The sequence below is a fragment of the Dromaius novaehollandiae genome, chromosome 7 (assembly GCF_036370855.1).
Source record: "Dromaius novaehollandiae isolate bDroNov1 chromosome 7, bDroNov1.hap1, whole genome shotgun sequence".
In the NCBI taxonomy this organism is placed as follows: domain Eukaryota; kingdom Metazoa; phylum Chordata; class Aves; order Casuariiformes; family Dromaiidae; genus Dromaius; species Dromaius novaehollandiae.
This window is the reverse complement of record NC_088104.1, coordinates 27,923,675-28,499,283: the sequence shown is the minus strand read 5'-3', so window position 1 is coordinate 28,499,283 and position 575,609 is coordinate 27,923,675. Positions and strand designations below refer to the sequence as shown.

The 575,609-nt window shown below is 39.8% G+C and overlaps 5 protein-coding genes and 3 long non-coding RNA genes across 13 annotated transcripts; 5 read left to right on the top strand and 3 right to left on the bottom strand.

Moving 5' to 3' along the window:
• Positions 1 to 9,118: 9,118 nt before the first annotated feature.
• ITPRID2 (ITPR interacting domain containing 2) lies at positions 9,119 to 51,129 on the bottom strand. Of its 3 annotated transcripts, XM_026110231.2 has the most exons (18): positions 50,718 to 51,129; positions 50,583 to 50,631; positions 45,360 to 45,409; positions 44,447 to 44,503; positions 41,647 to 41,683; positions 40,225 to 40,323; positions 39,501 to 39,709; positions 37,867 to 38,570; positions 34,166 to 34,238; positions 27,403 to 27,494; positions 23,697 to 24,941; positions 21,163 to 21,243; positions 20,622 to 20,749; positions 19,430 to 19,580; positions 18,212 to 18,277; positions 17,107 to 17,520; positions 10,779 to 10,903; positions 9,119 to 10,358 (listed from the first exon to the last, which is right to left on the bottom strand). In XM_026110231.2, exons 1-17 carry the CDS (start codon positions 50,911 to 50,913, stop codon positions 10,793 to 10,795), a joined length of 3,762 nt encoding a protein of 1,253 aa, XP_025966016.2. In that variant the 5' UTR covers positions 50,914 to 51,129; the 3' UTR covers positions 9,119 to 10,358; positions 10,779 to 10,792. The 3 variants fall into 3 exon arrangements, with proteins under 3 accessions (XP_025966016.2, XP_025966017.2, XP_025966015.1); XM_026110232.2 differs by lacking the exon at positions 18,212 to 18,277; XM_026110230.2 differs by lacking the exons at positions 45,360 to 45,409; positions 50,583 to 50,631; positions 50,718 to 51,129 and adding an exon at positions 44,861 to 44,939.
• A 162-nt stretch (positions 51,130 to 51,291) lies between these two features.
• Positions 51,292 to 55,188, top strand: LOC135328866 (uncharacterized). Its single transcript, XR_010390005.1, has 2 exons — positions 51,292 to 52,704; positions 54,289 to 55,188. It is a non-coding gene; the product is annotated as an uncharacterized LOC135328866 (long non-coding RNA).
• A 72,117-nt stretch (positions 55,189 to 127,305) lies between these two features.
• On the top strand, positions 127,306 to 130,336 carry NEUROD1 (neuronal differentiation 1). Of its 2 annotated transcripts, none has more exons than XM_064515037.1 (2): positions 127,306 to 127,381; positions 128,025 to 130,336. In XM_064515037.1, the coding sequence occupies exon 2, from the start codon at positions 128,037 to 128,039 to the stop codon at positions 129,123 to 129,125; it is 1,089 nt and encodes a 362-aa protein (XP_064371107.1). In that variant the 5' UTR covers positions 127,306 to 127,381; positions 128,025 to 128,036; the 3' UTR covers positions 129,126 to 130,336. The 2 variants fall into 2 exon arrangements, with proteins under 2 accessions (XP_064371107.1, XP_064371108.1); XM_064515038.1 differs by having other exon boundaries at positions 127,314 to 127,381; positions 128,028 to 130,336.
• An 8,222-nt stretch (positions 130,337 to 138,558) lies between these two features.
• On the top strand, positions 138,559 to 201,733 carry CERKL (ceramide kinase like). Of its 3 annotated transcripts, none has more exons than XM_064515034.1 (13): positions 138,559 to 138,977; positions 165,419 to 165,661; positions 175,319 to 175,450; positions 182,369 to 182,432; positions 186,049 to 186,191; positions 192,107 to 192,181; positions 193,663 to 193,840; positions 194,096 to 194,164; positions 194,500 to 194,528; positions 194,609 to 194,717; positions 197,620 to 197,716; positions 198,952 to 199,127; positions 199,904 to 201,733. In XM_064515034.1, exons 1-13 carry the CDS (start codon positions 138,665 to 138,667, stop codon positions 199,983 to 199,985), a joined length of 1,710 nt encoding a protein of 569 aa, XP_064371104.1. In that variant the 5' UTR covers positions 138,559 to 138,664; the 3' UTR covers positions 199,986 to 201,733. The 3 variants fall into 3 exon arrangements, with proteins under 3 accessions (XP_064371104.1, XP_064371105.1, XP_025966105.1); XM_026110320.2 differs by lacking the exons at positions 138,559 to 138,977; positions 165,419 to 165,661 and adding exons at positions 170,459 to 170,610; positions 171,952 to 172,020; XM_064515035.1 differs by lacking the exons at positions 182,369 to 182,432; positions 186,049 to 186,191.
• A 193-nt stretch (positions 201,734 to 201,926) lies between these two features.
• Positions 201,927 to 244,027, bottom strand: ITGA4 (integrin subunit alpha 4). The gene is made up of 28 exons (XM_026110318.2): positions 243,656 to 244,027; positions 243,272 to 243,393; positions 236,348 to 236,454; positions 236,119 to 236,248; positions 234,705 to 234,772; positions 233,934 to 234,063; positions 230,247 to 230,332; positions 229,845 to 229,904; positions 229,615 to 229,752; positions 228,357 to 228,468; positions 223,087 to 223,181; positions 222,645 to 222,735; positions 221,226 to 221,271; positions 220,696 to 220,850; positions 220,099 to 220,253; positions 216,762 to 216,911; positions 215,392 to 215,468; positions 212,348 to 212,498; positions 211,504 to 211,602; positions 211,001 to 211,080; positions 210,531 to 210,617; positions 209,218 to 209,308; positions 208,401 to 208,508; positions 207,498 to 207,617; positions 205,931 to 206,050; positions 204,742 to 204,840; positions 204,433 to 204,552; positions 201,927 to 203,534 (listed from the first exon to the last, which is right to left on the bottom strand). The coding sequence occupies exons 1-28, from the start codon at positions 243,850 to 243,852 to the stop codon at positions 203,442 to 203,444; spliced, it is 3,087 nt and encodes a 1,028-aa protein (XP_025966103.2). The 5' UTR covers positions 243,853 to 244,027; the 3' UTR covers positions 201,927 to 203,441.
• LOC135328865 (uncharacterized) lies at positions 243,272 to 408,440 on the top strand. The gene is made up of 4 exons (XR_010390004.1): positions 243,272 to 243,399; positions 255,581 to 255,665; positions 351,787 to 351,839; positions 408,286 to 408,440. It is a non-coding gene; the product is annotated as an uncharacterized LOC135328865 (long non-coding RNA).
• A 36,004-nt stretch (positions 408,441 to 444,444) lies between these two features.
• Positions 444,445 to 509,013, bottom strand: UBE2E3 (ubiquitin conjugating enzyme E2 E3). Its single transcript, XM_064515033.1, has 6 exons — positions 508,787 to 509,013; positions 507,424 to 507,626; positions 505,210 to 505,260; positions 450,409 to 450,541; positions 448,477 to 448,624; positions 444,445 to 446,954 (listed from the first exon to the last, which is right to left on the bottom strand). Exons 2-6 carry the CDS (start codon positions 507,615 to 507,617, stop codon positions 446,857 to 446,859), a joined length of 624 nt encoding a protein of 207 aa, XP_064371103.1. The 5' UTR covers positions 507,618 to 507,626; positions 508,787 to 509,013; the 3' UTR covers positions 444,445 to 446,856.
• Positions 509,014 to 526,453: 17,440 nt separating this feature from the next.
• LOC112989268 (uncharacterized) lies at positions 526,454 to 529,858 on the top strand. Its single transcript, XR_003260775.2, has 3 exons — positions 526,454 to 526,699; positions 527,757 to 527,901; positions 528,630 to 529,858. It is a non-coding gene; the product is annotated as an uncharacterized LOC112989268 (long non-coding RNA).
• The last annotated feature ends 45,751 nt before the right edge of the window (positions 529,859 to 575,609 follow it).

The following is a 575,609-nucleotide window of genomic DNA, read 5'->3' as shown; positions in this document are numbered from 1 at the left end:
CTGCACCTTAGGCTAATTCAGATTTAGACTGCAATCTCTTCTGATGGGATCCATCTCACATAGCATCAGATACTGAAAACTTCCACTTCTAAGCCAGCCATCCAGGCTCCCTCTCGCTAGACACATCAAAAGGCAATTCACCCTGTCCTTGCACAAGGGTCCCAGGATAAGTAGAATATAGCGTTCCCTGGAGACGATATTTTCTCTTCATCAACCCTGGAGAAAGTAAAGATAATTCAGACCAGACACCTCACTTTTAGGTGGCTAAAATTCAGAGGGTCAAATCCAACTTTAAGGTACAAAATTTGTGCCTTCTTCTAAGTACTAGAAAAAAAAATTGATAAATAATACAGTATGGTGAATCTAATTGACTTACACATTTCATTGAATCTCAATCAAAAAGTGGTGTATGAAATAATCTACAGCTACCGCTGACTCAGCCTCTCTCTTCACTTAGTGCACCTGACCACTGCATATCAGCATAGCAGAGCTCCTACAGCAAAGGTGGGCTTCGTGCTAAAATTGCAGCCCTGGGCAGAAAACGTCCTAGCCAAAGGGCTATGCTTAAAGCATAGCTTGATGCCTACGGTGTTGGGCCAATCTTCCGTAACACACTACTAACAATCAGAAAGGAAAAGAAAATGAGGTAGAGCAGGAAAGCCCATACTGGCATAGCCTGTCCCTGAATTAGCTTTATCTGGGATGAGGCTACATGCACGCAGTAAGGGAATTTCTGTCAGGTCTCAGGAAGGCTCGTGAACTGCCTTCATAAGGAAGGGAAAGACCATCAGCCAGAAGGAAGAGCTACCAAACGAGTGTCACAAAGAAGAGCAACCACTCGAGCACATTAAGATCTCTAGAGTAATAAGATCTCTAGAGTAATAAGACAGAGAAGCAGCGAAATCCAGAGCTGCGGCTGAACATCACCAAAACTCAAAGGAATTTGAAAACACACTTCTGCTCTAGGCCACTGAAAACATTAAGGATTTTCACAGTTCATCACAGGTTTATAATAAAGCCGATGAGTATTTTACCATCTGTGCCAGTGGAGGTGGGGGGAGGAGTAGGGAACACAGTTTAGGACAAAGTCCAGCCTCTGCAAAGCCCAATAAACCCGATAGTCTAGGATGAAATAGTTGTTTGGCTTTCACGTATACAAATGAAAATTGTTAACGCATTAACGGCATACCAGGGTATTTCTGAACAGAGGCAGACACGCTAGCAAGCTGAGGAGCCAGGAATAGCCCAGGAGGAGAGAATATATCAGAGTTAAACTCCTGGTTGACTCAACGATCAAAAAAGTTCACAGCAAAGGCAGAAATTCCCATCCTCACCCACCTCAGAACTACTGTGTACCACAGCGGCTTCCAGTTGATGGCTAGTAGTTGGAAGAAATGCCAGTGACTTTTCACTGACAATTTGCTTGATGTTTTGTATAGGTTGGTGCAAGCCATTTTTGAAAGATATTAGGAAGTTGTGGTTTACAACGGATGTTGACAGGGCAGAAGAAAATCATGGGGCTCATTATTATACCATAGAACAATATGTTTTTATATTCTGCTATTTTGCTTCTCTAACAAAGGATGATCCCTGGTTCCTATAATTAAAGCTAAGGCTTGCGCTCACCAGTTTTTTGATGGGTAGAACATACTCGTTTGATACAACAAAAGGTATTAGATGGTTAGAGACCAGAATGAATCACCTCAGAGAGCATGTCTCATTTGCTGGTGACTTTTCTGTTAGATTTATTGTGACAGTTTGCATGGCATTAACTTAGAATCATAGAGCCATAGAGAAATCTAGGCTGGAAGGGATCTCCAGAGTTATCTGCTCCTATCTTCTGTTGAAAGTAGGGCCTTTGACTAGGTTAACCTGGACCTTCTCAAGCCGAGTCTTGAATATCTTCTGCGAATGGTTAAATGCTTAGTTTCATTTACAAATGAGAGACACAGAATAGTGTCAATGTCAATGTTCAGTGTTTCATAAGATCATTTTCAAGCCTTCCCTACTCCTACAAGGGCCCATCATAACTGATTTTATAGACTTCCACAGATAATTTGAGCCAGGGCGTAATTCCAACAATATTCCTGGTACAGCTGAGAGTCAACACAAAAAGTATCAGAGACACGCACAGCTTTCACTAACAACAATCAGAGAGTTGTGGAAGGTTTTCAGAACAGCATAATTATCCAATTTTGCAAGTCCTTCATGAGCTGATGTGTCACTAACCTCAGTGACAGCTCCAAACACAGAATATTCTTCCATACACAGGAATATAGACAGATCTCAAGTTGTGGTTTGTCTCTGGTAAATTTTCATACTTAAAATAAAATAGTAAGTTTTGTTGGACATTACTGTCTAAAGGAATCATATCTCAAAGTTGTTGCCAGCAATAGTATCTCAGAAACAAGTTCAACAGTCATATGAAGAAACAAACCAACACGATCAGTTCTTGGCAGGTTCGGAGTGGAGCCAGGCAATAAGGACAGGACAAGGCATAAGGACAGATCCTTAATGGTACTGGTACACCTCAAATAGAGGACCACTGGTGATACAGCATGGAGATACTTGCCCTTGCTGCTCTCCTCTCTGTGCTTGTTCAAAGCCAGCTGCCAAGCATTCTTCACATGCACTATAACAATGAAAGTATTTTTAAAATAGTATAAGAGACATTTCAGACAGCACTCAGATATAGCATTTCATGATTACTGCATCATCTCACCCTTACACCTAATTTGCAGCACTGGATGTCTCCAGGCAAAGTGTGCTTGCATTTTCTATAGACTGCATCATAGTCTGGGGAAGAGCTGAAATGCATTTAAGTACTGCCAAACCCTTTTAGCTCATTTTCTGTTTTTAGTGCACTCTCCACAATGTTTCAAATTCCTTCATGATTCAGCTAAAACTATCATGGAAGAAGAAAATAATAATAGCTGTCTAGGATCCTTCTATGTCATTCATTAAGTTTTGGTATGAACCAGTGCCTTTTTATTTATCCTGCTGTAATGATGAGCTATCAAAATATTCACAGCACCATTCCTGCTTTAGAGATTTTCTCTATTGTATTAGGACAGGATTATATTTTTTTCACAGCCATAGACACAGCCTGCGCTGTCTTTACAGAATTTCTGCTACGGCTATGGCCTGTCTCTGCTTCCCCGCTGTGATCAGGGATTACTGAGATATCAGACTGGAGAGGAGAGAGAACTGGAGCCGCTTGTAAAGCCAGCGTACTTACGGATCGCCTCCACGCGTCACCAGGGCAGACGCAGGGAAGCGTTCAGCTACGCTCCTCCGTTATACCCAGGCTGCCTTTACAGAACAAGGACGCAGCTTCAAAGCGGCACTTCTCCCAGTGTGTCTCTTAGGGCATAACTTTAACCCCCGTTGTAGCCGCACATATGTGAGAACCTTTGCAAAGCTATGTCGAACCGGTGCTTTCACTGGGCGCTCGGGCTGAGGCCTCTCTGCTTGTCGTCATCTCTTTAAGGCACTGCTGGGAGCCCCAGCGTGCACTGCTGCTAGGGCCAAAGGGGCCTTTATGGAGCCCTCCTTTTCTTTCTTCCCTTTTCTAGTGAGCTGTCAAACATTTTACTAGGAACAATGAAATATTCCTGAGGTGATTCACTGCCTTTGTCCATTTATAATACAGAGGCACCGATTTCACCACCATTGGTGCTGGTCATGGACGGAAGGGTGACAGAGAGAGTGAACTCCAGACCCTCTGATGTCCACGCTATGCCTGCTCATCGACAGGCTGCCCTCTCTAGGGCTATCTGGCCTTTTTCATAGGTGCTAAAATCAGATGCAAGCAGTTCAAGAACAAACAGTGCTATTTCCAAAAGGACCCTGAAAGTTTTCTTTAAAAATTGCTAAACACAGGTTTTGCATTCAGGGTGGCTCCCATTCAGGCTTTGGAAACACGGTTTGTAATTTATATGCAGAAAATACAAAAGATTTAAAAACGGTGAGGGTGGGAGAACATAGAGCAGATTGCATCTGTTTTGTGAATAGCAAGTGCTGCCACAGGCAGGCCAAGTGAAGAACAGAAATCCTTGTTGAGCAGCCACAGGCAGTGGGACATTCAGAGAGGTCTAGTAATAGCCTAACAACGAATTTCTGTCACCAGTACTTGTCCAGCAAACACTAGGGTTTGTACATGCTAATGTACTAACTATACAGATGGACTTATAAAGCCTAGATAAGGAGAAAATACAGCTACTGCTATTTATAAAATCTCTTTGGATGAGATAATCACTCCTTAGCAGCATAATTGCAATCATAACAAGCTTTAAAGTTACGTTAATCTGCAGACACTAACCATTTAAGTTTTCCTCTAGGACTAACAGCTCTCCAGACTCTCAGGTAACACACAAACATTTGCTAGTAGGTGCTGCCTGATGTTATCTGTAGAATCAGCAAATCCAAAATATAGGAAATGAGCTGGATTAATGGGGCATAACCTGATTAGATAGTCAAAAGATCCATGTCTAGTATGGGCTATAGTTCAACAGCGTAAAAACCAAAATTCTGGTAACTTAGTTTTACAGATGTATTTCAGCAGGAAGTCATACTAGAATTCTGTTCTTTACCAAAAAGAGGGTAAATCTAATATACTTTTCAATAAACAGAAACTGCTGTTGGCATTTTACATAAACTTCAGAATGAAATTATATTATCTTCTTTTCATATTAAATCTTTAATGCAAAAATTGACTGACTGCAACATCAAATTAAGTATAAAATTGAGTGTCTACTGTTAATTTTTTTCAATCAAAATATAGAACATGGGGAAGCCGAACAACAAATGAACTTTTACAGTTTCAGAGCCTGAGTTAGAAAACTCAGTCTACAAGCACATGCTGCCACGTCACAAAAGGAAAGCATTTTTAAAATTCTGACTTTTAAGATTTCAATTCCTCCATTTCTTCCTCCTCCATCTCAGAGGAGGGATTAGACCTAGAGAAGTCACAGCGACCCTCAAAGTCTCCGAACAGTTTCCACAAGGGAGCAACTGCATCGACCAGCCCTGTTCAGCTAGGAAAAGGCACAACTGATGGGCAATATCCAGAGTTTTGTGACCTGGAGAAGGGGCTAGGGGACACTTACTTGCTATTCCTTACACAAGCATCAGGGAGCAGCAGAGCGGGCCTGCTGGGCGAGGAGGGGCGAGCCGGGACCCATGGGTGACCCAGCGGAGGCAGAGCCCTCGCTGGCGAGGCGCAGGCCCACACTGCCCGAACGCAGCGGCAGAACCAGGGCTGGTGACACCGATACGCCCAGATGGGTGCAGGGGACCAGCCAGGACCAGGGTCCACCAGGGCCTCCCACCAGGAGGTCAGAGACAGGACTGGAGACAAGGCAAAGGCGTAAGTCCAAGGTCCACCCAGATGACTGGCCAAAGACCAGTTTCCTACTACTTAGGTCCACAGTCCCTCCAGGAGCCAAGGCTGCAGAGAGGCACAGGCACATCTACGCCTACACTTACGCAGCTCAGGCAACGAATAAGGGCCCCGGCTGAGCTGAAATGGGGCTCCTGGAAGTGCGTGGGGGCCAAGGTGAGGCTGGTCAGGACCATCAAGATGCAATCAGAGCCCTGACAACAACTAGAAGGTGTCAAGTTAAATTATTAAGGAATTGGTTCAAAACAAAAGCACTTCTTTCATACAGGCTGTGCTTAAATTGTGGAACTCATTGCCACAGGATGCTGCGGGTGCCAAAATTTTGCCTGAGTTAGAAAAGCAATTAGACAAATTCTTGGAAAAGAAATCCATCAAGGATACCACCTTTGGCTCAGGAAATCCCGGAGCCACAGACTGCTGAAAGCTGGAAGAGCAGAGAGTCGTCACGCTTCCTTGTGTTATGTTCTTTCCAAGCAACACCATTTGCTATTGGCGACTACGGGAGTCAAAATACCAAACTGCTTAGACCTTTGGTTTAATCTATCATGGCCAGCCTTATGCTACTAATTGCAACAAAACTCCAGCCATTTCAGTCTCCTTGCTAAGATTATTTCCATTGTTTGTGTCAGTGTGAGAACATGCCTAGATGTGAATTTTCATGCAGAAAGACCAATAACAACAATACTTTTAATTACATATTTAAAAACTGTTTTAAAAAGCAATTTTAGCCCAAGCCATTATTTAATCTTTAGGACAGGACATTGCCCTTTAAAATAATTTCACCTGTCCTTATACTTTGAAAACAAAAGCTAAAATTAAAGTCAAACACCCAAAACATAAATACTTGCATAGATACTGTCTTCTAAAAAACTGACTGTTAAACTCCCTAAAGAATTGTAGCCAACAACTAATGTAAAACAGGAACACTTTTAGAAAATAATGAGAAACCTCACATAATTACATAAACCCTCACTAACTTAGAAATACCTACAGAATTAGTTAGCTGTACCAAAGACTTCAGAGTAAGCAGAACAGCTACCCGCCCACTCAGACAATTCTTACTTTTCATCATACTGTCATCTCATTACTATAATTCAATTACTTAACCACTGTACAGGCTGTCCCCTTTTACCCTGTCAAAAAAGAAAAAGATGTTTCTGTATATCATATTCTCCATCACTTAGGAAACATCTATGCAAAATTGCACAATATACAAGCTATTTTGAATCATCGGGAAGGCGAATGTCTTTTTAAAAAATTTGTCATTTCACTTATTGCTACTTTTTTTTTTAAATTTTATTCTATGGCAGGAATATAAAGGATTATAATCGCATCTAAAGTCACATCTTAAATATCAAAGTACATTTGCATTAGACCAAGGTAATAGTATGAACTTCCCATTTCCCCAAGAGTCAGATCATGTATTATTTTTGATATTATCATGTTAATTCAGAAGAAAGTGTTATATTTGACTGAAGCCATCCAGGAAATGGTTATTCTATTTTAGGACATCATCCAAGATTCTGAATTTTTTGTTCCCTATAGAAAAACACTCCTCCAAAACACAGAAATTTTCCAGTAATTCAGACACAGTTTTGTTTTACACTGCTGGTTATGGCTTGAATGACTCCAGCTTTCAAGTTGGGCTCTTGCACTCTCTCTCTAATCAGTATTTTCCTGAGGCCATTTTCACTGAAATGGATTCATATGTGATATAACTGAATGAAATGTTCTAACCCAAGCTATATTCTACGTATATGCCATTTGCTCAGCAGTACACAAACACATGCAGTACACACACACACACGCAGTGCTCTGCAACCCAGCCAGCCGCAGCACCTCACTCCTGGGACTGCGGTGCTGCCCAAGAGATGCCCAGGGCAGCTCCTGCCTTCCCAGCCCTTTCCTCTGGTTGCCTGAATGCCACCACATCATTTCAGCTGGGACCATTTTTTGTAGCTTTTCACTGCAACAATGAAGGCTAGAAACATGCTTTTATTTAACTAATAAAAAAGAGGCAATCCCTCCACAATCAGACCCCCACACCTCTGCCTTAACGGAGCTGTGCCATAGGCACTTGCTGCTTTGCAGTAGGCTAAAGACTAGTGCATTTGCTATGCTACCAACAGGGATGTACCTGTCTTGTACCACAGAAAACAGCTAGTTCTTCCATTTTTCAGCATACAACCCTTGGCTTTAGATTCCTGAAGCCAGCTGGCAAACACCAAGACCACTGTCATGGTGAAGTTTGGAAAAGCATCCATCATCATCTCTGGAGTTACTACTGGCTTTATTCACAGCAAATTTGGTCGATCAATGTTGATTAGTCACTAATAACTGTTTCAATCTACATACAATTCATATCAAATTGCAGGCTAGCAGAAAAAAATGACATTAATATGTAAAGAAGCATTAAACAAAAGAAACAGCATCCTTACTCAGAAAATCATTACAGCTGAATTGACATTACTAAAAGGGCAAGCCACCCAGGCTAGGCATGTGTCCAATGATAAAGACAGCTGTTCCTAAGGCACAAGCAGAAATGTCAATAGAGGTTGATACCAGTTCAGTTCAGTTTATATGATAGCAGTGAGTTTTTTTTTTTTTTTTTTTTTTAAAAAAGGAGTTTATAGATATGCATTTATCTAGAAATATGCCACTCAGTATTAGATGGAAGCATCTTTTAAAACAGCACTTATTACAATCATAAAAAATTAAGTGTTCATGTATTCATTAGTTTTAGTATAGTTTTTAGTGAAATGCCTCTATTTTAAATTGTGCCAGAACCTTACTAATTTGCCTTCCACCAGCTGAATGAAAAATTGGCATTATATTCATTTCTCAGGACATATTAGACATCAGTCTCTGTGTTGCTGAGATCAAATGTTCTTATAAGCTCTGAGCTACAGTGCCCCAGGTACTCTGGGATCTTCATACACCCAAGTGACTTGTCTGGCCAAAGCAGAGAGCAGCCAGGCTGCCACAGCTGAGGGACGCTGCTGCCAGCGTCTGCTCACAACACCCCCCAGCTCCAGACGTGGTTTCCTCCACTGCTCCATAAAAGCTAGAGTCGTCACCTTTCTTGGAATACCACTTTGAGAAGCACATGGGTACAGGGTTTCTATTAATATTAGAATGTGCCAATTCGTCTGGATGGGGGAGAAGAGGAGAATCTGCTGCTCCAACTATTTGAGCGAGTTTGGGTTGCCTGCATTTGCAAATGAAGGTTGCACGTGCTGCAGCCTGGCTGGGTATTCTTTGGGTGGCATTTTGGAATGGAACTATGTACTCAGGCAAGCTGCAAATGAAAGCAGAAACCTACTGCAGCTTACAACCTCATATAAATTGCATGTATAAATGCTGTTGGAGTTTATATTTTAACTTTTAAACATGTAGGATGAGACTTTCAGGAAAGCTCTGGCTCTACTCACAGGGACAATTCTGAAGAGAGGTCAGGACCAAGCAAATTCTTGAGAGCTGAAACAGGAGCCAACAGCTTTAACAGTTTGGTTTTAAAATGTCAACAGTTCTCTCAAATTTATATCACACATTTCTCAAGCATATAGAGTCCACTTAGCATCTGAAAACTTTCTGAAACCCAAGAACTGAGCTTTCATGCCATTGTCCATTCTGCGTAGTGTTTCATCCAATCTGTGTTATTTATTTTGCTTAAAAGTAAGATGTGCACAATGAAATGCAGAAAAACACTGACAAAGATTTAGGCAAAATAAATATTTTATTGGTTTAATATACTTTTTTTTTTTTTTTTTTAAGAAATCAGCCCTTGTGTGTCTTCCTAACACAATTACATAATTAAAATCTTTAGATAAACTTTTTCATGTAATATTGTTATATTTGAAACTATTTCTGATTAAAGACCTTGACACAGTATAAAGTTTTAGTAGCTGGAAATGGCAAAGGAGTAAAGAGAATTCCAAGCACAGTCAGATGGGATATTACATATCTGCTAAATGTCTACTTGACCACATAAAACCTCCAATGACTTCCAATTTTCTCCATCGGAACAAACACACGTTCGCCATGCTAACTGAAAATAGAACCAGTGAAGGATGGGGAAGGAAAAGAAATTTTTCCATTTTCCCCATAATACAAGCAAGGTCATTCATCCATTCCAAGTTATACATCCTAATTGCTTTCAGAATATCAGTACTTTGATTGTATTCTGTTAATATAAAGCAGAAAAGAGAATTTCTCTTGCTATGACTGAGAAGCAGCCAACAAAGACAAAAACAATGCTTAAAATAAGGCACTTTTCCACAGAAGGAAGGGAAAACAAACAGTAAGGAAGCAAATAAAATTAGTTAAAAGTTGTCTTCTACACAAAGATAAGGCTTTCAGTGTCAGAACTTTAAGTAGTTTTAAGTAACCTCATGTCATTCTACCACTCTGCTAGTAGTAACCTCCCCAAGAATTAACAGCAATTTTTACAACAGGATTTTTCCTTCTTTTGAAGTGGCACTAAGTAACAGCAGTGGAAACAATTATTGGTTGTTTCAAGCTCTCAAAGTGGATCAGTTATTGCACAATAAATACCTCATAGAGGTCAGTGTTTTTGTTTGTTTTTAAAAAAAGCTAGGCTGAATGTGTGTGTGTTATTTATAAATTGCTTAAGTCTGAAAAATCTTCAAGTTTCATGATGCATCACTAAATAAAGAAGTTAGCTACATAAAAATTTACAACAGGGACATACAAATAAATAGAAAACCTTTCGGACAGCCACAGTTTTGCTGATGCTTTATGGAAAGTAATAAACTAGTTAAAGTGTCTAAGGCTTTATATATGAACTCAAGGAAAAGTACGCATCATAGAACCAAGCGTTGAATACAGTAGCCTATCTCAGCAGCTTTAACATCTCCTGAAGCAAGAACAACTTGACACTTTCACCAGTGTATGCCGCCCAAAGCAGAATTCCACAGCATTTCGGACTACATCCAACCTTACAGAAAAGAAAAAGCAAGATGAATATCAAAATTAGATTTCTGGAAGTCTGCTTGCTGTCAAGTGCTTAAATATATATTTTGCTAATATCCATATCTAAGGCAGGCAAACTTCAGACATGATCCATTCACATATGGAATCATCATGGAGGTTACTGAAACAAAAGTCAAGGACCACTGCATAAAACCTGACAGTAGGAAGGGCCAAGCTGTAAAACAGTTGATTTTCCAGAGCTATCCAGACTATCCATACTCTCTGTATTAAATGAAACTTCAGTTTCGACCATTCATATTTCAGGGGAAAAATAAAACCAAAGCAAGACTTCAGCTAACTAAGATATTCCATATAATAAAAATAATAACAAAAAAGCCCACTCTGGTGAACCACTGAATTGTTCTAGCAGATTCGCAAAGATTACCTGCAGTACCCATGTCATGGCTGTGAATCTTGTTTTGCAGTTGCGGATCTGCTTGGGGGTGACACAGCTGCTAACAATCCACTTACTATTTCTCGTCGTATTTCACCAACAATAGATTCCTTGATCTGAAAGGGATTAGACACAGTTTTAAGGTCACGAAGTTATATAACCAAAAGGATAAAACTGAATGGTATTGCAGACAGGTTTGACATTAGCAGCATATGAAAACATACAACACCATTCTAAAAATGCAAATGGAAAAAAATAAGAGGGTTTATCTTGGAAAATAATTTTAAAGTAAGTAATTTTGAAGTTCTTACAAAGCATATAGTTGCAGACTGAAGTAGCTTGATATTTCCAGATGGTACTTATATCTTTATTTTACACTTAGGACTACTGGTTTTATGTTAAATAATATTTCAACTATGTAAAATTGTAAAAATAGTGTATCAGGAAATAGGCATTAAAAAGCACCACGAATGCACCATTTTGTATAATTAGCAGTAACCTCTCAAAAGGGAAGGCAGGACCTATTTACCTCACAGATTCATCATGCTGTAGGAAAGGCCCAAGTCTTTGAATAGGAGCTGCTGTTTTCATATAAATCAAAAGGCAGCTAATCCTAATTATATACTCTTGGCAGCAAAGACAAACACAGAACTTCCAACAATTGCTCACATCATCATCTGGCCACTGGGATATTATCTATGCCAGCAAAGACTATTTTTCACATGACTGTGACAAAGTATTTACCCATTAAGTTTTACACAAACAAAAAGAGGAGTTACTACTAGCAGGCACCTAATCGTGACTGAGGGTAGAACAAAGAAAGAAGAGATCACTGAAGGCTACAGTAAAAGAAAAGAAAGCAAGAAGAGCAGGGAAAAAGTAGTTCTGCAATATCATATTGTGCTGGAAGGAGAAGGAGGCCATGACACAGGAAAAATAACATGAGCTGCTCACAACTAAAAGAAATCTTCAGCGTCAACTCATTTTTTGAATGGTCTTCACTTAAGCAACTATTAACAAGTCAGAGGTGGTTATAAGGACAGGGGAGAACAGCCATGGTGAAAGACTGCAGCCTATTAGGAATCAAAGCGTGTCAGCCAGGGTCAGTAATGTTAGCATTAATCATCCCAGTTACAGTTTCCTTTTCCTATAAAAAGGACAAATAGTTTCTTAGACTAAAAAAAAAAACAAAAAACAAAACAAAACAAAAAAAACACCTGTCCATAGTGTCATTCCACAAGTAGCTTTTCAGTGGTTAAGTAGCTGTAAAGAACATGAGACCTGGTAACAAAAAAAAACCAACTTCTAATCCCGGGTTTGCCAGTAATAAATGTCTTCGTGTTTCAATGCCCCACTAATACCATGGGAATAACATTTACTCAAACCTGGCCTTCCCAAAGGCCTTGCCATGTTTGTACAGCCCTCTCATCATGTCACCATGGACATCTGGCAATTATTCTTGTACACCTTCCAAGAGGAGCTCCCCTCTTCCTGGTGCGTCAAGAGGATTACGCAGCAACGTCAGAAGGGCGGCAGCAGAATTAGCAACGGGTTATTTATCCCCTTGTCCTCACTGGCAAGCTACTCAATCCCTAAACCATTGGTGGCAAAGTTCCTCATTTCATTATTTTGCATCAAGGAGAAATTCAGAGAATACAGTATCATTCAGAAATACGTTCTCAGTTGGATTGTTTGTTGATTAACTGACAAAAGAAAAGCCAGCATATAACAAAAGCTGTTTTACTGGCAGTCACAGATGCTGAGGACACATCTATGCAGGTGCACACACATGAATACAAAGCTTGAGGACCGCTGTCAATTTAGTAAGTACTTTTTGGATTTAGAAACACGGAATACACCAAGAAAATTCAACGGAGGGCAGCGGGGAGAGTGTTTTGCTAGAACCATACAGTCCCCTGGTGATCTGGCAGGTTACCGTCATCCTCCTGCCTCAACTTTTCTTCTCACACAGGTTGGGTCTCTGAGTCCATTACAAAATAAGCACCCTGTGCCCTTCTCTAACAGGATAGAAGAAGATAAACATTACTGTCCACAGTAAACTGATAAAAGCTTCCTGAATTAGCAAAGTAAATGGTCTAGTATGACAGCCAGTCTTGTGATGAGGCACGGACTAGAAATGAAGCAGCTCCTGCGCTATTCACAGCTCTTCCAGCCACTTCGCGCCCGACCTTGGCAGATCACTTTTAGCGCTCTGCATTTCGCCTTTCTCCCCGAGACAACAGCAAGGCCACCCTCCGTTGCTTCCTTCCAGGGCCGCTGCTCCCTCGCTTCCTTCTGCCTGCGGCAGACTCACCAAGGCCACTCCTGCCCGGTGAGAGAGGTATCGATTCCTGGGGTGACTCAGTCTCATCTCTGCCATGACAATTGCCAATATTTGTCTTTCGGATTACGAATGATTTAGGGCAAGGTGCACCTTCCATTCCCTCTGCGCAGGCACAGTACTCTGCCGAGGCTCCAGCAGCACTAGAGACGGAAAGCAGCCAAGGAAGAGCCCCCGGGACTTTTACAAGCTGAATGAAAATTTGATCATTTGAAAGAGGACACACTCATCCGGGGTATTAATACTGTACCAATAATTAATACTGTATTAATACAGTACCACATTCATAGACAGTTTTACTACAGTGAACCAGTAATGTTCTTCCCTATGAAATCATCACCATTACCACAATATTATCTTGCTGCTGAATAATGAACTCCTTGACAGTGCAATGTCCCAAACCAGCAGTACTGGAGATACGGTTCTTCAGTTAGTGGTGGAACGGCAGCATAAGTCTTTTCACATCCCTCCTACTCCTGACCTGAGGTACCTTTTTGTACACAGATTTAAAAAGATCATCTTTTACTTCATTTTCTTCTTGGGCCATTTCTTTGTAGCAGTAAGTGGCAAGTTTTTATGCCCATACTTTGTAAAATGAGAAGCCCAACAGCCTCTGCAAGGGAAGTACGAACAACCAGCAGATGCTATTAATTTTTTTGACCAATGTTGAGCCAGTGTAGATTTGAACGGAAAATGGAAAAGGGAAGATTATCAAATCATCCATCAGTTCCATAGAGCCCCATTACAGCCTCTTAAAACAGATGCCGACAGGAAATCATACTTTTCTTTATAATATAACTTCACTGAGTGTCATTTAAAATGGAGACCTGTTAGCAAAAACAAAAACCACATTACTCTTGAACAGAAAGCTTTTAAAATAAGGCATCTTCTGAACTGCAGAAGAACCCAATGAGGTGGCCAGCCTGGTTACACTCCTAGCAACACTGGGACCTACAAGTCAAATAAACATTTCACGTGGTATTCCAGCGGAGGTCAGGCCGTGTTTTCATCAACACAAGAGGGCCACTGTTTGGTATTGTAACATTTTACATTGTTGTGGGCTCTTCCGTGGGAGTAAGTCCATTAACGCTAAAAATTTGCATCAACGTTTTTGGGAGGGGGTTTTAAGCCAGCAAATAGTCACAGGTCAAAGCTCACATACATTACAGTCCACCCAGGCATACTCTGAAACACTGCCTAACTTCTCTCTCCTCAACATGAGGTCACGCAGCCACAGAGAATGGGAGGAACAAGCAATGGTTTAACATTTGTGCATGCATATATCAAGTACGCATACTAACAGATTTCTTTCATTTGACAACAGAACTGGAATTCCTTCGGTAACAATAGGGCTACTTAAAGAAGACACATTTCAATTTATGGTAAGTTTTAGCTCTCATGAAATGTACTGTACAGTTCCTGTACAGTATTAAACAGCGTATGCAGACTCCGCAAAAAACAACACATGCTTCTACCCAATGCATCTTCACTCTGACACTCAGAACTCCTCACACCAAGAATGAGAGCCGATCCGAAACTGGCTGCCAATGAAGTCAAACTGAGGGACAATCTCTCTGTGTGCTCAAATATTTATGAAGTGAGTCAGGCTCACTCATTTCTTTGCTGACTATTCATATCTGAATACTAGTCTCTCAGTTCAGTGCAGATTCTTTTAGTTACAATGTGCTCAGCATCACACAACCCAAAGAACGTTCTCTATGCAAAGAGTACACATCTTTATTTGCTATCAATTAATAAAGTCAAAGAGGAACTTTCACATAGGAATAACCTCAGAAAAAATATTGACTGAAATAACTCTGTACTTTGACTCCTGCTCCCTTTATTGCCTCTGCTGCTGTTACAGTACGTTTGAATTATAGCTCTCTCCATCCTCTCTCAGTTTCTACTTGACAGCACCCCACCACGAACCATTCCTCTGAAGTGTAGGCTTTTATAGAAGGGCTGGACATGATACAAATTCAATATCCTGACTTCACTTCAGAATCAACAGCAAAGTAGAAGGTGTGAGAAATCTCATGTGCAAGTACTCTCTGAGCGTTAGGCAAGGAAGCTCTTTAAAAAAAGGCAAGAAAGGAAAGCAAATGGTCCAGAAACAGAGAGAATCTGGGATGTCTGGGCACATTTTGAGACATCTCCCAAATCAAGGCCCTTCTCAAGGCTTCTTCCAACTTTACTCTAGCTACTTTGGGGAAGATTGTGGGGGGAAGGAGACAAGACATGGAAAGGGTGGATGCTTGCCACTCTGCTACATTCATTTTTTGGATTCAAAGTAAAGGTGTAACACTGCAGCATCGCAAGCCGCATTGTAAAAAACAGCGATGGCAAGAAGGTGCTCAACTCTTAGTGCTGAGCACAGCAAGGAGGTCGTGGGCCCAGTGGTATCTCACTGAGAGCTGACTGCAGTACCCTTCCTTCCACAGGGTAACACTGCTTTCCATAAATCACCCCACTGATTCCAATGGGATTACTGACGGGGCAAGGTACTACTCAGCATTAGTGAGGCTTATTACAGGCACGTATCCATTTCGCCTCTCTGCCAAACTGTATCCCGTTTTAACACCAGCAGTTCACTCAGTGTTAATGCTTGTGGCTAGGCCTTACTCTTTGCACCTTAGGCCTGGTTGTTTATGCAGCAGCAGAGCGTTACTAAGGAGTGCTCGAATCTAAAGTAATGCTCTACTGCTTTACAAATCTCGCTGTGCAAATGTTAAGTGGCTACACATAGCAAAGCCCACAGCGAGGCAGTCAAGAAAGCATCTCCACTTGGCAGAGACACAGACACAGCAAAGTCTTGTGGTCAGTGAGCAAGGGATACCTTATGATCCACTGCCTCTTTCTGCACTGGGGGAAAAGGGATGAAGAAATGGCAAAAGATCTTTCTGGGACTGCAGCTCCTGTTTTATTGTCAGATCAGTGGCGTGCCTCTCACCTCCATCAAAGACAAAACTGGTTCAGGTGGTTCAAAGCCTCCAAGCAAGCAGAACTGGATGGTGCCTCAGAGCTAAAGCCTAGCCTGTCATGTATTCCTGAGCATGGCAACTCTGCTGGTCTTTACAGTGGTTTATGGCTGAGCCATACCCAAGTTTCAAGGGACATACTAAAGGCTAAAGCTTCGGTCACTATAAAGAGAGGGAATAAAAACCATGAGTTCCCAATCCCCACTTCTGTACTCATGGCAGATAAAAAACTCCACTCTCCCATGGGCACTGCTTTGGGGAGAATGAAATTTCTTTTGCTTCCTTTTCCCATTTACACTACTCGCCATAAAGCTTCTTGTCATGACACTGACAAAAAAAAAAAAAAAAAAATCAAAAAAAAATACCAATGCAGTTTTAGTCCTGTTTTCTAACCTGGCCCACAAGAGTAATGCCCAAGCACCTTTCACTTTCATTGACAGCCAATAAAACTGGTCCAAAATCAGTCTTAATGTCTGAAATAACTTCTCATCTGACCTCAGTTTGCTTTAGTTTTACTCTTAGAGTTGTTAGTGGTTTGGGAAGAGGGACTGGGAAAGTATTTTTAACATTTACTAAAGAGTTGTTTTAGAAACAATATTTCATCAATCAAATTAACTGCAAAATGGCATTTTAGCATGCAAACATGACAGAGAAATTTTCACTTAGGATTCTGAAATGCTGCCAGTCAGCTAGTAGCAGAGACTGCAAATTCTTTCTCACCCAGACTTATAGTAGTAACTAGCTATTCATTTATGTGCTAACCACTATCATTGAAAAAATGTCTATTGTTTTGCACAAGAATACAATTGTGGCTTGGCCACCTAGTGACAAAAGCACTCTGACGGCAAGCCCTGAGCCTTTAAACTAGGACAGTAATAGCACAGAGCCTTGGCTTGGGAGGGAAGAGAGAAAACTCCAGCGGCAAAGCGTTACAGATAGTCTATCTTTAAATTTCAGTAAACATTGTTTGAACATCCTAGAACTCAGCCCGTCTCCTCACCTCTCGTATGACTTGCTGTAGCTCCTCCTGCTCCACGCTTTTGTGGATTTCATCAACCGAAGGCACTAGCGGGGCTTTTTCAAGTTTGTGTTCCACCTCTGACTTGGAGTCTGTAAGCTCCTCAGAGCTTTCCACTTGCTGTCCAGCACCTGCTCTCACAGGGGGTGTCGGTGTTAAGGCAACAGAGGCTCGGTATAACTTCTTGCTTTGACTCTTGGACTTTCCTGTTCGCTCAGAGGATCCAACACCAGCTTTCCTACTTGCATGACTGGAGCACACTGAAGAAGAATCAGAGTTTCCATGGGAGAATACGGACTCTGAACCCTCTGCTGGCAGAGTTTCCAGTCCAAGATCTCCCAGTCCTAAACCCAGTTCAGACTTCAGAAATGACTGCTCTCGAATAAGTTCGGAGACCTAAGGATTCAGAAAAGAAACAGCCCTGAATAAGCATGCAAAAAAATCACATACAGACACAACTATGCCTTCTTATTATTTATTCCATCACTTACTCATTCTCTCCATGTAACAAATACAGATATAAAATAAATATATGCTTGCAGTCATGACTGCAACAGAGAGGACAACAAAAAGGAATAGGCTTTTTTGAAAGCCAAAGCAAATAAGAACTGTGGCAGCTCCCCAAACCACTGACTTTTGCAATACGGATGCATCCTGTCAGAACCATTGACAGACACAAAAGTAAAGGTTTCATTTGTTTTTCTTTGCTAAAACAATTCAAGCTTGTTCACCTTTTTCTGCAATCTTTGAACTACTTGCTTTCAGTCATTTGGGAACTTACACAGGACTCCTAGCATAATACTCACAGAAAAGTAAGAGATTATTTTCCTAGCAGGACTCACCATATAGTCATACCAAGTAAATGCAAACAACATTTCACTACTACATATTCCTCTTAAAAACAAATGAGCCTTCACAGCCAGTTACACTTATGGTTAACTTTGCTTAAGAGTAAATGCAGTTGTTCACAATAGAACTACCCAAATGAGTAAAGTACTTGCAGGACTCTGCCAAATGAATCTCTTACAGCCTTTCTTAAGAATGCCTTTCCTAGCTCTTTTTCTAAGTAAAACATACAACTACTTACTGGTTCAATGACATTCAATGGAGAAGGGCATGATAGATTATCAGTACTTCTGCTGCCATACATAGCCTGAAAAATTATATCAAGTTAAGGCATTTAGGAATTTTTATTTATTTTTTTCCACAGCTGTCAGAAGCTAATATATAAATATGCCGTGTCACAGACAACTTTCCGTAAAAGCAGAAACTTGGAACCAGGAAGCAAAGCTGGTCAGAGAAAGTTTATTTCAGTCATTTTTAAAGCTGGCCCTCTTCTATAAAAGGATTTACAAATATAAAGATATTTATATTGTTCAAAGAATGCAAGTTTGGCTTGGGATGACAGTAGCACCATACTTTCCTGTTCTCGAGTTTCAATCTTTTTTTCCCATGACAAAATGCTGAAGAGGAAGATGTGGCCTGTGCCTGTGCTTCTTCTACAGAAGAGTATTGGCTAAGAAAGAGAAATGAAACCCAGGAAGGACATATGATACTTTTTATCTGTGCTGCTTTTGTTTGGGTGGTGGCAGAGTTGCAGCAGAAAAACAGGAACAGTCTTCTGCTAAGTGAAGAAGAAGAGAAAGTGTCTTCTCCCCTCCTCTTGTGCTATGGGAGTGTCCATGTGAGGAGAGGTTCTCCCGTTGTTTGGCAGGGAGCCACACAGCCATCTGAATAGCTGTGAAAGGGCAGAGGAGGAAACCTCAAGAAGGTAGTACAGCGACCAGCACAGACAACGGGATCTTCCCATCTTTCCTTCCATGGATAGGCAGAGCTGGAGGGGTAGTACACCCTATTCCTTGGGACAGAAACACTGTGCATTTCTCACCTCTCTGCCCTCCTTTCACAAGCAAGGAAGTCAGTATAGGTAAACTCCAGAAGGACCATCACCATTCCCCAAAGATTTCAGACACAAGCACTGCCTGCCAAGTCTGTGAGATTTCAGGGTCATAAAGAGGAGAAAAAGGCGGCACTGACAGAAGAGGTCCGAAATCAGACACCTGAAAACCCCCAAAATGTGCATTCATACATATTAACAGATTTGAAAAAAATTCCCTCTGTTCTCACTCCTTTTCCCCAAGATGAAACACTGGCAGGAAACAATAAAATACAGTCCCTGATAATACAGGAGGTAACTGTCAATACATCATTAGATTCTCCAGATATCATGCCACTGGAGGTTAACTGTTATAAGTTATTAATGTTACGCTAACAAAATATATAATGTTGCAAAAGTGATACCTACCATATGTGTCTGAGGTCTGTAAGGTGAAGACATGTGCAGACTTCTCAGCTGGTCTTCCAAAGCGAGTAGACGTTCTTCTAGCTGCATTTCTAACTCCTGTAGCTCCATGCGGACAGATTTTCTCAAGCTCTGTAGCTGATCAGCTTCATATCTATACAAAGTTCATTACAAAAAGAATAGCAGCATTCACTGCACTCAGTTGCACTCTGAGGGGGACAGTCCCATGAGTAAAGCACTCCATGCAAGAGAATTCAAATTTGAACATAGAAAATTCCTCTTTCAAGGAAAATTGGCTGAAATCCCTAGACAGAAAGGAGGTCTTTCTCCACTTAGATAACGAGTGTAGAGAAAACTTAATTTCAGGAAGAAAACTACGCAACAGGGTGTATTCCAGAACATACTCCACAAATCTTAACTTTAAACACTTAAGTATATGCAAGCAGAAGAAAACAGGCATTTATATATGTAAGCAAATCCTATTAAAAAACAGTAACAACAAAAATCATAGAGGAACACAGTAATCACATAATACTTCACTTGCACGGTTCTAATTGCCAAGCAGTAGCAGCTACAATTGGTAAGGATGCTATTATCAAAGAAGGCCAACTAATTTCTAATGTATTTACTTTTAAGATGAGTTAGTTAAGAGCTGATTCAATGATATAAAGCAAATAAGCAATTTTGAAAATTGTTCCAGATCAGCTTCGTGGGGTTCTTGCTGCAACTCATGGTGAACACAAATGCACAGAGCCAGAATAATGAATGCCATTTGTAATTTGCTGAGTGGAATTTGTGGGTTGGAAAAGCATCTGAATGCTACACTGTTCATTTTTTATATAAATCTACAAAGATGGGGGAAAAAAATTTAAGTCTGAAATCTTTAAGACATTTTTTAAACAAGCATTCCATGGTAAAATCAGTAAAATCCAGAGCTGCAAAATTAGTTAGGAAAAGGAAGAAAAAAAGTAATAAAACTAATGGGAAATATGGATTAGAACATTAGAACAGAGGGGAGTAAACTCTGGAATGATGAGTTGTAAAGAAGATAGTAAACAAAGTTTTTGGCAAAAACTCAGCTCCAGCCCTTTTTAAATTGAAACTAACAGACTTTTTTGCTGCGATTTGAGGAGCAGCAGCACATTTCTTGTAGTGACTAAGTATTTTCTCTCTCTTTTTTAGATGATCAGTTTACCTTTCCTCTTCAGTCATGTGCTGATAGACTGTTGTCTGTTGTCGTAACATAGTCAATTCCAAATCCATCATTTGGGTTCTGAATAAGTTTAGATTTCGCCTCACCACTTGTAGCTCCTGGAAAGTATTCTTTGAAAAAAATAAAATAAAATAAAATAAAAAATAATCAAAAAGTTAACACAGGTCCAGATCCTGTAACTGCATTTGCTCAGACGTGCCCTCAGAGTCAAGCAGAACCTCACCAACTTCAGTATACTAAGGTTGTGTGCTGGACATTCACCACAGTTCAAGAAAACTCATTCATTTTTATTCCACACTCATTCATTTCATTTTTAGACATATCATACAAACAGCTACATGAAAGTAAAAAGGAATTAATTTAAATGTGCAGAACCAAAGTTATTTTCAGGATGGAGTCATCTGTTATCGCTTTAGAGCAAAGTTTGGGAATTGCCCCATGTTAGCACAGCATGTGTCACATTTAAGATGTAACTGTGTACTTTGTTTTGACTCAAAATCACCGTGTGAACAGGGTCACTTACTTCATAGAGAGGTAGAATGGATGATCTCTGAGTAGTGTAACTGGTGGCAGCTGAAAGATCATGACCTCTCATCACCGGGTACTAGGAAAGAAGCAAACCATTTGAAATGAGAATGCCAAACAGCTCTCTTACGAACTCATCTTCTCAAATCCTCAGATACTCCAATAGCAGACACTATTAAAACACTATCCTTCTGGCATTTTTTCTGCTATCAATACAGCTGTTGTAACAGGGAAAGGAAACTTTACAAAACGGCAGTGCCAGCTCTTAACTGAAGCATATGCAAAACTAATGCTAGCATGCTGAAGTTGAAAAACAAATTAATTCCGTCTGACACAGTAAACAGGAATAAAAAAATAAGTCTTCATTGCTTCAGGCATTTTATGCCTAAAAATGCAGTAGTCTCAATTGTCTGAGCTAATGATAAAAAGAACAACTCAGAAAACAGAGTTAAACAAATTAAACAGTGTGCCATTTTCAAATCATGATCAGAGTCATATTTGTTGTGGGGTTTCGATCAGTTTTTAGGGGGTTTTTCTGTTGGTGGTGGGTTTTTTTTTTTTATTTTTATCTCATACTGCTTACATCCAAAGACCCCCTCATGCTAATGATCTCCTAGGAAAACAAGATTGTTGAAGAATTTCTATTTGCATGTTTCATCAACTTATGGAGCAACCAGATAAAATTCAGGGGCTGTTGCATGTAGAGACATGGCACAATAAAGAACAGTGGAAACAACAAAAATATTTACCCTTTTAAACATGAAAAAGATACCTTGTCCAATATAATTTTGAAAGAATTCAAAGGAGTATTGCCATGCCATGGAAAATTTGAAGCATGTCCAGTCAATCAGAGGAGTTTTGCTCAAACATGATCACACCAAAGAGCTGGGGGTTTTTTTTTTCCTCTCCCAGTTTTCCCTGTTCCTTGTTCCTCCAGGAATTTATCTGCTCCTTTTTATTCCTTCCTAAAAGCAGGATCATCTGTTCGGAACACCTCAACTATATCTACAGCAGCCGGAGTATGTTGTGGGCCAAGCACTATCTCAGCTGTAGAAAAAGGGGCAGCAGCTAACTACGTATTAAAAGCAAGACATTGTCATACAAATCTCTGCAGTGAGAAGGACCAAGCCCCCAAAATAGAACTGGTCTAGACAAATTATGCTTGAAGGAGGACAAAGGGGATACGAGCTGCCATTATCTCCACCAGTACTATTTTTTTTAAATTGAACTGGCATGAGCATGACATAATACAGAGGTTTCTACTTCAGTAGGTTAGCTAGCACAGTGTAAGTGGTAAAAATACTGTAGCACACTAAAATCTTACACATATCAAGCCAGCAATTGGTATACATTAGGGAATTTAACAAAGAGGGGCAAATTCTGCAGATGCTCACTCTCAGGTACGCTGTCCTTTACCTTGAGCAATGACTGACTTAAAAAAGTTGTCGCAGCTTTCCACTGCAGAGATGTGTCACGATACCAAAACTAGCTCCAAGAAGCAAGGTCAGCCAACATAACCAAAGCTAGGCTGGACTAGACCCTAACTTTGACAAGTGACAAAACAAACAAAACAATGTGACTAAAAAAACCCACCAAGGCCTACCTCCTGCAATATGGTGCAGGCAGGCAGACACTTGTCATTGGATTAAGCCCACAGAAATCACTGAAGCTCTACAACTGTATAGTCTTCACGGGTTCGTATATAAACAAGTGGAGCCTGCAACTGCTCTGCCCACATAGCCACCTGCAGCAGCTTGCAGGCTCCTAAACTGGACAGTCATCTAAGAGAATAACAACACAGAAATCGTGGAGGAGGGACAGCTGGTAATCAGGAGCAAAGGAGGAAGCTGTGGCAGAAACTGTTAAAAAAAAAAAAAAAGGCACTTGCGTAATAAGATAGCCAAAATTTCACACACTGTGACAAAGCCAGTTCTTAGTAAGAGGCTGATGACTTCAGGATCCTGCAGACTAGTTCCAGAGTTGAACATGCAAAAGCCTGGCATGAAACACAGCCCAGGAACATACATGCAACAGGCCATCACCATTGACATCATCAGTGGAACCATGGGACTTCCAATAAAAAAAAAGTTTCTATCAGTTGGACAGAAAGTATGCCAAAGAGGAGAGAGAGGTTAAAGGATCCTCAAAGGCAATACGTTGTTTCAAATCTAAAGCTAATGACTATCACCTTAAAACAAAAGCTGTGAAGTATACACTGCTCCTCCCTCCCACCCAAGAATATCTATAAAAGTAAAAATCAATCTGGACCAACTGTAACAAGAAAAAAAAAAAAGGCAAAAATAGTAGAGCAGTGGAGAGATGATCATCTGCCACTTTAAAAAGAAGCTCCTAAATCAGTAGCAAACCAAAATTGTACAAAATGTCCTTCCCTTCTTCCCCTCCCCGCCCCTCCATCTGCAGCACTACAAGAGGAATATTGGGGAATATGTAAAGCCAGATTAACATTTTAGTTTTGATACAATAAGAAACGCCTTTGCCCCACGCTGCTGTTCTGCATTCGTTTCTTCTTACCTGAGAGAGATTCTGCAGAGAGTTTCTGATATCATGCAGCACTCTGCGCAGCTGCATTTCCACAGTGGAGGGTGGATTGATGGCTTGAGGTCGATGAGAATATGCAGCGTGCCTTGGAGAGAAAGGACAGCCGAAAGGGGAAAGCGCAGCGCCAAAGGAAGAGCCGGAGATGCTTGGGACACTGTGGGTGCTCAGTGTCCTCATGTGTTCGCAGAGAGGTCTGTCCTGCCACTCGGAGTGAAGCGAGTGGAGGGAACATGCCGACTGGGACAGGTGTGCTGGGATGTGCAGCAGGCAGCTCTGTACCCTGGCGTGACTCGGCTCCTCGGGCAGTCTGCTGGGCCCACTCTGGGACATTTCTTTTTTGGAGGACGAAGGAGCAATGAACAGTGTGGATCTGCACACAGGCTGACTGGCAGCTGGCTTACCCTCTGATTTGTCCTTCTCAGATGGCAGGTTCTCGTTGTCCTCCACAGGGGTGTACTTGTAGGTGAAAGAAGGAGGGCTGCACAAAGTCTCTCTTCCTGGAGTTAACTGGACATTCACAGAGGACACTACTTTCACTGGATTCAGTAATGCAGTTGGGAGAGACTGAGATCGTCTTAGAGGATAGCCTGATTCAGCAAACCAGCACCTCTGCTTCTTGAGGAGATCTTTTGATTTAAGCAGAGTGCGTCCTGCCCTGGAATCAGACGTGCCAATGATCTTCATCTGGGCTCTCTGCAGTGCCACATGGACCCTGTCCACTGAGGAAGGCAATGAGCCGCCAGCTTCAAGAGATTCTACTGGCTTCAGGATATGGTGCGTTTGGTACTGAGGGAATTCAAATGCACTGCTTTTGTCAAGATCGCTTTCATCACTGTCTTCCTCCAGTAGCTCCAATTCTTTTTGCTCATTGGAGATGTTTTCCCCTTTGGAGCTGACCTCTGCTTGAACTGTCTCTGATATATGAGATGACTTGCTCTCTCCTTCTTGCTTTTGTTCAGTTTCATATTCAGGAATGTTTTTACCGTCTTTCCTTCTGTTCTCAGAAGATGCCTCTACCTTTCGTCTCTCCATTTCAGAGAGAACATCCTCGTCTTCTTCCTCGTCATCATCTTCATCTTCCTCCTCCTCCTCAAACTTACTGAAAAAGAGCAGCTCCTTGGCTATCGGTGTCTTCTGTTCCTCACTATGCGAGGTCACAGTTGTCTCACTGTCACAGCTGTCTGCACTACTTCCCATGCCCTGCAAAGACTCATGAACCTGAGAAAGATAAGAGCCAGTGAACACACTAGAGACTCAACTACTGCCTTCTCAGGAGGCAGGCAAAGAGTCCCAGTTCACATTCATTGGGCATTGTGGTAGGGAGTAAAAAAAGAATAATCCAAAATCTATTTAGTGTTCAAGAGAAACTCATGAAAGGGAACAAGGAAACCACAGTACAAGATAGGTTAGAAGCATACCAAAGTATGGAACCAAAAAGAGACAGGGAAAAAAAAGCAAGCTAGCAAGCAAACCATACACATTTCATCAACCTGACAGTAAATTCTAAACTCTTTATTGACAGAAGAGTAAGAAGGGAAGGGAAAAGAATAAGAAGGGAAAAGACAAGCACCTAGGGAGCTTCAAAGGCTAATGGAATGGAAAATGAAAAAAGAGTAAAAGGCTAGTATTTTAGGTAGTGATGACAAAGGAACAGCAGGGTGGAGGTATACGTGGCACCTCCTGTATCTAAAGACTTAGATTCAGCACTGAAACCTAGGATGGTATTAGAGGATGCATACAGAGAAATGAGGAGAATTACTGATCCTAGTGAAACTGCTGTCACAGGACTAAGAATGGGGAAAAACTGTCTGCCTATACAGTCAGCCTGTTTTACATTACAGAATTGTTTGAGACTGCAAATCTCATATTAGGCTGCAAACCTCTACTGAAGACGGAACCTGCCTTAAAAATCTTTATTTTGCCTGTCAGAGATGAAAGGAAATATGGTTCCACTTTTTCAGTCATCTCCTGCATTTCAAAGGAATGCTATGGCTGCAAGAGTCAATTATTTAACAGTAGATGGCACTAACTTACTGTACTTTTAAGAAACAATATACACCCCTCCATCTGTATCCCCTTCATCATCTTTTCACAGGTTCTTCATCAGCTGCCAAGTTCTCATTTCCCTAGTCTAATCATTCATCTGTATTTTCTAAATTCAGCTCAGAACTTGGTCTAAATAAAGCAGTGAAGGTGGCAGAAGAGAGCCTAACAGCTCCACGGCACAAATTTCATATACTTTCAATACATCTATTCAAAAGAGCATAAACAGAAAAATCTCAGTGCTTTACGACCAACACAGATAAACTCCATTAGTCTTCCAATGAGACAAGGAACTTGGTTGCAGCATGCTTTGATATACTCTTAAACAGGTTTTGTTATCAATCTAAAGATCAGGAATGAACAACTCTACTCAGACTCCTAACATGCCCATCAGCTTCAGTGCAATCCCAGTTTAGCAGAGAGTTGAACCAGTATCTAAGACTGCTATGCTCATTACAAAGACCATGGATCAAATGATGCTCATGATTTCCTCTATTCACTCTTTTGCTCTTGGTAAGCATAAGTTGATGTTTAAGGGAGACACAAAGAATAACACTGTCTTGGTTTCCATTTTGGTAGTCAGTTAAAAAAACTACTAAACAGAAGAGCACAGAATACCAGTGCCAAAACTGAAAGGCAAACTTGGATGGATGGAATGGTGCAAACCTTTTCCAGTAAATGCCACACAGCTTTTCAAATGTGTGTGGTTGGCTACATACTGTAGCACAAAAAACTTCAGCAGCTGCAAGCCACAGAAATGAAATTACTGGTAATACCCAGACTCCCATCTTCATATTATTCTGGACTATGGTTTAAATCACAGACAGTCAACTGATGGCCTTGAGGCCAGGATCCAGCCCATGCAGTAGTTTTATCTAGCTGTCTGGCAGGTCAACCAAACCGTCCGTACTATTGTGTGAGTATTTTAGGAGAGGTGAGAAAACACTTCTAAAAATCAGGTATGACACTGAGCAAACGTGTGTGTTGGCCAGACACCCAAGCACCTGGCTGGAACAAATGCATCCCCTAAGTGCGAGATATCTGGTCAATACCCACGGCAAATTCTAGGACCAACATCCAAGGAACTGGAACAAAAAAGAACACAGGACTTTATGACTGACTAAACATTTGTATACGTTCATAGCAAAGTCAGTACAAAATTGTTTTCACTTTCTGTCAGCTGCTAAAGCTAACTAAAACAATAGAAAAATATGCAAAAATAATCAAGTGGGAAGGCAAAAACAATATAAGAAATGAAATGATCAACAGAAAAGCCACATTCTCTCATTCTTCTTTCATCTTTCTCTTTATCCACTAGTGTTATGAGAGGAATGGATTGATTCTGGAGTCCTAGCTGATGACAAAAGATACACCAAAAAAACGTGAACAAGAAATACTGAATTTAAAGCTTACTCCAGACCCCAGTACACTCAGCTTATCCTACCAGAAGGACTTTAAAATTTTAACCAAGATCTACAAGGGACTTAGCAGATCGAGTTTTGAATATGCAAAGTTTATCAGGATCTAGACTGACAGTCGCAACAGAAGTCAAACATCAACATCCCTCCTTCCCTCCCTGGCCCCAGCTGTACCACAATAATTTGTAAGTATTTCAACCACGATACGAGAAGCTTACCTGAAGGTGATTAAATGAAAAACAGTCTGTGGAGGAATCTTCTGCAAAGCCACTGCTATCGGAGTGCTGACTAGCAGTCCGTAACAACTGATCTATTTAAAACAAAGTAAAACCCAGCTGTAATTAGTTTACAAATCCAGCCTTTTAAGCCCAACTACATTTAAAACATGCTTTCCTTTTACATCAAAGTAGCAGACATAGAAAATACAATTCTTTCTTGACTTCTTTGTTGAACAATTCAGAGAAACAGCTTGTTTGTTTCAAGCATACAAAGTACAAAACCTTTTCCCATGTAAAGCTCTACTTGTGAAGTTTCCAGCAGTAGTGGAAGAGTAACCATCTTCCACATTTTTCTTTCTTGTGCTGTGGAAAAGAAAGCCTATTCTGCTGATGTTGCCACGAGTGCTGTTTTCCTTCCACAAAACTGAACTACTGTCAATTCATATGCAGTCAAAGGAACAGTTGCTTTTGTGTTACTGACATGTGCTGACATGCCACCCATCTTGATCACAGAGATATGGGTGACCACTAGAGTCCTGCCAGCCTTCACCATCCAGAGGAATAAAATTACATTAGCAGAGGTGACGACACACTCTTTAGGCTTCTGTAAGTGACTGGCAAGACTCTGAAAGCTGCTGGAGACGCTCCTTCACGGGCTTAGCGGACAAATACAAAACAGCTCTAACACATCAGCTGGCAGTCTGCCGAGGCACATTCCCAGTGCTAAAGATAAGATCCTTCTGCTTGTTCTTTTCTACTTACACTTGATAAACTGTTAGAACAGCCCAAAGAGACTCAGCGCTCCCCAGGAGTGGTTTCCTCTGGCGCAAGCACTAAGCTCACAAAGCTCCTTTTTAAAGAGATCCCAATGAGCTCTCCAGTAGCGCGTTTCACGGCAGCGTATTGTTCTCCCCTGGACACAGAAGGCACTTATCAAGCGTGGGGTTTACCTTATGGCACCACAAACATTTTGCTCAGCCAGATGGCAGCCTAGGCAACAACCATATCTTATCTCCAGCTCTCGGCAGCACTGCAAAAGCTTGGATGTGGGATGAGGTTGTAGCGGCCTTTAGCCTTCACATCCCTGCTTTCTCCCGCCCCTGGCCCGAGCGCTGCTGCTGTGTTCGTGGAGGCTTACTGCTGAATTTCTCCAACCACTTAACTATCATCATATAATTAATCCCAGTTCATAGCTCAATGCATTGGAATGCACTAGGAAAACTGTTTTGAAACTGCTGGATATTCAAAACTAATATTTTAACATTAATTCTGATGAACACTTCACTAAGGCAGAAGTAAAAGCCTGCCTATGCCCAGAAGCTTGTGAACAACCAAACAGGCAAACTGCCCTCTAAAATTTTTGTACCAACTACTGCATGCGGCTTTCAGTGAGTGCCTTTCCAATTGTGCTGCTGTGCTGTTATCGTGTAAGCCACAATGTCCTGCAATAATAAACAACTTTTTACCTCAAAACAGATAGCTCCACCCAACTGCCATCAAAGACGATGCAAATGACTTCACTTGAATTCGGCGAGCACTTATTAAGTGCCCGGTACAATTAATACCTCTGAGAGAGCATTCCAGCACCAGGTTAGCATTGCAGCTGAGGCTGGTGGGAAGCTACCAGCTTCTCAGCAGTGAATAATCACGTATTTTGGCCTCCTCCCTTTTTCCCCATTTGATGAATGTTAGTTTAAAAGGAAAAAGCACCTCTCGTGAAAGCCTTAGCCACAGGGGAGAGATTGCAAATAGTTCAGATACAGCAATTTACCAACATGTGTCCTGGTATCTGTCTTCATGAGCATGAAGTTTATTACTGCTCAAGAAAAAATACTGACCTGCCCTTCTACTTCTTTCTCAGTCACTATTTCCTTCTCAGCCACAAACAAGCAAACAAACAAAAAGAATCTCTCCCAAAATCAATTCTTGCTCTGCTGGGAGACACAGTACTGAAGTCAAAATCAGTGTTTTAGATCATTTTCCATAGGATTTGTTGTTTATGCACATCTTGACAGCCTTACATGACAGATACTGCCAGCCAAGGGGCCAGTCTAGGCTGGAGACGAAGGGGTTCGGACAGCCTTGGTGACACCTAAAGAGACCTCCCTTTTACACAGCCATCTCTTCATTTCTGTGTTGCAAAGGTGCTAGGAATTTTTTGAAATGTTTTAAAGCTAATTAAAGAAGACATTTTTTGTAAGTATTAGAAGTCTTTTTCTACCATACTTCACCTTTGCCTCTTGCATGTTCTCCAGAATGCTCTGTCATACCACTATCACGTAAATGCAGTGAATACTTCAAGGAACTTTAAGGAACTCTCCTACTTCAGTAGTGAAATAGCTTCTGTTTGGCCAACAAATGGCAGAGTTTGGCTCTGTACAGACTAGAAATATTTACTATTACACTAGGGTATACTGATGAGTAATGGTATCCCACCCTCCTTGTCAGCTACTGATCCAGATATTCAACCCACTCCATGGCTCTTGAATATCTCTGATTCAGGCAGCTGAGGGCAAAGCATTAAAAAACAAAACAACACAACCAACAATGAATTACATTCAGATCTTAGTTAAAATGGCTCCTGGCAACAGAGAGTCTGAAGAGAAGCAGGCTGTGATCAGATATGGCTTCCCTCTCTTCATCGTCAATGCAAACAACTCAGCACCAGGGGCTGGGCTGTAGGGGCTCAAATAGCTTCACCCTTTGCCCAAGAAAAACATGAACACTCTTTTGCCAGTAAGGTTAATTAAAAGACAGCTTCCTCCACACACAAAAAAAAGAAATACAATAGCACAGCACTCTTCTCTGATCTCAGCAGCCTTCCAAGTACCCCCACTAATGCAATTATACCTGCCAGAAAGAGGTCACTGCACAATGCCAACCTTGCAGCCCCAGGCTATCATCAACATTATTTAGAGGAAACCTTCTCAACTAGCAGGAGGAGGCCAGAGCTAGTGTAATAAGGAAAGTGTGGGAAAAGGAACCAGCCAAGGGGAAAAAAAAGGAACAATCAAATGTATGTCCCAGTTGAACTCAGCACAAAACGAAAATGCCCTCTGGATGATTGTTTTAAGCTCTATAAAACAAGAAAATATTTTTAGGTGCTGAGTACATGCCAAAGAAATGTGGGTTTTCAGAAATATATCAAGTAAGCCGACAACGTTCTAAATAAAAATGGATGATGAAGAAACAAGTCTATAGTTTATGAAACACAAGAGCAGAAATTAATCATTATCAAATAACAGAATAATTCAGTGTTATCTATCGCACAATAATATTCAGCTACCAGCAGACTGTGATTCTCACCATTCCAAAACAGTCCTATCAAATACTCATCTTAAACGTTCTGCGTAACTACTTCTGACATAGAAAAGGAGGAGAAATATACAGAAGCCGCCTGTGAAGCTCTAGTAACATTTATGCCTCTTGCATCTGCAGTACTGGCAAAGCTCTAATGCAGTCTGTATTTTACAAGATTATTAATAAATTGACATTTCCAACTTGGCTGCGAAGTATCCCATTATGAGATTAAAGGTTCTGCTGCTCCTTTTTCCCACATTTGTCACACACTGCACCGCAGGACTACCAAAACCAGCCCAGTAGGGAGCATTGCTACAGAAACTTTTCAAAGTGCTGGAGGATTTCTTAGCTTCTGGTCAGCTAAGCACAGACTCCTGCAAATATAAATTCTGTTCCAAGTGTATTTTCTCTCACTCCCACATTTCCAACCTACTGTGGAGTTGCACCCATAAAGAGCTATAAATAGGATAATATGGTAAAGGACAGAAAGTGCTGATATGCATTCTTCATTTTTAAGGACTGAACTTTCAACATTACTGCTTTTGCCTATCAACGCAAGACATCTTAGGAGAAACAGCTTTACGGCTATTGAAAATTTCACAAAGCCATTGATGTCAGCAACCAGATGCTTACAAATCACCACACTTGGAGAATACTTTGTTCTCTATGTGCTGTACCTATATTTGTCTTGTTTGTTGGGCATTTTTGGAATGGAAAGTGCTGCTGTATAAATACATCATGAAGAATTTTGTCTTCTAACTAACAAAGCTTCCTTCTAGATAACTTTGGAATAGGGTTTTTTTGGTTTTCTTTTTTTTTTTTTTTTATAGTAGACATTCAGCAGCACTGTACGTTTACAGTGCAAAGCAACTGAAGCTTTTCTTTCTTCTCTATTGTGTCCCTTAAAAAAAAAAAAAGACCCCTCCCCCCCACACACACGCAAAAGCACATCTACATTTAATGTTTGTAATAACAAAGCACAGAATTCCAGTTTTGAGCATAATAGATAAACTAGTTCAGTATCAGCTGTAAGACAAAAAAGTCCTAAAAGGTACATTGAGCCAGTCAATATGATACAGAATTCTTTGCATCTCCTATGAAGTGTTTAACGAAGAGACATTACTATAACAAAACAATAATTTGCAAGCCATTTTCAAACATCTGTTGCCTGAAAGACTTCTTCAGGCATGTATTAATAGCCTCCAGACTATTTCAGTTGGAGGTGAAGAATTTTTTTTTTTAATTCAAATACCTCACATCTTCTTACAGATCCTCTTAAAAATGCCTTACAAACTGTTGTAAATGTCAAAGAAAGCATCTACAGCCCTCTTTGCAGAAATAAAAAGACATTCCAATGTTTATAACATTCTGTACTGAACGGGACTAACCCTGCTAACGGGCACAGAAATACCCACTCATGAAAAAAGGACAAACTTGTACCTAGAGGGGAAGCATTCATGTGGAACAGCTTTTTGTTTGTGGGCACCACACTCATGCAGGGTAGAGCCAAAGTCACCAGAAGAGGTGAGCCTGTATGACAATTGTCACCTGAAATGACACTGTAACAGAAGACCAGCACTTGAATTTCACGCTGAACCCATCTCAAAAGATTGCTAGTGAGAGCAGAATTTCACATTCAGATCCAACGGCCAGCATTTTCAAAGTGTGCCTTAACTTTGGATGCCTTCAATTTGGTGAGCACTTGCTCTCCAAGAAAACAGGCCTCTACATTGTCTCATGTTGGACATCCTGCAAAAAAACTGACTAGCAGTTTTTAAAGTTTTGGGTAAGTTCCCCACCGAATGCTTTCCTTTTTAGCAATTTCACAGAAACCCATATAGAATAACATCGTAAGATTTCCACATCTTCCAGGTTAAATAAAATGTTGGCCCCGAATAGTTTTTGGTGAACGTGTAGCTCTACCATCAGCACTGCCATCCTTATTAGATAAGTCAGCCGAGAACTCCAGGCTACGCTGCCATGAAAACAAACTGTCTAAATCATGTGAAGTGGGTTCAGAAACGGGTGGGATACACTAGGTGGGAAACATGAGACAGCATGCCCTGCTCCTGTCATACTGAAAACCTGTTGCTGAACTGCCTGATGCCTTTCAAGAGGTAAACATGGGACCATCCAATTATTTTTCCTTGCATAGAGTAAGAAGGAGGTAAGATAGCACCAGGAATACAAAGCACAAAATTAAAATTGGAGGGGGGGGGTACTTTTCTCCTCCTTCACTGCAGCTCTTAATTCCTTTAGTTTTCTTTATCTGAAAAGCTCTTTCTATAACTACTGAGGCCTGGCAAACAAGAAACCTAACCTGTAAAGAGTGCATCTCTGACATATTACCTGTGCTAATCTATTGCCCAAGGGCTTAACCTAGAGCAGGCAATTGCTTAAAAGCATTTAATCATAAACTTTAAAAAAAAAAAAAATAACCACATGGGAAATTCTGGGAACAGTTAGAGATGCAATTTCTGACAGCCCTCCTTCTGACCTGTAGTCAGAGGAAGACCAGCAAGCACAACTCTGTTCTACAAAATACTGCTGAACCTGTAAAACAAGGCATCCCTAATAATCGGTCACCAGCCTTCAGAGCTTAGTCCAGAGCATTCTCAACCATATTAATGCAATTCAGCTGAGAGTTCATAGGACTGTCAATTCATTCGTGAAACAGCAAATAAATGATCTCATCAGTTGTTACTTAAAACAGGTTTCCCTCTCTCTTTCACATTCTTGGTGAAACATGACTGGCTATCCACATAGAAACTGCATCAAAGCTAAGCATCTCACTAAATACAGTAAGCTCTCATTCTTCTTTAATCACACAGGTATCAGCTGAAGAACAGACTTCACTTGCCAACATAGGATAAAAAGCTGTAACTATCACAAAATGAATTTAAACATCAGCCTTGCCCTCTCCCAAGCCATAAAATATAAACAACAGTTTAAGACGAAAGCACAAACTAAACAGGCTACAAAAGCCAGTGCACAGAGTTTGCCATTTGAAGGACTACTATTTCCATGTGGGTGCAGAGACACTGGTCCTTTGTGCAGCTAGCACGCACATGGAGCAGTAGCATATAGGAGACAGCTGACTGTATCATACAATTTAGGTTTAAAACAACATAATTTTAGTTTAAATGGGTATCTTAAATTATAGGATCTACTAGGGAAAAAAATCCCATACAACCTGAATTAACATTTCAGTTTCTCTGAGCTATCATCAACAGTACAGAAGTCAAAACAGTCACTGAGGTTAAAGGACTGTCTTCTTGCCTGTAATTTGGGTGCCACTTTGCAAAAATGTTCTATGATTTCAAATGTAATTGAAAAGGACAGGGATTTTTTTTTTCTTCTAAGGAGAAAAGAAACTCTGGAGGTTTTAAAAATCTGAATCAGCATTTCAGAGAGGGAAGGACACTCAGCAGCTGCTGCCTCCTAGGAACAGAAGTCTACTTACCTTTCCTTGATTTGGCCACTACCAGCTGGTGAGAAGCTGGAACATGCGGCACATCTCCCTCTGTGCTCTGGATCTATGGAAGAGGCAAGACGAATATTTTGTGAGACCAACTGGAACGCATTCCTGTGCTTCAGAGTGCCTAAACTGTATATACTGTACAAGCTTTTTAAAATCCAACTGCCTGTAACGGAAAACACAGCAAATGGTATGTCCACCAACCAAACGTTACTTCAGCTGTTCAGTAATGTACCCGTAAGACAACAGTGGTTCCTAGAAAAGTACACCTCTCACACACACACCCCCGAGCAGAGCCCCCCTCCGATCACACTCGTTATGCAAACAGACCTATGACAATATCGAGAATTCTCAGTTCCCCTTTGGCAAAAGACTGAAATAATAGCATGAAAACACCTTTAAACGTCTTTACTCTAGTACTGCCTTTTCCATTTGGCATTCTTGGCCCCTTATTTGAATAGAAAGAACAAGCAAAATACATTTAGAAAAGTCTGTATACAGAGATCAGCACATGAGGAGTGTCATCTGCTGCCATACCAGGTGTTTCTCCACGGCCTGCGAGCCACCAATCCTCCAGAACGACTGAGATCCTGCCAGAAGCTACTCCAGACTTCACTACGTTATTACTTGTGGAAATACTTCTTGTTTTTTCCAGGACAAAAAAGGCAGATAATGTATTCAGAACCATAAGAAAACTTAAAACTACAATATATGGAAAGTTAATCCTGTTACTTAATCATTTTGTGAAACAAAGTCTTATTAAGAAAACAGTTCTTGGACAACTGTTCAAACAACGAAAAGAATAAGCTTGAAATCTGAACAGGAAGGCCTTTGTTTAGTTTGAAAGCTAGAATACATTTTCTCTTTTGTGCACTACAAAAAACCTAATGGTTCACATGCAAGTCTACACTAAAAAAAAAAAAAAAAAAAAAAAGAACCACCTCCCACCCTTCCCTCTAACAGGCTGCCTGCCTAATTTCAAAATTAAGCAACAGAAGCAATTCAAGCAGTGACAATTTCACCTGCATTTGTGACAAACTTAAAAACCCCAGATCAGGATACTAATGTTTTAAAGCCAAACCATGTATAGCATCCGCAAGGCTGCATCCTTTCAAATGAAAGCGATTCGAGAAGTACTCAGCCTGAACTTTTCACCATTAGTAAGTGAAGAGAATTACTCCTGCATAATAAATAGAGGGGCTCCTATTCCTGTAGGAGATGAAGGCTGTACCCAAAAGGGCAAACAACTATTTTGTGAAGATGCAGGGGACCACAGAAGAAACTCACCAGTTAAGTTCACAAAAACCACTTTTTTTTTTTCTTAAAAAAAGAGCAGTAACAGTAACAAGTAATCTTACAGGCTCCTTGACCAGACTGGCCTTCCAGGAAATCTATCTTGATTCTCCTAAACCTCCCAGTTTCCAACAGCTAAATTTGCAGCCTCCAGACAGCCCAGCCCCTTCTCATCTAAATACCTTCCACCTGCCGTCCTTGGCTGAGATGCAGCACCCTGGTTATGCCGGCGACACGGCTGCACCAGCTCACAGCCGTCGCCCCTTCTCCTCCCCTGTCTCTTTAGCCAACGTGGACGTAAACGGCCTTAGTGGCTCCAATTGGCTCGCTCGGGAGGGGATGCTGGGGGGAAATCCTGCCCTGACTCACTCCCCTGCTAGCTATCTTCTCGGCAGCACGCTTCCTAACGGCGCCCAAGCCGCCGAGGCACTAGCAAGCGTGGAAAGAGCTTCCTCGCTGCATCGGTCCTCTGTCCTACGCGTACAAACGCGCTCCAAACCAAGCTGGGGGCACGGCGGGAGGAGCTGCTGGCACTGCTGCTAACGCAGGTGACTGCTCTTCATACCCCGTTTAGAGACACATGGGGCAGCGGGGGAATGAAGCTGCCAGGTATCACGCTAAAGTTCCTTTACCAAAACTGAATCCCTCGCTCCCAGGAATCAGAAAGCAGTTGATATGTATATATTATATTGCTTAAACAAAAATTCACCACAATTCCATCCCACATCATGTGTCAGCTTGCCAAAACAGCTGTGTTTATGCACTGGCACCATTGCAAAGTCAGTCAACCAAAACTTCACAAACGCATTGCATTTGGCTTGTACTGAATTTAGTTAAGTCTTCTTCATTTCATAACCCTTTATAATCCAACTTACACAGAAAGAAAATTCCATGGAAGTTGCCTGGCTTTTTGTTTGTGTCACTTTGTCCAAGAGTGCCAAAAAAAACCAGGAAATACATTTCTCGTCTGGGATGTGTGAAACCAGCCTAACTATCAAGAACGAAGCAAAATGCATCACCGCGCAGGCCCCTCCCTTTGTGCCAACACAAACATCTGCGCAGCTACACAACAAACTGGATCAAGAAAATAATCCAGCTGAAAATTATGCCAGGAAAAATAAAGAAATCAGAACATGTTGGCTTTCTTTTTCCCCACTCTCAGCTGGAGCCGTTCCTCATTCTGGGTCAGTAGATGGCCACACGACAGGTCGGTGATGACACAGGCACAGACAAACGGCAGGAATTACAAGAGGCTGGACTACTTCTTTCAAATGACAAGCGCCTTCAAGAACAACTTTAGTTGATCTAGAAGGGCTTCAAAAACCGGCAATGCCAGTACTACACCACACACAGTATCCGCTAAATCATCACAGACTGAAGACAGCCTTTGCCATTTGCTGTAAGACTTTGGGAGTTTTCTATTCGCCTATTTTCTTCACCCATTTCAACAAGGAGATCGCAATCCTTCGTTTTACATAACTATTTCACATAGATAACAATTCAGCAGTTAACTTTTGCAACAACAGCCACTTAGAAATGCGTCCACAAAAACATCTGCTGACTTTAGGCAGATCTTGTAACTGAAAGTGTGAGTCTATGCAGAAAATTGCATTCTTGAATTCGTAGGCTGCACGTTTACTAGCCTAATAAACAAATCACTTACAGGAACCTGGGAATTAAAATCCCTTTGGGACAATCATCTACGAAAAAAATGGATAAATGTATTTATGAAGATAGTAACAGGCAGCTAACAGAATTTGTAAATAAGCCACTGTAAAAGGCAAGTCAAACAGTACACTAGTACACTAATTTCTAGAGAATAAACAAGCCAATATACAGTAGATTGTCATCAAAACCAAACCTACCTGAGATGAGAACCCTACCCTACACGACAGCACTTTGCCCTTTAACGCAAAAGGCTCTTGTTCCATCCTTAAATTTATCCTTAACCAGGAGCAACTGATAAACTGAATGTACTTTTAGGCAACAATAAGTAAAGACTTAGTCAGCAATTTAAATAAACTAAAAATTTAAAAGCAAAGTCCTTTACATATACACAGCCCAATCTGCATCTATTTTTCTCGGGAAAAGATTGTTTAGGAATGGAGAAGTTCATACTAAATTTTGTCGGTGATTGTAATCTCCTTAACTCAATCAAAAAAGAATGAGAAGATTCATGCAGACTATCACGAACAACAAAAGAAAGTTATTTCAACAGGAAGACTGATTAGAGTAGCCTGCCAAGAGAAAGCGACAATTTTGCTATCATTCAGAGAATCTGAAGTATTCCTGGGGAAAACACCATCAAATACATTGGAGGGAACATTCCTCTGCTGGCAACCATCAAGTTATGTAAACTGTATGCAAAAACAAAGCCATTTACTTCCACCTACCTCTTCCATCTCAAAGGAGTCCTTCTGCGGCAGCATTAGATTCATTATGGATGGATTTGCTATGGGAGCACAGGGTTCTTTACCTGGCGATGATGTAGGCGGCCTTTGCATCTGAGTGCTACTTTCAGACTCACTAGATGTATTAGAATCACTGCTAAGGTTGGGAGAGTCCAAAAGATCAGATTCTTCACATGGTCTATGCGGGGGGCTTTCCAACTTGCTATTTAGCACATCTGCTGAGGGCACAGTGCTCTCCTGCATATCATTAGTTCCAGCAGGAAGATTTGCAGGTTTGTGCATATCTGTAGTATTTGTCTGGTAAGCAGCCATCTCCTCCTTTACAGTAGCCAACAAAGAGGGGGAGTCTTTCTTTTTAGAGTGTTTTGGTAATTTAGATTCATTTTTACCATCATTCTCCTCACTCCCTAGTTCCACTGGACTTTTCCCTTTGTCAACAGGTGATGGAGTTGAGCAGCCACCACCATCTGCCTGCTGTGCGCCACACAGATTGAGCTTTGACAAGGTCTTCATTAACCGACTGGCTGTATTGCTTCGATTTAAAGGGGGAGGGCTGGATGCCTCTTTGCTGGAAGACACTGAATTCATACTGCCAATTTTCTGTAACGGCGTCCCAGAGACTTGAGAATATAAAGAAGAAAAGGCATTGGCCACAGTAGTAAGCACTTCAATCTGACGAAAACGACCTGCACGAGAACAAAGCATAAGGCAGAGTTTACAAGAACATTTGGTGTCACCACATCTCAGAATAGTTGATCCAGCTCTATGTGACTGTTCAGACAGCTCCTGCCTTCACATTTGAGGATAAAATTTTCATCACAACCTGTCCCTCATCCCACCCCAAATCTCCTTCTTATATGAAGGGTCCCTAAGATTGACTGAACACCGTCTAGTCCTGTAACCTGAAAGAGATACCACAGTGTATTAAGGAAATGAAAAACCTCTGCAAGAGCACTTGATAAACGCACAAGGAGAACAGCATGGGAAGCTTTCACAAAATAAAAAAGGGACGCAGGTATGCAATTTCAAGTTAATTTACAAAGTGCTAGCAAGAACAAAAGAGATTACTTAGATTGATTGCCTTCTCCATCTACAGCTACCACAGGACATTTCAGCTATGCCTGCATTTCAGAAACATTCATTACTGACCAAACAAAGCTCCCAGCAAAGTCAACAGAGATACTGGCAGAGATTGTAACAACTACAGAAGTAGGTCAGTGCTGAGTGCTTTCAAAAATCCCACCTGATACTGAAGAACACATGAAAAAGCCAGGTATTGCTATTTGTTTCAGTGCTCTAAAGCTATAACAGCAGACAAGCTTAGAAGCAAGAGACAGGAACGATACACAAAAGAAAATCCAATAGGTCTTACAAGGGTGCCTTTCATTTCCCTCCCCACTATAAATCCCATTCCTTCATCCCCAGCTGCACAATTCTAATGGTCACTTCTTGCCATAATTAAAACCAAGCAAGATTTTTATTACGGATTCTGAATGGAATTTCACCTTTAGACTGTAAAGGGGTTTTTTTGCCAGCACACTAGATACAGACTTTCTTTTGAGGTTGTTTACATATTTTTTAAAAAAATTAAAAATAAACTTCAAAAACATACTTACTCGTTAAAGCAAAATTTGGATTTTCCACTTCCATGCGCTGCATTTGAGCATTCAAAAACACTTTGATATCTATCCCTCTGGCAAATGATGATGAATTAAAAAATCTTGCTGGAATTTTTGAAGCAATATCTGGTTCATCTCTTCCAAACCCAAGGTTATAGAGCACTTCTTCTGGGTCTTCCTCATAAAGCTCCAGTAACTCAGAAACACTAAAATGAAAAGATGTTTATTATCCACGTGTCTCCTTTTAGGACACGGTCCCTTCTGTCCAATTGCTAATTCAGCTCACTATCCAGCTTTGCCTATTGAACTTTTGACTCCTACAACTCTGTTGATTTTAGGAAATAATTTTGGAGATATCTGCATTTTAAATGTTAGTTCATGCCACTAGAGACATCAGCCCAGCTGCATTTCCAATCCGATCCCGTTATTTATTAAAGGCAGCCCTTATTCTGTAGATCACCGATTTTAAAATGGCATTAAAACTTCAAACATTTCTAAGGTTTAGACCCATTTGTAAGTATTTACTGCAAACCACAACTGAAAACAAATAGCAGTTTTTCAAGCAACCAAATGAAAATTCCCTTCTCAGCTACTAAATACAACACTGCATATAAATCAAGCCAAGTCTATTTAACTTAGGAACAGAAGAAGTTTTGCCAGCAAAACAGTGCCAAATTCCACTGAACTGTGCCATGACCTTCAAAGCATAGTACTCTTTTACCTTGAAACAGTTGCACTGCTTTTTCCAGACCCTGTGGAGTTCATACTTCTCTCCTTCTGGTGAAACTGAAGTCTCCTCTCCTTCGCCAACATACCATTGCTGTCAAGACGAATGGAGAAGACCACTGTGATAAACTGGTTTCTTTCAGCAATTCAATTCTCAGTCTCTGAGGAGAACGAAGTCTCCAATCCCGCTGAATTTCTCTTTTCCCGTTCAATGTTATCTGGTTTATATTAGCCATGTCATTTATTGAAATGGAGTAACAAAAGTGAACCCTGAGACGCCTCAGTAAAAGTGTACATATCCTCTTAAGAAATTGAAGGCAAATGCAAGCCGAGAAAACAAGCCCCTGGTCTTCCCAGGGCTGTCCCTCCCTGCCAGCTCCCACCCGCCTCCAGCGAGGAAGCCCAACCTCGGGCACGGCTCCCTTCCCTTCCCCGCCGACACCGCCTCTCACGGGACCACCTCTCCACGCCACAGCCTCTCGCAGCTCAGTGCCTCGTCCCACCTCGCCTTCGGCTGCGGGGCGGCTTTCAGCTGCCTGGCCCCCACCGCTTCCCGCAGCGGGACGGAGGCTGCGACCCGCCAGCAGTGAAAAGCTCGCGAGCCGCCCAGCCAGGCAGCGGGGAAGCTGAAAGGAGCCCAGGCTGAAGGAAACGGAGCAAGACTGCCTCCAACCAGGACTCCTAGCCAGTTTCTTTCCCAATCCCAAACTCTTTCCTCCCTGAATCTCTAGAAACTGCCTCCTCATCAGCTGGTACCCTCTTGCTCAAAGGTACCATTAATGCAAACCTCTTCTCGGGACAAACCTTTTACAGGGGAATTTTACTGTATAAATCCTAACACAAAGAGCAAAGCAGCCACTAGGAAATACAGCAGATTCACCTAAAAGTTCGTTTTATGGAGCCCATCTCAGGAGGAACAGCAAGGGAGCTGCCCGTGTAGGCTATGCCCATATTCGCTAAAGTCTCTCCAAGGGTTTTAGTCACAGTCCATCCTAGAAGCTCTCTCTATAAAGCAGGAACCTCTCTCTCAAAGTCTTTCCTCCCCGCTCTGAAAGGGCATCTGCTCTGAAAGGTAAAACAAGCTTTCCCTTGAAACTCCTAAAATGGCCAGGGATCACTGAGCCAAAGAAAGAGGGCAAATCATACTAAATTACTTTTAAAAAAATGTTGTTTTTTCCCTGTTTTCCCTCCGTCCAGAAGCTACATCAGGTCTGCCAGAAGAGTAAAAATCTGCGTTTTTCTGCATTTCATAGTGACTGCTTTTGTACTACCTGTAAGTTCTCTTTTCCTCATGAAAACTCACCTGAACAGACCAGCCTTAGTCCTGAGGTAGCCTACACTACTTCCACTGCACCCTTTCCCTCAATCATTCCAATATAAATATTTCTCTGAAGTAAACAAAAAAGGAGATGTTTACCATGTTTCCATCTGGGTATCACTCCGTAGATGATTAGCTGTACAGAAACAAGAAAAAGTTACACACAGACCTCTTCAGCATTACCCTACTCATAACTGATATGAAAAAGTAGCCGATGAGCACTTCTCTGAATACTACCACGTAAACCACATTTTTCTCTTTCCGTATAATAAGATTGCCAAATGTTTCTAGTATACACCTGATGTAAAGATGATCTGGTTTATTCAGGCTCTGTCCAAAATAAAATCTCACATGGACACAAGTTTACATACTATAATCAATCACATTAACTTGAAATTTTACACGCTGTAAGTTAGTAATTGTTATATATATAGAGAGAGAGAGAATCTATTTTTTGCAACTTAAAACATGATTACCAGCTGAAGGATTTTTCCACAGACAGGAAGGGGGAGAAGTAGTAGAAGAGAACAGACGAAGACTGCTCAGCTAGGAGAAGAAAAGAACATAAGAAATGAATCTGGCTCCCATGGCCAGGCACTGAGACTATATTCTTCAGTCTTTTAATCAGGACAGCTAATTCTCAGCTTGGGGGCAGGCCCAGGCTCTTTCAGCTGTGCAATTTCTAAACAAGAGTTGCATGCAGGCTGCAGTGCTGATGAGACCAGCCACTGCCCTCGGACTCACGAGAAGGGCTTCCTGCGGAGGCCAGTCTGCAGATATCAAGCACCTGGTCACCAGTTTCATATATGGAATATAGTATTTCCCTGAAGCTGAAACACTTCATCCGAGCATCCCAGGCAGCATTATTATTTTAGAAAATCAACATCCTGCCAAACCAGAGAGTTGAGCCCCTGCCTTTAATTACTGGTTCCCTGAAGCAACAACTCAACATTAACAAACCAGCCACAGGAGACAGGCAAGGAGCATGTATGTTACAACTTCACCCTTCCCATAGCTGGTTCGGAGGGTTGCCATGTCAAACGATCTGCCAGGAAAACCCTGCACCTAAACTAGCTGTGCCACAGGAGAAGTGAGCAGAGAGCAAAACACGGAAACCTCAGCCCTTGTTTCTTTTCATTCAGAGACATCACTAAGAAACTCAACTGTATACAAAATGCAGAAACCACATCTCAGGGTTTTTTTTATTTTTTAACTTGCATGTAATACGAAGCCAGGTCCAGCTATATGGGCTTATTGGTGGCTAGTTTTAACAGCTAAACCATGGGTTTTAAAACTGCTCTGCAGATCAGTACGAGTGTCAGCGTTACAGTAACTTGTCCAGCACTCCCCATAAAATTCACACAGGGCACTGACTTGGTGACTGGATTCACCCAGCAGACGCGCAATGCCAGGCCGCCCGTACGAGCTGAAAGGAGGCCGGTCCGGCAGGGCAGGCAGCGCAGCTCTGAACAGCTCTGCCGTCGCCTGCTGCTCTCCAACGGGAAGCAAAGCCCTGCAGGAGCATCCACGTCTTTACACGTGAAAATGAGCCCCCAGTTCTAGTATTAAGACCTGTGTCATCTGAAAAGGAAGGAAATGACCTTCCACCTCAAAACCAGAAATATCTGATAACGAATGGGGGCGAGGGGAATTGAGAAGAAGAATGAAGGGACATGATTTATTTAAAATGTACCCACTCTTTTATTCTTGGTTACAACGCTCAGAGCTTGGATTATTGTAACAAAGAACTTCTGTGAAATCTTTATACGGCACACAATCTAACAAGTGGAAAAGGCTATCAGAAGGAAAATTTAATCCTATTTACTCTTTTGCAGTAAGGGATTAATTTACTGCTTCTCCATCATTACCAGACCAAGGGCATTATCAGATCAACTGCTTTCCTCACAGGTCTAGAGTCTTTAAAAATTAAAATTGCTTCCCACCCCCAGGCCCTGTGCCACTAGTTTGGCAACACTAGCAAGAAGGGAGAAAGGGACTTTCTACTCTGCAAGTTCTGACATTTTTCAGAAGCTGTAGTTCAAAAAAAATTTTTTTTGAACTGTAAAGTCTCTTTAAAAAAAAAAAAAAAAAAAAAAAAAAAAAAAAAAAAAAAAGAGAGAGACAGTCTTATGCCCCATATCCTGCAGATACTCCCAGGACCCAGTTTGTGAGACCATCTTATTTCAGGATGCTGGGCTACTGAATCTATAGTGCATTTTTTACTGTTTATGGACTCCTATCTATGATCAAAAGAGCAAGTTAGTAAAAGAAGCTAAAAGAAAGTCCATGAACAGCCACATCTCCTTCCCCTTAAAAAAGAAAAAGAAAGAAACGGAAGGCAGCTACTGACAGCAGAGCATATATCAAGGCTGATCCAAAAATACTTACTCAGCTTTGGGATTTTTCACTTTTAAAAGCACTTAGTTCTTAATGGATTTGCCTCTTGGCCGATATAATTCCATTCCTCCTTTCAAAAGCCCGCACATGCCACTCCCAAGGGTTTCAATGAAAGTGAGGCATGTACGACTGCCAAGAGGAACCCATGGAAAAGAAGAACAAGTAGGAAGAGGAAAAAAAAAACAAAAAAACCCCCACACTTTCTCACAGCTTCAGTGAGCGCTCTATTGCTGCTGTGGGTGTTAAAATGAGAGGACGGAACAGCACTCAGGGCTGACTCTGACCCTCAGGTTAGACCAGAATACTTAACAAAACCAATATTCCAATAAACTCAAAAAGCAAATCTTGCAGCATTTTTTGTATGTGCTCCAAGCTGGTTTTCTAGGCAGCTTTACCAACTACCTTTGGCAAAAAGGGAAATACTGCCTTTCAAAATAAAAATCATATGACTGAATATAATTTTTTTTTTGCAAAAAAAGAGTCATAATCCTGCCACACCCACCTTCAGCTCCCAGGGATAAGTCATCTTCAAAACTTCCTCCATTTCTCACCAGCATGCCTGCAAATGTACAGTTAGCAGTTCAACAACTATAACACTGCAGTGCTTTCTGTCCAACAGCTTAATTAAAGATATTAACAAGACACTGCCAGTTCATACAACAGGATATAACTAGACCATATTTACAAATCCTGCATTACTCATACACTAAAAATGCACTGAAAAGAGAAAAGTTACATTTGATACCATAGAAAAGTTAATGTGCAAGAAAGAGAACAAATACTACACTGCTTTAGTTTCCTGCTCAGCAACACCCCTGGGTCAAACTGCAAGCAAATTAACACTAAGTGCAAACCTGGAGGTACCACCTAAAATACCTGTTCCTTCTGCTGTTACATTATACTTCGGACATCTTACCAGGGAATTTCAGAGTTAAAAAATGAGTCCAGATCAGGCATTCCCTTCTCTCCCCTTGGATCAGGATAAGACTTCAAGCGAAGTCTCCAGACCAGCAAGTAATTTCTCTATGCCATGTCACTACCTGCAAACTCTCGCTGTACTTTGAACTTTAGTATTCGGTCCTGCTCAGATAGTAAAATTTTCAGGTGTGGCAACCTGAGTTATTAGACACAGAGACTACCTAGCTCACCTAACTCAGAAAGAGAGGTACCAAGCTCCCCTTTCTGCTCATTTGGGAGTTTTTATAAGGCTTACTAAACTCTCCAGAAAGACTTCATCAGGATCTTTTTGCTCTTCCCCAGCTTCTTGGGCACCACCGCTTCGCCGTGAGAATAACTCACCCGTGCCAACGAGGCCATCATTTGTGCCACTGATAAAGAACTGAAGTCGCAGGTGAACGTATGTGAAAGCACAATTCTCATTAAAAAAGTTTTCAGTAGGTAAAGCCTTTCCTTACCCTTCAACAGAGGATTGCTTTGCTCATCCAGGGAGGCTCCCAGAGGCGTTCTGAAACCACAGAGGAGATTAATACTGGTTTAAAAACTTGCTGCTTCATGTCCTTCCTTACAGTGTGTAACAGGCTTGTGATAGCAGCAGTTGTCCCTCCCTCCGCCCCCAGAAAGCACAAACATATGAGGGCTGGCAATAACTTCCTAAACAATCCCCAGCCCTCTGAACAAATACACTTTGTAGGGGAACAACAACAAAACAGGTTAATAACTGGAACGCCGAGACACAAGCCAACAGCAAAGCTTCAGAGTCAGCAGGCCTCTGTCAAAGAAAATCATGCAGCTCTGAGCAAACCACCTAGAAAAGTGAGTATGGGTGCTTGAACAGATTAATTCAAACTCATTTTATGCCAAAAGCTGTCACCATTTTTCTCCAAATTTAAAACTTATCAGCAATGAGTTACCTCAGGTTTTGGAGAGAGGGGACAAAAAGCTATATTTGCCGATCAGAAACAAGACAGAAATCTTTACAGCTATGCTAGCCATCACTTGCCAGCTCTGGCATTTTATAGATTCTTTACTTTAGCGCTTATTTGGATGATTTCTCTCAGTGTTATTCCTTGAAAGGCAGTGGATTTGCTGAAACTCATTGCATCTAAAATCATCAGCAGAAACCGCCCCAATGACAGGCCCAATCTCTTTTGGTGTTCACATCGAATTTGTTGACATTAACTCAGTATTTCTCTATCTTGTCTCTCAGAGACATGTTTAACCAAAGATCTGTCACCATTAAGTAGTGCTGCATAACTCTCAAAGCCTAAAATAAATTCAGAAATATAATACTCAAAGAAGGCGAAAGTGGATGATTTATGTGCCTATATTATGTATGTTTCATTTAGGATTTTAATTGGACAAACATATAAACCTGCCCAAAGAACTTGTTAAAGTAAACAGTGCTCCGATACAGTATTTGTTTTGGTGCCAGTATTTGTTTCGGTGCCATGGCCAAATTAAGCAACAAAAGTTTGCATCTGCTGCTTTGTAACAGGCCTTATATTGTACAACTTTTTTTCCTCTGAAAATAGTTCACTGTTACCACACAGAGCCTGCTGATAACGTAACAAGTGAACTTTGACAACAGGTCTGTTAAAAGCAAAGCAAAAATACATGCTACAGTGAGATGGCAACTGAAATCACAAGAGCATCCAGGCATGTGAACAGGTTCCAGGTGACAGAACAACCTCTGAGGAGACTCAGATCTCCCAGATTTCTGTGCATCTTTCACTTCAGGGTTTTAAAGAAGACAGGGTATATTGTCCAAACCTTTCACGCTACAGCAAGTCTTATGTTCTGAGGTAATAACTACCCTACTGTTTACTGGCTGGCTTTGATGGGTACATTCCTATTCTTCACCATTTCCTTCCCCGGTGGCTATTTCACTCTTACTTTTTTGATAGAGAAACTTGCTGGCAGTGACTTTGACAGCCAAGCCCAGTGCTTCCTGCAGTGGCTGGCAAAGGACAGTGAAAGCAAGCACTGAAGCTGGCATTTTCTCTCAGAAGCAAAGTCTGTCACCTCTACAGCATGTTAGCAGCCACCAGAAAAGAAGCTCTGTCAACTATCCATCTGCTTCTGCACCCATACATAACTGCTTAACATGCCTTTCTGTGGAAAAACTTGCATTTAAGAACTAGACACCACTGAGTTTAAACAAGGGAGAAATATCTGTACAAAAAACCTCTCGGACAACAGCACACAACAGTTCTACCTTTCCGTATAAGACTATTTTTCAGCGGCAAGGTCCACAAGCCAGCTTACGCAGGTTTATCTCAGAGCACCCTCACGCATGGTTTGGAGACCTTGCCATTCTGCATCGTGCCCAAAAAAACGGCAGGGGCTGCTGGAAGCAGCTGCTGCTGAGCTGCAGCAGGTTCTCCAGCGCGTCTGACAGCCCGCGGGAAGTGGCTTGGGCAAAACAGGGCAGGGATGCCGGGGAACATCACAGAAGTCAGAGACCGGCTCTGCAACGTAAGTCGGCCTATGCTTGGATCAAGGAATCCTACAGTTTTTCATTTACTCTCTCACACGGGTGATTCATTTATTATTGTATTTGAATATATACGGTAATAATTTATTCCAATATCAGTGTTCGAAAGAACAGAAAGAGTCCTCTCTGCCCACAGCCCGCATTGCCTGGCCGGCACCTAGGTCCCATGGCGACAGGACTACACGCAGCGCCCGCTGGGAGCTTCAAGGATGCCTCTCGTCCCAGAGGCTTGCTTGCTTGGTCAGCAGTCATGGTCAGGTGTCTTCAGAAACAGGGCAAGGATTTCGCACTGTGCTGTAAAAGCACTTTAAACCTCAGCTTTTAAAGCCTGAACTGGGCAGAAGTGTTTATTTTAAATTTGAAGTGAAAAAAAAAAATCTTTCTGAGGTATTTCAAGAACTCATTTCCTGCATATTCTACAGGAGATAGTTCCTAAATACCTCCAACACTCCCTGTATTACTGGGAGAGTTCAAATATACTGAATTAAAATAATACATGCCACCCCAGAACTGACGAGAAAATTTTGTCTTTTTCTGTCCGTATCACACAACCACTTTTGTTTCCTATGTTAGCCTTACAAAAGTTAAACCTAAAAACCCTCTGTAACCCTTCTTATTACTTCAAACGGCTTTTCAAAATACTGGGGAGAAAGAAAAGAATGCCTTTCTCAAAAGGATGAGATTCCCAAAAGATGAATGAAGCAGAAACTTTGGGCAACATCAGACATTTCCCAAGCCTCTACAGTTACTGTTAGCACTTAGCATATTAGCTTTTCACTGCCTTTTTTTTTTTTTTTTAAATACATCTCTACCAAATTAAATAGTATGGGGTATCAGGAACTCCCCTCTCTCCTGCAAAGGAGATGTGAAATAGAGATGCCAAGCAATTACTGCCCCAAACTGCTAACATAAACATCAGGGGACAACTAGTAATTCTCTTTTCCTCCAAATTATACTACTGTTGATGCCTTTGGAAACAAACAAAGAAATAAATCTTATAAGCAGATCTATTAGGCAGTGGATTAATAATAAGTTATTTGCGCTACTGTCAAAACAGAAAATGAGATGTAAAGAGTCCAAATTTTCACAAAAGCTTATGTAAAACATACAAAATGGGAATGATCACTTTTTAGAAAATCTCTAATAGAGAAAATGCTTCATTTTAGTAACTGAACACTCATTTGTAGTAATGGTCATATTCTGCAATAGAGCTAACTCATAAGAATCTGGTTGTGCAATGGACCAGAAACAGAAGATCAAGTCTGCATATGCTGCCTATACTTTGTAGCAATCAGAACTCCACAGCAAAAAGCACAGTATTATTAAAGAAATAATAATTCTCAGGCAAGACAACAGCTATAAGTTTTCACAGTGACTGTTCTTTTTAACTGCTATCTTTTAAATAATGCAATATAATATCCTTGGGATCATTCTGTCATCTTCTGCAGCGTCCTCTTTTCCTATATACATTGTTAGCACAAGACAATCAGTTCAGCATGCTCATTCCGATTTACAGAGTCACTTTATAACACTGCAAGCTGAATAATCACTTCATTTCATATACTAGCTACTGCCCACATGTGTATTACATAAAAACATACAAATTCAACTATTTTGCAGTTTTAAAGCACAAGGGACTGTGCACTACTTCAAGCAGCTGAGATCTTACTTCTCACAGGTACCAACAGTATATGCATGTACCCTGTATGTTACAGAGTGAGAGGCTAACTCAAGGTTGAACTGCATATTGATGCCAGCCAGCCCCAGGGTAAAATACCACAACATTTAATATGACACTGTATTTAATTTTTTTTTCTTGGGTACAAGAAAATTAAAGCCATTAAAGTAAAATTTAAGATAACTTTAAAAAAAAAAAAAGGAGGGAGGGGCAAATTTTATCCTTGTTAGGAGAACACAAGATATCCTACACAGCTATACTCTAAAAGACTTCTGTGGAAGGGCCACAAAGAGTTTTACATGCTTTAATTAAAGCCTGCATCTCCCTATTAGCAAAATGGTAATTAGTGTTTTATTTCCTTGTGTGTGAAATAAGGGAATTGTATTTTGCACCCTATTTTGTGAATCAATTGCAAACACATTCCACAGAAGCATTAAGTGCCAGATTTAATGACAGACAGTTACTGAAGTGCATAAATAAAACAGCAAGCCTTGGAGTATTATTTACGATTTGTGACCGCTTATTAACTATGCATGTTGTCAATTTGTAGTGGCGTGCTATTCCTTTAACTCTGTACAAAAACGGTAAGGATGACAGGGCCAGGGAACCTTCCAGACAAAAATGCTGCAGAGAAAAGCGACACAGCAGCATTAGGAAGAGTCTCTCTCTCTCTCATGGGCCTCTTCCCCTTCTCCTTCTCTGTTTTCTCCCTCCCCACCCAAAAAAACCAAACTTCTAATAAATCACCAAATCCATAACACTTATATTGAAGGATATGCTGTGCTAGACTAACAGGACACCAGACTTCAAGTAAGTTGGGGAAAATCTTCACCCATTTTGGCATTCTAGAAGAACAGCCTGTGCCATATTTAGGGGATACAAGCAAGATTTCAAGCCTCTTGCTACCAACCCCCCCGCAAAGTCACAGCCCGTACAGACTATGAAAAACTGGATGGCAAGGACCCTGCGGGTACAGGGCAATCCACGCTTCAGACACCGCAGTAAGCTCAGCTCGGCCACTTGCTGGATCAGAAGATCACCAAGGCACAGCCCATCTGAGGTAATTCCACCTTAAGGCAGCTGCTCTCACAGGCAGAGGGAAACCAAACGCGCCAAGCAGGGCAGGTCTTGAACCTTCATCGGCGACTACTGCAAGGCTGTTGCTAGCTTCCTCCCCCCTAAACTCCCTCCAGGCCCGCTAGGATCCAAAAGCGGGAAAGAGGGGGCGAAAGCTGCTGAGAGAGGATGCAGCACTTGGGCTTTTCCACGGCCGAGGATGGAGGGAAGGAGCGCAGCCCGCCCGCTCCCGCACCGACGGCGCTCTGCAGCGGCAACGCACACGGCGCGTGGGTCCCGTCCCGGGCGGGGGTCGCTCCGTGGGGCGGCCGTGGGGCAGCCCCGCTCCGGGCGGACGCGCACGCCGCGGCCCGGGCAGGATGCGCGGGGCGCTCCCGGCCCCGACGGCGGCACTTGGGGCCCCGACGGCTGGCGCGGGGCCGCGCTCACCTGCAGTCCTTCAGCCATATCGCGATCTTCTCGTTGGGGACGCCGTGCCCTGCGGGGAAGCGGAGAGGAGCCGGGCTGTGAGCGCTGCCCGCCCGCGCAGAGCGGCCCCGGCCCCCGGCGCCGCCGCGCACCGACCTGCTGCTGCGGCCGGCGGCAGCTTCCCGCCGGCGAGGTCCTCCGCGTCCTGCTCCGCGTCCTGCTCCCGGTCCTCCGCCGCGGCGGCCGCCGGCTCCTCCGCCTCCGACGCCTGCCAGGAGTCGCGGCTCCGGGCCCAGGCCTTCCTCTTCTGCGTCGCCCCCTGCCGCTCCGCCGCCGCCGCGGGCTCCTCCATGGCGCTTCGCCGGCGCCCGCCGCACGGAGCCAGCCCGCGGGCCGGGGGCGGGGGCGCGGCCGGGCACGGGCAGCCCCGCGGAGCCGCCCCGCGCCGCCCACGCGCGCACCGGCCCCGCGCCCGCGCGCGTCGCTGCCCCGCGGTCCCGCAGGTGCGAGCCCGGCCGCCGCCCCGCGGGGCCCGCCCGGCTCCCGCTGCTGCTGCTGCCGCCGCGGCGCGGGGGGACGTGGGGCCGCCCGAGGCGCGGCCGGGCCGGGCGCGGGGGCCGCTGCCGCCGTACTCACATATCGCGCGCCGGGGAGGCGGCGGATGCGCCCGGCCGGGCTGGGCACGGCGGCGGCGGCGGCTCTGACTTCCTCATACCGCGGCGCGGGGAAAACTTGGCGGCCACGTGACGGCAGCGGGGCCGGCGGCGCGCTCGCCTCCTGCCGGGCCGCGACGGGGCCGCCCGCGCCGGTCCGCACCGGCCCGCGGGCGTCGGGGCAGCGGCGGGCAGCGCGGGGAGGCGGCGGGGCAGAGGCCGGCGGGGCGGCAGCACGGCGGGAGGAACGGGCGCAGCGAGAAGCCCCCGGCTCGGCCCGCGCCCCGGGGAGCGAGGGGCCGCAGGGCCTGCGGCGAGAGGAGCGCGGCCACCGCCCGGGCCGGCGCGCGCAGCGCTGGCGGTACCGCGCGAGCCGCCGGGCGTCCTGCGTAGTGCGCTCCATGGGCCTGCGTGACCCGCCCGGGGCGCTGAAGCCGCCAGGGTTGGCTGGAGCCCGGCCGAAGCCGAGTCCCAGCGAGGAAGGCCGCGCTAGAGGCCGCGCTCGTTAAGAGCCGCTGCTCAGCCCCGTCGCCGCGGGAGCGGTGCTTGGCCGCGGCGTCGGGGCAGCACCTGGGCCCCGCACGGCGCCAGCAGCCAGCCCGTCGCCTGCCCAGCGGGCGCGTTCCCACCGTTGCCGCCGGGAAGCAGCCCGGGGCTGGTCCCGCTGGCTGGCGGCTGCCGTCGCGGCGTGGGCCCGCGGGGCTCCGCTGGTGGCGGGACGAGATGGCGACTGCCGGGCACGAACGGCGAGGGGGAGCGGTGGGCTCCGAAGGTTTAGCTGGCCTTGCAGGCAGGCAGGCAGAGGGGGTCAGGTGCCTTTTGTTTAAAAGCGAATCTGCCTGTGGATCTGCCTCGTTAGTGGTACTCAATAAATAGATAATTTTTACTACAGATAAGAAACTACAACAATATCCTTTTGTTTTCCAGCTTCAGAGGTCAAACGTTTCAAGGAATTTGTGACTTTTTTTTCCCTGACAGAAAAAATTTGACTTAATGAAAGCAAAACATTTCTTCTCTTTCCTAACCCTTCCAAACTATGCACTATTTTACATACGTGTGCTCTTCCTAAGATTTGTCTCTCCCCATTCTATGAGCCTTTTTCCTAAATACGCTTTAGTTTTCTGAGTGTATTGTATTTAAATTAAGATGGAAGAACACTACTACTGTGAAAGTGTATTTATCTTGTACTTAAAAGCGTTTATGGCCATGTGTTCGGAAATTGCAGTTTTTAATGCAGCGTTTTTTTTTAAACAGAGCAAACTGCACTTGAACCTTCCTTGTTGATTCTCAAAATAATCAAAGTTTTATCAACATGGTATAAACATACTACATATTTTTGCATAAGCAAACACGGAACGTGTTTGAAGCCAGTCCTGTCCTCGGTGAGATGAGTTCACAGCTTCAGTGCCTGCCTCTCCCATCAGACACAGATCGCTCCGCACAGCCCCGTCGGTGGGGAAGGCTTTGCACTTGGCTGGTGCCACACGCAGGTATATCTGTACAGTCAGGATCTAAGTACTGTTTTTTCTGGGTTTGTTAGTAAGAGCCTAGCATGCCATTTCAACAAAATAGCCAATATTTCTATTTTATGCATACACTTATTTAATATTCCTATTAACAATGAATCTTTGAGGTTAGCGAGTCTGTCCGTGAGCTGTTACAGAATTCTGTGGGTGGTAGGGAAAATTGTGAGAAATTCGACTACTCCAGTGGTTACGCTGCTTCTCAGGGGAACACAACAGCTTCTGGGAAGTACCAGTTTCATTGGCACAGCTAAGGTTGAACAGTTGGAAGTTAAAAACTGCTACTGTCTGCCATGCCAGTACATCCTTACAGGGTTCTTAATCCACAAATTGCTGGCAGTATTATCTGTAATTGCTTGTCTGTTGTGACAATACATACTGAGAGTACGTCTGAAATGTAAACAGCAGTTAGTTTTTTGCAAAGAAAAACTGCAATGTCAAATATGTACAACATTGCACTCTCACTTGGACCTTTATGCCATCCCAGTAGCACCCTTTTGACTGTATGGATAAGGATTGCACGTCATTTCCTGTACTAACTGGATATTTTCTGTCAGGAAAATACCTGGCTTGGTATTTCTTTTAGTAGTTGAAAAGTGTTTTTCGTTTAAAAAAAAAAACCTTCTCTTGATTCATAATATAATTTACTAGCTCTGTCTTCAAGGAAATGATTGGTAGGGGGAGAGAACCCTGTCAAGTCATACTGTTATGTAAATCGGGCCAGCTTTTCTTCCAAATTATTTTTGAGACTATTCAAATTAAAATGCATGGGAAGTAGATAAGAAAGAAGCTGAACTTTATACTACAGTATAGATTCCTAAAGTAAGATTTAGAAATACATGCACCACAGCAGCACTACAAGGCATAATGGTAAAAAAAATACGCATTTTAAGAGTGAGTGTGTGTGTGTATGTGCGCACGCGTGTGTGCACATGTGTGTACACGCACATACAGATACAATTTAGCCGAAGGAATCCCACTAAGTTAAATTACTGTCTTTTGTTAAGAGCAAAAACATTTCAACTGAACAGGACTTAGTTCAACTTTGGCCTACAGAGGATTCTTTCAGGTACAGCATTGTCTAAAAAAATACATTCCTACATAATTCAGAAAGACATAAATAAGGTGCTTCCACTATTTCCCTTGGGGACCTGTTCCAATGCCAGAATTCTTCGTTAGTAACACTTCCCTCCTATATTAGGCCTTCGTTTTCCTATCCTTTTGGCAAGAGCAGATTTTTTTTTTCCTGCTATATCTGTACTTTGAGGGAACCTTTGCTGTTTAGGCGGCTCCACACAATTTATCAGGATCCTTCCACAGCGCTTGCCTAAGCCCTGGAGGTTGAACAGTTCACAGAGGCTAGCGGGTCCCCGGGAGGAGTCCCTGGGGGAGGCAGCACCGGCAGAACCTGCCTTTCTGCCTCCCTTGCCTTCACCGGACCTCCCTGGGAACAGCAGACATTTGGGGAGGGGGGGCAGAGTAGATGGCAACCTGAGGTGCTTTGAATTGGCCAGACTTGAAAGCTCTCTCATCTGTTTTCCGTATCAACAGAGGACTAAGCCCGCCCCACCAAGATGACCACCTCCAGTGGGACGATGAGCTGTCCGTCTGCTCGCAAAGCCCCATCGCGCCGATTGCCACCTGGAGAGGATTCCACAACCACACAAGCAAGCAGTGTATACAGATGCTTCCAGACAGTGCAGTTAGGAATCTGTTTACATCCCAGAATAAAACAAGAAACAAACACAAATCTGTGGATGACTAGGAATCATCAAAAGCAAGTTATCCCCTTGATTACAAATTCCTAACTCCCATCGCTCTGGAACGTGCAGGAGAGGGCAGAACCCAACCTCTCTGTGAAAGACAGGCTCTGTATATACCAGTCCTGCGTGTAGTGCCACTTAAAATGTCTTTTGACAGAAGAAATGGGAGTAATTTTAAAGGCTGTAGCATTGAAAGTAGTGATGCAGTAAGAAAGAAAAACCTTTGCTAGGCTTCGCAATTGCAGTAAAAACCAGTTCTTGACAAGAGGAGAAACTTCATGTTCCAGTCTAGCATAGGTCTGATCTTAGGACAAGCAGTTATAAGCCAACAATATTTCATGACTACAGTTGGATTTCCATCTTGTTGGTTTTTTCCAGACAGAAGAGAGGAGGAGCTAATAAACAAAACACCTTAGCAAACATCATAACAAAAAATATTCCTACATAGTAACAGAACTATGATAAATATTGTGTGGTTATTTGCTTTGGCAGGGTCTGCATTTAAGAGCAAGAGAATGCATGAAGAAACACACAACCCAGTGTCATGTACATCATTAAAGTTTCCACAGATCCATTTTAGTAAATGCACTTTGTTAAATTAAGAAATTTCTTTCTGAGCCAAGATTACTTAAAAAAAAAAGTCTACTGAGGCCTCTGTTATATTATAAATGAAAATGACAACTGGCAAGACCCCAGTGGTATCTATTCTATGTCAGAGGAAAAGGTCCTGCTGCTGCCTTTACCGGTGTTTCAGTTTAGATGGCCCACTACCAGGACTGGCAATGGGGTTTCCTGACTTCTCCATTATACATCCTGGTCTGCAAGTGGAAGCAAAAGGCTGGAGGTTAATCTCTGCAGAACTGCCCTGAGGTGGCGGTGGCTGGGGAGGGTGCTGCTTCGCCTGGCTTTGGCAACTTCCCAGCTTCTCCAAGTATCTCAGCTCCCTGCTCCTTCCAGTACAGTGATGGTAGGAGCCAGATCGGCAGGTCTTTCTCCCACAGAGCACCTGTAGGCTTTCTCTCCAGGTTGCTCTCTTGCTGTCTACCAGTGGAAATGTCTTTTTTTTTTTTTTCCTGGTCTCAGGTCTTCTTCTATTGTCTAAGGTCTTTCGGCAGCCTTGTCTCCCTCAGAATGCTGACATTAAGCATGCCAGGACTATCTGCCATTTTAGACCTTTGAAGATTTGCTTAATACACTTAAAAAAGAAAACCTCACCTTTTTCATATCATCATGGCTTGCAAGAATGTATGCTGAACAATTGCAATACTATATTGTTGAGGCATACTATTTTATATATAAGCATATGTATATATATAAAATACATGCTATTGTTGAGAATAGAATGTCTTCTTCTATCCTATGAAATATATATGCCATAAAATAACATTATGCATTTTGTATTTTTTCTAAGCTTTCATTTTTTAATTTTACATTTAAAATGAAAAGTTGCAAGTTAATCACATCTGAAGTGTTATGCAAGTTATCTTTCTCTGTAAAGAGCTAAATCGTATCCTTGATTTGGAACCATCACTGTTACAAGACAGATGTTCTCTCTCAAATATATGGAGTGGAAATGATGGAAAATAACCTGGCAGTTTTAGTCTAATAAATTAAATTGTTAGGACAGCCTCTATGGCTTTGCCAGTCATTTCGTTTATGTGTGAGTGATATGCATGATGTTTCTATAAGGTAAGAAACTAATGCATTAAAAATAATGCAAAAATATATCTCCTTGTAGTAGTAGGCTCTTTGCTAAACCAAATTTTTTCTGTTTTATAAAGTGACTTGTGTTTCTAGGACTTCTTGCAGCCAGAGGAAGGAGGAAAAAACCCACTTCCGTTAGGGCGTTTACAAGAACTATAGCATAGCAAGAGGAAGTTTCTAAAGGAAGAGCCGGATATCTGTATTGAAGTGGATTACAGCTGCACCACCAAATCAGATGAAGACAGATAAGGCCTAGTATACATAAATGTACGAAAACAAATGCCATGAGGAAGAGGCAAGAGTAAGAGTGGCTTTCAGTCTTCCAAGGTGTAAATGCACGCAAGTCACTCAGTTATGTCAGTGGGACGTTAAGATCTTCTCCAAGAAAGCAGGCTAAGGGAAAAATACTGCAGATGTTGGATATTGAGACTGGGTTCATTTTAATTTCAAATCTGCTTCTGTTCATTTCATCATTCAAGATGGTCTTTTTTTAAAGTTAGTGTCTCTGTTCATTCTTTTTTTAATATAACTCCCCAGTTATCATTTGATTTACTTTTTTTTTCTTTATCTATATTGTATATTCTATTTTTGCCTCATTACTCAGGGTCCAATAAGTTTTTTCCAATATAACGTGTTATCTGAATATCATCCTTACAAGACTACAGCATTAGAACAATATCCACTAACGCACTTGTAACCTATACTACAGAATTCCATACTTTATTTTTATAGTTGAACTACAAGTAAAAGACAGTCATTTCATTTATAAAGATGCATACCATTCCTTTTCATCAGCTTCAAATGTTATACGTGCTCCAAATGACTGATAAAGGAACTAGATATGAAAAATAGAGGAGAAAGGTATTTACCTGCACTTGAAAAAAAATTTTTTTTTTTTATTCTCTGCATTAAGAAGCACTGTACTAATATCTTTAGTCCTGCTTCTGGTCTCACTGAAATCACTGATAAAATTGTGTATTTAAAAGAACTAAACTTTTTGACATACATTGTTAAAATGTATGTTAACAGGTATGGAGTAGCTGTTACATAATTCACTGTCAAACAGTGATCTAGAGGAAGAGAAGGAAGAGAAATCAGGCTATCCAGGCCTAACCAACATATATTTCCTTCCAAATTCATTCAGGGAAAAAAAAAAAACATAACACCTCACTGGTTAGTTTTTCTGCAGTGAATCAATTAAATTAAGTTTCCATCAGCTCCAGAATGGAGCTAGTTTAGTTTCCTATGGATTTAGGTTATGTGGTTGGATATTTTTGCTTCCATTAAGCCTTCCATCATCGGAGCATCTATAATGTTTTTCTCTTCTGTAGATTCTCTATTGGCTGATAATGAGTGATTTCGTGATACAACCCTTGCCTCTCTTCTGTCCAGCTATCTATTTCATGAAACACACTGACACTTAATATCATCAAATCCTCTTCCCTCTCTAGAATTGGGCTGAAACTGGCCAGTCAGTTCAGAAATTATGGACAGCAAGAGGGGAGGAAGATAACCTGTATAAGCTCTGTTTTCTTAGGAAAAGTAGTAAAAAATAATATATATATATATGTACACACACACACATACACACACACTTAAGATTTTGAAAAATCGTTCCTCCTCACAAAGTTCACACAGAGTCTGCATATAAGCAAATATAGAGGACAAGTCCCTGGTTTGTCATCTGGAATGGAACAGTTCAGTGTGTGTGATCAGTTAGTTATGAAAAGGAACAGTCAGATATATTTACCCAATGTGCCAGTTCATTTGTGGACTTGGCTCAGCTCTAAAATGAATGCATTTCCTGTCCTCGGGAAATACAAAAAAATCCAGAGCAATAATACTATTGGCTTAAAGGCGTTGGCCAAGTTATCCTACTGCTAGTCACAACTATAGGATAAAAGCACTACGGAGAAAATCCTAAACTGAAAACAGTAAGTGTTCCCAAGCAAAACCACAGCTAAGATATGCTGGAAAAATCTTGGGGTATGCATATTATTTGGTATAAATTACATACACATAATGCTAAGACATCAGCTCAAACTGAATAAAACTCAAAATGTCATTGATATATATTCAGTCATTGGCGCCGAGAGCATAAAGCAGCGGGTGGGAAAGAGCTTGCACATAGCAAGGCATTTCAGGCTTTAGGATTCATTCTGGCCAACACTGGGCCAACAAAAGACTGTAATTAAAAGAACATTGCAGCAGGAAACAGAAGAAAATTTTATCTATATTTAAAACGCCAGTTTATAGTCCCATTAAAATAAAGCTGGAATCAAAGGGACAAAACGATTTTTTTTGTTCCATCATACATAAAGTAAGTGGTTCCAAGCTCAGGAGTAATCAAAGAATCATAAGAGATCAGGCTTGCTGTGGGAAGCTGCTTGAGGAACAAAAGGCATATTTTACTTCATGATCTCTCGCTCGCTGATCAATAAATTCTAAAGAAAGATTTATACAGTTCAGTAACTCCCTGATGAGTCACTATACTATTTAAACTCTTTTCATAGACATTTATTGGTCAGATGATATCATTCTAAAGAGGATTTTCCAGTCTAACAACTCCATCTTGTACGTATTTTTAAATGTTTATAGATGGATACTACAGTGTTTGGAATACAGGATATTTCTTTAGCTGACTGGTTAGAGTCCAGTCTGATCCAGTAGCAGCCAACAGTCGTCCCTGGCCTGCAACTCTTTGGAGACTTCTGCGAATTCATTTGATGTGGTCAACATAAGTAGCTCCCACTGGGCAGAAGTCCAAGTCACAAAAGCGTCACATTTTGTGCTAATCGGGTACCTCGCTGCAGCCTGCAGTCCAGGCTGGCAAGCCCTTTGCGCACAGAAGTCTCATTAACTTTAAACGCAGCTCCTTAAAGAACATAGACAGGACTGGATTTCTTGGTACTGGTAAAAGTGATGCCAAAAATAAATGGGAATAGAACCCATGTTACACAGAGGAATGATTCCATTACATAGAAGCTCAAAAGCCTTCTGGTAAATAATAACCAGCAAGCTTCATCAGTCCAGCCCCCTTTAAATACTAAATTAATATGGCCTTTGGGAGCATTTATTAATTCAAACTCATGTGATTCCAAGCCCTGAACCCTGCCAGGGATTTTCCCCTCCATTTAATAGATTAAGATATTAACTGAAAGTCCAATTGCAGTATCCAAAAAAAATAACTCATGCCTCTTTAAAATTAGCTATCATCCAGAGGAAAACTTTCCTTACTTGCTGGGAATACTTTCCTTGTTTGCATGTTGCCTGAGTGGCTTGTTAAACGCACAGAGTTCTTATTTCCCGCAGACGGAGAGCCCTTCCCTTCGGTCAGCTCGTGCTCTCCTGCACACGCTAACGCCTGTGCCTCCTTCCCACCGCACCGTCGCTTGTACAGCAATGGGCCCGGTTATCACAAGCAGAAAATTGTAGGCAGTAGATATGGAAGGGTGAGAAAAAACTGCCCTACCAAAGATAAGGACTCTGCCTGTTGTGTAAATAAGTTAAAAGTTAGCTTGATTAGGGGAGATAATACGGAGCACAGCACCTAAAGGATAAGAATGGGACAGACTTCTACCGAGGCTCTTATCGTGGTCATTAGAGTCCGAGGCATTCAGCTGCGATGGTGTTTTTTGGTGCATCTTTCTCTTCAGTAGGCTTCTAACCTCACCATGGCAAACGATGGGTCAGTGTACCTTGAGCCAGGGCTTCCTGACACCACCAGAAGTCCTCTTTTAAACACTGCTCATACATCAGTAAGGCTTTGCTAGTATTGGAAAACCTGCATTATATTAAAAAAATCCATTAATAATGTTTAAAACTATTTTGACCTTTCCATGAATTAAGGTAGTTGTACTGCATTTAAAAAACATGCCATCCATGGTCCTCCCTTCCTCTGTCCCATGCTCTTGTGATTGTAGGGACCAGATGTGTTGTACCCTGACGCGTATTAAGTGTCACTACTGTCATGCTAACAGCTGTTAATCCTATAAACTGATCTGCGCCCATCCTGCTTTGCCTCCGTGTCTGTGCTTTTCGGAACTTTCGATGTACACAGAGCAAAAGCGGAGCTCTGAATCCCAGTGTCTTCCTACAGAAAAGGATGCTCTTCCCTCCTGAAGACGTGCTGGCACACAGCAAGATGCCACGTGTGCAGCGAGGGCAGGTTGGGGTGTCCTCTGGAGGGAGCACATGAGGCTGTGTTGGGATGCGGGGTGGGATCCCCTCCTGAGACATGGGGGGAGAAGGAGGAGGAGGCGGCTCCCGAGCCCACCACGGCGCTTGGATCAGCAGCCCCCGTGAAGAGGTGACGCCTCGGAGGGATGCCCTCTGCCCCCAGCGTTCGGACCAGCCCAGGGAGGTCAAGAAGGATGATAAGGAAAGGAGGAGACCCCTTTTCCTCCCTGCTGCCCTCTGCAGCCCCGCTGGCACCCATGCCGATGGTTTAGCCATGCCATGGCGCTAAGTGATACTGCGGTAACTGTTTTGGTAGCAGTATTGAGAAACGTTTGAATGGTATTGCCTGTCACTGAAATACAGCTCACGCAATCAAAGATGCAGAGAAATCAAGGTTCAGAGTGGCCTGACATTTGAAAACATATCAGTACCTTTCTAAGAGAATAGTATTCAAAGATCAGGACACTTTTTCCCCCTCAATCATTAAAGAAAGTGTGTTAACAGTGCACTTTCACAGCCAAAGTTAAGTTTTGAACTGGAGTTCTCCAGAACAATAGCCATAGGTCTCAGGGATCCAAAAGCTTTAGTTTCGCAAGCTGGATTTGATCAGAATGCCAGAGTTAACATTTGTGGGAAAATGGTCATTTTAGTGACCATTACTAGGCTTCTCAAAATCTCATCCCTCACAGGAAAACAGTGGCATCTCCAATGAAAGAGAGCCCCAGTACCTCCAGCTCACTGCCAGCTTTGATGTACCATACTTTCTGATACATTTTTTTCCAATGGATACATCCACTCAAAAACACACAGACAAGATCACACAGAAAGACTTATTTATAGAATTGCAAGGCAATTCATCTCATTAAGCCAGCACAATATTATAGGAAACTTGTCTCCTTGTTGAAAGGAGGTCTTGCTTGTATGGAAACTAGGGCTGAAGAAAGAAACAGTGTCCCAGTATTTTCAGTTATGGCATTCTTTGTTTTAACGATTACATGTGAAGGAATAATTATCCTGGCACTAATGAGCACACCACAGGCTGGAAGCTTTTTATTTGCCTGTTATTGTTTGTATTATAAGCGCTAAAGTGAAATGACGCAAGTGCCCTTTTCGTTGTCATATTGTTTGCTTTAGCTTTCATTGGATCTAAGCCAACGGTACCTTTACGTAGGCTCCTGTATAATTAAGATAGTGTGCACAGCCTCTAAAAGGAAATCATTAAGAGTCTCTTGGAGAGAATGCACTGATTTCCATGTCTGTGCCTTTTAAGTCGGTATAGCTCACCCTATCAATTAACTTCTTGATAGTCCAGGCATACTTTAAATACTAATCCTATTTTAAACTTCTAAAGATGTTTTCAGCTGAAAAAATTCAAGACACTTTGTAGGCTGTAATTCACTTGTTACAGACGTGACTCTTATTTTTCCTAATTTTATGACATCTGTTTCTAAACCAGAGAAATCCCACACTTTTGTAAAAGCTTGTTTTTTTCCAGAAACACCTTATATAGACTTATTTAAAGAGTTATAAAAGATGTAACAAAGCCAAAAAAACAACTCCACAGAACCACCTTTCGTAATAGCTGGCAGACCTCTTGGTTAGAAAATTTAAATCCACAAAAATTAGAAGAAACAGCTACACTACCGGGGAAGAAATGTAGTAGGTTAGCAACTGAACCAAGAGGGTAAAGAAACATGAAGTTTTGCAGTTTATCTGATCACCTGCAGTCACAGGCACAAAGCATATACCTTCCCGTTGTTTGCAAGCGACAAGCTTTTATTGCTACAAGTTCTGCAGGGCTTCTGTATCAATTCCCAGCAAGGTGTGGGGCCTTCTGATAACGGGTTATCATTGCTGTAAATTTTCCAGGCTACTGTGTGTCTGGTTATAGCCTGTCCTCCCTCATTCCAGGCAGCACACCCACACCCAAATCTTGAGGTGCTTCTGCATTGAAATATATGTATCATTAGACTAAGTGACATGTATCTACAGTACTATCTACCTTTCTTTTTTAATGTTTTGTTATGATTTTGAATGGACTAATAATAGCACATGGTCTTTCAGTTTGAAATCTGACAATAATCTTCCTCATACTGGAAGTCAGGGGAATTCTATTCCTCTGCTTTACAACTCAATTTCTACCCAGCAAAAGATCTTAAACTACAGATGGTGTATGAACAATGTGGGAACCATCACTATTAGCTTCTTTTCAATATCTCTTCTTAAGACCTCACAATGGATGACAGTCCTCTGTTCTAGATCTAATGGATCAACACGACACCGTAAAACTAAACCTTATCCACTATATGAGGGGAAAAACCTTTGCTACTGTTGTGCTCACCTGCCTGTATTATGAGCTTAAGCTAGGGATTGATTTCTGCCGCCATTAAAACCAGTTCAAAAATTTAGTAGACTCCAGGGGAGTTTTGACGTCTGAAGCTGTTCACTTAAGTAAGAATTAATAAACAAATACACATACAGTAACTGTATGTTGTATTTCTATGTGTAGAAGATCAATGTACAACACTGAAGAACAGTTATTGAATAGTTGTTTGGAAAATTCTTAAATCTGTAACTTAAGATTAGTGTGTATGAAACCAGAAACTGCTTGACCCAACATGCTTTAGTTAAAATTGTATCAAAGTAATTATAAAACCTGATTAAACAAGGCTTCATTCCCACATGCAACTCCACCTTATTGCCTTGGCAAAGCCATGAAATGGTAACACCCTTTAGCTGGTTTTCACAAAACTCATTAACAATTAATAAAAGTAGAATTGAGGAGTTTATTTCCAACATACTGTTGGTGTCTAAGGAATCGATGTTTACTGATGAAGAATGGTGTTTACGAAAAAAACCCGCACAGAACTGGCTTAACTGTGTTCCCGTTTTCTCTCCGACTTCAAAGGAAGCAGAGTCAGTGCAACACGGAGGACTTCTGCGAGTCACACCCAGACTACCCCAGTAATGTTCTCCTGCCAGGTGAAAAAAATGGTTTTCTTCCCAAAAGGTCCTAGAGCTCTCAGTAGCAGATTGCTAATAAAGTATTCCCACTTCAGAAGTCAATTAGAAAAGAAAGTAAGTTGCCCTACATACAGGTGACCTTTTTACAAAACTTCCAGGCTGTAGCCTTTTGCAAGTCTTCTGTGCATTACAGTGTATCCCAATACATAAGTTATTGAAAACCAATGCTTTATATCAGTTATATTGAATATTATATTGTATATTGCAAGCCTACTGCTTGCTAGAAAATTAAATTCTAAGCTTTTAATGGTGAGGGCTACCAGCCATGCTCCTATTTAGCCCTAGATAGGTTGCATGAGGTTTTTGGAAGCTATTAAGACAGTTGAAATAAAGTAGCTAAACTGAGTCCTTCATCTGTACCATCAAGGATCACCTGAACAATCTAATTTTAATTGTATTCCAACCTGTCACCCACTTCTGGAAAAAAGTCAACAGCAAAAACTCATCCACCCCCATCCTTTGCAAACTTTCCATGTTTCTTTTATTTAAATGAAGAAAGAAACTTGCAATATTTTTCAGACTAGTCACAGTATTTCTGTCTCAGAAATTTGTCCTCCTATAAAGCCAATGTGACTATGGTGTCAAACCAATTATTTTTTAGCCTTTGCTAACACAAATAGGAAGTGGATTGGAGAAGTGAAGTGAATGACAGCATTCCCTTCTACTGAAGATCACAAAAATAGGATACTATCAGAAGATTTTTTTGCTAGAGTAAATTGAAGGCAGCTAGACTCTCCCGTTCTTCCTTGACTTCATATGTATGCCATACCTATGGCATTTTAAAGGTGAATTCCTTGTAATTCAGCATTTCCAAATAGTCAGCTCAGACAGTATTCTGTCGCACTGTGGGGATACAGGGACTGCCCCGCCAGCTTTCCAGGGGCATTGAGTGCCGGTACTGCTAGAAGGATTTTGGCCAGGAGTGCTCTCCATCAGGCACAAGGGAGCATCACTGCTACCATGAGCATGAGCAAAAAGACATTTCACAGCCCTGGGCAGACTCCTCAAAGCATGATAAAGCAGCTTGAGATAAAGTACGCTGAAGTCATTCAGATTAGGTTGAAGCTAACAAAAAGAACAGGAATCCTCATGAAGTTATGTCTATAGGAAATGGGTATGTTTGTACCATGTCCTGATAGTACAGAGACAAAACTTTACTGGAAGTCCAAGCATCAGGAAAATGGTGAGTGTCCATGGATGCAGCAACGCTGCTCCCAAGCAAGAGTGGCAAGCAGCTGTACCTGAGGGAGCTTCTTGAGGTGTGGCTTTAGCAAATACACAAACATACCAGGTGATGTAATTTCTGCTATTACTTTCTCTAAGAAAGGAGAATTGAAGCAATTAAAAGCCAAAATAAAGTAATTGCTTCCAGATCTGATAAATAAATGCACCCACAGCAATCTGGCCTATTGCATTTAGTCCCCAGGCAGAAAGAGTTGCTTATGTACTTGTTCCCACTGGATTTTAGGTGATTCAGTAAGGTCTGCTGAACCTGTAAGTTGTACAGATTCAGAATCTGTCTTAAAATAAACTGTTTATCTAAGAGGAAAGAGGATATTCAGCAATTTAAGTCCCTTTAAAAATAATGCAACATTCAAGTCTCTGTCAAAGAGGCAATGGATATGGACAACAACCTGGAAAAATCTCCCAGGCTCTGCATATCTTTCATGAATTGACAACCTTCTGGTGTCCCCCACCTTGGTGCATACCTGTGGCACTGTGGCTTTGGACAGAGATGCTGGTGCTAGCAGGTCCCCACTGTGGTAGAGCAGTGCCTTCTCGATTAAAACATTCCTGATATTGACAAGCCTGGGTTTCTGACCAGAAACACTCAAGCTTTTAGCAGGAGAAAAGCAATTGCTTTTTAATTCCTGAAAAATCTGTGACAGAAAAATAAGAGGAAGATGTTCAAAGCTGAATGTTTCCTCTGATCAGAAGCTAAGATACTGGCATTGACCAGTACTATTTAAGAATGATGTTAGTAGTCATTTTTCTTTAATTAGATCCTTTCATGATAAAGTTGTTATTGGTAAGTCTTCAATAATAAGTTACTGAAGCCCCATGAAGTCACATGCACCCTCATTAGTACAGATGTTTAATTTGGCTCCTTGTTCTCATGGTAGTAAAAAAGTGGAAATATATAAATACAATGAATATTAATTCAAAAGTATTGCCCTTTTCAAAGCATTGCAAAATAGTCCTAGTCACATGATTTTACAATAGTAAGTACCAGTAAACAGATCTGCATCTTCTTGGTAGTTCCTTGGAGAATTAGTCTACATAATCTACTGTCAGACAAACAGATATTCTTGAACCACCACCCACTCCTGTAACAGTTCTTTGTGAATCAGTAAAAAAGTTAATTTGGGGTTTGGAGACCAAAGGCAAACAGTAGAGATTGCATGGTCTTAATAGGTATTAATGACTCATAGATGTGACCACCAGTTAATATGCAGCTCTGCAGTGAGCAACCATCTGCAGCACTATTTCACCCTAATAGGAGAGGCTGAAGAGCTGCCCTGCGAAGTGGAAGAGAGGTGAATTAGTTTTCTTCCACATTTTTATGCAACTACCAGCCCAAACCTCTTTTCCCCTTGCTTTTGTGATAGTGAGGAAGGACAATGAGATGTCCTCTGTTTTACTCATGGAGTTCTTTTTCCAGAAGAGCAGTTTGAGGAAGAACCAAAAACACAGAAAAACTAAACTAAACCTGAAGCACATTGATTTTTTGAAGTTCAGATTTCTGAGTATTTAAAACATGTTCCTATGCTTGTAATGGTGACAACACCTTTACAGGCCTTATATAGAGGATGCACCATCCAGTGGTCATGTTGTTTCATGAGATCATGGCATCCCAGTTAAGCAAGCAAATAAAAACCTCGGTACTCAAGTTTTATAGCTTGAGAAAACAAGGTAAAGTCTCCCCAAGAATACTTGGGTAGCAAAATAAAGTTTTGAGCTTATCCTCCCAGTCATGCTACTGTCGCACCATCAGCCTCTAGAAGCCCCTCCGGCAGGGACAAATCAAAGTGGCTCCCGCAAGGTGCAGTGGCTGCTGATCCTGCTGGACACAGAGGCAGGACGCTGTGGCTCAGATCAGATCATTGCACTTCAAAATGTGCGGCTAGGAGAAGAGGGGTGGGCAGTGTTTCCCAGTGTTACTCCAGAATAAGAACATTAAGGCAGTCAGCTCTGTTTGTGATTGATGGAGCACTATATCACCATGGGCTCATTTCTGTACAAAATATCTTGAAGAACAAACCAGCTCTCCTCCTCTTTGGTTGTTTTCCCACAATAAGAAAATAAGCATGCTGTGGCAATAACAGTGCTACATACACTCAGAAAGAGATGGCATGGTATTAAAAGGAAAATGCCAACCCATTTTCTTTCCAGATCCAGAAAGAAAGAGTGAAAGAAATGCGTTTTAATCATTAACTCCAATTACCTATCACAATACCTGAGAAACTGCCATATGGAACATATTCCAAAATAGTTTATACTTTTAATGACCTAGAGCTTTCCAAGATACAAGTTGTGTGTGATACACACTAATATCAAAGTGGCCTTACTTTCCCTTCCCCTAGGGCTACTAATACATCAGCTATGCAAGAGCCGTTAATGTACAGTTAGTGCATCTAGCAAAGCATACTGTGAGTCACTTGGAGTAAACAGTTGGACAGAATAAGATTTAAAGAAGTGGCAGACTTGAAGGAGAAATTCCAGCTATGTTACCCTCCCACTTTAATTTCTTCTCAAAGTCCTGCTGTGACTGTGGCTTTGTTTTCAGACCAGAGTGCAAAGGAGACAAAGCATGAAGAACTGTTACTTCGCCCTTTAGTTATCCCAACCCAGCTGTCCCTAAGCCATGAGAAGGCTGTAGAAATCCTCTTCAGATTTTGCACACGTGGGAAAGGGGAGAAGGAGGGGGGAAAAAAAGCCACATGAAACAAGTGGTACTACCTTAAAAAGTCTGAGTTGGTCTTGATTTTCCGTCACTATTTTTCATATTAATATTTAGGTCTGGGTACAACTTTTGCTGCTTGTAGACAGATTTTTTATTATTCCTTCCCCAGAGATGTTATAATAATGATAATCATGATAATGATCATTTATATGAAAATGCCAGGATTAATTGCCTGTTTCTGCAAAAGGCAGTCTGCATGGGCAAACCAAAGCAGAATTTCCAAGAATGCTTGAGGGCTGGAAGATCAGTATACTCTAGTTTTAAAAGAGATCACAGGAGAGAAGTGACAGCACAGGTGCAGTGATTCTTTAGACTGCAATCTGGCTTCAGGAGATCTGCTTTCAATTCTTCCATATTACTTCAGTAAAGCACTATAGCACAGATTTCTACGAAGTATTGAAGCAATAACAGCAGTGAGGTACCAACATGTTATGACAATGCAGCATCTGTATTTGCTGAAACACTTCTTTGAAGAGTTAATTTAAGAGAATGAAAAAACAAACTTTGTATTTAACCCATAAATAGAACTTCCAAACTAATACTGAATAACAGAAGGGAACTGTCAGTCCCCACCTGGGCAACTGTAGACAAGCTTAACAAGCAGCAAGCTATAAAAAGCATGGAAATAAGGTATTGTGTCTTCTTTGTGCAGAAAAATTGATCTGAGGTAAGAAGGAAGCAAGAAGAGATGTGGCAAGGCTGAAAAACCTGTAAAAGTTTCAGCTGTCGAAGATCCTTAGAAAGGCACATTCTCCAGAAGGTCTTGTCCCTTTGTAGACAGCTAGAGAACATGAGCCACGTAAGCAGCTGCATGCACTGCAGCAACTCAACCGTGGGTTCATGTCAGGTAGAACTGTGCCATCAACCTGATATTTGAACACACATATATGAAGTTGGGGGACACATTTTGTATCTGGCCTAAGCTAAGTAAGGGCATATCACAGGCATAGAAAGTGCAGGTATGAAATCACATGTGCAGTTTTGGTTAATAGAAGCACATGGGTGGACACGAATGGATCCAAACTCTATTTGTTACACTCTGGGCTAGCTGAACATGCAGGGAGCCACGCAGGTAGCAGTGGGTTCTGTGACTTTCAGTCAGTTATGCTAACAACTGCAAGAGCTCACTGTTTTCTTCAACATCTTCCCACACACCCCCAACAGAAGGGCAATATTCCTCTATTTTTCTCTGCAAAGTGACTAAGATCATTTTAGAAAAGAGCAACTAATGCTCCAATGTCATGAGATTGACTCCACTAAAGAGACATCTTGTATACCAGACTCATCCTGTGCAAGGCTAATGTTAGCCTGAAATGATGGAACACAGTGAATTCATTGATAGACCACATCTAACACTTGTCTCTTAATCACTACCTGAAGAAAAGCTAAAATGCAGAACAGCAACAGTCCTCAAACATTCACATGTACACACACACAAAGGCAATTCCACACAAATAAAAGTTGAACAGAACAGCACCAGTCGTGCTTTTCTTTTCTCAGTGAGCTCTTACCTTCCACAAAGCAAGCTGTTTTGGGGACTCTCAGCTCCCTCCAGGAAAGCTGTTTGTGTCAATTTTCTAGGGGTGAAGGTGGAAATCCCACATCACTTAAAGTCTGGGTGAGTAGAAACATGGTTTCTGCTATTTTATTTCTATCAGACTCTGCTGTTTTGCTTAGGTGGCTTAAACAGCTGTCTATTTGCACACAGTTGTGCAACCTTTGTTACAGCTTGTTAATTTAGAATTGAGATTGCAGCATGTGGTTCCCATCAGATACATGTAACCTAAAATAACAGAAAAAAAATTCCTTCTTAAGAAGCTTGAGGTCATTTGTTTAAAGTTTGAAGAGGATCAGGATCCTGTAATTTTAGGCATTGTTATGGAGTGGGTGAAAAGTTTCTTATGTACTACCTTGCTAGGGTGCATTCTGCAGCTGTATACCACTAGCAAAACCACTATAAAAATAACCTTACTGCTTGCCAATTACAGAGAAAACTCTTGCCACAAACATTTTACAGCTGTACATAACATGCCTAGAAGGGATGATTGCACCAAGAGTAACAACTGAAGCAGGATGGCCTTCAAAAAGAACAAACTAGCAACAAGATCCTTCATAGCTTCATACTTTCATAGTTTATAGATGTGTTAGAACTTGAAGAAAATGCAAGTTTTCTTACCATGAATTAAGCATGGTGAAGGGAGAAGTGCAAGGGAGATGACAGGAATAAAAATAAAGGTTTCTCAGAAGATTAAGATGCAACAGCTCTTCCCTGAAGGGCTTTGCTCTAACTGAAGAATGAGAACTGTGGTACACATGAAGAACTGGTAGGGCTGACTTCCAGCTGAAGCAGAAGATGACAGAGACAGAACGAACACGTACAAGGATGTAGGACTAGCAAATAAGGCAAAGCAAAAGGTATGTCTCTGAAATGTGTTAACTGACTTTGAGGAAAAAGGTTTTAGTTACCTGGACAAGCCTTAGGATCACTAGTACTTTCTTTACAAACTGTTGAAAAGGCCAGTAAGAAGGGCTTCAGTACAATTTTATTATAATCAAAGTGCAACTTCATGCTACACAGTTGATGGAAACAAGATAGATCCGCTAGGTGTTGTGATGGAATAAGCATAGCCCCAAGCAAGCTACATTTTTGTTACTCATGGCAAATGTGGGAGAAGGAATCACTAAATAGTGTTCCCATCCTTGTCTGGGAGGATAACTTCAGCTTCAAGACAGTGAGTGACAGGGTAACAAGCACGTTTGAGAAGTTTCATAAGCAAAACATTGAAAGGCATTTGCTTCAACTTTTGTTTCCCTTTAATGGCTATAGGCTGAATGTATTACTTCCAATCACTCTTTTATGCTATTTTTACTCCCATGTATAGGCATTGCATCTCTTTTCTTCAACTCAGGCCTTTGGAGTTCTTCCCAGAGTTGTGAAGGAGACAAGAACATTACACTTATATTTAGCTACTGTAGATTAAAGTTGGATATTTTTGATTCTCAAGAATGGATACTCTGAAACCATACTGGCAGCAGGCTGCTTAAAAATTAGATGGAAAAACAAGTGAGCATTTGAATTTCCATACTAATATAAAGGGCATATTTCCCTCTTCACCTGTTTTGACTATCAGATTGCCAAGTCACAGGAAACTATTGATAATTTAACCCAGTAGTTCACCTAGGACATGAAAAATACTTGCTTTTTGAAGAGTTAACCTTCTGTGTCATCAGACACAGAGAAGGGAGTGGAACTTCAGCTGAGTTGTTCAGTAGCTTGAAACTGAAAGAAGGAATACAGCATACAGATAGTACAAAATGGCAATAAAGTATTGATAAAAAGGAAGTGTAATGATATTTGCAAGCACAAATTCATCACTCAGAGAAATGTCTAGTTGCAATGTTTATCTCTACAAAATGCCAAGAACACTTTTCCACTGTATAGTGAGTAACTAGATTCTGTCTTGCAAATTGCATCATCTCCAGTACCTACTGTTTTACAAACCCTAACTCATAATCGAAGCGTGGCTTAAGCATTAAGGTGACAGGCCCAGTTAGATTATGCTGACACTTATAGGATGGCTGCTGCACTTTATGGTACAGCTGATGTTCAGGTAACAAAATAACATTTGCAAGACTGCTTACATCCTCTGTGCAGTGAGAGGCTTAGACACCTGGGGTTAGGATTCATAGCATCTGAAAGGCAGAGAGCTTGAAGCCTGAGAAAGCTTCAGATTTCAACACCACCAAAAGACTAAGCTATACACAAAATTTATGGTCCAAATCTGCTTTGGAATGAGATGTCTTCATTTGTCAGGGAATAATCAACTTTTTGCTAATACCACAACAACAACACAAGGTCAAGGGATAGACCCTGGGTCTGTTTTGTGTGAACACCAGACCCCTGCTTTGCCAGTGTTCACACAAAATGTAGAAGCAGCTTCTGCAGCATCAGCCAGAAATAAGATCTCCATGTGCCCCTGGAGAAAAGCTCTTCTGGTGAGACCATAGTGTCAGGCTCTTTCTTGTTGGCCCCATGGATCTTCTGTTGGTGCACTATGGCCAGTCTTCAAAAAGAGGGGTGAAGGGACCCCCTCAAGCAGAAGCCCCTGCTCCAGAGTTAAAGCAGTTTCCTCTCCAGTGAACAATGTGACTGCCAGCTCTCTTAGGCTGTGACTGGTGCTGAGCTCCTTTCTCACTTCTTGGCAAGTGCAATGACGCTCCCTCCCACAACCTACTATCATTTATGGTCACAGCGGCTGCAAGTTCTGGGCTTTTTGTTGAGCTCATTTTAATCAGTCTGGCTTAGTCACACTCAGCAAATCAAGTCCTGCAGGTGCAATCTGCCTGAGGGATCCCAGAAGACTTTACAAGCAAGCCAGGTGCAGAGATGCTCAGCCATGTCTGCAGTGCCTCAGACAGCACAGAAAACAGCTCCAGGAGCCTGCACAGCTTGCCTGTCAGGAACACAGGTACCCATGGGCTCCCAGTGCCTAAGTCATAAGGCAGGGTTTTTGGAGACTGTGCTCAGATGTACATGAATACATTGTACCTTAATTTGCACTTTAGCCATCTGGAGCCACTTCTGACTCTGGGCTGAAGCTCTCTAATAAAGTATATTAACCATATTAATACTTCAGATAATTCAAGAATAAGTTTAGAGTCAATTCACCATGTTCTAAGGGTATTTGCTGCAGACAGCTGTGCCTACATTGCAAAGAGAAACTCACATGCTCATTCTCTTAGGAAGCCTAACTTCTCCAAAAGGTATGAAGGGACATGGAGAGGCAGGGACTGTCATGTTCTCCACTAGGCTAACTAGACCAGATCACTAAAGCAGATTGGAAACCTATTCAGACTAAACACTTCCAATGGAAACTTCTCTTGTCATAGATCTGAAATCCAAGCAGTTGCATATACACTACCAGCCAACAAGCAAGGCAAGCTTCTCCCATTCTCCAAGCATGCAGCCAGATAGACCTGAGTGCCCAGGCACAGCAAGGGCTGGCTGCTGCCTCAGGGATGGGGACCCAGGGCAATAACACACCCAGCAGGGCCCATCTCACAGTACCTGAACAAGGGAGCAGCACTGGTTCAGGGCTGGCAGCCAGGGCCACTCAGAGCCCAGGTCATCAGGCATGTCCACAGCAATGGGGCAGGAGCAAGGTGGGGCAGGAGCACAAGTCAGGACAGACCCAGCAAGCAGAAGCAGGGGCCATGATGCCAAGCTCAGACCAGAGCCCATACCACAGCCAAGCTACAGCAGGTAGCACCAAGCCTGAGCTTAAATACAGGCCCAGGGCACAGACAGGGGTGGGTGGGTGCCCCAGGTGGGGCTGCTCAGGGCCATTAAGGTCTATTAGTGCCCTCAGGGCCCTGGCATAAAGAGAGATTAGCCTAGCCTGTTGAGAGGAGGACTGCGATTCTAGCAAAGTGTGTTGACGGGGTGCAGATCTGACATGACTGAGTGCTTGCACAGAAGAACAGGAGCTCAGCTACGAGGGTCTGGCAGCCTCAGTGCCACCCTATGGCACGTCTCCAGTGCAGACTTCAGCGAAAGGGAGACATGGGCTCGACTATTGGCACGGTTCAGTTGTTTCAGTTCTTCACAATAAATCTCCCATAGGTATCTTGAGTCAGTTCAGAGCTGCAAGGTTACACAATACTACAGCTCCTAGAAGAATAACGGATGGGTCTGTCAATAAGCAAAAAAGGATGCCTGTAGACAACTGAGTGCTCTTAAAAAAGAAAAAAGAAAAAGAGCAAAACCTGAACCGAGCAACTGAGCCACTTTTCTGCAGAAAAGAGGGAATGAGGAAAGGTTGTTTGCTCAGGACAGAAAAGCAGGTCTCTCCTTCCTCAGAGCCAACTGACACCAAGACTTTGGGGGGAGTGGAGGGACCAAATTAACTGGAAAGACAGGCACTTCAGGAAGATACTGTCCCCTGGCCAGCGCTCATGGCCAGAGCACAGAACAGAGTCACAGAGCCAGACCGGCACAGAGAAGTGCCACGAGCAGCAAACAGGCATACTGGAAATGGGAATGTGGCAAAAGAAGACTGGGATGAAAACAAGCAGCTGGGAATGCACGGAGGCAGGAATGACAAAAAGGATGACTGTAATTTAAAAAAATACAGAAACCTCAGTTCCAAAGCAGACTACTTACAATTATTAAAAAAAAGAAAACATCAAACATCCATCACCCATTCCATTAAACTTTCTTAACTCATAAAGCTGATCATAACTCTTAACTCAGAAGACTAATGAGGCAAAGATTCAGGATTTCCTGGCCCACATTCTGGTGTCAATAACAGGACAGGAACAATACGCCGGGATCACTGGCATCAGGGAACAAACTCACCAATACAACCGCAGCGCGCACACGCAGCGTGAGTCAATAATCGCTCACGGTACCTGGCAGGCAGCTTGGAGTGGTTTCGTTATTAGCCTATTAAGCTTTTCCTTTTTAAAAACAATCTTTATTTAAAACATGAACACTTCTTTTCATCTTGAAAATCTAATTCCCTTTCCTGAAGGTATAAAGTCATTGGCAGAACAAAAAACACTTTTCTCTTTTAAGGCTCGACATGTCTGAACACCAGCTCTTACCTACCAGCGCTCTCCGTCCATTAGTGGATCTGGGTTTGTGCCACTGTTCTCTGAGGTAGCTAAGTTACCAGCACATATACTTCCTAAACCCTCCAAGAAAACATGGGGACACCGAGACGGTAAGCATAACACACTGCATTCTCTAAGAAAACTATCTGTTTCTTGGCAACTGGAAAAACAATCTCTTTCAATTAACTCACTCAGACTAGTTCACATCTGCTGTTAAAACACTAGAGGAAAAATATTTGAGCCCTTTCAATTACCGATAATGAAATTACACAGAGCAGAGATTAGATTGTTCATTTGGAAACCACTTTGATTAATAGCCTGCACATTTTATTTTTACACTTTCTAAAATCATTGATTCAGTAGTTTCATTTCCCATCCCTTCCATTTGCATTATATCTTATTGGCTACCCCTGCTGTAGCGTCTCTCACTGCGAGTTATGAAAAAGAAAGAAGAAATAATACTTGAAAAAAGCCTTTCCAATTAAATCAAGGCAGAGTTCTTACTAGAACATTGATCAGAATAAACGTTTTTATTATTGCAGTGAAAGTCATATACAGCAGTAGGGCTAGAAGCAGTGCTTAAAAATTGAGATTCATTCTGGCAAGTGCATTTTGTTTCATTTTCAGTGGTTCCTTGTTTACAAAGAGTATTCTACATTTCTGGGGTTTGTGCTTCTGTTCCTCACACTTGTGAAATGTTAACATCCCTTGTTAAACACCTATGTTATGATTTACAGGTGACTCTTTTCATTTGTGTATTTGTTTAACACTTAAATCCCTGAGGCAGTGGGAGTTTTGCCTTTCAGGCTAAGTTCGAAAGTTGGTTGGTGTCCCTAATGAGCTGGTAAGACATTTCTCCAAGGATAAGGAATTGGGAGGGATTTGACCTGTTCTGATAGCAAGAAGGGTTCACCCTCCGCAGCTGCCTGAAGGGCTCCTCTCCGTCCTCTCTAGCCTCTTTGCCTGCAGTGATTTTCATATGCTAACTCCCTTTTTAAACTTCTTCCTGCACAAAATGGTCCCTATTAGTTTGAGGCAGAGCGGATATGATTCATACAAAGGTCATTACTTAACAGTGAAATAATACGAAGTAGATAATGTAATTAAAAGAAAAAAAAAATCACGCCTCAGTCGCAGGAACTCCGAAGCTCCACTAAGGAAAACGTCGTGACCGCGAGCCCGTCGCAGGCTCCTCGCGCAGCCGCGCACAGCACTGCTACCGAGCTGGCCCTGGCCGCCAACCTCCTGGTATTTTTGGTATGCCATTAAATAAAAAAGTAACTTGTACCTTAAAAATAACTACTGCTTTCTACGTTGCCTCTTTTGGAGAGGGAGACGGAGACTGCATCGATTACAAATACCTGGCTTTCCCAGGACGCCGTTTAATGAAGCTGCTTTCTTTTCCTATTGATCGCCTTTACGTACTTGCATTTTGTTGAATGACAAACAATAGTACAGGGGAAATTAAACACTGAAATCTGCAGACACTCTGGGACAATATTTGTTTAACAGCCTGCCGAACCCTGGAAGTCACAGCAAAGTGTATTATGTAAGAAAATTCTGTAACCCAAACAGATAATATTCTGGTTAACATCACATGGAGACTCTACTCGCTTAAAACATCGGTTGTTATAAGAAAACACTGTTCCGTTGAGGATCCACAGCACAGAGCTATCTGTTCAGTCCAAAGATACAACAGCCTAAAAATGTTCAATAAGTCAAATTCAGACAAATACAGAATTGCCTTTTTTATAAAAAGAAACATATATATAATGCAGCAGATTACTTGCTCTTACTTCACTTTTGAAAAAAATATTGCTGGAGTGATAGATTGTACCCCAGGCTGTTCCAGCCTTCCTCAAACAAAAGTTCAAAAAACTGAATACACAAAAATGAACTTGGAACTGTCAAATGCTGTAAATGCAGACCTGGACAAAGACACGACATTGAAGAATGAAGCTAATTGAGCCTGTATTTCTCAGGATTAGTAAACCAAATTTTGAATCACGATTGTTTTATGATACTAAATAGAAAACAAACTATTATTTTTTAATCTTCATAAAGAAGTTTTGATGAGCATTAACTAAGAACGCTCATGGACTGATGGACAGATATGTTTTGGGGTGTTACCAGACATATTTTTAATTAAAATCTGAAGTTGGCCAATAGACTAACAGAGCTTTAAAAAGTGGCCTTGTAAATTGTACATTTGGTTGACAGTCGCCAGGGATACTTTTAAAGTAACAGTAAAGAATTACAGTTGCAAAATAGGTCATATAACCTTCGCTACATTACTAATGCTATTTATTCATTCCAGATAGATGACATTTCAGATTATTATCCAAACTACAAATAGTAATAATTCAACAAAATCTGTGCAGCATTTTAAAATCTGTTTTTTAAGTTCTGCACGAATTGCTTCAGAGTACATGTGGAGAATGGCCTGCAGAAAACCAATTAGATAGCAGTACACTTGGTGAAAGTATATAATTTTCTTAATAAAACATTACAGAGTGAACTTGCAACAATTAAACTTCAAAGTTTCTATCGAAAAAGCAGAGAAGTTCATTTATTTAGTTTTACAGAGTTTCACTTTAACTTCACTCAACTGGAAGCTTTGAATTCAAGGACTTAGTCTTAAATCCAGGATCAATAAAGACAGTATGTGCTGAAGATCTGCTCTTCTGCTTGAGAAACTGAGATACCAAGCACAAAATATTTTTGGTGAGAAAAATGAAGAACTTAATCAATTGAACCAAAAGGCATTTTAGAGTAGTCTGGCCTAAATCTAAAGCCCAGTACAAAAGCGCCTAGTAGTAACATCTTCCTATCTCATCCATCAATTGATTTTTACTGGGATTAAACATCAATTCTGTGTTGCTTGCAGGTGGCTGTTGTGCAGAGTCAAAGCCTTCTCCCTGTCATATTATTTTTTCTTTCCAGCAGAAACATAGCTAAAATGGTCTTTCTTTATTTCAGACCTCCACGGCCCCCAGAATTCATCTCGCCCCGGCTCCTTGACACTTTCTGGCCGTGGAGGAAAAGACAGCTTAGACTCCCGTCGTGCTCCTCCCAGCGAAGGTCTCCACGGGGATGTGCCCTGCAGCCTGCGCGTCCTGCCTGGCAAGAGTTTCACCACGGCTGGGTCGCCTCTCACTCCCTGGGCCTCGGCGCGGGGGGTAAGGGTGGGCGATCCCATTCGTGGAGGGTGAGGCCAGAGATAAACATCATACAATAAATACAGTGGTGGCTGCCAACAGTCAGGCTGGGCAAGTGTGGAAAGTGAAAAAAGTCCTAAATAGAAGGATAGGGAATGTCTTTCTTATTGATCTTAAAGCTCCCTTGGGTTGTCTTTGTGTTTTAGCACAGGAAATAAGATTAGGGCTGGAACTGCTGATTTCCCTCTTGCTTTCAAAGCTTCAGGAATACGGCAATAATCCTGAATCTCAAAATATCAGAGCAGCAAGAAGAAATGAGCAGACACTAGAGGAAAGACAGGCAAAAGTGCTAACTAAAAGCATTCCCTTTTCTTTTTAATCTCCGTTAATAAAGGTGGCTTTATTGAGGCATTCTCTTCCTCTTTCAGATTAGATATTTCTATTTCATTTCTCTTGTTGTCTCAGCAATGGAATTTGCCTAATCTGTACTTGACTTCTAAATAACTGTGCCACACCATCTTTTTTTAAGTTTTTGCCATGCTCCCTTTCAAAGGTGGTTCTTCCCCAGAGCATAGGTAGGGCTACATGGAAGGATTTCTGTGTACACCCTAACTAGAAGTCCAAAATATAGGACTGATTACACGCAGCCATCTGAGGAGCATTCACAAATTTCATGGTATGCAAAATGTCTTTTCACATTGCATCTATCTGGTAGGCACAACTTGGAAATCTTCTCATTATTGACTTGACAGAGTCCCATCCACAGGGTTTGTTAAAAGAACTTTCCCTCCTCTGTGCAATAGGACATGCATCTAACCCGGCCTATTTGAGAAGAAAAAGGCAGCGTGATCCTTGCTGGGTGCAAGCCTGGCTCAGTATTGTTGCAAATCCTCACTGTCCATAGGTAAATGCAGTGCTGAAGCTTTACCCTTTCAGGCTGGATTGGGTTCAAAGGCTCTTTAAGGTCTCTAATCTCTACGGTTAAAACAGAAGCTGGGCAAATAAGTCCTCTCCCAGCACTTGCTTTTTTAATGACTTGCTGCCTCCCATACTACTTATATCATTCTATCATGCAATATGGCACAGAAGCAGGGTTTTTGTTGATTTTGTTCCTCTGCTTCTTGAGTGTCCAACTATATGCCCCTCTGCCTCTCTTCAATCTCCCAGCAGCACAAATCCTGCTTCCACATCCAACTCTGCTTACTCCTGCTCTCCTCTGATGCCATTTGCACAGGTATTCCCTTAGGTCAGTACTGGTCTCCAGCCTGTGCTAGTGTTTTTCATTTATCTTTAGACTCTTTAAATAGACTGTCTCCAACAGCTGCCTGCTCCTAAAGGGAGCTCCTTTTGTTCACTTATTCTGAACCTTTCACAAAGCCTCTATTTGTCCTTTCTTTATCGAAGCGTGGAATCCAGATTCCATCCTTATCCTTCTTGGCCTGTCAGGCACCTTCAGCTCTGCAGCTATGCTGTCTACGGGAAATCTCCTCTCTCACCTTCCAGAACTCTCCTGGTTTTCCTCTCTCACTAAAACCTTCTTCACTTTCACATGCTTAGGAAGGTCTAAAGACCTCTTTCCTTGTTCCCCTCTTTTTAGCCAATCCACTGGCATCTCTGTGTTGGTCTTGTACAGATACTTTGTTCAGACCTTCCTTTTTCTGTCCAAACTACAGTGCCTCCCTTGCTTTAATAGCCTGTAGAAGTCTGGACATCAGTTCAAGGTCAGTATGGCAAATCCCCACTAAGAATGGCTGCATATTGTCTCTTGCTTTACAGCAAGAAACTGCAGGAGTAGTGTCTTTGCTGGGTAGGCAGCCCAGATCTCTTACTTATTTTGAACATCCTTCCACACCTTTGATCTAAGCTACATCTTATTGCCTATCCTCAGGTACTACTTGGAAGGTTTAGCTACGTCTAGCCTTTCACCAGTAGAGATGAAATATACAGATAAAAGCTGTCACGCTTTTTATATCTGGTAGCGTAATGTCTTCTGACCCACAACAGCCATGTAGAAGACATGACCAAACTATGCATTGCCTGCATTCTTCCAGAAAATCTCTTCTCTATCGCATCAGTTGTTTACTTTCTAATCCCACCTCTAGCTTACCTAATTTTTCCTCATTCTTTCACTATCAACTCCATCCTTCATTCAGCTCATGACTGCTCAAAATTGTGCCTTCCTCTGTGCTGTCCCTGAACTTGGGAGTAGGTATCTACAAATATGCACATAGCTACATGATAGCTGTCCCTTAAATTCCTCTCTGAAATACAGAAACTTGAAGACAGATAGGCTACTTGTGCAATGAAACTGCTGGCAGTTACTCTGATCAATATTGCTTTGTTTCCCTATAATCCCTTTGTTACGGTGCTCTTGCTTTCTATTTGTAAGGCCCATAGCGAAAGATAGGGAGAGCTTTCAAGTCTAACCTCTCAGGCACTCTAGTTACGTATTTTTATTTCCTTCTCATAAATATTTCACTGAGGAGAAATTAGTCATCATCTTGATACTTAATAGCATTCCGGATTTGTAGGACAGAAACAAAAAAAATCAATATTATTTTGACATTTTCTCAGCTTTACAGAAAAATAAGAACAAATGCATGTCCAGGCTCTGACATGATTTTTAAATCTTAACAGAAAGCACTGACATCTTTGAAATGAATATCACATATTTGATGGGATTTTCTGAAGTTCACTTCATTCCAAGAATCAAAAGACTCTGATCACTCAAAGCAATTCAGCATTTGCTGCATCAGGAGGGTCAAAATGTGTTGGTCAACCATGTGTCAGAGCAGGCACAGCGAAACGATGCCGGACTCCAAGTATCACACCATTAAGGGACAGTTTCATGCTGAAGAGAGTTCTCTTTCCATTTCACTCTATCGTTTCCTCCTTTGTAGTTAACAAAATCAAAAAGAAGAGATTCACAGTTTACACACAGCTGCAAAGGACATTAGTGGGAGAGATCCAGATGAAGAACTTTACTTTGTTTTTGCAACACTGGAGTTTCCAGTTAAGTTTATTTAAGGTAATAGTGTAGCCACTGATGAGGGCAACTTCCCAGACAAATGCTAAGTCAACGTTATACATACAGCATGATGCTTTCTAGCACTGGAAAAGGTTATTTGATTTTCTGATACATTTTGATACAACCACTGTGCGCCAGCTGATGTGCTTTCACACGTGGATGCTCCATCACAACTGAAAATGTAATAAAATCAGTACATCATCTTCTTGGTTTATTTGTTACAGCAGGATGAAGCTGCTGAGGGTGATTTTACAGTCAGTGCTATTCGCACCGGATACCAATCCTTGGAACTGCTGGTGCAGATTGGCTCACATCTGTATTTCATGTGGGTCCTGGATTCTGATGCATATTATCCTCTTGTCCGCACTTGGAAGCAGATCAGAAAATCCTGGTCTCTGCCCATGCTGAGATCCATTTAGTTTGCTCCAGAGCATATCTTGGGTGCAAACCAACACATATGCAGTGCAAATAATTCAGAGGGACTTGGATCTCTGCGTGAAAGAGGGAACATGCCAACATAACTAAATTCGCCCCATGCTTCTTTAGGTTCTTCTGCCTAGTATTACAGCTTAGAGAGAGCAGTTTCACAGACAGTCCAGCAGGGAAAAACTCAGCCCAAGACCTAATTCCAATTCAAACTTTTTAGTTCAAACTAATTTCTCTATGGACCCAGATTTCCTTTGCAAGGTAGATGGCAATGAAAACCTTGCTGAGCTCAGACTGTGTCCAAGCAAGCAGTAGCTCTGTAAAAAGATAGCTGTAGCTGTTCTGTGTATGACTGTAGCACTCATTCTCTAATTTAAGCAAATTTGATTAGCATATCTTGTATGCTGTTACTGTACTCTCACAATTTAGCTTTGTTTCTGACATCAGCCTAACATGCTGCACGTTCCACTAAAATACGTATCTTCAATGAATCACAGTCAGCTCCAATGCACAACACCAGAAATCCCATTAACAGTATGTGTGGCACTTGTTTACACAGGATGAATTTTCTCCATTTTCTAGCTTTCCACACTTGCAAAGTCCATGCAAGGCTCCCAAATGCCAGTTCACCCCCAACACTGGGCAGCGTTCTGCCCTGCCAAGTATTTCTAGCAGCGTCAGTCTGACTTGAGCTACTGTAGTGTTTGCTTTCCACATGTTCTTCTGTTTTTTCTACATCTTGAGATACAAAAATGAAGTGCTTAAAAGTTCTTAAACAAACTCCCACGTTATTACAGGTGATTCTCCATTGCTCGCGATCTGCAGCACTCCCACGAGGGAAGCGATGTGTTCATCTTCCACTGTATGCCTGCAGCGGGTGCAGATTCAGTACCTTTGCCTTCAGTTTCACTAACAGGAAGTCAAAGAACCATCCCCAAAACCAGCTTCCAAGTAAAAGCAAGAAGGGATCTGTGCACGATACAACGAACTCTCTGGAGAAGAGATGCTTCTTCTCCTGTGTCAAATCACTACAAACATCTGTTGCATAGCCCAATATGAAAAATAATGAATGGAAACTAGGAAGGCCATTTGTTTTTAATTGAAAAAGGCTTTTTTTTTTCCAGTTTATGGACTTGGAGAAACCAGTGACAAAAATGCACTAAAAGTGTTCATCACTCCAAATTTCAGTGTTTTCAGAGTACTAGTGTGACCTTAGCACTTTTCCAGTGACAGATGTCTGGTGTGTAATTCAGGTCTGTACAAAATAAATCTGCCCGAAATTTCTTTCAGGAGTTCAGTGGCTTACAGAGGCCATGGATGAGGATCACAGAAAAGTCTAGGTTGGAAGGAAGGTCTGGAGATCATCCAGTCCAGTCTTTGGTTGGAAGCAGGGCCTTAGATTAGGTTATTCAGGGCCCTGGAAAGCTGAATATTTCCTGTGAGAGAAAGTCCACCAGTTCTCTGGGCTGCCTGCTCCAAAGTCTAGCTGTCCTCATGATGAAGAATTTTTCCAATATCCAGAGACAATTCCCCCAAAGCAGCTGGTGCACATTGCCTCCTGTCCTGTTACTGCACACCCTTGTGAAAAGGGTGTCTGTCTTCTCTAAAACTACCTTTGAGGCTTTGGAAGACTGATTAGCTCCTCCTGAGCCTTCTCGGCCCTGGGCTGAACAAACCCAGTTCCTTCAACCTTTCTTCATACGTCAAGTCCTTCAGTGCTCTGATCATCTTGATGGCCCTCCGCTGGACCCTATCCAATTTTTTGATGTCAGGGGGGAGGGGGTTGGGGGGCAAAAGCTGAACACAAGTGCCAAGTAGAGTGGGATAATCATATCCTTGCAGACAACAGCAGAACCAAGGCACCACTGCACACAACAGGTGTCTCTTGAAGGAAGATTTCATCTTGACGTCCTCTGAATTGTTGGCAAACACCAGGTCAAGTAGTAACGAGACAGAGCACAAGGATGCAACCTGGAGCTCAGGAAGTCTGTGAGTCCTGATAGCCAGAAGCCAGTATGGAGGGGAAGAGAAGAGCCCTCTCTGCACCTCCCATTTCACACCCCTTTCCTTAAGCATTTGGTACTGGTCACAGGTACAGACAGGAGGCTGGCTCTTTGCCTTCATGCAGAAAGGCGATGCCTGTGCTCACATGCTGCTTGGCCTTGCACCCTGAAGGCTTTCACAGCTGAAAGCGGGACAATGGAAGTGCTGCAGAGTGCTTTCCGGGCTTCCTGCTTATTTTCCCAAATAAGAGTAAATATTTTGGCAGCACTTTCTTACAGCATGAGCAGGTGCCCGATGGACTTTGAAAATAGGTCTGAGGAGCTAGCTATGCTCCCAGAAGATATCTCGAGGCCAGTGCACAGAGCAGCGGAAGCTGGTGGTACCCGCCCTCCCCCGGGGGCCCCGCTGGCGGAGGCTCCTCTCCCAGGGGCACGCAGGAGCCCCCTCGCCAGCCCCCACCTCTAGCTCAGCAGCTGTGTACAGCTCCCACCAGCTGTCACCTCCGTGTGCCTGCAAGAGAACTGCACCAGCAGCACAGAGTGAATGCAAAGTAGTCAGCATTTCAACACATTTCAAACTTACCAAAAGAACAAACAAACAGAAAAGCACCTCCCCTTCCACACAGCATGGATGCAAAACCTCTTACAGTACTGCCACAGCCTGTGGTGACCACCCGAAGAGGTGCATCTCCAGGAGGAGAGCCTGTTCAGACAGCCCCTCTCCCACTGGCCTGCACTGGCTCGGGGAAGGCTAAAGCAGCGTTTTAAGCAGCCAGCGTTACTTGGTTACTTCCACTGAAAGGAGCTGGGTTTTGCTCCACAGCCACTGAGTACATTCCTCTCATTCTTTTCCTTTGTGTTTTGCAAATTGCTGTTAGAAGTCACTGCTGAAAGCACGGGCCGTTAGCAATCACCTTTTCAGCCTTGGGCCACTTCAGGGTGCCGTTGCGTTGCGATAAGCTGATCCACGCTCCAAGGATACCCGAGAAGCTAACCGGCAGCTGCCAAAGGGTGGCTTCCTGGAGCACCTTTTGTAGCCCGTGTTACAAAACAGTTCACAAAATAATGAATTTCTGCCCTGTGTCCTCACCTGGCATTTCTGAGTCCGCAACTAGCTGTTGCCCTCTGCAGGAGGGCAACCCAATCTGTGGCCATGCAAATAAAGCCCAGCTGATTAAGCTAGTACTCGCGGTTAAACTGCAGGCCGCGAGTCGGAAGGAAGAGACTGGTGTTCAGGACTCCCATCCACAAGCATGGGGAGAAAACAGGCCGGTTTCTCTCACCCAGTGCCTCGGCGCCGGGGTTACATCTCCGAGGGTCCTGACAGCCCCGCGCGACCTGCAGGGAGAACTGGACTGGCCTGCACTTCCAGGTGGCTGGAGGAAAGCTGAGGGCTCGTGGCTGTCATCGCTGCAACAGAGTGTCCCTCTGAATTTAATACTCTACTGAAAGCATGCCTTAAAAATAAAAAGATAAAAACATCTTATCCACTGAAATTAAACAAAGGTTTTCTATTGTCTTTAGCAGGAAAAGGATTAAGAAATAGATTTTTAGTGCTCACCTCCTTATTTAGAGGATCATTAATTACAGCTCCTAGGGGAATTTAAAACTAAAGTATTAAAACGCACAGCTAGGGCAGTCAGGACACAGCTTCATCCTGCATTGATTCAATATGAAAATCCAGATGATTGAAATATTTCACTGTACTTGTGATCCACATGAAATGGATTTGGAAATATTTAACCTGTATTAAATATTTGATCATACTCTAATGAAAACTAGTTAACATGTTTAGTAGCAAATTCTGGGGGGAGAAAAAACAAAACAAAACACATTCAGAACAAGTCCTGTAAATTGTGGATAACATGCTAGTCCCTGTCAGAGGTTCAATCCTGGCTCCAAGTGTAACAGGTACAGTTCAAGCAGCACTTCAATAACATCCGAAGTCACAGGAAAAAAACACATGCCGCAGCTCTCTAAAAGCCGACTCCTATCTGAACCACTTCAGACCTAGCTGTCACGTCACAGAGGCTCCTATCCATGCAATAAGGCCCCCAGGCGATAAAATATGAAAGGCCAAGTACCAGAGAACCAGCACCAGCCTTCGCGTCAGATAAGAGACCAGCAGGGTAGGGCTGAGCTCACTGGTGAGATCACGTCGAGGCAAGCCAAGAGGCAGAAGGCAGAAATCCTCCCTCCTCTCCCACTGCCTGCGGGTCGGACGCTGTCCTCCCAGAGCTCTCCAAGCTGAAGTAGCTACTTCACTTCATAGTCTGCAACGTATATTTTTTTCCTCTCTACTTTTGCTTCCAACTGCATATTTTTGTGGGACTGCTGCCCTTACCTATTTAAATACTGACTTTAACTCAGTGACTATTTGCTTCTGATTTTCCCGTAACAACATTAAAAAGACAAGCCTAAAGAAAAAAAACAAAAAACAGAAGACTTTGTTTTCACATTATTTTAATGGTATTCCATACAAAATTAAAGATGAAAGAGATTGGGTGTTTTTTAAAGCAAGCTTTTAACAAGGAAGTTACAAAAAAATTATGAGAGCACTGCTAAAGGTCAACATGTTATAACTGAATTCCACTCTTAAATTACTGGTATATTATGCTTCCAAAAAAATCTGTATTTAACATCTGTTTTCTTTACAAGAGATCATTAGAAGCAGAGAGGGCAAGTCATAGCCTCATTCTGTGCTTACCTCCGGTTCTGAAAGGACAAACCTGTCCCTCCCTAGGAGCAGAACTAGACTCAAACCTGGCTTTGTTAGACTTGCTCACTACCGTGATGCTTTCAAGTTGTCTGGACGCAGACATTACCCAAAAGTTACTATTAACCAGAAAAACAGGAAGTAAAGCTGGAGACGCGCCGGCTCTGCTTCTTGTCATTTTCACTCCGTGGTTTGCAGGCTAATTCTTTATCAAGAGCAGATTTCTCTCTCCGACAGAGCTGGCAAACAACTTCTCCCCCAAAATTGGTGGCTGATAGCAGAAGGAAAAAAAATGCTCATTGCAAAGAGCTCCGCAATTAAAGTTATGGAAAGCAACTGTTGCTCCCCAGCAGATCCTAAACATGCTTTTCTAACATCATCTATTTGTTTTTGAGTGATCAACACATAAAATATGGAGACATCTGGATGCTTCAGGGTCAGCACAGCTGGGGATGCAGAGCAGAGCAGCGTCCAGCTTGGCCTCAGCAGGGGCCTCTCTGACCGAAACCCGGGACAAGCGGGACAGACGCATTGCACATTTCCCCCGCTGCTGCTGCCATTCCCGCCTGCTCCCTTTCCCCCTCTCCTGCCAGTACAGCCCCGCTTCCTAACCCCGGCATAAACCTAAGGCAAAGACTAAGGGGTGAAAAGCTCTGCTGGCTGCGGTGAAACAATTTTGAAAGCGCTCAGTCTTTATCCCCCAAAATATCTGGTGCCATGGGGTAGACACATTTTTCCACGAGCAGGAGTCCCAGGGTTTACAGAGCAACATGGCCATCGGGAGCATCCCTGTAACAACGCAGAAGCGCTTGGAAATTTGGGGCAACACACTGCCTATGGCAGGGGCTGCACTCCTCAAGCAGGTTTCAATCCTAGACTCAGGTATGGAGCATGGAGACATGGATTCAAATATATTTACAATCTTCTTTTAAAGATTGCTAAGATTACACGATGCAATGAGGATAAAGTAGGAACATCCAGAGATTATCATCACAATCATAAGTGCAACACTGCTTTTAAAAAAAATTTTAAATCATGTTGCTTGTTTCCTTTATTCTTTCCATATTATGAGCATTGTATTACTACAATGCAGAAAATTTTAAAGTGAAGGGTAAAACTGGGATTAGTATAGGAGGAAGTTCTGCTTATTGGGGGATCCTTCCTTTGTATTGCCTGTTTTGACTTTGGATTTTGTGACCTCCAGAAAAGTGAACTCAGTTTACCCACATGCAGGATATTTACTTATCTCTGCAAAGAGTTATAAAGTTATATCAGAGAGTGGTTTTTGTAGTAAGTCTGGAGGTCTGCAGCTGAAATGTTGACCTTCTGAACCCAAATCACCGATTCTGCAGTGTTTTAAGGAAAAAATGGCAAAGAAGAGCTGAACTTTGAAGTAGCACAGAAAAGAGGGGAAACAGATGAACTGTAAAAAAAGTGACAGGACTTCATTCAACAGATGAGGGAAAGGACACAAAACAGCTCAGGAAAAAGCAGGAGGGAGGAGGGAAGAATAAAGGCTTATGAAACGGTGCTTTGGCAAGGACCCGTGAGATAAAGGATTACACACGATTGCCCAGGCCCACCAGCATGGGGCTTTGGTTATTATTTAATCACAGGGGTTATCTAAATTTAGTAGAGCAAAGGCCGCAAATTCATCAGATTGTCCTATTTCTTTAAAAACTAGTTACTGGATTAGAAGACTGTTCTACCCAAACCTGGACTGTTTTCACACTGCACACACGTTGACTGAATGTAAAGTAGCCTCCCTTCGTGCCTGAAACTTCCTCACATATTTGCATTGTTCTGTACAATAGTTCACTTGGTTTCTCCCTACAGCGGAAGAGACAGTTAAACCACCCCACTCCTAAATAAAACTAACATTTTCAGTGAGCTAAATACAAAAAGAAGTGGGTGATACTGTTTTAGATTTTTCTTTCAAGTAAAAAAGAAAAAGTTTGATGATTGTAAAGCTAAAGGTATTAGAAAGTTTGGACAGAAAACAGTGGCACAGCAGTATACGGAAACCAGGACTTTCAGAAACAGTGAACCTGGGAAGGCTGTTCTGGCCTGGCACACCTGATGTTCACTGGTAGGTCACTTATTCATATCATAGGTAGCAATGATTGAGAGTTTTTGCCATTGCAGGGACTTTATAGCTCCTTCTGAAAAGGGCACTGACATTTTTAGGCTGGTTCCTAGCAGATAGGTGTTTTCAGTATCAATAAGGAAAGCAAAGCTTTGATGAGAAGAAAGCTCAAACTCTCCTTTGGTGCCTTTGACTCGGAGCTGAAGCATATTGGAAGGCAGGATACAGAAGCACACTCTGTTGGGCCTGCGACTCGGAGAAAGCTAACGTAATGCCACTGAAAGGACCTAACTTTTTATATTATGGTAGAGGAGTTAGAATTCATGACCTTCGAAGAGAAATCCATCCAGAGGCTTGTTGTTTTCACTCAGCTGAGACAATTACAAGGAATAGCCCTTTCCTTTATCCCTTAAGGAAGTTCCAAGCTTAGTTAGCAACATCAGTTATTTCTATGGCAACAGACAGAGATATAAACACAGGATTATAATCCTCAACAAAGGATCAAGAAGAGGAAGAGGCTTGAGCAGACAAGTGCCTGGAAGAGCTGCAAAAATGTGCAAAGTTACTAATTTTCTTAAAATACATATTCCTTCTTGCTCCCGACAGAAATACTATGCATTGCATCTGTTTGGTAAGACTGAATTCAAAGAGAAAAAAGCCAGAGGATGATACGTTGTTTTTGCAGCAGGCATATCAGAGTCAGTCGAACAGTGCCTAATTCAACAGTCAACAACAGATTGTGTCACTGATATTTGGGACAGGGCATGATCAGCAGTGCCTTGCCTAGGTTCCTTTAGACATCAGTATCACACAGCTACAGCCATAACATCTCACAAAACTGAGTTTATTAGAGAGAGCATATACTTTTACTCTACAAACTTTGCTATAGATCTAGGATTTCACGCACACACAAATAAATTTAGAATTCCCACATATACTTCAATACACTAAGTAGAGATGAGCAAGTAATTCTAGCATGTTCAAATCAAAACTGACCTTTGAGGGCAAGCACAGATGATACCTTTTAAAGTCTACTACACTGTGGGCCAAGCCAGCATGCCCTTTCACCTGTGAAGTCATTTGAACCACTCCCAAACCTAATCACGTTCTCCTAACACAACAGAAAATCCCTTGCTCTTCATCACAGTGCAAATAATGGCACGAAGCACCAAACGGTGCTGAGTCCAGCTCCGCACATTTGGTGAGTATTCCCTCTCTCTCTTTCCTCCCATTTTGTTCACGGGGCTGGGCCAGCCCCCTCAGGCAGGGGGGAGCCACGAGAGCAGCTGCCCGCAGCCTGGCTGCGGCCTCCAGCACCACTGGGCACATCTGCCTGCAGCCCAGCCGTGGCCTCCAGCACCAGGGCCGCTTCGGCAGGACCAGCTGAATCCCAAGAGCAGATAACTCTGACACCAGCAACACCCAGGGCAGCACGGGCTTCTGCGCCAAACGTACATGGCCAGAGCTAGACTGCAGTTCAGGCAACCTCATTTCAGGCTGGTTAGGGTGCATCTCCCCGAGCTGCCCCAGCACCTTTGGATCGCCCTAAAGCAGCCACTTCCTAGGAACATCTGTCTCATTGGATCCCAGCCACAGGAAGGAAGGGGTTTTGTTTGTTTTTTGCTTGTTTGTTTTTAATCACCACCCTCATTTACCCCAGGCAGGTGCTTACACATGAAATTAGGAAAGTAGGAAAAGGGAAAGCCCAGTCTGAGCAGAGACTAGCAACATGCCCAAGAGGTGACCGAATCAAAGAGATCTGAAGAGAGGCAGGTGCACAGGAAGCTTGCGGCACGTGAGAGCCTAGGCAGGCCATAATAAAAAAATAAAATAATAAAAAGAATTTCTAGCCCTCATTGCTAATCCTGGGCAGGTTGGGAGAGATCAGTCAAGCGCAAGCTACAGTTAGGATCATTTGTCCTGGGCCGTAAACACTGAGGTCAGGAAAAACCTTCTTTTATAGAGGTAGGAGGGAGGAGATGCAGAGGCCACTTAAGAAAGCTAAAAACATCTGCCCTCAGGTACAGACCTAACCAGTCACTAGGCAATCAGGAAGCTAATAACAGAAGAGTGAAATAACTGGGGTAATACAGCACAGGAACAGACCATGAAGCATCTTCTGAAGCCTGAAGAAAAATAGCTCTTTACCCGCAGAGCAGGGGACTGTTGAAAGGAGCCCAGTATGTCAGACAAGGCAGGACTCAAGGCACAAGATCCTCTCTGCATCCTTCAGTATCTTTTGCCAAGAAAGATGCCATGCATCACTCACTGGTAATATCCCAGGCCCCGGAGCACCTTTTCCTTTCAAAAAGCCCCAGTGAAAGTTCTCCTTTTGCTGCTGTGCTGGCAGGATGCCACGCAGCAAGGGAGGAGCGGTGGCAGCAGCGAGAGCGGGCTGGCAGAGCCTGGAGTCACCGAGGAGTTAGCAGCGACAATCCTCCTCGCTTGTAAAACTTCCAAAATTAATCTAACACTTTGCACATAAATAATTCAAACGGGGACAGATTTACTGTACCACTGTCGATGGCTCTACAGCATTCACATGCTTCCCGTGTCAAAACAACCCCAGTTGCCAATAGGAAAGGACACAAGAAGGGATGACTATTTTCCAGTTCTTTCCCCAAGAAGTGGAAGCTGTCACAGCACTTAACCTTTCCTCTACTCCTCCACCACCACGCACCCCACCCCACCCCGCGTTCCCACACCCCAGATACGAAGGCCGATAAGGAGGGCTCGGGCTGCTGCTTCCCGGTGGTGAGTCACCGCTCTGAGTCAGCCTTTGTGTTCCAGGGAACCTGGAAGACTTTGAAACACTTTGTTGATTTTGGCAAAACGGTTTCTTGTGTGTAAATTGTTTTACCCTCAAAGCAACATCGTTTTAGTTCTGAAAATAGCTTCTGAGATGAAAAGGGTAGGAGAATGACCAAAGATTTCTCCTACTGGACTTGCTGCATAGCAGAAATAGCACTTCTTTGCTCCATATAGCGCAGCTGCACTAAAAGACTTGACCCACACACAACTTTTGTGAGCGCTGAGGGTTCAAGCAGCATGTAGTCACAGCTCCTGTCTGTCCCTGCCTTGCGGCCAGAGGATACCACTGTCTGTGACTTCAGATACAATCACCCGTAGGGTAGCTTGACACTGCCTTCCTGCCTTGCCAGCTATGACCAAGACGTCTTCACCTCTTGGGTCACTATCTGCTTCTCATGTCCCGACAGCAGCGGAAGTTAACTAAACAATATCAATTCCAGTCCCGACATCAGCAAGCCGACCTCCTCCTCCGTGATTTGCCCGAGTGCATTCCTTCTAGAAAAGTCAGGCCAAGCTGTTTAGGTGCCTCAATATTGACTCAGGAGCTTAACACCAGGAGATCCAGACGCAAGAGATAAGCAAAAGTTTGTCACATCTCAGTCAAGACAAGCTGGAAACGAGGGAATCTCTGGCAAATCCAGCTCTCAGGAATCTACATGCGATCTCTGCCTCGTCCTTCTCTGTCTCCACAGATCAGCACTTTGTATTTATACAGAAAAAATTCCTTCATTCTTGGCAGAGAAAAGCACCCATATTTTCATTAACATGTTTAAACATTACATCAGTTGCTCGTCTCAAACATTCATCTACATCATCTATTTCTGTGCCTACTTCTGTATCTGTTTTACAAAACCTTTAATTAAATTCATTATGCTTAAATATATATACTTTAATTTCCTTCAATCATATTTCACATTTCTTTTGATCTGTTTTTGCAGTTTTAAACTACAATCCTTCCCTTCATGTCTGTTTGGGATAAACACCTTCGCTTGGGCCAGATTCATTAGCATTTTAATTATTTTCTCACACCAGGACTTCTCTCCAATATCCCTCCTTTGCATAGTATGGCTATTAGTCTATTTCTTCTAGATTAAGCCCTATATTTACTTCAATGTCTTAAAGCATAACCATGACAGCATAAAGAAAATACAGAAAAGTTATCTCTAAAAGGTGCAATTAGTTGCTATACTTCCTTTTACAGTGTAACTATTGTTAAAGAAATTATATCAACGAAATTGGGTTTAATATTCTTTAGTATGAATTTGGCATGATAAGGCAAACAAACTTGAAATATGCCAAAGAATATGAAAGAGCAATTAAAATATCAACTGTAAAAGCTTTTTTTAAAGTTTGCCTGAATGAGTTCAGAGAAAGGGAAAATCTGATACATTAAAACTTAGCAGAGATTTTTACCATTTTTAACCTGCTAAATACCAGTGGTGGAATGCAGAGAAGCGTTTCCATACTCCTCTCCCCAGGTATCCCCTTTCAGCAAGTAGCTTTTATTAAGAACAAATTATCAAAAATCATGGCAGTGCAGAGCATTTTGTTTTCACTTTTAACTATTATTTCATTTCGGAATTATTTATTTTTAGCTACTTTTTACAGTGGCTACACACTTTAAAATCAAAGTGAAATGTTACAGCTAACCAGAGAGGCGCTTCCCCCTGCGCCAGCTGGGCTGGCCAACCTAAGTAAATAAATGCTTTGCTCACATGCAGATCCTGAACACAAACTCCAACAATTTACTGTAAATCAAGTGCTAAAAATCCATGTGTATGTTCTTAGCCTGCTTTAGTGACAAAACAAGAAAAAGATAACTTTCAACTTTTATTTGTGTTTAAACTGCATTGATTCATAATTGATGCAATGAGGGCATGCACGTGATCGGCTCTGTGGGTCAGCTATCAAGTGGTTATTTGCCTAATCCCACCCTGATATCACTGCACGCATATCACCACCATTAAGCTATGCTTTAGGGAAGAAATACACTAATGCTAATACCGATCCTGCAAAAAAAAAGTTACAGGCATCCTTAGCCTTATGGAGCAAGAGTGAGGGCAGAGGCCCCTGTCTGCATGTCAGGTGAGACCAGCTGCAGCAGGGATGGGGACAGACCTACCTATGCTGCACTAGGAACTTCCAGTGCCTTGACTTCTCTTTGGATTCAATGGCAAAAGAAACCCCATATACGCAATGTCCTCGTCATGGAGGGTAACAAACAGCTTTGCGTCAGCACACTGAAGTCTTGGCCGGTCAGCCTGGAGGAGCCACTCCCAGTCAGGAGCAGCGCTCTCAGCTTGCTGCACTCTTCCAGGAGAGTAATACCCGAGAAAAATTAAACCGCAGTTCTCACTTTTAGCTCATTAGAAACGGAAACAAACTACTTTGCTGCCTTTGCAAAGACAGACGCAAAGACAGACTGTTTATGTTTGAATTCATCAGGATTAACTTTTGAAGTGGGTTATTTAAGCATCATCAAAACGCATGCATTGCCCAACTGGTTTTCCCAGGCAGACAAGCTTTTAGCTTGTTTCTTATCCAGGAGAACAACAATTTTCCTAGCGTGAAGCTCCCACGTGCATTCAAAATATACCAGCTTTCCTTATTGCCAATATCATGGGAGCAATGCAAGTGTTGCATCACCTTGGGATCCTCTCAGAGGCAGGTATCTAGGCTGATCTAGCTGAACCCTCCCAGGATAAACAGATGGAGCAGGATCTGCTATCACAGGTCTGGGGCTGCGATCACTCCCAAGCAGAAATCCTGTTCTGCTGAAGTCCCTCTCCAAAAAACAGCTGCCTAAAGCATTGCCAGCAATTCCCTACAAGGAACTGACACAGGAAGGCAAACAGGCAGATTCGCTTGGAGATCCTCAAAGCCTTTTGGATGTGGCATCCAAAAATGGGCATTTCCAAATCTAAGCCCCTAGCTGGATTCCAGGGGAAAAAGTTTTTTTCACCACCTTATGGAAAAATGGAATTTACAGGAGCACTTAACTGTCTTAAGCATCCTGCTAGGTGGTGTATATTAGGCTCACTCTAGCAAATTCTCTGAAAAATGTACATATAACCTGATTAACATTTTCAGCATAACTGATTTCCAAGGACATAAAGCAAAATGTGACTAACTTGTTATGTGTGTTTCTATGAAAGAGAATGTCTGGGGCTTCTTCCAGGCAGGTGACAATATGCAGTACAATTCTGCCACTTGCTTTCTAGCAAGAATTCCTCTCATTCATATGCCCAAAGGAAATATTCCCGTTGGAAAAGGAGAAGAGCTAAAGAAAGGCTGAGAGTGGAGGAGAGCAATAGCATATTTGCACTGCAATCCGTGGTGTCCACCAGCGGGAGCACGACCTTTACATTTGGATAGAGGAAGCCGGAGTATGGGAACCGTGTGGGCTCTGCATGCAAATAAACAGCTTTCAGAGTCACTCTGAGGCTGCTCCTAGGCTGGAAAAGGATGCGAGAGCAACAGAAGAGTGACTAGAAAAAATACAGCCTGCTTAACATCCCACAGATAACAAGCTCTTTCCAGCTTGGCCTGCTGCAGCCAGCCCACCTTCCCTAGCGTACTATGCAAGGTGCAGAAGTCTGCTCGGGGCTCTGCATGTCTGGTAAATGCAGGGCGGTGATGGCAGGTATCCGCCCTACTTCAGGAGTCCCACCTAACCCCACAGGCTTGTGCGGAGCACAGCTCTGCATCTGCATCGCATAAACACAGGACACCAGCAGAAACCCCCAGAAGGATACTGGCACTGGTCTCTACAAAAATAACCCAACAGGAAATAACACATGATCCCACACATTATCTCATGAGCTGGGATATAATTAAAACAATGACACACCACTGATCTGATTAGCCACTGTTAGGTTTTAACAGATAATTCTAATATTAGTTTTTGATATAGGAAGCGCAAGAGGTAAAAGGAGAAATTGCTGTGGGAAAGAGATGGAAAATAAATGAAAAAATATTCAAGAATAGGGAAAGGAGTCAGAAAAAAATTACAATGCAAAATAAAATGCCAGAACTGGAGGCTGTCCCAAAAGTGAATTTCCCTAATGACAGTGAATACGAGAATGTGCTAATAAGCAATACTGATAAAGGTGAGTCTTCTGGCAGATCTGAGGTATTCACGCCTCTGTCTAAGAGAAGATTTTTGTCCTGAAAGCCCCAGAGACACCTCAATGGTGCCAGGCTATGAAGAATAAAATTTACTCTGAGTACTTGCATTCAACTGCAAGCATATCCAAAAATCTGAAAGTCTCCTCAGTTATCCATGGAGAAATCTATCTCATGCCAACACCTCAGTACTATGCATTTTAGCCTCTATATATCTAATGTAAGGAACTTAAACAGCTGTATGAAAGGAGAATTCCCTATACAGTCAGCAGAGACAGGAATCGCTGTGGTAGGAGCAGCAGAGGCTGCCCAGCCCCTGAGATTCTGTGCCCTGCTGGCCTGGGGCTTGGGGCCTCTTCCACACAGAAGAAACCAGCCTAAGAATGGGTAAAGCAGGTACATTTAAAGTGTCAGATATGTGTTTTTCCCCGTCTCTTCCTTCCTTTCCCTGCAGGAAAATATACAAATGGTATAGAAGATCACTTAGTTTATATTTGTACATCCCCAGAGTAATTTTTCAGACCATTGCTAGTGTCATCTGAAGATGGCATTTCCCTCCTCTCATACGCTTCAGAAACCTCACAGGATCATCATGCTGACTAGGATCTCCTACTAGTTGTCAAAGCATCTGCATCCAGAGACTTTCCCCGTGCCAGCGAGTAACATTTGAAGTCATTACACAGTCCTGATGAGTACCTGCCACCCTTAAAGTTCTCAGATCTTTTGCACCAAGAAATCAGAAGTCCTTTTGTGGCCAGTCCGTAAGTGATGGGCATCATTAAAGCTATGCTAATTTTCACCTAAAAGCATCTGGCATAGATTCTTAGTTTACTGCATGGAGTCAGTCCTCACAAAACAAAAAGCATTCTTCAGCTGCGATATTCAGAAGTATTGTACCTTAAAAAAAGCAGAATTAAGAGACCTACACCCATTCGTTCAGATGGGTTCAGAACTTTCCCTTCACTATTTGTTGCAGACTATTGTTAACAAACAATGGAGAGGTTTACAAATATTTTTATGCAAGCCCTTTGTGATAAAAATAACTCAATTCACATTACAAAGTGCAACAATATTCTCATTCCTCCTCCCAAACTTGTGTGTGTTTGAGCAAGTCTTGCCATCCTCGTAAGCTTCCCCCATCGGGCACTGATGAGCACACAAGTGATAGAGCTGAAAGAATAAACTTACTGTTTTGCACACACACACAGCCAAAGTGAAAATTAGGATTTGTGCTTGATGTTGGGGCTGAACTGAAATGATCCAAGTGTTCCTTTCCAACTCTATTATTTATGACAAGCAGTATATATTATTGACCAGTGAACATACAATAATAACGTGATTAGCTTTCACTTAAACAATTACCTAGCTGTCATTTCCGATCTGAATGCAGGAAGCAGCAAAGACTTGAGGGCAATGGGCTGGAATTACAGGCACAGCTCACTGCTAGGAGCTGTGTTAACCCTCTACAGGTAGATTTTCAGATACAGCAAGCAGTCAGAAGCAGCCCATAACAGTACCCAGAGGAAGACAACATTTCTGTATTCATTAACATTTATGAAGTCCTCATTAAACCCAGACTGAGTCTGTTGGTATGAATTCCTCACCCAGTCTCATGCCTCAGCATACAGATTATCTATCCGCTCCTGTTTACTGGGATCATCTAGAGCAAGCCTCCGGTTTCTTAGTGAATCAGCAAGCTCATTCCTTGCCTTCTCAACTCTAGTTTCAGACTGGAAAGACTCAGCACCCAGTCTTCTCTGTTGCACATACAGCAAAACCTCTGAGTGATGCAGAGTTATCCCAGCCACTGGCATTGTAGTGGCCAGCTCAGGTCCAACGTCAATGAATACAGCCGACATTTCCTATTAATGTTTTTACTGACATTTTTTGTAATAGAATATGGAAACCAAAGATCTTTAGTTCTGTCTAAATATAGATCTCTCTAATCTACCTTTAAATGTTTTGTCTCAGAGCTACTCTAGTTTGATGCAGCTGAAGGGGAAAAACACATCCTTGACCAGTATAACTATATTAATGATCAACGGCATATCAGTGAGAAAAATGTATGCAGTCTAGATATGATTATACTGACTACATACGACCTACTGTGAACAGGGAACTGGTTAAAGCTTTTCTAGGAAGAGAATTTCTTGGGGCTGATCCAAAAGAAACATTTTTAAGAACATTCAGTAAGTCGAAAAATTCATCCTAGGCCTTAGCATGCCTCTTGTTTGCAGGCATCGCGTGTGGAGGCAAGGAGCACTCGGAACCAACGGGACAGACACAAAAGGTTTTATGCAGCAACCACAGAAGCAAAGATGCGGAAGGGGCCTTTACACTTCCTAGTGCAGCAGAAAGAGCATTCGGTTAGCACATGGGGAAATAGTGTCCAAAAACTTTTCTTCCAGAATCAGGAAGGTCTTTTACTATAGAGGAGAATGTGCTAACAAAAAGCATCTGAAAGCCCATTCGGTCACTTGCTCCTGCTGCGCTGCCCTGCAGAGGCTGTCTGCTGCCAGCCAGAGGGAGACACAAGCTCCAGGTTTCCCGGGCAGGGCACGCAGAGAAAGGCTGTTCTAGTCCCGCATGCACCTCATCACTGTACCCTTGTCAATTTTTTCATTTTTGGAAATAGCAAAACTCTTTCTAAATCCCCTCCAAGCTCTTTTTCTAAATCCCTATTTCCCAACTGTGATCACTTATTCAGATTAGTACAGTAGTGACAAGCCTTGGAAATTTAGAGGATAAAGTCATGATCTAAATCAAGAATTACAGCTTCTGGTTTCCCCATCTTATATCGCAGAGCCTAGCTCCTTATTGTTTTAATTTAGCAGCAAGATTAGTACCAACTGTGTTTAGGTTCTTACCCTTGCTCAAAGCAAGTTATATAACGTTTCAGGAAATGGGTTCAAGTGAAAAGCAACAACCTCTTTCTTACGAAGCTAAATGCTCAGGAAAGATTCTGGTTTGTGAGTTCTGGAATCTTATGTTTATTCAAGGCAGACAGAGCACAGGCAGTAAAACGCAGAAATCCTCAACTGTAATACCAGAAGACCAGCCTAGGGTAAAAAAATTATTTTCAAGCCATGTCAGTTGTTAAAGTTCTGTAAAGCTGCCAAGCCAGGTGTCACTTATAATAGTAGTGATTTTTGTCATGACAGTGCTTGTCTACTAGCATCGTAGTAGTTACTACTACAAATTAATCTTTTAGAGGCAGAAATATTATCGTACAGGCATGTTAAGTACAACATTAAGAAAACAAAAAGACATCTAAAAAGAATAACCATGTTCATGACGAACAGAGCTGTATCACAGGCAACATCCCTGGGTGTTTCAGGATATATGACTAACCGCTAAGATACAAGAAACGGCAACTACAGGGAGTACAATGCAAGCGCTGAGCACCATTGTTTTTGAAATTAGTGTTTATCAGTTTTCCATGAATCACCAGCTACACTTTAAATACCAGTGTTTATATCCTTCAATGGACTATAAATATATCCAGTTTACTTAGCTGTTCCGGGGAAAGCTGTGAAGAGGGTGACATTTGTTCTTAATATATAGCAATGATGAAGAGTTGTTGCAGGACCGGAAACACATTTTTCTTTTCCTAGATGTGAATGACGGTTCTTCTGTGTGCTGTCACATCCCTTTCTGACGGAGGAGAGCGCCTTATCAGTCTCTCTGCAATAACACTCCTTAAGTTGTTTTGACTAGACTTCCCCCCCACCCCCTAACGACCACAGCTTACAATCTATCACAGTGGCTTTATTGGTTTGTGTTCTGTAACACCTCTTTACCTTCAAAGCTCAGTATGATCACTAGGCCAACTGCATACAAAGTTTTAAATAGGCATAAATCCATTTCAGTTAATGGAGCTATAAAAGCTTTTGCTAGTATTTCACAAATGTGAGTTGCCTTGTGCTTTGGGCTATGTTTAGGCCGGGTAAACTTTTTCCTCCAAGGAAGGAAATAAAACAAAGTAGTGAATTGACTTGCCCAGTATCACACAGTAGGACCAAACCCTAAAGCTCTTGGTATCCATCCTTTCCTATATCACTTTCTCACAGGGAAAGAGCTGATATCGAAATTGGAGAGTCAAACTAAAGAGCAACATGAAACTCAGAGTAGCTGCTAGACAACAGAGCACTGTCTGGACCTCCAGGCCCATTGACTTTCTTCCAGAATTCAGGACGATGCAAAAAAATTGTGCTTTGAACTTGCAAAGACTTTCTTATATACTGGGATGAACTTGAAATCCATATATCAAATTCATTGTATTCAAGCATAAAAAGTTATCCAAGAATGAATTTGATCTAATGTATCCTTATTATGTTACCATAAGAAAGGAAAGTCAAATGTTTAAACAAATCCTCTGCACAACAGAATTAAGGAGCCTGCACACTTCAGACCAGATGACTGAGGAAAAATTAAGAGTTCAAAACAAAAGATGAGAGGCTACAATTTAGAGTTATCTGAAGTCTATACCTTCAGTTGTCTATTTTCTAAGCATTGTTAAGAAGAATAATTTAATGTGAAATATGCCATCTAGCTCTATTTTAAAGGGAACAAAGTCAGTTCTTTTACCTTCCCTCTCTCTTCATAAACATTGTTACCTCCTCTTTCTGTCCAGCTCCTTATACGTTGTCATTAGCCTTTCAATTCACAGTGATCTGTGCAATTCTCTTTTGGTTTTGCTTCACATAGCTCCATGCCCTATAAGCTTTCACCTGAATCACTGTCTTCAGTCAGTAGCCTGAATCACTGTCTTCAGCATCCTTCCTAAGAAGTGTAATTTCAAGACAGTACATTTTAGCTTCTTTGAAATCACTTTTAAAATGCTTCCCTACTCAACCTGGCGTATTGCAGAGTAAATCAATGCTACCTCTCCATCACAATTGTTTGATTCAGGTCAGATCTTCAAAACCTGAAGGATACTTTGAACAGTGATAAAGGACTGCTGTATCAGACTGTCCTTGATGTACCGTACCATGCTTGCTTTGTAGGAGACACACACAGGAATCTCTACGAAGTGAATAGAGAATTACAGGAAAACCGCACTGAACTGTACGTGTTTTTCTACCATGGATCGATACAGCATCCCAAAAAAATCAGTATTTCTGGGAAAAAAAAGTAGTAACATGCTGCATGTATATCTCTGAAAATAATCAGGTCGTTACTCTATAGCAAGTACACAGACCTAGGAGGCTCAAAAAAACCTTCAAACCAAGTGTTTGTGCTTTTCCTTCTTAGACAAATTGCTTTATGGGGCAAAATAGGTTCTTAGGTATTTTAGAGTTACTAAATGGTAGGTCTAAACTTCTTTTTGGGCAGGGGGAAAGGAGGCATTTGTGTTAAGAATGGTAACTTGACACTAAACCTACTTTTTCTAGGCAACCTATGTATCTTAAGGATGAACCTTCTAAACAGACCAAATCCCAACATTTGCAGGCTGCTGCTATCACTGCTCCAGGGATCTGAGCGTACAGACATCTTTCCTTCCCACTGTGGCTGTTGGAAAGTGGTTGGATTTCTACATTAGTCAGCATAAGTGCACCGTGTTGTCCTCTGTAATTGCACCAGCAGGGTATAGCATGGACAGCTGTTTCAGAGGGAAGAGAGTGAGAAGGGATAATGTGAAAGGAGAGTCCAGTGTAATGAATAAAGTAGCTCTGTTTTAGCCTGTTCATGTTCTTGTTGGCATGTATTAGCTGGAGAAAGCAACAGAAGTAACACCCTTAGTATACACACAGCTACTAAAACTCTGGTGAACTTCAGTAATAAAGCACACATATTCAGTTCATGTTGTATCAATATTGAATTCATATCCCCGTCCTAGGACTTTGCAGCCCCTGTGGAGAATTGAGGAATTTTTGTTTTGGGGGGGCTCCCAAGCCCATGTTGGAGATACCAATGCTGTTCAGACAACTGCTTGAACAGAGGTGAGCAGTCATGGTCACTAAAGGGAAACACCCAAAAACAAACACCAAGAAGGGGGAACACCTTCTTTTAAAGTGATGTGATTTATCAGAAGCAGAATTTCCCCAGATTTCAACTAAAAAAAGAAAGAATGTTTAGTACCTGAAGACATGGCTGAAACAAGAGATAAGATTAACTGAAATGCCTTCTCACCTTTGTTGCCTTTTTTTTCCCTCCCCTTCCTTCACATACTCTAGCAAGACATGGAGCCTCTGGAAGTGGCAAGTTCTGCTTTATTTGTGCTTGTGTTTCCATAAGCAGTCCCCACCAAGGGTATCAGGCACCTCCATGGGGACAGGTCTAGAGCCAGGCAGGGCTGACACCCAGCACTACTACAGCATCCCCAGGACAGGGACTGACAGCCCCCAGACTGAGTTTAAATAGAGAGAGCTGGGTGGGAGCCCCAGGTGGGGCTGCTCAGGGCCGCTAAGGTCTGTCAGTGCCCTCAGGCCCCTGGCAGATACACTCTGTCTCTGCCTGGAAAATTACCTGCTGTTGTAGTGAAGAGTTCCTCACTTCCAGACCGCATCTTTCCAGTTTCTGAAGGCATTTTTCCTGTGAACATGGATGAGGGAATCCTGTTTTCTGGTCTATAGCAATAAAAGCCACTAAGAAAGAGCGAAACTTTTGAATAGGCCAGAAGATTTTAGAAGCCCAAGTGTCACTACTTTTCAGTGAAACTTGTACTGTTAAATTCCTTAGATAAATCTCATTGGGAGCAAAAAAAGATTTCTAGAACAGGGAAGAGAGGAGGAGGCTGTTGTAGAGACACATGCTAAGAGACATATCTTCTCTCTAGTTACCGTGAGGTATGCTTAAAGGTGTCCCTTTTCCCAAGAAAATCTCTCTGTCCCTTCACCAGCACCCCCAAATCCCATGAAAAGCAGCAGTTAAAAGATTTTGAACCAAGCTGAGTGGACACGAGCAAATCACATGTCCATGTGATCATAATAGCAAGAAAACAAGAAAATGAAAGGACGGAAGAGCAGAGCTGGAGGCAGAATTTGAGGCAGTGAGAAAGAAACCTTCCCCAGCAGGGAATGATCTTCTGTGTCGCAGCAATACAAAACAGCCTTGTGCTCCGCTTGCGGTTTGCTTCCTTCCCGCAGCCGGACCCTTGCAGCCGCCGGCTTTGTTGGGCGCACGCTCGCCACGGCACGGAGCTTGGGTGACCATGACAGCCCTTCAGGCTGCCTTCTGCAATGCGTGGTATTTCCTGGCCATAAATGTCCTTTTGTGCATCCAAAATAAGCTGTGCATTCTCTCCTTAAAAGTATCCCTCTGTCACTGTGTTATTAAAATAACATCAATGTCACTGCAAGCTGAGCACAGTCTAGGGGGTTAACAGTTAGGATCTGCTGTCAATTAGCAAGCAAAACGTGAATGAAACAAAAGCAAATTGTCTAACTTCATCAGTGTTGTTTTTCTCTTCTTCCCCCAGATAATAATACCTCAAAATAGAATGGCTTATTAACCACAGACCAGAAGGTTAATAAGTACATCAACAAAACAAATGTACTAAATTAAACCAAGGCATTAACATTCATTAGTATTTCACTGTTGATTCCCAAACATGCTGCTATTGCTATTGTATTATTATCAGGCAATAATTGTTATGTCAAAAGATAGGACCCATATGGTTCAACGAGTTCCTCTGGGAGCTTCTTCTATATGAAAGTCAATCAAAAATAGGATTCTATAAGGAAAGACTTGGACGCAGGAGAGCTGCTGTCAGTATATCCAGCCCATATTAGAGACTCAACTGACGGTTAAAAGAGAAGTTTTTAAATCTAAGGAAAAAAGTGAGAGTTAGGAAACCATCTGCAAAATCGGCAGATTTGTTCACAGTACAGAATACTCAGCATTCAAGTTTTGCTAGGCTGGATCCTGCCATCCTTGCAACAGGAAATACCCTCTAAACACTTGAGGAAAATTCAGACTACATGTATAGTTAACTACCCATAATAATCAAGATTCCTGATTTGGGTGAGCTAAAAAGTGCTGTTTTGAGCAGCGTTTACCCTCCAAAATACCCACAATCATCAGACGAAGCCTAAACAGGCAGCTAGTTTACTACAGTGTATATACTAGCTGTACTTGTCTACCATCAAACATTAAATCTTGTCTTAAAACTCAGGTCTTCCTGATAAACATTAATCAGAGTAATTAACTTTTGAGATCTTGTAACATGCAAGATGTACAAGTCTCTCAGCTTCCTCTTTTCCTCCAGTCGCCCTGGTCTCCGCTTATCTCCCGATCGTACCGCCGCAGGGAGTATGTGAGCACAGCACCACAGCAGCTCGCAGGGAGCAAACGCTGCCACACACCAAGCAGCGTTTTGCTAGTGCTTTTCTGCATTCTCTCTTTTTCTTTTTTCTCCTGTATCTTTGCTTCCTCCTGTTTTTCCCCACAGCTGTTCCCTCCACCTAAGGCTAGAGCAAAGCTGGGTTCTCGCTAGTTTGCTCTGACCTTCCCCTTGCCCCTGGCCACGCTGCAGGCCTGCACAGCCTCAAGCAGCCACTGAGTGCCTTTACCTTTGGCTGACTCATGCTTTCAGTGAGGTTTTTATTATTATTATTGTTGTTGATTTGTAGGGTTTGGTGAGCCATATGCATTAACAGAAACTGCAACTGTATGGTTTTGAAGCAACGCTTGGATTACATCACTGCCTTTGTATTTTAACATATCCTCTGGAAGTTCATTTAAAACTACTACGTGCTCTTTACTTCACTATTTTAATAGCACAAGCTGTTTTGACTAGCTCTATCTCACTGTTCTATCTGGAGCTGTGTGTCTAACAGGCATACTGGTCGTGAAAAGAGTTGCGTAAGCCGGTTTCTATGGTAGGTTTCTATTCACCATCTGCTTGACTGAAAAATATCTTTTTCAGTTAACACACTGGGTCTGGTGTTTTCATCTTTTGTTTCTTTCCAGATGAAATCTCATAAATACAGGACAGACCGCGAGCCTCTGTGGGGGAAGGACAGACCTTTTAAAATAGCCCTTTTACCCGTCTGAGAATGCATTGTCCCCACTTGAACATTTGCAGGAAACTTATGCCCTGAAAAGTCTCTTCCCCTGTACCCAGCTGCTTTCCATGGCACTTCGTTATCATAAAGAAGATAAAACTGTACGCCTCTTTCTATATATACATTCATCCTGTTTCTGGGCTGGTTTCCTAAGGAAACAAGTGCTCCGTGCTCACCGTCGGCTTGTTCCCCTGCCTCCCTCGTAACTGTTGATCCACCGGCCGATTCCTGTCCTGTGCCGAAGAGTGGGCAGCGTATCCAGCTCCCACACATCGCGTAGGAATGCAGCTGGGAGGGGAGAGAGACCTGTTAACGACCCCAGTGAGAGACGGGCCAGAGTGCGAGCCCACCCCTTACTAGACACCAGGGAGGCCACGCAGGACAGAGATGTTATGAATACCCTATTCATGGAAAATTGCTTTAAATGGAACTGGCAGCTTAGCAGACACAAATACAACCAAACCAGCAGTGCCAGTCCATAGGAAACCGCTCACGGGACTGCCTGTTCCCGGCAAATCTCTCCGGCTAATAATATCAAGCAGCAGATCAGGCAAGGGGAGCCTTTCTAGAAGGGCCTGGGGGAGCTGCAGCACAAGTGGCACAAGTGCTGCATGATGAGCTGTGTATTTCTGGACGACAGAAAACCACAGTTCTCAGGAGGAAAGGCTCCTGTTTTCCACAGCTGCGTGCGGCAGCGGGAAGGCCAGCCTGTAAGACCACGGGTTAACAGCCAGAAAAGCCGAGAGCAGGCGAGCAGTGTATATACCCCAAAGCAGGATGCAACCTGTGATTCATCTCCACACCCACCACTGCACTTTGTTCACGTGGCTCCTCCACGAAATGGTGGCTGAAGTTAATCGCTAGCCCTCGCTGTTGCTTCTCCCCCGGTGCGGTACCAAAGAGCTGCACGAGATAACGTGTGCACAGAGGCGCGGGGTGGCACTCTGCCCCGGCTGCCCCGGCCTGCAAAACAGGATGTTCCCCACACACCACCTTTTCCTGCCATTCAGCGGTGGGAACGGCCGGCCGCACGCTGGTGCCTGGCAGCGGGCTTCGGCCTCGAGCGGTTTGGCAACTCAGCCCGGCAAGCTGCTGGGCAGCAAGCAAAGTCACAGATTTGTTTCCAAGGAGGAGGGTAAGCCACCCCCCGACAGTGCACCCAGGGAGAGCAGGAGGAGTTAGGGGGCACCTGCCCCATTACCAGCACCTCCTTGGACACCTCTCTTGGGGATTCATTAATGCTCATAGGAGCACCGGGCAGGTCATGACGAGCTACATGGAGAGTCCTCAGGCACTCTCTGTCCTCCCAATTTCTGCCAATGTTTAACATGTTCGAGTGTCAGTGACATAGGTGCTCTCCGTGTGGGCCCCTCCGAGCAGCTCTGCACCGGGTAGCAGCTCATCAAGGCCATGATGCGAAGGTGAGGGTAGGGGACCTCCCAGTCCCCCTACTCCCAGCCTAGTCTGAGCCTTCGCCGCTGCCCCTACCTCTGCCTCCACAAGTTTGCATGCCAGACTACTTGTAAGCATCCAGAGCAAGCAAGAAGTCACCAGAGGAGGTTGGGTGAGGGCCCAGACCCTTGTTTACCCAGAGAGTTTAAGAAACTTCTCAGTGGTTGTGCAGCTTATCCCAAATTAGGTTCAAGCACCACAGAAACTGCTAGTCATTCAGAACCCACGGGTTTTCCTTAGTTCTCCCTGCCGAAGGATGCATTTTCGGTGCTACGAGCCAGAGCTGGCTCTCCCAGCTCCTAGCAGCAGCCTAGGCATCAGGGATGGACTTCCACCAGGTAAGCAGGTCCATCTGGAGCTCGCCAAGGCCATGGAAAAAGTGCTCTGATGCCAAAGTTATCCCTTAAAGAAAGTAGCTGGGGTACCTCTATGCTATGTGGCTGCTCGCAGAGCTTACACAACCGCAGTTGCTCCTGAAAATGTTTCTTTGGTATCTGTAATTCACAGTCAAAAGTACGGCCATTTTGGTCAAAGCATATTTTGGTCTCATATGCTATTCCCTCAGCCATGGCTCGCTGCTATCTCATTTTGCCTGAGAGAAATATTACATATGCTTCAAGAATAGCAGAGACACACTGTTGAACCTTTTAATAACTTAACAATAGTTTACTAGCAGAACGAAAGGCATGAGTGCAGAGCTTTTCAGACCCTTCGCATTTCTGAAAAATGTACAGAATCAGCTACAAGGGACACATTTCCTGCTGGATGAGCCCGCAGGGGGATCGCTCAACATGCTGGCTAGATCCAGCGCAGACAACCTGGCAGGATCTGCCTCTTGTCATTCCTCTCTTCTCCTCTCTTCTCCTTCCTTTTTTCTTCTGCTCTCTGCTCCACTCCACTCCCTGTAATAAACGAAATTTTTAGAGGAGAAAAACAGCAAGGCAGCGTGTAATCTCACAGTGTATGTTTTTAAAATAGAGAAATCATAAACTTCACACAGGAGAGTATGCTGTTTCTGTGTACTGTTCTCTCCGGAGTGTGAACTTTCACAGATACCGCAGTGGGCAGCATGCAGCCAATAAAACGTGATATATCAGGTATCTTTACAGCATACCAACAGCCTCTGAAGCAGCCCAAAAGTTCTAGGCCATGAATCATCATGGCGTTTTATTGTATAAAAACATGCACACCCTAACAGATTTCGGTAATTTACAGAATTGTTTTCACAATCTAGAGCTTAAAAAAAAAACAAATTTAAACTAGAAAGTAATTGCATGTTTTTCTCCCTTAAAAAGTGAAAGAAACATGTGGACAGAAAAAGTATACATTTTAGTATCACTAACCAACAGACTCACGTCCTAAGCAGCTGGAGGAAAAAAATAGGAGGTCGAGGATAAGCAAAACAAAATTTACTTTGAGGGTTATAGCTTGCTTACAAGGTTCAGCAAGAACACAAAGCAAAAAAAAAATGCATCTGGCCACATTCCCTTCATGCACTTTACAGTCTGCAAATGAGATCTAAAACAAAAATAATCAAACAAAACAATTTCCAGAAGGAAAGTCTTCTGTCGAAACCTCCTCACTACTCATCAGCAGCACCTGTACTGTGTCTTGACAGAAATTACTCTCAGCCCTTTTGACAGTCCTCTTCATGTTAGCTGCACCGGCCTGTCTCCGGTCACCAAGACCTCGTAGCTGGCACTCCTGCGCCGTGGTCAGGCCGGGCAAGCTCCTCCTGGGAGCGCTGAGCACGGTGCGGTACACCGGCAGACCCCTCCTCTGCCACGGCTCTGCGGCCCCTCCGGTAGGTAGGCTTTCTGCGTTTAAATACATCACGGGAAAGTTTTTGTGCCCTCCAGAAACCTTCCTGTCACCGGGGCTCTTGTACTCTTTGATCAAAGATCTGTATCTCAGAGCCTGTAAATCTCTGAAGTTGTGAAAAGCGCCCGCCTTGGGAAGATTTTAAGTTAAATATACATAGATATGATAGCAGCAGATTGTATTCAAGAAAAGTGTAAGTGGAAAAAACACTTTTTTAAAAGTAATTTCTGGCCTAGCTCCATGATTCACGCAAGCCGTTCTGAACAACCTTGACTAACAGAAGTGATAGAAATTGTTTTCACAAATTGTGAAATTACTTTTAAAAAAGCCTTACACCTTAAAAGAAAAAACCCATCCCCAGCAACAACAACAGCCATCCCCAGCAATAGGAACAACAAAAAAAGCACATTGTATCCCACAGCTATTCATTTTGCAGGACCAAAGAGAACACAGCTAAGGTCAGTGTGGGAATGACTGGCAGCTGCTCCAGCTGCAGTTAGCAGCTGCTACAACCACTCCAGCAAGACAAGGTATTTTTTTATGTGCCCAGCTAGATACAGTATTTCCTACAGCATTTTTAACATGCTTTTTCTGCGTGAAAACCTTTGAAAGAAGTGGACTCCGAAAGGCTGTGCCATGCCGGAGGGAGCGCAGCGCAGCGAGACGTGCACGCGGGGTCTGGGCCACAGTGGCCTGACGAGCCGCGCAGGAGCTCCTGAGGAGTGCGGGGGCATCGCTGCTCTTCCCAGGAGGGCGGCGTCACAGCCCCCATCCTTACGGACCTCGATCGGCAACCGAAGCTGCCTCGGGGCTGTTTGGTTTTGCTGTGAATGGGATTCGCCTCGCCACCGCTGCCTCCTGAGCACAGCCGCCACGTCAGATCGCCCATCCCGGGAGAAGGCTCAGTCCTTTACTGTTGCTTTCCGCTTCGTGAATTAGCTGGGTGCTACCATCAGTTCTCGTGTTACCCTGCAGAAACACTTGCACCACAATAATGCTTATTTGTCCATATGATCTTGTAGTGAAGTTTGGCCTAAGGTCCATCTCGGACTCTCTCTCTTGTCGTTTATTTATTATCTTTACTTAAATCTGAGTGTGTATGACTTATACTCTTATGAAGTGGCAGCCTAAGGCAATTTTGGATTCCTTTTCACCTAGGTCATTTGTGATGAAACACACCTTTTGTCATGATGATCTCATTCAAAATGGAATAAATCATTGTGTATTTGCTATCTAAAATTTTTAATACAGTTTTCACATTCTCAAAAACTAAAACCATGCAGCCTTTTTTCCCCCTTCACAAATCTATTTTTATTACAAATTAAGTGCTATTAGTAATAATTCATACAAAACAAGATAAACACACAGTCTGTAGGCACCCACATCCAGACAGCAGTGCAGGCTCTCTGCAGAGCATCCCTGACAAGACGTAGCCCCTGCCCAGACTGTCCGCGTGTCGGGAGGCGAGGGTGATGCAGAGGCACCTTGGCCATTTCAGGACTCTGAAACATCCTGGAAACATCTGCTTTTGCTGTCTGCTGAGTTGCTTGTTTTGGGAGGAGACAGGTATGTATGTAGTGTGTAGTATACAAAGAATTATTGCTCATTTTCCTTTGTGTAATTGGTGGCTTGAGCTCCCTTTGCAAGATCCAGTTTGCATCTGACCTTGGGAGCTGAGAAACATTCTGAAAGCAGGGAGTGTCTAAATCAAATCTCCTGACGAGACAAAAATGGGACACACACTAAAAGAAGAAATATTCTCTTTGGAAGAAATACTGATACATCTGTGCTTAACACGTGTCTCTCTCTCTCTGTGAATAGATGTAGAAAGTACATGAAACCGTCATCTCTTCCTAACAATAGTCCTGGAATTAATTCTGGAAACAGTTTCTTAGAGAACTGTGGCAAAATCCTCTTGGAGCTTTCCCATGCTATAGTAAGTGAGTTTAAGCAGGAGTAACAGGACATACAGGTGCATGAAAATAAATCTATTATTTCTTCACTTAAATACCAGTGTACACCTTATGGGAATACCTCAGATTTCATACATGTCTTTTTGGGATAAGGCTTTAAGCTTTCTACACATGGAAGTTCACTTAAACTGATTCAGTAAACTGGAGTGTCATTCACATATGACCTGCTTTCAAGCAAAGTACAATAACTCAATATGCATCTATAAGTTAATGACTTAGAAATTACTGGGTGTATTCTAAACTGCAAGAAGGGAGATCAAGCAACAACTGATATAAGGAAAATCAAGCAACATTTGACATTGACTTCAAAAACTGATTTAAATTAAACTGGAGCACAATTCTCAAGGAGAGTTCAGCGATGTCTTTTCAACATGCCAGATAGACTACCATACACTCTCTCACTTCCCAGAAAAGCAAATTTAGAGCTTTCTAATTTCCAGGGGAAAATCACATGTGATATAAACCTTTGGTATAAAGGACAGACCTCAGGGTGCAAAGAAAAACAAACTTTATATCTATCGTGCAGGCAAAGGTTAAAAAAAAATTCCTCTGCGAAGCATATCTAATCTTCAGATACTAACAGAAAGAAGGAATTACAGCTAAATGAAAATAAACCAACAAAAAAACTCCCATGTTTTCCTTCTGGAAAAAGTAATGTTTTATTCAAATAATGAAGGCACTTCCAGCCTATTTTCCTTCCTTCCTTCCTTCCTCCCTCCCTTCCTTCCTTCCTTCTTTCCTTCCTTCCTTCCTTCCTTCCTTCTTTCTTTCCTTCTTTCAGCCTGAATAAGTGGTATATGTTCTATTTTTTCTCATGCACGATCTGATGGGATGAGTATCTTTTTTTCCTGCCAAGGGCTAAATTCATACCTGTCTTTCCCAGCTTCCGCACAAATAAAATCTTCCTCTGCAAAGCAGCAAGACATTACACGAAGCTCACTTTTATCTAGCAAGACCAATGAAATACAAAGCTTGCATGTTAAAAAGCATTAAAACATGTGTCTTAAACCAAAATTGATCCTACCATATGTTTTGAGGCTTTCGCCACACAGTTCCGCCAATAAGAACATATTTTACTGCCTAGTAAGACAGAGAGTTTTTCCACATCAGCTTAGTGCCTCCATTATTTCTCCAAAAGCACATTTCGTTATGCTTCTTCACCTACCTTCTTCGATGTATGTTCACTACATTTTGTCAGAAAGAGCTTTGTTTCTTTTGAGCCTGTAACCTGATCATTTTCCAGCAAGCCTGTAACAGCAGACCTGCTCTAGCTCATGCTTACCATGTGTGAACTGTAACTTCTTTGGGTCTTTAATTTTAATACTAATTAAGCAACCAAATAATAAATTAGATTTAAAAGGAAATCTTTGGGGAGGAAAGAACAGATTCAATTTAATTACAATGATGTATCTTGATTATTTTCTGTATTAGTACTAAGAATCTGCACTTAAACAAGTGATCTTTGTCCTAATAATTAATATCATTTGTCCCTACAGGTTATTTCCTGCCTGAAACTAAAGGCTGTTGTTTTGTGAAGGTGGAAGGCTGAGCCAGTAGATGTGGGAATAGAGCAATGCTATTCATCATACCACTGTCTCCCTCCCACACAGGAATGCACCAAATGCTCCACAGGAAGAAGCTGCTGTTGATCAAACACGGATCATCTGCAATATCTATTTTAATGCCAAGAGTATCTTTAAGGAATCTTTTGGGGAAAAGCCAGTGGGCACGCCAGGTTTCCGGGGAGGTCAGGGAAAAAACTGGAAAGTCACAAAGCAAATCAGCAGAGCAGGACATCTGAGCAGGCCCCTCTTGTCTGCTATAGTTCCTCCGAAACCCGTGAACTTCCCAGGTGAGCCCCGGGAGATGCTGGGAAAACAAAGGGTGCCTGTTCCCGGGCTGCGAGGCCGGGATTTCTGGTGTATTAGAGTGGAACACCCAACGCCTGGGTGCCTCAGCTCTCTGTTGTCTTTGCTTCGGCAAAGACACCGTGTAGGAGAAGCTTATGAAAAAACACACAAAGGCATCTGAGGTATTCCCATAAGGCCTACACTGGTATTTAAGACAAGGTCAAGCAAACCACTATCTGTCTGTGTTCTCGCCTGGAAGACGATGGACTTGGTAAGCAAGATCTTAAGATCCCTTCCAGAGCTTCAGCTCCTTGTTGTTGTATTATAATTACCACGCAGTGCTTGTACTTGAACTGTTTCACTGAAATGATGCTTACACATTTTGCGAGGAAATGCACACAAGCAGATTTATCATTATTATCATCCTGGTTATTGTTATCGTTAATTTAAGAACTAAGGAAAAATGGATCGTGGTTCTTCAGGACTCTGAATACCATCTCTCTCAGGGTCCTCAAAGGGAACAGGGCATTTTCTGCACTATTCCCTGGCCCAAGCAGTGTCTGCAAATGAAGGCAGTGGACAAACCAACCACAGCAGAGAAACGGCTGCAGGAAAATACGAACCTATTAACTACAGCACCACCAAGTGTCAGCTTTGAAAATACCGCGTATAGGGAAAATACTGAATTTCCACAGGAAATGCTAGAGACAACATTTTTTAAAAAGCTTTTCAGCATCTAAAGAAATAAAAATAGTTTTATTTTAAGAGATGTCAAAAAGATCTGCCAACACCTGGAGCCTGTAAGCCTTGCGCCAAGTGGCAAGATATGTTACGTTGTGTCAAGATAATATAAGCACTGGCAGAAAAGAATATCTAAATCAAACTAACAAGGGAATACTTTAAATAGGAATTTGGATTTAAAACTTCTCAAAGTTTTTAAGAGGTTCATATTTGTTAAATACTCATCAGATGCCAAACACTGTGATGTTTACAAGAGTCACAGCTTTCAGCACTAATGCGGATTTACTCCACATTACTATGACTGGCACAGCATGTGGCAACCCCTGAACGATGCTATTTCATAGAAAATCTTTCTCTTACTGTAGGTGTGTCGGAATCTTGCACACACAGCTCCCTTCTCTTATTAGAGGGCTCCATTGCTTTGGGGCCTTGAGGATCCTGCTCCCTGGCCAGATGCCGACACCTCTGGAGGTTTCCTCAGGGCCGTGGGGCAGGTAAAAGAGACATGAGGGTCGGCTCCTGCCAGCAGCCCCAGGACAGTTGGGTTCATGCTCCTGCCTTGTCAGTGTCTGTTTGGACCTGCATAGCTATGGCTTCACCACCTTGTTCTTCCAGGTGAAGGACAAAGAGAGGACAATTGATGGCTTTCTTCATTTCCAAGCAGGGTGAGATTCTCAGTCCCTCGCTGTTAGTGTTAGCATTTACCTGTAGGTGCCCTTTACGCTCTAAACAAGACAAGTCAAAGAAGTGTCCTTTGGTCTTCAATGTAAATGAAGCGATACAGCACTTCCAGGTAAAACAAAGAAACCTGCATGATCATGCTATTTTTTTTAACAACAAAGCACTAATTAATTATTATTCAATGATTTTCACAATCAGATTTGTCTTGTTTAGCATATATGACAGCCAAACTTGGCTGTTCACGTCGGCCCCGGTAGCTGCGCTCCCCCCGGCCGAGGATGGCTTCCTCAGCGGAGCTGGGAGAAGAGCGAGCTCTATGTTACCATGGCTTCCAGCTCCCGCGGTAACTCGGTCTGGAGCTCGTGCAGCTGTCTCTGTCCTGCGCAGCACTGTACGGCGTGAGCATGTCCTTGGGCTTCTAATTAATTATGTCACTTTTGGAAATGGGACATAGGCTCCCAAGTCGTTTGCACAAGTTTGAAAATGTTACTGCAACTAATATGTAAAGCCAGAGCTCCCAGCTGTGGGAAGGCGAGCACTGAGGACAAAGCCGTGTTTGACTCGCCCCTTCTCAGGGTGCTCTGACCGGGGGAGGATGAGCTTCAGACATAGCCTGTGCTTTATTAGGGCCTCCATTCCATGAAGATCCGTGGGAGCATGGAAATCAGGAGGCACCTGCTGGCCCCTGTGTGTGTGTTTTTTAGATATGGATTCCCACTCCTGTTTCTAGATAAAGATTTAGGTATGGATGTGTCTTCTGGCTTCGTGACTGCTGATTTTGTTCTTGTGGTTGTGGTGGGAGAAGTTCTTTTTCCCTTTATTCATGATGTTTTACACTATAAAAAATCAATAAATACATAAAATCCAATCTCACAATCACATAAAACCCAATCTCACACATACTCACTCCCTCCTCCAATTAATCCTAGTTCTTTTGGTGATTTATAAACACCATGATCCCATAGCAAAGCCCATAATCACATGACTTCTCCTGCCTCCTCCTTCTCCTGTAGCCTTCACAAAAGCATGGCAGCACTACTCCTACCCCAAAATTAAGAATAAGGCGTTCATATTCATAACACTAGCCCTCAAATGATCTCACAAGTCTTTGCCGAATACATCATGAAAGATACCTCAGTAAACCTTGCTTTCCTAAATACCATTCTAGTCCACTTAACCCTGCTTAGCCTTAGCCTTCAAGAAAGCTTCAGACTCCCTACAATTCCGGTAGATTAAGAACAAGACATTCAAATTTAGCCTTCAACTTACCTCAGAGTATCTTACAGAATAGAGGGGGAAACGTGGTTGTTAGTATCTCCTGTAACGCTAGTCCTACCTGTAACCTTAACTGTAACCCCATAAGAGGGAGCACAAGGCTTGCCTGGAAATTAAGCATAAGGCATTCAGATCTCTTCATATGGGCCTTCAGATCACTCTAAGACCTTATAAAATACAGGAAAAACATTTCTCTGTGGACCTTATGTTCTCAGCTCTAATCTTAACCCTTACCCTAAATCTAACCCTAAAGAAAATTGTAAAGAAATAGTTCTAAAGAAAGGCTCCTGGAGCATTAAGAATAAGACATTCAACTCCTTTCCTATCAGCATACAGTTTACCTCTGAAACAAACACAGCAAGAAACATTTCTCCAAATGTAGCCCTAACTCTACCCTTCAGGAAAGTTAAAAACATCAGCATAGCCCCCAAAAAGCAGACAAAAACTTTCAAATCACTTCCTACTTGACTGTCTTGGAGGACCTCTTAAATCACCACAGGAAATTGCTTCTGGGATCTGATTTTTCTATAACTGAATCATAACCCTGACCTGAACTCAGCCCTTAAGAGGGGCTTAGCCCTTACCTGCGCAATTGCCCAGGTAGTCCGAATAAGGTAATGAGATTTCTCCAGACCTTTCCTTTACCTCAGGGAGCCTTACCACATATAGCAGAAAAGATGCCTCCACAAAATTTACTTTTCCAAGCTCTAAACTGAACCCTAACCACACACCCACAGGAGCTTAAACACCCACAGCTTCTCCAAGCTTAACAAGGAGACATTCATGTACCACCAGACCCATCTTCAGTCTCATGGCTTTCCAGAACACAGCAGAAAACCTGCTTCTTCAACACTTATTTTCCCAGACCCCAAACTAAATCTTAACCTCAACCCCACCTCCAGGTTTATGAAACTGCAAATTTTACAAACAAAGCATTTCTCCAGGCCACTTCTCTGCTTATCTCTGAGACACTTGCTAAATGCAGAAGGAAATCAAGTCTGCCCCAAGCCCTACTTTCCACGCTGGACTTATGCTCAGCATTCAAGAAGGTTTAAAACTGTCTCAAAACCAGATACTCCAATTTCTTCTTAATGCCCTGCAGATTATATCCATGGGCTTTGCAAAACACAGTACAGCATTTTCCCCTGCCAGTGAAAGGCTGTGATATTTCTCAAGAAAAGGGAAAGAATTTCTGAAGTGTCCAAACTATGTTTATAAAATGACCGATCTCCCTTCCCATTTTCACAGGTTTTGAAATGTCCTCAGCAGACCCTGGCTCAGTCTGATTTCTGGGAGGGATTTTTTAGCTGCCCTGAAGATGGAGCCACTCACTTGGCTATATCCTGTCCTATAGCCACACTATTCACTTGCATGTCAGGAATCCCTAGGATTTTCTGGCATAGTCACGATCATTTAAAGGGATACAATAACTAACAGCTAGGGGTCAAAAATTTATGTTCAGTGGAATTACCTAAATCCTAATGCAATTGTTTAATGTTGGCTTAATACTTTATAGTAATTAGTTGTGGTGCACAAAGTGCAAAAGGTTGACAGCGATAAATTTACAGCCTGAAAATTTCACTGCTGTTTTGGAGGCAGTAGCAGAAATGTGCCCCAAACAGACGGAAAGCAGCAGATGAATAATTCTGAAAGTATCATCATCGGTTGATACTGATCTGAAAAAGGAAGGTAAATTCAGCACGAGAAACATGAACCAATTCAATTCTCGCATGATGACAGCAGAGAAACAAAGTGTGATATTAAAATGTGAGCAAAACAGCCCAGATTAGCCTAAAAAATATATTGGGATTGATTTTTCAAGCTGTATGCTGTGTGAGCTACGAGATGTTAAAGTTGTTTACTGAGTTAAAAATTCAGATGTAACATTAAAACCACATGCAAAAATAATCTAAGAAATCACTTGAAAGATGAAAGATAAAAGCATAATTGTATTTCGTCAAGGTAAATCGGAATTAACACCATTTAAACAAAGCCAGAAGAAAACTGGAAAAACAGGCTTCTTGAGTGCAGAGAAAAACTCAAACAGGAATAGGTAATGTGTAAGAGATGAATCACAGCTGGACCAGCTGGAGAACTGTGGTTAGAGTAATTAACATCAGCACTTGCTGATACTGGTTAGTAGGCCTATACCATCACATATCCAAAACCAAAACCTGATCAGAGATGCATCAAAAGGCAAGAAATGAAACTTCACGAAGCTTAAGTGCAATTTGGATGAGGATGAAATCATTTCCATCAGTTTTTATGACAAGCTACAGCGATTGGAGAGGAAGAGATATACAACAATTTTCCAGTTTGTAATCTTTACATTTGCTATAATAACTATCATTTGCTAGCAGAATACCAAATACCTTTATTTCTTCTCGTCTCTCTCTAATTGCTACTGATTCCAAAGGATGTTATACCCCTCCAGTTGTCATTAAATCAGTAGGAATCTTTCTGAAATCACCACTTAGCATTTTAAGACAGGAATCTGCTTTACTGAAATTTAGCATAAAGCCAAAAAATCATTTTTAATATTTACTAGATATGGCTTCAAATAGCAAAAATTTTCATGTCACTATCAAATCCTTTTATTTTGCACTGAAATTTCAAAAATGTGTTTCCATGTGATGTTGGAGAATTGCATTTTTTCAGCCACAAGTACAGCTATATTCAAAGTGACTTGATCATCCCGTCAGAAAACTCCAATGAATAGTAATTCCCAATATATTCTTTCTTATACATGAGCTTTTGGGGTTTGTGTTTGAAAGAAACTCTGCAATGTTGTAATTTGATAAAAGAACTTGCTTGAGAAAATGGCAATGTGCATGTAGGTAATAGACAAACTGAAAAGAAGACACCATTCACTCGGTATGGCGGTTCGTTGTTTTATGTTCACAGGCTCCAAGCCAGTTTATGAAGTTGAGTTTTCCTCTCTCTAGGGCCTATCTACAGGACAGATTCTTTCAGTGCCATCTTCTGGTAGGCACGCTCATCAGGAGGATCGTCTAACTGAAGCTGATGCACAGGTGAGAAGATGAAATGTCAACACAGATATTCATTTGTGGCAAATTATAAAACAGAGTGACACAATGTAATGGCAGATTTTTTTTCTGTGTATGGTTTGTACCATTTATACCAGGACTGAGTTCAGGTACACTAGTATCAGTAATAACATGAGCCATAAAACAGCCTCTCCAGGCATCAAATTGCTTGTCCGTGATAGGCAAATTCCTTCTCTTACCCATAAATCCTACTAGCAATGGAAACTCCGTATTTACATGGCATTTTGCAGAACAAATTCATAATTTTGGAACTGTCAAATTCTGTTTGACTTCACATACTATTTGTCTGTTCTTACCTAGAACAATCAGGAAGCATATTAATGGGTTGTTTTTTTTCCTGAGGTTGTATTTAAGTTCATAAGTATTATTTGCTGATTTATAGCATTCATTTTTCAACCTACTAGTGTTTCCCTGCAGTAACTGAGCCTTCAAATAACATTTTAGACTACCTCTAATTTTCTCTTTATAATACTGAAAATGATAAGGTACTGGTTTCTGATGGAGCTTTCTTGGGAAATAGAGTAATATATAAATAATGAAAGATAATACTAGCAATATGCATATGTATTATTATCTTTCATTATATATACATATGCATATAAATAGATGAATTTATTTATAAACAAATAAATGCACACAGAAGGGGGCATTGCTTTCATTTTGTATGATGTTTGAGAAAAATTTTCATTCGAACAAATGTAAATGTGAAAATAGATTTTTAAGGGAGCTAGCTTGCTTATTTTCACCATCTAATAAATATTTGATGTATTAAGTACACAATTAAAGGACTTCACCATCTCCTCTGCCAGAGAAACCAGACAATTTTTGCAAAGGAGAAAAAAGAAGGAAGTGAGAGAGTGCCTCTTCCACCGTATCATTTTCTGACTTCCCAGGAGCCCCTCCATGCCATCTGGGAGCACGTAGGCTCTGAGATGAGCTGAGGTGGAGAGAAAGAGATAGTTGCGCTCTCGGTTATTAACGCTCCAAACCAGAGCTGAGAGTCCGTAAACAGAGTCCTGCTCCGGTATATGGACAGCACAGTCCTCCTGGACAGCAAACTCAGGGGACCGTTCAGGAGACACTCGCGTGGCTGCCGTCAGCCTGGATGCCCACGAGGACTCGAGGCAGAGCAAACTGCTGGTTCGGTTCCCCGCGTGCAGCACCGAGCGGAGATCGCCATGGCAGGCTGTGCCCAGGCGACCGCAGAGCACCGTGGTATCGCTCTGCACGTTTTAATTGTGCAAGGCAACTGGTGCCTGGTAGAAGTCAGAGACAGTCTTCATCTTCCCTAATTTATCTGGAAAGTCGATTGGGAATGCAGTAGTTAAATGAGCACAGAAATGGCTTTAAGTTACCTCGTCTCACCCTCCCCCAGCCCTCCCACTCATCTGCTTAGTCCTGCACTCATCTCCATCCATCTCTCCACCGCAGCTGTACTATGCCTAGGTGAACTTCTGTACAGGTGCTTGATTTCTTTTCTACTGTCTGTATGAAGAAAAATATTTGATCAAATCCATTTGTTCATCTCGCCTCACATTCTAACGCTCCTGTTTCATTGGAGGCTTTTTCAGTCCTTTGTAAACAATTTCAAAACATGCTCAAGAATATTTTCTCCAATTTGCATCTTAATGAGAAGTAATAAAGATGTGTTTCATTGCAGTCAACTAGAAGCTAAGCAGAAAGAAAAAGCCAAGATGAAGTTCTTCGTGATGGACATACAGCTTACCCAACAATGCCGCACATTTAAAGAAAAGAAGCTTTTTTCCTGCTTGCATAAAGGACTCATAGGAAATAGTAAATTTTGTAGTCAAATAAATGTTAGCGTTAAGGTTGCTAGAATCAGGCCTCTGACCATAATTGTATCAGTTAAGCATAAAATGGTTCAAAGTGTTGGTCACACGTTGGAAATAGGACTTAGTTGCAGAGATGCAAAAAGCTCTGTCATCAGTGATGGATCCTGACCACAGGCTTCTCTGAGTCTAATATTAACTCTTGCACATTTCTTTCTAAATATCACTTGTGAATCTTTTTACAGAAACCCCTCTAAGCTAGCATGAAAGATCACCTGTTTTGTCTGGTGAGGAAGATGCTACTAGACATTTTCTTCCCCACAGAACTTGCTAGTTTGGTTTCTGGCTGAAATGATGCTGTTACCCACATGGATGGAGGCTATCATCTTCTCAAACCAAAAGCTTAGGTCTAAGCAGCCTTGTGCTCTCCATCCTTCAGACTGAGCTAGCACAGGTGACACGCAATGGTGAACTTGGAGTGAGAAGGAAATACTCTGCAGATAGGCAGTGCAATGGGCAGGGCAACGTGGGTTTAAGCCATCCAGTGAGCCTTCAGCCTCACTGAAGCCGTTTTAAGGAACGTCTGTCCAGAGATCCAAATTAGGACAGGAAGGAATTGCCTTCTGCCACTGGCTGATTTATACACAGGTAAAAACAAGGAAAAGGATAGAATAATGTAAATATAATAACATAATGTTCCCATAGTGGATCAGACCAAAAATTCATCTAGCATGCTAATCGTGTTTCCAGAAGGTCCATACTGGATACCTTAGCAAAGGGAAGAAAATAGTTGAAATGATACAGTGCCGCAAGACACGAAGACTCAACACAGAAACTCACTGCAGCAGTAAAGGGGGGGCTTCCTCCCGCTCCCTTTTCCCACCTCTCCCTTTTTTCTTCTGCTCCCCGCTGCACATTTGTGCCAGTTACCTTGCACTTGTGAGGGCATTTGTGAGATCTCCTGTGAGCTGATGTAACTCAGGCAGTGACGAGGAATTTTCTGTAGTTTTACTGAGCTGGATCCCACAAGCACCAGAGCTGGCCCGTGAGGCGGAGCGAATTGCGCAGACAAGAGCAAAGGAAAGGGAGGAACAGAAAAGCAGGCAGAGGGAATAAGCCTTCCCTCTTTCAGCAGCAGTAAACCATTAAATTTATCTGGATGCACATGAAAAGGCAGCAAAAGCTGAGTCTTTATCTGTTTCAAAAACTCCATGAGATAATGCCCAACTTCTTGCTCTGTAGGCTTGTGAGCTAGAAGTTGTGGAAGCAATCACACTAGTCTTACTGGGATGTCTTGCATGTTTCAGATTAAGCAGGTGTCTACACTGGCACATTCGGGCTTGTTTTTTCAGAAGGAAGGTCCTAATCAACAAATGGAAATACAGCAGTGCTGCCTATGGGCAGCCAGACCTGCGCTGCAGCACTTTGGCTTTGATTCATAGCTCTTACACAGACTTGCTCAAACTAGCTAGTGAACGACCTGCCCCAAATTTTCAGCAAATAATTTCAAATCATGTAGGTCCAAGAAATTTGTATATACTTGTGGATATATAGTGGAGGAAATGGTCTATAAATTACCTATGAACTTGATTATGTTTCTGACGCTAACTGATATTGTGAAGACACTCTAATTAAATCGGGTTTTTTTCCTTTTCAAGCACGATTTATTGAAGAAATACAATTTCTCAGAGCTAGAGATTCTTGATATTATGAACCTTGAACCTTGCTGTAGTTTTAAAAAAAGAGCTGATAGTTGCTTTTGAATTCTGGAGGGAATAATCTAGGCTTTTCTTTTAAAATGGGATTTCCCCTCTAAACGAAAATCAGTATGTACAACTTCAAGTTCTAACTTCATTTCAGAAGGAAAATACAGACGTCCTATGGTTTTGAGGTTTTCTGCATTGTCAAAAAGACTTGATCAAACATCACAGCATGACATGCCAGGATAAATTTATAGAAATGCAAAAATCATAGATTAGTGCTCTAATGCTTCGGACATTGTGAAATACTCTGAAAGCCATCTGAAGAGTTATCAGATGAGAATTCTCCACCCTCACTAGAAGGGCAGGTTTAACACCCACTTTCAGCAGTGACTACGAGCTACAGAACAGTGGGGAGTAAGGTTATTTGTGTGTTCCCCTACAAGTGAACATAAACAAGTGGATGCTACAGCAAATTGACAATAGACTACTAACAAAGGGCCAGATGCTCTTTTCCCCTAACAAGGATGAAGAGAGACAAAATGAGTAAATATTTGTATTATCATAGTGGCATGTAACTGGAGCTTGGTTGCGGAGGAAACACAGTGGTTTACCAGCGTGCTCCTCCTCTCTTGGGAATCCACATAAGCCGAGCAAAGGTGCATCAGTGAGAAAAAAATTCTGACAGAAGGACAAAGGCAGAGCAGCCCCACGGCTCTTCAGGGCACAGCTTTTCTCTGGGCTTATGAGGATGATTCAGAAGAGCAATGCTGTCCTGTGCCTGGATCACCACAGATGACCATGAAAGAAATACTTGGGCATGTGAGAGAAGAGTTGATGTGCATCGCACACATATCCAGGGTCTCATGACTTTTTTGTCTTCTAGAGCCTTTGGCTAAAGCTCTGCATCCAGGACCCCTCCATGCAAGAAGACTCCAGCAGCAACATCCTTATCTATTGCTTCACTAGCTGTTCATGCTATGACTCTGCTGATGCCAGCCTCCCTCCAAAGGGCACCTTCTTAGTCTATTGCATTTCCCAGCTTGTCTGTCCTTGTCCCACAATTACTTAAAGTCAACAGCCATCAATCTCCATGCCTTGGGCACCTGAACAAGGCTTGCAATCCTCAGGTGCCAGGCCCCTTATATCTTCCTGACTGAAAGATCACAGAAAGTTATTTTTGCACAAGAATTTACAACAAAATATTTTGTATTTCAGTTTTCTTTATGACCCTTATGGGCACTTGCTCTTGAGGCTCCTTGGAATGAAATCACAGTCTACATTGCATCTATGTTGCGCTTGATCTCAGTCCTACAGCTTTAATTTGTACAGAGCTCATTCCAGCAATGTTAAGATTGCCCCCGATCAGTGGGAGGCGATCAAGCTGTGCTCTCTGCAGGAACCGAGAGTGGAACAAAGCTGGCAAGATGTCATCTCTTCCCTGCGTCTTTGGAATAGAAGACGACTGACAAAAACAAAGCTATGAAAGAATGAAAAGGACCCACACATCAGGAATGACATGGAAATGCATTGCATGAAAATGGGTTGTAATTGCAACAGAAAGAAGAGACTCGAAGAAAAGATAGCATAAGAATCTTTTAACGACAGGAAGTAGGAGAGGAAGAGAGGGGTGCTGAAGACAGGCTACCAAATGACCTCATGGGGGTACTTCCTCCATTTCGAAACTGCTATTGCATTAAGGAGTTTGCACCAAGGACAATACTGACTTCAGCATGGATTCCTTTGCAGGCTTCTCTAGGGGGAGCAATGCAAACTCCTCCAGTGCCCCCTCTACTCTCTCGAACGTGCCATACGGCGTTACCGCAAAGCCAATCAGCCTCCTCTACCATGCGGGAGATGCCACACACCAGGCGTGGCAGAAATTTAAATCAGGGCCACTGGACTTTTGCCTTTGGTAAAATCTGTCAGAAAAGATGTTATCTGATGCTTGTCTTATCTTTTGTGGATAAGAAGTTGAGATACCACCTCGATACAGGAAGAAAGAGCACATTGTGTATCCAACGTGTCGGTGAAAGCATACGCAGAGCTGGGACAGTTAACTTTTTGTAACTGCTTGAAAGCATTTTCCTTCATACATGTCTGCACCCTGAAGCATCTCTGAAAAGCAAGACGTGACAATATACATTTGTGAAAGTTTCCTACCCTACTGTGAAATGCTAATGGCCATTAGGGCTGGTGAGGTAGGGGGTGGTGACAGCGAAGGTAGAGGAAGGCTACCAATCAAATTGTGGTACTGTATGTAATGAACAATATCCTCATATACAATTACACTGCTTGGCAAGAGTTTAATTTGATGAGTTTGGTTCTAAAAATGTAGGGATTATACTGTGCTGTGATGGGAAAATGACTCTCCATCATGCCCAGCTCACTGTGAAACAAAAGCACACACCCAGGTGTGAACTGTCTGAGAGGTAAAAACAAAGCCGCATTATGTAATAAGATTTAATGATTATTTGAATCTCTTTTTCCATTCCACTGGATCTCTGATTTAACCTTCCTTGTTTTGTTCTCAAGATATTGCTAAAATAAGTAACCATCTTTTGAAGTTAATTGGGATCTTTTTTAGTTTAAGAGTACTTTGACTTTTGCTTTATCTCTTTAAGAAGGTAACACTAAGAGAAGCAATATTTTTGCTAAGAATTTAGCAAAATGTTCAGATAACATGTCTATAGGGAATGAACTCACAAGCTATTATGTATTCAGTCTGCGGTTCAACCATTATTTTCTCGCAGAGGAAAACAAAACCTTTTAAAGCCACCACTAAGGAGATTTCTATTTCGAGAATATGCAATAACTCATATTGAGACAAGATTTTAATCTCAGCGAAGCTTTGGATAATCTGCTGGCACCTGTGTTTGCTGCTCTTCCACTCCATTGCATCCTTTAGATCGAGGGCCAAAGGCCGGCGCGCGCAGGTTTGTTCGTGACAGTGGTCCTGCTTACACGAGTGAGATTCTTGGCAGGAGCAAGGCAGAGATTTTTCAGGATTTGCTCCTGAAAATGTCACCTATGAGGAAACAACACCAGTGTCGGTTTCTTTTATATCCCATTGGAACCTCTTACTCTTTTTCCAAGTACTGCACTAGCAGATGTTATGTCTTCTGCTATGTATTGTGTGATGCCGACTTGCTTGAGGAAAAGGTGGCCTTGGTTACAAACAGGGAGCACCGTATACGCGTGTGACGTATAGACAATACTGTCCTAGTGAAACAGATGGAAAGTTATTGTCTGGGATGGTTTTTGAAAGAATGGGGGAGATTTTTCTGCGGTCATGTCAGCCTGTGTGTACTCTGGAAAGAGATTGACGGTGGTTTCATGATGTAAACAAGTGGGAGCATTTTCGGCAATATGTAGATACCGTTATTGATACTGTGGAGTCTTGTTTCTGTTGAGGCCTCTGGACCCGAGTGAAACACGAACACGAATTAACAAGTGTCATGCTTGTAAGAGTTCAATCTCTGCAGCTTCAAGGAAGGAGAAAGGAAGAGAAAAGAAAGCGTTTTTATGTGTTATCTTTGGGCAACACAGTAAGTGGTGCTGTAAAAGGAATTCACACAGATGGGCATAGGAAGGAAAGGAAGAAAAGTCTCCATCTGATATATCTTAAATAGGTTTCATAGCCTTAAAAACTGAGCAGTATTCATGTGAAAGGGTTAAAATAACACCAGGTTTCATCTAATTCTTTGATTCTGTGATTCATGCTTCACATTTTAAGGTCTACACCCTGTGAAGAATAGTGCATTATTAAGGAAAGGAAAGAGGCTTGCCAGGGACAGAAGGTAATTTCCCGTAGCAGGTGCATACAGCAGGTGGTACACAGTGTACCTGCAACGAAAAGGTAGATTTAGTCTAAGATTTTATTTAATATGGAAAACTTATTGCAGCCTGAGCCACTACTGGGGACGTGCCAAAAATCGTGTCTGCAGCATGATTTATTACGTGAAAATACCACCGAACTAATCAGTGGAGTTACTAATTAATACAAATCTGCATTTTTGCATAAGCAATTAGTGCAAGGAGAGTGCAATGAAAGAGGAAGTTTGAGTCATTTAATCTCAGTGTCTATTCAAGCGGAAAGACCCACTAGGGCAAGGCACCAGGATCTACATTTGGGTTTTCTTTTTTCCTTTTGATTAGTTAAAGAACTAAAAGGTCAAATTATCAATATTTAATTCAAATGGAAATGCATTTGTTAAAGAGGAAAGAAAACACTTTATTTAAACAAGGTGGGACTCTGGGGGTAAATGCCTGGATCAAAAATAATTAGATTTTCCAGTTACAACAGCATCTAAATCCCGTCTGATAAGAATCCTTTTTCCTAATAACAGAGCTGGTTTGACACCAGTACCAAAGACTGCTGATGTTATTTAAACCCTCGCTCAGGCAGTAGCCGGCCTACCAATACAATTTAGACATTTGTTTTTAATGGTACGTACTTCTGTGATTTGGGGTTTTTTTAATCAATTTGAATGATATTTTAAATCTATTGTGATTTCATAATTGTGCGTACTTGACTAAAAGAGTCATTTAGAAAGCTGATAATTAAACCTTGGTGGCGATGTATTTTCCATTAACTAAATAGAAGTTTACATTTATAGAATTAAAACAACAGCATTCATCTAACGGAGGAGAGCTCTATAAAATTAATACACTGAGTCGTACCGGGGAAAAGACGTGGCAGAAAAGGCACCTTAATCGTGCCGCCGGGTCCGAGCCCAGCTGCACACGCGTCCCGGGGGGGGCCGGTGCGGGGCGGCGGTGCCGGCGCCGAATCGCCGGGGCGGGGGCGGGGGCCGGGGCCGGGGCGAGGCGGACCCCGACGGCGGTGCGGTGCGGTGCGGTGCGGTGCGGTGCGGTGCGGTGCGCGGAGCCGAGCCCGGCGGGGCAGCGCCGAGGTCTCCCGGTTTTCGGCGGAGGCTCCGGCTTTGTGTGGGCGCCTCGCTGGGCAGGGGGAGAGCAGAGGCCGCTGGCGAGCCGGAGGGACCAGCCGCGGCGGGTGCCGAGGCGGTAAATCACCCGCTAAATTAAAAGCGCGGCTTCGCCTCTCCGCTGGCTCCAGGCGGTGCGGGGAGGCATCCTTCCTCCGCCGCTCTCGCAGGTGCAATAGGAATCAATTATCTTAATTAAGATAATGCCGCAAACCCAGGAGATTTCCTCGGGAGCGGATTTCGCGCTCCGGACAGCCGTGAGGCGCTGCCGCAGCGCTTCCCCGCGCGGCCGGGCCCCGCTCGCCCCCCGCGCCCCGTCCGGGGGGGCCCCGGGAGCGGCCCGCGGAGCGGCTCGTGGGGGCGCGTGCGGGGCCCGTGCCGCGCCGCGGGGGGACCGGGAGGGCGGCGAGGGAGAGGGGAGGGGGAGAGAAAAAAAGAGACAAGAAAAAGAGACAAGAAAAAGAGAAAAGAAAGATCTAAAGGAAAATGAGAAGCCAAATGAGGGGCCAGATGGAGAAGGAGGAGTCTGTAGGTCGGGGGAAAAAGAGACGCTGAGAGCGATCAAACGCAGAGGCCGGGAGAGCGGGAGGGAGAGGGGCAAGGTGGGAACCCGGCGCCGCGGAGAGAAGCGGCGCCGCGCAGGGGCCGGAGCGGGCCGAGGGGCCGGCAGGAGCGGGCCGAGGGGGCGGCTCGGCTCGGCTCGGCTCGGCGCCCCGGGCGCCTCGGCTGCGCGCAGCCCCGACGGGCCGCTCCGAGGAGCCGCTCGTAGCTGCCGGCGCGGCTCCTGCTCGTGCTCCCGCGGCCGCGCGTGCCTCCGCGCCCCAGCTCACCAGGCGGCACAGCCCCCGCGGGCTTCGAGCCCGTCTGCCGGTCTGTCTGTCTCTGAGCGACTCGGTGACTATTTTGTTTTCGAGGAACGAGCACGCTCGCAGGGACGCGAGCGCCCCGAAGCCTTCCCGGCTCCTCCCGCAGCTTTTGTCCTCCGGTGCCTGCGCACCCGCACGCCCCGCCGCACGGCTGGTCGCGGCCGCCTTACCGCCCGCACCGAGCCGCAAACTCTCCCAGCCCCGTCGCCCTCCAGCGCGCCCAGCGCCCGGCTCCCCGCGGCGGGGCTCCCGGGCCGCCCGACGGGGCGCGGGGCTGCTCCCGGGCCGCAGGCGGGCGGCTCGCCTCGGCGCCGCGGAAGGCGCTCGCTGGGGCGCGGGCGGCGGCGGTTTTCCCGCGGGTGCGGGGACCCGGGCCGGGCGCAGCCGGAGAGCGGCTCCAGCCAGGGGCGCGTCCGGTCCGCGCTGGCTCCGTCAGCCGCGGTGACAACAGCCGGTGCTGCCGCCGGCGCTCGGCATCGCGCGCGGTTCACACTCGCGGAACGGTTAGCTTGGAAGCGACGAGACAAAACGTACGTGGCTGGGCTGCGCATTTGGTGGCAGACCGGGCGAACCTCCCCCCAGTCACCTTGGTCTCCCTGTGAGCCTGAGGGCTATGTAGGTCACCAACATGACAGCGACATTTCAAAAAATAACACGACCTGGAAATAGAGCTTTCAAACGTGTCTCTGTAGGGCAGAATTGCCGGTTTCACATTTAAAACCTCTTGACTCCGAACCAAAGGATTTCTTTTTTTCCTTTTAGCCATTAAGTCCCCGGGTAATAGGTACCGGTAATGAAGCTTCGCATGTTCCCATGCAAGCCGGGGTACTTCCTCGTTAAAAAGCATCTCCGTTAAATTTGGCAACGCTTGCAAACTCTGGCGACCCGTTTAAAGACTTTAAAGCGGTTGCTCGTAAGCGGGCTTTAAAAATCGGCGTTAGCGATAGTTTGGGTCTTTTCACCGCCACCAAAAGCCGGCAGAGCAAACGGTGTTTCCCCCCAACGACAGGGCTGTCGAAGCCGGCTCGCGGCCCCGGCCAGGCACGTCGGAGCCGCACCGCCCTGCGCCTGCCCCGGAGCGCGGCTTGCGCCCGAGCCTCGCGGCGCGGCCGGCCGGGGCGCGGGGGGAGGAGCGCGGAGCCCCGCGCCCGCTTTCACTCGCCGTTTCGCCCGCGCACGGGCGCAGCGGCCCCCACGAAGCGCGCGAACGAGAAGGCTCCCGCAGCCCGCGGGGCTCCCGGCTCGCCGCCCCCGCCGCTCCGAAGAGCGCCTTTTCCTTTTTTCCCTTGTTTTTTCCCCTCGCGGGAGCCCTCTCCTCGCCGCACGGCGCCGGGGCGCGGGGCGAGGGGAGGCGGCGGCCGGGCGCCCCGCCCCGCCCCACTCCGCGCCGCCCCCCGCGGAACAATGGGGACAATGCGGCACCCGACGGCGCGCGGCGGGCGCGGGCCGGCGGGGCCCGGGCGGCGACAGATGGCGGCGCCCGGCGGGCCACAAAGGGCGGCGCGCGGCCGCATACAAATGGGGGCGTCACGTGGGCGCCGCCGCCGCCGCCGCCTGACGCGCGCGGCCAGATGGCGCGTGCCGGGCCGGCCGCGGGGGCGGGGCGGGGCGCGGCGCGCGGGGCGGGGCGCGGGGCGGGCGCAGGCGCGCTGGGCGGCGAGCGCGCGGCCCCGCCGCCCCCGCCCCCCGCGCGGCCCCGCCGCCCCCCGCCCCCCGCGCGGCCCCGGCGCGCGCCGCCCGCCCCGCTATAAAACGCGGGCGCGCAGCGCTGCGCCCCGAGAAACACGCGCGACGCCCTGGCGCGGGGAGCGCTCCGCGGCGGCGGGGGTATGAGCGCGGCACCGCGCGGGAGGCACTGAGACGCCGAGGTAACGGCAGCGCCGCGGCCGCGGGTCCCGGGGGCCGCCGCGACGTGCGCGCCGGGAGGCGGGAGCGCAGCCCGCGGGGCTGTTTCCGTGCGTGTGTGCGCGCACCTCCACGCGTGTGCTCCTGTGGGGGTGTGCGCCCGTCCGTGCACCTTGCACCTTCTGCGCCCTGCCTGGCCGTCCGCATCGTTTCCTCCCTGCTGCGCACCTTGCGCCGGCGGCGACCCGCGGAGAGGTCCCGGGCGCTTCCCCGGCGGGGCGGGGGAGGGGGCGCCCGTCCGCAGCGGCGCTGCCCGGAGGGGCAGAAGCCGCGGCCGCTGCCGCACCTGTTACCGCGCCGCCGGCGGGGAAGCGGCCGTGCCCGGGCGCGGCGCGACACGCGCTTTGGACAGCGCTCCGCGGGCTCGGCCGCGTCCCCGCCGCTCCCTGCCGCACGCGTAATCCGCTTATACTCCCGCGCATATCGGCGGTTGCATAACGGCGTTGGAGCGTCTGTCAGCTTAACTGTGAGGCCGGACGGCGGGGCCGGCTACACGCTCGGGGCGGCCCCGGGGCCTCCCTCGGGGCGGCGGGCGGGCGGGCGGGTGGTGCCTGCGCGGGGCGCAGCGGCGGCCGCTGACCTGGCCCCTCTCTGTCCCCTCGGCAGCAGCCTCTCACCATGACCAAGTCGTACAGCGAGAGCGGGCTGATGGGCGAGCCCCAGCCGCAGGGGCCCCCGAGCTGGGCGGACGAGTGCCTCAGCTCGCAGGACGAGGAGCACGAGGCGGACAAGAAGGAGGAGGACCTCGAGGGTCTGCACGCCGAGGCCGAGGAGGACTCGCTGCGGAACGGCGAGGAGGAGGACGAAGAGGACGACCTGGACGAGGAGGAGGAGGAAGAGGAGGAGGAGGACGACGACGACCAGAAGCCCAAACGGCGGGGTCCCAAGAAGAAGAAGATGACCAAGGCGCGCATGGAGCGGTTCAAGCTGCGGCGCATGAAGGCCAACGCGCGGGAGCGCAACCGCATGCACGGCCTGAACGCCGCCCTGGACAACCTGCGCAAGGTGGTGCCCTGCTACTCCAAGACGCAGAAGCTGTCCAAGATCGAGACGCTGCGCCTGGCCAAGAACTACATCTGGGCGCTCTCCGAGATCCTGCGCTCCGGCAAGAGCCCCGACCTGGTCTCCTTCGTGCAGACGCTCTGCAAGGGCTTGTCGCAGCCCACCACCAACCTGGTGGCCGGCTGCCTGCAGCTCAACCCGCGGACCTTCCTGCCCGAGCAGAGCCCCGACGCGCCGCCCCCGCTGCCGCCGCCCGGCGCCCCCTTCGCCGCGCACCCCTACCCCTACCAGTCGCCGGGGCTGCCCAGCCCGCCCTACGGCACCATGGACAGCTCCCACCTCTTCCACGCCAAGGCGCCGCCCGCCTTCGGCGCCGCCCTCGAGCCCTTCTTCGAGGGCGGCCTCGAGTGCGGCAGCCCCGCCTTCGACGGCCCGCTCAGCCCGCCGCTCAGCGTCAGCGGCAACTTCGCCTTCAAGCACGAGCCCGCCGCCGACTTCGACAAGGGCTTCGCCTTCAGCGTGCACTACCCCGCCGCCGCCCTGGCCGCCGCGCCCGCGCACGCGCCCGTCTTCGCCGCCGGCGCCGCGCGCTGCGAGCTGCCCGTCGAGGGGCTGCTGCCCTACGAGGGCGCCCCGCACCCGCACCCGCACCCGCACGCCGAGCGCGGCCTCGGCGCCCCGCTGCACGCCATCTTCCACGACTGAGCCCCGCCGGCCGAGGCGGCCCTGCCGTCGCCGCTGCCTTCGGGGGGCCCCGCCGCGGCGCCCCCCCCCCCCCCTCCGCGGTCCTTGCCGTCGGTCTGCCGCAGGGGCGCTCGGAGCGCGCCAATCTTCTGATCGGGATAACAAAAAATCACGAGCAATAATTAGGATCTATGCAATTTTTAAACTCGCGATGGGCCAATTACAAAATATATATGAAATCTATATTTTTCAACCAACGTTTTACTACTTGTTACCTTTCCCGTGCTGAATTATTTTGTTGTGATTTTGTACAGAATTTTTAATGACTTTTTATAATGTGAATTTCCTATTTTAAACCATGCAGCTTCATCAATTTTTATACATATTGGAAAGGTAGAATTATATCTAATTTATACAAAATAATTTAACTAATTTAAACCAGCAGAAAAGTGCTTAGAAAAGTTATGTTGCCTTAGCACTTGGTTCCTTTCAAATAGTTAGAAAAATGCACAATCCGGGCAATTTCTTTCCCATGAAAGTCTTGTTTTTTTCCTCTCTCTCTCTTGTTTTTTTTTCTTTCTTTTCCCCTACAACAAGAACCAGATCCCTAGGTCTTGAGAAGATATAAGAACGAGAGACTTATTTTCTATTAAAACATATCAGTTCAACACATTACTTGCACAAACTTGTATATAAATATTATAAGCAAATGCCAACGCCCTTTTTAAATCAAAAGCTGCTTGACTATCACATACAATTTGCACTGTTTCTTTTTAGTCTTTGAACCCCTTTGCATTCCGTGATTTTTTTGAAGAGAACTTGAAGATATTAATGTTTCCAGACGATATAAATGCATGATTTTATACATATTCACACAATCCGTGGTTGTCATATACTCATATTATAAATCGGAGCCTAAAACTAATCAGGTTGTTAAAGTTGGGCTATATACCTATTGTAGTCGATTAGTACGGTAGCTTAAAACAAATTCAAACCATTTAATCCGTAATTAGAACAATAGCTATTGCATGTACAATGCAGTCCAGAATAAGTGCTGTTTGAAATGTAATGCTGGTTCAACTGGAATCAATCTGTACTGTAATTTTGTTTGTAATCCTGTATGTTATGATGTAATGCACACTGGGATTTTAGAAAACATCTATCCTTTTGCAACAACATAGTATTGAACATTTGGTCGAATGTTGCATTTCTCCTTAAATGTGATTTTTTTTCTTAGTGTAAGTAATTCCTATGGGATTATTGTTTTATTCGGATAGCTCATGAAAGGTGCAACACTTATTATTTGTAGAATAAAATTTGGACTAAAAAAAAGGGGGAAGCGGATTCCTTGCTCGCCTCGGGGTGCGTGAGGGGGTCTTTGCCCCTTCGCGCGCAGCGGACCTCGCGCGTTGCGCTGCCGGGCGAGGAGAGCGGGAGCCGGAGCGCAGCTCCCCTGCCAGCTGCGGAAGCCGCCGCCGAGATTTCCCGTCGGTTGCGGGCTGGGACCTCAGCAGCGCTGCGCGACCCGTTGGATCCTCCGCATCCCCCAAACTCGCCGGGCCTCCGCGACCACGCGGAGGGTGCGCGCCGCCCGGTATCGGCCCTCGCGCCGCCGCCGCCGCCGCTTCCTTCCGCGCCAGGCAGCGGCGGCTGCAGGAGGGCGCTGCGCGGCTGCGCGTCCCCGGGCGCGCGGCGTCGGGGCTGGCGCGGGGCGGCTCCGCGCCCGCGGGGCTGTGCGGGGCGGCCGGGCTGGCGCGCCTTCCCCCGCGGGGCGGGCAGCGCTCTCGGGCGCCCTTGCGCGACGTCGCCCCCCGCCAGGCGCGGCCCGCGTTTCCTGCCGCGGCTTCGGAGGCGCGGAGCCGCCACCCGCGGGAGCGCCGTTGCCGCGGGACCGTCGGCAGCGCTCGGCGGCGGCCGGCCGGGAGGCGCCGCTCGGCGCAGGCTGCGCGCGGGCCGCACGTCGCGGTGCGCTGGGAACTGCCCGGGCTCGCGGGGGACGGGCGGGCTCTGCGGCCAGCCGGGCGCCCCTCGGGGAACCGCGCTGCCGGCTGCTGCTGCTGCCGAGGGTGACCATCGCCGCAGAAACCCGGCGCGGCGGCGCCGCAAGCCCGCGTTTGTTCCGCGGTGCTCCCGCTGCCGGTCTTTTGTGCTGAGACCGCGCCGAAAATTAATTGCCAGGCTGGCTGACGCATTCCGCTGCAGCCCGGTGCCGCTTCGCCCGAGCCTGCCGCTCTGCAATCCAAAATTGGTGCCGCACCTCAAAAGGAAGCGAGCAAAAGAGAACTCTTCAAGCACCTGATTAACCTTTTCTAGTCGGCGGCAACACAGCTAACTTCACCCTGGGTAACCTAAGGAGGGGAAATGAGTGACAGTTTTTCAGACAAGATTGAAAAAGCTGACCCGGGCTTGTTTGCCTTTTGGTTGTGCGCCTTCTTCTTAAACATAAGGATTCTTCTAGTCAGTCAAGGGGCAACTCACATGCCACCATCTTTTATTCAAAGGCAGGCACAGATGTTCCTTCTGCAGGGGAGGTTTTAATTTATGAAAATGATATTGTTTATGCATGAATGCACTCTGCATAACACACAGTACTTCCATCTGATGAGAGAAATACCACAGAACCAGTGCCAATGTCAGGAACATATTCTGCAAATTTAGTCGCTTAAATGTTTAATGAATATTTGGAAGGCATTTCCAAACCACAAGAAACCTTTTCAATTACCTTCCCTTCTTCACAGTTAATAACAAAATCCAACTCCTCCAGCAGATGCAATTTACTTAAAAGATCCACCTAGGCTCTCTGAATGTTGGCTACCACAATACTTAAGAGGAAATACTATTTTAACGTTATGAGCAATGTAATAAAGAAAATTAATTAGGCATTTTGGTAACTAGAGGCTCCATTTTACAAATCACTTGTGAGTTTTGTTATTTCAATTAGTTTAGTCCCCCCCCCTTATAATATATTGGAGTTCTTTTTTTATTTGCTGCTGCTCCTCCTGCCTCTGTGCTATTTATTTTTTTCTTACTGTTAATAATATCAGGCCAAATCCTGAAATCTGTACTCACGACTCCCACAGGAAGGTCTATCAAGGGCTCTTTCAAAGGAAAGAATTACTCACACTGTTCCTCTCCTATGAACATATCACTAATTAACTTAGGCTATAGTGGGATTATCTAACTTTCTCATGTGGAGGAGACTGTGGGGCTGAGTCATACCCACGTATATGCTAGGTAATCCCAGAGAGGCCTAGAACTTTATTTTTATGGCTCTTTGCAGTCAGTGGCTTTTCTCCTCTTCTTCATGCCGTATTTCTCTGAGAGCAGAAATCGTTCTGCCACTGGTGCGTGCTTGGGAAGACACCTGTAAAACCCCTGCAGGAGCAGCACCTGAGCAATCGCCGTGGCTGGCGGCTTTTCCCTTCTCGGTTTCCCGAAGCAGCGGGAGAGGATCTGGAGGTTATTGACATGTTCCCTTCGACACAGGGAGGCCCCTGGTAGGGCAGAGAGGTCTGCAACCACGGAACAGACCGGGCCGTAGCCACAAGAGATCATGAGACTGAAACCTCAGGTTTTACCTAACCTGAATGAAAAACACGCCTGAATATCATGAGGCTTTGGCCCAGTGTCTTCAGCAGTACTCCCTGGGGCAATAAGGGCAGCAGCTTCAAGGAGGATCGAGATATGTGAAGTCACCAGAACACCACAGAGAGTTACCTTCTCCAGGAGCTGGTGTTCCAGAATTTTAGTAAACCAATATTAGTAAGCAACATATAACCTCAGAGGCAATAGGAATTAATATAAATAATTCTAAACTACTTTTTTCTGAGTAAGTAAAACAAGCCTTTTGTATCATCCGTAATGCTAAAGAATCTTTCAGATATTTCAACATTGTAACTGATCAGAATTGGATCCAGTATTATCCTACATTTGTTTCTGACATTTTCAAAACATAAAGTATCTCCTTTTTTAAAAGAAAAGATTATTAACAAGGTAGTATTCCTGTACAAAGACGAACCTGCCAAGTTGTTTTAAAAATCAGAGAGCTAAATTCCACTTCTCTTGTTTATATATATACAGTGTCTAAAGTCAAAATCACTCAGTTCTTACTCATGCCTGTTCAGGAAAGAACTCTCAGAAATCAAAACTTGGAGTTTTGCCTGCTGCAGTAGCAGGGAAAATATGCAGAAACTGGTCATTGTTTTTATTCACCAAGATGGGTTGTGTAGTAATTATTTCAGAAATTATAAATGGTCTACACTCATTCCTTAGCTGAAAACCCCATACTACAAAAAGTCTTGAAAAACACAGTACATTAATACATATTGAAACAGTGAGCTGAAGATCTGCAAATAGACTGTTCTTTAAATATGTACATAAGTGTTTTTTAAATAATTCATATATGTATTTAACAAACCGTCAGAAGCTATGCAATACAAAATTAAATCTGACAATGCTCTCAAAGCATTCTCTTAAGTATTTAGGTTGCCTACAGGGTATGTAAAACATAGAATATCAGTGCTGATTTTCAGTTCCTGGCTTGTAGTAGTTGGTAGCACAGAGTTAACTGCATTTTACATGACACAAAATAGAAGCAATTATGACCTCCGCTGTTTACCAGCGTTCTGGTGACAGAACAATAGAAAACAAGGCTCATATTAAATTTTATTATCTTAAAAAGATAACGTGTTGACCTTAATGCAAAGAAGAAATAAAATGATTCCCCCATCAACACATTCTCATTTTATATTCCTTTCCATTATCACATTTTTCTCTTCTGTTTTGATTAAGGTCTCTTTCAGTTCCTGTTTCTCTTCAGAAGAACTTTAACCTTGAGTTTCAGACTTCTTTTTTTTCTTCTTATCCCTGCATAATCCTTTCATTCAGTCTTCTTCCCCTCTTTGCAGACATTTCTCTCAAACCTATGTTTGTCCATCTCCACAACTTCAGGTTTTCTTTTCCTTCTTTGCTCTTTCCTCTCTCTCTTTTTGATGTTTTCCTTCTCCTTTTCAGACATTTATTCATAATAATAATAATAATAATAATAATGCTCTCTTCTACATATTATTTCTGCCATTTTTCCTCAGAGTAATTAACTTCTGGCTGCACTCATTTCATAAAAAGCTTGGTGTTCTGCTTCATCTCTCTTCTTTAAGTCAAGGAAAAAGAACACAACGAAGATGAATTAATATTGATAGTTATAGAAATAATAGATTCTTCTTTGGAGTAACAATGAAAGAAGGGAAAATGCTTAGAAGGGCTAATATTTTGAGACTGAAAAGCAGAAGCTAACTGACAACACACTAAACCTTTATTGTAGAAGCAGACACTGTAGCCAGAAAAACATACAAGCCAAGGATATGCTGCCAATTTCAAAATTCAGATTCCTCCAGAAGTAAATCTCTACTAGCCTGCGATACAGTCCTGCTACCAGAAATGTCCAGCTCCATCCTCCAGACTGGCCAAAGGGTTTTTTCCTCACAGCATCCTCTATTCTCTTCTTGTCTTAATTCTCATTCCTTAATTTCAGCCTTCTGTTATCCATGGGTCAAAGACTGGCCTTCCAGTTCCTCAGCTATTCACCTCGTGGCATTTTTCTGTTTGATTTCTTGAAGGAGAGGGTTTATTTTCTGGCAGTATGCTTTACCTCCTCGCTCTCCTCCAGTAACTACTGGCTCCACCTCTCTCGCTTCCTCTTCCTTCCAGGTTATCCTGGTTCCTCTCGGTCTTCAAAACGTGCTCCTAGGGAAAGATTTCTGAGACTCCCGCTGCTTCCCGGCATCTACAGACCCAGGGACCACTTCCTTCCTCAGGTGAGGAACAGCGGCATTTGGGAGAGGTTAGACCGTCCCCCAGGTTCCTGCTACTTCGCGCAGGGCCCAGGGCATGGCGCGCCTCTCCTGGAAGGTGAGCGGCTCGAGGCCAGCACCCCGACGCCCTGCCGGGTCCCCTCCGCCTCAGACTGCTGAGGAGTCCTTCTAAGCAGCCGCAGGGGAGGCATCTCTCCTCCTTCACTCAAAGCTGCATTTAGGCTGAGGATCTCACCCTTGGTGTTTGCCTTTGCAGTATCGCAGCCGTGCCTGCACCTGGCCATCGCCCTGGTGATCCAGACCCGGACCCTGACCTGCTGACTTGACATCCCGGCTTGACCTCAGGCCTGCCTCATCACTATGGATTTGTCCGGCCATCAAGGCTTCTGGCTGGATGTTGTGACCACACCAGCCCCACTCTGCTCCCCTTGCTCGGGTACGGTGGGATTGCCCCCGGCCTGGAGCCCCGCTGGCCTCGTGCTTGCCCTCGGCTTCTGCTCAACTGCACTTTCAGGGCAGCCTGCTCTTGTGGCTCCTTGACCCTGCTCCTCCTTCCTCCCTGGCTGTCAGGGCCCTGACAGGCCTTAACAGCCCTGAGCAGCCCCAGCTGGAACCCCCACCCACCCCTGCTGTGCCCCAGGGCTGTATTTAAGCTCAGCTGTAGTGGTGCTGGGCTCCAGGCCCTGCTGACTGCTTGCCCCGTCACCTCAGGCCTGTGGGGGCTCCTGGCCATCCCCATCTGCTGTCCCAGCTCAGCTTGGCACTGCTCATCTCACCCGGGTACCGTGGGGTGGGCCTGGCTGGGGGGGCCCTGCCCTGCTGGCGGGGTTTGCTCCCTGCCCCTTGGGGAGTGGCGGGGTGCCTGTACTGCCCCCCTTGCAGGGCAGTCTGTGTGTGGAGGCTTCAGACACTGGTCTGGAGAATGGTTAGGATATTTTACTGCTAGACTGCGCTGCATTTTCTTCCAGTTCAGTGTCATATGATCTGTGAACTGTGATATTAATTAAAAAAAACAAACCTTGAAGCTGATAAACAGAAATCTGATAGCCTTGCATAGAATAGTAGTTTTCCAGGAAAACAAGTATCTGTCTCATAGAAATGGTTGTGATAAGGGAGTATTTGTAAACAGCAGCAAACCTGGAGTGAACAGAATCATATATCCCTGAAATGATTTTTTTCTTATTATATAAGACTTCCTTGATCTTACTGTTTTATGTTTTAATCTACTACATTTTTGTATCTTGACAGTTATTGGTTTAATATTCCCTGCAAGTAACATCAATAAAATGGTATTACAACTTTTACTGACATGAGTTGGAGGGTATTACAAGTCTCCTGGGAACTGTAATAGTCTTTCAACGATGGCACTGATAGTAGTATCATTTTATGGTTCTAAGACAGTTATTAGCTTATCCTTTCCTTTACTTTATGAGAAATAATCTGGTATCAATATAATAAATATGTAGATTGGGCAGGCTAATAAATGGTCTCAGAAACAAATAAAGGCTGTGGTGGTTTGTAAAAAGCATAGAGCCTCAAAGCTGATTCAACCACTTTCTGTTGAATATTGTGCTTTATCTTCTGGTTAATGATTTAACTTTCCTTCTGAATGACATCAGTGAAAACACATTAAAGCTCACTGATGTCAAAGAACTGATACAAACTTAATTGGTTCATCTACTGTTGTAGTCGTCAGAATATTAAATTGCTAAGGCAAGTATGTTTGGCTTATGTTTTTTTTCTGCCTCATCACTCATTTCTCTTTAGGTGAAAATTTTTTTGTAAAAAAACTTTCATATTTTGTACATAATTTCAATTGTTTACACTTTATTTTGTCTGATCATTCTGCAGTCAAGAATAGCTTTCAGCAAAGAGCATCTATAGGACCAAACACTAGCACAACTTAAAACTGTTAATGGACTTTGACTTTAAGGGAGCAGAAGTGTTGTGATCATGCTATGATTCAGAAATGCTGTTTAAACCTACTTTAAGCAGGCCTTTTTCAGTTAGCATATTTTATCCATTTCATGTTAATTTTCTAGGAATATATTTTTAACCCTGTGAAGACTGACAACAATCTTATAACAGCAACAGTTGTCATTAGTGTGAACCTCTCAAGCAGTATGAAAGAGGGGGAAAATTCTCCATAAAAGATAAGTAATTACAAATAGAGTATTTCCACTCTCAGAATGTTTTTCCATTACAATAAACATGATTTTTCCAAAGACAGGGGGTGGTGGGGGAATTTGTCAGAACTACATCTCACTTAAAGCTGAATCAAACTTTAGGCACTTTTGAATTTACATCAAATTATTGTATTTTCAAGTGTGCTCTGAATATCAGAACTCAAAGTAATAAATGGGACTAAGCAACTTGAGTGCTGAAAGGCTGTACCATAGTGACTTTTTAAATTTCTTAAAACTGTCTTCTCAGCTATGCAATTAGCAACTTGGTACAGATTTTTATGGCATGATCAAAGAAGGCCACTTCATGGTCACTAAATAGTGTGTCATTTTGCGGACTTCAGCTGGCTCGATTACAGATGATCAGATTTCCTCATATATCTGTAACATCACAAACATTACTGAAGGCCTTGGATATTTTCACATTTAAGTTTGAATTGAAATTCATTTTACTGCTGATCCATGAAAGGCAATATATTTTTATTACTTTATTTCTTACAGGGATAGAATATGTTTATCTTATAAATACACATGACTAAACTGTTCAGTAATTTTATTGTCTAAAAATGTCTTTTTGACACAGTAATAATTCACCATGGAATTACACAACTCAGGGGTAACCCCCCCCACTGTTTAACGAGTTAAGCCCTTACAGGCTTGGAAGCACCTTATAAATTGGGGTTGATACTGGAGCTCCAATGCAATTGTCAGCAGTGAATTTTACAATAGCAGAGCAAAGCTGGCACATCTGCAGGCAGTGAGCTCGATGAGCTCGATCACCTACAGAGCATGAGCAAAGACGCACGTCTCCCTCCTCTGCTTTGAGCAACGAAGAGGAGGGATGGCCCTGGGCAGCCTTCCCGCTACGTTTTCTGCATGGGCCTGTTTGCGACAGCCTCTGATGTTGTGTGAGTTCACACTGGAGTCTGACTCCAGCTTAAATATTTCTCATAACTGTTATGCTGAGTGCATATCGTAACTGTGACACTTCTGTTTGGGTGTAATACTCAATTTTGCAATAAGAAACTCAGCACAACACATGTTAATACTGAGCCGTAGGCAAAACTTGTGAACTGCTTGACTGTTTTTGTATCAAAGGGCTACTGCGACTCTTGTTGTACCACAGTTTTCTGAAGTTAAATAATATCACCGATGAGGACAGAAAAGCAGAAGTCAAAAAGTTTCTTATAGGACTCGAACAAAACGCAGAAGGTCAGTTTTTAGCGGCTAGGGGCCTCGGGGCAGCGGCAGGCGCTCGGGACACAACCGCCAGGGCCGCCGCCGCCCCTCCGCAGCGGTCGCCGCACAGCCGAGGGCCTCGGGTTGCCCCGGCCCGGGGAGCCGGGAGGCCCCAGGGAGCCGCGCCGCTGCCCCGTCCCAGGCCGGCACCCGCCGCCGGTTGCAGGTGACGCAGCGGGCCCGGCCCCGGGCGCCGTTTCCCGGGCGACCGCCCCCTTCCTTCCCGGGCCGCCCCCGGGGCGGGGCGGGCGCTGCCTTGGCAGCCGCCGGGACGCCGCGCGCGCCGGCCGCAACCCCGCGCGCGGCGGCGGCGGTCTTTGGCGGCGCCATGCTGGGCGCCAGGGGGCCCTTCCTGCGCGCCCGGCCCGAGCGGGCCGTGGGCCCTGCCGCCGGCCGCCCGGGGCCGGCACCCGCCGCGCCCCCCCCCTCCACTCCCCCCCCCTCCTCCTCCTCGGCGGGGCCCGAGGAGCGGCGGCGGCGGCGGCGGCGGGTGGCCCCGCCGGGCAGGGGCGCCGCGGCGGCCGCGGCGGGGGAGGAGCAGCTGCTCAGGGGCATCTTCGAGATCGGCCGGAGGAGCTGCGACGTGGTGCTGAGCGCCCGGCGGCTGCGCTGGAGCCCCATCCTGCCCGAGAGCCCCGCAGGTGGGAGAGGGAAGGGGGCGGGCCGGGCGCGGGGGCGGCTGCTGGCCGCGGCCGGGGAAGGGCAGGGGGTGGCAAGGCCCCATAAAACGGGATTACAGTCAACTAGCTAAAATAGGCGGTTTCTGGCACATCGCTTCCCTCCAAGATTGCGCTGGGGATAAAAAAAAAAGAAACGGTTCGTAACGCCGCGAGTATCTCAGATCTTCCAGCTGCCCCTGGAAGGAGCCTTTACTCCCCTATACGTGATACTGAAAGTACGAAACGTGGAAGACGGTGTTTTTACACCTCCTTAGGCCCCGGCAGAACAGTAAGAGGATTTGAGGCTGTGTCTGCTGCGTCAGCTTCCCTCGCGTTGGTGCCTCTGGCAGCCACCGGAACGGGGCGCGGGAGGGTACGGCCCCCCGAGGGGCGCCGGGGCGCGTGTCCGGCTGCCCTCGCCGCGCGCCGCTGGTGGGGTGCAGCGCTGGGACCTGGCCCCATGGTTTTCCTTCGAGACGCTGTTTTAGTGCTGTTTGTTATCCTTCTTGCTATTAAGGTCAACCTTGGAAGAAAGTTTTAGAAGACTCTGGCTTGGAAACTCTTCCAAGAAGGCAATGTGCTGTGCGAAAATACTGTTTTAAAGGATTTGATCAAGTAAAACAAAATTCTACACACAAATCTTAGAAGTAGAGGAATGTGCCTCAAATTTGTCCGGATCGTCTGCTCCTTCCCCCTGAAAATATGAAAACCTAATCTTACTTTCAAAACTATTTGCATTCTCTTGAAAGTGCCTGTTTACTGCAGTATGGCTTCGTAGTGTTCCTGCCATGGATAAATCAAAGCTGCATTTCAGGAATGCAGAGTTTCCAGACAGCACAACTGCAGTCTGTTATGGCACGGTTAACTTGTCCAGGCCTAAATACTGATTCTATTTTAGTATAGTTTTTGAAGGAACTTGGTATGGCTGAGATTCAGCTGTTAGCCATTAACTCTGTATACAGAGAAATAAGGTTGCTTCCAAATACCTTTTTTGTTATGGTATGTTATGTTATGGTAATATGTTCCTTTTTGAGGTGGTCTGGATGGTGCAGAGCTTCAGGAGTGTTGTGGAAGGCCGAGATTCCAGTGCTGCTGCTGCTCCAGACAAACACTCAGATGTTCAAAGCTGAAATCATTATGTTTCATTTCATGTAACCATGTAGGGATACCAGAGCTATTCAGATCAAACTAATGCAGTGCACGTGCACAACTACTAGCTCTTATCTGCTAAGTAGTATAACCATGTTAATGCAACGTTGTGCTCAGGCATGGATGTCTGCGTTTTGGAAGGACTGTTGAGTTCTGATGAAGTCTGCGCTGACACACATGTGGTCCTTCCCCTTGCAGAGCTAGTAGGAGCATCTAGGTAATGCTGTTATGTAACACTGTAGCCTTTTGGAATTATCTACAGCTCTCTATGTGTGTGATCTGACATGTAATTTATGAACTATTTAGTTTTGTGTGCAATGCTCCAGTTTGCCATTTGACATTTTGGCTACCAAAATATAGTTTGAATTGCCATATCTCATAAACTAGGATCCTTGATTGTGTTTTAATTGTGACCAGTGAAGGCTTTGAAGGTACAGATAGGAGGAATGGATTTCAATACATATTGCTTCATACTTCCAGAGATAGGAATATATTTCTGTTTTTTCTAGGAAAATCCAGCCCCTGGATTGCTACTCTGTGTAAGATCTCTTCATCCGGAGCTTACCCATTCGGACATTGCAAGCTCTTCTGTCTTGGTTTCTGTGAGGCAGCAGGGTATGCTGTGCTTACAGTCGGTCATGCTGCGGATGGCAGAACTTCAGGAAAGTTGTGGAAAGCAGCGCTAACAAATTGATGTCAGTTATATCAGGATTTGGGCTTTTACTGCTCATGTATTGAGATGCCGATACAAAACTGAGTTTTCAGAGACAATGAAGTGCTATGTAATACTGAGCTGTTGAATATTTTGGTTTCTGAGAAGCTCTTAATGTCTGACTCCCTTATTAGTTTAATTAGAAAAGCCAGTGTTGTCTTCTAAGTGCTAGATTTTTTTAAGTCAGTGGCAGTCTATGAGCTTTATTATAGGATTTTCAAACTCTGAGATGTCAAAGTACGTTGAAGATAAAAGTATCGTCCTCTACCAGCACGGATGCCAGCCACTGTGTCATATGTGGCTGTTCCAGGTAGATGTTCCAGGCTGTTCCCTTCCTTGAGAATGAAAACATCTTAAAAAGGAAACTGGTGGGGCGTTTCTGAGACCCATCTGTCCTTCTGGTCATTTTTCACATTGCAAGGAGAATATAAGTCTCCCTAAACAGCATTTGAAAGGTGTATCGAAAATGTGTCCTTCCAAACAATACTCGTGACTCCTTTCTTCAGGGCAGCTTGGCTCTGTGCGCCTCTGCCCATATCTGTAGATGACCTGAGAAGGAGCTGAAACTTCCTCCGCAGAGGGATTGTTGTCATTGCAACACTGGGGATGGCTCCACTGAGAGCCTTGTCTGTTTTTGCTTCTTGCTCAGATACTCTCATCAGGATGGTTGCACCTCTGCAGCTGAAGAGGTCAAATACATATTTTGAAACTTGGATGTTTTTTTTTTCCCAGCTATCTTATAGCCCAGTTGCAATTGCCAGGGAGTACTGAAAGCGTGGGAAGTGTACTGGTGCTAGGAGGAACCACTTCTGCTACTTTCTCATTTTGTTTAACAGCAGTGCAGTGCTTGGGCTGAGCTGTGAATAGGTACAGGAGATGGTCGGTGGCTGTCTGGACATCACTTGTTGCTCTAAGTGAGCCCTGTTGAAGTGTTCTCTGGGCCGATTTGACTCATATGTAGCTGGCTTGGGTAACGGTGTGTGTGGGTAGGTCCTATTCCCCTAGATTTGGCTTAAACACACTTTCTCCAAAGCAAAGCCATCTTAAAATAACTTATCTTAGGCTCTGAAAGGGAACACACACTTTACCAGATGGCCTGAACTTGATGCTAAATATGTTTTGCTTGGACTTCTATGCACTTTTCCTTCCTGCTTTAAGAAAAGATCTTTCTCGTATGGCAGTCGCACGAACCTGGCAAATCAGAGAACTGCCAGGCCGTCCCCTTATTCCCCTCTCTCCTGCCTCCCCCGTAGTTCACCAGAGGTTTTCTGGTCATGCCAAAGTCCTTGTTTGTCTGTCACCTGCAGTTCTAAAGGTCCCACTGTATGGTCTTACATGATAGCTCATATAGTCTTGGCTCTTCCAACTTCTTCTAAGTAGAACTTAAAGCTCCAGCTAAAAGTTCCTAAGTAAATGACATGATCAAAGCTGGGCAAAGCAGGTGTGAACCTGGGTGTGTGCACAGCCCTGTCCCATTGCACTGCTTCTGTGGAGCTTTCTTTTCCCTTGGGCCAGCGTGATTATCAGGCAGACTTCCTTCTTTACTCTCCCTTTTCCTTCTGCCTCCTAGAGATTTTTGTTAACTGTGTTCACTGAGGATTTCCGATGGCTTCCTTTCTTGTTCGCTCCCAAGGTCTCTCAGTAAGTTCTCCGGCAGCCTCTTCTCCCCTCCCCTGTCAAGTAAGCGTGATCCATTATGAATTTTGGGTGCTCTCTATTATGATAAAGCTTCAGGCAGAAGTAGGGCCTGGGCAGATAGCTGAGTGTGGAGCCTGAGGGAGAAGATGTGTCAAGTGGGAAAAGTGGGTAGTAAGATGCCTGGCTTGGCTGCACTCTCAAAAACGCTGCAGTTGGAGCCCAGGTGTGTAGCTCAACTGAGTCAGTTCTTCTCACAGAAGCCAGTGACCCTCTGACATATATCTGGTTGCTTGCTTTTAACAGCGCAGTGGGTGTTGCAATGAAAAGTTGAGCTCAGAGTCAGTAGTTACTGATTTTTTTCCAGCTCCTTTCTATAGGGCTTTTCTACACTATAAAAATAATTACTGAAATCAAAACAACCCCAAAACTTCTCTCTGTACATTAATAATACAGCTCCAAACTGTAGAGCAATTCATTCCTGCATGCTGCTTCAAAAACACAGAAGAGAAAGCTGTCTGAAATATAGATTCGAATATTATGTAAGATTTCTGAGTTCCCAAAAGATAATAAGCATTGATATAAGTGATGGAAACTTTTCCAAGTGATGGAGAAAACAGTCACTTACATTTAAGGACAAATAGAGTGGGATATTTTGTCAGTATGGCTAAAGCTTAAAAGCTAATGAATTGTAGGGGATTAGCAGTAGTGGACATAGGAATCATTTGTATTTTAGAACAGTTTCAGTAGAGATGGCGTTAGTTCACTGTTCTTTATGCTGTCCTTCCAATATGGCTTGCTTTTTGCTGTTTAAAGAAATATCAGAAGTCAAGTCTTCGCTCAGGCTGTCTGCATCTGTGTGGAGTTCACCACAGGATTTCCCAGTTGACAATAATTGCAGTTTCTCAGCAGATTTCTATCAGACAGGAAATGGAACTAGACCGGCATCGACCCAGTGTTTTACTGGTGTGCAGAGTCTGGATCATTCCACAAAACTTCTTTTAAATGTAGTTTTGTGTGTGTGGCATACTTGACTAGAGGGTATATGAAGCTGTTCCCTCAGGTGCCTACTTTGTAGGCTGGACCGAGTATTTGGATAAAAGGCCTCTCAAATAAAACTTGCCTTTTTATAAAAGTAATTGAACATAATATTTTAAATTAATTTACTAACAAGGAAGTAAGATCTCTGGAGCAACTCAGAGCTTAATATACTGTTCAATATATTTTTTTAATGAAGTAAAAAAGATCAATATGTAGCTTAAATATATATAATATCTTCTTGTTATTTGAAATGTACATTTTTATATACGTGTGTATGTAGTTTTAGATAGACCAGTTCTTTAAGTGCCTCAAAAGGAAAAATCACCGAAACAGCAAAACAGTGAAAGAGTTAGCAATAAAGGACTTAGAATTAATTCCGAGTGCGTGGTGGCCTGCTGCCAAGGCTATTTAGGAACAGATGTGGGTGAAATAGATACCAATAGTCTGTTTGGGATCTCTAAAGTAAGACATCTGTCAGTCTATCGGTCAGTAAAAATAATGGAAATGGGAACTGACTGTCACAAAATGTGAATTGTTGAAGTTGTTAGTTGGTCAAATAGAAAGCTTTTGACTTCTGGTGTGTAGCGAATATAATTTCTCCAAGTGACTTATCTATTGTCCAGCTAGAAAAGAAAAACTATTTTTTTAAGGAAGGGCTATAAAAATAAATAATTTGAAGTGTAACTAAGTGTGATATGTATGTATCACATTCAATTTACAGCTTAAAGCTATATATTAATAAAGAAATTATGCAAAGTTAAACAATCCCATGGTCTTTAAGCTTGTAAGAAACTCTTAAATCTTTTTCAGTGAAGTCCATAAAATATTGCATGTCTTTTATCTAAATGCTTCATGAAACTGCTAAAGATTTTATTGATTTACATCTTTCTGAAGAAATTAAATATGTTTAAGGTAAAGAAACGCACAAGAATTTGTTCTTTGTTTCAGGTTACTTTTAGACCTTTCTTGTTTCTGTGCATCTTGCCCCCCCTCCCACCTCTGCTCCCCATCAGTCTGGGAGAGTTCATAGCTGGGTGTTTGTGGGAAAGTTTATGTTGGTTTGTGCTTTCTGTTGTTTTTCCTGTATTTTACATGCTTATGTACCTCTCTGCATACTTTGAAAGGAACGGACATATACTGGGTGTCTAACAGTGGTTTTTGTATATACTTTAATTCTCTACAGAGAGAGGGAAAGAGAGCAGATATTAAAACATTCGTTCGAGAAAATAAGTTTCTTTGCTAGATCTTGGAAACTGTACGTGTGTGTGTTTGCGATTGCACGTGTGTCAACTTCATGTGCCTGTTCCTATACATTGAACTTGAATTCTGGCACTGCTTGAGTTTCAGATAATAGGATTCTGGTGTTGTTTAGCTTTCAGACAAAGTAATAACTCTTAAGATCTTTCTTAATGCAAGAGTGCTTCTATTGTTGATACTGTGGTTTTATTATCTTAAAACTCTTATTGGCCGTAAAAACACAAAGTTTAGGTTAGCCTAAAGGTTCCCCCCGCCCCCTTCTGTTCCATAACTTTAGTTTATGGACTAATTGTTAACTCTTTTTTTTTCTTTTCCTATGCTTTCTGTGCAACAGAGTGTGAGGTTTATGTATCAACAGAATTTTTAATGTACACTTTTGGATTCTTTCCGTCATGATATGTTAGCAAGATGACTAATCTTTGTCCATGCTGGTGGTGTAGGGCTAAAAGTCTGTTGTTCCTTGTAAATTAATATTCCTCAGAAGTCATTAAACAGCAGTATGCAGTCAGATCCCGGGTCTAAGCACTGCTCTTGCATATCAGTCAGTGAGTTGTTCTGTTCTGCAGCTTCGTGAAACATTTTGTCCCACTCTCTTATATTCTAGATAATGCTGTGATCTTTTCTTAGTTGTCATTTTACCATATCATTCCCCAGTTTGTGTCCCTTTACTGTGCAGCTTTACATCTTTTCTGTTATAACAGATGTAAGCAGCTTATCTTGACTTTCAGGTGTAGTTTCCTTATTTTACCCCCATTGCCAATTCTGCCATCAGGCCGCTCAGGTTTGCCTGCAGTACCAGCCGCTCTCTCCCGCGTGCGCGGAAAGCGCGTTCATTCTTCCAGGTAGTCCCGCGCATTTACAAGGAGTGCTCTGCAAACTTCCAAGAAGCTGTGTTATTCTTGACATACTGCCCTACATCTATTTTTTTTTTTTTTTTTAAAGTAATGTCTACAGGAAACAAAGCCAAAATCTGATTAATATTTTGTTTGCTCAAAGTCTGAGACTGCTGCCTGCATTTACGGTCTCTCTGTCTGCCACTGTTTCTTGCCTTGGACTGTTTGTGGTTACATGGTACCTTGCGTGAGATAGTGGTGGGGGTGTCAGGATGCCTAATGGATGCTTCTCTTACGGCAAATCCCTGTAAGTTTGCCTCCGGAGCTGGAGCTGTTCCTGACAACAAATGGGGTAGAATTGAGAATATGATGTTCTGGTGTATTTTCTTTTTATTTTGTTTCTTGACAAAAACATGCTGAGATTAATACATTTCTGTCTCTATCTTACTGTTACAAAACCAAAATAAAAAGAAAGTAGGAAAGTCTGTCATCTGCTCTTGTTAGAGTCAAAGTAAACAAAACTTCAAAAAACAATTTTCCTCTCATTCTAGACATGCCTTATTGTTAACTGTATATATTACAAGAGCAGCAGGTAACTAATAGCTGTTGCTTTTGTGCCGAAAAACAAACAACAAATAATTACTAGACAGAAGAAATCCTTCTTTGTTTTGTTTCATTTATGTATATCCAACTATATTATGCGCTGTCTTTAGAAGCAAGGTTTTATTTCAGTGTGTGCAGTACTTTAAAAATATTTTAATCCTTTTTAAAAAATTTACAAAAAAGCCTAAATAGCTGAAAAGGTGAGATTCATAAACCTGAAGAATTGCATATTCTTTGTGTACCTTAACATTGTCGGATCAGGTAACTGCTGTCCTCCCTTTAAGGAAATCAGCGGTCCTGGTTTCTACAACGTATGTTGTAACAGTATGTGCAGACAAAAAGCCATAATGTGTTGAGTATCTGATACGTCTATTACCATATTGCCATAAGGAGCGGCTATTATTTTAGACACCAACTGATTTCATGATAGTGTTGGATTTCTTTCACATATGCTTATGTTTTCGTACAGATGATCCTTTACGAACATCTGCTAGTTTTGTGGTGGTATCTGCTGTTCCTTTTAAAATTTGACCTTTTTGTCAATTACTGCTGGGGTTCCTCTGCAATTACATTATACTGGGATCTTTTTCTAAATTGATTCCTGTGTCATAGACATTAACTGTCAGTTTTTTGAGTTAATTGGATTTTGCCATGCTCTGACGTACTAAGGAGTTGAGTGCAACTGTAAAGTTGATGAGTTAACCTTTATATATATATATATATATATATATGTGTGTGTGTGTGTATATATATATATACACACATACACATATAAAAAAAAAATGTATTTTACACTACCAATTTGAAATAAGTGACTGGAACCTCCCTTTTTCAACTGCGTAGGAGTCACAAAAATACTTTTGTGTGTAGACTCAGAAGTTTGAGAGATACCAGCTTTAAGCCTATTGCTGTTTCACTAGGGAAGAGGTTTTGGAAGTCCCCTCTGGCAGTTCAGGACCCCTTCCCCTTTTATTTGAAACCAAAAACTCCCCTCTCCCAGTTTAGGAGCATGTCTGCAAGGGTAGCGGACTATATGCAATTGCAAGTACAGTCAAAATTGAGTTGCGCATGTGACACTGCGACTGGAGGGAAGTCAGGAGCCTGTCAACGCAGCAGCCAAAAATGCGTTGTTAGCAGGTTGGAAACTGCTGCTCTTGTATGAGTAACTGTGCTGCATTACCACCGCTCATTCACGGTGGAATGCTGTACATGTAGATGTTGTCCGAATACCTGGATTTTACTTAGATTATGATTAGGAGCTGAAGACATCAGTATTGCCTGTCTCCTACATTGCGTGGGACTTGAAATTTTACTATCCAAGTGTTTGCTGTGGACCCCCGCAGGAAAGGTAGTGTGATTTTTTTTCATTATTTGGAAAAGAGGTTGATTATTTTGTTTCAAAGGTACAACATACATATGTATGAAGATAGTTGTTACTTTCACATAATACTGCTCACAGTTTTAAATGTGTATTTAGGTATGCATAAGACTTGGTATCCTCTTGTTTAATATTTTGAAAAATAACTAGGCTTCTGATATTTCTTTGGCTTTATTTATTCATATGCATTGCCATCTAGTTATGCCTTTTTAATGACAACTGTCTTAATTCCAAAAGTGTTCATGAAGTTAAAAGTAACCGACTTCATGTTTATACTTTTCAGTGACAATGCTACTTAAAGGAAAAAAACACTACATAACTCATCTAAAGTGTTTGTCTTTTTTTTTTTTTTGATTGAACCTAAATTTCTTTATGAACACTGATTTTGTATTCTTTTGTCAAAGTATGCAGATTAAAATGCACTGCTTCTACCGAAAGAGAACGCTTTTCTTCCTGTAATGGCTCAAGATAACTGCTCTCCTGTTGCGTTTCCTGGTGGAGTGATCAGAAAAGGTAGCAAGTCTAGTAGAGCAACAAGAAGCATCTTGCACAGCTGGACGTTTGGCAGTACTGGAATTAGCAGTTCTTTTTGGAGAAGAATCAATGAGTTTTGTTTCATGTGACACCCCAATCCCTGTTATTTAGTTACTGTTGTCAACAGTGGCTCATTTATGGTGTAGAACAGCATTAGCTATGCTTATTTTTTGGGAATGGGTTTGGTGCCCGGAGACGAACACAGTTGTTTGAAGTCTTGAGCTCTGTTTGAATCTTTATCGTGACAGTAACTGGGAGTGTTTAAAACTGTTTATGTAGGGGTTGGCAGGGTGCCTCTGTTTTTTATTCCTGCCCCAGGTTTTCAGTTTGTTCCTTTTTAAGATTGAAGAATATCCTCAATTTACTCTACTGTGGGCACATGTCGTCCCCTCATGTTCTCCCGTGCTCCCCCCGACTAAGGTAGAATTTGGTAGAATTTGGATCTTTACTCTTCTGATTGAATAAACTGCATGCTATGGATTTAAAGCAAGAAAGGTAAAGCCATGACCTTATACTTACTGTATTTCTGAACCTCTGTTGAAACATTTTTGCCATTGTCTTTCTGGAAGGAAACTGTCTTCTGGCATGCACTGGGAGAGATGGGTGTTGCAGCTATAGGAGGCACGTTCTGGCTCTTAAGCATGTACGTGTGCTCAACTCAAAGCAGTTTTCTAAATCAATGCTGACATTACCAAGAATAAATAATGTGATTCGTATGTTGCTGTGGAAGAGAATTCTAACTGTAAAAAGATTGTCTTGAGCCACGCTGGGTTTTTTTACTCCATCCTTTAAACTATTTGTCAAGGTAGTTTGTTTTCATTAGAGAATTAGATGTTGGAGTTGAAGTAGCTTATAAGGAGATATCACGACCCACAGCTAAAACCCATCTCTTGGAGATGAGCTCTCATGTGTGTACACGTCTGTAGCATGAATATGCTGTAATATTTAAACATGCTGAGAACACAGCAAGAATAAAGTGGCCCACAGAATTCTTCTGCGTGATTTTTGGAGGAGCAGCTTGCAGGCGAATTGCAATGACATTTGCAAATTACATTTGTCATCCTAGCTGAATATTGCTAAATGTTTCAGTGTAGTGTGTGCTGCAGATGGCACATATTGAATGTTATTTACAAATGTTAGAGATTAAAGATAACAAGAACAGAACTTATCTTGAGCTCTGCGTGTATCTACCTACAAGAACATGGCTCTACTTTGAGATTGAAATAATGAATACGTAAGCCCTCAAGTTGCAAAACCATCAGAATGCTTCAAGCTATACTTAATCTGAAGATTTTTTAATATGATTGTAAGCCAGAGCATTTAGAATGATTATATGGCAGAGTATTTAGTTTTTGCAAAACCAGAATCAGAAACCAGAATGGATCAAAGAAATTATTCAATTGATCCCCAAATAACTTGTGTACATATTAAAAATTCTGTTCCAGGCCCATCATTGGCCTTTTTATAAGGAAGCATTAGTTTTCCTTTCTAATAGTATGAAGCTCCTGTTTTCTCTGCCAGTGGCAACAGACAGAAATTTGAGAAATACGTTTGTTAAAATGAAATAAATAATGAGAAAAGGCTTTGAAGAATTCTAGATCTGAATTTTCGTGTGACCCTTGATGTATCTATCCCTTTTGTAAGGGACTGGATGGAAAAAAAAATTGTACTGATGGTAAAGATCTGGCACAACTTCCCCCTTCCCTGGCTTCTTGTTTAGTAGTAGGGGTAAGAATATGTTAAATGTCTGTTTTAAAAACTAGCAAAAACACTATAGTAACTTTGTTTGCCACATAGTTCTCTAATCTAGCTGTGGCTGTTTCTTCCCTGTGTGTTACAATTTTAAATGAGCAGCCAATTCATGAGCAGAGTTCAGTGCATCGCTCTGAATTTCCTGGCTTTTGTCTATTCAGGCTACACGAGATGCTTCACTTTGATGCTTTTCAGTACCGAGTTGTTGCTGTTGTCAGTTTATTTGTACTGTGACCATATATCTCTTCTGTCAGTTCATATACTTAAGTGAATGCAGGGAAGTATGCTTTGCAAAGCTCAGAAAATGCAAAGCAACAGATGTTGTGCACTGCACAATTATTCGTATCCTGGAAACAAATCTTTGCACAGTGCACATGGAGTATTGGAAAAACAAAATTGGACATACAAATGATCAAGTTAAGAGTAACTGCAATAAGTACCTACAACTAAATTTGCTGCTGTTTGGCAGATACTGTTCTGAGTCTGAGTGTTTAAAAAATGGTTACTGTTTTTATTAAAAAAATATTTGACATATTTAAAGATAAAGTTGTAGGAAAATGGCTTTTTGAGAGTGCTTATGTTATTAACTTATATGACAATTTTTGTAAATAAATTGCTGAAAATAAATAGGAAAAAAAATCGCATGCTAACTTAGTGATATTTTGTGTGAAAACAGCACATTTTTGCCTGTTGTGTTGATGGTCGTGAAGGTGGTTTGAGAGGCGCTTGCTCTAGGTGTGCTGCAGGGCCTTCCAGCACATCCCCGCACGTCCTCCCCCTCCAGAAGGGCACCCGAGGAGCGGCCACTTGGAGGGAGTTAGTAGTGTTTTTATAAAATGGGGGGGGGAGCTTTTGAATATTAGAAAGATGGCAAAAATGTGAAATGGTAATGATTTTTGGTCACATTTTTGGTCACTTTACTGCAACAAAGTCATTAAACCAGGCTGCGATTAAGCTAAGATCCTCCAGATCTTTTTTCAGTTCCGTAGATCTTTTGTGATGGAGGAGCAGTAATAGCTACGGTTGCTCCGGAGAGCCGTGCTTAACAAAAGAAAAGAGTATTTGCTAACTGTTTGTATTTATTTTACTGTAGTACAAACAAAAATGAAATAAAAAGCCTTTTTATTTTCATTTACATTTGTTGAGGCCTTTTAATTTTCATTTACATTTGTTGAGGAGTTAATTATTTAAAATATGGTGGAAACAAACAGGTGTTGTTTTTGGAAATTTGGTGCCTAGGTCTTGCTTGTTTTACAGAAACTGTTTGTGGAAAGTACACAGAAATTTAGTACTGAACTTACCATATGATTTATGCATATAGTTGCTTGTTGTTTGTCTTGCTTGAAGAAGCTGCTGTGTTTTTTGTTTTGTTTTTTTTTGCATATGCCAGTATAAAAGTTCCACATTAGCAATATTCATTTGCATGCAGGAGCAGACTTGAAAATGAGCTTGTAATAAAAAGACAGCTATTGTTAAATATCTTTTATCTTTGTTTTATATTTCTAATGTGTTTTCTTTGTGTCTGTTTCATGGACTGAAGTTGCCTGAATAGTTCATAGTGCCTTTGGTATTAACAGCATGGTCTGAAAGGAGTCTGAAAGAGAGAAAAGCTGGCAAGGAATGTAGATGGAAAGACAGAAATGCTGAATTGATATGTTTGGTTAAAATAGAAACAGTTAAAGACTGTTGGTTCTATCCTACAAGAAGACTTCAGAGATGTCCATTTTACAGATTTGACTGGGCAATGGGACAGTGTATCAAGAGTTGACGCACTTAGCATAATGTAATGTATCAATCTTTTTTCTTTATTTAAATGCCATCTGCTTGAGATCAACATCAGGAACTATAGCTAGACCTTTCCTTACATACATGAATATAGACTGCTTATGTAGAAAATATCATGTATCACTTAAATAGTTGTTAGGATTATTATGCTAAGAATTATTAGGAAATAAATGGAGAAAAAAAGCAGATAACTATCGGTTTATAGAGCATACAGATGTTCAACCACATCTTGAATGCTACGTGCAGTTCTGGCCTTCTCAATAAAGCTGTTGTAGACCTGGAGAAAGCTTGGAGCGCGACGGCGCAGGTGTGGAGCGGCTCCTGCGTGGGAGTGCCTGCCCAGGGTTACGCTTCCCGGGCTGCAAGAGCAGCCGAGGAGGGGACGGACTCAAGACCTGGAGACAGCACGTGGCAATTGCTTTCTCTCTCTTCCAAAATAAGAAGTGAAGGGCATCAAATGAAGCTAGAAGTAACTAGGCTCAAAACAAAAGGAATACTAATGCAATGAAGAACAGAACTGTGAAACTTCTTTCCAAAGGATATTGTGAATGCTAAAAGTTTTTGTGAATCCAGCTGGAAACTGAAGGCCTCATTTGAGGGCTGTTAAATACATAGAAATCACAGTTGGTTCAGGATGTCCCAAATGAAAACAGGTGGAGCCGGAAAAGTATTAGGAGGAAATATTACAAATGCTTGCTTTGTTCCTGGTCTTCTCTTAGCAGATCCTTATGATGACTGTTTAACACATGACACTGAGCTGGATGACTTTTTGCTCTGACCCAGTATTGCTAGTTTAAAGTACCAGAAACCAGTTAAATTATGTTTTATATTTTACATAAAACCACGCACATTACTAGTCTGCAACTCTGCCTATATCTGCACTATTAAGAACATTTTTCTTTAGTAAAATTTGAACTTCAGCGTTTGCCTAGCCTACCATTTGCACCGTACTTGGCCATAATGGGGGCTTTTCTTCTGCATCAGCTGCCTCAGAATCTGAGCTTTTCCATCCTTACTAATGACTACCTGGTCTATTTTAAAAGAGGGGTGTGAGGAAGCAACATTGTGAACGTTGCTCTGAACACCGCAAGAAAAGCTTCCTCAGGTTTTTGAATGTTTCCCCAATTCAGCGTTAATTGTTTCATGACTCGTCATTCAATATTTGTATATTTTCAGTTGTAGATGTTTCCCTCTTGCTTGCTTCTTCCTGAGTTCAACCTACTTCTTACTGAGTTGTGCAACAATTTTGATGACTTCCCTGTAAAAAGAACTCTAAGAAACTCATCATTTGGCTTTGTTGGCGATGGAAGTAAGCTTCCTGAAAAGAGGACAGGTGTGAATTATACTACTTATATTGCCTAGGATCATGTCAAAGGCATAATTATTTCAGTTTTCTTAATCTCATGTTGTAGAGTATCTTGATTTAAATAGTGGAGGTAGCTAGCTAACCTCTTTCTGAAGTAATGCAACGTATGAAGGAATAACTACGTAGATTAACTAAGCTGCTGCTGAATCCAGTCTGATTTTTTTTAAAAAAAAAAAAGCAAAAAAAAAAAAAAAAGCTTGTCAAACTTAGATGGAGTTTGATATATGCCCATGGGTTAATGTTCTTTTAAGGAAAAAACTTATTTTTAATGATGTATTTTAATGTCTATTTTATGTCTAACAAATTCTCAGGTTAATTTTATAAGAATTACAATACAGTAGCATAATCTATAGGAATTCTGTATTTCTTTGCTGTAAGCGCCTTGGAAATATTGCTCATATATGTTTATATAAAAGAATTGAGAATTCTTCCTTGTGGAGAAAGGAAGCTGGATTTCAAAAAAGAATAGCTAAGCTCATATAGGATATAGGAGTTTGAAATCATTGCATACCATTCCAGGAGAGTAATTAGTTTCTTCAACCTTTATTTAGGTTTAAGAAAAAGTGTAACTTCAATATGCTTAGCTATTATACTTCTATAACTCTCTTTCAGAAAATATTTTTGATGTCCACAGGGTAAAAGAAAACCCTTAAGATAGAAAGTATCCATTTGTTATGTCAACAGCTTGAAGATGTGTGCAAAGGTATCTAGAGAAATGAATTCTAGGACACAGGTGATAACTTTCTTGCACTGGATTACTTTAAGGCTAAATCAAAGATTGTTACCGAGTTTTCGACACATGCAGCTGGGTGTCTGTTCAATTTATTTCTCAATTTAGCATGGGAAGTTTAATAGGGAAGATTTGGATAGAATGAATAGTAATAGTAACACATGGACTGTGCAAAAGCCTGTGGGAGTCTATCTGAAGATACACCTGTTAGTTGCTCCGTGGGTACTTCAGGTATGAATCCATCTCTGATCCTGCGATTGCACGGAGGCTCTTTATGCCTGTGAGTAAAATTCTTGAGATCCACAAGTGAGATGTTTACTTCAGCCTCATGGTGGTAGTCTGTGTGTGTGTGTGTGTCCGTTGGATGTAATGCTAGCTTTTAAAAGCTTGTGGATTTAAAATTTCTTATGTATTATCACAAACTTGAAATTTATGCGTATTGTCTGGAACATACTTCTCCAACAGTGAAAACTTTTTATTTTTTTGGCTCTAGATCATTAGTCTTTCCATTTGATTCTGGTACTTCTTGATATTCTTTATGCTGCTTCATCATCCTGGCTGTGTCTGGACAGTCCTCTGTATGGTGTTGCTGTTCTCCCCAAATATATTTCTGTTTGTTGATGGAACATTTCTCCGTCTTGTTCCTTCTCTCAGGAGGGGGAAAACAGCTTGAATGTCTCAGATGGTAATCATTTATTTTGCCCGAGGAACTCGATCAGGAGCTTTGCTTTGGGAACCAACCTAGCCTTCAGGTTTTCATGAACATATTCTGCACTTTGCTACCATTCACTGTCACCTTGAAAGACTGCAATTAGTAATAGATAGCTAAATGGGGTATGTAGCTACAGTACTAGAGTTAAGAGGAGTAGACACAAAATGTCAAGCAACTTGCTCAAGAAAGATGGAAGATTTCTTGTGTGAGATTATTAGTATATACAAGGATGCAAAGCATAAATCATGGAGTTTTTTTTTTTTAAAAAAACAGTTGATATGCCTGTTAAAAAATGCATAGGTTTCTGTGTATGACTAGGTATAGTAATGTAGTTTGGTGTAAAAGTGGAATTCATTTTTATACTGATGGTTAATTTTGAATTTCGTGGTACATTATGATAAGTGGCATAATTTAATGCTACATGAATATAATTTTAGCATTTTCTGGTTTCTGCATATTATTTTAAATTGCATTAACTTATTTTACTTAGTGGTGGTTATGTAAATCTAAAAGACTGAGATTTTCAGTTTTTTGAGAAAGTCTTGTGGTAAGTTCAAAAATGTGCCTTTAAATTACTTATTACCTATTATTATTACTCCTAAACTGTAAAAAAAATAAAATATTGAACCAACTCAAAGTACCTGCCTTCCCCAGTTATTTTTGTGTAGTTTGATTTCCAAAATAGCGTGTTAATTCTTTCTTAAGAAAAATTGTCTAATCAGATATACCTCAAAATAATTCTTTTCATTAAAGCATTTTGTAGAGCTGTTGATATTATTTTGGCAGTATTGTATGCACAGGCTTTGAAATTTAAGTTAGTGGAGAGAAATTTATTATTTAGAGTTTTATTTCAGCTATTGTATTGCAGTGTGTATTCAATAGTTGTACTGCTAAATGAAGTAAGCATCTACTTAGCTTGCTGCACAGCTATATGGGCACAGGTGGACATCTTGGTAGCAAGCACCATGCAGTGAAACACATGGCACTACACAACATGGGGCAAAGAGCACACGGTTTGAATTAGAAGTCATTTTATGGGTACCTTGTAAATTTGTACTTGTTCATATGTGGACTGTGATTTTTAAAAAGGGTGTGCATGTTTTTATATTGAACATTGGTGATACTATACATCACTCTAATGTAGTTGTCCTCCCTTTGTGGAGAGAGGTAGCTTAGTGTAAGCCTGTTTACGTTAATAGTTTAAAACTTTATAACTGCCTTTCATCTATATTTATAGTAACATTGGCACCCTGTGTACAGAAGATACAATCAGTGCTGAAAGGAAACTTGCATCCATCTGGAAGCAATAAACTTTTCTAAAAGACTGCACAGTGTTACTTAATCCTGTGATTTCTTACTGTGAGTGAAATTAAGGTTTGGTTCAGTTGTGTCACATCACATTGGTATCAAATTTTTTGTAAAAGCTTTGTCATAGTGTTAAGCTACAAACAAAATTTTAAAATTGATCAAAGTCTGAGGATGTAATTTTCTCAGTTGCAGGATTATGCATCACTGTAAATGTAGTCAATTGTATATCATAATAAAGGAAAGCTCCTAAAGTACTTGCATTTTGTAAGCCTTCTATTTATATGAAAGACTACATTGTATGCCAGTCAACTAAGTATACCTTAAATTTTGCTTTGTGTTCTAAGTAACTTGTAATTATTTATTTGTACTACACGTTTCATGAAGTATAAACTATTAGTAGGCTAAAAATATTTTACAAAGCTTATTAGAAAAATATGAACAGCATTCTTAAGAATAAGTGGAAAAAACATGTATATCATAAAGATCATGTAACAAAAATCTGTTTTGTTGTTGTTGTTTTTTAAAGTTTGCTAAAGGTGTGGTATAGATGGATAAAATGGGATTCATTCATCGCTGCAGGCAAAATGGTGTAGTGTTCCTATGGGGCAGCTGTGCTGCAGCATGTTGGGGCACGGAGGGCTTGGGGTTTGTCGGATGATTTTGAGGGCGCGTGTTTAGAATGGGAAATGTCTGTCTTTTTTTTTCCTGCAGAGAAGGTTGTCTTGAAAGCCTTTTCCAGAACAGGCCAACATTTTGATGGGGCGTGTTGAATTCCCCAAATAGGGTATTTAGTGGTATAGATGGTAGATGGTTTGTAAATCTGCATTTGTGGCTGAAGTGGATCTCTTGCCTATAAGAGCCCAAGTCAGAACTAATTGTTAACTTGAGGTGATCCAATGCAGGGATGTCATGTGGCCATGGGGGGATGATTTTGATTTCTTTTCTCCCATTTACTTTTGTCATTTGAGAAAATAATGTTGTGATTGTGACACAAATTAGCAGCTACAAAACCATGTTTATGTGTAACAGTTTTCATAGGAATATAAAATTAAGCTCATGTTTCCCTTCTGGGGATTCTTTAGTATCTTTCAGCTGTTCTAGCCTATTGTATTAAATCACATAAGGCCTTAAATCCCAGTCTTCTGTTTTATTTCCTAAATCTCCTTCTCTCTCTCTTTCTCTTTTAATTTTATTATGTAATGGTGGTATTATTGGTCTGTGGAAAACCAGTCATTGTAGTTGGTGCCTGTGGTTTCAGGCACTTGACAAAATGACCAAAATCACTGATGGATGTTACGCTGACAACTCCTTTCATTTATTGCATGAAAAGCCCAAAAGTTTCAGGCACTTAATAAAAGGTTTGCTGATACTTTTCTAATCATATGATGAAACTAGGCAGTATGTGGGCCATGCTACAAGTCCAAAATATAGCACTTTCTATGGTAAATACATCTTCAATGAATTCTTACTTCCCGTGATGTTAATGACAAGGTGTAACTATTAAAAAGCAAAATCTTTAGTGCATGCACTCCCTCAAACCATTCAGACTCTGAATTGTTCACTGTCTACTTAGTTTCCTCTTGGATAACATTGTTCTAAACAGTATTATTCATAGTAGATCTTCTCATTAGGGAGGTCATTTTTCATTTAGTCATCTCGCTCAAATTCTTTGTTAGAGAATGAAGGGGAAATTTTGCTCCCTTCCTTAAGGTGGAGTTTCTTGTCTGGACCAGTGTTAGGCCTTGTGTTAAGACTTAGTCATGCTTTTCTGAGGAGGTAGTTCTTCAAGAAGTTACTGAGCTGCTTTGCAAACTCCATCAGCTTCGGTATGTTTCTTAGACAAAGTTCTGCAGTTGACCTGTAATTCATAAGCAACAGGGTATTTCACTGCTCAAAAACAGATGGAACAAGTCATTAATGAAAGCTTCAGGGTTAGATGTCTAGATGAGCTTCACCCTGAGAAGAAATGTCTTGCCCTCTCTCTGCCAGGCATCACCCGGAGGCAGAGAGTTGGGTGGAATCCCGAGTCCTGGGACCCATTTGCGCTCTCAAGGGAAGTCTGCGCGTCTGGCTCCTGTCCACGTGGCGTCACTCCCAGCAAGGAAGACTGCGCCAAGCTGAACTGTATAAGCTCTGCCCTTACAGCATGGCATTAATTGAACAGTCACTTGATTTAGCCTCATCTTTCTTTCCATTTCAACCAGAACTAGGCAGTTTGGTGGTTGTTTTTTGTCAGGAATTTGCTTATTGCCATTCTATTACAGGTATAGTGACACTTGCCCGTATTTTAAATCTCTGAGGATGCTCCAACCCAGGACTTAAAGGACTAAGCTTAAACGTTCCCCTCAGTTGCTGTGGTGAGGTGATACTGGGCATGCACACATACGCAACAGCCACCTAGGTTTGATGAGGATATTCAGAAGGACAAGGTTTAGTTTTGAAAGCTCTGGTGGAACAGAGATTGGAGTCAACTGGGCAAGGAGTTCTGGGGGAAAGAGTAACCAGGAACGCAGAGAGAGATGAGGGGGTAGAATAAAATGTAGGAAGAAGCAATCAATTTTTTACCCTGAGTCAAGGAAAGAAGGCTGAGATTCTGGCCTCTACTTCTCAGACTGTTTTTAGTTAAACTAATTGCATTAAAAATACCACAGAAGGTACGTGTGGAAGTAGAGTGAAATGCTTTTGAGGTGAGTATCCTAATAATGCACTTATGAAAATGATACTCCCTTGTAAGCTTTGTCTTTCTAGGACCCTTATTCCTGCATTCCCTTCTACCCAGGAGGGCAATTTCAACAGGAATGGCAAAGAGCCTTCAGCCTCTTCCCACCTGTATCTGCTTGGTAGTTAAAACACTTTGCTAGAGGTGGCTGATACAGTTTTAACTACGCGAGGCCAAAAAGTAGTATAGGACTCAAGTCTCTTGCTTCCTGGATAAATATGTAAATAAACTGTTTTACAGAGGTGGTTGACCCTATTATTACCCTGTATTTCAGCCATGTTTCTTTTTTTATTTTTTGCTTGCTTTTTGTTTAAAAGGTGCAAAAATGTAGGCTGTCTACTATATATGGTCTGACCAGATAGGAATTTAAGCATAACTACTTATTATTTCTGGGTCCTAGCTTGTAGACAGGACAGAGGTCTAGCTGTGTAGTTTGTGGCAGTTATGGAATAAGCAGGAAAATGAAACCTATCTAATACGAGACTTTTCTAATAACGGTAGGTGTCCAGTGGCTGCCAAGTGGATGGTGTTCAGGTCAAAATTTTAGATGCATCTACTTAACATTGCTTAAGCTTGGCCTATGAATGTAGTCAAATTGTAAAGAAATGCCCTTAGCAAAGAATGGGTTATCCTTCTGCTTTTTGTAGAACGTGTTTAGACTTGCACAATACCATAAAGCCATTTTTAATATTGTTGTATTTGTCACATGTTTTGTTAGATTTTTTGGAAGAATTACTGAGCGAAAAGATAGATCAATGTAATTTCTGTTGTCTAATATAAGCCTTGATTCTACAACTGGGATTCACTTTGAAGATTTTTTTTTATTAGGTTGTATTGAGGTTGCATAATTGGAGCCTGAAGCATAAATTTGTTCAAGAGTATTTCTGAAATATCAATTCTTTCTATAATCTTATTTTTAGAGGTATCTATCTATGATAGTAGTGTAGCATAAGGCTGTTTACTTTGTCTTATTTGTTTCTTTTCTAAGCAGGAATGGCAAATAATTGTCAAGAGGCCTTTTTCTGCTCTATTAACAGTTTTGCTGGATAAGTAGTTATACAATAACTTAACGTTAGTTTATAAAGTGGATTTTTATTTTGCGACTCTTGTAAAGCTTTTGAATTGTTAAGATGTACATAGAATTTTAAGAACTTTGGGGAAAGCAGTGTGATGCCAGGTGCACCTTGTCCTGTTCTTGCTGACTCTCGTTCATCTGTCATTTTGTGATCTTTGAGTTGTTAGCAACGTAGAGTGAAGATGCACAGTAGATTGGCTTAAGCCATACTGACTTCCTGCTGATGAAAGGGGGCAGTCCTGGGCCTGCCTTCTTCCCTGCTGCATATTTTCTTATCGCTTTGAACCATCTGTGGTGTTTAAGACTTGGATTGAACTGATTTTATTAACCCAGCAGTTAAAAAATTAACCCAGCATAACAAACAAAAAAAGAATGGACAATCTATGTTGCCTTAGGGAGTTGAATGGACTCAAATTGTTTTTGCCAAGTGCCAGACATAATGCAAAGGGAAAGGGTTGGACCGTGCAGTCGTGACTGGTGAGTGCAGGTATTGGAAGAGGGGCTAGTGGTGTGATGTATTGGCTTGGCTTGGCAAAATGTGTCACTACCCCCTTTGGGTTATCTAGAGTTGGAGAATGAGAGCCGGTTGTATTCCCGTCGGGTGTTTTTAAGCTCAGTTCCTGGAGGAATAAAGCTCTTGCTGCGACTACATAGCTGGGACGAACAGTTGAAGTGAGTGTCCTGGTCTGGCTCTCCCACTCCGGAGGACCTGAGCTGCTTCCCTTCAGGACTTTGTAGTACTTCTTGCAGTTCCCTAGGAGGTCGTTACACCAGTCTGAGTGTCTTTTTCTAGACTAGGGCCTTGTCTTTTTTACACCATTTACAAGGACTAGAGTAGGGCAAAGGTGTTCTTTAAGGGAAAAATAAAAAGACCCTCCCACCCCACCCTGGCCCTTGCCCTACCTTCTCCCCAGCTTACTGTGGGACACTCTTGGCAAGCAGTAAGTGCGGTTTTGCTTTTCCTGCTCCAGAAGAGGCATAGCATCAAATTTCACCCCAGGTACTGTAGCTGAACTGTCTTTTTGGAAGAGAAAAAGCTTGAAAATTCAGAAGTTGTGAAAATAGGTTTTCTGTCTTATGTTTAGAGTATTTAAATTAATACTGAATACTTTAGATAATCTCTACAGTGATTCTCAACTGTTTTTGAAGAACGATCATTCTTGCTCCTTTCCGTTTCTCACTGACAGTCCTCAAAGTTGTAACTGAAAACCCTACGGTAGTTTCAGGAACCAGTTGCATGCTACTTATCATGCTTTGCAGACTACACTACAGGAATAACTGGCTTGTATTAATATCTGTTTTATATGCATTAGTTAAATATTTTCATATTAACTTTAAATATTACTGAGCCTAAACTTACAGACACATTGCCAATTACTAAATTAATTCTATTTATTTCATTTTTATTTTATATACAGTTATATTTTATTGTATATCCTCAATGGTTATTTTGAAGATTCTGTTCATGCTGTGTCTATAATATTGTTCTTTGCTATGTTTTCTTTGGTACAGTCATGTGGTTTTTATTTATAGTTATTTCTATTATGTTACACTGAAATCAAATATAGTGTTGAACTATTAAAGGGCATGAACTTTTTAAGAGAATCTCATGGGACAAAACATGTAATAGCTACATTTTATAGATAAACTTAAATGTGGTTAGATGACTTGCCAAAGGTCTTAAGAAGAATTCATGACCAAGGGAGCATAACCCATTTTTTTTTCTCATGTCCAAATCTCATGCTTTAACTAGAGAGCCAACTTTCCCTTTTTTTCTCGTGTTTTTCCAAGTACTACAGATATTTGTTACAGAAATTAAGCCATTAAATACCATTTTTAGCTGTTGGGCATCTATTGTAGGAAAACAGTCCAGTAAATGTTTTGTATTGTTGAAGTTCTGGTCTTTATATTTTAAAACTAAATTTCTCCTTACAAATTGTTCTATATTTCAGTAGTACTGCTTTTTTCTTTGTGTATGTTTTGATTTTGCTGTAAACATGAGATAATCTGTCTGTTTAAAATCTAGTTTAACTAATTAAAATTTAGTTTTCTATTTATAATTAAACTGTATTTGAGTGCTTTTGATTCAGCTCAGTGTGTGGTATATTTAGATAGAATTTTTTTTCCATTAAATAAGAGATTTGACTATCCTAAATAGCCATGGAAGAAAAAGTAGGATAGTCTCATTACTTGAAATCAATGATAGAATAAATAGGTGCATAAAACTTGTTAGAAATTCATGTATCAGGCAGGCTTATTTTTCATGCTATATTTGGAAAAAAGTGGACATGTGCAGAAACTGTGAGTACAATTAGCGTCAAGCAGATAAATCCAGCTCTAATCCTGTTTACGCTCTACATCAGACAGATGTGCTGAGATTGATTTAGACAAGCCCTTGGCTTGTATTAATTTTTTTTTAAGTGCCATATATTCTGTTTTTGTTAGATCTTTGTTAAATGTTAAGTGCTGTTAGTTTTACTCTTCCTAACGCCTGTAACCTACTTTATGCAGGTTCGTGCTCTGCTGTCATGATGACAGGGCAGCCTGGCAGAAGAGATTATCTTTATTCCTTGTAATTAAATTGACTTTTTTTCAGAAGATACAACAATGGGAAGTGGGTACTGAATTAAATAAATAGCATGATATCTAATAGATGTATACTTAAATCTCTTGCAAGAACAGATGGTACCCAGTATCTTTCTAAGTAATGTGAGAGGACAGTTAATGTCCTGAAACAGCTAGCAATAACCAATATGATACTAATGAACCAATAGGTTTTTTGAAGTTTAAAAAAGTGTCTCATGCACTATATGCTTTATTTTGAAGTAAAATTGGTGATTATGTATCAGAAATATTTTATAGATATAGCCAATGACTTAGTTTCTTCATGTAAATTTTTATACAATTTTATTGCATTTGTGATGATCTTTCTTAGTAAAAATAAAAGATAAAAATGCGTAAGAGATCTGTATGTTGGTTCAACTTTAGTAAGAATTGGCTGTCCTGATCTACCAGCTAGTTCAATATTTCCCGTACAAATTAAAATTGAGGATGAAGCTTTTGTACAATTCAGCATTCCTACAGTTTATATGCTTTCTCAAAGCTGTATCTGAAAATACTTACTCCAGTAGAACAATGAGAGCTGATTACTATTTTTGAAGGTATAATACTTTCTAGTAAGTGTTTTAATTTGCAAAAATTTTGATGTGCATGAGTAAGAGGTAGGTTTAAAAGCAAGTAAAATTGTAGCATTAAAGAAAAGACAAGCCTTACCTGTCTTATGATTAAATGTCACTTTATGGAAACTAGTTGGGAGGGGGTACAGAATATTCGAAGTCCTTCATTTTACTTGATTTGTGCAGAATAAAATGGCTCGTGTTTGTAATCTATTTGTGATTCTCATGCATAACAGCTGCATAACAGAATTTGTGATGTACACAGCAAAGCTAATAGATTAATCCAAAGCAGTGTTTATTTTAAAATATTTAAAAAGCAAGCACAGTTAACTTTTGCATTAGGGGAATAAATGGGGAATAAATGCTGCAGATCTGATTGCTTCTATAGAACAATTTTCATTATATTTCAGTTGTGTTTTTGCATTTACCCAAGTTCCTAAAATGTTCAGTTTGCATGCTGGTATCTTACATGTTCTGTATGTGTGGTTATTTTTGGAAAAAGATAAGCAGACCTTCTTGAAAATGCTGTTTTTAAAGTTAAAACAGGTCTTAAAGATATTAAACTGTATATGTAGTCCTAGAAAAGTGATGGAGGATATCTTTCAGCTTTTCATTTAAGGTATACAAAGACTATTTACTCCCAAATATTTCTAGACTAGAAATAGGAAAAAAAAAGTTTGGGGGAGGGAAACAAGATCTCAGACTTGGTAAATGTTAGTATTAAGATTGCCTGTACAATGTCCGTTCACCCTTTGAACCTTGCAAAATGATAGCTTAAATGTAATCGTTCTATCTTAATTTTTTTTCCCCTGGTCTGCTGGTTTCATTCAATATAGCTTATAGAAAAGACTTTTATACTACTAACTACAGTACTTTAAGCTTTGTTTGGGGGTCTTTTTCTGTATTGTTTTGTGCGTTGCCTCCTGTTTATTTGCTGTGCACTTTTGAAAATCTGCTCTAAAGACAATTTCACATGTGCTTTGATTATGGCATCTCTGTATTAGCTCAGTGCTCCACAAATATTTACTTGTCACAGTACTCCCATTAGGCATGGATTATTTTTTGCGTGATCTTATACCTTAGTAGCTGAGATATGGAAAAATTAAGATGGTAAAATGTAACAGATTTGGAGAAAGATGTGGGAAATGCAGTAATGTCATGCTTCTACCTGCAGTCGGTTATTTGGGATGAAATAGGGAAAATACCATAAGGGTTGGTCAGGGGTTGCTAGGAGAGGCAACACGGCCCGGGCTGTAGCCCTGTTAGCGCTGCAGAGCTGCGCTCCCCGGGAGCTCCTGGTCGGGGCACCATCCCTGCCTAGTCCTGGCTCAGGAAAGGAGGCAGAGAACTGCCAGTGTCAAAACTCTCATGAGAATCGATGCAGGTTTCTTTGCCTGCTCAGAAAAGATAGATCTTTCCAAAGCCTGAAACGTACTGGGTACTGAAAAAGGCAATGTATTTTGCAGCCGTGTGCGTGCAGTGCTATCTGTCTTCTCTAGGAAGAACTTAAAATCTTTGGCAGCTTCTCCCTGGAGCTTCAATGCAGCCTGTGGTAAATATTCATCAAGCAGAATCTCTTATGGCTTTTGCTATTGAGAAAGCAGTTGGCTGAGCCGTTCTTAGATTTGAAAAAGGTTTCAGCCTTTCCTTGCCTTGGGCTGCAAAGAGACCTTTCTTTATTGGTCTAGCTTGTTGGATCTGCTGTAGCTGCATAGAAAGCAGAGGAGCTTTTCTCTTGGTGTGCAGGAGAACATCTGGTACCTACAGGAGTAATGTCTTCTGTCCTTTGCTGTGGCTGTCTGATTTTGTTTGCTTTAGAGGAATCACTGTCTTGCAGCTGAAGGGAGCAGAAAAGGAGAAGCCTGTACCGCAGTGGTTCAATCAGTACGTCTCCAAGAGGCATGCAGGACCAGTGTCATTAAAGCGATAGTGTTAGCAGCCACAGGGTCTGTGTGTGTGTGTATGAGAGCTCCAAGATTTTAAAACAAAACATACAAAAAATCTTCCCCAAAACAAAAAGCCACCTGTAACCGTTATTTAATGTTCCAGCCTAATGCAACTCTTCTGCCCTCCCCTGGGTTGAGGGTCTTAAACTGTCACAAGAACTCAAGGCTGTTTTACTTTTTTTTCTAAAGTGAAGTTGTTACTTGAAAATGCAAATAAAAAATAAGATGGGTGACACACTTCTGGATTTTTTTTTTAGTATTTGATAAGCTATTTTGTAATATCCAGTCTTATTGCAGAAGACAAGTTATACCAATTAAAACAAGTATTTTGCATGTAGTCAGTAAGGGTCATAGCATGCTTTCTGATCTGAGAGCTGTGATTTAGGAGAATAGAGTGAAGAACTTGATTTTTAAATACAAAAAAGTGCTTCACTGCTCTTAGTGCATATGATTTTACTTAGTTGTTTGAATATCAAAAAAGGGGATAAATATCTTTGAAATCATGTTTGTGTAGCCGGATTCAAAACCTAAATAATAGAAAATTGGTGAAATACAAGACTAGTGATTGATGCCAGTGATGTTCAATAAACTGCCACGTAGATATGAGTAGATGCAATGAGTGAACCTACAGATGAAGACATTAAAATAACTTTTTTTTACAATATACCTCCTAATCATGTTGATAACACTTTTTTTTTTTTTCTCCCTACAGGTGATTCTGTTACAGGCTTACAGGTTAAAGAGGAAATTATTGAAATGAAAGATGTCTTTTCAGTAAAACTGAAACGTCGTCGTTTCGTTGGACAGAAAAAAGGTGGCACTTTGTTGGGTATCACAATTTTTAAATGCTTGAATAAAGAAGAAAAGAAACTGACGGACTGTGCTGTCCATTTACATAACTTTAGCGAAGATCATTGCCATTCATGGTTTAGATGTCTGAAGGAAATTGTGAATGGTAAGTGCTCGGTTGGGGTTGATTTAATTATGATTTCAGACTCGTTTCTGTTGGCTATACATAGGGTTGAATGAAGCTTAGAAAAACATTTTGCCTGGAAAAAACCCACAAGTATGGTACTAAAGATGTAAGTGTTATTGCTGGGAAGTGTTCTTTACTACAAAAGTTGTATGCGGTAAACTGTAAAATTTAGGAGAGTGACAATAGTAAATTGACTAATGCATTTGTAAAAATTAAACAAGTTAATGCTATGTCTTGGAATTGCTCAAACACTGTAAAAAATAAGTAGTTTACTGTATTCCAATAAAAGAGTCTTCTGAGAAATCTGTTTCTTAAAGAAATAAAATATATTGATCTCTTTGCTCAGAATTATAGTACATTTAATGATACTGCAGTTAGTCTTTGGGACTCTTCAGTGGCCATTCAGGAGCTCCCACCTGATAGCCACACTGAGTCTTTAAGAGACTAATGGGGAAGGCTTTCCTCTTCAGAAGTTCACAGGTGAAAATGCTCTTTGGGCTCTGTAGGACTCTTACAGTCTCTCTTAGCTGGGCAAGTCGACAGCTGTGTCGGTCACCTAAAGCGGACTCCGCATAGAAGGTACTTGAAGAGGGGAAAAGCAGATAATAATCACAATCGGTGAGGAAAAAAGGAACTGGAACTGTTGTTTCTTAAATATGTTTATAAACATTTTCTTCAGTTCTGTTACATCAGCTCTTTTAAAATTCCCTGGTGAGGTGGTGAGGGAAGGAATGAGAGCAGTCAAGGCCTACTTGCCCTTCTGAGAGTGAGGGCATGGGAAGCAGAGAGGAACAAGAGACTCAAAATGCTCTTGGTAAAAATAATTGGGTTACAAGGCACCAGAACATGGAATCTCTGTGGAAAGTATGCTTTGAGGGACCACGGGTACTGCAAAATTGCTTTGGTCAGTAGTCCCCTAGGCCAGGCCTGTCCTTCCTGGGAAGAATTTGTCCCGAGACTTCTTTAAGGTTCTCCTGGAAAAATGTCATTAGTGGGACGCAGCCTTGGGGATGAGGTGAAGGAGTTAGTACTTCTCTGTTAAGTAATAGTCGTTACTGACTTGATATGTCATTAGAACAACAGTAACATAATTTAAATTTTATTAACTACTGTTGTAGCTTCAGTATTTATCTGTTCAATACTCACTGCAATGTCGAACTTTTCTGTAGATGCTAAAAGCAGGTTATTAGACATATGTAGTGAGTGTATGCTGAAACAACTTGATGTAAGGATATCAGAGATGTGGTAAATCATCCAAGCATATAAACCCATTAGATTTATCATGATGTACACTAACAGTAAAAAGAAGGCAACAATGTTTTCATGTGTAGTCTTTGTACTCTGTGTATGATATCTTTGGAGGACAAAGGTTGCATATTTCTATTCCAAAAAATACACGTTATCTTTGCTAATTAATTTTTCTTCCATGTTAGAATCATGGGAGAAAAAGGTATAACTTGGTATCAAGTATATTGATACTAGCTAGTGATGAGGGGCAATACATTATTTAAAAAATATCTTTCTGTGTTTGCCTAGGTCAATGATAGTTTCAGGGAGCCATATTAGCCACAATAGTTCCCCCCTCATAGAAGTTGTATCAAATTTGAGAAAGTTAGTTTCCTTTAAAAAAAAGAAAAAAAAAAAAAAGAAAGAAAGAAACCCTAAACTTTTCACTGTAACTTGATGCCACCAGTTTTGGAAAGACACAGAATATGGTGCATTAGTGATTTTAAAACAAAAAATGAAACAGTCTGTTATATCTCCAGAATGCGTCTCTGTTGCAGACTATAATAAATGAGTTTGTTTACTACAGAAGAAAAACAAGGCCTCTTGCGACAGACTATTAAAACTCTAGCTGAATTGTTAATATAAGCAAGATTACAGAATACAAATCTTGCATGTCTGCAATGTAGAGCAAAAACACTTTCAATAGTGATTTATATTGTACTTCTACTTCCATTTAATTTACTTTGTCCAAAGTGGATATTAGAGAAAATAAAGTAACATGCATATTGATGCTGCATGCTTATATTGTTCGCTTACAATTTATTTTGGCTTTTCCAAGTAAAAATGTGTATTTTTTAAAAAAGTGCCTTCCCTCACCCCTCTTGAAAGGCTTTATCTCTAAATATCTAAATCTGCAGAAGCGCCAAGATTCTTGCAGATCTCCAGCTACCCATAAAGGCAAGGACATTTGCATAAGGAGCAAATGTCTGTTTTGTTCCCAGATTACCCTCCATCCATCAGGAGCAGTGATACCATATGTTCACAGAAAAAAGCTGCAGTATCTCCTGCTCAGGTTGCCTTGACTTCAAGGTGCAGTCTCTCTTTCATTGCTTTCTAATTGAAATCCACCTGAACCTGAAAAAAGCATTCTGTGCAGTGTTGCTGTTTCTAGTTCTTCCTTGAGTTTTATCTTTCTCTAGGAGTCAAACCTTGTGCAGATTTTTCTTGATCTCTAAACAGTGCATTATTTTTTTCCTCCTTTTTATTTCAGGAGTCATCAGGAATTAGAACAGCAGCCACTTCCTCCCATACAATTTAGTAAAATGCATTTTTTAAAGTTCTGCAATTACAATAGAAAGCAGTTTTCTGCACTATTAATTTTTGAAGCCTGCGTAAGTATTTGAGCTGCCTTTCTATCCAGAAAATCAGCAAATCCTCAGCAGCATTTCCACATTCAATATGGTAGAGAGACATCAGCAATTCAAACAGCCGTAGTATAGTGACAATATAATTCACAAAAAATATTCTTCTGATTTAAAAATGTTTGAAACTTTGGCAGGAAGTTCCCAGTGAGATACAAATATAGACTAAAAGTTTAAAATGCAAAGAAGTTCTGTTGATTCTTCAGTAATTAAAGTCATAGTAGGTTCCTTGATATCTCTGCTTGAAACAGTGATGAATTCTCATAGTTTTTCCCACAGCTTGTTTTCAGAATAGTGCTGGTCACATCTTCATTGATGAACTCACAAACTGGCTCCTTTTTTGGGTTGCTTATGATCTGCAATATAAAGTTAAAATTTGATCTTTCTAAAATACTCAAATTTTATCTGTACCTTTTTTCTGTATTGAATCTGATAAATAGGTGAGTTTTCTGATTAGCTGCTGCATTTTAGCTGAAGGTTCTTACTCCCAGGATGGAACAAATTAAAAGCAGGTGGTTTACCAAAGCAGTGCTTATGCGTGTTTGGCTACGGCTGTCAATAAACATGGACTTTTATTTGCCATAATGGCTAACTATTACTAAAACGTCTGTCTCTAGTAACCGAAAGTACATGTAATATCTGTCTGTTCATCTCTCTGTTTAACTGGATTTGAATTTTTTATGCTTATACGTTAATGAACAACAATAGCAAGTTCATCACGGATGATGTGATCGAGAGTTGCATTTGGAGATTTGTTCTAGTGAGGACTTCAACTGTCTCCTGAAATACTGTATACGCAGTTTCCCTTCTGTTGTGTTTTGTGTCTGACAGGAATGCTTCTTACATGCTTTTTCCTGTTCATTCTTACCCTTTTTATAAGGGGTATCCTTTGTTGCCTTGAATTTGTGTTCTGCAAACTTCAGTTTAAAGTCTGTCTAGGTTGTGATCTTTTATGGAGCATGTCATCATATAAGTGAGCACTGAGATATAGTTAGTCAGAATTATGTTACAATGGGTGTCCTTATGCTTTTTTATGTCAGTGTGACGCGTGCTACCATCCTCCCAGTTTTAAATAAAATCTTCTTTTCTGCATAACTTTGCTTTTGTTCAAATGCTGGCCTGCAAGGTATGAAGAATGTGGTGTTCAGAAGAATTACTATCTTTTGTACAGTGCATATTAAACTGATTTAAAATAACCATTGCCATCTTAAAGCATGCACCTATGGAGCCAAGGTTCTGGACTGGTGGCTTGAAATCCCTAAACAGCAGCTTAAGCAGTTTCTGGTACGCTGTTGAGCTCGTGTCAGACCTGCGGTGCACCTGACTTCATTATTTCCATGTGTACATTACCTCTTATGTATTGCACTTATGGGCATTTGCAGCGAACATACTGTGTAAGTGAGATTCACTGTTTGATTTGGAATCCTCTGTGCACGCAAGTGCCCGCGGTTGCTGACAGGGTTAACACAGGCCTGGAAATAAGAAAAAATAGATAATCAGCAATGCTTGCCCATTTTCTTGTTTGAAAAAAAAATTAGCTGTGGACTTATACTTGTTAACTTTTGATTTGAAAGCATTTTACTTTAAAAACCCTGTGTGTAAATTAACGAGGACAATAAATACAGTTGAGAATAAATGATAAAGTAGCTAAAAATTCATTAAGTGCGTTTTATGTACTGTTCCGTAGTACCTTGTCTCATGGTGGGATTAGATATGAGTGTCTCAAACTTCATGCATGAAGTTTTAATTAAAACCATTAATGTTAAACATTAACTTTTGTTAGTTAATATTAACAGTGGTGTCTCCATAGTTACGCTTACAAATCTGTTTCGTGTTATTAGCTTTCCTCAGGTATAATATTCTTCTTGTTGTATAAAAAACTTATAAATGTATGTAATAATGACATAATTCCAGGCTCTTAACTTTTGTAACATAAACCCCTTTCCACAGGACTAAGAGCAGAAAACAGCACAGATGTATGTCTGAGCGTAGCGTCTCCGCTGCCCTATGAGCCTTTGTTTTCCGAACACCCTGATTGACCCACCACCCTTCATGGTTCACTGATTCACTTGATAGATCAAGTTTAAACTAGTGCATATTAGCACATTTGTCAGTACTAGAGGAACAGTTGGCCTTGCTGCTTTAGACTGCTGGTTCGTTTCAAACAGAGCAGCTACAGAAAACAATAGCAGAATGCGAGACAGGAGAGCACCAAAAGGCTGACAGACTGAAATCAGTTACAGGCTGTAGTAAAGAAGATTGCTTCATTCATATAGATAAGTTGTGTGGTTTTTTGTTTTTTAAGATAAAACATTATTAGTTTAAAAAAAAGTATATTTCAATATGATTGTGCAAAAAATTCCTCTTTGACTAATCTTGTAGCTTCTTTTGTTAAATCTAGCTGTTTGGTGTGTCGTAACACATCCAGTGCACACTGGGAATGGTAAATAATTTTTGTCATGATCATTCATGTCTGTTGGCACAAGCAGGACTATGTCATTAGTGTACCATATTTCCACTCTCAAAGATATTAATTGAATGCCTTGTTTGTGATACCTGTTTCTATAAATAATGGTTCCTTCTTAAAAAATTGAAAAGTAACATTTAGAGAGTAATTCAAGTCATAAAGAGACTATTGTAACACTTTTAGCCTGCAAATTCATTTGGTTCTTGAAAAAATCTCACTAGGATTTATATTAACTCATCTATTTTTCAGTAATAGCTTAATATATACAATCAGTTGCTGTTCTTGTTTTTCTTGAAAGAATATCCGGTAAAAGAGTAAAATGGAAGAATCCAATTAAGTTTCCTCAAAAATTTGCAGACTCTTCAATTAGGAGGAAAAAATCCTGTTTCTTTGCCTGCTCATGTTCGTTTAAAACTTTATATTGCCACTTGAGCCTCAAAAATAGTTCTACATTTCCTGTGTTAAATTTTAAGTGAGGTATTGATGTTTACTTTTCTCCCTTCAGCTTTCACCTAATGGTTGTTTTGTAGTAACAGAAAACTAATTGTAACTCGCACAATCTAGGTAACAATTCATTAGTTTTGCAGCATTGCCTGCTTCTGCAAAATCTATACTCTCCTATTCTCTCCCCTCTGCTTTGTGTATTGTTAGATATATGTGTGTATATTTATGTTTAAAAGTATGTTTTACTTATAAATCTTAGACTCTCTAATGAGTTTTTACGATTTTATGGCACATGGTTTTGGAAGGAGTTGAGCGTTTAGGGCCAGTTGATCACAAGTTCTTGTAGAGAAGATGAGAAACATCAGAGTACACCTATGAATGTGGCTAAATCACGCCTATGTTAAATCAGGAGCCCTAATCCTTGTAGTTCTGCATTCAATTTCTCCTAGCAGTTTAGGCAAAATATCAATTCACAGAAATGATTTTTTCTTAATATAAGTGTAGTTGTATGTCTTCTGAAAGACTGCAGTATTACTTTGGCAGATTTCTAGTAAATGTCTTGAATTTACAGTCTTAATGATGATGGCTATGTTTTAATAGTCTTTGGGCCCTTTTGTGTTCTAGGTAGTCTTTCTTATGTGTTGTAGCCACTGTGATTAGGAGGCACACTGCATTACATACTTGCAGTACTTATGTTTCTGTTTCCATAGAATCCTGGAATAATTTGGGTTGAAAAGCGCCTCCAGAGATGATCTTTTCCAGCCTCCTGCTCAGAGCAGGTGAGCTTCAAAATAAGATCAGATTGCTAATGCCTTGTCCAGATAAGTCTTGAAAATCTCTAAGGATGGACATTCCACAGCTTTTCTGGGCAGCACGATCCATGGCTTAACGGCCCTAGTTGTGAAGAATTTCATATTTTCTTATTTCAAATTGGAATTTTCCTTGCTGTAACTTGTCTGTTGCCTTTTTGTCCTCTTGCTGTGTGCCTGCAAGAAGTCTGGCATGGTCTTCTCTGTTACACCCCGCATCAGATGCTTGAGGACAGCAATTACATCTTTTTTTTTTTGAGGCTATACAAACCCAGCTACCTCAGCGTCTCCTTGTAAGTTGTTTGGTCCAGCCCCCTAACCATCCTTGAAGTGCTCCATTGGACTTACTCCACTTTATCAATCTTGTGCTGGGGGACCCAAAAGTGGACAGCTCAAAAAATGCTGAATACTAGGGCATAATCAGTTCCCTCGATCTGCTGGATATGCTCTTGTTAACACAGCCTAATATGCAGTTGGCTTTTATGGTGTCAGTAGCACACTGCTTATCATTGTCCACCAGGACCTTCAGGGTGCTCTCTGAAGAGGTGCTCTGTAGCCGGTCAGTCCCCAGCTGTACTGTTGGGGTTAGTCCAGCCCAGTTGCTGGACTTTGCATTTGTCGTAGTTGGATTTCATGAGGCTTTTGTCAAACCCTGGCTAACTGAGGTCCTCGTGAATGGCAGCCCTGCCCTCCAGCACATCCAGTGCCCTCTCACAATTCCCTGTCATCGGGGCCTCGGTGACGATGCGTTCTGCCCAGTGTCTGAGTCTCTGAAGAATATTGTGCTGCTTTTTTCAAAGCTGGCTAGCATCAGTGGCTAATACTTGTTATGTTTTATACTGCATAGAATCACTAAAGATGATAAAGTATTCTTGAACTGTAGCAATTCCATGTATATTAGTTACCAGAAAATGACTTACTGTTTTCTGACTCATGAAAAACAGCTGTTTTGGAATAGAATTACTAGGGAAGCATTCTTCTTGCCTGGCATGTATCACTGTTTTTTTTTTTTTTTTTCCTAAGATGAGTATCAAGAGCTTAGATCTCCTTTCCAGAGGGGAGGGAGAAAGAAGAAGAAGAAGAAAAGAAAAAAAGGAAAAAAAAAAAAGGCACAGATTCAGTTTTTCCATCGAAGTTCTTTGGAATGTATCTTGGTTACTGATGTCATTTCATGTTGTGCTCTCTGTTTTTTGTCTAGTGCTTCTTTGTTCTCTTGGTGGTACAGTAAATTTAAGAATCATGTCCAGGATATGAAGCAGTATCTATAAAACACTTTTAAACAGTAGTTCAAAGATTAAACTTTTTCCTCTTAGGTTTTTTCCAAGTTAGCAGTGGAAAGTACAGCAGGTGGCACATCATAGAGAGCTCCCCAGCATAACGTTATTAAAGAAAAATGTTTGCCTTGCTTCTAAACTGTCTGTGTTTTTTACTTCTTGTATCTAAATTTGGGGTGGGGGAAGGGGCATAGTTCATATGACTAGTGAGCTTGAGAACTTAAACTGTATCATTTTCTTTATTGTTTTTTTTTTTAATCATTCTCAAAGATAAATCAGGCCAGTGACTTCAAACTGAAAACCAGAGACTGATATCAGCAAGCTCTTAATGTTGAAACTGTTTGACAAATTCTTTAGCTGGGCATAAATAGGGAATATGTTCCTACTTAAGTGCTTTTTTCATGTGCATATATGGCTTACTTCCTGAGGATATACATTTTTATGTAGGCACTAAGGACTATTACTAAAGGTACTCCGAATTTAATAGGATTAATTTGCTGTGCAGTGACATGGCACTGTGTATAAAATATTGCCATCAAAATGATTAGAAATCTTGGTTTTATATGTACATTCAGGTTATAGTAGTGGCAAACTGGTCCAGAAAACTTCCTTCAGTATCTTTAAGAAATCTTCCAGGATTTACCAACACCAGCTGGATAGAAGTGCTAATTTTCCTTTCCAGAGTCTTTGATATGTTTAAATAACTGAAAAAATAATCTATGCGGCTTTTATATTCATTATATTTTGATCTTAAGGAATATGTTCCCTTTGATGCTGCAATAGTATTTTGCTATAATTTCCCCAAGGAATTGTTACTTTCCAGGTGTTGAGGTAGAGTGAGAAATAGGTGTATAAAGTCCCAGGCAACACTTCGAAGGTGATGTGGCTGTAAAAATTCAATTAATAGTCTGTACAGGACAGGAAACTGTGTTTTCACTTTTGGTTCCTTTTAGAGTTGTGGGCCAAGACTGACTTTTTTTTGAACGTTGAAAGCATCATACTCAACAGATGGTTTTCATTTGACTAAAACTGATAGTATAATATGATACTAAAGGCAAAATTAGAATTTATACGTGAATTCATTGAATACAAAATTGTTCAAATCATATTTTTAAATAACTATCAAAGAAACAGTAGCATTGCATGCCAGCACTTGCCTTTTAAAAGTCAGTCAATCTCATTGAATCATGACAGCTGCAAGAATTTTAGGAAAGAGCACTTGAAAAGTAGTTTCATTACTGTTTTGTATGAATTATTTACTATTAAACAAAAAAATCATGTTCCAAATAGTAAACTTACTTTCACAGAAGAAATATCATTGGATCAACATGCAAGACATAGTACTGCTTGTATGGCAGTATTTCTTAATGTTGCTTTTTCAGAATTCACATTACTTGAAAGAATTAAATGTAACTTTTTTTTTAATAGATGACAAATTCTAGACTTTTGAATTATATTGCCAAGTTTCTTATTTCTATGTATTTCTTCTGACCTCTTTTAAGATGAGAAAATTTCCTTTACATTGTATAATTTGTAGTCCCAGAAAAATAAAAGTATTGGATTTGTAGAATCAGTTCTGTTGGATATTATTGACATTTGCCTGCTGGAAAATATTTTGCATTTATTTCCAAAAATGAGTTGTTGTTATTTTTTTTTCACTCTATCTTGTAACTTCTCCACATTCATTCTGCTCCTGTATCAGCATTAAGCTAGGATATGACATATACATTTTTTTCTTATCCTCGTAACCTCTTGGTTAAAGCACAAATCTTTTTTACTATTTATTAGCTGTACATGCAAGTAATCAGAATTTTGCGCACCTTACTGTAACTTTGAGATAAATAGCACACTTCCAGTAAGAGGTTGACACTTTTTTAGACTGTAATGTATGTCTTCCTAAAGTCCTAATAATGCTCCTAATATTAAAAATTCAGTTAAACTATAGAAACAGCTGGGTTGTGTATATTCTTAAATGTTTTGTGTTTTCTTTTCAGGTTTTCAGAACAGACCAAAATCCTTAAAAGTTTTTGTTAATCCAAGCAGCCACAAAAGAGAAGCTACTCATGTTTATTATGAACAAGTTGCGCCTCTTTTTAAGCTTGCAGACATCAAAACGGATGTCACGGGTAAGTTGCTTCAAAAGCGCAATTTAATCCTTCTTGAAACTAGTACTTAAGCATGCAAGACAATTTGAATTTACTGCTAATCCTTACTGGCTTTGTCTGCAAGTAGTGTATTTGTAACTGTGGTTAATACAATGCAGTATATTTTTGTTTCAGCAAAAAGGTTTTAATAATTCCATTATTCATTGAATAACTTCCCTCTATGGATATCAATACAAGTAATATCTTTTGTGCTTTTAAAGCAAGCATCATATAAAAAGAGGAGAGACCGCTAATCTCTGACAGTCCTGTGTATGTTTGCTTATGAGTTGTTCCGGAGTTCTGACAAATTACAAAGTGTCCCTTTTCAGAAGGCAGGTTGTATATTAGGACAGATTCCTTTGGACTTTTCTCCAAGCATCATGCAAGCCAGTTGCTTCAGTGTAATAAAAGTGTTGATTTGTTTTCCAGCAACAATTTGGGGATTCTTTTTTTTTAATTTAATCATTTTCCTCAAAACACTCACTTTGACTAGATGTTTTTCCCAAATCATGTAAGCATAAATTATATTTTTAATGTATTGAAGATCAGTTGGGAATAGTGGAATATTTACTGCTTCTATTCAAATAATAGTTAAGGGATCCAGACAGTATCTAGGTCCTTTCGTGGTGATTCTTTGCAAACATTTAGATTTTCAAAAACTTTATAGATTTGTTTAGGTCCTTGGGCCCTTAAATGTTGAGCTCGAGGGCAACTCGGTTAGTTTTCTGGTTTCTTTACCATATCTATCTCTTAATCTGAACATTTCTTTAAACTCAATGGAACTTCTGCTTGCAACATACCTAGAACATGATTCTTATGACTCTGAAGAAAAGGAGAAAGGACAACAAGAAGTCCTTCATCTCTTCTGCTCCTCCTTCCTTTACAGCAGTATCCTAGAATACAGGAGGAGAAGAGCTTAATACATGCTATTGCAGGCCTTGCAGGAAATGGCAAACCTTAATCCTGTTCGGTCTAGACAATGCATTTCCAAATAATCAGATAATACAAAGACTTCCAGTTAAGAACAGCATAGGGCATTGATAGCTTCTAAGTATTTTGCCAATAGAATGAAATACAGACCCCCGTATTAGGCACTTTTATCTGTATATTGTGCATGGGAGAGCTCCACAGCCCTGACTCCAGTTGCCTCCTTTCGGTACGCTGCGTAGCCAAGGGTGGGCCTTTAGCACAGCCTTGTCTCTTCAGTGGGGCAAGTGTGAAAGTACGTCTTTTTAGTCCTGCGTACAGCTGGGATCTGTTGCTCAGCTCCTTCTGAAAGTCTGACCTGCTTTCCTAATAAGTTTGTGACGGATATCCAGTACTAACAATGCAAAATGATACAACTTTGGAAAAGTACCTTGGTCTCTTATACAAGGTGAGTAACCGCAGTGAACAGGTAGTGCTGACTATCGACAAAAGAAGAGTTGCTGCTTTGCAAACAATGGCAAGGGAAGAGAGGAGGAGTTATGGCTAGATACTTTCTTTATGTATTCAGGGCTTTTCTTACTATTTAGGGCTCTGTCTGAAGAAGTGGGTAAAGGGCTGGAGACCAGTCTTTTAACTCCTGAAGATATGGATCCGCATGTCCCACTTAGCGTGCTCTGTCAGGCTGTAGAACGCTTTCATGTTTATGAACTTTTTTTTTTTCCTCTGGACCTAATAATCTGAATTCCAAGTTGGAAAGTGGATAGAGGAAGGAGAAAGCATGTAGCCATAGCTTCGTGGCTGTGGCCCTTTTCTGAGAGGGAAGCAATGTGGCAGAAGAGGGAGTTTAGCTCGTATCATTGGCTCTGCTGGCAACTGAAATAGCCAGGAGGCTGCTGCGTGAAGGGGGCAGTTCTCCTCGTTCTTACTTGGGCAGACCCTTTTTGAGAGAAGTCATGGTGCAGCTGCATTTTGCAGTCAGCCATGTTTTCTAAGTGTATATTACTTCTCTTCTGAGAACATCGATTGGTCTGACAGCATAAGAGGGGCTTATCTGAAGAATATGTGATTTCTGGATTCTGGCTGAGTTTCAGGGATAGCCTAGAAGCCCGGCTGGTTGGGTCCTGTGGTGACCAGGGCAGTTCTCCTGGGGCGCGGTGGCACAGCGCAGTGTCTGGGGAGCACTACGGTGTAGATTCAGCGCTCTAGTGATGCTACCCTCTGAGCGGCAGTGGATTCCAGACAGCAGTTCCGGATTTAAGGCCCCAGTTTCTGCCTACGGTCTGCTTTGTATTTCGTTGAATTTGCCCCTTGGCTGTTTTTTTGATTAACTTCTTGTAGGAAATATAACAGGGAAACAAAAATTTTTTCTTAGAGCAGTAAAATGTTAATGACCTGGTTATTACTTTTGCCCCCTTCTGTGAAGAGACTGAAATTTATGCTGCATCAAATTTGGTCACAAAACCCACCAAGTCTACAGGGAAGCGGTATATAGTATTTTACAAATAATTTTACATTCATCGTATTATAGTTCCCTTTAATACACTGCTGCTATTCTTAGGTTATGTATTTCATATCCATGTGAAGTGTAAATTCTTTGCAAGATGTTTTAACCAAAAAGGCTTTTTCCTATGTCTGTTGTAATTGGTTTGAAAAATCATCAGTTCCAGCTTAGACAAAGTGCAAGTCAGATGGGTAATCCTATAGTCGTCCCTTAAACTTCTTGTGAAATCAGGACTTCTTGAGTTAACAGGCCAAGAATTGTTTTGGGCAAATCTGACTTAGATATGAAAATATAATGAAGCCATAAGTGTTTGAATATGAAACTTACCTTGCTAATTTTAGTATATGTATATGTGTTTTTTTGAATTATTCAGCACATAATTTAATGTAAAATCAGTTGAAGATTGAAGATTGACGCACAAGAATTAAGTGTGAAAAGGAATTCAATCTCTGTTAGAATTACAGTGGTGTGATTTCTTAACCGCAGATTTTTCTTAATCTTTTTTTTTTTTGAGAGAAGAGAGACAAGGCGATGTCAGCAGCTTTATATAAGTTTTAAATATTGCATAGACATATATTTCACCTGCAAGACACAGATGATGGTGTAAGCAGATTAATAATAATGCTGCCTCCTTAGAAGTTGAATGTAGCCTTGTCTGGTCACAGTTTTTTAATGGTGCAAGCCTGAGTAAGAGACGACTAACTCAGAATATGTCATGTTTTTAAATTAGCTATTTTTTTGAAGTAACTATTTAAAAATTATCCACCTTTTATTTCCCTACTACCGGTTAGTGTTTTATTATTTTTACTATGGACGTAACCTGGTTTGTTAAACTTTTTTAAAGGCAACATTCTCATCAGCATTACCATAATATTACCATTTTAGCAGTGTAATGCCAACTGGAATCTCAAAGCTGAAATAATAAGCCAAATCTGTAGTAATAGTTATATAAATTGATTCATACAATTTAATATAAACTATGAATGTCATTGGTTTTAAAACCACTTTTTTGTAACTGAATAAAAACAGTTTAAAGCTTTTACTTCTTTTCAATAGTGAAAAGAAACTTTTGATTTTAGCCAGGTAAATGTTTAATGGTTTATCATTAAGATAAGGTTGTTTTGGCAATATCCAAATGCTACTATGCTTATTAGCTGCCTAACACTCCTCCTACAGGCAAAATGAGAAAACTACATTAGTTTTAGGTGCTTGTAGAGAAGTACATAAAGTAAATTGAATAGGTTTTTTTCCTCAATTGTTTGGGATTTTGTTTGTGACATTGGAGTGTCACTATTACTAACTTTCCAAAAGATTACCAGCATTTACATATGTTGCGCTGTACAAAGATGTATTAGGTATTAAAAATTGAAGGCTTTCACTACTCAGTCTTTATGCTAAAGATTCTTTTTACTTTTAGACTTTACACATATACACCTTTAAAGCTTCAACCTTATTGTATACAAAAATCATAATGCAAATTAGAATCTCTGAAGTGACTTCAAGCACGGACACAAGGCAAGACTTAAAGGTTACTTAAAAAAAAAAAAAAGAAAGAAAAACCCTTTGACAATAGGGTGCTGAAATACAGAACTCTCTTCATGCAGTCTTGTATTTTGGTAGCTGACTGTTGATATTACTATTTACTATTTTTAGTTTCTACATGATAAAGCTGCCAGAGCTTATTTTTCATTTCAACTTTTGTTGAAATAAAATGTTCTTACAATTTTGGCATAGTGATGTTCCTTCTTACACAAGAATATACAGCAAGCAAAAGGCATATAAGTTAATAAGTGAGTTTTGAAGTAGTATTTACCTTCCCTAATTACCTGCTTTTTTTTTTTTTTTTTTTTTTTTTGGCAAACTGTTTTGCACACTCCAGAGGTTTTAAGTTACATGGAAAAAACCAATATCCTTGAAGTACTCAATGCAATAGAAGATGGGAATTAACAAATTTAAGTCTGTGAAATAATTACAGTACTTCAGCACTAATTAAGGGACTAAGCAACTTTTAAAAACTGATATTTATACAGTCTTCTAAGAATTTGGCAATTTTGAGCACTGCAACTGGGATATAGCTTTCAGGAGAAGAGTAGTGAACTATTCTGAAAATCAAGTTCAACAAAAACTTCCCCTAAATTTGGGATGCCTAAAAGTATAGACAAACACTGATAATTGGAGCCAGTATTTTAGAAATATATGACAGTCTTGCCAAGTCTCAACATGAACTTAAGAAAAATAAATAAAGTAACTTCAACAGGCTCCTAGCTGTCAAAAGAAACTGTCTCACTTCTCTTCCTCATTTTGAGTCTTCTGCTCCCATTTATGCACAACAACAAGCTGGAGGTCTAGGGAAAAGCAGTAGAGCCTTCCTCCTCCTTCCTCCCCTATTTTTAAGACAGTCACAAAAGAAAAGAGAATAATTCAGAATTTGGGCCAACATCATCAGTTTATACTTACTATACACTTTTTCTCTTCCTGCAAGTGTTAACACCAGATAATCTGTTTTTCTCATTAGTGGTTTTAATCCTATTGGCATTAGTCTATGACCAGAGTGCCAGTATTCATACATGTCATATGGAACTGTCCGAGGTTGTGAACGGCTGAAATAATTACATGTTGCTTTCCTCTATCTTTATGTAGGGACTAAACTTTTAGCTTTTTATTGGCTGCATGAAATACGGTGTTATAATGTTTTGGATTACGTGACTCTCTATTCAGATAAGATACACCATCAGTGCCCTTCTTTCAGTTGTTATTGTTTGAGACTTCATATGTGCTTTTCAATTAAAGTTGGCATTAGAAATGGCTGGAAAAAAGCCTTAAGAAATATTTTTGTGGCATAATTTGCCTCTGAGCATGTTTTCTTTTACAAAATAAAATATTATTATACCATTTTAATTGTTTCTTTTTGAATGAGCATAATGACATTTAGTTATGAGTACAATATAATTTGGTTACCAACTGTATGTTTTCATGGGAGGATTTTCTTTCACAGTAATGTAATGGTAAGATGTTTGAACCTTTCTGAATTTACAGACTAAAAACGTACAGTATAAAGTTTTATCAGTCACTTTTTTTCACATGCTACAGATGCTGCTAAAAGGTTAGTTCCTATCTCTAAAAGCAAAGGAGAATGCTGTGATACCTTAACTACTGTCCTATCTTCCAGAGGAGGTCCTGCATGAAAGTAATGCTGTAAATAATTCCTGAAAGCTATTTTACTGATAGGTGTTTCTTTAGCAAATTGATAATTCTTTAACTTTGATATGAAAATAACTCTGATTTTTACTCAAGAATTTCCAGAATACCAAACGTTACAACTTTATCAATGGAGTTTGGGAGATTTTAAAGTTATCTGCCGATGCACAGTTGTATACTGTGGAAAAGTGTAGCAAATTTTATCACTCTTATTTTTATATATATATAAACAGAAAATTATTGATGTTGAAGAATATTCTATATATACACTTAAAACACACACACATGTGCGCGCACATATACAAACAAACACAGGAAATGAATAAGCATTAAGTTTTTTCCATTCTTGTAAGCAGCATTTGAGTAGTTGGTAGAAATACTACGTTGTAACAGGTACAGATACGGCATGATTGTTGTAGACACCAAGGCTAATAATTTTAACAATATTTAGAAACACTGGAGAAAAGGCTTCAAATATGCTAGCACCAGGGACAGACAAGCATGAAAGATTAATGTAATTTTGCATATAATGATGCACATTCTTACACAAAAAATCCATCTGCAAGTGTCACGTCAGTCAGCAAAAATCTTTGATGGGTGGATGCAGCTGGGCTGTCTCTTCTGGCAAAGCTGGCCTAGAAAATGCTAAATGTAGTTATGATGCTTTGTGCCATCTGTAGTATGCCAGTTTATCCTGCCTTCGCTGGCATTTACAGTACTACATAGGGTATCAACAAACACAGAGACATCAATGTAGAGTGACAGATTCATTTCCTCCAGAGGCTATGAACTCTGGTGTATACTTGTGCCACCTTCCTCTGTGTGTTATATTCTGTTGTCACTGGTATTTGGCTTGATTTCATATTTCTGTGTTTAATTCCTCATATTTTTTGATTTAGCAATTTGCATATTCTAACACAAAGGCAATTAAATTTGATTGATACTGAAATATTTCAGTCTTAACTGAGGATAGGCATACATTTTCCTGAAGTTTACCAACTGTCAATGCTAAAACTTCTATTTTGATGCAACAAACATTTTCTTTAATTCTCTGCATTTAAATGCACCACATAGCCATATGTTTTGTGTCAGCTAAGTATTAATATCATGTCTTTGTAAGAGTAAAATATGCATACCTTCTTATACTTTCAACATATTTAATGATCAAACATAAATTCTGAACTGATTTAATGCATGTTCCTTATGTTAGAAGGACAAAACTAAAAGCTCTTAAGTTACCTATTCTGATATTTAAATAATGTTACTTTCCACAGTAACTGAATATGAAGGACATGCTCTTTCAGTACTTAAAGAATGTGAACTCCGGGCATTTGATGGGTAAGTTGGCATGTGGTGTTGAGTGGTAATAAGTTCTATAGCATCAGTTTTTGTTTGTATTCCATCCAAAACTATGTCAGTAGATTTTCATGAGTTACTGTTTCAGATAAATATTAAGACTGAGAAAAGTAGTTCCCATTAGACATTGTGGGTTTTTTAATAATTATTGCTTACTGACAAATAGGTATATATGTCTGATTCTTGAAAAATAGTTAATAAATGTAAAGCTTTCTTCAATACGTTTCATGAAAGCTGCAGCTTCTGTATTTCAAGAATGACAGAAGCGCTCTGTATTTCACTCCATCCATGCAAATGGCTCTTAAAGAGAATGTTTTATCTAAAAGTAACTTGAATGTCTTAAAAAAATTCTAAAAAAACCCAAAAAACCCTAAAGAAACACTCAAACTTACTTGAAATCCAGAATGGAATTGCATGCTCAGTCACTTAAAGTGTAGACATATGGAACAATCCTGCAATCTTTGAAGCATTTGGTTTTTTAATATTAATGGGAGCAAATTCAATAATAATAGTTTTGTGTACTGTGGAAGTCTTAACAGCAGTCACTACAACTGTTATTTGAATGTTTGTTTTCCTTGATTTTTTTTGTATGTGCAGTAAGCCATACAAGAAGGTTTAAATAGTGTTTTAAAGACCCTAATAAATTTCTAGTAGTTTCAGAACAGCCTTATTTACAAAGTTAGGTGAGCATGTATATTTGAAAATGTAAATAGGTATTACAAATTCTGAGGATAATTTATTTCAATTTAAGATGGGTCTTTTGGGGAACTGGTTTATCCCAGGAAGCAGATGTAAAGACAGAGAGGGAAAAGCCTGCACTTTATTTTCTTGCATGAATCCCTTCTACTCTGAATCATATTTTATTTGTTATGTCTTCTATCATTGGGTGAAGTCTTTGGAGTAGTTCTCCTGCAGGACTTGCCTGCAGTAGCCAGAACTAAAGGCAAAGAGGAACAGAAGAAGCTGGAAGACTTGAAGGTTGTTATACCTTCAAGTCAAAATTATGCTAGGATTTCTGAGGTGAAAGGATCCCTGCCCTGTCTAAGTCAGACCATTTAAAAAACAGGTTGAGGTTAGGAATAGCTTTGAGAAGAGAGCTGCTTTTTGCTGCTCTTGTGGCTTTTTTTTTTTTTTTAATGTGGCAATTAACTAAGTTTTATTATCATAAGTTAGGAGCAAAAGTGAAATTCTCAGTGTTCTAAAAAGGAGTTTTATATTTTCCAAAAAAGCCTGTCTTTCATTCTTTCATCTCTACTCATTTGAAAAGAGTCATCTTCTGTACTGTTTTATGTTATTAAATATGTAACTTGGGACTCTTTTTTTTTGGATATAAGATCATTGGAAAGATGAGATGGAAGGGTAATTCTTTACACTGATGTACCTAGAGATGCCTTGAATTGCTGTATCCAAGTAAAACCTACAGAGTCTGATAGGATGAGGTCAGTGTTCATATTATGATAAAGGATTGACACTTTGGAACAGAAAGCTAGAAGTATCACTGATTATCTTTGCTCTCTCAATATATTACCCTGCCGTTCTGACCGAGCTCCTGCTTTTGAAGTGTTGTCTGTTTCAGATGGACTGAAAAACTATTTCAAATAACAGTGTATAAAAGGCGTGGCACAACTTTTTTTTTTTTAATTGATTACAGTAGGTGAGCTGTATAGCAAAATACAGTTGCTAATCTTGAATTTCATGCTGAAAGAGTTATGATTCTTCACATGTGAAAACAATAGTAGATTGGAAGGTTGCTACCTGCAGTAGTAAAACTGGAAGTTTTATATATTTGTATCTGAGTGCTCTCTGTAAGTAATGCTGCTAATTCTTTAATTCATTGTAAATATTGTCAGTGCTATTGCTGGCTGGTTTCTATTTGATTTCTACAATGTCTCCAGTTCCCACGAAGTTTTGTAAGATTGTAGGCCATTGCAGCGCCACATCTTGGTGGCAAATAGGAAGACTGCGTTTGCGATGCTGCTATTCCAGCTACATTTGCTTGTTTGCACTGTCAGGAATATGCGCTATACATGCATCAGCTTGCTCCGTAATCAGGAACCTGAGCTATTAAGGATTTCTTTAAAGGAATATCTCAGGTTAGACAGACTCTAGTGCACAGTTGATTAAGAAACTTGTCATCTGATGGTTAGACAGGTGTTTGTTCCCCTAAGGAGCTGTCTTGAAGGTCTTAGTCAAATCTGTCTGCTCAAGACTTTCAACCGTTTATGTACAACAGGCTCATGCTGATTAGCTGTGGAATCCCCAGTCCCTTGCACACCTCTAATTCTGGCCAAAAAGGCAAGAATAATGTTAAATTAAAAATTAAAGTGAGTGTCATTTGTTGTTGTTGTTATTCCTCTGACTCTGCATCTGTTTTCAACAACAACCCCCCCCCCCCCAAATAAGATTAAAATATATCTATTTTCAAAAATGTTAAGTCCCTCTAAGTGGACAGTTTTTCAACTTAGAGATTCCTGGGTTTGCTGCAGTGCCACAGACTTTTAAACTTAGGTATCAAACTATAACTAAACCAAAAAGGAGACAAACAACAGGAGATTACTGTTAACAAGCAGGCAGAGAATGTGCTCCAAACTTTTGTTGTGTAGTCTTACCTTTTTTGATGTGGGCTGTGTTTAGCTAGAAAGAAGAGGCAATACTCCTGAAAATTTAGGAACGAAGTAGTAATTAGGAAATAATAATAATAATAATAGGAACCAAAGAAAAATATTAGAGAAGCTGAGATAATCCAATGTAATAACATCATGAATATTTTCTTACAAAGAGCTTACCGGTTTTATCTGTTTGAATTATTGGACATAGTTTCACAACCACATTCAGATTTATGAGATTTTAAGTAAACGTCTTCTAAAGTAAACCTGACTTGTTGAGAAGAATCTTTAACCATAGAAAAACCATTAACTTTCATACATAGTGATCTAGGGACTCACTTAATAGTTGCTTAAACCAAATAGATAACAACAGAAGAAAAAACACTGGCTGTAACAGAGCTTTTACAGACAAATGCATTCCTCTGTATAGCCGTAGCAGGTGAGAGTTTAATTACATGCTCCGGAAGCAATGATTAAGTACCTTCATGCACCCGATGACTGGTGCAAAGCTTTTATACCTTGCTAAATCCTTCGACTGCCTGCATAGCCTGTGGGATTAGCTGTATTTAAAGTGTATTTAGTTTTGTTGTAATATTTGAGTTGTTATTAGAATGGCAGTTAAAAAAGCGTGGAAAGCCTGTATGGGTCAGTATTGTAAGATTTAAAGAACTTTTCCACTTAAGCACGTGCTGAACTCTACGGTCTGATTAGTTCTTTGGCTCGGGTGTTCAGTGCTCTTACATATGTTTTACATAACGTGATACAGATAAGTTGTTAAATATACTTATTTCTACTCAGAAGAAAGCAGAAATAAGGATGCTTATGTTATGTTTGCTGATCTGATAGTGAAGCCCTAACTTGTTTTTAAAGAACAAAATGATTTTTAGCTATTTTAAATATCATTATGTAGATGATACGTGACAGCTACCTTTCATTTGATCAGCTGTGAGACGATTTATCTTGCACTGCTTAGCATCTTTGTTTTGTAATAGGGTAGTTTGTGTTGGTGGAGATGGATCTGTCAGTGAAGTTGCTCATGGTCTACTCCTTAAAGCCCAGATAGATGCTGGAAAAGACACAGACTACATACGCATGCCTGTGAGAGCACCGCTTCCTCTTGGAGTAATACCAGCAGGTGAGGCAAAAAGTACCGTTACAGTGTGTTAATCATCTGTTTTAAATCCCTCTGGCATGTTTTGTAGTTTTGGCTACTGAAGCTTGAATTACTTAAGGGGGCTATTGAATAAATCACCTAAATTAGTGATTTAGATTGATTACAAATGATTAGATTTTAAATCATTGGAATAATTTATATTAATGGCACAGATGAGTTCTTTAGCTAAAGAAAGACGCTCTGGAACAAGAAAACTAGAATTCTTTTCAGTTGATCTAGGTAGAGAGCAGCAAGTTTTGCCATTATGTGCTGGCAGAAATCATACTAAATGCAAATTTCTTATTTTGTAGAATTTCCTTCATGTAAGCCCTTGTTTTTCTCTTCTCCCTCCAGTTTTCTTGGCAGGTTCTCAGTTGGATTCATGCTTAGGGTCTATTTATAAGTGGTGTCCCAGGAATATCTTTTGTGGATTATACAGGAAAAAGTATTGTGCACACAAAGCTGCATCCCACAGGTCTGAAAAAGAATCTATTTTTTGAAAAATCTTTTCCCTCCTTTCTCATTATATTGCCTGATTTCATTAACATATCTTGTTTTCTGTTTTGTTTGCTCACAGTTTTTGTCTTGTCCTTCTCGGAGTATAATTTGGACCGGGCAGAGAAGCTTATCTAGAATAGATACAGGCAGGGATAATTCTGCACTGATGTTTCAATTACTTTCCTAAAAGAGGAGGGGTATTTTTTGCATGGACAGTCCGCTCTGGTGTGGATATTGATGTGATTATTTTGTAGTTTTGTAGATCTTTTCAACTAGTAAGGAAAAAGTCCCCAGCCAGGTGAACAGCAAATCATTCTTTTCAGTTTCCTACAAAAAAAATTAAGCAAGTCACTCCAAACTTGGCAAGCAGATGCAGTTTTTTAGGTGCCCTGACTTGCTTTGCTTTACCAATTTCACACAACAGTGGAACACTTCTAAAAGCACTAAAGTGTTAAAACAAGCAGTAATTGTAAAATGCAAGATTACACTAGCTTTTTCAAGTTAAGCATGGAAAATGAATCAGTGTAATCTCAAAAACATGAAGCAAATGAGTTTTAGGCCAGCAGTTTGACTTTAACTTGCCAGTTCGGTTGCTGTGAATGCCTTGGTGGTGGTGTGACCTGGAACCTCTCCAGCCCTGGCTCCATGCTCTTTGGGTGTGCTTAGGTCACTGCTTCTCTTCATTAGTACTTATACCCTTCAGGTTAATACCAAAGTGTGTCATGATCAAGAAAGATATGTACACCCAAAAGAATGCTATATATCATACAGTTGGAAGCAGTCTTCATTACAAGGTGGTGAGATCAATTTATGTAATAGTGTGAGAAACTTCTTAACAGATACAGCAAACTTTAAGCCTATTTTATTTCAATATTGTTATACACCAGTTATCCAAAAGTGGCCATGTAGAAATAGATAAGTATGATATTTGTGTATGTGAAAAAGATGCAACTTATATGTCAATCTTTTTTTCTCCAGAAATCCATTATACCAAATATTAAGATTCTCTAGTTGAGTAAGAATAGAGGCTGTATTATAGGATTGCATTATTTGAATGGATTAAAGTCTGGGGTTTGGCCTCTGTTCTAAGTAGCTAAAACAGCATTTTGAAGTTCCAGCCGGCTTGATCAGGAGGAGCTGCTTTTGAAGCAGTTTGCCTCCTGAAGAGAAAGGTCCGGAGGGGAGTGTGTCTTCACTGGAGTACTCTATTGAGCTAGCAGACCAAGCTGCCTTATTACGGCCAAAATCAAATGGATCAGATGTGGGGAAGCCTGCAGTTGTACTGCTGGCCATTAGCAGTAGTGGTTGTTGCTATGGGAACTACTGCTAAGAAACTGTACTGAGGGGGACTCGGATAAAGGGGAGGGGGGACCTGGAAGGACATTAAAAAAAAGCTATCCAGTCCTTACGGAACAAGAGACGATCTATATCTGCTGGCTGTGAACCTTTTTGTCCTAAATGGTTCATTTAAATAAATTCATGATTCCCAATTAATTCAGAAACAAAGCGTTACTGAGGGGCTGTTAATTTCTGTGATATTTCAGGCAAAGAACCAAAATGTTGGTGCAGTTTTCATCAGAATTTTAGATATGCTTGACTAGGAAGTCATTACATCACATTTATCTGTTTGGATGGGGAAGACATTAACAGCCTTATGAATATTCATGTTGTCTGGTTAATTAAGTTAATTGTACTGCAGAAGTGCTCGCACTTCCAAGGACATCCCTTCCCTTCCCTACTCCCCCTCCCAGTTTGTGCTGGGTACCTTCATCAGTCATGCTTTTCCTGACCTGCAGATACTTTGTCCTTACAGTGATGCTTTTGCACATTTCATAGGAAGGAGGTTGCAGGAAGTTGTTTGTAATGTCAGGAAAATGGGTTAATGGGTTAATTTTTCAAGTGGAATTATATTTTTGGAATAATAAAGTCCTTTTTCTGGTAAAATATATACTGGTGACAGAGATGTTGGAGTTGCATGGTTGAAAACTTTTTATACTGTTTTTCAGTGCGAGCACATACATAAGCGTCAAAAAATGCCTATTAGTCTCCAAAATAATATGATAATGTTCCGGGGAACCATCTTGTTGCTGGTAAACAATATCCCAGGTTTACGTGGAGGAGAAAAAAGTTTAGGTGACTTGGGAAAATGAATAATGTTTTTAACAAATTTAAATCTGCAAGTTTGCATTCCAGCATTATCTTCCGTATCTTCCGTGAACTTCCACTGTTTTGGCTCTGTAAGCTTATTTCTGTGTTCTATATGTATAGGACCTAGGTAACGAGACTGTAACGCGTTACTGGGTCATTCTTGGGACGAGAATGCTGCTTGGCCTTTATCGTACACACGTACGAGTTCTCCCAGAGAAGGTGAGGGTGCTGCTACAGCCTAACTGTGCCCCTTCCAGATTTGCAGCCTGTGCAAAGGCTCTTTCTGAGGGCAGTACTGAGGTCTCTAAGCGCAGAAGGGAACTTGTTTTGTTTTCTCAGGAGTCAGGAAAGGGTGGATCTTTGTCTTGTTTACTTCTGCAAACGTTAATGAGCTCTACAGACTTAAGAGAAGGCTGCAATTACTTGTGCTTATTGCATTTAGTACGAATGGGATTTAATTCTCATTAAAGTCAATATGAAGATTGGTATTGACTTCAGCCCTGGTCATTTGTTTCCTCTTTGCCATCTGTATCGATAAAGCACTGTTTCTTAAATGAGGAATCCCAGTTTTAAGACATACAGAGCCTGATCTTCAGAAGTATTTTTCCACCCTGTTCTCTTTTATTGGCTTGAACTTTAGTGACATAGATTTTTTTTTTTCTTTCAGAATAACAGCTTCCCTATTGTCCATTTACAGGAAGTAAACACAATTTGCATGTCTTCTAATAATCTGAGTTGCTTGTGACTGTATGCTTTCCTTTTTCTGTGTTTTTTGAGGAGAGGTTTTCTTATTCCAACTCCAAAACATTCTCACTTTGTTTTTTAAAAATTAAGGTTCCTATAAAAGTCAATTAGAGTTGCAAAAATATGATCCAAGGAGATACTTTTGAGCTATTTCATTGACTAAGCAAAATTAGTTGAATCCAGAGGTTAAATGGAATAAGTCTTTTAAACTTGAAAGGGGTGTTGGGCATATATTTCAATTAGTCTGTAAAGAACTGCTTTTTAGATCAAAACTAAATTGTTCAGGTTATTTTGTCCCAACATATCTGTATAGAACCGTGTTTTATAGTCACCGAATTGAAAAGCTTAATTGTTTGCATATTAAATAACAGCTGGAATTAGAATAACAACTTGCATTTTTATGCTTATTGTACATAAAGGAAAATTCAAATAATATGGAAAAATATTTTTAGCGTTGTTGGATATAAATTATTGAAATTATATTATTCTTAATAAAGTGCACTTCCTGTTAGTATTCTCCATATTTAGAGAGACTATCTTCTGGGGAAAAAAGCAGAGATTTGTGTTTTGCCTTTGAACCTACCAGTTTCTGCTTCTCTCAAAGTACTTTGTAATCCCAATTTGCTGGGCTTACTTAAGCATTTTTTCTAAAAAAAAGGAGGAAAAAAAGATTATTAACAATATAGTCACCTATAAAATTTTGAGAAATAGATTACACTTCTCCTTGAATTGTTCAAAAAATAGAAATGGACTCTGTGAGTTAATGAGAATCTGTATATAACTTCAGTATGCACATAATCTGATTCCTTACATGGACCACTGAAGATGCAGACTTGCAGAATGTTTTATGCCTGTTATCTTAGTGCGTGTACCTCACTTATTTCCTTCACACGGTAGCAACCCTGAGGTCCTTACTCATAGCTCCTCTCTTTGATGTTTTGGAGGCTTTCTATGAGGTTCCAGTAGTCTGAACTGCTTTCAAAGGAGGTAGCAGGCACTCTGCAAGATACCAAGATACAACTCCCAGTTATTTTCCAAAATCTTGCTCAGAGAAATTATTGCAAAAATCAAAGCACATGTGACTGTATAAGAATGACAAAATGCCTTTAGAACTGTGTAACTGTGTACATCGGTTTTCCCATGGTTAGTATTTTTTTACCACTAACGTGACATCAAATGGAGCAGAGTTGTGATGAACATAACTTTTTATTATAGTATATGATGCTTTTTAAACGGCTTATTTAAATATTGAGTGCTTCTGGCTTGAAATGTGGTGGACCCTCCCCCCTTGCCTTTTGACATCCAAATTAAATGCTTCGATAAAATTCAAGGCAAATTTAGTGTACAGAGTTGTCTACTGCTGCTGTAACATTAGGTAATTCAAGAAATGAGAACATGATTTGAAAATCTGAGTAAGAGACCCTAACATCCCATAAAGGAATGAGTTCAAACTTCTTCCCTGGCAATCGTAACCTGTTAGTGAATGTTTCATGCCTTACTCAGGGACAGAAAGCAGCTCTGAATGCTCTGCTTTCTTGGTGACAGACCCTGGCTCTTTACTTACACAAAGGTGAATCAATCCTGTGGCCCTGCTACTTTAACCACGTCTCTGGGTTTTCTTACCAATGACAGAATTCAACTTGAAATTATGTTTAAAAATTATACCCATTTAGGAAAGAGACAACCATCCCTTGTTCATTGATCTGCAGACCAGGATTTTTACGATCAGGCAATATTTAAAAGTGAGGTGATACACAGTATTTTATGGCCTATAAATTAGAGTAGATGGACAAAGTTTAAACGTATACTCATGTTTCTTGTGCAGGAAAAGTGACTTGCACATCAGTCAAGCACCACCAAACATGGCTCTTCAGAACCATGCTATTTTTTCTTAGCCTGCTGACAGTTATTTTTCCATTCCCTCTTCCAACTCTGTTCATACCCTTGTTTTAAAATTAATTCCTCTCCAGTGGGTAGTAGTATGAGTGGTCTCCCAGTGGTCCAGGCAATGACAAAGATGAGTCTGATGGGTCAATTTTAGTGTGTTGAATGGAAGCCAGTAATTTGTGGGCCAGTCAAATTCTACATTATCTTTCCCCCCCCCAATCATTAGCTAGTTCTTGTATGTAAAACTGATGTATAACAATCAACTAATTTTATTCACTATAGTTTGTAGGAAAATAAAGTGTAGTCTGCTTGAGGCAAAACAGCTATCTTTGACTGGATCAAGTAGAATTTTGTTGGTTTATGGCGTTTGTTTTTAATGACTTTGCAGAGAGGATTTGGTATACCTATGGAGGTTTTAATGGTTTTAATTTGTACTATTCAGCATTTCTTCTGTTACCAAGACTAAATAATTTGTGCTGCTTTTTTTTTCCCTTTGAAAATGCAGTAAATGTCTCAGATCCTTCATCCAAACCTTTGAAATATATTTTTTTCTATTTTCATTCTTGTTTGCTTTTCTGTGCCATTCTTATTTTTACAGTAGTTTGTGTTCACCTTTTCAGGTACTACTAATATTTTGGCCCACACGCTCTATGGTATTAAGCACCCAGTGACTGCAACGCTGCACATTATAATGGGTAAATATTTTTACATACACTATCAAGTTTTAAACAATAAAGAAGCATTTAAAAGTTTTCCCTAAAAGTAGATAACCAGCTGTTTAATAAACACACAGCATTACGCTTTATCATGGTAAATTGTATGTTGTAGGACTTTGAAATCCAAATGATTCTAGTCCTCATCAATAGTGTATCTGAAAGGTTACGATTCTTCAAGTACAGTTTAGAAACAAAGATTGGAGCTTCAGCTTCTGACACCAAAAATCTGCCATGGAATAATGTCTGCTTTTTGCATTAATGCCCTTTGATTGATGTCCCTTTAATACAAAAAGTAACCTTTTCCAAACTTGGTTGTGTGAACAGCTTTTATTATGCAATGGTTGTTGCATAATCATCTGATTTTTTTAAATTAAATATGCCTGCAGATAACAACAGGAAAGTATCCAGTACTATCTGCTTGAGAAAGTGGTTAGGTTTGGACTCTTCGGGGAAATACTGACATATTTCTGAGAAGGTATTGCTTACCTCTCTATCTCTGTGCACATTTCTTTTAAATACTAACAGATTCCATTGGGAATCTTTATTAGCAGAAAAATTGCATCACTTGCCATTCAGTCTGCGCAACAAATAGGTTTTTGAATGTGAAAATGTAGTTATGCTGAAAGAAAAGCTAGGTTGGCAGTGCAAACCTTAACTTCAGTAGTTAGGAAATAGCAAATACTCAGTTGAGCAATGCTAATATTCCTCTTAAAGCAATTTTTGTTTGGGATACATATTCTTAATGAAAAGAGGATAATGGGGAAGGTAGTTTCATCTTGAGTCTCTACTTTTTAGACTTCACAGTCAGCAATGGAAGAGTCATTGCTCTATTTCTTAGATAGAAATACAGATGCCTTGATGTGCAAAATCCAGAACTGTGTCTTTTTTAATCAGAGACACTCAATTTAATGGAAAGCAGAGATTCTATTAAATAGAATTTTTATTCAATTGTATATATGCTGTCTTGACCAGAATTAGATGTTTAAATTCTGTAATTGTAAAAATAAATACATTTGAAGCTTATATTTAAGAGTCCCTGCAACTCCTCCAGTAAAATATATAAAGTGTGCTGTTGCTAAAAGTATGATCGGTACAACGTTTAGCCCTTACACATATTTGGTGGAAATTTTGCAAATATTTATGTAGCAATAATACATTTTCTCTGATACTGTTTTTTGAAAATCCGAGCAATGATTAAAAGTCAGACTGCATCTGGTTTGACATGGATATTTTATGGATATTTTAACTTTAACGTTTTGAAGCATCTGAACATTGTTCTTCAGATTTATTATTTTTTAGAGTCTAAATTGTATCTAAATTCTTTCCAGTTTTCTTTGGTAAAACTTGACTTCCTAAAAAGAAGAGTCTGGACCTTTATCAGTTAAATTAGGTGGAAAGGAGATCATAAGTTATATTCAGTTTATGTTTATAATTTCTGGTGTTTATCTCCAAAATTTTAGGACATGTTCAACCACTTGATGTCTGCACTTTTAGTACTCCAAGCAAGCTTTTACGTTTTGGGTTCTCAGCTATGTTTGGCTTTGGTGCAAGGACTCTAGCTTTGGCTGAAAAGCACCGTTGGATGCCGTCTAATCAGCGGAAGGATTTTGCTTTTATCAAAACACTGGCAAATCTCAGGTATGCAATAACTGCTGTATTTTTTCCAATATTTTTCATTTTCTTGAGGAAAGTGTAATCATTGAGATGTGGTAAAATACAGACATAACTTGACAACTTAATTGCAGCCAGATCCATGTGATGTATATGCTTGTTACAATTTAAAGAGGAGATAATGTTTGTATATTCAGCACCATCTTAGAATCATTTTAACTTTGATAAAAGCCTGTCTAACAGTCAGAGTTTATGTGATAATAAATATCAATGCTTTTCTAGGCCAGAGGAATGTGAACTATCATTTCTGCCTCTACAGATTTCACAAGAAGATTCTCATGAGAATGACAGGTAAGTAAAACTGAGTTAATCCCAAATCTACAAAAGCCTATATCTTTGAAGATACAATTGTACTAATTCTTAATTTTGTTCCAATTTGATCATCAGGCAAAAAGATCTTAAAGATTTATCTTGAAAATTGCTAACATGCACACTTTGTAAAATGTTCCCTATTTATGAGACTACAGAGGATTTGTTACAAAGCAGTTTTCCACTTAGTATTACTGTTTTGTTCAGTTTCATTAATCCTTTTTCGATCGGAATATTACCTTTTTCTTAAATAGATGTTGTTTAAATATGCTAAAATTACTTTAAATTATTTTACCTACATATTTTCACTCTTCTAGAAGGAAGAAAGAGACAATTAAAAAAAACGGTGAGTTTCAGCTTCATTATTTAAAAGTGAGCTGTGGCTGGTTAAACTGAAGCAATATAGAATTACTCTGTTATATTTAGGCAGCAAGGATCAATGGTGCAAGATCCAGGGTCACTTCCTGAATGTGAGCATTATGGCAATCCCTTGTCTGTGTTCAATGGCACCAAGAGGCTTGGCACCTAATACGAGGTCAGTAGGGGTTTAGGGAATTAGTCATGTCTATAAATTCTGACATCTTACCTTAAGACCTTGGCTTTCCTGAGAATACTAGCCTGTGTTTAGGCAGTCTAGACCCTCCGGATTGGGGGAGGGAGAATGGACTGCAGCAGACTCGATAATCCTAGGAATTGTAATCAGTTTTTAGATCAGGCAAATAAGGTCAAGTAGTCTAACTGGAATAATGAATGGATAATTGCTGTGACTAAATTAGTTGGCAAGTCTGACTTAACTAGTAGTCATCAAGCAGTCTGTCATAGGTTTCAGCTGTATGTAGAAACTTCGTTGTTGGATTTTTTTTGTTTTATTTTTTATTTTGAACTATGAAGGTGCCCTTCATCTTTCTCTTTACAGACAGGGAAAGGGAAGTATGAATCTTTTTCTGCTATCATGAAGAACTGAAATTCACACTGTATTTTGTCTTTTTTGCCAAACTTAGAAAATATAACTTCTACATATACAGTTTCGGGAAACATCTGAGTCTGTAATCTGTGGATGCTGACTCATTTTGCCTTTAGGTTATTGTTGAGAGCATGCTTTGCGGTGATCAAAATAGCTGTCAGATGATAAATATTTGTACTTGCTATATGCAGCTGAAGGTTGAGTAGAACAGCAAGTACAGACTCCATAGTCTGTACATGAAATACAACACCAGTCCCTCAAATAAGACATCAAAACTCTTGTAAATTAAACCACTCTTATAAAAGATTATGGAATGAATCTGCTCTCTTTCATTTAATTATCATTATGTGCAAATATATGTACCTTAGAATGATCAGGAATTTTAATGTTGTACTTGCTGCTCTGGTAGAATTTGACTTGTCAGAAAAAAATGTAGCAACAGATGTTTTTGATGAAGCTTTCACTGAGAAGATTTCTATGCTACAGGAGTCCTGGTAAGCCTCATACTTCCACATAGTACCCAAATGCTGTCCCCCTCCTAGGAACTTGCTTTGTTTGATATTTTTACTCTGTTGTATTCCAGTCAGTAGAAAAACTCTGGCAAGAATTGAAGAAATAAGTCTTTTTTAGCTTTGCTTTTTCTTTCCATCTGTTCTGGCACCTGTTTTTCATGATAGGGAATTTTATGATAACTCCATGCAATTATTGCAGGCTTGTATGAAATGGAGCATGTTTCTCCTACAACTCAGTTGCTCGGTAGACCCCACTATCTCTTCATGTAAGGAAATACTAGTTATTTGTATAGTCTTAGGAGTGCAGTCCTCTGGTAGGAAGAGTAGGCACTTCAGAAATGTGCTTCGTTTCTGAGAGTGAAGCACATCTTGACTGCAAGCCTTTTCAAAGTAGGAAATATAAATGTTGCACTAGTTGTTGCAGATACAGGACCCGCTATGGAAGTGTCAGCTAACCTCACATGTATTTTCACTTTGTCCTGTTTTCCACAAAAGCTTTCTGCAATGTAACAATGAATGTTTTGACCATTGCATGTAACTCTAGTTTTACACTAGCCTAAATTTGCAAAGACAGTTAAAGATTTGTTTAACTGTTTACACTGAGACATGCAAGTTTGTTGTGTCTCACAGTGCAGGTATCATGCTTTACTGCAGATTGGACTTTCAAAGGAATGAATGAGAATTCTTTGTCATCTCTGAAAATATAAGGACATAATGCAGAATGCATTGCCCAGTAATGTGCCCTTTTATGGTAGGAAATATGGTAAAGATGTACCTGTTTCAATTTCACCATCACGGTTTTCTAGCTCAGAAAATCAGTGCTGTGCTAGGTGACTTGTTCAATAGTTATTTAAAAATTATCTTTCTCGATGGTACTCTGTTGTGGTCTGAGAATATTACAGATGCAAGAGTTAAGTAGCCAGGGAACTATGAGTATGGAAAGATCTGTGGTGTTAGGCTAGAAATATATATTAAAAAAAATCTTAAAATGTAACTTTCAAAGCATATATTCTGAATAAATATATACATGTATATTCAGAATATTCAAAATATGTAATCTATATATAAAATACAATCTCTGCAGTCACTGTAATGTTCACTGGATACTTTTTTTTGAAGACTGGTTTGTCTCCATAACTTAAATGGGCCTTAGGGATGATTGCGTTAAGCCTTAGGTTAGCTTTTCTGACAAGGTATAGTTGTGCTGAGAAATCTGTGAGTTAATACTAGCTGAGTGTCATGACCCAAATTCTTGAAGATGCTAAAATATCAATTGCAACTGGATACCTAGTAGCACTGAGTATCTGAACTGCAGTGTCTTTTAAGCTCTCGCATATGACCTTTTGATTTTGCATAAAATTCCATTCAGTTCTTAACTCTTATGTTCTATGTGCAAAGTGTAACTAGACCTCTACTGAGAATTTCTTAAAAAAAAAAAATAAAAAAAATTGTATAGCGGTGTAGGTAGGGATCAGGATCTTTGTTAGAGCAGCCTGAGCGTGAATGGAGGAGGCGAATGAACCCATCTGTGCTGGGTCATGATGGGGCTGTGCTTGCATGCGTCATGGGAATGGCTTCCTGGGAAGTCTCTTATTCTTGGCATGTATGGTAATCATTACACTTTGTTGGAAAGAAAAGTGTAAAAACAAGTTTGTGTTCACCAATGTTTAAAAATCATCTGTTAAGTAAAAATGCAAAATTTTATTAGCATATATTATGTTCAGTGGATTATAGAAAATAAGGGAGTACACATTAATTATTCCAGTGTTTATTATGTAGATGCCAAATAACCTCAGTTGTATGGTTTATATTCATCTGTAGAAAATGTATTTGGCAAATAGATTTAAAAAAAAAAAGACACTTTTTTCCTATTAATTTACTTTTGCTGCTAGGCTTGAAGAGCCTCTTAAACTTTCAAATTATAAATTTACTCTTAGAGACTAAGTCTGTCTGCTTTTCAGGTTGAATAATGGAAGCATGGCTCTTATTGTTGTACAAAATACTTCTCGTTCAGAGTTTATTAAACACCTGAAAAGATACGCCAGTGCAAAAAATCAGGTACTGTTAACTTCTTTCTGGTAATTATAAAAAGAAGAGTTAATCATGAAGATAGGCATGCTGTAAGAGTTAATGTTAGCAACCTCATAAGCAGACTTAGCTTCTTGTCAGAATACATTAGCCCCCTCTATCTGATTTTTTTTTCCCTCTTTTTAAATCACCAGACTAATACCGATTAGCCTATTTCAGCCCATCTGTTGTGGTTTAAGTTGTATTTGTGCTGTACCATCGTTTTATGAGCATAAAGTCCTTGCACCAAAAAAGAGGAAATATGTACTGTTTAAATTTTGTATGGTAGAGAGAACACAGATTGGGGCGGGGGTGGACATCATGTAACCCTGTAAGGAATAGGAAAAGTCCCTAATTTTGGCAGATTATTGCATGCTACGCTGGAAGCAGTAGATTCTTACCACTGATTTTAGCAGATAGTGTATGTTCCATCTAGTTATGAATGTTTGCAGAACTTTATTTCCAAACTGTGGTCAATGTCTCTGGAAAAAAAAAAAATGAAGCATCTAAACACAGTGGCTTACCTTTGTCCTAACTACCCAGAGAATAGCCTAAACATAATCTCGTAGTCTTTCACACCAGTTTGTGTTATGTGAAATCATTTTTACAAGAAGGTTTAGATTTGGACTAGATAAACATTCAACATCTAGAGAATTTTGGGAACAGGTGGGCGACAGTTCCATATAATAGCACTAACACCTGCGTTTAGGAAATAGTTTATACTGATTTTGTCACTGTTATGTTCTTGGAGAAAGGCTCTGATAGATATTTTTTTCCCTCTCCCTCTTATCATTAGAAATTAGAGAAGTGGATGTAGATCCTCCTTTAAACCTAAAATGACCATTACTGGATATATGAATAGCCTCATTTAGGACGAGATTACTGGTAGTGATGAACAGACCATAGGAAAAATGCTGCTTTGACTTTCATGTATTCTGAAAGCATGTGCAGTTTTGGAGTGTGAAAAATACACCATCTCACCTGTAAATTGAGCAAGCATGATACAGAAACACAAATTGAGTAACACTGTTTCTTTTGAGGCACTATCTAGGATAAAAATAGCATGTTAATCTATAAATACTAACCAGAATATATTTCATGTGGTCAAAGCTAGAGTTAAGTGTTCTCATTTACTTAATTTAAAGAGCTTGCTCTTTCTTTTTAAGAAGTTCAGTCTGTTACTAAGCTATCATCTAATCTTTAATACACATCTGTGCTTGGTTTAGTTCAATTTTCCCTTTGTTGAGACCTACACAGTTGAAGAAGTAAAAGTACAACCAAGACTTAAAAGTGCGTTTGATACCAAAGATGACACATATCTGAATACCACTTCTGCAGAAGGAACTTACCCTTGGAATATAGATGGAGACTTAATGGAAGAAGCATCTGAAGTTCATATTCGGTAAGGCTAAGTATTATAGGCAGCATACCAACAGTATACCAGTACTGCAATCTTAAGTGTATATAATACAAATGACACCTAATTGAGTGTTGTAAATACCATAATAATACTACTTATGTGTCTTGTTGTGCACTGCAGTCTGGTCCTGTTGCAATCGTGTGGGCCTCTACCCAATTCCCTTGTGCCCATGTTTGAAAAGGCTTATGACCTGTATGGCCTTTCCTTTCTGGCACACCATCAAATTCCAGCTCCACTTCTCTTCTTTCTGCCTGTTACTTCACCCTTCTGTTCCTCGGAGAACAGGTGTATGCAAAGGTCTGAGTCCTGGGAGGAGCTTGCTTTGGGATAAGGATTCCTGCTTGGAAAAGCCCTGTCTGTAGCTTTAACAAAAATGCAGTTGTTCAACAGCAGGAAATTTCAGTGTTGCTTGAGAACAGTCTGTGTATCTAGAATCAGAGAATGAGATTAGTAGACAAGGAAGTAAGATGATCAGTAAAACAGACTGGGAGGTGGCTCGTTCTTCTGCAGCGCACGGATCGGTTGAAGGCACAGAGCTCACTGTAACATGGTCTGGTTTGTAAAATGAAAGGGGGATCATGCTATAACATGGGTGAGAAATTAACACATACTTTTAAAGATGACCTTATAGGAGTTGTCACAAATATATTCACCTGATCTTATTCTATGTAGAAGTTCATATAGATTTGTTCTCAAAAAAAGTAATGCACACTGCAAGAGTTAATGACATTGATAAAGTCTGACTTCTTCCCTCACAGGGTACATCCTCAACTTATTGATCTCTATGGAGTGAACGTTGATGAACTGGAGGGTTCCAAAGCAACGTGTAATTGTATATAGAAGGAATGCACAGCTTTTTATGCTGCAGGTTTTGCATTAAATAAACCTTTTTTCATCTATAGGCATATCTTTTTAAGATTCCAGTCTTTCACTCACTGAATTCAGTGGTTGTAGCAGACGCTTAATTGGGATGTTTGTAATACTTCTGGTTTTAAATAAATATTTTTATCAGGTTATATTTAACTGTAAAGAATCTGTCTAGGTATAAAAAGAAAAAATATATTGGTCTCTATTTTATGAATTTGGAGTTCTAAAAGTGTACATCAGAATAAAATAATATTTTTTATTAAAAATTATTTTACCTACTGCAATAAATACAAGATACTACTTAGTCTGCTGCTGCTATCCATGTTGTCAGGTAACTCAGCTTATTTAAACAGAGCTAGTTAGCAGAAACTAAAAAGGCAACCAGTGGCAAAATACTTCTATTTTTTGATCAAGTACTTCGATTTCCAAGTATCATTATTTTTTATGCTAATATACTTACTTTCAGCCCACTTCTAGTCAAACAGTAATAAATGTATATGCTGATGTCTTCTACTGTTTTTCTTTGAAATGTATTCAAAAGACTACTGTTTTTACAAAACATTTTAAAGTATTTAATGTATCCTAGAACTCAAGTGATATTCAGCATAGTTTCTGTTGTTGCTAAGAATAAAGTTGTGCTAAGTATGATCAAATCAGTTTTTATAACTGCCTTACAGGACGTAAACTTCATGTTTATAAGTGATTTTTTGGGTAATTTCTTAATTATTTGAGATACCTGTACAGGTGACCACTCTGCTTTTTCTGGGAACAGGCTTTCTCTGAGATGGAAATGCAATACATTGACAAGATTCAGTCCACAGGACCAGAGGGGTAATGAATGTAGTTCTATTTACTTGTCTTTGAATTACTGCTCAAAAGAAGGCTAACAAGTAATATTATGAAAGCTGCACTGTCTCATGACTAACAAGTTGCTTTAAAGCCTTAGTTCAAGTAAACAGTTGAGTATAATATTAAATCCATTCCAATGTCAGACTGTCCTTCTGAGGAAGAAGTTCTTCCTTATGTCCAGCTGGAACCTCTTGTTTCAACTTATACCTGTTGTCTAAATAGTATTGAGTAGTCTTCAGTTAAACTGTTATAATTGATACTACTTTGATTCTGTATCACATCAGATATTTTAAAAATATTTAAGGCAATTCAAACTAAACTTCCTAAGGGTGTCTAAGACGACTATTCCAGCTACATGTAAGGGATTAAACTGTTTTTGTTACAAAATTGAAAATTAACAGGGTGATAAGAACTTGCAGAAGAGGCAGCATTCCTGTGCTTAATTTGTGGGGTCTTTTTTAGTAATGTGAAACTGAGTGATACTTTAACTTTTTTATCAGCAGGGCTATATACGTTTATTTTCATGTCAACCTTACTTATAAAAACTGAATTTTGTTTCATGTTCTAAGAATAGTCAACCAACATTTATATGTTAATAAAATCTGAATAGAAAATATACAATTTCCAAGTCAACATTATCATATTTATTGACTTAGGTAGAACTGTTTCAAAGACAAATAAAATGTTTTAGTTTCATTTCTTTGCATTGTTTGTATTAAAAGGAATTATAATGCTTTTTCCAGTATCTGAGGTATATTTTTCACAAGATGCTATCATATCAAACTAATTTCTGTTCAAAGATATTTTGGTTAAAGTGCAATAGTTTACAAAAGCCATCTGGAAAATAAACTTTTTTGTATATATTTCATAGACTTGCAGGAAAATATTTTTTTCTTCACATATTTTTATTCTGATTTTTTTTTAATATATGCACATTCATTTGTCCTTACACTGCAGAAGATTTTAGAGCAAAAAGCTATTTTAGAGTGAGCCACATCTTTGGCATCAAATGAGGTGAAAGAGAATTGTAAGCAAGTGCTCAGTTTACATAGAAAAATGGTCCCCGATACCTCGAATCTTTGGACAATGTGGCTTTTATGGCACCAGATATACTCTATTAGCAGAACTGGTTGTTGAAGGCACTCTGTATCGCTTTTGAGTCACAGGCTAATTCCTATATGATGCAGCTTCAAAATGTATGCATATATTACATTCATTTCTCCACACAATTTGGAAAGACATCAAAGATAAGGCAATAAAGGCCATAGATCAAGCTGCTGTTGCAATGAATTCAGTTATTGATGAAGCTGTACATGCTCCAGTTGTACTGGCGAACAAACCCATTTTTTTTCCCTGTTACTTGTATTGTTTCACCAAAGCTAGGTGGCAGTGCAAACTTACCTAGCTGAAGAAACTTCCTGTAATAGCAGAGCAATGGTTTGGACCATGTTTCTATTCAGTCCTTTGCCTTTCCACTGAGTGGCTGCTGTGGCTGCCAGTTTGGATGATGATTATTTGAAAACACTTACAAAGAACCCAAGATAGCTCTCCAAATGACTTACTTAAATACTTTCAGGTAGCTTGTGGCACATCTAAAGATAAAATTTGGCCCAGTAAGGGTTTCAGGTTCTGGAAGAATAACAGTACTAAATACTACCATGCTAAACATTATAAAGAAATCTTCAAATAAATAAAAATAAATACTTGCTTAAAAAAAAAAAACTCACATGGAAAGCTTTCAATAAAGAAGTCCAAAACATCATGACGCTGATATTTGAGGAAAGGCAGAAACAACTAATTCTGCCACTTTCGCACATACTATGCTAAAGATGACTAAAAATTATAATCTCCAAGAAGTTACTTTCTCTACATTTGAGGTAGGATTCTGTGCTGCACCTCCAAGCTGCAACACAGAATTCCCTGCTTTAAATCTACCACTTTCCTTAACAGCCTTACTGGCTTTGGATTGCCTGGGTGTCTAAATCTCCGCAGTCATGGGTGTGCCTGTGAAACCAAAGCTTGTGATGTTACCTTCAGAAGGCCAAGAGAACTTCTGATAGCAGTCTTCTAAATGTGTGCACTCTACATATGGTCTCCCTCTCTGTTTAAGCTATTTCTACCCTTGTTAAATTGCCAAAGCAAGATGAGGGAGGATTTCTTCTTGAATGTCTAATCAAAAGATTACTGCAACTTGAAAACTAATAGAATTACTTGTGCTAATATGGTTGAGATCTCATTGTCCAGGATTGGACAAGTTTTAACACTTTGCAAGAACTCTTCTTTCTGGTAAGTATTTATTCTTCTCTTTATCTTTAGTGTTCTTCTGTCTGTCTGAAACCAGAGATGATATATGTCATTTCAAATACTACTTTAAGACTTCAATGGAAAAACTGTTTTACATTTTCATGTTAGAAAAATAACTGTACATTAAGGTGTAGTCTTCCACACACGTCAGGGAAATAAAATGTATTTTCTAAGAGCGAGTATGCTCACAACCAGTTTTCTTGTCATTGATGTTCCTCATGTGAATTAACCTGAACCTTAAATTCTTCATTTGAAAAGAGCTTTTATTTGCCATCTTTAGTCCTCTTTATTCCCACTTGTAAAACTCCAGCTGTCTCTTCTGTTCTGGTCTTGAGGGACTGGTTTGTATTGCCTTTTGAAGAAGCCAATCTGAAATACATAATTTTGGAATCTGTTGGCATATGTCAGTAAACCTTGGTTATCAGAGCTAAATATAACAAACTAAAATGAAATGTGTGTCTATGGTGCTCATGAGTGGATGGTATTTGCCATTACTTTGTCATACTAAGTAATCAGTGTTCTTAATTAATCAAAAAAGTAGGCTGGCTTTTTCTTTTTCTTATTTGTACAAAATATGGAAGGAGGAAGACCTCTCTGAAAATTGGGAGGCCAATACTCTCCTTCTGCAAGGAGGAAGAACAAGTGGGCTGTGAACTGTGATAGTCCACAGACTCCAGTATTTTTTAAAATATGAAATGGTATTACAACACAGAATTTAAATTTTTCATTTCTACACTTTCCTGGAAAAAATGACAAATGGAGAAAATCTGTGTGTCAGCAAAGCTTACAATTGCTTAATCAGTTGTCAGAGTAGCTGCTTCGTTCAACCTTTCCTTTTGCTACTTATCCATACGATTTGTTAGCATTTGTGTAGCAGCTTAAAATCTAAAACATTTTACTCTGACCAGCTATGATATAAGCAATTACTGATCAAGTGTTAAAAAAGGACATTAAATGTGGAGCAGCAGCCCACAAAAATGTTCCTTTTAATCTCATTATATAAACTTCAGATACAATATAAAATATGGGAAGAGGTTTGTGTTGCTGAATAACATAAGATGTAGAATATGCAGAAGATACAATAAGGAAAACAAATATTTTTGGAAAAAGCAACTTACACAAGGAGTTATTTTTCTTTAGAAGGGATAGATCATAATAAAATATTATTTATCCCTTAAACTTCAACAGTGAATCCAAATGGATCCAAAGATCCATCAACAATGTAAACTTCTGACTTGAGAATATCTGAGAACTACTGAAAACCTACCTTCCATAATATAAATGAAAGAAGCAAGAACAAGGTAACACCAACTATTAAGCCTATCCCAATAATCAGGACAGTAACACGGTATTTTGGCTTTTGGTGGTGCACTCCTTCTAAGTATACCTAGAGAAAGAGGAAAATAAATTTAGTGTTAGCTGATTCTAAAACAAACTGAGAAAATGAACTACATACTTGACTAATAATATATTCATTGGCTTCATATAAATATGTATAGAATCCCAGCATTTTAACTGCTGCTGGTTTTTCTATTTTAACTAGTTATCACAAATCCACTACTTAGAGACTTCTTACATATGCAGCTTGCTTGTCCTTGCGTAGTTCAATAACTTTTCCATTTTTTTCTGGTGATGCTGTTGCTCTTACTTCAAACTTCAATGCTGATGCATCATCCTGATTTAAAAAAAATACCTTTTTAAAATAACTTCAACACATTGAAACACAATCCCATACAAACATACCATGGCTTTTATGCCTTTTTCCAATCACGAAACAAATTAGAGCCAATAACAAAGCCCAGCTGGGGTTTTACCTAACTCTAGATCCATACTGCTTTTTTCAGAGAAGTCCAGTTATGAGCTAGAATTAAATCCTAATTGAGCTGATCACAGATGCACTGTCTGGCGGGGGGGGGGGGGGGGGGGGGGACAGACATGGTTAACAGAATTCTGTTCTGAGAGGGTTTTTTCCTATGTGTTCCTTTATCTGAGAGCTACTCTTATTAATGATACTTAAAGCAGTGCTCAAAACAGCAGAACCACCCCCCTGCACTGATTGATCTCCTCATCCAAGAGAGAAGGTAAGACTCTGGCACTTAAGGTGATGCACTGTATAAGTTTTCTTCAGTATTAAAGTAGAACTGTGTTCAGAATTTAGATCTGGCTGTTCTGATTTTTTATGGAAATACATTTTAATTTTATTGTCTTCAAATGGTACTTACCATTTTGAGAAGTTTAAATGTATTCTGACCTTAACAAAAGGATGCTACTTTATAATATGCTTGAAATAATAGAACAGCATTTGGCAGAGCAGCATTAGATTATTCAGAATAAACTAGAATAAACTTAACACTTCAAACAATTTACAGTATGCAAGGCCAGGAGATACTGCCTTTACAGTGTCATGAAGGGATAGACTAGTGTTTCCTCTAGTCAAGAATCCTTCCTTTCCCTCAGAGGAAAACTAAATAAACTCTAACATATACTCTCGACTAACTATTTTTCAATAGCTGCTCAGTTTCTTACATGCCCCAGGCAGAACAGGCAAAGCAATGCATGCTATAAAGTAAAATGATAATCTGAAACACATCTTTTCTGGTGATTGGCATTTTCACAAATTGCCTTGAAACTTAGCATTTAAAACTTAGCAGATTTCTTGTTAAACTATGATTAAATCCACATAATGTTAATATCTAGAAATGATATGCAGAGAATATTACAAATATGCCTTGTAATTGTTCACTTGCGTATTAAAAATGCATTACCATTTCTAAAAGTGAAGGAGTAGCCTCCAGATGTAACTGAACAGTTGCTTCTTTTCCACTTTCCATGTTGCCAAGCTTGCAGTATATTTGTAAACAAAGACTGTCATTTTTCATGCAGTACTGTAGAGGGGAGGAAGAATAAAACTCAACTTCATCAACTTTTTCTTGTTAATAACTAGAGACATTCAGGAACTGAGTAAAACGAAAAGCTCTGTGTTTGTGCTTGACACGTCAGGATGTAAGGGTAGGCATGACATCATCCATCACTGTCAACCCATGAACCGTTCATTATAGGTGCTGAAGGTAGAGTACAAGGAACTATCTAACTGCTACACAAGACAACAGGTCATATTTCTAAAAAAATTTAAATTGTTTTTAGACTGAGAGAAAAATAACAATTGTGATAACTTGGTTATAAGTGTGTTAGTTTTCACACTGTTAAATATCATTCCTGATAAATAAACTTATTTGAACTAACAGGAGTGATTATATGATACCCAGTATAAACAGTATATCCAGTATAATTGATGGGTCCTTAACTACTGCAGTGTGAGAGGGCACTCATAGGTTGAAAGTGCCATTTCACAGAGCTTTGAAGAAGAAAAAAATAAGTAAGCTTGTATTGCAAGACTGCAATGCCCAAGTTCTGACTTGAAAGAAATAAGTGTGACATTCTGTGCATAGCCTTTTTCTCTGGCAGTGGTGGATGTTTCTGTAACTTGCTTGCTTAAGAGCCAAAAATTAAAATATTTGAAAACATAGTGTTTCTTTTACAATGAAAGTATTAAAATTGTAGTATATTAAATGCATTCTAGTCCATACAGATTTTTACTAGAATAAATCCTGGAAAACATAACACTAGAATAGCAATTCTGATTTGGACTACCTAGCCCAGTATCTGATCTCCAACAGGGTCCGTAAGCAGATGCTGAGGCATGAATAAGAACAGGCCAGTTATGTATGATATTCTCCTAGCCTGCTGCGTATTTTCATTAGGAACTTCCTAAGCCAAGAATAATTTCAGTACGTTTAGTAATTCATCATGACTTTTACTCTTGCTAACTTGTGTAATTTCCCTTGCAATCTACTTATTTTTAGCATTCACAACATCTGTCAGTAAATGCGAGGAGTAGTTTTGCTTTTTTTTGAACCTGCTTCCTATTAGTTACATTTGATGGCATTTTTTTGATATGGAAAAGGCAATAAATATTTGAACTGTACACTTGCTATAATTGAAGATTGTTTCTTCCCACATACATCATTTTCAATTTGGTACTGAATTTTATCTGCCATTCTACTGCCCACTCATTTAGTTATAATTCTTCTGCAGTCTTCATAGGTGACTGTCATTGGCTTCAGTGTCATTGCATCATTAACTAACTTTCTTGTCTCATTTCTCACCTCTTTTACTTAGTCACTTAGGACTATAGGGAACATCACAGGTCCCAGCACAAATCTTTGGAAGACTGCTCTAGTGACCTCATTATATAAAATACACCATTGGCTTAAGGCTCATTCACATTGAGTAATCACTGATTTCCCACTGCTGCCAAAAGACAGACCTTACCATTTGTCTCTTATCAGGCTTTGAAAAGAAAGTGACAAGATCCTTTAATATGTTTTCATTTTTCTCTGCTGCATTACAACTTCTAGGATATTTATTATAGGAACATTGTCCAATAGTTGTCTGGAAATAAAAATAACAAAATCAATGCTTGGTTTTTAAACATCAGATAGTGATTACAGGCAGATTTCTGAAAAGCAAGAAGCTTAAAAGCAATGTAACTTGTACTTTCAAAATTCTAAAATACATGGGGCTGAAGATGATCCTTCCTGCCCGCTCTACCTCATCATAGCCAAATCTAACTTTTATGCTTCCCTGTTGCACTTAATTACACAGAACAATTTGGGAAGGAGATACAATAAGCCAGAGAGGGGCTTGAGGTAATTTGTGTTTGAGTCATCGATTGTAGGCACGTATATACAGTAGACAAAGGGCATCTGTGGCACCCTATTTTAGCTGATTCTTAAGAATATTAAGGTTCTAAAAAGGAAGGGCTGTGTATTACATGTTCTAAATAACCACAAATGTTGTTTCATGTGATATAATTAGGCTTAATGGACTAGTCTTTAAAATACTGTAAAAGGGTATTCAATGTAGAAGTTTTCTGATTCTTTTTAAAATACACTGTATGCTACTATTTACAAAGTGTTCAGTGCCACAGCAGGAAAGAACTGACAAACACAATACACAGATACATGCATAGGATCAAGCTTTGCATAGATGGATTTATTGCCTTCAGTGGCACTCTAGTAAGAATTTGAAGTATTACGCAGGTTTGAAAGAAAGGGATAAAAACTGAATACATACATACATACATACATACAAAGTACCTACTCCTGCTATGCTCTGCTTCTCTTCTTCATATAATCCATACAGTTAAAACAATATGTAATAACCTGTGCTTACCTTGATATCCAGCAAGTTGAATAATTTGAAGTTGTTGGGTGGAAAGGCATTAGGTACCATTATCTCCAAGTTTATATTTGGAGCCATGCTTGGTCCTGCACTGATAACCTTGTAGGGAAGAGTGTTACATGGTTCAAGCTTTAATCCATAGTAGCTGTTCAATTAACAAATACATGTACAGAAAGTATAAATACAAAAATTTCACAGGTTTGGGTAGTGCATGCACTGTTACGTTATCATGAAACTGGATTCCACTAGGAGCTGTAATATTTGAAGAGATGAGTCGTCTAATTCATTCTGGAGGCTTACTGAATCCTTCACTTCTCTGAACCCAATGAGTAAGTGGTGCTTGTCTGCCATGACTGCCCTGAAGTTATACAACTGCCTTCCAGGAGAATGTGCAAAAGGAACTAAGAGAGATTCATGACTAACTCCTGCTTTTAATCCAGCTGAGACAAATCTGAACTGATAACTAGATACACTTATGAGTAATTCCCAGTTTTATACAATATCCATAATTCCTTCAAAAGTGTTTCTTGATTGGAAAAAGTGACAAGTCAGAACTGCTCTACCACTTTCAATCCTGCTTGCGTAAGTATTTTTTTCTCTGACCATTCAGTGGAAGATTGTTCAGGACAAAAGAAGTGTTCAAAGAGGGATTAACACCCACTTCCTATCACTAATAAGCAGGAGTTGGTCACCCTGTACTTTTAGAAATTTCCCTTACTTAGCACATAGACAGTCTTTAGAGACACTGGAAATCTAAGCCTTCACATTCAAAACATGCATAACAGGTTTTACAAAGTAAAGTTCTTACATGGAAAGTGAAGCTGATGTTCTCCTTCATGCAAGTAACTGGTGCATCTTTCTCATTTGTTCCATAAACAAATGAAGCTGGTGTAACAAATCTAACAGTTTAGAAATTGTTAATTAACAGAAATAGTATATATAATTAGTATAGCATTCTGGTCCATATCATCTCCAGTAATATTGGCCTTAAGAGAAAAAATGCCTGAATTTGCATTTAAGTAAACACCTCTACCTTTGTACTGTTTCCTCTTAAGAAGGCAGAAGAATCAAAAGGCAGAACCCCTCCCACCAAAAGGTATGCTCCATGAATGCCCCACAGCAACCCCAGAATATGGTCAATGTTAAGCAAGGAATCTAAGTATCAAGGGGACACAACATTATGGTCTAATTTTACATTGAAAAGGCTTCTATAGAGCAAAATGAGCACTGCGATGAGAAATGGTCACTCATCTCTTCTACCTCCAGCTGAGGTATCTTTTGTTTCCTTAGTAGTGGGATTTCAGTCCATCTTCATCTCCAATTTAAGTTTTCAAGATTCATTTGCTCTTTCAAGAACTTAGACTGTTTCTTCAAGATGATTTTAAGAAAGCAAGCCATCAACAGAAAGTTGCTATAAAAGTCTGATATATCTTTAAGTTTTGTTCTTGAAACATTTAATTGGACAGCCAAATAAAATACAGCTACAAAACTCACTGTGCTAGAAGTAATAACTGATGCCATCTGTTACTGGAATAACTGATAGAGTATCTATTTTGGTTCTTAGATTAGCATTCATTTATCACATTCAGTGTGTAAGATCCCAATTGTACAGGTTTTCAAAATTCAGTCATAATTTTTTGTGTGTGGTTAAGTCCTTCAGTGGGGTTTCTCACATAAGTAAATACAGCATTTTATTTTATTTTATTTAAGAGTCAGGATTCTGGTGTCAATGTTTCATTCACAATGTATTTGGTTTTTTTTTTAAAAAAACCCTGATGTAAATATCCTTCCTAGTCCTTTTTTAGTTTTGAAATAAACTTCAAGGAAAACAAAATGAAGTACTGCTTTTGTGCTCTTACTCAAAACCTCTTTCTATCAAAAAAACCTGCAGTCTTTTGAAAGACTAATCAGTTAAGAGACAGGTTCAAAGTACTGTATTATTGGTCTCCCCCTACAGTAATAGAAAAAAAAAAGAGTATATAGCAGACCCTAGAATAGCTGTGCCATCTCATTCTCAGGATTTTCAGCTACCTTATCCTTCTGCTTAAAAACTTTGGGGATTCCTAAGATTAACAGGACAACAGTTCTATGAATGTGCATGTATAGCAATAGTTGACTTACCCATGAGCATTTAACTCAATCTCATATTTTAGAGGCACAGCTAAAGTCAGAGTGTTATCCAGCAATGTGTTCACATCTTCATTTTTACTATAAAAAGAAACAAAAAGAGAGAAAACTGAGTTTAGAATGCAGTGTCATATGCTATACACATTTACATATACTACATATATGCATATACATTTCTGTGAACAAATATTACATGTATATCTTCTCGATTATTAAAACAAAAGCATTTCATTAGTAACTACATGTTAGGCATTAAAAAAGAACATTTTATATTGGCAGAAATCTGCTCATTGTTTAAATAGCTATTATCTCTGGTTTTTTGTAATTTTCATTTCTCTATAGATTTTGCAATATATGTCCTTTCTCACAATTGTGCTTTACTAAGTCATTCCAGTGTTCCCTGTTCTGTTTTCCAAAGCAAGGAATATTTTTCATTGAACAGAAAAATTTTTATCAGACTTTACCAGGTAGCATTAATGATGATGTTGAGGTCGTCTTCTGCTCTGGTAAATGAGCTTGCATCCAAGAAGAAACTAAAATCCAGCTGTAGAACAAGTGAAATTTTCTTTATATCAAATGATAGTGTATCTTAACACAGTTTTAATGAAAATGTTTTATTATGATCATTTATAATTTCCTCAGTTCCAGTCTTTCAGAAAGAGAAGACTTCTAATATCTTTCTATTTGATCTACCACATTTGCTCATAATTTTGGTCAACTTAATTGTCTAGGAAGCCAAGTGCAATCAACTGATGCAATGCAGTCCCTTAATGAACTATTCCAGAGAATGTTTAAGCAACTAACTTTAAAAGGAGCAGAGAGATTCAGATACTAGCATGATAAAAGATGACATTAGTAGGGAATGAGGGAGAGATTCTGAAAAACAAGTGTCCCCCCTCCCACCCCCGAAAATCCTATTAAAATATTTAGAACGTTCTGAAAACTAGGAACCTCATACATAGCTTACCTTTGATTTTTGATCTACATATAAATAGCCAATGCTGCACTCAAGTTTCACTGCATGAATTTCTTTATCTAATACATCACAATGTATCTGTTTTTCTTCCTAAAATAAAGGACAAATTATTAATGATTCAAAACTATTTCTCAGACATTTTAAGACATTTTCAAATATGCACACAATAAAACTAGGTGTTTGTTATTTCACTGAACTAGGTGTTTGTTATTTCACTGATGCAAATGACTAACATATCCTTATATTGACTAATTTATACTATTACTTCGCATTCTGTTTGCTAATAATGAAGCTAAGATGTATGCATCAGGCCCACTCAAGTTTAAAACCGACCGCTGAAGGGGTGAGGGGGAGGGAATTCTACACAAACACCTGTGAGATCAGGTATCTTAAAAGGGGGGAAGAGAGAACAATTTGATTTGCACCTTCTTCATAAGACTATACACAACCTTCAGAATCTGTGAAAAAGAGCAGCTTCAACAGGATCTTTGTGATTACTGAGAATGGGCCTACATGATCATGGCAGACAAAAAATAGCGGTAACATCCTGAAGTACATTTAGAAACCACCTGTTTTCATTCAGTTGTTACCATCATGTCTTATTATTAAAATTATTTAAAAGTAACCTAAATTGTTCAAATTCTATTCTGTGGATTAGGTAGCTAGAAGTCTAAAAACTTCAAAACTTGAGTTTTTTCAGCTTTTGTTTTTGGATGTTTTAATTGTCAATATCTACAGAAACTGAACAATACATAATCCGTAATTTTGCAAAGGTCTGGCTGAGAAATACAAATGCCAAAGGATTACTATTTCAGAGATTTTTTTTTGTTCTTACCAGTTCTAAAACTCTGATGAAATAAAGACCTTTAGGGATTTGAATGTGGAGGACAGTTTCATATGCATCATCTCCAGTATTGAGGAGAGAAACATTCAACAACAACGTCTTCGTACTTCCAACAGCGAGATACGTTTTCTTATCGTTAGGCCTATAAAAATAATGATCAGAATGCAAATGAAAAACAATGTGAAGAACAACACAATGTGAAAAACAATATAGAGCTTATGCTCTAGTATCTGAAAAAACTCAGCTGGAGATAATGAGGAAAGTGTTTACTCATTCCTTTAACTGAAGGTACTACAACAGTTAGATGATGGTCAACTCTAGTATTGTTGGAGTTAACCTTTTAAGCCCTAAGGTTATTAGTGTGACAGCAAGAAGGGTGTTGTCAAACCAATCAGGTTATGCCTTTTAAAGGTCCCTTCGTTTACAGAAGAGAATAGCGATGTGCTACTGCTACAGTATCTTCAGATATTATTTCAAAATTCAGTCCTTTGCAGAGAGGCACCATGAAGCCTCTGGCTCCTGATTTGAGTACTTAGATGCATTAAAGAATACTAAAAATATGTATAAGCTATGTCTCAGATGATTTACAGTTCAATATATTACATAAACATGGATATGTACTTTATTTAAAAAAACAAGATAGTAATTTAAGTTCTTTCATATTATTATTGTTTGATCTCTCTGGTCACAGTCCTCAGCTCTCTTTAGTCAAGGTATAGGATTGAGTTAACATGGAACAGGTCACAAGGAGGGTAAATTAACATATCTGTCTTCGGTCCTATGTAATGTTCTGTAATCATGTTACAAGTAGAGATACGCTATAAGGATCTAAAAGTAAACTTCAGCTTGACATTAAAGTTTAATTAAGACTTGTAGAAGGGCTGCCTAGAAATAGACATTTATCAGATATTCTGGCTTGAAACCAAAGCATTAGTCACTGAACACCTTTGGGAAAGGAGCTGGCACTTAGACAAGTAACAGAAGGTAAAAGCACTGCATAAGCAGATAGGTTCCAAGACAAAAGAAAATTAAAGCAAAATACAACGTTAACATTGCAGTAGCTTGACTTTAGTTTAGTTTAAATTTTAAAGCTATTTTACAAGAGTTATCTATTTACCATTCAGCTTAATTTTATACATTACCACTGAATTTGTTAACATGACACTGTCACAGAAATGCCCACCAGTTTAAAACACACAAGTGCACAAAAGCACCAGGTACGCATCTGGGACTCCCAACAAAGCTAAACTACAGCATTTCCCTGGTAATCATAGTTCATTAAAAAATGCATGATGTGGACTAGAAGATTACAGAGCAGGCCAGAATCAAAGCAATTTAAAGAAAACATGAAAGTGTATACGTGAAGACTCATAACTCAGTAACTAAGGCATTACAGCGACACCCCTACTTGATTTCATTCTTTTCAAACTAAAACTGTTTGCTTTGCTGTTCCTGGATAATGAATGCATTCTGCCTAGACAAAATAAATTAATTCATCACAGCTAAGTAGTTTTTAATCGAGATACTGGAGGCACAGTGTAATATAGACTGATATTTCACATTTTATTAAGATATTTAGCCTATTTATTTACACTGAAAAGCTGCTATTGTTTTCCAGTACCTAATGCCAAACAGATATGTTGTGATCTGTTTTCCTTTCCTAGAGCTCTGAAGTACTTAAAAAAAAAAAAAAACACTGCATTGCTAATATCACAGATGAAAATGCTGCACATATTTTCCCTGAAAAGCTCAAAATTATTCAAATGAAATAATCTTAAAGCCTCAGGAAAAGGAAGGGCTTAGGGCTTATGCTATAGGCCTTATTCTGGGAGCTATGAAGATGAAATTGTTTGTGCTCAGAATCACACAGGTGTGATTAATCAGTATTACGTGACTATCATCTGTGTGTGTCATTCTAGGTTGTTCTACGAGATAAACTTAGTATTTTGATTAAAATAGAATCAACTTTAAAGTGATAAATTACACAGGAAAGCCCAGGTCACATGCAAAATGCCTAACTAACTGAGATTCACAAGTACAGCTTCTCTGTTTTTCCACACCAATAGCCCATCATTCCTGCTTCTAAGTATAATATCAAATAAAGAAAAAAGATTGGGATGGTAAGATATTAAAATCAAATAATTAAAAACTATCTTGCGTAGAAATAATGGTACATGGTTTAAAACTTCAGAAAAATGATGATTAAGTATATCTCACAGAGGATTGTTAAGTATAGTACAGATTCTGCATGACTAATCTGAATTATATTTAATACTTTGACAGTGCATTAACGATCTTGCATAATAATTGAATTTAAACAAGATACATAATAGGAAGGAATAGGAAAAACTGAAACATACTGAAAGGGATCTAAAAAATAGGAATGTAAATGAAAAAATGCAAAACAAAATTAGTTTTGAAAAATGCAAGCTAGTTCACGTAAGGAAAAAGACTCTAAACCTCACAAAATACCCAACCATCTGGTGTCTCAATCAGCAGCATAAAACTGAAGATAAAATATTCTTAAGTAAATAAGGAAAAAGAATCAGTTACTTATTTTATAATTGAAATACTAAATATAACAATCTTTTAGTACAAAGCTGAAGTATCTTCCTTTGTACAGTGCAAGTATAGTATCTTCGTATCTTCATGAGAGTAGCAGAATTAATTCATAGTTTGTCAATTTAACAGTAGTTATGTGGTCTACCTATGGAATGCACATTGAGGTCTGTATCTTAGCAAATTTATGTACGAAATGTAGAACTACAAGTTTACGTTTTTGTCAAGCAGATATGCTTTATAAGCTATAAAATCTTCTGATTAGGCAAGAATAGTTCAATCATATACATTTCTGTTACATTTCCTGGAAGATGTATAATTTAGAAATATTCTTCAATATTATTTCTCATATTTTTTCAGGGAGTTCACAGTCTACTTTTGCAAATTAGTTCTCTTTACATACAAAAGACTAAGAAGCAATTTAGACAAAATCTTACTGAGCCTCTTTTTGCAAATGAAAGCTAGATTATACTTACTTTGGAAAAGCAACTTTTCCAGAAACTCTCAAGTCAGCAGAACAATTTTCTTGGGAGCAAAGCCTTGCAAAAACGAACTATAAAAGACCACAGAAAGAAAGCATTTTAGTATACTATGTAGATTATACTGAGTAAAAGTATTTCAAAAAAAAAAATAGTATCCTAGTATCTGGAATTTGCAAATAGTCCTTGCTCATAAGAACAATTCTTTCACGCTACAATTTGCCATTTTCCAAACACATTCTGTGCATCTAGAAAAACAACATTCTATACCAGTGCTCAATCTCTCACAGTTAAACCAGTGGCTTGGTGTTAGCCAACTCTAAAAGCAGCACATAAAAAGGGCAGAGCATTTTAGTGGATCCAGAAAAGAGGTCTCTGCAGTCTCTCCTATGATATGGAACAGTAAGTCTTGCAAGAGAGTTTTATTACACAAACTTTACTTATGTGCCTATATTCAACACGAGCCTGTCTCTCTCTCAGACTGTGTGGTTCCTAAAACAAAATATTGGATGAAGACCAAAGGGAAAAAAATGCCATTTAAAAGGAGCTTTCAGATATCTTGAAGTTCCAATTGTCAACCATAATGAATTATGTGAAGCTTACTGTTTGTGAGAAGTCATAATATTTCTATGACCATCTGGTCGTTAAAAACTCAGAGCATCCTGTAAAAACTAAAAGTCTTTTCAGTTTGGGGGAGAAAAAAGTCAATTTCATATTCATTTAAGGATACAGAATACACTGTTTCCCCCACCCCGACTGCTTTTGGAAACCTGGAGTACTGTCACAGAATTAACATTTCACAACATTGTTGAAACAGTTTAAGGCAAACACGATATTGGATATTTAACACAGAATTCATTTTAAAGGACAATTTCATACTGGAAAGCTACTCATCCTGTGTAGCTGAAGAAGTTATAAAAAAAATTCCAGAAACATATTTTAAAGGATGAATTGAATACCTGTGTGCTCTGACATGTATACAGATATAAAAATTGTATATTTTTTGAATATATACAAGTATATGTATACATATATATACATGTATATGTACACATGCATACGTACATGTATATATTTACATATACATGTATATTTTTATATATATCTGATATTATATATTCTTAAAAGTTCTCTGCACACGTCTTTTTTTTTAATAATATAGATTAGATACAGGATCTGCAAACAAAATTATTTAATCACAATTAAGCATTTTTTATCGTACCAGCTTATTAAATAAGATCCAGGCACTAGGTGCTGGTCTGGAAGATAGATTGCTTCACAGGCTATTAGTGTGTGAAGTTTCTTTTATCTAAAGACTAAAACGTGAATATTTATTTATTGCATTTAAAAAAAATTCATACACTAACCTTGCTTTTTATAACATCTTTTTCTTTTCTCCTTTGAAGAACTGGTTGAAGTGGTGAAAATTCTTCGCTGCTTCTTTTCTGTAGCATATGATGCCCCAGATGATAACTTGCTTCAACATGTATAGGAGTCAAGATATCCCTTACATCTTTCTATGAAAATTGGAAACCTAATGAGTTAATCATATAAGACAAACATGTATGCATATGTTTTAAAGATTATAAAAATCCCTAGAACTATCCTAAGGAGGAACACTTATTTTTTACATGTACAATAATTTCCTAAGCCATATTGCTCATGTATTTTTCCAGCCATCTTTGTCACTTAAAAAAGGAATCAGAAATACAGAAAAGCATAATACATTCAACAACAGCATCAGGCATTTCAGAACTGAAGATTCTTTTATTAAAAGATGTTTGACTGAATAGCGACCTACCTTAGTCAACCATACTGCTTTACATACCTATGGAATGCTATACTGCCCAATTACAAAAATAGGCAAAAATTCCAGACAAAAATAATGGATATTTCTGTAGGAATTCAAAAGGAGTTCTCCCACATTACCACTAAATCAGTTCATGATTGCATTTTATTTTTCTTCCTTTACATTTCCTACTTCATACTAAGAAGATAAAACTCCTCAGTAAATGACCATTTTGACATGAAATCTTGACTGTGTAGGAATGTTGCAAATCAGAGCCCGAATTGTCTACTTGTGAAAACTGAACAGCTTGAAGCACTGAGTACTACAATAGCAAACCTGATTAAATTATTCCCTAAGTGTATGAGATAGACAGCCGCTGATTGTCCCTCCACATGGCCACTGCTTTAACTCTTATCTACAAGCTTGCTTTGACCAAATCACATGTTATCTAATTCATAATAATCTTCCACAAGGTCTTCTCTGCATCTGCTTTATATTACTTTCATTATACTAATTAACTACTAATTACTCTTTACCCCCCAAATGTAAAATGTACATGGTCTCTTGCAAGGATTGTACCTGACAGACATTTACATTTACTTAACTTTAGTAGCTTCATACAAGCGCAGAAACCTCAGTGAGGGGAAGGAGAGTTACATAATGCTACAATTAGGAATTTAAAAGAAAATTGAGTTATACTGAGGAAAAATTCTAATGGTAGACTATAGGAATGATAAGCCACATCATGTTCTTCCTCCTACACAAATACTTGCTAATGCTGGTAAAGCAATCTGTACAAGGTCAGCTGTCAGTCAGATCTCTCTTAGCATACAAAACTCTCTTAAGTGGGCAATTTGCCACTGCTCCTTTAAGTAACATTCACTTAGGTGCAGCTACCAGTTGAGATGTATCTGGGCAATTTTCCAGTAGATAACAGGCTTTCCTTTCTACCCTGAAGCTTTATCTTGAAGAATTTGCTTTTAATGATGTCATAAACAAAACATAAGTAAAAGGAAGGAAGAAGAAAAATACATGTGAGTCTCTCTCTGTGCGGGTTTTATGTAGCTGTAGAATATTAAGTCTGTTTTCCAGCCTCTGTGCAGAATCAACTGCATCAGTCACCCTGATAGACGCTGGTTTCAAAAGGTCACAGAACTGCTACCTTAAAGATTTTAAAGAAAAGGCTAGACAAGCGAGTCCATTACTTTATTACCCTTTCCCCCATCCCCATCTAAATATTCCCGGTCTTTAATATTTCTTTAAAGAATTCTTTTTCTCTTTGATAAGGTCTCACAGGAGATAAGTATGATTTCTGAGTTTAATATAACACAGTTCCTCTGTGTCCACTGTTTTTACTGTTTCACTGTGTATTAGGGCTTGAAGTTCTTCCCGTTTATTCTCCAAATTTTTTGTTGGAGTAGACAAGCTTCTAAGATGTTTGGCAGATGGATTCATTTTATGTTTTTCTTGTCCAACCAATGGCCTTATGAATGTTCTAAACCTTGTTCAGATTGTGATTGTTTTTCCTTTCAAGATAGATTCCTCACTCATGCTTCCGAGGCATTAATCAAACATGTATATCATTTCCTCTAGGGCAACAGTAACCTTGAGACTACTGGGGGTTAGAATCTTACTGACTAGATTCTTATTAACTTGTTTCCAAGTCAGTACCATCCTTAATCTCAAAGGATGGCTGCTCTTAGATGGATCCTGTGCTTTCACGGATACCAATGGCTAACTTCCTGCACAGTAGCTAATATCATATGTCTATTGCTGGTGTTGGTACAGGCCTCCCTATCCGGCTCGCATCTTATCTTGCACGTTTCCAATGGCACCCTGCTGAATGCACATTTCCTCTTGCAGAGCTTCTGCCTCTGCAGCTTCTTTTCCTAAGCAGTTCTACCAGGAGGTTCTTTCTGCAACAAAGGTCTTTTCTGCATCTTCACCTTCACAAATAGAGAACTGTAACCACATTCACTACAAATGCAGTCTGAGATTCAGGTTGAGATGTCCAGGAGGAGGTTATGTATCTGTGCAGCCTTCACTCATAAGAGGAGTAGAGTAGAGATCACGTGTTGGCACAATGCACATTCTTTATCAGAACTGTTCAGCTCTAAATTCATTCATGAAACTCCCATGGGGTGCTCTTTTCCTCCCTTTTTCCACATCTGATTCTCTAATTAAATGTTTCCCTAGATGAATGCTGCTTGCCTTGCAGGGAGAAACTGAGGAATTCCAAACAGGTATTCTTGTTCATGCCCTGCTAGTGGGCCTTTGGCTCGTTGCAACAAATTCACAAAACAGACCACACTAGAAACCTCAAACTGCAGACCCACTTCTAGCAATAGATTCATTTCATCTATGGATCAGGAACGGGTTCCTTTCTTACCAGGTGAGTCTACCTCTTCCACTCACAGTAAGAAGGAGAGCAAGACCTTAGATATGTTCTTTGAAATGGTTAAAAATTACATAATAAACATTGTCTGTGTAACTATTAGTTTAAAGGGTTTGCATTAAGAACAAGGTAGATATTAAAGTTCTGTCAGAATTGTTCAGTTGAAAATATGCCATATCATGTCTTCTTGGTTGATACAAAACTGGCCTCAATCTATGATCTGCTTTCTATAAAATAGAGTGAAAAAAAAGGCCAGAAATGCTTATGTCCATCATCACTGTGATAATTATTATGCACATCCTTGCTGACATAAGAGATGACAAGCCCACTGACTTTCCCATAAAAGCTGAAAAAGCACCAGAACTAAAAGGTACTAACTGTGGAAGTTATCAACAAAAATATTGTACTTATCTAATTATATAATGGAGGTGTAAATAAAATACAAGTTATTTTGCAGCAGATGTCCTTTTAAAAGACAGGAAAGGATTTATAGTACAATACACATTGAAGATTACATTACCCTCATAAATGCTGGATGATCTTTGCAGGCAATGTTCTTGCTATAAATCTTTATATTTCCAGAGGTTGTATCAGATGTTCCATTGGAAGAAAAATAAAATCTTGCTTGTGTATCCACTTTTCTGTTCACATCCACACTCAGATTATAAAACAAAACTGCAAAGTTAAAATCAGGGAAAATAAAAGTTATAAAAACTTTTTAGGCATAACAATTTTCATGAATTTATGATAGAAATTATATCTTCTGATGCATATTCTCCTGAGAATGTTCCATAATATCAACCTCAAAATGCTCCATTTACAAATTCCCTTAGACAAATCCACCCCTAATGAAAGCTTCTAGCCCTCTGAAAATTGATTGCATAGTGATTGATCTTAGTTGCATGCAAGTTATATTTATATTTTTCCACCAGAATCTGTTTAAAGAAAACCTTCTTCGGTTACTTATAGGGCTGACTTTGCCCCAAGCTTTTAATTTTTCATTTTATACTGAGCTCAGATTAGTAGATTATTAAATACCAATATTATTATTCTAAATAGGTTCATTTCTTATTCAAATGAATACATTAACTGGATTTTTTTTTTCCAAGCAGCTTACCAATATAGCCTGGTACCTCTCGTCCTGTATACGTAAAGCATATCTTTAAATTCATACAGGTGGCAGGCTGGTCATTTTCCATGCAGTTTAAATTAGTTCGATTTATTGAATCAGGGTGTTTTAAAGAAGCCTCAACAATTATCACCGGTTTTGTTCTAAGAATGCAAAAGAGTTAACATTCAGAAAATGCTTCAGAGTCAGCTTACAGAATCTATTCAGAATCTATTTCTTATATTTTAAAATGATTATTTTTAAGATATCTTCTTAAATTATGCATTTTTAAGAATCCAAACAGCTGTGTGTGAAACTTCTATTGCTTCAAGGAGTTTAAGAATAATATTTTCTTTTTCTCCAAGATGTTTAGTTAAACATACACCAGTTATAGAGCATTCTAGAGCTTAATGACTGAAGTTCAAAACACCACAAAGAGCAGCATGAAGCCAAAACATACTACTATTTTTTTTTAATTACATCTAAAAATTTACAATTAAATTGCATGATCTTAAAGCATTGAAATATATCAACCTCACCTCAGCAGCACAGCAGAATTGGAGAGAAATGCACCAACTGCTACATCTGTACAAACCAAAAAAAAATGACAGGTAAGTATCTTTACTCAACAGGAATTACTTCTCAGGTACAAGCATTTTGTAGTACACTCATTTTTGAACAGCATTAAAACACTGTTTGCCCATTATTTATTATAAGGGATATGTTAATATTCAAAGATGTACTTATCTGCATAGAAAATGATTCCTCAAACACTTGCCCCCTGTCCCTTAAAGCTGCATACTAATTTGTCTGGACTTGCAGATATTGGTAATGTGATGATTTGATTTCCATGTCAAGTTTAAGTGGCTGACAATGAAGCACAATTCAGCGAAACAGGAGGTCCTTGCCTCCTTTGTAACTCAAATATTTAGTTTTGCTGTATATATACATACATAGATATAGTAAAATTGAATTTTTATATACATATGAAGTGTATGTATATATATTTGTATATAAAAACTATAAATAGATATAAAAAAGTATAGATTTGTTATTTTATTCCAAATTAAATGAAAACTAATCATGTGATAAGGAAAGAAATATACATAGTACAGTTTCTCAAATGAGGAAACAAGAGTAAACTTTTCAGATGAGTCTAAATGATGAGAGCACAGCTCTCTAAAAAGCAACAGCAGATGACCTGAAAGTACAGACTACCTGTTCACTTCCTGTTAACCCAGCATTACAAATTCACATTTCTGTGGAAATAGAGCACACAAAATGCAGTTTGCCGTAACTTTATGCTTTTATACCCATAGTGGCAGGACAGACAGTACCTGACCTGACATAACACCTATCTGTACAATGTCAAAATATTTTGACAGTATGTTTAAAACATGAGTGTGTATGTTTGAAAAATATTTGAAACCAGCGAAGTTGTTTTATACGAAATTAGCCCTTCTGTGTCACACCCACAAGAATTACATAACGTTCTTAATCCGGTGCTCTGAGCCCCAGGCCAGATTAATTTATTGTTGATGCACAGCCTGAGAGTCATTGAGCTAAACGAGTTGTGACAAGATCCAGACTACATAAAGACATATAAGATTTTCAGGTTAGCACAGTAGACATACTTCTGGGGACCAATCTAGCTGACTGTGACATTAACAGATGAAGTACTTGCCATAAAACTAAAAATCAGCTTTTTCTTCCTCCTCTGCGCTATGCACTATCACATCTTTCTGAGCCCTTCAATAATAGTTAGATGACTGTAAAAAACTTACTGCTTGCCCTCAGCTTTACCCCATCATTTTTTTTCTTCCTAAAATGCAAGATGTGACATGTCATCTTAATAACAGATTTTGCTCTTGGAAGGAGTAACAAGTAGCATGGTTGGGTTGTTCCCTATCCATTTCTACTGTCATATAAACAAAAATAAACAAAATTGTTTAATTCACCTTGATAACCATTGTTATCTGCATCAATGCCACTTGCTATGGATTGTCCAAACATGCTTAAAGCACTACTGACATGATGTCCTTGTATTCTCTGAAGGAGAGGGGAAAAAGAGAAGAAAATTATTCTTGGAAAGCTAATCTTTGAGTTATATTAGCACAGTTGTCCTGCCTCTGAAGGCAGATACTTGCCTGTGAACATATACCTCTGAAAGTAATATTCCTCCATTGCTGCAAATATTATAACCCATAAATCCTGTCTGAAGCCTCTAAAACATTTTGTTACAGGTTACATATTATGACTAGAAATCACAGGCTATGTAAAAATATTCTGAAATTCAATTGTTTTAAAGTAATCCAGCTGTTCTGACAGAAAACACTCTCAAATTTAAACCTAAGGCTTTTCAGTACTGATTTTTTTTAATATATAATAGAAAAAACATACCTGTGAAAACGATGGAGTTATTCCATCTTCCCTGCCATTATATATATAAATAACTCCTTTTAGATTATCTTCCTGCGGAGCCCCAATTGCTACATCTGAAGAAAAACAGTTTAATGAGAGATACTAATAATTTTAAAGTCTTTATGTTTACATGCATGTTATATATTATTTGTAGAATGTCTACAGATTTTTATAACCTTTTCAGCAAGAGAAATCAGCAGACTGTACCATCCCTATAACAACTGTAGATGCATTTATAACAAATATATGTGTACACCATTTGGAAGCAGAGATCTGATCTGGTAATCTGAGAAGTGGATGCTGTACGGCTGTGTAATTTGTATACATCTGATCTTGACCACAGTTGTTTTCATAACAGCTTCAGAGTGACAGCTCATTTTGCCCCTTGGAGGAAGTGGAAGGGCTACTGGAACTACCCGGTTTGGAAAAGGGACTCTTGATATGAAGAAAATGGCTGTATAGTTTCTGTCCTCTTATACTCATGCTGCAGACGGAGCTCAGGTGGCTCTCAGACATCCCAAGGACAGTTCACGAAAGTCTTGCTCAGCACCTTTGTGTTCCTGGCAGTAGCTAAATTCATGACTTGCACCTTGCCTTCACCTGAGAGTTTTCCAGGCACCAACAGCTCTGCTTCTGAAAGTATCTGACCTTGAGTAGGTAGGTGTCTAATCTTGTACACAAAAATAACTGGATTGCAAAATATAGTCTGGATCCTCACCAGGCCTGTTTTGGTATATACAGAATATATCTAACAGATACAGACACTAGAGCTCTCACTCTCAAAATTATGCTTTCTTTTATAAGGGGCCATTGAGTAGCACTTTGTATTTAATAGTCTAGTGATTAGAAAACTCATCCCAGAAATGAGACTTGGACTACATGCAGTCTTCAGCCTGTGGAAATTCAAACCTCTCTATCTCATATCAAGAGAGAGCATTTGCTTTGTTGTGAAATGTGTGGCACTGAGCAAACACGATACGTGTTGCAGAAGAAAGACCTTGCCTGTGTAACTGCTGCCTAGATAACTTAGCTGTGAGCAGGGAGTCTTGGTCCTGGTACTTGCTCTCAATACTGTTTCTGTATCCAGTAAGTGTAAAAACATAAACTAGCCTGACCAAGATGACACAAAGCCAGGATCTCTCATGCAGCATAAACATCCTAAGCATAGGATGAAAGAAAAATACCTTTATGTCCTACTTATTTCCACAAACAGGTAGGTGGAGAAAAAATAAGGGTTTTCTGAATTTTTAAAAATTAAAACCCAAAGAATTAGAAACACGTATATAGGTTGTCCATACTGTAGTAAAAAGCAAAATTAGATGTACTGACAAAAATGTTCTCTTACATACAAATATAGTTATTTTGGAAAAAAAAACCAACAACTTTCTATTCCAAACACTTTGGTGGGGGCATCCATGACTCTACAGAAAAAGCCTAAATCGTGTTATTCTATATAATACCTTCATAATGCCTTCTGACAAAAGGACATTTTAAAATACACAAAGGTATGTAATGGAAATGACAATTTTTCTGCCACTTCAGTAAGATACCTTTTACAGTCGTTTTGTAAAATATTTTTATTTAAACAATCCTCTACATTTCTGTTTTTACTTCTCATTTGCCTCCATGTCTGAAATACATGTCTACTAAGACTTGTTACCACCACTCCACCTACCCAAGATGGAAACATGACACAGAATAAAATACACATTCCACGTCAACTTAGGCATGAAGCTTTGTTACCACAGAGTTCAACACTGCTGTGAAAACAATCAAAACCAATTTTTTTTATTTTGTATTTCAGCTACATCTTAATGAGTGAACTGACACCAAAACCTCTTCATACAAGGCATTTTACAAACATTACACAACAGAGCAGAGCCTCAAAGAACATGTAACAAGGTAAAGTGCTTATAAAATAAAAATACAGGAAAGCAGACCGTTTCAAAAGTAGCAAGATACATTCACTTAAATTTAGAAAATAAACTTAATGTCACTTGATAGGGGGATGAAAAGAAAAAAGGTGCTCCCACAATGTAGCATTATTACTTAATGCAATCAAATTTTGATTTGCACACAGATGTAATCACAGAATAAAGCAAAAATTCAATAAAATTGAGTTAAGAGGAAAAGCAGTGCACTACATTCTTAGGAAAATGTAAGTATAGCATCACTTTTCAGTCTTTAATGGACTGAAAATTACTTGTACTCAGCTCATGTACAAAGAAAAGTTAAAAGAAAGCCAAATCATGATGTGTGCGATGCCTGACCAAATTGATATGACTGAATTCAGAAACAAATGCTAAAGATGAAGGCAAACAGAACAATACAGACGAGGACAGTAATCTATGCCTGAAGCACTATGTTTCTGGAAAACAGGGCCAACCACAGGCATTAATTTTTTTCAATCCAAAATCTGTTTCCTAACAATAGTGAAATTGACCCCTAAGAGGTTATCACACAGAGCAGCCAAAATGATCATGGCCTTTAAAAAAAAATTGCCTTGCATTTCTGAAACTATGATGATTTCCTGCACTCTGCTATTCCCATATGGGTTAAACCACTGAAGCACAAGTACTGTTTTACATGGACTAAAACGAACCATTTATTTTCCTCTGAAATGTTCTTAACAGCTGATAACAGGCTTGAATTGGCATTCAACATGGAAATGGTTTAAACAAAGGAATATGTTTTATGCCTAGATGATTTAATCCCAGATAGGTGTGCCAACACACAAACAAACCCTTAACAGCCCTCACCAAAACATTACCAAAAAACCCCATGGTTCAAATAGCCAGAGGACACTTACAAAAAAGAGGGGAGAGGGGGAAAAGGGAGAGTGAATGACAGTATCTTAAAATTCACCAGTATAAATTAGTAATTGTGAAATTTCATTCACAAATGAAACAAAACTGAACTATCTGCAAATTAGAAAGACGGTATGTTGCACCAAATAAAAAACACAAGAAAAACAAAGCTCTGATGACTTGGTTTAGCTGAACGGTTCTCTGATTGAATCCATACTGACTGAATCCATACTTCAGTGACTAAAACACACAAAATATGTTATGTCTCTTTACTGGTGAGATGAAAATAGGACAGCCAAGTTATGCTGTCTAATTAAAGCAAAACATATGTTTGGGGGGTGGGGTTAGATTCTACACTAACATGCACGCCATTATCTTCACAGGGCTGATACTAAATGTTTATATCATTGAAGAATTTGACTCTGCTGTGCTTTTTTTTTTATTACTTACTATAGACAAATAGTCCCTATCACCCAATCTCTTTTTATATTTTGCTTCCAGCTGTTTTTCTTACAAGAAAATCTCTTTTCCTACTGTCACTCTAAGTATCTCCTCCATTTTTTTCAGCTCCCTCCAAAAGCTTACTACGCCCTCCCCTGCAGTTTCATGATGCCCATTGTATGTTATATTGTGTCATATACCTATTTTGCTGTGCTGCTATCAATTTGATTTTACTTCTCTGTTCCTCAGCCCTGTATTTGGATATTGTTTCCCTTTGCAGTTTGCAAATGTTTTGGGGCAAAACCAGAAGGTTGTGTGTAAAATGCTTAGTACGTTTTAACTTAATAATGAGTAGGTAATAATGGGTAAGACTTTGTAAATGAGTAAAAAATGTTCTCACTTTTGGAGAATTTGCACAGCAGCACAGGTAATACAAAGCAGGACAACTGAAATCTAGGAAGAGTTAAAGGAACAGCTACCAAAGAAGAAAACAGACTATTTTAAGGAAGGGGAAACTCTAAAAGAAGCAAATGACTGTTCCAAGCATTGCGGGTTACAGAACAGGACCAAGAACACGAGATAAAGGGAACAGTGACAAGAGAACACTGGTTGATAAACAAACAAAAAGAAAAATTCAAAAGTGTGAAGACAAACAGAGACTTGGTAAAGATACAGCCCAGTAAAGGCTGGCAGTTTTTGCAAAAGGATGTTAACTCCCTGAATACAGACCAATTTTTGATAGAAAATCTAAGCCGTGCCTGAATTTTGGAACAGTAGAAATCTCCTGCCATATTTTTATCCATTCTCTACACAGCCTGTTGTGACAGTTTTCCCTCTGCTGAAGGGAAATGCATGCAGATTTTTCAAACAGGAACACTGACCATTCCTATCTGTTTGAAAACATGACAAGATGAATGCAAGCACTGGGCCAGTTCCCCTCTGCTTGCCTTCAGTCTAGGTGCAGGCCCCCTAGTCAACTGCATTTCTGCAAGCTACTTATACAGCCATGGTCTCAAGAAGGGAAGAAGCTGGGAGCAGTACATCGTGGAGATTTCTGTAGCAGTTGCAGAAATGTAAGCAGAATGGGAAGCAGGAGGCCATGGCAGTCATTCTAGATACTATAACAGATCTCCTATTTTTTCATCTGTTTTCTATAAATAAAATAACTTTAATCTATAATTTTCAAATTTTCTTTTTAGTGTCTATCCTTTTTATACTTGTCCCTGTACTCATTACAGAAGTTAGATGCAGAAGTCTGGAAACTGACCCTCTCTGCCTTCTGAGCGAGTTCCACCTAAACAATATCAATAGAAATTTCAGACCACACCACACATTTGGAAAGGGTATTTCAGCCTCAGGGAAAGGGCATACGCTCAGCTTCTATGTGCCTAAAACAGATCCCCCTGTACAGGAAGAATGAAAAGAAAGAGCTCCCTCAGAGCTCCATTAACATTTTGAATTCAGTATTTGTGCATGACCATTGATGTCCTTGCCTGTGTTCTCCAGCTTAGCCCCACTGGGATCCTGTGCTAGTCACCTGAGGGACTTAAATGGGTAGGTAGTCTCATGACAGCCTGCCATCTCGCAGGTTATTTTAGTTATCCTCATGTACTCAGTACTTCCTATTGGCAACACAGAGGCAGCTCTTGACTCAATGAGTAATTTTAATTTACAATGTTATAACATTGCCAAACTCTTCCCCAACCATTGTTTCTGATGCTTAAAACAGGATTAGGGATTCCACTCTAGAGGTCCAGCACTCAAAGTTATAGGCTATGGTATCACCTTATGCTTATGTCCTTTACTAAGCCAACAGACCCTAACCTGTTGGTATCACACGTTAATGGCTATGAATCAGCTGCATTTCAAATGAATGACCTAGAAATGAAAGGCCAAATAACTGCTTCAAAGTCCTCACCCTTTCATAATCCCCCTGTTTATTCTGGCAGCCCACTGCTCAGTGAGAATTAAAACCAAGGGTTTTTTTTTTTTTATACTTACCTTCAAAACCATCATTGTCAATGTCTCCTAGATTGGCTATGGATTCTCCAAACCTGGCTGCATATGAGTCACTCCCACTGAGCTCTAGGTCTAGTTCTACCATCTTTGCCTCCTGAAGGAAAACATAATCAATGAACAGTACATTAAAAAAGGGTGTTCCAGATGACTTGGATGATTACTCAAAATGTTAAAGTGCTTTTGGATGGTAAGAGAAAATCATACTGATTTCCTTGGTGCACAAACCAGAATTATCAGAGATACTCAACAGTATTTAGTTCAGTTTATATTCAGATCGGAGTTGTTCTTTAAGAAAGAAAACAGCAGTGTGTTGCCATAGTAAACACCTCTAAGCAACAGCAAGCTTATATTAGAGTACAGGTGCTTAAAGCACTCGGAAAACTCTGTGTGTGTTCATGTGTGCAGGCATGTGTGTGCGCTAAAAAGGTAGTAACTAGTAGCTGCTTCAGAGCTATTGTGTGTGGTTTGGTAATTTGGAGGTGTCCTAGAGTGACTTAATTCTCTGTGGGGAACACATTCATGGTAAGAAAATGTAAACTACAACTATAAAATAATGAATGTGTATCGGTGTGGGGAGGAGGAATGGAAAATAGATATGAAGATAAAATTAACGCCAGATAAATTCAAAAGCAGACAAAAAAAAAAAAGAGCGATTATACTTTCACTTCTGATACCTAAAAAGAATAAATGGAAGCCGATTCTAATACATGCTCTGTCCAGCTTCTTTATTCGCCAAACTGGGGAATAGTAACAGATCTACCAACGTTCTTCCCTACTTCTACTACTAATTGCACACAAATTTTTCATTCCCTGTTTGCTTTGGAAGTGCTAAATAAGTTGCTCTTAACATGCCAATTTAGCAGTAATCATGGTAATGGAAGAGAGCTTGCTGTAGTAAGCAGTAGCAGGCTGTAACTATCACAAGTTACTATGAAACGCAACCAGACTGTCTTCAGTTTCAACACTAGCGTAAATAACGTGTTAAAGCTTATACAGCTAGCATTTGACATGTACATATGCTACAGAGTTCTGCTGCTGTTTCTCCACACATTCTGCTCTTACTAGAAAGTCATTTTGTTTTACAGATAATACTTGGCACTACCAGTTGATATGGGATTGTCATAGTGGGACTAAAGTTGTTTTGCCTATACCTTTAACTACATTATGATAAGAGATAGGAAATCTCTTTAGGTTGTTACACTGGAATGATTATTACATGTTTTTAAGAGAAAATACTTACAGAACCTGAATTGATGTAAACATAAACTCTTCCTTCTTCTCTAATGGTGCTTTGCATTGGAGCACCAACTAGCAAGTCTGAAAGGCCATCTGAATTCAGGTCCACAGCACAAACTGCAGCTCCAAAGTAAGAACCAAGCTGTGTGCAAACAAGAAATCTCATTATCTTCAAATTTTTATGAAGACATGCTGGAAGTTCTAAGGTGTAGAATAGTTGCATGAAAGATTTACCTTTTTACCCTTTAGTTCAAATAGAATATTTAGTTGCTTCTCAATGCTAAAAATGTATGCCTAAAATGAAGAGAAAATAAAATAAAAGTGCTATTCAGTGAGCAGCAGTCTGAAATACTGTTTTGTGCTTTTTCTACAGTGTGGGCTACAGAATCAGCAAGCCAACACACAACATCACAGGGTACAGCTATTCCCTATTTCCTATCTGCACCTTTCATTGATACCATAGTTCGCAGCACTGTTATCTAGATTATTTTCCCTCATTCCTTCTTTGCCCTTTCTCCCCACGAGATATTGTATTATCCAACACTTATCTTTATTACATTAACGTAAACTGGAAAATCACAGGTAGAGGGCCAGGAGGAAATCCTCTTCAAACCAACAGTATGAACAATCTCTTACTTTACCAGTCTGCTCCTGTTGGGGAGCCCCTCCAATAACTTCTGTACTAGCCGACGTCAAAAAATGCCCAGCTCCAACAGAGTATCCTGTAAATTAGAAATGCTCTACTCAACACTTTTAACATCATATAAGGAAAAAAAGGGAGCATGATGTACAAAAGCTGTCAATACCACAAATTATTGCGAGTTTGAAATACAGACAACAAGCAAGCTACCAATGTAAACACTACAGAATGGAAAATTTTTGAAATATAAACAAAAGGTCAATAAAAACAGTAAATTCCAGCAACTTCAGAGCTATTGTGGGTCAAAAACACTCATTTCTTCCCAAGGTCTCAATTATCTGTCATATTTTAAAAGTCAGTTTAAAAAACCGCAACCATCTTCTGTTAATGCACATTCTGTAAGTGTTCAGTGGGTCTGTGTTGTAATACAAATAAAAAGTATCAACTGTTCATTTAGTGCAATGTGGAAGCATTTTATTTTCAATTGCCATCACTGTAACTTAACTATTGTTTTAACTAGGCTGCAGAAAAATGAGATGTAGCACTACTTATATATGTGCGTGTACATATATATTGTTTATATTGTTTCAGATACACATTTATATACATGCTGCATTTTATATACATGCATATGAAGAACTTGGGAACACTTTGGAGCTGAAGTTTGATTGAGTAATAAGGAAATGCTTAATCAGTTTTTGTAAATGAATCTGCACAACATAGTGTTTGTATCTGTGGAAACAGCTCTTGACAAATAGAACCATATTTTGGTGCAAAGCCCAACCACACAATTGCAAACGGAAGGCTGAGGCCTAAATCTGTAGCTACATGAGTCATCTTCACTTTTTCTGAAGTCCATTATGGCTAAGTTGAACCAGGGATGATAGTAAACATATTTTGCTACTCTTTCATTTACAGAGTTTCTGACAACTTTCACAGCACGTACAGAAAATGGAAAATTCAGCTTGTATCAGATGAGAACAAGCCTTCTATCTTTAATCTGTGAAGAAAACTGTCTGGCATTCAAGATCTCATTATGCCAGCATTTTCTTTTCATGTTTTAACCTAACAGAGGTGAACAAGACAATTTATCATTTAAAGGTCAACATCCAGTTTTACTTCTTCAGCAAAAAACTAAGCTTAAGTGGATAAACCTTAATTTACCTCCTCTGACCTTTATTTCTAGTTATTTTGGTTTTGCTGAAGTGTAAACATTAATGTTTCTAATGAACTTGTTTTAAAAAAATGACCAAAAGAAACTGTAGTAACCATAGAGGCCAGCTTTTTACTGGAGTATAAAAAGGTGGTGGGGGGGGGGAAAATCACATAATTAACCCTTTACATTTAAAGGCCCTACACAGCCAAATCCAATTGTATTTCCAGCCCCAGAATTCTCTCTTCTTTACTGAAGACTGGCTGACTGCCTTAAAATACACTGGCTTTTCATTTTCTCCTGTTTTAATGACAGGTGTTATATTTACTTTCCAGCTTTCTGGAACATCATTTGCCCTTCTCAGGTACCTAAAATGAACTATTACTTTGTGATTTCTTTAAGACAGATCTTGAAGTACCTAAGATTACTCTTTCATCAGGCCCAGCTGACTTCAAAGGCCGACTTACTTATCTAATCCCTTTAAAGATGACTGCTATTCCTCTCCAAGGCATTCATATTCTGAAGAAGTCAAGGAAATCTACCAAACATTATGTATTCCCAGCTTCTCTTTCTAAACGTGCTTTTTGCTTTTATTTATCTCATGTGGAAACATCTTCATTTCTCCCAGCTTACAGAAAATGTTATGATATTTTTTGTACTCTCTTCCTGCAAAACTTTCATTTGTTACTTATTACTGTCTGACTGTTTTTAAAAAAACAAAAATAAAGAAGCCAGCTGATCGTCTGTGCCAGAAGAAAGAAACAGAAGAAGTATATAATTATGTGTAGTCATGTGCCTTGAATTACAGTCCATTCGGTAAAGATATTTTTGTTCATCACTTAAGTTTATCACGTTCATCATTTTGTTGATCATTTATAAACAAACTCGTGTAAAAATTCTTCGATAACAGAAATAGCCATGAATAGATTTCAGCTTAAGTCAACGCAAGAGATGGGACAGAACAGAAGCTGAGGGAGGGCAAGGCAAGGTACCTTCACTTTCTTTCAACTACAATATTATTATGAAGAGACCAAACAGAGGTTTAAGTAGCATGTAACAAAATGGAAATTTAAGGTTCATCTCAGGTAGTACTGCATAGAGACACAGATAAGCTAGTTATCCCTTTCTTCTTCACTTTCCTCTAGAAAGGGCAGAATTGAGAGGCACAGGTAGTTCTGCCTTGCCAGTATGCTGGCTGATATGGTTGCACCTGGACACTGAAGAAGTGCTCATGAAGGAAACTCCAATATGTCTCAGTTCCTGGAAGGGCAAGAGAACTAGGAGCAACTTTATGTGTGAAAAAATTCTTTCACTGCACTTCTCCTATCATAGTTCTTATGGGGGCTTTTACCCATTTGCCTATACCTGACTTTCAGCTATCAATGACTTGACTCATCCATTACAGAAATTCCCACTCTTACACTTTATAGAGCATAAGAACAGAAATCCAGGATGTGCCTTTGCTGAACAGGTACATTCTGCTGCTTGATTGTTGTTGGAAAGCTGCAGCAAGGTTTTACAGCGTTCTCTAAAGTTTTAAGCATATTGATCTGGTATCTGATCATCTTTTACCATATGGCATCTCTTTTGCATAATTTCCCCTCAGATGTGGACTGCAACCTTTCGAAAGCTCAGTAGTGAATTCTGAAGTGTTATCCACTTCACATTGCGTAACAGTTATTTCAAAGCTTATGTCTCCTTCCTATTGTCAAAAGAGTGAAATCACAAACAGGAACTGTTTATCCACATGTACTGAATCTATGGGTGGGAAAACATCAAAACCAAAGGTCACAGACAAAAGCATTCTTGCACACTAATTCAGGAAGAACAGACGAGCTTTTCTTAGTGTGTACTGAGAAAACTGAAGTTGCCAATGGTTCTGGCACAAAACCCTACAGATTCTAGTGCTAAATGCAAATAACTACTTGGATGTTGGTACAGAAGAAAGAGTTCCATGGCTTTCAGTGCAGACGTTTGTAGATAAGGTTTGCATTCCCATGCATCCAGAAACAAGATATGGTCGGAATATATTAAAAAAACAAAAACAAACAAAAAAACCCACAGATGACTGGAGGCAAGTCTGTGTCTTAAGGTCACGGCATACCTTCCCTTATGGACACTACAACTGAGACTTATTTTCTTGCAGCTTTCACATTTATGAACTTTTCATATTTCTGTTGTATGTGAAGTCAGTATGTCCTTTGCTATGAAAACCCTTGCCAACATTTCAGACCTAATATTGGAGTGCAAACTAGTGGTAATCTGAAGCATCTCTCTCCCTTCAGAATCAAGAAATGATATAAACTCAGTGGAGTGATGATAAAAACAGAAACGTAATGTTTGGGAAGCTTTCGAGTGAAAAGAACAGAGAAGAAATCTCATAACTGAGTAATATTTAACAAAATCACAACACATCTTTAGAATTGTTGCTCCTGGAATAAAAGAAAGCACTGATAAACGCTATGCACTTCAAGACCAGTTATTTAGCTAATTCTTTGATTTATATAAAGTATTAAATTTTTAAAAATACCTAGATAACTGCCAAATTTCACTTGGTTATTTGAATCTGCATAAGCATGGATTGTATTTGCAGTTGTATTGTATACAAAAATAGAACCAGTCCAATAAAACGATCCCGGGGCTCCCATTATAATTAAGTCCTAAAAGAAAAATAAAACAAAGCCATGTTATACATGTTTAAATATTCATGAAGATAGACAAGCAAGTCAACTGCTTTTCTTTAGGTCTCCTGTGAACTCAACAAAACGCTAATGGAGATGCATCTGGCTCAGTATTGGGGGATTACCACAAGATCACAGACAACATTTTTCAGACTTTCTAAGAATACGGTTATTAAAACTTTGGACTGCCAACCATTTAAAAGATAGCAACAAACAAGACAGTCTCTTCTCAAAATAATGTTTTAGAAATCAGTCTTATGGTGGAATGTAGATTAAACAATATGGAACATTACCCTCTAAAGCAAGAAGGAAAGCCTTATTCATATTAATGTTGCATTAAACAGACTACTCTAAAGAGAATAATAAAACTTCATACTCTGTTATACTGATGCTCTTTTTCTGCATGAAAAGTAATTTTGGATTTGGAGTAAGGTGTAAAAGTATTCCTGGTTAGTTGTGAATTATCATGCAAGTCTTATTAAGATTCAATTAAAAAGAAATAAAACAAGTCTGATTTGTCCTTCCAATGAAAAAGATGGAGCGCGTGTGTGTCCATTCATATATGTACTTTTACATATGTATACAGAGGGGGAGGTAAGTTTGGTATCTTTAATACACACCTCAATGTAAAAACTAGACATTCCAGCCTGGCATGACCCATGGTTTTCTCCAAACTTTCGCACGTGATCTGGATATTGGCAAGAAATATGAAAAAGAATGAGAAGTATGTAATTTCAGATTTTTTAGCAGGTTTCCAACAGAAGTTGAAACATTAAAAAATAAAAAAGATTGGCTTTCAGTTCTGTAATAAAACTAAAAACAGTTTTCCACTGTATAGCCTTTAGCTTTAAAAATAGTAGTGTAACAAATTCAAAACAATATGTACCACTTGATCACAGCTGCCTTTGAAGTCTTGTGCCTTTAAAACTTAATTTTCTCTTTAAATTATTCCATGAAAGAAATATGCCGAATGAAACAGTATAAATAGTTTGAGCAGCACAAATGGATAGGTTTAACTCTCCTTCACACTCTGTGTACAATTCAGGCATAGTGTGATTGACAAGCACACTTATCTTCACAGGAGTTGCCCTGATGCTCCATGCAGGCTTTGAAGGGTCTGTGTTGTGGTTATCTTAGAAATATTGGTATCTACTGCCCTTCACAATCATCTTTATATTCAACTCTCCTGGCTCTATTTTCCTGCTTTTCCTTGCTAACTGCCTCCCATCAGGCTTCCCTTCATTTCATCCCTAGAGTTATTCACTTAGTAATCATGGAAGATAAAAGGATGATTTCAGCAATGCTCATAACAGCCTCTGAAGCCAGCACAAGGATGTTTGAAAATGTTACTCTTATCGGTCTGCGTGGAAAAGCCAGATTGTCAGCTCTTCCTTGCTTTTACAAGGGTCACTAGATAGTTCTCTTGCATGACAGAAAGGTATCAAAGGAAAAGCCAGAGATTCAACTTGTTTGATAGTTTCAGATCTTGATTCTTATTCTGTCACTTGCAGTCTTCTGAGGAGATCTGCAGAAGATCTCACACTGCAGGCACAGGCTTGGCAGGAACCAAGTTCAGAGCAGGGACACACCAGCAGAACGCAAGGCTGCAGGGACTGCTTTGAGGAGCCATGCCAGTTTTAAGGAGAATGCTAAGCAGCAACAACCTCTTGAAGATGTCACTTGTATTCCACTGTGAGCAGCATGCTGAGTAGTGAGCAAATGACAGGGCAAAGGAATGAAGGAGCTCCTGTACTGGCCTATTTTTGAGGTGCATACATCCTTCAGGGGTCCAGTCCAATAAGCAAGTGCTTTGATGCCTTGTTTAAACTATCTTTTGCCTGTTGAAAGCAACTTCAAAGTGATAAACCTCTTGCTAACAGATTTGTATTATGGGTTGGGCTTATATCAGCACTTAGTCTTCGAGTCTTTGGCTGCAGAAAGCCTGCCTAGAACAATACAAGTTCTTCATGCTCTCTGAATCATTTGATTTTACATCTTATTCTTTCCTAGAAATGACCCAAGCATTCTGCTTACCTATATAGCATGGGCATATTCTTCTACTCAGCTCAGTTCGAAAATCAGAAGAGATGGCAAAACAAATACCATAAGGGAGTTTGTGTTCACTTTTTATGTAAAAGATATTTTTCCATCTATGTCCACAAGCCTATGAATAAAAAAACCAAACATCATGTTTGACACAGAAGCAAAAGAATGGTGAAGGCAGTCTGACAAACGGATACACAGTTCCAAAGCTAATACATACAACAATAGATCCATTTTCTTTCGGCTGCCTTGATAAGCTGACACCCAACCACTGATTATCACGCTCTTCCAAACAAGTCTTTCCACAGCGCTCTCCACTTGGGTTGCCTAGGACATAAAGACCAATACTTTGAACAGAAGGACAGATCAAAGCAACACGTGGCACACGACTGGAACACCAGAGAATTCTATTGAAAGACTTCAGTAATGCAAGTTTGGTGGACCTTATGCCTGTACGTTTTATGTAGGCTTTTCCACATAAATGTTTCACATTCCTCTTGAACAAAGGTAAGGCTGTATGTGGCTAAAGAGAACATGCTGTTTCTGAACAAGACTGATTCGGCACTGAGTATTGGTTTCTCTATCACTATTAAAACTAAGATAGAATGTGACTTTACACTCAACACTCAAAAGCACATATATATATTTTTAAAGTAGCATCTATTTCATGGCTTATGCCATATCACTATGATATATCATATCCCTATGAGAGATTTTCCTTCTGCAATACTAATAAGTTCATATCGCTAAACTAAGCAAATCCAAAGATTCCTGATTGCTACTCTAAGAAGTTTTAAGCCAATATCTGAAACTAATTAAGCAAGAATATAAAGATTTATATAGGAGTGGGCTCACATTGCAAGTTTGAATTCCCTATCCTGGAATTTGACCTTCAGGAGCCCCAAGCTATCACAGGGTTGGGCTTTGCAAGTGTTTTCAGCCTAAGAATTCATAAGAAACACAAGTAGTGTCTCCGGTACCCAAACTCTAGCCTAAAGCAAATATCTCTTCTACTTGTTTCTTAGCTATATCCCTCCTGGTAGCAGATGTTAAAATGGCCTCTACTGCAGACTCATACCAAATAAAGGGTGCATAACTGCAATCTCTGCTGGGGATATGAAATCATTATGGATGCATGTCCTGTGTACTTCCTGCACCAGTCCATTTATTTAGAAGTGGTTGTTCTTTTTTTTCCTCTTATGAAGAGTTAATTTTTAAAACCTTACAGAACATAGTGAAGTTTCTTCAAACTCCCCAAACGGCTACAGTACTGTCCAGTTAGCAAATATTTGCTTCCTCATAGAAAGTAGTAGCAGTATCTGTGGCAAGGAGAAGCTACACATTCAAAGGGATTTTAAGTTATATGAAGCAAGCTTTTCATTTATGAAAGTATCTGCTGTATGTTTGCATGAACAAACGTTAACCAAAATATTGAGCCAGTATTTTTTAAAGCATCAGCATGACACAGTTTTTGAGAAAAAACTGCTTGCAAAATAAACAAGTTCTTTTGAATAATGTTAATACTTCCCACAACTTTTGAAGTTTAAGTGTTTTTAGTTACCCAGAAGAGGGCGCCAATACAGATCATAGACTACAACAATAAAGGTGACATTGTCTGAGAAGAAAAACCAAACCCACACCCAAACTGTGCTTGCATGAGAGCTGAAATTTATCACTAATCAATGAATCAGGGAGTTTAAAAAAAAATACACTAATTCAACCCTAATGGGTTTGTTGAATTCCTTTCAGAGGACAGGTAAGCACCCTACCCTATTAAGTATGAACATAGAGTAAGGGGATGTATCTAGTCTATTCAGTAACCAGGAGAATGATGAATTACTGTGGGCTTTATTACATACATTCTCATAACTAACAGTGTTTAAAACGATTTTGTAGCCTAGCACAAAAGAGTCTTTTTGAGGGAAAATACTATATTAATAGAATCAAGATAATTATTTATTGCATGGTAAAAAAACCGTCAGGGAAAGCACCTGTAGGAAAACCCAACAGTCATCCTTATTCCATTCCCTACGGTTTTGTTACAGGCCTAGCATGTGACAAGTGGCTGAAAAAACTATTGGGACCTTGATTTCTTTTACTTCCTTACTATCTCTCCACTTCTTTTTCCAAACATAGCATTTTCTGCTTGCTCTGATGAAAAGACTAACATGGTGCAGGTAGGCCTCCTTCATAGAACTGCAGAGAGGACAGTGCTCCCTGTCCGCTGCAAATATGGTCAACTTCTTCCTAAAAGCAACACCCTTCACAGGGTCAAGAGGCATCTCCTTCATCTCTCTTCTTTACTCCTTCTTCCCCCATGCACCTTTCCCATTACATCACGAAAATGAGTATGAGCAAATCCAAGTAAACAGGGACCGACCTTGAAACTCATGGTAACACCACCTTCAGTTCTCTGGGCCAAGAGAACCTATAATGTCATTGCAATTTAATAAATCTCTGTAGGTCACCTGAGGTATAGTAACCAACTCTGTGTATGTTCTTACTCCAGGAAAAGCATGAAATAAAATGTGTTACTTTAAACACCTACTAAAAAGAAGCTGAATTTTCTGTAGGCTGTCAGTTACTAAGGTCTAAGTGAGAAGCTTCTGAATTGGCTAATGTCAGTGACATGTTTTTCCATATATTGAATATACTTCTGCCCTTCCACTCTGCAACAATTTTCAGACACAAGTTTGTAGTTTAATTATGTCATGTAGTACACCTCGCTACCTCAGGAAGACATTTCCATGATTTGCATGAATCACAAAGCATGTTAATCTGATTCAAGTCCTCTCAGAAACAACATTCTATTTCACTCCCATGCTTAGGAATTAATACTCCATTAAATCACAAAAGCTGCTTATAATAACTCCATTCTAGTAATGTTTTTTTGTCCTCTTATGACAATGACTTACGTTGGGCGTGCTTTATACTGTATGTGGATTTGTAAGAAATAAAAGTGGAGAAGACCAGTGTCATAAATTTAGTTCTTAAAGATGTTTTCTGAGACTTTCTGTCAGTAAGTCAAGCAAGACCAGGTAATGGTGTTGTTAGAGACCAGAGGACGTTTTGCTTGTTTTAGCACTTCTTTCTTCTGTCTATTTCAGAGGCCCATAATGAGAAAAAAGACCTCCATTCATTCATGTTCATTGGATTGTATTCCCTTTTTCCTTGGCTCTAGCCTATGCTCTTGATTCACATTGTCTTTGGCCCTCTGCTGACCTACTGTCTTATTTCTCTTCTCTTTCTCTGACTGGCAAGCATTCAAGCACCTTTAAAATAACAGGCCTTTGTGGGCAAGAGAAGAAACACAATGGGCACAATGATGCGCAGGGGAAAAATGTTATCAAGGTTTTATTCAAAGAGAAGAGAAAATGCTGCTGTCTGCACAAGCAACAGAGTAGTACTGCATAAGCTTGAGAGGACATGGCAGCTTGATTGCCTCAGGGAAAAGGAGCATGCGTTGCCAGAAAGTCACCCAAAGATAAGTAATTGCCCAGCCTGTGTACATTACACAGCTGGAAGAAACACTTCTGTTGTTATCCCTGCTGTACACATCCACAGAAACAACACAGCCGCATATAAGTAAGATCACAACTTAAAAAGCCACTGCTAGCTTTGGTGTCAAGGACTCTATACAGATGTTTGCCATGTCATCTGAGAAGCCAGTTGTATATAACTTGCTCCAGTGCTCGCTATACTCAACAGCCTCTCATGATCCTTTTTATCCTCCCAGAACTCCTCTGATCCCATTGCTAGCTGATTAAAACTATGAAGCCTACTGCACGTTGAACAATCCTCCTGATACCCTACTCTTAGACGTCAGGGCCTCACAAGACTCTTTCATTCACTCAGGGCTATATCTTTTCTCTCTTTGGGGATTTGATAGGTCTTACCGTGCAACCATCTTCACCCAAAACATATTTTATTTAGGTGAGAGATGCTTCTATAACTCTATAAAAGATCTAGGTCAAGAAGGTCTTGTCTTCCCTTGCAATAGTAAGGCTATTTCAAACTAAATCACTGGCAGGATATGATCAAGGCAAGTGAGATCAAAAAGCAAACTTCCAAAGGCAAAAAGTGTACTGTAATCAAAGCTGAACAAATGCTAGTTAGCCTTTTGAGGAAAACTGTTAACTGTTCACTTCTTTTCTACAGTAACGATTCAGCTGGGGGAGCTAGAGGGCAATTTGTTCATGGGTTAAACTTATGAAGAACTTAAAGGAAGCGTGATGCTGTGGGGCAAGACTTTTTGACCTTATTTTAAAGAATGTGCATGAGAATTTACTGTATAAATTTCTAGTTGAAACTTTTTTTTGTTAACTCGGATAGCAGATTTTACAAGTCATATCCTATGTTATTAGTAAATAGATCACACTCAATTTCAAATCAGAGAGCAATTTTGTTGAAAGTTTTCTATAACATTTTGCAAGTCCAAAATGTAGTAGGTCAAAACACCTGAAGGACACTGTGCTTCAAGTCCCTCTGCAATAATTTGTGACTGTCCCAAACTGACATGGACAAGGTCTTAACATTCAAAAATATGCTAGATTCCCTTTAAAATTAATAGAGTACAGTCAGTCAGTACTCTAAAAGACTGGCACTTAGTTCTCTAAATAATAAACGTGAAGCACTGGGTTTTGTATTTGTGCACACTATCTGATTAAGAGACTCTGCATCTAACATGTCATCACTTAAAAAGAGTCCAACTACAAATAAATATTTGACTAGAGTACTTGACACCACTGACAAAACAGGAGTACTAGAACTAGAAGAGAGACTCTCAACACTTTATGCCTCTATTCAGCAATCAGAGAGAGATTTATGGTGCAAGTGAAGGGCTGGGAAAACAAGAATTTGCTAGTCTCTCATGACTTCTCTTGGTTCTTAAACCAGACCAGGTCCCAAACACCTTGAACAACATTAAAATTCTCTAAATTATGCCTGGATGAGTTATTTGCAGATGCAGGGATGACTGCAGCATAGGATTGTTTCCAGCAAATCTTTCTCTATTGAGGAGCCAGACAGGACTGTGTGACCCCCGCCCCCCCAAAAAAAACCAACGAAACAAACAGAAAACCTCACAACCCCTACCAAATAATAGCAGTTTTGTGTGATCATATACTTCTTGCACAGTTGGGCATGAATCCTTTGTTAAGGATTAAGTGTTAAAGCTACTTTAGTGAAAAATGGCAGCAAGATAATTTAATATTTCTATGCCTGTAAGTACTTCACATCTGTTTATTAGAGGTCTGACATTAGGAAAAAATGACTTCTATTGTCTGTTATCACCTTTACATTTCTGTGACTCATAACTAGAAGCTTACTACCTCAGAGATTCTTACATTGAAAAAGATGTGAATTCAGGTATTGAAGAGAAAGATAAAAATGGCTCTCTCTGAATTCCCCTGTCCCAGTGACATAATATATCCCCTTGTGGTGTTACCATTTTTAAAAGGGCAGAACAAGACAGTAAACATCACTGTGTACCTGCAGCCTCTAAACATGGGGATGGAAGACCCACTAAACCAAGCCTTTGGCACCACATAAGCTTTTTCAACTGCATCATTTCATTTAGAATCCCCTAAACAACTTAGAAAAAGCCATCAAGTTACCTTGTTAGAGCTTTTGTTTCTCCACTGGCTAAATTAATACATCAAGAAATACCGCAGCACTACAGCAGTTTTCAAAGAAGCTGAAATCTTAGCACCTTTTCCCTTTTTTTCTTCCCCCACATAGTCAAAGACTATTTTTACCCTGATCAAGCGGCAGGGATTTAACGCCTTTTAGCGTGCGCTATTTCACCCATTTAGCTGGCTTCTTTGACTTGTCCAAGTCTCCTCTTATAGACGAGTGATTGGATAAGAAAGTTCTTTATCATTTTTCAATAGATCTAATATTGGAAAGAAATTATTCAAAAAGAGAACCACTTGGTCTGGAATATGTTTAATCGCAGTTCTTTCTACAAGCAACTGCTATATTTTACAAAGAAAGCACCACTGAAGTACCTTAGCTTTTTGTAGCTTAGGTATGAAAAATAACTTTTTTCCAGCTGCAGGAAAAACTGGATGGAACCTGTCAATTCTAAATACTATGTCCAGCTGCATAAAGAAATTACTATTTTGACTTAACGTTTTTGTCACTAAGTCTTGTATTCTGGCCTGAAAACACATCAGCCCAGGGTGCTTTATCACTTCTGTTGGTTTCAGCTATTTTGAAAACTTTTTCCCGCGCTTCTTATCCTTACTGGGCAGCAAGTTCATGGTTTTAACGGATCCAGTGACTGTTTCAGTTAGCGCAGGAGAGAAAGTTCAGGAAACTTTTTACGCATAACATAGAGATAGAGTTTGAACAGCACTGTATTCGAGGACAACAAGAACAGAGCCCAGAGCAACATATTCATGGCAGCCGTTTGCTGAGTAGTCTCATTTTGAGCGAGTATCAAACACTTGGAGGATGGCTGTACTCCCCATGCATTGGGACAGGGGAGGCAGAGAGATCAGGTTAACTGCAGGAGCCAGCAAGTTTGACTCAGTCGTGAACAGTTTCGGTCCCCTGAAATTCACTTTATCAGCACATTCACAGGCGGTAAGAACCTACCTGCAAGGCGGCTGTGCGCTGCCCTTGCTTTAGGGTGGCTTCTGCAAAGGAATGCTTTGAAGGGGAATAAGGATTTCCACCCTCCTCCCCGAGTTTGCTACATCTGCGCTCGGCTCAGAAAGCTGAAGTAGCTTCCTGAAGAAAAGCGTGAGAGGGAACTGAAACTCTCACAAGGGCTTTGAACCACATGTCGAAACGTGCGACAGAAAACAGCATGAGAACGGGAGCTGTCACAATAGGCTCGTTTCCCTGCAGCAAGTTTTGCTGCGTTTCTCTCTGTGGAAAAAAGTTGCCACCTTCGCTATTACTTGATAGCAGCATGATCTTGCCCTTAGCGAAAGGCAAACGCTGCTGCACTCTGAAAACGACACGAGGCGCATCCCGGGGCGGCGAAGACCGCGGGCGCGCGGCGGGGCCAGGCCGGGCCGCCCGTCCCGGCTCGCGCCCGCGCGGCCGTTAGAAGCGCCCGTTGGAAACGGCCGCGCGGGGAGGGGTGACCCCGCCGCCGCCGCCCCCGCTCCGCTCCGCGCGCGCGGCCACTCACCCAGCTGGAGCTGCTCGCACCGCCCGCGGGGGTTCCTCCCGATCCGGCAGCGGAAAATGGCACCGGGGTTGGCCACGGAGCTGTTGGCAGGCCAGCTCGCTCGGGGGGCTCCCGCGACGAGCCTGGAGGTCAGGAACGGCGGCGTGAGGGGGCGCGTCCGAGGCACGGGGCCGCCGCGGCCGCGCAAACTTGTGGCGCGTCCCGGGGGGCGGGGGGGTGCCGCGACACAACGAAAAAACGCCCCCAGCGCTGCCCCGGCCCGAGCCGCCCGGTTTCCCACCACGAGGCTGCCTGGCTCTAGCGACCAGCAGCGAGGGAAGCGTCAAACGCCCCTGCCCGGCCGAGCCCGCAGCCGCGCAGCCTGGCGGGGGGCGCAGGACTCACCAGCTGTCCTCGCCGTGGCGGTGCAGGAGGACCGAGTAGCCGAAGAGGGTCCCGTTGCCGCCCTGGAAGAGCAGCGGGTGCTCCGTGTCCAGGTTGTAGGGCCGCGCCGCGGGCAGGCAGTGCCAGAGCAGCAGCAGCGGGGCGGCCCAGCGGGCAGCCCCCCGCGCCGCGCCCGCGCCCCCGCTGCCGCTCCGCATGGCTGCCGGCCGGCCGGGCGGGAGACGGGCGCCCGCCGCTGCCTTCCCGCCGCTGCCTGCTCCCCGCGCTCGGAGAGAGGGCAGAGCCCAGCCCCCGCCCCGGGACGGCGGCAGCCCGCGCCCTGCGCCGCGACGGCTGGCGGCGGGGCAGGGCCGGGGGTGGGGGCGCCCCCGCCCGGGCGGGAGGGACTGGCCCGCGCCGCCCCTTCTGCCGCTCCCCCCGGCGGCCGCGGCCGGGCTTCCCCTCGCCCCGCCGGCGCGCGGGGGTCCCTCGTGTGCCGCGGAGCGCGGGGCCGTCCCGGGCCTCCCCGGCGGCGGGGGGCGGCCCCTTCCCCGCCAGCCCTGAGGGTCGCGGGGCAGATCTGCCCCTGTGCCAGGGCCCTGCCGGCTCCCCGGCCCGGGCCAGGAGGCCACGCAGGCCTGAGGAGATGAGTGAGTGGTTGTGGTGGCGGGGCGGGGGGAGAGCAGAGCTGACTTTCCCACCCCAGCTGCCCTTGAAATAACAGAGCCCATTTACTTTAATTTCCTGTTCCCTGAAAACCATCTGCCCAGAGTACCAGCATGGAAACACTAGCCAAAGCTGAGGCTCATCTTCTCAGAGGGAAACTGTGTGGTCAGATTTTCATTCTCCTTAAAAATTTAAAAAGCTTCCAGCATCCCCCTGTTGCAAGCCTTCCTGCATTGCCATTGTATTGAGGGGATCTTTCTTGCCTTTTGGTGGTGAGGTGGTATTTGAGTCCTAAAGCCTGGGTCTTAACAGTGGAGGACAGGAAGTATTTATTGAGATAGTTCATGCCTGGGTTCAGGTGGATGTTAGGCAGGATAAAACCTGGGGCAGATGTGGGGCTGTGGACTGTGTTGGATGGTGGGAGTGATGAGTGGTCCTTCTGAGCCCCAGGCCTACCTGTATTGCACAAACTGCTAACTGCCACTGACTTCTTTCTTCTACAGAGGAAGAAGTCATAACACTCCCCCCCCCATCATTTTTTCCTATGTCTTACACTAATCTCTTCACATTCCTGTCCAGTTTCTTTCCTGAATTGCAGACAAAATTATTACTCATTGGATCAGACAGTAAGGGAGTAAAGGAAAACTTCAGTATCATGCAAGAGATCTGATGGTTAGCAAGTCTTGTAAAGTCTCCCCTGATCATAGTGAGGAGCTTTGCTGTGTGCATTTCCTGAAGTCAGTCACTGAGTCTTGATTTAGCTCCTACTGAATTATGTGCATATTGAAATCGAGGCTGCTACTTCTGCCCACAAACTTTGCCTCATCAAGGTCCACTGACTTTCAGGGGTTTCCCTACTGCTATAATAATAATCCATTAATATAGCTAGGTATAATGATATTTTGAGTCTAAGGATCAAGAAGCCAAGCACTTCCTCAAAATGAAATTTTGTTAGAAAAAATTACTAAATATGGGAGACAAAATGGGTATCACTTCAAGTGCTAAAAATTATGTTCATTGGAAATAAGCGTGAGATGGTAGAGCACCTTTCCCTAATGGAAATTTATAACATAGCATTTCAAGCTTCTCAGACAAAAAGCCATTTCATATCCATTCAGTTGATGCCAATGGAAAATTTAACACTTATGCAAAATGCTGAGCAACTACCAGAATGGAACACTAAGGCAATGCAGAAGTAATACATCTTGTTTTGTCCTAAGTGCATTCAGATGTGCAGCTCCTGGAATGAGATCAGCACTTTGCAAGATCACACAGTTTGTCAGCAGTATATCTTTTTGAAGTACTCACCTCTAGAGCCATCAGAGTGCTCCCCTGGATAACACTGTTGTGGAGCAGTGACTGTATTGTGTAAAGGAAAACAAGTTAAACAGCTCCTCAGGTGCTGTTCATCTTCCTTGAACTACTGACCTCAAAGGAGTTACGACAATCAACAGCAGCTGAGAATCTGCCTTTTCTACCAGTCAAAGAGTTGTCTCTGTCATTCTGAAAGCAGCAAAACAGGCATGATTCAAAACTGAAATTCTAAATTGTGGTTTAATTGGTGAGAAGTCATAACAGTGTTTTGCCCCTGCCCTAAGCACTTGGCCAGTTTTGGGGGACTAACAGGCTTTTCTCTGGGAGATTGACACTGTTCTTGGGTTCACTTCTTATTCACAAAGTTCTGTTCCCTTGAACGCAGAGGGAGCAAAGAACATTTCCCTACTCACAGTTTCCAAGCCTGCTTTTCGCCCGCAATCTCGTGTCCTAAGTATTGCTGTTCCTTCTGCTCTCTCTCAGGACCATTCTTGTCTATCATTTTGCAAATACCTAATGCGGCAACCATGTATGACTACAAACAAGCAGACAGCCGTTGTGGGAGGAACCCCACCCTAGCTCTTAATTAGATGACTTGTTACTCACTCTTTGCATTTTATCAATGAGTGTTATATAGGCAAGCGTGCAAGTGTGCAAGCTCCTTATGGTATTGAGAGACAAATTACAGTCTCTTGAGACCAGGATAGCTGGGAGAACTTGGGGAAAGAGAGACACATAGCTGAAACTTTTTAGGGACTTTGTAGAAAGTCTTGCCTCCAGTTTAATGGCCCCTGGACTGCTAAAGAGAAAGAAGGCATCAAGCTGCCGTCAGGGATCTTACCTGACAGGAAAGATTGTAAAGCTGGCTCATAAATAGCTGCTTACGTGATGCAGATGTGAGCTGGGTGGAAGAAAAATCAGTACTGAAATGTGAGAAACTAATATTTTGAGAAATATTTGAGCTTTTGGGTAGTGATCAGGGGCAAGACCAAGCAGAGAGCAAAATCTCAATGCAGAATTGACAAAAGAGTGTAATAGAGAGTTTGAGTTTTATTGGAGGTTAGGAGAACTTTTAGAAAAGGTGGAACCAATGCAGAAAGCTTGGTAGCAGTATTTATAAAAAAATATATAAACATATATATATATTATATTTATTTATATTTACAAATATAAAGAATATACATTTTCCATGTAATTATGGGTACTAAAGTTCTTCTGAAATGATAAAGAGAAATCCTTCCCAAAGTATCATGCTACAGTGTGATCTAGACAGTATCTCCCCTTGTCCTCTGTGACTGCAGAATGGCAACTTTGAGTTAGTAAGTCTAGAAGAAAAATGTCATGGTGACTCACTCTTGCTCTTCCACTTGATATTGGTATGTGTTCACCATCTAAGTCTATTTCAAAAAAGCATTTGGGATGGCTTGTTAAGTGAGAAAGTATATTAGGCTGCAGTCAGACAAGCATTTTTATAGCAGATATGCACATTTAATCTGACTCTCCTCATCTCTTGCTGCTCATTCTTGAATCCTTCTGCTGTCTTTGTTATGCTGATACTGTTATGTGTCTGAGCAGTGAACCAGATCACAGAAGTGATCGAGGTTAAAAATAACTCAGCAAAAGCCCCAAACCTGGATCAGTTTTGCAATGCATTTGTTGTGTGGCTATACAGTTGTATTGATTGTGTTAGTAGGGTGGCTTAAGCCAGCAGTGCTGCTTTAAGAGGTTTCTCAGACTATGGTCTTAACTTCCCACAAAAAGGAAGTGGCAAGAGTCTGAAGAGGTAAAGCCTGCACATTAACCTCAAAATGGAAGCAGAAATCCATTTCCCTAGCATTGATTTCCTGCTGAAGCTCAGGGATCTTAGGCCAAATGCTCTTTAGCCAGTGTCCCTGAGGGGCCCAGCTGGGAGAACTATATTAGAGTAGACCTGATTTATTGATGCCATAAATAGCTACATACAACATAGTGTGAACAAGGTGACCGTAAGATTATATATCGGATCATATATGATCCTTCAAGATTTAATGTTTCAAATCCAGTTATGAATAGTGGATATTTCTAGAAAGGTTTATTGATGCAAAGCCCGAAGGATGTAGGCATAACAGGCAAATACAATCTCTGTCATACTGTGACAACCAAATTATATATATCAGTTAGACTTAGACAAATGTAAATATAAAAAATGTATTTAAAGTTTGCTGATGCAAACCAGAAAAAATTGCCATGAACAGGACTGTCAAAATGTGTGGACCGCATACATGCACTTCAGAAAGGTAACATAATTGAACAAGTACATCAAATGCCCCTGTAAAACTACCTGGATGAAACTAAACAACTAGTACACAACAGAATGAATTTGCTCAGACACTGGAGGACAAAAATGAGGTTACCATTTGGGAACCCTTTTCATGAAACAGGCACCCTGGGCTCTTAACCCTGAATCTCAAGGGAGACCTATAGAACGCCTCTGGGAGACAAACTTGAAAAATACATTCATAATCTGATTGGCCAATCTCCCAGGTTCCACAGGCTGTAAATAACAGTCCAACTTTCAACAGATAACCCGTTTTATCTCTCCTGTATGCTAAGATCTTTTCTAATCTGCAGGTGCCAGCTATCTTTCTCCTAGATGATCTGATATTTATTAAACTTTGCATTTTTTCAGCTTTGCAATTTCTCGACATGTAAACCTTGTCTTCCCAAGGTCCTTTGACTATCAGGATATACTATTACTATAATAATTCATAACATAGACTCAAAATAGTGTTAAAGATAGAGGGCTTTAATGCCTAAGTCTGTGAGAAGAAAGTCCCTTTGATAGGAATATGCATACATTACAACAAGTAAAACAGAATGTAAGAAATTGTACACTAAAGGTGTTAGTCGTGAGAAGCCCCCTTAATGATAACTCTCTGATCACCAACCTGTCTCAGCTGCTTGCCTCTCTCCAGAAGGTATTGTTTAACACAGCATTAGCTATTAGTAGTAGTATTCTCTTTTGTTCATCAGACTATGAATGCAGTGTTTTGGCTTGGCTTTGCAACAGAAGTCATTAAAACTGTATTACCAAGAGTTCTGTTTCACTAACATAGTTCAGGGCCCTCACATCAATTAATATAATCAATTACAGATAAGGCTACAAGTCCCATGATTCCATTTTTACAATTATTCTGATGCTGTTTTGCATATCTTTTACCTCTTCCTTTCTTGCATGTTTACTCTTTGTTTCTGACTTAGTACCCCGTTGCATCAAGTATTAAAAATGTGGAGTTTTTGATAGAGTGGTTTCTATAGCTTAAATGCCTTTATTTATTTATAGCTGAGGTATAATTGTCTCTCCTATTGAAATATGAAGTCACATTGTAATTTCTTTGGTAATAACACAGGCAATTCCTGATGACACATTAATGGCAAATTAAGTTATGTAGAGAGAAATCAGTTAAAAAGTTGAGGGTTTTCCATAATTTAACTAGCTGGACAGCTTCAGCATCAGACAAAAGTAGGAGTTAGGTTCATGTGAATATTGTGCTTTGCTTCAGTCTCCAGTATGCTTTTAGCTGCCAGGAAATGACCACTTTATGTTGCTATTTCTGAACTACACAGTTACATTTCTACTGTCCATGAAAAGCAAATACCCATCATAATAAAGTTATATTATAGGAGATGGCTAGAAGATTTGTTAAGTTGCTAATAGTATGTGGAGCATTTTGCATGGCAGTAGCTAATACATCTGAGACGAGACTATTACTACCTGAAAATTACTGTAGTTGATAGGTTTTGTGGCTTGATTGAAGAGAAACTGATCTGAATCCAATTTCAAATGGATAGATGAAACAGCCTTTTTGGCTCAGCCTGTAAGACCAGATGGACATGCTGACAAGTTGGGGAGGAGAGATACACTGCAGCCTGTGGTGTTCTATGCATAAGTCGGTAACTTCCATTTCCAGTAGTCTTATAGCGTGTTTAGATATTAAAGTTCTTCTGATTTAAGAAAGTCAAGTGTTCACTTTAAGAAAGTGAAGTACACTTGTTTTATTATTTTATTAATATATATGTTAATGAAAATACAGATTCCTTAAAATGAAATGCATTCTTAAGTTTATAATGGTTTTTGCAGAACTATTTGGCAACTTGAGAGTTGTTATTCTGCAGAGTAGCTGCTGTGAAAGTTTTGAAGCATGAACCCTAGGAATCAGCACATGAGACTTCACCTGAAGCAGGCAACACCTCTGAAGCAGGCTCTGGGGCACCATCAGCACCTGATCAGCCAGAGATCAGGCACATTTTTGGGAACGTGTGTGCTGCAGAGAGAGCTAATAAACCTCCAGTAGGAGATTTCTGTTAACGTGCATCTATATCTCTTCAGAAAATGTGGAGAGGCTTTAATTTTTCTGGATGAATATATTCTCATTTCCTTTGTTCTAAGAGGACACAAGTGCTTCTTCTGACTTTGGAACTAAGACAGGAGAGGAGTATCAAGATTATGACAACTGCTGAGATTTTCATTTGTTACATGTCATTGAGTTTGGAGGGGGTAGGAAAGGAGGTCCCTGAGAAAACAAACTTTGCCTTCCTCTGGGCTTTTTAATTCAGGGAAAGCAATGGTTCTGGGGGAGCCCTTCAGGGGAAAGGGAAGGAAAGTCACTGTAGGAAGACCATACTGTTGTGAATGTCTTGCATTTGCTTTTTTTTATACAACCTGTACTACTCCCTTTTCGGTTCCCTGATTTGGAAGGCATGTGCCTTAAATCAAGGTCCTGTGTAACTTGGGTAACTGATCACATTGTTTTCACCCTGTTGCAGATATAAGGGAAAGTATGCATTTCTAAAAATCTTCATGAATGTACTTGCTTCCAGCTCTGTCTGTCCTTGATCTCCTTGGTGTAATGAAAGTTTGTGTCTGTTTACAGAAGAGTGTCTACAGACCTACTCTTAATTTGAAATCAAAATGATCACCAGGTGATTTCCAGTTCCAATTAGAAAAGATTGAAAAGTTTCATTTTGAAACTGTCTAAATACCTAAATATTGGTATTTCAAACTGAAATTTTCTAAGCCTTTGTGATCCACTGAAGTGTGGAAAATTTGGGGGTTTGGTCTGACCAAAAGTGTTTCTCATTTTTCTGTAAGTTTTTTTCCCAGTAATGACAGTGTTTTACTCATATGCTGTCATCTGAGAAATTCATATACTGCTAAGATTCTCTTCAACAAATGTCATTTTCCTTCTGCAGTAAGGTATGTGTGAGCTTGCAAGAATAGAATATATTGTTCACTGATAAGTATAATTAAGCACAGATGTCCAAGGCACTAAAAAGAAGCTAATACCAGCAAGAGTTTTCTTTTTATTGTTATGCTTTTGTTCTCTAATTTAGACATCTGATTTTTGGTTAGAATCAGCTAAAGAGGAAGAAGTTTTTTCTAATTACTGACAAATAATGTTTTCTTTAAAACAAGTAACATTTTTATACTTGCATGATGTCTTTTTAGGGGATGTTTTCTGGAAGTTTTTCACTCCCTTGAATGCTTGCATTGGTGAAGTGAAGGACAGTCTTCCAACATAACTTTCCAATATTTACATTTATAATGATGTCATACAGAAAATGGCTATGGCATGCTGACCAGCAGAAGCAAATAATAGATCGTTATAGTTAAGAACAGGTGTAACTAGTGACTGCATTCTGATTTATGATGATAAGATACGTGAGAGGAAGACTGGAAATTAACCATTCCATGTGTATGTGAGGTAACTGCATAGATAGCCTCTTTCTTCTTTAGAATTTTGTGCAAGATTTTTGAGCTGTGAGATCAGGCCCAACCACAAATAATTAGTTTTGAGCAGGGCTGCACAGAAACCTCTTTTCCCATCCCAAAGGAACTGCTGAGCTTTTGCAGCTTTTCCATCTCAAATACACACAAAGAGTATTTTCATGTGCTGTCTCAACATCTTCCATTGCAAAAGTCTAGATCAGTGCAGTTATAGTATTTTTTGCATTCTTTAAAATAAATATTTTATGTTTGACACAAACAGCTATTTTGAAATGAAAAGTAAATATTTACGTTCAGAGACTTTGAAAATAAAATATTATTTAGTTCTCATTTTTTAAAAAATGAGTAATTTCTTTGATCAACCCTTTTCTGCAAATAATTTCCATTTCAACATATTGATCTCTCTGAAGAAAAATTCCTCACCATCATTTGATACTGCGATTTTCCTGTTTTTCATATTTCTATTCTTCTGTAGCTTCCATGTGTCTGATGAAGAAACTGGATGCAATAGGAACAGAATAGTATCCATAGGAACTTTGTCAAGATTTGTTTGTTAGTGGCAAGGCAACTTTAAACTAAACAATGGTCTGTTACTTCTGCTAGGCAAGACAAATCAGAGAACACTAAAAGCATAAGCTTTGGTTCTTTAGCCAAATAGATACTAGTTTTGCCTGCAACAAGTATCAGTTGTACTGCAAACACCACTACATGTATTTCTGGGTTTTATGAGCCTTACTGGCACTATGCTTACACTGTAGCTCTCTCTTTTGGAATCCCGTTACAGATGATCAGACATTAATTCATACAGCATTTATGATCTCTAGCACATACCATACTTTCCCTTTGTATCAGCCTTCGAATATGTGCATATGTCAATACAATGAAACAATGTTGTTACACAGGATTGCCTTAGCAGTTGGTATTTTCCAGTGATGTCCATTCAGTGATACTTGAATGACTGAAGATTTTGAGGGGAGTGAAGGAGTTTTTTGGTCTCTCTTTTTCTTTTGTTTTGTGACAAGAAATAGGCATGGTAAATGATTGGTGACAGTTGGCCAATTAATAGCTGCAAGTCTGTGGGTCAAAAGATACCATAAAAGCTAAAAGCCTTTGGCTCCATAGGAAATGTGAGTGCTGTGAAAATAAGGCCGAAATTTTGAAGGTTTTCGTTGTGTGCCTGTCACCAATTTGAGTGTGTTCTTTCAGCAGTGGCAGCAGCTATGTTTCTGATAGGAAACAAACTCATAAGACCCCCTTCTTTTTTAAAAAAATCAGTTGCTGGAAGACAACTGTTGAAAGGAAACACCTGGAGGAAACGCCACTTCAATTTCAATCTTGTCTTCAGGATACCCTAACTTACATCTTCCAGGATGTGATAGTGTGCTTCATCAGGCGACATCACAATGAGATCATACCCCTGAATAGGGATTCCAGGTCATCTTTATAAAGAACAGCAATAGTTATGTCTGATTCTGCTTCCTGAGAAAGTATATTAGGAATATTTCTCATCTTTTCATGAGAAATTGGATGATTTCTTTGATGCTGTCATGGAATCCTAGATATGTGCAAAAATGATTACTTCACAAACTCTGAGTCTACCTGAGGATGAAGGCAGACATCTCCAAGCAGGAGCCAGCCCTGTGATGTCAACAGAGTTGCAGAGACAAGCCTAAGATAAGCCACAACAAAGAGCAGGGCAGTATTATGATAAGAGGGAATTAAGGAAGGCAGTGAAAATTCAGTGATTTTGTATAGCCATGTGCAGCCTCATGCCAGTGAGACTTTGGACTTTTCCAGACAAGAGTAAAAAACATGACTTTCTGGCTTTTTATGTACCTGTTAAAATTGTTCTAGCACTCCTTCCATGGATGATCTTAGCATGAGTAAAAATACATTCATTCCATGTAATATATCTTCATGGATTTACTAGGCTGCATAACAAATTTGGGAAACAAAACTTTTTGGCGAGCTCTCAGAGCTCCAGTTATTAAAATGTTGACATAAAATGTCTATAGCACTAGCATAACCTTCATAATTAGTTATTTGCTAGCTTTGTATCTATGATTTCCTAGTAATCACGGCTAATAAAAGTTCAGACCCTCACTTTTAAAATTTTCAAAATTTCTTTTGGCTAAGTACACAGAAGCATCATCTTCATGTAGTCCTCGAGAGGTTTTTGTACAGTTGCAGATGCACATTTAAGGAAAACATGGAAATATTCAGTCTAGGCAGAAAACAGAGTATACAGACAGTATACTGCTAAAATTTCATCCAGTAACAGGTAGACTCATCCCAGTTCCTGCTGAAGTGGACTGTGACCCTTTACCTGTCTTTTTCTATATAGTGATCTGCATAGCAGGCACCAAAATCAATTGATTACAAATTGTTACTATGGAAAGCATAACGAAATGAAGCAGTCAGCTGCTGTTATTATATATTTCTTTGAGATATTTCTTTGAGTTATCCTGGTTCTGTTTTGGATTACTACATGTTTGAATGTTTCTGTTTTAGGCCTTGGTTTTGACATGTCCAAATTCTGAATTTCTTTCTGAAAGGTTGTAATCAAAGCTTGATGTATGTAACCTTTTGTGTACCTGCAAATTCTACAGACTCAACATCCAATATATATTTATGAGCTATGTATGCACTTATTTCAATCTCATATTCCCAACAGTATGTCTTCTGTTGCAAAGGGGACCTGGAACATTCATAACTCTTTGTTGTCCACCATTCTCTGTTGCTAAAACACAATTTCCAAAATACTTGTGCATTAAAGCAACACAATAAGCAAGGTGCTTAAAAAAAGAAAAGCTTTGACAGAGGGTCCTTCTTATGAATACAGTATTCTATTGTATTATATTACAGTTCTAAAACATCAGTGATTTTCTAAGAAAGAAATAACATCTACCATGTTTTTTTCCCTTTCGATGAGACAGTACCTCCAAAAGCCAAGGAAAGGCTATATGTCTGTCCCTCACATACTTGTGGTTTGCCCTCATCTAAACATTCTGGTCTTTCGCTTTGTGGGAGAGGACTGTGAAGACATACATATCAGTTATCTTATACCAAATGCATGAAAGTTTATATAGGAGCAGAATAAACAGTGAAAATGGTTATGTAATAACTCAAGCAACATAGAAGATTCAGAAAATCATTCATGTCCTGGAAGAGCATGCAAGCATGTGTTCAGCTACAGCACAGTCTTGAATTTCAGTGAACATAAGTTTTAGCTCATATTTATTGAACTTCCTGGATAGAGAATCATTGACTGAATTCCTTTTGTATAGAGAATTTCACGGGAAATACTGAGAATATTGACTATTTTATGAACTGAAATGTATTCCTTTTTAATTCCTAAAAAATATTGCAGAGATTTTAAGTTCTAAAGAGGTGCAATAAAACTTGTTATCTAGTTCATTCAAATCATCTTTGCATGCATGAAAACTAAATAATTTCTATATTTTTTCTTTCCTTGTATTAAATGGAGAAAAACAGTTTAATTAATAAATAATTAAAACATGAATTAGGTTATTCAGATTTTGGGGGAATCCTAGCTTCATTGGCTTTAGGTATATGTGGGAACATTGTTATATTTAATGCATAAAATAGTGATTTTAGAACTTAAGAATAGCTGTACTTGTTGAGACAGGGCTCTACCTAACCCAGTACTCTGTCTCCAAGGGTTACCAGAGCAGATGCGTAGTTGGAGCCAGGACAGGAAAAGCTTATATGATCCCCCCACTAATGTTCTCCCAGTCTCCAGCTATTTCCCAGTCAGGGATTTTCCTGATAGGCATGAAAAGCTATGTTCTAATATTTCTTTTGAAACTGTCTCCCACTAGCTTTTTTTGTTCTCCCCAAGTTCTTGTAAGAGAAGAATCAAGAAATAATCAATTCCTATCCATGTTCTCCATGCTCTGCTCCCTGATCTCTTTCCCAGGCTGAAGAAGGCTACAGTATTTAGTAATTAATTTTATGGAAGCCATTCAATATCTTTAATGAATGCTTGCTGACCCCTGAACCTTTGACAATTCTGCAATACTACTTTTGATATAAGGGAACTAGTGCTGTATGCAATATTCAAGATATAAGTGAACCATGGATCTATACAGTAGCATGAAAGTGTTTCTATTTTACTCTTTTTCTTTCCTAACATTTGATTTGGCTTTTTTTCTTTTTTTCTGACTTTTTGGGTGCAGCTTACCGTGAGAGTTGTGGTGAAAGGAGGCTTCACCAAGGTCCAGCACCTGCAGAACAGTCAAGCCGGTTCTTGAATGCTGAGAGGTAAGAAAGTACATATTATTTCCTTCTACCAGAATTTAAAAGGAAGTGGTATTTCTCATACTATATGTAAATAAAGGTCCCAGTTCTTGTTTACACAAATATCTCCCTATGCCCCAGTATTTTAAGATAACTTAAAGTCTGTTTAAATTACTTGCACTCGCTTTTGCAACAGCATAGAACGTTAATGGAGAAATTGAGAATCGTGCATGTTGAGCATATTTCACACAAATTTAACTCTGGTTTCATAAACGTATGCATAGAGTGATCATCTCCTTTTCGTCTTGAAAGTTCTGCCCAGTCTTTAGAGGTGGTTGACTAAGGTTATATGCTTATTAATCAACTGGTGATGATCTTCGACAAATCTAAATTAATTCAACAGGAATCCCAAGTGCTTTGAAAATTTGAGTTCATTCATTCATTAGCTTACTATGGATGGAAATTCCTGGCTTTCATGTTTGTATTGCATGTATCCAGGAGCATAGAACTTGCTGCTGGTTGAGAGTATCTTTTTTTCTTTCTTAAATATTCCCTGTCTTCCTCTCCATCTCTCACCACCGTTCCTGCTTTGGCACCCTGTCAAAATTGGAAGAGGTTTTCTGACCTTCTTGACAGAGCTGTTTTCCATGTCCTGGGTTTTACAGCTGCTCTAAGCTCAGCATTGTGTCTTGTGATCTCACCTCAGATAATCCTTCACCCCAGAGCACTACTGAAGTGTCCCTACTATGTCGACCCTATACAAATCTTCTTTGGACTGAACAGAGGGCTTTTATATGGTGCAGAAGAGTTCAAAAAAGGGCTGAGGGTCTTGTCCTAAATGTGTGCATTTGTACATTTGTACAATTTGTGAATCAATGTTAGATAGTGTGAGTGAAGAGTCTAATGACATACCAGAACTACAGCATGTATTTATTACAAAATGAATAGAGATATGAAAATGCATCATAATTTTAGGAACAAAAGGATTTTCTTATTTTAGGCAGAGAACAGTTTTATTTTTATGGTCTGTCATGATATTAGAATAAGTGAAAAGATGTGCTAATAAAAAAACCCAAACTTATATTTAAGCATCAATACAAGCCTTATGCAATAGCACTTAAAATTATACATTAAAAAGTGATATGGATATTAAACTATTGCATAGGAAGGAAATAAAAATAACTGAACCATCTTCTTTCTTATGATATAGCTGAACCACTCTTTTCTCTTAATTCTCACAGTCAAGACTATTTTGTGTACACAAACTAGCCTATAAATGAACATGCAATATGTGTTACAGACATGCCTGTGGAGTAATAAGATATAATTTCTGTTTAGAAAAATGATGCTGTTGCTTATCTGAATTTTTTTTTCTGCCTACTGAGATTACATAAGGTAGTTAAGGGAAAAGTAAAACGAAATTGAAGAGTCATCACAGATGGGTAAAAATAAGATGTTGAATATGTGTTTTGTGTAGTTAAGACAAAATTGTATGTTTCTCAGAAAACCACATTCAGATCCAGAGTTACCAAATACTGATCATGAGCAATGGGCCGTGTCTCTGTAACACTCAGTAGCCATAGAAACTGTTTGGCATTTTGGTTTGTAATGAAAAGAGAATTACCCCTACTATTCATGATTTAAGATTAGACTCAAGTGTGAAGTTCTAGCTCAGTTAATAGCTTGTGGAGTTTTTCTACTGGTTTCAATTGGGCCACCATTTTGTCCATCTGTGTATTTGTCTGGGACTGTGTGAAGACTGAAGCATAATCGTTAGATAGAATCAGATTAATATACTTCACAGTGTAATTTTTATAGGTTTACTATTTAATGAAAATTGATCATCTAATTAAAATCCACACAGAAATTCTGGCATATTAACTTAAAATATGATTACATAAATCCTTGGCACACTGAATGAAAAAATAGATGATCTATTTAAATGACTTTTCCCAAGATTTTTCTCTTCTGAAACAATACACTGTGTCGTAATGTCTTTACTGTATCGTATTGGTATCATCAACCTTCTGTTTTATGAGCAAAAGTTAGTTCTTCTCCTTAAGTGGAAATAAGTTTAATATTGTATATCTTTTCCTGGACACACTTTCACTTTGTTTCTGCTATAAATGTATAGCAGTTACTATAAGGAGTGAGTCAGTGAACAGCCCCCCTCCTCTCCCAGTGATTAGTAACCATGAGCTGACAGCAAAGCTTTCAAAGTCTAAAGTAAAGATTTTTAAAAACATAAAAAGTATGAAAAGTTAAGTTGGCAAGCATCAGTTTAAAAAATGAAGCTAAAAGATGCATTTGCTTGCAGTAATTTTATCTGTTCCAGATCATTTTGGCAATTTTGTGAGTTAATCATTTTCAAAGTTATAGCTTACCTGAAACTGTAAGTAAGGCTTACATAAGCAAACCTGACAATTGACCAGATTTTTGTGCATTGGAAAGCTTATGAGTTGGGTATATCTCTGTGTGAATACAGTTACAGTCTTCTGAACCCAGATAGGGTTGCTGTGCAGAGAATACTGCATTGCTTTTCCATCTTTCTTCTTCTTGACTAGATCCAGTCTTATATTTACTTTTAGTTTTCAAGGCCAGTAATAGCTATGTTCCTGAAATCAAAAATCCCAGACCTAAACCTGTGGCATCTCCTGATCAGAAACTTTTTGAACATTCATTTTGTTGGCTGCTGGATTACTCTTCACAATTTAGGTCTTGCAAATGTCATTACATGCAGTTTATGAAGACTCTGAAATCAAATGGCTCTAGTTTCCTGTATTGCTGGGAGGCCTGTGTGTATTTTTTGGTGAAAGAGTCTGGAAGGGAGCCAGATGTGTGAGACTAGTAGTACAGTTCTACTCCAGAAAGGGATACATGAGACCAGTGTTCATGGTTGCTCAACTTGAATGTCCTAAAATGTCAAATATTTTTTTTTGAGAAATCTCAGTGAGACTTTTCCACAAAAGGGATCATCCAGTGCTTCTGAAATCATTATGTGACTACAGCAACCCTTAGACTTCAGACTTAGGGTAGATGAATAGAGAAGAACAGAACAATCCCAAAAGTTAATGGAAACAGAGAAAAAAATGCACCTTTTCAAATGCCTGTCTCCATGTTTAGAGGATCAAACTGACTGATGGAAACATCAGTGCAAATGTTAGTGTTCTCTAAAATTCATTTTGTTGGAGTTCTTTTCTTCTCAAAAGTGCTTTCTGGGATGAACTTTTCATTTTTTTCTATTAATCTTAGTTTATGCCTGCTAACCGTTTAGTATAAGCAACTGGTAATTATTTGCAAAGGAGGTGGCTTTTCCCTCATTTTATCATTCAATTATGCAAAAGATAAGGCAAAGAGAAGTATCAGCATTAAAATTTTAGAGCAATCAAACTGATGTCATCCAGAAGCAAAAACATGTCACAATCATTACTATTTGGAATCTCTTACTGTAATGAACGCTGTAATGTCTATATACACATACATGCACGAGACAGCGAGTTCAGTGAGGTTTTAAAAGGATTTAAAGCAGTGCCTATGTATCTTTTTAAATTCCACAACATGGGAAGCTGCATATTTCAAGAAAAGCTGTAGCCACTGAAAAGAGAGGATGCAAGAAGCACAGTGCTATTTAAGAGTGGGGAAAGGCCAGTTTAAGTCTGTAATGATATCTGAAGGGCAGATTCATGAGTGCAAAGGAAGTGTAGTGAGTGCATTGTTCTGGCATTTGGATCAAAATTGCAGCTCTGGATCTAATCAGTTCTGAACTTCTGGTGAGCACAGGGTCTGATTTCAATAGATCTATGTGTATGAAGGAGTAAGTAACTGTTTGCCATCTTCGGCTGTAATGACTAACAAAACTTATAATGAGCTGTGACTTGTAGAGAAATTACCATAGTAAGTCATGCAGATCATATTTGAAAAACTTTAAGATGTATAAATACAGTTAGGCAGACTGTAGACTTTTATTCCATGTTTCAAAGCTAAATAGTGTATGCCTGTGGGATGGTGAGGGAGGAGCGGTCAGTTGAGTTGGGGTGATTTTTACACTAGCTGAGAATCTGGTATGGTGAATTATTTCTGAGCACTCATTGTGCAGAAGATATGTATTTTTATCTTTCTAACATATTTTCCTCTGCACTTTCTTCTGTTTGGCAGTAGTTGCTGACATTAAATATTTGAAAGCAATCGTGTCAGAGTGAGGGCCAGTTTCGGTGACAGCTGAAGTTTTCCCATAAACTTGTGTGGATTATGCAATTTAAATGGACAGAATTCAATCTTAGCTGCCTATCATGTTGATCATAATCACAGTTACTTTACAGAGAGTATTTTTGTAGTCTTTGCGCATATGATCTCTACATACCATGCAGCATCTGGCTCAGTTTTTACAGGATGTTAACAGATGCGGTCAGGAACAATGTACAACTCCTTAAAGTCTAAAAATAATTGTATTTCAATAAACTCTCCTGCTGCAATTGCTATCCTATATAAATATAATAATCATATAGCATTGGAAATGGCACTGAAAAATCAGAGTAAATGCCCATAGCATGCAGCCATTGAATCTTTTATTTAGCAAAGGAGGAATGTTATTTAGAGATAGAGAATACTTAAAGAAATATATTGAAATCATTAGTGTCAGGATAGTTTTAAATTTAATCATGTTGGAAAGATTTTGAATATCACATCAACCCTCTGCATAAAAGATGTAAATGACATTCACTTACATGAGTACCAGGATTTGGCCCTCATTGTTTTATGTTAAGGAACTTAAAGTTGCTTCTATTTTCTTCATATCAAGAAGAAAGAAAACTGTGTTTCCTCTATGTCTGCAGTATAGATACACCATTGTAACATACTGTAAGGAAGTCTAACTTCATCAAGCCACATGTTGGGCTCATACTTCTAGTTCTTCCACAAAAGTGCCATTGACTCTAGTGAATATTTTGCATGAATAGATCAAAGTCAGAGTGTGCAGGATGAAACGCCTGATGAAACAGACCACTTGCATTAACTTTAAAATAAATATAACATCCAATAACTGTAAGGAACTCAAAGTGCAAATTGTGTAACCCTTTCAGATCTGTGCAGCACTGCTGAGTTTCAATATGCCATACTTAAATCACATCTCTAAGGTGACTGCTGAAAAGAAGAAATGATTAGGCACTGAAAAGACTTCAGCCATTCATTAGTAAAACAATGTTTTGGAATATTTTTTTGTTGCAGAGAGAATCTTAAGACTAACAGTTATGAAGATTACCCCCTCTCTCTGTCCTGAAGTTTTGACTGGTAGCATGAGAGGAAGCTACTGTCTATGATTCCCAGGGCTCCAGCAGGGCTCTGGGCTCCAGCCATTTGGAGATCCTGTACTAGTAACCCCTGTGTATGGGCCTTTTATGGCAGGACATGTCCAGTGAGATGGGAAATGAGCAAAATTAAGAATGTATCAACAGCATTAGGTATGACTCTTTACATTAATATGAAGGCAAGTGGATTCAGGCCACGCATGAAACAGCATGCTATTGAGAAAGGATATAGTAATTCCTCCATACACATATGAGCAATCAAAGTAAGATCTGGCTCTGTGGACAGTATACATGAACAGCATCAAGCAATTCATGTCTCACCTATTACTTGAGATCTGTATGTCAAGGAAAGGGAAAGGAAAATTTTGTTCTGCAACTCACTCAAAATAGAATGAGCTTTGAAATCTCAGGTCAACATATAATACCAAGGAGGATGCCTCTAGTTAGCCAGATTTCCTCTGTCACAGAAGAAAAAAAAAATCCTGGAATTTGATCTCTGTCTACTCACTTAGTAATTCTAATGGTGAATAATTTTCAGGTATGCTCAATTTTATGAAGCAGAAATCGTAATGTCTAAATTAATGTCTAAATAACATGTGCCTTGAGTGATCTATCACGTATAATTATGTGCAAATATTAGCCTTACATTTCAGATAATCCAGAGGTAGTAATTTGTTTGGACAAGTGTCACTGAACAGTGATGAATAACAAGCAAATTCTGCAAGATCATTATCGGTTTGTGGTTCAGTTGTAACAGGGAGAATGACATGTAGTAAATAGAGTGTTAATTTTGAATGGTTCATCCAATTTTATTAAAAAGCTTCTTGGGGAAAAGATGGCAAGGTTTTTATTCTCATTTTTAGCAGTTACTTTATGTATTGCAAATAACTCATGGATAGCAAGTCAGGAATGCACTCCCTTACAACATGAGCAACTCTAGCTTTGTGTACACTAAAACACTCTCTGGTGACAGCATTAATCCAATGAAAAAAAAAGTATAATATTTTCCTGTTTGCTTTTCTTGTCATTTTCAAATGGCTTCAGTTTTCTTTTCCCCAAAGTTTTTCTTTTTACAAGCAAGGCAGGCTAGAGAGTACTCCAAAATACCTGACATTTTTTAAGCAGCATCTTTCTGAGATTTTGGGAATTTAGAATGGAAGTGTTAGCATCTGTGAGGTGTACGGTAGCATGAACTGTTTTGAAAACACTGTTTAATTATTATGGGTACTTGAATGCAACTTTCAGGCTCATATTGCATAGCATAATACAGCAACACCAGGAAGGTAAGGCATTTTGGGTGTTTTTATTAACTACAACGATAAATAACTTATGCATGTGGAAGATATGGAAGGACTTACTATCTTAGCTCAGGCTTCTACAGTTTGATGACTCAGAAGAAGGAAAGAAGAACGTGTATCTTCTGTTTAGTTCCTTACAATAATTTGCTCCTCTGTTATTATGCAGGATATATTTAAAAGCACAGATCCAAGGCTATGCACTTTTAGAATTAAGTTTGATTCATAAACTTCAGCAAAACCTGACCAATCTGCAGGACAATCCACAAATATTCAAGCTTCTTGTGGTCTTACTGAAAAATTTAAGAGCAAGTGTGATTTTTCTGTGTGACTTGTGAAAAAATAAAACTTGTTCACTGTTAGGATTTTATGTTCTGGGGCTAATTCCTTGTTAATTCACCCTTTTGTAAAATGAATTTGCCAATGCTTAAGCCATCTCAGAAGGAAATGAGAGGACAAATGAATTCTCAGCAGTTGAAATGAACTATTTCTATTCAGATATTCTTCCTTCTGCTAAGGAAGATGCAGTCAAATCATAGTTCAGCCTGTACAGTTCAGGGAATTTGTGAAACATATGAGCTTAAACTTCTATAGGGAGCAAAGCATTATTTCTGCAACTGGAGTATTGCTGTTTTCAAGCAATACAACATAGTTTTCCATCTCCTTTAGAAAGTTTTAATTAAAAGGAAGTTAAAAGAAGTTTTTTTCCAGTTTTGTTGACATTTTCTAGGGGAAAGGGATAGAAGAGATGGAATATACTTTTTCAGATTAGTTTTACCAGTGCATCTCCTTGCTTATTAGCTGTTGTTTCTACCTATGGTCTTCTGACTCAAACTATGACCTGAGAGAACCTAAACTGTGCTGCCCTATAGTATGTGTAGTTGAGTACTTCTTGAAAAGATCCAGGGGAAAAAAAAAATCATTCCTCTTTTCCACAAGGCCTGAGAGATTTGGAGGAATGAGATTGCTAGCATTTTCATTCCTGTACACCTTGGGAATGAGACAAAATTTCCTGAAGGAACCTGAAGGTAACTGAGAGCTCTCGAGGCTTTGGTTATATGTAACAGGCATAAATCTGGATGGTTTGTTAAGGAGTAAATAAAGTCACTAAATTTTAATTTTAGTTTGATATTCTCAGGAACATAAACTCCAAGTGAGCTTAGCAGCTGAGAAGTGTAAAAAATCTAGTAGCGTATCTTATTTTAGTTGAATTCTTTTACTGGATTCACAAGAATATTTTCATGAGGAGATCTAGTCTGTGTTAGCAGGTAAATTCAAGATACACTTTTTTCTGCTTTACTTTTTGCCCCTTATATTTTTTTTGGTACCAGTTTAACACAATAGCAGAATTCTCTTTCACAATCCAAAGCAATGCTTTGCACAACAAGACCTTTCTGCAGAAATTCTGGTAACCAGAAGCTTGAAATAACGAAGGCTAATGGGGAAGAGCTTTGTGAGAGACTCCATTCTAAAAGGATGTTTGGGTCGTGGCAGTCGAAGGAAGCTCTTTGAAAGGCTTAGGGGATTTCAGCAGAACAGTGATGGTTTATTATTATTATTTGTTTTATTTTGTATGACTGGAAGAATTCTGCTGTCTTCTATCATCTTCCAACTCATCAGAACAAATCCTTTCTAGTTAAATAGGGTGAAATTTTCTAACTCATTTTGAACCACATTTGTACTCCTGTGATCTTTTTAGAGATACAACCTTATAGCCCTTGAGCACTTTTGAAAATCCTGTGTTTAATTTAATATACTCTCTTTCCTGTGTCTCTAGTATGGTTTACTTGCTAGCAAAACTTTTTCTGGTAGGAAAAAATATATTTTTGGAAGTTCTGCCAAGCATTTCTGAAGGATTATTCTCATATCTCAGAGAAAGAAAATGTAATCAATACTCTGTTTATGGTACTGGTATTAGATGAGAAAATAAAGATACTGAGAATAATTCTTAATCAGTTCTAAATTTAATTCTTGTTGACTGTGGGGAAAAGAAGGTTTAAAATCCTGTAGATAATACCAAACAGAGAAAATAGTTTTAAATGAAGTCAGTGAAGAACAAAGAGACTATTGTAGGTAAATGGTAAAGCTCGCTGATTTCTGAAGGACAATACAAAATGTGTGGGAGAGTGGGGTAGTGGGACATGTTCTGGATCTCTGGTATATAATGTTCTGTTATGTTCAGAAGGTGCCAAGTTGCAACAAAGCTGGTACTAGACATGATTATGGGTGCTATCAACAGAAATTAGGATGAACAAGGGTACAGAGAGAGTAGAAGTGATATAGTCTAAAAAGACAGGAATTGTTTTCTAATACAAAAGTCTGTACATTTCATGTACGCCTGTGTTAGAAACAGAACCTTCTACTTAGGTGGAAGTATTCTGAGGTAAAGCTATTAGTACTAGCAGCCCCCCAAAATGCATGTAGTTATCAAAATGTATGAGTATACTGAATAAATTTAAAACTATGTGAGCCATTTGTTTTTGAACTAGGATAAAAGAAAACAGCCTATTTATCTGAGAGCTGTTCCCAGGTGGCTATACTAGTCCATTTCCTCTCTGAAAACAAAGCATTATTTAAGCAGTAATTTGAGGTATAGGCATTATTAAATCTAGCTGGGGTTATCTACATACTTCTACCTCATATGAAAGAAGTCCAGATGACATCTGCTGTAAATATGACTCTAGCACTGAACAGTAGTCAGCCAAACAAAAGAAAGGACAGAAAACATTGAGGCTGATCCCATATTTCCTCAATTATTTGTAACAATTTTCTCTTCCTGTAAGTAAAATACAGTAGCATTATGTGGAAAAAGGAATAAAGGACACACGGGAAAGTTTTTCATCTGCAAATAAGTTATTAGCTAGCACGTAATACATACTTTACTCACAGAAGATATTTGTAATTAAATATGTTTAATTTCTTGCTTGCTGCAAAAATTGTCTTATTAAGTTAAATAACAATTTTGTAACAATGAAACGTTCATGAGAACAAAAAACAGCATGAACATTTTTGGAAAGTTATTTTGTTAAATATTTATAAAAATGTACAAAATGGATAGCTGCTGTATTAAATTAAGTTACCACCATTTGTGATAAATAGAACATGTATTACATAATAACATGGTTTTAAATTGTTTGCATAATGCAGATAAGTGTTGAAGCTGAGACCCTGGACTTTTCCCATTAACTTCAAAAGACACTAGGCTATTGCAGAAAAAGCTTTATTTAGTATATCAGTATCCATGACATGCACGTGGAAAGGAATGTAATATGAAACTACTGCTATTGTGTGCGTAATTTTACTGTGATATAAGGAAGAACTTAATAAGAAAAGGAAATCAGGAGTCACATGGAAAATCTAGAAAGAAAAATTGTTCCAGTTGCAAGCAGAAATTATTGGATCTGGTCAGAAATTTTCCATCAGAATCCTATTCCGCAGGAAACTGCAGTTTTATTTCGGTCTAACTGGTTGAAAATTCTAGTGTTTTTGATTATTTTCACTGGGGTAATCAAAACGAGAGATTTTACTCCTTGGACTTGCGAATCCTACCTGCTGAGTGGCTGTGGGGCCAAGGCTCCCACTCTGCCAAGGATGCTTAACCCCTGGGGAGCTCGTCCTGTGTCTTCCATGCTTCCCTGAGAGCTGTGCAAATGTGCCCATGGGCTTCAGCCATGTAAGAGCTGCTGCCTTTCCTAGTTGAGAGCCAGCGGCCCTACAGCACTGGGTGGCCTGGGCGGAGAAAGCCAGAGACCTGGGCAGTGACTTGCGCTAGGGAGAGGCTAAGCCCACAGACCCTGCTGCCCAAACTTCGCTGGGACCTACCTTGTCCTCAGGTCCCTGCTCTGCTTATTTCGGTGTGTTCTTTTTAGTGGCTGTGTGACAGGGCTGTGCCTCCCTGAAAGCACCGCTTAGAGAAAATGAGGCCTGGACTGTATCTGCCCAGCTCTAACTCGTTAGGAGATTCTGGTATGTGCTGGAAAAACTAAGAAGCACAGATGATTGTTGTGGGAGAGGCCTACCTGAAAACAGTAACTGCCAAACTGGGCCTGGACTACATTTGCATTGGTCTAATTGTTTGGGTATGCAGGGAAAAGAAACAAAGAAGCAGAGATGAACTGTTAACAATTTCACATCCTTGTAAACCATTTGGGTGGGAGCCCAGAGGGTGACAGTAACCCAGGTAACAGCCACAGGTTGTCTTTTAATTTGGAGACAGTCAAAAATACTGTCCTGGGACTATGTGACCAACAAGGCCATTGGTGGCTTATGCTGACCATCTAAGTTAGAAAGCAACAAATAAGGAAAAAAATAGCTCATTGGGGGAACACATCCACAGAGGTCCAACATTGTGCAGTAAGTTGAGCCAGAGGTGGAACTGCTACTGATAGAAGTCAGGACCTGGCTGCTTTGACTGATTGGAGTGAGTATTTTACTCCCCCAAGTCTGTGGTGCTGGGGCCTCTGGAGAGGCAGGAGCCTTGGCTGTTTTGCATGTCTGCACAGAGTGTGTGTGTATGCCATAGAATAGAAATTTACAATAGAAATTACTGTCTACCTGCTATACCCGCTTTGCTTAGTAGGTAAATTTGAGATTTTATGTCACTGAGTGATGTTTTGTTCTTGCTGCTGCTCCACCCTAAACTCTCTTGTGACAGACTGGAATAAACTGATACTCCTAAGTTGGACTGAATAGACCGTCAAATATCTTATTTTCCTGTTCAAAGCTTCAAATGGCTACAAAATATACTTTATTCAGTACTAGCAAGAAAAAGAGTTTTTACTTATTTTAAAAAGAGAGTTAAACAATAGATTAGTATTAAAATATTTTAAAAAGATGAAGCACAGGCAGCAGAGAGAAGGAGAGCCCCCCTTATGTTACAGTTGTTTAAATTCTGAGACAGAATTTTGCAACTCTTCTACCAATCTCTAATCTTCATTTTTTTCTGTAATATACGAGCAGAAACAGATGTTTTCCACTACCAACATCTGATCTGTGTGAAGAATTAAGGGCATTATATATTGTCAAAGCAATGAGTGAGATTTAACCATGCAGACTCCTGTTAACCCTAGATGGAACTGCGGTGGTAAGTCTCTGCATATTCTCAAACTTAAGAATAACCTGATGTGACAGTAAAGTCTCTATAAAGAATTTTTTTTTTTAAGGAAACAACTTGGTTAATTTAAATAATTCCAAACAAGGGCAAGGTTGAGTTTCCAGCAGTTTTAGTCAAACCATGGAATGGTTTTGGTTTGCATGATTCAACAACAATTTCAGGTATCAATCATATATCATAAACAGATAAGCTTGGAGCCTCTTCTTAAGTATTCCAGCATGTTCTGCAAGACAGCTGTAAGGTAGGCTTAACTGGCCACTGCTGCTTAAGAGAGTCACTGTCTAATGCAGTATTATTTCAGTTGTTCCTACACCATTTCCCTTCCTGACCTGGACCCAAGAAGCTGGGAAGTCAGCAAGTCAAAATTCCTGTTAAATTTCCTCAACCACCCAAGCTGGAATGCCTGGGGGAAAAAAGGGATTTGGCAATGATATCCATGTTATTGTTGCCATAGTACTGATGTTCTAGGCCATCAAGTTAGAATAAATTGTGCCATGGACAGGGCCTGTGTAAATCAGCCTCGGGGTCATGAGAAAGCAAAGCCATCTTACAGCTCTTACCCCTCCAAAAGATGTTTTATGTGAAGCTTCCCTGCATATAACATATCTAATAAATAGCAAATCTAATGCTATTACTTACAATCATAAAGTAACAGTGGCTTTTTTTATATGGCCTTTGTGAAAGCTCATTTTTACACATCCAAGAATTTGCTCCAAGTTCCCTATGGTACATGTAGTCAAGATTAGTACCCAGAGGAAATTCCCAAGAGCAGCCACGTTCCTTGAATTGAAGAGAATGCTGGAAATGAATTTTCTAAACCTACAACATTTTCCAAAGTCATCACCATAAATCTGCCAAATACATTCCAGACTGGTGTTTTATTACAACATATTCCCCTTGTTATACTCAATGAGAAGGCTGTAATCCGTGCCTTCCTTGCATTAACCAAAGAGCCATACTGAAGGATGTTAATATAGAAAAGAACATGGTGTAACAGTCCATAGTAATTTGCAGTTTGAATACACTCATGTAACAAAACAATAATAAAGGGCCAGCTGCATCAATGAGGCCATACTTGTTAGCAGATGCAACACTGTAAATAGGGATTTTTTGTCAAAAGGTGCATTCCAGTCAGTGGACTATACTAATTCATAATATGCATTAATTAAAAAAAAATGTGTGCTACTGCAAATATTGTAGCCTGCTTTTTTAGGAGAAGCTTATCTATTAAATTTGACAGAAGGATAGAAATCTGAAATCCCTGTATCTTTCAGGAAAATGTGTGGCCAGGAAAGAAGAAAGTTTCTATGAAAGTCTCTGCTAAGTAGCCTGGATTCTGCTCTCAGGTGATGTACCTGAGCAGTCATATCAGAGACCCCCTATCTCCAGACATATAGATCTGAAACTTGTCTAAGCTATAAGTACTGGATCCATGCTTGCAAAGCTGGACAGGCTTTATTTGTGTCTTCATTCATCTTGTAAAAAAAAAAAATCAGGCTGCATTCTGCTGTTTGGAATAATAGCAGTGGAGTGAGAAAAGCAGAACAAGTATGAATAATATTAAACAAGGATTAGGAAATGCATTACTGTGTCCCTTGCTTTCCCAAGGTGAAGTCAAACAATCCAGAAGTACTGAAAGTTGAAACAGGGCTTTGTTCTGTGCCTCCACCATTAAGTTCAGTGGCATTTATCTCTCAAGAACGTAAGACTCTTTCCATTCACAGAGTGCAAGCTGAGTTAGATTCATCATCTCTGAAGAAGGAGGAGAACAACTATGGATAAGCTAATGTAAATCAGTTAGAGCCTTGGCTTGCTATAAAGAAAGCATTACTACTTGCTTTGTCAGCATTAGTGGCAAAGCCGTCAGCTAGGCAGTGCTCTGCAAAGAGATTTGGACAAATTACTGTCATTGGAGCATATTTTTTAAAAAAGCAAAATGGAGATCAGAAATATGGAGAACAGAGTGAGGAGATACTATTTCATAAAGCTCTTACCTATCAGCTCCTAGATGAGCTGCCGCCAATGAGAAGAGGCAGGTTGTAACCACTCTCTGGCTGGTCCCCAGAGAGCAGTGGCTGCCTCTTCTGCTTGTCTGCCTGGGATTGGCCTCCCATGTCCCCTGGGGAGAGTGCCCTGTACAGGGCTTCTTTAATACTGTCACAGAAGAGACATTAGGGCAATGCTTTTCATTGTTTTTCTTGGAAGAGAAGCAAGCTACATTTTGAGGGTAAGCCTTCTCTCATCAAGGGGCAATGGTGTGAAATCTCCTTCGAGGAGAGCGTTCATCATTATTCTTCCACTTTTGGAGATATTTCAATGCTCTTTCTGTAGAAGAGGACAGGCAGGGCTCTAACAGTCAGTCAGTTATAAATTCCTTTGCTTTGAGTAAATGTGTTTTTTCCTATATGCTAAAAAAATTAATGACATCACTTCTTAATCATAGTTAATCACTCACCCTATTATATATAGTTCAGCTGTGCTTGGACATTAAAGAAAAATCTGTCAGACAAATTTTACCATTTTTTGGGTGCCAAAATTCTTTTCCACTGCTCATTTTGCTATGACGTTAACTTCATTCTGAATTAATTTAGGAGGAATAGTTTCAGCCATCTACCCACACAGAGATGCAAAATAAAAAAGCTTAGTATATCATGTACTAGGAGATTGTGAACAGCACGCTACATTCCTCCATGTGATGCAAGGGAACAGTAGTTGGGGGTCCATAGTAACTTGGATATTAATAAGCATCTTCCCAATTTGCATGTGTAAATACAGTGTACAGACTATCACCAACTCTTTCTCACTCTTTCCTGATTTAGCTTTAGGGATAACCCAATCCCATGTTTCTTAATTATCTCAAACACAAATCTGAGTTAAGTGAACTTCGTATGGTCAACACGGTTTCTATAAGACAGTTTCAAATCCAGTTTAATTTCACGGCAGTGTTTATCACTGTACCATCTCTCTTCCCAAATCCACAGTCGAAATCTGCTGTTAAAACCGGCTCTCTAACACATCACATTTGCTGTAACCCTAGCATGGGTTCTTAAATGTGCCATAACGTTAACTCTAGACTCAAGAGAAACTTATCCTAGACCCATCAATTGGCCTGTAGTTAAGTGGAGCCACACGTAAATCCCAAGCAGTATGAAATTAGAGAGCTCTTTTTTTTATCCACCTCATGCTTTCTTTAACATTTAATGCTCCAGTTAATTTTTCTCCATACTGATCTACATGTGCTTTTTGATTCCCTTGGATTATATTTTCTGGATTTACCCTTTCTTGAATGATTTCTTTACTCCCTGAAGAACTGGATTCTTCTTAGTTCCACAAAATTATGACTGTTCAAAGTTATTTCATCCCCACAAAGCCAAAGGAAAACATAATTTTTTGCCAGTAAACCCCTGGAATGCTTTAACTATTATTATTCTACCATACTTTTTAAAATTTGCTTTGCAGAGAATTATAAAAATAAATATCAGCTGGTATTAAAGTTTTTTGAACACCTTTTAGCAGTGCACAAAATGTTATGACTAGCATATGCCATGCTGTTATTTTTCTTTTCATACTTTCCCTATAGAAAAAAATTGCATACAGTACATAGATTTTTTACTTAAATCTTAGTGAATGTTAGATGTGTGATGACTTTTGTTTCCAGCTAGCTCAAGGCCAAAGGCTAGCGTCCTGTTTGCAACATGGTATTTAGCTTACCCAGTGAGTTGCTAGGCTGTGATCGATTTAAACTAAACTGATACTATTTTAAAATGTTTTGTCTATTTTTTTGGTTTTAAAATAATGGACAGAAAGAAACATCCCAATTTTTGGAAGCATGCAAATATTCATGATGCAACAAAATTCATGGTCTCAAACAATTTTTCAAAGCGGTCATATGTGTAAGTTTCAAGCAATTATAGGAGCAAAGTTTACAATGAATTCAAAAGCCCTTACCTTTTTCATCAGTTTTAATGATGCAAGGATCTTTCATGGCATATGTTTTACATTGCACATGCAATGCACAGAAAAAGCTTAAAGATGTAAGAACAGTATGAAATGGTTTATTTCTGAAATGTGGTAGTGACTTTCATAGTTTTAATGTCCATATTTTTTGTATTTTTCTACTACCAGAAGCAATTAGAGCAAATTCTAGATCATCAGTCTTACTTAATTCTACTTCTAATATGTCCAGAAATAAAAGTGTGATCAGAAAATATTAGTTTCCTTGTTATTTTTCAGCTTTAGTGAATAGATTTTAGAAAGGAAAACACATTTTTTTGGAATAAAAATACGATGAAAATTTCTTGTCACATGTTTCCTGTCAGCAATCAGATCTTACAAAAAGAGTTTTTGGTAAAAATGAAACAGGCAAAAATCAAGTGGTATAAATTTGCATATGTTGTAGTTAATAAGGCAAGGATTTGAGGGGGAATATAAGAAGTACTGAATAGGAAACATCCTTGCTGATCACATACAAAGCCTTTCCATATTACTATAGTGTGTAATAAATGAAAAATCCACACACTTGACAAAACAAAGGTAAGCAGAAGGAAAATATGTCCTAGGAGAGAGCGAGCGCAAGCCTAGACCCAGAGGCTATTCCAGATTTGTTAGCACTACTGCCTTCAGAAGTCGCTGCGCAGCCAGATGTTGCCGCTAGAGCCTTCCTGAGGTTGGCATCTGGAGACTGGCTTGCCCCGGGAGCAGCCCGGGGTGCTGTCCCCTCATCTGAGTAGGTGCACAACAGAAAGGACGGGTGAACTGATTCTTGTCTCAGCTGAAAGATCTAATTTGTTTCAGACTGCCAATCCTTTTGACTGCAAATGTGAAATGTTTGAGTAAAAGTGCCACGGTGTAACTATTTCTTACTAAATATAAATTGGTTTACATCTATTAAATATAATTTCCTCTCTTCTCATGATACAGGCTCTTTCTCCCAGGATTTTAGGGTCTGTGTAGTAGCATGTTTTCTCAATTTCTAGCAATTGGTAGCAGCATTTATGAGGTTTAAAAATGGCAAAGTTTTCTGCCTGAATCTTATGAGGCGAGTGTAGCCTTTGCACTTGAGATATCCTTCATTGGATCCTGTGTTCTGTCTTAGGCAGTTAGGATTTCACTGACACAATAGGGATACTAGGCAATAACTATAAGCCAGATCTTCAGCTGGCACAAACTGCAGTACGCTTAATCAACTTCAGTGTGAAGCTATGCCAGTTTATACCAGCTGGGCATCTAGCCCTTTGTCTGCCCCCACATATAAACTGTGTTTATCTGCTTTTATTGAGGTTTTACGTTTTCCATGTGAGCATAAGTAACGTTTTCAGTTTAGAGCCAAAACTGACTTTTTATTTCATTTCCTATTTCTGCTCTATCTCCATCCATCTTGAGAATTAAATGCTCAGAGAGAAGGGAAAGTAAACTGCTTAGGAACATCTGGGATACACAGAGTTTTTATTTCAGTCTCCAGAGAGAGCAACCCATTTGCACAGTACTTCTGATGAACATGTAGCTATTACCGGAAGCAGTGGCTACTTCTTAGGCTTAATGGGATGTCTGTGTCTTGCTGTGCTTCCCTTTAACTCCAGTCTATCAATAGCTACTAGCTGAGCCGAAAGAATAGGTACGATGATGGGCAGATGCTACTATATAAGGGACAAAGGACTTGATCTCTGTGGCAGAATCCTGTCACAGAATCCTGTGTTTCTGCAAGTTTACATGTCTCATTACTTCAATCTGTAAGAGTTTTCCACAAATACAAGTCTGCTTGTGCAAGCCTGAATACATGAGCAATCATGTATTCACCAGTCCTATTGATTTCAACTTTGGTGTCTAAGTGCTCACCACATGAGTAAGGCTTGAACATAATAGCCTTCTGATAGTGTTCCAAGTTTGGGGGAATATATGAAGGTTAATTGAAGCTACAGACTTGGCAGCTTGCCTCAAATGGCCGTGTGCCATGGTGTTTGGGGATTTTAGCTGTTATATGTGTAAGTAATTGCCCTTTACCAAATGCTTTAAGGAGAAAAAAAATCACCAAATCTAACAATTTAACACACAAAATTCTCCACCCAAAAAAATAAAGCAAAACCAAATATTTGATACATGGAATGTACGCTTCAGACCTGGTACTGACAGCTAGCACGAAACAGTGTTCCTACTTCTAAAATCATTTATCAGCAATTCATTGACTTCAGTAGATTTAATCTTGCTGAGCAGCAGTATTTCTGAGAAGACTCAGGCCCATTTTGCGTACCTGGAGAACTGGCATACATAAAGGCAGCAGGCAGGCTGAGCTCTTTTAAGATAACACTTCTGCCGCTCGCCTGCCCTTCCCGGTTGTTGCAGGTGGCCAGCCCCACACCAGACCAGCGGAACAGAAGATGTGCTCATGCAACAGCCATTCTAGTCCTTGGTATCCTAATATTCAGCAGCTCAGATACACTGGATTAAGCAATTACAATTCAAGCTAACATTGTGAATTCTGAACTGCAGGAGCTAAGGAGTTGGGAAACATTCACTTCTCCCACCCCTGCTATGCAGGCCATAACCTCCAGCAAAGGGGTGAGCTGGGCAGCCAGGTAATAATGTTTAAGTGACTGATACTAAATCCAACAGAGTACATCTGTCAGGCCCCTTAAAGAATACTGCCAAAGAAGATAAATTTGCATTCAGATGGTAGACTTTAAGTAGCTAATGCAGTAGACTGACAATCTTTTCTACTGTCTGGCACAAGCCAGTGTCTTGGAGCAGAGGGGCAGAATGGACTTCTTTGCTAGGTTATGGTTGTACACATTTGAACAGTTGAAAAACTCCTAATCAAAATCTGATCATCCGATAATGCATAACAATAATATGTTGAATAAAGATGTCCATGTTACTGTTATTGGAGATAAAAAGGGAAATTCTTCTTCTACACTTTAGAGTTGATACATTCAGCAAATTCCCAGAGTCTAGGAATATCCTTTGGACTCTGGCATCAAGAGAATGCTATAAAATCAACTTCTGTCTCTTTCTGAGGATGGCAGCATTAGCTCAGCTGTGCCACTCTGACTACAGCAGTCAGCAGAAGCTGTGAGTGCAGCCATATAAATACAACAGAGCCTGATCATCATCCTGATGAAATTACACTGATCTAATTTGCACGCTGTGAAGACATTTGGCACTGGCTGGATCTGAGCCGTGACATCTTCATTGGAACTAAAAGTACACTAAGAAGTGACATTACATTTCATACTCTTTTGTGCCAGACTGTGACATTTCTTCCTCTTTAAAGGAATTATTTCAAGAACATTTAATTTGGCTTTGATATGTCTGCCATTTTGCTATGCAGGAATGTACTGAGCCAGAAAAGCTCAGCTGTAATAAAGTTTGGCACCGTCAGCCCACCATATACCTGCACCATCCTGTGCAATTTAATTGGCATTCAGTGGGTTGATAAATGGATTGGCTTAATGAGACAATATACTTGACATATGCAGGACTCTCCTGAGGAATAAGATTCATTTTTGCACTTCACACATCAACATGCTACAGATACCAACACAGTCAACCTCCAGCAGCTGCGCTGTAACCAATGACATGCCTTCCACTGTGTTGACCAATAACATTGCAATCTCTCAAACTAGCTTTACATCGTTTTCCATATGAGCATTTCCTTACCTTCAGCTTTTATTATATTTCCAATTATAAAAATAAACCAAGATACCGTAACTGTCTTTGAAAGTTTTTGTAAATTGTTTTTGCTGGTATAAATCAACAGCTTATCTTCATTGCTTCCTGAGGATTTGCCTCCATGATCAGAAAAAGCTCTAATTACAATTTGAAGAACAGTGAATGAATGTGATCTGTACACTGTGTTATTAAGAACAGAAATAACAAAGTATAAATAACAACTAACTATTCAGTAAAATGCACATAAAAGCAAAGATCTACATTATGTAGTTTTAAGTGACTGTGAGTGAGTAGGAGACAAGCATGACCTATTCTCAAAGGTTCATTTGCATGGATGAATTAGGTTTATGTTAGAGACGTCTCTGGATCGAGTGTGAAGATGAGGATCTCTAGGATATTGTACAGTGGCTTGTACAGGGAAACGTCTCAGTGTTTTGACAGTATAAATAATTACTGATTACAGTAAGAGTTTGTTCAGCCCTTTTCTAAACAAACACCCAATTTTGCCTTAGTCAGAACTGAACAAAAGATGATCAATAACATCAAGGATCTGGTACAATGTTTAAAAAAAGTAGTAGTTTAATGGTAGATCTTTGAATTCTGCCTCTTGGATGCAATTGTGAATGTAATCATTGTCCTTTGATGTTTTTCAGAGGCCTATCGTGGGGGTTACAGGCCATTTAAGAGCTGTGATTTAACAGTAATCCAGAGAGATAATCTGTCTTGCATAGACAAGAGATACATGCCTTCAGCTCTTTGGTATCTTGCGCAGGCTTGGAAAACAGCTCAAAGACAGAACAATTCAACCCACTTACACAGTGCTCACACACAACTCAGGATGTTTTCTTATCTGACATTAAAAATGTACATGTTTTTCGCTTATTTTAAAAAAAAGTCAATATGAAAAAGTTCTCAGTCATCATTACTATCAGGATAATGAAGATAAAAGCTAAATGGTTTTACTGGTCATCCTGGCCTGATACAGTTTTGAAGGCCCAATGTTATTCAATTGTTGTAAGTGAACAAAGCAATATATCAGGATATAGAATGGAATCACGACCAAAGAAGGCTGGATAAATGTGTGAAAATCATATGGACAATTTTTTGCATCTGTGAGGAAAGCTGAAGAATAAACTGAGAACCAGAGCAGTGATGGCCTGCCTTTCCCCTGAGAAACTGTGCAAAGATTTTCAAAGGAACCTCGTGGAATGAGGAGTCAAACTCCCTCTGAAAATACATGCAGGTTAATGTGTCTAATTCCTTACATCTATTGGAAATGAAAGCTAATCTGCATAAACAAGAATGTACAGACTCATGCCACAAGATTGGCCACTGCTTCAACCTGGAAAAGAATATTAGGCAAAGGCAGAGAGGTAAGCAAGGCTGCAGCTGAGCTGTGCTCTGGGCCATCACAGTACCTGCCGCTGGCTTCTTGTCCATGAGGTGGAAGAAGCCCACGTGTCACTGCTTCAGATTTCAGCTGGATGCCAGTTTGATGCTTGCAATTCTGCTCTAAGGAAAGCCTCATACATGCAAATAAGCCCAAGGAAACTAAAAAATGAAACGGTGTGTGACAGTTTCTAATTACTGCGTAAAAACAACATATGGAAACTTCATTGTCCATTTCATCCCTCAACATGTACTATCAAGTTAGATTTCTTTTGCTCAATCATTCTCTCCAGAGCTTTTGGAGCAGTTTCACTTGTATTATATGAAAAAAAAAAAGCACTTGATATGAACAGTATGATGCTTTTACTTCTCTATCCAAGCTCATTAATCTCATGGAGGGTTTCTTTAAAAAAATCTTACTGGTTTGGCACAAATTGTAGTTTTCCAAAAAAGGAATTGGTTCAAAGTCCTTTTTTCGGAAATATTTCTTCTATTGTCATGAATCATGTTTGAAAAACTGTAAACATTGAAAAACATGAGAAAACTTTTTCTTTAAATGTAGCCTTGGTAAATACTAACAAATAGAATATCACTTACCAAGCAATTTATGTTGATAGGAGGATATATTTGAAAAGAATAATGAAGAAATCTTAAATATGGCTTATTGCTATGTACAATTAAATAGGAGGAGCTGTTCTTCTAAGCTTTTGATTATTTCCAGCAAGATTTCAAATTTAAATATTTATAATGGAATCATTAGAAGAAATTTAAAGGATATGGTCAGATCAAAGAAATGAAGCATACATCCAGGTCCCATTTTCTAGGAGCAAAAGTCTTGCAGCCTTCCCTATCAAGCCCTGTGGCCACAGAGGCAGAATCAGTTAATGAATCAGAAAAAAGCTGGTTACCAGATGTCCTTACTTATTAACACACACATCGCATTCTGTAATGGCATTCGCTAAACAATCTATGTGGATCAGACTTTGCTCTGTTTAAAATCCCTCTCTAAAAAAGCCCTCTAACTTTACTTCCTCTGTGATTGATTTCAGGATAGCTGTTGTTTAAGATGCTCTCAGGCATTTTGTCTAATTGAAATTTCGCAACCATTCTGAAGATTCATAAGGTTCCAAGAAAAAACAACACTGTTTCTAGCATTTACCTCTTTTACCTCTCCTTCTAGAATGACAATAAGATAAAATAAAATATATAAAAAATATAAACTTAAAAGCAAAGCAGGAGAGAAACCAATTCTCTTTGATTGGTTTCCACTGGTGCTCATTTTAATGCCACCCATTGTTCAGCTCTGCAGTCTAATTTTATGTTAATATCCTGAAAGTTGTCAAATCTTGGCAAAACCTATGCATAAATTACACAGAAAGTAGCTCACAGGAGGGGGAAAGTAATGACTGTCATGGTTAGCCAAACCCATTAATAGTCTGACAAGCAATAACCCAAGAGCTCTGGTCAACTGCTGCAGACATCTGTGAAACTTTTGCAATTAATTTTTTTTTTTTTTTGGAGGAGGAGGTATCAGCTGTGAAATAGCACATAAGTGACTGATTATTATCAGCTCTGCTGGCGAGGCCAGAACTGATCAACTCCATGCATTCATCCTTCTACTACACCCTGATTGTTGTATGAATGTAAAAGTTCTATTTTCTCTTATTTCCTAAGGCAATCCAATCTCCAGAAAGAGAAAAAGGGTGTCAGGTGTACATCAGTAATACTTTACTTATACATATTGCTTCACATCAGCAGATTTCAAAGAACTTTACAGAGGTCACTAGCATTATCTCTGCCTATAAAGTAGAGAAACTGAGGCAGATACTATATGGCTGTGTGTGTTCACATGCATGACAGAGCAGAAGGGGATAGAGGGACTTCTCTGAAGTCAGGTATCAAGACAGTGATATCTCTGCTATTCCAGACAGCACTCTACCAGACTTTACAGCCTGTTTAAAGGCTTGAAGAATCATACTGTGCTGAGAACAATGTACCTATTTGATCTATTTTCTTATCTCTCCAAAATCACCCTACCCATCATTTCTCTTTTATAGGCAGAGAGGACAGCTGAGATCTGTTCCATGATTCTTCATGAATCCAAAATTCTCAGTGGCACTAAGTCCTTGGGGAAAATGCTGTATGATTGTGTTGACCTGGTAGGGACCTACTTTACTGAAGTGCATGCCTGTTAAAAATTAAAAACACATACGTAGTAGTTGCTGAGTTAGTACCTAGTAGTACTGACATGCTCACAAGTAGCCCCCTGAAGAAAAAGAAGAGTGAATTTGCCCTGTTGCAAATGCCTGTTTTTTTTCTCTTTTTGTATACAATCTAAAATCCTGATAAGTGTTTTTGACTGGTAAGCTATATTTTATGGTGAAAATCTTTAGAAGGATACCATTACCAGAAGCTTTGGCTGAATTAAATACTATAATTTTTATACTTTTCCTTAAAAGCTTTTCCTTAGGCAAGCAAATTCTGTATTTTCCTGTAAGTACATGGTCTGTAATATTGTCTCTGAATTTCTTCTTGTCACTACAGTACAAAATAACCTAGTAGATGCTAAAAACAAAAACAACCCTCTCAAAAATCCTGAGGCATCATGATTTATATGGAATAGTAGACTCCTAAAGAAAATAATTGCTCTCACCAGTATTAATGAACAGATAATTAAAAAGATAAAATATATGGGGCATATACATGTGCAGCAATATCTTATTTTTGACTACTACAGAGACCTTATGTGCCACTATAACACAACCGTTACATTCCAGATCTTTTATTTTCATACTTTATTTTTTGATTCTCAGTCTTGGACAGTGCTAACGCTATAGGTACTGGCAGACAACATAGAATAAGCAGGCATTTTAGGGTGTATTCTGGGAAAAAGAAATGTTATTTAAAGGATATGATTTTCAAAACCAAACTTGTCTTGGAAAACACAAGAGAAAGGGACATGCTAAATGTAGCACATAAACTGATGCCCATGCTCTGGAAAACAAGTTTGCTACTGCCTTGGGACACATAATTTTTAGAAATAATGGACCATTTGGCAGTTCTGCACATGTCACCAAGCATACTTGGAAACACCATGGGCTTTGCTTTATTAATATACATGGTTTGAAATAAAGTCCCTCTGAAACATTAGAGGAATCCTCAAATCAACTAATTTGTGTCACCTTTCTCTCATATTTAAGATAGCCTTTATACTTAGACTGTACTGTATTTTTAAAAAGGTAGATATTAACCAGTCTGCTGTTTTTCATATCTGAACTGTGGCAGAAATTGGTTGCATGGAATGGATTCCAGTGCATAGATGGGAAACTAGCAATGGGTGTTTGTTTGGGGTGCTGCCTCATTCCATCCAGTTAGAAGAAAAATAAACACAGAACAGATCCTTGATCTTGATTCTGTGAACCACTTCAAACTGTGTTTAGCAGAGCTTCCCAGCAGAGCTGCATAAATCTGCTTTTAATAGTATAGTGCGCTTTGTCTTTTCCAGAAAGGTGCTGGAAAAGAAGCTGAGCCACAGCAGTTGTGGTGGAGGCTTAAGGGACACTTTCCACAGCGCCTTAGTCAATTTGGTGCCTAAGAGGTGTTCACCTAAAGGTGAACGTAATCAGTACAGACTGTAATCAGTACATCTACAAGTACTTAGGAGCCAGAAAACTCTTCTTTCCTCTTCCAGCCATACCAATGGTGCGGTAAAGAGGGTGAGAGGGCATACCCCTTCTCACACATAATTTGTGGAGGCGTCAGCTCTGTGGAGTCTTGTCATTCCATGAATACAGGAACTGCTATTGTGTTTGACCCTCTACAGAGACTGAATGCCTGAAAACACTGCCCTCCTGCCCTTGTGTATCTCTGCAAAGACACAAACACAATTTAGTTCTTAATCTCCCAGCTGAGCTGATCCTTTTTATTCAAAAGCAGCTTTTCCTTTTGCCTTAGGTTACTCATGAGTAGAGGAGGAGGATTTGAATAGGTCCGTTTTTGCCCTTCATCACAGAAGCTTCAGTAGTTTCTTTGGGTTGGACAATGGCCTGCTCAGACTTGATGTAGCTACGGATTTTAATTGTGAAATTTACTAATAGATTAAGGCCATATATTTTTTCTTTGTCATTTTATTGATACATTACAACAAAGTAGCAAAATTGGGAAGTGATGTGAAAATAAAGCCATATGGACAAGGTCAAAAGGAACATCAGTTTTTCCTAAAATTGAGAAAGTGAGAGAAGGGGAGATCCCATTCAGAAAAACATGGTTGTGAAAATTATACAATTGTTGTTTTCTTCCTCTTTTACTCTCTGTAGAGAAAGCCAAGATTTTGATTTTCTCTCTTGATCCATACTGGCTATTTCTATACCAGTAAATTAAACTTACTCATGAGTGCTCTCTGGCATGTGACACAGACTGGCCCACATCCATACTGTTCAACTCTCTTACTATCCAAAGAAAGGTGTCTGTATTCACACTACCTATTAGGAATGGTCCTTGTGAATTGTTTGGAATTGTGCTAGCTGGGAAAAGCCAGGAGCATGCCAGGGACTGTTAGAACAATTTAACAGTATAGACAATCAAATTCCATTGCCTGGGAGCATTTCCCTGGCACTCTTAAATCTACTAGTCTAGACATTGCTACTGTGGTCAAAATCTGCTTGCCTTACTCACGTAAATAACTCCAGTGAAGTCAGCTGTGAGATTGGCTATAAAACAAGAATTCTGTTTTGCAAATGATTTCAAGTATTTGGCATTCATTCTACATTGGAGGAAAAGAAAACAACTCACAACCCTGAGCTTTCAATTTTTAAAAATTAAACAATGTAAGTGAGAACTATTCAAACAGCCAGCTGGTCAATATGTTCATCTAGAATGTAAGAGATTCATGTTGAAATCTCTATCCTTCCTAAGGAGAAAAGGCCTATCCTATTCCTAATGAGCCTGGGAATCCTAGGTACCAGGAATCTTGGCTATCTGGTTTGTTTTCAGTCAAACTTTGGCAAGAAAGCTTACCCTGAAGCTGAGAAAATTCCAGTTGTGAGAAATTTTACTATGAAAAAAATATTTTGTTTAAGATATCCTGACTGGCTCTGATAATTTACAGGATTTTTTCCCAGAAGTTCACAAGAAAAAAACAATCCAAACAATCCAACCTGCACTAGAGTAGTGGTTGAAACATTTGCCAAAGTAGCTTCTGATCACAGAGCTCACAGGAGTTCACGTTGGTTGGGAATTTTCTCAGACAAATTTTTTTTTCTTTTATAAGTAACTGAACTTGAACATGAATTTGTCAAGGTCCAAACATTGTGCAAAAGTATATCAACTTTGCCAATACTATTTTAGAAAAAAATATTGTGAAGCATTTGATATTGGTTTAGAATTTAAAATGTTGAACCCCTCATTTTGAAACTTTTCTTTATTTGATTTTTATCTTGTAAAAAAATTAGAAGAAAAATTTTGGTTAATTTACAAGAAAAATATACATTGAACAAAGTATTTTTAACATTTTGGGTTTTGAGGCATTGCTAAATATTTTGTTTTGATTCCTGCTTGAAAAAATCAGTATTTCCGATTTATACTTTTTACCCCAAAATGTAAAATACAGTCTATTCCAGCTGTAATAAAAACCTTTTTACTGGTAGCATAGAGCTTAGTACAAAGCTAACTGTCTGGAAAAAATATCAATAAAAGAAAGTTAATGGCTATTCTCAGAAAAATATTTTGAAATGAATTCAACCTTTGCTAGGCATGCATTTTCATCGTGGTTTTCAGAGTGTAATGACAGATTCATATTTATTTACTTATACTTCAGCTGTTTTCTGTAATGCTAAACAGTATAAAAGACAAGGAAAAAGCTATAATGGTAATGTTTTGAAAAGAAACTTAATATTTCATTGAAGAAATATCTTTAAATATAATGTTATTTGCTTAAAATGAGTTTAAACAGCATGAACTGGACACAATGGACCTTATGTTAATTTGAACTACTTCCACATAGAGACTGTTTTGCTTACACAGACTCATGTGAAAGCCTCAGAGGTACGAAAAATGCATGCTTCATCAGCAGTCACATGTTCAACTCATATTTCATTTGCTCAGCCACATCTGACATATCTTTTTGTATCTTTTGGTAATACTGTAATGCACATCCTTGCACCTTGGATCAAGCTGGTCACACTGGTAAAGCAGTCAGAATAACACCTATAAAATCCTAATCATATTGGCGTGCTTGCCACAGTTGGGTTCAGCAAATATTGCTGGAAGGCCGTGCTGGAGAGGGGCTCAGGGCCCGGCCTGTCCCATGGTGGGGAATGCCCACCCCACAGCAACTGTAGGCAGTATGTCTATTAAAATCACTAACTAGTCACAGGACTTACAGCGTGAGATGGAGGAAAAACAGGATGAATTGCTTGAGCAGAGAGGACAGAAAAGGGACTGCTGCATTTCAGGCAATTCTCTTGTCTAATCCAGAGAAGAGGGAAAGCGGCCCTGGCAGCCAGCAGGGTTGCGGCCCTGGCAGTCAGTCCCCTGGGCACACTGCTGACTGACAGCAGCCCATAAGCTGCTGCCCTTCTCTCCCATTTGTATCCAGGGCGCTTGATGCTATGCAGCTTCTTCAGGACCTGGGCATGTCACCACGACCTGCCTCAGGGGAGACTGGATGGGGCTGGCCACGGAGGCTTTGCAAGCAGCCTGCCCACAGCAGCATGCGCTGCTGCCCGCCTGGGTTGCCTGGCGAGGGGCTACTCCTGAGGCAGGGAGGGCATGGTCCAGCTGAGACAGCACCTCTAAAATGTCTGGTTTCTGCTTCAACTCCTTCTGTGACTTTTAGTGCATGTAATTTTAGACTTGCAAATGGGTCGTTGCATCCTTGCTATGTAATGTCACCCTTACATTCTTCTTTGTATTTCACATTGTTCTAGGTAAAGATGTGACCAATTCAGAGAAAAATACCTGCTGATGCCCCAAATGATTGGCACTGGCAACAGAGTAGAATAAGACAGTTGATGAGTTCAGATTTTGTGCAACTCTAATGATTTCAGTTAACAAAATATACAGAACAAACCAGTAATCTATTTGGATTGTAGTACAGGACTTTCAGAATAAAAATGCAGGTTGGATTGAAAAAAAAAGTCAATCATATTTGGAGAAGGCTTAAAGGCTTATGCTTTCTTTATTGTTTTTTATGAAAATACTTAGAAATCTAAATACTACCGTGAAATGGAAATGCTTTGGAAGGAAGTATCTGTCATTAAAAACAAAATAGAAAAGCTAAAATATCAGGGTTACATTGTATACGGCACAATCATAGTGTATGCACAATGTCTTAACATAACAGCATTCTAAATTTTTGATTTTCTTATTTTACAAATGAAGATGTATTATAGCATCTGGAACTGTTTTTTTGATTGATTCATAGTCACCATATGTAGGAATAATTATATACAATTATAGTAAGTACAGAAATATTTTTTACTTTTTCCAAATACAGTTACCTACCTCCTCTTTTCAGGTATATTTTAATGTTTAAAATACACAAAGGCAGATAGTGCTCTCTAGAACTCAGTCTCAACCTAGTGTACTTCAGTAGTGTTTGACTGAATTTACACCACCATTATTAAAAATTAAGTTTAGATTGGCTCACTATACAGTTTTTTACTTTATTCCTCAAACTTATGAATGGTAAGCAAATCAAACTAAGGTCTATTTCAGGCTTTATTACTAAATAGGAGCTCTCTTGATTGTTCTTCATCTCATTCTAATTCTTATTTACTTCTTATATATCTTTCTTAGTTCTTATTTATTTCATTAGGTCAGATTGCAACATTTTTATCCTCAAGGTCATTAAAGGCAATGTGGTGTTTATTTTTGGCTCAGAACAGTAGGTTTTGGAATGTTTGAGAAGTATGGTGTCCCTAAGAAATTGTTCATGCAGCATCAGTCATTTTCAGACTGATATATTTTTCATTAGTAAAATTGAAAAGGACTGTTGTTTGAGACATCTTTTATAATACATGTGTTTCCAAGTTGAATATTCTGATTTGGGGATGTGGGTCTCAAGAACTTCAATCTGAAGTTAATCTTTGTAAATCAGGCTAGAGTGGATTAAAAAGCAAGAAAGGAAAAACCTTACTACAGGTTAATGAAATGGACTGGATCTAATCCAAAAGAAACTGAGTGATTATAAATTGAAGATTACTACAGAATAAGTCCTCTGTAATCCTTCTATAGTTGACATTGGATGTGTGACTTTCTAAAGGCAGGTCTATTAGAGTTTAATTCATTCACTGATTTTTTATTTTCTAAAGCACTGGACCATCTTATATAACTAGTTCACTGCAGTTTTTATAGGATTTAAAAAATCCTTTTTCCACTTCAAGTATAAATCACAGAGAAATCTGTACCTTGATTATTATTAATAAGAGGGTTGAGTTATGTTTATTTTTAAACATGACGAAATCTCTTTGCCAGCATCTCTCCCTGCATTTCTTTTCCAAAGCACATTAAAAGAATAAGTTATTATAATTAAATCTTTTGCATGTCTAGCTTTGATTTTCAATAAACATTCCAAAGAAACCACCAGTGTTGCTATTTCATGTGATTAGCTCGGGGACTTTCAAAAAGTTGCAGTGTGCTTCCAACCTACGTTCTGTGCATTTTCAGTTGGTTAACATTCGCTACGTAGTAAATCCGAACAAAAACTGCACCCAAAAGTTTCATAACTTGTAGAAATCTGACTGTAGCTTCTGGGATCTTCAACCATTAATTGCTCAACTGTCTGCTACAGTATCGTTCTGGTGAAATGTATGTTTTGGCTTACAGACCTATGAGGTGAATTTCAGCAGAGGCAAACAGGGATAAATCTAATTGGTTCAGTATACTCAGTTGAATAAATTGTGTTATGCAAAGGCATATGATGGAAGAGATTAAAGGTCTGACCACACCAAACAAAAAGCAAAAGCAGGTCCCAGTCTTGTAAGCCAGCACCACTGTGTCAGTACTAAGCCCTATGAAGGACTCTGGCTTCAAAGAAACAACATGGAAAATACCTTTCAAAAAGTTCCATCTGATTCCTGTACTGCTAAATGGCAATTTCTTGAATTATAGATAAAGATGCAAGGCAGGTTTTCATTGCAGGGTTTTAATAACCAAGCACTGTAGATCGTAAATCTGTAATTCTATAGACCGTAAGATCATAAGATAATTCAGATTGGAAGGGACCCCAGGAGACCTCTGGTCTGACCTCCTGCTCAAAGCAGGATCAACTATGAGGTCTGACCAGGTTATTCAGGCCTTTTCCCATCTAGTCTAGAAAACCTCCAAGGATGGAGAGCTCACAGTGTCTCTGGGCAACCTTTTCCAGTGCCTGACTGTCCTCATGGGGTAGACGTTTCTCCTTACATCCAGTTGTATCCTCTCTTGTTTCAACTTACGCCCGTTGTCTCCTGTCCTTTGCCCATGCACCAGTGTGAAGAGCCCAGCTCTGTCTTTTTTGTGACCTCCTCATAGGCCTGAGCAGGCTGCTGTGAGGTCCCCCCAAGGCCGTCCCTTCTCCAGCCTGGAGAGGCCCAGTCCTTCAGCGTCCCGCAGCAGGTGCTTCAGCCCCCTGACCGTCGTGGTGGCCCTCTGCTGAACTTGCTCCAGTTTGTCGGTGTCTTTCTTGTATATGGGGGCCCAAAAGTGGATGCAGTATTTTAGATATGGTCTAACAAGTGCTGAGTAGAGGGGGGTAATCACTTCCTTCAGTCTGCTGGCGGTGCTCTTGTTAATACAGCTCAGGATGCTGCTGGCCTTCTTTTCAGCCAGGGCACACTGCTGGCCCATGTTCAGCCTGCAGTCCACCAGGACCCCAGGGCCTTTTCAGCAGTGGTGCTCCTCAGCCTGCTGAAAAGAACTTTGGATGACAATCAATCTGATTTATTCATATAAATCAGTTTCACTCACACAGAGAAAGTAAAGCATTGTTTTATTAATTTTGTTCTCACTGAATTTGACTGGATGAAGAAGAGCTTTCAGTGTAAGGAGACAGAAAGAATGGAAATAAACTGGGCATTCATTAAAGAAGAGAATTAGAAAGTTTAATAGAAGTGTTTGTAAGACACCAGAACAGCAGGGGCCAGATCTCAGTCTTAACAGATCAATACAGTTCCACTTACTGTGCTGAAGGTAAAATCAGAATGATTAGCGGTCAAAACTGTCTTTCAATGGTAACTGTGTATTTTAAAAGTTTATATAAATTAGTGTAAATTATTAACTCTATCAGCAAATCACCAACATAATTATTAAACAACAATGTCTTTTTCATAATGGTGGACATAAAAAGAAAGGTGAATTTTGAAAATAACTGGGAATAAATTTTAATGTTAGAATTCTTATTCTAGTTAAGGTAAAGAAACAGAACAGACAGCACACAAGATTCAGATGAAGATCTTTATTGTGTTAGTTTTTTAACTTTCTGTAATATTTTCGGAAAGTTCGTTAACTGTTTTGTTCTCTAGTTTGTTCAGCTAAAAAAAGATTACAGTGCTTTTTTCTTTTTTCTGAAGCGTACTTTGTGATTAATCAGTATATATGAATATATTAAGTGTATCACGTTTATGTCTATTACTTCTAATTTCTTTTGCAATGTTTGATAATTATGCAAAAAGAGATGGGTTTCCTATGGAACTTAGATTTTAATCCATGTAGATAATTCCCCATGATCTGGACAGCATGTATTTCTACATAGCGTTGTAGCAGTATGCATTACTAGTAATACAACTTATCTCCGTCAGTATATCATAGGATAAACACTTGTTTCCTCAACTGTTTGGGACATTGAAGAACATGTTCTTATGAGTGTCCAGAAACTTCACCTCCTATACTCCAGAGATTCTGTGCTATTTTCACAGATGTAAAGAAGAGGGAAGACACTGACACTTACCCTTCACTTTTCCAAGAGAAGGTATTCACAGAGAAAGTAAAATTAAATTGCTTCTTTCTTTTGTCTAAGCAAAGATTTTATAAGCTAGGAAAGCAGAATGTAAGCTCATCTTCTAGTAAGAAGTAATCATGATTCCATTAATATTCATGACACTCTGAAGAGAAAACATTTCCTTGCATAATCCAGTGAAGTTTCTAAAGCTGAGGGCTATTTCCAGACCACTTAATGCAGACCAGTCTTCCACAGTGATCAAACAGGCTTCGTAGTATCATGAAGAAATGCCTCTTCCTGATGTTAAGTGTTTGGACTAAAGTGGAGAGCAAGGAGTAAGAATTTAATCTCACCATTATTCTCTGCGTGGAATCTGTTTGTGCAAAGACAGAAATAACTTCCTGTACCTCAATAAATTCAGTGACACAGTACAGCAACACCTATGCAGCATTGTATATTGCCAGGGCAACAGTCACGGTGACAGATGACTTATACAAAACTGGTTAGCCCCTGATTAATTAGGTGAAGTAAGGTTTTAGATGACAGTGGCCATAGTCTTTTCCATGATATAAGGAGCTCTCATACTTGCAAGATCTTCTGCAGTGTATGATTCAATTACCCCTAAATTCAAGGATTTTGTGATTTCTAAAGGTATACTATATCATCCTGAAGCTTTGGAGTGTCACTTCTGATCACTGGAATTCTGCACATTGTCCCCAGTAAATTCCATGAGTTGTCCTGGCCTGAAGCCACACTTTACCAAGCTGAATGTCTGGAGAAATGTTCAGCAGAAATATTAGCTCTGTTTTGCCATTCATATCTCTGTCTTATTTGCAGTATGGCTGTGGCATTGATGTTCATCAGAAAGCACAGGACCAATCTACGTGACAAAATGTGTATGGGTATTAATGTCCCATTTACATGGTTATCTTGCATCCTTCATTGAATCTTACAATATTTAAAAAATGTCCCTGGCAAAATTAATGGATGCTAAGAAAGGAATCATGAAAGTTTGCTTGCTTGATCCTCCTATCCACCACTTACCCTGAATTCCAGAATCATCATCTTTTCCAATAATCATTCTACAATGTACCATGAGAACAACCATGTTGTCCAGACTTGAGTAGTGGAGCAGTAGCTGTAGAACGTCTCTCTAACTGCTGACTGAATAATATGATTTATTGACAAATGCTTGCAAAGGAATGTTACATTGGAATAACAAAGTGCTGTGATGTTGCTTCATTTGATATAGATTGTTACACCCTCTTGTGTATTCTATGTGCTCTTATTCTGCTTTACAGAGTACGAAAACAAATCTCATCACCCCAAGTTTATACCAACATAACCTAAGAGAAGGCTCATCCTCTTATTGATAATCCCTATTGCTTCTTAGAGATGAGAATTCCAAAACTAGTGCATTAGAAGGGCATGAAAGGTGAGTTCCTGCAATAACATCAGATATTTGATCTCTCTTTAGCCTATTATCTGTTGAAAATACTGGGGATATAGTCCCTGAGACTCTCAGTTTAAAGAAGTCTTTGAAAAGGGTCAACATGTTGTGCATGTTTTAGTTTTATCTCATCACTCCACAGCCATCAACAAACTTAAATATCCTAGAGTAAATTCCATACAAATTTACCCCAATTTGATATGAAGTCAGAATAAATGCAAATGGAAATGGCATATAAGAGCCTGGTTTGAGTTACCACAGTATATATTTTGGACAATTTTCTATTTAACTGTTTGACCAAAGGCAGAGCTGGGACTTTTGTGCTGGGCCATTTGTTGGAAAAAGAACTGTATCCCTTTTTTTTCTCTGTATGAAATTTCCCTTAATAGTTAACTTCTATTCAAATGGTGCTCCTTTACAAGCGCGCGCGCACATGCGCGCACACACACACACACGTTCTGCCACAATACTGCCTAGGATTGAACCAAATACTGAACAAGATAGTATCTAAAGGATAGAACTTTTCTTGAGAACTATGGACAAAGTCAAGGTGAACAAAGAAGTTGTTTTTCCTCCAGGGTGTTTTATTAATGTTATTTGTTGTATGTGATGTATCTTAACATACACAGAGGGTTGTGAAATGGTTGGAAACTCTCTGCCTAGTAAGCCTAATCTTCAAAGAGGGGGTGAAGCTCTGCTGTACTCCAAGCCATATCAATTCTCAGGGTATACTCTTTTTTCTTCTTTGCCTGCATAGCCCTTTTTTGCTCCATCAGCAGTTTTTACTATTTCTCTCTACCACTTAGTCTGAATAGTTTCCCATTACAGCAAATAGTTGAATCTGAATGAAAATTTTCTGAAATCAATGAAAGCCATTTATTTCAATCAGCAAGGGTGAGGCCGTTGCTATCAAACAAACATCTAAGTCCTATATTGGTCTAGTGGAAAAAATGCATTCTCAGTCTTTTCCAATATCACAGGCTCCTTTGCTGTAGGTTTGTAAAACTAGTATTTTAATGAACTTGAACCCAGCAGATTTTGGATTTTGTCTATATGGCACAGGAGAGCAGAAAGGGTAGCCAGGTGAAAAGCAGTGGCATAGAGAAGTTCTTATTGCAGAGGAAGTTTTGTTAGCTATTTCCATTTCTGATATGATCAGAGTGACACTGTCTCATGGAATAATGAAAACTACTATTAATGAATGGGAGAATATGAGATTCTGGTTGGGAAAGAAAGGATAGATGTAGGGGAAATTAGTTTTTCTTCATATATACTACTCTAGCAGGGGTAAATGGAAGTGAATTCTTCTTTGAAAGGTCATGCTACTGAACACAGCAGCATACCTCTGAGGGATGAGACCACCAGCACAGTTTCCCCACAGAGATGCAGCCCTGCAGACAGTGTGCTTCTGAGGTACATTATCATACAGCTGATCTTCCCCTGAGTTTGCTGCTTATTTGACAAATAAGGGAGAGTTTTTTCATGTCTGGTGCCCAACTTCCACTCCAGTGTGTGAGGTTATGTGTGCAACTGACAGGCCAGTTTGCATCACTGACCCTTACTGTCCATTTTGCAGGTATTTCAATGGACTGTGATTCTATACATCAGAGGGACACACAGATACACACATCTTTACAGAAGAGGAGTAAAAAGCCTTGAACTGAATGGCCTGTGAGTTTTAGTTTGAGAGGAGTTAGGTACTTCAATAAAATTAGATACATACTGGTATTATATTGTATATTCTAACAATATCTGAATTTTGCAGACACTTAGTCATTCATAGAGATGCTCAGGTACTTGAGGCATAAAGGGTCTTTCTTCCACTAAAGGTAGTGAACACCAACTTACAGAAAGCAGAGAATCTGCCTCATGGTTTTGTATCTCCAAGTTGAAGATCATCCATACTCCAGGTTTTAAAATAGCAAAGAATTAAGGGAGCTCAAGTTGTAGTGCTGAATTCTTGAGACCGATCTGACTTAATTTAGGCTGAATGGTTACAGATGTAGGAAATTTTTGACTTTCTTGAACTTTTAGGTTGTTTTTCTCCGTGATAAATGGAAATTGAAGTTATATGACAAGAAAGAGCAGCACTGGTCCAAGGCACTGTTTAAAACAAATCCAGAAATGCAATGAGTTTTGAAGATAAATAACACATTATAAAAACAAGCATAAATATATAGTCATCAGAAGTCCAAGCTTTTTTGTTACTAATACATCATGACCTTGCCCACACAACATTTTACATGCACTATCATTAATCATTAGTGCTATTAGAGATCCAACACAATATAATTAAATTAATCTCAATTTACCAAAACATTAACATACAAAGTGCTACCAAGTTTGTTAAATCATGATGCTATGACAAAATGACTAAAACACTGAATCAGGATAACAAACAATGTGACTGAAGTTGAAACGTGTTTTTCGGCATTTCCTTTTTGAAAAAAGAACAAGTTATTTACTTTAATATGGTGACATTTTATTTTTTGATTAATTTTAAAATAACATTGTAAAAACGATAAACTCATTTTAATTTGACAAGCATTTGGTAATTAATTTTCAAACAATGCTATGGGAATCTAAGAAGCACTCTTCATTTGACATGTATTTTATAATTTATTTTAAAACAATGCTGCACAAATCTGCAAAGGCATTATTCATTTGAGAGTTCATTAATTATGCAAATGAGTTGCAATTAACAAATCTGTTCTGAGGATGGCATTTGCATAATAATGAACTTCATGTTTGTGACATTATTTAATAAGATACCTTTGTGCATTTTTAAACAAAACACTCTTGTGAATACTTTGGTTAAAAATGGACAACCAGTCAATAACATTAGAAAAAGATACAGACAGAAAAATATTGCTAAAATAAATAGAATTACCTAAAATGTAAATAATAAATATGGACATACCCTTAAAAGCTCATTCTTTTATTATCCTCTGTCTTCCAGAATATAGACTTTAATTTTCATTTATGAAAACAAAAATAGTTTTTAAGGAGCGGCATTGGAAAAGAACTGGTATATATTAAGACAGCTGGAAATAAATAAATATATGCAAACGCCTATTTAGTATTGCTGCTGTGTGACATAGATTGAATCCGTGACTCTTAGATGATGGATCTTATTACAATCTGATTATGCAGCATGTCAGCCAAAAGGCTGGTGGTGATCTTTTGCTGGTCATACGATTAGCAAATGGTAGTAGCGTCAAAACCATACTCTGGATTTCACATTCTTGCTAAAGGAGAATGACTAAGTAAAGGACTTCTGTTTATATCACTACAGCAGTTAATTGCAGCTTGCTGCAGTCAGTGATGTATTCCCATAGATCCTATTCAGAGTTTAGCAATAGCAGAGTTTTCAGGGAAATGGAGACCTGCATGGTAACTGAAGGCAAGTTTGCCAGGGTGATGAAAAGGGACAGTCAAACCTGATGCTTTTGTGGCAGCTATTTTTGTGTTCAGCCCAAGACAGGGTTGCTTGGCAACGCTCTGGCAAAGTCTTGGTCCTCTAATGGGAAACATGAGGCAATGAATCAGTGATGCAACTGATAAATTCACAGTGGCACCTTTTAGGTGTATCGTCTGCAAGCTCAGAAGGCTTGAGCTGTTGAAAATTCTTGACTGAGCTTGGGTCCTTCCCTAATGCCAGTGACTCTCCTCTGGCATCTCTTACATTTATTATTCTGCCATCTGTCACTGGTGGGGAAGTACTGTGAATCATAGTTGTTTGTGTATTCTCCTGGACTCAGCAAAGTGCTTTGAAATGCATGTGACACCAGCTTCCACTTGAGGAAGTTACGGATGGGTAAAAACTTAGGATGATAAAAAGATAAAATGAAGTCCTGCAGAAAGTTACTCTCCGAAGTCTCCAGCATTTGAAGGCAAATAACTTAATTAGTTATTTCTGACAGAACTTTTTTCAGTAACGAGGAGCAGGAGGGGAAAAAAGAGACAATATGAGAAACATTTTTAAGTGAGTTGATTAGTGTTACTTTCTCATTCACATTGACAATCAGTGAAGTCCAAGATAATTAACTTAACAACATTAGTATTTATAGTGGTACCAAGGGATTTCAGCTGAGAATGACACTGCTTTGTGACAGATAAGATACAGGGTCTTACTATCTGGGAGAATTTGCAGTTGAATAGGCAAGGCAGAGATAGGATTTGGGCAGGAGGGGATAAAACAGACAAAAGAGTAACATTTTCAGATGTCAGGTTAATGCCACAACACTTCTATTTGAACCTTTATAAAGTTCAAAGCAATTGGGCTTTGTTGGGTGACAAAGGAATACAGAGAGGAAAGACTAGAGGAAGGGGAAGTGATCAGGAAGGTGAGGCAGAATTAGGTAGAGGTTTGGGAGAGTGTTGAGCAAACAGCTACTTTATAAGTGGGCAAAGGTCATTCTTCCTGGCAACATCTGGAGAAGGTACCTTACTGCAGCTGTTCATCCTCAGCTCCTACTGGATGGTCATTAGCTCGTATCAGCAGCAACTTTTTTCCTTTTGCCCGGATATCCAGTGGCTAGAGAGAAGCACATTAGTTCTGGCATCTTCAAAGGGCCTCTGCCCATGAACATTTTCACTTCAGAGGTGCTGAGAGGAAGGATCTAGCTTCTAAGCTCCTTCCATCAGGTTGTTCATAGGTAAGTGAACTATATGCAAAATCCTATTTGGTAGGTATTGATTCTCACCCCAGCAGAACTTCTTGTTGCATGTTATGAGGATGCATGAGGAGGTCCTGAGTAAGGACTGTGGAGCTTCCATACAAGCCATTAGCAATTTCTTCTGCAGAACTCACCGAAATGTAGATGTCAGCAAACAGTGCTAGACATGTTCCCAGTCTTCAAGGTAACCCCGATGAGTATGGGAAGAGAAAGCACGTTGGCTCTTCTTTTGTGTGAGCAAGTGAAGAACAGGAGTTACTCTGTTAGAAAGCTAGCAGGAGAAGAAATTTTAACAACCCACATCTATTATTTTACATTACACATGCATAGACATGCAAAGACAACAGAGAGAACACAAAGAACTAGAGATAAAACTGTTATATCATAAAAGGATCACTCCTGAGGAGTGACCATGCTATTTTGTTGCTACCTTTTATTCTTTTTTTTTTATAATATTTGTGCCTTTAATTGCCAGCTCCACTACTCTGAGTACCTCTGAGCATCCCTTCCAGGGAGACATACCATGCAATGATGTCCCAAAAATGTTTGGGATGCTGCTGCTGTTCTTATCTTCATTCAAAACACACAAAGGCATGCCATCTCCCCCAGGCCTGTCCCACTGTTTCAGTTGCAGTCTAGTTACATTCAAAGATTTTAAATGATTTTGATAACCTTCCCCTTTGTGATATCATTGCCAGGAACTAGCATCTCACTGGAATTAAACCATGCTGCTTTATACAGGCAGTTTAAACACACTGGCTGATAGCTTCTTGGTCTTTCTGGCTTTACGAGCTTTTAACTTCTTGACAGCTTTTATACAGCTTTTGGACACTCTTTTAGTCAGCTAGTCCACTGGCAGAAATGTGCAGTTTTCCTCATTCAGTGTGTAAAGGGCCAGCAATGGCATTCAGAATCTTTTCAACAATATTAATTGGGATTCTTCAAATTGTCATAATCAAGTAAAATGTTACAGTATTTAATGCAGTTTTATCTCTGTTTTGAAATCGTGTGCAGGTAGGAGGACTAAGGATTTCCATTCATTACTTGGGTAATAAGGAGCACAAATAAAAGGGTATTGTTACGTTAGTGCAGCATAAACGAACTGTCTTTGGACATTTTAATGTATTCACAAATGCCTTGGTTTGTAAAACAGCTGGGAACTCTTTGATGGTAGATGTACTATGCAAATTTGAGATATTATTTCTATTATTAAACAGCGACTAAGGATTTTCTTCCTTCTCTGTTTTTGAAATCTGGTTAACTGGGCAGTGGCTGTCAATTACATATATTTTTAGAAAGGAACTGATATCTGCCACACACATGGAGTGAAAAGCCAGTCTTATGTGAATGTTCTACTTGTATATTGATCATCCATAAAATGTTATCCTCACAAAATACTTATACTTCTTTTTTCCCTTAGTTGCTATTATGAAATTAACTTGTGAAGTTAACTCAGTCTGCATCAACATAACTAATAACTCAGCAGAGATATGCCTGATATGTAACACTTTAGTCTTTGCTTTACCAAAGTAAGATTTAAAGCTTTGAAAGAGAAAGTGTCTACTTCAAATCCAATGTAAAATGCAGATTTATTATTAGAAAACTACTGCAACATTGGATCAAGAGTGAGATTTGTGTGTTTACTCAAGAGCAGAGTAAAAATAGGTTTGAATTTCAGTTTTTTGTACTTACTGATAAATGTGATTCTTCTTCCCACACAGAGAAAATATTTCTTAAAATTAATTTTTAGACAGAAAGAACTAACATGCAATTAGAGCATGTAAACAGTCATTAATTCATGTAAAATAATTAATAGCTCAGCAATTGCTGTAAGAAGATAATGTATTAGCACTAGTCAGCTCTTGTTCAATTTTCCTTTATATGCTTCAAACACTGGATAAGTCCAGAAGCACTTGGGACAGTTTCTATTTCCTAAATTCTTTCCATATTAAGTATGAAGGGCATAGCCAATTGACAAAATATTGGAAATAACTGGGAAATAAAAAACCCTGCTATATTTCATAATCCAAGAATAGTGGTGTTAATCTTTTACATTTATTTCACTGTATGTATTATTTTCAGTTTACGTGTCTGTAGTGAAACTTTACTGTCAGCTTCTGAAGTCCCCAGAGGCTTGATTAACCTGCACAGAACTGGTACTTCTTCAACAGCCACTGGTACAAAAATCTACAGCAAAAGACTGAATATGCACTCTGCTATTGAGGTGCTTAGTTTTGCAGATCTTCAGTGAGAGTTTACTTGAAAGAGGCTTGCAGACCTGCGCTTACAGAGGTTTGCATTACAAGTTTTAGCTAGAACTGTGTAATAGAGCTGCAGAGGCAAAGGAAAGAGAAGTATTGTACCCTTTGGGTTATTTTCAGAGGTATAAGGGAACAGAGCCTTGCAGAGATCACCACCCTGATGACAAAAGCAACGGAGTCATCCTTAATTTTCTGCACCTCCTGGTTAGGTCTTCAGCAGGTGTAAAGGGTGGAATAATGAAGTAGGACTAGGGCTAACTGTCTAATCATGTAGTTACAGGAAAGCTGGAGACCTGTATAACGGCTGCATTCTGGGCACTGTATAAATGGTGGAAATTTTTTGGTTTTGTTGGTTATCGTCTTTCTATTTTTTGTTTATATTGCTTTTACTCTAATTTCTGCTACACTGTCAAGAGTAAGTTTTTGAGAAGGGGAAATTTTCATAGCAAAGTGCTTCTTTCATTGCAGAAGAGCCAGGTGGAGCTCATAGGGCCTCCTGATGTTCGTAGCAGGAGATACTAGAGATGCAGTCTTCCGTAAGTCTGTCTACTCTAAGAATCTTGGGGAAGATTATGAGGCCATCTAATGTGCTATAATAAAAAAAACCCCGTTCTTATCAAAGCTCCTTTGAATCTGTAGCTGTGATGGCTCTATGAGCTAGAGAAAGTGGAGTCTGTGCAGGTACTTCACTATGGCTTTAATGGGATGGTTTCATTTTTCAGAAAAAATCATTACATGTAATTGATTTCTAAGTAAAAGAGCATTTTTGTGAGCGTCACGTGGGTAAATTGTCATAATATGAATCAGTTCCATCCCCTGATGCCAAGAACTTTCATGTCTCCATTTTACAGAAAAGAAATTGTATGAGTCATTCAATTCCATGGAAGAAATCTGCATCAGAGCTGCAAACTGATGCAGACTAGGATGTCTTATATGGTCTATTAATTAAGCCTGTTTCTGTGCTCTGAAACTGTGTTTTTTTTCTTTTTTTCTTTCTGCCTAGATAGTAGCTAAAACGTCAGCTTAGTTTGGGAGAGACGGGTTATGATTGCTTACTGTCATCCACAACATTGTAAGTGGTCTCAGTTCCCTTCAATTAGTGAGAGATTTCTGACTATCAAAAAAAAGAAAGAGTTCTATTATTGTGGATCTCAAAAATCAGTTAGGAAAGTTAGCCAAAAATCAGCTTAAATTGTCAGAACTGTCTGACAAACAGGGCTGATAATGTTGAAATAAACGATATTGAGGCTGGATGTTCCCATGTTGCCTCATACCAGAGTTAGAATGTGGCCCCTTTCCTGGAATGGCAACTTGAAAGTAACATTGAAGGTCATTATCTAGCTTTCTCAAGATGGCTTATGCACATATTAGGGCTATTCCTCCCAAAACAGCTCTTAAGAAAGCAGCAATTCACTTTCTCCAGTTTTTCCAGTCATCTGCCAAACAGTCTTGTCAATTTTACTTGAGTAGAAGGTTTGTGGGATATTGTGATGGTGTGTTGCTGATCCATACGCTAAATGGTGATGGAGCCAATATGGGAAATCTGTGTAAACAGTATCAGCTCCTCTTTTTACTGCACTGTCAGCTGTGATCCTTGTGTCTAGGATGGTGTGTCCCATGCTATGTGGGACAGCACTGATCTGCTACCTAGACCATTAGGCCTACTGGCCTTTTGAACGCTAAGCTTCTTCTGTAGTCCAACAGAGAAATGAAAGGTTTTTTCTCTTCTCCTACAACAGAGTAAACTTCTTGGGCCTTCTCCAGTTTTTCTTGCTTAAGAGTGGTTAAATCTAGGCTTTACTTAGCTTTATCTGGTCACTGTCTTCTTTCAGAGTTCATTCATTCCGGGAGCACTTCTGGGCACCAAAGCCTGAATCTACAGATAGGCCCACTAAAAATTTCTATTGAACCTAATGGAGTTTGGAGCCCGCATTTATTAAGCAAATACTAAAAAGTTCTGACTTGGCGTGTTTTTGGATAGCCCTCAGTTTTCAGGTCCTGTCAGCGTGAAATATGACTTTAGTACCAAGCTTTGAGCCTTAGTCTGCTTCCTTGAGTAACTTCTGCCAACAACAGCAAGGACTCTAGAGTACTGGATGGGTAGATATATTGTATTTTAGGTCTCAGTACCACAGTAATACGGTTTTGTACACACCACTTCAAAGAGAGCTGACCAGAGTCTTGACAAACATTGCCTCAATTCTTATAGTAGCTTTTGAGATGAGGATCCCTCTCCCTGCTTCCTCTGCTATTCCTCTGTGACTTGGAATCCTGTTACTGTTCTTATCTTGTTCTTCATATTGTGTAAGACTGCTATTAGTTCAACAAGCACACACTCACATTTACTTGTTTTACAGATAACAGTATAAAGAACATAAAAAATTAGAATGTTTAAAAATTTTTTTTAGCTCTTTCATTAACTTGCACTTTTAAAAGTCCTCTGTTTCCTGTATTGTCTGTAACATATCCTGATCATTGTCTGCTTTTAAACTTGCAAACACTACAGGCCTCACAAGAACAATTTCCCGTGTACAAAGTAAACTGCATCATGCAGAGGGGGTGACATTTGAGCAATAATGTGCTGATGAATCTTTCCATTCAAATAAACAAAAATCATGCTGAAAAATCCTTTCCAGTTATTGCACTTAAGAAAATTATAACAATAAACAATGCAACAGCAAATCATGATTTCAACGGCTGATAACTCTTAAGTAGAAAATGCTAACTTTAAAGTAGTTAAAAAAAACCCTTTACTGCAAATTTCCTTACTTTTTACCTTCATTTTTGGTACACTTACAGAATATATTTTTCTGACATCAGAATACTAATGACACTAGATGCTGAATAGGTTCTAGCAGTTAAAACAGTTGTCTGAGGCATGGGGAAAAAACAAGCTTTATTCCCCATTCTACCTATTAGAATTCTATTTATAGATTTTTAAAATATTTATTTTAATAGAGATTAAAATATCCTAATTAACACACATGTTTTGCTGTTCCTGCATCTTTTTTCTACAAACATTCTTAGTATTCTGTAAAGGAATTCTCTATGAAAAATGTGCTGCAAAACAGATATGAAAAGAAGAAAATACACTTTAAAATTGATGTGCTTAAGCATATATCACATTCAAACAGTGTTAATCAGTTTTCCTGAATTTTACCAAAAAAAAGAGAGTTTTATGAAAAGAGTTGTCGTGCACTATTGAAAATATAAGTGCATATAGTGCTGGAATTCTTAAATATGTACTAAACTGCAGATGTGCACAACATTTATGATACTGCCTTACTGGCTGCAAGTGAGACTATTGAGAACTGTGGTAGCACTGAATATTGAGATAATGGATTAGTACACATGGGCATAGTCTATGCTACACAAAAATTGTTGCACTTTTGTAAGTTATGTAACATTATTATAAGTAGCTATATCCTCTCTACTGTGATAAAACCATGGGGGCAGAGACAGGAGACACTCTGTGAGATTTCCAGGACACTGTTCTGGAAACAAGGCTTTTGGTAAGCTGCTGCAAAGAGGAAACCACAAGGGTACAGCAGGGGTCCTGTAGTGAGGTGACCATTTGGCTGTTGCCTCTGGCATCCTTCTACTATATTTTCACTCCCAGCTATTTGCCTTTATGCTGTCTGACTGTGGGATTTCTTAGTCTTCCTGTTTCCAACAGCACTGCGAAGATCAGTCAGAAGTTTAGTTCCAGGAAATATTATGAACTGGTCTTCTAAGCCTCTGTTTAGCAGCTGGCATGCCCTAAATTTGAGGAATTGTTGCTTGTGAAGGATAAGATATAAATAACCAATTATATTGCTCTATAGCCAAAGAGACTTGTTTCACTCATTTGTTCACTCCTTCTGTTTGTGCTGAGAAGGCAGGACAAGTTCCCGTAGAATAATCAATTTCTGTTTTGTGCTGTACTCCCCTTTCATATTAGCAATGTAAATGAAACTTTCAAAGTTCTAAAAGAAGTAGATTAAATAAATAACTGGGAAAGCTTTATTTCTCTATTATATACTCCTGAGCTCTTATGCATTTCAGATACATGTTGCCTTGCAGTAAATGAATACCAGAAAGCAGAATGAATCTTGCTGTTAGTACAGTGTGTATGTATGGCCCTGTTCAATCTCACTGGCTCCATCAGTGAGATCTGGAAGTCTCTTTTGTATAGTCATTGATTTCTCATGTGATCCTTGTTGAAAACTAAACATAGGGTGAAGCAAGCAATCCTTACAGTATCCCATTTTTGACCTCAGAGTCACTCCTACATGCTAACTTGCTGTAGCATCAGGAGATGTTATTGATCAAGCTACGTATAACCACGAGCTGAATAACTGACAACGGAAGAAGCAAACACTGTGTGCAATGCTTTTGGGAGATGACATACAAATACTGACTGCAGAAGGAGGACTAGCAGCTGAAGTGGTCCCTGCTGAAACACTGGTGTTCAGAGAATTTTGCTGGGGTATTCTGTAAATTTCTGTAACACCCTTTCACAGTTAGCCTCTAAGTTAAATGAAAGTTTTTACAAACATCAAGGTTCAGAACCAGGTATCGTCTGATTGAAACTGTGTCCTGACTCCTGCTTTGTCAGTGCACAAACTCACTCCAGTTTAAGCTTCAGTTTAAACTTTCTCCAGTGTTCCACCACATTTGCATTGAACCGCAGCGCTCTCATTTAGCTCTATACCAGACTTTTTCTGTTTGCTTGACTGCCAATGCAACATTTTATTTGACAGATCACACCAAGGATATAAGAGAGATCTTCATTCAGGGACTGAGTCCTAACTGATCAGAAATGAAGGAAGGGATCTTCTGTATTGTATGAGGGCTGTTTTAACTGTATCCTGCCAAAAGCTATTTTGTGGTGCAGAGGAGCTAGTAGAAAGAAATACCCCTTTCCTTTTGTTACCTGTTCTTGTCCAGTAGAGGCTTGTAACTACATAGGCTTGACTGTGAGCCTGTCAAAAGTCTATTCTTTGGTCTCCCCAGCTCATGTGTTCTTCCTGTCAGACAATTCCAAGTCATGACACGTTTCATCAGACTCTCACACTTACACGGTGTGTTATTCCCATCCTAGACTTGCGTCACCATCTTCATGTCTCCAGTGACATCAGAGCTACTGCTACCATCATCTTCAAATATTTATGTAATACTTTTCTTCCTTTAATATACCTCCTTTCCCCACTCTGCTCTATCTCTTTTGTCTTTCTTATCCACTTTGACCATTTCCAGACATGTTCTTCATTCAACTTAGCACCCTTACGGCTGGATGACCTCTAAGAGCTTGTCTGAAACCACTATCTCGTCCAGTGGGGCAGTGCTCTTAGAGGCTGTACAAACCTGTGTTTTGGTTGCAATGAATCAAGATGACAGCTAAAAATATCTATTGCTGTTCTTTCTCTCAGTTGTTACACACTAGTTTATCTTTCCATAGTTTGCAAAGCTCTTGAAGACAGAAATATCATTCTTAGGGCAGGGAATTATCCAGGGAAGAACAGGTGCTCTAAACACGTATATTTATATAATGTGCAAAGAGCTTGTTTGTTAATTTTTACAGAATGTGGGAAAACAGAATGAGTACGGCAAATCCCTTGTAATAGATGCATATAGGGTGACTTTATTTTGCCTTCAACTTGAATACCAGCTTTACTTGTACTAAAGCACCAAATAAGAGATTGTTTAAGAGATCTAACTAAGACTGTGAAATTAAAGTACCTTTCTGCATTTTATAAATGCCACACATTGAAAGACCAGAAGGAGGAGAGCTTTTAATCTTGTTTCCATTCTTTATTAAGATGCTTTGCGTAATTAGTTGTGTTTCTATTGGAATAAATAGTAATTTGGAATTCATCCAAATTGAAAACCTAAATGAAAAAGGAGCATTAGTGGTGGATTGCATGCTAAAAGAGGCAAACTTCTCTAGGGCAGATCTGTTCATGCAACTTGGCCCTGCTTAAATAAAATCTATAGAATCCATGTGGAATTTAATACGGAAAGTAGTACATAGGAGGGATGGGAATGCAAACGAAAACAGATTTTCAGCCAGAAGGGCAATTCACTTATAGTTTAATGAAAACCCCCTAAAACCAGACAGAATTATGTATGCTATGTTGAAATTTTATTTTAGAATTAAAAAGAAAGCCTATAAATAAATGCAAAAATATTACTGTGTATTTTATGTTATTGAATCCAATGTGTTTCAGGAGTGGCTGATGTAAGGACTTTGCCACATGAAATTATGCTGTATTCAGGTGACAGTATTATAAAAGTACTCTTGTTGCTGCTGTAGGGTATAGTGTGTCAGGGCTTCCAATTATAATTTCAACTTTGCAGCTGGTTGTTTGGCCCCTTTAAAGGGTTCAAAATGCATAAAATTTTCAGCTAGATTATTCAGGCTTATATGAATTATGAATAATTTTTCCTGCTGTCTTTTTTTTCTTTCCTTTTTCTTTTCTTTTCTTTTTAAACTAAAGATTTGAAGACATTAATCTGTGATGCCCATAGTGATGCTTTGGGGGGAAATGACTAACTTATTTTTTGTTTGAGGAAGTTGTTACTGGTAATGCACATTACCTTTCTGGGGATAAATATTTCATAAGGAGCTTCAGTGTGCAGACTTGTGTACGTGAACAACAGCAACACGGAAGAGATGGACTGGAATGACTCTGAAAGAACTGTCACATTCCATTGTGTCAATCTATGAGCTAGCATGTGCCTGAATAAACCTAAAAATTCTCTATGTTGGCTCCGGTCACATTTTGATTGTATGAATAATCCAGTTAAGGAAAGCAGAGATTATATAGTCTTGATAATTGATCAGAAATGGCATACTGGTTGATGCTGATTTTCATAATATGTCACAAAAATCGTGAGCAGTTTGCTTGACTTTCAGTGTCTAACAGTCTCATGACATAAGTGTGACAAGTGTGACAAGCGTGACACGGGAGAAACAGAAGGGAACTTGGTTTAGAACATGACCCATGGTGATTTATATGACAAATGCCAGAGGCCTCTAACTACATCTAGATTTAATAGTTCGTATGTTTATATTACATCTAAATAGACAAAAAGATGAAATACTTACTGAAAGTGTCATAAATTCCTGTTTATAGTGAGTGATGGAGGAAACACCTTGCTGGAAACCTGAATGACTCCTATGGAAGTTTTAATCTTCTTTGCTTATTGTTTGAATGATGTACTTTTCCTTTGTTTGATGGCAACAGGAAAGATAAAGATGTTTAGTGTTACAGCTTCACAACTTTTCTTAACTTCATTGGGCTAATAGTTTTCCATTGTTGAATTCTGTAGGAAGATGACAGAACCATGCTCTGTAAAACCATGCACCAATCTGCAAAGTTTCCTTCCTCCCAATCCATTCATGAAGGAACCAGCTACAGTTTTCCTAGTAATTTAGTCCAATTACAAGTTTAAAGGATTTTCTGTAAGACATTTAAATTGGAGGCTGTCAATTCAAGTACCCCACTTAATTTCACTTCTTGAAAATAGGACATAAGCTCTACAGTGCTTAATGATCTATACTAATATATTTTTTTTTAATTTCCAGAAATAAAATGGATACTAGTGCATTTTACTGATCAGTTGTAAAATGTCTGATACAGAAAACTAAGCTATCTAGGTAGACAAGTACTAGGCAAGTACACCTAGGAAACGCTGTGCTCACATGAATTCTGAAATAACCCTTTAGATGTATTGCTGTGTAGAGGCTCACTGCAGTAGATCAGTCTGGTTATCACAAAGGAGTAAGACAATTTTGCTAAGAACCACATCCAAAGGAAAGGTTGCACTTTCTTATAACAGGAATTATAGCTAGCACTGGACTATGGCTCTATCTCTGAATTCTTTTTTTATCTTGTGATCATCATTTCCTAACTGGAAACAATAAAATCAGCCGCAGTCTTGAAGACCCTTTGGCTATGAATCTTTGTAACAAAAGGATGGCATTCCAACTGTCTCCCACTGTGCCATCAGTACGTCACTTTCTCAAAACTCTTTTCTTAGTATAAAGGCATCACCTTAATTTCAAAGTAAGCTACAGTCAAAGTGCTTTCATACAAGCTTCAATTTAGGCTAAACACAGGGGAAATCGAAGCCTGCTGCATTATCTGTGTCTATGATACATCAGGCTAAGTGTGACAGCTAACTATTAGCAATACAAATTAAAATGCCTCCTTTAATGCAAGTAAGGTCAGAAATGAGTGCTGGGAAGTTCATAGGAGAAAGCCGAACAACAGATGAACACTTACCCAACTTCTGTGTCTTAGAGAAAAGTCAAGTGCTATTTCTTACACTTTTATCAGTTTGAAGCATGACAAAAATACAGTAGAATAAGACACAGCAACAAAGTCTAAAAGATTCATTGCAGATCATTTTGTCTTAGCCAATTGCAACAGGATATGCTGAGCTAGTTAGATCAGTATTCCCATCACTGAAACCAAATCTCTAATTAGGGGAGGCAGGAGATGCTTCATCAAATCCTTTATTCCTCCTAAACAAGATGGTTAAAGAGAAGAGACAGTGACAAAATAAATAATGCAACCTCTGGTTATAAAATATTGTGGTCATTTATGCATAAAGTATTCTGTGGAGAATTTGCCAGACTTGATCTGTAAACAGGATTGGTAGAGGTGCACAGATTCAGTTTTGGAGGACCCAGACCCTTGCTGTGTATCAAAAGTATGTTTGCACACATACATAAGCATAAAATTTTTGGCACTTACGACTGTGTTTGCAGCTGCCAAAATGATTTTACTGACAGTAAGTTTCTCCTACTGTGTTTCAGTAGCGGTCTTTCCAGAACTATTGCAAAGTACAGCTGTTTTATCCTGGATTCCTTCTTACTTTTTTACATTTTCTCTCCGTTCTCCTGTAACTGGCCACATGGCTACATGAAGTTTGAGAGTTTTTCCATATAAGCAACACCATCACATTTTGAAGATACAAAAAAGTTGTGTATTGTTACGGTCTTTTAATCAGTCTCTTCAATCTGTGACATACAGTAAAAAAAAACAAATATAAGACAATCATCTGCTGATTTTAAGAGCTAGGCAACTAAGTTCTTGGACCATTTTGAAAATTTCAGCCATAAATGATCCTGTGCCCCATGTCTAAGCAATTGTTCTCATCTAGCATTTCTTATCATCTTTTTTATGTTACTTTAGCTTCACTTTAGGCACAACCCTTTCATGTGTATAATTACCTCATACAATAATTTTATCATTGATATTTCAATAATAACTAACCTTTTTGATTGTTTCTTTTGCCAGTTTCACACTATGAATTTCTATGTGGCTTATAAATTGAAGGTGTTTAAACATGGGATGGTTTTGATCGCAAACGTTTTATATAGACAGGATCTAAGACAGAACAGCTTTCTATCCTTGCTCCAAAAATGTAGTACTATAATGACTCCTTCTGGGTCTGATTTGCCTTTGGAATCTGAAAATGTCAGATTTTCATTTTGTCAAAGACATCTGTAAAACAAAGTCAGCTAAAATTGCGTTTTGCATTATAGCAGAGTGAAGCCATGAATCACATGATAACACATTAGAGTGACTACTAACAAAGGACCCCATGGGGAATTTAGGAAAAGGTAGTTAAGCAATTAATGAAGATATTTAAAATCTTAATATGGCAGAGACAGCTTTGAAGGCAGCAAGGGATTAATATTTATTTAATAGATCATCAGATTCTGTGCCAAAAAAGAAATGTAACAGAAGCCACCCTACTCTGAATGCAAACATGCACAATTTGAAGAGCATTTTGTAGCAGCAGTTACATCACTGCATCATACTTTGTCATGCTAGATGGAAAAATGATCTTACCTTAAAGTGAGAGTTACAGTTGCTGCTTATTACTGTTGTGGCTGAAAATTACTTCAGTGATCCAAGCTCTATCACAATGTATTGAGTGCAATCTTCAAACAGAAAGGAACATATTGCTACTTTACAAAGGTGACAGGGGTTAGTTATACCATTAACAATAGACCACTGTGACTTCTCTGAAATTTTTAATGGGGTTTGTTGTGACTATCACCTGCTTTTTTAAGAATTTACATGTAGCAGAGTGCCATATCATAATTAATTTAAGTCTCTGCTAGGAATAGGAAGTGCAATGATAAAGCCACTTCTTAGAATTTTGTCATTTAAGTCCTTGAGGTTCAGGCGATGGCATAGTCTTATTCCTGGTTGTGAAACCATTTTGGTGGTTTGTTTTTGGATGCTAAAGATAGCTTCATTCCAGATCTGCTTTGAGTATAGTCTCCAAATGCAAGATAAGAGAAGCTTATAAAAAATCAACGTAAATGTATTTGTAGCATACCAGCAGGTTTACCTTGAAACATGTGATCCTCAAACCTCTGGACTGGAAAGGGCTATTCATAATTCAAGCTTTGAATCATCAGTACATCTCAGCTGATCTCAGTGGGATTTTGCGTGCACTCTGGGATGGAGTAGAGTATTTCTAATTGGAATGTTGACCATGGAAGTTGTGGATACTCTTACTCAGATCCATGGCTAATTGCATGAATATGATACAAAAGCAGGAATGACACTGTGCATTTTCATGGAGAACCTGGTATAGGATTGCTATCAGAAGAGTTAGATGTGTTCAGTGCTTCTTAGCTATTGGTTAAATAGATCCTTGGCTCTCCTGGTTGACGAAGGTGTCAGTCCATCACTGATGAGTACTGTAAATATCCTTTTGAAGGAAATTTGCAGGTCTTTTAAGAACTAAAAGTGGTGACAAGCCAATTGCAGTACTTCTGAACTTTCAAGTTTCCTGAATTGCCATCAGGTTGGATCTGTACACGATATGGATAAACTCAGTTTAGGCCATATTCTTCTTCTCAGCTGGACATAGGTCAAACTTCTATGTTAATAAGAATGATTTTCAGAAACCATTTATGGCTGACCACGACTAGCATCATCTCTGTGATGCAGCCTGTCAGGAATGCAAAATATTGCTTTAGAGTCCCATTCTTTCTTTTTGTAGGAGGCCTGGAAATCATTAACAGCTCATCTTCCTTAGTGGTATTTCTTCAGGTTGTTTAAACATTGATACATTGTCATTCTTCCCAGCTAGAGAATTGGTGAGTGTGGTGAACAAAAGCTCTTAATTTATTTGTTCCTTCAAACACAGGTGGTGCAATTGCCTTCTATCCCCAGCTCCTGGGAAAAATAAAACTTTGGCTAAAAGCTGACTTTCTTTAAATCAGATCAAGCAGAAGAGACCTAACAGGTGTCAACTGTTTCCTCAGTGGAAGTCACAGTCTTTGGCATCAGTGGTTTGAAATCTCAGGGCTGCACGGAATCCAAGATGAGTTTTTAGCATTTCTAAAATCAATGACAGATCAAAATACATTTGGCTATGTAAAACTGGAAACATTTTCTTTTGCCTGTGGGATGCAAAGTTTCTTTTTCTTTTTCCCTTGCCATTTGCCGCTGGAATCACTGTGATCGTTTTAGGCTTGGAAAGCTGTATTTTCTGTGGAGGAAGAATGGAGCTACCAGTTTTATAGTAGAATTAGGTTTTTCTGAGTATAAAATGTTTTTGTGAATTCTGCACTAGGTTTATTTTTTGGTATAGGCGTTACATAGCCTAGAAGCCACTCAACGACTTACTAAAATGACATTTCTGTGTATCCTTTCACTGAAAATTCATAAGGCCTTTCTGGTGAATGTTCTCCATATCTTGAAGTGACTCTCCCTTAGGTCTGACAGTTCTGATCTTGGCACTGTTTATTCTATGATGTTACATGTGTCCAATTTAATCTATCTTTCTACTGATTAGCAAGGGATTTAATATCAGCATTACAAAAAGTACTGGGAGTTAGGTGAACAGGGTCATGTTATGATTAGATTTCTAATCTTTATATTAGCATAAAAAATTATAAATGAAGGTACGCATACATACATACGCTTAGGAATGTTATGTGGTAAGCTAATGCTCAGCAGATGTACACTTAGTGTAGCTGAGCTGAAAATTCCTGCAGTCCATGGAGATTTTTATGATACACCCCTCATGAAGAGCTGGCAGTTTATGCCTCAGATATATTATGTTCAGAATCCACAGTTGATGCCATAGGTGTTTTAATTAAAGCCCCATGCATGTTTTCTTTTTCTTTAACACTTATTTAAATGTAATTATCAAATCCAAAAGTTTCATAGCCAAAATAAATAAACACTTACCTTAGCTGGATTTCCAGTAAAGCACCTACGGTACGTTTAGGGAGTTTCATATGCAGAGGTACAAAGCTGGGAAAACCACAGACTATTTCCACTGTCTTATCAGCTACCCATGTGTGGAGAATCGTACAGGCCTCCTAACAGTGCAGTAGTACAAAGATTGTTGGCATTATTTTCTTGATGACAGCTAGTTTTTGATCAGTTCTGTACAAATTATAAAATCATAATACAGAATGCATCTAAAAACATTAGATGAGCAATTCTTTACACTTACCATTGGTATCACAGCAGACTGAATAAAAAAAACAGTAGCGAGGCAGAATGGAAAGCTAAGACTCAACAGTTCTCACTGCACCATAACTCTATGCAATAGTGATGAGGTAGATTTTTATTTTTTTTGAAACCTATGATTAGTATATAACAGATTTTTTACTTTTTAAATTTTAGACCTTGATTTTATTATGCCCACTGTTTAAAGCCCAAGCAGCATTTGTTTTGAACACATTGATTTAAGGAGAATTCCTCAATAAACAGTTGATGATGGCATACTTTAAAAACAGACATACTGGTATGCATACTGCTTTGCATATATCATTCTATTTTAAGTGACTGTCTAAAATTTATTAAGAAAAATAATGCATTTATAACATGGTAAATTTAGTAACTACCACTATGCATCCCTTATAGGATCATATGCTAATGAAAAAGATGCTCTAATAATTAGGCCTGAAGCCTGCTGAATATAACACCTTCCAATTAGCACTCCCTGGCTTGAATACTACCATTAACATTAAACAACAAAGACAAAAATGGGTATCAATTCACATAATAGAAAATAATTGATGAAGTTGGAGGGTGTGATTATTTGTGATTACTTTACAGTCATGCACAGAAGTAAGAGAACTGCAGTTAGTAGTTAATCTCTGGCTACCTCTTTGAAGATAATGAAATTGGCTTCCTACTGATGATTATTCATTAACAATTAATTCTTTCTTGGTGATCTGCTTCATTTTCAGCTTCTCACCACAAACATGCAATGGAATAATTACAAGTGGAAATGAAAAAGCAATTAGTGGCAGATAATGCCAACATCTGATTAAAAAACAGTAAAACAGATTAGCAGTTCGGTAACTGCAACTCTGCTGCCTTCAGCAGGGAGATGTAAGTTACCCAGCAATATTACAGTTCAAGCTGTGTTTCCCTTTTATTGCTTCCCCTACATCATGGTCTGCCACATTAACTGCTTTCTTTTATTCTTGGGGACATTGACTTGTTGTAAATAATTTCTAAAGATTAAGTATTATTTGAGATGATTTGTCGTTCTTCATGCTGAGACTCTCAAGAAAGAAGGAAAGAAGTACTTAAATCATTTATTGTGGTTACAAGCAAATGTAATAGGGTTTTTTGGAGGTGAGGGTGGCTAGAGATTTGTTTAAGTGCAGTGTCTGGAGACAAAGATTTTGGACGTTAAACTGCCCTAACTTGAAACTGTTTTCTCTTAAGCTAGAGAAAACAACAACTATCTTATAGTTAAGCAAATGATAGTTATTTTTGTTGTCACAAGCTTAGCCTGTTTTTTGGAACATGTATTATAATGTTACAGAGTCTGCAAGTTGTCACCACAGAAATTCAAAATGTATGTTATAATCTTTCTACATTATGGATTATATATATCAGCGCTACCTAGAATCTCATAAATACTGAACACTTGCTTAGCAAGAAATCCAGCTAAGCAAATAAATGCCTAGCAGAAAATCTGGGACGTATAGGGATCTGAGACTTGAACCTAGAGCCCCTGTTGCATACATGAATCAAAGGGACTGAAAAGAAAAATTCAATAATCCCAGGATGCATTTCCATGTTGCTAATGCTTCAGCAGTGCAAGTTCTCATCCCCCAGGAAGAGTTTACGTGGCCACTCTCCAGACTGAGTTCGTGAAATGATTGTTTTCCAACAGGTGGCTAAGCAGTGACTTGTTAAAACCTGATCATTCACCAACAGGTGAATCAGCACAGCTGCTGAGGTGGGCAAGCAGATGTGTTAGTGGCAGGAACCTCAATAACCACTTGGTCAGAACATGGCTGGTAAGACGGAACTACAAGTTATGTTATCTTTCAGTTCAGAGTAAGCACAAGTCGATGGTATCATAGGCATATGGCCCCTTGGCTATTTTTCAAAACAAAGAACAGAATTTTAGGAGTTCATGTTGTTTGGTTAGTTTTAGAGCCCGACTGTTGTGTTTTCAAAATGGATGACTGCACACAACTTGTGTTTAGAGATTTCTGTGAGGGGAAATGAAAATGACCTCTGAGCACATGGAGAACAGTGGTTTTCATGGTGTTTATTTAAAGATTTTATTTTTTTAAGTTTCCTTAAAAAGATGCATGATATAAATGAGCTAAAATATTTGTGACAAAATCATGCTTTGCAATCAATAATCTCCTTCTCTATCCTAACTACAGTTAGGATATGCTAAGAGGATAGTTTTTCTGTCACTTTCACATCCTCTGTCTTCTGTCTCATTTTGTCCTTTTTCCTTACTTGCTTGCAGAAGTCTTGGCAAAATCTTTTAAAAAACCTACACCTTCTCTCCTGACTTCCCTCTCTCTGTCTCTTGTTTACTCCTCACATTCCCTGCAGAAGGTTTACTTACTTTTACCTTATCATTGATTCTTGAAACTTTTGCTATTTGTTCCCATTTCGTCACTTTCCTATCTCATCAGCTCTTTCCTTCGCCTTTTCCTCTTGTGCATGAAGAAGTAACTTTATTTCCCCTATTCTCCACTTATTTCAGAGCATGTCTGTCCCACGTCTAGAAATTCTCTATGTGAACTTTTGACATGCGTTCTCCTGGGGACCTTAGATGTGGGTTATTACAAAACTGCTCTTGAATTTTTGAAGGAACCTTTGTCAGTCAGATCTGAGATATTGTGTTCTTCTCTTCCTTTTACATACCTAAATTCTTATCCTACATCTATTACTATGGGAACTGGGCAACATCAGGAAAAACTTCCTTTTTCCTTTTTACCTTTTCTTTTTACCTTTTAGCAGACACAGCATTACCATTTTCTCTGTAACCTAGACTTTCAGCCAACTGTATTATCCATAAATGAATAAGGTGTCATATATGTGAGATAAGAATTAAAAAGAAGCAACAGCATATTTCCCTTCAGAACAAAGCAGTATTTTCTGTCCAGAAAAAGCTTTCATTTTGCCCTTTATTGATGTGAATAGCAAATCCTGAAATAAAACCTGTAAAACCCACAGTAAAGGATTCTAACCAGATACTCTAACCACATATTTAGTGCTGTATGAACTAGTCAGACCCATCAGTCATATTTCTCGTGAGACTGATTAAGGGCGTTGCTTGTGAAAGGAATTGCTTAAGTGCCATGTTTCTTCCATTTAGTAAACTTCTCATTTTGGAAAGACTTTCTTTGTGCACCTGAAAGGGATTGCTAACTTCCATGTAACATTGTCACTGGAGTTCAAGTGGCATTGCCATGTGTAAACTCTTTGTTAGCACAACCATCATTCAGTTATAAAAGAATTTCTTGTACTAGGAATATAAATTTAGATTTTTTTTAAAGAAAAATAATATATTTGGAAATTTTTTGCATGTGCTTTTTTCACACTTGACTGACATTTTGACACATGCTAGTGTAAGCAATGCTAGGAAATACGTCGGTTACATTCAGATCTAAAAGAGAGGAAGAAATTCATAGAAACGACAAGGCTGTGCGTCGGGTAGTTTTGACTGGCTGAATCTGTGCCCTGTGTACTGCAGCTGTGTTATTGACACTGGAAAAGCACTTTCAGGCCAAAAATTGTGTCCTAAGAAAGCGCTTGAAAGTTTAAATTTTTATTTAAGATGTCAAATCTACCATTTGCCATACAGTTATAGCATTAAGATAAAAATTCTCAGCAGTAACAAGATGGCCATTTAATTGGCAATAACCATTAAAATAATAGGGTCCTCAAACATCAGATTAACTTTGCTAGTACATTATCATATTCTGCATCGGTCTTCATCTTCCTTTCATTTTGTAATTCATGGTTCAAATCTCTATTAATGCAGCACACTTACTTAGCATTTCTGTAGTATTTAAGGTATTAGATGTTTTGAAAAATTCATTAAAACTAATCTTATCTTTGGTAAAAGCCCATCCACACACCTTTCGAAGCTTCATGAGCTGAGCGTGTGTGATCCTGCATGGTTCCCTAGCAGCAGCAGTAAGCGTCTGGTGTTTGCAGCACAGCTCTGATGCTTCCCATCCAGAGTGACTACTTGTCAGACATAGATATAGCAAGTCAGTATTACATTTCCCTATGAACAGGCACATTTCCCATACTAACCTACTGCCATAATTCTTTTTCATTTTTTTGTTACATTGCCAAACGCATGTAGGGATAATCCTGCACATGACTCCCCTCACACCAGTGCATCCTTTGTGTGATGGGACACCTGTTCCTCACTACTGAGTTTCATGGGTTGGGCTTCTGATAACTTGAGAGATTACTAACCTGTTTTAGAGATCAAAGGCAGTGGGTTTTTATCAGCGACCTTCCCGGAAGTATGGTTAGGCAATAGGCAGGTGACTGAATCATTTCTGAAGTAGTAGAAATGCTACCTGACCTTTCTTCTGCCTTGGGCAAGTCCAGATCTCCACCTACCTGCTGAATGTCTCCTTTCTTTCCTAGAAGGGTTTAGAAGGGAAGAGCTATAGTTTTTCTACAGAACAAGAAATGCTTCATGGAGCAGAGGGTAGAATTTGTATGGTGCTGAGTTATATGGTCATCCAAGTCTGTGGTTATTGTCGAGAACAGGTTTTAGGTCACACAAATGAAACCAAGACTGCTACCAGACTGTAGCAAGCTGTCAAAAACAATAGCACCCGCAAATACATTGAAATATTCAGGATTTCTTCTTTTATTGGCAAAGTTGTCTCCATTGCACCCTCTAAAACCACTTTCTCATTATCCTTAGCCCAGCTGCCAGAGATTCTGGTACATATTTTTCACGTGTTCTCTTCTGTATCATGCTCAGCAGATTTCATTTTTGAAAATCTTACAGATGACATGTTTTGTGTATAATCCAAAATCCACCTACATCTATAGTTTGTATTATCTTCAGATTAAGGCTTTCTTACTTTGAGAGACTTGCAGCAGTGCATTTTGCACTCTCTTCTTTTCCCCTGTTGAGCTTGGCGGTGATATTTCACAAAAGCAGAGGCAGATAAGAGTCTGTTGCAATAAAGGCTCAGTACTTCCTTCAGACATCTCAGAAAGACTTCTCAGTTTCCATTGTTGTCACTAGGAAATGAGAAGGCACTGCATCTCAGACAGCCAACCTCTTGTTGTCCAAAGCCTTATTTGTGTCTCATCTCCTGCTATTTCTTCTCTTTAAATTGTAACTGTGACAGTTTTTGCTGCTACTGGAACTGTCAGACCACATCAGCCAAACCACATCTAACTTCTTAAATGACCTTTCCTTCACCTCCATGTTAAAAACAAACTTTTTTATTTTGTCTTTTAATGTCCAGTGTAGCTTGAATCTTCTCCCCCACACACAGGTAGAACAGGGAAAAAATCCAACTGTTTAGAGAGAAGTTATGTGGTGAAGGCTGGAAACAGCAAAAGAACAAAGCTAAGGATTAACATCTAAGCTTAAACCCACCATGACAAATCACTGGTCCTAATACTTAGATGTCAAAATGTTGTTTAAGGAAGTGACTGTAATGCATAACACAATAATTTTGGTACTTGAAAGACTGTTACTGGCCTTGCATGTTTTACTTATCTTCAAAGTTCACTGTAGATTACTTTGGAATAAAAAAGAGTCTCAGGTAGGACAATAACTAAAATAATCAACAGAGATAACAGCACACAAAATCCAGTAAGATGCATGTTGTATTGTGATTTGTTTGTCTTACTAGCATAGCACTCTGATTTCAACATAAAGGAATATACCAAGTCAGATAGACAACCTTTTCTTTGTGTCTGTCTGATCTTAGGGACTAAATAATTTATTGTACCGGTCACTATTCACAGACAGCGCCAGGGACCGGGACCAAGAAAGTCTACAGATGAAAGAAAGTGAAGAAAATACACTGTCAGTGAGAGGACGCTCACTTGCAGAGGACTGTGAAAACAGATCATACTCTATCAGGCTGTACACATACTGAGTGGCAAGTGGTACAGAACTCAGCTACACATTTATGAAGGAGAGGAGTTCCTCAGTACAGAAATGATTTTGCCCTATGCAGCAGTACTGCCCCAAACACTGTGTATTGATAGAGGTGTATGGGTAACTGTCCCTTTAAGAAGCTTAATCGAGAATGTAAAATAGCCTTGAACTTTCTTGTTAAAGTCAGGAGCTCTCAGTGTTTCACAAACTGTTTAAACTCTGTGGATCTTTTTCCTTCTCTCACAAAATCTGTTTTCCATTGAAGTGATGATTACCTTTTCTTGTATTAAATATTCTCCATAGTTACAAGCTCAGAGATCTATTAATTACCATCTGAATTGCCTAAATCCTTAGATTAGGCTGGGAGTTATATTTATTGTTAAGAAGTGCAAGCAATATTGTAGGAAACTCATGCACTTTACTAGGTCAGTCTACAGTAACATCAGAGTAAATGTAGGAACCATCAGCATGCACAAATAGCATGTTACTCATAACAAAGCAAACCAAACTCCACCCAAAACCCCATCTCTCACTATAATATGCATGAATGTAGAAAAAGTAACAAAAACAACTTTTTTGGTTTGTATACTTGTTTTGTTTAGCACATAGTTGCTAAGTGTTTTTATAAGTAGCTCATATATATAGATAAGATTAAAACAGGTGCTTAACTGCCTTAAAGTTAAATCAAAGGGGGGAGGGATGAAGTTCATAGCTGAGCTGTTTTCTAGATTTTCTGGTGCCCATAGTGTGAACGGTAAGCCTATAAAATAATGTGTTCCTTTCAGAAAGCCTGGCTTCTCCCTGAAACCAAAGTAAAGCTCTGCATTTCCCAAAGGAAAAATGTAATCCTCCCCTTTTCGAAACAGTAGAGGAAGGACCCCATAACTCTCTTTGAGTTATACACTGTGCGTCCTTGGGTATTAGGTGAAATGATTACCCTTTGTTACTGACTGGGCAGTTTTCCTAGGGACTGTCTTTTATCCTTCACCACCTAAACCACATGTTCAAAATAAAGACTGGGATATGCAGAAGAGTCATAGAATAATACAGGTTTTAAGGGACCTCAGGAGGGCTCCAGCCTAGCTTCCTGCTCAAAGCAGGATCAGCTCTCAGATGAGACTCAGGGCTTTATCCAGCCAGGTCTTGAAAATCTCCGAGGATGAGAGCTCACAATGTCTCTGGGCAATCTTTTCCAGTGCCTGACTGTCTTCATGGGGAAGACGTTTCTTTCTCTCTGGTTTCAACTTACGCCCGTTGTCTCCTGTCCTTTGCCCATGCACCAGTGTGAAGAGCCCAGCTCTGTCTTTTTTGTGACCTCCTCATAGGCCTGAGCAGGCTGCTGTGAGGTCCCCCCAAGGCCGTCCCTTCTCCAGCCTGGAGAGGCCCAGTCCTTCAGCGTCCCGCAGCAGGTGCTTCAGCCCCCTGACCGTCGTGGTGGCCCTCTGCTGAACTTGCTCCAGTTTGTCGGTGTCTTTCTTGTATATGGGGGCCCAAAAGTGGATGCAGTATTTTAGATATGGTCTAACAAGTGCTGAGTAGAGGGGGGTAATCACTTCCTTCAGTCTGCTGGCGGTGCTCTTGTTAATACAGCTCAGGATGCTGCTGGCCTTCTTTTCAGCCAGGGCACACTGCTGGCCCATGTTCAGCCTGCAGTCCACCAGGACCCCAGGGCCTTTTCAGCAGAGGTCCACTCCAGTCAGTTAGTTTTCCACCTGTATCATTGCAGGGGGCTCTTCCTTCCCAGGACTTTGCATGGTCCTTCAATTTCCTAGGATTCCTGCCAGCCCATTCCTCCAGCCTGTCTACTTTGCCTTGCCCCTGAGCATATCGACTGCTTCCTCTCCAATTGGTGTAAACTGCAAATAACTGAAATATCTTAAATCAAAGTTAGGAATTGGGCTCCTGGCTCTCTACCACCTGAGCCCTCACATGATTTGAGTCCACAGGTGTTTGGTTTTTTCCATGTAAGTTCCCAATAGGCACTTTAAGTGCCCCTGAGGATGCCCAAAGTGCTGCCACCTTTGCCTGGAGCCTATGTTGCACCTATGTCCAGTCAGGCAGAGGAAGCAGCCATCCATCTGCCCACAGCCACTGTGGATTCCCCCAGGAGAGCATGAGGTTTGCACAGGACACAGCAGCCCTAGCTAATGGCTATATTCATTTGAAAACGTCAGCAATGGCTGTGTAGCAGCAGCTCCCATTTAGATAATATTAGATTTAGATAATAGATTGGCCCTCAGTCTAAGTGTGTTAAAGCATTTATTTAGGATTTAGTTGATTTGCTTTCATACCTTTTCTGTATGAGCACAACCAATCTTCAAGAACCACTCCGTAACTGCTGAAACCAGTAAGTATTTTATCACTAGCCAGACTCTGGTGCTATTGAAATCAGTGATGAACTTTTGCCCTTAGAAGGCTTACCGTTTGCATTTAACATTGACTCTGTATATCACCTGGTTTACAATTTGGAAGCCAGTGGAAGAGTAGACTTCCCATTGTTATAGTTAGTTTACTCTATTAATTTATAATCTAAATAATAAGACTCTGCAGACTGTAATTCAAAAAAGTAAACACAGAATTCTCCTTCTTAGAGAAGTACCGTCTAGCATTTTCTGTGAAATGAAGTGCAATAATTTGTACTCTAGCACTTGTTTTCGCCGCCCCTGTTTCTGTATGGTCACTGCAAGTCAGGATACAATAAGAGGTTATGTTTTTAATTTATTTAGTGACTCAGAATTTTGAGGCAAGGATTGAAGCAAATATTTCTTGCTATAAAGAAAGTGAGAGCCAGATCTTCTCTAGGGTTCACTTGATAGATTTGTTCATACATTTGCTGTTTTCCCTTAGAAGACAGGGCTGAAGTCTTTCTGAGCCTAACGATAATCTCAGCTCCTTCCCTTCCAGTTTATTTGTTCCTTAAGTGTTCAGCTCTTAGATTCATTTCAGCACAAATCCTGCTTAATTGTGAGAAGCTCTTCCTAAAAACCTGAAGTCTCACACAAAGGAAACATCTCAGCAGCTGACTGAGTCTGTGAAAATTTTTTGAAAATAAGACAGGAGAAAAACAGGAAACAGTTTTGAAGTTCTAAATATTGATCTGCTCAAAGCTTACATACTCTCCTCACACTTCCAGTAGGGCATATCCCATTCCCCACTTAGCATTTGTTTTAAAGATTTTTGTAGCCTACAAAACACTCTTTGCTGGTGTTGGGACAGGTATTTTTTTATTTCTACAACACAATGTGAGATTTCACAGCTCTTTTATCACATTAGAGAAGTCCCCCCATGCTGTGCATCATGATCATGCAGACACAAGGAAATGAAGCTTACCAGGTTACCCAAGCACAGCTGAAGGAACAGAGTGTACTAAAAATACATGTATACACTCTACAGTTACATATGTGCACACAGATACTATGTTGTTTTGCAAGATGGAAAAGAAAAATCTTTGCACCAAATGAAAACACTGAAAATGAAATGACAACAGCAGCAGATGCTAAAGCAAATCATCTAATTAAGATGATTTCATCAACCATTTTAAAAGCCATTTAAAAAAGCAATATAATACTAAGTCACCAGAAGAAATGTTGATTATGTTTGCATATAGAGGCATAATAAACCTCTAGCTGCAGCTGCCCTTTCAAGCATGAAAACAAATGCTGCTTTTAAAACTGTTTTTTTATCCAGCTGTGCTTCACATACTGTTAAAGAATAGTATACACACAAAAAAATTCTTAAGAACTGTAACCCACAGCCAGGAAGATTCAATTCAAATCAACAGAAGCTTTTGCCTAGGTCAGGACTGCAGTATTACTTTCGTACAGTGTGGAAAATAGCTTCATTTTGGCAGAGAGAAGAATTTTCAAACCTGTTTGCAAATATGTGGAACCTCATTTTCACCTTGTATTCTCTTGCACAAGTGGGCCAAATTCTATTCTCAAATCAATCTGAATCAAAGAGCCAAGAAGAAGACTGAAAGCGCAGTTAGAGTCTGTATTTTAAGTCTAATATTGACTTAGAATTAAAATCAAAAGGCAGAACTTTGCCCTGATCTCTTAGAATAACCTTATTCTAAAGTATCTTCCTCCCCTCTCATTTTTCCTCTTCCTTTCATTAATACTGTAGAGTGCAGTACTGGGTTTTTACTGTTCACTGCTATTCTTACTGTTGAGTGTTTGGCATGGGACAGGTGCACAGGCTGCCTCCTTAGCGCAGTGCTGTACACATTCTGCTTCCCCTTTCACTAGATTTATAGCTGGGAGCGCTCTTGCCTCAGTGTCACTTGCTGAGTTTTTGATCCCTGCTGTTGCCCGCTTTATTTTACAATGGCTGCTGAATAAAATAGTAGGTATTCAGTAAAATATTCAAACTGTATATACTCCACTCTCTTCTCTCTATTCTCCATGATATCCGGTTCCCTCTGGAAGTCATACAGGGCTGTTTCGTTTCTCCAAGTCCTCCAATTCATTTTGTTTTCTTTGCTTCTTTTAATTGCTTCTGTAAGAATATATCTTTAGTGCTTCCAAAGGAATCTACAAATGCACATTCTGCTTTGCAAGAAAAGTAAGACTTTTGGTTTTTTTCTGTGAATGTTACATTAAAGGGTAATAACTCTGAGTGATGTCTGTTTTCTTTTAACCCCTCTGCATAGCCTGTTTATCTTTGTCAGTTTTCCTTTTATTTGAATCCTCCTTCCTCAAAGCAGAGCATTACAATTTTATCCCTTCAGAGGAAGATGACTAGACTCTTTCCAGCCCCTATGCTGTCATGACTAAAGATTTCAGAACAAATTTTTTCCCTCTCATCTTTGCCCCAGTGATTGACTACAGGTACAAACTACTTTTTTCTTTTCTTTTTTTTCATCTTTGCAGAGTAGTTTGTCACAGTATGAGGGAATAAGCAGGCTCTTCCTAATGCCCTCTGGAGGTGGTTGCTTGGGAAAGAAGAGTAGGGACAGAAGTGACGTAACTAGATGGTACAATAAAAGAAGTGTGATAGAAAAAGTTCAATAAAGTGAGGGTCCAAGGAAAAAATTTGGTTTTCACAGATGGCATTCTCTGGCTATAAAATTCCTCCATAAGAAACTCCAGCTGAGCTTCTCAATGGGTTTGCCAGATCATCAGGGCTCACTTGCATGTTTTTTGTATGGATGTTTTTCAGATGGAAAAAAAAACATTTTGAGAAAGTTTTCATTTATCCCTCATCCTTACTGAATCAACTTGCAGAAAATGCATGGAGCAGTAACAAGCCTTGAGTGAAAAGACACTAAAAATCGTGTTACGACTGTGTATGCTGCTTACAAAGTATTATTAAAATTTATTATTTTCAGAGGTTTCCTCAGCAACAATGTGGAACAAACAAGCCGATGCTGAGAACGTTCTAATTAGAGCCCAAGCAGAATGTTTCCCCTTTCTACTGACAGGTGGTCCCTTGGACACTCACAGGTCCACTGACACTAGAGCTGCTTTTTGGCGAGAGCCTGCAGGTAATCACTGAACTGACAGTGACTGGGAAACCTAAAAATATGCTGTAAATCAAAAAACTGTGCAGAGGCAAGTTCTCAGAGGAATGCCACCACTCTCTTGGTGAAGGCAATTAGATTTTGCCAAAGAAAGGAAACTCCAAAGCTGTTCTCACTTTCATCAAAAGGAAAGGGGTGCATCCAGGACACCCTCTTGGTGCTGAGAATGAGAAGGTTTCAAGGTTACCATTGTTCTAGTTACCATTAAAAACACCACTAGAAGGTTGCTTGGTCATTGAAAAACCACGGCTAGAAGAAGGGCTAGTGCTGGAGATATGTTGTTTCCTTCAAAATGCATCAGAGGAAAGGAACAACAGAATTTTTAAATAGCCTGAGTCAATTCAGTTAAAAAAATGGCATAACAAGTGCTAAAATGTTTATACCTGATGGAGGGAAAGAAATTGCAACCAGGGGTTTGGACCTGATAGATTTGTGGCAGACTGTCACAGCTGTGAGATGGGGCTTCTTTTCTGACTAACCACTCCCTTGCAGTTTTTAGCTGATTAAGGAAAGCCAGTCTACAGTTGAAGAATGTGAGTCAGTCACTGTGCCTGCTGTGGGAGCAGATATTTCTTGGTATGTTAGTAGACAGCAAAGATAGATAGCTTCCTCACAGAGAGGGAGAGCTCCTCTTTAAAAGTAATTCTTGGTGACTTGAGGTGAGAGTTTTCTCTCTCAGGAGGAGAGGCAGACTCTTTCTCTGCTACCGTAAGAAAGTATAGTAGCAACACCTCCTAACTGGAATTAGTTTGTCTCAGTAAAGAAAAGTTCAGATGAAACTACAGTACTGGAATTTAAATTTTGACAACACACAGATTTTCGGATAAGCAACATTTTTCGTAGTTCACTTGTACAATTCAGCAAAGCCCTATCAATTATATTAAAACTCAAAATTTATATTTGAAAATCAAGTGTTTTCATCAAAAAATTGTCTATGTATTTCTTCAACAAAAGCCCACACCTTTTTCAAAAGAAAAAGTTGTTTCAGTCCTATATCTTAATGGTACATAGATTTTGTTCTGTTGTTAATTTTAAGCTAGCGTCATTAAGCTGGGGTTTCTGGATGACTGTGCTAATCCTCATTTAAATGGATTATGAGGTCACATCACAGAAATGAAACTGGTTAAAATGACTAAGATCTCTGAATTATTAGCATATTTCTCAAACAAATAGGCCTGTAAAGCCTTCAAATTGTCTAGTTACCAGTTAATACAAACTACTTTTCAACAGAGTTGAGTAACAGAGCAGAGCAGAACTGTGCCTGTGTAATCTTGAGTGCCTGTCTGGATGCTGGGAGGAACTGGTCCCCCACCCTTGGGCTCGCCTGGTGCTGTGGGCTGGCACGAGGACTATGGGCTGGTTCTGCAGAGGATGCTGTGGCAGAGGCAGGTTAGGGCAACATAGTAGCTTGCTTCTTCACAAGTGTCTTCAAACAAAATGACATTTCATAGACCTTTGATTGTATACCAGCTGGGTCACAGACCAGGCTTGCTGATGCTATACACATTTACAACCAAAAATAGCAATCTCATTAATTAGAATGACTCCACGACTGAGTTGGACAGTAGCTGAGCAGTGTCAATAGTGGTGTCTGCAGCATTAGGAATAAATCATCTGTGTTTGTGCTGGACCCTCTATTGAGAACCTGAAGTGAGTATGAAATAAGGGTGAAATTCTAGAGGAGGAAAAGCTAGTTTGGAAAGTGGGCAGATAAGTTAAAAAGCTCATTTTTTAAATTTAGTGGTGAAGATTTAGTGGTGAGGTGTCTGTGGTCTATGTTGTGTGTGCATTCAGCAATGTTTTTTTACCTGTAAACACGTGACTGTACATTTGTTGCAGCAGAGGTAGAAAGGCACAAGCCCTACCATTTCCTCTCCTGCAGAGCTGGCATTTGTGTGTTTTTGTCTGATGAAGGTACTTTAGTGAGGACAGTCTGCTGAAAAGTCACTTGCAGCATCACTGGAAGATCAAAAGAAAGAAGTCTGTTCTCCTTTTAGTTCGCATATGAATATGGCTGGTTCCCATAAAGTAATGCAATTGAGGTTTTCTTTAACGTCACTCATTCTTCCCCTGCCTATCCCTTTTGGCTCAAATAAACTCATAAGCTGTGGAGAGAAAACTGCACTCTGGAATTGCTGAGCTCTCTAGGACCTGGCGATGGGTGACTGAAGTATTAGATGCAGGGAAGAGATGCTGACACTTTCTGCAGACTCTGGCTTTCACAGAGGTGATGGCACTTAGCAATGCAGACAGGCTCAGTGTTACAGCTGGGTGAATAAAGAGCAAAGGTTCAGAAACTTGCCCAAACATTAGGTGAATTAGCTACGTTCTTCTCCATGACATTTCCATTTTGCAAGGAAACACTGTATTATGGAGTCTGGCACTCCAAGAGGTCACAGACTCTCCCAAAAATGAATCAATGGATTTGACTTTCCATTTTGTTTGCACAAATGTCAGCAGAAAGTTGGCTTCAGATCAAATTTCACTGGCTGTGCTTGAGTGCTCTTCTAGTGAGACTGAAAGAATTACTATGTGATTTCTCAAACTAGATATAATTAAGGACCTTCAGTTACCATTTTTGTGGACCACGGCAACTGCACAATAGTCTCGAAGCCTTAAGCATTTCAGAAGCTTCCCATAAACTTGCAATTAAATTTAGACGTAGTCCCCATCTTTGCGGTTCAACATATTAAAACACAAACACTCCTCCCTCCCCCAAGATTCTGAGATGAAGATAACATCTGGCAACTTTGCTTTCTATGGAAGAAGTAAGGCTTGAAATAAAAATTTCTATGGAATTCCTCTGGAAATAGAATGATCTCCCCCAGGAACAACCACCTTTCTTTACTGCTTCAAGTGCACAATGAGTTTTTTAACATTTCTAACAGAAATAGATAGCAACAAAGCAAACCAACCCATGCCTCCACAATGCTTAAACAAAAACAAATTCGTCAAACATAAACCCTACCAAAAAAAGCGGCTTCACAGAATACACACCTCCCTCTAGTGAGAAGATGAGAGAAGAAAAAACTGAGAGGTGTTATTCACATCATTTAATGTTTTCCTGTAAGTGCCTGCGAAGGTGATCACTTAAGAATATATACAGAATATCATTTTGATATCCACAATGTATTGCCTGAGAACATTTGTCTAATATGTTTAAGTAATGAGTAAGTTTGAGGAAACAGTATGATGACAAGAGGCTAAAAAAATCAAAGCTGTTAAATGAGAATGATCCATCTAGCAACTTGTAAAAGCTGGTTACAATTAAGATTCTTCTTAAATCCTCCCAGTCTATACATCTACATAGCAGTCTATGTAGCAAGCATAGCACAAAGGATATATCTACTTTAAGTTAAGATCTCTGTAGTGTTATGCACAATTTAGGATGGGTTCAGGGAATTCAAACACATGGGAAAATTATTAATCAAAAACAGTTTTAATCATGCTCAGACTCAAAAGCCAAGCCTGCTTCATTAAAATAGAGACACTTCCTCAAATACACACTGAACCTTGCATATCACTTTGGAGTTTCAGTGGGTGGGTAACTTTACTACTTTACCACAGCCACCCAGACAAGGGGGCAATAAAGATTTCAGTCTTGTTCTTCATAATGCAGTGACAATGTAAAATAATCCTACTGCAACACATTAGCATCACTGAGAAGAGCTGATTGGTGGCTGCAGGCCAGTAAATCCATTGATTCATTTTTAGGAGAGTTTGTGACCTCTTGGAGTGCCAGACTCCATAATATAGTGTTTCCTTGCAAAAATGGAGTAGTAGATTAAATACACCCTCAACAAGGGTTCAGTTCATGTGATTTCTTCAACACTTTCCAAAACCAGGGAAAAAAAAAGTCAGTCAGTTATGGCCAGTGTTGAATTATTAGGTGCAGTCTTCACCTCAGAAGCTATTTCTTGATGCTACTGTTCAGAGATCCTATTTCGTCCAAGGTATTCCCACTTCTCAATTTTCAAAGATCTCCACATGCATCCTTTTCCGCTTAGCGCAGAGTTGCCCAGTCTGTCTTTGCAATGCCAATGTCCATCACCTTGACTCAAGGTACTTGAAACACTCTATACCTATTCAGAAATGCAATTGAAAGCAAACGTACACAAAAAAGCCCTCAACTTGAAGCTGGAGATGAATTCTTCAAGCACTTCACTGATTATTCTGAATGAAAAGCAGAGGGTACCGTACTTGAAGTGAGACAGTGGTAAAGAAAGAAATATTTCTGTACTCAGCCTTTGATCTAACTTCCTATAAATAGTAGCTACAATGATGACAGCTTATTTTCAGAGAGAAGAAAGAAGGGAGGAGAAAAAACAAATGTTACCATCTCCTGATGAGCATCCATTATTACTAGTCTTAACTATACAATCTGCAATTCTGGCAAAAAGTATCACCAGTCTTATCAGGATACTGAGGACTGTTTGGATTCTTTTCCAGTGCTCTGTATCAACACCAAGAATCTGTGGGCCCTTAGGTACCTCTTCAGGCTCTGTTTTTCCCCATATGAAGCACTACTGGCTACTAAAGTCAGGCTGACAAAACATCCTTAACTAACAGTAAAGGAAATTACCCTTAAGCTCCCCAGCAACTAAACCAAACTTGCTGAGCAATCATGCTGCCTACTGTTGCAGGAATCACAGTGATCAGGGAGCATGATATCCACCCAAACCCCACACTTTGCAAGAAGTGTGTGGAGCAGTTCCTTAGCCCATATTCTACTGAGGCTACTGGTTTGGACAAGTGGTGTGGTATGGGGTAAGTGCCCTAGCTATCGTGGTTACAGGTGATTTATTTCTTCATTGAAATGGTGAAGAGGATCATGTCAGAGGTGCTGGTCAGAGGAAATAGCAGAAGAAAGGCTTATAGAGTAGGTGTATTGTTGCTCAAGGCTGTAGTACTGGAGGCATGTGATTATCAATTCTTAGCTTGTTATGAGTATGAAAATATTTAAATCTGAGCTTACATAGACCTTAAAACAGTAGAAATAAAGAACAGTGTTCAATTTTTAACTCATGTTTTCTAAGCTGATATTTTTTAACTTGATTTATGATATTGTAATATTTAGGCTGGTAATTCTAAGGGAAGTCTCCCTCTTATAGGAGACTGTTGGGGGGCTAGAAACAGTGAATTCACAAGTATGTGTTCTTACTCATTGAAACCCAGAACTCTACCCACTACAAAACACAGCACTTCACAGAAGCAGATAACTGTAGGAGTTACAACAGCTGGGATCACTACAAATCTTCTGAAAGAGACACTTGCATCTGGCGAGTGATGCCTGGCTTCAAATATGTTTCAAGCTAGGAACTGACCACTGAACTTGGAAGCATCGCTGAGTTATGCAGATTGTTGAATCACCCCTAGGAAGCAGGAGGGAAGCCTCTTCAATGCACTGAGGGTTTAATAGGTTTTTTGACTAAACTGGATCGTATTCAGGTGATTTATTTTCCATATTCTGTGTTATTTTGAATACAAGCTTCACAGTAATACTCAAGTGACCAGATTAGCCTTTAAGGGTTTGTGAGGTACTGAAAAATGCACTACTGCTTCAGTGTTACCTTGTGGGTCTCAGGCAGATCTCACGTATCAAACAGAGTTGCAGGTTTTCTCTAGATTTTGCAGAATTAGCACAGTCCTTCATGCACCTTACTTCTTCAGATTAGCAGAATATAATCACCGAAATAGACATGTTCTCCTGAGCCAACTTACTAATGCTGCTTACGTTAAGCACTCTGTAATTAATGGTTTGCTCAGATTGCAATATAGAAATTATTTCCAAGCAAACTTTCTGTTATTTATATATTTGCTAGTACCTATTCTGTTGTACACAAATAAACAAATCCCATGCTGCAGTGCTCATGAATTGGCATTTTGATTATTCCCTTTCCATGGCATGCAAATCATCTAAGTTGCAGGATATCTTTCCATTTCCTAATTAACTGCAATGATCAGTCCTCCAAGATAATTCTCTATTTGAGCTACACACTTAGAAATATTTTAAAGGTACTTTTAACAATTGATGCTTAGAGAGTTTACAGTACTCTTGCTAATCTTTTCTGAGACAAAACTTGCTTTAGTCTCTAGGTCACCGTGATTTCTTCATAATTTATTTTTGTAGGACTAAAGATGTTTGAGACCTTCCTTCTTGGCTGGTTGTGGTGAAAAGTTTGAGTTGTGTGACTTGGTGACTTTTTGGCCCACTTGAGCTCAGATATGGTCAGAGGGATCAAAATGACACAAAGCCCTAGGATAGAAGAGGCAAATTCCAAGTGGTGAGCTGTTAGGCTTACATGGCTGCTGTGGCAGACATATGGAAAATCTGCTGATGTGCTGCAAAGTGACTGGTATTTGTAAACTGTTTGCTGGGTCACCTGTCTGCTTCGATTTGCAAATACGTGAATTGTATAGGGAAAATAAACCCAGCAACCTTTCAGTGAAACAACACTTCAGCAAACAGAGGGATTTCATCTTCCTATGACCGCAGCTTTCACAGATATTGTGAAAGTTATTTATTATGCAAGGTATTATTTCACATTGATACAATTGATTATTAGTGGTAGACAGTGATACCAACTCCTAATTTGGAAAACCTGAGAACTGTCTCAGATGAATACCAAAACATATGCATCTCAGGGAGAATTAATCATGGATTTAATTGTACCTTGTCTGAGAAGGGCCACATATGAGTGCTGGATTCTCCTCGTTCTGCTATCTTTAGCTGCTTGGGTCCCACAGTTAGGATTCAGACCTACAAAATATTTTCATGTGTTTCAATCTTCAAACAAGTGAACAAATCATTGCTAAATGTTATAACATATATATTGCTCTATATTGATAAAGACCTTGGTCTGCCTTCCCTCTACCTTGTCTCCGTAGCAAAAGGAAGGCATAATCTTTACTCAGAACTACCAGATTTGTTTGGTATGAAGTAATGGCACACAGTACGTTAGCTGAGCACTGCTGCTTCCCCCTTTGTGATAGACTTTTACCTCAGCATGCCTTGTTTGCAGCTTACCAATGAGACTTCCGCTGGAAAACAGATCCCAAACTGGACAAGAGAGCTCTGCAGAGTTATACTGATTTGTCTGGAGACCCTCTAGCCCAACCTCAGCATGTGAAAGGCTGCAATCTCCTGCCAGGAGTGGTGGAGTTGCCAGGTGTGAAACTGAGATACAAAGAGACATGCACCGATGTAAAATGGAGCCACTCCCACAGAGGCTGAGGTATGCTTGCTGTCCTCCTCTGAATGCTCGAGGAGCTGTAGGAGAGAGGTATTTGCTCAGAGAGAGGGCTTTGATGATCAGCCCTGATGAGTTCCCCACATCCATGACTCATTCTGACAGCTTGATGATCTTTGGTGTGTGCTGCTTCCAGCTTCAAGATGTTGCCTATAGCATCGTGCTCCACTAGTAAGACAAGTAAGTGGGTGCCTAGCTTGAGAAACGTGCTGTGAGTCCTCACAGGGTCTGAGCTCTGGGCAGTTCATCATCTGGGGGAATGCAACAGTGTGCTGGAGTTGTGCACTATGCTCCTGATGGAGGAAGTGGAGACTGGGAAGCCCTCTGATAGTGCATGAGCCAGTGACTGATTCTGCTTTTACTTACATGTTATATATAATAGTATAAAATAAATGTAGATAAATATAAAATAAATAGTATATATAATTATGCTTTTAACTATGCATACCCTCAAAGTAACTCCACTTAGAGAACTCTTCTGTAGAAACCCATCCTATGGAGATCAGCCTGGCATTTTGCATCTCCTCATCTTTTAGAGGTAAACGCATATATGTTTTTTCTATACAGTAAAAAAAATTTAAAGGCAAAATTCCCAAAGAAAAAAAGAATTTGACATCCCTTACCAGGCAAAAAATCCTTTTAGCAGCTCACTAATGATTGCAAATACTGACAGAATAGCTTGATGCCGCAGACGTCATACAAGATTTCTAATAATGACATTATACTGATGAAAAGGGAGCTTAAGATGCTCTTTGTGGTAATATTGTGGAAGGGACTAGAAATGCACATACTAGGCCAGATAACACGTGTATTAGGATGAAAGGGTGAAGCTTCCAGAGGAAAGAACAAATTGCTATTGGCATTTAACCTGATTATAAATTAGACACATGGAGATTCTTTAGCCTGCTTCAATTAAAGTGGCTAAAAATAGTTGAGGCTAGATTATGCTCGCTCCTTTCTGCTAAGCCAGGGTGTAGCCATGCAGGAGAGGGTAAGAGAAGGAGGAGGGAGGCTCTCCCTCTTTGCACAGCACACGTGAAGGCCACCCAGAACATCAAACCCCTGCTTGTAAGGGCACAGAGGCTTCTGGTGAGTTGTCCATTTACACAGGTACTTTGAAAAGTAGGGGACAGCCTGAATGCAGTTAGCAAGGAATGTGTAACACCCCATCAAGCTTTCTAGCGGTTGACTCTTCCCAGCCCAGCTAGAGGACTCAAGTAACCTCTGGAGTAAAAAATACCACATTACATGATGAACTATAGACCCAAATTGAATGTGCCATATAAATTTAACCATGAACAGTAGTATACCTATTTAAGTTAAGTTACTGGCATATATTTTGGTTTTGGAGGGGGATTTTTAGTTTTTTTGATTTTGGGAGGAGGGGAGAGTGAGTTACTTTTAAATCTAATATTGGGGAAAAAATAGGCCCTGAAACCAGAGTTTTCTATTTTGGAAATACTCAAGTAAGTCACATAAGCTTCATCACAGGAAAAGCCTTGTGGGGTTAAAGCTAAGTGGTGCAAAAACATGTCCAACTACTATCTTTCTTTGTTATTAAATCTTTCTCTTAAGGCAATACAACTAGCAATACTTCACAGGAACATTCTTCTGTGACAATAACAACAAAGAAGTTCTGATTTTTTTCAGCTGTAGCAAACAATTTGTATGATTTATTAAAGTAAGCCTCCTTCATCTATCACCTTTCAAAACAGGCACTTTTAAGTCAAACTTTTCTAAATGGAATTCTTGCAATCACCTCTCTGATTCAGGAATAGATCTCAGCAAATTTTTTATAGTTTTTTTTTCTTAATTGTGATTTCTTGAAATAAATTTTTCCTGGGAAACAGTTGGTGTGAATACATATCCCATTTAAGAACCTTTGAAAAGAGCTTCAGAAAAAATCAAGTGCCATTTCAACATTTTTGAAACATCTTAAGTTTTCATTTTAAAATTAAAATGTTTAAAAGTCATTTAAAATGACCAAGCAAGAATACTTAGTTTTAATTCCCTCAACCTTCCCACTCCAGTTTTCCAGATTTGACTGTTGATTCCAATGCTGAAAATCTTTCACTAGTTAAAATGTCCTCTAGCCTAGGCAATGCTACTTACAAACCAACTTGCATCAGATTTAAGCATGGAAACTTACTTGGCTTGCAAAAAGATCAGCTTTTCAGAAGATGGTAATGATTTGCAAAGATCTTTATATATTAGAATCTAAAGATAATACAATAATATAAAAGTAGTGCACATAGTATTGAGTGTTGTGATATTTGCTTTTACATGTTACTTACAAGGCCTCGGAGTTATCTTTTCTGAATGTGAGGAGCATCCTCTGGCTGGAACATCTGTAGTAGGAAAAAAAATCTCTGTGTAAAATCTGAAATTCGTCTGATAACCTGAAAGGGCTGCTTTAGCAAATTAAAATCCTGAAACAGGCAGAAGGTCAAAAACATATGAAGATGACTGGGTCTCAAATTCATAAAGATTCAGGCAGCCCTACAGGTCAAATATAAAATCCAATGTTTCATGACACATCACAGGTTCAGAGTTTACAGCGATGGCCCCAGCAGCACTCTTTGTTAATCCTTCCCTAACTTTATCAATAATTCTGTCTGAACTGCATGTACAATCACAGCATTCTTTGATGTATGAAAACAAAATTCAGCCAAATTGTCTCTGGGCAAATTTCTGTCATCACAAAACCCTGTGGAACTGATTTAAAGTCAATAGGAGCTTTTCATGAAAAACAGAATCAGAGTAGCAGGGGACATGCCAGAGTGTTATGGGCTGTCCTTGTTCCTCTTTGTAGATTATATAATACTGGGATTGTGAAACGGGCAGGAAGGCAATGGAATGGCTTAAGAAGAACACCTAGCAAAATGAGGGGTGTCGTAAAAAGAAAAGTGAGAGAACCCCTTGTCCAAGTCTAATTGTGGCTACTTAGCATAACACAAGAGCTGACGTCCTGGGTTAGACCAGACACCCATCTTGCCTGTAACGCTCTTTAGTATTAGCAGTTAGTGTATGTTAACCTAAAAAGTATATGAAAGGGACATATACAGAAAGCAGCTTCAAAGAGTGTGCGAATGAGCAAAACAGTCTAGAAACTTTACTGTTAAATGTATTTAGCAGAATATTGTAAATGCTACTGGCATGTTCATGCCGGTTGAATAGGGGTCACTCCTTTGCTTTCTCCTGGCTTCTGTTTTTGCTTCTTTTCTATCACTACTGAAACTGGGGTAATATCCCCACTGAAGACTTGGAGGATATTATGTCAATATCCCAACAATGTAGGTAGCAATGGTGGTATAATAACCTAGAACTTCTTGTTCGGTGACCTAAACACATCATATGCTAAATAAGGCAAACAGACAACTTAATCTACCACAGAATTACTACTGCCTCTGGGGTAGAAGAGGGAAGCCATTTAAGGGGCATAACACTATCTAGTAGCTCAGGACAGAAATTAAAGATTATCTATCAAGATGAAATTAGACAGAGAATATTAGGTGTCTAACATATACTTCGGTCTGCTTCCACTGAAGTCAGTTTAACTGCTTCAGCATGAACACAATTAGACCTGCTGTAGTTCCTCACTGGAATTTGAGGAAAATATGAAAGCTAACTATTACAAAGAGCACTGCAGGAACAGTGAAGATGACAAGCAGTCAAGATCGTGAAGTGGAAAATTCTACTTATCAGCCCTTTCTGAGAGGCAGCCCTGGCATATGAGTCGTGTACGCTGGATTAACATCCCTATAACATGCACTGTATCAGGTTTCTTGGGAGTTTGCCCATCTAAGTACTGATTAGGCCTGACCTTTCTTGACATCTGAAATCAATCAAGAATGCAATTAAACAGTACTACAGTAACTGTAAGGGCAACTATTTGAGACTGTAGATTTGTAGAAATCTGACATGTCTCAGGAAAAAGAAGAATTAGTGCTTGGCAGCTGGCCACTGAAAATGGTAAGTTTTTAAATTGCTGTTTATTTTGTGCACTTACAGGATGTCTGATAGGCTCAAAATTACAGCTGAAAATTCTGTGATGAAACATTGATGAAAAAGATACCTTTTTCTCCAAAGATGTCAAGTCACTGAAACTAAAACTTCTGCTAGACAGTCATTTTCCATGGATTAGAGTGAACATGCATTTGCTCAGAACAATCCAAAGTCAAGCCTCCAAATGAATTTGAAAAGGATTTCAATTTGGTGTTTTCCTGCAAATATATATGGAAGCACCTGTTGCTGATTTGCTTATATCTTTAAACAAATGGGTTTTAACCTACTGCATTCAAATAAATATTCACCACTCAGTGGTGGAAAATCTTGGACACTCTGTCAACCAACACCCTTTCTTAAGTTGTTCCTTAAAACCCTCTTTTGTTGCCAAGACTACCAAAAATTTGAAAGCAGGGAGTTAGCTGGTTTCCTGAGACCCTAGACTGGCATAGTGACCAATGCTGTTTTGCTGGTTCCCTGTAAGCCTATGTTTATTTGAATCCGCTTGTATATAAACTGAGATCTCAAGCTCCTTGGCAACAAAGACAAATTTTTGCTAGGTATTTATGCATAGAAGGGTTCCCAGCCCATGTTAAAATACAAACAACCAGGAGAACCATATTTAAACAGGTGGAGCTTATTTCCATTTTAAGCAGTTGCATCTCCCCAAAACAAATCAACATTTGTTCTATCCACATTACAGGTTTTCAATGTTTCGTTTAAGTCACTGAATGTAGTTGAGATGCATCACTAGTACGGACTAGACCACAGTTTCTTTTCATTGCAATGATGTTCTTCTATGCTAATCTTTTAAAGTAACCAAGGCCTGCAGGAGAGGTCTTAAATGCTGCATCCCAAAAGACATCCCCCTCAGGTGGGGATGGCAAATAAAATAGCCAGGAGAAATCCCTGGCTCCACTTCTTTATCTTCTTGACTGAAGCAAGAATTTGCAACAGTCAAGTTTGCTGTATGTTTCTAATAGGGGGAAAAGAGGAATACTCTTGCTACAGTTGTCCTAACTGTGGATGAAAAGCACTTTCCTAAAGCTGCCTGTTAAATATCTGAGTGCCACCTGAAAAAATCAATAGCTAAGAGAACAGTTCTGTGATATTGCCAACCCTGGAAAAAAAACAGAAGTTGGCTTTCATAAAGTTTCCAGTCCACTTCCCAGACCAAAAGCTGCAGAGTGCATGTTGGCTTTTGGCTGCCTTTCTGAACCCATTAATAACCATTTATAGCTCGGAAAATCTGGTTCAGAGTTTCAGTAGTGTGCCTGAGTGCCTGCGAGTTAAAGCTCTGTGTGTGCATGGTTATATAAACTCTTTGATCCCTTACTTGTACATATACTTCAAGAACTGTGTGCTTGGTCTTTTTTCTTACGTCCTCTTCTAAAACTTCAAGCCATTTCAGACCTGGCTGAAACCAAGCTATAGCAGTCCAGCTATAACACGTTGTACTATTACAGAAGCATTTTACTCTGATTAATGTAACTCTTTTCCAGTTTCACAACAACTTTTTTTGTTTTTAGTTATTTAGTTATTTGGAGTGCCAAACACCCAGCCAGAGCATATTTCTATTCATGTGCTATTCTGCAACTGTTAACTCCATTATCTCTTTGACTATTCACAATTCACAATATAAGATTAGTAACTGAAATCACATGGCATTGTTCCTAGTCTTCGACTGGCGGATGGTGAGTGCCCTACTGCGGCATGAATACCTTATTTGCAAATAAAATAAGTTGTCACTTAGTGAACAGCCAAACATTTGTGTGGGCAGATGTCTGTTAGCACAAATGTTCATAGATTAATCACCAAAAGGAGTGTGAACACTTTTGAATAGAAATGCAATTTAGAATTCATGCAAACATTGGGAAATAATTTCCCTAGCTTTTCTTTAGCTTGGAGATGGCCTAACATTTTCGTGTGGGATTCAGTGGCTATTTCAGTGCAAAACTGAGTATGTTGGTTGTATATTCCTGTTAATTCTTAGCTGAAGATGGGTATATTCTTCACAGTGCTTTCTAGAGTGTTCGTCACAATTTTCAGTTACTGTTAGCATGCTTATCAAGCATGCATTACCTCCAGGATATTGTCTGTGTATCACTAAGTGCAGCTTTGCAACAGAAGCTGAGAGTCCTACCTGTGACTGATAAAGAAAGTGTTTCTCAAACATGCGGCCTCGTGGAAACAGGGCTAGCACTTCTGCAAGACATATAACATTCTAAGGAGCCCTGTAAGATAAGTTGTTGTATTAATTGTTTGTCACTTATTAGATAGCTTAACATCCCAGGCAGTTCCCTCCCCACCTTGGTTGGAGTGGGTTAGAAGGATCAAGCTTGTTGCACAGAATTAGTAAGAAAAACGGGCAGACAAAAAGCATCTTAATTGCGAACATTAGAAAAGGAGGTTTGGAAAAACTCAAGAGATTTGTATGAAATTCTGTGAATTGCTGAAAACTGTGTACTTAAGTACTGACACCATTATTTTGAAAGGCAGTTTGTGAGGTTTAAATACTTGATCTTTGGAATGGCAAAGATTTATTTAGAACTTTAGGTGCAGAGTTAGATCCCCTCTTGCCTGAAAAATCTTTGTCAACTACAACTTGGTGATTAAAAACAAACAAACAAAGCCCCAAAGAGATGCAGTTCATGAGTAGAAACCAGTGAGAGAAAGTGAGAAACTCCCAGTGTTCCGAAAGGAAAAGGAACATCAGAGTTGTCATGTGAGATGCAACCCTGACAGCTGGCCAAAAACACATTAGAGAAGGAAGCAAAGTTGGGGGATGTGACAGGCATCCCCATCTCCCACCCTCATGTCATTTTTGGCATAATGGCTCTGTTTCTTGCTGGTGGAGCCCATTCCTGATAAGATACGCCTTCTAGCAGCCATCATTTCCCCCACACAAATCCCTTGTCAGCAGGGAAGTAACCTTGAGCTTCTTCACAGCAATCTGAACTTGTCCTGGGAGATCTTTATACCTGGTATGCAAAGGGCTAAAGGAGGCAAACTAATGTACTTCTAAGAGAAAAAAATATATAAAACCATCTGGGACTGGATGATATAACTTTCCTTGCTGCATGCATGCACACAAATGGGAACCAGAAAAAAGTCAGATTACCACATAGGGTTATAATATTTTATTTGAATACTGACCTGCATAGGACTGAGGGAAGGGAGAGAATGGAAGGTAAAAGCAAATCAAGTATATACAGCCAGTATATAGAGCCTTTTAAAGTCTGGTTGTACTGAAATGTCACACCCATGAAGCACCCTGGTTTATCTGACTGAAGTCAGACTCGTTTTAGTAATCTAACAGAAGGAGGTAAAACTATCTCTTTCTTTTCCTGTGATAGTATCTAGCTTATCTGATACTAATGAGATCTGTAAGTTGCAGGCTTCTTAATTGCTTGGTAAGAACAATGCAGCAGTGTCACCCTGCCGACAGTGAGTTCTGGAGATATTTGTCACTCCTGAGAATCAGTATCAGCGTGCCTGCTCGAGCTGTGCTGTGCGAATGAACAGCTGCAGCATGTCATTTGGGGGTGCACCACACTTGCAGCCAGCCAGATCTTGTAGGCAAAGCATACCTTTAAGGGTCTCTAGCAGGAGCCAGCTGGAACCAGTTGTTATGTTAAGATGGGAGCTTGAGCTTAGCAGTGCTGTTTGGTTAGAGCACAGGCGTTGAATGCAACACAATCTGACTCTGAATGATTACTGAACACACATGGTACTGGGAGTAAAATGAGCTAACAAAATATTCGGAGTGGAAAATCAGAGGAGGTAAAAGCAGATAAAATGCCATAGTTGAAACTGTTAAGAAATGTTGAGGACAACTGGAGATGGTTTAAACCATCCTGTGCGCTGTATCTGCTTGCGAAGAATAAGGTCTGCGTAGCTTTGTATCTGATTAAAAACTGGTTCTGAAGCACTTTATTTTTGCAGTAGTTGTCAGTCCACAAATGAGAAAAGGTACAAAGACTTCTCCAAAGAAGAAATTGTCCTCATTCAGCTGCATGAACAAGCAGTATGAGAACGTAACTTTTCAAAGTTATCTTATGGAACTGGGGTGCAAATTTTAACACATTTCCAGGATCCCAAGAAGTTAAAGAGGCTCCTATCACTAGGCCTGATGAAAGTGTAGAATGACATTGCTCACAGGCAGTTCAAAGGAAGGGCTTATCTCTTACAATAGTGTGGTCAGAACTGGTGACTGGTGGCAGGGTTCAGTAGGAAAAATTGAGGAGCAATGCTGTCAAGTAGGGAAGCAAGTTTTGGCCTGTAAAATGTCTTCTGTCTTTTCTGGAGGCTTGCATGAGCTTGACTTGAACCCATAAACTATCTGCTGCTGCATCCAAGTAATCTGACAAGTTCCGCCTTTCCAAGAATCCGCTATTTTTCTTGTACAAATGAAAACTGAATACCAACTGAGGTTGGTTTTAGAGATTGTAAATACATTTCTAGAGTATTTAAACCAAATAAAATGGACACAGTCAGGAGCTGTCACATTGGTAAGGAAACCTTGTCCAGTGTCAATGAAATGCTAAGTGTGTTTGCCAGAGCTACTGCTAGGAAGGAAGTCCTCCAGAAAGAAGCTAAGACCCTGACACTGATCAAAGTGGCCTCTGTAGTCTATTTCCAGACTTGCTTTCAATTAGTCTCAGTAAAATTTAGGCTTCATGCAGTTGCTGCACTGCTGGCAACTTCATCCCTAGAGCTGTCAGAACTACAGAGGTACACTGAATTCAGCAACTAGTTCTGCATGTGATTTCAGGGTTGAAAGATAGATTTGAGTTCCAGAACTCCATGGCTCCTTCTCACCCATAGTCATCATCTTCCTCTTTGTGCTCTTGCATTTTCCACGTTTTCCTTCATCCTTCCTAATTTCTGGGCAACTATCTCCATTTGCAAAGTCTTCTAACCACAGAAGAGCAGAGAGAGACATTAGGGTTGTGAATGGCCAGGAAGAATGTTTTGTTGTGCTACTGAGGTAAATACATTTAATTTATCCAACTTATGCAGCCAAAAAGCTTCTGTTTGTTTATGTTTGAAAGAGTGAAGTATACAGAGTATTAGTACAAAAAGGATGAGTCTTGAGTCTTCAGAGAGCTACGCAGAAGCCCACATAAACAAGTTAATCTGCCAGCACCAGCTCTTCCTTTGTATCCCATTCTTTGTCTTGGATTTCCTAAACTGATATGTGAATTGTTAGGAAGTCCTCACACAGTGAGGTCTACAATTAGGACAGATTTCATAGTTCTCTAGTGACACCTTCAAGGAAATGATTGTAGAGACTCGCAAGTGAGCCTTTTTGTCTTGAAAATTAAGACAGATCATTGATCCCTGCTGTATCTGTAGAAGCAAAAATTACCCTAGAAGCTGAGCAGGAAATGGTGAGAGGATTCTTTTGCAGTTTTAGTTTTTAGAGGCACTGCATGCACACACAACCACAACATGAAGTCTGAAAGGAAACTGTATCCCTGACATCCAAGCTGATCTGTGCATTGCTCTGACCTATCATTTTGTAAAGGTTTGGGATTTTGAGAAGCCTCTATTAAATATTTGTCTTGAGTGATATGCTGTTGGTGAAAATGGTTTACCGTGTGATTTCTCTCTCTTTTGATATTTTAGTGTTGCTGTATTTCTTGTCATAAGGAAAGTCCTTACAGGTTTTCTAAAACTTAATAAATACTATAAATCTTAATAAATTCTTCCATTGGATTTCATAATTGTATGAAATGAATTATCACCTAATACAAGCAACATGTCACAACTGAATCCTTCAGTAGAGATGGATGCTTTAAAAGCCTAGAGTAGTATTTTACTATTTCATGGATGGATCTGGGTTCTACAATAAGAATCAGGTTGTAGCATAACAGCCAGATTTTGAAAAGCATTTAGATGCCTGCTTACACTAGTGTCAGTGGGATTTAGATGTCTAACTACCTTTACAGACCTGACTCCGCACAGTTAGCCTCTCACTGTAGCACAGAAATCCTTGACTCAGCATCCCTTCAGTTGCATGAAAAACTGTAGTTGCTTTCTTAGAGAGATGCTATCCCTCTCAGACACTGAGGGTGCGGAGGGCAGGAAGTGTATTAAGTATTTCATTCAAAGTGTGCTTTTCTGGAAGAAGAAAAAAATGGTTCTCAGGATCTTTTGTACATGAACATGGGGGTTAAGGTCACACTCCCACAGCTTGTATGAATGTAGTGGGCGTAAATCATACAGTTGTTTTCTGGCCTTCTGCCACAGTCAGATAGGTGGTAATTTGCAGCTCTAAAAGACATGAGGAAATTGGCTTACAATGCTAAGTATAGCTCATACCTTCACTAACGCTCCTTTACAAAACTGCTAGCTAATGACCAGCATCAAATTTTAATTTTTTTATGGTTTGACTTGGTCAATATTTAGAATCTTTTGACTCCATTATCCCTGTACCTGTACTTTCACTCAGTATTTATACTGTACAGTGTACTTACTGTATGTCTTTACTGTAGCATATGTTCTTTGTCTGACTGATTCAAGCCCTGGTTCAAACTGATCAAACTGATTCAAGCCCTAGATCTTAATATAGATATAGATACACTTGGATATTTCAGTATTGTCCAAATCTATTCACCAGCTTGTTAGTACATCAAAGTGGGAAGTTTTGATTATTTAATACCTTTTCTAAGTGGCTGCTGACAAAGAGTTCATTCTCTATTCTTAACCCTGACATACCTGGAGAATAGTAGCAAGAATGATGCCAGCCTAATTATTTGTAAAGTAAGTAAGTCTTGATAATTATTATGTGAAAAAATCCAGTAAGGTCTTTTTCCCTTATTTGCAAAGGAGAATTTATTTAGCTAACAGAAAGAGATAGGCAGATTTTACAAAGATTTAGATCTCCCCACTTCAGATCCAACTTGCCATTAAAAAGCTCTTCATTAAAAAGCTCTTCATTAAAAGCTCTTCAAATAGTCATTTTCCAATAGTCCTATAGTCACACAGGGATCAGAAGTTTAATATTAATCCACTGAACATCAGTCATTGGCACTGGCTAACACTGTGTTGCCTATCCAGAATGCCTGAACTCCTGACACGTGGAAACTATTTTCCATCGTTAAAGGACAGGTCATACTGCATGTCTGTGCTTAACCACGCTTCAGAGACAGTCCTTGTCAGGAAAACTACACTGTAAGGAAAAGTGTTCCTTAAGCTTATGATGCCTACAGGTAAAACTCTGAGCTGTGAATAATACCAAATAAGAAATAATACCAAAAAACCCTGTAAATTAACCTTAGTAAATATAGATGTAATATTAATGCTGAAACAGGCCAGAGCTATTTGAAAGCTATCTTTATACAAAATCTTGTTGTCCCTAAATGTGTAACTATTTTTCCATTTATATTTAATAATTATATTTTGTAATGTCTCAAGAAACTGTATTTATGTTGCTAACAATATTCTATTAGCGTCACATGGAACAATGAGACACACTGAAACAAGAGTCTTGGTCTCGTTACGCCAGAGGTGAAATTCCAAGGTGTTGTCCATACTGCTTACCTGCAGGCACCCAGCTTATGGCCCTGTATCTCCCCAGAGTGAGGCAGAGCACCTAGCTGGACAGTAGCCAAGCTCCTGGCTCAGGTCTTCTGCATCACCTTCAGGAATAGCTTGTCTCCTTCCATAAATAATATAGTGACTCTGCGCTCCTGACCTTGTGAGCTATCCTATCCTTCTTCCCTTTCGAGCTTAGCTTCAGTATGGCCTAGATTTCATCCAAGCTTTGTGGGGTAGGAAGTTCTCCTAGCAATGGAGTTTTATTGTGGTGTTCAGGTGTATGCCCCATTTTATGATAGTGGATAGTCCAATGTTGGTGATGCCAATGTAGGTGTTGCAGTTTGAGCTTTCCAAACGGGAACTCCTTCGACTATTAGAAATGTGTGGAGCAAGGCTCACTGTTCCCTACTTGCCGAATACTTGAAGGAAAAATGACTGATTAGCAGGAGATCAGTTATAAGCAATGATGTTCCTCTGGAGCAAGTTATTAAATGTCAGGTGAGAGGATCAGGTGGCCTTAGAAGAACTTTTCCTGCTGTCTTTTTGATTTTCCTCATTTGCTCATTACTACACAGACAACTGTTGGGAAAGGCTGTATTATGGGAGCTTCAGTGTCTTCTGTCGTTGTTCCTTTGAGCTAAGTCTCTACTGCACTCTTTGACATACACAGCTGAGGCAATTAGCTGTCAGTCCTGATTTATGGCCTGCCAGGAAACAGCACAATAGACCATAGAATTCCACTGTTCTAAGGAGTTAAATAATGATTAAAATAACAGGGAAAATATTAAGCGTGTTTGTTAATAGGAACTGTGTGAAGAAAAACAATTAATGAATCAGTCCTTTTATATGTGAGGTTCCATAACAATATATGTGGTTATTTAGGAGATTGTATTCAGAAGTATTGAGATATTTTCAGGTTTATTAATACCTTGAGAAATTTTAGAGAAAACAGTGTTGTCTGAATCAAGGCTGGTTTCTTGTCTATGATATTCCTGGCAGCTAAAATCTGGCAGATTTCCACTTCCCTTTACAGTTGCAGAAATACCGTGACTTCATCCAGACTTTTCCCATTATGTTAGTCAAAAGTGGACATACAGAAACTCCCTTCCAGCAAGAAGTCTTTCCCCCAAAATAAAGGACCAATCATTTATTTTATCTTATCTTATCACCCAGAAGATAGTCGAGAAAGAATATCTCTTTCTGCTAAGTACTAAACAAAGGTAGAACTAAAGAGCCTGCAACCTAAGTAAAAGATGAAATCGTAGGGCATTGGACCCAGAGCTATGGAAAGTCCAAGGAAATAATGGAACCAGTACTGGTTAGTATGAGGACCAGAAGTCTCAGCATCAGCCATCTCTAATTATTGCAAGGTCTTAGTCTTAAATTAGGAACTCCCATCTGCAATGAGATCTGTCACACTCATTTTGGGCCTATGAGCCACAGGTGTTTTTAAGCATCAGTACTGTTACTGAACTCAGTCTGCATCCTTGGAAACTATTCCTAATATAAAAAGGTCAATATTAAACAAAGGAAAAAAAATGGCTGGTTTTAGCATACTGAAATAGTCATTATTTTTGCAGCAAATGGGGGGATTTAATATGTCTATCCTCTGCTGTTTAATAAATGAAATAACTAAATATGTTAAATACTAGGTTGATAGTGTTAGCAAGTGCAAAACTATTTTTTGCATGCCAGTTAAAGATGAGTTAGGGATATCGCCTCTCCTGTTTGGCAATGGGGGTGCCCAAAGAATGTAAAACGCTGGGTGAGATTTTGCCATTGATTTCTATAGGGGCCAGGAGTTCTTCCTATTCCACTGTGCTCAGTGAACAACACTACTTGTAAACTACATCTTTGTTAATAGTCTATCAAAAACTAATAATCTTAAAAATAAATAGTGACATGGAAGAGCAGGAAGCCTGACATTATCTGTTACAAAGTGACATGAAAGAGCTGGGGAAACTAATTTAAGCAGCATATAACACTTGCTTTCTCTCCCTTAAGAAGCTCTCTGAAAACAGAATGTGATTTGATTGACTTGTTACCTAAATAATTCCCAAAATAATTTCTGCAAGTTAATTTCTCTTCTTGAACAGATCACTGAAAATGATATGTCAAAATGGATTTTTTTTACACTGGAGTAGAATTCTTATTCTTAATAAAATTTCAAATTTGCATTTAATCAGTATGCTCAGCAATATACTGTATTGCAAAGTATTCCAATGGTTGTCTCTGTTACAGTACAGAAATAAAGGACATTGTCAATAAACTAGTATGCTAAAATATTTGCAGGCAACAGAAATCTTATACCAATAAACTGTTTAAAAATTAAGATAAATATTAGAAGAAAATGCTTTTTCTGCATTTATAATGCTTTGTGTAGAAGTAATATCAGACAATCTGAAATTATTGCTTACATTGTACTTTAAAAGAAAAGCTGAGAGGCTAATATTGAATAGACTAAGAACCTGCATTCTCAGAGGGATTTATTAAGACTTCTATTCATTGTTTTACATTGAGTCTGTCTATTGTAAAATGAGCAATCCTCAGAGGGCCTCAGTTGTATTTGGGTTTTAGAAAATATACTCTCAACAATGAGGATATTGCTATTTAAGGAACTGAGAAGGCATAGCAGTTGGACAATGGTTTCCCAGAGTCTGCAAATGTGGACTTGCAGTAGAGAATATATTTTGCTCAGTTTAAAAACATCTGGACAAATCAGTCCACTGTCTAGATCCCACAGCAAATTAGGGTCTGATTTTTTTAATTAAGTTTGGCATGCATCAGAGAGGTACATATGTTCAGCACATGTTTTTACCTTATAGATCTTTTGCTCCATTACCTATGTATTGTTCAAAATGAATTCTGCTGCTGAATACAAGCCATCCAAATTGCTTTACTGAAAAAATCCACAAAATGAGAAATAATTCCAGTCTTTGACAAAATGGAACAAGGACTTTTCTCAGAGAAGATCCATGGGTTGAGACAAAACAAGTAAACTTGCAAAATGATTATAATTAGTCTTTAAACCACATACGCTTTCCAGATTTTAGAACCTCAAACTCAAGCTAACCTCACCAAAAGGTTGTTAATTTCTGCCTGATATTTTTGGGGGGATCCATGCAAGTCTTCTGCAGTGAAACTGGTATAATTTTATTGTTTTGAATAATAAATCACACTTTCATGCATGGGAAGGGTTCAGAATTTAAACCCTGGAGCTCATCAGCTTCGAGAATTACGTTTGCAGGTATAAATCAAAGTCACATGCTCTTCAGGAGAATTTTTGGAAATGAGCTTTATGACCTTAAACTGAAAAGGATGGGGTTACATCACAGGTCTAAAATTAGGCAGATGCAGATCCTAGCCTGGCTCCAGTTGCCAGGCACACCTGGAGCTGCAGGATGATACCTCCCACAGACCTCTGCTTGGACCCGTTCACCAAGGTAGACTGGATGACATTTGCAGGACTGCTTAATCTTGCATCCTTACAAGAGTAAATACAGATTCATCTGTGACTGTGTGAGTCCTGAAAGGCTGGACTGTACCCATTATCAGATATATGAGCTGTCCATGCCTCTAATGGTGAGAAAAGAAGATTAAGACACTGAAAATTAGTACCTGCTGGCACCTATCACTCCATCAATCAAATCTTGCAATAGTCTCATTAAAAACAAGCTTTAAAAGCATTGAGAAAGAAAATAGAAAGTAATTTATCATCTCCTAAATCACTCAGGCCTCTCAGAATAATATTTCAAGACCGAAGGAAAAGCCAGTTTGTCATAGTTGCCATGGAGACTAGAATTAACCTCCAAACCAGTTGTTTTACTTCTCACCTCCTCGGCTCTGCTGCCTGATACTCTGCAACCTCAAGGATGAGAAAGTTGCTTAGCACATGATGCTCAAAGCAAGAAAAGAAAAACACTGGGGATTTACTGTTTGGTCACCCTCTGTCAGCTACACGAAAGAGAACGCAGCAGGCTGGAAGGGTGTTCTGCCTGTGGGGAAAGAAAAAAGACAAGACATTTTGTGCAAAAGAGCATTCAGCTGACGTGGGAAACTACTGATCTGCCAAGCAACAGCACAGAATGCAGAAGTGAGATACAGAGACAAGTCCGTGAGTACACGCAGAGGAACTCACACACACACACACACACACACACACACACACACACACACGAAACAGAGGCGCTTTGGAGAACTTACCATTACAGTTTTGTTGGTCAGCTTTGTGGTCTTAACCACAAGCCTGCAATCGCTATGCAGCTCTGCTTGGCAGCTGAGGCTGTTCTTTTTACAGCCACCACTTTTATTTAGGCCTAGCCATTGGCCTTCCCCCTTGACCACTCTAGTCCTAAGGAAAGTGAAAACAGTGGATTCTGTGGATTCCTGACACCCAGTCCCATCCCATAACCTGAAGTGATAACTTCCGTTTTCTAGTGGGAAGCTGCCAGGCAGAAATCTCGTAGCTATATGTTTTTGACTGGCACAACACAAACATAAAACTGGTGAGCACTCAAAAGCATACATCCCACATACTTACATGGTTCCAAAGCTCATATCTTTGAAGAATTTACAAGGTTTAACAGGGAATATTCCCAGGGTTAAAATGTGCTTGGTTTTGCTCTGTTGCTGTGTTTTAGGATTTGATAGTTAGTAAATGTTATTTCTGACCAAACATGAAAAATATATGCATTCCATTAATTTACAAATGTCCTAATAGTTAACATCCGTGGCCAGGGTGATTTGCCACAGTCTTCTGTGAAATTTTCAAAAGTTTTTCAAACTGCTTTGGAAGTCTCCAAATACGGCTTTTTCCTGTCTGTGAAGTATCGCCCTTGTTTTCGCATAGGTGCAGTATACAGTAGGATACTTCAAGACAGATGTCCAAGACAGTGCAGTGAAATCATTTCTGTGTTATTTTCTTTCTATTTGGGTTAGGGATTTTCTGCTGCCCAGATATCCACTTAAAAAGTCTTGTAATTCAGGATAGCAAAGTGTATGATAAATCTCTTTGTATGACAGGGAAAAATCAAAACACTACATATGCATGTATGTGTGGTACTACATGTACATATTCTCAGAAGGTTGTATGTCATATATTACCCCAGACAGGGTGTGGTGGTGTTTAAAAGAAGCTGAACTTTTAAGAAAGCTCCAGTTTAGGGGAAATATGTCCCTTACCTTCTCTATTTTTCATCTTGATCAGATTGGCATTGGCTACAGGGGTTTAACAGGGCACTCAGATTCCACGCCAGTGACTTCTAATGAGCTTCTGGCAGCATGCTACACAGGATAATCCAGAATGCATAAACCTTCTGAGCAAGACAAAGCATCACGTGAAGTCGCATGATGGTGAACTCGTATCCTCCTTGCCACCCCCTCATACCCCAAAACAGAAAAAAGCCCAAACCACTAGCACAAACCACCAGCCAGTGCCATGTGCCCTTGGGTTGGAGGAAAGTGGGTAAGAGCTGGCAGCATGCACACAGTGATCCGAATGACATTGTATTCAATAACAAATTTATATTAAAAATGATGTGCAGAAGTGCGCTATGGAAATCATGGCCCAAGGGTAGGAAGGAAGAGGACAGGAGGTGGACAACTAATAGCCAAATCCAAGGGTGAGGCCAGAGAGCAGGGAGGTAGAGATTTCCAGGTTTAAACCTAAGTAAATAGGTGGGGAAGCAGGACGAGGAGCCACTTGCAGAATGCAGCATAGGCTTTGTGACTTCTGGGAGAGGATGGATGACAAGAGGGATTAGATATTTCTGGAGACAGTTAACATCCAGTTCAGAAACCAGCTCTGCTACCAGCTTAGCCCCAGACACCTCCAACACAGTCTGAACTGATGCAGCTATTCAGTGAATAACATTTCATGTCTGTAGCCTTACTTTACAGTAATTTGTAATATGAAAGCCATTTGCTTGAATAGTTCATGAACTGCTTCTGCAGGAACAGAATACCAAGTAAACATCCTGTTTGAATGTGTTTCCCAAGAATGTGATTATTTCTTTTTAGCAAGAAAGAATTTTCAGTGCAAGAAAATAACCTTTCAAACATGCTAAATGAAACTATTTTCACCTCAAGGAAACAGTAATTTTCTTTTTGGGAATCCTTAGGAACTACAGCAAGGTCCTCTGTCTCTTCTGAAACAAATAAGAAGCTATTTGTTTTAACTTTCCTCTTCCGTTTATCGGCAAAGTGAAGATCTGAGAAATGACAGTGAAGCAAAACTGACTCTCCGTTAAATAGTTTATCAGCCTGTTCTTTTTCACTTGGAAGAATGCAAAGCTGCTCATTTGAGAGAGAGTCTGAGACAAAGAGGGTCTATAAACCACGAAGGCACACTGCATTTTGCCTGGCATGAATCAGCTGAGCCCCATCTCCTTCAGTGGATCTATTCTGATTTGCACACAATAGGGAGCAGGCAGACACTAGCAGTCCTACTTCTCTGTAATTCTCTATCCTTTGCTATAACTCATTCTCCACACTGCATGCTAACCCAAAAGATTTGAAGATACCATTTGTTTCTAAGTAACCTGCATTACGAGGCAGGGTTGGAATTCATTAGCATTTCCTCCTTTTCCCATTAGCAGCTTCTTTTTGCACAGAATGAATGTAAAACTGGATATAAAAGATATTACAAGCAATATTTCATGAGTCCCTTTAAGCTGCTTTGAGAAACACAGCTGCTTTACAGTCTCTTAGGACCACTGCATTTATACTCCCAGCACTCATCTGACAAATAGATCGTTAATAGATGCTTTCAAAGATTCTCTTGGTACTGCAGGAGCCTATAATAGGTAAAGCATAATTTATGTTCATGGTAACTGGTAAAAGATTAAACTATTGTGTAACTGCTTCAAAATTCATGTATTTAATATTTTTACAATGACAAAGACTCTTAAAATAATAGGGCTTACTTTACCTTATGTTTCCTTCATAAGCTTACAGTACATACATATTTACTTTTTAAAGAATGAAAGAATTACTGAGATAAAACTGTTCCCAAGAAGCACTGAATTTTCTCATGTACCGATGGACGGTAAACACTCATATGGTAGGGGTAGGGGGGGTAGGGAGGAGTTCCTTTTTTTTTTTCACTTTGTAGATTGTGAGTCCTTAATGAATGCTGTAAAACTGGGATAAAAATCCCTAACTGACAGGACCGTTGTGAGGATTAATTAGTGAATGTTTGTAAGATACTTTGAAGATGAAAGGTGTGATGTAAATGCTAATTATTTATTATTACTGTCTTCCTAATCTTGGACAAAATTGGTTGATGTGGAAGTGAGTGACTGATCTTGCCAAACAGAGGTATACGCAGTGGGAGAAGGGCCTTTGCAAGCTTCCCGTTAATAATTCTCCCTATGAATCTCAGCTCAGTTCTGAACCTCTGCTGCTGTCCTAACCCTCTGCCTCCGCATGTCTCTGGCAGAGCGCTTCAGCCTGAAATTGCTACACTATTGCAATCTCTGGGCCTGATCCAACAATCCATGAAATCAAAGAAGTTTTTTCCATCACTTTTAGTGAACTGGGAAAAAGGTCAAAAAAATAGGCTTCTATGAAGTGTTTTGGGAAATAACTAAACATCAAAAACCTGTTCTCTGAAACCTGCCCATATTTGCGCTCTGCATGATTGGCTTGATACATACTGTCAGGTTGTGTCAGATCGTATTCATATCATACGCTGTTTCCTCTGCGGACAATAATATGATTCTTTGCAGGTTTGTTCAGCTGTGAATCTGTAGCTCTGTGCTGCATTAAATTATGTGCAGCTTTAGCATCCGTGTACTATATCACATAGGGCAAGACATTTTGGCATGAGATCAGTTTGGTTCCCACTCCTACAACAAATGCAAAAGTAATCTTTCCTCTGAGAGGCAAGGGCTCCTAACTCCCACTGCATTCAGAACTCAGCAGAGTTTGAAGCCAAGGGCAGCTACTTTTTATATATTTGTCTATGTCAGTCGTACCTTAGAAAAATCCCTACACTGGAAGCTGCTCCCCTCAACTTTCTGATTGTGAGGGCACACCACACGTAGTTAGTACTACAGGAGAAGTCGCCATAACGATCATGAAATCAGAAATCTGCTTAGAATTGGGATCTCTTTGATTTTACAGACCATCCCAACATAGAAAAAGTGTTAGCAGCTTAAGACTGATTGATAATATGATTATTTTAAAAAGAACCAGTATATGAAATCATTTGTCAGAAACAACAGAATAGGACAGTATTAAGAGAGAGGAAAGGCAGGAAACTTGCTTGCAAATACCAGGTCATATCTGCACATGATGTCAGCGTGCTATAGCAAATATCAGGTAGGATGTAACAGATTCTGATAGCAGGAAGTTAAAACTAAAACAACTCAGACTAAAAGCCTGCATTGTTATCAGCAACGACAGTTATCCAAGGACTGTGATATATTCTCTGTCACTCACAATTTTAAAAGGCAGGTCAGATATTCTACATTTTCATCCAAATGAGAATGAATCCTGGATGTTCCTGTAGCTCATGTTAAAAGAGAAGCCAGGCTTCCTTTATAATATGATCATCCAGGAGTTCACTGTGCACATAATGAAATGTGATGTATCAGGTGTGTTCATTAGTGATGATGCATGTCCACGAAGTTCCTTGAAAACTCTCATCTGTCTTGGCAAAGGTCTAAGTGCTGAAGTGGGGTTAGAATGGGAATTTTAAACACCTAGATAACTCTATGGATCTGCGTCTTCATGTATAACTACATTACATAGTAAGGAGGATTAGCCGCCTCATGAACTTCCTTTACTACTCTACAGCAAGGTCCCTTCTGAGAACAAATATGATAAAATGACTCACTGGGTCTCAGAGTTCTCAGTGGCAGTGACCAGGACCAGGTTGCCTTGTCTGTGTATATTTGGTTTATTCATTATTTCCATAAGAGAATGTATTCTTTGTTCATTTGATCACAAGATTGCTGTCTGCCATTAATAGAAATGTCATTGACATTGTGAGGCAAGTTTGTCATCAAGTTATAAGCATTTTCTGGCAGTGTTATATTTTTAGTTTAAAGATCTGACAACGTGGGGAGAAATGATACTGCAAGGACTGAAATATTTGTCTTCAATGCTCCTTAACCTAGTAATATATTATGCTGAAGTGCTGAGGAGCCACATGAATATCAAAGCTTGAGCCTCTGTGCACTCACTGTCGAATTACTGCCAATCTGGAAAAGATAAATTATTTGAGTTTAGAGAGGGACTGCTTTACTGAAACTATCTGAGTACATTACATATAAGCTTCTTCAGCTGTCACAGGAGAGCCCAGACAGACCTTTTTCAGTCTGCTTGGATTCTAAATGAGATTTCTGAGATTAAAGGCCAGTGCCAAGGAGGAGAATATTGTAGTAAGTACCAAGACATTAACAAGTCGGTGCAGCATCATCTCTAAAATAGACATGATCTTCATTCTGCAAAATTATGACTAACAGAGGTCCTCCTTAAGAAAGTGAGCAATGAGAGTTAAGTATAATAATAGACTAGCTATCCTCACCTGTGACTAAAATCCTGATTATGATAGGACAAGTATAGCGTGATAGACCAAACCAGCCCTTCAAGACCACAAAAATCATGCCTCTCTGATCTAGTGAGAGTTTTCAGACAAATTAATCAGTACTTTCTGATGACTTAGTGAGTACATTTACCTAAATTATTAAAAGTCCAAGTAAAGATACTACAAGATGCTTTTAAGGAAAATAATCATGCATCAGAAACAATATTGTGTCGCAGGTTAAAAACTGCTTTCAATCTAAACTCCTGGCCATCCTGTGCAGGGGAGAAGTTCTGTGTGGGAGGAGTATAATAATCAGGAGAACACTTACAAAAAAAAAGGACCGTTCTTATTATTCTGTGCAAGCATGCTACTAATTCACCTTAGAGGCTGGGTGCCTACAAAACAGCCTCTAAATCTTTTGCAGAACATCTGTGCTAGGGATGGGTGGACACAACTGTTCTGAATCAGTTCTGCATTTGCTAATTTATTACCACCTGCAACAAGTTTATCACATATTACTTTCCCCAGAAGGTAAATTACAAGGGTAAAACATGCAGGACCTGGCAACTGTATGTTAAGAAATGTCATTATATTTTATTATATTGTTGGCAAAGCTCCTGGTGAATTCAACTTGTGTTTATTCAAGTTATGTATTGTACATGGGTTTGGATGATGGATAGATGCTCCCATAGGGTCCTGTGGAAAACAGAAACAAAACACTCCACTGAGTATGGAACTAAATTTTACAGAGATTACATAAATAAAAAAATGTAGTTTTCCATCTTCTGATTGAATATTACGGAATGAACTCATCAAATAAATATCTTTTTTATCCAATGCCTGACTGCCATTGTTCCATGTACTGTAGGTAAGTACTGCAAAACTGGACAGATGAAGGTACAAAAAGGTACAGGACATGAGTTCACACCTTTAATATGCATAAATATACACTTGAAAGAAAATGTAAAATAAACAGTAAAAGTTGTGAGAAAAATTGAAAAAAAAACCTCAGGAGTCTCCGTAGCTCTTCAAATGGGACTATTAAACTTAGCTATAATTTTTACGTATTTATTCCAGCAGTCATATTATAAGGCCACACAGCTCCAAAAGACTTTACCCAATCCAACCTACTCTGGTACCCAGAGAAAACATATTTTCTGAAGAAGCAGACAGACTTCATAGAATAGTATTTGTCACCATGTTTTCTCACTGTTTTCTGACTACCTGATGCTTGTTCTTACCTTTCATATTTGCTTCTATTCTAAATCAGTGTGTCTGATCAATGACTATTATTTTCTGCATTTTAAAACTGAAGTTAGCTATATGCCACAGAGAGTTTCTATCATATAGACAGGTTAAAATGTGAAATAGAGGAAAGAGAAAATGACATTTCAATCAAAGAACATTCCTTAATTCAATTCTTTCTCTTTTCAGCTATATTCAGAAAGAGGCTGAGATTATCTAGTTGGTTACAAATGGAAGTTTATACTATAATTTTGTTATTGCCTTGAAGTAGGATCTTTTCGGAAACATTCACAAGTTTTATATGGTCATCAGAGAAACAATAAATATTTCTTGGACAAGTTTCTGTATAATAAGCTATGTACAACATGAATATTGACAAAAGAAGTCACACTGGAGGTCACCAAAAGAAAAGGATGTTTAGTTGAATTTTATCTCCCAGGGATCTAGTTTTAGCAGGGGGCTGCCTTTCAGATTTTCTTCCTAAATTTTTTTAGACTTGATTCACCCCCTAGAATAATTTTAGCATGGCTTAGTAGTTGGCTTGTTTATATGCTTCGATCAAAGGAATTAAAAATACCTGGTCTGTTCCTGCTTGTACTGGTGGAGACAATGAAAATCTAATTCATATGAATGCAAATATGGTTATGTATCGATGTTAAACATATTCTTGTATTCTTTTGAAGAATACATTATTAATTTTGGCATGGATAAAATTAAATTTGTTAATGCAGCTATGAACTCATTCCAATGGTTGCTTACAGACTTGTTTAACAGAAACTGTCACTCTGCATTGTAACTGTGCAGGCCAAAAGGTGCTTCTCCCCTTTGCACTTTGAAAATGTTTGCAATACAAATAATCTATTGTTTGTTTTTATATGCAGACGATTTTTTCACCAAAAGCCTACTGTAAAGACACTTTTACTGAAATTTTGTGCACAACAAGGGCATTTTTAAGGACACTAGCAAATATGTGTGCCTGCCATTAGCATTACAACATTTTTCAAGTGATGTGAACCTAAAACTTAAGACAAAACAGAGATTAAATCAGATTTGGGTGACATGATGCCATTAAATGCTGAGCTGTAAAATGACCTACAGCTTTTTCATAACATTAAGATGTTGGCAAACAATCAAATTCCTAAAGAGACACAGCAAGGAATATATATGAGGCATCTTTATTCAGGAAAATTTCTAGTGATCACAACTCAGTCCCTTCCCTGGCTAAATAAGAACGGCCTGCAAAGGGTACTAGCAGAAGTGTGCTAAGTGCCTTAAAGTGAACTATCGGGAAAGTCCGCATCTGCAGATGCACTGGGAGACGCAAATATGTCTGCATCCTTTTCACTGCATCCTTTTCACTGCTCATAAAATGATGCAAATAACGTGGCATAATATTCATACGTAACGTTTGAAATTGCCAGTCAAGTGGCAGTTTTTTAGTAGCCTATTTGTTCAAGTATTTTTGTTTCTTTCTACCCTGGTTTTAAACCTATCCATTTACCAAGGAGGTAAACTTTAGAGTAGTCGGTAGGCTTGAATTCATATAATAAACTTCCGCTGGCACCAACACATGCTATTTGTCCTCATAAGGAGCCAGACTCAGGGCTTCAGGAGGGTTGCTGTAGGCCTCGGAACACTTTTTGCCATTTGTAATCCAGTTAGCATCAGAAATATATTATTCTTGACCTGAATCCTCTACAAATTCTTCTGGGGTTTTATTGTTACAGTCAGATCTTGTTGTGTTTTTAAATATCTTTGTGGCCTTTGTTGCTGTGGAAAAACAGTTAAATAACAGAGGAAACATTTAACTGTAAAAGGGAAACAGCTGAAACTAACTAAAGACAAAGTTCTGTCAAATGTGTAGCACAAGGAAAATAAGAAACTTCTCTCTAATCTCCATGATGTAATCTTATACTTGGGAACCTGAAAGACAAAACAAAAATAAACAGAAACAAAATGTTTCAGTTGATATCCCTTGAAGTTACTCTGTTAAAAATAAACCTTAACCATCTGAACCCTGGGAAGGGCCTTAGAATTTGCTGTTTGTGCTCTTTAGCTTTCATAAGCTGCACGCAGATCCACTAAGTAACAGTGCACATCCCAACTCACTTCATATGATCTAGTTCTTCTCTGGAGAAGGCAAGTGGTGCAGGCACAGTAGTTCTTCACTTGGGTGAGAATGGTTGGCCTGCTCTTGGAGCCTATGTCACACCGAATAACGTTTTACAGATAACGGATTCTTGGTTCATGTAGAAAAAGTGAATCAGTCCCTTTTTATCAGTCATTGTCACAAAAGATGGCAGTTTAAATTTGAACCATAAATTAATGAAGAACTGGATCATTTCATACATGATTCAGATAGCTTTACAGTTATCTATTCTTATTTTTTAAAATTTATTCCTGACCATGGAAACATATATTTACTTAAAAAATCATTTTTATACAAATGTGACTTTAATAATGAATCTTGCTAATTTAATCTTTCTTTTTTTACAAAAATGTTGATAGTAAATACTGGTTGTAGTTTTCACACAAGATGTGCTTGATATTTGAGAGCTTTTTGCTTCTTTTTTTTTAGTTAAGGAAGAGATGCTGAGAACATCAGCAGGGAGCAGTCTCTAGACACCAACGGTGAGCTCACATCTTTTTCTTGTACAAATATTTGACACTTGGTTAAGTTATCTGCCAGATTCAGGATCTAAATGGGAAAAAAATACACTGACACTTGAAATAATTGAATAACTACACTATTGTTTTAATTATATTACAAAGTTCCCTCAGAAATACTGGCCATGATGCAGTTCTACTATGGAAAAGTATAATTTTATAAGCATACCAGACAATACAGACTGATTTTTTTTGCTATGCATATGCTATGCATATCCATTTTTTAATGTGACTTAAAAGAGAATAGTCTTTGAGATGGTAGTGAAGTTATGTTAATATAATTAAAATTGCATTCTTATTACTGTGTTCTGAGATCTAAAATAACTTCTACATTCTCTTCTTCTTCTGCAAAGGTTTTTTTTTCTTTTAATGCTCACTCATCTTTTTAGAGTTTGAGAAAACTATTGTGGAATATAATTTTAGAAATTATTGGCTGTTTTGGAAGTTATACTCCTTGATCTCAGTTCTGTGAAGAGCAAGAGTTGTTATTAGAATGACAGGTGAAAACTGTGCTCCAGGTGACATTTTCTATTGACTTCAGCCACACCTAAAATAGTGTTTTACTTGATTACTTTCCATGTACTGTTTGACAGGTAGGTATTTTTGATGCTAGTATGTGGGAGATTTATAAAAGAGGAAATCCACAATGTGTTAGGGTGTATTAAAATTATGAATGATATGAAGAGGAATTCTTAACATCAGTTTTCCTGGTTTCTTAAGAGGTAAGGTACTTAAATGTACATAAATGTCTCTTAAAATGTAAGTTCCAGATACTAAATATGAACCCAATATGTCTATGTCTAATAAGATGTGCAAGCTATGAGTAAAGCAATGTGAAATCTATCTTTAATAACTAGTTCATGTTTTTTAAAGTGAATGCTTTATTATCATTCATTTTAGTTAAAGAAGTATAGCCATACCATACAAAGCATTTATTAAATGATAATGTATGTCAGGAAGTTCCCAGACCTCTTGAACTGTTAATTAAATACAGAGCAGGCTTTGGTTGCATATCCTTTTAAGAGTTCTCATTCCCCTGGGTTTAGAGATCTCAGCAGGTCACCCTGTTTAATCACAGTCTCTCATGCAACATGGAATAGTGTTGCTATTCTCAGTAAATTCTCTCATTGCTCTGTAAGTTTATAGGAGATGAAGTTGGCTTCTAAAATGATCATTCTGTGTGTTAAATGTATATAAAACAATAACTAAGTAGCAGTGCGTGCTTTCTGGAAATACTGTCTTCTGATTTATGTGTGTTTCTTTTAGATAGCTAGCAAAAGTAATTTTAAAAGCAAATTAAATTTAAAAAATAGTAAATGATACAGGGTATTAGAATGACTTTGAAAACCATCAATTCAGTGACAGTAATCTTGTACCTATAATACCGTGCAGAGTAAATCCTACCTGTTTCTAATAATAGGCAGGTATTCTTTTTAACTGACTCATTTCTTTTAACACATCTTCAGCTGCCCTCAGACTTTCAGGCAAACAGCCAAGCAAGTCAAAGGGCAAGGTTTGTACCTAGCAGTTGTAATTCAGGGCTTGTGTTCACATTAATCTGAAGCAACTAACGGTGGAATTTGGTCAGTTAGTTACATTACATTACATTAAATCCCAATGTATGAATATTCTTATTCAGGATATATGATTTTAGACTGAATTAAGATGAATAGAAGAGGATTAATGGGGTTTACTTATCTATGACAATTTGATTTGATTTTTCTGAATGTTTCTGCGTAAACTTTTTCAAATATTAGAAATAGAGGTCAGGATTTTGGCTTGGACTGTGTAGGGCAGTACAAGCAGTGGCACAGGACTCTGAATCACCATGTTTGGGGAGGTGGAAATGGTTAGAAAATGTGCATAGATCTTCAGTAGTAGCTATCTAAGACTGCAGGATCAGTGATTTGCAAAACCAATGATTTCCACTGGTTTTTATCAGAGCTTCCATCCCCAAAATGCTTATTTCTTACTAGTTACTGCAGAGTGCCATCAATTTCCCCTGAAATTAATTCAGCATCCAAGTCAACTGTAGGAGTTCATACTTGGTTAAAACTACTTGTATCTACAACACTTCTGAAAAGTATCTTAAGGGAGTCTTCCATGAATTACAGATCTGGGCCATATGATCCTTTAAATAGAAAAAAAAATGAGATCATCTCGTGGATTCTGCTTGCACAGGCTGACTCATGATCTTTTGTTTGTGAAGGAGACATTCAGAGTTTTCACAGGCAACGTATAGAACCGCACACTATTCCTCTGGGATGTAATCTTTTTATATAGTCCTTGGCTATTCTGAACAAACTTGCATCTTTTCTCATGAGAATTCCCGTATTTTCAAGGACAAAGGTAGAATGCAGTATACAAAAATCTCCACTGGGAAGCAGTGAAGGTTACAGCCCACATGGGATTTCTGACACAACTGAATCAAAGGCAAGTCTTGAAAACCTAGGTTAACACAACTTCTGCCTTCCCACTGATACAGCTTGCTATAACCACAAGTGCCTTTACCACAATGTACCACAATTTGCATTCTTTTGACCTTTCTGCATACAATTCTTTGTTAAAATACTTTGGACTGTGACGTTCATTATTGGGTTTGGTCTGTGTGGATATATCAGGTACTGCTTCACAGCAAGGATTCATTTTCTAGGTTTATTTAAATTCTTAATCAACAAGGAGGAGAGAAGTAAGTAGCCAAAGGAAGATTATACTAACCTTTTGCAATAGCACAGGAATCCTTCTGTGCCCATGGCCTATATCTACCTTTTTCTATATGAGAAAAGATTGAATTCTAGTAAGAAGGGTATTGTATATTTCTCATTCCTGTCAGTGAGGTACAGTGCATGCGAATTTGCTCTTGAGAGGTAGTGAATGCCTTCCTCTTTTGTGAAATCTCAGAACCATCTTGCTTCCTCTTCAGTGACTCTATGTTCAAAGTAGCTAAAACATTTGAAACTCTGAGAAGACAAGATCTGTCCATCAAATTTTAGCAATTTAATTGTTTAAAGGTGTGCATGGCATCTTAGGATAAAGGGGAGACATAAGAAGAGAACTGCAATACAGTGGGAGAAAGATGGACTGTAGATGTGCTCTTCATGCAAACAGTGCTTTGGCATGGCGAGAAGCAGGGGATGAAGATGGTGGAAGAGAAAGAACATGTTTTAAAATGAGGAAAATGAATAGGATTGCTCTAAGAAACTTATAAGAGATCCATAAGCAGATAAAAGAAAGTCCTTTATGAAACAAGTAGTGAATTTCTGGATGCTGCCACTGAATTTCTTGCTGCCACAAAGACGTGGAAATGCAGAAACTGTTAGCAGGCTGAAAAAAGGATGAGATAAATTCATGGACAACAGTCCGTGCCTGAATAATAGAAGTTCTAGGGAGGGATGTGCCTTCTAATGTCCTTAACACAGTTATCTTTAAATAAGTAATTAATTAAATCCTGAAGTCCCATCTCCCATTGCCTCTGTCAGAGACAGACTGCTAGGCCAGATGGACCAGTTGTTGTTGACTTTACCAAGCAGATGTTAATCAGGAGTCCCCTGTACATGTTGTGAGGAATGGAAGCATCCAGTAACTTTAAGAGGGGATTCCTCATGGTGTTAAGATCCTTCTTTCCATTTCAAAAATATAGTCAAAGATCAGCTGGGTGTAAGTCTGAAACACCTACCAATTGATGCAATGATTTTTCCTCTTGTGAATTTTCCATCTTGCTGCTTTTGCTTTCTTTTTTAATCTCCTAACACCTTGTAGGACAAAACCTCTCATCTTAAAATTCCATAGTTTAGTTGGTTTAATATAAACCTTTTATGAGAGGTGCTGACATGAAAATGTGCGTAAGTCAGCTTAAAGAGAGGCTGCTGACTCCTGAGGCTCTGAATTTGTTCTGCCTTAAAACTGTTCATCCCAGGCTCTTTGTTAGAATGCAAAGAAGGTTAGGGGATGATTTCCAGCATGCAAGTGCCTGTTGTTATGCTACATCAGTTTTAAATATTGGAGAAACTTAATGTTTCTTGCATCATGTAAGAAGTTCAGAAAAGAAAAGAACTGCTATGTTTTTCTGCATTTTCCTACATGTAGCAATAGTCACTCTTCAAAAAATGTTCATTATTCCTTTTTTGGACAGAAGGTAGAAATCGTTTTCTTTTTACAGTAAGATGGATTTCATACAAAGGGACTTAGATGCTAATGCAGAGGAGACCAAATAGAGTTGAATTATGGAAGGATATGGACACCTATAGACACAAGACATCATCCCAAGCCTTTCTTTAATCTGGTGGCAGATTTTTAATATAGTTTTCTCAGGAGCCCTTCTAGGACTTCCCTCACATAATTTCTTCATTGTAAAACAGAGAAACCTTCAATAAATGCAAAAAATACTCAGTGTGTAACAGGTATTCAGGTCAATACTGTATCCTGTCAAGAAAAGAACACATGGTTGTGAAGTCCCACGTGAATCTCAGTTAAAAACAGAAACAATAGAGGACCACGAAATACTGTTTTCACCTACGTTGCTCTGAAAGAACACTTTTTTTTATCTCATAGTCTCACATTTACTGGTCTACATCATGTTCCTGCCTCTTCTTCCTGTTCAGTTAAACCACACCCAGCCAATTCATTCCTTTTTGGTTTCTGTAATGTTCTTGGAGCTTTATACATCAAGGGAAAGGCATTTTTTTACTCTTATCATAGTAGCCTGACTGACTACTCTGAAATACTCCCCTCTTTTTCTGCCAGTAATAAATGTGTGACAGGGACCATGGCTACTCTGCTTTGAAATAATATGCAAGGAATGATGTGTTTCAGGATGCTAAAATATACTTCCCCCCCTTTTACAGTTTTTAATAGGAATAGGAACATAATGGGAGTTTAGTGGTGCAATGATGAGGAATGACTACAAACCTCCTATCACTGCCTTTATATAAATCAGCATAAGCAAAACAGAGGTTAAATCAGATTATTTTTCCCAGATGTGGAGATGCCGTCTATTTATTCTCACAGATATAGTGCTATGCTTCCCCTGCGTGCTTCAGAGCTGACCTAGGGAGACTGTCTCTATGGAGAAGGTAGCTATGGTAAGTTAGCCAGGTGCCAACTGGTAAAATTGTCTTTTAAAAAGTAATTGACTATGATGATAGACAGCAACTAACCCCTTCACGTTTCTGGATGTCAAATAGGCAGGCAAGCAGAGCGGTTGTTCTGCAACAGGGAGTTCACTGTAGCATTCAGCTAAGCCAAAATAACTCCAGTGAGACAATAGAATCACAGTGAGGATGCATTTTCTCTACTAAGTTGTTAGCTACTCAAGAGTTTAGCTATGGGAGTTGCTCCCCCATAGTTCTTCCATAGCACCCACTTGTCCATGACGATGATGTGATAGAAATTAAATATAAATGGAAAAGCATCTTCTATGATAAAATGAGAGAAACTCAGCCCTTGCATATTTATCATAACATAGTTCTCGTATTCCACTATTGTACATTAGAGATTAGAAAGTAGTTTCCAAAGACTCCGATTTAGAAGAGCTCTGTAGTGTTTTCTTTTTGTGGAAGTTGCAAGGCTAATAAGCATGGTGCTGTGGGAGGAGTCCTCAGAGAACCCCATCAGTGGAATAAATTTTATTCAGTGCTAGGTGGGCTACTGTAAACACAGAGGGGCAATTCACTTTCTTTCAGTAATGAGAATTAGCTGCCAGAGAAAGCCGTTCTTTTAAACTCCCTGGATGGACTTTTTCTCTTCTCTGTTTCCAGGCCCTCAAATCTTATATGCGTGCGCACAGAGGTATGCATGCTTCTGATCCATATGTGAGCTTGAGTTGTCCTTATTTGCTGGGCTGAAATACCACTGACCCAAGCATTGTGCTTTAATCCTCCAGCCTTAGCAGCCTTAAAACCAAACTGAGTTGCACTGCAATGACTTTGTAATCTCTGGGAGCATAACTTTAAAAGCATCCTAAGAGCTGGCAGAGATGCAAACCCGCAAATTCTATTTAGAACATTAATAGCGCATCTCAAGCATGGTTGTATCTGTGTCTCCTAAGTTTTGCTTTTCACAGCTAAAGGTCGGTAACCAAAACTAGGCCAAAATAAGAGCACTTGCAAACAGCAAAATGTAATAGTTATCATATAAATTCTTCTCAAAATTAAGTTAAGGGTTTTAAGTACTTTGGAGTCCTAATTAACGCCTGGTGTGAATGCATCATGTTTTCTTTTCTAAGCTGAAACATGTGTTGCTTCATTGCTGTAACCTAAGAAAAGAAAATTAATGGCATCTTATCAGTCACATGGTTTTAAAACAAAATGGATGTCCTCTTGGGTTTATATTCCTTACTGCTGCTATAGGGTAACAGACTGCCTTTCCTCAAGAAATTCTGGGAAAGAAGAAATGTGTGTTTTAGGGGCAGACTGGACATTTCTCCTGAAAGTGTTTTAGCTGCAGTTTATCAGCTGTATATTCTACCGCCCTGTTCCATTAGCACATGTAGTTGCAACATCTGCAGCTGGAGTAGTCTACCTTCGCAGCAAAATAATGCTGTGATAGACTTTTTAAGAATGAAGATTTGATTGTTGGTAACTCCAAAGCCAAAGATAAATAATAAGCAGTTTGACACTGATCCCATACTGCTATTCATTGTATCTTATTCTGGCAGTGTCAGAAGAAGCATAGTACTAGCTTAAGCAGAGAGATAAAATTAACTTCCAAAAGTGAAAAAAGCATGCAGTATTTTCATTTTTTATGATCTAATGCTGAGCTGTTTTTCCAAATTCCATTCAAGTGAAATTTGCAATGAAAATAGGTTATTTTTGACATGATCATAGGCTTTTATTTTCTGATGAGCTCTAATTACAGGGGTCTTCTAGATAAAGAATATCCTATAAGAAATCCTTTACTAGTGACTGAATTTTAAATATTATTTAAAGTAGCCATCCTGGCAACCTCTGCAGATGTTCCCAAAAATCTCACTTGGTTACATAATTAAGCTGAACTAACATCACTAGGGCTGAATCCTTACCACAGGTGTGGCTGAGACCTGTCCTAAGACTGTATTGCCTGTCCCTGAAAAACACTTAAGCGTGAGTAGCTCTACAGAGATGCATTGTCTCACGTGCTGTGACATGTTTCTTCTCATAAAAACTCATTCATTTGCTTAAGTGTTCCAGGAGCAGGATCTGAATGCTCATGACAATGCTGCAATGAATTTTACTTCTTGCAATAATTCAATTACTTGCATCTAATCAACATATTAATTGATTTCTTTCATTTTAATGTATTAATTAAAGAACATTGGCCTTGTGTTAACATATGTAATTGGCTGCTGGTAGTTGGCACAACAGGTGGGTATGCCGTTTTATATTGTTCTTCTATATTAATAGCATCGAAAGTCATGGTTAGTGTTGGAAAATGCACAGACTTAAAAACAATTGCAATTTCAACCCTAGAGGAGATTCCATGAATATCCTGCATTTAACAGGCAGCTAATAAAATCAGTTTATCAGCTTATAGCTATAAATAACTGGGAATGAAAGGCCGTGAATTAGTGTTGATCTGGATTCACTCTGTCAAATACAATGATCTTATGAGGATGAGAAACTCCTGATGGTGCACAATCAAGCTCTTAGCTTGCAAATCAAACTATTGATAGTGTATATGTTATTTAAAGTGCCTGTGAAATAAATAAATATAGAAATATATTCTAAAGCATCCAAATTGCTACTTTTCATACAGTTAATCAGAGATTTTTAGCTTGCTTTTCCTCCCTTTTTCATGTGTTTACCAAACTGTTGCAAAACATATGTGCTATTTTTGAGGAAGAAATAACACAAGCCAAGCAGAAGGGTCTATTCATGATCAGAATGCAATGGTCTTCATTATATTCCAGTTTGCTTATAAGTGACTGATCGAGAGTTAGCAGATGGTGTTTTCTTTCACCCCCTTGCCTTCCTCTTATTTGATTACTCCAACTTAGTTTATGGGCTGGCTCTGTAACGCCTAATAAGCATGTATATTCGTAAGATAGCCACTCCTATGATCTGCAAATTCAGCAATCTAGCCGCACTCAACTATCTTAGACCAAGTATTTAAGCCACATGCCTAAGACCAGCTAGAGCTGTTGCACATTATATTGCTCTTGCATATGTTTCTATCGAATGAACAAAATAGCATCCACCCAGAAGTGTAGCACCTCTGGAAAATCTGAACTGGTAGTAATGCATTAAACTTAAGGGTCTTTCTTAGCAGCAACAGCTGCCATTAGTACTGGTACGAAGGGATTCTGCAGGTTGCAGGCTGCCTAGCTGGGCTGTGGAAGGGTCTCCTTCTAAGAGGGCAATTTGCTAAGAGCCAATATGTGGCCAGCCAGCCAGAGGTTACGCAGATATGATACTATAGAGCTGTACAGAGAAAACAGTGTCTGCATTTACTGCAGCTGCATTTGACATGGTAATTAAAATGCACACTATTTTTCATAAATGGCACCCATCCCATCACCACTAGCCTAAGAGTCCTCTCCTCCTCCCCAGTCTCTAATTTTATCCCAACTTCAAACATTCAAAACATACCCAGACAAGATGTGTGGTGTTCCCTGACTCTCATTTGATAACGCTGCTATCACTCCAAAACTAGTTGTGTGTTCCAAACTCAAATATTTCTCACAGATAATACCTCACCAGCAGCCTTTTCTACCAGGAATTTTAGGTCCAGTCTCAGTGAATTCACAGCAAGTAAATCCCTCCGTTGGCTAGATCCTGATGGAGCACAGCTCAAGGTGCATCCCAGAACAGAGGGCCCCCTGTAGCAGCAAGCGACAACACAATTCACTAGTGACTGAGGTGGTTCAGACCAGGAAAATAGGAACAATGTGGGATGAGTAGAATCCCATGCCATCTGCCTTTTCGTCAGTAAAAACCCAGGAATGGAAGATTCTTCAGGCAGGAATAGAAACAACTCCTAGGCCGTGTCTCAGCTAGAGAGGCATGTCACATCTGCCTTCTTCTCATTCTGCCCCCTCCACTGAACTTTGATGGATCTGTGCGCGCAGCAGAATTAGATGAAAAGCTTTTGTCTACCCAGATTTTTTATACTCTACTGCAGTATCCTGTTAATAATAGAAGTTCTGCAGCACTGGATATTGAAATACAGGTTTGTTTCAAAGTAACCAGCAAACATGGTACTGACATATAGTTAGTTTTTTCTATTATTAAGGGAGAATTCAGAACTAACACACCCATAGCACTTAAGTTCTGAAGAAGTGGCAATATTAATTGCTATGTGACCTACCAGTGGACATCACAAAGGTTTGGCATTGAATCAACGTCAAGAGCTTGTTTTATTTTCCTTTTACATCTGTTGTAGCACTGAACTAAGTAGTCCAAGTAAATTTAGCAATCCAGAAGCTGTAGAAAGATCTAATTGGCTAAAAGTAATACAAACATTTGAAACTAAGTGGCATACTTTGATTATATCCACTACAAACATACACCAGACAAATTCTGCCAGTTTCCATTTAAGGTCGAGATTCCTGAATCTAGCCAAATTCCTTCAGCAGCAAGTTTTTAATCTATTCCATTTCTGGAGTATCTTGAACTTTATTCTTCCAACTTACAACTTTGAAGGCTGAGCATGACATTAGTTTATTTTTCTTTTGAGGGGGCTTTAGGTATCTGGTTATTACTAAATGAAAAGACTAGACTTTTTTCCTTTCTCCTGACTGCACACTGCTCTTGAGCTGAAGAAAAATATAAAGATTGCACTTTAGAAATACCTAATACATGAGCTAACTCCCTGTGAAATCCACAGATGCTTTGTTGAGCTAAATTCCTGGGTTGCTTCCACCACAACAGGAAGTGTCAATGTCCCAAAATAGCATCCAGTCTCTGGTTCATAGCGGTTAAAAATGAAACTTTAGGTTTCTTGGACAGTTTATTCATGATGCAATCATTATGAGCCCTTTAGGTAACTGTTTCACACAGTGGGTGTGAAGTTCAGCTTTGAGGACAGTGTTACACTGCGTTAAGCCAATGACTTTAATACCTTTACTTCTATCTTACAGCAATGTAGCTGAGAGTGAATCAGGCTGAAGATTTTGAATATAGGTGATTCCATTATTTTTTATGAGGCCCTGCAGGCTCTAATTCTTTGCACCATGTGGGATCCTTCCATGAATACAGAGTGCCATCTGTGCTTGGGTCTCATTCCTTAAAGAAACATTTAGCTTTCTATTCATCCTTTCTGCATTCCTGGGGCTGAACAGTGTGTGAGTACGTTACCCCTTCCTCCCTTGTGTCACCAGAGTTTATTGATCAGCCTCAGGACTAAAAACACAGCAGAGAGCCCTGCTGTTTCCAGTAGCTGTTGCCTATCTTTTGAAGCAGGGAGAATGTTTGAGCCATAATGTATTCTTTCGACACAAGAGCATTAGCCTATTGTGAAAAATAAATGCAAGAGATTCTCAAACTGGGAGGAGAAAAGGCAATGGAGCATCAGAAAGCTTGCACACCGAGGCTTTTGCTTCAGCTCTTGCAGCCTGAGCCGCTTGTATCACTGACTAATTCTCTCCCTGTTCACCACAGGAATACTAATTGCCAAATGAAGCTCTTTGTTCAGCTAATGCTCTAATGGTTTAGAAGAGAAATGGTCTCTTGCAGTCATTTACTTGTTAGGAAACTCGATACTTCAGTTCTGTGGCTGAGTTCAGAGAGGGTACAGTTATAAAGCTACTGAAATTACCAGATCAGGGTTACCGGGTCAAAAAACCCCTGACTCCTCCTGAAATGAATTGTTCAGATTTATGTATGTAACATTTTGCCTTACATCACAGGTGAGCTGCACCACTGTAAGTGCCTTGCCTCGCTTACTGTGACACAAAAAACCACAAGGTATCTGGAGTTTCAATATGAATGAGAATCCAGAAGTTCAGACATGTATCGCAGTCAGGTTTGACCTATCAGCACCAAACCTCTGCAGTCTGTAAAAGCTACCTGAAAACAAGAAATATTAAAACAGAAAGGACAATCTTAACATAGGGAAGCTTTTTAACAGAAGAGGACTTTATGTTGCCTGAGTTTGGGTGTAGATAACAAATAAATACAGCCCATCCAGCCTGTATTTACTTGAGTCTATAAATTTATAAGAGCTCTTTCAGGTGCATGGATGTATTCCTATTCTGCAGCACACTAAGGTCAAGAGCACCTATTTGGTCAGAAGTTTAGCTTTTTCGGTGATTACACTTGTGACACTGCACCTGACTGTAACCAAAGAACATACAGTAGCACAAGCATGCACTCAAATGTATGCCAACGTAGAGTTTAAAAAGTCCTAATTTCTCCTAAGAAGAAACACCTAAATATGTGAGAGAGAATAGAATAAAGTGTTAGAAGGGTCAATAAAAGGGTGCCCTATATGTAAGGAGATAGCCAGTACAGGAAAAAGTCACATATGTAATTAAGAATTCAGAGACTTCTCAGTTCATTGCCTGAAGGCTCTTTCTGTGTGTCTGTCATACCTCGCAGGAGACTTCTTAGTGCATGCCCTGCTGTCTGAGGTCCTAGGCAAGGTAGCTACCAGATGTCGTCCCTCATTAAGGCTTAAGTGGTCTAATGAAAAGCAAGTTTTCTTGAGGTCACTGATAGTATAAAATAAAACAAGAGAAAAATATGTATAAATATCTGCTCTGAAACCCTGCTATACCATGTTGGGCAGTGCGTTTTAGATCTAGTTACAGTAAATAATAAAATTTCTGCATATTTCTTGACAGAAATGTTTCTTCCTTTCTGACCTACCAAACCTTCCAGCGTTAGATTAATCTGATGCCATTTTTCAAAGCTTGGTGACACCCTTCAAGTTTTTTTTATGTGGTCAGGTTTCTTACAAAATCACATAATTCCTGTGATATCATCCTAGTAGATATCATCCTAGTACAGGCTGTATCAGTTCCTGGCTGTCTGTATCTCCTTTGCCTCTTAATACATCAGTGTGAATGTTGACTCCTGGAACCACTCATTTCCAAACCTAAACTTGCATGGTCTCACTGTACTGTGGGAATGAAGGACTGCTGCAGAAGAAGCCCTTTAAGGACAGTCATCATTATGCTTGTAAATGCTTGCTGTCCTTTACTGAGAATGTGAACTTAGAGAATTCATTACTTGTAACAGTAATTCTGTTCTGTGTTAAGTATGAATTACTGATTAATGAATACCAATCTGTTCCAGCTGCATCCCACACCCCATATGGCATATAAAAACCCCCTTTTTAAATAAAGTTATAAAAAGAGATCTACTAAATCATAGGGGGTTTTATCTATAATCCCATGACTTACTACATTGTCCAAAATAGTTTTAAAAGTACTGAATAACAAGAATTCAGATGCTTCTTTGCAACATTGCCACATTCCCCAAAAGTAGCATTACCAAGATTTCCCAGATGTTCAGGGCAATTATTTCTTCCTTGACAATAGAAATTGGTATTGAGTCTAGCAAGATGAAAAAGAGGTAAAATAAGCTACACACACACAAAAAAAATGCTCTTTACAAGCTGAAAATTACGTGTGCTGGAAATATTTTTTAATGAATATGAGTATAGGAGAAGGTTCTTCTCTTAATATGTATCAATGATGATGGGAGCACATTACAATATATTTCCTTTTAGTAATACAGCTATGTCTTACAGCTTACAGAACAATTTTCTTCCACTTAATGCCTTCTTTTTCAGTAACTATGACACATAGCAGGGATAATATAATAAGTGTGACTGTATAAGTCAGAACACGAATGCCTAAGCTTTGCAAACAGTATCATGAATTTCAAACTTCCACAACTTAGTCCTGCAGCAATACTGATTCTCTGTTATTTAATTCAAAGATTAGAAAATCTAGGAACTTTTATCATCCTAGTGTGTCTTGACTGTATTATCTTGGGAAGTTTTTTTCTTGTGTATATATTTCCCATCCAGTTGAGATCTCCCATGACAATTGAATAATTATTGATTACAGAAATGAGTAATAGTTACAAACAGCAAATGATACTAAAAGATCATTGGCATTACATGTTAGCCAAGATACACATCTATATTTTGAGACATGTCTACAGCATAGACTGTACTGAGAGAAAATAAGACTGTATATAACAGTGATCTGCTGAAACTTGTTCGTCTGCCCAGGAACAGATATTCCAGGGGAGACTGGCTACTCTCTCTCCTGCAGCATCTTTTTTTCTGTTTTAGTCCTCAGCTTGCTCTCTCCAGGAGCACCAGCCTCTTCTGCTTGTACTAACTGCCCAGTCTGGTGTGGTGTGCTTAATCACATTTTTAAAGAATGAAAATGTTCCAGCAGTGCACAGTTCTTTATCAGTTTGTTTGTTTTTAAGCCATAGGAGTCTATTCTTGTATTCTTATTAGGAGAAAAAAACTTCCAAAAACTATATTGTGTGTGCGCGTGTGTGTGTGCGTGTGTGTGTACGCGCACACGCATGCGCGTACACATACACAAATGTATGTGTGAATATACCATACATGGTACTTCTGTAATATCTGGAAGACCTTCAGGTGATACATAGATCATGAGTGACTTATCCCGGACAGGGGACATAAGGTACTTATCAAAATTCAACCCTGTTGTTGCCTCTCCTTTTATTTCTGTCCACGACAGCGAAAAGCTTTGTATGCCCTTCCAGTAAAGGAGGCAAGGCTGGCTAGCAGTCAGTGTGACAGAAGGAAAGCAGTGCAGCAGAAAATTGGATAACAGGATAAAAAACACAAGGACCACAGGAAGCCCATCAAAACTGCCTCCTCTTGTCAGAAACCAGACAAGTGACAAGTACAAATATAAGGTATTATCCACAGTTCAGTATTTCTAATGATATTGCGATTACAATTCTGCTTCCTGTAGGCAACCTCTTAACTTTTTAGCTGTGACCTTACATTAGCAAATCAAATATTGTGTGATAAAATAAATATGGGGAAGAATGCTTTACAGTTAGACATCTGGCTATTCAGTCTCAAACAAACTTTTTTTTGGGTTAATTTCCCTTAGAAAAAGTGTTTAAATAGGATTGCTCAGTCACTGATCTAAAAACCATGTTGACTTAAGACCGTGTACATATTTCGTGATTCCAGATCATGCATCAGAAAGAGGCAGGCAATTTAAATTGTCTGCCAACAGTTCAAGACTGTAGCTAATTCATTACTCACACATCTCTAGTTGGAGTACTAATTTAAAGTCATGTGTGTCATATTAATTGTAATCTTGTTTCAAAGTGACAAGATAAATATCTCAAGGTACATAATATATTATGGACATAGGTCAAACCAAATGAATGTCTAAAACAGATTAACACTAAATACATGCAATATGTCATGTTTGTAAATTAAGAAAGGATAAATTGTGTTAACATTTAGCAGATTGTTCATTATACTTCATCTATGCTTAGGTTTAAATACACTAACAGATACTTTTCCTGTGTATAATGTCTCTGAAAATGACTCATGCAGAATATTTAGAATTGAATACTTGAGATGCAGAAGTGACAGTTCATAGATGCTATAAAGAACAGTACACGGTAGTACAGGATAAACAAACCTGGTAGCCTGTAGTAGTTTCCTTGATTTATTGTTATTAATGTTAAAAGAAAAATTCAAACGTACTGCCTGCTTTTCTCCCTCCTTCCTGTTGCAAATTCTGTTAAACATGTTGGAATAAAGTGGTTTAATTTAAAAGCAGTCTTGGAGCTCTTCCTAACAAGGAAAAGCTTTCAGCCATTTCATCAGTTTGATCACCTGAGCAGTACATTGCCCATATTACACTTGCGGAGCTCTATGGCCTGCTTCAGCAATGGCCAGTGCCATGGGAGGGCCACCGTCCCCCGGCACGTGCCCTGGTACCAATTCCTCTAAATGCAAATCCTTTTCTGGCTTCATAATCTCATAGGACTGGCTTTAAGAGTGCTCTTAGGTAAAAGCTAGTGAAAGTATATAAGAAATAAATACAACTGCTCCAATGACTGTGGCACTTAAGCTATCAAAGCAAGTGTATCTATTTGTATTTCTGCCATCACAAATGAGTGCTAAAAAGAAAGGATGTATCACTACATTTACTAGTGCTCAGAAATGAGACCTTCTCAAAAAATCTGTGGTATTTCTGACTAACATTTGCAAATAAAAAGATAAATGATTCATCCTGTTTGCCACCTGCTTAAGAAACATGTTTTACATGCACAACTTTGGCTGTTATCTGATTTCCTAGCTTGATATTAACACTTATATAACTTGTAAAAGATCTTTTTTTTATGATGGACTGTTCTCTAAAATTCATTATTCAGTTGCAAGGTGAGTTTCAGCTGCTACAGAATTTATCATACAAAAAAGAAAAGAATAATACTTATTATATCATAGTAGAGAAGTATTTCATGTCATTATGACTGCCTCTGCACTAAAATTTGCAACTATGTAACTATGTTAGTTGTATTTCTCACCAAAACCTGTGTATAGACCAGGTCTTGTATACTTTCAAAAGCAAATATAATCCCATTGATTCAATGAATCTATCCACATACTTAAAAAGAAGGAAGTAGAAAGCCTTAACACAACTCATATATTAACCAGTTTACCAGAAACAGTAATCCCTTCAGGCCAAAATCACTGGTAGTCTGATTTTGTCAGATACACCAATTTTCCCCTCCTCTTGTACAAATTCCATTGATAAAATGGTTAATAATAAAGGATTAACTTAAATCCAAATGACATTTTCATTCATTCCATTTTACTGATGCTGGTGATAAAGCTATAGCACTGTTTACAGATGAAATCTGATGAGAATTAGGTACTGAACAGAGGCTTCTCCATCACTAACTTATGCTATCCATCTATATCTATCCTGGATGTATTCATCTATTTCTAGAGAAGACTGCTATAGCCTCATACTCTTTAATTACTGCCATTTACAGATAATAATATAAATTCAATTGCTTTTGCCACGCAAATGTCATTCCTTCTATAAATAAGGCCAGCCTTTTAGATGTATTTGTTTTGATATGAAATTAGCATGACCAAGTATTGTTTAAAACCTTTACAGTATATTTCATGTCTCAAGGCATTCTGGTGCTTGTAACCCTGCTTTACTATCCACCCTGACATTTGCAGAAGGATAGCAGCAGTGTTAACACATGATTCATGTATCAGTCACCAGTTGTTTTTATCTCTTGTTATTTCCAAAACCCCTTTTTCTACTCTACTGATTTTCATGGAAATGTACAAATGCTAATTGGAATGGGCAATAATCTTAAATGTGGGATAAATGAAGGAAGATTTCTTCCATCATAGAAAGAGGTGAGAGAAATCTTGGACAGACTTCATTGCTTAACAGTGCACATTTCAGTACCTGTGCGTGAACGACTTTCCCTACTTGAAGACCTTGCATTCTGCTCAATGTTAAAAGCAGAAGCAAAAATAAAGTCTTCTCTGCTATATTCTAAACATGAACCACTGGTATTTGTTAAAATGGATTCTTACCTCAGTGTTAATGGGGCCAGTGGCATAGTGTTTCAATCCTGTGTCTGAAACTCCTGGGTAACATGGCTGTGGGGATTATTCCCATTAGAAATACTTTTGCTACATTCTTTGAGCATAAGTACTCTTTCATAGACATATCAATAACTAGGTCACATGAAATCTCATCCAGCTTCCACAGAGAAAAGACCCTCTGGTTCTCCTGGAAGGTGACTATGGAACATAAAATACAGTAAGAGATTTGTTGCATTTCTTGCCACGCACACATAAATGTTTACTCTGCAGGTATCCTCCTACCCTTAAAGTTATCCTTTCTAAAAGCTGGTATGGAGTTAAGCGTAAAGTTCATACACACAGATTCTGGAGTTTGGCCAGAATCAGCAAAATGGTGAAAAAAGACATCCCAAACTAAAGAGTCATGGGTTTTTTTCAGTGTATTCTTTTGTGTATCTTTTGACTGGAATGAAATATTGTGGCATTAATTTTTGTCATTTACAGAGGAGAATATTAAATAAATGAGCTAAAATTTACAGATAAATTCAATTTGACAGAACATGCTAAAATAAGCATGGAAAAAGAAGTGGATTTGTGTAGTGCTCAGCAGAAGTATTCATGTGCCAGGTAGACATATATCTGTTATGTCATGAGGTTATGACCACTGAGATAAAATCCTTTTATGAATGTAGTATATGAGTTGATTAATGAAATGGAGTTGTTGAATGACCTCCAAAGGTCCCTTACAACAAGAGTTACTTCATGAATATTGAAATCAAATTACTTCTGTGTGGTGTCCTAGATCACTGGAACTGCAGAAGGAGCAAACTTGAGGTGAAAAATGTGACCCAAAAAGTACACTCCAGGGAATATCAGTAGAAATGACAGGAAAATTGAATGTTTCTAGGTGTTAGGCAGAAGCAAAAGCACTGCTTTGCATGTCTGGGGAACTAGAACTCAATGGAACAGGGTATTGCCAGAGAGCTCTGAGAGAAAGAGAAAGATGGCTAGCAGAAGTCTTTCAGGAAAAGGTCCTTCTCATGTTCACCTGTTGAAGGTAGTGAGATATGTAGAAAGCAATCCTGTGTAGATTGATTTATTACTTCAAATATATGTTTTCCATTAAACACTTTCTGTTATAAGCGATCTTTTATTATGAGGACAAACCTGCTTCTTCATTATTGCTGTCATTGATCCAAAGAAGAGATGATGAAAGGTCAGCACCTTGTGTCTAGGGCTGGGTGAATCCACGGGAGGGGACGGGGGCTGATGAAAATATGGGCGTTTGGAAACATTAGAATTTTGAGTCAAGCACCTTTCTCAGACCTGTTGAGATAAACAGAGATTGCATACTGTATTTAAAGAGGCAGAGAGACTGAGGGTGAGAGATAGTTCTTTGTAGCAATAATGGCAACATGTGCAACTTCTTTCTCCCCCCAGGAAATTCTTAGATCTTGACATTTTGAAAGCAGTGAAGCCATTTCACTTATTTGTTGTTTTTAGGAGGATTTTGAACTACACTGAGCAGATGCTAAAACAGATGGACACTGTCTTTTGGAAAAGTGGGAAAAAATCTGATTAGAAAATGTCATGCTATTGTTTCTTCTTTTTCCAGCTGAATAAGCTATGAAAGGACTTCTCCTTATGTCATAATTTAAGGAAAATACTAAATGCTGAGACTACCTCAGTCAATGCTTTACATAAACAACTAGATTCTGGCCCTGTTTCATGTGTACTTTAAAATTTTTTTAAAGAGCTATCTCATATTGGGTAACCCCAGTCTGTGTTTTCCCCCAGAGTAGAGCATTTCAGGGTGGCAAGAATCACCGTGGATCGTAGCTGCAGTCTGAGCAATCTCAAACAGGCAAGAGGCCCTTAAAGAGGTTGCGGACCCTGCTCCGATTTGGAGTAATGACAACAGTCTTGGAAGGGTGAGGTGCTCGCTATATTGTATTCTTCACCACTTCTAGGTTAAATGTACTGGTAGAAGCCTAGCAAGACTAGGAGAAGAAGGGGAGATGCTATTAGGCACCTACTGATGGTATGGTGCCTTACTGAAAATCTGTAGTTCTGTGTCTCTCAGGAGTTGCAGGTGCTGTCGCTTTTTGTAAGAGCCTCCCTGAAGATCCTACCTCTCCTTTCTCCTGGCCCTGCAGGGGGCTGTTTGTCATTCAAAATCTGTGCGTGCAAACATCTTTGGTAGTTGCATATAGCTGTTTGATCTCCAAATTAAAGCTGCTTGAAATCTAATTTATCTCAGTGACTCGTCTAACTTGTACCATAGCCAAAAGAGTTTCCGTTTGCCCTAATGTTGGAGCTGTATGGTGTAGGATATCTGCCTATGGAGGGACTGCACTCAGGGAACAGAGTACAAGGAAAGAAGAAGGTTTTGGTAACTGATCTGAGTTCCGATCCTATCTCTTCTATAGACTGCTCATCTCTCCATATTTCATTGGTAAACTGGGGATAAAGTACTGCTCGATAAACCAAATACTGTTGGATGTGACTGACAATTTTTCTTAGGTTCTCCAATAACATTCTCTGATGTATCAGTTGACAAAAGAATTCTGTGGTCTGCTTCCTCCATTGCAGCAACCTGCCTTTCCTTTTAATTACCATTCATTTTGTCTTGTTCTGTTCTGTTGTGCTTTCATTGCTATCCCTCACCTCCCAACAAGAGGAGAAAGAGCTGCAAATGGTTAGAAGCAGAGCCCTAGGAAGAACTGAGTATACGGCTATCTGAGTGATTTGGAAAAAAAATTCATTTTAAGACAAGCTGGAATAAACTCTGAAAATTCAATTTTATATACAGTGAAATATACTTTGTTTCATATTCTTAGGTCTCTAAATGTTAACAGCATAGGTCTATTTTTACATAGAAAGTCAAATTCCTACACAAAAAGCTGTTTTAATGGTGCAAATATTTTGGTTTTAAATTTTGCAACAAGATGTTTCAACATTGGTTTGCTTTGGAGTTCTGTGTTTTTTTTTCCTTTTGAACCATCAAAATGAATTCAGGAATACTTTATCCAACTGAATTAGGTAATTCTGGGTGAAAAACATTTCAGACAAAAATATTCACACATCTCCTGTTAGAAACCAGTCTCTTTGTGGTGATAATTTAAAGTAAATGTGGAAAACTGCTTTTGGCCCAGGCTGTCGTTCAGCAATGTTGCAGAACCATGCTGTGGGTAGCTTCTTCTCATGATCTTTTTGAGGCATACCTGAGACATACATGCAGGATGCCTTCTGGTAGCCTTTATAATGTGTATGAGGTGTCTGAACTTGTATAAACATGAAATCTTGGTTTAGCTAAATTGCATCAATTACAATACAGACTGGATTTTTAAACCAGTCATAAAGCTGGTGCATAAGCTGTTTAACAACTTTGAAAAAAGGGGACAGCATTTTATGCTGTACAATCAGTTTGTTAAATCCATTTAAAACAACGATGAACTCATGATAAATAGCCCACGCACATGAGAATACTGATGCAAGTAAATTATTTTCTTATGGTAATATGGTCAAGTTATGTAATACTAGTGTCAGCTGAAGCCTGAGAAGTTCTAGCCTTTTTGTAGCAGGGACATTTTTATGCCAGTTTGGAATTAGGTCAAAGAAATTAACTAACATGTTAAGTATATAACAATTCACTTTGGAATAGGTTTCTGCCTTATGATTTGTGCCTTTCTCTTCTGTAGCTCTGTATATAAGATATGATTTTTAATATGCTCATATATTTAATTCTGTACAGAAATATGAATTAACTACTCATTCTCCTCTATTGCAATATATATCTGTGAGTCTTTAATATTGTTCTTTCAGGATAAGTCATATAGTTCATGCTCTTATTCTCACATAAAAATTATATGGGAAAATCACCATGTACCTCCTAGTGTATATTTTTATGATGCAATAACCAAGTTCAAATTTCAACACTACCATTACGTTGAAAATATTCATAATGTCTTTAACCTTATTCTTCTCAGCTCTGCTTCAGTATGCTTCTAGTCACATTTTTTAGATGATACAGACCAGATATATCCCTAATGTGATTTAAGAATCATATTAGTGGCCCCCATTCCACTCTTTTTATACTCGATATAAATTAAGGAGAAGGTGTAAGAGTCTGTCAAACAGTTATTCTTTCTCTGAAGTGACCCAGATACAGAGACCAATAACTATTGGATTTCGTACGGTTTATCATTTTCCGGGAATGTTTGCATCATTTTGAAACAACGCACCTCCCTTCTTTCTTTCCAGGGGAAGAGTCTCTTTCATATGAGTAACAGAAAAAATAAGCAGTCAAGAACTGAGGAGAAACCTGGAATGGGCCACTGGCAGCTAAGCTGCTGAATGCCCAGTTATCCCGAAGAAACCGTAGGAAGTGTAGGGAGAGGCATTGCAGCACCATCAGCTCACCCGCTGGTGACTCCCACAGCCATTGCTCTTTAGACAGCTGTAGGTTATTAGAAAGGATCTTTAACTAAACCAAAGAGCTGTCTTTAGGGCCATTTCTTATCACAATACTGTTGACTAAAACCTGCTGTTGCTGGAGAAATTTATTACAAAGGACTGACAGTTCACTGATGTTTGGTGGGTGACATAAGTTACTGAGAGTTCTATCTCTTATCTGTGTCCTATTGACAAATTAATTGTATATCTTAGTCTGGTAAAGATCACTTCAGACTAATAAGAGTCTTTTCACACAATTCTTGTTTATTTATGGAACCTTTTAAAATACAATTACAGTAAAGCAGATAAAATGTATTCATCTCTTAAAATTTTAAGCCTTCTATGAATAATTAAAAATACAAATATTCAGTATCTCCAAAACCAATGGAATTGAAGCTTGAACAAATCTGGAATGATCCTGTTAGGTCACCAAATAGTGCTAAATGAAATGAATGAGCAGTAAATCTCTAAAGTACTTATAAGCATCCTTGAAAACTATTTTTGCCAGGTCCCTAAATTTCTGTGTTCAGCAGTGTAGGAAGTGTTAGGTCAAAAGTCAGTGAATTTAAAAAATTTACATAAGGTCAATGTTAGGGCTGCAGAACTGCAAAAAGTGAAAATATGGGACTTTAAATTTGTATTCTTGTGAATGTTTATTAGCAAAGCACATTCTTTTTGGTCAATGCAGTAAGATGCATTAAGGAAGCCTTCTGGAATTAGACATTGGTAATCACATGTGCCCCAAGACAGCAATGAAGGAAATAAAAGTAGGGTGAAAAAAAACCCTGCTTGCCACAGAAAACACGCAGTGCCAAATGTTAAAAAAATAACGACAAAACCTCCCAAGCCCTTCCCAAACCTCAACATTCTACTTTATTGTTAAGAAGCAGTATAGGAAAAAAAAGGTACATTTTACTTCCAATATCTAAATTGTTTCCAATGCTACTGTGAAAAGCACAAAATTATATCACGTTTTGCTAGCTCATGGTATTAAGTCATTAGAAAGTATATAAATATTTATATGTGTTAGTCATTAGTAAATAATAGATACATTCAGTTATATATATCCCAGCTGAGCCACAAAAAACATCAGGTATGAATGTTCAAAAACTTCTGTTTTGCATTAAAACTCAAAGACATAAATATGTCAGATCTATACTGGAATAAAGTACTTAGTTGTTTTCTCAAGGCCCAGCATTAACCTAATTAATCAAGGGAGCCTATCTGGAGCCATACTTGCAAAAATACTAAAATGTATATGAGTGGCACATAATAGATCACATTTTCTATACATTTTTAATGAAAGGCAAGAAATCCAGCTGCAAAATAAATGCCTGTCAGGGAAGGAAAAAAAAGTGGTAAATATGCATCCTTGTTAGGAAAAAGAGTGGTTTCAGTCCTCATTTCCTGTAAGACCTCACCACAGCAGCTACTATTACTGTATGTTTATTTCTAAAAGAAACTAAAAGTCTCCATGTGTTTCAAAAGCTGGGATTCTAGCCCTGAGCAATAGCAGCAATACCAATACCTGTCACAACAGGCTGCGCCCTACAGAGAGATCTCAGGCCTGTGTTTTGTGGTGCACCAAAAAAATCTTTTATTAAAGCTCTGACCTTTCAGAAGAACAGCACACCATGTTTTCATATGCCAGTCTTTGCATTCCCAGAGTAGGCTTAAGAAGCTATTAAGTAATCTAGACAGAAACCCAAAAGTTCATGAACTGATGTGAGGCACTGAAAAGAAAATTAGATCTACTAAACTATGTAGAGAAGATCTTGACTCCATTGGCATTCTGGATAACATCCATTTAAAATCAGTGGGTAACTGTGAAAACTGGACTGCAACAAATGAGTCACTGTACTGCTAGAGTACCAATGGCACAGCAAAGGCAGATAATAAGTCTCCAATGTAAAAGTACAGTGAGATAGTAAGCAATTTCCCCAAACTCCAGTTAAATTTGTTAAAGGCTAAAATGGATATTTTGCAATCCTATAAATACTTCCTTGCCATTATTGTTAATATTTAGATTGTTGTCTCACTGAAAGTGCTTCAGTTTCACAGTTCTTTTAACTCACTGCAAAAAATCAGAGTGGTGAACTTATTTCGAGTGGCATAAAAAATAGCCTTTACAGAATCCTCTGTTTCATTACCCAGGATGTATTTTATTAGAACAAACAGAGCATGTCAAATTTGGAAGAGGGTTTTAACCTTTGTCTGGGACAAATTTTGCAAAGCAGGAATAGCTGGCTTTAGCACTTCATTTGTGCCCAGTGTAGTTAGTGTCTGATCCAATTTGGATGGAAAGTATCTGACTCCAAATGTTCAGCAGATGGAAGGGTGGTGAGTACTCACAAGAAACAGGTTATTTCTATTACAATAAATTGCTTGGAAATCCAGGGATTCCTCCATTGCCACTGACAGATATCATTATAGCACAGAGTGCCAGTAAATCAGGTGGATTACTGTTAAACTAAATGTAAGCTCCCTCGCTGTGGATAGTGCCACTTCGTACAAACCAGGTACTTTCCAAACTGCTCTGTTTATGGCTCACATGAAGGGCTACAGTTGCATTCTAAGAAGTTTCTTTGGCAGGTTCGGCTATCCCTTTGGATCAGTGTAAAGCTCACTGATCTGAACCGGAGGTTTTGCTGCTGTAAGGACTACAGGTTCAGGCCACAGTGTGTTGAACTATTACCTTGGAATTTTCTTGTATGAAGGAAGTATTTCATGATAATATTGCTGCTGCCTTTACTATTAAAAATAAAAGCTAACAAGAGGAGAGAAAGAGAAGCGGTTTCTCCTTCTTTTTCATAAAGCCACTTGTAATTCTCTTGGCATGAGACCTGCCAGACACTTTGACTCATGCAGTCAGAGCTAATATACCACTGTAAAAGTAAGATGTACTGAGACAGCAGGAAGTGTTCCAGAGAAGCAATCTGATCTTCACACAGCTTCTTTTCTGCTTTCTTCTACTTGGCATGCTGTATTTTGCAGCTCATTAGTTTTCATATGTTCACTTTGCTCTCTGATTCTCATGATAAATACCTCTGGTGAAGAGGAGCACAGCTCAAAGAATCTGTCTCCCATTCTAGGTGGGCTGAAGAAACCACTTTTATACCCATCATTCTCAACCCCAGATGCAGTCATATCACTGAGGTCCTCCATTTGTTATTGCTTATTTAAAAGGTAGAAACGTGATGGCAAGAATATAATCAATTAAAGCTGGTTAACGTGAGGCTCTTTCTTGGTTCTAGGCCATATCCTTAGCATTGCTTTATACACGCAGTGACAAATGTAGCTTTAAGGTTGGGATATTGGTTTGACCCTGAACTTCTTCAGCGTTTGTAGTGCTCAGTTGCATAGATCTTCCTTTGGCCAATTTTATGTAGAGGAAGTTCTCAGTTCCAAAGTTCACCCCACTTCAGGAACAATAGATCCAAGTTTCTGATATGTTCTGATCTGAATGGGGAGAAGTTGCATTTTTTTGCATTATTGGTTTTTGTAATAATTAAATCCTTTCTTTATGTAGAATTTGAAAGGACCCATATATTACTCCTGTATGATTCTAGTATGGTGGTCTCTATGACAGCAGGAGGATTTGCACCCTAGAACATACCAGGCATTTAAAGCTTTCTGATACTGAAAGCACTGTTGCCTCTGTGATTCCACCCACATAAAAGCACGGCTGGATGTAAGCATAGCTTGGACTGCAGCATTCAAGGTACTGTGCATTTATTACAAAGATTTCACAGTGCTTCTGGTTCTAGAAAATCATCACTAGATGACAAAACTATGCTGCAGGCTTGGATTGTAACAAGAACATATTTTGAAGTGCAAAATGTGCATTGGGGCCATTTCACTGTCTTCTGACTGTCTAATTGGCAGTTCCTCATCTCGTCAGTTCAGCTTATACTTTGAGTCTCTGTGTTTATACGAAGCTACAGTAGTGTCCGCTGTTTTACTTCCATGGATTTGGTGAGCAGCAGCAGCAGAACAAGTTTCATTGTTCCAAGATTTATATGCTGATCTCAAGAAGGACACAAAAGATTTTGATAATCTTTTGTGAGGTACCTTCTTTCTCTGTGTGTGATGTTCCTCTTAATATGTTGTCACAAATATATCTGTATTTAAAGCAGTTCTTTAAATACCATGGGAATTAGATTGAGACCAGTTCCCACAGATACCATAGAAATGGAAAATGAGGAACTGGGAAGAAATCCAATGTATATGAATTATCCTCCTTTGCTTCTGCCTGGTTTCCATTTACAATGAGCCAGAACTGATGGTGCCACTCTTCGAGGGGTTTTTCCATTAACATTGAAGAGTCTAGCACTTCAGTGCTTATCTTCCATCTGTATAAATTTTTATTGCTAGTTGTTTCAAAATTCTACAATAGCAATAATAATACCACATGAGTAATTAAAATTAATATTATTTATTTCAATTTTACAATAATGTTTGCTTTAGGCAATGTACAGGAAAACCTGCAGTCCTGGAGTTAGCTGTCCAGAAACATTTCCCCCATTGCTGTTGTTTACCAGTTCTTTTGTACCCTGAAGTGCAAGCATGAGAATTTGTTTTCCTGCCAAAATTCTTGAATATTTTGATTTTTTTTTGACAATTTTGATACCCCATAAAAATGGCTAATCCTGAATCTTGTCCATCTCTTCATCTTCCTGATGTCTTATAAGACCCATTGACCATGCTTTGCATGAGAAAGTTTCTCAAGCATTGAATAGTTTATAATCCATCAGAGAACTGTGTTGTAGACACAGCCTCAGGGGGAGCTTCCAAGGCCGGGCTAAGCGGCCGCTAGCTGGAACAGATGCAGCCTTCGAACAGGTACCGCAGCCCACAGCTCCCTCGGGTCGGAGTGCTGGCTTCTTGCGTACGCGCACAACGCTGTGTTTCTCCCCAGAGCAGGCTGCAAAAAACATTATTTTCTCAAAGCTCCTGAGAAAATCAGTCAAGTGTATACAAAACCTTTCTGAAAACTTCTTCTGTGATAATAAAATATGAACTTAATTCTTTAATAAGTTGAGCGGAACATACAGTTTGCCAGATTTGAATCTGAAATATAACACATGTAGAGGTTTTACAAATGCTTTTACCCAGGAACCGGCTATCTAGTTTTGAAGAGCCAACAGCAATCAGAAATCTATTTTTGTCTTAATCTTATTATGAACAATGTTCTGACATCATGGTGACCTTTTAAATAGATGATACATTGTAAGACTCGATGAAAGAAAACATATGCGTTGTCTGTCTGACCAAAACTTCTAAACCTTTATGTTAGCCATCCTTTAATAACCCTTATGATTCTCCAGATGTTAATGTTTAAGCTTAAAAGGCTACTAGCAGCCGTAACACTTTTATGATACCCCAAGGCCCATACCTGGGTGTGAAAGTCAATGTGTTGATGGGAACACCAGAGGAAGATTTCTGCATGACTTTTTACCACCAAATTTGATTTTATGTAAGTTCCCTATGATATGGCTCATTTTAATCTGAATCCAGAATAATAATAAAAAAAAACCCCTTTCATATGTTTTCTTAGGAACATACTTACTTCTTTTACAAAAACAGAAAGTTTTCATCAGTTTCCTCATTTTTATAAGCCTTTTTTTTACTTCTTATTCCTATGTTTTGTTAAGAAAAACCTCAGAACGGTGATGGAATCCCTAGTCTCAAATATCTTCCTGTAAACTGAATTACTGGTGTCAATCTGGTGCACCTCCAGATCCTATGAAAAGTAAGTCATAGATGATCTGATGCTGAAGTAGGATCTGTGGGGCCTGTACTCCAAGGAAAACCCTGTGTGGGAAATACCTGAGTGTAACAACTGACAGCATCTTTGGCAGACTGCCGGATGGGGGAACTCCACAGGGGGCTTTTATTTTGAGCTGTTTGTTTGCATTGACTAACTTAAAGCACACCATCAAACTCACTAGGCATTGTACATTTTTTTAATAACAGAAAACAATAAGCCCAAATTTATCAGTGCCTATGTTAAAATCTCTACTGAACCAGTATTTTGAATGATACTAATTTCTGGCATAAGTAGAACCATATTAGAACATTATTGGTCAACTTTTTAACTTATCTGGAAGCACTGCGAAAGGCTTTACAAATAAGGGAACATAGTCTTAGCAAGTTTCCTACATTGGTTATTAGCAAGTAAACCTGGCAGTCTACACGAGCAAAAGTTTTTTAATGCTCTTTCTTCATAGCGTAAGTGGAGTCCAGGAATTTATGCTCATGCTTGCAGAACATAGGATCTCTAGCTGAGAAGATGATATGTAGCTCCCAGCACAGATCAAGATAATTGGCACTGAATGATTTTCCAACAGTAACCAAAGGTTCAGCAAGAGCTTGTGTAATAGAGTAAAAGCAGTCTCGTACTCCTGCTCTTCCCCTGTTGATAAGTGTGTTTCTGGCTGGAGCAGTGTCAGCTATCTAGTATTAAAGGTGCCACTCAGCACCTTGGCACAAAGGTGGCATCTAAGAAAAGGGAGAGAGATCGCTCTTCTGTTCTGCCACTGAGATTACTGGGGCTGTCTAGAAAAGTCATTGTATTTCTAACAAGCAAATCAGATTCTTGACAACTTTTAATTATTGTTTTGCTTAGAAGTAAGGTTCAAGTTAGGTATGAATTATATGGCTAAATTAGCCTACTTGGTTCCTGTATTTCAATTTTACTTACTTTTCTTTTTTGGCTGTCAAGGCCAAGAAATGTTCTGATAGAATAACTTCAGGTATTCCATGTGACAAAAAGAATATGTTTTGAACCCACTTTCTTTGAATTCTAATTTCTATGAACTCCGGGAAGAAAAAATGGGATGCCCTATAGGAAGAAAGAGAAGCCTGTCAGGAGACCTTCGAAGCAGAAGGAAATGTGATCAAGTTAAAAAGAGAGATCAATTTAATTTGAAAAGACACAACTGCAGGCACGGAACAGCAACACCAAATAACTGTAGAAGGAGTCAGTAAAAGCTTTTATGGTAACCTTTGGAAAGTGTCCCTAACATCTGGCCCCAAGATGGTCTTTTGAACCGGCCCCAAGATGGTCTTTTGAACCTTTTGAAGTTTTTCCATCACTAAGTCATAAGAGCTCAATGTTTTCTCAGTACTTACCTTATAAAATTCTTCTCTATAAGAAAGGATTGGTCTGGATATGCTAAACCAAGATGTGTAAATCCCTCTGAATTTAACCATGCAAACGGCAGATTAGGGACTCTCCTGTTGTGAACAGAAACCTTGCTGCTCAGGCAAAAAGATATGCTAACTGAAGCTCCAAACACTGGTCAAATAAGGAGTATAAACATGTTTGAAACAAGCCTCTTCATGTAAATTGAAACTTCTGCTCATGTCTCTGCCAATGCATCCTTTTCCAGGAATATGAAATTGAGATCTTCCAAATTTGGCTTTACATGTTTTTAGCAGCTTTTTACAACTGGATCTGACATCCAAACTGATACCACAGCTCTGTCTCTTCACTGGATTACTGCAGATTGATGACAGATTGAAAAGCGGCTTTATATGGAAAGAGTTTCAAAAAGCATCCCAAACTGTTAGCGATTTACTCTTTTTTTCTTCTTACTATGGAAATGTTCTGGCTTTGTATTCTGAGGTAGCTTCTTTATTACCCCACTCAGGCAGGTTTCAGGCAATTTGAATCTATACGGAAGCTCTGGAAACTCTCTGAGCAAACTCTAGAAAAGGACCCTTCAAACATGTAAACATTTGCATTTACATCCTCACATAGTCCCTGTTATTTTCTCTGTAGAATCAAGATTTAGGTTCCTAAAGCCACCTTTAAAAATGGGAGTCAGCCAGCAAAGAAATATACAGTGGAGCAACATCGATGCAATCTGTACCCATACGGTCTATTCCAAAGTGACCTTGCACACCCCAGACATTTGCGTGTACTCTTGGTGAACTGGGACCCATGCCCAACCTGGCTGTAACGTAGCTATTTCTTTTTCACTGGGTTTGTTCCCATGCCACCAAACAGCACTGGCCCAGAATGAGGGAAGGATGGGCAGCTGGGGAAGGTGATGGCCACTGCAGCTGCTGGAGAAGTGCCCTGGTACTTGCTCTTTGAGAAGGGGAGACCTAAGGGGAGACTGTACTCCGGTTTGGTTTCCTTTCCAGCCTGGAGACAGGAGGTCCTGATGGACTGGTTCCCACCACCAGGGGCTACACAGGCTGCTTGATTTGACAGCCAGCTAGGTAATGCGCATACAGATCCTACCTTGAACCCAAATCAGAGCAAGAAGTGACAGTTACTTATTCATTTCTCTTAACAAAACAAGAAGTAAATCAAGATCCCAGTGTGGTAGATGCTATTCAAGCAAAGCACTGATTCTAGCCCTACCAGCAAGTAGGTACCATATGTAAAGAGAGTCAAAGGGCATGTAAAATAAATAGACTAAATAGACTTTGTATAGAAGCTGCAAGGTTTATAAGTTAAGGCTTTTATCCTCAGTAAGGCCAAAGGGAGGTTTTGAAAGAAAAGAAATCAAAGAAATGGTCATAAAAGCAGTTAATTTTCATCACTGATAGTTGAAATTGTCTTCAGGGAACAAGATCAGACTGATTCAGGTAACCCCGGGTAAAAAAAAATAGGCTGTATCTCAGATCTAATCTGCCTAAAGATGGGGAACTAATAGGGTAGTGTTTTCTGATGCTGACCTCATGTTGAAGCTGAGCTTTCTGCTTGCAGGTATAAAGAGACTCTTGCTCTTTGCAGCTTAACATCTCAAGCGTGGGTAGGATTTACCTCCAACAGACTGGCCATTTTTCCTCTTTCTTATCTCTGTATAACTCATAGGTTAGTAGTACACTATTTTCATTCATTTTTGTATACTATAGTTAATATGTTCAGTAAAGTTCTTTTAAAGCCAGGCCTCTGAAAAATTTTGTTTCTCTGGAGCTTAATCCTTGACAGCTCTTATTCTTGGGGTCAGCTGCTTCCAAATATAGTAATTCATTGCTAAGCTCTTCATTTTACCTAGATAAACTCATTTTACATTTATATGAAAGCCTATCTGGTATTGCAGGAGTTTATTCCTGTAGCAATGGCAGTTGCAATGCTGAGGGCCTGTTTCACTCTGCCAGTGCCAAGAGCAAGCAGCTCAGGATCCCCCAAGAGCTGGCAGGGCTCATCAGACCGGGCATGTTGTAGGTTGTGGTGGTAGGAGAAACTAAAGCAGTAGTGAGGATACAGCATCTGAAATGTTCTCTGGATTAAAGTAGATTCTGGTGCTGTCTGTTGTAGGGGAAAAAGTAGCTTAGCCTCATGTAAAGAAAAGCATTTACAGCTCAAAAAGGAAATAAGGACAAGGTACATAGCTGGTGATGGGTGAGCATCTTAAAAGGTCACAAGTCTGCATAGACGGAAGCTGCATGGACAGAAGATGCACAAATGTAACTTCCTGAAACCTTTTGAAACTGGAAATAATCATAAATCAGCTGTCTCCACACACACTCTTCCTGCTATATGACTTTTCAGTTAGCCAGAGAGTCACTCCCTGATATGTCAGCTAAGCCATCTGAAAAATGGCTTGCCAGGTCTTTTTGGTTGACCTGCGAACTTTCCTCCTTCCCCCGGGGTCCTCTTTGGATCTGGGATGCATCTCTACATACAGGATTCCCTGTATCTGACACCCAAAACTTTGGCAGTGACATTCACAGAAGTGGCTGTGACCCATGTGTAAAAACTTAAAGAAATAAAAGGTTCTGAAGACAAGGAAATAACTGGTGGAGAGGAAACTTGATCCTGCAGGGCAGGAATGAAGATTGATGTGTACATTTAGACAGGGCAAAAGCAATGAACAATATAATAAGGCAGGGACTAACTTATGCTTCCATGATTGTGCCTTCTGAACCCCTGATGAGGCATGACCATAATTATTAGCGGCAGATGGAAGAACATATAGTTAGTTAAGCATTCATCTGTACAAAGAGGGTCAACTCATGTCTCCCTAAATATGCTCATTCACTGCCTGCACCTTGGACTTCCTTTAACCCACAGGCTGGCAAACAGGTGGGTGGAGTGAAGATTAGCTTCTGCTTAGGACACGGGGATCTACTTCATCCACTTGTGACCTGACGCACAAATCTTGTACCATGGGACACATCACGCACAAAGCTGCCTGGTCAGGGAAGACTGGGTGTGTGATCAGCTGCATTGAAGCATGTAGGAGCTTTGGGGAACACTGGTTACGCAACAGATTTGCAAGTAAACAGGACCAGTGTAACTCTGTTTCTTCAAATAAAGGTGCCTGTACTTAAGTACCCTGCTGACTCAGATAGAATCTATCATATGCTTATTCATAGATGGTATTTTCAATTATTGCAGAATGATTCCAGATAAACAGATTTAATTTTTATCAATTTTACAACACAACACACAATTTTTAGGGTTTTTTTTACTGCATAACTCCAATTAAAATCATGCATGATTTTGGAAATTTGTTTTCATGTAGTGGTTCACACAAAAGGTAGAATAGTCTAAAAATTTTTAAACTACACTGCTCTCTTCAGCAAGTTCCCAGCTGTTTAGTTACTCAGTAGCACAGAACATTGCAGTTGGAAGGTAGATATGTGAATGGAAAAAACACTTTCTTGCTGAAATGTTGCTTTCATTGATGTAGAAACTTGGAAATTAAGCAGAGTGCCAGAAGGTAGGGATAGATTCTAAAGATAAATACTTTCCAGTACTTTCAAATATAAATATCTTTTAGGTGAAAGCACAAGACACAAAAAAGGAAAGCCCATATGTTTTCAATGCTGTCCATGTGAAAACAATGCCACACTTAAAAATAGTTAAGTGATGATCTTTCTGAATTAGATCATACAACTTCTTGCCACTAAGAGGAAGAAGGCAGCATAGTACATGCCATATAGTACATGTCACAGAAAAAAAAAATCCTTGGATGAAGCATCTTAAATTCAGTAACTTATTTTACTGGTTCTAACAGCTATTTTTATAGGTATTTATGTGTTTTATTGGTTGTTTGGGAAGAGGCAAAAGTGAGATAAAAGAACTGTAGAAATAGACATTTCAGTTTTTGAAAGCTGATTTCCCACAAACTTTTTATACTTCAAACAAATGGACATTTTAAATATTAGGTTTTTTATTTTAAACATTTTAAATATTAGTTTTTCAGCAGAACATTTACAAGGAGAATTGTCTACTTTTGGCTCTTCTGATCTCTAACAAAGAGCTCACAAATCTCTGCTGCTTATCTCTGAATTTGACATGTTAAAAAACACTGATTGATCTCACATTCCTTGACTAATGCAAATATTCCCAAATGGAAATGTTAACTGGATTAAAGACAGAAAAGTACTGGACAAGATTTCTGAGGCAGCCAGGCAAGACTGCACTAGATCGGGATTTTTCAGACTCAGAAAGTGCAGCTTCTTTTGGGTCATCAGTGTGACATCTCTGGGTCCGCTGAGCCCCCCCAGGAGAAGGGAAGCTCCTGATTTCCCATGCTTACACTCAGCCCGCTGCCCTGCAGGAGCAGCTCAGCTTCCTGCAGTTACTCAGAGGTAGCGTGTCCGCGGGCGGCACAGTAACTTGCAACCAGCAGTTACAGCCTGTCTTCACTTTTTTACCTTGGAAGTACTCATCTGCTGCCAATCACTCTGGTACGAAATACTGTGTGACCCTCTGTGAAGCCTCTTATCATCACCTTGGGATTCATGATCCACAGTTTGAGAAACTCTGCCTTTGTCAAACATATTCATATGGTCTTCTGCATTTTAACTGTTATATTACAGGATTGTGTCAGAAGTTTGGAGCTTGGTTTTCCAGCCACAACCCAATGTATAGGCTGACCACAGGAAACCACTCGCAGCTTTCTGATACATAATGGGGGGTGTTTAAGGGCTCGGGCAGATTCTGCTGTATGACTGTGCAGTTTGGCAGAGATCCTTCTGCTTCTGCTCCGCCAGTGTTCTCAGCTTGTTTATCCCCCATTCCAATTCACATCATTTGTTCCTGTAATGCTGAAAGGCAAGTAAAACTGCCACCACCCAACCCAAGCACTGAGTTTTTGCTTTGAACAGCAGGAGATTCTCCACCAAACATTTTGGCAGCCTTAAGTCACTGGAAGTAGAGTAGGGAATTCTCAATGTTTGAAGTTCAGAGAGCTTCCACAATACTTTTTTGGTGGGGAAAAAAAAGAAAGAAAGAAAAACAAGCAAAGAAAAAAGAACACAAAAGGCCCACAGGCATCAGCATAGCATTTGGGTCAGATTTCTGGGCCAGATTTCTCCTCGGGAAATTAGGTTTATGTGTTATCTAAATACATGCTATTTACAGTATCCGCCGGTTACAACACCCCTATTATTACAGTGGTGTGTGCAGCTGTGTGCACTGTGAGTGGATGGAAGTAGAGAAGTTGCAATATAATTCTTATACATGTATTGTGTTTGGACTAAATTGCAAGGCTGGGAAGTGGGGGGCTGTAAAAATTGTTATTGTTTCCATATGTATCTCACTGTTTACCTAATGCAGATATGACTATTGTTATTTTTCACTCATTATTGATTAGTCAATCATCTCCCAAAGGATGGTAAACCACAGCAAAATCAACTCAGTACTACAAACTGCAGCGCACTCCCTGTGAGCTGAACATTTGCTTTGGTGTTTCCTTATACAAGTCATTCTGTTGTAACAGGAAGTTCCATGAAAAAAAAGGAAAATGTTAGCTGGAAAAGCTCAAACTGCTCTGTTTTGAGAAACAGCTTGATGACCCTGCAGAGCAGCAAAAGGAAGTGGCTTCAGTTTCTTCCCATATCTGAATGTGGGAACGAAAAACAGAGAATAGGCTAAAGCGCTTAAAGGTGTGTAAGAGGAGTACACGATCAGGAAATGAAAAGGGGCTTTACATCTTGACACACTCATTCTTACCTAGGGGAGCTACTTTGATCTTTAAGCAAAGATCCGAGCCAAAATGTATAAAGGAAAAAGCCGAAGTGTTCTCATGATTCCCATAACACATACCTTTTCTCGAAGGTATTTTTATTTAATCCCTGAACATAAACTTATTACTTTAAAATTGCTTTATGGAAAGCTAATGAAAACTTTTCATCAAGAGCCTGAGATTTTCAATTCTTACAGTCTCTGTGGATCAAAATTTTATGCTGGACTTAATAGGAAAATGTCCCCAGTCAGAACATAGCTACAGCAAGGATGACACAATCCCAAACAACCCATGGGAGGTGAAAATATAAACCACATTCCCAGCCTCTATTGCTTCCTTAAACATGGTACTTAGGTGAACTCAGTCTGTGACGCAATGATGTGAAGATCGAAACAGTGGATTCTTTTAGGAAGTGATGTTTAATTTGGACTCAGGAAAGCAACTTCCATGTCCTCTGTGTGCGCAATGTGAAAGTAATGCTGATGGCATTTCTGTGGTTTGCCTTTATTTTGTTCTGAAATTAGCTCCTGTTTTACCCTTATTTTGAAACCCTGTCCATTTCTTAATGTTGAATCATCATAGTTCTGCTTTTTCTGTCCCTTTTATATATAAAAACAAAATATTATACTTTGGGCATCTAAACCCAAAGCCTTTAATAAAGTTCCTAAAGACTTAAATAATGCTAAAGGTTTTGTTTTGATTTCATTTTCTCTGACCCTCTGAAGTGCATGCTTCTTCCACCACGCTGATTCTCTTTGAATTTCTAAAGGACCCATCACAAAGAGTCAAAGAAGAGTAGCCTCCTCCTTTTTACAGAACATTGTTTGAATGAGGAGAAAACTTTGAAAGATGATCATTGGAGAAGTCTGCCTGTAAACTCTTCAGGGAATGGGTTGACATCCATGGCTGTATATTGAAAAGATTGTGCAAATGCTGCCATTAAGAATGTTAATCCTTCCTAACAGCTGAATATATATATGGAAACATCCTCTGTGGTAGCTAGATCTCTTACAGACCTTACTGTTTAGGTGAAGAATGCTGACATGGAGATTTTTCTGCACTGCAGTGACTCTGCACTGGAAGATCCCCATGTGATTTAAAAGACTTTCCACTGTATTCATTGTAAGTTGGAGTTCCTCATCTTTTTTTCTGGAGTGACTGGATTTTGAGGTGAAGAAAGATAGGTTCATTCTAGCTTGTTCTTAATCCAAGAAGACAGGATTTGTTGGTGCCTTGAAGAGAAGCAAAGAAAATTCTGTCACCTGAAACAATGAGCATTCAAGCTGAAATGAACCCGACTTAGAAGCTAAACCTAACTGGATTTTCAACAGTTTTAACACCTCTCTAATCAAATGTCAGCTCAGTTGGATTTGGGCACATACATTTTTCTGACTCCTTTGAAAACCCGACCTTGAACTCACAGAGTGATCAGCAATGTGAAAATATGTAAAAGAGATTAAACAGAGTGGCGATGAATCCAATAAACTGAAACACTGGAAGTATGAATCAGCCTCACTTCTGGAGTAAAGATGTTTGTGCGGTTCACTCCCATTTAACCAGAATTTCTTCTTGATACATATTTGATCACTTTTTTTTGTATTTATGTACAACAAATAATACCTGAGTAGGGACTGCATTAAACTGAGCTATTGGATAAATACTAGAAGATATTGGTCATTTATCAACTTTATCTTCACTCTAATGGAGCAGAGGAAAATCTACGCTATCATAATAACAGCTATTTCCATAGCGAGTTTACTTAATGGAATCATAAAAATTAAGACAGAAAGTCCTGCTGCCTTAGCACAGCAAGAAATAATTCCCATGGTTTGAAAAAGGATCTGAGAGAATAAAACTGGTAAATATGGCAATTTACTCATGTAAAAGTTCCCAGAAAATCTATATATTATCAACTGAAAGCACTGAAGGCACGATTACCAATTGAGAATGTATGTATTAAGACACTTATAAGCTAACTTCAAGGACAGAATTTGTAGTATGACACAAAAATAAAACCTATGTTCTCTTTCTCCTCAGCAGCTCATGGCTACTTAGCAGTACATGCAGTTCTCTATTATTTAGATGGAACAAACAGCTAAAAATAGTTGTATATATATTTAGTAGGTAGTAGTTGTAAATATAACTATACAAATATAAACTTATAAATACTGTAGTTGTAATTATATGAAAACTGATAAGGAATCCAGAGCTGTCGATGTTTCTCATTTTGTTGTTGTTGTTGTTATGTTGAAGCAGATTAGATTTGGCATCATTCTTTACTTTTGCACCGAATCTGCATGGAAAACAATAGGAGTAACTTGATGAGATTTTTGGTTGCTAAGTTCCCTGCCTCCTTGTTTTCCCCTGTCCACAATGGAAAACGTGATACTTCGTAAAGTTTGTGATTCTCTGGTATAGAAGATTTGTAATGCACACATATATTAGATCACAGGATCATTTTTGAGTGTGGGGTTCACTGCCATCTTTTAGCTCTCTGCTGCAATGAAACTCCAAGGGCTGAAAACTCATGGAAATCACCAGCGTGTCCCTGATTCCTGTACTCTTTCACTGAAAACTAATCACTCTAAATATTAGGGTGTCTTTTATTTTATCACTGAAAGTATCATGCCCCAGAAGAAATAAATTACAAATTAAAATACTGACATTGTTCATGCAACTCATGGGGATGAACTAGCACTTCTAGGACAAATAATTTTGAGGCCTGTGTATTCGAACTAGGGAGATCTGAGTGCCAAGAAGTGTCTTGTGTCTGAGTGTCGGTGGTGAGGTTCACAGCCCAAGCATATACCCACAAGCACAGATCATTTAAATTGCCAAGGGCATGTGGGCATGGAGTTGTTGCCTCTCTTTGTGGTACTACAGCAATTATTCAGCCAGAGCATCTTCACTGGTCCTGTTACAGATAAGCACAAAGATCAGAACTGTCATCACTCAGTAAAATGAGAACTCCTCAGGAACTGCAAAGAAGTTGAAATTTTATCCAAAAAATTAATATAAATGTCAAACTATCTCTCTGAACCCAAGAATTTCGTTTCATTGTTTGTCAACAAAACCCAGGCCTTCGTAAGGCTTTCTCTTCAATCATCACAGTGAACACAAATGTAACTAATATGTTTGTACAAGCAGAAAGCATTGTGCAGTGTATCAGGAAAGAATCCCATGGAAACAGATGGGCAGCTGTTCTAGAAAACTAAACAAGTTTCTAAATCAAATGCAGCTTTACTTTGATGCTGATGAATAAAGCGTTCTCAGTGCCCTCAAGATGCTTTTCGCTGAACAAAGGTTCCCACTGTGACATTCCAACGTAGAGCAGCAACAACCTGGTTCTATTTTCTGTCTGATAAAGTGGCATGCTTTAAGTCTTACCACATTCGAGCTACCTTGCTGCCTATCAGCACATTGACCGGAGCTCTTTCTTGGCTGGAAAACAGTGCCAGTACTTTATTAATTTAGGAATGAAATTGCAAGTAATCAAATGCTATTTTAGAAGACGCTCTCAAACACTGAGTTTTAGGATCCAAATTTGAGATTTTCTAAGGGTTAGTAGTACAGTTAAACATCACTTGTACAGCGCCACTATTGTGGAGTCAGGTAGGATGCAGGTTGGATAAGATCTGAGTGAAAATTATGTTAAGTCTGCAAGGTTTATTTCATTACTTGCTTTTCCCTTCCAATCTGTTGACACATAAAGACCAAGAATCCAGCAGTTTTATGTAACTAACATTAGCTGACAGTATAAGATTTTCTATGCAGGAGAGTGAAAGACCGGCTGACAGTGAATATAGCTGGTCAACTAATGGAGTAATCATATTTTTAGTAGTCCATTCAAATCATTCCTCAAAAAAGACTTTTACTGGATTAACACATCTCAGTACAGTCCAGATCCATTAATTAAAACAACAGTAGTTAGTCAGCCTTATGGGATGTCAATGTTACTCTCTGACTTTGTCTGTATCATGCAGTGGACTGAACGATAACCGCTGAAATCTCCACAAATGTTGTCTATTAGATGCTATCAAATATATCAGTTTGTGTTACGTATTTTTTTAGAGAGAGTGCTGAAAACATAGGAAACTGGTCACTTTAAATTTCAGCATGTCTTGTGGTCTCTAAAATCACTTGCCTTGTTAAATTAGTGGCCTAGTGGTGGTGGCTAAATGGAGCCTCCATTATATTATCTATCACCTCTATAGATGGCTTCAAATGATCACAAGACCCCATTTTTCTCATGAAATTTGCTGTGTATATTTTTTGTTGGCAAAATTGGGCACTTCTTCTATTATCTATTAGCCATGTTCCAGATATGTTTGCTTACGCTTCAAAACTCTTAAGTAGAAAATGTTTTACTCATAATAATGTTTACCTGATTAGATACATTTTTAATTAAAATTAGCAGAAGACATTATATCATAGAAATGAAATAACCGCTTCATTGACTGATTTATTGGAAAGATTTTCCAGGAGCATTTTACTCCAATAATGGTTATAGCACCAGTTTTCCTGTTTAACCTATGTTTTCAGAGATATTTAGCCCACAAATATTTCAGAGCTATCTCAAGCATAATTTCAAGTTGTATTATGAATGAGCTGTATAGAAATAATCAAAAATACCAGGTTTGAATTACAAATACATCTTTTCCCCTTCTGAATCTAGGTTGGGAAGTTAAAAAAGGTGTTCATTTTATTAAATGTTAAACACAAATGCGATGGGAAAATGCATAGATTGAAAAAATTAAATAATTTTGAAACAATAGTGTTGTAAATAAGCGTAATATATGCAATAACAACTTTACAAAAGAGATGACATCTGATTTAAAGTTAGCTACAGCTCCCATGTCACCAGAGTTTTTTAAGGATCATCTTACAAGGACATATTTGAACATAAAGTTATCAAATTCCAAGAAGAAAGTTCTTCAGTAAATATCAAGAATAAAAAACTACTTCCCCACTGATTTTCATATTAGTTCTCTGCATGTAGTTTATTCAGGCAAATTATTTCAGTTGCAAAACATATTATACAGAATCAAGTTTCTATCATGATCAAAGGACTCAGTAATGTATAAACTAATGCATTGCTTGAGTGGATGAGTTTTATTTGTAAAGGCTTTGTCTTTGTGGAATAGTTCCTGCTAAATAAGGGAATAGATACTTTAACCTCATGAACAGTAAAGCCTTCAGGAATTACAAGCAGATTGCCTCCAGATGCCACGTAACTTTATTAGATTTATCTAAGTTTGCTTCATTTAACCTGTCCCACACATTCTCATCTCTTTCTGACCACTGACATTAAAAAAAGTGGAAAACAGTGAAATATTTTACACTGATTTTGAATCACAAACATCTGAAGCTTGCAATTAAATTCTAGGATATTTTATCACGTTTCTCAGCAGGCCCTATAGAGCAATGACAGACTTAATGCCAAATGATTACACAACTGGCAGGAGTGTTGTGCAGTCGGTGAATGAAGTCACTCGGGCATTGTTCGTGCTTGTATTACCAGGGCCGTTATCTCTTTGCAAGCATGCATTACCGCAGTGATTCAAAAATAAAACCAACTTCACAGCCTTCTTTTAATTTAAAAGAGATTAAATAACTATCTGTATGAGAAACATATCCTAGCTCGATAGCTATTTGTGCATGCAAAACCAATTTAAAAGCAATAGAGCAAGCTGGCCATGGTACTATATAATAGCTCCTCATTTTATAATACTACCCAGAAGTCTAGCTCAAGCGGACTAAACAATCTTCAGTCATTATCAAGTATGTGAGTTTTCCTGAACTATGTGAAATCTTCATTCAATATCTGAAGTAGAGACTTCAGAAAAGATAGCAAAGTTTCCAGTGCATAAGAGCTCTATCTTGAGCCAATCTTTTAAACATTTCTGTAGTTCCAGTATGGACCTGGCAAATTAATACTCAAGGCAGGTTGTATCTTTGAAGTTAAATTATTGCACTTATTCCAGTCAAATGTAAAATGTTTCTATAACACGAAGTGCCTGTGAGGCAGCAATTCATTACTAGACTACAAGATAAGAGGTTTAGCATCAGTCATGCAAATGGCATTTTAATCTTTTCCTATCCCAAACAAGCCATTTGCCGGGCCTCCTGGGAAAAGGTAATACGACATCCTCACATGTTTCCCTTTTTTAAAACTAGACAATCTGATTCTCCTGTATGATTAGGAGTCCTCTAGTGACAATTTCCCCAGCACTCTTCAAAAGAACAGATCTCTTTTTGTTTTAGTGGGCACGTAGGATAAAATAAAGTGTATAGCATTTGTAGGAACAGGGCTATCTGGCGATGATATGTGAAACCGGTACAGCTGGACTCTTGAACATAGAATCCAGATGATTCTGTTCTGCATGTGGTGTTAAATACTGAATTTACAAGGTTACAGACAGCAACGACAACAAAGCCCAGCAAACACAGATCTCTCTCAAGAAACAGAACAGTTCCCAGAAGAAAGCTAACAGTTAAGGTTGAGATTTTGTAGCAAGAATTATTTGCACACCTGTGAGGCAGATCACCTGTTATTTTTATAACACTGTCTGTATGTTTGTTCACACACTGCATATAATTGTGTGTGTATATGTACGTATGTATATACAGTAAATCATGATCAGACAGATAACCCATACATTCATTAGAATCACACACACTCTCTAAGTAGTTCTAACCGAAGAACTCTGTCATTCGTTTTGGTAAAGAACAGTCTGAAATATTTTCCTTGAGGGAAAGGGACAGGGACAGACTCTACCAAGAGAGGTGAGTTTATTCCATAAAAAGCCAGTACTTATTCTCCATCACTCTTCTGATAACAGAATGTCTAACTAAACAGGTGTTTCTGATCGTTTGGGGTTCACTAAATTTAGGCATTCAGTAAATCTGAATTTTGCATACTATTGTGCATATTCTGAGACTTTTCACCAAAGGATCCTCTATACCTGTATTTCTTTGCAAAGTGTGAAATAAAGTTCTGATCCATTGAAATCAGAAGAAAATTCCCAATAAAAGCAGAATTTCACCAATAGTGCTAAAAACAGTGTGAAAGATATCATAGGGAAGAACAGTACTCAGATATGAGGAATAAATAAGAATGAAGCAAGAGCTGTTCTCGTTCCTATTGTCAATAACAGTGCACAGTTTTGCAGATAAGTTTCAGATTAAACATTTAAAATCACTGACAGCCTTGTATATAGGTTCTCATATGTATGTTTTATTTATTAACTAGCTGTTTTAATTTTGAAAGGAAAGGCAACCCATGAAATTCAGTTCTTCATTCACAAACTGCGCGTGTCACTATTCAGTGGCCATGGATTTGTTGCTCCGCTGTCTGAACACCCACTGTGAGACTCCTGACTGATCACATCAGACCCCTTCTCCAAGCTCCCTGTCGAGGAATTGGGAGGGTAGGGAAACATCCCCATCAGCAACCATGTTCAGCAGTAATGCCAGGTGTGAAGCTCCTGTTAACACTGAGTGGGTTCCTGGCCCTGAGGAAATCGATGACCTTAAACAGATATATCATGCCCCTGAGACTTGGTTATAACCACGCTATGCCACTAACCATGTTAACATAGTATAGACATAATATAGACAGTATAGTATATCAAGACAGTAAGCTACATCTTAAAATATGTTTGAATTAAACGTCAATACAAATTAATGCAATTCAGTTTGAATTCTGTTGTCAGTCAAGGCACTGTCCTGAAAAAGGTTGCTTGGATATAATAAATCAGAGTAGTCTCAATTTTCTATTTTAAATAATGATCAGTTCTATAGATGAATCTGTGGGAAATCTGTCCTTTTGCATTGATTTAGAACTATTTTTGGAGTTATATTTTCTCTTTCATTTTTACAAAGAAAAAGAAAGTAATATTGAAGCAGATGGTCATGGCAGAACACTGATTTCAAATAGGAGAGTGTGAGTGAGTCAGCCTATATTAAAACGAAGACAGGATAGATTAGGAAAGAACAGTAACCCCGTGATCAGGAAATCAAAACTAATGTGAAAGGGTAGCCCGGGGATGAATGTGCGTACTTCAGATAAAGTGGGAAGGAGTGAGGTCGCTCCTGGGAGTCCAAGGGGACAGTGTTACTGGGAGGGGAGGAAACAGTGAATGCTGCTTGTGCTGGAGAGATGCTGCAGCATTTCTTGACACATGGGAATGAGAGAGAAAGTCACAAATAGAAGTGAGGCGCTCTGGAAATTACAGACTTGGGCAATAGGAAAGGAACTATTAAACCAACATTTAAGCTGATAAGCAGTGATAAAATGGTGAACAAAGTCTTCCTGTAGTTCAGTGTGACATAAAATTGGTGTACTGCCTATGATTTGTGATCATTGGCATTGTGTTACTTGGTAGCATCTTTTTCCACAGGTAAAATATACATGATTGTATGGAAGACTAGAGCGCTCTGTCCTGAAAACTTCTTGAAAAAATAGGCCTCTGTTCAACTTCATCCACATATTTATAGAGTTTAAAGCAGAAAGGACCATCAGATATTGCTGCCTTGTTAACACAATGATTTGGGTTTTACCAGTATGTAACTTTCATTTTATTAAAGCCTGTCTTACCAAAAAGTATCCATTCTTTATTTGAAGGAAATTTGTGGCTATAAGTACATGACTTCCAAAAGCAATTTATTCTAGCAGTTCATCTAATAACATCTAATGTTCATCTAAGGTTCATCTAACATGCCTCATTTAAATTTGTCTGGCTTCAGCTTCCAGGCACTGGTTCTTGTTATGACTTTTTCCGCCACGTTAAAGAATTTGCGGTATGTATTTCTTCTTTTTATGAGGCAGCTATTTGTGCATGGTAGTCAAATCACCTCTTTTCAGTGAACAGACTGGATTCTGGCCTCGGTCACTGCAAAGCATTTTTTCTAGCATCCACTTGTGTGGCTCTTTCTGCGCTTTCAGTATGTGGATACTGGGATGGAATTAATTATTTCAGTATCAACCTTGTCAATTCCAGATACAGAGTTAAATTTTTTTCCTTTCATTTTCCCCCCATATACATGTATTCAGTGACAAAATAAGGGTTTGTTTAGTCAGACCATTGCTCTGGGAGCTTTTTTGGTTGTCCGCTTTGACCCTCATTTTTCTCGAAAGTCACTGCTTTCCAAGATATAGTCCTTTAGCCTGTGCATGTGCTTTGCGTTCGTTGTTCGTAGACATATTTTGCATTTAGCTGTATTTGAATACATTTTGCTTCAACTCTGCCCATCTTTGGATCATCTGTAAATTTTATTCACCATGATTTGATGTGAACTTTCCAGATTGTTGATGTGAATATTCAGTACTGACAGGAATGGTTCAACTCTCCTTGCAAATCCTGCATAAAACCTCCTACTTAACTCTCAACTGAAATATTAATGCTATACTCTATTAATAATGCACATATTAGATCATTTATAAGACAAATCTAAACAAATAGCTGTCAACAGGAACACTGTGCCAAATGTCTCACCAAAGTTTATTGCATTTATGTAGCTGCTTTTACCAACCACATTTTTAAGTTCATCAGAAACTAAAATTAGGCTATTTTTTTAGACCATAAAGCTATACTTACAGGCTTTAGTTACAGTTTTTACATTTTCATTTTTTATTAATTAGCTGCTGAATCAAGCAAGTTTTGCATTGCCTGTATCATCTTAAATGGCCTTTTTGGAGTAATGGAACAATATGGGAATTTTCCAGAAGGCTGAAGCAGGCTCCTTAGTTGCTTTAAACCCCTGTGGTATGAGTGTGATAACACTTCTGCTCCTGGCTGTGCGATTCTAACATTTGACCCTTAAAGCTGTTATGAAATTAGTGGGCTACTGTAACTGGAAGGATTCCCCATGTAAATGATGACAACAAACCATCTGCGAAGGTTATCTGTCAGAGCAGGGGGGAGAGAAGTGCCGAACTCTGCATCCTTCAGTAAGAGACAAAATAACTGACTCACATGCTTGCTAGCACTTACTGGCTTTAATCAGTGTCAGTAAATCTCTGTTTGAGTGGATGTAAGAAACAAGTTTTGGTTAAATATAATGAGCAAAAAGGAGAAGAATGGGAAGCCAGCTAGAGGTCTGCAAGCTGTGTCACTCACTGACGTCCCCTCTCTCCCTACGGTGACCGACTCCCATTGAGTGAAAGCAATGCCTGAAGGACACAGTCAAGTGCATAGCCCATGAGCACTGTGTCTGGAAGCCTTTTCTGTGCAGTTTTATTTAGATGAATCTTTAGCAATGCTGGCTGAGGGATTTTGGAAACCAGCAAGTGCAAGCTCTACAGGACGTAGAGCTCAGGTACTGCACCGTGCTCCCTGCAGCCGCGGCCCCGGGCTAGCCTGCCCTATGCTTGAGGTGCTCCTCAGCACGAATGCAGCTGCCTCAAAAGGAGGGTTGGGAGGGTCAGTCTGACTGGCCACCACTGCTAAAAGGGGGAGGTCTCCCCCAACTTCTTTCCCCCATCCCTTTCCCCCGGGATGCGCCCACCTGCTCACATTCACTGTCCATGTGGTGCCAGCTCTGCTATTCTTCTGAACCACTGTGAGCCACTGCAACCCACTCATCTAGCACAAAAGTAGACCTGCAAAAAGGCAGAGTGGGCAGTTTTCTGCTGTCCTGTTGGAAGTGGTTTGTGCAGGACCCCGTGATGGCAGAGCCTGTGCATAGGAGAGAGGCAGGGCCGCATGGCGGGAGTGAGGCAGAGGAGGAGCGCAGCGGGTGGCACGTGGGAAAGGACCCCCGGCCGTGGCAGGGAGGGAGGTGTTCGAGCTGCTGAGGGCTCCGCAATCATGAGGAGCAACCCATGCTCTGCTGCCAAGTCACGTCACAGGGGCAAGACGGCCTCACAGATCATGCTCGGGTGAAACCTCTTTGCCAGAGGTTGTTTGGACCGGCTGGTTTCTAAATGTTTGTGTCTAAGATTTCCCTTTTGCTCTTAGCTGTAAAAGGGGTATATCTGCTTATTTCCTAATACAGATCAGAACTCTTTTATTTATTAATCTCTTCCTCCTTTCCTGGATCATTATTAATGGTTTTCCCTGCCTACTTTGAGTAATGTTGCTAGAAGAGTTCTAAGATTATTCTTGGTCCTTTCAATATTTTCCAGCTTACTAGTTTTCTAGCTTCTCTTATCATGTTTTCATACTGTGTAAATCCTCATTTTTTCTGTGTTCTTTTATTTTTCCCACTAAAACAAATACTCCCTTTTTTGGCATAAATCTTTCTTATTTTTCTCATTTTCCTGAGATATAAGACAGTATGTGTGTATGTGTGCATGTATAATATATATACAAGAAGTGTGTTTCAGTGAGCGTGTATGCATACAGTCATGTTACTGGTTGGGATCTTATTTGCCCACATAAAATGTAATCAATATAATATAATTGACAAACAGCCTCAAGTCCAGTGGTTCATTCATCATTACCCATCACAGTGATGTTCTAAGTAGAATTAATTTATACTAAATTTAATATATTTTTTGGTTTTGGAATGTCTAAGAGTGTTTTTATGACTGGTTGTGAGACTTGCAGGACAAGCAACTGTGCAAACTGAAGGTTTTTGCAGGAACACATTAGAGTGGCACGCTTAAAGCCTAACGCATCGTGCTCTTCGGCATGATGATGACAGTCTTCTGAGAGTTGTTAGGTCAATCTACGTAAGTCAGATTGACCATGTCTACAGACAGTCCAAAGGTAAATATATGACAGTGTATCTGCCTTGATCTTTTTTTTATAATAAATAAATAATAAATAATAAATACTCTCTTGAAAAGGTTTTAATCATTATAAAAATCACACATTATCAATCACCTGTCATATAATCCACAATAGCTAAATCAGGCAGTGTAGGATTTTTACTCTTTATTAAAAACTACATTTGCAGTGAAAAAATAAGGTAAAGCCACATAGCTGTATACCCAGTTAATCATTATTACTGTCCTTAACCAAAATTTACCAAGGCTATTGTCATTTGTATTAAAAGTCCCAACCTTCAGACTTTTAATATAGCAAATAGATGAAGGGGCATTAACTGTGAGATTAAACAGTGAATGTTTTTTTAAGTAGACAGGATCTGTGCCCCATAATTTGGAGGGTTTAATTGTGTAATTTAGTAGGCTTTTGTTGGAGTTTTATTTTAGTTTAGGCTTTTGTTGCTTTTAATTTGCAGTACTTCTTATTCTGGAAATTGCTCTTATCATGTGGGTGGAGAGCAGGACCCTATTTTTCCAGTTCCCACAGACAAAGTGGAAAAACCACTGGGGTTAAAAGACATCCATGTAGGGAAACCAGGGTCCTAACTCCTAAGGTTCTTTTAAATTGACAGTCACTTAGATCTTCTTTAGGCTTCCAGAGAACAAACAAACATTAAAACCTCTATTTTGTTCTCTTCTTCCCTGTAAATAGAGGAGAGTCCATAGATACTTGGGTGGAAACACTGACTATTCATTCCATAATAGCTCTTTTATAGCCCACTGTGGATAGTAATGATGTAATTACAGTCCTTTTAAGGCTACATTTTCTACATGATAAAGTAGCAATTACCTGATTAGAAAAATTTAGGAGACCAATATTCAGTATACAATAGACCACAAGTGCAGGGACCACCACAGGCAATTATGTAACCCAAAATCATGCTGTTCCTAATCAAAATTTATCTAAAAGCAGTGCTTTGTGCATGTGCCAATCATACGCTTAAAACCTGGCTATCTCACTTTTCTTTAACATTATTATACAGTAACAGATGTTAGTTTGTGTTGAAAACTATTTTCTTATTTTACCCATTTATTTTCCTGTTTGTTCTAGTTTTACACCAATGTAAATCTGGCTTACCATTTGATGCCACTGTGAAATGACAATTGCATTCAGTAGCACTTTTAACTCAACTCATTTGCAAGGAGGGAAATGTATCCAGACTTTGTAGGTGACTTATTGTGTGAAGTCAGAGTATTCTTCCCAGAAGTTGGTTCTTCAGCTAAGCTGGTTCTTCACAACACCAGACTGTTATTAACATGTTGATCCTTTTCCATGTTATGCAATGTAAAGTTATAAAAATATCAGTTTCTCTAGCAAGCATATTCCCTGTTACTGAGATTGCATTAAGCTGTTGATAATGCTGAAGGATGAGGATGGACAAATAGTGAGGATGACAGATGTGGTGAACAATAATTAAGGAGATACACAAGAGCAGGAAACTTTGTATGTTTGACTGAAAAAAATCCGGTAGGTGGGACATTTTTTGAGCAATTCTCCCCTGCCTTTCCCATGACTAGGAGCAGTAGACAGATGAGGGGAGACTGTCAAGACTGCGGAGAACTGGATAGACCCTAGGTCAGTGCCTTGACCATAGGAACCTCCTCTACCCTCTACAAGCTTTTTGGGTTGGGGTAACTTGAGATAACTTTTGCAAAAATTAAGATACTCCAAACGATATAAACAAATTTGAAAAAAGGATTACAGCCAAAAAAAGTCAAGAAGTTTCACTCAAATCTGCTGAGAAACTGAACTCACGGAAGAAGTACAAAAAGACTTCGAATTCTCCTTTGGTCCAGCTTGGCTGTGTCCATATATTTCACTCTCTCTCCAGCTAAGGGGATTCCTCAGTGTGCAGTCACTAGCATCACGTCACCGTAAGCAACACTTGCAGGGAAGAGGAAGCTGGAAATAGAATCAGCTGCTCGTAGTGTGGGGAAAGATTTAGGTAAAGCAGTAGATGTAACAGATAGGGGGGAAATAATCAATTGAGCTGTAATAATAGGGAAACTGAAGTAAAAGTGGCTCGAGACTGGAACCAAGGCAAATGTGTTAAAGGAAAAGGAAAACAAGGCAATAGCTGCAGAAAGTGAAAAGGATGACTTCAGTGTAGGATGCCTTGCTTTAGGGTCTGATATCTGTGGTATGAAACCTCTGGGTAGTCTGGCAGGAGAATAACTGTGTGCCCTGGAGACTGGTTTGGCCTAGAGATGGTGCAGGGTCTCAGGAAATATCCCCACGCTGACGAAAGGGGGTGGCTGTTCTGTTCAGATTGTGTGCATGAGGTTGCTCAGTGACTAGAGAGTTTAGACCATCTCAGACTAGGGGCATTGGAAACCACCAGGAAACAGATGTCTGGGGAAATCAGCTCCAGCAGCTTGAATGCCAGAGCTGCTGTCCAAGCCAATGTCTGACGTAATCCTGGTGTGCTTAGTCAGATTCACAGCTGAAAACTGTGTTTCTGTGCAAACACACGTCATTAGAACTATTACATACAGGTGTCCATAGTATCCAAAAGGCAGTACATGGGAAGATTTGGAAGGGAAGTCACTAACTTGCTGAACCATAATAATAATAACAATAATTGGAAAATCTAATTGATTTTTAAAAAAATCCTGTTCCAGACTTTTTATTGATCTATGTAAGAGGAACTGGCATTTACACATACATTTTTGTAAACCAAAATCATATCAGCTTTAGTGGCAATGAAAATATATGATCCTGTGTCTTGGGATTTGCCTGTGTCTTGGGAAGTGCCCTTAGAACAGTTCTACAGTGAAGAGAGTTCTGGCGTGGTTCTCAAGCTGTGTTGGACGGCACTGTTTCCCACTTGCGACAGAAACAGGCTACTCTCCTACCATTCACATTTGTGAGTTCATGAACTATCAGAGGAAGTTTTCATATTGTGAACATCTGTTTTTTTCCCATTCAGCTGCACAACTACAGCTGGGAAAGACATGAACTGAGCTATTAGTCATTTCTGAAATAAAAATAGATATAGTCTATGGCTTTAGACTTTGGCTACAAGCCTGAGACCGTCATTTAAGGCTTGTTATTCCATTCCGTTGCATTACATTAGCATATCTATTACAGGCACTTTTCTTAAAAAAGCTTTTAAAAAGAACAGAAGAAAAAGCAAGAATTTTTCTGATAAATTAAAATGCCTTTTTAATGGGGTATCTTCCAAAGACTTTTTTTTTGGGGGGGTAAAACTGTTCTTTAATTACATGCATGGATCCAAACAGCTGAAAAACTGACAGGCCAGTTAATCTTATTCCAAGGAACACTTATTTCTGGAAGCCATTTCATGTAATGATGTAGCAGTTCAGCTGTGGCCTATGCTCTCTCCTGTGGATTTAGCACTGGGCCATACATAACTTATGAGAAAAATATCTGGGCATTACTTATATCACAAGTAATCTTTTTGCCAGCTAATTTCAAGATGGTGAATAGAAGAGCTTCATGCATTCTTATGAGGAAATAATATATTGGGCAATATATTTATCCAGAGGAGATACACATAGAAAGGGTGCTTTCTAACCCATCAAGCTCTTCTGCATTACTCACTCCTTTTTGTGAGATATGGAGATCTCATACATGAAAGGGTTATGAGCCAGGAATGTGATCAAGAAGAATGGAATTATTTTTGCCATGAAGCCAGCAGAAAATTTTCAGCAAGGTTAAAACATCCTAGAATTTGTTAAGTTTCCTGTAAAAACTTTCAGACAGATTGTTAGAATCTCATTCTAGCTAGTCTGCCTGTGGCAGCCTGCCTGTGATTGTGAGAGGCTTCTGCACTCAGTGTTGTAGATCTCCCTGGTTTGCAGGTGAAACCTCCCCCATTCTGCTGTGAAAATCTCAGCCAGTAAAACCTCATGAGGAGAAAGGCCGTGCCAAAGATGCAAAGGATCCTCAGAACTCTCCGACTTCCTTCTTATCCCCTGAACCCTTTACTAAGCAAAGAGAAGCAATTTGGCTAAATGACAAACACTAAGAAATAAATGCATTTCTATTATCCACTACATGAATCCTCATCAATGAAATGCACCATGCTATAAGAATGTGCGAGCTGATTCTTCACTGAGAGCCTTACAATGTGGCTAAATTAGGTAGCGCTTAAGCAGGAACTGTCCAGGACACCACTGCAAAAATACTTTTTTTGCAAAATAGCCAGGGGAGAGTAATACGCATCTCACTTGAAAGACAGCAACTGTCAACGCTACAGAATATGTGAGTGCCAACTCCAAGTAGTGGGTCAATATGCAAAAATGTTACCATCTGAATTAACTAAATACATTTTTGCAATACTAATTGCTTTTCATTAACTCAATTTCCAAAGTCATTGACTTAATTAATCCTAAGATTAGAAGGAAAACCAAAATTATGTTTTCATAAACGTGACTGCCTTTGATTTAGTAGTATTCAAGTTTCTAATATACTTCATAGCTAATAGTTTTGCAAGGCTGTATAGTATATTTACATTTTACTTCTGTTCTCCATTTTATCCTGAATAATCTTCTAACAAAATCCAGTCAATAAGCAAACCGATTTTAGGTGGTTGTAGGTGATTTAAGTGTTACTTTGGTCAGCATACTGCTCACCTGCCACTAGAGTACATGAGTATTTTTACAAAGTTTTACAGTGATCAGTGTCCTCTCCAGTCCAAACCAGCATCTTCAAGCAGCCCCTAAGAAAGCCTGTGAGATGACACGACAGTAAGCACTGGCAGTATTCCTTTAAACACACACAAAAAGACGTCAGATACTCATATAACAAAAGTCCCAATCAGTCTCAGTGCTTGTACAAGATCAGATGATGAACAAAAAATGGCTGGTTGAAAATGAACCTGTGGAAGAGAAAGGTGCCGCTGATCTGTGAAGGAGATACTTCGAGAATTTGCAGACATGGTGCAGTCTCCATCTTTTAAAAGTACACAAGTATGAGTAAGTGGTTAAATTCATCATTGTACAAGTCATTGAAGTAAAACTTCCTACAGTCTCTGGCTTGTGAGGAGAACGTGTCCCACCCTGCGGATGGCTGCCTCATCTTGGATATGTGTCTTCATCTCTGGCTGCAGGGAAAGTAGCGACACAACGTATCTGGGCATGAAACTGTCAGCCTTTAGGAAACTTTGATAAGGAAGAGTGGAGTGTGGTCCCCTAACCATTCACTTCTGAGTGAGCCTGGCCCCCTCTCTCTGCCTTGCTCCCTGTAAAGCTCAGAGAAGAGGTTTGAGGCTGGCAGCAGAAAACCCCACCACAGGGCAAAAGTTCACCTACGCAGAAGACAGAGCTTCTCTGGAATAATCCCAGATTAGAGCACAAATCCCAGCGTGCAGAGCAGCCACTGCAGACATCCTCTCACATGAAAAGTGCATTTCTGTGACCCATCTCCTCCAATACAGTGTCAGTGAGAAAGACACATTTTATTTAAGAAGGAAAAAGAAAGCTCCCAAGCACTCATTTTTTCCATTAGGGAGAGGACGAAAAAATGAACAGCATGTGGTAGGTATTAGTCATGTTACTTAGTACACTACTTAACTCTGCTTTTTCAGATACTGCAGTGGCAGGCATGGTGTTAAAACTTGCATAATCTGTTTTGAAAATTCACCTGAAAAAAGAAAATGGGGCCATTTTTTCTTTAACATTTTCCCATTAGTGAGTTAAACACTGATGCTATTTACAAAACGTGACTGAAACAAAGAGTGTGTGAGAAGTCATCACAGAAGTGAAATGGGGACTTGGACAAAGATGAGAGTGTGGCAACCATTTCTACCCACTGGCAAGGATCATCTGTCCACCCTCCTCCTAATCTACCTCCTTCTGCTCTTGCTACCCCATTTCCTACTCTCCTACTGTTCTCCTGTTGTGAATTCTTCCATATGCTCCTTGTTTTTATAATTCCTTTCTCTCCTGGGGATTGGAGTTAACCTAGTTCATCATCTTCAAATTTCTTCTCTTGAAATACACTTTTTCTGAGATGTTTTCAAGTGATAAATCATGGGACATTGTGTCTGCATAGGATATGTCTGACAATAAATAATTTTTATGAGTTATCAGTTACCACAGAAAAGAGAAGAAGAAATAATTGATTCTAGCTCCAATACAGAATTTTATTTTGCTGATTATTTAATTCTCCCTTCCTGCTCACAGGAAGATAATAATATACTATCCTATGTTAAAGTAATTAGTAGTCTTTCATACACCCATTTCCAGACCAACACATACCATGATTTGGAGGTTCTTGATATTAATCTCTCTCCCCAGACCTGTGAGACAAATGTCATCTATGCAATCCAAAGTGGATTTTTGTTTGTTTGTCTGAGCAAGAACAAGCTTCTTTTGTCCTGCTTGCCATGGCAAAACAGAGCAAAACCTCCTAAATCTGTTCGTTTGACTGTGGTGTGAATGCAGGGTGGAGTGCTGTTGGAACTGCTGGTGTACAATTCACTTAGCAAAATTCACTTTTTGGAATAATGTGGATGTATGTCAGGGCTGCTGTATTAGTGTACAGTGTTGCCAGCTAATGGAAGGGAGGAGCTGGCTGATGCTGATGCATTTACAGGAAACTGTAGTGAAAGAGGAGGGTGATGGAAAGAGAGGAAATTAGGTGCTACTGCAGCTGTGATTAGTGAGAAGAAAATATGTAAAGCCATGTATTGATATTTCCTTTGATACATCTGCCTCTATGGCTCCCAAGACTGGAGCATCTGCAAAAGCTCTCCTGCTTTTACTACCAAGATTACAACAGCTGCTGTGAGAATTGCTTTTTTTTTCCTCTGGTGCAAAAAATTAATCTTCATTCAGCCCAGTTATTTCTACCAAGTATTACACAAGGTTTGAATGCCTACATAGATTAAACAGATAGCATTTCTCTGAATATTTATCAGCAGAGTGCACAATGGTATAATGAATGTGCTGAGCTCTTTTTTAAACAGCCATACTAGTGTTGCAACTTGAAACATGACAAAACACTAAAGCGAAAATTTTCTGAAGTTTAGAAAAAGTTCAGCTGTCTTTTATCAAGCTGAACCATTCCTTTTCTTCAGTCTTTATTGCAGTATTGGTGAAGACTAAGATCCTGGATTTGCAGAGGTAGCATTAGTTACTACTTGTGAGCCACAAGTAAAAGATGAAAACTTTCTACATGTAGCAATAATTATACTGGTCCTGATCTGATCCTGGTCCTGCTTTTTGTTCTTCTTTTTTTCCTCAAAGTATGACAAAATAGGCTGCACACAGGAATCCATGATATTTATAACAGAATATTGCAGTTCCTCCCCAAAGCACACTAGCTCTTGAAAACTGCACAGCACAGTTTGGACAGGGTGAAACACATATAACTGTAACATGAACATAGCTTAACTTTCACTGTTGCGTCCTCTCTTCTATGTGTGAAATGTGGCTATGCCTACATTGGCCTCAGTGGGTCTGCTCCTGAAAGCCTGTTAAGGAGAACTTAACTATGGCTTTTAGACTTTTTGTTTTTTAAAAGTATGTATCTTGAAAGAAAATTGAGCTGCATCCTATTTTCCAAAGTGATTAAATTCTTCAGAAGCCATGATACACTGAAGGAAATTGTAACCAGAAGGCTAAAGAAGCCTAGATAACCATCTGCAGCTTAATCACACAACAGACCCAAGGGCACCTCCAGAGCCACCAACAGAAATGCCTCAGGAATCTGTGGAGAAACCAGATGCTTCTATGTGCAGGAGAAGTCTTTGCCATTTACACCCCTGAGGCTTCTCTGTGTTTGGAGAGAAAGCTGCATTGGGGCCAATACACCTGCAGCACCCCTCCTTTAAAAAACTCATATTATTAAAAGACATCTCAAGTCAAAGTGCAGAAAATAAAGGAATAAACTGATCAATGACTGAAAAATGAAATTATATCTTTGGAGTTACAGCTCTCATTTTCTCAAAGACTAGTTAAATAGAAAGACAATGGAAATGTCAGGCTTCTCTCAACAACAAAGTAGCATATGAAGCAGGCAAAGGTTCCAAGAAACATTTGGACATGCTCTGATTGCTTCTAAAAGAGCACAGATTGGCAAGAAGGTCATTCTTCGGTTAGTGAGGAATTTTATCACCGTTTAGTTTGTATGTATGAATTACATCCAGTTAATTATTAGCTTTCATGCTGATTTCTTTATGGCTGTTAATGTCTTACTGTGTGAAGATGATTCTTATGTTGAGAATAAGAGCTGAAGTTAGCTCTAGATTTCAATGACGAAAAACACCTATGCTGTATAACTGTCTAATCCTAATTCCCTATCTTTGAGTTTGCTTTCAAAGGTTCAAAATTTAAATTCATCCTTTTATACCATATGCCAGCCATTAGACTTCTACAGCTGTCTAATAGTAGACTATCAACACAACAATCATTCATTTCCATGTGTTTAAATGCCACCTTTTCCCCAGTATCCTCTCCTCACTCACTATCTCACTCAGCTATCAGAAGGTCTCAGATTGTGATCATGGCTCATATCCTTAGATTGTTTGACCTCGGTCTCATCTTTCTCATTCCCATTGCACACGCTTCCAAAGCTTGTTCTGGAAAATTTGGGTTTTTTTTTTCTTTTACCAGCTGTTACACTGTCCAGCAAAATACACATCTCCTTTCCTAAAACATGGTCCCAAGAAGTATAGCTCAGACTTGTTAACAAAGGTGAAATCAAACCAGAACATCTTTTTAAAATAAGAGAATGGCTTTTTCATGTTATGAACTGCACTGCACCTCTTTTTATGTTTGCAAGTTGTTCATGAGCAACTCATTCCCTTGAAATTTTGTTCAAAAAAATTTGATTCATATTTGATCTGTAAGTCACACATAGTGAGTTAGTTGTTTTATTCAGAATTTGAGAGGCATTGATTTCTTTTAGAGACTCATGAATATCATCTTTCCTTAAGATTGTAATGTCAGTATTCACGTTTCATCATTGAAGATGTAGTTTTCTACAAAAATGCTCTAAGATTATTTAAGCTGATAAATTTTCTGTCAGAAATCCAAAGGTCAAAATACTTTTGAAAACACAGATTTCATAAAACTTCACTCATGTGCTTTGAAATGTTTCCTTGAGTAATGTACAAAAGACTTTAATCCGAAAAGAAGTTGGAACACTAAATTAAACTGAAATGCATTAGGAGCAAAGGAAAGCATTTCAATTGTTAGATAAAAGTTCCCTTGAAGCATTTCACAAGATAGAAATGTATAAACATTCCATCTAACATTTGGCTGTGCTGTATCTGATATCCTGGATTGCTGCAGGATCAGAGGCCAAGGAATTATCTCAGGACATATGGAAATTAAAATGTCTTCACATACATATGGGAAACATCCCTGAGAACAGAGCAGAGATTTACAGGCTAATGTTACTTCCTGCATAAAAACAAAATCTTTTCTACAGGAATTGTCCTTATCCTGGGTGTCCTTATCTTGGCTTTGATCTGCTAAAATTTCAGGGCAAAACATGCTCTTAGTGACATGTGAACTCAGAATAAAAATCCAGAAAAGCTGGAAATGAATGTTTCTGTTGCTATTCACAAACACAAGTGAGGAGATGCTCACAACAGAAAGCTGGCTGAATCTACCATACTTAAGATGGATCTTTAACTATCAACTAACTGGTGATCATCAGCTTCCAACTGAAATGTTTTAAATTCATATAACTAATAAATAATCACTTCAACATTAAATTCAAACCTTTGTCTCTAAGGTTGATAGCATGTGCTCCACGACCTTATTGAGCTCTCCAATCCATCATGCTTAAATCTCCCTGTCCCACTCACTGTCTCGATAGCATGCTGCACTAACCTTCATTGGCACTATGTCATATTAGCGAATTACTCATCAGTTAAATTATGTTAACTCACAACTCAAATGCAAAGTGAAGGACAATGTTTATATGACCTGCTCAGATCTGTTATAAAGTGGGCTCAAATCTATTCCCTGTAAAAGTCAAGGAGAATATCCTTGGCTTCAACTCAACTAGGGTTGAAGCTTTATTTTCAGCTAAAGCTGAAGGCTTAAAAACATATATTTTCTCTCAAATTTTTGTGGAAGATAGTGCTGTGTAATAAAACTGTCCTTGGAAATAATTAATTCTCTATTGCAAGAGTTAATCTCCTTTAAATTTGGATCGATTCACATTCAGTACTTCACCTAAGTAGAATCTATATTTCCTAAGATAAATAAAATGAGGGCCGAGAAAGATGTGAGGGAATTTACCAACAGTGCAGTTTTGCTACTACCTGATAAATAGGAACCAGAAGAGTTCAAGTTTGTCTCAGAATATAGATTCTTTTTTAAAACTTGTTTCAAAAGTTTTACATTTAGATGGATGAGTTTCCCTGTGCCTACTGGTCATTCACCAGGCTTTGATACCGATTATAGAATTAACTGTTTTTCTTTGTTCAGTGAGATTAGTGGGGCTGGCTTGAATTTATTCTGAAAATTATATTCAGCGCATATCAGTCACGTGAAGTAACTTGCAACTCTCAACCATAACCAGGAATCGTAACGACTCAGAATCTCAATCCCAGTGAAAATCTTATCCTTTTTCTCTAGTTTAAGTGCCTGACTCATTGCTGAAAGGTAAACTATAAACTGTAATAAAAAATGAATCAGGGGTACAATGCTGAAGTATCGTTCGTTGCAATAAAAAAAATCCCCCTCACATCTGCACAGTTAAGCAAATGTCACTCACTATATAGCAATTAATATGTTTGCTTTTCTTCTGCCTTTAAAACAGAAAGCAAACAACAAAACCACCCCCCCAAAGTCATTTCCATGTGCTCGAGGTCTGGGACCAGTCTCATGAATGAACCTGCCTCGCTCCGCTCCCCCAGCGCTTCCTGTTTGCGCCAGCGGCAGGAAGTCGTGCGACGGCGTCGCGGGTCGGTGTTTAGCAGGCAAGTGTTCAGTCTGAAAAAAGTAGCAGTCTTTTTATTGCTCCTATTATATATATTTAAGGTCTGATAAAGTGTGATAGTTGCCAGTTTGCATGCCAGGAGACTGTTGGGAGTTCTGGAGAGAGAGACGGGGCACAGCGCTGACCCGGGACGCATCTCCCACAATGTTCTGCTTAGTGCAGCGTCTGACTAGGGGCGAAAATTGCCAGTTTCACTTGCTGATAAATTCAAATTTGTATTTCAGTATCCAAATGGGGAGAGTGGAGTAAGTCATCTGGCTACCAGTCTTGCTATTAGTTGTGCTATTTGTCTTCAAGCTGAAGAAAAAGTTAATCCCCTCCCTCCCCTCACAGGCTTGGTGTCTTCAATAAGAAATAAATATAGCAATTTCACCCTTTACAGTGTAATTTTTGCTAATATCACCAGCACTTCTTCAAGGCAGTAACCAGTTTCAAACACTTAAAAAGGTTGATTTTTGTCTTCCTTTTCTATTCAGGAGAATAATATTGCAATGCACCCATCTGGCAGTTCTCACCTCTGACTCTCAGCTCTAATGATTTATGTCTGAAGAAGAAAAACGCACAGAGGTTTTTCTGTCTTAATACACTCTTGTTGATTTTGCTACATGGCATGAGGCAATGCAGGGTGCTAAGACAATACGTATTTTGCTCAGGGCAGCACAGACCAGAGAGTAAGTTAACTGTGCCTGCCCCGCGCTTCTCTCCTCTTCCTCCCAGCTACCTCTGGCTCAGGGTGGACATACCCGCACGGCGCGCTGCGTGCAGCAGGGCCAGAGCCCCGGGCGCGCGGTGCTCCCCAGCCCCGCAGGCTCTGCGCGCCGGGCACAGGCTGAGGCAGCACTGCTGTACCTGCTGTCGGTGTTGCAGCCGGGGCTGTCTGCAGCGTCGCGTCGGGGTAGGCATCCCCCAGGACTTGCACGTTGTGTCCGTGGCAGTCGGGAACGCAGCTAAGAAACACTTGTCCCGTGCAACCTCGGGCTAATGCAAAGCGTACAGCTGTGTGGCACCAAGTTGAACACACCCTATAGGGCTTGTAGGGCGGGAGAGTTCAAGACTTCATGGTAGCTATAAAGTTACTGCTATAAAAACACAGCAGCCATACAGTATGTTCTAGGCTCCCTTCAGCTACTGTATTCCCTTCGCAGGAATGGGGGCATATATGAGGAAAAGATTCAACCACCTGTGGATATTTGCAAGAGTACTTAGGAGAAGAAAAATTAAATGTCTCTACCTTGGTTATTTCTTGTGACATGTGCATCGTGTTACCTCTGGATGTGTCAAAATGCGTTATGTCACGTGATGCTCTGTAACCTGGTGGCACTGAAAGTGTATGTCAGGCTGCAGAAGTAGCTTGCTCAAACTCTAAAGGAACAGAAGAAAAAAAATAAATATCAGCTACCAAGTCAGGGAACCCGGCAGAATTTGCTGTATTGTCTATGAAAGCAAGTCGGCTGGGACATCTCTGCTCACACAAATGCAATCCTAGCAAAATAACCAACTATTTTGCCTGGCTCATATCTAATCTCTATGAAGTGAGAAGCTGAAGTTTATTAAGCAGGCGAGGGAAAAGAAAAGTTAAAATTTTAACATTATATATTTAATTCCCTCTATTTAACTTTACTATAGTAGGGGTGAAGTACGAGAGAACAACTACCTTTACAGGCACATATATTCTTTATATGCAATGTAGACAAATGAAAAATTGGCAGTAGGAAGTCGCAAATATCTTGAATCTTTTGCATTAACAAAGGATTCATTTTGCTTGACTGTATTTTATTTAATTTTTTTTACATACTTTGGATTGTAAAACTTGAATATTAACCATAGTCTGGTGGGGGCTTTTTTCCCCCCATCTTTATCATTTTGAAAAGAAAAAGAACTGTGGGGCCTAAAAATATATAAATAAAGGTCCCAGTAAAACACCGAAGCTCATATATCACTGAAATAACTGGATATGGAAGTACCCAGAGCTGTTGCAGAAGGTTGAATTAAATAGCAAGTATATAGTAACACATTGTGACTGCGTTATACTTGTAACTGAAAATGATAAAAGCTGACCCTTCTTTTAAAAGAAGGCCTGTCTTTGAGCTTGTATCTTCAAGCTTCATGCATGCACTAGAAATGGGAAGGAACTCTTAAAATGCATGAAGTGGATTTTTTTTTCCCTCCACTTAAAGCTTTATTTTGCTATAATGGAAGCTTGACAGGCTCCTGCATGTGGTTATCTCAGCTGCAGGCCAGGGCTTCCCATTCTGAAAAAGGACATTGTGATGCCACAGAAAGGACTTTATGGCACCGTAATAAAACTCTTGTAGTAGTAATTCTGTTATGGCCGTGAGAGTCTAATGTTACAGGGGAAGCGGAGTTTGCAGGCAGTGTCAGTATCTTTTATTAGACCAACCAAAAATAACAAGGAACACTGGACAAGCATTCAAGCACACAAGCATGGGGACTCAGCCTGAAGAAGGGCTCCTGTCTGAAATTTTGTCTATTTTTATATAGTTTAATTTTATCAGTTGCTCTAATAAGATGTTAAACTTTCCAATAAAAATCAAGGCAAAGAATCACTCTTCAGTGATTTAAAAAACACCAAAAAATCTGTTAAGTTTCTTTTTCAACCAACATCCCTTCAGCTTAATCAGTAGGCACATTACAGAGAAGCCTGACTTTTTTAAGGTATAGGTGAAGCAGCCCTTTTTAACTAAGTGTAACAAAAGAAACTCTTTCTGTGGAATATGAATGAAAAAAAGAATATTCATTTCAAATCAAAATAAATGTCCCCTTTCACTTGACACTAAAGATCAAGAGTTTTACCCTGAAGGGTGAATTTTTTGTCTTCATGCAAGTGAAAATAGTGTGATATCATGTGACTGAATGTGTTACTTTGGACTGCTTGTCCCTAAATTAGTGCAGATCAGAATAGATGCGTTTACGTGAATGCGTATATTCTAATCAGTGTTGATTTAGTTTCGATAATCAAAACCAGAAGATATGAAAATATAGAAACAAAGACTCACCAACTCAGAAATTTCTTTTAGTGTATTTACAAAATAGCCTTTAAAGAAAATACAAAAGAAAATATGGTTCTGCTTCTCTTTTTCTGCCTTTAGCACCAAAAAGTTGCAATATTGTACTGACAGTTTTATGTGTGCTTGTGATAAACAACCGGTGATAAGTTGTGGTCAAGGAAGTGGTTTTCTGTTCCATATAACAGCAGGTACAAGTAGTGCTGTTTAAATTAGACTCAGATTTCTGTAATACTAAGAATGAGAAGTCAAAGCAAGTTCAGAATCAAGTAACTAGAGTTTCATCTTTTACACTATGAGGCATTTATGTGGCCCTAGCCAAGCGAAGCAAGGTACAGCCCTTCTTTGCTTGTACCAATTCCCACTAAATGCTGCTTAGTTCCCAAATCTAATTACCCTTAGATTATTACTGTGTTCCCTGTCCTAATCATTACCAAGTTCCTAGGCTATGCAGAACTTGCCTCTACCAGGAAAAATCACAGATGCTTTTCCCACTGAATCCCCCGTGTATGTCTGCATGTATGTGTATATTCCTTTCAACAGGATTCAGCCCCAATATTTTATTCCTTCAAGACTGTCCCAATTTGGCTATGTTGTGCTTATTTGCACCTCTAACAGGCCACAGTAAAACCATAATTTGCACCTTTTGAGAGAGGAAATTCAGATGCAAAATGAGAAAGGTGTTACTGTTCAAAAGCTGTCAAAATAGAAACTTAATCAGAGCAATCTATATAAAAGGGAACGTGGGACACTATGTGATGACAGCCGCTTGTTACAGTGCCTGCGCACAGCATGGGGCTTCTGGATCGCACCTCTTCTGACGCAGCTGAGACGCTCTCGCTGCTTCCCAGGTGTCTGAACCAGGCAAAGCAATCTCTTCATCATCCTGCTTCCTCTGTAATATGATCAAATCCAGCATTCCCTTTGTTATTTCCTTTTTTGTTTACTTTGCCCCACAGTAATTTGCTAACTGCGAAGGAGGCAAGTGCTTTAAAAACATACAAGCCTGCTGCAAGTAAGTCGTACTTATCAGATGTGCCGGTAGTGAATCAGGCTGACAGATTGGAACTGTTTACCTCAAACAAACTGTCAGAAGTGTTCAGCACCGAACCGAAGCGTGGAAGAGGCTTTCAAATACACATGCAGCTCACATCACAACCCAGCACATCATTTGCATCATTGCATATTTCATAAAGGTATCGCATGTATGTTTGTATGTAACAGCCTGAACACGCTGTTTACAAAGATATTTGGTATCTCAACAAGAGAAGGCAATTAAGAGTCATGTAGATAATGGGGCGGGAGCTGATCCTCTTGTTCGCTGCACCCGGTGAGCCTGGCTGCCGGAGCTGCCAAGCTGCCAACACTGCTACATTTGTTCAGCACTCTCTCTCTCTGCCTCATACAGGGCTCCAAATAGTTTTATGCTGCCTTGTGCTGCACAGGTACTCCAGATGGACCGTGGGACCGAGTGGCGGGAGCGCAGCACGGTCTGGTCGTATGGTCATAGCACCCACTTGCCACAAGCAAAGAGCAGTGTTAAGCTGTGCTTGCTTTACATTGCCTAGGAGTTTCCTCATGTATGTGGGAGCTGCATAAGAGGATCTTGCTTTTCTTTCTCTGCTTCAGCCTGTCCATTGCGGTTCTAAGACTAGTTTTCTTAGCAATTTTAGAAATGTTTTTAGACTGAGTTTATTGAAGAGATATGTTCCTCAACATGATAGTTTCTAAAATTGTGAACGTGTGTTCATACAGCTATGAATTCTGATTGCAGCCCTTCTCTGCCAGCCACAGAGAGCACACTGTGCGGGGCTGGGCAGTGGGACTTAGCATGAAGTTTCAAGAAGAACTTACATTGGTCTGGTTCTGTTTCCAGTGCTCCTAAAATAAAGCCCCTTGTTTGTTTTTAAGAGCTTTTAAAATAGCTAATAACTATATTAAATAACTAACTATAATTAAATAACTCCCCGAGCAAGATTCAGAATTAGTAATAAAATGGCAAAAACCCTGGTTGAAATTTATAATTGCAGATTTTAAACTGGAAAATCAGGGACGACTAACCAGTTCATATTAAACAACTGACCCACAGCCTTGCCCAATGTTCAAATGGAAATCAAATGGACAATTTGAGGCTATAGCAGAGGGAGCAGCAAAGGCTTGTTTTGTTTTTCACTTCTCCACTGATGATTTTTGTTTTTTCTACCTGCAACAGTGTTAGAAAGACACACACACACACACACACACACACACACACACACACACCCCACCCCACCCCCATCTGTGACACATCATTCTTATCTTCCCTGAATTCGGACCAACCCAAAGACTCCAGATCTGCACCTACCTGTAGGGGCTGGCAAGTGCTGAAAATGTAAGCAATATTTCTCATTAGAAATAACTCCAAATCGGGAGTTCAAAACCAGAAACTCGCTGGTGAGAGAGGGAGCACTGGTTAAAGCTTATTTATTGATACAGGAATTCAATTAGAAGCTGCCTAGACACCCACCGACATTGTTGTGACAGGGTGACTCACGTGGAGAGGCTTTCCAGGACTGTACTGTGGTATGAAAACTGGCTTAGACTAAGCTCTGGAGCCTATGTAGTCACTAGGAGTGCCTGTTCTCCAGGAAACCATAGCTTGTTTACATCAGCTACCATTTTACACAGCAAATAAACCACTCTTTGGAGTGCTGTCGTTTGAATCGTGTTCAAACATGATTGTGCTTGTGAACACACTGTAAGAGACCTGAGAAAAGATTTGTGAGGGACAGTTTATCTCCTTGTTCCTGTATGGCTTTCCACCAACAGATTCCCAGCTCTTTTCATACGTGACTGCATTCATCTTTGTAAGGCTTCTGTGTTGTGTCATTTGTTCTGCCAGCACATCTCTCTCCCTCACAAAAAAGATGGGACAAGTGAGTTGAGATGAATTTACACTAATTTGTGCGCCATAAAAACTTAGGTTAATTGACTTCCCGTTGTGTTTTTGAACCATTAGAAACCTCCTTCTTTCCCATGACTAACTAATGCTTATTTTGTGTTTATGATGCAGGCCAGTATTACAAACTGGCATCTGGTCTTGGCCATACCAGACAATAATTAAGTAAAAATGAATTCCCTCAATCTATCTTTCTTCTAATGAAAAATGCATTTGTTTATTAAAAAAAAGGGGGGGCAAGAAATTGTTGAATTTCTAGGAAATCTAATAATGGTTCTTTCCTGCTAGGTGGACAAAGTCTGTGACAGTATTTCTAAATGACTCCCTATACAATGTCCTGTTTTACAGCCATGTCATCATGTTTGTAAAAGGGAGGTATACTCTGGGATGACCACTAACCTACTACTTTTTGCACGTGACTTTCCTTGTGTTATTTTTGTTTCAGCATTGTGTTTTTATCTCCAGCCATCACCACTTTAATCCACTACTTGCAACCAGGGAGAAGGCAAATAGCAAGTTGCTCTAGTTCAAACGACTGCAGTTCCCAGGCTACTGGAAACTTCATTTCCCTACTTTTATCAGTATCTGTTACTGAGGGGGGGACTAGCCTCTTCAGAGAACAGGAAGAGGAGGGTACAGAAGAGATTCTTGTGGGGCTTTCAGATCCTTTTACAACTGTTACTGTTTTAAAAGGATCTGCGACCTGATGAAATTCATTAGAAAGACAGTAATGTAGGCTGATGTGAAAGCAGGCTGAAAGATTTCTTTACATAGATATTTATTTTTCTTTGTTTTCAAGACATTTAGCAACATCATTTTATTATTGCATATAAGGCAGATAGAAATATTTCTATTTTTGTGCAACATTTCAACTTCATAAATGTGGAAGAGATGTGTCACTTGCCAACTCCAAATGAAAACTGAATCTTCTGTTATCTGTCTGTAGTAACTGTACCTATAGAGCTGGAGTAACATGAGTGTTACTTGGAGCACCAAGGCAGAGCAGGAAACTGTGGTCAAGAATTTTGACTTCTAACCTTGACTGTAGCAAGTCTCTGCAAAATCTTGAATAAATATCTCCAAAGGAGAATCTCAGTTTTGTTGCATGATCTTGGACACTCATTTGTATCTTCTGACACTCTCTGTGCCACAGTCTCCTCTGTAAGCTGAGAACGCTTTGTAAAGCATGCTGGATTCTTTGAAAACCATTGCATATACATTAAAGGGTCATTTGTATAGAAACAATTCATATATATAAAAGTGTAACGTATTCTCCCATAATCTCACATTATCTCATATTCATTATCAGTGAAATAAATATGGTTTTCTTGTAAAAAAGTTAAAATCTTTCAAATTAATAGTTGATGTGATTATGCAAGAGTAACATACAGCTAGTGCTATCAATTATTGTTTCATTTTCTGAAGAAATATTTAATTTTCTCCTGCAAACCTGCTCACTAAAAGGAAGGTTAAAAATGAAACTTTAAAATGAGCCAAATTACATAGGATGCATTTGTCTTACAACAACTGGAATAGCTCAACATGTCAAAATGCATAAAAAGAAAGGCTTAAGGTGCAACTTTGTATTGCAGCCTTACAAAACCTTGCAATCACCTTCAGGTCAGACTTTATTTTTTATACAGAGGGATCATTCACTTAAAGTCACTGGATTTGTGCTAAGTAGTATAAAAGCTGCACGCAAGGCTGTGAGAGACTGAATCTCCAGCCACCTTCCATTTGCAGGATGACCTCCTGCCTGAAACTCTAGCCACGGACTGGCTACAGGAAAGCGGGAATGCAAGTTGGTTATGACTTTCTTCTTGCTGTATGATGCTAATGCAAACTGTAGACACCTCAGGAACATTCCCTTCTTTGCATGTTGTATGAAGTACTAGGACTGACTTGTCTTCAGATGGATATTTTTAAATGACAAGCTGCAATGAAGTGCTTTCTGATGCCATTCACATAGTTGCGTGAAGCAGAGCTTCATCAGGCTTCAGCTTTGGGCTCAGTATGAAAGCGACTGACTGTCGATCACAAAAGGGCTGTGGGCTCTTTCTTGCCTGCCCTGGTTTGTCGACAGCAGCTTCCTGGGTCTGCAGTGTGCTGGCGTGCCACCTGCGCAAGCAGGCGCACACACCACAGCTGAAATAGTAAGATTCTTTGAACTGTGTTTTGGAAATAAAATGAACAAAGCTTTTCTTACTGGATGAGACTAAAATTGTCAAGGAATATTATGTTATGTCAAGGAATTAATGATATTACAAGTGTATTTATTTAATGGTTCATTCTTTTTTTTTCTTGCTGATACCATATGTGGCAGCTTTTTTATTCCGTCCCTTTATTAAGCTACTCAGCCTCTAGGACACCAGAACAGGCCATCTTCATCACTAGAGGAGTGCAATCAGAAAAAAAGGCTTCAAAACAGAAGGGTGTAGTCATACATATGCTAATATCTGCTCCCTTAGCTCTGTCTCTTTATAATATTTAAAATCTAGCAGTTTTGGTGGAATATTTCAGATCTTGACAGTGTTGTGGGATGACACAAGCTGCTCATAAAAAAGAAAGATACTGTGAGTCATCAATCTCTTTTTCTAAGAATAGACTGTAAGCCCAGGGTCTGTCTGACCCCTGGTTTATCAGGTCACCTAAAACGCAGAAGATGAAAATATTCTGATTTATTTAGACATACCTTACCTAGTTCCCTGGAATTGCTTCTGTTTCAGACAAAAACAAACTTTCCTGCAACTAGCTGAAGATGTCACATGTCAAATTTCTGTTCATATACTCCTAGAATTGTTATTTCTTGCATGTTCTGTAAACCCTTAATTCTCCCTCCCTCCCTCATTTCCCCACCACCTTTATAAAGTAGCATTCTGCTTTCCTGTGTTGCTATGACAACATTTACACTTGCCTTTTGAAGGCAAAATATGTGGCTTCCTTCCATATTTTTGTCAGAGTGCTCTTCTGTTAGCAAGACACAGAGGAGAATGAAGGCAATCGCAGACACGGCTTTAAGCAGCAGGCTTCAACTTTTCTTCTTAACATAAAGGCCATTTACGTGTGTCTTTGGCATGCATTTACCTATAATATAATCTGTACTTCCTCAGTGTACCCCCTAAGACAGCTTTTTTCAATTTAGTCTTCTGATTCTTCCTCCTTAATGCAAGAGAAAATTGAAAGAGGAACAGGGAAAACTTCGGACTCGCCTCTCTCTCCCACCTTCTCTTGTGCAGGCGAAAAGACCACTAGCAAAATCCACAGTGCCCTTCAATTCTAGGGCAACTAACGGGCAACTAATGGCAACTAATTTGAGAGAGGGAGAGCACCTAATGGGAACCAAAGATTAAAAAAGGATGCATGCTACATTTCCAAATAATGAGGAGGCAGAGAAAAAAGAAAAAAAAAAACCTTTCCATCACCTTCCAGCTGATCAGAGGAAGGCTTTTGTGAATGAAAATGTATATCACTACAAAATATAGGATCTAATGCGTGCACCTAACCAGCTGGTTATTTGGGCAGAGAGGAAGCCCAGCAGGCTCCTCAGCATTCGCGCCTTCACCTTGCTAACGATTCCTCAGTGACTTGCTGTGTCATGGATAGCCCAGCCCACCTGGAAGCTGTTGGGTAGCAGCTGATCTACAGCAGGGGTAGAAAAATGCTCCTCTAACAGCAAAGCCTCTGCAAGAGGTTTTAAAACAAGAGGATCCTTATTAGAAGTGCCAGGAGCTGAAAAATACCTCCTTTCATCGAGTGCCTGGCTGTCCTATTGAAGGCGCAGGACCTGACTCGGATATGTCTTACGGGCTGCAGCACTCTGTTTGGAACATAAAAACAGGCAGAGAAATCGCATTTCCTCAAAGCAACAGAGACAGGCTGGCTTACCTGATGCTTATTTCAGACCTTTTTACAAATCCTGCAGTAGAAGATATTTGGCAGGTATTTCTCTATAGTTACAGCAGTTGTTAGGTCAGTTAGATCTGAACTGTCTCTCCTTATCCATGCTATGTAAGCGTTGCCGGTGTTTTAACCAGCTCTGTCAGTGTACCCATGCAACATGTTAGATAAAGTTTATGCTGAGGGTGGGGAAACACTGTACTCTGAACACTGCTGACAAGATGCTAAAAAACGTCAACAGACTTTGAAACAAGCACATTTGCAAAAAAGGCATGTTGCACTTAAATAATTTGGGTTGTTAATACAGTTTTCAAATTTTTTTTTTAAATATGGCATCAGATTAGTGGGTGTAGAAAACTTACTGTAGTAAGAACTAAGTCCTATAAGAACTAGTAAACTCCAGTATTAATCTAGCTTAGATGAGTGTGCCACGAATTCAAAGGGAACTCCCCAGGATCACAAGTGCCTCTCTTGTTCCAGCACTGATCCCTGTATTTTCAAGTATTTCCCTATCACTACCACTTTCAAAAATATCCCTCAATTAAATGAGTTCTATGCAGAGTTTAGAAGGAAGATAAATACACTGAAAATTATGAACATAGAACAAACATCATTTATCATACTTGCATGAGGCCAAATCAAGCTTGCAAAATGCTGGTGACAGTCATACTTTTGATAGAGAGCTTCGGTACTTGTATTGTCTATTCAGGATCCACTCTAATGATGGAGAAGCAACAGAGCAAAATACAGAACAGAAGCTCCCTGTGGCTGTCTTTGAGGGAACCCGAGAATTTCCATCCCCAGACAGTGCCGGTCTCAACCCCGGGTTTGTTAGTTCCATTCTGAGTGTCCTGTTACTAATAGGATACTATTAGTAACAGCTATTACTCACTGGATCCACTTTGTGGTACCCAGAGTGTACTCATGTCAGCCTCTTGATGTTTTATACTTTTTTCAACTGGAGATGTACATTAGAACTGAAACAATAACTAAGCCACAGCAATGGAGGACAAAAAAACCTTCTTTGAAACTTCTCTGAAACTTCACTAACAGCCTCAGAATAAACTTACAAGGCTTAAATCTATTTTCCTGTTGATTATTAATGCTACTGAAAACCTGGGAGTTACACAGACATTACTAAACAGGACAGTTGTGGCACATATCGTTGACGTATACTGAATAAATGACGGGGAGAGTTGTTCCTAAGTAACATGAGAACTCAAGGGAAAAGGCAAGCAGAGCAAGAGTCTCTGAGTACTCTGAGACCTTTGATCTTTCAGAAAGCTATTCCCGCACATAGTCATTTTTGCACTCACTGGCGAGCGGAAAGCAGCTCTGTATTGGGCATGTTTCTGTGCAGTCCAAAGTGTGGCAATGGCAGAAGTTGTTTTATGCCCATGCAGCAGCAGCAGAGAGGCACAGCGTAATTCCACCATGCCTCAGTCCTGCTCCCTCTTTTCCAACATGCTTTTATGTCTCGGCACAGACTGACTGTGACACATTTATCTCCAACAGCGTTCCTCTGCAGCAGGGGATTCTTTGTTGTAAATTTATGGCTGGATTATGCCCCTCTTTAAGCTACCTAGTAGGGCGAAGCAGCTGTAACACATGGTCCTCACAGCACTCGCACGCTGCAAGCAGGGACTGAGTGATGGGTGGTAATCTAACCCAGGCTCTCTTGTGTTTTGTCACAACAAACCCCTCTAATGTGGTAAGAAAATTTGGGCAACACGGTTCTCCCTGAGGTAAGCAGTTTTAAAGCTCATATTTCAGCCAAGCATTGTAAGAAAAAATAGGAAATGAAATGTTATCTTCTGAAAGCATATTTTCCAAATTTGGGCTGTATGCACAGTTTTAGTTTTGTGTTGCATCATTCCAGTTTAAAGCTTAGTTAAAAAAAATCCACAAAGTAAGTATTCAACAGCCAATTCTCTTTTTTTTACAATTTCTCAGTGACATTACTGCCTGTATGCAAATAAGGGTATATTTCTTTGTCCATGGTGCTCTCTCTCTGCTCATTTTTCTGTCCCAAGAGACCAGCCTCAGAACTTTAAGAAAAAGTATCCTAAATCAAATAAATCAAAGAAATAGTTCGAGCCAGATACAGTGAGGATTACTAGCTTATTCTAAGTTCCCAGATCAGAAGTGCTAGCTACTGTCCTGTCATCATGACCATGTAACTCCAAGTCCAAAAAGACTAAATGCACTGTACCTGTAGTTCTTATCAAGCATATGTAACAAGATACTACTTCTTTTGAGATCTGTGCTGAAAGTCTATCTGGACCCACACATGTAGATAGAGAGGTTACAGTCTGAAAATACCTAATGCACTTAGGGTGTTTTATTTGCTATTTTGTTTTTACTAACAATTTGCCTGCTCTGTTTTGGTTTTTAAGAGCCAAGTAATGAAACTACCCATCAGCCATGGAAAATAGTTTAAAGCTTGACATTTTCTGTGACAAGAGCTCTTTTGATTTTCAGGCTAAATTTCCTTTCCTTTAATTTTTACGTCCTAATTGTAGTACTGTGTGACATGCTGACTAATTTCAGTCCATCATTAGGCCATAGTCCTGCACACATTTATGCACATGATTAACTTTGTGATCACAAGGAATCTGAAATGAGTGTGGTAAAGCAGAGTGTGTTGGGGATCTGGACCTCAGTGTTCACACTCCTCAAATGTCCGTCGATGCAGGCAGTTATAATCTCTTTAAACATTGCATTGTCATCCTAGAAAATTTTGCCATTTCTAGTTTGCCAACCTAAAAATGCTCCTGTGGGTAAACAACATGCCTTCAGTCTGGGGACACTGGCATGGAGGTGCATTGCTCAGTATTTTTCCATACTTCTGTCATAGTGCAAGAAATACATTAAACAAGGCAGGAAGAGTAAGGTGATTTGGTAGAGCAGAGCATATGTGACCAAGAGGAACCAGGCCTTTCTAAAGTAGCAGTGTTATTTACAGTGCTCTAAACTGGAGTTGATAGTTTAATGTAATTCAAAGCCTTTGTCTGAAATAAGAGCACTAGAAGATTCAGAGTTTCACAGTATTTTCCTTATGCAAAAAAGGATAAGCAATAAATAAATTGGAAAGGTAAGAATATTAAATTAACAGTGGGATAATTACCCTTTGAGCATAGGAAAATTTTAATACTCAAATAAATACTCATTTAACTGTTATTCTCACATATTCCTAGTGTCTTTATCAAACACAGATGACCTGACATTAGTGTCCAACAAAATCCAGGCTCTGTAAGCCAAAGTGCAAAGCCAAGGTGCAAAATTCACAGCCTGCCCTAATACTCAGCTGAAAGTTTCATCAGTAGAGAGCACAAAAGAAAGTTGCATCAGCTCTTAGCACTGCCATAGCCTGTAAAAACTGTAATGGGTGGAAAGTAGGAGAACCAATACACAATACTGTCTTTTTTTAATCGTGATTCTTTTGCACTTTATAATACATGTAAGTGCTGTGCTAGCTCTTTAAGAGGGCCTCATCTTGATAATCAATGTAGCCAGTCTAGTGAAGTGCCACTTTCCTGCTGTGAGCAAGCACAATTCTCCTTACTGCCACGGCCCCCTGCTGACATGTTTTACAACATTTAAGCAGGAAACTGGTAAACCTTACTTCTCTTTTCCCTCTGTGCAGACAGAAATCTTCTTTCCTGCTGCTTTCTCACTTGCACAAAGAACCGTTAAGATGTGCCCTGGCTTTTACCCTGAGCATTGCCCTAATTTTAACCCCGTGCAACGGTTATCTTAATTTTACTCAGATTTTAAAAACTGACTCATTCAGTAAAACAAAATGTGAAAGTGTCTGGTAAAAGAACAGACTTCCAATAAGCACGGTAAAAATGTCACTTATGCCAAGTTTTCTTCAGACACAGGAGGCTGGCAGCTTCAGTTCATTCATTTAAAAACCCAAATGAGTAAATTCGGGGTGTTCTAGCTTGTTCCCGTGAGAGCACTGGAAGTAGAAATGTCGGATTTTGAAATCCTTGTCTGTAACATTAGGCTCGTGTTTTCTTGCCCTGAACCCCACCCCATCAGGAGTACTTTTAAAAAAAGAAAGGAAAAATGAAGTTACGTAAGGGGCAGGCAGCTCAGTCAAGCTGAATAGGCATCTTTAATGGATATTAAAATTTACAGCTAGGAAGCTGATATGAGTGTGAGTTTTATGACTTTTAAACTTTACTTTGACATAATGAGTAAAGTTAAAGCCGGAGGCTTTTATGCCGTTATCAGAGGCTCTGTCAGTGAGCACTGTAACCTAATTAGTTTTGATGCAGCAAATCAGCAAAGCCACTACTGGTTATGACCTCTGCCAAGAGCACTTGAGATCCAGACGAATGAAGCTGAAGATGTTATTAGTTGTTCTGTTGCAGAGTTCCAGATAAAATATGACAGGATGTTGTTGCTTGACTTCGGCATCAGTTCTCCAGATGGCACTCAGCATTGGCTTGTAGCAAGGCTCATAGGGATGCTGGCACATTTTCTCTGTCAAAATGAAAGTTTTCCAATTACAACGAGATAATGTGAAGAGATGCAAACTTAATCTCCTGAACGAAAGGTTGCAAGCTGTGTAATAGCAGTTGAGGGAAGAGACTTCCCGTAGTTCACTTGCTTTAAATACTGCTGCTCAAGAAAGCTTGGTTATCCTTCCAGTAAAACAAAGAAATCAGATGCACTTGACCCTTTGCGTTAGGGCATCTGCGAAGGCACACGGCCATGCCACATCCGCTCCCAGGAATTAATGCCTCCCGTCTTCCTGCTGGTCTGTTGGTGTAAATGAGGAGTAAATGCCCCTGAGTTAAAATGATGTAAGATGGATATAGAAACAAATTAAGTCTCTCTGGAGTAGCTGAGAACCATTTGCTTATTTTTACTCAGTGGTATCATGCAGCTGCCTAGAGGCCAGCTGACTTCTGCCAGATTGGTTGAGACAAATAGTGTATTTTCTTTCTCAAAATTATGTGGAATCTTTTGGGGAAAATAGAAACTGTTAGAATGTCACTCAAGTGGTAAAGTCACAGGATTGGACACTGATGTTCTAATAGATTATCTTCGTAGGTATAGTGCTCTGTCAGCTGTGTTGAAAGACACGGTAATGATCAGAAAACCAACAGACATAGCATTGCCCTTTAAAAATCATTTTTAGCTGCCGGGAAGCATGGGAAATTGTTTAAAGACTAGAAAAGACTGAGGAAATAAAACATTCCTCCCCTCGACCAGTGCAGACAAGGATCTGTGAAATAATGCACCATGTCCTATTTAAAAAAGTTACCAGTAGTAGTCAAAGGAGCGAATCCAGACCAGGCCTTCCAGCGTGTTACTGTCCTGTTCCCTGTGACACTCTTCTGGCATTTGAAAACAACATATTTCAGGAACATAATTTAAAGTGTTAAAATACAAGAAATTCTGATGGTTAACATCAGAAAAACTTTGATGCTGTGAGGATGGTTGCTGCCCAGAGCAGCTTGTTTGGAGATAACTCAGAACTGCCAGAACAGTCCCATTAGCACGGCAAGTGCAATGGGTTTTGCCAACATGTGAGCGATCGGTATGATACTCACAAACTGCTTTAACAACATGCATTTTTCTGTAAAAAATGCAAAACGGTTTTTAATCAGATATCTTTCCAGAGACAGTGTTCAGCTTTATTTCAGAAAACCCAGGCCCTATCAGGCGGGCGCTGGATTTTCTCAGGCCGCTTAGTCCCGCTGAGAGCGGAGCGAAGGGCACCGGCGCGCAGCCGAGCTGCCCCAGCGCCCCCGCAGCGGCGCTACCGAGCCCGGGGCCACTGCCACCGCGCCGCAGCGGCGGCCCAAAGCGCTGCGTGCCCGCTGCGCGCCCCAACGCCCGGCGGCCCCGTCGCGCCCGCCGCGCCCGCCGCGCTGCCATAGCGCCCCCTCGCGCCCGCCGCGCCCGCCGCGCTGCCATAGCGCCCCTCGCGCGCCCCGCGGGGCCCGATTCGTGCGTGCCGCTCGCTGCCTGGCCGCGTCCCCTGGCTTGATCAGCGCGTGTCTGCAGTAACTTCACAAAGCCCGCATACGATGTGTCGGGAGGACAAAAACCCTCCGTGTCTTTTAGCGCCCTAGCAAAGGGATCTGGTTCAACTTGTTGTCAGGCTGCTCTCCTCCAGGAGGTGCATGCAACATGTTGCTGAACACACCGAATGCCCATCCTTTACGGCAAAATTACAGCCTTTACGCGGTATTTCTTTGCTACAGCCCATGTGAAGAAAAAAGTCCCTTTGGTGCATTTGGTCCTGCTCTGCGTTTCCTTGCGGGTTAGGGCAGGGGAAACGACAAGGCAGCTGGCTGCTGCAGCGGAGGCTGGCGTGCGGGGGACGTGGGGAGGGCCGGGCGCAGGGCGCTCTCGCAGCGCTGCGGCTGCAGGCAGGGTGCCCTGGCAGGGCTGCGCGGCGAGCGGGCACGAACCACGGCAGGAGGGGCATGAAGGAAGCAGAGGGAGGTGATCTGAGAAAGCTCAGCCTTTTAACTTTCCTCTCATCATGAGCCACTGCCAATTCCAGGGAAAAAAAAGTATGGGGAGGGAGAAAGAGGGGGTCTTTTCCCTCTTTATGGCTTTAAGAAGTGTCCCTGTGATACTGAAGCTGCATGAAGGTGGAGATTAAAAAAGGTCCTTGAAGTGGATGTGGGAAGGTCCCCACACACGGCTAGGTGAAAAGCCCCATTTGTGCTCTCAGGGAACTGGTGGTGAAACTGAGGGTGTCAAAGGATAAGGGCTTGGAGTGCTTCAGAGAAATCTGGATTGCATCCCCAAGAAGCCTGTCCAAACAAGTTTTGAAAAGGGGTATTTCTGTGCTTTTTTCCAACCCAGTCCAAACAGAAAATTCAAAGACAGCAACTTCTATTTAGAGTCTGTTTTTTAAAGCACCCAGTTCTTGCTTCATGACCACATACTTGCAAAATGTGTGTACTTGTGTTTTCTGATGTTTATATATCTGGTCTATATATCTGTCTATATACTGGTTAAAACAGTATGTAGAGTCTGTTCACAATACTCTAATGGCTGCCACAAACACCAGTGTGCATCAGTACTAAATATCAAGCAGATAAGAAATATCTTTGACTGAAAGAATTATTTATTAGAAAGGAGAGGAGCTATCATATGCGTATGTACAGAGTCTAGAAAGGCTTCATTTTGAAGGATATCACTGCCAATAGTTTGCCTAAGTATTTTGACTATGCTTGATGCATAATCATTTTTCCTCTAGATTAGGGTAGGGTTTTTGTGTAAGTACTGATAGCTGTGAGAGCCATCACAGCTGCTATCATGGAAAACGAGGAGTTAAAAAAGTAGGTCAGCCTTCTGCATGGCACAGGGCCTCATCTGCAAAGACCTGTGCACCTTTATTTCCTATTCAGTCCAGTGGGAATAGGATACTTTGAGAATCACAATCATCAGTGGCACAGCTAGAGATATTGAAAACTTGCTGGGGGTAATCTGAAGGGAGATATAAGAGCATTTTCACTGGTTCAGAGTCACATTTGTTCAGACACCCCAAAATAGCAAGGATGATGGACAGGACTGTCTTATAATTAGATGATCTACTCTGGGGCCTGGCATGCAGCTGTCCTAGATTTTATTCATACATATGGTTTAAAAATGCACCTCTCCCAGAAAGCTGTCCCAAAAAGCTCAAAGAGCTCTCACTGAAAATGTGAGATGAGCAGTGAAAAGACCACAAAGTAGATATGAGACAGCTATTAACTCTATATACACACTTTAGTGCTTTTTAGGTGGCATCATGTTGGTGAATTTTCAGCTGAAGGATAGTGGGTGCTTGCGGGTTTCTCCGGGAGCCTCATGCATAGGGAACAGTTGAGAAGAAAGCCGAGAGCTGTTGCCTATAAAATGAAGACTATTATTTTGCATGTTTGATTTGGTAGAAATGGGGAGGGCTTTATTTCCCAGCAAAGTATACTACGACTTCAAAAGAATAACAGACCAGGGCCTGTCACTGCTTATTGTTTGGAGTAAGAGGTGTTCCACCCTTCTTTTTAGCTAAAAGAGAAGGCAACATCCTTTTGAAGTCTAGCTAGAAGTTCAAAGTTACAATGTGACAGAATATGAGAAGGGCATTTTTTTCATTGTAATATAGCAGGATGTGAAAATCCCCCATGCAATTGAAACAAGATAGAAAGGGAGACACTATAAATGTAATTAAAGTAGATAACTCCAAAATGCGAAGAAAGGAAATCAGAAACTCATGCACAGAAAAATTAAAATATCTAAAGCAGACCTGCTTGGAGGAAGTGATTCTAGTTTCAGATAGGTGTGGATGAGAACAAAACAGTGGTGAAGGGAAACGCCCTACAAGCTGACCTATACGTTTACTGAAAAAATTGGTGCGATTATGGGGGTTTTAGGTTTAATTTCATGTTTTTTGCATGCTCTGCAAAACATTCTGCTTCTAACCATCCCTGCATACTGAATATTACTGATTCCTGTCTCATCTTTCTGAAAAAAGTTTAATTCTTCTCTCCTCAGTGAGGCAATACAGGTTTGATGTAATCAAAAGTTTTGCACAAGCACATGACATGGATCAACATTATTATTATTGAGTAGCCCTCTCTGTATTTTTGGTCAGGTCAGGTCAAGCCACTTCATTCTGGCTGCACATGCTGATGTTGGTAGTCGTGATTTGGAACGTACACATTTAATGGTAACATCCAGATCAAGTACTTTGATCTTATCATTGCAAAATGCCTGAATAAATTCCCTTTGATATTCACAAGATGCCTTTTTTTAAATTTTCATTTCATGAATTTCAAAATTTCAACTTTTTATTCTGTCTTGAGATGAAAGGAAATTCTGAAATGTTAAAACTGTTGTTTATTCACATCAATGCAGCAGAGGAAGAGAACAGTTGAGGCTTAAAATTCTGTTCTGTTGGATATTATATCTGGACAATTTTCTAATAATAAAATTCTGTGGCATGGTTGGAAGTGTATGTTCACAACTGTTGATGTATTAATGCAGCATGAGGAAGAGAAAACTGAAAATGAGGAAGAGAAAACTGAAAAGAAATTTCAAATTGTAGCATCCTCGCATCCAGCAGCCATTGTGTTCTTGCATTTGTGTGTGGATTCTCACGAGTTTATAAAGTGAGATACAATCCCTAGAGAATTCCCTTTCTCGCTGTACCCTACGTATCTGGAGCAAGTAGTATGATCTTTACTGCTGGATGTTGCAGCCCCTCCGTAGTGGAGCAAGGCTAGTAATTTGAGGTTTCTGTCTAATGTTGCTACTTAAGTCACCACCTAGAGGTTCAAACAGCCATAACCAAAGACAAGTAAAAATAGCAGATTCATATGCTGCATTAGGTGTCATGCAGTATATGCAGCATACTAGAAAATAGAAACACCTCTGCCTTTGCACTTTGACTTGATCAAGTCAGTTAAGTTTTCTGCTTTAAATTTGCCTATTTGAAAAGCATGGGTAACAATAAATACCACCTGAGTGTCATGGATCAGTTACTATTTACAGAGTCCTTCGTACGTATTTGAAGTTGGATGCAGATATACAGGGACTGAAGACCTACTTATTGTTGCAGCATCCATATAGAACATTTTATCATCTTGTATGTGGTCTAAAGTATCTGCTCCTCCTGCAATGCCAAATTCAGCCCTAAGCACAATAGTATTATGCTGGTAGACAGGAACATTGTGGGATGTCAAAAATATTTATTTCTCTGGCATCCCCAACTGTCAAAATTCAGCCCTACAAATACCACTGCAATAGGAAGTCCACAGAGCATGTTTTTGGGGCTTTGGCAATGATTCAGTGTTAAATTCCCAGCATCTCAGAACCGAGACTGAAAATTCCCAGCATTCAGAAAAAAAAACAGTCTGACTGTTTACGCAGATAGCAAGATTTCGAGATGACAAGGCCATTATAAGGAAATAAGTAGGTCTTGTGTGAATTAAACCACATTTGTCTACTTTGGCCAGGCTGACACATAACAAAGGCAAGGAAATTCAGAGTTATGGACAAAGCCGTTCACATAAACCAAAAACAAGGAAAACTATGGTTAAGACCACTAGCTGCTCTGTATTGTAGTCTGCCATCCATTTGTATTATAAAATGCACTGTCCCACTACTAAAATACAGATGCAATGTCTAGGTCTAGATCCAAAGTTTCCTGAAATGTTTTATGTCTAATACTGGGGACTATGTCCCATTTCTTGATGCAACCAGTCATTCCTCTGGTTATAATTGTGCATGAGTTGCAGTGGGGACAGTTTCAGTCTTGCTGTCAGCAACTAACATGAAATGGTTATCTCACTCAAACTGTTGCCTCCTGAAATTCATTTATCAGCATATGAGGCACTGGTGGTTTAACACAAGCATATTTTAGTGAAAAAAGTGCATTTGTACTGAACGGTACTAAGATACACTTCAAAAATGTTGTGATCTGTCCCTTCAGCAGAATTGATCTGACTCACTCTTATTCTGAAAATTCTTAAAAAATAACTCCGTGGTTACAAGCGACATGTTTCTTAGCCGTGAGAATCTAGGGCCAGACCAATTTTTCTTAGCCAATTTATCTCAAAAAGTTATAAATGAATTACTGCTTTTTTTTTCTTATTCAGTCATGTACAGATCAAAAATTGTAGGAGCATAGCTCCTGCATTAAGTGGCGTGCATCACAAAGCAGGCTTGCTTGTACATTAAGGTAGGACATGGTTCACAGCTTCAGACCATCATGCGTATATGATGAACTCTCTGAAGCACGACCAACAAAGTTGAATATTATTCTGACTAAACAAGATGGCTAAGCAGTGGCTTGCATGAATCTGTACTGTAGTTGCAGTTAATTTTTTCTTCCCCTGAGAATGTCCCGAAAGGAGAAGGATGACCAAAAGCGGTGGCCGCAGGGGAGCGGTGCCCGCTGTGCTGGGGAGGTCACGGAGCGAAATCTGCTCCGCGATGTGCCCCGCTGAGCCCTGCCGGAGCTGCCGTCCACCTCTGGGCTGAGGCTGGGCAGTTCCCACTTCGGTCACACCCTGGGCCACCGCGAGGGAAGCAGTAGGAGAGTGAGAGAGGGACATGGGGACACGTCTCACCGTCGCAGAGTCCCTCTCAGCAGGCAGAAGCGCACTTCTGTTTTGTGTCAGCTTGACACTTTGCTTTCATCTAGTTTGCACTTTGCTCCACTGCTGCATGGTTTAAAAAACTGTATACCTCATATACACCTAGATTGCTTGTGGCTGGCAGGACTAACCACGCTCTTGTTGCGCTCATCGGTCACGTTTGTGCCTCTCCGCACCCTCTCAGCCAGCCAGGCCTTTCGCAACTGCCGGCCTCACTACACATTTCAGCCACAGGATATATACTAGATATAAAGTTAGCATACCCTTAAAGCTTACAGCATGTTTACATCTGGATCCTATATGATAGCAGTTGATACATTTAATATGGTGCATGGTATCAAGCAAGATTAGATAAGGTTTTCTGCTTAACTGTGCTGCTTTTTTGCAAAAGAATGTTGTGTTCTCTACAAATCACATAGTAATGCTGCGTACAGTTTTGAAATGCAGTATGAATCAGCAGTGTTTTCTGAAAGATTATTTCCTTGTGATTCAGCCTAATTAGTAATGAGCTGTCTCTGGGGCAGAAGACATGCTCAGGAGGATTTTCAGAGGTTTGATTCTGAAAACCAAAGATGACCAGACCCTACCCCAGATTAGCCGATGTGAGTGGGCCTGAAAAAACAGGCTGGAGCAGGATCTCACGTAAGATTGCCCTCAGAGAGCTAGGTTATGATGAATTGGGGAAAAAAGCATACGTTAATGCCAACTTTGGGAAAGGCTGTATTCAAAATCTGGGGCAAATGTCAGGATGCTCCCGTATTATTTGATGTTACTCATCCGTGTTAGTCTTTTAAAGTCCTCACAGAATAGGAAACTGCACTGACTTGTATTTGCATAGGCCATAACAGCCCATTTCTGTGTGCTCCACTTCCCATTGCCTCAGCGCATACAACACTGTCCTTCCCAAATTTAACACACAGGATTTGAGTGTGAACTTTTTTGGAAATACCTAACTAAATTTTAGTAATGTGTTCAGAGGAAACCTTGCCCCTCATATCCCAGTGCTGTGTATCTATCTCTGCATATATCGCTACACTACTTGGTAGTGTATCCTGGAGGCTGAAATGCCTGATGCTGTGAGTCCTAAGGCAAATAGAAAAAAATATGTGAACTAAAGGTAGCTGCAACATTTAATGCTGAGCTGTAATCTACTAACCACTTCTAGGTAAGTGATGAGGGGAATTGGCACTGAAAATAACTTTGCACCCAAGAGGCATCAACAGTGAGAAATCATGCCTATATGTGTATTTCAGGTACAAATCCAAATGCACTTTTAAATAGTAGAGACACAAATGAAGTTAAAAAAGAAGACAATGCTGCTAGTCCTTCTCTAGGCCACAGATGTAATACAGCAAAATACTTGTTGCCGTCAAAGAATATGGAATTCATAGCCTAAAGAAAAAGATGTAGCTGTGTTTTCACATAAATCCACTAAAGACCTGAAAGAAAAATGCACACGATTTCTATACTCAGCTGTGAGCACTGCTGGAATCAGTCTGTGTCTGAATAAGAATAAACAAATCATTATAAATATGGAAATAATAAAATAGCACAGGATTTGTATTTGGAGAGAAAAACTGCTTATTTCAGTATGTACCTTGAGTGCATTTATGAGTCACATCATAGTCTAAAAGCTGAGAGAGTTCAAGCACCAAAGACAAGTAATAAATAAAGCCCTAGAAATGCACCACCCGGCATGTGTTACTTTATCATGAAACGGAAATATTCAATAGAGAGGAAAATTGACCAGCCACCGAGAGACAATGACAGACGTAAGGGAGTGGAGATAATGTAATATTTAATATGACATTCCTGATAACTAGTGAGGAAGATCTACCCGTGCCAGATTTCCAAGGTTATTTGTAACTGAATGCAGCTGAGTAACACCAAAAAGCAATGCAATAGGGGACAAAGTGTCCTGTGATTTATTGGAAGTGTAGAGCAACTTTAAATCTGAAGATGAAGTCTCTGTCCCAGAGAGCTCCCAGGACCCAGATTAGGACCTATTTAAATTTAAACAAGTGCCTTGCAGAAGGAGAGGGCAGCTCCTGTTGCTGCTGGTGAGAGGGGCAGTGTTGCTTCCCGGCCTCCCGGCCTCCCGTCTGCTCTCGGCTCTGTAGCCAGCTCACACCTTTGCACGTGCTCTCGCCCTTGTCTGACCGCAAACTGAGCTGATGTAGCCTATACGGCAGTGCACAACTAGCTTTTCCCCCCTGCTTATTCCTTGCCCGCTCTTTTAATGAGCTGGGTTGGCTTGTAGTTGATTTCTCAGCCATGAGAGGGCTAGCAGTTACAGTTGCAGCAGCTCCTGTTTGGTAAGCAAGGTGGTGTGATCCAGAGAGACGGCCAGCGCTCAGCTAGCGTGTGCTTGCAGTGTAGAAGGGCAGGGCTGAACAGAAATACATGGTTTGAGTCCTGCAGTGAACCACATCTGTGATTTTGCTTCTGACAGTGATTTTTACCATCTGATTTTTTACATATTTTGAGTGTTTTTTTTTTTTAATGCAGGGTCTGATTCTTCACATCTGCACCAGCACGCTGTTTGTTGACTTCAATGAAGCTGGTGCAGGGCCAGCAGAAAAATTAGGCTGGTGGTGTTTGAATCGTTCAAAGCCTTTGGTGCAAGACCTCCGTGGTATTCACTCCGTATATGTGTAAAGTCAAAATCTTTTTTTTCCTGTTCTTGCCACTTTCTTTTTTGCTATAATTCCAACAAAGATGGAATTCCTCCCCAGAAGAACATTCATTTCTTAATGCTGAAGGCATTTAGAAAAGATGCAGAGAGCAAGCAAATTGCCACTAAGTGGCATGTTTAGGAATAGAGACTAACTGTAGTATCAGTAAATCACAATGAAAAAAATGCCTTATTTGGGAAGCTGTACTTGAGCAGAACTCCTGCTGATGTTGACAGAAGTTTTGCCCACATGAAGGATTTGGGGTTTGGTCAGAATTGTGGCATTCACATTCTGCCAGGCAACGAGGTGCAAAATTAGTCTCCTGCTACATTTCTCACCTATCACATACTGTAATAACCATTATCCTCAGACAAAAGCCTGATAGTGGCACTGCAAAGTGCTCCTGTCTGAAAGGATAAAACGCAGCTCAGAAGTAAGAGATGATGAGAGGCAAATAAAGCATGCAATGATTCGATGACAGCCATGGAGAGAACCCAGGTGGGATAGAAAACTTGAAAAATATTTATCCTTTTTATTTAAAAATAAAGGGCAACTGAATTATAAAAAGAAAGCACAAAACCTGAGCCAAGGTAGGTGCCGGAACGCAGAGGACACAACGAGGGACCAGTTGGGGGCTGCAGAGCTGCCCTGGTTTTCGCAGTGGGTCCCTCAGGGGGGCTATCAGCCTGACCTCCACGTGGCCGGCAGCTGGCCATAGTGGGTGTTCAGCCCCAGACCAGGGCTTCTTGGTGCCAGCCACTTCAGGGTCTCAGCACAACGAGTTTGGGGCTGTCTGCACCCTCTCGTGCAGAAAGAAGAAATGTTTAGGCAGCATGCTGCTCTATTCTTCCCATTTCCCACTGGGTCGTAGGAGCCGTGATGTATGTGTGAGCTCCCAGCCTGTCGGGGACCTGGCTTTTTGGGAACCAAGCCCACTTGCTGCAACTGCTGGCTCTGAGTCACTCTTTGCATCAGCCTGCAGCTGGTGGCAACTTCCCCCACTGACGGGTCATATTTTTCATTTCCCTATTCACAGGCAGGGCAAAACAGCCCTGCCTAGGACTGAGCACAGGGATTCACAACTTCATGTCTACAGTGCTGACTTGGCTTCTGGTAAGATGCTCTTCATCTAGGCTGTTGTCTTTACCTTTCTAGCCTCATGGCAGATGTTTCTGCTTTGCACCCATACCACATACAGCTTCAGAAATACAAGTCTCTTCAGTATGAATTCCAAATGGTATGGCCATATTCGTCAGTTGTCAGCATATAATTTTTAGATTCACTATGAAACTGTGCATCGGGTATTCATTAAATGGAGCTTTTCTTTGCTTGTTTGAGACTCCACAGATTTGGCTAATTGTCTTGTTGTTTGTTCATTTTTAATGAACAATATAATTCCCTGATTTCAGCTACCAGAAGCAGTCTTGAGACGTGTTCTGAAAATCCTCAAATTTTGAGAGATGTTTGTCCCCACCCTAGCTCCTCTCACAGGAGAGCAGAGCGGTCTCAGCAGCTCAGGATAGGTAGGACTTGACGTAAGTTACTGTAGGGCTTGGAAGTACCAGAAGTTCAAATTAGCACAAGGACTTAACTGGCACCTAGTGAGGGATGGGATGTCACAGTTTTGCGTATTTTTGACACGTGGCATTGTATAACTGGAGTCACAGTGGGTGATGGTATCCAGCATGGAGACAATGAGAGGAAGGAGTTACGGCAGTAACCGAATACTCCGTTAGAAAGGAGCTGGGTTTCTCTGTAACGTGGAGGAGAAGTAAACTACTGTTGTCTCAAATTTTGTAGAGAGGCAAGAATGCAAATAGATGGCGAGTGCCTTGCTGTTGAGATGCACCGTGTATTAACTTGATTCTTCTGCTAGTGGCATTTCTCTGCAACAGCAATGCTCCAGTCCTGAAACTCTTGAGCCACCTTTTAAGTCACTCCAGCATTTATTCTCTTTCTCATTCTTCTTTCTGGAACTGCTGAGAAATACTAATTGATACTTAGCTCAGTGCCTCAGGATACTGTTCTCAGTACAGCCTGAGATATCCCAAACCCTTGGCACAGATTTATAAGCAGGCTGAATACAATTATGAATGTGTAGAAGTGAAAAATAAGCAACTGAGGAAAGTATACATTGAAATTAATATAATATAACAATACTGATCCACCTACACGATTCTCAGCAGAATCTGTGGGAGAATATTTAAGTCAAAATGTCCAAGTCTGTGTGCCAACAGTTTAGGATATTAATCTATGATCAACATATGACTTGATTTCAAAGGTCCTCTTGTTGATGTTAATGTACAGACTAGGACTCACTTTTAGCTTCAACATCTAGGTAAAGATTAACATGAAAGGATTAAAAATTCTTCTATCTATCTCTGTTGTCGCTTTTGAGGAATTCATAGAAATAAAGAATTTTTGTAATTCCCAGGTTTGCAGTAAAAGCCTAAGTGACATGAAGCTTGGTCTTGGGTTCAATCTGTCACTGCTCCACATTTAGGTTTTGCAGTAGCCTGGCTCATAGGGTTACAAGTGTGACCACTCTGAGTAAAATCAGGGGGCCAGATAGAAGCAGTCAATGGCTGGTGCTCAGCAATGATTGTAAGAAAAGGCTGGGCATGTAGTCAGGTCTCCTATGGATACTCTCACTGAAAAAAACCACTCTCTGGTTCAAAGCTTCCATAACAAGAGGTAGCCATCAGTGCTTGTTTGTTTGTTCTTTGATGCATACTTTTTTAAATCCAGTGGAGACATCTAGCATACCCAACAACATCCTTGAGGAAAGGAAGTCTCTAACATGCTTCCTCAGTACTTTGCACTAGTATTGTCTTCTGTTCGTTTTGAAGCTGTGCTGTACTTGCTTCATTCTGGCATTGGCAGAGACAGTGAACAGTCAGTCTCGAGACATCACTCTTGTATCGCAAACAGCAGCTCAGATCCCATCATGTATGTAAACTCAGATTCTTTTCATTTAACTATGCATGCATTGTATAACATACATTTAACTATATTGTATTTTATTTGCTGTTTTAAATCTTGATCACTGTAAGTTATTTTGATAGTTCTTCACCATCAGCTCTCCTCTTAACTGCTTTGAATAACTACAAATCAGAAGCAAACTTTGTCTCCATAATATTCAGCTCTCTTTATTGCTTGCTTGCTTTTAATAGCAGCCCTTATCCTGTAGCTGGCTTCATTTTTTCATATTTAAAAAAATCTTTTTAAGAGTTTTGCTCTGAGCATCCAATACACTTTCTTTAAAGAAACAGGCTTCTTTAAGTACTTTCCAGTCAACGGTGAGTGATTTTACTCCTTTGATTCTACTCTTTGGCACGCTGTTAATAGGCTTCTACATTTTTATGCAGTTCTTTTTCTATTTTCTTTTCCCAAATATATCTTGGTTTATGGTGCTCCAATGTGGATGCTGAGCAGAAGTATAGTTTGGACTCTATTATGGAGCAGCTCTGCAAAAGAAGCATTTTGTCTGCAACGAGCATGGCCAAGGTGCTTCTCTTTTTCACTTACAGGTTCTGTACATAGCTGCTCAATTTTGGGCTTCCAATCTTCACATCACTTATTATTTTATTCAATAACAAATGAAATAGGCCCACAGTTCCAGAACCAGTTTCATCCCTGGCCTTGGCTAGGTCTGAGGCTGAGCCCAGGACCCCCAGCCATGGCCCCAGTTCTTTGGGGACAAGTCTTTGGGCAGCACTACTGCTCCTTCGGGAGCCTCTTTCCAGCCTCCCTCCAACTGCAGCTCCAGACTGGCAGCTCCAGCTGATGCATGCCCAACCCTAACCCTAAGGTAATACAAGTAATAAAAGCCCAGTGGGACTACGGAAGTCTCAGAAGGCAGTAAATATGGCAGCCAGGATAGGAAAATCCGCACCTTCCTGTCCTTGTCTTTTTTGTCTCGCAGTCAAATTACCATCTCTCTCTCCCCAGGAAGACATTGAGTAGAGCAGTCCATCTGTTCGTTTGCCACCACTCAGGCCTCGCTCCAGCACACTGGTTTTGTTTTCTTCACTCCCACTGTCTTGTTCCTCTTGTTTACCAGATAGGTCCTTTACACCAGTCCAAGGTTTTTGTTTATTTATTTATTTTTTTTCCTATCAGGCTTTATTTCTGCCCTTTACGTTGTGCTGGATTTTTGCAAACACTGTAGCAGGCTGAGCTGAGCTTTGGTTACTTGCTCTACGTGGAGCAGACCCCACGCAGAGAGTAGCTGGCTTCTCGCCACCTGCTCCTGCGACAGGGGATGGGTGGCAGAACAAAGCTGGCGGCATGAGTTGGCACGAGGAGTGAGGACGTAGGGTGCACGCTGCCCCAGCTGATGCTTGCCAATGTAATTGCCCTTCAGGCAGTAATTCGTGCCAGCGCAAGGGCCTCCAGAGGCCTCCTGCAAGCCAGCATAAGCTAGAGCCGCTTCTGCTTCCCCATCCCTCAGCTGCCATGAGTGTTAGCTTTATATTAATTCAAGACAGAATCCCTAGATTCATATTAGTCAGTTTTTCATAATAACCAGGTGAGGGAAATGACTTTGTTTGAAACCTTTAACGAAGAAGAGAAAGAAAGCAATAGCAAGGTTTGGAAGGTTTTGTGAGGAAAATTTTTGCGACTGCTTCATGCTTTATACTAGCGCACAGTATGTACACCATGAGCAAGGTGTATATACAGCACTCTGGTGCTTGCAGGCTGCTTGGCCCTCGCAACAGTAACTTGGTTGTTCTTCAACCAGCAGCAGCTCCCAAAGCCGCTTCTCAAGGCGTCCGTAACAACAGCAGACAACAGCAGAATCAACTGCGTGGCAGCAAGAGAAAGAAGGCAAAACCTACCATAAACTTAAGACAGAAAAACAAATAAGGGGACAAGGCCTGAAAATAGCTAAGCCATATGCTTTAGTTATCTACAATGAAAACAAAAATTTTAAATCTTAGATTCCAAGAGATCTTTACAGCCAAAGTCAGTGCTAGCAAGGCAGAGCAGGTAATATCCACTGGGACCTTTAAATATCCCCTTCTTCAGGGGTTAATGTTTCCCCAAATGCTTGAGTTTCAGGGCACTGCAGAGATCTCATCCCCCCCCTCCCTCTGAAAAGCTCAGAGTTGAATGTCAGGCATTGGCACAATAATTTCAAATTTCTCTGGTGGTTTCAAATAAGCTTCTAGTTTGGTTTTTGGTTTTGTGAGTGTTTTTATCTTATGTGGGAAATTTTTAATCCTGGATTTGACCCACTGAGATGCTCAAAATTTGAAGAACAAGGAATATTTACTATTTATTCTTTCCTAGCTGTTATTCCAAATCCAACCAATGCAGAAAGAAGAAAGGGAGCAAGAAAGAGAGAACACAGAAGGGTGATGGCGAGGTATAGATCAGAGGAAGACACAACTCATTTAAGGTCTTCAACCTTCCCTTCCAAGACAGTTTTTTTGCAGATCTACATCACATTCAAAGCATAAAACCCAGCAATGTGCATGAACCATCACCCTTTGCAGTTTATGACTCTGTAACTGTCTTTAATAAAAACCCTACCATGGGCAACATCTTAAGACGACTGCTATTTCACAGTTTCACTCCAGGTTCCTAATATAAGTTAATAAGGCAAATACAATACCTGATGTTTGCAATGATAATTACAGAGGCCTTACTTTGAATACTGTCTAAATCTGATCATGCATGACTTCCTTTGCAGAGTGTTTGAATTACAGAATAGGTTGAGGTCTGAAAAATCAATGGCCACTTTAATCACTCAATTAAAGCCTTTGAAAATCATTAACAGTTTGGTGGATTTAAAATATTTACCCATACATCATTTTTAAACAGACAGTGCAAACCCAGCCGCGCTCCATTTGTTACGTTCTGGAAGTGCTGCTGGAGGGGTGAAAAGAACAGTATTACCACGCTATGGCTAAGTAAGCAAGTATATCATCAAAGTGGAAGCCTGAGAAAAGTACAAGTCACCTCTGTCAGCTTTACGTGATTTATAATGTTAAGCTGAGGTCACCCTTCAAGTGACAAAATATGTCAAGTGCCAGGAAAAGTCTCGCTCAATTATACAGTAATAGTCCACCACGACTTTCACTGATTTGAATAAACTCTTCCAAGACTTGAATAGTAAAACAGAACATGTAAGAGTGAAAATAGAGCAGCCGCACTGAAATCCTTTGTTATTTAAAGAAAATCAGCTGTCCACTAGGCTGATTTCCAGGGTGGCACATATGAATGAATATGTCTTAAGAGGAAAAAGGCCTTTCTAATGCCAGCAGCCTAATATTTATTTAATCTAGGAAAGAAAATGGAAAGAAAATAGAAAGAAAATGTTACTGCAGTCCATCTGGACTGTATCTATCCATCTGCAAAGATTTGACTTCAAGAAGATAGCTGAAAATCTCTCTTCTTAGCTTGCATATTCATTTTCTTTAATTGCCTCTTGTTCAAAGCAGTGGTGTCAAAGTGCAATTTTTCAGAGTAGTGCGGCATCACTATTCCAAATATATGGTCTCTCCTTTCTGAGAGACGCTCGGGGAGGATGAACACGCAGGCTGAGGGGCATTCATCAGTGCACAGATGCTTCATGTCCCTCTTGATCTGTTAGGTTTATGTAAGTGATACTCAATTTTGAAGATCTCAAGGAACTTGGAAGAGATTGAATACTGGGCTGACATCACCTATTTGAAATAACCTGTTGTGGTTTCTTAAACATTTATGAAAATATATTTTAAAGCAAATGTACTGTCCTTAGAGGGCAACAGTGCCTGTTCAACAGAATAAGGCATTCTGCCGATGATGAGAAAGGGAGTATCACAGGCAACATAAGATTACACTCCCCTGTACCATACCACTGGTGGCCTGTAATCTCTGTGCGATTCCCTTTTGGTCTGCTGGGTGAGGGTGACGGTACATGTGCTTGTACCCCTGCCCTGAGCTGTTGCACAAGGTAAGCTACGGGACCCCTGCAGGGCCAGGATCTGCAAGCGGCGCTGGCTATGGAGTCTCTGAGCATGCAAACGGACTTTCAGTTTCATGCCCCATCACAGATTAATGGAAACCCTAGCTTTATAACTGCAGGTTTAGCCTCTGTGGCTGCATTTCATTTGCTAGTAGCAAAATCCATGTAAAATCAGGTATCTTTCATCCCTTTTGTTTATGTAAATCTCCTTGGCCCGTGAGATTGCGCAGCAGAAACTTTCCCTGGCTGCTCTGGCTCTAACCTGTGTTACGCTGACATCTAGCGGGCGTTTATTTCCCTTTGCCCGACAGCGTTGCCCATGTCGGAAGGAAACGGGGGTGAGGAGAAAACCCTTCCCTCCTGAGCTGGCTGAGGCGAGGGGAACCTCCGGAGAAACCCTGCATTGAATGAATGCAGATTCCCCCGCAGGCTGGGACAGGAGCTATTCGTCGTCCTGCTTCCCTTTGCATGTGTGGCTGAGCGTGTCTTTCTGGTGCAAGGAGGTGACTTTCCACCTTCGAGGCAAGCGCTGCTCTGCGTGCCAGACACACGGGACCCCGTCCTCTCCGCGGGTCTGTCCCTCGTGAAGAGGCACCGCCAGGCTTCAGGGCACCTTGGTAACACGAGCTGGGACTTTGGAAACAAAATGACTTGGCTAATTTTAAGTAATTCTTTCATCCGATCCCTGGCTGATGCAAGCCAGTTGTGCTGATTTATCTGGGGCCTGCTTAGCAGAGGCAAAAACAGAGAAACAGGAAGGGCCCCAGGTCCTCAAAATACCTGCTGCTCATGACCAGGCAGGGGGAGGGATGACTGGTGGTGGCGAGAAATAGTTGCTAGAGAACAGACAGCAGCCAGGACCCCTTTGTCTAAATGCGGTAGCGATGGGTGTCATAAGAGCACGTGCTCTTCTTGGCTCTCAGCCACCCCAGGCGGGCTGTGAGCCACTGCCAGGGTTGGGGTTGGCTACCTCTGTGTCCTGTGGGATGAAACACAGCTGAAGGACTCCTGCAGGAAACTCCTTCCTTTTCCCTTACTGAAGATGAAGCGATGAAAGTGGCTGAGTATCGTTCAAGGAGAGGAGCGGTTAGCGGTCTAGGGAGTCTTTAGAGAAGCTGGAGAATAGCTAAGCGTGGGATGCAGTGCTCTGCCTAAAGCAGGCACCTGAAGATAGGAATGAATGGCTTGTAAATGCTAAGTTGGAGCCTCTTGCATCACAGCTGTATTAAAAAGTCCATTAAACTGAAAAATTGTCAAATAATATGTTCTTCAACTGTGCAACCTTCATGAAAATCCAGGAAACTGACTGAGCCAGAAAGGCCAGCATTTGACTTGATTTGTCCTAACTTTAGGTTTTCTTTAATGCAAAGTTCAGGGATTTTAAGTGGTTCTTCTGACACACTCCAGCAAAACTCCACAGTACTTCTTTTTTTTTCATTTATTTTCTTCTGCTAGTTTATAAGTGCTTGGATCAAATATTATGCAGCAGGCAAAACAAATTGTGGTAAAGGTGCATGATTTACTGATATAAGGTACTGGGCTAGGTAACAGACATGCTGATAAACAGCATAATCTTCCAGAAGAAATACAGTGTAATTTAATTTTTACTTTGTTAGCTTAAGAAAGGTAATTCAAGTCATTTTACAGTAAAATATCAACTAAACCAATGAATGAAGCTTAACTGTTACCTTAAAGTGTTTTGTTCTTCATTAAATCCATACTTAAGAAGCAATTCAGCTAAGAGACCAGCAACAATCAGAAATGAACAGAATGAAAAATGTTGCTTATATATACTAACTAATCATTCCAAGAGTGAAAAGATAGCGTATTAGCTTCACAACTAACAGGGAAACACATGCAAAAGCAGAAAAGAATAGAGCTTGTTAATATTTACATTCAGAAATTGACAAAAAATTTAAAATAATTTGTCACTTTAATTCTACTGCCTATAAATGATGAACTGCAAGTGGCAGTATTCTATTTATTTATCATGCAGTTAATAGAGGCTCAGCTTGGTTCAAATTTTCACAAATGTAAACAGATTTAAAATGCTGGAATACATAAACAGTCATAGATTTCTACAACTACAAGTAGTGGCCTTGCTCGCTATAAGTAATACCATCACGCACCACTGTATTTTAACAGCTTCATTCAGCTTCCATTTATTGCCTCTGTATTTCCAGTCCTGTTATTGCTGACTGGCTCCTTGAATAAATGTTAGACTGCTGATTTCTCACCCAACCATATGCTTCAGAGATATATCCAATTGCTACATTAAGAAGAACAGTGTCCCACAGGATTTGAGATTCACCCCTGTCTACCTATATGATATCCCAGAAAACTAATCTCTAGCATGACAGCTCATTCAGCGCTCTGGAAAATTTACCCACATTGAGTTCCTCTTTAAATAATGACCTGACATTTGTTCTGTAGAGGGAGACAAAGCCCAGAGTGATGAAAACGGTTGGCAGCTGCTTTCATTTGTGCCATTCAGAAGCTGGATGATAATTTCTCCACAGGGACCCATCACTTCTTGACAGCCAGACCTGTCCAGTGTACTTTGCCTCCTACCCCTAGCATAGACACTACACAGAGTCAATATTCAAGCAGCCAAAACCAGAACTGACTGCAAAGAGTCATAAAGGGTTTCATGATAGTGAGAACTGGGAGATAAAACCACAGATGAAATTCAGTGATGATAAATACATAGTAAGGGATTTAGGGAAAGAAAAATTCATTAGACCTACATATAAGATTAACTCAAAACTAGCTATTATCACTCAGAAAAGAGATTTCAGCATTTCTGAATATAGCTCAATGAAAACATTAACTCAAAATTAAGCAGTGCTCAAAAAGGCAAACAGTATTAAGAATTACTGGGTAAAGAGATCAAACCAGAAGACATTCCACTCGAATCATGAGTTCACCTTTTGCATACTGTGAGCAGCTCTTATTGCCTTAAATTACAGCAGAATTGCAAAATGTACAGAGGACGGTGACTGAGAGAGATTATATAGATGACAACTTTCTAGCCCAGAGAAAGAGATTACTGAAGGGCTGATAATAATGGCACATAAAATCATAAATGGGATCAAGGAGGAGAGCAGATGCAATTATTCACTATTTCTTAGAGTACAAAACTAAGAGGCATCAAAAGAAATGTTCATATAGCAGGTCAAGTGAAATGCTCACATAACAAACAAGGAAGTACTTCTTCACACAGTTCATAATTAAACCGTGGAACTCACTGCCAAAGGATGTTCTGGAGGGTGATGGTTTAGAATGGTTCAAAAAGATGTTTATCTTAGACAATGAAGGTATAAAATGCTTCCTGGTACTTGGACACACTACATAAACAGACAGGACTGTCAATACGCTACCCACAGGAGAACAGCAGTAACAACGGAAGAGAGACAACTCGATATATTTCTTACCCATCCGCATGGTCCTGCCATATCTTACATCACTTTAGATGCAGAGCCTGCACTCAGATGTAGTCACCATGATATACACACACACACACACACACACACACACATATATATATATATATTCATACTCATTCTACTTACTTACTTACCCCTTAACTCTATTCTTAAGGGGTACTTACTTACCCCTTACTTTATTCCCGGCAGCTTTTATTTTTAAGGATCCCCCAAATTCTTGTTACTATGCTGGATGCATTCTGTTTCACCCAGCAACAGAGTCAGTCATGACAGCACTCCTCAGAGAGATGCACACAGTGAAGGGAGGGGGAAGAGAAGCTGAAGCAAGCTTCCCTCTTTAAGGCTAAAAAAGCGGAAGCACCTAAGTGCTGCAAGCATTCTAGCAATTATCTGTTCATCTTCCAAGTGCATTATCTGCTTTTCCACTTAAGCTACAGTTGAACATGCCTAATTCTCATCAACATTTCAGCAAGGTCAGGCTACCTGCCCAGTGGTACAAGCTGCCACACTGTTGTCTCACTTCTTTTCTCTTGAAAACACATGTTCTGTTTTATGATCTCTCCTGTTGTCTTGGGATCCTGTTCGACCACTTTCAGGCTAGGTGGTTAGCGAGCAAAGAGGAGCTACTGTTCTGGTTCAGAAGTTCCAGTGCAATATAAGTGCAAGGACTGCCACCACACAAAGGTTAAAGGGATAATATATACGAAGCAGTGCTGAGTTCTCTAATGCATCTGTTTCCCTGGCCATCGCGTGGCCTACAGAAACACAATGCTATTTTATAACTGAATCAAATCTCATTTTATCATGCTAGTGTCACTGCCCTTGAAGCTGTTTTATTTCAGGATGTCTGAAAAGACCTTCCTTCTTTCCTGTACATATCTAATGCTGAATTTTGCTGAAGAAAATGCAGGAAAGATGAAATTCACTCTTAAAACTGGAATCTAGCAGAAGGGCTGAAAACAGCGTTCATAGTTACAAACAAAAGTAGTTGCTTCTTAACCCATACAGATGAAACCCTAGGGGCAGAATGCCATTGGATTAATGCAGAAGTTGCTGTGATCTCCAGCTGCCCTCCCCACAGCTCTGCGGTGACCGACGGAGGCAGCGCTATCAGGAAGCCACCACCCCACGGGGAGAGGACAACAGCCTGCGCCGTTGCGTGCCTTGCCCCGGCAGGGCGAGCGGCACAAAGCCCCTTCTTGTTCCCCGGCTTGAGCCGTGCAGCACTCAGCTCACAGGACAGAGAAGAAAGAGGGAGAAGCTGCAGTGAGGCCACAAACCTGGCTCCCACACATGAAGGTGAAGCAAAGGAGAGGCTTGATTCCACTTTCCGTAATACCCACTGCCATAAAGAAGCCAATACAGAGCAGGAACTAATGCACAGCTGAGTGGCCCAGTTCCATTTTCCCCTCAAGGAAGGGAAAGAGCAGAGTGCAGCCCCCAGCTAGTTCAGTTCATGCTTTGTTTACGAGGCTGCGCAGATCCTTGCTGCTACTCAGGCTAGACTGCACTGTCACTGTCTAGCCCCATGCGACTCCCTCCCTCCCCTGTTAGACTTCTAACAGTTGTTAGCCAATGCAGATCTGTAAGCGAAACCATCTCCACGTGAGGCACCCCATCCATCACTGAGACAAACATCACAGAACATGAAGCAGCTCATCCAAGAACATCCGTAAATATAGAAATAAGGTTGATACATCTTTGCCTTTCCATTATATTTAAGATATTTATGTTTAATATATTTATATTCACCCATTCCTTCTCATTTGATATCTACAAGTATTTGCTCTCAATGTACCCAGTATTCACCCTAGCACAGCCAGGAAACAAATAATTCAAAAGCATCAGATTATCTTTGCAGCTGGTATTTTGGACATATTTCCATCAGAGATTTCTCCCTTCCCCATGAAAACAGACACACATTCTCATTTAACAACTAATTGATTTATTTAACAATACAAATTTCTTTCTACTGCGTGGTTTAGCAGAGAGAACTTGAGAAACAAAATTAGCTTTTTTTTTTAAAGTTTAAATGTTTACACAAAACAACCTTTACTTCAGTAAATATAAAATTTACACACAAAAAAAACTACATTAAAAAAGAACAGATTCATGACAAACCAACAAAAAAAAGGATGGGAATTCAGTGTAAAGGATCCAATTGCAAGGAAGGCAAGATGGGGCAACACTAACAAGGCATCCCACTTGTACACCTAGGTATTTTAAGTTGTAGGTACAATACAAAAACAAAATACATTAAAATTAGGATTAAAACCTTTACTGTTATACCATAATATTTTATGATATAAATATCTGTAAATTCTGTAGGCAATATAGTTAACATGTGAAATACATAGTTTGCACTTCACTGGAAAGTCACTGGAGTGGTGTACGAGCACTGTGTAGTATCATAGTGCACTAACGGAGAGCGGTGAGCAGACTTTAGATGTCCCACATAGATGTGATAGCCCCTTGTTTCTTTGCCAATCTGTGCTATTTCTCACTGTGTTCAATGACACAGTGAGAAACTCTGGTCACCTGCAGCAGTGATTTCCAGCACTTCATCTCCTGACATTAGACTGTTACCTGACCTAGGTGTATGGACCTGCCAGATCCCCTGTTTCTCATTCCCTTTTGCACTTTATAACCTGAACTCTAAAGCTATCTTGTAGTTATCAAGAGAGATGGGCTTCTAGGTTGAGATATTTGGGATCCACAGTTCTTCAAGCCACCTTCAGCAATCTGTAGAAATATTTAAAGTAGGGTGGACAATTCATGCTCAAAGGTCATGTGATACAAAAAAACAGATCTATATAGTGATGGCTAATTTTAGATTTAAATCTTTTAACAGTTTCTATTGCTTTAATATTTAAACTTAACATTCAGTTTTCATATATTAAATGCACAGAGCATCTTATTGATGGAAGTGCTACAGTATCTCTAAAAACACCAGGTGATAAGGGAGAGAGTAAAGTTTAAAATTAGTTGTAATTTTAAAAATCCTTTAATGGGATCAAAACTCTTTTGTATAATCAATATTGTGATTGGCAACCTACAAAAGCTTAAATTATAAAACTATTAGTGACTCTACTTTTTAAACTGTATGTACTATAAAGCTGTATCTTTGTTACTTACAGATGTTACAAAATTTCCAAGGCAGAAAGGGAAGAGGGGGGAGGAAAAAGTAGTCCAAAAGTCTTACAGATTTCATTTTCACTAACAAAAGTTAATTTCCCCCACAACTGTTTTTATATCATAAAAATCTGATTAAATTTATTCTAATCCTTTCTTTTCTGGACAGATGATATAGTGTTCAATCATGCTTTGGAAGACCATTTTCAATGGACAATTGTAATTCTCCAGATTAGCAAGTCAGACTTGCTCTAATCAGAAACAAAAAAGCACCAGACTATCTATAACTTTGCCTTAGTCCTGCAGAAAAAGTTTGTAGCAAGATTCAGGCACCCTATTATGACAGCAGAGTTGGGCCTGAGGCAACCAGCTATAGTAACCTTACGAGTAAGCATATACAATGCTCTCACTCCAACTTGATAAAGAGCTGAACAGTATGAAATTTAAGGAAATAGTAGAAATGACATTTGTTCTGTAAAAGAAAACCAGAGAAAATTTAAACAACCCACAGGTGTGCATTAAACATTTAATAGCAAGCCTTTGCTTATGTATATTAATTTAAAGATTACCCACAGGGATCTGTGATACAATGGCCCTGCCTTGTTACTATAATTAAATTTATTCAAATATTAATTTAAAGTAGGAAAACAAAGAAACTACTCCTTGGGGAACATGTTTATTGTGTTTGAGATGATACACTGGGTGCTCTCTGAGCTACAAAGGGAAAAAGGAAATCCTTTCATTACAAACTGACAAAGGTAAAAGTTAAAACAGTTTTCACAACAGCATGTACCACATATTGGAAATAGATCTGGGTTTAATACAAATGACATAATTCCTAGTAATCTACAGCTACCTTTAATAACTTCATACAGATAATGAATTAGGCTAAAATGCACTATAATATTTGGTTGACTTCAGGAACAGTATCCTTAGTACATCACAAAATACATTTTGATATCCCAAAGAAGCAAGACTTGCAAGTAGGCATTTTAAACATAACTAATCTACAGCTACAAATTTCTACTCTTGATAGCATTTACCTTTTTTGGGGGGGCAGTATCCCAGTCTTCAAAAGGATAAAAGCAGAGTAGAATCAGTATAACATATACACAGAAGTCCGTATTGTAAAGGCTATAAAGATTTGTTGCACACTGTAAAGTTGCCTTCTGCACCTTCACATTGCACAAGTAGTTTGTCATTTATGTTGCATATCTCTTGGTCCACTGTCTGGCTATCCTGTCATGTTCTGCTCTGTTGGTCAGATACTGAGTGGCTATGCTTCCAACCAGAGGATCAGCTGCAAAAGACAGGAGAAGACACTTTAGGAACCATTGCACAATAAAATGGCATGGTTTAAAAAATGGAATCTATTCCAAAATACAGTCTTTGTTAGGCCAGCAAATGCTGTGAGATATAATGAGGCTCTTATGATACAAGACATTTCCAAGAGAAACACACAAGGCACAATGAATAGGAAGGGATTTTAATCTGTTTTGGTAATCTGCATTTTAGTGTGTTAAAAGACAGGCAGACGCCTATGTTCAAATGTTATAGCTGCTCTTTTCAGCCAAAACTTGACAAAAAGCATGGTAGGTAGTTTTGTAAGATCACCAGCAATCCAGGTACCATTTTGTCAGGCATAATTTGCTTATATTTTCAAACAGCAGATGTTTTCAAACTACAAACCTGCCCTTTCATTTTTTAAAGACCTAATCTGTTCAAGGAGGGTAAACATCACCTGTACAGACAGACATGCTGCCAGCGGATGGTGACGAAACTACACACAAGTACAACAGTTCGCTTGTAAGCTGCAGAAAAAAAGAACTTGTTAACTTGAAAGAAATCAAGTAGGCAGAGCCTACTCTCTAGGGCCAGAAAGCTCCATACGCCTGACTCCAGGATGCATCCAACAGCCACATCCTGCCTGAGGGAAATTGCGCTGTAAGGTGTAGCATCTCAGCCTCAGTTCTCCTGTTGTTCCCATCACAGAATACAATGAATCTTACCACAGCCCTTCTCAGCCAGGCACCCTGCTTTCCTTTGGAATGACTGCTGGGTGCATTGGACATCCTGGCATCCTCCTGTCATGGTGTTGGGACAGGACTAGGGCACATCAGGGAGGAACACACATTGAGGGCATCGCAGTTTTACTATACCAAAAGTCATCAAAATTTTGTATCAAACATGCCAATCTGTTTCTCTCTGCTCCTTATCGGTCTTCTCTAAATGAATGCCATCTTAGCATTACCTCTCAGTTCCTATATTGACCACAGGCCATTAGCATTCGTTGTATAATGATACTGGTCATACAGTTGCTGCTGTGAAACTTTACCGCTTCCAGTGAAGTTCCTCACCTTCCAGGAGGAATAAGGAGTTCTCTCTGAAAATGGCAAACATTGTCCCCCTCACATTTGCCAGATTAAACATTTCAATTGCTGTCTTCAGAGAAGGGACTTCCTGCAGTCGCTTCCAACTTGAATGATTTTTGACTCAGTGAAGTCAGAGAACTCTGTTGCTCTCCTGGATGTATAACTCACTTGCTACAGCTCCTGAGATACAGACCTTCAATGGCAGCGACTTCATTTTCTCTCTACAACACCTTTGAAAAAATGGGCTTACCACTGTTTGCTTTCTGTTGTGCCATAGGAGTGAACAGAGCCTTTAAGTGTGGAACTGTATGCCAAAACAGGAGCATTTCATCCCCAAATTTAAAAATATTAACTTTGATTTAATCTAAATACAATCAAACATACAAATTATGTATCACGTCAAATAATCCAAACAAGTAAGAGGTAGGTGATGCTCATTAAGTTCCTTACCAGGGTTGCAGTCTGTCAAAAGAGAACAAATAGACAGCAGAACCTTGGAAATAGTCAAAGCAGGGCTCCAATTGTCTTTCAGAATATCCAAACAGATGACTCCCTGACTGTTGATGTTGCAGTGATAAATCCTGGTACGGAAAGTAACCTAGAATGTAAGAGACGAAAACAAAGTCATGCTGTCCCTATTCTCTGAGTAGCAGCAGTGTATGGGGCACTCTCAATTCTGCAGAGCTTCCTTGGAGGCAACTCCTCTCTGTTCATTTTCTAAAATAATTACACTTAAAAGAAAAGTGCATATTTACTTTAGTCACGGTTACATTTTAGGAGACCTACCACGGAAATCCTTGGTGCATACATTACTTTCACAGAGGCACTCTGTCTGGTAACCACAGAAATTAGGACCTACTTTGTCATGCTGTACAGTATTTAATGAAGATATTGAACTGCATGTCAACAACTATCTTACCACAAACAAAACTTTATTACATTTATTGAAGGCAAAGAAGCAGACAGAATTTGCCCTGCTTATTCAGTCCTAGACTGATCTTTTCCTTACTTCCAAAAGCCTAAACATAGACCCTGAAAAGTAATATTTAAAACTAGAATATGGCATTATATTTGTTCAAATTAGCAACTAACTAAATCTTTGTAATACCTTTCATTAGGTAGGACATAATATACATCTAAAACAATGCTATCATACTGACACCATGCTCGTTTTAAAATTATTTCAGACCAGTATTGGTAAACAATGAAAGTATAATTCTGCACAAATAAGAAGTTAGAAATATTTAAAATGCCATAATTACATAAAGCAGAAATAGATGAGCAAAATTTTCTTTTTCATGCCAGTGCAAGGAGGAAAAAAATCCATGAAATCTTTTCTGAAACCACTGAAAGTCCAAAAAAGACCAGATTCTTAACAAAAATCCACATGATTTTCATGGAGAATTTGTCTAAAATTCTCCATCACTTCATTATAACAATCTTAATTCAGAGAACATTCAATTTTGTGAGTTTTGGAGAAGTGTGAAATATATAGAGGATATATTATTATTTATGTTATAGTGCTTTAGGGAATGAAGAAAAAAGATATTGGATTTATAATAACAACACTATTGCCGCAACCGCCACAAGTTGTAGGAAATATGGTGTGGTGGAACATATTTATTCTTTGTAAATGTCAGCAGTGTCCTTCTGGTGTCATGGACAAGATTTGTAATTTGGCATGGCAGGGGGTGAAGGGGGCTGTGGAGGGAACAACCGTTAGCTTCCGTGGCATCTGTTAGTAAATTATGATTTCATAAATGTCCCTACTAATTCTGAGCCAGGAAATAAAATTTAAGATTAGTTTCATTTTACAGAAAGAGCTTTTGCTTAAAAATATTAACAAGGCTGCTGATCTAACCAGTTGCACATATACTGACATTTTATAATAGTGAATGTCATCACAGTATTTTAGCCAACTTGAAGTCACATATAACACTTTAGTTGTCTATCAAAATTAATTTATTTTTAGCCTTCTTTTATTTTGGTAACAAATACCTGGAAAATATATAATACAGTCTCTGGCTTATAAAAGAGAAAAGATTACTATACATGTATTCTATCAGGTAGAATGAGAAGAAGCAGGCTAGGAATATTTGTGCTCTTTTCTATTAAAATTAGTTTTCTGAATCTTACTCATGGTCAGAATTATCACCTCATTTATCACTTGGCAAAGCTTGGAAACCAGCATTGGTGTGGTAATCAAGAAATAAATCAGAGAGAGATTTTTTTCGAAATTGCTAGCCAAGATTTCAGGCCCTTTAGCTTTCAAAAGATCATAAACAAACTTGATTTTCAGTAAGTGCTGAGCACTCACCCTTTACAAGTAACATTCACCTACTTGTAAAAAAATTAAAACCACAATGAAAACCTTACCCTTACCTTTGGTGGCTTGAATGGATAGTCAGATGAAAATGTGATATCCAGGAAAAAAACACCTCCTTCATATACAGAACCTGGAGGTCCAAGTATAGTAGATCGCCATTCATAAATGTTATCTCCTTTAGGACCGGCGCTGTATAAAGGAGAGAGAGAGTGAGCAAGTCAGGTGCACCTTCGAGACAGGTATTTTATGGATTTCGTTTTATATCTATTTGTTTTGTTTAATACTAACCACTTGCATATCTTTAACATCTGCCTCATTTCCCACTGATTTCAAGGGGTTCAGTGTTTTCAATAGGCATAGCCGCTGGGCACTTCGCTGTCCCTGCCCTTTCATGCCTCTTAATATATAGGAATGGAAAGGATTGACTATTGAACTGTCACTGTCTGAAGCATATGCCCAGCTCTGTTTTCTGGCGGATTTGGTTGCTTCTGAGCTTTGGCTGCTCTGGAGCTCTGTGGTCCTTCCCGTGACACAGTTTCGATGCACAAAAGAAGCTGCACATCGCAGCCACACTCACCTCTGCGCATTGAACAGATCATACCTTCATAAAAAATGTGACCTACAAACACACTGATACACATTTATTGCCACTTTTTTACACGCCGTAGGGTGATATGTTACCCATTCCCTGCGTGAATTCACATTCCTCTTCAGTACACAAACAGGAAAACAAGATGGGAGAGACTGAACGAAGTAACCTGGCACCTTCTCAATTTCAGAGACATCATACTTAGTGCTATTAGAGCCCAGTAACCATCTAACCTCACCAAAAATCAAAGCAGAATCTTACTTCCCTAAACACGTCTCAATGTAAAAACTAAACTACCTTTCCACAAAAAAAGGTCCAGAATCTGAACTGCTCCGTTCCAAACTGACTGCTGTGGCAAATAGCACTGCTGAGCTCAGGGAGGCACGGTGGAGTCACCGCATCCCGCGGGCGGCTCCGTGACCTTTCAGCCGTCCTCCACCTCCGTCCTCCACCTCCGCAGCCTCTCCAGCACCACACAACTCACACACGTGGTCCTCGCTCTTCTCCCTCTCCCTCTGTGGTCACAGGAACTGGCACTGATGGCTGTCACAGCTCACTGCGTGTGAAGCGGGTGATAGGCGTGGTACTAAGCTGTAGCCAGGGACCTTGTGGTTTCCGGCACCGCTCGGAATGGCTCAGAGCCTTCCTACAAGCCTTCCTAGTGTAAGGCTCTGCCCTGTGTCATGTCGCCTAATGTACTTGTCATGCATATGTCTGCAGCCTATACCACGGCATGTTGGACCTTCATCCTTACTATGTAGCCAGACATGTGGAGACATTCATCAGAGACGAGGAACACGAGCAGCCTGCACTATGCATCTGCAATTCCCATGCCAAAAACCTGGCTATTTGTATATTAAGGTCATATTCAAGAAATAACCAAAAGCTGATTTTGATTACGAATTCCCTTTCAGTTCATAATTTCCCAAAATGTTTTTTATTTTGTGACTGTTTCATGTACCAAATGTTTAAACTGTTGCAGACCTCTTCTTAACAGGACATGAATAATTATGAATGCTGGCTGACATCCTTTTTAATTAAAAACAAAAAATTATTTGTGGAACTGCAGCTATTTTCCTTTTGCCAAAATGAAAGTAGATAGCAGCAATGTGCTAGCCTCCAGAGAACAGCCAAAGAAGAAAAGTTAAAACTGATGTTAAATAAAGTTTGGACCTAAAATCACTGCTTTTACCTCTCTATTTGCAATGCATGACAAAAGAGGAAAGAAAATCTGTAGAAAATCTTAGGGAAAAAGGGAAAATCCACAGGCAAGGAGATCCATTTTTTATGATGTAATGAACTGTTTGTACCCTCCGTCGCTCCAGTAGATAATTCTGCTCATGCTCTCTAAAAAGCAATTAGTGTAAGAACTGAAAATATTGGGGCAATAATGATAATATTTAAAACCCACATAGGCCACGAAAATGTTTTAATTAATTCTTGACATTCATCAAGCCTACAGCTAATTAGTATTATGCTTGGAAACCAAATTTCTATGGAGCAATTCAATTTCAGCATTAGATGTCCTAATGACTGTTTTATAGTTTAATGCAGAGGTTAGTCTTCTTGCCTCATGTGTCAGCTACCTTTCTTTCATACACCTTTAATGGCTGGATGCAATTCAATCAGATTAATGAAATAGCTGAATTAAATTAGTGACATATTTCAGCCCAGCGAATCGGTCACAATTAAGTGCGGCTATAGCATCTAGTCCTGTGCCAAACTATCTGGTAATCACTCACCAAGTCAGCACAAGGGCATCTATCAGTTAATAGCCAGAAGCTAAGTGCAGTAACTCTCTGCCTGTTATCATCCACGATCCTCTTCTATGCTACTGTTAGCAATATGTAAAAGGATAAGGCTATAACGTGAGAAGGGGAATTCTTATCCTTGTAAGAGGAAGAAAATGCTGTGTTCAAAACCCCTGTTACCATGAGAAAGGACTACTGCAATATCAAAAGTAATATAAAACTGTAGTAAACGCACTCAGGTAAAGGTGAAAATTGTTAAATTGAAAGGTTGGCCATTTCATTACACCTGACTGAGGTTTGTGAAATACCTATTTTAACAGCTGAAGTGTTGTCTCTCTTTCCAGCGGTGTAAGAGCTAGCCCTGCTTCATTAACAGCGTGCAGATTCCACCAGTTACCACATATTCTGGGTGTGCAGAGACAACAGGCTGAAGAGCGGAGACAAGACCTCACGCCTGGCTGTGACCCCTTGCGTATTTCCACTGCAGGCCATATTCAGACAGCCATACCCTACTTTGCATTCTGTATACATACCAAGGCAATCTTTTTTGGAAGTAAACAAAACAGCACTAGTTTCTCTCAGAACCTCTCTAAGGCTCAGCAAAACGGAACAGATCTAGTCACAGCAGCTTCAGCTTCTGCAGTGCTTTCCACAAGGACAGGGCAGTGGGCTTACACTGATTTGGGCAACTGCAGAGAAGAGCAGAAAGAGCAGTCCTGACCTAGCAAGCTCCACAGTTAGGTACCTAACGGCAGGCCAGTGCTGTAGCCTTGCTCGGGTTGGTGCCTTTGACTCTCCGCCACCACAGAGCATAGGGCAGGACACCACAGGGAGCAGATTCCCACTCCTTCACGCAAACCCAACCTGTCCACTCCCACACAGGACAACGATAACCCAGGGCTGAAAACTGGGAATAGGGAAGCACTACTCTGTCTCATTTGCTATCTCATTGATGCTTTACACTCACAAATTATACTCTCCTCATGTTGAGTGCTGAAGAGGCTGGCCCAGGAAGTGGCTCCAGTGACTACGTTTTCAAAGGTTATTCATAGACGTTCTCCGTTCTCCTGCTATTCAAGAGGATCACCCTCCTATTAAAGTTGGGTGTGGGCTTTAAATATTTCACCTTACATCTTTACAGTTGTGGTGAGTAACAGCCTACGAGTCTCGCTGTCTACCACACTGGATGGAAGATCCCAAGCAGAGCATTATAATGGGGAATTTCCACATTTTTTTTCCTTTCCTTTTTCTTCATCATTGGAAGACCCAGCTCTTCCTGATTTCCTTAAGAGAGTCTATGTGAATAAAGAATCCTCCCCTATTCAATCCATTAAAAAAAAAAAAAATCCTGACAGAGCTAAAGATGTGATGACTACTTACATGTTCTGGCTACACAGCATACCTGTCCAGTTAATTGCTACTAGCCTGTTGCTCTACTAAATTAGCTTACAGAACACCCCAAATTTAGTAAAGGCACTATCAGTATATTCCCCAAAAAAGAATCACCTGGAATGCTTCATTTTTAAAAATATGGGATAAAAAATATCAGACAAAATAACAAAGCAATTCATTTGAAATGACAAAAATACTCTTTACAAAATTGAGATGTTTTTACTTAACACATAAAAACTGCATAGATTTTTAAATAAATTACATAAATTGACAGAATAAAGATAACTGGCTACATCTGCTTCCTAAGTAAATATTCATTACGCTGCTTCGCTGAGGGAGACATACCTGATCAGCATAAGACAAAGGACTTGCAACAGCCCTCTGTACAAGCTAGTCAGCTGAACAGATTTAATTTACAAGTGTGACTTCAGATGGTGAATTTGAGAAGACATGAGGTTACACTCTAGAGGACTACAGGGTCACATCAGGTTCTTTAAACCTAACACTACTGAATCCTGAGTCTCAGGTTTCATGAAGATGAAGAATGGCTTTTCCAGCACAGTGTTGTGAGCGTTCACACGGAAGCAGTGGCATTTACACCACCAAGAAGTTTGATAGACTCCTGACATGGTTTGTTACAGAAATCAGAATTCAGCATTTGTTACAATCACTAAATCATAAATGCATTAAAGCTGTCCGTATGGAACCAGCTGCAGGATGAGAAACTAGGACAAGAAATTTCCAGTCTACATGATCTTAGCAGCCTGCTACTTTCTGCACTCACTAAATACACTTCTACTGTCAACAGCACCTGTCTAAAACACAGTGCTCTAAATTCAGTGACAGAACATAACTGCATAGTACTGAGACTGTGATGATTAAAAAGAAAGAGTGTGAAGGAAAATCTAATTTAGCGATATTTGATGTAAACTCTGTGTTATCTTTTATTATGAGAAACAATTTGGGTCTGTAACAGGATATAACTGAAGGAAAAAAATTCTGTTTTTTAGGAAGCTTCCTGATAGTGAAATCTGTCAGACTCTGAAATAATCCTGCAAGAAATGTGGCTGGTACCATAAAACTAAAGGTACTTGTTTATATCCCAAGATGACCATCAGGGATGCTAAGTACTGATTTAAGTGGGAGATTCCCAGCATATGCAACTCCCAACGTACCAGAAAGCCCCAACAGAGAAGTGAATGACCCCTGAATGACTAAATTCTGGATAACCAAATATTCTTCTAGGTTCTCCTTTCATAGACCCCACCCTTAAGACTGACACTTCAGGCACCCCAGCTAGATATAAAGACAGCAGCTAACAAACCACATAGGATACATGGAGTGAGAGCTACGCAGGAAAAACAGCCTCCCCAGTGTCTATCTTAACATAAGATTCAGCAGAAGTAAAATTCCAAAAGCTCTTCATAGACCACTCAACCACAGTAACTCTGCTGCAATGGTTAATTATAATTTATACAGCAATGTAAATGAAGGCAATGCTTTACAAAAGGAGTAAGCTAACTTTTTGTGTTTTTCTTAATTCAACTGTGGGGACTGAGGAAAGGAACATTTAACGTCTGCACTTGGATACGTTCCACAACTACGTACTTGAAAAATCCAGATCATAAAGCTACATACTGAGTTTTGCAAAATCCGCAACACACCTTCAGGAATCAAATTTTACAAATCCTGCTATAAAAAAGGCACTCAGCACAATACCAGTGTGAAAGGCTTTTTTGGGGGCAGTGAAGTCTCAGTTAATGTTCTTGGATGATGTTCTAGGTTGGCATAATCCCACTAGAGGCTAATGGGGCTGCAACATATCCGATTAGGATATACAACTCAGGAATATACACAGATCCTATCTGCAGTGAGTCTACTACCTGCCTCATCATCTCTAGTGGAAGGAGAAAACCCCAGGCTCACATACAGAGGACTCTTTTGCAGGAGGAAGTTAGCACAGAGGCAGGGACTCACAACACCGACCACGCTGGGTACCGAGTGTGGATGCTGGTATTTGTATCCCAGACCTCCTAAAAAATCCGTGTAAAGAGACCAGCAACTCTCTGAGGACCAGTCCAATACTATTTTCAAGAAAATACTATTTTAACGAAAATTTGGCCATTACTTTTTTTTAAAACCTCTTTTTCCAGTTTTGGAGGCCCTCTTTTGTACTTTTGTTACAGTCCTCAGGAAATGAAATGAACGTTAATTAAAAAACGTACTTTTTCAACTTCTAGTCCTGAGGGCTTGAAAAACGAGCAAGTGTGGACAGTGATTTCCATTTTCTTTATTTTTCAGTGCCTAGTTTACATGGCTTTCTGGAGTATTTACTCTCAATATCCATATTAATAGTGGCAGTGCCTAAGTGTATACACTTAGAGAATATGAGTGGTAAGTTCTCTATACACAGAAAGTATACTGTAATCACTGGCAAGAGCCTCAAATGTAGCCCTAATGTTTGGATTATAGCATTTTGCTGGGGGAAGGATACACATGGGTTGTCTACAGCAATACATCAAATTCATCTTGAAAATGCTTTTTGATAAGGTACTTGCTATTATTAAGGTTTCCAGGTTATGTGCAATTTCTCACAAGGAAACAGTTTCAGTCTATTGTGTTCTTTATATAGCTATAACTGATATTATTTTATCTGCCACTGAACTATCTCCTACGTCTGTTTGTTGAAAAAGAAAGGTTATTTACTGCTTCTAAAACATCCATAAAGGCTGTATGTAATTGAAGATACATGGAGTCTAGTTCACTGTACAAACCTTTGCTTCTGTGACTTCCTTAAGTCTATCATGCCCTTAAGACTGAAATCTAGAAATTACTGTTGGAAAAAGCCTATTTTTAACTCACGGATCTCCTGCTAATTCAGCCAGTTGTGAAGTAGTACAGGACTTGTGCCTGAGGCCATGGTTTGATGCAACAGTAAATCCAACTTGAATTCCTATTACTAGATCAAAAACAGCACGGCTGCTCAAAGCAAAGTGCTGATCCAATATAAACTAATTTTGCCAAATCATATATGTTCCAAAAATGTCAACAAATTAGCTTTGTAACACCAGGCTTTATGCTTATTCAGGTATCATTTATCCTCCTGCGGCCAGCATAAAGAGGGCATAAACCTCACACTGCATGGTCCAGCTTAGAAATGTAATCACATGATCATATTTGATTCATATCAAATCGTATCATTAGGGGAATCTAACAGTGTGCAGATCCTGTATTGATCGCCCTAAAAAGAAAGATTCCAGATGGTAGTGTCTTAGACAATTTAAACCTCTAGCACTAAGCTTGTCTTTAGTAGAAGAATATACACTGCTGTTACTGAAGAAAGCTAGGTAACTTAAATCACTTGATAACTCCATTGATGCTGTAATATGTAGATACCCCAAATAATGGATTTTGTAAAGCTGCTCTTTCTTCCACTGCCAAAAGCCCCCTTAACTATGTTTATTGCTACGACAGCTCAAGTTACTTTCCTACTTGTATTCACATTGGTTCCTAGGACCTTTTTTGCTACTGTTAGCAATTTCCATCCATTTTCCAGAACAAACATACCCAATTCATGGAGGCAGAATTCCTGCAATTCTTCTTTTGAAAAATAACTATCCCCAGAACGTAGGTTGATAAACTGCAACAAGGAATACTGAAATTAAGCCAGGTAATAAAACTTGTTAGATCAGATTTTGTCCATGCTCTTGACAGAGGAGTTGTAAATAAACATACACTGCCAGGCAATACACAGAAAGTTTACCAAAGATGACTTCTTGACAAAGAGAAATCACAGGACTCAAATGCATGAATAAAGCTCTTGCTAAACACTAGATTTATTCTGAAATATCTTGAAATCTGCATAGATTTCCCTTCCATATGCAAACACTACAAAAATTATCTTTTTACATACTCCCTACAAAAACCAAGCAAACTAGGTTAGTGCGTAAAGGAAAACATTTCCTGCTACTTCAACATGTGTTCACAACAACACATTCATAATTTAGGATAAAATAAAAGACCAGTTCTTATGTCTCCTTGTCATCACAACTGAAACGCTAGTAGCACTAGTGGCAAAATGGGTGCTATTTTCTTGCTATCAGTATAAACCTCAATTTGTACTAAGGCCAAACCACTTTGTCGCTTAAAGAAATTTGTCTGCCTGGTATACAGTTCACATTTTCCTTCCACTCAAAATTACTTATTGAGGTACCTGTACTTAGCAAACACAGCAGTTTCTGCATTTCCTTCCATGAGAGAGGATCCTTCTCAACTCCCTAACACAAATAAAACTCATTTGGGATACATGCATATTTTTTTCTTTGGTATGTTATAGGCTCCATATTAATAGCAGCAATCCCTACTGGAAGAATCACACAGTACCTGAGGAAGCATAGTTTAAGTTGCCTGCCCACAGATACACAAAATCTACCAAAGGCAAAGAGATGAGAGCACTGGCTGATGCTGCTGTAAGGTGTTATAATTTGTGAGGACATTAATGGGACAATTCAAATCCATGCTGGAGAAAATATTTAGAGATCTATGGTCTGTCTAAAAGTTCATAAAATTACCTCCACAGTACCTACAATTATCATTAATTTAATTACACCCATTTTGAAGATGGAAAACTGAGGCACTCAGACACAAGATGGTTTGTCTAATATCATGCTGAAAACCTGGGCCATGGAGCATGACTAGAAGTTAAATCTCCCAAATCGAAGGCCATCAACCGACCCCCTGGCCTGAGATTACACTATTAGCATCTCATTCAGTAGTTCTAATGCATCCACATGTTTCAGGCATCAGCCACCTCCATCATGCATTGCAAAATTTCCATGTCAAAAAGTTAAATGACATTGAGAAATGCAGTTTGGGATTTCCTACGAATATCTTCAAAGTCACTTTTTATGTCAACAAAGAAATCTATTATTCCCAAAGCCCTTTACATAAACTCTTGAGACAGAGGAAGAGAGAACAGTTAAGACAATCAGTCTCACTAAATGCATCTAATTAATCTAAAAATACAACTGGCTTTAAAGAAGTAGTCAACTTACGAACAATAACTGGGCAATTTTCAACAGACTAAGCCTGCCAGTCAATTAAAGCTGTTAATGAAGTCCCCAGTTATCTGTCTAAACAAAATGCCTAAATTTTAGGCAATTAGAAATACTGACGTAAGTATTAAAAAACCTTTCCTCACCCTTTGTGGATTATGTTTTGGTTTTTAAGAAGCATATCTTCAGCTAAAATTTCAAAAGAACTCTACCAATAAACAGTGTTTTTCAACACAGAAAACACATTACTTCACTAGAGAACCATCACAGACTAACAATTCAAGCCTAAAGCAGACTTGATGATTAAACTAGCACATGGTGTTAGTGTTGTGGAGATGCTCTTCTGCTATATCATAAAGGGAGAAAGTGCAATTTAGTGAACACAGTTTATTCAGGGACTTCATAAAGGACCAAGACAGACAGCATTGCTGCTAAATCACTTTCTCTAAAATGCAAGCACATCCACCTCTCAAGACGATGAACACCCAAAGCTCTTGGTGTTAGCACAAGGGAACCTCTTCATGCTGGGACATACAGGATTAGGCTTCTCTACTACTTCACAGGAATGTAGCTAAAAGTTGCCTTTTTCCTCCCTCTAAAAATCAGCTTTCAACTTCAGCAACAAACTTACAGCTTGGCCACATGGAAAGAGACTAAAATCGGCAAGCCAGGCAGCATCACCTACATTAAAACACATTAATACTCTGAATGAGAAGCATCCACTTAGGGATTTAATGGTCTTTAACACATGCATATTAGTTTCATGCTTTACTTGTTTCATATGAACTTCCTGAATGTCACCCTGTAGCCATACTCTTAAATAGCAAGCACTGAATATTTCACCCTCTAAAGAACTCCTTATTTTCCTCATCTAAGTCACTTCTCAGTTCAGTCTTCTTAGTCATCTAGAATACACTTTCTTTCAAATGTAATTCTATTATTCCTTTTAAATACTTCCTCCCTCTTGCCTCCATTCATTTCCACATCAAAGACTTAGCAGGGATACAGCCTAACAGAAAAATGTCATGCCACAGTTCATTTTGTTGGATGGTTAACTTGAAGCCATAAAAGTCTGATGGAAATCTCTATGACTAGTAAAAGGCTAGATTTCTCAAAAATAGAATTGAACTTCATACACAAAGACATTCCCCACCTCCACCTATGCCTCAGTGGAGCTCATTAGCTCAGTCTTTGTAATGGTGAAAGAAGCTTAATTAATCGTTTCTGGAAGACTTCTTAGGGGGAAGAGCTCATGTTTGTACAGTGCAATCTTCAAAACAGGTAATTGCATAGGAATTCCGAAGAAGAGTCTTCCACCTTTTCTGAATCCACTTAAGTGTCAACTAGTTTATCAGATACACAAAGTGATGGGAATTTCATCAATGCCTGACCTTCTCTACACCCTCAGAAACCTGCCTGTTACAGTTCTGCATTGCTGTTACAAGTCCCACATTGTATTTCATGAATGTTATTTGCATAATTGCTGACTCCACAATTAATATTACCTTTTTGGAGAATAGTTTTTTTTTCCCCCAAGATCTTAGTCACTGCAATCTACATAGTTAGTCCATCTCTCCATCAAGGAAAAGGGAAAATAAAAATTAAATGGCATCTACAGTGTCAGGACACTTCTTTCTGCTTCCTCTTCAAGTTTACTCTTTCTTTAATATTCTGACCAAATACGTGCAGCTAACAAGTTCATTAGAGATCTTCAGATGAAGGAATTCAATAGCAGTCACCAGTATCCTCTTGGTTTTGGAGTACTATAGGTAGAACAGCTGCAAAGCAGACTTCTCTCATCTGCTAAGATTTTACCTGCTGTAGTCCCAAGATTGCCCTACCCCTGCTGGGACAGAGGAGGACAGGTAGCACCACAATCTGGATCCCCAACAGAAGTGACAGCTGGGTTTATTTAAACATGCTGCTGCTTTCTCTACACTCGCAGCCTACCACTCTGGGGATGGAAATACGCAGAAGGGTTCCCAAGCATTCCACGAGTCTGGGCAAGAAACGTGAACCCCACCTTAATCATCTGAGCAACAGAGCAGCACAAATGTCTCTTTTAACACATACATTAAAATACATTTGCAATCAGATTGAATTATGTTCATAAGTTCAGATTCAGCTGCTACAGGTGACTAACTTGATGGAAGAAAAGCACATTCAAGGTGATGACAGAGGTGCTGAAGACTGGCAAATATAACCGTAGTATGTTTGAAGCCTGGTTCATTCATGAAAATAACTTCACTGGTTACAATAGGGACGTCATTTGCGTGGATCTGGTCTACAGAGCCATGCCACCGGCCTCTCAAATCATTCTGAGAGGCTCATAAAGCCACGCTCCTGCGACTAGCTCCCAACCCCAGTCCACATTTCATTTCAGAGACACTAGTATGACTGATTCGAGGAAGTTCTCCAAAATCAGCCCCTGCTACCAAGAAGATCTGGCAGTCCTAGCTTAAACAGTTAGAAGAATTCCTTTTTTGTTTGCAGCTCTTAAATTTTGTAATGAAAGAGGCAAGAGACTGCAGCTAGTTCTTGAATTACAAAGGGCTACACTTGCTCACAGAAGCCTGAGTTGCAGTCACTAAGTGACAACCTTGTAGCCACTTTAGTAAGACTTACAAAAACACTGAATCTGAGACTGAGCTCACAGTCTACCTGTTTCTTGAAGTTCATTACCATCAAAAACAGATGCAGAAATGCCATGTCAAATCAAAGTCTATTTATGTGCTACACTGAAGTCTATGCCGAGAGCAGCTTCTCAGCTTTTAAATGTTCAGGTTGTTGGACTGACATTTGTCTCTAATATAAGAAACCCCCTCAGTCTTTGACACTAAGCGAGAGCCTAAAGTAGCAGATACAGATGCTATGAAGTGCCCTTTGTCACTTCAAGACATTTTTTGTGTTCTTCCTTTCAGAAAGCCAAAAAAATGGAGTGCTTGAGAGCTGTCAAAGCAGCAATAAATTTTAAAGTGAATTTAGTGTTTAAAGTGGGCAGATTGACAGTATTTGAAAAGAAAGTGTTCTGTTTCTCCATTTAAGACATACAGCATGAGTGTATTCAGCACGCTTCTTTCTCCTTAGCAGTTAGTCTGCTTTTATTACTGACCTTGTAGGAACATAATCTCCAAAAGACTTTCAAATGTGCAAAGGAATAGGATTTCTATCACTTCCACTTATTCAGTATACAGCTGTAAGCAACAGAAGTTTTACTTCATGTCAATAAGGATGACTTCTCAAGTCTGGCTCCCTTCAGAAGACAGCTGTGATTGCCAGATGACTTTTGTCACTAGCTACTTTCATCTGAATTGAAAAAAATTAACTGTTTTGAAAGGGCATGAATCTGGTTAGCCAAAAACCAAGAACCCTGTTCTATGCAATGGTGTAATATTCAGAAGGCCTGTCTTTTATCTTGTTCCCACACTGGTTAATAAAACTTCAGTGCTAAGGACTGATTAAATAAGATTTACACTTTCTCACAAGACCTCATGGTTTGAAATGATCAGCAGAGCTGTGGCTGTGGCCTTTACACTATGTTTAAAGCAAAATAATGACAAGCTTTGCATTCAGAGCAGTGCATAAGTTTATCACTAGTGATAATTTTTTATATTTCTTATCCAGTATTAGATTGATTTTTTAACTTTGTATTTTTATCACTAAAATAATTCTGCAAATAAGCTTTTGCTTATATGACTATATAAAGCAAACCTCTGGGGTACGACACGCTCCAGCAGACCCGGAGCAAGGTGATAGGTGCTGTTCCACAGCCGACTCAGCCCAACACGGTCAGCCCCACGCTGACCCACCCCTTCCCACACACTCCCGGCCCTCCCTTGACACCAGCAGTCATGCTTGTAAAACTGCAGAATAAATTGTTTTGTGGTACTGGGCAGGTTGAAAACTAACCAAGGAAAAGTGACTGCTTTTAGGCTGTCTCAGCTCCTTGAACTAGTTTGCTGCAGACTTGCACAAATAACAGCACCAGCACAAAAAAAGGAGCAGGAAGCTGCAGCTGTGGGGCTGCGGCAGCTCCAGCTTAGATTGGCTTAAAACCTGGGGGAATTGTACTCTGAGCGCGCACGTCTAGGTCAGCAGTGTCCTGTTTGTATAACTAGAGGCACCCGAGAGTCTCCGTCTCTTTTCCCATTCTACTCTTTGTCTATTTAGTATGTAAGATGTATAGTTACCAAAGATTATGAACGCTGTTCTGTACCAACTATAAGGCAGACTTGATTTAGGTGCTAGAATATTACAGAGCTATTGCTGATGAATACGGAAATATCCCTCCAACACTATACATTTCACTACTTGAGTATCACAGTCTGGAGAGTTCAAAATAAAAGCAGCTGAGGATAACAACGTGCTCTGCATTATGCAGAATTTGAGACAACTGAAGCAACACATGGTATAGGGCATATATAAATGTAACTTGTGTACTAAATGCATTAAAAACCCCTGTCATTATGAGTTTTAATTCCAAAAGCACAGCAATTCAAAGGGATCGAGAAAGCATTGTGCATAAAAATACACGGAAATCAATGTCTAATATGAATGTTTATTTTACACTAAAAAGCATACTACATTGAAGAAAAATGTGAAAATAATAATGATTCCAGAAAAAAAATAATCAATGAACATCATCTTCTCAATGAAACAAGTCTCACTCAGTAAAATTTGTTTATTGAAAAACCAGCTCCATCCCAAATGTAACTCTCTCTAACAATGTTAATTTAATGAGTAACTCTTCCAAATGAGTGTTCTTTGTGCAGAGAGCCGTAGCATATCAAACAGAAATTGTTTGAGTTAGGCTTGGAAGCAGGGCTTTATAAACCTTCTCCGAGAGAGCTGACAGCCAAAGCAAAGCAGTGAGGATGAGCTAAGAAATTAGTGATCCACACAGAGCTCTGCTACAGCTTGGGTAACTGGTACCTAGGGACCACCGCACATGCTGGGCGAGCTGAACCCTGCTCCTCCCCGGGGGAGGTCGCAGCACCAGTTGCACTACAGTCAGATGTTAGACAGAGCTATAATATACACTGCCAAATGGATGTACTCTCAGGAATAAAAGGTTCAGGCTGTGCAGGTTTTTTTATTTGAGACTGTAAGCATGATTTGTATGTACTGTTGCAAAATTCATCAGGTTATATTCAAGTTGAGTATAGTCTCTTCTAACATGTCCTAATACTATATATTGATATATAACCCTGCTTCCTTAGTATTTTCAGTCAGTCACATAATGTTATGTTATGAATGTTATTAACCACACATTTGCTTACATTTGCAGTCTAGGGTAAATAATGTTTTTCTGATAACTCATCAAAATAAAGCTCTCTTTTTGCTGAAAATGCCTAAATTTAAAGTTTGTGGAGCATTACTAGGAAAATAAACTTAAGACAGATTGCTTACTCTTTGTACTTAACAGAATCAGAGCTGGAAGGATAAAAATTTTTACTAGTAGTTAGCCTGCTGGGATTGGTTCCCAGTTTTCAGAGGATCAAACATGAAAAAAATATATATACAATAAATATATCATTTTGATCTTAAACCTTTTCACTGTAGATCTCTAAGACGAGATCAATATTCTGTTTTACAGACAGGATAGTAAACATAACAGAGAAATGACTTGCTAGAAATTATTCTATAAATAAGGGACACAACTGGATACAGAAACAAAGTCTTCCGAGTCTCAGACATGTAACCAAAGCACCAGGTCTCCGTGATTACCACTCAATGACTGAAGGTTCATTACAACCCCCTCCACTGTTCATACACTTGAGTTTCAAAAACCACACAAACACACATTATTCTACAATTGTGGTGTAGAATAAAATTGTCTCCCCAAGAGACAATTAACAAAACAAATCCAAAAGGAAAGTTTTTTTTCTTGTTTGTTGTCATTTAAATTCCGCATTCATTAGCAATAGCTCTGTAAGATTCTACAGTTCTTGTAATTTAAAAGTGCTGGAAAATACCAGTAGTAGAAGTAGTAGTACTAATAATTATTATTAATAATATTAATATAGCAATATTATTAATTATATAATTGTAGGATATAATAATTACTATTATATCTAGTTCTGTGGCCTGGTCCTGCACTCTTTGTGCCCCAGAGCACTGCTGTACCTCCCCAGCTGATGCTACTCGCCAGGTGCAGAGCTCCAGCACCAATCCCGAGCATCTCGGGCATGCTGGGCCGGGCAGGGGCCAGCAGCTCCAGCCGGCTGCAATTCCCAGCTGTCCTGCAGTCCCCAGGCAGCCGGCTCAAGTGGCAGATTGCCTCAGAACGGGAAAGTCGTAATCAGCTGCTCCACAGTTTGTTCCCTCTCCCTCGCTTGCTGAGCAAGCATCAACAGAGGAGACAATACTGAAAATGGAAAGATGCTGGGCAGTTTTTTTTAGAGGAGGAGCTCGTTTTCAGCAAAGTACCCAAAGAATCTTCTAACAGCCCATTGATAATTTGCGAACACAAAGATCTAGCTTTCCAGAGTTACATTTCATCTGCCTCCTGCTCCCCCTCCAACTCAAGGAGCCGCAGTAGCTCTCACAGAGCAGAGCTCCATAGGAGCTAGAAGCTAATTACCAGATGTCCAGGAAATTTGTCCAATCGGCACAAATCCATCCAGTTTGCAATGCTTAAAATCAGCTCTTTTGGAACCTTTTCATTCTTATTTTTATGTAACAAATTTTCAACAAACCAGGAGTACTTTGCTCTCTCCTAATAAAACAACCTAAAATGTTAACAGTTCAGCATGAAACTAATGAAATAATGTATTTTTCTGAAGATCTGAGCAAAAACTACAGGGATTTCCAGTTTTATGTGAAAATTTATTAATTCTTGAAACACTGCTTTGGGCAATTTCTTTAAAATAACTTTAGAACTACAAAAATGAATACAAACAATGGTTGTAATTTATTTACATGTCTTGCCAAACATATGGCCAGTAAAAATGCTACACTTATTGAAGACAATTTAAATGAAAATCTTAAAGGGGCTTGAAAAGAGAGTGGATGAAGTCTGATGTCTGTTCCGATGGAGTTGTGCTTGACAGAAGTTCTGTCCACAAAATTTTACTCCAAATAACTGCTAGTGGCAATGCAGGGCATGGAGCATTCATGTCTACAGTTTACATTAATGTAAATATTTTTCAACTGCCTCATCTCGGGGGGATATAGTGACAAAGAAGAAGGGTTACTCAGTTGAGTGTTACTGCTCCTTCAGTACTATTGGCGTAGGAGACTGCGTCAGTTCTCCCTAATCTGTTTCAGTGGGATCCATACAAAGTAACCGTATGGATTTAGTATGAAGCAGGAATATGGACCCCATCCACATGAGTCCTTTTGCTTGCAGAGTTAGGAAGGGTTCAGACCACCACAGAGGAAGGGTGGTAACCTCTTCACTGGTACAGCTGATTGCAAAGTGAGCGTCTGACAACGGGCTGACTGCGCTAAGCAAGGAAGGATGACTCTCGACTATGCCCAAACAGCCCCAAGGTGTGGGCTTCAGAGGCCAAAGGACTGCTCTAATTTACATCTAATGATATCATGCCTACTGAGACTGATACTGTGCTGTATGTCCGTTGTCTCCTTGGAAAATGTCCTGTGCCCAGGGCTGAAAGGGATTGGTGACACACAGCCTTTTGCTAGCTTTAAGGCAGGAATCTCCCCTTTAACATGAAAGGTGCTGTATTTGAACCTCTTTGGCTAAAAGAAACAAAGCAAGAACCTTCCCCCAGGGCAAAACATCTAGACTGCTGGATTTCATATGTTCTGGAAAGATTTTGTCATGACCAAATCTGGAAGAAGTACCTTAGTTTTTTTATTTTGTACAAATTCTGTCCTGTGGCTGCTGCAGATCCTGTTATATAGAAGTACATACCCTTTTGAGCATTCAGCTTTAAATGCATGCATTTTGGATAATAAGCCTAATGCACACTGCACTTCCTGGCAGTTGAAAATCATCTGCTACAAGCAATATCTTTCCCAAGTAAATACTAAATTAAGTAGCTAAAATATTGTTCTCAGCAGAGTATATTCACAAAAACATTCAGAAGGCATCAAGTTTATAGCAACTGCCACTATCGGAGGATGGTATCCCCCGAACCAGGTGACACTTAATGACAATCTTCATTTGACCTCCTATTGCTAGCAAACACCAGTATTAACTACAAAACCTCTTTTGCTGAAAAGAAGAGCGCCAAACTTACAATTAGTGAAAGGCCAGACATACTGGAAATGACCTGGCTCTCTGAAAACATTTAGAAATTTATGGATTTTATATAATTTTAAGCACTTAACTTTGGTTAAAAAATGACAAAACATGGTAAGATTGCATTTAGTGAAACAAATAATTAATGTGTAAAGAAAAAATAAGATAAATTCATCTTTAAAGGTTCACCATTTACCTACAAGGAAGGTTTTGCTGGCCTAAATCATGTGAAAATAAAAAGCCCAGAACTACTTTAAAAAAAGGACTGAAACAACAACAACAACAACTTTAAGTAAGACGTGCTTGGTTTTACTTAAAACTTCACACAGTTAAATAAACTACGAACACTTTCTGAGACTTCACTGCAAAATAAGTTTTCCTCTTTTTTTCCACACCAAAATACAAAAAAAAATAAAAAAATAAAAATAAAAAAAACAGCAAGAGGAAACCCAAAGAATGAGAGAGGGTAAAGGAAGGAAATATTTGAAAAGAGAATGGATTTACATACTTTTCTTTCCTTCCCCATCTCTTTGTAGGAAAAAAGGAAGAACAAGGAGAATGTTCCCAAAATTAAAAAAATTCTTGTTTCAACACCACAATGTGAGAATTTCCACTTTAAAAATAAATCCCGAATTACAGCTGCAGAGCTAATTTTTTGGCAAGAAACACATAGGACAAGGTTTGGCTAGTTAAAACTACCCATACATAGTCAGTTTAATTTGATCAAAAAAAGTTTCATCCCATTAAAGGCCCCGGTGGCTCTTTCCCTCTCCTGCCTCCCTCGCCTCAGCCAGCTCTTCCTGCCGCTCAGCGCACAGGGCCAGGGACCCGCGAGCAGGTCGTCCGCTTGACCGGTGCCCTGTCCGGGCCACAGGACTGCGCGTGCCACCCTGAAAGCCCTGCCCTGTGCTGCGGGTCCTGTTCGTTTGCTCAGAAGGAAGTCTCTTCTGCGCTGCAGGAGTCAGTGGTAGTTACCTCAGCTCTCCCAGAATAAAAAGACAGAGTATTATTAAACTTGGCTCTTTCTTTGTAGAGACAAGCTACAGCCTAGCTATCAACACTGAAATACTCCATGATTTAAATTAAGGAACACTAAGTTTCTTGTGCTCTGTGACTGCAGAGGCGCGATTTTTTTCTTCTAGATCTAGCCATGAAAACTGGAGATTCTCAATCAAATTCTATTGTTCCGTGAGTATCACCTCAATTTGCTGTACCTAAAAACCTGACTATTAGTGACTGTAGTGACAAGGTACTTCTGATATCTTCCTTACAGTTCAGCTGACACAGTATTCAAACTTAAAATGCTCAATGAGTACATCAGCTTTTGAGCAATGAGCTTTTGGAGACAGATATGGCTTCTTGCTATGTTTTCTATATGAATCAATGTCACATGTTAAACCAGTTATTTTCCAAAGCCAGGATTCAAGTTCAGTTTGTCAAAAGAATGACCTGTTGTTGCTAAGGACAGTCTTTACACTTATTTACGTTCAGAAGAATCATTAGCTTGATTGCTTTAATTTGACTTCTGCAGGAGAAGGCAATTTTAAAATCTTATTTCTCTTTCATTAAATATTTCCTTGGGAATTCCAAATGCCTCTAGATTATATTCTGCAACACAAACCCAGTTCTCTGAGATCAGAAGATGACATAGCACACATCAGATGTCTAACAATGTTCATTAAATGCTATCCTTGTTCTGTTTATTCTTTCTGAGCATAACCTAAAATGTCACTGAACTGATCTACTGCTAAAATAGGAGCAAGATTAATGTAGTTACTAATGGCTATTAAATTACCATCTTATGACACATGCGATGATCACCTCGCATTACTCCTCAGTCACCAACTACGTTAGCTTCAATATGATAACTTTTTTTTGTTGTCCAAAAAGAAGCAGAAGAGAGAGACATCATTAACTGAGTTAACTACCCAAAACGTCACAATGCATCACTAACTGCAGGTACTTCTGTGACAGCCTTCACATTACGAATGTTGTCTAAAATCCACTTGAAAGGAGCCGTTTTTTCACCAACTTCACAGACTTCAAAATCGGGTCTGGAGGTAAAAGTGTAAAAGCGCTGGACTCCAAGATGACTTTTGCTGGGACTGAGGGACTGAAAGTATTCTTGAAATGGAACCGTGGCTCTGAAATAATTTGTACGCTTAAAAAAAAGCTCAGGTGTGTTCCTACTGTGAATGAGAGACACGACTGTGTTGACCTGGGGACAGATATGCCAGAAGATTACGGTTTCACGAAGCTCCCATTACAAACTCCCATTTGGCAGGCACCGTATGACACAATCCCTCCATCATCAGCATGGCCATAGCTCTCAAAAAACAAAATTCAGTGAGAGAAGACCGGACAGCTCTACCACACATTATACTCCTTGTGCCTTCAGAAGAAAGCAAGCAAAAGGCAACATTTGTTAGAAGGAATTCAGGATAATAATGTAGAACAGTTACCCCCTTTTATAGAAGTAAAGTTACACGAGATGAAAGAAGGTGCCATTCCTGAACTATGTAAAGGCAGTGCACTTAAGGCCTTATGTGGAAATGCCGTATGTGAGCCAAAAATGTAATGCTAAAGCAGCAGAAGTGTTTTTTCCAATCAGACCAATAAACTATTCAAAATATAATTTAGGAAGGGAAATAATGCAAAATATGGTACCACTCTGCTACCGAGAATCTATGCTGAAGTGATGACACCATTAATTTCTATCTGACTGTTTCCATATGCTTTTCTTATATTCAGTGGAAACAATCGCCGCTGTCAGCTCTAAGGAGCCCACCCTAAGTCTCTGTGTATTAAAGGTAAAAAATGACCTACACTGTCTTCCTCCAGGGTATTTGGCTCTCCATGCTATCTTGAATACCCTAAACACTTAAGAGTGCTTCTTTTCCTTAAATATTAACACATTTCAGGCATTATTAAGGCAATTTTAGGAGTGGCTTTGTGAAAGTATCTTCTAACATGCTCTACAGCAGTCAATCTAGAACACTGCCACGTGTCTCAAACACTTCAGAGCAAAGAAGCTTCCTTTAAAGAACTGCCCCAGTGAGGCATCACCTACCAAGCACAGCCTCATTGACCACTGACTCATCCGAGTCAAGACAGAAGATGCAATCCACCTTTAATCCAAGGCACTAAACCACTGAAGGTATAAAGACAGTGATTAGCAATGTGAACTGGAGCACTATGATGATACAGAGAGCATCCATGTCTCAGGTATCTCATCCTTAAACATCTTTAAGGTTTTAAAGGTCAAGTGCCACCTAAAATGCATCTAAAAGCCAGGAGGCAATTCTGTTGGCATCTCCAAGAAAGTGCTGCCTAACAGGCACAGGCTGGATTTTGTTTTTTTCTGAATGGCCTTCAGGCACAGCTCCAAGTGAGGTGTGTTACAGAGACAAGTCACAAGGTGAAGCAGGGTCACATCCAAAACAACAGGCTACACTAGTACGCCAAGTACAAACAAACCAAACATAACTGTCTAGCAGACATCAAAAACCATCTGACAAAAATAAATCCCAGCCTGACTTCTCTCCACCTTTATACACTTGCTGTTTGATTGATTTTGCCAAGTTAGGTCCACAAAACTAAGGTACTACTACTAGTGCGGTCTGGCATGAATGTACATGCATAGTCCCCTCCTAGTTCAAATTTTCAAGCTCTTCTTCTACACCTTCCCACTCCATTCGTGGCCTTGTCAACCTCCCTTCAGAAATGCAAGGAAAATAAATACCTTCTGCTAAAATGCCAGCTGTCAGAGAGACCACAGTTCTCCCAGAATGTGCTGATATTTGCTTCACCTCTTTTCCTCTGTCTGGCCCAGGTGAAGGAACCCATCCAATTTCAGAAATAGGTTCTTCCTTTTCCCTTGAACATGTCCCTAATACTTGAAACTATTACTCTTCTTGCAATGGTCGTCTTTTCCTTCAAAGTCTAATCTGCTCAAGGGAGAAAATAGCGAATGTATTAATTACAAATGAGCTAGTTATGTGCTTCATATCTATTGAAAAAATTCACCAGATAGCAATATTTGAGTATCTTTCACCATCACTGATTCCAGCACAGACTCAATTATTCACCCCTGACAATTTAATCCTTTGATTGATATTCAAACTGGAGAAAATTTGTATACAAAACTTTTCGTCAGCACATGTCTGTGAGAAAGCAGATAACTAGACAACCAGAAAATACTAAAAACTAGAATAATATTTTCTCTTCCTGGATTTTTAGTCCAGTGACAGCAATGATCCTCTTTGTGCACAGTGCAATACTTCTTAATTGGTTTGTCTGTTGCATAATAAGATAACACTAATCTATCATGTTTTTACTATAAACTAATTCGAAAGAGGATGAAATACTGTCTACGGGTGTTTTCATGTCGTTAACCTCAAACAACTATGCTGATGCAGATCTGTTACAGTTACCGGAAATAGTTTATCTGTTAAGAGTGCTGATATTTCTACTGTCAAAATCTATTTCTTCTTAAAACATTTTCTTTATAGAAAGCATAGTATATAATATATACATAATATTAAATATATATTATATATATTATATATTTTATATATGTAATTTATATATAATATAGAGAGAGCCAAGCTCACAGTTAACATATCCTCTGAAATGACTATTAGGAAAACCGTTCTATTACTGAAGTGAATTACATGTTACATGATTATTAACTACATTTGTAAAGGAAAAAATCTTGGAAAATAGTATTTTTATAGAAAAGATTTCAAAGTCAAGTTAATGCCAAACTGTTATAACATAAAAATGGTGCAAATATGGAAGAAAAAAATATTTCAGGATGTATTAAATGTGTACGTAAAAGTAGGGGAAAGTAGGACAATCAATTTTAGAAACAAAAGAGTAGTTTAAAGAAACTGTACAGTATAGGAAGGCTACAGTTGTACATACAATTTTAGAGATACTGCAAGAATTCTGTTTGCAATTAACATAAAATATACATGTATGTAGCAATTAAGATTTGCAGTTGTTGGACACTTGGCCATTTGTGAAGTTATCCAAGAAGCAGCAACATTCTTTCTTAATTTAGAATTCTGAGTATAAATTTTTTGCAAGAAAGATGAAAAATGGTAAGGCATTAAAAAACGCTGATTCTTCACAGTAAATTCTCAGCCAAACACACAGACAGTTTGCTTGCTTGCTTTTATTCCCCTGACCATTATACTGTATATACTTGTCACAAACAAGATTGTTTTCCTGCCTCTTCCCTTTCTTTCAGCTACACGATAGTTACTATTCTGTAACTTGCAGCTAAATTAGGCACTTGTTTGTTCAAAGATCTTGAGACAACAGGTATCCATACTCAGATAATCAATTACCCACAAAAAAAGACAGCAGATTAAATAATTTATTCTGCAGACCCACAAGATCGAGAATGATTTTTATCTGTAAAGAAATAATCTAATCTTCCTTCTATTTCAATAAATAAAACGGTCCATTTCTTTTTTAAAATTTGGAACAGCAACAGAAAATAAACAGTCACATTCTTATGGTACATTTGCTTTCCTTGGATTTAGGTTTTTTGAGTAGGTTTTAATTTTGTAGCTGAGGGCACATCAAAATATAATTCTATTCCTTGAAGAAGACAAAAAGTGATTCCAGCAACAGTAAGACTAATCCTAAACCAACTCTCCTGGATGGACAAAGAAAGTTATGAGTTTAAGCCTGGACATTGTAGTGTCAGCACAGGAATACTCACAGAAAAAGCATTGGCAAAAGCACCCCCAAAAAGTTAAAATCTATAAAAAAAATCTCAGGGATTTCCGAACAGTTACAGAATGGTTAGAATCCTTCAAGAACAATCAGACTTCAATAGGAGAAATGAACAACTAGTAAGAAGTAAGAGCAGAAGAAAAACTTCACCAGCACATGGTGAACGCACATAACAGCGACATATATTAAAGCTGCTTTTCACAAAACTCACCCCAGCGCTGCCAGGCTACCCTGCTCGTGGGATATCTACCAAGTCAGAAGCTGAGAAAGGCGTAAGCTGCCTTCGCCCGTGATGACTCCATAAAGGAAGTCCTGAAACAAGCTAGCTCTGGCCTGGATACAGAATTGGCCCATTTCCCCTCATGGCTTAAGATACTTAACGCTGACAATAACTTAAACTACATGTATGGCCTTTAATAACGCAGGCCTCTGCCAGCTTGACAGACTCATTGCTGTGCCCTGCTCTAACTTCAAAGTCAAATTCAGACTTCAACGGGGCCTGTGTATGTTGTATCAGACTTTCCTTGGAAACACCAGAAATAACTCTACTGAGATAAGGAGTAGTTTGTTTATTAGAAAAAGTAAACCACATTGTGTTAGCAGACTCACTGCCACAAAAACAACTACCATGAGAGAAAGGCACTTCCAAAGGAGTCCAAAGCAAGAAGTATCTGGCTGTAACAGGGAGCTCTCCTATTCCCGCATCCTTGAGAACCTACATCTTGTTATATTAAACAAAAGGACTCACAACATGCCCTATATGAAAACTCTATCGATTTCAGATCAGAAGTACCCACTGGCAGGGAGGTTACAGGTATCTTTGGTCAGCCTGACAGAAACATCTCCAACTCTGAAGGAACACAGCAACAAGAGAAACAAAGTCCAAAATAATAACGCCAAGATAATATTCAGCTTGTTCTCTGTATGTTGATACAAATATTAACTTTTGAAGCCTAATTATGATCATTGAAATTTCAGTAAAATCGCTCCACTGTTGAACAACAAACCAAAACATGTTATCACACAGGGATTTGTTCAATGCAGCCAAGGATACACTTGGCACTTCCCATTTTTCTGTTCATTTCAGTAGCGTTGTTCCAGAACAAACACACATTCAAAACATTTAAATAATCTGGAACAGCTGGATGCAATCTTGATTCTTACTTAGAAGAGCAATGTTCAAAAGCATGTCCAAAAATGAATCAAAAGCTATGCATTCAGGTCCCAACCAGGCAGGGAAATTCACATTACCGTTCAGAAGCCGTCAACAGTGTGCTCCTGGAAACTGCTATAGGGGAGAGAACCTCTTTCAATACACAGTATTATTGCAAGGGCTTAAAGAGATGTATTTTATGTTGGCTGAAATAACTTTAGAACTACCTTATGCAAAATGTATTACAGGGGGATTTTCTACTCTCCTCTTTTCTAAAGATTTACTTGGTCTTTACCTATTGACGTAAAGCCTGACAGAAAAATACCTAAACATTAATTACCCTAGGTAGTTTTGTAAAGAATTCTCACAAATGCCAGTACAATAGGGAAGTCACAAAGTATGTAAAATACTTTAACTTTTATAACAGGAAATAATCCTGGAAGCCAACCAGATCCTCAACTATGCTACTGTTCCTACTAGTTTTTAGTCCTGGTTCTCCTGAAGCAATCAAGACCAGCGTCAGCTTTCCACGACACTTGTCCTAGGCACGTCTATCTAGGCATGACTACGTGTGGAGCCAGCTAGAGTCCCTCAGCAGCCTGTGCTGCCTTGGCTCGCCTGCTCCTGAGCACTAGTTTAGCTTCTGCATTTAAAACCAGCTGTACAGCTTTGAGTTATGATGTGCATAGCTCCCAAGAGCGATACCAGACAGATACCACGCTGGCCCTGTCACTTGTGCAGGATGACAGGAGAAACAAGAGAGCTTGAACAGATCTCAAGAACCCCAGAGGAACCTAGCAGGCACGGCTGGTTTCTCAGCCAGTCACTGCCTTTCTCAGTCGGATGAGTAGGTTCAGCTCTTGAGCTGTTAATAGCTTTTAGTTGCAAATCTCAGAAATGCAGGACAGGGAAGGAGAGAGGGAAGCAATGAAGACCAATGAAGACACAAAACTGCAGGCATTTTTCTATTGATATGTTTTCAGGATAGATGCTCCCCTGCCCCCAATCTAGTGGTGGAGGTAGAAAAATATGAAAGTAAAGACTTAAACAAAGCTATTTTACTGTGTAACTTTTCACAGGACATGCAGGATAGGAACCTTTTATACTGGCATACCTATAGTTGGTATTCAAAATACTTTGCTAGCACTGGCCATGCACAGCATTATTAATCATACATACATGTACTTAGTCCCTCTGACTAAACTCTGTTCTCAGCTAGTGTGGTCTGAAGCTTGACTAGTATCATTGAAATTAATGGAGTTACTTTATCCCAATGCAATATTGTATTTTTAGACATTAACGAGTGCTAGCAAAAGTTAATTTACTCAACTCAAAATTCATAAAAAGACAGCAACTTGTGCTTTTATCTATAATCATATATAAATAAAGAATGCTTTAATGTATAGCTAATGAATTAATGGATAGTATAAAAGGAGGCAGCAAAACTGAAAATGAAACAGACCTCTAGTGCTTTAGATAAAAATTGATGATGTAGCCTCATTTATTCAGATCGAATATTTGTTTTACAGAAAAAATATATTTCCACAATCTCTTAGAATATGATACAAAATCTGTTCAGGTTAATTCACTGTTTCATAAAGCAAGGACAAAACCTGCAATCTTCGTATTTGGGTCTATTGGTAAACAAACTAGATCCACAGATGCAACTACTATGTTGCTTATGCGTGTCACACAATCGATGGCATATTGCTCTAGCAGTGCTCAAGCACACATTTCTCTACCAGTTAAATAATCTTTCCTGAAATAAACACATCTTTTCAGCTATTATATGCTATAAAACAGTTCAAGAGCCTTGCAATAATCTTTTCATTAGTTTGAGATGCTTAAGCGTTCCAATATTGAAACATCCCATACAAGCCTTATGAGAAAGGAAGAGTATAAATCCTACTCTCCCATTTCCTTAATGAAAATGCCTAATAAAAATGTAAAGTAATTCTCTCAGCTGCCACTATCCTGTCTACTGAATGAAATCTTCCTTTACACCCTCATGTATTTATCTAACTTTAAAGCTATAGTATCAGTATGGCTCCTTGAGATTACTCATCCAATGTCACAAGCTGGCACTAGTTTCTTAACTTCTCTCATGTGTGCGTGTCTGTGCATCTGTGTCTGAGTACAGACAGGATCACCTGCCCTGTTAGCAATCCATCCTCTTAATGTCAATATGCTAACAGCCTCACCAAAGTTCATCCTCCATCAACGTGCCTCCTTGTCCTCCTCATGCAAGCAGACACCGACCATCTCCTTCCTCAGTATTCTCTGCTGTTATCAGCTCAGTGGCCACTTCTGTCTCCTGGGCCACTTACTCAAAAGTCCTTGCTCAGCCCTTGCCCTGGGTCCCTTGGGTCCCTCAGGGGAAGTGAGAGTTTCAGGCAAGCAACAATCTGATTGTCTAGCAGCAAAAGGAAGAGAGAGGGAATTTCAGTTCATTTTCATGCCTGACCTGGAAGCCAGCCAACAATGCCAGAAGTACCTCTGGACAATTTGAAAAGCTATCAGAAAACCCTTGGAGCCTCCAGCTAAAAGCCATGGGTAATAAAAGAGGTCCTAGAAACACTAGGATGATGCAGAAAAGCAAGTTGTCTGGAGAATGAGTCAGGAAATGAATGTAAGCAAGGACCTTTCTTGGGTATGGCTAGCAATAACAGGTAACCACAGAGTCACACTGCCTGCATCTGGCTTCTTTCCACCACCATTTGGCCAAATGCAGGTGAACATGTACCAGGGTGGACACTGCTAGGGAGAGGATGTAGAAATTGAGATTTTTTTGGAGAGGTGAGTTGCTTTTCACCTCTCCACCTCAAAGCTGGAAATGAAAAGTTGCTATTTTGGTCCTGATAAGTTGAAATTTGGTCCTATTCAGTTGAAAGAGCTGTTAAACCTACTGCTAAGGAAGCACTTCTCTAAGTTCACTCCTGAAACCACACATCCTGACAGCAACCCACACAGAACTGACAGGCAGATTGCAAGGAATTCTGAAAGGGGAAAGCTGATGAGGAAACCCATTTCAAAACACAGAGTTTAGACAGAGAAGCTACAGCAAGTTTTCCTGTGACCACTTAAGAAAGCTGCCTGCACTTCCCTTCTGCTGCAGGCTGTTGCTCTCATAGCACAGCTGGCAAGTGAAAAGAAGTGCTTGGGCCTCGGCTAGCCAAGGTACTCTTAGAGCAGCTGGATGAACGACTTTTGGGTGTGCTGCTTTGCGCTCTTGCTGGGTACCTCCCTACTACCCCACATTTTCCAAATTACAGCTTTGGAATCAACTGGAAGGCAACCAAGCTTGTTTCAGGCTAGCTTGAGTAAATGCACACTGCTAACAGATGTACCTTTTCCACGGCAACAGCAATCCTCCCTTTCCTTCTCTCAGATCCAACAACTCGAACCCTGGCCAAAGAGCAGACTCCCAGGGCAGAGGATAGCTGACACCTACAGTGCAGCACCTGTGAACGTCCCCATCAAGAGAAAGTAGGAACTAAACAGTACCACCGCTTTGTGAGTTTGCACAGCAGGAGTTAAACCCCTTAAGAGACAGCCTCCAGCTCATTTGTTTAGTATAAGTAAGGTGCCAAACACATTTAAAGTTCATTAAAAGGTACCCCACACAGGCAGGGGGCTTTCCCCTTCAAAGTCCCTCTTTATTTCAGTCTTTGACCTAACCATTTGATGAAAAACAGACAGAAGAAAGGAACTGAATGTGTTTAGTACATGTAATACAAGCGGTCTGGTGGCATGCTGATGCTTTCTAGTCTCTAAGGAGAGGATAACAGCTGTCTTGCTGCTTCACCCTCCTGCTCCTGAGTTGATTCATGCAGAGTCTAAGAAAAAGATTCATCGCAACGCCTTTGAGCTGGGAGGACATGCAGGCAAGAGTCTCTCGTGTAAACCTCACTACACAGCTTTCCACACAAAACATTTTATGCGAACCCAAACAAATCAAGTGTGTTACCTCTCAACAAACTCCAGTTAAACCTTTTGTTTTTCTAACATTTCCGTTTTAAGCAAAAAGATCATTTTTCTTTTCATTTCAATATTACAGCTTTCTTAGAGCACTAAAAGATAAAAGGCAAGGGAAGTGCTTTTCCTGAGAAATGCTATGCCAGTCTTCCTGTGCCAAGCCATTCCTGTCTTCTCCAGGAAAGTACAAAACGGGGTGTGGAGATGGCCTCTTGCACAAGTACTGGCTCTCTTGCCTCAGTTGTGTTGGTCTCCAGCATATGAAGACAGCTCCCCTCAGAATGCAATGGTATTTCTGTACTGAGTAGGCAGCCTTACAGCTGAAGTTACGTCAGTTGGTCATTTTTTATTATTTTCATTCCTCTGTAAAATTCTGCCTTTTGACAGCTCCTGTAGCATCTTTGTCAGGCTTAGCAGCCCACCTGTGTTTCGTGCTCCTCTGAGATTCTCCAAACAGCACAAGAAGGGGAGCTCTCAGCCACCTCCTCTGCCTGGTTTGCATTTCCAGTGCTGGTAGCCATACCCTGATTCCAACTGCAGAGCAACTCGAACAGAAGCAAATCACGAAAGCAGTGCAACGACCCTCCACACACCACTCTAGCAGCTGCATGGTGCCTGCAAACCTTGTCTACACTTTTTAAATATTCATTATATTCTACATAAGAATTTGCCATAGAAGACATCGCAGTAGTCCTGTCCACACCTGGGCTGTACAGATTCTAGGCTCCCACTTTCAGGCACTTACATGTCTTTTTCCACATTCACAGAACAGATCGAATAAATATTATCCAAGCTTTTCTCTGAAACAACAGTGAAGTGGGACCAAATCAACTGCAATTTCAGAGAAGTGTGTGTCAGATACTAAGGGCAAGCCAAAGTTTTCTTACTGCAACTGAGTGAAAGCAAAGCAGAGAAATTCACATTACTGGCACCGAAGAAATGAGAAATGCTCTGTGAGATCTCTTGGAACGCTGACATTATACCGTGCAGCTGAGCTTCGCGTAGAGCACGAAGACTTTTGCAGTGATGCCAGCCACTTGTAAAACAGATCCTCAAACTTGCTTCTCACAACCACTAAAAAATACGTCAGCTTCCATTTGACATTTTTCCCACCCTTACGGAAACACAATGGTCAAACAGAAATTTGTTCTGAAAAGTTGTCCTTTGAAAACAAGAACTTAATCCTGCTTTCAGCAATCACATAACCTCTAGAGGAGCAGAGCTGCTCAGCACCCAGGCTAGCAGTCTCACCCACAGATAGGCAGAGACACAAAGAGCAAATGTACAGAAAGCTGGGCAGACATCGCCCTCCAAGCATCACAAGACACTGCCTATTCCTGCTTGGCACCCAAAATGGACCAGTCTTCTAGGGGTTGAAATAATCTAAACCTCTTCTTCTCTTGTCACCATGGATATGCAAACATCTCCTATTCAAAGAGGAGCTGCTGGGGAATAAGTGAATGAGGAGAATCTGCAGCAGCAGTTGCTAGGGGTTATAAGCTGCTCTTGCAATAGAAAGGGACAGCTCAGACAGACGCTCTCACTCCGCATCTGACTTACTTCACCATCCACCCACCCATCCAGATTACAGCCAAAATCATGCCATGCACCTTACTGCACCCTCTACCACATGGGCTGTTGCCCACTGATGTGCTCTGCTAATAAACGCAACAGCTGTGTATCAAAGAGCACACAGGCAAAGCGGTTTTGAGATCTGTGACTGCTTCATCTGGCTTACACCTGCATTTCCTGCACATGTGCACAAAATGCATCCAGATCACACTTTCTTAACCTTAGAGACAGTTACCATAGAAATTGCCTGTATCATGTGGAAACGACCTTAATTGACTGCTACCAAGGATCAACATCCTCTGCAGGGCACTGTGAAAGGGGTGGATGCTACTTCCCTAAGCAGGATAACTGCCTAAGCTCTATTTCCTGATTATGTCTGACCTGGAGGTTATCAAGACCCATCATGCAGTCCTCCTTTTTAACCAAGCAGCAAAACCAGTAGCTATAGCTGGCAGACTCTCTGGAGTGGAAATTGTCCTTCTGAACGCGTTTGTACTGGGATCAGCACAACATGGCCCCGACAAGTATTCTTGGTGGTACTAGAACACAAATAACGACTGTTAAAAAAAGGGAAGGCTTTGGCAGTGTTGAGGAGGCCTGTACAAGCAGACAGTGAAAATGAATAAGAGCCCACGTTACCTTTCGAGCCCCTTACTTATTGGGTAGCGCCAGGGGTTGCCCACCCTTCTCCCACATTTGAGCCCAGAGACACTCCTATTCTGAGCATTCAGCCCTTCAGCACTTACTGACGACAAAAGAAGGTGCAGTTTACACTTACTTTTACAGCTCCATTAAAAGGTCACCTGCAAATAAAAAAAAAAATCAAGCACATTTAGTATTATGTGCTGAATGCCCCCAAATAAACAGGGTTAGATGAGCATTCAGCCCTCATGTAAAAAAATAGGAGAAAAAACTGGCACCGAACGTGTACTTTGATTCTCATTGTTCTCATGATACAGAGTCTTTCCTACCAGCAATATAGCGAGCCGGTTCCTGGCAATTACTGCCTCTCACTGCTTCCAGAAAGCAGACTGAAGATGGAGGTGCAGGAGAAATACAATTGCTTGGAACAGTGTATTTCTAAACATCCATAAGAAACCTGGCAAAAGCTCGGTACTGGTGTGAGGAGGAACTGCAGGCAAGGCTCACTTCCACCTGCCTCCTCTCCCGTAGTCCTACTTAGGCACGGAAGGCTATGTTTTTCAAATGCACTTAAGTGTCATACTGCTAAACCCCAGTGGGAACCAGTGGTGGATCAGGTGGATCGTTTTTGAAGACAAGGCTTTCAAATCTCATAAAAATATTTACAGCAGGCATCGCACAGCGCCAGGGAGAGCCTTCTCTTGTGAAACTCTTCCCACAGCACTTGAACGCAATAGCTATTTCCAATCCACAGTCACCATACTGCTTTCCCCCCTTCCTCCTGCATATGGCTCTATTTAACTGACTCCGCTCCCTCTGACCCCAATTCAGGAAAGCATTTCTGCATGTGCTTAAAACTCCCTGACTTCAAAGGCAGATAAGCACATGCTTTAGTACTTTACTGAACAGGGTGCTTAAATGAATGCAGACCTCTCCTACCAGTGCTCTTCTGTACCTTTTTTATTATTATCAATTACCTTGTATAAAGTGAGGAGAAATTAGCCTGTAAGTTTATTACTTCATAGCTACTTCTATTCATTCTGACTTACAAACATAGACATGTCTAAGAAGATTACGGGTTTTTCTATCATGGCAGTCCTATGCCATTCCTGTGCCACGCAAGCGAAGGCTGTTAACTCTCATGTTCCAGAGTTCTTGAATGACCTTGCTCTCTACAGATTCTTACTTTGCCATTTCTCCAATATGAGGCTTCATAAAAAAATACATTAACCTATGGAAATGCACCACAGTGTGTTATTCAAAAAGTTGTTCAGGTAAGGTCTAGCACTCAGCTATAAATCTCTGAAGTAAATGGTAGCTTTGGTGACGTAGTCTCATCAAAATACATTGTGGTACATGCTTAATTTTTTTAAAAATTGGCTTTTTCACTTCTCATTGTTTTGCAAAATCTGATGCTTCCTTATAGGTCTCCAAGATCTTAATGCAAATCGGCAACATTATACTACAACTAAAACTCTACTATAAAAAGGTTTTAAATACTGTTTTGTAAGTACAAGTGTTATAGCAACCAGAAGCACGCTCACTCTCTACATCCTAATGTAGAACTTCTGGCAAAGCAAGCTTACCAGTGGACATGAACAAGAACCATTGCTTAAACTCCGAAACAAAACGAGTTATATTAACTTCTGCTCACAACAGTTCTACAGTTTTTAGTGGACTGATAAAGACAACTGCAATTGGTTAAGAAATAATTAAAAATCTTTCTCATTTTAAACTAAAAGTTCTGGTGAAACAAGAAAAGTGGGGCAGATTATGCTGAATTCCCAATTGCATTTTAGAAGAGGCAGATGATTGAGTTGGACAAAAAGCAGGGCAAGGAAGCTGCTTGGGTCCATCATTTCCCCTTGCCATTCTCTCTGGATAAACCCACCTATCTGACGTTTTTCTGCTTTTTGTTTAAATATGCTGCTGATGTTATAGGCAAGTGTCCTCTTGGCTTGCCTGGGAAAAAGCATGCTAGAGAACTGCTTGCTGGCATGCCCATGCCCCAAATGCACGCATGGTGTTGTCATGCCAGTGCTTGACTCAGGAAGCACAACTGACCACTAAGAAACCAGGAGAAACTAGCCAGAAAAAATGCATGCTGTCTAACACATAGAATAAACAAGCAGAAAATAATAACACTTTCTTTCTTCTGACATTGCCTTTGGACAATGGACACCCTATTTTAGAAAAATTGTCTTCCAAAGAGTTTTCCATAAAGTAAAGCTGACATGGCTTTTTTGCTTTGTCTGTCTGATTCAGCATCTTCCAAACAGCCATTCCGCTAATATTTTAGTATATGATTAAAAGGGGCTAATTGTGTCTATAAAGAGAATCAAGCATGAAATAGTGGCATGGGCTTAGTTTTCTAAAATGTATGGTGATGACTGCAATTGCTTCTGCTTCTGAAATCTGAACAAACCCTGAGTTTAAACAGCTGACTAAAGAGCACTTCCTCCTACCTTAGTCCCTCAGCCAGGGACTTCAAGAAGCTTTCAAGAAAGCCAAGGAAGAGAGCAGAATCACAGCAGAAACCACGGCAGACTGCTCACCTAAAAGCTATGTGTACAGCAATCACATTTAAACGACACAGTCTCTCTCCTGAGCAATTAGAAAGGTGATTTAGAAGGAAGCAGACTAAGACATACACACTGAAAGATTAAAATATTTTGGAATTACTTTATTGATTTAAATTAATTTTAGCTATTTTCAAAAGAAAACAACAGTTGTTTGACTACTAGGTGACGCCATCTAGTGAAGAGAGTTGAAAAAATCATGCCCCATGCTTTATTAAAAGGTTCGTTCTTGCAGGAGGAAATTCTCATTAGTGGAATGACAGGTTCAAAAAGTGAAAAATCTACAGTACCTATGAGCATTTGCAAATGCACAGCATTACTTAGGAAAAAGGACTGAACCACTTTATTGACCCCAAAGTAATTTACAGAACTGACAACCTAGAAAGAGAGTTGGGTTAATCACATCAGAATTTAAATGAGCACATCGTGTAACCTTGAAATGATACACGGATACAATGCAAAGCCCACTAAATTACCCTCTAGTTAAGGAAACAGCTACAGATAGTATTTTTATGATAAAATAATTTACATATTTTTGGAAAAGTTCTGTTTGTGTGTGTAAAATACTTGCTTGAAGAATTTAACCCCGGCCTTAAAATCCCAAAGGCAAAAAAAAGGCCAGTGCAGGTTTAAACTCATTGCTTACTTTAAGAGGTGGAACTCCTCAGTCATCTGCTGGTGAGAGCTGCTAGCTGTAATTAGTTTCTGGTAGAAATTGCCAGCAGACACAACTAGAAGTTTAAATCAATTGCCTCTGCTAGCTCCTTAGAAGAAAATTGGAGTTTCAGGGCTGCATTCCAGAGTGATGGATCTAAGAAACCAATGCCAATTTGACAAGAAAGGGAAGTGTCCTTTCCATGGCCTACTTTAACCCTGAATGTTCTGCATGTTCCTTGAGAGCATGTCTCATTTTTTTTCTTTTTTTTGAATCCCCAAAGAGAGTATCTACAAGTATACAACAGATATTCCACAGACAGAGCCAGTGTTCAACCCCAATTATTTTCACTTCACAGCTGTGAAGAAGGGAGTGGGATGGGACAAGATGTGAAGTCAGAAACTGAGAATACCGAGAATAAAGGTAGTACGTGTAACAGGACTTGCAAAGGGAAGTGGAGCTTGGAGAGTGGAAAACCAAACAAAACCCACAAGCACAAGTAACTCAGTTGGTTCAGATTCACCCCAAATTCCACGCGTTCACGACAGTTCCGCATTTAGATGACACCACTCTGCACTTTCCATTAGTACTACAGCAACTGCTGTACAGATACCCGTTTCCCCCTGCTCTACTTCACGCCGTGTTTTCCCAAATTTTCTGTGCTTGATCAGTATTTCATTATTTCAACATTCAGGGCTTCATCAGCCTGTAGTGACACGCAGGCTGTGCATTCTTGTGACCTCTCCTGATCTTGTCCTTCATCTAAACTGTGTTGAACAGAGAGAGTAGATGTTCGACTGTGACAAGTAACTGGCATCATTGCTTTGCCAGTGCTGGGTTTTGTGTAAGATATACTTCAGCTCCATACTCCTTAGTTTTGCTTTGATTTAACTTCCTTGTGCCTAATTCCTGGGGCTACCTGCAGACCTTAAATGGTCAAGAAACACTTTACTTTCCCAAGGCTGCCATTAATTTGCAGTGAACACGTCTAACATGTAAACAATTGTTTTCAACATTATGGTATCTACAATGGGGTGTTCTAACTATCCTTCAGAAATAACAACTTCTTATCAAATAGCATTTAAATATATACATCAGGGGCTAAGTTCTCCACTTCAGCAGCATACATGCACACCTGCCTTATCAAGCCAGATGACACGTACATAACAAGAATTTTTGTCAAGCTACCTTTCAGAACCAACATTACTTGTATATTATAAAACTTAGTTGATGATGTCTTCAGACCAGAAAGTAGAGTTACCTGAGAGAAATAAGAAACAACGCTGACAGGCAAAACACAAAATGTAGTGCTTGCATGAAAGCTTAATGGAACAGGGAAGAGTTTAGTCAAGCAGAAACTCAGGCATGGGAAAGTGACCTTTTTTGACACTAGATGGACTGGTCACATTATAAAACTACTGGAATTATGTAGATCCTTCTACAATAAAGTGTTACTAACAACTATTTTGATGCATTTCCTGAAAAGCCACACAATGACAGCACAGCAGAACTGTCGTAATCACTCACATCCCAGCTGTCCCATATATCCACAACTGTCTCCTAAATATGTTTTAATATTCGCTTTCTTTCCCTACTCCCAGACACTCATTTCTGAAAAAGGTATAGGGGGTATTAACTAGAAAAAATATACATACACATGCTTGAAGATATTACTCACACATACCTACACAAAACATTATGCTTCTCACAAAACAGGTTTAGGAGCATTCTAACAATGCAATTTCCTTTTAAAAGGGCTATTTTAATATCAAACCTCTAACAGAATGCTAGATGGCTTTAGAAGGATAGGATATTTTCCCCTCCAATTAAGAAAGAAGGAAAATATTCTGTAGATCTAATCCTGCCTGCAGGCTATTTTTTCCTCTCCTTTTTAAAATGCCAACACTTAGTATTTAATTGTAAATCTGGAGTTTTGCACAAAAATGGGATCTTTCTTAAGCTCTCTTTTGCTCTGTGTTCCTCTGACCTAAAATTGTAAAGCTCTTTCCTAAGACTTTTATCATTTCTTTCTTGTTACAAAGATATTCCTCTTATTACACAAGCAATAGAACAAATCCTGATTCTTCTTAAAGCATTGGAAAAGCAAAGTTTCTGCCAAAAAATTCTGCATAGCCTAGAATGTTAGCTAATGTACATTCATAGCTTCCAAGGCTAAATCAGTTTGCACCAGATAAGAATCTCTCCCAGGAGCTGAAATTCTCCAAGACATATGCTCTTTTGAGAGAGAGCAAGCACAAGATTAATAGCTCTGCAAAGATGAGCAGGGAAAACTCTCTTGGATTCATACTTAGTCCAAGGATTTCCCCACACACTTAAGCACTGTGGAGTGTTTAGCCCTCCAATATCCTGGTTTCACACTGTGGGGCTCCATCCCCCAGGCCGTGTGGGACTGTAAGACACAAATCAGAAGTTCGGCTCTGCCACAGGTGACATGATCCTGAAGTCTTTCCTGATGGAAAGCAGATGGCTGCCCAACAGAACATGCTGCTTACGATGACTGTATCACTCTCCGTCTCTCGAAGACACCATTCACTCAAACACCAATGTAGTTTTTTCACCCAAAGTATCTGAGGAGGCATATAACCCATAGGCTTTGCTACTCCCCTTGGGATTTCAGTTCTGTTTCTATATGCCTGCTCTTTTCTAAAGGGCAGAACAAAGAGAACATTTGCCTTGAAAAATGCCTCTGAAACTAAAAATGAGAAACTACATGAAAAGTGTACAGCTTTAATTACTTCTCTCAAGGGGACTGGATAGCACTTTTGCATCCCCATCTTGCTTCTCTTTGCCCTAGAAATTCATGAGACTGACTGAAGTGCAAATGGTCGTATTTGCAGGGAAAAAATGACCTACGTTACATCCTCAACAGATCATCTAAATAACAGGACGTAAACTCTCAGAGAATTAGTTTACATTTGAAACATTTTCAAAATATTGTTTTAGCTGGATACAATAGACCACCATAAGATGTGACACACAGCAAACACAGGGCTTCAATTAAACAGCTGGCAAACAGCCAGCAAGAGATAAAGGCCCAGGCTGTCACTTGCTAGACAATATATATGGCTATTTTGGCAGCCAAAACTGAATGTGATAATTGAGCCATGACACATTAAAAAGGCACACAATTTTCAAGGAAAGAGTTCCTGAGAACTAACCAGACAGCACATATAGTATGCCTACAGTGAAGCAAGATTTAGGAGTAATAATGAGATCTGACTGATTCCAATTCAGTGGTGCAAAGCCAACCTTGTTTAATGCTCTGTACCACTGTAAGCAGCTATATACGACCAAACACAAAAATAAATGTGTAAAGCCTATGAAGACAGTCAGTATTAGAAAAAATGGAAATCTGAAGAGTCTGAAGCATTGTCTTGATTTGTTTTTCTGTATTTTTCAAAATCAGTATGGATTTTATACAGTAGCATTCTCACCTCCAGAAATTATACTGCGCCTCGATTTGATTTTCAAGGGAGAGCCTCAATCTACATTCTTCAATGTAAAAAAATACATATATAGGAATATATGAAGAGTAAACAACCCTTCACAATCACACTTCTGCTGTAAAGAATGATGACTACTGTGCTTAAGACATGAAGAACACTGACAGCAATAGTGGTTTGGAAGACAAAGTCCACGAGCTTTTCCAGGCAACATGCAAAGACTACTGTTTCACTGCATGTTTTATTAAATAACCTAAGGACACAACAATGAACAAATGTACCAAGCGAAGCCATAGTTTTAAGTCAACACCGCGCAGTTATATAAAGCCTCCTTATAATTGCACTCCATCAAGTCAACATGCTGATACCAACTGCATTTCCTTCTGGAGTGAAGAACCTGAAAGCCTATACGTTGTCAACCTCCATCCCATTCATCCACAAACCTCCCACAAAATGTAGGTATTTCATAATCTAAAATTATGCATATATAAAACAGAAGCTTAATTTAGGCTCTGTAATAGGAAAATCTTTATGAGGAGCTTACTTCCTAATCTCACTCTAAACTTGAACACACAACGTATTAAAATTAAGAAATTGCTTGTGTACCTTCCCTAATCAAAAGTTGCTGAATATCAAGAAACCTTAAAAAAATTAAAGGAATACACTTTCAGTCCCACTAGCACCAGTAATATTAAGAAAACAGTTGCACAGGCCTTCATAATGTTAATACCAATGAAGCAGAACTGAATCCAGTAATAGTGGGGAATCTCCTGGAAATGATCCTTTATATCGAGCATCAAAGTTTTTGAAAAGGCTGAAATACAAAGACGGGAATTCAGATGTGACCCCTTAAGTTTAACCTAATTTCTTGTCTCTCAAATCCTAAATATTAAGATGCTCTAAGACCTGGAGATTTCCTCCAAAACAAACTCCTTTCCACCTCCAAAACTCAAATGCCCAAAGCACACTTCATATCAAACAACCAGAGCAAAGCAGAGCAAAGTTGCCATACTAGGCCAAAAGAACCAGCATCAATACTCGACTGCATACAAGAAACAAGAGTACAACAAGCAACTGTAATAATTACATAATGTATGTTTATAGTATCTTATGAAATTATCTTTAATGGCTGTGATAGTCACTTCATTAAGTGTCAGTAAAGGAAATGAAAAAGCTTAAAGATGAGGTCAGAACATGTACTTTTGGCTGCTTCCTGAGGAGATGCAACAAGTATGTTATTTCTGCCCAAGGAACAGCAGACTTCTGAGAGTATGTGATATGCAGGACCAAGGAAAAAAAATATATGATGGTATGAATTTCTCTGCCTCCCAAATTAAAAGGAGCTTGAAGGGACAATTGCAGAGATAAATCAATCCAGCTGATCCACCTGAAAGATTACAATAGCTCAATACATTAAAGAAGCATGGTCTTGCTTTTTTGTCCCCTGGACAGCGGTGGATGCACACGCATACTATTCTGTAGGCTAGGCCGAATGATGTTTGGTTTCAGTTGAAACAGGCACAATTCATGCTCCCTTCAAAAAAGCATTTAAGCATACACTCGCAAGGTTTCCTGGAAAAGGTGAGAAAGGTATGGTGTGCTTTTTCTGAGTCAAGGCCAGAAAGCAGAGAGGCAGTAATTAAAAGTGTACAAAGAAAAGAGGAATGAAGAGAAATGAGTCCCCTTTTTATTACCATAGTTCATATCACTTACCTCTTGCTCGAAAATCCTTTGAAATCTCAGTAAAAAGAGGAGAAAAACACTTTGTTTCTCTTCTCACAGAATTTAGTTTGAGTAGAGTACGAACACCCCCCCCAATATAAATATGTTTATCCAGTTGTTCTATCTGATCTTAAAAAGATATTTTAATCAAGATGGCTGCGTACCTGTAACATCAAGAAAATACAGAGGCATGACCGCAATTTTGGGCAAGCGGTGGACATTAACCAAATTGAGTGGGTGTTAGTGACACAGCCAGAGCCGAATATCACTCTGACGACACTGAACTGCAGTCGCTTTCAGCCACACCAGAGCGCCAGACAGACCACCCCAGGAAACGCTGCCCCTCGGAGAGGGGGAACAGGCAGGTCTGAGCATTGAATTACATAAAGTATGGGAAGGTAATCTACCGATTCTTGACTTTCGCTAGGAAAAAAGCTCTGATTTGTTGGCATGTAAATAGTTGTGAGGAAAAAAGACTCAGACCCTGTACTAGAAAAGAAAGTTTCTACAGCTACAGTCCAAGGACCTAATGGGAAAGGAGAATACATAAATTCAGGCTATTAAAGTAGTTTTACAGCTACCAGAAAAAATAAGTTTGCAAGATGCAGAAATTACGCTTTTTCATGGATTTTGTTTTCCAGCCTCACTGTGAACAGCCAGTTATTAAAAGAGCACTCAGGGAATTAAATATCACCCAAAAAGTAAATTTTCATATAGATTAAGGGAAAGCATGATGGAAAACTGTTTTAGGACAAGAAACAAACATAAATAAACAAACAGCATTACAGAATGACAACATCTGAGGACTGTGAATTAAGCTGTGCCAGGCAGAAAAGGAAAGACTGAGTAACACAAATGAAGAGAAATAGAAGGCAGTTTATTTACATCTATCAGGGAATCAGGGAAGTATTTCTTGTTATGATGACGATAATTCAATTTGACCTTTGGGCATTAGTTACTGGCTGTAATTGCAAAAGCAACTTTGTCTATAAACACAAGGAATTACAGGTAATAGTTTTTATCCTCTCCTGCACACAGTAGTAGTTGTAAAAAGGTGTGTCCTGGTATCACATAGGACACTAATCCTCCCCACAAAGCAGAACACCCTGGTATAGATAACAACATACTCTGCAAAGTACATCCTCTCTCTATTTATATTCTGGCACACTTCCGCAATGTTTACATTTATTCAACAAGCCAAAAAATTACTCAGACTTATTTTTTCCTTTATATTTTACATTTAGTAGAACAGCAACGCTCTGAGCACCTGGACCATAATTAAATCTATAATTCATGCAGCAGCACAGAGACTAATACACAAATAAATTAACTCCACCTGCCAGAAGAATTAATAATACAGGGAACAATTTTTTGCAGACATCAATGATGAGAACAGAAAGGTCCTGCAGTAAAGCTCCTGTTTTTCAAGTTATACTTAGGAAGATCCTTTCCCCCAAATTCCCCTTTTAATGGTGTTGTAGACTCCAACGCTAAAACTTCAATGCAAGGCTAGGAAACCAGAGGAACTATTAACGCTCTTCCAGACCCCGAGGCACAGTATCAGCTAGCATACCAGAAGCAGAGCACTGCTACACGACGAGCGTACTGGGCCAACGCCACTCCTCTCCCAGGGGAAAGGTCCCCTCGGCTAGTGCTGTGCTGTGCTGTGCTGGGCGGCTGGCGCTGGCGCACAGCTGAGGCACCCTTCAAAAACACTAATTCCTAACTGAGATTTAAGCCACTTGGGACCACTTGCAGTTGGTGCAACTTTAAATGGCCCTCAAGATACTGTAATTTATACAGCCTACAAGGGCCCAAAGACTGAAGAGTGCCAAGGTGAGTTTCTCTGTCCTGTTCTGCACACACACTGAGTAAAATCCAGGGCCCAGCTTCCACCTAGCTTAAAGATGACAGTTAATCACTCCAGTAGCACTAGGACGACTCACAGGGCTTTGTACACTGCCAGCTTACTTTATATCTAACAGGGATTTTGCATGTAGAAAGCGTAAAGCAGTTACAGTACAGTGTATCACAGATCCTGCTTGTCCAGCATTCAGCGCTAATGACATCTGCTGCCAAACTAACCGTATTAGATTCCTTGATTTTGTGACCAGTGACCAATGTTGAAAAAAGACCAGTAAGAAGTACTTCCACAAATAACAGTCACTGAACTACAGATTGCTCACCAGATGATTATTGTTCGGTTTTTTTTCCCCCTCAGACTTCGAAAGTTAATGGATCTTTCAAAGTTAACAAACCTCGAACACTTCTGGGCACAAATGGATTTGGACTAGGACCTGAGGCAGTATGGTCTCTCGTAAGTATCTGTTTTCCTTCATGGACTTTTAATAAGTGGAAAACCAAAGTGGCATTTCTATTGGTGCACTAGTATTTTTTAAACAACATTCCAGCTCCTTAAGTTCTCAAAGTAGCCACTATCATAAAAGTGGGCACGTGTCATTTCAGCTGGAGAGCTTCCCAGCCTGGATGGCTTTCCTGGAGGATTTTAAACAGGAGGTATCCAGCTTATTTCAGATGTAGAAAGAGAGATGCTCACTGTCACTCCTGTCTTCTTACTCCCAGATTTGGAAAGAAAAAAAAAAATAAAGGTGTAAGCAGAGCTGGGTCTGACAACTCAGACCACAGATTTTATTATTCAGAAGTGGCTTAGCAAACATTTACTTTTCAAAGGTCAGAATCTGAATACAGGAGTAAAGAAATATTAAGCACACCAACTCTGTATGTGATGCTATTATTACAGGTGAAAATTCAAAATCTGTTTTGGCTAAAAGCAGTGCACTTGTCATAACACAAAGTATGAAGTTGCTAAACCTCTCTTAAAATTCTGCTTGGGAGAAAAGTAGGCAGTAGCCATTTACAGGGTAAATATCAAGTACTGTCTGCTCCTCAGTTAACAAGGCAGCGAACGCACACAGAGCTATTCATGGGAGACACAAATGGCCTAAATAACATCCAGAAGCATGAGGAGTCACATTCTTTTACTGAATGAAACAATCCTGTATTTAAACACTTTGCAGAACACACAGATAGTCCATTAGACTAGAATACAGATCTGCCAGTACCTAAACCTATCCTGCTGTGAATTTCCCTCTCCCAGCATCAGTTTATTCCAGCAGGGAGTTCAATGCTGAGAGGTGTCCATAACCAGGTGAGCCAGGCACCCTGGGAATTTGGAACAAAATCTAGATCTAGCCTCAGAACAAGACTCCAAGTTCAAAGACTTATTTTGCCAGCGTTCTAGCTAAGATTTCTGAGGGCAGCTGTATTTTGGCTTATGATTTCTAGGCTAGCAAAGCTTTGTCTGCCTCAGTCCACAGAAAGCTTCCCCAAATATTTAAGGTATGAAATAAGGACCCTGGGAATTTGAAATTTTTTAAATAATATCTCAGTGTGACAGTTAAAATGTCAACACTTAACTGTTTCACTGATATTACAGAAGCAGCCCACAAGCATATCTACCCCTTTTCACCAACCCCACTATGCAACTCATTCCTTCACATGCTTTAACTTTTCTCACCCAACACCAAATAAGAGATGAGCATTTAAGGCCCCAAATTAACCTTGTTCCATTCAAAGTAAAAGTTGCCCCTGTGCAGATTTAACTCCATTCAAAATTTTGCATAAGCTTTTCCAGTATTTAAAGGAAACTGAAGTGATGAGTGAAGTAACATCCCTGGCTACAGAGAGAAGGAGGTGGCTGTTGCAGGGGCTAAAGCACCTGCAGAACTCAGGTAGGGCTTCTCCATACCCAGAGACTGAAACCAAGTATTTAACCAGAAAACTCCTGCAACCCAAGAAAAGAAATAAATTGTGAATGCCCCTTCCCCTTAGAAAAGCAATAAAGAGAAACTTTTAGGGAGGGGAATCTGAGAACACAAATAAGGTAAAGCATATTATTTAAAACAGAAGAAACCTTCTCCATCTCTCCGATCAACAATTGCTAATGCAAACTGCCAAGAACAGAGGTTTTAAATGTTAAAAAGAAAAAAAAAACTAGGGTTTTTTTCCCCCAACATTTCAATACCTTTTTAAAGAATCTAATACTGAAAACAACTTTATGTGTTTAGTGAACAAAACCTCATTTCTATAAACTCATGGTTCCACAGAAGAGCTCCACATTTCTTACAGGTGCTTCTACACCTAGATTTCACCTTACAGAATTTGCTCCTCATTTTCACCTTCTCTAAAACATTATGTACTACAAAATACAACAATCAGCATCACACAATGCCAGGCCAAATTAAGTTTATTAGACCTTGAACAAATCACTTCTAGCTTTATTTAGACATTTTATGTAAAGCTTAGAACAATCACACAAAAGACAAACAAGTGCAATTCATAAGAAACAACTGCTCTCAATCCCTTCTACCCAAATCAGAAGTATCAAAGTCTAACTCAGGGCATACTCTTACAAAGCTTACTTTCTTTAGAAAGAAAAAAAAACGGTAACGAAGTGTTTATGTGATTAGTACACCTCATATGTGTTTAATTTCCTCCTCCTCCCCACTCCCACCCCCACCTGCATCTTCATTAATTTCTAATAGGGCACACTTGTCATTTTATAGGAACTTTGCCCACAATATGTAGGAGAACCTGACAGTGCTCAGAGTGCAACAGTGGTTTTAGTATTAGCAACTGCTACCACTGCTTTATCCTCTAACTGGTAAGAGCTTATTTTGCTTTTGCTATTCATAAACCAAAAAGAACCAGCAAGCCTGCTAAAAAATAAGGTTTAAAATCATGCTAACCTGTAGTATTACCATGAAAAATTAACAGCTAACTGAAATACTTGAAAGAAAAATCCTTTTACAATATTTGCTCTCAGAGAATCTAGAAATAATTGATTTATCAACATACTGATCTGTTAGGGTTTGGTACTATAAAATACCAAATGAATCACTGCTCTCTTACTGTTCTGTTTTGGTGAGCTCTTTTACCTGTTCCTTATTTTAAAAAATGAGTTACTACATGTTTGGTTTGGTTTTGTGTAAGTACACCAGCTGTAATTCTGGCCTTGAGTTATAAATAAAAATCAAGATTTCACAGACTGTGTGTGTGCATCAGAGTCTACCCTGTGAAGATTACCCTCTCAGATGTGATTGCTCTTTAATCATGCTTGTAGAATTTTAGATCACATAGTATTTTTTCCCTGTGGTGTAAGAACTTTGATTAATCACTCAGACTACACTTAATATGCTGTAGGTTAGGCTTAAACATTCTTCCATGAGATTAGTGTTTATTACAAGTAGATGCTAGTCTCGTAAGACTTTGCTGTCCTTTATATAGGCTAGAAATTAAACTGGATCACATTTTTTCAAGATTTTGGAGACCAAAACTTCAAAAACAGAAAAAACCCACAACTGTTTAAGTGGGCTTTAGTATAGCAGGTTTGGTTCTATGGGCCCTTGAAGTGTGTTTTGGGGGAGGCATTATTAAATCTTTGTATCCCATTACAGCTTCTGACACGTATGTTACTGTGGTAGATACAGATATGCCCCAGGTATCTGTGAACAAGTTAGGACCAGCAGCACTGCACAGTGATAACCCAATGCATTTCACCCAGTGTGAAATAACCACCCCTGTGCCACTTAACTTGTCCAGTGGATTCCTCAGCCTGGATGAGGTCTCTGATGCTGAGGCACCAGGTAGGAGGACAAAAGCGAGTTAAAGTATGAGCGTACCCAGGGCAGTGACTGCACAGTAGACACATCCTTTGTCAGGAAGGTAGGGGGGAAATCTAGCTGTCCATTGTCTGTGACAATAGCTGCTGCTTCACAGCAAGAGTCATCATCAGCTGAACATATCTCCTATTGCATAGCTACTAATCTATTGTAATGCTCTTTTTTTCCTCCAAACTCACTCTGCTCAAAGCATTTATAATCTACATTTTTTATTTAAATTGCCAACAAAAATAGCTTTCTGATGCTAGCTCTCCCTTACAGAAAGGAAAAAACAAGTGTTTGCCATTTGTTTTCTGTTTGTCCCATGAAATCTGATCTGCTGATGCTCTACTGACTTACGCTGCTTTCAATATTTTGGTGACTTCCTTGTCTAGGTTTTAACTCAGGTTAGCACTTCAATCTCAAGCCTTAACTGCTTCACTGCAGTTTTAGGCTCTACTGGGATTTTTTTACTTGGGATGATTGAGAACCCATTGCACAGTTCCCTGTGCTGCTAATCCAATTGTTGGGCAGCTTAAGTGGTGAGCTTTTGATCAAGCTATAGCATGGCTCAAGCACAGACAAGTCAAGCTGGCTTTACAATGACAGCGTACCTTAATTTGCTTACTGATTTCCAGTCTTGCCACTAGAGCTATGTGGAAGGTTTCTGGCGAGGGAGAAACCCACCTCAGAGACAGTTGTGTTGTGAATCCTTGAGGCTGGCCTTTAGATTTGCTGTCTGCTCTTTGCCTTTCTTGGCTACTTTCCCAGTGTCTGCACCCTTCTGCATGCCTCAGAGAGGAACTACTGAAGTTTATAGCAGCATTAACTCATCGGCTGGAAACTTGCCAGGCTGCTTACATTTTCACTACAGTCTTCTGAGCCCTGATTCCACAGGGCACTTAGAGATAGGATCCATGGACAGAGGCAGTATGCTGTACAACTATTTTGTGATGTGCTTGAACCATTTGGGGGGTGTGTGTGTGTGTGTGTGTGCAGATGCATTAGAGCTTGCATAACTACTGCAAATTGCCTCTGTGAAGCAGGGGGAAAACGTCCCTTGCTTTTGTTTACCTCAGTATTAGAGGGACTTACATGTCTGGAACAAAAGCAGAGAGTCCCAGCACAGAGCACATGACCCAACAGAAATAAAGATCTACTGCACAATCAGTACTATTACTTTCTCTCAGTGGTGATACACCCCTGGGGATCTGATGCTATGTTCCTAGCTTATTTCTCGTTATCAGCAGAATGTGACAGCTTTGTGCGAGGGAAGTAGGATTGGTCCCAAAATGGAAACAAAGCTAAAGAAAAAAAATGTGATTAGAAAAATCACTAGGTATTTGCTTTTATAATTGACAACAGAAGGAAAAACTATGCTTCTACTAACTTTTAATAATTGTTGTTTCTGTTGTTGTTTAAAATGATAGATTCTGTATATTTTCCAGGATGATTATACTACAAAACCTTGATTAATATACTGTTTTTAAATGAAGGGAAAAAACACTTCTTGATGAGCTCTGTTTTAGCACTATCACTTAAATCCAGTATCATACAACTTGGTCAAAACAATCCTCAAGAAGTCACTTAGTTCATTTCCTGCCTAAAGAAAAGATCAACTATATTTAAACTATTCCTGACAATTATTTATCTAGCCTTTGTTTTTAAACCTTTGGTGACACAGATTCACCACCTCCTTAGGCATACTGTCTTTAGAGTTACTCACTCCTAACATCTAAACTAGATTTTTGTTATAGCAATTTAAGCTGCTCTCCATAACCACCACAGATAGGACTAGCAATAATGGGCTTTGCAGTAACTCCTTCTGCATCCAAAGACTGTTATATTATTTCTTTCCTCAACTCTGGATTCTTTCCAGTTGGCCCACGTCACTTAAGAATGCAGTGCTTAAAACTGGGTAAGTACCTACCTGGACTGTACCGGTGCTGAACTGAATGGGATGACTTTACCTCCCATGTATTCCACTTTTTTTTTTTCTTTTTTTTAAAACATCTCACTATTGTGATTGCTGTTTTATTTATTTCTCTTTTTGTGGCTCAGTACTGTTGACTCCTGGTAAGCACAAAATCCTCAGAGCTGTTACAGCTTTCCTGAAGAACTGCTCCTTATCCGGTCTTTTTTCCCCATGGATTTGTGCAGCTGATTATCCCTACTAAGTGCTGTGCCTTGCAGTCCTAATTATCAAATTACATGCTATTTTTAAGGTAACTTCTTATTTGTCCAGGTCACTTTACATTCTACTTCTGTCCTCCAAGGTGCCCACAGTCCCCTTCTCCTTGCCATTACCTGCATATGTAATAGCTATATGCTCTAGTCCAGTATCCAAGTTAATGAAAACGTCAGTTACTAATGATGGCAGGACAGTCCTCTACAGACCCTCTCCACAAATCCTTCCAACTTGAATGTAAGCTATTGCTAACCACAGTTCTCAGTGGCATTTTGTCTGTGCAGTCTCTTCCCTCATTTGCTTTAGGAAGTGACACTTAAATAGAGACATAGTTGACAGTGGTGAAAATACTGTTGAGTCCTAAGAGATCTGACTAGTCTGTTTTACAATTAGTGGTATTGAAATTAACAACTGCTACCATTACAGCTCTGAATTAGACAACAGTATAGTGCACTCCCTGCATGGGGACACTCTAGAAAATTAATTCAAATTAATGCAAGCAGGTAAGGACTCATTCATCACTGGAAGTTACTGGCTCAAAGTACTGTGTCTGTTTAAAGCTATAGTTCCTGGCTTGTTTAATGGCATGCGTGCTCCTGTCCTGGATGGCAATTAGACGTCCTTGCTCCTGTCTACTAAACTCAAACATGCTCAAGGAATTTTTCACAATGGCTATGTTACCTGTTTCAAAACATTCTACCTATATGCAAATCCTAGTTACACCAGATAAAAAATTGCATGGAGGTTTTCTTTAAATGAAGTAGCCAACTTGCTTTCAATAAAGGGTTTAATGTACTTTAATTGATTCTCTTATTTGCGCTTTGTTAATTTGGGTTAAAATTAGGCATCCTGAGGCTGTAAAAGTAAAGATCAAATCAAAGAAAGGTAACTGATGTACTTGGGCAAATCAGTCTGATGGGGAAGTGCTATTCAGTGTGCTTGCCCTATATGCTGTTTATTACAAAATAAATGTGACAGATTGGCAGTGTTGAGCAAGGTACAGTTTGGGTGTAGAAAGAAAAATACATACATGGTGTATTTTAATCACTATTATCATGGTCTGAAGAGGCTTTGTACAAATGGATATTTGAAATGCAGATTTTTCCTCTAGATCTAAGAACAATTTACTCCAAGTTCTTACAAATTTTTGCACAACAATGCTTAAAGCATTGTTTAAGCAGACCGGTCCTTCTTGGACTCTTTCTATTGTTTCCAAATAGAACTTGGACATAATGAGGTCAGTTTTCTAACACCAGCAGTTGAGTGACAAGTGTTCGAACTATTTAAACAACCCTAGAGTAGATAGAGGTTGACGTGAATTTCTTTTATAGTTAGATACAGGCTGTCATGAATCTTTTTTCTTTAGTTTTGACAGTAATACTAACGAAGACTGGCAAAAGCTTTTATAAGGCCTTTTGACTAAAACACAGATTTATTTAAGACCATGTATGAAAGCACTGTGGACAGTTCTTATGCAAGGGCCTAAACTGTGAATTTGCAGGCAGGAAAACTTACTCCTGTGAGTAGATGTGTTGACTTGTGTTGCATAACCCTGTCTTCATTATGCCACAGATATTTACTTGTAGGAGAAAATTCACTGTGTGGGGGTTGGTTTAAAGACCTTGGTATGTAGCTTGCAAGAGGTTGCTTCTAGCACAGAAAAAAGGAAAAACTTAAGGCATTTTAAGTTAGTGGATCTGTCACCTACTCCCAAATGAAAAAAAGTAACTTAATATTCTTACAATTCAATACATTTGGGAGTTGCACAGTTTTCCACTCCTGCATTTATTTTTAATAAAAGCACATTAAATAACAGTGCACTTTAGCTATACCTAACACTTTTAAACATCTTGCTGAAATTCCTTTAAATTTATTTCCTCCCTACTCCCTAAGTAGTTTTGCTGACTACTTGCAAATAACGTAACAGGCACTCTGTATGTGTGAAGATGGCAGAAACAGGCTGTTACTACAGATGGACAAAAATACCTGACTTCCGATTGCTGTGCTAAACTATACTGCTTCTTGCTAGTTTGACCTAAACTGTACTCTGCTTGTAGGAAAGAAGAAAGAACAGAAAAACTGCTTGACAGAAATAGTTCTAGCTAAACTAAGTTTATCATTAGATAAACCTATCTTTAAATCACTGCGAGCCATTGATTTATGTTCGGAGATTAACAACAAAGGAATTGCTTCAGAAGGAACTGCAAGACTATGTTCAATAATATAAAGTAATATTTGAATACTTAAAAGCTAGCTTCAAACATGATCTTACAGGATTTGTGAACCCTCTTAATTAATACTTTTGTAACTGCAAACTCTGGTAAAGGAAGTGTTTAAAAATAATTATGTGCATCTGCATTCTCAGAAACATTTTGCGAGCTCCAGCTTTCCTTTCTATATTACATTCAGTGGTGAGCAAGTGCTTGGGGGTAAGACAGAATAAAAAGTATAATGTAACTCTCAGAAGATACATTATCAAGTTGGACTGGGGTGCTGTTTAAGGTAGGTAAGAGACAGTATATTAGGAGTATGTGCAAAAATGCCTGTGCTGAAGTTGAATGAGCAAAATTAATCAACTCCTTCTACAGGGAACCATTTAATCACAGTTGGGGTTTTCAGTGCAGAGGTAAAAACAAGAGACCAACAGCTTTTTTCATGAGACTAAGTATAGCTTAATATGAAGAGATTTACCAGTAAGAAATGAACAGAATAAATGCAAAATCGAGGCACTGCCATTACTCTAAAAATTCACAACTTTGAGTTGGGGGGGGAAAAAAGCACATGTTAAGATGACGTAGTCGCATGTTTGTGCTATTGTACAGAGGCCTGGTATTTGACTGCATTCAGAATAATCTTCCTCCTACAGATTTTAAAAAGCAACAAAATAATAACTGGTTTTGACAAAGGCGAGATGAAAATTTACTACATTTAAGAAACAAAGGAATGGAGTGACTTATTAATAACCTGGTGTGTCTGGCAAAATGCTTTGTGTGAACAATGCCTACTCTGGGAGGGAAAAAAGCCCAGCAGAGAAGCTTTGAATCACCTATTTAAACCACCCAAGCAAACTTTGGATGATACCTTCTCCCCCTGCCCTGAGGGAAGACTATGGAGTACTTGCATGAACCTGCTTCACTGACAGTGGTCACCTCCATGGCAGGACTGCAACAAACCACAGCTGTGCAGTAGCATCTTCAACAGGCACAACTTTTTGCAGAGTAAACACATGCCTATAACCTTACTCTGTCCAGAGTACGTTAACAAAAGGAGGGCTTCTACCAGCGTAGCTGTGGCACTTTTCTTGGTAACACAAGCCTGTGGAATGGTCCTTGAATCCAGAGCCACCTCTGCCTGTAGAAGAGGCTGTCCTGGCTCTGCCAGCACAACTGTTCACTGCTTCTCACGGTTTCACACAGCTCAACTGAAAGAGCTTATACTGTTGGTCTAGAATTACCTTCACAATATTGTTTTAAACACATGCAGCAATGCTTCCCCAGGGATGGGGTAATAACCTCCTCAAGTGAGGCAGAAACAAACGTCTGGATTCATGGGTCCTTAACCAAACCAGCAAGGGCATTCCTCTGCCAGGGTTTTACGGGCGTTTTTGCTTTCTGCCAAATATCTGACCATCGGGTTAGGCTGGCAAAACTTTGCAGCATAGAATGGGCCCAAGATGCAGCAATAATGAAATGGACAAATGCAGTCCTTCGAGAGCACAAAAATCCTCTACGAAAACAAAACCCCTATGTATCTTGCTCCCATTGTGCACAGTACAAAATACACTGGAGTGGTATATGCTTTTTCTTCCCCCCAAGCCTAATATGGTCCAAAGCAATTCTGTGCATATGACTCCATTTTTCAAGAAACAGGATAAACTGCAAACTCAAAATGATGCAGTTATTTAATGCAGACATGCTACGCTCATACACAAATTAGGTATTACTCAAATTGACAGGCTGCACGCAGAGACTATACAAAAATTTTCTTATATTTTGGGTTTTTAAAAATCAGCTTTAACTTAGCTTAATTATGCATGCAATATAACTGAAAAACAGTGCAGACGAGCTTATTACAAGAAGGGTATGAGTTACGAAGCAATCATAGCAGGAATCAAAAACAAACAAAGTTTTTAAAGTCTGCTAGTCATAACCTCAAGTAAGTAATTAAAAATGAACAACTCATAAATTATCAATCTACTTTCAAGCCTAGGAAAGGATACAAACAGCAAAAATCAACTGCTGCCTTTTGTAGTATTGCTCAAGAAATCACATTAGTAACTACCAGTGTAAAGGCGTGAAAATAAACACAGAGATATTAATCCCTACTGAGAAAATCTTCCCAACAGAACTGGGTTTGGTCAGGTGCTCACAGGCTAGAGGATGTGACAGACCAGGGAGCCCTTGCAGTGATCCAAGAATCTCCGTCCTCATAAGAACTCGCATTTCCTAGCAGCAGCAGGAGGAAAGTTACCTCTCTGACCGGAGCTGTAAGGTATACTTTTGGCTTTTTCTTTTTTAAACCACTTATTTTCAGATGTCTGATTTTTAACTTAACAATAAAAATTAGAGACAACTGACCAAACAGAAATTAAAATACTCAGTTCTCCCACTAGCATGGGAAAGGCGCACTGCTTTAACTCATCTCTCTTCAAATTGCATGAATTAAGATCTCGGTGGATACAATGATTTTGATATTTGCTCTCATTTCCTATGAAGCTTGTACCAAACTGGATTTGATATAAATGGGATTGTAAATTTGAAAAATAGGTTTGAATGGGTGTTACTAAATTTACTTAATATAGGGTTGAACTTCAAAAACATTCTCACGAAGATGAAGAATGCTTAATTTTGAAGGGAAAAAAGGGGGAGGAGTGAGGAAAGACAAGGAGTACATATTCTAGTTACTGTGGACCAGCAGAACAGCCAGGAACAGCTAAAGGAAGCCGCTATAAATCACTGTTCCTGGGAATGGCTTCATTTGCACCAACCCTAAAATCTAGGAAATATGTGAGTGTCCGAGCCAGCTGTGCCCTGCTTCACCTGAGCTGCAGCCTCTGAGTTCTGGAGGTCAGAACAAGTGTCTCATATATAACCTTAACTATAGCGCAGTGACCTCTACTCTAGAAGCTTTATGCCATGAACTGAAAATAGTTATTCCAGATACGTCAAACCTATTTAAAAAAAATCTCCGCAGCATGGATTTGCCATGCATTACATGAAAGATCCTTGCAACATTATTCTGAGAATGCATAACGGTGGGTTTTGGCACATTTCCATACCTTGAAGCATGTATAAGCACTTGGCCATGGTTTGAAATTGAGCTGCCCAGGAGCAATAGGGCCAAGACCTTTTTTAGCTTTGCTTTATACTATTAAAAGCACAAAAGAAATTAAATACAGCACACTGCATCAAGTAGTACAGCTTTGAGTTAAGCCAGCAAAAGCAAGAAAATTCAGGATGAAATACTTATGTCCTCAGTTTAACTGTCTGTCCTAGTGCAATGGTGCATGTTGTGCAGCAGCTTGCTCATTTCAGGCTCATGTATGAGACAGGAGAGGACACAAAAGACAAGGCACTATTCCATTTCCTCCCCATTATCTTTGGTGGCTTAAGAACAAATCTAATATTTTGTCTTCAAATTGCACCAAAATCCACATGAATTTAGAGTATTACTGTATGTTAGAGTAAAGCTATCGGCATTAAATATTTAACTTCTACACTTGGTACCCCCAAGGATGTAATTTGTATTTGCACACTGACATGACAACATGATTTGTCTACCAGGACATTGTCCAGTCAACTGAAAAGAATCAGAAATGCGGGACCAACCTCTACTGTTGAGAAGCATGCAGAAAATTATTATTTAAACATTTCTACTGTTTGTCTTTCTCCTACTCCAGTGCCTAAAATAGAATTTAATGTGCCGTCCAGCCTTGCTCAGCACACCCAAGAATGGAGATCTCCAGGGGCCCTAGCATTTTTACAAAACAGATGTTACAGTAATAGATGTGACTGTGGGAAATTTAACTGCTGAAGCAGCCTACGTATCTCCTGCATGTGAATTACAGTGCAACAGTTGGTGTCACTTTTAAGTAGCTAAATCAACTTTAGATCATTTTGACAGAATTGGATTAGGGAGCAACTCTATGTGCAGTTATACTGGCAGATGAGAAGTGGCAGTAGCCATCAAAGTGTTAACACAACACAGGAGAGCTCAATACACAGTTCAGTATTTTTACTTAAAGGAAAGGCACATGCAAAATAGCAAGTGTTATCGTATTAAAAAAAACTTAATTTTATCACTTATGTAACTAGGTAACCAGAATGACTCACTGTCCAGGAAAATCAGTTGCTAGTTGTATTCTGGCAAATTGCTCTAATCCTGCAACATGTAGATCACAAACGACAAGGCTGTGTTCTGGAATTGGGGGGACGGACCTGACATGAAGATATCCCTTTGGAGAACTTACGATACGGGGTTTATGGATATGCAGCTTGTTGCATGAAGAGGCAATGAAGTGAAGATACATCATATGCCTGCTCTCAGTTTATTGCCTAATCTAAACTGCTGCAGCCTACAAGAAAGTGTATTACAGACCCTTTCCTTCAACTGCTCTGCATGCAACGGCTGCATTTACCTCCTGAAACAGAAAGGCCCCTTCTAAAAAACGTGAATTCCAGTGTACCGGTAATCCTGCAGGCAACGCAACTCTCTCTTCAAACTGCTCATTTTGAAAACCCAGAACTGCTATTAAAGAAGCTGAGGTCTCCTGCAGATATTTTTGATTTTGCAGAAGGTAAAAATACACTCATCTTACATTTGATCTTGTGTAAAAGGGTTAAATTCCTTTTTGAAAATACTTCTGGCAACAGAAGCAAAGACTTCCTCCCTGGCAAAAAATAATCTCTTCCCCTACACTCTGTAGGAGAGAAACTCAAATTATTTTAGATGCACTGGTGGTGGTGTGGGGGGGGTTCATCATTCTCAACAGCATTTTTGGGCATCTGGTAGTACCAGCTCACAAGAAAGGCTTCTCTGCAACATTCTTGTGCTGATACCAGAGAGGAGCATATTTTCCAAGTAGTTAAATATCAGATGGTACTGGAGGGCGGGGGAAAGGCTTCTCTTTCTAAAAGCCAAGCTGTAACTTGCTGTACCCAAAACTGCTGCAATACTTCTTTTAGAAAGTATAAGGCAGAGTGTTTATTTCCTTTAAACGCTTTCTCTCCTGCATGCCCCACTTGGGGGTCGAAGCATAAAGTGCATGACAAACTGAAGAGCTACACCTTCAACACAGAACTGTATCCCGCTAGTAAGATGACTTTTAAAAAGACATTTGCTCTCCCTGCACAGTTTGCCTCTACTGAGAGGTGGGAAGCACTGACCCTGCATGCAAATACCTCAGACTGCCACAGGCAGTCTGCACCATAGCGCTCAGGGTAAGACACCTTTACCACAAATTCAATAGAACACAGCTCCGGTTTGTCCCTGCCTCTCATTAAGTATAAAGAGAGGAGAACAACTCACACGTTACTGAATTAACAAGACACCTGCACCAAACCTTTCCAACTATTCAACAAGCCAAGCAACTCTAATATAAAATCGGAAAGCACTTGCAGCATTTTTCACATGCGTACAATGCTGGCTGTTACACATGAGTTATTAAACTGAAGACACCTTGCAGTCAAAATCTTACTGGAATGCATCAAATGAAAGCAACATTATTTAAATGTAGTTTTACTGCAAATTTTACAGTGGATGCTCACAGCTAATGAGAATTTTTATGCATCCTTTAAACAAAAGTTAAACATGTAAAAGATTTAAAGAAATTAGCTATGTTACTATTTAAGTCTCCCACAGATCAAGTGCTCCAGTTTCCTTCACTTTCTTTAAGACTAAACCACACAATCTTTCAAGCTTAAAACTTCATTTTTTTTTCCTCTAAAGAAAACAGAAGTCTCTCTCCATTTAGGAACTTCCTTAAAAATATCCTTTATCAAGAGACTACTACAGCATTGAATGACAGGCACAAAACCAAAGGTAATGCTTCAACTTTTCTAACTATTAGGCACCATATACTAGGAGCAAACATGTAAAAATCACATGATTCCTTACCTAATTTCAGAATAAAGTAGTAACTCTATCTCAAAAAACAAAACAAAAAACAGTTCGAACTGCATACAGGCATTAAGTTGAAAGCTTCAGCATATTATGAAGTTGATATTAACGTTTCACAAATGCAGTGACCAATCACAGAAAACAAACTGAAGAAATTTTACTATGTATGTTAATCACCACTGACTGCACCTACAGCATGCAGACAAAATATCAAACTTCAGTACTGAATGTTCCCTACACTCTTTCATTTTGCTGCACACAATTTTTAATAGTCACCAGTTGTAAACACTAAAGAGTTTCCCATTTGTTAGCCTGAGCACATTAATCTCCTACCATTGTCCACAATTTAAGAAGTTGTTACATACCTGCAGTTAGGGGGAGGATCGAGGGTTATTTCAGCTAGCTCCTTCTGGATTCTGTTGGTGAAATGAGAACAGACACAAAGCATTTGAGATAGTCTATAGAATAAATCAGGGAATTACACTGCCCTCTACCACCATGCAGTTAAATGCAAGATTGGCTTTGCCTTCAGTAATGCTAACATGGCTGCTTCCTCTTTGTTCTCAGAGGCATAACCCAAACCCCATAGCAGAGAAACTTTGCAGCTTTTTTCCTGCCTGATACTGTGAATAAACAGAACACTTGCAACGGCGCTTGATAGGAATTTCCCACAAGTATTCAGAAAAGTAACTATTTTTCACATCTAAACACTCCTTACCAGAGAGATTTTCTTTTCAAGCTAATATGCAAATGAGGTGGGGGGGAGGCTGTACAAGCATATTTAACAATGACTTCAAACCAGCACTACAGACCCGTGATTGTGGCTGGAGTAGCGAACTGTGCTGTAAGCAAACACATTCTTTTGACAATATTTTACCTGCTACTTTGCAGTGTATTTAAAAAGTAGATTGCAGATCTGCCAGGCTGTCTCGATTACTGGAATAATCTCTCTGGATCAACTTTGCTTCTCTCCACACCTTCTGCTGCCTTTCTTCCCTGAAGCTTATAATTTTGAAATAATCTATGAGCTAGCTTTGCTCTATCCTCTAACAACCATTCCTGAGGTGTTAAGGTCCAGAATAGGAATACTGAGAACTTTTTGTCAATTTAATAGTTTTTTCAGATACGTAAGAGGTATAATGCTAAAAGATGCATGGTAAATTCCTCTTAAAAAATATCAGATACGAATTTTCTTCAAAAGAGGCCCATAAAAGCAAAGCTGTTCTTTCCTTTAAACAGGAAGCATTAAAATATGAACTAATAGGAGCTGATATGAAAGCCCTTACACTAGTCACATTAAGTTTAATCAGACTACTCAACTATTTGAGATCTATGGAATTAGATACACAACTTAGCAAAATGAAGGCAAGAGGGGAGAACTTAGTCTTGAGTTTCTACATGATGCATCATGGGTTTTTCAAAAAAAAAAAAAAAAAAAAAAAAAAAAAAAAAAAAAGGCAAGTTATGAAAACTACACAGTGCTTCCAGAACTTTTCCTTCTTTAGCCAGTCCTATTTCAAAGGTGTTTTTTTAAACACAGAAGTGAAAGGCACCTAGTCATATTCCGCAGAAATATTAACACATTTCAAGAAGTATTTATTGAATTTAAGTACAATACAAAATTCCTAAGATGTTACTAAAAATTTGAACTACAGTATTCGTGCTGAATAAGCAAAACTTGAAGCTGCTTAATAAACAACTTGTATGCATTCTTAGGGCTAATCTACAGCTCTTCTTGCTACAGGATAAACTTAATATTTGTAAAGAAAAGGAACTGTGGAGAAAAGATTGGAACGTTATGTTTCATCTCAAAAGACCATGGGGAATCAAGGGATTTAAAGTTTGCTTGTTTCATACAGCTGAACTTGCAGGAAAGTGTTAGCATGCAAGTCTTGAGAGCTGGACTTCCAGAAATCTTATATGCAAATAAAAATGCACCAGACATAACCAAACAAGCTTTCTAAAGATTTTGGTGGTTAATAGTAGAGCCTACCTATAGAACTCCATGGTTTGAATCTGCAGATCCTAAAGCAAAAGACCCACTTAACTTTCTCCTGGACAAACTGCAGAAACTTAGTTTTAGGCATGTAAAGACATGTACTGCATATTGACAAGAAAAGCTAGTCATAAGGCCTGCAAAAGTCAATTTTTTTGGTGACTTCTTTAATTAAAGAGCATTTCCTGTCTTTAGTCTATAGGCTACTAATCTACACCAGGACACTGCCCTATAGCAGTAAGGGTGGGAAAACAAACTCTGTGAAAGAGATACCTGAAGCTCACACATACGCTCTTGCGCATTTTTACAAAGATAGAAAAGCCAAAGAAAACCCACCACACAGCCAGTAAGTTACCAAATTCTTAAGCAACTCTTCAAAAGAAATACGACAAGTTTGTTTAACTATTACCTCCGTAAGATCTGGATTAATAATGCCTGACAGACACCTGTATTTAAAATGTTTGTACTTCACTTTCTCATGTAGCTTTACAAGAATCCATATGCCCTGAGAAGTGCAATTGCAAATACTGTGACTCAAAATACTGCGCAAAAATACTATAGAATATTTTACTATCACTTTTACCTTTTAGCACTAGTAGATAGTTTAGCAGTAGTTTTGCTGGATAATTTGGTGTTCTTCTTCTGCTGGGTTGCAGAAGGTTTTCTTTCTTCTTGTTCCTCAGGTTCAGGTGCTGGCGGATCCCTCTGGTCGGCATCTGAACTACCACTGCTGGTACTTGGACTTTCATCATCTGACCTCTGCCTATCACTGGACATCGTGGGGAACTTTGGGGAGAAGGAGAAGAAGAGAGGCAGAGTTAATGCTGTAGTCAGGACAGCCTCTTGCCATTCCCCCAAGTTGCACACAGCACTTTTAAATTGATGACAACTCTGTTTCAGTGAGAAATTAGCTAAAATGCACCTCTTTGTCTCATCCTCAGCAAGGGCTGCAGTTTGACAGCTACGAAGCAATATTTACACTTCTGAAAATACAGATATTTCCAATTTTTAAACCCACTCACATTTTTTTCATACTTTAAACAATATGCCAATTGTCGACTTTGTTCTAAGGCATGAGACAGATTTAGCAGGGTACTTAGGCAAGGAACATTAATAACTTATGACACATTGTAAATAACAGACCTCACTGAAAATGTTTTTTAAAAAGTCACTAATACCCTGTAAATATTTACACTGGAGCAGAGCATTTTATTGGGTCCAAACGAGCAGATTCCCCCTCTCCCGGAGGAGACGCATTGCCAGCAGCGCCTGGGCCGGTTTCAGGCTGAGGCAGACACTTGCTCCGTCCCTGCGCGTTTAAAGGGCCGGGCGGGGGGGGGATTTTTTTTTTTTTTTTTTTTTTTTTAAACGAGATGCGTTTAAATCACCTCGGAGAGCGGCAGCGCCGGTTTTTCGGGGCCGGCGGCACGAGCCGCCCTCGGCCCCCGCGGAGCGGCCGGCGGGGGGGGGGGGGCGATCAGGGCGCCCCCCGCGCGGGCTCCCCGCCGCCGCGCAGACCGACATGTTTGAGGCGAGCGGCGGCGGGGGAAGGGGGGCGCTGCCCCCGGCGGCCGGGGGGGCCGAGGAGGAGCGCGGCGCTGCCGCCGGCGCGGGGAGCTGCGGCGGGGCTGGCGGGCGGGCGGAGGAAGGAGGCAGCGGCCGCCCGCCCGGCCGCGCTTTGTGGGGAGAGCCCGGCGCGGCGGGCGGCGGCGGCTCGCCCGGCCCCGCACCGCGCCGCGCCGCCCCGCTCCGCACCGCTCCGCGCCGCGCGTGTGCGCCAAGTGAGGCGTGAACTCGGGCCGGCCCCGCGGCCCCGGCCGCCGCCAGGCAGCGAGCGCCGGGAACAAGAACAAAGCTCCTCCGCCAGCCCCCCCGCCTCTCCCCGCCTCCCCCCACCGCGCTCGCCCAGCCGCCTGCTGCAGCCACCTCGCCCGCCGCTCCTTTACCTTCGCCGGCGTCCGGTCCCGCTGCTGCGTCGGAGGGGCGGGATGGCGGGCGGCAGGGCCGGGCCCGCGGCGCCCGCGGCGGGGACGGAGGCGGCCGGGGGGCTATAAAGCGGCGGCGGAGGCTCTGTGGCCGGGCAGTGTGGAACATTGAGAGCCGGAGCAGGGGGGAGACGGGGGGAGGTGCAGTGCGGCCGCGGGGCCGGCGGGGGGCGCTGGCGGGCCCCGCTCTGCGGCGCGGGCTCCCGCGGCGGGCCGGGGGCCGGGGCGGGCGCGCGCCTCCGCGGCGGGGGGGGGGGGGGGCAGCGGGCGCCTGCCGCCCCCGCCCCCTGCTGCCGCCGCGCCCGCGCTCGCCGCGGCGCCACCAGCCAAGTTCCCGGCGAGCGGGGGAGGGGCGAGGGGGGCGCTCGCTCCCGCCTCTCGGCTGCCGGAGCGCGCCCCCCTCCGGGCTGGGGTGCGCGCAGGCGCTCTCCCGGCGGGCCCGAGGGCGCGCGTGCTCCGGGCCGGGCAAGGACAAAGCGTCGGCGCGGGGCAGCCCCGCGGGGGGGGAGGGCGCCCTGGCCCGGCCGGCGGCCGCTGGGCGCGCGGCGGGGCCCGGCTGGGGTAGCGCCGCCCCCAACGGCCGGACCTGGGCCCGCCGGGTGTCCCCTCCCCCCCCCCCCCCCCCGCGGTCTGTGGGCCGGGTGCCACCCGCGGCCTGGCCCCGGGCCCTGGGCCGCGCGGTGCAGGGGGGCTGTGCCCCCAAAGCGGGGGGTGTGGGGCCGAGCCCCCAGCAGGCCCGTTGCTGGGCCCTGGGCTGCAGCATGTGGTGGGGCTGTGCCCCCAAAGCGGGGGGCGCGGGGCTGAGCCCCCAGCAGGCCCGTCACCTGGCCCCGCGCACATCGGCCGCCACGCCGGCTCTCGCACCCCGTGTCCGGCTTCACCGGGCTGCAGCGTGCCAGCCATGAGCTCCGGAGCGGGTTTGGCAGTGCAGAAAACAAGCGGTTCGTTGCCTTCCCATTACCTCCCTTTGCTTTTCCACCTCCAGGAATCCCTTAGCGCATCTCGGTACAGAAAACTCCTTTTGGGCACATTGGCTCTGTAGGAGCCAGAACTTTTAAGCGGGACGCCCTGCGTTTTGCCATGAGGATTTGTACACAGACGGGGCCTTCCCGCCTGGAAGCAGCGCCGTCCTCGGGGTGCGCTGATGCAGCGGCTTGAGGAGGCCAGACGCACCGGGAGTGCCTGTGTCACGAGCGGCGCGCGGTGTCCGTGCCGCAGCGGCAGCGGTACCGTGCAGCCGAGCTGCTTGTAGTAGGGGTGTTCTGCATCACAGGCAGTATTTTGAATTGTTCCATAAATATTTTGAATTGTTCCATAAACAGCCCACATGCCAAATTCTGAATTTTTTTGAAGAGGAAAGGGGAGAATAGGTAGCAATCACAATAGGTGTCAGTGGGAAGATCATTTCACAAGGAAGACAGTATAGGGTGGAGACTGAACTTCTCTTCTGGCCTGTCACGAGTGTGCTGTTTTGGTGTGTACGTGAACAGCTTTTCACACTACACGTTCAGAGTACTCAGTGTGGTAAAAGCAAGCCAAGAATTGAAATAATATAAATATTCCAAACTTACCAAAGTGTCTGATCATACTGATAATAAAATCCACTTGTAAAAGATTTATCCTATTTGTGAAAGCTAGACGAGGTTGTGTATAACCAGCTTCAGCAGAGGAGGAATTAACAATTATTGTAAATGTTTGTGCAAAGACAAAAGGCAGCAATTGATGTGAAATCTCTGGTGAGCATTGCTGTCCAACACAAGGGCTTTCACCTCAATGGCTTTTACCTCAAGGGCTTTCATTATCAACAGCCTAATGACTTAAAACTACTGTATTTTCTTAGGTTTAGTAGGATCAAGGGGTCAGAGAGTGTATATTGTGCTCTGGAGGGAATAAACAATCAGTGTGTCAGGGATGACAGTTTTCTGGGTAGCTGAAGTTAGCTCAGCTGAAAAGTATGCTAAAGATTTGGTGAGAGAGTTGAATGATGTGATGTGGAGAAATACTGGAGGTTTGTTTGTTAAAGTGGGCTATAGAGAATTCCCAGCTCACCACTACAGGCAATTTGCCCCTGAGGTATGCTGTAGAAAATTCCTAGAATAAACACTATCTGGCATGATGAGCAATCTGGGCATAATTAGTAAAAGAGAAGCATGGCAATATCAAAAATCTATCAGTCAGCACTGGGAGCTTTTTTTTTTGCTAGTCTGTTGCTGATGCTTAAGGTGAGACTTGCTGGAGCTTTGAAAGTTTAAAAAGTGTTTAAATTTTTATTTCATTTCAGGTGATTAACACAGGCATCCGAAAAAAACATGAGTAGCAGGGCATGTGTCTGCAGAGTGAGTGTAAGTAGACTGGTTGAGGGTTGCTCACCACATCAGCTATTATGCGTTGGTTTCTGTGTGGCTTTTAGGACACAAAATAAAAGTAAACAAAGCCCATTTAACAGAGGTTAATTGAAAAGCCAGTCTAGAATTTATTTTTTCTCAGCCTTTTGTACTTTACTAAAGCAACTTGTGGCTATAACAGATGTTTATTTGAATGAATATTCATTCATTTGACATCAAGTCTCAAAGGTTGTAAGTTATAAAGTTATATAGTTATAAAGCCATATATCATATCTTTGTGACTTTTCATATCCCTTGCAATTTTACATCAGTGTAATTTTAACTGATGTACCTATCATAAATGCTCTTCCGCTGCCAATTTATTGGATCACTTGAACTGTGAAAATGCAGTCGGTACGGTGAAGTGCAGAGCCTTCCTAAGGATCATCTAGACTTGCCGGAGCGGGAGTTCTGGGCTCTCAGGAATGCGTGAGGCCTGCATTTTTTCCCGCAATCAATGGCCTCTGTTTTTATTGCAGACCTTCCTCTCAAAGGCTGTTGGTGCTTTTTTCAGAAGCCACCTGTCTCTTTGGGTATGTCTCCATCCCTGTTTTGTCAGAGCACAGGTATGAGGGTATTGTCAATATATGGAGGCCTAACAACTGCTTTGGGCTGCACAGACATCTGATAATATTTCTCTAGGTTTAGGAATTCACAGTTCAGTCTCCTCCATCTGACATGAAATGCTGTGATAACGAACAACTCAATGCATGGTGCTAGAACTAGAGCAAAAGGCACTTTCCGCTTCTTGCAAGAAAACTGTGAGATGGAAAAATCATTGTTTGATCTCCTTGCCCCTAACATTTTAAGGGTGTGGAGATGGTAAAATAAGGCCAGTGTACATTTTTCATGATTAGGATCAGCTCAGTTGAAAATACTACTTAATGTTTACAGTCATATACTATATCTTCTTTATCACAAACTCATTGTTTCCTGACAGTAAATATATCTACACCTAGCAATGCATCTTTCTGTCCTAGGTATGTTTCTATACCAGACTCTGTCTTTAAAGCACCTGTTGGAATTCTGCTAATGGTACAGCTAGACATGCACGAACTGCAGAGTTAGGAAATGAAGGAAATACTGTTTTAAGAGTAGATGTGATGTGATAAAATTTAGATTGTGCTTTATTATTAATTAGTGTCATGGCAGCAACTAGTGGCCCTTGTAAGGTAGATCCCATACAGATATCTGGTGAATCTTTTCCCCAGATAATTTACAATGTAAACAGAGAAACCTTGAAAAGTATATTAGGCAAAACCCTTGGGCCAGAAAGAGATATAGTGACTTACACAGGGGAGTGCAGGAAGCCTGTCACAGAGCCAGTAATTACAGCTCATCCTGTTGTGCCTTAAACTTAAAATCACTGCCATAAAGAGGATTATTGTTACATTGTGATGCTATAGGTTTGTTTGGAGTTATGGATGAAAAATAAACCCCTAAATACAATGTTCCTACTATTTTTCTGTTAATTTGTATCTTCAAGAATTTACAAGAAAATTAGAGGTATTTTTTTGTCCACAAACTGAGAAGTAAAGTAAGCATGGCAGTGGGCAGGAACCAACTGTTAGGAAACCACCTCCCTTTCTCTTTGTCAGCTGGTGTTTAGCCCATCTGTTGGTTTTTTTATTGCCACCTTACAAATCCTGGCACGGGAATATGGTGGAGGAAGGGGCGGGGCGGGGGGAAGAGATGAAGGCATGAGCCAGAACACTGCTGTGCTTCAGTTGTTCATGTTCGGAGAACGACTTTTTGGAAATGTTTTAGCTCAGCAATAATCCTGCGACTGCTCTAGTGTGTGCTGTCATGAGGCCTAGAATTTGGGATGCTTAAAGGAGTTTTCAAGATAGCTTTACTTTCTTTGGATCCCTATGTGCTTGAATAAAGCCTGGAAGAAAAGTATTTGGCCAACTGTATTTTAACATAGGGATCAGCTAGGTAGCCAGGGTACTGTATAACGCTGAACACTGTAGTGTCTAAATCCATAGAAGAATAATTAAAGTATGTTAAAGCACTACAGACATTAATTATGCTTCATAATAATCCTATGAGGTAGATATTAAGTTGTACTGTATGGTATGTATTGCATTTAATAGACATTTTATACACACTGGAAGACTAAATGGTCAGTTTGGTGCTAGCTTTTGTTAGGCAGGTTAGCTTTAAGCACCTAAAAACGCATCAGATAAGTGCATGTTTTTGGAACACACAGTTATGTAAAAAAGGTTTTTATTTCAGTGTTCACACAGAGTTCCTGTATTCTGCTGTGTAAATTCTTTCCTCGTGTGTGGATTATTGATGCAAGGAAGAAACATTATAGCCCCTTTGGAGTTCCTATATTCCTATAATCATTCATATGAATCCATTGTCTGTGCATGACAAATAAGTATCAGTGCTTAAAAAATACATAATTTTTTGTTGAAAGCAGCTTGTATTATTCAGCTTTTAGCCTTTGTAATTATCATTTTACTTGGAATGCTGTAAGAAAAGGTAGATAAACTAAAGAGAGCATCTTCAGGTGGGATTGGTGTGTCAGTTGGACAATAGTAATTTATACTTCCTAAGGGCTTTTCCCTCTTTACACGTAAACATCATTTTAGTGAGTATTCATCTGCAAGCAATATCATGAAGACAATTTCTGCTTTCTTTCTTGAAATTTTAATGGAAAAAATGGCCTTGATGTATTTTAATTGGTAGTTTTGGTTTGCTTTAACACAGACTGAATTTTTAGTGCAGAATCATAAATGTTTGACTGTGGGAGAATATAATGCAAATACTGGCAGACCTTTCTCTGTAGCAAAGTGTGTGAATGATAGATCCATAACCAACTTCATAAACTCCAGAAAACTATTTTTCAGTGTATATTCAACAGTATAGTATGTAAATCATAAGCTAGGGATAACTTGACTCTACAAATATAGTATACCAATATACAAATATAATATACCAATATACAAATAAAACCCTATCAGACCGGCATTCTCAAAAAGCTGGCAGTGTGAGAGTGCTGAAGACCCTGTGGCCCTTTTCAGCACAAAGGACATCATAAAATAAAGTTATAATTCTCAGCGTGTGATATTCTGCAGTGAACCTTTTAGCTGTTGCAGCAAATAACATTGAAGGTCTATTAAATTTCTCATTTCCCTGTTACAAATAGAGATACTCCACTTCAAGCCATCTCAGATTAAATTATCTGTAAGTATATACACAAGCATATGTACTAGTACTATCTACAGACTGCTTAGATTGGAAACCTTTGGCTCCAAAAGACCAGCCTCTACTGTTTGGGTGAAAGGAGAAAGTTAATAGGCTAGTAGTAATAGAACTAATACCCTCTTTCATGCCAGCTAGAAGAAGGCAAGATAATTACAAAGTCAAACTCATTTGACCAACTTGAGGTCAGAAGGAAGCTTGCCCATGGGGCAGGGAATTATTCATAAGCTCATTGATGTTTTTTAAACAAAAAGATTAAAATGTACGTGACTGAATTGGTCCATCCTGAGGGTGTCTTTTAAAAAATGGATCCTGAATGGCTCCTTACTGCTTTAGTCTGGCTAACATATTTCTCTGAGATTAGGTGGGAAAAGATTTCCTTCAGCACCTTTAGGGCTGGTGACAGTTGGCACAAACAACTTTGTCTGGTTTACATGATCAGCGGCTCAACACATTGACCCCTTAACAGGCTCTCCAGTCCCTGGTTTCTGAATTCCCATCAGAGGAAGGAACCAGTCAGCATTTTAAATAACCTTACAGATCCCTGAGAACAGTCAGAGCCTTTTCTGGTGAGTCACAACGCATCACATTTACCTGCCTGGAAAGCCCATGATGCTTTTGAATGCACTTTAATTAAAGGGTAAGGCCCATACATATTTTCCCTTTATCATGTCTGCACTGGATAAGAGGCCAGCTTGGCTGATTGCCTCCACTACAATAAAGAAAAAGTATCTTTTTTTAGAGTATAAAGATTGGGATTACCAAAAACTGCAGTGAAATAGCCCTGTGGCGTCTTACTTTTTGACTAGGAACGTAACCATCTGCAATTATCCGCCCCCTTCCTGCTCTAGGAGCCCTAACCTCCCACAAAGGGACAGGAAAGACAGGTCTGAGCCGTATCATGATAAATCAGCATTGCAAACTGGGCATGGCTGATCTGCCACAGCCTGGACTCCTGAGCTCCCTGGGCAGTCTCTGCAATAGGAAAAGGTGTCACAGCTCCCAGCTGTCTTTCTGGTGCCCCTGCCAGTGGAAGCTCTTCCCATAGCAGCAATGGCAGGCGCAAACGTGAGCCAGGAATGAGTTCCCTTATTATGGTGATGGGGCCGAGAATGGGGGACGGCACTGGCCGAAGAGCTTCCACATACTTTTTTCTGTCACCTCCACTGCTGGAGCAGTCACATCCAAGCAGAGAGCCTGGGATGGTGCTATCTTTAATCGTAGCTAAAACCATCAGAGATGGTTAAGCCAGAACTTAGAGATACACTGGAAAAACTCAAGGATAAGAGTAGATTGAACCCTACAGGGTGGAGGAAGGTTCACGTTTGTCATTGAGTACGTTGTAAGGTTACTTTGAAGTTTGCGAGTGGCAAAATGGTGCAGACTGAAATGAGCTGTTCTCAGTGGCATGTTCATTCTTTATCACCCCCATCTGTGTGTTGTCAAGATGTGACTGTCTTCAAGTAGCTCCTTTAGTAACATCAGCTAGAAATGCTTGTTCAGGGAAGGAGCTGTGATTAGCAGTTGGGAGGTCAGTCTGATTTTTCTCCTGTCCCACGGATTCTACAGTAGACTCTGCTTTCAACCTTTGATTCTTTTTATAATGAGCCGATCTATTTTACACTTACTCTGAGCAAAGTACTGCTTCCAAGTGAGAACTGAGCCAGGTTCCCTCTGGTCTGGTGACTCCTAGGCTGGCCAGGCAGCAGCTGATAGATGAGCGTCCTTCCCAGCCAGCCCCGAGCAGCGTCTCTGCTGCATCCCCCAAAGAATGAGATCAAGGGTGTTCTCCACACCCCTGCAGAGCACAGCTGGACTGCCAAGTGTACTTATCCCTCAGGTTGTTTTGTCTCAAAGACCCACAGTGCCTGTTCCCTACTCTTCACTTGTATGTCAGTAGATTGAATGCTGTGTGTTTTCCAGTGCAGTAATCCCAGCTGCTGCTAGAGCCCTACTTCATAATGCAGTGTGCCACTGCAGTGCATGCTTCTTCTTATAATGTTTAATAAATATGTAAATTAGCCTGCTTTATCTGTTCAGGTAGGAGAGTTGTATGACTGCACTTTCATATCACCAAATACGCTGTTCGTGAGGACGTTACAGTGTGGAGGCGTGGTGGCTTGAGGTGGAAGTTTGAAATATAATTAGCACAACGGAAGTGTCAGTTAAAGTCCAACTTTAAAGTATTTTAGTGTTCCAGCCTGACTTAAACCGAAATGGTGCACCTGTGCTCTAAGCAACACTGGTGAGGAAAACTAGGAAAAGCAAGCTTAACTCAAGCCACCTTTATTTGCATCAGTCTAACTATAGCATTGCCTATTCATATTTGAATTTCTAACAGTTATCTTTTACTTCCTCTTTACTATGTTCTCACTAATGTTTAACATGAATATTAATATACCATGTTTTTAAGAGTATTTTTTGGTTAAATAAAAATAAATGAGACTGTACTATGCCAGAACAAATAAGAACGTGGTGCTAACTTCAAAACAGCAGAAAAAAATATGTCAATGAAGCTGCTTCCACACATCTAACATCAAAAGATTACTTCACTTTGTACTGTATCCATGATCTTAAAAGGCACAAAAAAAAAAAAAAAAAAAAAAAAAAAAAGAACCTCTCAGGGGTATTCTTATTCCTAAGTTACTTTAAGTTGTTTTAATTAATTTGCTAAATGGAGATCATCATTCCTGAGGTCTGCTTATTTTTGTCCCTGTTTCAACTGTGTGTGAGAATGAACTTTTGGCCTTTGCTGTCAGGCTGATCATGATTTTAAATAGTAATTTCCTTGCTAGTAGACTGTATTAATCCTACTAGTGGAAAAAGGAAATTATGAGATATGAAATTTCTTGGCCAGTAGAATCAAAAATGTAATTTAGGGTTGAACTGGGACACAGGTATGCAAGGTTGAGTGTCTAAATCCTAGCTCAAGCACGTAATCAGGTGGCCAGATTGTTTACAAAAAAAGCCAGTAACTCCCGTCAGTATTTTACATTGAATCCACCCGGATATCCATCTATGTTGGATATAAGAATGTGATTTTACGCATTCTTATGTCCATTATAGATATCTGACATACTGATGTGGTACTTTCCTATCTCAGCATCAAACCAAGCATAAAAGAGATGTAGAACTAAAGTGGTTCCACTAGTTTGAATTGGTTAAACATATCCATTTAATAATGGACATTTTGCAACGTGCATTTTATGTCTCCAGGGTACATTTTTTCCTATTTAATTAGCTTTCTTAAACTTACTTTGAAATAGTATGGTGCCTAATATAATTCTGGCTGAAATGCTTGTGTGATACTTTTTTCTATAAAGAAATATTTTTTTCTATAAAGAAATACAGTGACACTAAGATTTATTTCCTCAAATTAATAGTTATTAAACTTTGGCAACATGGATAAGTGACTCAGAATGTGTGGAATCCTGAAGCCAACAAAAAACTCTAACAATACTTTATTTTTCTTTGGTTTCTTGTGCCAAGGAAGCAGTCTGTACATTCCCAGATCTATCTTTGTCAGAATCCTGTTCACCAAGTAGGCACGTATGTGAAAAGAGAACTTGCAAAGTTCAGATCAACTTCTTTTCTTTGCATTGTTGCTTAGCAGTTAATATGCAATTAATGGGATCATTCTGAAAAAGCACAGTTTTTACAAGTAATGTCCAGCAGAAGAGAAAACGTCTTTATGCTAGGACTCAGGGCTAGGAGTTGATAAGTTACGTTTCTACTCCTGGAAGAAAAAGGAAATTGAGAAACAAGTGTTCAGATATAAAGATCTCCATTAGCATTGTCCTTTACTACATGTTGAGGTAAAAATGTCACTGAGCTGATTAAATATACCATCGTCTTGAATAATTATAGGTAAATTGATTATGTTGGTTTCTTTTTTTATGATTTTAACAGAAAACTTATGCTGTTCAGTGTAAGATCAAAAACTGTTTAATTTTGACCTCAGGACTGATTTAGAGCTTCACCCTAACCTGCATTAACAAAACCAGATCGGGTGATGCCAAGTAGTCAAACTCAGTCCACTGGGCTGTTCAAAACAGCAGGGAGGGTAGATATGCTGTACTATTCAGCCACAAATGCAAAAGTGGTAGTTAGTTTCATTTGAATGTATCAGCCCTCAAGCCAGCTCTCAGATCTCCCCACAGGAAAGAGTTCCTGAGGTAGGTGCTTGTACAGTTTGCATGCTGGTGAAGCTCATTTCCTAAGCCACTTCAGTATTCATGCAGACTGGGCTCAGACATTCCCAGATCTTCTCCCATCCGTCACATGATTGTCATTCAGGTAATCAGCTTGGCACAGGTTGGTCACATCACAAACTCAATTACAAACATAGGTGTGGCATGGAAAATAATATTGCTCACCTATCCTGGTGCGCCTGCCCTTCAGACAAGAACTTTCATCGCAGATACCTTAAAGTATCCACTACAGAGAAAATCCACCTGGATTTTCTGAGAACATGAGATCTCCTAAAGGCCACTACCACTTGTAGGTTCATTTTGTTCTTCACACTGTCGTCTTGGCTCACCTCCATTCTCTAACAGTGCTGGCACACGAAACAGGAATAAAGAAATTTGGGACATAGTTTTCAGGTAATATAATTGTTACAGATAAACTCTGTCACTGAGATTTCCACAGTCCTAAATCCTGCTCTCTCTAATATTTTGGGGCTGAGATTAATTTCTGACACTGTGTTGAAGAGAGTGAACTGTGCAAAAAGGGCTGTACTGTAAGGAAACAGGAACATACTTACCAGAACAGGTCAACTACCCCCAGGGGCAGCAATCATGCAGCAGGCACAGGACTTAATAAGCTGCAAAGATGTCAGCAGATTTCTGGAAAAAGGCACTCCCTAGAAGTGCAGATGGGACTAGTGCCTGCTTGTGCTCTGGGGTGGTGCCCGTCCGCTTCTGTTCCAAGATGCTCCACCACCTGGCAAGGCAGCTTGGAAACACTGTCAGGGCCACATCTAAAGAAGAGAGCCTGTGTTTTGTTCAGGAGTGTGCCTGAGTTAGACAAGTTGTCCTAAAAGCATTTCCACGTGCAAGAAGCCTTCCAAATAACAAATAAACAGTTTTTCTGTCATATGACTAGAAGGGGGATGTTTTTATTTTTTCTTCAAGTGTACCTATGTACTAATATATACCTTGCTGCCTCAGATCTAAGAGATTTGCTTCCATCTCTAGGCCGGCCCTCCATAGAATTAGGGTCAGTTTCAGAGCATCATTATTAATTTTAAAAGCTTTGTCTTGTAAGTCACTACCTAGAGCAGCTGATTTTCATTCAATGTTTTCTTCTGCCGTCTACTTTACTTTAGGAACAGTGTTTCTCCTAACCTCAAGGGTAAGTCTCATGACAGTAGAAGACAAGGCTTTCTTGGCAACAAAGACTTTCAAACCCCTTGCTGAAACAGATAAGAATGATCACAGATTTCATAGCCTTCGGGGTAAAGTATAACATGTTATTTTAGCCCCACTATCCCTGTCACCTACACAGTGTAAAACAGCAATGACAAAAAGAGGAAAGCAGAAAATGTGAGAGAGAAGAGTGAGAAGAGGAAATAAGTTAGATAAATGCTGTCCGGGGAAAGGAAAGACAGCATTAAGACTTGTGGCCTGTTGTAGTTTTGGTTATTAATTCTTGAAAGATCATATGTGGTGAGAAAGGGCAGCAGAGATTGACAGATGAGATAGATAGCATTGCTACACTGTCAGCCCAGCAGTCACAGGCCTGGTCTGTGTCTGAGTTTCCTCATCTGTAAAATGAGAATTGTTCTTACTTACGTTTCAGGGTGCTAGGAAGCATTAATTTGTGTTTATTGTAAAACTCTTTGAGATCAATAGTTGGAAATACAGAATAACCTGTGTCTTCTGGGCTGTCTTTTGCATCTCATTGTATTCTAGCCAAGTTCATTTAAAAGGCAGGTACTGCCAGTTCAGAGTTTCTTGGAAAATGATCAACTTAAAAAATGAGAGGAAGCAAAGGTTGTGGTGAAACACGTCTCTAATTTTAAAGCAAAGGAGCGCTGCTAATGCTCTCTCTGCCCTGTTTGCTGTGCTGCCTGCTCCCCACTTTCACATCAAGCACGAGCCGGCCTCAGACACCGCACCGGCTCCTCAGGGGAACATCCTCTGGAAACAAACTGACATTTTCTTCTGAAGGCAAAAGATCATTTCTTAACAGCAACTTAAAATGAGATGCCAACCTCAACTCTTCCCTCTGTACCACATACTTTTTGTACTGCCGTATGGGAGGATTGTTCGGCTGATCCTGTTGTAGGGAAGGTCAATCTGTGGCATTTCTTCCCCTGTAAGCTGACCTAGGAGGAGGTGCAAGAGAGAGGTGGAGAGGTCTCACTTCTCTAGGCTTAGGTGATCCAACCAAAACTGTAGTTCTTGTCCTCCTCTCTAGATATTGCCCTTTTCGCAGTTGTGCAGGATGCGGTCTGCACCACTCCTGTGGTTCTTCTGAACTGTACGGTGGGCATGGGCCATTCAAAAGAGGATCGTGTTTTAACTCATCTTCAGCACGACCCTCTGAGGCGCTTCTATTAGCACGATGAGTACCAGAGCCAATGAGACAGTCTGAGAATGTCAGAGAAGGATTAAAATCTTCCAGTTGCATTGCTGGGTTTTAAATTTACTTTCAACCCACAATAAATTACTAAGTAAAACCAAAAACTTTTTTCCTCCAAATCAGGTTAATTTTAATCTTTAAAATTGTTCCCATTTTTATAACATTTTCCAAACCAGTTAGAGTGTCACTGGCTATGTACTGTTACTCATTTTTAGTTATTCATTAGCTGTCATAGAGCTGTGTGACTCTTCTCACCATGACCTCTTTCCCAAGGCAATCCTGTAGCATGAGCCTTCTATTACTGAAGTTTGTCTTCCAATATCGTTCAAATATCTGTGCTGAACACCGCCTGATTCTTGCAGTTTATGGTATACAGCACTCTTTTTTTTTGCTTCCTCTGCTCCATCTTGGATATTATCAATAGCATCCAGAGCCTCTGGTCACTGCCATCTCTCGTGCTACCTAAAATATGTAGATTTTTCCCTTTTGCTGCTTCCATTGCTTGCATCATTCCTCTCTCTGCTCCAGCATTGATATTCTCCACAGGAGAGTTTTTCAAACTGTTGTCACAGCCCCCAACAAACTTTGAGTGGATCACAGGAGCTATGGCTTGTTTAGTCTCAGGAAGGAACAATGAACTACTTTGATGTGTTGGCAGTTTACACCTGTACCTGTTATATAAAGCTGTTTTTCACTTCCTTGCCTTGGACGGGCTGAGCAGATGCTGTTTATACCATTTCCTCAGAGAAGTGGAAGGACTGAGTGGATAACATCCCCTCTGAGATGCCCTCCTCTTTTTTCCCTGCATGATTTGCGTGAAGATGAATGAATTTGTGCTCGCAAATAATTTGAGACGATGTCTTCCAGAGGGACGAGTTGTCAAGTGATGTCAGTCTTTTCTCCCCAGCAAGGCAATTTTATTTTCCACGCTCTCCTTCCTTCTCCTCTTCTCCATTTATTCCTCCTGCTCTCCTCTGATTTTCTCTCTTGTCTTTATCCCTCCTCAGATTCATCTGTTTTCATCCCTGTAACTTCTCATTTGGCATGCCGGCCACCCACCTCACTGCCTCACTTGACCTTTCATTCTAGATCAGGTCTTCCCATTCTTTGAATTCCTGCTTGTCCAGTCTTGTCACCTGTCACCCTAGAAAAATAACTGTTCTTAGTGTTTCCTTCATCCTGTTTTAGGCCTGGTTTCTTGATGGAGCAAAATTTTTGTGATTATACTGTATGAGTGCATACCCTTACCCTTTACCCTGAATAACTTGCTAAATCTTTGGCAACGTTTGGCAGAGGAGTAGAATTATATAAAGTTTCCTAGAAGAAGAGAAGAAAGAACAGAAGAAAAAGAGTTTATGTCCACCCTTAAAGGAAAGAATGTAGTGTGATCTCATTCTTACTGAGCAATAGAAAATCTGCACAGAGGACTGTGGAATGCTCATTGTATTAGATACTACATCATTAGAGGTTATATTATTACAGCTTTAATCTGGGTTTCTTTTATCTGTGGATTCTCAAGGTACAAATTCTCATTTCTCACAGTTGCAGCCTTCAAATTATTTCTTTCCTGTGTTTATTCTCTGCTGTCCAGTAACAGGTGAACTTGTAGTATTTTGTTAATATTATTCAGTAACAAAGCCAATCAATCATAATATACAACTCCAATGGAAAACAGATTCTCACATAGATCCTCATGGATTCTGATATTCACAGACCTACTATTTTCTGATACTTTGTTTTTAATCTACTGTCTGTTCATTGTTTAGATCATAAACATTTCGGGTAGGGATCATCTCTGATTTCTTGATGACTATATTGTATTGTAATAAAATAGCAAGCAATGATTATAGTTAGACAAATTGCTCCCATAGCTTTTAAACATTTGTGTTTGTTAAGTGTATTTTGGGGATATTAAAGAAAATGCATGCATTCAGTTGCCCTGTCTGTAGGCAGTGGTAATTGAAGCCTCCTTAACACATACTTGGAATATTTCAATCTTAGCTTGGTACTATGGAATTCTTAATACAGTCTTTTTTCAGAAATACAGAACTTATGAGTATGAAACAGACTGTAAGAAATAATGAGCAAACATAAGTAATAGCATCCTCATTGAAATCAAAGCAGAAAATAGCTAAATCATCTGAAAAGCAATAAATTACAGTGAAGTACCTGTGCAGTGTATAATGATGAGTACTAGCTGTGGTCTGCAGTAGAATGGAATTGTCTTGTATCAGGCAAGCCCAGGTTGTATGGGAATGGCAGGAAATCACTCTTGGACAGAAATAGGAAATCAGAAAATATCTGCTTGTTGTTGTAAAGAACATTTTCTGCAGTTATTCCTGGAGGAATCCTGGCACACATCTGTAACCTACCCTCTTTTATCCTGAATTCTATAAGGCTAATGAATATAGAGACACATTTTCACCAGGAAAAAAAAAAAAAAGGTATACGAGAAAATCTGGAAATAGTTCTTAGTTGGATTTAGTGACAGTTAAAGATAGATTTGAGTAAGAGTGGTAAAATTCTTGCATCCTGTTCAGTCTGTTGTATACTCTGTGTCCTGTGTGTAATCAATCATTTACAGTTGTGCAGTGTCATGATTCTTATTTGGTGCACTGGGATAAATAATACACAAGCTACAGGGGAATGGTAAATAAATGGCTTTCTTTATTTACTTATTATCTTTATTCTCCACCTAGAATATGTTAAACATGTTTCAGAGACCTGAGTTGGTTGCAAGTGTGAGTAGGTTTTCAGTAGCAACAGCAGATACCTTAGTTGAAGGTGCAAAGAAAAGGAAGAAACAAAAATGTTTTAATTCCAGTGCACCATTTTCATGCTTCAGCATGTCCCCTAGGAGTCATATAAGTGATAAATGAGCACTTTTGACAACAAACACGTTTCTATATCACCTTCTCAGTAAGTCACCAGTTAACAAATTTAATTGCTAGCCATTCTCTGTTGTTTGTGTGTGTTTGATTATGTATCTGAAACAACATGACTTTGATATTTTACCAAAAAACAGAAGATCTGCAAAACTTCTTTTCATGGACAGGTTTGCAGGAGAGAAGGCTTCAGTAGATCCTGAGCCAGGGAAAATGCAATATATTCTGATACAGGGTTAACTAAGTGATTGATGTAGTTGATTGCAAATATAGCCAGTTTGTTTATACACACCCTCCACGTTGTCAGCCACCAACTTCAGTCAATAGATTGCTTTTCCCTTGAGAATTCTCTTTCTATGGAAAAAGCTGTATGAAATGTTTTGTGTGGAAAATTAAACCACAGTTGGTTACTGGTTTTTGCTCCCAGCTGACTTCAATGAGAGCTGAATCGCTAGCCATTTCATTTTAGCAAGGAAGCACAGGTAGTGATGATGCTGTCACCAATTCTGCACCCCCATACGCAACACCAATGCACAGAAGTCGCATCGTAAAGGAATTGTTGGGGATCCCAAGGTGGCTGGTACTGCCTGTCGTCTTGCCACACTGCTGATAGCACTTAAACCAGCTGTTGTTATTGTGGGAAAGAAATGAGGAAGCTCATTTGAAACTGGTACAAAATCCAGAAGGACTCAATGCAGACAGTTTAAGTAGCTGATTTCCGTGGAGTTGCAATTGCACTGCAGCGAGTTTAGATCTGGGTACAAATTCTTTGCCAGCAGCTTTTATGTTTTTCCAAATTCTCTCATGCACTGTGTGTCATTGGTGTCTCGTGCTTTGTCAGTTTTGATGATTCTAAATTGCCAAATTGCCTGAATACAGACACGTAGCTCTGTCTCTGGGATGTTCTAGCTTCTTTATTTTTCCTAACTATATTAAAAATGTTGCATGCTGTTATCACCCCTTTGGACTACTGAGACAATGAATGAATTTAGACCTTCAGCTACAACAACATCGATACCCTTATTAAAAATGAGATTGTGATCACTACTTCCCATATTCCTCCTACACTGATGTCTTTGATCACATCCTCTCTATCCCAGCCAAGTCTACCTTATTCTTTTCTTTAAGGACTGATGTGCAAATTGAGCTCATTGTTTCTGATGTAAAAACTTACTTCACTCAGTCCATTTCCGAAATCTTTTCTGGTCTGCAACTGAGCAGTTGCTGGCAGGTGTGTTCTCTGCATTTCTTATGCATTGTTTGTTGTGTTTAATCAGTATCCAGAGATATAAAATAAGGCTACAAAAACCAGAAAATATTTGACCCATTAGATGTGGTTAGCTGTTCCTTAAGAAAAAAGTCAAGTGTTATGATAAATGACTTGCTTCACAAGGAAGAAACCTAATCTTTCAGTTAGTGTATTTTCCCTATGTGTTTCTTCTGATTATACCAGAAACAGCTGTGTTTCTCTAACCTTTGGAAATGCAAAATTTCTAACTTGCCTAAAATGGGAATCACACACACAGAATCACACAGAATGAGTTGAGGTTGGGAGGGACCTCTGGAGATCATCTAGTCCAACCCCCCTGCTCAAGCAGGGTCACCTAGAGCACATTGCACAGGATTGTGTCTAGGCGGGTTTTGAATATCTCCAGAGAAGGAGACTCCACAACCTCTCTGGGAAACCAAGATTTTCTGTTAATGAATGCTAAGAAAGTCGCATCTTTGCTGGGTGCATTCTGTAGGAATCAAGGAACTTGTGCCTTAAGAATTTTTCAAGGAAATATTTGAAAATATTCTAGTCGTTAGGGTCTGTTCGTGTGTACCTGCTGTTTATAAGGGACTTTTTTGTAGGTTGCTCAGTGCATATGGAAAAGAAGTTTTTTGTTTTGTGAATAGAAAGTGTTCTTTTGCAATTGTTCCTTCAGCCTCCAATTTATTTTCTACAGAAATAGACATATTTCATAAAAAATGCTTTTGTGAAATATATGGTATCCTATACAGAACTGAAAAAATGAGTAGTAGCAAATGAGATTTCATTGAAATCTGAACTTTTTCCCCAGTGGAATGTGTTTATTTCAACTAAAGGTTCACTAGTGAAAATATAAACTGCCTGTCCTTACAGAGTAGCACACTGAGGAGTGATGATGTAGCTTCACAAGTCACCACATCATCATTCACACATCATCTACTGGACATAGTACTTCATCTTCAGGCGATAAACTCAGTATAAATGCAGGAGGAGAGATATATGCTAGGCATCAGGGAAAACTTGCTAGCTGTAAGCATACTGCAACAGTGGGCTAGGTGATCTTTTGAGACTGGAATCACTGAAGATTTTTGAGAACAGGTTAGACAAAATATCCATTGGAAATGGCTTAATCCTGTTCTGGAATAGGGAGATCAATTCCTGTAATTCCAATCACGGTTGTCTCCTCATGACCAGAACAGAATGATTCAACATTGGCTCAGAAATGAAAAATTTGAGGCATTTGCATTCTGTGGGAAATTTTGACTTTTCTCTTTTAACTAGAAATGAAAACACATGTCAACTGTGAGAATGTCTGGCTTGTTTCACAGTCTTCTGGGGACACTTGTGTTAAGAAGAAATCAGAGGACTTAGAGTATTTTGCTTTGCCTCGAGGGTCTCTTCACAGTTGAAGGAATAGAAGAAAGCTGCTGCACAAGTCTAGCTTCCCCCAAGAGGAGTGTGGCTCTCAAATGCCAGAGAGGAAGACCTGGTTCACTCTGTGGCCAAGAAGAGCTACAGAGCTGATGCATGGACCTTGCACACAGCTCCACAGGTGAAAATTGTGGTTACTTTTGAGTGAAAACAGCCTGTTGAAGGGAAAACTTCTCAAGGACAGATTTATGGGCCTTCTTGTCATCTATGCTGCATTTCTGCCAAAGAGTAAATCTGGTCCTATGTTAGCATAAGGTATTGTACACACAAGTGGAGAAACAGTTTCCCAAAATAACCTTAGCTTGTGCTTATTTCCTGCTTTGTATTGCTGTGTATGCTGCTTACTATAATGGTTTAATGTGTGCACTGTTTAGTATGTTAATCTCTGTGCTCAGGGCAGCATTACAGGTGTTGGGATTATCATAATTTTTATTTTCTGACTTGGGTTTGTATAAACTTGCAGCCATACACATGACATCAACATTTTCTGCCCTCCTTTTCTTTTTCACTGAACAGTGCCTGGCCTTCTGAACATATTTATTAATGCAAGAACTATAATGTCTGTACACCGTGATTCATCAAGTATAACAATTCCCCCCCCCAAAAAAACAACTTTTCAAAAGTTTTTGCTATTAAGTTGGCAAAAGACCTGAAATATTTTAGCTGAGCCAGTGAGTGTTTTAAGCATTTTCAAAAGCTTTAAAAGTTGCAAGCACCTGGGAAGAAAGGTTTAGAAAATGTCTTCTCAACCATAACTATAGTGTTGCCATAGCAATGCTATAATAGTGCCTTATTAATAGCAAGGTACTTAAATATGCCTTAAAAAATCTGTGCAAATTTGTGCAATAATTTTATGATGCCAAATCTGGTAACAAGCGTAAGAATCTGAAGACACTAGCCCTTTTGTTTTGGGGGGCTTTAATCTAGCATGGAATAATGTCGTACAGCAGAGAAAGTTTTGTAGATAATAGAAAAGGATAATTCTGTCTTTGGCTCCTGCTTACATGCAGGAATTTGCACAAGTTATATTCCCTGCACTGTACATCCTGTGCTGTGCACAATGTTCCTTAAATCATTTCTCTAATTTTTGCTTGGCTGTGTACCCCTGTTAGAATTTTGACTGCAAAGTGATCTGTTACCGCTGTGCCTTGTTCATTTTTTTTTCTTTGAAATCCCAGCTGGATTCTGCTCCCTCCCAGTGGATTAGAGGCTGTGACCTGGGATTTGAATCGAACCTACTGGTCTAACGCAATGGCGTTCCACTGACTTTGGCTGAAGGATCTATTTGTCTTCTCCATAGCATATAATAATGAACAACAATAGGTAAGATGTGACACTGCATAAGAAGTTAGTAAATTTTCATACTCTTCAAAAAAACCTGCTGAATGTCCACCATTGCTCTGAAGTCATGTCCTTTAGGAGGGAAAAGGTCACCAGAACAACAGTTTGTCATTTGGCCTTAGAAACACTTAACTCCATCATCCACAAGGTTTTTATTCATAGCAGCTCTGGCAATCTTGATTTTTGCTGTCCTGGCAATTAGAATACGATACTTCATAAGCCAGCCTCCTTTTACAGGATTTTGATTACGACAGTATTGCATACTCATTAGTGGTTTGCCTGTAAGGGAATAAAGAAGAAAAAGTAGAAAAAAAGGAGAAAAACTGATGAAGTCATCACGGTCTGATTTTCACCCATTCATAAAGCTCACTGATGGAAGGAAATACCACTTTCTCATTCTCTCCTGAAAACAGGCAGTCCGAATGTTTATGATAGACACATTGAGGCTAGTTACTATTAAAAAAGTTAAGAAGTACTGAATAAGATAAATGTATTTAATTTTGTCTTGCAAGATTTCGCACATAAACCAGAAGATATTTAAATCTGTTCCATACAATAGGCCATGTTTCCAAAAATGTCCTTCTAACTGATCAGACTTCTTAAACATTGTTGTTTGTTTAATTTTATGCTGCAATCTTTCCACTACCTTTCTAAATGTTTTTGTTTAACGATTTGTCACTTAGCTTAAAATTCTTTCTCTCTCTGGCCAGGATATTTTCACATGGTTTCTGAAGATGATGATCACACATTACAAAACAAGCACTACTACTGTCTAGAATAACTGTTTTCATATTCATGGCTTTCAAGTTAAGATTTCAAATAATGATCAAAAACATTTAAGGTGTACATTTGTACCTTTGTGACTGAGGACTGGTAGAGGGAAGGACCAAGGATTTCTATCTGGCAAACACTAAATGTCTTTTATGGTAATCTTTGTCACTTATTCTTTAATTTCCCTGTAACACTTTTTTCACATTAAATATTCCTGGACTATTAGTAGATTCTGGTTCAGATAAAACTCCTACGACGGAAGGAATTGCTTTCCTGTTTTCGCAGATCCTTGTTCAGTTGTTTCTCTTCATCTTCTCTCTCTAATCTCTGTACAGTTTCTTCATTTTTGGTAGGCTGGTCTTTTTTCATAAAAGATGCTGGTTATATGTTCATTAGTTTTCATCAATTTTCTGCTGTCTTTAGGAGCCTCAATTATTTTAGCTTGTGGTGAGGTTCCGTTTGCCTCAGTTTGCCTAACTTTTTCAGAGTTGTATTCTGCAGCCTTGTGTATTTTATTTTTTTCATTAAGTCTTTTTATTATGCTCTTTTAGCTAATTTCCCCGTGGAGTTAAGTAATATTTCAGTTACTTTTTAATCCAAAGGTTAGTCACTACATTCCGTGTTATTTGTTCATTCCTCTGGGGACAATTTTCCTATTTCTCTATGATTTTTCTTTTTATTTTAAAATTCTGAGGATTACAGCTTAAAAAAAAAGTCTTTAATTATGGACTTAATTAATAAAGATTGTTGGGCATTCACTTTAATTTTATTAGTCCTGTCTTCCTCCATATTCACACAGTTTCTGAACATTTACTGAAATTTCAAAAATTTCAGAAGATAAAACTGTGCATCCAGAAATATATATTCAAAAGTTTATTTTTCTTTGGTGTTTCATTTCTCAGTTATGTGGACATTTTAAATAATACTACCGGGGTGGAAATTTTGGCTTGTGAGCTAAATGGTGAGTTTCATGCTGTGAACAGTTAATATGAACTGTTCGCAAACAATGCAAAGGATTGTGCTCTGCTAATATAGAAGCAATTTGGTGTATGCCTATGGATAGAGAAAATCTGTCCGCAGAAGATTCAAGAACAGGAAAAGACTAAACTTACAGTAAATCTTACTTGTAATGTATAATTTGACCCAATAAACATGAAAGCGAATTTTAGTTGACTTTTCTTCTGAGCCTTTTTGTCAGATTTAACAGTCAAGCTTCCAGTAATGACAACAAAGTGGATTTTATTTTAGAGCTAAGCCTTCATAAACCATTACCATTTGCACTGAGTGACTGTTCTATCCAGCTGCATCCTACATGTTCTTCACTCATGGTACATGCAATTCTTGTCCTTTAGTATAATTAACTGCTAATACAGTGTTATTTGAGCATCCTCTGCATTTTCCTTTCCAGTCACCATACAGCTATGTCCTCCAGCTGATTGACTATATGCAAGGATCTAATGCAGCCGAAACCGTGTGCCTAGACTGCACCAAGGACAGCAGAGTAGTGTAAAGCCTGCGTAGGAGGACTCTGTACCTCCTGTTGGCGTGACAACTGTAGTTGTTCCTCACTAGAGCACAAAAGTACTCTGATGCTACGTGGCCACAGGGACCCACTTCTCTCTCTCAAGGGAGGGTAGCATTCTGTATCTGCTTCTCCTTCCCTTAAAGAGTTGAATATGGGGACACCCTGGGATAAGCAGGCCATAAAGATATTTTCCCACTTACCTATGTGCTTCTATGGGGCCTAAATTTGTGACTGTATTTCCAGGGCAAATTTACTGAGGAAAACAGGATCAGAAAGATGATCACTTTCAAAGGCCAACTTGCCGAGATTCTAGCCTGCTCTGCAGCTTTATTTTTATGTAATTTGTTCTGTGACTGTCTAAAAATGCATTCAAGGGTATTTCTATAATTGGGAGACAACACTACAGGGAGCTATTTGGGAGCGGAAATGGAGTTTTCTAATAGCCAATGAAACACTCTTATATGCTGCAAAATGACTGAATTTATTATGCCACAAATTAAAAAGAAATGGTATATGTATTACAATTACTGTACTCAATATGAATGTTACTTTTTAGGTATCATAGCAATTATTATCTATTCTAGTAATTCTTTACATTAAAGAAAACCTACTGTCAGTAGCAATTTTGCATAGATAAACAAAATGTATTTGAAACCAAAAGCATTTGGCATCTAGAAAATTGCTGATTAGATAAGTATTTCTTTGTATAGGATAATGTTACCAACTTGATTTGTTTGCTAGAATTTTCGGGACTTTTTTGTAATCACACTTGACAGAAAGTGTTGGCAATGGCATTTCTGACTTCCAGATCTTTAAACATTGGCAAATGCAATCAGTGCCATCGTTTTGTTGTGCTCATACAAGTGTGTACAAAAGGATGCTCTGTTTAACATGTACACTTGCTTACACTTGCTTGTTACATGGGTGTCAGAAGGTGGACAGGAGGAAAGAGAAGGTAAAAAATGCTTCCTTTCTTTTTTCTTATTTAAGCATTAGTTATCTTTGAAACTTAAAAGGATTCATCTGACAATTCCTGCATAGGGTCTGGTGCCCTGACATGGCCTGACAGTGGTGTGTGAAATGCTCCTCCTCTGCCTCCTCAGTACCGGTTACAGAGCATCCTCAACAGAGGAAAAGGAGGAAGTTCAGTGAGCAGTCCTAACACGATGGAGGGAACTCGCTGTTATGTACAGATGCATACATACATGTGTGCCTGTAAAGAATAGCCATAGTGCCTCATTTCCTGGCAATAGAGCATCTCTGAGATGACAGAAGCAAAAATACAGTTCTGATAAACAGTTATCATGTAGATGTCAAGTACTTGTTCAAAACTACTGCCTCTACACATTATTTCTCAGCAAAAGTTTGCAATATCCATATCAAAATCAAAGAGGAAGATAAGTTAAAAAAAATAATCAATACTCATTTGTCTTTTAATTTATTACTAATTTCTCAGATTCTGGAAGAGCGCTTGATACAATCAGCTGAAGATATATCAGGATAATTTAGTACACTAATAGTAAGAAGCTCCAATTGAAGCTCCAATTTCTATTTGGGCTTGCTTATAGATCTGTAAAATATTTATTTCCAGCTATATTAATTGGTAATTTGGCAGAAAAAAATTATAGCAAATTAACCTCTAATAATTATCTTTTACTAAATGTGTTAATATCTTCAGATTTCAGTATAAAGAACCTAAAAATATCACTGTACTAACCCTAATCCGCAGTTGGTACAACTGAGATGGTACCAGCAGGATGGCTGTCTGGACCCCAGCCTTGGGGCAGACTGCTGCATCCCCTGGTCAGTTAGGAGGTTCAGTTATGTGGCTTCTTGACTTCAGCTAACTTCATCATTCCTGAGTCTAACCTTTCACTTAGTTATTTGGCCCTTCTAGATTCATCCCTACCCAGCTGGAAGAACTGGTTGGCAAGTTAAATGGTGAGGTCACAGAATGAAATACACTAACAGGAGTCAGGCACCAGCTGCACGTATCTTTTGGTTGGCATATGGAGTTTGATAGGTCTGAGTTCAAGGGTGTATCTGTGGATCCAAGCATTGGATAAGTTCTGCTAGGTCCAGGGAACGATCTGGACCCAATGAGACTGTGGAGTCTTGTCATGGTTCTGGCTTATTTCTTGCTAGGTTGGGTATTTTTACTCCAGAATTCATCAGAACTCCTGCCCATGCACACACGGATCTGCACATACACTGCAGCTTCCTGTCTGACGTGGCCCTTATTTAAGCTTACCCTCCTTTTATAGCAAACAGCCCAGTGAATCCTCTTGGCTTGAACTAAAACACCATCCCAATTTTACTTAGTGACCTCTCCCATATTCAGAAGGTAATTCTACCCAAATGACCATATCAGGTTCAGCCTTTAGCCAGACTGGGTATACGCTAATTTCTGCCGTAAGCCAAACTGTTTATGTTCTTCAGCTGAGCATGAAGCTGAAGATACAGCTGCCAGTTCAGCCTAAACCTACCCAGTTTGCCTATTCAAGGGCTGGACTTGGTAATAGCATAGTGGTTTGCAAGAGATCCATCCAAACAAATGCTTTGGCTACTGCTGGCCCAAGCTGTCTTCAGTCAAATCCTCCAGTCACTTCTAGATCTAAACTCATCCACAGATTTTGGGCCCTACAGTGGACATCCCTTGAAAGATACGTAAGGATACATCATAATCAGCAAGTTTTGGGCCCTAGAGTGGACATCCCTTGAAAGATACATAAGGAGACACCATAATCAGCCCCCATGGTCTCAAGGCCATATGATAACTCTGATTTATCATCCCAGCCAGATCTGGACCATAAGCTGGCTGAATGCCCTACAGGGCTAACAACTCCACAGCACTAAGCTAAAAAGCATAGCCTGTCCTGGAGAGAACAGTCACTCCCTGCCTAGTGTGAACCATAACCTCTGTGAGTCCTAAAATTTCCTTACAGGAGTTTGAAGACTCCAATATTCTGAAGACTCTCTGCTTCCAAGAAGCAAGGCTAACCCCAAACCCATCTGAGAGTAATTTGTGGCAACCCAGCTTTAAATACAGGCTGATGGCCTATTTTTGAGCCACCAACAGTCTTAGCTCTTTAGTCCCTGTTGGCTCAAATTTTAACCTTGTCATGAGAGGAGAATGGTCTCAGGGCTATAGTATTCTCCTGGCAGCTGGGAGCCCTGTGCTGAACTTCCAGGCAAATATATTAGAGCCTATTCAGGCACTTATAAAGTAGATCGCATCCTTGTCAGAAGTCAGTCAGTGCTGAGTCAGATCAGATATCTACCAGCAAATACTCGGCATCTTTGTTCTGTGTGAGAGACGGTAATTCTGCTAACTCATGTATACAATGAAAATAAGTACTGTAAAGGTGGTGGCTGGTGGGGAGTGGGCATATATATATACACACACATAGTTATATTTACATATATATACACCACACAAAATAAATTTAAAGAATAAACTGAGCCTTAAGACCAGACCACTCCCTCAAGATTCATAAAATATATCCCCTTCTAGAGCTGTGCCGTTAACAAAAAGTTTGGTCTAAGGACACTGTTTCTCTACTTGATAAGAACCAAAACAGTGTTGAGGACAAGGTGTCTCTCATAAAATCTATGCTTGGGTAAACTACTTTTATTCACAAGTAACATTATTCACTGCACGGAATTTTTGATGGAGTGGACCTATTTGTAGAGGGAGACAGGGAAAAATCTACAAATTAAATCTCAATCCTACTTTTTCAAAGATTACAGTAGATTTTCAGAGTCTTATAAATGTTTATATTTGACATGAAATGTTTTATTTGTACTGACTAAGGTTTCAATCTCTCATGCCCCTTTTTTCATACCTAACAGTCTAGTTGAGCTGATTTTTGAAATATGCAGTTCTAAGATAGAAAAAAAACATTATCGTTTACTAAAGATGATAACTTTTCAGCAGTGTCAATTTCTTTATCGAAATCTCTTTTTTTCCTGTCATTGTGGACAGATTCTCCTCATTTTTAGTAACCTAATCTGTCAGCAAAGTAAAGTGGAGTACAAAAACTTCCAGCTTTGGATTTATCTTCCATTCTGGAGTTTTAATAGCTAGCAGCACAGTTTGTAGAAAGATCTGAAGGTATCACAGATAGAAATGTCCCTTCTTTACACAGAGATACATTATGTGCTGAAGCCTTTGAACTTCTGAAAGAGGAATGTCTAGTTGGAGCTTGTCTTCTGGGTGTGCCTGTCACAGATGATGGACACAGGTAAAGTTGCTTTGATTCTCCTTTAGCATCTCTACGTAGCAGATGATGAAGAGGTAAGCGAATAGAGGGAAGAGGCTGGCATTTTCCCAGTGCTAGATACATAAACAGAGCAGTATGAAGGCTGTGGCAACAGTCCACTTTCTTTTTTTAAGGAAAGAAATTTATTTCCTTGGAAAGGAATTTCAATTCTTACCTGTGCCAGAGGGTATATGAATGTGAATGGTGGTCCCTGGGGAGCTGGGATCCTATTTATTCAACGTATTCTGACTAGAGCATTGGTTGGAAGGGACATGGCCTCGTGAGCTCTTGGTAAGGGTGGTCTCTTAGTTCATTCAGAATAAGGAGGCCCTTCTTGGAAAGGATAATTCCTTGTGCAAATGGGTCACAGGAGTTTATGAGAACATAGTACTGTGTGTTTGACCAACAGATTCAGTTCCCTCTGCAGGGCAGGTCTCCGTCTCCAGCTTGATGGAGGAGGAAGCTTTGTGCTCTTATGTACGCCAGCCAGAGACGAGATATGTGAATGATCAGCTGTGCATCATGGGGAGCTAGAGGGAGGAGTGGGAATGAAGCTGGGGACTGAATGATGGAGTAGACAGCAGAAGCTGTGTCTGAGGACTTGCTCGTGTTTGGTACAGGGCCTTCACTGATAGAGAGTCATGAAACAGATAAATCAGCCTCTGGTTACGTTGTGCGACTGTCCATTTTGAAATTTCACATGGCTTGAGGGATATAGTCAGCTGCTGATGTTCAAAGGCATGCACTGTGTAAGTGGAGTGATTGAATTGGCATGACAATAAGGATGTGTTGTGTGATTAGTGGTTTCCCTCCTTGAAATCTTTGGTGTCCCAAAATTGAGGAAGGGAAGAACAAATCATTTGGAATTCCACAAGAGAATTGAAGATATGTCAAAAATCACTTTCCAGAGGAGACTTCAGTCTGAGCTGAAATGCTACAGGAGAGAGTAAAGCAGAACTATTTCTACAGATCAACAATGGTGGAAGATGAAGGAATCTTTGTGAAAATAATATATTGATAATTACTCAACAAACATATTCAGTGCAGGAACACAGCTCTTGACTGACTAACCTGAAGAAAGTGGTTAGTGCTTAAAAAAACTAATTCCTGTTATCCTTGTGTGGTACATGCCCAGAGCAAATATTCAATTCCCTATGGGATTTGGATGGACATTAAGAAAAGAAGTTTAGGACTATAGTTCTCCATTTAAGATACAACCAAAGTACCATTTCCCCCTCCCACTCCCATCTTTTAACTCACATATAAAAGACAAGGATCCCCAAAATCCTCTGGCAAGAGGTGAGGACCTGATGGCTACTTTCCAACAGCAGGGATTGATTAAGGAAGAAAAGATGACCTTCACTGTTCAATGTTTGCCAGATGGTTACTGGGTGAGATAAAGTAATAAAGTTGCAGCTTAATTGGTCACATTCTTTGTATTGTTGTGGATCTTCTTACATGCCCGGGACAATGCAGTAGGTGACAGTCCAGAGAAACAGCGTGAGGGAAATGGATGAATAGGATCACAAGCGTCTAGACAAATATTAGCCAACACTCTTCTGGGTAAGTCAAAAAAAATAGCCAATTTCTATGTAACATGTGAGACAAATCTATAAGCAAATAGCTATATATGAGTGAGATATTTACATAGTGCTGAGACATTACTGTCTAAAAAGTCTTGAATAAAAAAATCAATTACTTTTATCTTGGCAGTTTATTATGTTTTAATTTTCCTACTCCCTGCCTAATCCAAGTTAATTCAATGTACAACACATAATTCATAACAGCTTTAACATACTTGTCTGTATCTGCTTTCACAATTGAATCTCGACTTTTTAATCTGCAGCATATATAGAGGTTTTCTATTATGCGTGCTTATAGTATCATATAGCATGTTTATTTTCCTAGATCTGATGGTATTTACACTGGAATTTGGAATATGTAAAGCGAGTTTAACATTTAGGGTAATCATGAATAAATATGTGATGATGTGCTAACCTGAGAACAACAGGAGCATACATTTGTTTACGGTATACAACAAACGCTAGACTAACCGACCCATATCTGCTGGCTGTCCTTCTCAAGGATGTCATACTGTGTTTGGTGAACAGTTTTTACTGGATGACAATATTTGCTGGGTTTTTAATATATCAAATTTTGTTAGATGTCTTTAGTGTGTTCATTATTGGCAGTACTTTTTTCATTAAATTTTGCAAATGGTGTAGCTAACTGACCTGTGTCTGCCAGTGCTTGCAGTGAACCCTTTGGCTGGTCAGTTTTGATGAGTCTGACTTACCTGTGTGCTTGCTTCCCGTGACTACATGAGCATACTGCACAGAGCAAAGAGTCTAGTGCAGACAGCTTTACAAAAGATTAGAGTTTAGATTTTTAATTCCGATTCTTTTTCTGATTTAAAAAGGAACACCTTACTTGCTACGAATAGTTGGTAATTTTCACTGCTTTCTGAAATAGTTTGCCAGTACCATTGATAAGACCATCTATGAGGGCCCCAAACAGAACTAGGAAACATTAAGAATGTGAATGACTATTCCTGCAAAAACATTTGCGGTATTTATATTAGGTCTAATAATGAAAATTTATCACGGCAAAACCACTACACTTCATACTAAAGTGATCCACAGCGAAGAAATATTTCTATGGAAAAGATGAACAGAATAGCCAGAAAGAAATTTCTGACAGCTGCAAAAACTGTAACAAAAGCATACATTGTGGCAGTAGAAGACAAATTGCCAGCTATTGTAAATCCTATTATTTTCTCAATATGCCTAAATAGTGTACTACTAGGACTCCCACTGACATTACTAGCATGGAAATAGAATATTATTGTGAACATATTTTCAAAATATTATAGAAGCCAATAGAGTCCACATAATTGTCTATAGAACATGCATTATAAGCTATCAAACCCTCCCTTTCTTTTGATGTCAAAAAGCATATGTCTTCCTTTAGCTGTGTCTTACACAGTGTGGGCCTGATTCTTGGTGAGACCTCTGTTTTACCACAATAAATGTAAGTAAATGTGACTAATGCATTCCCATGTTTAGCAGATATTTTTGCCACCTAGTTTTCGTTTGACTCATGCCCTCTGCTACACATTTGACATGTTTCAGTTTCGTCACAAGACTTTTCCTTACACGAGGCAGGCTGTGAGAAAAGGTGACATGTCATGGCTGAGCATCATATCCATCCTTTCATGCTTCCACAGGAATGGTTGGAGATAATTCCCGGTCAGTTATCTGGGATACAAAACAGGTGACCCTCGGTGCAGCAGTGATGCTGAGCAACCTGTTTCAAAAAGATGTGCACAAAAATGGTGTTTTGCCCAAATGTATTAGGTTTACTAGAAGTCTTGCCTCTCCCCAAGCTAAAATACTGGTTTATATATTGGTAGCTTCCAAAAGGAAGGAGAGTTTTGATTTTTTCTGTTTTGTTTTGTTTACATTCTGTTTCTCTCTTCTCCTTTATAGTTACACTGAAGAAAGTTCAGTCATAATTCATAAGGTAAACAATTCATTTTGTTGGTGATATATTGAAGAAGATACGCACACACACATACTCTGTGTACCTATGCTCTAGAGAACTAAGCATGCATCATAATATTTTGAGAAGTTTTTAAGTAATTTACAAGCTTCAATTGTCAAAAGAGTTTGAAGATTTAGATTCTAAAGCAATCTGGAAAATAATGGTTTTTTTTTTGCAATAAAAGGTGAGGCAGACTTAAAACACTGGCAAGTGCATAGTAGATTTGCGTTTGCCAATATATTTGTGAATTCAGTTTCTTTCAGCTCAATTGTTTTAGCTGTTGTATGACACTGTAGTTTATCGTTCCCCCGGGAGTTTCGCAATGTATTACCTGGTATTATTTAAAAACAAAACCCAACCAAACAAAACAACCCTTCCCCCCTGCAAAAAATCAGTTTGCTTCAAGCATGTGTAACTCTTCAAAAATAAAATTAACAAACTGCTACTGAAAGTATAACTTATTTCTAAATCTGATATGCACGGATCTGGGTTTCTTACATCATTCTAGAAGTTTAGATTTTCCTGCTTTTTACCCTAACTTGCCCTAGAAATTGGATGGGAAAAGCAGACTCTTTAAATTCTTCCTTTGAACAGTCAGATAACTTGCTTGAAATATATGACTTTTAGCTCAATGGCTTTATTGGGTCAGATTTCTCAATCATTTCCAGGGTAGACTCTTTGCTGTTGTTGTTAAGGGATTAAAAAATACAGGTTTTCTGTAGTGGTGGCTGTTTTTTTGGTTTTTTTATTTGATCCATGTGCATAAAGATTTGCGTTTTCAATTCTTACTTCTAATTTCAACATTAGTAATTTATTCATATGAGTAAAGTTTGAAGTCTTTCTTGAGTACTTGCTATAGGGACCTGGGGCTGTATGAAAACACCATGCGTATTAAGACTTGTGAATTTTGAGAACTGGCAGTACTGTGTCTGAGATGATAATTTTCACAATGCAGGCAGATAGTATGAATTTGTCAAATGAGGTCAATTTATAAATCTGTCATCATGGACTAGATTGTCAAACCCGTAAAACGTTGCTCACAGAAATGTAGATGAAATCTTTTTTGTGAAACTGTATATCCATGTGGTATTTCATGCAGAATCATACAAAGATTTAGGGAAAAATCTTGTAGGCAATTAGAGTTTTGATAAAGTCTATACTGTAATATCTGCAAGATGTTATTGTCTATGTGTGCATCTGTGTCTATGTGTTTGTGTACAGAGCACGCGCTTTTGCTACAGTGCTACCTTCCTTTGCTTTGGCAAAATCTGATCTCCTTTGTACAATGAAAACTTCCTGCAATATGTATATCGAGAATATCTTGTGAGAGATGAGTGCCAGCCTCACAGTAAACTCCATGCAAATTTCTCATGGTGTAGCTCAGATTTCTCAGCATGCATATATAATTTAAAACGTTTACCACACTTTCTACAGCACACCTGAGGGAAATGCAAATATTCACATGAATAGCAGCGTGCATGCAATACAAACTTCATAATAGATAGATAACAGATTTGTATTATGTGAAGTGTAATAAATATTATCTTGCATGATAAAAATTTCACAGCCCATTCAACGAAGAATACCAGTTTAGTAGCACAAGTTTCATGTTGCATGCAAAATTTGTTGCAAGCCATGCACGTGATTCAACTTTTACAGCAGATCTCACACTTCTTTCTGTTGCTGGAACAGGATGAGTTAGGTTATGTACATCCCAAATCACATGTTGCCTGTTTCACAGAGTACACACTGTATTGCTTCTATGAAATTTTCATAGAGATGGACTGTTAAATCCCACAATACAAACTTCAGAGGATCAATATGAATTTCAGTGAGCAAGACAAGATTCATTATGTAATATAGGCAGGACCATACAGAATCTACAGCCAGGTGAAACTTTAGATGTATGTATGAATTGAAAATAAATGATGGCGTATGTCATATTAGCACTTCTTAGAATATCAAACAAGTACCAGCAGTTTTCTTATATACCAGCTGCAAAGATTAATAGATTTTACATTCTTGCACATCTCATAGATGCACATGCACACATCTGCTGAAAAAGAGAAAGCCACAGTACCTCACAAATACAGAATCATTGTTAGAAATGTAACCAGTTTAGATGACAGTCAATTAGTGCTTGGAATAGGAAGTGAAAAGCCACTACTGTGCATTTAAATACAGTTGTTAGACAGCTAATGTATCAAGCAAATTCCAGCAGGTTGGTAATGCTGGTAACAAACAATGCAAATTCATCAGCAAGTGCAATGAATAATTCAGAGCATATACTTAATGCAAGCTTTCCCACACAATTTTCCAGCTTGACATAAATGCAAATTTTATAGTGTGTGCACAACACAAGTTTCACAGCATACAAAACTCATATTCAATAAAAGAAAATTATCTTGCATGGGGAATTTCTAAGCAATGTGGGTGCATGTGCAGACTGTGTCTCATGGGGCCTGCATGTGTAATTGCTCCAGGCATGGGTCATCTGTAAGGTTTAAACCTTGGCTTTAATTCTGTATTGGTATAATCTAATAAATAGCATCAACAACTGTCTGCTGGAGAAGGATGTCACCTGTTCACTAACAGTTGTTTCACATGCGTTCTGTAAACTTCTTGGCTCCTCCTAAGCTTCTACAGTCTTGGTAGAAGACAAATTTTGAAGATGCCATGGTGAAAAACGTGCTGTATGACATATTTGCAATTTATGTTGCATGCATTTCTTCATGACTTAATGCCAATTTGCCATCAAAACAGAAGCACTAAATCAAGAATTAAAAATAGATTTGTATGTGTTTATTATATCTGGAATTTGGTTTAACTTTGGAGGGACAAAGCTGTCTTATCAGTATATAATCTTGCCACCTGACATGTTAGCGGTTTGTTCTATCTGAATCCTAATAATTCTGAAGGGGCAATGAGACATGCTACCAAAGTGCACTTCCTCCTGTCAGCCAGCCAAAGGATCAGAGCTGAAACTGCTATTCGGTAGTCAACCTTAGCATCAAAACAAGTCCCCCCCACCAACCCCCTGCCTTTTTTTTTTTTTTTTTTTAACTACAGTTTGAATTTGCTAACGACAAAGGGAACTCCCCGTGGGTGTGACAATCATGAGATAATCAGCTTTGGAGGATTAGAGGACCCCAGGGGTGTGATTAGCTCAGGCTGGCCGAGCCCTCTGTTATGAATTAATTCTGAAATGAATATTTGCATTCCAACACTGCATCTTACTGGAACCAACTTCCAGCCTAGGAAACATTTTTTTGCTCTATTTCTTTTTTATGAAAAACAATTCACATTGCACAAGACAATTGCCAGCTGTGGCTAACGAAATGTGAGATGATTAAGCAATAAGGATCTGAATTTTATGTGATTTACTTTTGCCAATGATCTTTCCATGCAAAGAGTATGTTCATTGTTATTTTTAGTTGATAGTTTTCCTACACTTTTGTTAAATGCTCTATAGAATATTTTCAATTCATTTGATTCCATAGTTGACAATCAGATAACTTTTCCTTCCATAATTAGCAATTATCAACTGCACAAAAATACGGAGTGCTGTTGGGTTTGCATAATAAGCAGAAAGCAGAAGTGATGATAGCAACTTTGATGAACTGAAAATATATCTTTTGTGCACTTGACAGTTATTTGGGAATTTGAGATAGTGCTACATACTTATGTATGCACTGGGGAAATGGCCTATATGTCTGACAGTTACATTCAATCCAAGCAGGCAAAATTGCAGTCTGACACAGAATTAGCTGAAGTATTCGATAAAATAGGCCAGAAAAACATAATATGACAATTCAGCAGTAATTTAAATCTGTTTTATTGAATAAAGGAAGGTAAATCTGTGCAATGAAAGAAACAGACACAGGTTGGTATGGCGAACTTTTGGTTCTAAGTGTGTTCATTATATATACGCAGGACAATAGAAAAATAGCTGCCACGTGGACTGCCTAGTATGGCTTACATATGCACTCTCTCTCTCCTCTTTATATCCATTTGCCTGCTGGTTACACAATCTGTTCTTCAATGTTGGCAGTTTCCTCGGTACTTTTTTCTTTCCTCCTATAAACGTCTGTAAAATGAAGATGATAGTGTTGATCTCTCTCTAGAAAGTGCTTTGAGATTTAGTTATAAAAAGTATTAAATATAATCATTAAGAACAATTAATTTTTCTATTGTCTTGCCTGACTTAATTTTCTTTAAAGATACTTATTCTTCCCTTCTGGGAAAATTGAGAATAATTCCATTCTAGTATCACCCATGTACCTATCAGAATTTACTATATTTCTCATTTCTGACCTTTCCACATTATCAGTCCATTCTTCTGTTGTATCTACCAAATCTGGTTTCATCCATTGACAAAATGTTGCTCTTTGCTGTATTTTGTTAGATTTTTTTTTCTGTAATATTCACTTGGAGAAAACAATGATTTTTTGTTAATTGCCTCTATTTTCTTATTAACTGCTTCAAAGCACTCAGCAAAATCTGAACTTGTATTTCTTCACCAGTTGTAGCAATAGGCATAGCTGTAGCCCTGATGACAGAGATGTAGTTAGATTGTGTAAGAACCAATACTTAAGCCTCCTAGCCTGGGTATTAAATTGTCCTATACTATGTGGACCTGGAGAAGGGAAAAATATAGAGGCTGGAGTTGATGGGCTTTCACAGGCTTTATTGAATTGCAACACATATTAATCCAAAATGTGAAGGTTAGTTACTTCATACGTGATATTTGCATCTGCATTGTTTCCATAGAGAGCTTCTACACTTAATATCCTCTATTAATATTTAAAAACAAAATTTTAAAGGAGTGTCCATGGTTCTGTATCTCCACTGAGCTTGTGCTCCCTTAAATCCCTACATAACCTGTTTTTTGCTTCCCCCTATTAATCTCTCCTTGAGTATGCTCTCAGCAAGTGTTAAATTTATCTGTGGGTTGTATGGCTTTGAGGGCTGTGTCTTTACAGGCTGAAAGTGTACATGGGATGGTGCAAAGCTCTTCTTGTTACATGCTGTCATAAAGTACTAAATATACAGTAAAGTAGACTTCTTGCGAGCACTGGAGTCATTAACAGTTAGATTGTGAAAAAATTTTGGACATAATTCCCATTTGATTTTAGTGGGTGCCTAAATCCCATCACAATTTTAGTCCCAAAAGTTTGCTGAAGAAACAGTTTTTAACTGTGAATGTTTTACCTTATGTAGTAGAAAGCGGTCAGAAGTGATATCATTGATACCATTGCAATACTCCATTTTATCCATATTCAATATAGTACTTTGCCAACAAAATCATGTTTGGTATTCAGCCTGATAAATACTAATAAGCACACATCCTTTGTATCGGTATCATGCTTGAATCTGTTCAGATCCAAGCAGACCTTTGATTTGACTAAGAAAGGCTGCAGAATCTGTGGAGTGAGAGGCTGTAAGAAATTGCACTGTTTACCATATTGGCGATCTCTATGCTGATAAATTATGCTGGGAAAAAAAGAAATAGATACTTGGGACCAGAATGTAAAGACAGATGTGTCCAGCAAAACATTCATATGGACAGCAATGCAAGGTGAGCTTATGCTTGGGTACTTTGAAATTCTGCAAGGTACCTATCTGTATCTTCCTGTGCTGCTCTGTCTGAAAACTCTGGCCCTTAATATTTCCATCTCAGGTGTTAGAGTGCTTCAAAAGCTCCATTATTTCATAATTCTAATTCTTAAATGCTGATTTCCTTCATGTAAAGTGAACAGATTTTGTTGCAATTCAACTTGTGTTATTCATAATATCCTGCCATTTTAATGTGATAAATAACTGTGCTGCAATATATCATTTGTATTTTCCTTAAAAGGGTAAAGAAATCTTAAATATGTTTAAGAGAAAGTGTTAGTTGCATATAATCAGATAGCATGGAGAATAGGTCACTGAACTGAGTAGACTCTTTCCAGGCCCCTAATGATATGAAGAGCATGAATGTGAAATTTCTGCTGCACACATCACAGATAATGGATTTTTGACAGTCACTCAGAGAAATAAGCTTTCAGATGCTTCATTGTATTTACAACAACAAATACCTTTTAATCTTTCATCAGAATACAGTTAATGACACTTTTTTATTAGGTTTATTCTGTAAACACCTTCCTAAGCTTTACTGGAAGGGCAGGTGGTAGTAATACAACAAATGGGGAGGGTCTGGACAACTGACGAAACACTTTGGTAAGAGGCATGTTTCAGCCGTACTGCTGTTTGACAACAAGGGCTGTGGAAAGGGTCATATTCAGCACTCACTAAAAGTACAAGAAATTTGGCTTCTGAACTGTGTCAGGCCTGAAGGTCAAGGAAGGATATAAAAAAATCTATCTGGAATTTATCTCTGGTGCCCTAAGTCTCTATTACTGAGCAGCAGAGCTTTCTTTTCAGTCTTAATCAGAGCAGTGTGGGCCAGTGAAAGGAGAAGATGTTGCTTCGGGTCACTGGGGTGTTGTAGCGAAGGCAGGGACCAGCAGACTAAAATGCTACGAGTCCATGGAGAAGCACTAAGCCTGTGTTGACTCTGTAAGTATGGTCCGCAGCTAGTTACTGTGGTTGGCTGTGATTTCTGCACCAGTCCTGTGTCACCCTGACCTGCATGTTGAAAAATTTCTGTCTCATCTGGAGTTTCAGGGAGGAAGAGGATAAGAAGAAGGATTGAAAAGACACGCATCTTGACCAATATAATAAAATATATGTGAAGCCCCTCCAGTACCTTGCAGCCTGATCCAAGGTGCAGAGTGTCTCAGGGAAGATTTGTTGACAACCTGCAGCTCATAGGAGATGGATCTTAACTCTCTAATACACAGTTTACTTTGCAAGACTAGGAGATTTTCTTTGATAATGCAGGATTTGGCCAGGTTTGCTTCCTGAAAAAGGGACTGTCAATATGAAAACCCTTTTTAATGCTTCTGTTCTCAACAAGGGGGCTATAGAACCATAAAGAAAATGTCCTCACTTAGCAATAATACGAAGACCTAGCTGTTTTGGTTATTGTCTAGTTGTCTGTATTTTCCCCAGAAGAATGTTAGGAAGGTCTTCCAAAGACTGCTTTTTAACTGTAAAGAGTTGCTAACTTTGTGTTTTGTGAATTACTTTTGCATTGTTATTCTGTTCATCCTTAAAGAGAATAATAATTGTGTAAGCATCATGGACACGTACCAGTCAATCCAGCATCTGAGGGAATGCAGATGACTTGCATGTGTTTTGTTGCCTTTCTGTCTCTGGGTGAAGGAACACTCATAGTCAGTGTTTGTTGTTTCCAGAAGGTTTTGCTCAACTAAAATTTAAGTGCAAGATAGTCTGCTATTCTGTATGTAAATACAAAGCTGTAATTAATACATAATACATTTCAAACCTTGGATGCAGGGTTAGTTTCCAGAAGGCACTCAGTATGAATTTATATGTTAGATTTATTACATGAATGTTCCCACAACACAGTCCTCTAGAGAAAAATGTGTACTTGTTTTCACTCCTGTAAAATTTAAACATGTCCAAATTGATGTTTAGCATGGAAACAACTCTGCAGTGTGCAGTGCTGCTGTGTAATTATGAAGCATTTTAGAAACTAGCTGCTATAGCTATTTTCCAGATATAAATATCCAGTCCCCTTTGCAGCACCGAAAGTAATTATCCTTCCTTTAAGTAATAAATGCTTGCTAACCTCTATTTTTTCCCCAAAATAGAAGTTTGGGTTTAAGGCCAAGAAAAAAATGACTTTGCTTGGCATTCTTTAATTTATTTCTAGAAAAACTTTATAGCTGTTCTGTATATTTCTCAAAAGGATATTCAGATCTTTGCTTCAGTGATAAATTAAGCTTGTGAATGTCTTCAAAATCTTACAAATATGTTTAAACTTAAATATATGTGTTGTACTTCAATGCGTTGTATTTCAATAGGCTTCCTGTCCCTTCCCAATATAAGCCTTCCTTTTAACAATATAAGTCTTTGCAGATGTACGACCTCAGCTAAGATACTGCTATCAGCCAACACTCACTTCAGGAAAGACTGGTAGATTCGCTGACTGGCAGCAAGGTGGAAAACTAGATTTGATTAAAAACTTTCACCAGAATGATATAACTCCGAGGTGAATGCTTATTTTTCAAGGCTAGACTTTCTCAGATTGTTCTACATTTGTTTTCTGTGTTTGAATTTTGTGATGACAGCTCCACGTCTGCCCACTAGCAAAGTCTGAGTCCATTCTGATTGCTTTTAGGAGAAGCAGGGTGGCTGCTTAGCTGCAGGGACAAGCAGAGGCACAGAGCTTTCTGCTCTCTGCTTTGCCTTTTTTGGGCTGGGAGATGGTCAGCTTTGGATCTAAGGCTGCATTTTGGTTCTTCCAGAGTAGAAGCTTTCAGGAAATTCCTTCCCAGAAGAAAAACGATTTCAATTTTCTTTTTATTCAGGGTTACATTTTCTCCAGAATCTTACAAATTATTGTTTAGTTTCCGAATATCTGTGATAAAAATTAAGGTACAGACCCAAACTTTGCAGCCTAGGCCTGTCTCCAACACACACCCATTGAAGGAGGAGTCTTTTGTAAATTCAGGGAATACTTGGGGCTAAAAGTGCTGAACATGAGTTACATTCTGGCACTATCAAAGCTCCTAGAAGTTTTATTAGTTACTCCAGATAAGCCGGGATTTTGCCATAGGACTGCAATAGGATTTAAATGATACCATGTAAACATAAAAGTGTTACTAGTAGTACTTTGTAATCTGCACATGAGAGCTGTTTGTGATTTTCTGTGGGATTTTTGTTTTGTAAACTATAAGAGAAAAACTTAAGTTGGATCTAGTAATACATAATAATGACTTGTTAGTCCAGCAAATTGTTTGCCTAGATTTTGATGTAAAGATGATAGGAAGCGAAAATAAGATGCAGAAGAATTATGCAATTCATAAAAATAAGCCTAAGAGGGACAGGGGGGGAGGTTTTTTTATAGAGAGCCAAAAGTGAGGTGAGGTAAATGATACTAAGAATCTGTATTATGATTCAGAAATTCTAATGACCACCTCTATTCCTAAAAGCATAATTTAAACAAAAATGCTGTTTATGTATAGGTGGTCATCTGGTTAGGACTTAAAATAAAAACTCCTTGATGAGTTTCAGAATTTGGACTATGTCTCAACTGAGTTTTAGTGATAAGAAAAAAAAATTATTACAATAGCATCACAATTTACTGATTATTACCTTATTGCTTTAAACTATTACTTTGAAAATAACCAGTGCTCTAACTTCTATGAATGAAACTCAAACCTATTTGTATTAATGAATTACAGTATACAAAAGATGGTTTCATATCATGGAGTTATTCATAAATTGAAGTAAAAAATATCTTCAGAACAAAAGGTGTATCACTAAAACAGAGAGCATAATCCAGGGAACTGAATGAAGGAACTGTCACCCTACTGAGGGAATCCAGTCACAGCTCTGAGCACATCATCCTTGCTTCTGCATGTCAAATCCTGCATGTACGTTGGGGAACAGTATCACTTTTCTTCTTAGTGACAATCTTTCTTATTATTGGAATGAAGTCTGTCTTTAAATGACTAAGTTCCTACTGGCTTTAATCTCACCATTTAAAACCAGCAATAACAATAGAAAAGAGCTTGCTAAAAACAACCAAATCAGCCTTCTTAAAACAACATGCAGGAAAACCTCAAAACCCATATGAATTTGAATATCACTCAGTGATTTTAGATACCTCTGGCATCTGGGTTGAACCACCAATTTTTTTTTTCTTCCTAGTTCTTTGCACATACAGCTTTGATTTTTAAATGGTAAACTGTACTCTTTTTTAAAAAAATCTTTTTCCTTTCTTTCATAGCAAATCTGGGCTTAAAGCTTCTATTTCTAAAGGAAATACGGATTCTTCTAGCACAGAAGTCTGGTAACAGACCATGGGTAATATTGTGCACAGTGTCCTGTGGCAGAAGTCAGAGCTTCCAGGGCTAGATACGGCTGTTTTAGAAAACTGAACCAAATGGAGTTCTGCGGAGTCCATAACATGCAGGGAAACATTACATCGGCTGCCCTGTTTACTGGAGAGAGGGATGTTAAGGCATGAAATTGTTTTTTTGTTTGATTTCAGACTGCTGAGAGCACGAGCCAGGAGCTTCATGGAAAAAACTGAACACAATACTGGTCTTGTAAGTGTGGGGGGGCCAGTACTAGCATCGTCAGAGGAAAAAATGGTACCATACTACCATCTACTTATTTTTCACTGGCTATCCAGTTTGCCTAGGGATAGTATTTGCTCTGATATATGAGATCACTATGGAAACTAGTTAGTGCGTATGATATAGAGGTAACAGGCAGGTATTACAACTTTCTAGTTCATGTTGTTACAGGATAGGATTTCTGGATCCATCAAATACTTCAGGTTCTCTCATTTAGCACAGGTATGTTTGTTTGATCAGCAGAGGATGTAATTTACTGACCGTGAATCTTCGTGTGAGCCAGTGGTGTTTAGCAGAGTGAGAGTTGTATTAACTTCGATCTCAGATAAGAAAGTGAGATATTAGTCAAACTCAGAGCATCTTCAAGTTAGGCCCCCAATCCTAACATGCTGGAACAGATGAAAGGATATAAATATGAATAAATTTAGAACTGTAGTTAGGGGAAAATGTTCCTAACTGTCATAGCAATGAGATTCTGGAACAGCCTTCCATTAATAAAAGGACTGTTTTAAATATAGAGCTCTGTATCTGTAGGGCATGTACATACAGTCGTGTTTCAGTGTTGGAAGACTGGCCTTGAGGAACTAAGAGGTTCCTCCTGTGTTTCTAAGGCTGCTAACGTGTGGGCATACATGTAATTTTGCCCAACTATTGTGCTAAATCAATGGGAATGTTCACACAAGTACCACTATTAACAAGATTCAGGTGTCAGCAGGAGCAGGGCTTTGGTTTTCCACATTGTAGCAAAAGGGATTTTAGGAGTCCAGAATGGTAAGTACTAGAAAAAATACAAACAGCTTGACAAGTCTGCTGTGATACGTGCAGAGAAAGCTGTAACAAAAACCTTGAGGAATCCCTTAGAGTATATTGGACTTCTCTTATTTGCTTCACACCCAAAAAAGCGTGAGTGAACCTCTGAGTGAATTAGAGCCGAGTGGCCTTTGTTTTTTCCTGAATTCTGTATTTCACTTTCACACTTTCCATGTAACTACTAGTATCAAGGAGTGGAGTACATGCTTAGTACGTGTCTTCAATCAAACTCAGATTTCACAGAGAGGATTTAAAAGTACATCTCCAGCTACAGTCATGCACTACTTTGTATTAACACAGATTTTAAGTCTGAATAGATTTCGTGATATAAAACAGCACCTACTTTATCTCTATATGAGTCAAGTGAATAATTCTCCATGAATAATTCATAAGATGAATTGAGGTTCCTCTTTCATGTACCACCTACATGAAATTATTTCGTTTATTTTACTTTTTTTTTTTTTTTAATTCCAAGGTAATATGCATATCTGAAAGCTGAGCTTCCTTACCTATTGCTTGCTGGTCAAATAAGACCCATGTTTCTGTTTCTTGAATCGATGAGCAGAATATAAATTTATTGTGGTAACTAATGTTTTAATTACAGATTTAAAATCTGCTTTTGACAAACACTCCTTAATATGAAACACACACTCAGAAGTTATTATCAGGAGTAACGTGAATGGGATAAGATAATTACATAAATCAAATAAAGCAAGGTGATCAGAATCATCTCTCAGTTCATATGCATATTTGCAGGTATTTTTATGGTGATTTCTCTTTTGGAATAGATATGCAGTAGTACCTATTTTAAAGGACCCAAAGTAACTATACATACCCCTGAGGAATACCACCGTAAGTGCAGGCAGAGAGCAGGCATTCTGGCAGTGCGGAGCCTTTTAGAAAGGTCTCCAGAGGGAGCAGCATTATACAGCAGACAAAACATGGCTTAGGCAATAACATTATTCCCTGGGTACATCAAAGACTGTCTCCAGTATACAGGTTAGGGCAGTCTGAGGCCTCTTAATATATGCCAACAGCTAAGCCAACTCTCAGCTGTCTCAAAATAAAGGAAGTAGGAGCTGCTTCCCTCCTATGTCTGTGCTAAGCTCTGCACCATCTCAGGATGAATCAGACCTATGATATCTACTTTACAGAGAGTTTCAGACTCTTAATCCTATTTAAATTTTAATGTGAAGGCTTGTTATAGTTTCTATAATTTGAGGCATTAAAAGCAGATGAAGCATCTTTAATCATAAAAGCTTCATTGCTTTAATTTATGTTACCTGCATTTTAAGCCCTACCATAAAGTGGATTGTGTTTGGGGGATGATAGTTCACAGTGAGGAAGTGTGATCCATCAGGAAGCCTGTTTACATTAAAACATTTTGACAGCGGCAGTAATTAAACCTATTTTCCAGGTGCAGAGCAATATTTTAAATGCCCCTCTGGCTACAGTACTGTCCAGGTTTGTCTGTCCTTCTCCCTTACCATCTACTGTGAAAGAAGATGATGAGACTAGGGTAAAATGTAAGGAGGGCTGGACTAGCAATTAATAGTTTAATTATATAATCAGAATGTTAAAATCTTGGTTTAACTGATTTCTGTATTAGTTTGTATAACAGGGAAAAAATCTTTTGTGCCTTTCCATCGTGCTTCCTTGGAAATGATGTAAATGGGAAATCATGGCACTGGTGCTTGCTGTTGAGGCAAGTTATAGCCTCACACAACCACTTCTGACTTTGAAACATGAGTTGACTTTAGAGCATAGCTACACAAATCTTTTTATGCAGGCAGCGTGTGATTTTCCTGTGAACCTTCCTAAGAGGAAGAGTGCATAAAGAGTGCCAAATCCGAAAAACCTGATGAACTCATGAAAGCATAATTTGGACAAGTGCATACTTGTGCCATGAAGCTAAGGGTAAGATATATTTAGCTTATCCACAGCATAGATCAAATGCTGCTCCCCGTCATACTGCTAAAATTCTTTTAACACCCCACACCCAGGCTAACTTGCTTCCTATCAGCCTCCTCCTTAAAATCCCCCAAATGACGGGTGAATTGGTATTTAACCACCCACTTATCGATATCTTCTGGGAGTAACCAGTCAGTCTTGCTCTCATCTTTATCCACCAGATCTGCTGGCAGCAATACTGCATTGCCAAACCGTGCATTCGAGATCTTTGGAAGTGGGGTCCCAGGCATGGGTGGGTCTGCTGTTAGTACTGGAGCCAACGTATTGTTTTCTTCTTCTGAAGACTTGGCCATGGGACACCTAGTTTAATTCCTTTTTGTTTTTCACTGCATTGCGAAGGTCACTCTATCAAGAATGGACTGCCCAGTCTGGGGAATCTGATTATATTGAGGGATGTGGTGACTCCTAGCAGTGCACTGAAGGCAGGAATAGCAATTCATCTGTGAGGAGTATTGCGAGGGAGCAGGACGGTCACAGAAAGTCTGAAAAAGAAAGCTTTTAATAACACAGCATTTCAGAGTCAAGTACGCCTGCCCTTTCCAATGTAATATTTTCTACAGCAGATGGATGGAAAATTATCACCATTTGTAAATGCTTGTGACTCTACATGTCATGTGCTTAACTGAAGTATTTATCATTTAAGAACACCTTTAAAAATATCAGAAAGCCATAATTATTGAAATGCTAAATGTCATCATTATTGTTCCTACACAGTTTATATGCAAATACATGCTGCTCCCTTGAGCTTAAATTTGCGGGAAACGAAATGGAACAGCTTTTTCCTCTTTCATGTATTTCTTTTCATATTGTGAAATAAGGTATTGTGCAAAACTGGCATGTCAGTTGTACAATCTCCAGTCATCACAATAAAACCTTCATTGCTGACTCGGAAACCCTGGGAACACCTCCATACTCAGTGCCAGTTCCAAGTGTTTCTGCGGCGGCTCACCAGCTCTACCCCTGCTCTGGTCAGGAAGCTACTTAGCAATGTTAGTAGCGTGCGTCCCTGCCTGCTGTAAAAAGACCCACTTCACAGCAAAAGTGATTTTTGAGTGTTTACTACTTTTCAGTAAATACCTGATATACAAATACTCATTAGAAGCAAAAAACTGCTGTTCACTTTCCATTTTACTAATAATAGAAGTGATTTGGTTTAGTATGGCAATAACGATTATGTTTTTAAATGTATACTCTATAAGTTTTTTCTTCAAAAAACACAACAAAGAAGATTGCCAGAGATGCTGCTCATAGGAAGGAAAATACGGTCATTATTCATATACCTATTGTCAGAGAGAATAAATGGGCATAGTGAGAAAACTCTAAATACCCAACTTGTCTTAAGGCCTGTTTAGCTGAAACACAGCCCAATCATGTCTATGTAGGTTTCTAGGGTAAGATGCTGCTAGACCACCAGAGGACTGGCAAGGACTGTATCTTAAGAAGCATAAGAAATATCTGTTGGGAGTTGTTGTAAAAAAGCTGTACTAAAGGAAAGATGATAGTGTGCAACAATAACTTATATTAGTCTTACAAAACCATAGATCTGTGCAGCTCTGTGTATTGGCGCCTTATCTGTTTAGTATTTATACATCTACAGTATGTAGATACGTGATAGATATGATATAGACTTATGTAACCACAAGACTAGGTGATGTCCTGCTTTATTCATTGGGGAATTAATTGTACCTGTTTTAGAGTTAGCTGTTAAAGAGATTAGGAACGTGAAGCATAGCAGGGTAGCCATGGTTGCATGGCAACTGAAAAGAACAGTAACATCTGGTATCTTTATTTTTTTTTTAGAATCTATAGATCTCAAAGTGTTTTGTGTCCTTGTATGAATATTATTACTTCTACCTCTGGGCCTCATTTTCCCTATCTGTTAGTCAATAAATGGTACCCTCAATGTACCAGTTAACTCTAGGGCAAAATTAAACATAGCATCGGATCTTGTGTTTAAAGTCCGTTTCCTAATTCCCAAGCACTGCTAGCTGTAGGGGGTGTTCTCAAGAAGCAGCACAGGGGAAAGTCTATCCTCATCGGAAAGACCATCGTCGAGGTTGGTCAGTCAGCAAGTGTTCTTAGCTGCCTGTGAGTACGGTGTCTCTCTCCTGTCTGCTGAAATAATAGGTTTGTTTGAAATTATGTTTACTCTCCTCCCTCAGAGCCATTTCTTTCCTGTTAGAAGGGCAGGAAGGCCTGGCCATTTGTCACAAGAATGAGATCTATATGGAAAACTGCATTAACTGCAATTTAACTCATCTTCCTTGGTAATTTCATGACTCCTTCATATTTTATTTCTGACAAACAAAAGAACCTTATTAAAACAGCAGTTTGCTTCATTCATTTTTGAAATAAAAATCCAGTAAGTGATGGGGTGTGAGGTGCAGCCAGGCCCTTTTTGTTCGACTATATTTAAGCATTTGGCATCACTCACCTACCGCATGATTTTCAGCAGTGGTTACTTTATAATAAAAGAAAATAGACAAAAGAAGGATGTCCCTAAAGCTTCTGATAGGAGAGCAGTGGATATCAGGCAGATCCAGCGAGTTCCCGGAGCAGTGCAGGGCGGCTGCATGGACAGCGCGGAAACCTTGCTGAGCCTGACGGGCAACGGCTGCGTTCAGCTGGTGCGAGGCCTTGGAAAGCCTCCCAGGCCTTGCAGCCACAGACACAGGGCTCTGTTTTAAGCTCTTCTTGCCTCTGTGCCATGGCTCTGTATGTGCAGACACCAAAACCAGCCATTTCTAGGGCAAAGCTACTGATTTCATCTTCTTTTGAGGCCAACAGCTATAAGCTACAGTGGATGCACCCCAGTCATCTCTAAATGCCCTTGTTCTGTTGACTGGCGAATCTGCACACTGCCAGACAGAAAATAAATATGAAAGAATCCGCTGTACCAAAGCACCTTTTCCACTCTGAACCCTTTGTTGGGAAACTCAAGCAGGGAGCTGGCATTTATTTATATACGTACATCAGTGATCGTTTTCCTTAGCCCGTGAACTTTGGGAACCCTCTCTGTGTTTGCTCTCCTGTTATAATTCTTACCGTCTCCAAAGAAGCTGATGAGAGCACTCTGAAATGGCTAAACTCACCTGTCAGAGACAATTGTGTAAATATGGAAAATTAATTTCTTATATTTTAAAATATTGACTATACTGGCAGATTATATAGCCAATGAATAAAAATTTCCCTCTTCACATTCTGCCTTTAAGACTTCATTTTATAAAACCACCTTCATAAAACCCCCTTTGGCTGCTTCCTGTTCATTCTTTTGTTCATGTCTTTTTGAGAGTTAGCCCAGACTAGAATTCACCATCTCTAAAAAAATGAGATGCTAAAGGTATTTTTTCTTCAGTGAGCATCTCCAGTAGCACTGTGACAGGCTGTCAAGAAATATGTTTCTAAAAAGCCAGGTTAGATCCTCAGAGACAACCAGTGATGCAGTTCTTAGTAATGTGCTAAAACCCAGTCAGAGTGCACCTTATTGTTGCTGTGTGCAGTGATGTGACATCTGAGTTATTTGTTTGCTATGCCATAAGATAGCATTAGTAGATATAATGTGAACAGATCACTCATCTGTGGAAATATTTATGGTGCTGCTTTGGAAGGATCATTCAATTCGAAAGCAGATGGCAAAGCATGGATATTCAGGGACTACTTTAGAAGCTATCTTAGGTAAAATGTTTTCATACAGAGTAGCTAAAGCATGTAACAATCTGATATTTTACAACACTTATTACTTAATGTTTACATATATTTACAATAAACCTTCATGAATGCTACTCAAGGAAGAATCTGCTACTTCCAATTTTTATAATAGTATGTCCCATGAGTTTTTTATCGCTCAAGCCCCTGATCCTGTGAATACTTATTGATGAGTCTGACATCTCTTAATTGAGTGGGCCAACTGAGTTCAGTAAGAGTAAGTGTTTGTTGCATTGGTTGGCTCCATGAACATGTGACATATCAAGATTTTCGAGTGTTTCAGGATTTGGGGCTTCCAGCTTACAACAGCTAAAAGAAGTCTAATTTCTGGGAGTGATGAGGGTGTCTGTTCAGAACTGCAGATTCCTTCTAAGGTGTTGCATTGGGCATCTAGAAAACTAATATCTTCTAAAAATGATAGCTGTTGGCTTTGATGTTTCTGCATATATGAATTCAGCAAAATGTTCATTAGCTATTTATTTAGTGTCCTTTGCCTATATTTTCCCAAAGCCCAGCTTTCTCTTGTTCAATTTTTAGAAAATACAGTGGCCAAAAGGCCATTAATTGTGTTCAGTTGGAGGCTTGGCCTTTTTCACAGAGTAGGTGGTTTAACACATATTCAGATGCCACAGACGTCTCAGCTTCCTGGCCAGATTCCACATCCCTTCATCTGGTACTCATCAGGCTGCCTCTTATTACTTTCTGTCATTCAGTGAACATTTGCGTGCCCCTTTCATCGGGTGGTTTTAAAGGCCTGTGTGTGCTTCAGTGGCAATGTACCAGGTGTCCTGTTATCCAATCCCACATGCTTAGGTTAAAAAAAACCCGACAACAGAATTGGTCTTAAAAATACTCCTTAAATAAAACCAATCACACAAGTCTATTTTGTGTTTTGTTCTTCCTGATTTAACTAGTGTTATCTCACTGTTCTCTTACTCTCAGTTGTCTTATATTTGAGACGTGTTCACATCGCGTTGTACTTCTACTGTGGGATTTGTCTGCCTTTCTTGGGGCTTGGCTGTGGGTCCACAGCTGGAGTGCTTTGGGGGTTACTGCCTCTCAGCTGTTTGTAATGAGTGCTGTGGTGGAGGCTGCTGGATTTGGCAGGAGGGGTCTGGGGCTGCAAATGGGAGCTGCTGGGGAGTGTGTGAGTAGCTGCTAGCTTTCTTCAGGTCCCTTCCTGCAGAAATGTAAGGTAAGTTATTGAGGGTTTTTATGTTCTTGAGCGCAGGCTCTGGAAGGTGAATACTTTGTGTGAGAGGAAGTAGAGATGTATTGCTAGGGATGCATCAAGTTACCATAGCTGTTTCCCAAGCAAGTATCTTTTGAAGTGCTTGGCTTTAAGTTTGCTGATTTGGTTTCTTGTAGTTATATTAATATGGAAGCATTGAGCTCAGTGTGGGTTAAGGTATTGGTTATAGCCTGTGTTGCCTTTGGTGAAATACTCCTGGTACTGATGTTAATTAACTTTAAAGCTTGCTGAGTTGTATGAACTGTAGCTGTGGTGTGGGGCTATCCTTAGATGTTAAGGAGAGCTGTCCTTTACTGCTTGTAAAAGGTCTGGTCTTGTGACTAGTTCTCATAGTGATGAAAATGAGTAAGTATTCTGCTGCTCCCCTCTGTATCCTGAGTGCAGTTACTTTCTGTTAAAACTGAAATAAAACCTGTGACTGAATGTGACTCTGCACCAGCTGTGGGCTTTGCTTATCTTCCTGTAATGCCTTAAAGGAGGGGTGTCACTCTCCTTCCTGACTTGCTCCTCTATTTTCCATCTCCGGCTCTCTACTGCCTCACAACACACTGTTCTCTTTGCACTGTTCATGTTATTTCTCTAGTCCTACAAATCAGGTTGTTGCTCAGCTAACAGTAAATATGATTGGGAGCATAGCAGAAGCAATAAACACCCTGAGAAACATCTTGCTATGATCAGTTCAAAGTCCCATGCAAGAGCATGTCTTTATATGCATAAGTATGCACTGTTTATTAAAGTGTATTTGAAGAGCTATATATAAGGGGTACAATGCTGATGTTCATTGTCTAAGTCACTGGTGAAGTCCAGTATCATCTGCAGCTCTAACTAGTTCCCTTTTAAGTGATACCTAGATCACAAGCATGGGAGTGTACTTGCTTTCTAGTGGTGAGCAATTAAATCTGATACAAATGTGTCTGAAGAAGAAGAACACTTTTCAGAGGTGTATTAACGAGTAATTCACTGTGTCCAGCCATGTTAGTTGCCCAGTGAAGGCTGAAGCTGTTTTTTCTACATCAAGTATAATAACTTTGTTCTCTCTGCTTGTAGAGAACGATCTGGGTAGAACAGACTTGCTATTTTCTGTCTTTAATTGCTTTGACTCAAAGTGGTGCTGGGTTTTGTAAGAAAACAAGTTAGAAATTTCCATCCACATTTCCTTCAGCTGAAGCCTGTTGCCAGTGGTTAAGATGGTGGGCAGAGTTTACATCTATTATTTGGATTAAATTACCTAGGTCAAGTTTTCACTAGGCTAGGCTGTTGTCTCACATTTTGTGATGGTTCACATTATGAAAGCATGAAAAGTATGTCAGATTTCTCATCCTGCCTGGCAAAAGCAATAGGTAAAATGAGACTTGGTAAAACTTACTGACTCTGCACAATGTTCAGGCATGCAGTCTGTAGTTGACTTTAAATGAAACAAGAACACAGGGGACCACACTTAATCTAAACACTACTCATCCCAAAATAACCTAACCTGCAGAACGATTGCTGTGCAAACACTAATAATGAGGCAGAGCAGTCATTATGGTCAGTATTTAATCTCTGGCTGCTTCCATTATTAACACTTAAAGCATGTCATGAAAGATGATTAAAAATACAAATACCTAACCCTTACTGGACTTGGAGATCCCACAGGTGTCTGCAGCTACCACCTGTCACTTGCTGAGGTGGGTGGCAAATGGTTCTGGCTGTTTTTACTACTTTGTGAGCCATGTGGAAGCCTGGTAAGTGCGGGAGTAATGTTTCTTCCTCCTACCACTAAAGAGTTGGGACTCTTTCTCTTTTTTCCTTTATTTAGAAATTCAGGTGAAGACCAGGCTGATAAACTGCACTGGCTGGAAGATGTGTTGTTGGAGCAGCCCAAATGAGAAATTAGTTGTAGAAGAAGCATCTGTGTTTGTGCTGTTGAACTCTGGTTTTGGTGCCATGTATCCCAAGGATTCCCTTCCATAACACAGTTCTTGATGCATTGTGGAAAGAAGCAAAATAGAAACAATTTTATACATACATATATATGAAGTGTATATATACACATGCACACTCTCTATTTAAATACCATTTTGTGGATATGTGGGAGAGGGAGAGAATCACTAGACTCAAGTGAATTTCTCTGGGTGTTTTCTGTTGTGGATTTGTTTGCTTGTTTTTTCTTTCCCCCTTGGTTCCAGCAGAAGCCCAAGTGCTCTCTCCCTGTGTTGCTGTGGGGCTTTGGCTGCTGGTCCAGGTGGCTGGGGTTGGGTTAATGGTTATAGGTAGCAGCAGCTGGCATGGGGTGTAGCCAAGGGGTTGATCATCTGTCTGAAGGAGCTAAAATGAACTCTCTAAGCAGCCTGACTCTTACCTTGGTTCCTGGCAGGACAGAGCAGTGATTCTCAACCTTCTCATGTTCAGCTACAGCAGCTGTGAGATATGCAAGAGGCATGCCAATCTCCATCAAAGACTGGAAGTGTAGGTTAAGTAGTCTTGTTGTGTGATGGTGGGAAACAGTCTTGAATTTAGTGTAACTGAGTGTGCCTTTGGTGGCACCTTGTCTGGAATAGGCATGGGCACAAAGCTTCCCATCCATGAGGCAAGGGCAGCAAGTGGGAGGGATGAGGCCAATGATGTAGAGGTCTGCAGCTGTGTGTGCAGGAAAGCCCTGTGGGAAAAGCATTCCTTTCTCCACCTTCTTTAGCTATTGCCTGTAGCTGAAAATGCCTTAAAGTTGTACTTACTGGTCACTTGGGTTGCTTTGCTCTGGTCTGGAGCTTGTGTTTTGAGTTGGGGAAAATGCTGATTGGAAAGATGTGAAATGACTCAACTGAATTTTAATTTTACACTCCCAGTATCTCCATGTGAGTGCATTGCTGATCTTTCTGGACAAATATATCACACATGACAAGTGGTTTAACAGGAGGGTGACTACATTTTGTGTCTTAAAAAAAAGTAACTTGTCCCCAGTGTGCTCCTCTTGCTCCTGTTGTTGGAATAGGATACAAACTGTAATTTCTCAAGTGCTAAACTTGTATGATACAGTAGTGCTAAATTTGTGTTATGTAGACATGCGTTTGGTATGACTTTCAACTCACAGTCTTTGCAGGAGACTTGCATGTGAACATTGCTGGAGTTAAAGATGTGGGAATGATTAGAATTTTTTCAGGCTTTATGTGATTTTTGTTTGAGATGTAAGGAATTTCCTAAAGTGCAAGTTCTTTGGAAGTTTTTAATCTGTTTAAAGTTGCTTGTACATGCAGAATGCTGAGTGGCACAGCCATATATAATATGGCACAAGAGCATTTGGGCAGTGGCTCTGCTGTGTGAACTGACCAACCCTATGACAAACTGAGCCACCCTGGTTTTAAAATTCCTGTCTTAAGGTAGATCCTGGAACAGTAAGTATAACCCTGTGTTACAATGACAGATTGGACAAATCCAGAGCTGATTTTGTATGCTTTCAAACACCTCCCTTTAAATGCCCTGTCCCCCTGGTGTACTTGTGCTGCCTGGCTGGTTGTGTGCAGCTCTCCCTTAGTTCTGGAGCTGCCTTCTCTGTACATGTGTCAATATAGCCTCTAAATCTACTGTAGAAATTAGTGTACTGCAATCCTGCAAGTCAGGACAACATACTTAATTTTTTTCTGGAGTTGGGGAACAAGGGATTGATTTACTGGAGAGAATCATCTTTGGAAGAGCAACCATGTAAGCTTGTTGCCTATCCATAGAAGCAGTTGGACAGCAAGAACCTTACTTTTTCCCTTCCTGCTCACATCCTTCTCTGTTCTCTTGCAGTTCTGGGCTGTCTGGCTCCTGTCTTAAATTGAAGCTTGCACAGGGTTGTTCACCCTAAAAGGGTTGCAGATTGGCCCTTTACTGCACTGACACAGCTATATGCAAGCCTGTGCTCATGGCTGGTGGCAACTGAAAAGGAAGGAGACTGAAGCTGAGGAGCAAAGCTGCTGGGGCAGAGGGGAATACAAGGCTGCTAGTTAAGCTCATGCAGCTCTCGAGGGTATGTTTAGTAAGTGTAGGCTTGTTCATTTAGTACAACTTAACAAAGCTGTCCCTGGGGTATTTATTTCTGGCAGGCCTAGTAAAGTAATCCCTTAATTCCTCAGAGTAAATTCTGATGGGGATTTGCTGTGGGCTAGATGATGTAGTGGTTAGTATTTTGAGCACTTACTGTACCACCCCGAAATAAGTCTTGTCCCACTGCTGTCACCTGCATGGCAGCTGGTATACCACAGCACGCGGGGCTGTTTAGGGCACAGCGGTGGTGTCTCATGGCTGTATTTCCCTGTGCTACGTGGATTTCTAATCCAGCCGTCACAATAGGATTATCCTCCAAGCAGCCAGGTTTTATATATAGTGATGGACAAATATGCTGTAGTGCCATCTAGTGATTTACAGAGGGAAACCACGCTGGCACACTTCCCTCTCGTGAAATCGGGGCAGCTCTGGGCTGAGGCCTGGAGGCAGCAGTGCTGCAGGGCTGGCTTGGAGACTGGACCTGTCATCACCAAGAGCTGGAGTGTATCAGCTCTGAATGCTGTGTGTACGTGACTACTAGGTTTAATAGCACTTGCATTTCTGAGCCTGGAGGAAGAGAGCTTCTGCTTTAATTTTGGTCTCTGGTTGTTTTCGCCCAACCCTTGCTTCAAACGTTCTGCTTCTCTCTTCTCTTGCGTCCTGTTCTGCTTTTCTTACTTGGTTTTCTCTCTTCCTCTTAGCATGAATATTCTTCCCTTTTTCTCCTTGCTGCTGGATCTTCTCAAGTCAAAACCATGTCCTGTTATATTGTGTTGTTACATACATTGGAAGCGTAGTGCCGTTTTCTCCATATGCAACATCTTGCCCACAAAAGCATAATGACTTCCCATTGTTAATGTACAAATGGAATGACTTTTCTTCTGTTTGAAGAGAATGGCCTGTGTCTTTAAAGACCATGGGATGGCCTCCACTCTTCCCTATACCCTGCACTGGTGTAAAGGGCGTTAGTAGCTGGGCCTAGTGGATAGGAATCACTTGTCCTTGTCTAGCTCTGATGAGAGCAAGCCCAGGATGCCCACAAGGAGCTCCAACTCATGATGAACAAAGGAACAATAAGATTTTAGTGTTTTCTCAAACTTCTGTTACAGAGGAAAACCCTTTACCAAGGGAACTGGTTTACTGTGATCACCAGGTCAGAGGTGTTAGGCTGCATTACAGTGAAACTTGGGATCAGAAATCTTATGCCAATATCCAAAATAAGCTGAAAAACTGAATGTTTACAGAATGGCATGTGAAATATAGTCCGTGTTATGAAAAGCAAATGGTAATCAGTAGTAGCAGAAAAAGTAGGTGGTAGAAGCAACTTTCTAGGTGCTCTAGAAACTCTTTTGTTCAGGAAAATTCTCAGCTGCCAAAATGTAGCTGAGGTCTAAGCAGGTACTTTTGTTCCTTCTTCCCGGAATTGGGCCATTCCATAATTCTTGCTTATCTTTTAAGATGTCAGTGTTAAAGGCTGGAGCATCATAATGCAAAAATCTAACATCAGAGGTTTGTTCTTGTGTAGTAATAAACTAAAATCTGAACATGCTGGAGGAGTGGAGCCGTGCAGAAGCTTAAGACTTGCAGCAGCTCTGCTGCAGAAGGGAAAGTGCTGATCAAGTGCTACTGTGACCAATTCCAGGTTACAAAGTAGTAACTTAAAGTATCATTTCCTAATAAACTGGATCCTTTTATCTTCCACTTTTTGGTATATTGGTGCAGACCTGAGGCTGGTTAACACTGATAACTTGTTACAAGTTCCAACATTGTTACCTATTTCCTCTCCATATTCCAACAAAGCAATTATTTGAAGTTTCAAATGCTCTAAAGGGCTTAATTTCAGGAAATATTCTAATTGAATGTGATCTAAGTACATTTTAAAAATAGTGATCTAACAGATTTATTTGTGCATGCAATACATATGTGTATATATACTTCTGCATTGTTTCCTGTTAGGAAGTAACTGTAGTCCCTGACAGGCCATGTAGTCAAAAGAGGCTATTTTATTTTAATACTACAAACTCAGAGATATTGAAAGCAGCTGCTTTTCTCTTTAGAAAATTGTTACTTTCCAGATCAAAGTATCAAACTATGTGCCTTATTACAGCAAAAAGGAAATATTTTGATCTAGAAAATTAGGTAAGAACTTTCAAGAAGTACTAAGTAGCAGCTGCCACCCTTAATACTTTTAAAAATAAAATATTTCAGCTGAGCCATAATCTGACATGTCATTATATGAGTACTAATAATGCCTGTGACATGACTTGATACAATGATGTGTTGTGTTAAATGTTATTACTGACCTATCTCATGAAATAATGTATGACCAACAAATGCAAAATCAAATTTTAATAAAAATTGCCTCTAAAAATACCATCTAGTTTCTAGAAAGTGTCCTGAAAGAACAGTGAAAATTCATCCAGTTTTTTGTGATATAGGACATTCTGAACCAAGATCTGTATGTTCCTGCAGGAAGAACAGGTCAGAAGGAAGCCTGAAAGGCTGGTTACACTTGATAGCCTAAGCCTAAGCCAAAGGGCAGTCTCAACCCTACAGGGTCGATGGCAAATTTCCCATTGATTTCAGTGGAGCAGGGACTTCAGCTGAAGCTCTTCAGAGAGCTTCCTACAAGCAGTCCCTGTAGGAGCTCATGTGCTGGCACTGCAGCTGGTGCCTCTGCCTTCTGCTGTGGGCTGGCGTGGGCAAAGTTGGGAGGTTGGCCACAGAGCGGGCAAACCCTGTTATGACTTCCCTTTCTCTGCTGCAGCTGTTCATCTTCATCCTTGTGCAGGGTATTGTTATAGGCATGGAAACTTAAACTCGGCATATCTAAAATTGGAATGCTTCTTTCTTAACAGAAATCTTTTTTTTTTTTTCCCTCTGAGTATTTTTGAAGCCTAAGTGCAGGGGCTTTGAAGGGGAGGACAAGTTTATGTCAAGGCCAGCCTTCAGCAGCCTCATTTTCCATTTAGCCTATTCAGATCAAAGCATTGGGTTACTAGACCCTAATCAAGGCTTGATTATGGGCAAGTCTTTATTTGATTGCTTTCAAGGTCTATGGTATTAAACTACTGCCTGTCAAATCACTCTCCTTTTTTCTGGTGGTAAAACAGTAGCAGATTATCTGTGTATTTTGGGGGAAAGAAGGGAAATACAAAGGGCAGTGTAAGTACAGCCTGCTTTTAATTCATGTATACTAACACATGACAGGCTTGTTTGTCTCCAGTTCTTATTACTGGCTTAGTTTGCTATTTGACTGCCTTAGAGTTTAGTGGCTCTTGCAATGCTCCTGTGTAGTAAGTGCTGTTTGGGGGTGGTTTTTGTTTGTTTGTTTTAAATCCCCATTTTTGCAGAGGGGGAAACTGAGATTCAGATGGACTAAGATATGTGCCCAAGGCCCTATAGGAAGAATAGGGAAGAGCAAGCACTCCTATGTCCTGCTGCAGCATCTGTCACAGGTGTTTTCTTGCTTTAGGTGAAAATTGCAGCTGAGTTTTTTTTCTTGCTGCTTATTGTGGCAAGACATGCTTTTTAATGTACTGCTTATAAGCAGTTGGGATGGGGATGTGGTGAACATCACTACATTTACACAGTTATCTTGCTGGTAGCCCCAACTGTGGTGCAACTTATCACAAGCCCTTCTGCAATATCTGTCTCCAACTTCATCATTTTCCACCATTACAGTTGTTCATCTAACAAGCACGGAGAAACAAGCACAACTATTGCTGCTAAATGTAATGGAGAAATGCCACCCCAGGCTTCTCCCCAGGAGTTACAATAGTTGTGGATCAATGTCTTGCAAACTTTATAATACCTATGATATTTATTGTTTAAAGTGGATAATATTTCCGATCACTAGTTCTCTGTGGTGTCCCTATCTCATCTTGGATCTGTTATCTTGCTAGTCTGTGTGCTATGCTCATGCTTAAATAGCAGTGCTGCTGAGCAGTTGAAACAACAGCTGTAATACTAGTGTTTTTTTCCAAGGTCTGTCTCCCCTCCAAATAAAGTATTCACATGGCACTTACAAATACAGTCCTGGGAAGAGAGGCTCACCTGCAGCCACAACTGGCTGCTCCAGAGTCTTTCTAACACCTAATCTTCTGTGAGTTACTCTTACTCAGGCTTGTCAGGCCATGCAGACCTACTTATTTATTCAGGACAGGAGGATGAAGATCAAATATAATAGTGTTCTAGTGAACAAATAGTTCAGGTGTACAGTAGCAAATGAGTGTCCAGCAGTCTAAATCAAGTTACAGCTCTTGTTTTTAATGTATTTACAAGCTTCTGTATATATTATTTCACATATCAGAAAGGAGAGCATCTCTCTCTAATCACGTACTTTAACTGGTTAATCTTTTTATCCACACTGTGAGTGGACATGCTGGCAGCACCATGAATTCATGATATGTATCCTTTAAATGCAGTATTTGGACACTTCTGTATATTCTTCCACAGAATGCTACAGGTGTCTTCCACCTTCATTAGCCTTTTGATAGACTACAGGCTTTTTATTTACTAGTTTTTTATCTGGCTGCTTACCAGCCTTGCTCTCAAGTTCTCACCATGTCCTGCTACAGTAATTGGACTATATTCTTATCAGGTTTGTGTAGCACTGTGTTAGGGCAGTTATTTTCCCAAGCATAAGAAAGAGAAGCATAAATAATATTTCTCCCATGTTATGGAGGAGTTGAGGATTACTATACATAAAATGCATTCATAGTCTTAACTGACAGAGCTATAATGGTGCAATAGAAAACTATCACCCTCCAAGGTATATATGTGAGGTCTTGGGCATCTTGTCTGGCTTGCTGAGTGCTCTCACTATTGGGGGGGGGGGGGGGGGGCTTTCCACTGGAAGAAGGAAAAAAAAGTAGGGGGAGGATACTCTAAAAATGTGGTTCACTAGGAAATCTACTAAAAAAAAAAAAAAAAAAAAAAAAAAAACCCTAAGGTCAAAAACTACTGTATGTGACAACGCATGCTCCAAACTACTTGTATTGCTTTAATGACTTTGGGAAGTGGTCCATATACAGTCAGACACATGCTGGGTGTGATAAGTCTAAAATGAATGCCCAATCCAGTATGCATAAGATCTTGCTTGTTAGCGAGCCTGAATACACAGGATGGTGCTAATCCAGCAAACGTGATGGCAGAGACTGCTGTGCTAAACTCTGGCTGGCCCATGGGATTGGGCACGCCGACCCTCCCCACGGAGCCCCGTGGGTACGGCAGTGACAGCGGTGATGCGCGCGTGCAGCCTGGCCGAAGGTGAGCTCATCTCCCTGGAGCCATGAGCTGCCCGAGGGGCCTCCGCGGCCTCTGGCCCTGGCTCCTGGGCTGTGTCCCATAACTCTCTTGCTATGAAGAGTCTGGATATATTCTGCGCTCCCCACACATGCACATCTTAGTTTCCCCTACATTTTGTAGGGAGTGGGCTAATGCTAATCCTGTCCAAAATGTGGCTTGCGTTTTAAGTGCATATAGCTTCTGCTGGAAGAAACTTTTCTTGAAAACCATTGGTTTGGCATGGGGGGAGACACTACTCACTTTCTTATGCTGAGTCTAATAGTCTTTCGTGAAGAGCCTCGGATCCCCTCTTCTAGAGACTCTCCAGAAAAAGTAGTAATGACTGGCCACGTGGCAAAAATTACTGTTTCTTTCCTTTCAATTTAGACTGACTCCGACTAACTGACTTGGACTTAGAAATAGTTGTATTTAAAATATTAAACTGGCACTTTGAGGTTTTCTTTGTTTTTCACCAATACCACCTTGTAAAGCTGTTTTTTGTGTTGGGCTATATCTTGTGTTTATTGATGCACTTTTTCTGTCTGAAAATGAGAAGCTAATTTGTATGATATGCTGAAAACTTAAAACCACACCACCTAATTGTGTTGTGGTGCTAAGTGTCATATGAGTTGCAAATGAATTGGAAGGCCATAGGAAACTCTCATTCAGAGCTAATGAAGCACAAAATAGTGTTTTGGGATTAAACCTATTTTTTTCACATTTTAAACACTTTTTCCTCATGTAGTGGCTGAACAAAACCAGAAAAACATGGATTTTTTCAGATTTAATCAAATAGGCAAATAGTTATCAAATAAGTAAATTGTACTTTTCTGCAATTTCCAATTTACACATTTTATTTAAAAAGGAAGTATTGTTTTATGAGAACAGTGCTGTTTTCCACATATCCCTTTGTCTCTCAAGTGCTATAGTCAAGTTCTATATTGCATTTGGATGGAATAAATCTGATTTAGCTCTGGGTTGACTGAAAACATTTCACTGGTGTAATTGGCAACAGAATCCATTTCAACGTTTTTCTGGGCAAAAATTAGCCAGGGCTTAGGGAATCTCCTGTCACTTCAGGAGGGGCTTGGCCAAGTGAAGTGCTGGAGGGTCCCGCTCCCTTGGAAAACAATACTGGTTTTGATTCAGTTTTTATAGAGTTTAATATTTTTCTTGAATTTTAACTTTTGAAAGACTTCAGCTAGTTTTAGTTGTCAAATTACTACCCTTCTTTGAAAGGGTTTTGTAGTAAAGCTCTGTATGAGTGTTCTCTTGCAAAGATTGTTTTTTGTCTGCCTCTGAATACTGTATCAACTTTTCCCCTGTATCGTAGAAATAAATTTGGTCCTTTGTATCAAAAAAAAATCCTTATTAAAAATCCTCAAAAAGTAAGACCTTGCAAACACTTGGTGCAAAATTTTCCTCATGAAATGGATCTAAATGCATTTAATTTGAAGTTAAACTAGCTCTGAAGTTCAGATGTTCAGAAAGCTACAGAACACAATCTAATACTACCTCTTCTGGACTGGGTGTTTTCAAAAGTTAGTGGATGAAATAACTAGCTAGAGGAAAACACAGACAATGCTTACTAGCAGTCAGTGGTGGAAAAAAGGAGGAAAGATTTTTTCCTTACTGTAAATAAAAACCAAGCAAACCTTGGGGAAAAGATGCCTTCAAAATGTCTGAAGAAAATGCTTCAAGAAATATTTAGAAGCAAGCAATTTGTCCCTGTTTAATGTGCTCTGCAGAGATTACTACAGCCCTTCAAATTACCACTTGGATGATTCTCATATTCGGTCTTTACCTCTTCCAGTGGAAATGAGCTCTAGCTCCCACTGAGGCAGGCCCCATAGGGCTGCAGTCTGGCACTGTGTTAGATTCCTATAGCAGCTGGCAGGAGGCTTTTAGCATATTCTACACTACATGTGTTAACTGAAATGTAGATAACTCATAGGGTGTGTTACTCCATCTATTTTTCTTTAAAAAAAGAAAAAAAAATTACTTGGTGCAGATTGAGCTTAGTTCTCAGATATACTGTTTGTAGGTTTTGCAAATGACTCCTACAGCCTACAAATAGGGTACTAGTAACCGGTAACTAAAGACTTCTAAACTCCTATACCTACACATTTACCAAATGAGGTAAAAAATTGGAGCTTTCACTTGAAAAGCTATTAGTATATTGCACAATTTTGCTTTCAGTCCTGCAATACATCATGGATTTCTTGAGATTTAGACTCTTCTTTGATCCCTGTGTTCAGCCCAAGGCTGACCAGCTTTGAATAGGATGGGACAGACCTTTCGGCACAAAAGCTCAGAGTCCTGAATGACCTGAAAGCAAGCTGTACCAGCTACGCCTCTGTTAATCTTCTGCAGTTATGTCTCATTGGGTATGTGTGCAGAACACGATAGGCTTGTGGTGTTGTCTTCCCTCTTTCTTCCTCCCTGTTTCAGGCAATACTTTGATATTGTAAATATTTGCACAGTAAGCTTACTAAAATTGTCATAAAGCTAACTGGTTTAGAACTGGGCTCATTCACTCTACTACATGTTATTGCTGTTGGATTGCTCTCAGGCTGTGTTCATCTCTCTGCATAAGCTTCCTGAAGTAGCTGTGTTATAGCTTCAGACGACACAACTTTCTTGCTACAAAATGATCATCTCTGTCCCTTTTGGGCTATCTTGCACCTTTTTTGTAGATGTTACAGACTGTTTGAATCTTCTGGGCACAGAAAGCTCTTTGCGTGGGCAAGAGGGCTGCTATAAATAGTAGAGTAACAATGTGAAGTTAGCAGAACTGTATATCTGATAACAGAAAACAGCCAAGTTAGTTATGTTTTCTGGTAATCTGCTAAGTTCCTTGAAGAAACACTTAGCAATGCTGAAATGTGACTAATTGAAGGCTTAAAGTATGAAGTAAGAAAAGGGGCAGAGTACTTCTACTTTGGTTTCCAAGTAGGTATTTCCACACCTTGGTTCCACAGTGCCAGAGTGAGAGGTTTTTGATTACAGTTTAGAAGCACCTGTCTTGAGGGGGGGGAAAAAAACCCACCAAAGCTGATGCTGAAGGAGTTCTTGGAAGTCTGTCAAGTCTGAAGAAAGGAGGTTTAAGTGGAGAAGAACACAGGCTAAACCCAGTATGTGCTAGGTGTATTTCTCAGTTTTCATGACTGTGGCCACTCTATGGGCAAACTGGGGTAATTGAGTTTGCCCAGTACTTCCTGTGAACAAAAAAGAAAAAAAAAAATGGCCTCAGCAAAAATATCTAATTGTTTTTAAAACAGTAATGGAATAGCACTTGCGTTTACTTCCATTTTCACTGGGAATAGGATTTATTACCTTTCATGTTTAAAAATGCAGGATGTGGTTTGATTCATGGCTTTGCATTCCTTAAAGGCGCAGAATGTTCTCTATATGACTACTTACCCCTTAGAGGTTTTAATGCCATGATATTTCCCCCTCTCCCCCTTCTTTCTCATCCAAGAGTAGAGCCAATTCTGAGGGTTATACCCTCATTTTAAATGAGTATAACTTAAATTCTCTGTTAAGGTTTAAATGAGGACAGAATTTGGCCAGAGCTTTCTGTGTGTTAGAATAGAGATTATCTTGGATCACAGAGGTGATTCCACAGACACAAAACCTGTAGAATACACTGTTTGTGAATGCTTTATTTTGAAACAAGTACTTAATCTTGGGAATCCAGTGGACTTTATCAGACAGAGCCTGAGTAAGTTGATTAGTGGGCCTTTGCAAGGAGAGCTACTTAATACTTAGGTGTGCCCTGGAAGAACTTTTGGATACAGAGACCTGTTTTCTAATTGATTAATAGATTAGCACAAGAAATGAGTAAGAAAGAACACAATCCAAAATCACTCTATTTTGGTTTCTTTCTGGAAAGAGACTAGCCCAAGTATAAAAGTGGAAAGTGTGAGTGCTAGAATCACAATAGGCCAACTAGTTCTTGCTACCGCTACCCCTTCCCCAGCTACTACACATCATGATTTTCTGTAATATTATACTATTCTAGAACATCCTGTCACTCAAAACTTTCTCCCCACCCTCATTCCCTCCTTAACCTATTCCCCCCCTGCCACACACACACACAAAATCCAGATTTTTTCTTATGAGCTTCTTGGTGTTGCTTTTTTCAATGCAGACAAGTTTAAAACTGAAGGGATTGTTCTAGGTCAAGCTGCTTCCATCCTGGGACCACAAGGAGAACTGAATCCTGGGGTAACCAGAGCTATGCACTTCCTTCTTGTGATTTGTATAGCAGGCTCTTATCAAACCAAGATTCTTGTTTGGGGTTTGAGGTTTTTCACTTTTTGATTAACTTGATTTTTAGAATAGTCTTACTGGCATGCTTTTAAGTGATGTGTTCATGGAAGTAATATAACACTCATAAGAAAATGAAACCTGTGAACACCACTCTGATGTCCACTACAGCTATTACAGGTTTGGGGTAAGCTGGTAAGCAAAGCTGTCCCAGGGCGGGGCTTGACTGGAACAGATGAAGGCTGAAAGATGTCACCTTTGCACCTCAGGGCAACTGAGAGTGCTGACAGTGTGCCAGGCCCATTCCCTCCTCCTTCCCCTGCCAGAGGTAATAGAGCAATTACCAACGGTGTGAGATGCAGAGGTGGTGTGCTGTGTGGCACTGTCCGGGACCAGTGACCAGGTAGCCTCACTAGACCTTTCTCAAACCACCAGCTGCACAGAAACTTCCCAAGCTGGGACAGACATGGTTTAAATAATCCCACAGCCTCAGCCTAGGTTTCTTGGCTGCCGGGTGGAAGGTGGCTTTACAAATCTGTTTCTGAATTTTAGCTTTTTTTTTTTTACCCTTTACAAAATCAAGCATCTGAAGATCAGTATAGACTGTAGTTCAGGTCAGGAGGGGCACCACAAACACTAGCTATCCTTAGTTAATGATCAAGTATGTTGATAACTTTCACTGTTCCCTCTTCCCTTCCATCATCTGGAAGCTGCCCTACACCCAAAACTGCAGGAACAAGTTGGAGAAACCTAATCTTCCTCTTGCAGCATCTTCAAATGATATGTCAGCTGCCTTTTCCTCATCTTCCTCGATTGGGTAGAACAAAGGGGAGGAGGAGGAATGGGATTGCCCTTGTCCTGGAGAACAAAGGGTAGGGACAAACACTGAGCACTCCCTCCCAGTTTGAGATTACTTCTCTAGAAAGTGTCTTCTCTTCTCACCATTGTATATGTCAGTCTTGCATGCTGAGACTGGCTTCTCAGTGCTCAGTGATATAATTTGCCTGAAGCACTCAAATTCCTAGTTGCTGACATATTTCTCATGCTGCAGGCTATCTTCTAGGCATTGAAGTACATGAGTTTTGCCTTCAAGAGAAATGGAGGTTTTCTTTCTTTATCTGCAGTTCTGCCCTAAAAAACAAATCTGTGACTCTAAGGGGAAGATTAGATGCGATTTCTCTTGCTTGGCATTTTATGACCTCAGTGGTACCAAGAAATACTTGATGATATAATAATATGGCAATAGGCTTAAAGCATTATAAAAGATACAGCACCTGCCAAGACCAGTCTAGTTATAGCATGTCCAGGATATGGGGATGCATGCAGAACCGCTATTTCTCCGAAAGCACAGTGTTCCTGGGTAGCCCAAGAGTTGTCTCATATAAAAGCTGCCTTTTTCTCCCTAGAAATCACTTGCTCACCCCTCCCTGTGCTGGTATTGAGCATGTCCTTGAGTGCATTATGTCTCTATCTCTATTTGCCTGTGCCCAGTGTGAATGCTCATTTGAGTAATGCATTGCATGTATCCAGTTCAGTGAATATTGCTGCTTATTATTACAGTAGAGTTCCTATCTACAGTTTTGTAAGTGCACTTCAGTAATTCCTGCTTCATAACTTAGGTCAAAGTGTTCTCCTAGTTAAAGAAATAGGTATTAAATTACATTCCCTACTTAGCTTTCCAAGGTTTCTATTTCTGGCAAGCTGCCTCCGTGTAGCCATTCCGGAGTTCACAGCCTTCAGCCTCCCAGAAAACAGCTTTATCAGTGTAATTTAACAGAAGTCTATTGAGCAGCTTGGAGCAATCCAAATGGTGAACAATCTAGGCACAGTTACCAAAACAACCCAGGAAAAGCCCCCAAGAGCAAGGCAGCCCAGCTTAAAGACAGGCAGTGGTTCCTTACAGCTTTACCAGAAGTACTTTGCAACTGAGAGGAGTGCTGCAAAACCCTGTATCGCAGTTGACTGAAGCTTGCTGCACACCTCCTGTAGATAAACAAGGTGACAATACTGTCATGCTCATCTTATTACAAATGGCTCTTTAAGCCTCACATCTGCCTGTGAGAGGGTGGCTCTCAGCCAGCTCTAAATGCCAACAGGCGAAAGTTTCCCTTCCAGGCATTGCTGATTCTTCTGATGTGGAAATGCATCCACTAAAAACTGGACTGGGACAGCTGGCCACATAAAGCCAAGGAGAATCTCTGTTGTTGGGCCTAGAGTTAAGTGGCAGCCTGCTGATGAAAAGCTGCTTTTTCCATTGCCAATCTGTATTACATTACCAATCCTCTGTATGTTCTAGCCTCTGAGGTGGAAACTGATACTGGAGCAGTAAAAAGAAAGGAAAATCTCTTTTTAATAATGGATTATACATCTTACGCTATAATTAAGGATATACATTATTTTCCTCATGATTTTGTTATTTTTATATTGATTTTGATTTTGTTTTATTACAGTTTCAGCCACTGAGTTTCTTAAATTAGTAAGAGCAAGTAAACCTGACTACAAAACACCAGATTGGTCTTTGTGATGCATATGTCCCAGCTCTGAATTGACAGGCAATATCAGCAAATCTGTTCTAAAATAAAATGGTCTCTAATTTGCATTTATATTCTTAGAAGCAAGAGCCATTTTTCCTAGTATTGCTCTTGATCTGAACACTTAACAGGGTCCTGTCTTTGCCTTTTGCTCTTCTTAGTTCATGCATCTCAGCTTTCTTCGCAGTATAAATAAGAGGTCTATATTGCTGAAGAGTTTCTTTTATCTTGAGCTAGCTTAAGCTATGCAGCTGGAGAGTGCCTCTAATATGAGCTTATATATAATTTAACCAAAGGAACAAGGTATGCTTATGTTGTTCTGGAAAACCTTTTAAGATTCAGGTACTTCATGCTTCTTAGCTGTCTTGCACATCCCTTTACCCTTGGATTTGCTACCTGTTAATTGACATGCCACTGAAATTAGACAGGGGCGGGGGGAAGAAGGGGGAAATCCATATCCCTGAGGTCCTTCCCAGGCTGAGACAAGACATGCACCCTCCCTCCAAAAGAGGAGGGCCATGTTGTGCACTGTGGCATGAATATGCTTTCTATGCATTACTTGATTTCATTGTATGGCTTTTACTATCCACTTAGTCAACTTTTATTTCATTCATAGCAAATATTTCAATAAAATAAGTGCTGACTTGGATCAACACTGTCACTTTCAGATGCTCATTCTGTTTCACTAAATATGGAATTCTGATATATTGGCGTTTTGCATAGGGTCAAATTAATTGTATGGTTAACCTGCAAGTGCCTTTTAAGGCCCCAAATCCTGCTGTTCAGCAGCAGTATAGTTAATGCGTGTGAATTATATAGAATTAGAATAACTTACTGAAGGCTCTGCTCTTTGCCTATCGGGCATAGCCACTGCAGATCTGCTGCTGCGGATCTGCACAAAGCCTGTGCAGGTGGCTGAGCTCTGAACACGAGGGACATGCTGCGTGTGCTGCAGCAGAGAGCAAGGCCTGCTTGGCCCTGAAGGCCTGCATCATTGGGGAGCGCTGGCTGAGCCTCAGCCTGCTCAGGCTGTTAGTGCTTATACACTAGTTAAAGAAGGGATGTTCTACTAACTGGTGGACTCCAGACAGAATACACCTATACTTCTACACGTTATGTCACCTCTTCAAATTAGAAGAAAATTGACTCTGCTCTGGGTCTCATGCATTACCTGGTATTCTGTATAGAGAAGCTACTGTTAGAATGAACAATGAAGATCAAGCATGAGAAGAGACTGTTTTCATCATCTGTTACTGTTTACTGAATTTGCGCTGCATTCATTGACTTAGAACTTAAATGTGGGTCTCCCATTCTCCCCCTCAGTGTTTCTATAGATTCCTAAATTGAGTATACTTCTGTGTTGAAGTATACTTCAGTCTCTAGCTTTCTAGCTTGACTTCTCTCTGGTTTGGGTTGGAGTAGTTAACTCTGATTTATCAGTCATCATGTGGCACTGATCTGTGGATCTCAATCAAATGAGCTTATTTGAATCCTGCAATGACTTCCTTTTAAGTGAGTGGTGAGGCTCCCTTTGCTACAGGAAGGTCTTGATTTGAAAGAGGCTATCACATGGCTTGACTCGTCTATGGGCAAAAGGAACCAGGTTAGAGAAGTGGAGAGTAAAGAGAGATGCTTGTTTTTGGTGCTCTTTCAGTTTCATTTCATAACCCCCTGGACCTCACCTGTGCCATATCAGTCCTAGATTGATCATCATAAAACTTAGCTAAATAAAAGAAAAATTCTTATATGTTCAGATAAGATAGGCTCTCCTTAGGCTTTATGCACTGAGGCATTTGTATGCCATTTTCTGACTTGCATAGGCCTGATACTAAGGCAAGTAAAATCAAGGGAATCTCTTTGATATCTATGGTTTTTCCCACTGGGGCTGTACTGTACACTGGCATGCTGGAGCAGGATTTCTGGGATAAACTTTCTGTACCACTATAACTTATCTTTTCTGGCAGTGAATATTCACGCAGTCTCAATTAAGTTTAACCAATCTGATGTTTAACTCTGAAAACTCATGGGAGTAAACTTTGCTCAAGTATTTACAGATGGCTAAAAGGAGAGGAATACGAGCCCAGTTAAAGCGATATAACTTTTCTCATTTCTACAGTTCATTCAGCTGAAATAGATAACCATCTATTGTGGTTATGTCCAATACAGCTTGCTTTCTTTCCGTGATTTTTGTCTGATGCTACTTTTGCATCAGCATGTCTTTTCTGTGATGATTCATATCCCAAAATGCATCTATAATATGAATGGGCAACATAACTTAGGTACTTACACATAAGTTTCTGGTGTTTAGAACTTCCCAAAGTACTTATTATAAAAGTTGCATGTATCTATCCCCTTCATTTTTCTCTGTAAATTCTTTGCCAGCAAAAGATTGGATGTAAATATTTATAGAGGAAGTTTATATTGTTCTTTTCCCTACACATTTATATTTAGCCAAATAAGCACAGATGCTTTTTGGTATGCTATGAAGTTAAAGTATATTTAAGATGACTAAAGAGATTATTTTATTATTGCCTTTGTCCTGCTGTAATCTTCCACCTGAGCATCAGACATCTGTCAAGGGCGTTCTTAGCTAAAGCTTGGTTTTCATTACTCTGGGCAAGAAAAGAGCTTTGTGCCCTTTGAGCCAAGAGCTCCTTTCTTAGTCTATTTTCTTGTACAAACCTTGCTTCCTTCTGAGGCCCCAGGCAAGTCACTCAGCCTCAGTGTTACAATTCTTTCTGCAGTGTAAAATAAGGATAATAGTATAACTAATTGCACCTTCACAGTAGTATGGCAAGAACTAGCTAGTTAGAGTTTGCAAGCTGCTTTTATGATTGGATCTAGACTAGTCTTATTCTTATTGAAGTCAGTGGCAAAAGTTACTTAAATGAGCTGGTATTCTCTGCCACCCCTGTCCCGCCACCCCTCACCCTGTTCCCTTCCCTTCCCCCCCCCGCCCCCCCCCCCCCCCCCAAAAAAAGCAAAATTCAGGAAAGAATGAAACTCCTAAGGAAATAGGAGGGAAAAAAAAAAAGGAGAATTTCCTAAATTGTAATCAGGATTGTAAGAGTTCTGACTAATGTCACGTTGCTATTTTGTGAAATTTACAGCCATATTTCTATTAGTGTAATAAGGTGGTTTAGTTGTTGTCTGAGCTGTATAATCATACAGGGTAAACTAAGATTCTGGAAAACTGTATTTAAATGAAAATCTGTACTAAACTCTTTTATGCAGCTTTCTGTAACTGTATAATTGCTTAATATGCTTCCTGTAGCAAATGGAATACACTAGGATTTCCCTTATGGCAAACAACACGAACTGTATATATTCAGGTGATGACTTTGATAATAACTGATCCATAATCCCTCAGCAATAGCCTTTATATCATCTGCAAATAATTCTGAGCTAGGTTGTTGCTCACAAAACTGAAGATAGATATATTCTTTCCTCTGTTTTTGGTTTCATTGTCTTGAGCCCATTTCAGTTGACTGCAAAATGATAAAAATGACTTTCCTGTAGTCTTGTGTTGCTGTTTCA

What these genes read in the sequence shown, in the direction of transcription:
- ITPRID2 (XM_026110231.2), bottom strand. Translation starts at nt 50,913, where the DNA reads ATGGAGGAGCCCGCGGCGGCGGCGGAGCGGCAGGGGGCGACGCAGAAG. An exon ending in CTCTGCAGAATCTCTCTCAG is followed by an intron (nt 21,244 to 23,696) that starts GTAAGAAGAAAC and finishes CTTCTTTCCTAG; the next exon opens with TACCCGGTGATGAGAGGTCA. An exon ending in ACAGACCTCAGACACATATG is followed by an intron (nt 18,278 to 19,429) that starts GTAGGTATCACT and finishes ATAATTTTTCAG; the next exon opens with GCTATGTATGGCAGCAGAAG.
- NEUROD1 (XM_064515037.1), top strand. Translation starts at nt 128,037, where the DNA reads ATGACCAAGTCGTACAGCGAGAGCGGGCTGATGGGCGAGCCCCAGCCG.
- CERKL (XM_064515034.1), top strand. Translation starts at nt 138,665, where the DNA reads ATGCTGGGCGCCAGGGGGCCCTTCCTGCGCGCCCGGCCCGAGCGGGCC. An exon ending in TCTGAAGGAAATTGTGAATG is followed by an intron (nt 165,662 to 175,318) that starts GTAAGTGCTCGG and finishes TTTTCTTTTCAG; the next exon opens with GTTTTCAGAACAGACCAAAA. An exon ending in AACGCTGCACATTATAATGG is followed by an intron (nt 192,182 to 193,662) that starts GTAAATATTTTT and finishes CCAAAATTTTAG; the next exon opens with GACATGTTCAACCACTTGAT.
- ITGA4 (XM_026110318.2), bottom strand. Translation starts at nt 243,852, where the DNA reads ATGCGGAGCGGCAGCGGGGGCGCGGGCGCGGCGCGGGGGGCTGCCCGC. An exon ending in AATATGCCCATGCTATATAG is followed by an intron (nt 234,773 to 236,118) that starts GTAAGCAGAATG and finishes GCCAATATCCAG; the next exon opens with ATCACGTGCGAAAGTTTGGA. An exon ending in ATTGAGTTAAATGCTCATGG is followed by an intron (nt 209,309 to 210,530) that starts GTAAGTCAACTA and finishes CTAAACTGTTAG; the next exon opens with ATTTGTTACACCAGCTTCAT.
- UBE2E3 (XM_064515033.1), bottom strand. Translation starts at nt 507,617, where the DNA reads ATGTCCAGTGATAGGCAGAGGTCAGATGATGAAAGTCCAAGTACCAGC. An exon ending in ATCCATTCAAGCCACCAAAG is followed by an intron (nt 448,625 to 450,408) that starts GTAAGGGTAAGG and finishes CTTACATTCTAG; the next exon opens with GTTACTTTCCGTACCAGGAT. An exon ending in TTTGACAGACTGCAACCCTG is followed by an intron (nt 446,955 to 448,476) that starts GTAAGGAACTTA and finishes TGTCTTTTGCAG; the next exon opens with CTGATCCTCTGGTTGGAAGC.